This window comes from Ahaetulla prasina, chromosome 6 (genome assembly GCF_028640845.1).
Source record: "Ahaetulla prasina isolate Xishuangbanna chromosome 6, ASM2864084v1, whole genome shotgun sequence".
Classification (NCBI taxonomy): Eukaryota; Metazoa; Chordata; class Lepidosauria; order Squamata; family Colubridae; genus Ahaetulla; species Ahaetulla prasina.
Genome location: NC_080544.1, coordinates 72,542,310 through 73,119,025, shown reverse-complemented (window position 1 = coordinate 73,119,025; position 576,716 = coordinate 72,542,310). Strand labels below are relative to the sequence as shown.

The 576,716-nt window shown below is 37.3% G+C and overlaps 2 protein-coding genes across 2 annotated transcripts; both read right to left on the bottom strand.

Moving 5' to 3' along the window:
- Positions 1–111,150: 111,150 nt before the first annotated feature.
- Positions 111,151–130,406, bottom strand: TRIM42 (tripartite motif containing 42). The gene is made up of 5 exons (XM_058188286.1): positions 130,042–130,406; positions 128,245–128,924; positions 125,524–126,347; positions 117,542–117,772; positions 111,151–111,231 (listed from the first exon to the last, which is right to left on the bottom strand). Exons 1-5 carry the CDS (start codon positions 130,404–130,406, stop codon positions 111,151–111,153), a joined length of 2,181 nt encoding a protein of 726 aa, XP_058044269.1.
- A 75,179-nt stretch (positions 130,407–205,585) lies between these two features.
- On the bottom strand, positions 205,586–527,791 carry CLSTN2 (calsyntenin 2). The gene is made up of 17 exons (XM_058188868.1): positions 527,519–527,791; positions 415,938–416,060; positions 324,969–325,164; positions 323,432–323,640; positions 317,015–317,164; positions 308,895–309,080; positions 307,835–308,083; positions 307,504–307,625; positions 244,299–244,461; positions 233,688–233,854; positions 228,675–228,823; positions 226,866–227,092; positions 219,062–219,232; positions 217,931–218,076; positions 211,880–212,003; positions 207,341–207,525; positions 205,586–206,428 (listed from the first exon to the last, which is right to left on the bottom strand). The coding sequence occupies exons 1-17, from the start codon at positions 527,580–527,582 to the stop codon at positions 206,231–206,233; spliced, it is 2,829 nt and encodes a 942-aa protein (XP_058044851.1). The 5' UTR covers positions 527,583–527,791; the 3' UTR covers positions 205,586–206,230.
- Between the last annotated feature and the right edge of the window lie 48,925 nt (positions 527,792–576,716).

The window sequence follows — 576,716 nt, the reverse complement described above, 5'->3', positions numbered from 1 at the left end:
TGGAGCCTTCTAGTCCAACCCCCTGCCCAGGCAGGAAACCCTACACCATCTCAGACAGATGGTTATCCAACATTTTCTTAAAAAATCCAGTGTTGGAGCATTCACAACTTCTGCAGGCAAGTCGTTCCACTCATTAATTGTTCTAACCGTCAGGAAATTTCTCCTTAATTCTTAGTTGCTTCTTTCCTTGATCAGTTTCCACCCATTGCTTCTTGTTCTATCCTCAGGTGCTTTGGAGAACAGCCCGACTCCCTCTTCTTTGTGGCAACCCCTGAGATATTGGAATACTGCTGTCATGTCTTCCCTAGTCCTTCTTTTCATTAAACTAGACATACCCAATCCTGCAACCGTTCTTCATATGTTTTAGCCTCCAGTCCCCTAATCATTTTTGTTGCTCTTCTCTGCACTCTTTCTAGAGTCTCAGCATCTTTTTTACATCGTGGCGACCAAAACTGAATGCAGTATTCCAAGTGTAGCCTTACCAAGGCATTATAAAGTGGCACTAACACTTCAAGTGATCTTGATATCCCTCTGTTTATGTAGCCCAGAACTGTGTTGGCTTTTTTAGCAGCTGCTGCACACTGCTGGCTCATATCTAAATGGTTATCCACTAGGACTCCAAGATCCCTCTCACAGGTACTACTATTGAGCAAGGTACCTGTGCATTTTGGGGGGTTTTGCCTAAATATAGACCCTTACTGTTTTCACTGTTGAATTTCATTTTGTTAGATAGCCCAATGTTCAAGTCTGTCAAGATCTTTCTGTAACTTGAGCCTATCTTCTGGAGTGTTGGCTATTCCTGCCAGCTTGGTGTCATCTTCAAATTTGATGAGTTCCCCATCTATATCCTTGTCCAAGTCATTGATGAAGATGTTGAAGAATACTGGGCCTAAAACAGAGCCTTGGGGTACTCCACTGAATACTTCCGTCCGTGTGGATGTAGTTCCATTGAGGACTACATGTTGAGTGCGGTTGGTCAGCCAGTTACAAATCCATCTGGTGGTGGTGCTGTGTAACCCACATTTTTCTACTAAACTGAAAATGAAGATAAAGTGAAGAAGATGTAAGATGAAACTGAATTTCAGAACTCTCAGGAATAATGGCAAAACTATACTGTTAACAACCTGAATAATCTTGGGCAAAAATGCTTATTTGTTTTTCTGACTCATTGGTTACAGGGGATTCATACTCATAATTTGCACAAGCAAAAATAAAGTAGATTTCAGAGCATATATTTCTTGGATATAGTGGCTTTAGATTCTACTTCTAATTTTATTTAGACTCTATAATTCAAAATTAGTTCTCTTTAGGTGTTGAAGAAATCAGCAGCTATTTTATCCTGCTTTATTACAGAGCTTTAGATTATTGGTGCTTGTAACCAGTCCCACCTCAACAATCTGTCTATCTTTATTTGTCTGGTTTGCTCTTTACCTTCCTCTGAGCCTTGTCTGAGCAGGGTTTATGGTCATAGCCTCTAGTTACCATGATCCATGAGTCTGGAATCAGTTCCTTCCTTTCATTCATTTCTGAAAAAAATTGATGACCTTTCAGAAAGATTTAAATATCTTTTTATTTGATTAGAGACTTATTTAGGATATGGTTATCTTACCTATAGTCATTAATCCTGGCAGTTCATCTGGCAGAATCTGTTTGTTTTCATTATGATTTCAACTGAATTTCAGTATAATTAAATTAAAATAATATGTCATACATGGTCATATTGCATTGTGTCATAAATATGCATGAATGTTATGTTTGGTTTGTTTTAATTGCTAATGTTTAATAGTTTAGCCATTAAGCTATGAATTCATTTTATTGGATGGATGCTTATAATTGCTGTGTGTTTTTCTGATTTCTATTGCTCATTGAAAAAGCCATGTAATAAATTATATTGATAACATTAAAGAAGCTGTAGAAAAAGGAGAGCAAGTAGAATTATTCCTTTTGCTTATAATAATAAAAAAGTTTATTGATGCTGTATCACATGACATGGGAAGCTACCATTTTATTTTTCTAACATGTCTTGGAGCAATATTATAGAAGGCATTATAGATGAGAGAACTGTTTTCCAACTTGGTATACTGAAGACTGACTAAGAATTAAAAGTTATGCCTCGCTGCAAGCATTTCTTAGCAACCTATTTTGTTCATTCTCAGTCCTGTATATTTCTTTCATATTGGACTCCAGAAGCTGATTTGCTATTCAGAATGAGCTCTATTATCAAAATGCCAAAAAATCTTCCTTTGGTAGTTTTACAGAAACACACTTTAAGCAGAGAAAATGGAAAGTGGAGGAAAATAATAGATGCTATCAACATCATTCACTAACAGAGAAGACCCAATATCAAGCTGAACTGAAATAGAATATGAAATGTACTTTTTGAATAAAAAGAAATATACATATTCACTTGAATTTAGATAATAAGCATCTTAAAACACTGTATATTTTACCATTTATTTAAAGCTGACTCTATATTCATTTTGCAATACAATTTATATGCGGCCTTAAAATCAAATATGACAATAGGATGGATAAAAAAAATAGAATAAGAATTATATAAAGCAGTTTGTGGAATTTCTATGATATTTTAATTAATTCTCTTTCATGTATGACTTTCTTCACAATAAATTTAAATAGTAACCATGTACAATGAAACTACTTCTAAAATGAATTCTACCATCAAACATTAGACAACTTAAAAAAGACCTGTAAAATTTGTCTGCTTTAGGATCCAGCCCTATGCATGCTCACATAAAAGTAAGCACCTCTTAGTTTAATAGGATGAATTCTTCACATTCTTGTATGACACATTAACATTTATTTTCTTCATGCATAGAATTATGAAGTTGATCTTTCCTGAATGAGATTGTTTTCATCAATGGAAAGCTAATAAATTCTAATATACTGCCACTATCAAAACATAAGATGGACAAAGTTAGAATGGGAATATGTTCCAAAGCATCTGAGAGGAGGACAAGATATAATGGATTTCGTTAAGGAGAGATCCAACCCAGAAATGAGGAGAAATTTCCTGAAAGTAAGAACAATCACTAGAATCGCTTATCTCTGGATGTTGTGAGTGTTCCATCACTGGATATTTTCAGGAAGAGACTGGACAGCCACTTGTCTGGAATGGTATAGGGCTTGGCTTTCATTGACTCTGGGAGGCTCATTTATCTTATATTAGCATAATTCATTGTGAAATTAACTTTACATCACTATGGATTTTATATTCTGTTCACTTCTGCCTATAGTCAACCTTAATTTGTAACCCAAACCTCAACCTGGATTTTTATCATCTTATCATCTTTCGCCGATTCTCATTTTTTCTATGCGTTACTCAGCACATGATCTCTTGCGCCTGCGAGGTGCCCCCCGCCTCGCAGGAATGGCCCGCTTCATTATCAAGGGCCGGCCTCAGTGACGGGTCTTGGGACCCACAGAGGTGGCATGCGAAGAAAAAGAGCCTTTGGGGTTTTTTAGATAGGGCGTTTTTAAGGGGTGGGAGGGTTAGGGCGGGTGTTGGGGGTAGCCCGCCGGGTGGGGTGCCAGTCCTTGCGTGTGCTCGTGGCGGTTAAACAGGCTCAAGCTTAATCCCTCCAAGACGGAGTGGCTGTGGATGCCGGCACCCCGATTCAGTCAGCTGCAGCCGCAGCTGGCTGTCGGAGGCGAGTTACTGGCCCCAAAGGATAGGGTGCGCAACTTAGGTGTCCTCCTGGATGATCGGCTGTCGTTTGAAGACCATTTGACGGCCGTCTCCAGGAGGGCCTTCCACCAGGTTCGCCTGGTTCGGCAGTTGCGCCCCTTCCTTGATCGGGATGCCTTATGCACAGTCACTCATGCGCTCGTTACCTCTCGCTTGGATTACTGTAATGCTCTCTACTTGGGGCTCCCCTTGAAGTGCGCTCGGAGGCTTCAGTTAGTCCAGAATGCAGCTGCACGGGTGATAGAGGGAGCTACGCGTAGCTCCCATGTAACACCGCTCCTGCGCAGACTGCACTGGCTGCCTGTGGCCTTCCAAGTGCACTTTAAGGTGTTGGTTATGACCTTTAAAGCGCTCCATGGCTTAGGACCTGGGTACTTACGGGACCGCCTGCTGTTACCACATGCCTCCCACCGATCCATACGCTCCCATAGAGAGGGACTTCTCAGGGTGCCGTCCGCCAAACAATGCCGGCTGGCGGCCCCCAGGGGAAGGTCCTTCTCTGTGGGGGCTCCCACACTCTGGAACGAGCTTCCCCCGGGTTTACGCCAAATACCTGACCTTCGGACATTTCGTCGCGAACTCAAGACACATCTCTTTATCCGCGCGGGGCTGGCTTAAATTGGAATTTTTAATGTTAAATTTATTAATTTTTAAATGGGGTTTTTAGTGTATGGTAAATTTTAATCTCCAGGCTAATTTAAATAAGTTTTTTAAATGGTATTTTAACTTGTATATTGTATTGTTGGTTTTATCTTGCCTGTACACTGCCCTGAGTCCTTCGGGAGAAGGGCGGTATAAAAATCAAAACAAATAAATAAATAAATAAAAATAAAATAATAAAATGGGTTCGGAGGTTATGGGGGGGGATTGCGTTCCTCTCGGTGAGGGTGGTCCTATTTGCACGGTAAGTGGGAGGGGCAGATATGGCGGAAGGGGGGGATCGTATCATCCTGGGGGGGTGCACGTTCAATGTTTGCAGGCGATCGCGCGCCCCGATCCCCCATCCTTTTCCCGTTTCCCAGATGGTCAAGATCCTCAGAGCCTGGGCCTTCGGCTTATGTTGTGCAATGCCCGGTCCGTGGTCAATAAGGCCCCCCTAATACACAATCTTATTCAGGGGGGTGCCGCGGACCTTATAGGCGTCATGGAAACCTGGTTGGGCACTGAAGGGGGTGTGCCCCTTGTGGAAATGTGCCCACCGGGTTTCCAGGCACTTCATCAGCCGAGGGCTCAGGTAGGGTGGGGAGTGGCGGTTGTTATTAGGGAGAGCCTGGAGCCGAGGGAGACCACTGTACCTCAGATTGCCGGTGAATCCTCTTTGTGAGGTGGGGTCATAGGTGTCAGATGGGCTTGTTTGTCGTGTACCTGGCTCCTTGCTACGTGACAGCTGCCCTGCCCGAGCTCCTGGAGGTGTTGGCTGGGGTGGCGGTTGAGACCCCCAGACTTATTGTCATGGGGGATTTCAACTTGCCATCTTCCGGCACATCATCGACAGCAGCTCGGGAGTTCATGGCTTCCATGACGGCCTTGGACCTGACCCAAGTAGTCGATGGCCCTACTCACACTGGGGGTGGCACGCTGGACCTGATTTTTATCTCTGGTAAGTGGCTCATGGCACGACTGAGGAACTAGTCGCGACCTGGGAACGGGCCGCGGCTGGGGCTTTGGACCGTGTCGTGCCTTTGCGGCCTCTGACCTGGCGTAGATCCCAACCGGCTCCTTGGTTCTCCGAGGAGCTGAGGGGGATGAAACGCTGGAGAAGACGCCTAGAGAGTGTGGAGGTCCAGTCGCTTAGAGGCTGATCGGACACAAGTGAGGTCCCACACTAGACCTACTTTGTGGCACTGAGGGATGCGAGACGTTGTTACGCCTCGCCCTCATTGCGTCGGCAGATAACCGCCCGCCAACCTGTTCCGGGTGACCTGCTCCTCCTTCACCAGGGGAGCGAGATGACCCATTGCAGGACGTGCCGAGGAGTTTAACGTTATCTATACGATAAAATCGCTCAGCTTCGACGGTCTGGACCAAAATTGCGGGGATCCGAGTGGGCGCCTGAGGGCGGTCTTGGTGACATTGTCTGGGATAGGCTGGCCAGTATGAGCTTAAAACATATTTATTCATTCAAGCAGGACTGGCATAAATAGTTGTTTTAAATTGGGGTTTTAATAATATTTAAAATTTTAATGTTTTAATGTAATAGTTCTTTTAAATTCTTTTAATTGTATATATTCTGTGTTTTATTTGGCTGTACACCACCCTGAGTCCTTCGGGAGAAGGGCGGTATAAATCAAATAAATAAAATAAAAAATAAATAAAATAAATTAAATAAATAAGAAGCCCTCCCTGGACCCGGCTATTTTAGGTAATTATCGTCCGGTCTCCAACCTTCGCTTGTGGCGAAGGTTGTTGAGAGATGGGGGCGTGTCAGTTTCCCCAGCACCTGGAGGAAACTGTCTATCTAGACCTGCTCCAGTCCGGTTTCCGGCCCGGATACAGCACTGAGACGCGTTGGTGGATGATCTCTGGAGGGCCAGGATAGGGGTGTTCCTCCCCCCTGGTCCTATTAGACCTCTCAGCGGCTTTTGATACCATCGACCATGGTATCCTGCTGCGCCGGTTGGAGGGATTGGGAGTGGGAGGCACCGTTTATCGGTGGTTCTCCTCCTATCTCTCCGACCGGTCGCAGACGGTGTTGACAGGAGGGCAGGGGTCGGCCCCGAGGCGCCTCACTTGTGGGTCCCGCAGGGGTCGATTCTCTCGCCCCTCCTGTTCAACATCTATATGAAGCCGCTGGGTGAGATCATTAGTGGCTTCGGTGTGAGGTACCAGCTTTACGCTGATGATACTCAGCTGTACTTTTCCACACCGGGCCACCCCAATGAAGCCGTCGAAGTGCTGTCCCGTGTCTGGAAGCCGACGGGTCTGGATGGGGAGAAACAGGCTCAAGCTTAATCCCTCCAAGACGGAGTGGCTGTGGATGCCGGCACCCCGATTCAGTTAGCTGCAGCCGCAGCTGGCTGTCGGAGGCGAGTTACTGGCCCCAAAGGATAGGGTGCGCAACTTAGGTGTCCTCCTGGATGATCGGCTGTCGTTTGAAGACCATTTGATGGCCGTCTCCAGGAGGGCCTTCCACCAGGTTCGCCTGGTTCGGCAGTTGCGCCCCTTCCTTGATCGGGATGCCTTATGCACAGTCACTCATGCGCTCGTTACCTCTCGCTTGGATTACTGTAATGCTCTCTACTTGGGGCTCCCCTTGAAGTGCGCTCGGAGGCTTCAGTTAGTCCAGAATGCAGCTGCGCGGGTGATAGAGGGAGCTACGCGTAGCTCCCATGTAACACCGCTCCTGCGCAGACTGCACTGGCTTCCTGTGGCCTTCCGAGTGCACTTTAAGGTGTTGGTTACGATCTTTAAAGTGCTCCATGGCTTAGGACCTGGGTACTTACGGGACCGCCTGCTGTTACCACACGCCTCCCACTGACCTGTACGCTCCCATAGAGAGGGACTTCTCAGGGTGCCGTCCGCCAAACAATGCCGGCTGGCGGCCCCCAGGGGAAGGGCCTTCTCCGTGGGGGCTCCCACACTCTGGAACGAGCTTCCCCCGGGTTTACGCCAAATACCTGACCTTCGGACATTCCATCGTGAACTGAAGACACATCTCTTTATCCGCGCGGGGCTGGCTTAAATTGGAATTTTAATGTTAAATTTATTAATTTTTAAACGGGGTTTTTAGTGTATGGTAAATTTTAATCTCCAGGCTAATTTAAATAAGTTTTTAAAATTGTATTTTAACTTGTATATTGTATTGTTGGTTTTATCTTGCCTGTACACTGCCCTGAGTCCTTCGGGAGAAGGGCGGTATAAAAATCAAATAAATAAATAAATAAAAATAAAATAATAAAATGGGTTCGGAGGTTATGGGGGGGGATTGCGTTCCTCTCGGTGAGGGTGGTCCTATTTGCACGGTAAGTGGGAGGGGCAGATATGGCGGAAGGGGGGGATCGTATCGTCCTGGGGGGGGTGCACGTTCAATGTTTGCAGGCGATCGCGCGCCCCGATCCCCCGTCCTTTTCCCGTTTCCCAGATGGTCAAGATCCTCAGAGCCTAGGCCTTCGGCTTATGTTGTGCAACGCCCGGTCCGTGGTCAATAAGGCCCCCCTAATACACGATCTTATTCAGGGGGGTGCCGCGGACCTTATAGGCGTCATGGAAACCTGGTTGGGCACTGAAGGGGGTGTGCCCCTTGTGGAAATGTGCCCACCGGGTTTCCAGGCACTTCATCAGCCGAGGGCTCAGGGTAGGGGTGGGGGAGTGGCGGTTGTTATTAGGGAGAGCCTGGAGCCGAGGGAGACCACTGTACCTCAGATTGCCGGGTGTGAATCCCTCTTTGTGAGGTGGGGTCATAGGTGTCAGATGGGCTTGTTTGTCGTGTACCTGGCTCCTTGCTACGTGACAGCTGCCCTGCCCGAGCTCCTGGAGGTGTTGGCTGGGGTGGCGGTTGAGACCCCCAGACTTATTGTCATGGGGGATTTCAACTTGCCATCTTCCGGCACATCATCGACAGCAGCTCGGGAGTTCATGGCTTCCATGACGGCCTTGGACCTGACCCAAGTAGTCGATGGCCCTACTCACACTGGGGGTGGCACGCTGGACCTGATTTTTATCTCTGGTAAGTGGCTCATGGCACGACTGAGGAACTAGTCGCGACCTGGGAACGGGCCGCGGCTGGGGCTTTGGACCGTGTCGTGCCTTTGCGGCCTCTGACCCGGCGTAGATCCCAACCGGCTCCTTGGTTCTCCGAGGAGCTGAGGGGGATGAAACGCTGGAGAAGACGCCTAGAGAGTTTGTGGAGGTCCAGTCGTTTAGAGGCTGATCGGACACAAGTGAAGTTCTACACTAGGACCTACCTTGTGGCACTGAGGGATGCAAGACGTTGTTACGTCTTCTCCCTCATTGCGTTGGCAGATAACCGCCCGGCCGCCCTGTTCCGGGTGACTCGTTCCCTCCTTCACCAGGGGGAGCGAGATGACCCATTGCAGGGACGTGCCGAGGAGTTTAACGGTTATCTATACGATAAAATCGTTCAGCTTCGCGACGGTCTGGACCAAAATTGCGGGGATCCGGGTGGGGCGTCTGAGGGCGGTCTTGGTGACATTGTCTGGGATGAGTTTGACCCTGTGGCTCCCGAGGACATGGACAGGTTGCTGGGTAGGTTGAATGCCACCACGTGTTTACTGGATCCGTGCCCCTCCTGGTTGGTACTGGCCACTCAGGAGGTGACACGAGGCTGGCTCCAGGCGATTACGAGCGCTTCTTTGTTGGAGGGAGTCTTTCCGGCCGCCTTGAAAGAGGCAGTAGTAAGACCCCTCCTCAAGCTTAAGCTTCGTCGTGAGCTTAAAACATATTTATTCATTCAAGCAGGACTGGCATAAATAGTTGTTTTTAAATTGGGGTTTTAATAATATTTAAAATTTTTAAATGTTTTAATAATCGGCCGCACAGTAATAGTTCTTTTTAAATTCTTTTAATTGTATATATTCTGTGTTTTATTTTGGCTGTACACCACCCTGAGTCCTTCGGGAGAAGGGCGGTATAGAAATTTAATAAAATAAAAATAAAAAATAAATAAAATAAATAAAATAAATAAGAAGCCCTCCCTGGACCCGGCTATTTTAGGTAATTATCGTCCGGTCTCCAACCTTCGCTTTGTGGCGAAGGTTGTTGAGAGTGTGGTGGCGTGTCAGTTTCCCCAGCACCTGGAGGAAACTGTCTATCTAGACCCGTTCCAGTCCGGTTTCCGGCCCGGATACAGCACTGAGACGGCTTTGGTCGCGACAGGATGATCTCTGAGGCCAGGATAGGGGGTGTTCCTCCGCCCTGGTCCTATTAGACCTCTCAGCGGCTTTTGATACCATCGACCATGGTATCCTGCTGCGCCGGTTGGAGGGATTGGGAGTGGGAGGCACCGTTTATCGGTGGTTCTCCTCCTATCTCTCCGACCGGTCGCAGACGGTGTTGACAGGAGGGCAGAGGTCGGCCCTGAGGCGCCTCACTTGTGGGGTCCCGCAGGGATCGATTCTCTCGCCCCTCCTGTTCAACATCTATATGAAGCCGCTGGGTGAGATCATTAATGGCTTCGGTGTGAGGTACCAGCTTTACGCTGATGATACTCAGCTGTACTTTTCCACACCGGGCCACCCCAATGAAGCCGTTGAAGTGCTGTCCCGGTGTCTGGAAGCCGTACGGGTCTGGATGGGGAGAAACAGGCTCAAGCTCAATCCCTCCAAGACAGAGTGGCTGTGGATGCCGGCATCCCGGTACAGTCAGCTGAGTCCTCGGCTGACTATCGGGGGCGAGTCATTGGCCCCGATGGAGAGGGTGCGCAACTTGGGTGTCCTCCTGGATGAACGGCTGTCTTTGGAAGATCATTTGACGGCCATCTCCAGGAGAGCTTTTTACCAGGTTCGCCTGGTTCGCCAGTTGCGCCCCTTTCTAGACCGGGATGCCCTATGCACGGTCACTCACGCTCTCGTGACGTCTCGTCTGGATTACTGCAATGCTCTCTACATGGGGCTCCCCTTGAAGGGCATCCGGAGGCTGCAGTTAGTTCAGAATGCAGCTGCGCGGGTGATAGAGGGAGCCCCTCGTGGCACCCGCGTGACACCTCTCCTGCGCAGACTGCACTGGCTGCCTGTGGCTTTCCGGGTGCGCTTCAAGGTGCTGGTAACTACCTTTAAAGCGCTCCATGGCATTGGGCCGGGCTATCTACGGGACCACCTGCTGCTACCAAATACCTCTCACCGACCCGTGCGCTCTCACAGAGAGGGACTCCTCAGGGTGCCGTCGGCTAGGCAGTGCCATCTGGCGACACCCAGGGGAAGGGCCTTCTCTGTGGGGGCTCCCACCCTCTGGAACGAACTCCCCCCAGGACTTCGTCAACTTCCGGACCTCCGAACCTTCCGCCGCGAGCTTAAAACACATCTATTCGTCTGCGCAGGGCTGGACTAGGTTTTTTAAATTTAGATTTAAAATGGGTTTTATTATATATATTGTTTTAATTATCGAGCTATATTTAATAAGTTTTTTAACGGACATTTTATCGTGTATTTATATGTATTTTATTTGCCTGTGAACCGCCCTGAGTCCCTAGGGAGATAGGGCGGTATACAAATCTGAATAAACATAAACATAAACATAACCCTTAAAGAAAAAGCAAAACACATACACCCTTTCCCCAATTATCTACTTTCAGCCTCAACTTTCCTTTATGTAGCTGTTTTGAATGCATCTTTCCCTAAGAAACCCATTTTAATGAGAACACCCACACTATAATAAGACATGGAGTAATTCATAATTGCTAATCATTTCTGGAATTCAAAAATAGAAAGAAAATTCTAGAGGAGGAAATTTATGAGACACCTCTAAGGATGCTGGAGTCCCAGTATTTTATTCATTCTAATATCGATGTGTATTTAATGGAGTTTGCATTTTTATTAGAATTTACATATTTTGTGAATCAACATGTAAATAGAGTTTTTTAATATTTGCATCTGTCAGAATTAAGTCCTGCAACTAAAGACTGCATACAAAAATGTTATTAGAGATAACATGTACATAAAATCTATTAAGTGGAATAATGTTTGAAAAATCAGTACTTAAGAGTAAATAATTATGATAAAGAAAACTTGCTATGAAAAATGTCTATATTATGAGATGTGTATTTGAAAATCATTGGATTTTTCATGATGAAGTTGAACAAGTGTAAAAACTTGATATACAAATAAAATAAACTGGAATAATTGAGAAGTTGATAAAGGAGAAATTAAGCAAATCTGCAACTGATAGACTGGTTCCTCTTTAGATAGTAAAACAAATTGAACTTATTAACACCAGATAAAAAGCATGCAGTGTAAAAATTGGACCATGATAATTCATTTATTTTATCTTCCAGTTGTAAGAGAAATTATTGGGTAATATGAGACTGTAGATAAATATGCTTATTAGCACTTTTATTTCAAACGATTAATTACAGATGAATAAAGTAAGATGAATGAAGTTAAATCCAATTCATAACAAATTAAGAACAGAAGGCTTATATTAGGAGATCATGTATTTGTGATCAGATGGACACAAAATAAAATCCTAATTCCCAAACCGATTGTAACTAATCAAACATTCCACTAGTTGTTATTTCAGCTATGCTTTTCTATTTCTTCGTTGCTTAGAAACATAGAATAACACAATGAAAGAAAATATACACCAGTAATATTCCTCTGATGCTATGGTCTAGAGTAATAGTTGCTGAAGTTTTCAGATTTTCCTCAAATAGATAAAATGACTTTTTTGATTAGAGAAAAGACATTATCTCTATTATTGCTAACTGGAAGTGTCTACTTATGATTTACTGTTTGATGATTAGATAGGATAGTTTACAGAAAGAAGAGTAATATGATGTAACTTTAGAGAGTTGAAATATACCTGTAATTATACAGTAACTGCCGTGAAGAATGTTGGAAGCCATTTCTTAATGTTTTTTTTCTTTCTTTTTTATTTTTATGTAACATTTTTTTCTTTTCTTACACTATTTGCTTTCTCCTTTATCTATTTACTTTTTCTTTTTATTTCTCTATATTAATTTGTATTAGTTTTTCTCTTTTTGTTTAAAGGTTTTAATAAAAATATGTACAAAATATGTTTAGACTTCAACTGGCTAAAGAATTCTAGAAATTAAAGTTCATACATCTTAAAGGTGCTGAACTGCTTTAGAGCACCTTAGATCAACCAAACCTTTAATACCGTATGGCTTAATTGTCAACTATGCAGATTTGCACTGGAATGGCATTAATATAATGTCATAATACATTCTTAATGCTAGATAGCATCAGACATGACCTTAACACTGAACTGTACCATAATTATCTATATATAGAGCCCATAACATTATAAAGGGATCTTAATAGTTTCTAGCTATTTCTATTTTTATTGTTAATTATATTCCATTTCTCCTTAGTTTCCTTTCTACTTGAAAGGCATTATACTATTAGTTATATGCCACAGTTAAACAATCCTGTTGCTAATCATCGGATGATGAAAGTTTTTTTAATGGGCAAAGATACAATTCTGTGTTATAGATAAACACAATATAAACACAATACAACAACTGTTCTACTTTAATTGTACTTCACTGAAATTTATGGCTGTGTTTTTGTGCAAAAAAGAAACATGATCTGAAGAAATTTACCTATTTACCTAGCCTATTATTGTGCTACAAACGGAAAAATAAATGATTTAACCAGGAATAGCTTTATTCCTGTTAGAATTGACATTAATACACAAAAATCCCTCTGAAATAACAGCAGACCTACTTGAATTAAGGATTACTTTTTCAATGTCACAGAAATTCATCTAGCTCATACTGTTTATTTTTCTTCCTATACTATTGAATACAAAATGCTATCTTATGTCAGAATGACTTGGGTAGAATTGTCTTAATAGTATCATTTGAAAATAAAATAAATCATCTGATTTTCAGAGGGATCAGTCTAATGACTTTTTTAAAAAGGCATAAATTCATTGCCAGGAATGAAAAATGAAAACAAGCTTCACATTAACATAAGAATAGGTGTATTAGTGAGGCAGATGGAGCTTTTAATGAATTCAGTCTCAGATGGGTCACACAACCAAAAGAAATTACTTTGAATTAATCTTAAGCATGCACCTATACAAGTGCATTATACCTTTTTATACCATGAATTACTCTGTTTAGAAATGTCTCATGCTTATAAAATTTAGGTGCTAAAGATTTTCATATTGTTTTATATCCAAGGATTACCACCAGTTTAAGGTTTAAATTTTCAAATAAGAAATAGGGTAGAAGAAGCAAAGAGGGTGTATTATTCTGTTCTTCCCACACTAAGAATTATGATGTTAGTCCTAGGTAGGATATGGATGGGGCACCAGTGGAAAATCCCAGACTGTAGGGTTAAAAACATCCCCAAAGAAGCCAGTGGCCAACAAATTCTAATCTACAGTATTGCAAGAAATTTGAATATCATTAAATATTTTACCGGTAGTTGAGTTCATTTTGAGGACATCTCACAGAGACTCAAAATACCTCTTTTAAAAAAGATTAAGTTTTAGAAATATTACAGCAATAGAATGTGGTTGTTAAATTAGTGAGCCAGTTTGGTCTAATGGTTAAGATACCAGCCTAGAAACCAGGAAACTGTAAGTTTTAGTCCCACCTTAGGCATGTACAACCAGTTTTGTGATTTTGGGATAGTCCCTTACCATCGGCCCATGATGGAATAAGGCCTGGGCAATAAGTAGATTCTGTACTCACTCTCTAACAAGGAAGAAAAAAAAGTATGGTCATTAACTAGTGTTAATGTAGATGAATTCTGAGTGCAAGCAGAAAAATCTGCAGCAAATTTCACTAATTAATATTTAATTATATAGATATAAATTATATCTATAATTATTTATAAATTATGCTATAAACATATGTTAATAATTTATAAAAAATAAATAAGAACATTCTGAATCTTGAGTTAGAAAGAAGAGCAGAACATTATTTGGAATTCTAATACAGGTTACAAACCAAACTTTACTGAGAAAATATAATGTATCTTTACCAGTACAGTGAACATACTCCATACATTTTTCCTCTGCATGATTGTAGCTTGGATCTTTTTGCATGCTTTGTTTCTTAGTGGGGGTAACATTACTTCAATTGTATCCTTTCTGGTTACTAATCAGCATTAGAACTGAAGTTAGGATATTAGGTTGGAGAAAGTTACTTTATGTAGAGAGTAAGGAACATGACTTTGATAGAGATATGCAAGATTTTAACATATCTCCACAACAGACAGGAAATATTTGGAAAAGGCTTGGACAGATAGCTCCCTAATTAACAGAAGTATAACAAGGGGAATAAGGTAAAGGACAACCAGACTAACAAGATTTGTTATTATAGACGTGCTCAATAAAGTAGTTTTAGCCCTCTGTGGAGTTGATTTTATAGTCCGATCTACACCTTGAAAGACAAATTTTTATTCTGTGTGTGATTCCAGCAGGTGTAGTTTGTCATAAAAGTAAAATCTGATGGCTAAATATGACATAGAGAAAATAAACCTAGCAAATTGCACCTTCTCTGCCCTCTCCCACTTCTCAGTCTTTTGGAACTGAACAGGGTCAAAACCTAGTACATCTCTTTGCATCAGGGTGGGGTTCTAAACTTTTTTACTACTGGTTCTGTGGGCGTGGCTTATTTTGTGGGTGTGGCTTGGTGGTCATGTGACATGGCTTGATGGTCAGGTGACTGGGTAGGCATGGCCAACTCAATGTCACTCACATCAAGGGGTGCCTCACCTGGCCCCTCCCCTCCCAGCCATTCCTTGTCACACCCACCCTCAACATATCTATAGTTCTGTAAAAATGATGTTCACCTTTTTTCAACTTTATTATCTACATACTATAGATGCACTTTCATGGACCACTGAAAGGGGGAAATGGCTCACATGCTTTGCCCAAGAGTGTGATAGGTAACAGGCTTTTAAGGGGGTGCCAGAAAGAAGGGGGGGGCAATGTATTTTCCAAAGCACCAGAAGGCAAAACAAGAAGCAATGGATGGAAACTGAACAAAGAGAGAAGCAACCTAAAACTAAAGAGAAACTTACTGACAGTGTGAACCAATATAGGTGCAGAAATATTTCAGTCATAATTTCATATATAAAATAGTCATTGGTATAATACAACCTGTGTATTGTTCAAAACAGTCATTAATATTATGGCTGATATTTGACAGCAAATATCAAAAGTCAAAGATTACAAGAGTGCTTCTTTCTCTGTATGTATACAAAACATCACATATCAGGAATAGCATATTAAGATAGACTTACGCAGTGGTGGGTTTCAAATTTTTTTACTACTGGTTCTGTGAGTGTGGCGTGGCATGGCGTAGCGGGCATGACAGGGAAAGGATACTGCAAAATCCCCATTCCCTCCCCACTCCAGGGGAAGGTTATTTCAAAATCCCCATTCCCTCCTCACCCCACTAACCTGCTCTGGGAAGGAATCAAACTCCCTCATCTTAATTTCCCCAAATAAAATATTACTCATAAGAAAAGGCTCCCAGAAAAGCAAGGAAAAATCAGGCTGCTAACAAGGAACCTGCCTGTTACTCATTCCACATTCCTGCCAGTTGCATAAAGGAAACTTTGTAAGAAGAAAACAGCTACCGGTGCTTAGAGATAATAGAAAGTGGAAGCCGGAAGTTCGGCTCCATTTTCAAGCAGGCAGAAAACTCATTCAAGACAGGATATTTCACAATGAAAATTGCCCAAACCTTTTTAGAAACACAAAGCCCATGTTGCACAAACCCCAAAACTTCAAAAATATAGAACCATATAAGAATCCCTCCTCTTATCCAGTTTGTTGTTCAGATGACCCAGAAATGAACTGCTGAATGTCATTTCGCTTCTGCAAGTAAAAACCTCCTTCCAGCAGCTGCTTCTTGGCTTCTCAATTTAAAGCGAAGGTGTCTTGTTTTTTTCCTCTTCTTTGTCAAGTGAGCCCTGATTTTTTTCCTTCTAGCTGATCAGAAGGAAGTCGGGAGGCAATGAATAGATTGGAGGCGGGGCCAGGCAGAGGTGATATTTACCGGTTCTCTGAACTACTCAAAATTTCCACTACTGGTTCACAAGAACCGGGGAGAACCGGTAGCAACTCACCACTGCTTTGCATAATACCAGGAGAGCTAAACTGAACCCCCTTATGCCCCGACAATACTCTCTTTCAATGCCATCTAACCAGTGGTAGGATTCAGCCAGTTCGCACCACTTCGGGAGAACTGGTTGTTAACTTTCTGAGCAGTTTGGCAAATTGGTTGTTGGAAGGGCAGAAAACCGGTTGTTAAATTACTTGAATCCCACCGCTGCATCTAATCAAAGAATAGAATAGAAGGCTCCTTACCAGCATACAGCCCTGTTCAAGGGCAGTCCTTAAAAGAAAAATGTAAACTAGAGAACTTACAATTTTCCATCCTCCACCAGTTGATGATCTCAACATTCCTTCTCCTTAAATAATGGATTTCCTCAATTGTGCTGCCTTTTTGAAAGTCATATTTGTCTAACAATAAAATTCACCACAGGTACATTGATAAGAAATTGTCCAGCTTCCCCTAAACTGTCATACAAATCAGATCCCTCAGTTTCTATTAAAAATGTTGCTTTTCCATTATTCAGGGCTCTCTTTCAGGTAAAGCAGGCACCCAACAATTCTTGCCATAAAGATAATTCTTCTCAATAGTGTGCTCCTTACTTCAGCACTTTCCATGACCAAGTATATTCTGAGAGTATATTTCTTTTCACTACTTTGGCAGATATTTTAATTTCACATATTCATATAAAAACTCCAGTAAGAGTTTTTCCAAACCTTTGATAAAAACTAGAAATTTGAGCAAGCTATACTGACTTTCAGTCTTGATTCTATGGCTGATATCTGACTCTGGTACCCATGATTTTATTTAGACTGAAGTCTTTACATTTGAAGCTCAAAAGTGTAAATTCAAGAGGCTGAAAATAACTTATTTAAAATACTATTGGAAAAAAAATGATGGGGTAGTTTATTTATCCAGACTGAATATAAATCTATTTACCTGAGTCTCTTATCTCCTTTCCCTTCCTAGCTGTATGCTTTTAGATAACTATGTGCTTCTTTTATATACACAGATTGTTCCATTAATTTCACCAGATGAGGCAAGTTTGCACAATGCTATAAAAGAAAAAAGAAGAGAGAGAGAGATGTGAACTGAATTCAGAGCAAATATAAGAGCTCTTTGTGAGCACAGGGCTCCCATAGTTAAAATTCTTCATCTGAACGTGGCATAGTGGCATAAGGCCTGTCAGCACAGTATTCAAAATGGTTTGTCTGATAATAAATTTGTTGAGCCCTGGCGTAGCTTTAGTCATCAAAGAGTTTGAAGTTACATTGACATAATCTTTTAAACATAATCATGGGTAACACTGAAGAATAAATGAACACCAACTGGCTAATACAATGCAGCTAAAAATGTAAAAGGAGTTTTCCTGAAAGTTATGATTACTTTATCAGAGTTAAATTTCTAAACTATTTCTTATTGTTGTTCTAATTTGTACAATGAAAGAGCTGAAGAAAGATTTTGGAAACTTGCTGTTTCAAACCCTCCAGCACTTTATAATAGCATACACACTTTTGTGCGTATATATGTATATATGTATACATGTATCTGTACGTATACTGTATGTGTGCATATTTCTATAATCTCTCTTCTGTTATATAAATAAATAAGGGACAACAATGTGAGCATAGTACAGTCTGGTGTGGTCACCATATTACTGGCTTAATCTTGTAGACCTCAGAGACTTGGTTTTTAATTTTTTTAAAAAAAAAATCACAATGCAGTCCCTGGCTAGTATTAGCTACCCTAAGATTCAGGTGTAGGTGTATACTGTATGTATGCATGCACATGTCTGTTTTGCTGCCCCTACATTCTAAATTATTTTTGCAGTATTAATGACTAATTTCCAGAAAACTGAAAACATTGTGCAAAATTACTTGTTTGTTTTTAAGTTTGAAACAAATGATTTGTCTGTTACAAAACATGGGCATGCCTTACATCATTTAATTTAGTGAGCCAATCCTGCCTATATTTAGAATAGAATAGAATAGAATAGAATAGAATAGAATAGAATAGAATAGAATAGAATAGAATAGAATAGAATTTTTTATTGGCCAAGTGTGATTGGACACACAAGGAATTTGTCTTGGTGCATATGCTCTCAGTGTACATAAAAAGACAAGATAACTTCATCAGAAATCATAAGGTACAACATGTAATGATAGTCATAGGGTACAAATAAGCAATCAGGAAACAATATCAATATAAATCATAAGGATACAAGCAACAAAATTACAGTCATACAGTCATAAGTGAAGGAGATGGGTGATGGGAATGATGATTAATAGTAGTGCAGACTTAGTAAATAGTTTGACAGTGCTGAGGAAATTATTTGTTTAGCAGAGTGATGGCATTCAGGAAAAATGTGTTCTGGTGTCTAGATGTTCTGGTGTGCAGCGCTCTATTTTGAGGGCAGGAGTTGAAACAGTTTATGTCCAGGATGTGAAGAGTCTGTAAATATTTTCACAGCCTTTTTTTTTTTTTGACTCGTGCAGTATATAGGTCCTCAATGGAAGGCAGGTTGGTAGCAATTGTTTTTTCTGCAGTTTTCATTATTCTCTGAAGTCTGTGTCTGTCTTGTGGGTTGCAGATCCAAACCAGACAGTTATAGAGGTGCAGATGACAGACTCAATAATTCCTCTGTAGAATTGTATGAGCAGCTCCTTGGACAGTTTGAGCTTTCTGAGATGGTGCAGAAATAACATTCTTTGCTGTGCTTGTTTGATGACGTTTTTGATATTAGCTGTCCATTTTAGATCTTGCAATATGGTAGAACCTAGAAATTTGAAGGTCTCTACTATTGATACTGTGTTGCCTAGTATTGTAAGAAGTGGAAGTATTGAAGAGTTTCTCCTAAAGTCTACCACCATTTCTACGGTTTTGAGTGTGTTCAGTTCCAGATTGTTCCGGCTGCATCATAAGGCTAGTCGTTCAACCTTCCGTCTGTATGCGGATTCATCATTGTCTCGAATGAGACCGATCAATGTTATGTCATCTGCAAACCAGTAGTTTAACAGATGGATCGTTAGAGATGCAGTCATTGGTATACAGAGAGAAGTGGGGAGGGCACACAGCCTTGGGAGGTCCCTGTGTTAATTGTACAGGTATCTGATGTGATTCTGCTTAGCTTCACCTGCTGCTTCCTGTTTGTTAGGAAGCTTGTGATCCACTTACAAGTCTGTTCAGGTACCTATAGCTGGTTTAGCTTAGTTAGAAGAATGTCTGGAATGATGTTATTGAATGCTGAACTAAAGTCTACAAAGAGGACTCTTGTGTTTGGAGATTCAAGATGTTGTAGGATGTAGTGCAGAGCCATATTAACAGCATCATCTGTTGATCTATTTGTTCGGTATGCAAATTGCAAGGGGTCTAACAGCGGATCCGTGATGGTTTTCAAGTGGGACAGCACTAGTCTTTCAAAGGTTTTCATGACTACAGATGTTAGAGCAACTGGTCTGTAGTCATTCAGTTCCTTGATGGTAGGCTTCTTCGGCACTGGGATAATAGTAGAGCGTTTGAAGCAAGAAGGAACATAATACTTTTATTGAAGATTCAGGTTAAGATGGGGGCCAATTGGTCAGCACAAACTTTTAAGCAAGAAGGAGTTATCTTGTCTGGGCCTGAAGCTTTTCCTGGCTTTATACTTTACTCTTTCAGGTGGTACTGTACAAATTTCACCACTGCAGGTTTTTTTGCTTCTTTTTAAATTGTTTTTATACGAAATTACATTGCAGCTTTACACCTAAAATTATGCATCCATTAGATTTTTACCTTATCTTTATTTCAAAAGGATCAAACGGAATGCATAGAGCTGCTTTTTGCAAAGTTTCCACTGTGAAATAGGATGAATTGAGGCAATAATGATTGCTCCAATGAGTTTTGATAGATGAATGAGAAGCAATGTCAAAAAGAAGACTAAATTTCCTTGTTTGATTTCAGCCTTTTTAGTATTGGTTAAATATTATTACAGAGATTTCTACAGAGTGTTTTTTTGGCAGGATTTAATAAAAGATGACAATGAAGTGAATTTCTTAAAGAAATCATTGATCTTGCTCAGGTTTAGACAATGACTAAAGACTCAGGATTTCACCAAACAGATTGTATTGCAAGTGCTCTTCTCTTTTTTAAAATACTTTTTTAATTGAAATTCTTGTTGAAATAGAATACTGAAAAAATTCCCAACATATTTTAAGGCCTCCAGGTATGAATCACTAGCTTAATGGTATCCATGTAAGTTTCTTCTTGCAATTCAGCACTTTCCAATCGTATCAGTTTTTTTTACTTTATCCTCCTAAACTACTTTTAGGTGATTTTATGAAGACTTTCAGCTAGCTCCATATCTAACTGGGACAAGAACATGACTTTGCAAGCAGTAATATTTTATACAGTACACCTCTGTAATCTCTGCAGTGATTGATCATGTGCATATCTATTCAGAAAAAGATCCAATGGTAAATAATATGTATCTATATTTCTAATGGTCCATGATGCCTGTAGATTTCTTCTGTATGCATTTCCGTTGGGAAATCCTGTTATCATTAGAACATTTTGAGGTCACACATGGTTTCCTCTGTGATCAGAATAGGCTACAATGTTACAACTTTAGGGGATGTACTCTAGTGCCGTTCAGATGTTATTATAAATGTTACAAATTAGGAGACGACTTCCGGTGTCCGGTGGCAACGGACGTCTGGAAGGCTTCTCCTGCCTCCAGTGTCCGAATCTGGCCGCCGCCGAGGCCCTTAGGGGCCAGGTGTTCCGAAAAGGACACCTGCCGCACGGACGGCTTGCCAGGGGTCTCCCAGCCGATATACAGGACTGGGGGGACCGATGCTGGCGCGTCCTAGGCTCGGCGGGGTTCGGAGGCTACAGGCCGCGGCCATTACTTTGGTCGTCGCCTGGGCCGCTGTGCCCGGTGACACCGGGGCTTTGGATTTATAATTGCAGCAGCCTGGTGGTGAACAGGGAACGGAGAAGAATTGAGGAATGAAGAAGGGAAGGGAATATCGGCAAACGTGAGTGGAGTATTCCGAGTGCGGGGGTTTTTCTCCCTGCGACTGGAAGGAGTACGAATCACTTTGGAGAGAGGAGAACTTAAAATAACAAGATTACGGTTTTGTGGAGCTCTGGAGAGAAGAGGTGATGGAGAAATTTAGGAGGGAGGGTTTGAGGCCCCCTCCTCTGGGGATCAATGGTGCCGCCCAGCTTCCGCCTTCACTATGAGAATCTTGATGACATCACTTCCCTTCGGCTTCCTGGTTGATTAACTGTACTCTGGACTCGTTGCTCCTGTGAGTGCCCCCTGGTGGATCCGGAGGAAATTATAAGGATACTGTGCTTGCCTGAGGATTTTGAAAATTTTTTTTAAATGGCAAAAGGTCAGAGACCAACTGCTGGAGAAATGGAGAATTCTGGAAAAGTTATCTAATATGGACAAGAAACTGGATGAAATAAGAGCAGAAATTGTGACTATCCAAAAGGATTTAAAGGATACTCAACAAGTCTCAGCAGAAAATAAGCAGAAAGTGGAAGGTCTGGAGGGTGAGATGCGGGCAGTGCAGAAAAGAGGGAGACGACAAGCAATGCTGTGCTTGGACTACAGATGGATAAAATGTCTTATTTCCTTAGGTTTCAAAATTTGGAAGAAGTGGACCAAGAAGACTTGAGAGATGTTGTGACTAAACTGTTGGGAGAATTTCTTGGGAGAGGTGTTGATTTTATGAATTGGGATGTGGATCGAGTTTATAGAGTTAATTCACAATATGCACGCATGCAGTTCCTAGAGAGGTTCATGTCAAATTTGTGAAAAGAGAGACGAGAGATGAAATTCTTAGAAAACATAGGAGTGGGGCACTGACTTATAGGGGCAGGAGATAGCCATTCTGAGGCAGATTCCCAGACAGGTACGTGAAATGAGAAAGAAATATTACTTTTTATCAAGTAAATTGTACCAGAAGGGAGTGGGCTTCAGATGGCTGATGCCAGAGGGATTGATGATTTTCCGGGAGGGCATTACGAAAAAAATTAGTACAATTGCGGAGGCTGCGGCCTACGTGGAGGAACACAAAGCCCTCCTGGATTTAGATGACCCAGGAATTGAAGAAGGGGAGGTTATAGACCATGGGGCGGAGGCGGCTGCCGCTGTTGCGGCCCTGGGATTGGGGCAGGCTGAGCCCAGAGTTCTGAGATCCAAAACTAGGAAGTGACAAAGATATTTGGTATTGTGTTGGTTTTCCTTATTCTCTTTCGTATGATATTCTGATTATTCTTGACCCTTCCTTATTGTGTATGTAAGATTGAAACTTAGCTACTTCGTATCACCTGCTTGCCATATGGCTGTTGTATGTGTTTAAAATTTTGAGCAAAATTCTTATCATGTATAAGAAAAATGAAAATTTACCATACCTGATATGTATTTGCATAAATCTTTTTTGACCAATAAAAACTTTTTATATAAAAAAAAAAAAAAAAAAATGTTACAAATTAGAAACGTCTATTTTGAGAGCTGGACATTCAGCAATATCGGAATGGCATTGGAATGCTGCCAATCAAGTTGAGCTTGCATCAGAACAAATCAGACAAAATCAAAAGTCCTAGAAAGGGCAATTGTCACTCCTGAGTGAACTTTGCAGTGTTATCAATTTGTGTGGCTGACAGTACTAGCAGTGAACAAAGCAGTGAAATTGAAATGTAACCTATCACTCCAATACAAAAGAAACTTATTTAAATGTTTATATTTATTTCAGTCTGATTTCTGTGTCATGTATCTTAATTGCAAATCTTTTATTAACTGAACAAATGATATTCTACCAGGAAAATGGGTAGCTTTGGATTTCTGAAGAAAAAAAAATCCCTTTCTTTGAAAATAGTAAAGGAAATTCATAAATTGAACAGGGATGAAGAACTAGAGCAGGGGTAGTCAACCTTTTTATACCTACCGCCCACTTTTGTATCTCTGTTAGTAGTAAAATTTTCTAACCGCCCACTGGTTCCACAGTAATGCTCCGTGTATCGTCATCTGCGCATGCGTCTCGTGCATCGTGGATTGAGTTTGGGGGGGGCGCTGCTTGTCTGTTACAGCTGGGTGGTGTGGGGAGAGATGCACAAGCTATTCTGGGATGAGGCTCTTTTGTTTGCGGTCACATTATAGCACCATTTAGTTTCACTTACGTAACTTGAACTAAACTTATGCGCGGGCAATACAAATAGTATATTTTCAGAAATTTAAATTCTCACGGGGAACTTTATGAAAACCTAATGAAAATGTTTTTAAACAATGCTATGAAATTTTTTTAAAAAGTCAATTACATTAAAAAAAAGGAAAGTGCTTCAGTATCAAACAAAACCCCTACTGCCCACCATGAAAGCTGGAACGCCCACTAGTGGGAGGTAGGGACCAGGTTGACTACCACTGAACTATAGTTTTGCCAACTTGAACCTTTTTGAACTCACATTAAAAGTAGTCCTCAATTAATGATCACACAGTCAGTAACCATTCAAAATCATGATGTTGCTATATCAGCGATGGTTATGACCAGTTCTTGAGGTCCAGCTGTTCCAGCATAGAAGACATTTTGCTTTTCGTCCAAGAAGCTTTTTCAGTTCTGAAGAAAAAACAAAAGAAGCCCAGTTCCCTCTTGAAAAAGGTAAGTTTTCTAGTGCGCATGGATTATCCTCGCAGCGCCCAGAAAGTGGACTTTCAGACAAGACAATGTCCCTTCTATGCACCTTTGCTTAGGTGAGTCTATAAAAGAAGACGTGGGAGAATCTGGGAAGTGGATTCAAAAGAAAAATCAGCCTAGAGTCATCATAACCACAAACAGACTAAGTTCAACACCTCTTGAATTCCTTTGACCCTTACCTAGTGCCAAAATAATGCGAGGTTGAGTAGAATACTGCACATAGGCATGAGTAGTAATAAAACAGTTTAATAGGAACTTCACATGTGGTCCTGATCTTTTTTGCCTAACAACCTTGGATGTAGCTAGGATCACACCAAATCTTGAACCTATCTGTAAAACTTTTAAATGCAAAGTGCTTCCTGATAATCAAGAAGAAAAGTCAATTGACAAACACCTAAACTGTGCAATAAGATCAATTCTCACCATCAACCAGGCTTGTATTGATTTCAGGTTTTTTTGTAACGCCCAAGATTATAGTTTTTACCCAGCTGGTCTTGTAGAAAATTTTTAAGACCTGGTTGTTTCCTGGGAATGGAGTTGGAAAATTAGCTGAGACCATGAAGTTGTTTGTTAATTCATTGTGATTGGTTTCTTTTCAGTTGCTATTTTATGCTTTTTTTCTATATGCTTTTTTATTGGTGTTATTAGTGCTCAGTGTTTTAACCTATCTTGTTTTACATATCTTGTCAAACTGTAATTTTTTTTTTATTTTGTCACACAGTATATATAAGCATAAGCATGAAATAACTATACAATATATAATTATGAGTATGTAATAACTATATTAATTGAATATAACAAAAGAAAACAATAGGACAGGAACGATAGGCACGCTTGTGCTCTTATGTGTGCCCCTTAAAGACCTCTTAGAAATGGGGTGAGGTCAATAGTAGACAGTTTTTGGTTGAAGTTTTTGGGATTTTGGGAAGAGACCACAGAGTCAGATAGTTTATTCCAGTAACAACTCTGTTACTGAAGTCATATTTTCTGCAATCAAGATTGGAGCGGTTAACATTAAGCTTAAATCTGTTGTGTGCTCGTTTATTGTTGCAATTGAAACTGAAGTAGTCTTCGACAGGAAGGACATTGTAATAGATGATTCTATGAGTTAAACTCAGGTCATGTCGAAGGCGGCATAGTTCTAAATTTTCTAAACCCAGGATTTCAAGTCTGGTGGGATAAGGTATTTTGTTGTATTGAGAGGAGTGGAGAACTCTTGTAAAATATTTCTGGACATGTTCAATTGTATTGATGTCAGAAATGTGGTATGAGTTCCAGACAGTCGAGCTGTATTTGAGAATTGGTCTAGCAAATGTTTTATATGCTCTGATTAGTAGTGTAGTGCTTTTGGAGAAGCTATGCAAGATTAGGTTTACAACTAAGCAGTGGGCTTTGGCACTTAGATCATTTGATATGAAAACTCCAAGGTCTTTAACAGGGTAGGGGTCATCTGTAAGAAAATCTCCATCAAGCTTGTACTTAGTGTTTAGGTTCTTTTTCCCAATATTTAAGACTGAGCATTTGCTGGTTGAGATTTGGAGTTGCCAAGTTTTAGATCACTCAGATACAAAGTCAAGGTCTTTTTGAAGGGTAGTTGTATTGTTGGTGGTGTTAAATAGTTTGACATTATCAGCAAAGAGAACACAATTACTTTGTGATATGGTCACAGAGATCATTAATGTATAGTATGAAGAGTGTTGGTCCAAGAACGCTACCTTGGGGAACACCACTTTTGACAGGAACAGGATTTGATAGAGCATTGCCAATTTTGACCACTTGTTGTCTGTTTGATAGGAAAGCTGTTTTCCAATTGTGGAGGGGTCCTGAAATGCCATAGGATTTTAGTTTTAGGAGAAGTTTATCATGTACTACTGAGTCAAAAGCTTTACAGAAGTCTATGTAGATTGCATCTATTGCTTTGCCCTGATCAAGATTTGTAGTCCATATGTTTTTGCAGTGAAGAAGTTGGAAGTTACATGATAGATTTTTTCTGAAACCAAATTGTTTATTAGAGAGTAGGTTGTTTCTAATCTTTTCCAAATTTGTCCAGTTTAGAAAAATGTATCATTTACCATTTTGTTGAAAGTCTCAATTACTTTCCCTAATATACCATATCAGAATTAGCCTTCTATAAATCTTTTCTCATATTAATTATAGGGTTGTAAAAGTTGGCAGTGCATACATGCCTGCTTTTATTAAGATATATGACAAATTAGTTAAGTGTAATGATAAATGTCAGGACATTGTTCATACAATAATTACTAGGCGCATAAGTGTTGGAAGTTTGAAAACATATAATGAAGTCACAAATCCATAAAACATTACTAATTATACTTTGTATGCTTTATGATTGTTCTAATACCTACATTTATAATGGTGGCTAAATTTTGAATTCTTTCAATATATTTTAATATTTTCAAGTTGTTAATGGATTACTATTATTGTTCTTACAGCATGAATATTTTTTTATTCATGTATGCATTTATCCTCTTATAGAAACAGAAAACAAATTGTCACTATTGTATAATATTTTAAAATACTGTTTTTAAAATGCATTCAAATAAATTATCATATTAAGATAAAATAATATGAATTTATTTAGCAAAGCATTTGTATAATTACAGTCAAGAATATAACAATACAATACCATACCATACCATGTAATACAATACAATATAATCTCTGTCAGTGAGACTGGGGATATCTAAATTTGATAAATAAATAGTACTAAATTAAGAGATTGCTCATCTGCAGTATATGTTTGGATTAGAAATGGAATTGATATGGATAAGTTAGCATGACACAAAATAGATCCTTCAACAGATCAAGGATTGCTTTCACAGAGATACATGTTTCAGGTAGTTTTTCTCTCTACTTTTAATTGTCTCAGACATGATACTTGTATATATTCCCTTGAATGTGCTGCTTAGTGAAGCAGTAACATATTGTGGTATTTTATTGTATTAAAATTACAGGCTAGCCTATCTATATTTTTATAATAATACATGTTTATCTTCTAAATTAGATTAAAATGGACATATTCATTTTACTACTTATTTGGTTTTACTATTAATCTGAAATCAAGAATTTATGAAAAACTAATTCAGAAAAGACATAGAACTTTTATCATCTCTTATGAGAACAATTATTTTGACTAGTTTTATGCTAGGTAATTATTCTGTATTTTCTTTTACCGTTGCCAATTTCATGGCAAAAAAAAAAAAAGTTACAAAATGACTGGTCTAACATGCACAAACAATATGAGTTATAAGGATAGGGACCATGGCTGTAGAGAAATATGCTTACAAAAATTACAAAGACATTGGCTACCTTGTGATGATAAAGTCAGTTTAAAAGACCAGCAAAAGAAATTCTAGACGTAATTCGGAAAGCACAATGTCCTTTTATAAGAGAAATTAAAAAGAGGGAGCAATAAGTTATCTTCTAAACTTAAATTAGTTTATAATCATGTAAAAATGTAAAACAGACAATTTTATTACAATCCAGCATATAATTGCCTCTTTTGAATGAAGTCACTCATTTCAATTTATTTCAGCATATAATTTTCCTGTTCCTTATCTAAATAAAATGTGTGAGTGAACTGAGCCCCTTCTCTGTTTGGAATGGTTCCTGTGTTCTGACCACTGGGTGCCACCATTGCTACAGAGGAACAATGAGAAATGTGCCACACACAGATTAGGGAGATTCTTCAATTAGATTTTAAACCCTGGAATTTTTATATCAATATGCTGTCATTCCAGCCAGTCTCTGATGAGCTATGATCAGTTCATTTTGGATTAATCAATTCTGTCTTTCAGAAAACTTTACTTATTGCTGTTTTTGATCTTATATCATTTTTTAAACTTAGTACCAAAAGCCTCATGTCATGCATATTCCCAACGACCTTGTGAAGTTCACATCCAGTTTTGTCAAATATTCAGAGTGACAACTACAGGGTTACAAAATAGCTTACACTACTTCCACAGTGAATAGCTGTGCAATCTGATGTGTGATAATGTTCTCTGTTTGACGTTTGACGTATGATAATAGAAATAAAGTATTGGCATATGTAACCATATATACATACAGTTCTATGGAGGCAAACATAATAAAACAAAACCAAACAAAACCAGAATCAGCTTTGTGATTTGCCTGATTTCCGTGCACCTGTCTGTACAGGAAAAAAAAGTTTTCCTTTTAATTTTCTGCTAAAATTTTGGCTAGTCAAGTAGGGGGACAATTTCACAAGGATAAAATCATAATGTGGAGTTCTTTGATGTAGCCTAACCATGCTTGTGTGTTAAGGCAATCCCCTTTTAAACAACTCCTAAATAAATCATTTCCTCAATAATTTTTAACTACGCAAGAAATTGGAATCTACATTTATTAAAGAAAAAGGATCTTTTTAAAAAAATCAAGCTATAACTAAAATGTCCCATTTTGAATTACAGAAGTACAGTTTTCTAAGCAACACTATATCAAAATAGTGCAGTGGTGACAACCCTATGGAGAAATGTATATCCCAATATATGCCCCAATACATCTCTGATCGCACACAGGAATGATGGAGAAAGATTGAAGGAGATTTTTTTTAAAAATGGTATCAGCTACTGCCGATTCATCATCGCCAGAAAGTGAGGGGGGTGAGGGGGGGGGAGAAATAGAAAGGAAAAGAAAAGAAATGAAGGGAAGGGAAGGGAAGTTGATCTGCATAAAAATATTTATACAAACTAAAGGTAACCTTATAAGTTTACATCGCCTTAGATGTATGAGCTACCATATCTGGAAGTTTGTTGATGGGTCTAGCCTGCATTTCCCCTGTATTTAGTAAACTCAGGAATATATTTCAGATTAAGCAACAAGATAAATGTTAGAGTGCATTGACATATTTGATATCTGATATATTTGCTATATTATTCACAGAGTTTTAAAGTGGAACTGTATTAATTTAACACCTTTTAGAAGAAAAGAGTGCATTAGTTGGCAAAAATTACATGAAGAATCATCCAAGTCATATCTGAAAGAAGAATCATCCAAGTCATATTACATGAAGAATCATCCAAGTCATATCTGATTTTTAAATGTTATTTCATAAAGAAATGACTGCTTAAAGGCAAGTTTGACCATACTCTTATTCTCTTAGGTTCCATTCTCTGAAAGACACTCAAGAGAAAAAGATAAGAGATAAACAGGGGATGAGCTTCCAAATAATGATGAAATTGGCAGCTTTTGGGCTAAACGATGGTTACAGCCAGTTACTGACATATAATTTCTTAGAGAAATAATACACTGTATGTGATTTCCTTTGTTTTTGGTTAAATGGAAGAAGCTATATCCTTTGGGGTATATCTTATTTAAATGATTTGATGCACGTGGGATTAAGTTGAGAATCAGGCTATTTGGTGATCTGGCACAAAATAAAAAACAGAAACCAAAAAAGACACACTCTTCATATTTGAATAGTAGTAAAAGGAGACAAATATTAAGTAATTGTTTAATTGTCAATTTAACAATTATTTAATAATTTAATAAATAATCAATAATTGTAGGAGGTCAAGTGTACCTTTTTATGAGTGAAAGTATTTCTGAGATCAAGAATATTAAAGTAATCACACAGAGAACATTACAAACTTTAATAGTGTTATGAGCTCTGGTGACTAAAATAAAAATGCAAAGATGTCCATCAAAAAGAAAGAAAGAAAGAATCTCTAAAATCATTAAATGATAGGTAAGGAGATCAACACGCATTTCAGACATGGAGCCAGGAAAGTTTTGGCTTATAGAAAAGTAGGGAGGACCAGAATAGCCCGATTAATCATTCAAGATAAATTAAAACTCAAGAAATTGCCTTTGTGCTAGAGAAAATTACAGACCCAGGGCAGAAGCAAAAGAAGAGAGCATATATGAAGATAAGCCTGGCAGGACCTGACTCCATTATTATGCATTTTATGGACTTAGATCAAGAAAAATAATTAATAATAATTAGAAAACCTTTTCAAGCTTATATGAGAAAAGATTCGATCTCCAAACTATATATTTTCAGAAAATGCTATGCATACTTAGATCACAAAGAACCAGCAACAACCCTAGACTCCTGGCTACATAGCAATAGCACTTAGACTTATATACCACTTCACAGTGCTTTACAGGCCTCTCTAAGCACTTTACAGAGTCAGCATATTGCTTCCAACAATCTGGGTCTTCATTTTACTTCCTCAGAAGGATGAAAGGCTGAGTCAACCTTGAGCCTGGTGAGATTCGATCTGCCAAACTGCTGGCAGCCGGTGATCAGCAGAAGTAGCCTGCAGTACTGCACTCTAATCTCTGTGCCACCGTGGATCTTAAATTGGACTGAAGAAAGAACAAAATGTATCTCTAGAAGTAGAATGCTGTTCCTGTATGAGGATGATATGATTATTTGGACAAATAAAAAGGAGTTAATTGCTGCTCTTCAGCCACTGAAACAGAGTATTTATTTGACACACGTATGCTAAGAAGCAGTGTGGTTATATAAAATTTTAATTGGTTTTGGGATAAGTGAGCCAAACCCAACAGTCGTATTAAAGATAATATGTATTCAGCTCTCCCAAATGGAAAAAACTACATTAAGAAAAAAGCATATAGGCACTTAGTATCATTGTATTCAACATCTAAAGAAGAGGGATTCATTCATTTATTTTAGATGGGTAAAATTAATAATTTTAAAATATGCATTAAATGAAACCACAAATATAAATTGTACAAATTTCAGGTTTTAGGCTGAGAAATCAAGGATTAGCAAAGGTTTGCATAAGAAAAACTGTCTTTGAATAAAATCAAGTGTGGGAGAATCAACCTTTGAGAATTAGAATACTGAGGTGATTGTAAGAGAGTCCTAAAAATGTTGGAATAACTATCTTGAATAACTTTGGTGAGCGTTGTTTCCTAACTCAACTTGGCATTAAAAGAAAGTTTAAAAGAGAATAAGGCAAGCAAAAATGTTCACTTCAAGGGAATTGATGCTATAGTACGGTTAGATTCTAGTTTCAAAGCATAAATCCTTTCTCCAGCTTGAATAGAGGGTTCAAAAATTGTCTTTCCAAAGAATTCTGTTCTACCATTTTAGAGAATATGTAAAAAGTTAAAATATATGTCACAAAATAACAAAAGGCTCAAAATGTAGAAGAGAATATATGTAAATTGAGGATAAATGTAGAGTCCTTCATGCTCTCTGAATTTAGTTGTTTGCTTGCAAACATTTCATTACCTGACTAGATAACATCACCAGTAACACCATCAATGAAACATCTGCAAACAACCAAGCTCAGAAAACATCAAGGACTCCACAGACCCCAATACTGTAATATTCTGTGATTTTTCCTGCTGGCTTTTTTGTCTGGGATCTGTCTGCTATAATTGTCTTTTCTTAAATGGTTGGTAAAGGAGGAAACTGTATCTGTAGCTTCCATGAAAATGGTAATCTGAAGTTCCTCTTGGTTTGCAGCCTTTCTGGAGTTGTCTGGAAAAGGAAATGGGCTATGTGATATTCAGTTCTGCTTGTCTATCAATCTTAAGAGACTGCAATTATAAAACAGACACTTGCAATTCCCCCAGATCTACCTATTAACTAGGATATTAGCTAGATTTGTCCAGATTAGCATTAAACTGAAACAAACAAAAACATCAGCTGTATCGGGATGTTTATTTTGCCTAGGTTTTTAGTTACAGATACAAATATAATTAATGCTCGGGTCCATTTTTCTTTCTCCAGAAATAACAGTAATCTTTCCTCGTAAATAACATTAATAGTGTACAGCTCTAACAGAACATATTTCTTGACTTTTAGGATAGTGTTGTGACCCAGACCTGAGCAGGTAGCAACAAATGCAGTCCTTAGTAAAAATACACTTTATTCAAACAGCTGGGAATTAATTCATTCCCAGTGCCTGGTAACTTGAAACAAAACAAAGGTTTCACCAACAAACAAACATTCTTCAGTTATCACAAACCTGAGTTCAGTTTGGATAACTGCCAAGGTCCTTTCTGATAAATGTCCGGAGCAGAGAACAGAGCAAAGAACGCAGCTGCAACGTTGCTTTCCGGCAAACTGAGACATCAGTGCTGGTCTCCTTTTAAACCTTATGGGAGGGTCAATCATCTCTTGGCCCTACTCCTGAGGTGACCTCTCTGCTTGAGCTGCTCCTGCCTCTGGAAGCTCTTCTCCTGCGGGGATTAGGAACAGGCTCATCGCAGTCCGATTCCGCTGACAGCTCCGTAGGCTGCTGATGAATCACAACAGATAGAGTGGTTTTAAAGTGGTTTTTCATCTTTGGGCTGTTCTATTTCATAGCAGATCAGGGAAAATTCTTAAAAACACAAGTTTTACCTTAAATCCAATGTTGTGAAAGTCAGTTGCCACTATTGGAATTCTGAGAGACATTGCATAGACATTGCATTGCAATTGCATTGCAATTGCATAGACATTTTCAGCAAATGTTCTGCCCTGATAAACAATCACAAAATATATATTTTACCAGGAAATAAGCCAGTGAAGTTGCTTCCCATAATTCCTAGCCTCCCAAAACATTTTAATTACTGGGCTGAAGTATTTTATTTTCTAACAATGCCTCTGGGGACAATGTATATCCTAATTTATAGCTGGAAATACCAATTTTGCTTGGAATTGGTGTTTTGCTTTGTAGTATATTGGCTTTCCTTAAGAAAAGAAAAGAAGAAAAATATTTTTAAAAATCAAGTGTGACAGACCTCAAGGGAAGTGGCATTACATTGGTAGTGGAGAGAGATGTTTCAGGATATTTATCATAGATAACAAGGCTGCTGTTCTGGCCAAACAAGCTTTCTAAGGAGTACTTAATATAAGAGTAACCTATGCTATTTTTCTTTTTTAAGATGTGGTGCAAAGATATTATCCGCCACTATCATACTAAAGTAATGGTTATCCAATGGCCATTGAAATACTATTTAGTCTTTGACAATAATAAATTCTGGTATATTAATGTTGAATTATAGGACATAAATCTGAGAAGGCTCTAAAATGACCCATACAGACAGCCGGCAGTGAAATGTCGTTATGCTAATCATCCATTCAAGATTATTTATTTATTTTATTTTTTATTTTATTTGCATTTATATCCCGCCCTTCTCCGAAGACTCGGGGTGGCTTACACTATGTTAGCAATAGTCTTCATCCTATTTGTATATTTATATACAAAGTCAACTTATTGCCCCCAACAATCTGGGTCCTCATTTTATCTACCTTATAAAGGATGGAAGGCTGAGTCAACCTTGGGCCTGGTGGGACTAGAACCTGCAGTAATTGCAGGCAGCTGTGTTAATAACAGACTGTCTTACCAGTCTGAGCCACAGAGGCCCAGATTATATTGTGCTCACCATTTGAAAGGCAATATTTTCCTTTCGCTTAACTAATCAAAAGCAACAGGATCAGTGAGTGTATTACAATGTCATGAAATTCACTGCCTTAACCACCCTAACATATACCAAATTGACAAGATCATGATTTGATTCATTCAGATAATATAAAGTTTACATTTGGAAAAATTCTGTTTTAAAATAGCACCGATTGCTTAACCAATCATTCTTAGAATGAATGATCAAAATCCCTCTCCACACCCCAAAAAAAGCACCATGGAAAATAAGGAAAAAGACATTGTTGCTGCTTTCCTTTTTGGACAGTAAACAGCAGGTAAAAAGAACAATAGTGAAGTTTCAGAAATGGATGAAACAGCTGCAGAAATAAGCCTTCCACTGCCTAATATGCCTCCAAACTTCAGTAACTCTGGATATAATATAAGCACTCTGCCCTTGGTTGTTCTACCTTAGTAATTTATATCCAGTTTATATCCATTTACTAACTTTTCTTCTTCAGGGCATTTGAAAAGCAAAAATATTAAAATTAGCAGCAGTGTCCCACCTTCTTTTTTTAAATAAACAAGTTATATTCATGTGAAGTGCCCACTGTGAAAATTTAGCCTGAGGAATGTTTTTACAGCCAAATTTTAAACTACTTGAAAATTAAGTTTATAATGAAAACACTGAGTCAGCCTATAGGAATGCTATCAGGGCTGATCTAATTGCTTTCCCTATAGCACAATGAACCATATGGGCTTCATTTCTTAAAGTATTGTTGAGACATCCTTTTCTGCTTAGGAGTTTATTTTTTTAGTTAAAAAATAGTAAGCTAACTTTATACAAGTGATTAAAGTATTAATTAGAAATCCCAAACACCTCCAGTGTTTTGTTATAGTCCTATGAGCAACAGGTTTAATAACTAGTTCCCATATGTCACTCAAGTCTTTCTTTACTAAGCCTTACAGCCTAAGGTTATACCATTAAAAAGAGGTTTGGGATTATGTTTTGGTGGCAGTTAGATGCAAGAAAAAGTTCATATATAACAGGGGTGTCAAACTCAAGGCCCGGGGGCCGGATCCGGCCCACAAGGTGCTTAGATTTGGTCTGAGTAACCTCCCTGGAAACAGCAAAGGACTGGCCTCTGCCAGAGAAAATGGAGCTCAGGAAGCCACATGCAGCTGAAAACGGAGCTCACGAGGGCCGTGCACAGCACTCTCGAGCTCCTTTTTCGCTGGCAGAGGTTGCAGCTCGCCGTTGCAGCCAAAAACAGAGCTCAGGAGCCTGTTTTCACTGGCAGAGCGCACAGGCCACCACAGATTCCCCTGACACGAGTGACATCAAACTGGCCACACACCCTGGCCAAGCCCACCCCACCCCCCAAGGTCAAACGCTACCCTGATTCAGCCCTCAATGAAATTGAATTTGATATCCTGCTATACAGCATCATCATACTAAACTCTCACTGGAGAGGTATTGAACAGAGTAGTTCAAACAGATATATTAGGAGAGGATAAGCTTAGCTGTATTAGAATCAATTTCTTAATGGTAATTCTTAATTTAACAATGGAACCAAAGCAGAACATTCTTTTCACTGATAGCCTTCAGATAGAAATGAGTTATTGTTGATATTCAGCTTTAGTTTTTACCCAGAACAAAAGTTTGGACCTCATAACAGAAGCCTCCTTCAACTTTTAAATCCAATGGACCAAAACATTAATAAATTTCAGCATGGCATTGAATTTTCAGGGAAGTGATTATTCATTCATTTCCAAATTATATTTTTTTAATTGGTATCCATGTGCCAAAAATTGGCTTAGATTTCAAAGATGACTGGTTTTCACTAGAATTCTTGGGATACCATTCTGCAAGAACTGTGAAATATGTGGCAGATTTCAATTTCATTGGGTTTTTCAGTTGGGACAAAATATAGCCTCAACACTTCATCCAATGCCCTAAGTATAGAATGAGTTTATACATTCTTTTACCTTAATGTACATTTTAGAAAAATCATATAATAATAAATCATAACACTTCAAACTTTCATGGTCAACAATTTTTGCCTGAACTTCTGTCTGGTATTTGACTCTGAAGATTCTTCTCTTGCCTTATTAAATATTTGAATACTAGCAGGCAGTGCACATACAAAGGAATTAAAATACAAAGAGAAATTCTGATTAAACTTCTCAAGGATAGCTCATGCCAAGATACAAAAGCAATTTCATTCTTTAAACAAAAAACTATTCAAAATATTAAAATATATGTGGAAGAAATGTACTGGGTGAACTGCTTAGTTAAGAGAGATCTGCAGATATATTGAAGATGTGACTTGCATATAATATCAAAAGAAGGTTGATTTTTCACAAAAATTAATGGCTTTTTTTAAAAAAGAGAACAAAACCAGGATTTGTGATTTAAGTCAAACAAACTTAGCACATTGGTTTCTCTGCAAATTAAGGTAATGTTTTTACTACTTTAGTGAATAAGCAGTGAAACATGTTCTAAGCTTCAGTGATTAAGCCAAGCCTTAGTTTAATGATTTTGGTTGCTAAAAACATAAAGATTTGAAAATATCTATGTACTTATAACATGATCTCTATTCATTTCCACTGTCATTTCATTGTGATGAGGCTTAAGCCTTATAATGTTAGAACTCAAATATAAAGTTTATTTATTGTTAAATTTATTTGCCACCTATCTCACCAGGGGTTACTATAGGAGGCTTAAAACAATAAAAAGGAGGAAATTAAAAGAGTGTAAACAAAACAGAAGTAACAATAGAACAATAAAATAAACAATGAAAAAGAAAGCAATGAATACATCAATATGATAACTGTTCTCATGGGAACATAGGCCAATTGTCTTTTTTGCACTTGCTCTGATATACTATTGCATTTTAAAAGATATATAATAATGGTATTTGCATTTATAAATGCTGTTCAGTAACAATAAGAAACAATAACATATATTTATAAACAATAATTATATAATTTCAAAAAAAAATGATTGAAAAACTGTTTACAAAACTTTTCAGGTTTTTACTGCATATTTTATTTAAAAAATCCAACATTGAATGATTTGTCATCTCAGATGATTTGTCCTATTTTTTTTTGTCCTTTCCTTTTTGTATAGAAATTCCTCATTACTGTATATATCAGACAGCACCTTCTTTTTATCACTCTTCGAATTTAGGAGAAGCACTTAAAACTGTGAAAAAAATGTTTAAAAAATATATTACCTTCACAAAATCAAGATTAGTCAAAAGGAGGAGGAGGGGGAGGAAGAGGAGTAAGAAGACCGCACTTGTCCATTTAACTTTTTTTCATATATGTTAAAAAAAGTCAATTTTAGTTCAGCTAAGCTGCAAGAACCTATTTATAGGAAAATAAAATAGGGAAAATCCTAGTCCCATGTTGCCCTAGGTCAGCTCCAGAATGCATGTGCACTCTGGCCAGCTGATTTTCAGCTTTCAGGCCCACCGGAAGTCAAGAAATGGGCTACTTATGGCCTCCAAGGGTAGTGGTGGTAGTGAAGGCTATTTTCACCCTCCCCAGGCTCCTAGAAAGCCTCTGGAGCCTGGGGGGAGCAAAAAATTGGCCTTCCGATCCTATCGGAAGTCAGGAAATGGGCCATTTCCAGACTCCGGAGGGCATCTGGGGGGATGGGAAAGGCCATTTTCACCCCCCTAGGATCCTAGAAAGCCTCTGGAGCCTGGAGAGGGTGAAAAACAGGCCGACGGGGCCCACCATGCCATCACGTGCCAAAAGTGAGGTGAGCGCAGGGACAGCACCACCACCAGATGGATTCGTAACTGGCTGACCAACCGCACTCAATGTGGAGTCCTCAATGGAACTACATCCACATGGAGGGAAGTATGCAGTGGAGTATCCCAAGGCTCTGTTTTAGGCCCAGTACTCTTGAACATCTTCATCAATGACTTGGACAAGGGGATAGATGGGGAACTCATCAAATTTGCAGATGACACCAAGCTGGCAGGAATAGCCAACACTCCAGAAGATAGACTCAAGATACAGAAGGATCTTGACAGACTTGAACATTGGGTGCTAACTAACAAAATGAAATTCAACAGTGAAAAAAATAAGGTTCTACATTTAGGCAAAAAAACAAAATGCACAGGTACCGTATATGTGGTACCTTGCTCAATAGTGGTAACTGTGAGAGGGATTTTGGTGTCCTAGTGGACAACCATTTAGATATGAGCCAGCAGTGTGCAGCAGCTGCCAAAAAAGCCAACACTGTTCTGGGCTGCATAAACAGAGGGATAGAATCAAGATCACGTGAAGTGTTAATACCACTTTATAATGCCTTGGTAAGACCACACTTGGAATATTGCATTCAGTTTTGGTAGCCATGATGTAAAAAAGATGTTGAGACTCTAGAAAGAGTACAGAGAAGAGCAACAAAGATGATTAGGGGACTGGAGGCTATAATGGTTGCTGGAACTGGATATGACTAGTCTGATGAAAAGAAGGAAAGCAGTGAAAGCAGTGTTCCACTATCACAGAAGCTGAGATATTTGTGTCTGAAAGACAGATATTTCTCTATCTATATTATCTCTGAGCCCGAGCTGTCATTATCAACAATGATGAAGAGAACATTGCTGTTTGAGACAGGAGCACTTGTTTGCAGGGTCAAGCTTTAAGACAATCAAAACATGAGTCAGTTGAACCTGGGAAGAGCTAGGACCTCTTTATGAAGTGGCAGAGATGAACATTTTTGAAAAAGTGTCCTTTCAGATGACCTTTACAGTCCCACTTTGGGTCCTGAGCCTGACTTTATCAGTCTTTAACTGGGCTGTGACTACATCTCCAGGCTGACTTTTCTGTCCTGAATAGTATTCTTTGATTTGGACCCATAGACTGGCTTGAAAACTCTGATTTTAGCATTAGAGTCGGGTTAATGAAAGGACTTCTGATCTCTGTTATCTAACTCTGCTCTCTCTGTATATCTCTGAGGGACAGGATATTATAACTCTGCTTTTGTTTCATTCACAGACAAGAAGATAAATGAATACATGAAAAAAGAACATCAGTTTCTTTTTTCTAGATTTTCATATTCACTCCAATTTTTGTTTGAGTGAATTAATATTTTTATATTTATAGTATCTTTTTGCTTTTGATAACAGCATTTTAAAATACCTATGTGTGTGTATAATACGCACATAATATATTTTTTCAGTTTGTAATTGCATATTGTAATGACAAAGTATGTAAATAACAAGTTTTAAAAATGAAATATGTCATCAATTGTTTTGCATTTTTTTTAGTTCTTCCAGGGTTAAATAATAAATAATACAGTAGTCCTTGAATTGTGTTAGAGTTTTCTGATAACCATTTTATAATGCCATAGCAGAGTGTCCCTGGTGCTTTTTAATTCAATTTATCTTCCACAAATCTGTTTTAAGGTGTTTTGTTCCCTAAAAAATCAATGCAGTTCCCACTCAGGATCAAAGGCTACGGTCCCAATTGATTCTTTAACCCCAATGGCACTTAAATCAAGCCAGGTTCATGGAAGTTCATGGAAGCTGTGCTCTTCCATTTGTTCTGTCAGTTTGTGTTGCACACAGCCTTCCTTGTGAAAGATGGAAACATGGACCAATTCACACAACTATTTGAAGATTAAACTGTGTATATGGGAGGAGGAAGTGGAGTGACTTTTAGAATGACCAGTAATCCAGAATTTTAAAAGTTGCCTTTGTCTATCTCTAGACAAAGGCAACTTTGCTGGGCTCAGTTTTGTTCTTTGAGTGCTTGTTTTGTTTTGGGTTCTATGTTCCCTTCTGAAGTCATGTTCTATGTGGGCTACAAAAAAACCTGGATGATTCTGTGTATAACTTTGTTGACATCTAGTATCTAGATTTTTGCAGCTGAGACCAAGTGGTCCTACATTACTGAGCTGAGAGTTTACAGGGGTAAAAAATTGACTTGGCTAGCCTCCAAGAAGTCTGCATGATGGTAAGGTTGTGCAGGAAAGAAATGGTAAGGCAAATCAAATGAGGCAAGCATCTTAGCCATACTTTTTTTCCCTGTAAAAGCAAATATTTGATATTATTGCACCAAGACAATTCAAATTCAATTCAAATCTTTATTGTCAGTGCACAATATACGTACAATGAGATTGGTTGAGTTCCCTCAGTGAACGCCCCCAACACAATACAACTCACAGTGAAGACAGAAAATCCCTAACCCAATAAATCATTAACAAAACACCCAGTTCTACTGCACAAGTGTGAACATATTACACATTGCGCCGGCCTTGCAGGCCATAATACTACATAGTTATGATGTTATTTCTCATTCAGGAGTCTGACAGGCCATGGATAAAAGCTGTTTTTCAGCTTGTTTGTACGGCTGGCTATACTTCTATATCTCCTTCCTGATGGTAGGAGGGTAAAGAAGTGATGTCCGGGGTGAGAGACCGCTGAAGCTGATAAATGAAGCTTTCTGTGTCAGATAACCAAACATCCAAAGAACCATGCAATAGTGATAATTGGTGGTTTTGACTGCTCTGACACCTGCTAGAAATCTAATTCTGCTATAAGTCAAACAAATTTCTGTATTCTTTTGCTGCAATGTCATGTATCAGACAGTATAAGAAAAAAAATAAGGAAATTGATTGATTGAAGAACTGAGGATGACTGAAACCTTGGAACAAGATGATATCAAGGGGAGAATAGAAAAGAATGAGACTTGTATACTGGATTATAGAAGAGCAGGTTTTTATAAACATAGATGGGAGGTAAGTGGTAGGTATAGGAGTCTGAAATCCTGAAGGAGAAAAGTATATGGGAAGCATGGAAAACCTGAAAATGAGATCAGATCACAACCACAAATAATCCCTATTAGAAAGAAAAATGAAGAGACCAGTATGAAGATACACAGTTTCCAAAAAAGTGAAAAGTAAAAGTGAAATTTAATGGAAGAAGTTCACAACCAAAGAAAAGTGCAAAGCTGTAAGTTTATATCAAAAATGATAAAGTTCAGAATAAACTGAGGTATGTGACAATTGCCTCAATCCCAATAGACAGAAAAGATTTTTTTTGGCTAAGAACAATCCAGAGAGGCTTGAACAATGGCTGAACTAAACATGATACAATCTATTGTGGCCAGAGGTGGTATTCAGCAGGTTCTAACCAGTTCTGGAGAACCGGTAGCGGAAATTTTGAGTAGTTGGGAGAACTGGTAAATACCACCTTTGACTGGTCCCACCCCCATCTATTCTTTGCATCCGGAGTCCCAGCTGATTGGGAGAAAATGGGGATTTTGCAGTAACCTTCCCCTGGAGTGGGGTGGGAATGGAGATTTTACAGTAACCTTCCCCTGCTACACCGACCAAGCCACATCTATCAAGCCATGCCACGCCTACCAAGCCATGCCCATAGAACCGGTAGTAAAAAAAATTGAATCCCACCACCGATTGTGGCCGAAGTAAACATGATACATTTTAATAGGGAGAAATGCAAAGTCTTGAAATACTCAGTGCTACAATTGTGCTTAATGCAAGGCACAAATACATAATGTGGAAGAAGCGCATGGCAGCAGTAGAAGTGAAACAGATCTGAGTGTCCTGAAAGTTTTTATGTGGACCATAAGTCAACAGCTCATAAAAAGGCAGATGCATTTTGGGAATGTATTTACAGGTACATGGAGCCCAGATCATAAAACATATCTGTCCTATTCTATTCTGTTCCGTTCCTGTCCTCACTTCCTGGCACTGCAGTCTATTAAAATAAGCTACATTAGAATAAGTTCAGAAGAAGAATACCCAAGATAGCGAGTGGGCTGGAAAACAAGAATAATTAAAGGAACTAGTATGTCTAGTCTGCAAAACAGAAGAGATGTGGGAAATTAGATAGTGACGTTCAGATATCTAAGTAGTTTTCATACAGAGGAATGAATGGGCTTAGTCTCTGTTTCCCCAGAAAGCAGGAACATACCCAAGGAACTAAATTTGAGGGAAGTAGATTATATATTTAGAGGATTTTTCAGATAAAAAGAAATAACAATATATCGAACATATAGTATGCACTATTCTTGCACTCACTCATAAGACGTGGTCAGAAACTGAAAATCTATCTGCTAGAAATACTTTAGCACTTCTGCACTGAGCAGGAAATTGGGTGGAAGACTTGCTACTTAAAAAAGAGAGAATCAACTGTGTTTCTATATAAGAGTTATGGGGGAAGGAAACAAAGAAAGTTCTGTACATCTGTGAGAAAATATCTATGGGTGTGGGGAAGGTGTCTGTGAGTTAGTGAGTACTCTGCACATATCACATTATTCTTTGTTTTTTTAAAGTTGGAGATAGATTTAGTGGAAAATAACATCACTCTTCACCATTGTCCTCCCTTTTTAGAGTAATTTAATGGCCACTCTAGGCACACACTGTAATTTTACCTCTGTAATCATATCGATTGATCAAACAGTTCCTCTCCCAAGTACAGCAGAATTGATAGACTGGACTCATTTTAAATTATTTAAATTTGTAGATAACAGATCTCTAAGAAGGGATAAAGAATTATTCAGCTCTGCTCTTCTGACGTGAGTTGAAGCGAGCCCAGTTATTTTTAATCTTCTCAGTAAACATCCAATAAATATGTAGCATCTTGTTTTTGGGTTGGCAGGATTCTAGTGTATAGCAGCAGCACAAAAAAGTTAAGGAAAGTAAATTTGATTAGGCAAGTATGGGAGTGCAATGAGAATCTAAACTCTCATATATTTTGATCACATTCAGCAGGAGTACGAATTAAGTGACAAAATAAATAAATTAAATTGAGATACCAGTACTAGAAAACATAAAAATAGATTCATAGAAATTAATCTGAGTAAGAAGTGACTCTTCTTTCTGGCCCAATAAAATAAAGAGAGAACTGTGACACCATTGATATTTTTCAACATTAAGGGTGTCAAATTTAGACATAATTTGATTACATTTCAAAGGCTTGTCTATTCTAAATTTTAGCATAGCTCAAAGGAAGCAGTTTATTCTTTAAGTATTATATCAAATGCTAGAGTCAGCATTTAAGATCCAGCTCACATGCAAACACCAGTTCCTTCTGACACTCTCACACATTTCATACATGCAATAGTTGCTGACATGTGCAGGACCTGAAGCCCAAATGTCGTTTCAGTTGGATCTTGAATCAATGATGACTAATCTAATCAAGATGACTATATGGACAAACTCAATATGAAGTTATCCCGCACAGGCATAAAAGTGTTCATGTGGGGCTACTGTAATATATGAATTAGAATAGGGAATTGCATATTGTCAGGATTGGATTCCTTCTATCTCTCCCCCCACATTGCACACATACACATGCTTATCCCTATCCCCATCCCCATCCCCCATCCCCATCCCCACTGATGATGTTAGGTTACATTAGTGTCAATTTAAGGGAGAGAAGCTTTGCCATTCACCAGAAGTGCTCACCTTAATATCGTCCATTTCTCTGTTCAGAAGGAGATAGGATGTCATCCATTCCAGCTTCACTATGCATGAAGTAGATTGCCTGCTGTACCATTTGCCCAACGGGTAAAGGCATTTTTCAGTGCATAAAGCAAACTGTAGACCAGGTTGTTCATTACTCTGTAAAAGATAGCAAATATAAAGGGAAAAAACGGTTTGTAAATGGGGGAAGGCTAACTCTAAATCCTACAGTCTAGTAGAGGGGTCTCCAACCTTGGTCCCTTTAAGACTTGGGGACTTCAACTCCCAGAGTTCCTCAGCCAGCTTTGCTGGCTAAGGGACTCTGGGTGTTGAAGTCCCCAAGTCTTAAAGGGACCAAGGTTGGAGACCCCTGGTCTAGTAGATTCACTATACCTGCCACAGATTTTTTTTATTGCAATAGGTTGATTTTACTTCTGTCAATAGAATTTTGAGAACTGGCAATAAGCAATATATACACATTAAGTACTGGTTACATATTCTTCCTAAAACTAGCTATCAGTTAATTTATCTACATTATAGACAATTTTCTTCCTCACTTCTGGGTGCTATGAAAAGATAACCCATGACCAAGAATCTACTTTTATTATGAAAACATTTTTCCCTCTGAAGCAAGATAGAGTTGCTTGAGCAACAGCAGCATTTTTTTGCACTTTAAAATGCCCAGTGGGAACAAATGAAACATTTTAAAAGCAAAGATGGCAGGTTTGCTAGTTCTACCAGCTACCTAATGAAATAGGAACTCCTGGATCAGGAAAAAAACTGGAGTAGAATCAGCACTACCATATTGGAATATTTATTTATTTATTTATTTATTAGATTTTTAAACCGCCCTTCTCCCGAAGGACTCAGGGCGGTGTACAGCCAAAAGATAAAAACCCAATGTATATACAATTAAAACAAAAAATTTAAAACAGAGCATATAACAAAATGGCCGACATTTAAAAATTTAAAATTTAAAACCCTAAAATAATAAAACCCCAATTAAAATTTAATAAAACTATTAAGCCAGTTCCGCTTGGAATAAATAAGTGTGTTTTTAGCTCACGGCGAAAGGTCCAAAGATCAGGCACTTGGCATAGGCCAGGGGGAAGTTCGTTCCAGAGCGTAGGAGCTCCAACAGAGAAGGCCCTGCCCCTGGGGGCCGCCAGCCGACATTGTTTGGCGGACGGCACCCTGAGAAGACCCTCTCTGTGTGAGCGTACAGGTTGGTGGGAGGCATAAGGTAACAGCAGGCGGTCCCGTAAGTACCCGGGTCCTAAGCCATGGAGCGCTTTAAAGGTGGTAACCAAAATCTTGAAGTGCACCTGAAAGACTACAAGAAGCCAGTGCAGACTGCGTAACAGTGGTGTTCCGTGGGAGCAGCGAGTGGCTTCCGTTATTACTCGCGCAGCTGCATTCTGGACTAGCTGCAGCCTCCGGGTGCACTTCAAGAGCAGCCCCATGTAGAGACCATTGCAATAATCCAAACGAGATGTGACCAGAGCGTGAGTAACTGTGCATAAGGCATCCCGGTCAAGGAAGGGACGCAACTGGCGAATCGAGTGTACTTGGTAGAAGGCCCTCCTAGAGGCGGCCGCCAGGTGTTCATCAAAAGACAGCCGTCTATCCAGGAGGATACCCAAGTTGTGTACCCCCTCCCTTGGGGCCAATAACTTGCCCCCAACAGCTGCTGACTGTAGCGGGGTGCCGGCATCCACAGCCACTCCATCTTGGAGGGATTGAGCTTGAGTCTGTTTCTCCCCATCCAGACCCGTACGGCTTCCAGGCACCGGGACAGCACTTTGACAGCTTCGTTGGGATGGTCCGGGGTGGAAAAGAACAGCTGAGTATCATCAGCGTACAGATGGTAACTCACCCCGAAACCACTGATGACCTCACCCAGCGGCTTCATATAGATGTTGAACAGCAGAGGCGAGAGAATCGACCCCTGAGGCACCCCACAAGTAAGGCGCCTCGTGGCCGACCTCTGCCCCCCTGTCAACACCATCTGCGACCAGTCAGAGAGATAGGAGGAGAACCACCGATAAACGGTGCCTCCCACTCCTTATCCCTCCAACCGGTGCAGCAGGATACCATGGTCGATGGTATCAAAAGCCGCTGAGAGATCTAATAGGACCAAGGCAGAGGAGCAACCCCTATCCCTGGCACTCCAGAGGTCATCCACCAACGCGACCAAAGCCGTCTCCGTATTATAACCGGGTCGGAAGCCAGACTGGAACGGGTCTAGATAGACAGCTTCATCCAGGTACTGGGGAAGCTGCCATGCAACTACACTCTCTACAACCTTCGCCACAAAGCGAAGGTTGGAGACTGGACGATAATTCCCCAAAATAGCTTGGTCCAGGGAAGGCTTCTTGAGGAGTGGTCTCACCACCGCCTCTTTCAAGGCAGCGGGGAAAACCCCTTCCACCAAAGAAGCATTTATAATCCACCGGAGCCAGCCTCGTGTCACTTCCTGAGTAGCCAGTACTAACCAGGAGGGACATGGATCCAGTAAACATGTAGTTGCATGCAACCTCCCCAGCAACCTGTCCACAGAGAGCCACAGAATCAAACTCATCCCAAATAACCTCAACAAGACACATCTCCATCATCTCGGCTGGATCATCGCAGTTTTGGTCCAAACTATCCCGAAGCTGAACAATTTTATCGAATAGATAACCGTTAAACTCCTCAGCACGTCCCTGTAAAGGGTCATCCCGTCCCTCCTGATGAAGGAGGGAATGGGTCACCCGAAACAAGGCTGCCGGGTGGTTATCTGCCGATGCAATGAGGGTGGAAACGTAGGAACATTTCGCCTCCCTCATTGCCACTAGGTAGGTCTTAGTAAAAGACCTCACTAGTGTCCGATCAGCCTCGGAATGGCTAGACCTCCAAGTGCTCTCTAGGCGTCTTCTCTGGCATTTCATCTCCCTCAGCTCCTCGGAAAACCAGGGAGCCAATTGAGATCTACGCCGGGTCAGAGGCCGCAAAGGCACGACACGGTCCAAAGCCCCACCCGCGGCCCGTTCCCAGGCCGCAACCAGTTCTTCAGTCGTGCCGTGGGTAAGATCCTCAGGAAACGGCCCAAGCTCCATCAGGAACCTCTCCGGGTCCATCAGGCACCTGGGACGAAACCAACACATTGGCTCCATCTCCCTGCGGTGGTGGGCGGCGGTCCGAAAGTCTAGGCGGAGGAGAAAATGATCTGACCATGACACCGGTTCCATCACTAAATCTCCTAATTCCAGATCATTAACCCACTGTCCAGAGATAAAAATCAAGTCTAGTGCACCTCCCCCAATGTGTGTAGGGCCATCAGTTACTTGAATCAGGTCCAAGGCTGTCATGGAGGCCTGGAACTCCTGAACCGCCATTGATGACAAGCCGGCCGATGGCAAGTTGAAATCCCCCAAGACCAAAAGTCTGGGAATCTCAACCGCCACCCCAGCAAGCACCTCTAGTAGCTCAGGTAGGGCTGTAGTCATGCAGCAAGGAGCCAGGTACGTGATCAACAGACCCATCTGATTCCGATAGCCCCACTTCACAAGGAGAGATTCACAACCAGCTATCTGAGGTACAGTGGACTCCCTCGGCTCCAGACTCTTTAATCACAACCGCCACCCCCCCACCCCTACCTTGGGCCCTCGGCTGATGGAATGCGCGGAAACCTGGAGGGCACAGTTCAACCAGGGGTACACCCCCCTCTGTGCCCAACCAGGTCTCCGTAATGCCCATAAAGTCTGCGGACTCCCTCTGAATAAGATCACAAATCAGGGGAGCCTTATTAACCACGGACTGGGCATTGCAAAGCATCAGCTGAAGACCCAAGCTCTGAGGGTCCTGACCATCCGGGGAACGAGTAAGGAATATGTAGATACTGGAACTTGTATTATCCATACTTGATATAGGTACTCCTAGAGTTACAACTATAATGGAGCCTGCCTATTCCACTCATAACCAGAGGATTCGTGGGAGTGAATTTCATACCTTGAATGGGATCATTCCCTCCTTCTGTCTACATTACCAAATGCAGAGTTTGTTAAGTGCACATGAGATATTCCAGGGTGGGGAAGGCCATGGGGGCCAAGTGACAGAACAGGCCACCTGCTTAAGACCACCCAAGACCTCCCTGATCCACTGAAATACCTGATGCTCCCCACAATTGCTTCCCCACACCCACCCAATCTGCTGCTCTGGGTCACTTACCATGTGAAGATCTATCAAGCTGTCTCCTCTCCAGCCTTTCAGCCATGCACGTCCCTCTGAAGCTCCATTTTGGTAGGTGCAGGCCTCACCCAGCACTTTGCCGGCCAAAAGAGAGCTTCAGAGGGTGGGCCTGCCCTTCCAATGCTCTGATTTGTCCTCTGCGGGCCTCGTCCGGCACTTTGGCTGCCAAAATGGAGGTCTGTCTGGCTTGTGCAGGCCTAAACAGAGCTCCATTTTGGCCAACAAAGTGCTGTGCAAGGCCTGCACAGGCTTAAACAGAATGTTGGTGGGGATGGCCCACTCCTCCCCTCCCCTCCAAAGCTCCATTTTGGTGGCAAAGTGCAGGACAATTGTTGAAGAACCTCTGTGGTTGTTCATAGGAGCAAACAACTGCTGTGATGCTGCAAGATTTGTAGTTTCAGGACTTGTTCATAAACACTAGGGACTCTTATTGCTTAACTTTGAACGTTCACTAAGGGAATGCTTGGGCCGGAATAGCTCAGGATGGGCCGGGATAGCTCAGGATGGGCCGGGATAGCTCAGGCAGTAGAGAAGCCTGTTATTAGAACACAGAGCCTGCAATTACTGCAGGTTCGAGCCCGGCCCAAGGTTGACTCAGCCTTCCACCCTTTATAGGGTAGGTAAAATGAGGACCCAGATTGTTGGGGGGGCAATAAGTTGACTTTGTAAAAAAATATACAAATAGAATGAGACTATTGCCTTATACATTGTAAGCCGCCCTGAGTCTTCGGAGAAGGGCGGGGTATAAATGTAAAAAAAAACTAAAAAAAAAACTTGGGGATTACCTGTACTGTGAACACTTCCAGATATGAATGTAGATTGAGTTGCTTACAGCAAAGAAGGCTGAAGAAACATGATAGTTGATTTAAGTATCTGAGGGATGATAATGTAGAAGATAGAACAGAATTGTTCCCAGTCTTCTAAAAGACAACAGAAGAAACAGTGGGTTCAAATTATAAGGAAGGAGATTTCAGCTTTGAGGGATGCTATAATAACTTCCTGAATGCAATAAGGGTTTGAACTAAATTATTTCCAAGATTCTGCTCAATTCTTGCATTCTATTATTCTAAACATATCTATAACATTGTGATGTCTTAAGTATCTTATGCAGCACTTGTGATGTTGGTCAGCCTGATTAATATTTACTGTATTTTAATGATAAAATTAGAAATTTTGGGTGATAAACAGGCTGGTCTATTAGATTGCCGACATCAAGGAATTTTTTGGAAACTTATCTTTTAATTTCTGGAGTTGCTCGCTTATTTTATTGCTGCCCTGAAAATTGATGTGTTTGTAAAAATGTCTGATGCTGTAATTCACACAATAGCAAGAAATAATTTGGAAGTACTAGATCATTTCACCACCAAATCTTTACATGTTAGCTTTTGCAAAAATAAGTGGGAACCTGTATCCGCCATATGTTTCTGAATTGCATTTATCAGCATGCTTCATTTTTCATTCCCATGTTGCTCACCCAACTGGGAGCTAAGGGTGTTGTTAGTTCAGGAAGATCCAGATGGCCAATAGTTCTTCTTCCCTGATTGTGCAGTGTTATACTGGAGGTAATTTTTCCTTCTCTAATGCTTCTCTCACCCATTTCTTAAAAGCCACCCTGAAAGATTGAGGACTATCTTAAATTGTATTCTGTAAAATATGCTGCCAAAAGCTAGAATTAATTAATATCCATGCATAAAAATGTTTTGCACATAAAGTTTATAGTTAATTATGTATCTTTAGGTCCATGATTTTGGAGAATCACATTCACAGGCATAACTTTTGGATTCAGGATAGCTGTATATTTTCCGTACATATTGGAATAAACTGAACAATTAGTAGACTATCATAAATTTCAGATATGTTTTCTAACATATGTCTTCAATGTCATGTTTTCTAACATATGTCTTCAATGTCACAAAATTCAGAGTATTTGCAAAATATTTTTTAAAAAATCTTTCATTAAGTAAAATGTTGGGAAAATGTCTGTGAGAATTTTGTCAAAAGATAGTTGGTCCTCTATCAAAATACATTTCTAATTCAACCCTAGAAGGCAATCTATAAATAAAGTTCCATTAATATGTCATCAATGAAGCTTTTTAACCACAGATAGAGGACAATGTTGTAAAACATATACCTATTACACAGTTTAAATCCTTGTGTTTATGTCTTCCAGATCATGTAACTTATAACTCCTTTTGTCAGGGTTCCAAGTAACACCCCCAGCAAAAGAAGGCTCCAAGGCTAGAAGTTCCTCAAAGTTCCATTTTATTAGATGTGTCATTTGGCACATCTGGAAAAACCTGACTCTGAAAGCTTCCAGGTTTTCCCCACCCAAAAGAAAGTTCAGGTCCCTTCCCCTGCACCCACATGTCCATCACATGGTCCAATCAATGCACCATCCCAACTGGAGATGCCTCCAAGTCACGCCACTCCAGGTGCAGGTCAAAAATCCTTGACTCTCAAAGAAAGGAATGTTATTATGGCTAGATATCTCCACCACTCCATGAAATCCCCCTTCCCAATTTCCCACAGCACTAAATGTGGCAGCCTTGAAGAGCCAAAGAAAAAGATGGCCTTCAGGGCTGACACCTTTCTTTATTCATTACAATTTGGGCTATGTTTTGGTGATAACATTTCAGAGCCTTGGTATCCAGTCAAATTTCATAGGTTACTATGGAGTTTTAGTATACCTGTAAAATATCAGTAAGATTTTTGTTTAGCAGGGCTGCAATTGATTCATATCCATTCTTGTCACTATTGTCATATACAGCTGATATCTATAAATGTCACTATAGCATTTTTTGGAGCTTTTTCAATACTTTTTTGATCAGTGTTTAAACATTTGTTATAAAAACCAACATTCCTTAACTATCATGTATATCTCTCCTTCTCCTGCATTTCTAAAATGCTTTTTTCTTTAAAACCTTCTTTTAAATTTCCCCAGGAGTAAAAAATGACCAATCTGCTTGCCATCTGTTCCAATCAGTTCTGTTGTTCATGGGATGCATCCTCAATTAAGAATTTGTTCTCTCTCCTGCACCAAATCTCCCTCTAAATCCCAGATACTGGCAAGCTTATGATTCGTAGATCATGCAAGACTAGCGCTAAAAGGCTGTACAGCCAAGGAGAACAAATTCTTTTGATTTGAGAGTTACTGTTAGTCTTGTGGGACATGCCAGTAGCGGTACTCAAAAAGTAGATGAGTTGCCAAAAAGGCAACTGAGTAGGACTAAAGCATATCAATAATAATAAAAAAGTAAACACACTGTGCAAAAATAATTAAAATTAGTAATCAATATCAAATCAGTAAATCCTTTTGGCAGAGATTTTATAGTACTATGTAAATACTCCTACCAAGTGCAGAAGAAAGATAGAATAACTTTTGTCATTACTATCTTCAGTACGGTATAGAAAAAAAATGGACAAAATTTTTAAAGCAGCTATATATCTAAGCAAGCAAATAGTTAGCCTTCATGAGGTACATTGGGAAAAAACCAGAAGGATGGAATTTAAAATGTAAATTGACCCCCAGCTATTAATTAAATGCTGTTCTAGATATTTTTGGTTGGTCAATTTCTATGTTCTAGCACTAACCAGTTTAGATTTGTAACCTTTTAATTAGCTTTTTCTAAGCTGGTTGACACCAAATTCAAGAGCAAATAGCATTGGACTGTATTTAGTGACAGATGAAGAAGGATTCCTAGGGATGCACCAAACCTTGGTGGAGAATTCTTATGACCCATGTGTTGCAGATTTCTGACTTCTGTGTTTTAGAAAGGCTTGTGATGGTTGTATTTACTTTACAGATTCTTAAATAAGAATGTAAAGAAAATGCTGCTACATTAAAACCAGTCCCTATCTTGCATCCTAGTTTGGCCTTGGAGTTCATGAATATCATATAAAAATAATAATTGACTCTTACTGTTGCTTTTTGCAATTGGAATTCATTGACCTGGTATCTCCTGAACATGAAACAGGAGACATAGCTAATAACTATTGATGTGCTAGCTGTGGATATGCCTATCCCCATGACACTGTCTAACCTCATTTTAAATCAATCTATAACAATATAATTTATAGTCACTGCACATATTGAAAAGTCTTGTATAGATACAATTGCCTGTACAATGCTGATGAATAAAAGTGACTTTAACTGGCTTTCTGTTACAAGAAACTGGTTAAATTAATATCTGGCCTACAATCAAGCATTAATAAGGACTCTTCAGGAGTTGTAATCCAGAAAATTAGATACAAGTGTGATTTTCATATATGATCTTATTCAGATATAAAAGCTAAATGGGTAAACCAGTGGGATAAACTGTGTATTGATAAATATCCACCAACTGTGCCATAGGTTTGCCTGATTTTAAACTGGACTCAGGACCAACATTTTCAAAAACACATTCATTTGAAAATATTACTCTATTTTAGATAACTATTATTAATATTTTAAAGTAAAAGATAAAAAACCTAACAGAAACTAATAAAGATAATAAAAATAAAGAAGTAAACAAAAAAGAGAGAAGAAAGGCAAAAGTTTAAAAGGAAAAAATATAAAAAAAGACTTCATTTTTTTACAACCACAATTTTAAGTACAAATTTAAATTGAGTTCTTATTTTAAGGTTAAAGCAGGTTTTTTTAAAAAATAATTCTATTATATATGTATATTTTTGTTTTATGCAAAAAGTCCAGAAGGAATTTCCAATCAGCACTGTAATTGATCACAATCTTTTACCTGATCAAAGCCGACAATTTTGCCATGTGAGCAAATTCTATTATCTTTATCATCTACTCTTTCTTGTGGGTATTTACAACTCTGTTCTCTATTGTACATTTAAAAATCACATTGTTATTATCATATATATTGGTCCTCCTGACTCTTTTCTCAGACTTCTTGCCTTGCTTTTGAATTATTTAATTCAACCCATCTGTTCCATTTATCTTTATAGTCATGTTACTCAGGGTTGTTGTTTTTTTCTTTTTGTCCTGTACATAAACTTCTCCTATTGATTTTCAAAGACTTTGAATCATTTACTTCAATGTACCTCTCTCCATGGCTCTTTTGTATAATTTTAGACTTTTAGCAATCTTGTCTTCAATTGTAAATAATTGGATTCTGCCTCTTTTCTGTTGTTGCTCCTCGGGAATCAAAATGTTTTACCTCCTGATGTCCACCTGGCCTCTTCTTTATAGATTAGTAAATGTCTAAAAAGCCAATTTATTCACTTTTTACAAGAGCAATTCTTTGTTATTTGTCTGTTCAGATTTGTACATGGGTACCTTATATTTTAATGGGTTTTAAAATGTTCCTTAAAAATCATACATAAATCAAGCCCTAAGCATAATTATATTACTAACATCTAATCGCTTTCTTTCTCTCTCTCTTTCTTTCTCTCTCTCTTTCTCTCCCTCTCTCTCTTCCCCCTTCTTCCCTTCCCCCTCACATACACACAAATTGTAGAATTAAGAGAGGAAACCTCCTGAGGGGAATTTTCTTTTTTTTCTAGAAAGCTGTAATGTAGAGAAATGATATTAACCATATGACATTGGCTATAGACCAAAATAGCTAAATGTTAAAAATATGAAATTGCAATTATTGATTTCTCTCTTCTAACATAATTTGAATAGAATTCTGTTAATTATGAATTATATAAACCAATTATTAAATGCATAGAATTCCTGATAAGTATGCTTTAAATAATGGTCACAGATGTACATTAACTCATCTGACACACCAATACAAATCCTTTCCCATATATCAGGCAGGCATTTTTCACTTGAATATAGAGGATTTCTGCCATCCCCCCAAAAACTTCAATATTTGCAATTGAGAAAGGAGAAGCTTAATTTTAAATCCTTTCTGATGTATCAATTACCTGAAAAATTTATCATTTTTCAAAAACTAGGATCAGGATATGCCCTTGTTTTTGTTTTTTTGTCTGACTCTTTGCTGACTCTGGCTTCCAAAATATGCAAAAGTAAAACGGATGAATTCCAAACAAAACATGCTGAAACCAAAGGCAAAACACTGAGGAAGTGAAATAATTCAGAACAAATACACAACAGTTTTGGAAGCAGGAAGTTTGCACCAAGTACCTTTTTTCCTACTCTTTGCTGCCATCTTATCTCTCATGGATAATTTCCACTAATAAAAAGAATTAGAAAGAGAATCCACCATCACCTTTGTTCTTTTCCAATTCTTTCCTCCCCATGATTCACCTGAAGAAAGCAATTCAGAGGAGACTCTCTTTTTTTGCTATCGAAATTCAGAGGTTCATTGTGTATCATCAGTGTTCAGCAAACCTTTTCAGAGATTCTAGACTCTACCCAGAAACTGAAGCAGAAAAACTGTGGAAGTCTATAGTTTTGTGAGCTATGTTCCAAGCCCATTTGTCTGTAGATAGTTTTGGAGGAGGAAGGGATTAGGTTGACTCAGCCTTCTAGCCTTCTGAGGTCAGTAAAATGAGGACCCAGATTGCCGGGGGCCATATGCTGACATTGTAAACTGCCTAGAAGTTCTGTAAAGCACTATGGGGCACTATAGCAGTCTAAGTGCTATTCCTACTCTTAGGAATACAGTTATTCTGTAAAAGTTATTATGGACTCTGTGATAAACAAAAGAAGAACTGCAGAACATTTAAAAGATTTATGTAAAAAAACTACCAAAAAAATGGAGATGTCTTTTAATAAACTGCAATGTATGAGATAATATTCTCATTAGAACTTTTTCCTTCTTCCAAATGATTTGGAACAAGTGAACTGAACTAAAAAAGAACATAAATCCCAAGCCAATTCCTCACTGCATGATAGTACATTTGACATTGCCAATTTCTATAGTTTAGCTTTCATAGACAATAGTTATTAGAAGAAAAAAATAGCTTGTGCTAATGTCACTGTAAACAACATATGGTAAATTAATGCGGGGTTAGTAAATTGGCCACAAACATGTTTGATTATATCATGTTTTTCATCACAATTACATTGTTTTGATTCCTACTGAGAAGTAAAATAGAACTGCTGATTTGCCATCCGAAATATCTGCTTTATTTGCTAATAAACAAAAACAATTAGATTGTTTGGTAGAAGAAAAAAAATGACAAATGTTGCCCTTATCTCAACAAGTATTATCTACTAATAATGCCAGGAATTTACAATGCTTGCACAAGAAAAAAATTGTTTGCAAAACAATGCAACCAAAATATTTTATTAAGATAAGTTAACCAGAAAGTGATACAGAGAATATCATCATGTGTTTTTTTGTTGGATTATTCATTTTAATTGAACGTGCTGAGAATCTGATTTTGGCCTCTAGTGAATCCTTATATTACAACTTGTTCATATTTCACTTCTGCAAAATTTATATCAGGAAGCAGAAGTTAGGAATCATTGGTTCTCCCAAATTCCAGCTTTTTGCAACCCCAATGATCATTGTGAGAGATACTAAGAATTTTAGCATGGTGATATCTGGAAGACCTTCATTTCCTTGTCTTGGACATCAGGTGTCACTAGAAGTGCTGCATTATACTGTAAAAAAGGATAATAAAGAACTGCATAACTCACTGTTCAAACCACTGTCTCCTCTCGCTGTTTTCTTCCATTTTTTCAAGAAATTTTATTTCTGTGCTTAAGTTGGTAATAGTAATTTGGAGATATTGACACCATTAATCCTTGCAACCATTAATGCTGCTATGATTTTATTTTTGTTAAATGTTATTTAAAAAAAATAGTTACAGATTTTAAAGAAATCAAATACAAAGAAAATAAGCCTTGTTGAGCAACAGTTGCCGGATGGCTATACAAGACAATATTTCTGAAGTTAAGGAAATGAAAAACATACATTTAAATGGAATCCTTAATAAAAAAACAGAAGTTCATATAATTCTGGAAATGTCACAGATCAAGGGTTCAAACATTGTTAACAGTTACAGAATGAAGTTTTCAGTGGTGATATTTATTGGTGCAATGACTGCCAGGTAACCCCATATAAAATACTCTTGTTAAAATAAAATTTCCATTGATGGTAAAGGTTCAGTTTTTAAAATTAAAGGAAAGGAAAAGTTCACGTCAACTTTAGGAATGTAAATCAGGAATCTTCATCATTTTGAAACTGTCTGGTTCATGATATGTGTTTTTGTGTATACAGGTGTTTAGCTGTGGCTAGATAAAACTGTGATACATTCAACAAGGAGTTCTCCCTCAGCAATATGTTTAATATTCTAGCTCAGGACATCTAAAATAACTTTCGGTAAAGAATTCTCCTCTGGAAACTGCCAACTATCCCCATAATGGAATATTCCAAACAAGTTGGAAGCATAGAGAAAGAGCAGAATATACTGGAGTTCTGTTCCTACACACACACACACACACACACCCCTTTCGAAGGAAGGTCACACTGTTAATTAAATTAATATTTGTGCTGTGATTATATTTATAAAGGTAAAAATAATCACAGCTTTTTCATGGAAACGATACTACAAAAAGTATTTATAAAACATGAGAAGACATATTCAAAAGTCACACATGTAATAGTTTCACTGGGTATACTTGTTCCTATTGTGTGCACATAGACTCATATTGGGAAAACACAGTGGGAAGTGTGCCATAAACAGTCGGCAGCTCTTATCTGGCAAGTACTATTACTTTGTGCATTTTTGCAAAAGGAGAAAAAAGATGATATTATCTCAAAGTGATTTCTGAAGGTACTGCCATATTACAAGAAGTTATTATAAAAGATGAAAAGAAAGCTAAAAGGAATGAAAAACCTCTTATTTTTAAAAGCAAATCATAGATCTGTAAAGCTTGTATATATATAAAAAACCTCCTATGTTCCGTTTTCTTACCTATAAGCTACGGAACAGGATGAAAAAAAATCACCCAGCTGCTGGTGGAATTGTTTGCTTTTCTTTCTCCTTGAGTTTCCTAGCAAAGCCTGCTGTTCCCAAATGTACCGTAAAAAAGCTATAGGAAATTAAGTTTTGGCTGACTTCAAATTGAATTCTGCAAATGTGATGGGTACAAACTGGCTTGTTTTGCTTCTGAAGGCCATCTTTTAGTTCTTCCATCAAAGAAAGTACAGCTTTCATTTCTTCCCACCATTCAAATATAAGTATGGTAGAGATGGTGCTTGATTTCTGTCTGAGAGATTCTTTAAGCATTGTCTAAATATGATTTTTAAAAATATTTCCCTTGAGCTTAGGTTTTATTTGCTGGTGAAGTGATGTGACCAATGTGAGAAAAAAAAAGGCTCACAAATCATTATTGCTACCAATTGCTACCAACCTGCCTTCCATTGAGGACCTGTATACTGCATGAATCAAAAAGAGGGCTGTGAAAATATTTACAGACCCCTTGCATCCTGGACATAAACTGTTTCAACTCCTACCCTCAAAACAACACTATACACCAGAACAACTAGACGCAAGAACAGTTTTTCCCCGAATGCCATCACTCTGCTAAACAAATAATTCCCTCAACACTGTCAAATTATTTACTAAGTCTGCACTACTATTAATCTTCTCATCTTCCCATCACCCATCTCCTTCCACTTATGACTGTAACCTTGTTGCTTGTATCCTTACTATTTAAACTGATATTGATTGTTTCCTAATTGCTTATTTGTAGCCTATGACTATCATTAAGTGTTGTATCATTAAGTGTTAAATTTGTATTCTATGACTATCATTAAGTGTTGTAAGTGTTGTACCTTGATGAAGGTATCTTTTCTTTTATGTACACTGAGAGCATATGCACCAAGACAAATTCCTTGTGTGTCCAATCACACTTGGCCAATAAAAATTCTATTCTATTCTATTCTATTCTATTCTATTCTATTCTATTCTATTCTATTCTATTCTATTCTATTCTCTCGGGTTGGGGTGGGGGAATCTGTTCCCATAGTTAACAAAATTGCATTTCATATGCATGGAATAGAGTAATAGAAGTTGTACTCCAACTGCAAACGCTCCAACTGTGCTTTATCCTTAAGTGAGTCAAGTTGTAGATTAATAGATTCAATTAAAATATAGCAAGCTGGTGAAAGACATTCGCTGTATTTCATAATTAGGTAACTCTATAAAGTGGAGGCATATAATGGATAATTATAGAAATCAAGGTGAGCAGACAAAAAATTTTGTCCGAAAATTTTATTGGCATTAGCTAATAATCTCTTTGGGTAACATTTTCCAAAATCAATACTGGTTTTCAATTATTCAAGTCATCTAAGCACAATTATTTTCAAACTATAGACATCCATAGTAGTTGACCGCAGCCTTCCGCGGCCACCATTAGAGAGCTAGTTGGATCAGGAACTCATACCAATTCATTGAAGCACGCATGTGATAATTCAAACAACAAATAATCACTAGAATTTGGAAACTAAAAACAGTGAATGGTGCTGTTCCACTGTGAGTTTCTGTTTTAAGTACTGAACATAATCATGCTCTTGCATTATCAATAAAAAACAGTAAATATGAAACAAAACAATGAAAATCTAAAAACTGGACTTAATTTGACCTTGAGATGCATTCATCTCAACCTCCTCAGTAGGCATAGATTTCTACTGAGAAACATGATGTAGGTTATACTATAGCATAACTGATAAATTTAAAGCATTAATATATGCATAATTTAAAAAAAAATATTTAAAAGGTTTATAAAAAATAAAGGAGATGTGAAAATTTCATTTCAGCCTTCTCAAGCATCTCAAGGAGTATAAAAATGGGATAATCATAAAGTAAAATAATTTTAGACATGCATGATTTAGAATTGGATGAAATAAGCACATAAATTAGAGATGTATTAACATATATTGTTTTAGCATGGATTATGTTATAAGGAATTTGCTCCACAATATATGAAATAATAATTTAATGGTCTAAAATGAACAGATAAATGAGGTTATATGTTTATAGAGCCATGTTTTTTCCAGAATACAGACTACTAAACAAATTATTTATGAAACCCCAGTGCAAATCTGTTCTAATATTGGTGGTGTTCCCAAAGCAGATTTGGACACAAGCAAAACAGTATTAAGAATCCATTCAGTGTGAAAATGTCACCCATCCAAGAAAGATTTATCTGGAAACTATCTAATACCTGTGTGCATGCATGCAAGGAATAAATGGGTTTTTATTATAAGCATTGTTGTTCCCTTTAACCATCAGATTAGGAGTGGGAACAACTGAGCAACTCTGTTTAGTTTAAAAAATAATGGATCCTGTCTACTTCAGATAATCAATACATCTGTCACTTTGGAAAGAAAAATAATGGCATATGAGCTTTATGAATATGCAGATTGAAGGAAAGAAAAGAAACATGGAAGAGAGCAAGAAAGCATTTGCCACGCTTAAATTACTAAATTACTAATTACTAATCCTTAGTAACAAGTTTCCTGTAACAAGCATTAAAATATAGGATTAAAAAGTTCCCTCTCTGTCCAAAAAATAAACAAATCAGCAAATCTCAGTTTTATTGCATTTATCTGCTTTTACCAACCTGCATCATTTTTCAAAAGCTTAGAGAAGAAAAACCTTGCATAGAAATAAATATGCTTTTTTGCTTACCTTTCTCCTAAACATATGTCTTTTTTATATGTAATTTTCCCACCCTTTCCCCAAAAGACTTTGCAAAATATAGTACTTTTTATTTCTTTCACCTAGACATTTCGTATATAGCTTTCTGTTTTATTTGTAAATTTCAAATTCTGTGCCCAGTGTATATACCTAAGACTTGAGAGCATGATATGACCATTTTGAAAAAATTGTCCACCTTGTTCAGATGTTGGGCTTTCCTTTTTCTGTCACAGACAGTGCAGCCAGTTTCAAAACACCCTTTTTCCAGAAGGCAAATTGAGATGATTTCCTGCCATTCATGCCAAAAATTCTATCGAACACCTGGTTTTCTTTCAGGTGCAATTTAGAAAGCAAAAACAAGAGCATAGGCTACAGCCACCCACTGTTTTATTTTTGAAGGAAACCCACACAATCTATAGAAAGCCCAGACTAATATTTATTTTTATTTATTTTATTTATTTATTTGTCAAGAACATTTAGGTAATATATATAAGTATAAGCATGGATTGGATACATAAAATAGATAACAATAGTGGAAACTTTAGGACAGGGATGATAGGCACACTGGTCCTCTTATGCACGCCCCTTACAGACCTCTTAGGAATGGGGGAAAGTCAACAGTAGACCGTCTTAGGTTAAAATTTTGGGGGTTTTGGGATGAAACCACAGAGTCAGGTAGTGCATTCCAGGCATTGATCACTCTATTGCTGAAGTTGTATTTTCTACAATTGAGTTTGATGCGGTTTACCTTAAGTTTGTATCTATTGTGTGCTCGTGTATTGTTGTGGTTGATGCTGAAATAGTCATTGACAGATAGGACATTGTAGCAAATAATTTTACGAGCTATACTTAGGTCATACCAAAGGCAACATAGTTTTAAGTTTTCTAAACCCAGAATTTCAAGTCTGGTGGCATAAGGTATTTTGTTGTGAGCAGAGGAGTGGAGGACTCTTCTTGTGAAATATTTCTGGACATGTTCATTTGTATTAATGTTTGATATGCAGTGCGGGTTCCAGACAGATGAGCTGTATTCGAGAATTGTCTAGCAAATGTTTTATATGCTCTGGTTAGTAGTGTGATATTACCGGAAAAGAAGCTATGCAAGATTAGGTTTACAACTCATAGGTTATGGCTCCAACACCCCCCAGGCCTGGCCCCCCTGCCAGAGAGTGACTCAGAGAGTGAAGGGGAAGGGCTGTCAGGGCTCCCTTCTGCAGGGCCGGCTTCCCTGGCTCAGCTCCAGGAGCCAGAGGCAGGACAGGTGGAAGAAATAACAAGGCCTCTGTCTCCTGTATCTCCCCCCGCCCAGGCAATGATCCCAGACCCAGCTGAGGACAATCAGTCCTGGTTGGACCCTATGTTTCGTAGACAGGAGAGGCGGGAACAGCAGAAGCAGGGGTGGGGCAGGCCTAGGAAGTGCTGAGTCACGGAGCCACACCCCACAGGGTATAAAAGCAGCAGGGGCTGCTATACTACTCTGTGGTGAACAAATCAACTGCTTATAGAGCACTTGAGCTGAAGTACTGTTTGTTCCTGGTTTCCTGGTTGACTCGCCAGCATCAAGAAAAGATAACAGAGAAACTTGGCAGATGCTCGCTAGTTTGCTGCCAGAGCTGATAGCTGCCGTGGACTGAATTGCCGGCTAATTAAGTCATCGCTCATGCCTCCCGGACTGAGGTGGGGGGGGACAGAACATCTTAATGCCTTTTTGGTGATGTTGTTACAGTGGGCTTTGGCACTTAGATCATTAGATATGAGTACTCCAAGGTTCTTGACAGAGTTAGGGTCATCTATAAGGTCATGTCCACTCAGCTTGTATTTTGTGTTCTGGTTCTTTTTGCCAATGTGTATGTTCTGTCCCCTCCCTTCCTTCCCAAAACAATATGCCAGCTGAGGCTATCTGCCAGCAATTTATTTACACTTGGCTGGGTTTCTTCTGGCAACAAAAGTTCTGGCAATGTTCCTTCATGTGCAGCCAAGTCCTTATCAAGTAGCAGCGTGCCAACAGTCCATTGCCAGGGCAACCAGGAGTCTGCAGGATGATCTAAAGTACTCACAAGTAATCCCAGCCTCAGTCCAAAGCAGTCAAAGAGCCAGTAGTCCGTAACTTTGTCTGACACAAGGGCCTATGAAGCACTCTCCCTGCTTTTATCCCCTGTGGGGTGTGGCTCCATGACTCAGCACTCCCTGGGCCTGCCCCACCTTTTCCTCTGCTGCGCACGCTTATCTCGGTGTTGCTGTTTCGCATCTAGCCAAGATTGATCCTCAGCAGCTGGTTATTGGGGTGTTGCCAGGGAGGAGGAGGGGTCAGGGGAAAGAGGCCTTGTCAGCTCCTCCTCCTCCTCCTGGCCTGCAGCTGGAATCTGGGACGGTGCCAGGGAGGAGGAGGGTCCAGGGGGGGGAAGGATGCCTTGCTAGCTCCTCCTCCTCACTCTCCGAGTCATCTGGCTCCAGGAGGCCAGGCCCGGGGGCCGGAGCCACAACAGAGCATTTGTTGGTTGAGATTTGGAGCTTCCAATTGTTTGACCATTCCAACACAAAGTCAAAGTCTTTTTGAAGGGTAACAGCATTGTCTGTGGTGTTAAATATTTTTACATCATTGGTGAAGAGAGTGCAGTTGCTTATAATATGATTGCAAAGGTCATTTATTTATAGTATGAAGAATGTTGGTCCTAGAATTCTGCCTTGGGGGACACCGCTATTAACAGGTGCAGGATTTGATAGGGCACTCCCTATTTTGACCACTTGTTGTCTGTTTGACAGAGATGCAGCTATCCAATTATGTAGGGGTCCGGAGATGCCATAGGATTTTAGTTTTAGAAGTAGTTTGTACACATCTTATGTAATGATGTAGAGCAGTGGGCAGCGGTCCCCAACTTTTCCACCACTGAGGACCGCTGGCGGTGGCAGAGGGAAATGGTTTCACGTATGTGCCTGCTGCTTGCATAAATGGAGCTTCATGTGCTTGCAAACTCACCTGCTTCTTGCACAACCTGGTTTCCAATGGGCTGCACTGTTTTATTGGAATGCAGACCGGGGATTGGGGATCCCTGATGTAAGGAACTTGAAGCACGCTGTTTTCCAATTTATTCATATATTTAGTATAGTTATTTTTTTAAAAAAAAATCAGATGGATCAGAAGCTTGTCAGATGTCAAGAGATTTTTAGGTATCTAGCGTTAAATTGTCTATTCTGACTAGTAACAGCTCTCATAGTATCATGGATTCTTCCCTGATATCTGCTATTATAACCGAGTTGAAATGGCCAACAGGAAACAAGAACAAATTGTCTTCCTTCTCCATCTCATTGTAGGTCCAGACAGCATGCTTAGTCCTCAATTACAAGACCAAGCAGCTATAGTTCAATAGCAAACTAAACTCAGTTTAAAATTGCATTTCTTTGTGTGGCTATGTATATTTGCAAGCCCCCAAAATAGATTAGTTCAGCATCTTGTGAATCCAGCTCTAAAGTTGTTTTAGCTTCTCTGTATGCAAAGGTAGAATACTTTCAAGATGTCCCACTTGCTTTGCTTTGTCAAAGCCTAGTGACATTAAGAATATCGGTGAGAGCCTGTAAGAGCCCAGCTTGTGATCTATCACCTGTTTCCAGGGGGAGGGGAAGTTGTCTATCAGCACTAGCAGGGACAGTCCCTCTGGAAAGAAATGAATCTTTAGCCAATAGATGATCATCATCTTCCAGGCTCTTACCTGAATCTGGGGCATACCTCTCTCAATTCTTAAATAGGCATTTGGAGTTCCTTTGGGTGCAGCTAAAATGGCTTGCAGGAATTTGGTTTGTATAGTTTGCATACTTTCTAGCAACTTTCTCTTTATAAGGATCCCTGCCTGTGCCCCATAAAGAATCTGTGCCAATGTTTTGGCCTCAAAAAGTTTTAAGGTAGCAGGTATTAATTGACCTCCGCCTGTATAAAAGAAGTGTTTAATAGCATTTGAGGACCTACTGGCTGCTTGCAATGTCTGCTCCAGCTGTGCCTTCCATGTCCCTTGCGAGTGGAAGACCACCCCCAGATATCTAAATGTCCTAACCTGTTCCAATCTGTGTCCTTCAATTTTCCAAGAGTATTGTCTTGGTCTTTTAGCAAAAACTAAAATTTTTGATTTATCAAAATTAAGGACCAACTTATTCTGTCTGCAGAAGCCAAGTGTTACCCTAATTGCTCTCTTCAATCCTATCGGAGTTTGTGATATAATAGCAGCATCGTCGGCATACAGGAGAATCAGGATTTTGTGTTGTGCTATATTAGGATCTGGCAACTTGGAGAACTTGGACTTCAATTTCCATTATTCCCTAGCCAGCTGGTCTAAACTGCTGAGAATTCTAAATGGAAACTTATCTGTTCACTTGTCCCTCATTGGCCTCTATATTGAATCTTGTGTGGTCAGAAACACTGGCAATTAATAAAAAAAAATATTTGTTTCCCCATCACTGGAGGTTTTTAAGATGATATTGAATAACTATTTGTTTGAAATATTATAGGATCTTTTGCTTGAGAAGTATGTTGGACTAGAAGATCGCAAAGGTTACATCCAGCTCCAGAGATTAAACAAGATGCAAACTGGGAGAGAGTCTATTAATTCAATTGAATTTATGGCTTTCTATCTACCAAAATGTTCCCACTTCAGAGTGAGAAATGAGCTAACTAAATTATTTTCTTTTTATTTCTCCTTCTTCCCCTGAGATGGAGATGTATTTTATACAGCAACTTTTTTTTTAAAAAAAACTAACCCTTTGAATTAGAATTTCTATAGAATTTGAAGAAATAACAAGTTAATCTTCTGGAGTCAGAAAAATTCCTTGCTGAGAAGTAGATGAAATGTCCTTTGTAATAGAAACTGCTTGGAGGACAGAAAGCCAGGTTCATGACACCACAACTTCACTCTAGCATTTGCCAACATTTTATTTGTACTGTTTTGACAATTATATATAGTTTCTATTGAATAATTTTCACATATTTTCTATTTGAATCCTGGCTTAATTTTTAACCACTACCTCAAAAAGCATTTGTAATTGTTTGCCATCTAATACTTCTGAGTGAGTCACAGATAAGTACATTATTCATGAGGCAAGGAACAAGGTTTCTTTTTATTGTACCACAGCAGATCAGTGAAGATCTGGACCAGAAATTTAAGATTTCTGTGAACTCAGAAGCTTATATTGCTAGCCCAATTTCTTTCTGGAATGAAATTTATTTTTAGATTTATAAAAATAATATGCATAAATCAACAGCTTTTTATTTTCTGATGTTGGAATCTATAGAGTTGTTTTCATATGGATTTCTGCACATGGTAGAGATTAATATTCTACCATCCCTGCAATGAAATCTTAATAGAAGCTAGCTAGATATTAAAATGCTGTTCCTGTTGAAAGATTTTAAGACCTGAAGGATGAATGGCAAGTTGATTACACTGAGGCTTGTTTGCCATTCTTTCAAGATGCTCTTTTATGTCAGGATAACTAAATCAATCAGCTTGCAGCATTGAGATGCGTAACATAAATCAATGCATCTGGATTTCTGACAGCATTCCTATTAATATGCTATCATGAAAACAAGGAAAAAATTAAAGATGTAACATGAGATCCATAGACACATGGTTTCCCAAGTTCCTCATCCTACATGAGGCATGAAAAAGAGGGGAGATATAGGTTGCCATCTTCTCCAATTGTTTCTTGTGATAGGTTTACCATTAGCAGTGTAAGTGGTACAGTGAATTTTTCCAACAACCCAACAACAGCAGCATTATCTGAGGTTGCCAGGAGGTACTTAATATTATTGACATATCCAAACCTTTAAAAGTATTTTGCTGACACCTGAAATACTAAAACAAAGAGGGAAGAGCTATTCCCTCCATCCAACTAGAAGAACCATCTGAGTATTGTTACTGTGAGTCTTCTACCCATGCAGGGCTTGGAGTAGTAAAAATTGCAATACTACAATTTTTTTTGTTTTGTTTCTCCTTCCTTCATATTTTTCGTCTGTGCTGTGGTCTTTTGTCTGAATGCTTAAAACAAAACCAAATGCTTGAGCTATTGGCACAAGGAAAGAACTGAATGGCTGTCAGACACCAGTCTTTTTATCACATATTATCATAGAAAACATGATAGCAGAACAATTTTGTAGCTAGGGATTTCCTCAACAGTTGCAACAATAGTGCTACTTTGCGGTTCAGAATCTGCAAAGGGAGAAGAGTAATAGTTCACTGGGAGGTGAAGTGAGGTATATTCTTTATATAAGTTGGAAAAATCAGTCAAGCAATTACTGCTTTCCTATGAAATCTCCATAGAGTTTGCAGATGTTTTCCCATAACCGAGAAAAACCAGCCCTTAAACCCTACAGGCTGCATTGATGCACCTTCTGCAATAGAAATTTTGCAAGCAATGGAAGCAAATGTTATTTGACTCAGATGCAGAATATGTTCACAAGATTGAGAGCATCTTGAGTATAACATCAGGCTATTAACAGACTCTCCTGCTTTTATGTATCAGATTAACATAGGAAATAATTGATATTGAGGGGTTATTGCAATTTGTAGCTAGAGCAGGTCTAGACAGGCAATTTTTATCATGTGATTACAAGGAAGTACTTCGAATATGGACTCTTGTACAGCAATGAAGAAAATGATTTATGCCAAACGCTTCAAATACATTTCCTGGTATTTCAATTTTATTGTGTTTTGGTTTTAAGAATCAAATTGAGCAACAATAACTGAGTTACCATAATTGGAATCAGATCTTCTGCCTTTTCTCCTTGTCCCAATACACTGAGTCCAAATCTGAATTAATTTCTCTAGAACAGCAAAAATGTTAAGCCCAGGATAGATTGTTGGAGTAGAAGAAATAAAACAGATAAATAAATCTGGAGTTGGAGTAGAAGAAATAAGTCTGTAGAGATTCTCAGTCATCCGGGTAATGTTTGTCCCAAAGGTGCTTTTTCAGACGGCAACTGGACTGTCTTGTTTTTTCTTTTGAAAGTGTTTTGCTTCTCATCAAAGAAGTTTCTTCAGCTCAGAATAGAAGGATTTATGTTCCTTGCAGACAGCTGGTATTTTGCATCCTTTTAGAGGGTGGTTGAAGCACTTGGAGGTTTATCTGAATCAGGAGCACCATTCAGGTGACCTTGAGGACACAGATAAACCTCCAAGTGCTTCAACGACCCTCTAAAAGGAGGCAAAATACCAGCTGTCTGCAAGGAATAGAAATCCTTCCATCCCCCACTATTCTGTCAGAGCTTAAGAAGCTTCTTGGATGAGAAGTGAAATGTCTTCAAAAGAAAAAAAAACCCAAGAAAGTCCAGTTGCCTCCTGAAAAAGCACCTTTGGGATAGAACAATACAATATAGCAATTGAATATCCATGTAGCCTGCTTCACCTGTGGTCAAAGTTATCTGGAATAAAACAACCTTTTGTAATTGTGCATCTAATTTGGTTATATAAGTAAAAAAGGAAACATGGATTGAAATTTTTCTTCTTTTTTTTTTAGAATAGAATTTTTATTGGCCAAGTGTGATTGGACACACAAGGAATTTGTCTTGATGCATATGCTCTCAGTGTACATAAAAGAAAAGATACATTCATTAAGGTACAACATTTACAACACAATTGATGGTCAATATATCAATATAAATCATAAGGATTGCCAGCAACAAGTTATAGTCATACAGTCATAAGTGGAAAGAGATTGGTGATGGGAACTATGAAACGATTAATAGTAGTGCAGATTCAGTAAATAGTCTGACAGTGTTGAGGGAATTATTTGTTTAGCAGAGTGATGGCCTTCGGGAAAAAACTGTTCTTGTGTCTAGTTGTTCTGGTGTGCAGTGCTCTATAGCGTCGTTTTGAGGGTAGGAGTTGAAACAGTTTATGTCCAGGATGCGAGGGATCTGCAAATATTTTCACGGCCCTCTTCTTGATTCGTGCAGTATACAGGTCCTCAATGAAAGGCAAGTTGGTAGCAATTATTTTTTCTGCAGTTCTAATTATCCTCTGAAGTCTGTGTTTTTCTTGTTGGGTTGCAGAACCGAACCAGACAGTTATAGAGGTGCAAATGACAGACTCAATAATTCCTCTGTAGAATTGGATCAGCAGCTCCTTGGGCAGTTTGAGCTTACTGAGTTGGCGCAGTAACATAGTTACTGTTAACATAGTTTCTGTGTGAGTTGGGCATTGTGACGGAATGTTTGCCTGCAATATATTGGATGATTTAAAGTAATTGTTTATTCCTTAGGTCAGTGAGTATAGAAAAAGCCTGTATATGCTTTTCTATATTAATAAATGGCCCAGTAATGTAACAACACTTTTCTCATAAACGTACCAAGACTCAAGATGGACACACCATCTATGTGCATGCCTGAACCTCTTAGTGCTTACAAATGAAATGTCCTTGCCGAACAAGCACATTTGGTCAATAATCAGTAAAGAATTTAGTGGTTATATTTCCAACACACTCCAAGCAGTTATTGTAGTTACATATTCCATCAGTAATGGAAGGGATGTTTCATGATTAGCAAGTTCATCTTGGTATTTCCTCTAAGCACCTGCTTTGCTGATTTGTTAATGTTTGTTGCCCTTTGCAATTTCATGCTTGAGCTATCACTTACATTTATTATGTTACTGAATACAGCACTCATAAAAATACTCCATTGTAAAAGCGCAATCATTTTACACAGGATCACTTTTTTGCACTTCACTTTCTTGCACTGATCACTAACATTTATGCATCCTTTTCATGTATATAAGCCACACCTATACCAATTAATGATAGATCCATCCATCTATCCATATCTGTCTGTCTGTCTGCCATCTCCATCCTATCATTAATGTAGAGAATCATGACTTTACAAATTGGGCTTTCTATATAATATCTGAAAGAAAATTTAGCTTGTATCTGATCTCATGATGATTATGAAAAATTAATGGAGACAAAATGAAGTTAGATCACATAATGCAATTCAATAAGTGGTGCACCTTTGCAGTATATGGCTCAGCTTCTTCTCCCAAACTCCCACTTTTTGATGTCTTTGATCCAACTACCAGGAAAAGTCCACACTTTTTATTTTGCATGCTCAGTTCTTTAAATCTACTTTCATAGAACTTTAGCCCTATGCTCATTCTTGATAGCTTTTACTGAATCTCTTCCAGTTCAAATCACTTTAAAAGTATGATGACCAAATTCTGACCCCAAAAGATTATGCTATTACTTCCTGTGATTTTCAAACTATATTTTTATTGATACAACCTAAAATTGTATTTACGTCTTTTTTTCAGCAACATTATACTGCTGATACATTTGCAATTCATGATCAAGTATTGTTATAAGATTGCTTTCTTAATCCTGCTAGTGTCCCCTATCCTTCAATATGCATGTGATTTCTCTTCTCTAAATAAAAACTACCTAAGTCTCAGATAAAAGTCGTTCTGTTACTTTTCATCCATTTCTCTAATCTTAAAAGATTGTTCTGTATTTTCTTTCTTTCTCCTGCCCTAGCCCTTTTATTTTTAATCCAAAGATTTAGTTAGCACTCCCTCCACTTTTTTCATCAAATTTATTAAGAAAATAAATTTGAAAATAAAAGAAAATAAATTAGGGCCTCTGGTGGCTTAGCAGACTAAGTCTGTCTGTTATTAACACAGCTGCTTGAAATTACTGCAAGTTCAAGTCCCACCAGGCCCAAGGTTGACTCAGCCTTTCATCCTTTATAAGATAGGTAAAATGAGGACCCAGATTGTTTGGGGCAATAAAAGTTGACTTTGTATATAATATACAAATGGATGAAGACTATTGCTTAACACAGTGTAAGCTGCCCTGAGTCTTCGGAGAAGGGAGGGATATAAATTCAAATTTTAAAAAAAAGATTGAGGAAGAAAGCCAGTACTGAATAATGTGGTACCCTGTTCAGTACTTCTCTCCAGTTTGATGAGCACTGATAAATAGGATTTTAAAGCAGGTAATCAACCTAACTCATCCAAACCACACCACTAATTTGCTAATCAGCATGTCATGAAGTGCATTATCAAATGCTTTATTCAAGTCAAGAGATATAATATGCTATAGAGATAAAATAAACATAACTAGTAAACAAATTCCTGTTAAATAAAAACTAGAGGAGTTCTGTTTGGTGAGATTTTTTGTTGTTGTTGACAAATCCTTGTTGACTTCTGGTAGTTATTGCATTTCTATTTTAAAAATTATTTACTTTTTGATAAGCTGTAGCATTCTCCCATGTATTGGTATCAAGGAAACTGGTCTGCAGTTCCCCAATCTTTCTGAAAATACAAATAACATTTCTTGCTCTCCTGTTATCTGTATTTCTCAGAACTAATATACAATATAAGCTAGTTACTTCAGTATCCTGGATGTAGTCCATTTGACTCAGAGATTTCAACTCATTCCAAGGAAAGAGATACATTATGATCATGATTCAGTCAGTATCAATGTTCAGTCATGCTCATCCATTCTGCTGCTTACAATCACTTTGTGAAGCACAACCTTCTTCTCTCCAACCTTCTAGTTGGAGAAAACAGATCAAAAATAAGGGTTGAGTGCCTCACTTTTCTTTATTACAGTACTTGTTCACATGATCAGTGGGTAAGTGGTATACAAATGTTTTCCTTTTATTTTGAACATACCCGAAGAAATCTTTTTCATTTTTAGACTACTTTGCTAATATTAACACATGCTAAGCTTTGGCTTAGTCTATATCATCCTATTATTCTTTATATAGTGGTATCATAGCCCTCCATCTACCACCCATACAGGGTTTTTTGTTTGTTTCTTTTCTGATTCTCACCCAGCTTTTGAGTAGTCATAATAACATTTCTGCTTCTTTCATTTCTCTCTTCATAGAAATAGTTTGCAATTCTGTTTTTAGTGTCACCTTCTTACTTTGTCTTCCTTTTCCTATCGGCTTATCTTGCAATGAACTCCTATGTATTATTGTACTGAGTTTATTTTTATTGATTTTTAAAAATTAATAACAAAAAATAAAAAAGAACAAAACAGAAAAATAATATTGATATATACATTGTCAAAAAGAGGAAAAAACACATAAGAAGTGCTATAACAAAAAAGTGAAATTCCTGTTCTGTTTTCTTAAGAAATTCTTCCTTACTGGTTAGCATTACACCATGAATAGTTGATCCTTTTGTGGTTTTGCTCACACTCTGAGGTACAAAATTGTCAGTCTTGAAGTAAATCATGATTCCTGGTTTCCAATTATTCCAATCCATGCAGTTTCCCTCACATTTTCAGAAATGGTTTGCCATTGCCTTCTTCCTAAGTTCAAGAGGAAGTGATTGGCATAAAATCATGACAGGTGACATTCTTTCCTTCATCTATCGTATTTATAAAACTTCCCAGTTTTATAGAAAACATTATTCTGTGCTGTATACAATTAAAAAGCTTTTTATTAGGCTTCATAACTCAATGTCTCATTGTTTCTACCCTTGTGCCTTTAACCAAAAACTCGAACTTGCTGTTGCTAGAAGAATTAAAGTGATATATCATTACTACATGCCTCTTTGAAGAAACTGCATTTGTTTTCAGAAAGCATCATCTATATCTTTTTCTAGGCAGGCAGGTAATTATAGAGATGCAAATACTGCTTTTATTTTTTTCCTCCACTTATTCTAATCAATAAGCTCTTCAGCGTTACCAGTTTCATTCACTAGATGTTCCTGCATAGGAGTGGATATGAGCAATACAGGTGTCATTTTTTGAAACATTTTGAAACTTCTTATCATGTATTGTTTACTAATATGGTTTATTTAAGGCAAAACTTTCTGCTATATCAATTCTACATACTGTATATAAATAAAAACTTAGACTCTTAAAAGGTAAGTTAATCATTCATAGTGATGATCCCTGTAATGTCCCAATGTTTTGAACTGTTCTGAATGAATGGGAAGGAGGGAATAGATTGTAGACGACAACTCTAGCTATTTTTTTTCTCTGTGAATGGTTTTCCCAGAAGGGACAAAGAAGTAACATTATGCAGGACTTTCCAGTGTCTGCTTTTTGCCATTTCTTCTTCTCAAGCAAAGCACTATTAAAATGGATTTATTGGACTCCTGAGGGTGTAGCTACATATTCAGATCCTTCTGTCTCTACTAGTGTTTGTTCTGTTATCCATAAGACCACCTCTACATTTGAGATAATGATCCTTCACATCAGATACTGATAGGCAGAGATCAATGATAAGGTAGAAGAATATATTCAGTACAACATCTCATGTCGCCTAGTTTAATATACTATTTTCAGGATGTGTCATATCCCTGGAGGAGAAGCAAAATTTAGTGCCAGCTGAAGTCAGTCATTTTCTCTCTATCACACAGTTTATGTCATCCTTTGCCTCATCTAGTAAAATATCTAAACAAACCTGGTTTTCCACTTCTGCCTTATTGAGCTTTGATAGTTTTAAAATCACATGAAAACCTTCAGATGTTGTATAATTTGAATCATGGAGGCAAAGTTTGGAGACATACTCATGGGGGCTATTAGGCAACAGTATCCAATAGGAGCTACAAGTTAAAGCTCATGAAAATTCTGCACAACAGTGCTTGTCTCCATTTGTTAAATGCAGAAGGTAGGAAGGCCAGATGATGGACAAAATGAACAGCAATGAGAAAGCAAGCACATCACTGTCTTTTCTTATCACATAAGACTGGAATGTCATTTAAATCTTTATGTTGATGCAATACATCAGCAATACATTCATTACTCATATTGTAATGAATATGAATCTTCTGATTAGGCTTCCTTTCCATGTGACTTTGCAGCAGAAAGGATTAATTCCAATATAGATTTCTAACATAATGTTCCAAAATATTTCCCAATTATCCTACCCATAAAGAAAATAACAGGTTTCAGGATATTTCACTACCGCCTAATGAAGCACAATCTGTCTTTTAGAAGCAGGGATACTACCCAATGCATCTTTATCTTTCTTCAGGAGAGTGATCTCTGGAGTCAATATTTCTTTATTGTAGAATAAACCATATTGTCTTTACAAGCCTATAAAAGCTTGAACCATTTCTCTTTCTAACAAGAGCTATGATTTTATGATTGTTTCATTGTACGTGCACTAACATATCATTTTAATTAATCTATGAGAACATGAAATGAACAATTTCATGAAATTTAAATACTTGTTTATTGTAGGTACCTAAGTTGCCTGAGGCTGAAATGGAAGATGGTTCAGAAACTACTGAAACATGGTGATTTTCAAACTGAAATAGTAACAGTTTTAAATGTAAGAGCTGGAGACAAATGTTGCATGAATCAGTTAAAGACGGAACCTGCAGTCTCATCATTTTTCATCTGATGAGCCATTTGTTCCTGTTCATAAGTTCTACATCAGATGTAATTATCACTTAATCAATCTTGAGGTACATAAGCTGTGTAATGAAAAACAGGTTCAATTAGAACATTACATCACTTTATCAATATAGCATTAAATAGATTATTTTTAAAACGATCTGCATTCTTTCATGACTGTAGTTTAAATGAGGAATGCAAAGGTTAGAGCAAGCCTTTATAATTTATAGAAAAACATTTCTGGTTTTGTTTTTATCAAAATATGAAACTTCAGGCCTCGAAAAGGTCATTACTGATAAAACACCATCACAGCAGTAAATATAAAACTGAGGAGGGGATTCCAATTCAGTGTTTATAGATGTTCTGTCCCCGCCACATTAGTCCGGGAGACATGTGAACTGACTCAATTAGCCAGCAATTTAGTCCACGGCAGCTATCAGCTCTGGCAGCAAACCAGCGATTGTCTGCCAAGGTTTTCTTTATCTTCCCTGATGCCGGCGTCACAGAAGCTTGTTACCGGAGCAACCAGGAAGTCAGGAACAAACAGCAATCCAGGCCGAATGCTCAGTCAAATAGTTCAGCTCAAGTTTTCTCCAGTCAGTTTGTTTTGTCCATCATGAAGTAGTAGAGCAGCCCCTCCTGCTTTTATATCCTGTGGGGTGTGGCTCCGTAACTCAGCACTCTCTAGGCCTGCCCCACCCCTTCTTTTGTTGTTCCCGCCTCTCTTGTCTATGAAACCTGGGATCTAACCAGGACTGATTGTCCACGGCTGGGTCTGGAAGCGTTGCCTGGGCGGGGAGAGTTACAGGAGACACAGGCCTCATCACCTCCTCCACCTGGCCTGCCTCTGACTCCTGGAGCTGAGCCAGAAAGGCCAGCCCTGCAGAGGGGAGCCCTGACAGCCCTTCCCCCTCACTCTCTGAGTCACTTTCTGGCAGGGGGCCAGGCCAGGGGGTGGGGGGCTGGAGCCACAACAATATACTGTAAATGCTTTTCTTGCTTATTTTACAGTATAGGAGGTATTAAGCCAGTATCCATGCTAACCTTATTTATCAAGTTCTTTATCCTCTTAATTGGATAAATTTGATATAGCAAAAACTGCCAAGCGGTCCATTTAGAAAAAAGGGTGAATGAATGAAATCTTACCTTTAAACTTCTTAGAAATATTATTTTGGAATTAGGTATGTAAGTTCCAGGTTCAACCAGACAGGTTCAATCAGGGAAGCTAGGTTATAACCAGAATAAACAGGACACACCCAAAGCAAAATATTTTGAACTTCATCCAAGACTAATTGCACTATCCAGTTTGCACAGCTAGACCAGGGGTTTCCAATCCCTGGTATGTGGACCGGCAACAGGCCATGGCTTGTCAGAAACTGCTCCATGCAAACAAGGGACGCCCCATTCACAGGATGAAGGCAGAACGTGAAACTACGTCCTCTCCAGGCTATGGAAAACTCTCTCTACATGGAACTGATTCCTGGTGCCCAAAAACTTGGGGGTCATGCAGCTAGAGCCATTCTATTGTGATAGAACTGGTTTAGCCCATCACTGGAGATTTCTGGCAGTGCGTACCTGGGAAAGCTAGGAGAAAATGACCCTTTGTGAAACATAAACTGACTCTTATTTTTTCTGGAAGTGGATCTTAAGTGCATTTTTGGGATATAATTTTCTTCTCATTTTAGGTTCAAAATCCAGAATTGTGATAACTTATTGTCAGATCATCTTTCATAAATTCTGCAGAACACTATCCAAAATCCTTTTGATGGGAAATACGTTTCCTGATTTCCAGAAACATATACTGTAGAGCTTTGGTTAGCTCTCTCTATTGAAGACATGTGATTCCAGGTCCCGGTTATGGTAAAGATAAGACAGCTGACTGACAGGTTTTCCACTTATAATGGCAATAAATAACTCATGTTCTGCATTGTGAGAAGATAAGAGACAGCTAACAGAGGGAGATGAATGAGATGTGTGTTTAGGAGCGAATATAGGAATATTATAAGAACTGGAAACTTGAATGCATGCATGTGAATGTATTGGCATATTTGAATGGCTCCTAACCCAGCAACTGTGGAAGTACCTGTGGCATAAAAAGAATTGTGAGGTCCTTAGTTGATTGAGCTTGATTGTTTTCTTGCATATCTTTCATTACTAGGTAATATCAGCAGTGCTAGAAGGGAGTTCAGTTTACTCATTGTTTATATATAGGTGGCTTGCTCTTCCAATGTTGGTGAAAGTGTTCTTGGTAGTTTCTTGATTGGGATATTGTTTGTTACATGATTGTTGGTCTGGTATTAATACTGGTGTTAATCTCTGCTTATCTGGATGTTAATTGCTGACCAGGAAGTATTTAGGTCTTTCCCTCCCTTTTTTACTTTTTCAATTGTTTCTTTTGAATAGTATGTAGATGTTGCTTCATAAAAAATGTTTATGTCTATGTGCCCGTTGATAGCTGATTTGTCAGCGTGCCAGTCTTTCAGGAATTCTCTAGTGTTTTTGTTGGTCTAGGATGCTCATAGTTTCCCAGTTGAAACTATGGTTAAGTCTGTCCATGTGTTGTGCAATTAAGGAGTTTTCATCATGTCTTTTGGTGTTTTTGGAACACCTAGTTGGTGTTCATTGATGTGCTCTGCTAGTCTTCTGCATGTCTATCCTACATAGTGGCTGTTATAGTCCTTACACTATATTTTGTAGATGACTCCTGTTTATTCTTCTGTGGCTACTCATCCTTTCGGTTTACTTAAGCTGTTCTGGAGGCCTTTAGTTGGTCTGTGTGATGTGGTGATGCAATATAGTTGTAATAGGTTGTTGGTTGTTACTGACATGTATAGCAGTGTTTTCTTTTTCATAGCTTGCATTGGTTGTGCTGTAGTGGGTTGAGTGGCACTGCAATTGTTGAGACATCATGTGACTGAATCAGACTTATTGCCTCATTTTGAAAATCACATGCATTGTATGACTGTGACTTGTGATTTTAGTGCTGACATTTTTCACTTTCTTTGCTCTGTGCAAGTGGCAATCAAGTAGCAATGCGACAGTGCAACAGTTGTAAGTGTGAAGACTGATTGTAAAGTTACTTTTTCAGTGCTATCATAACTTTGAAGAGTTGCTAAGCAGGGCAGTTATTCAGTGACAACTATCCATATAGAATAGAATAGAATAGAATGGAATAGAATAGAATAGAATAGAATAGAATAGAATAGAATAGAATAGAATAGAATAGAATAGAATAGAATAGAATAGAATTCTTTATTGGTCAAGTGTTATTGGACACACAAGGAATTTGTCTTTGGTGCATATGCTCCCAGTGTATATAAAAAGACAAAATATGTTCGACAAGAATCATAGGTACAACACTTAATGATAGTCATAGGGTAAGCAATCAAATCATACTTGGAAATAATCAATATCAATATAAACCGTAAGGATACAAGCAACGAAGTTACAGTCATGCAGTCATAACTGGGAGGAGATGGGTGATAGGAGCGATGAGAAGACTAATACTAATAGTAATGCAGACTTAATGAATAGTTTGACAGTGTTCAGGGAATTATTTGTTTAGCAGGGTGATAGCATTTGGGAAATAACTGTTCTTGTGTCTAGCTGTTTTGGTGTACAGTCCTCTATAGCGTTGTTTTGAGGGTAGGAGTTGAAACCATTTATGTCCAAGATGCGACGGAGTCTGTAAATATTGTAATGGTTTTGGGATAATTTTTGAAAACTGACCAATTCCAAGCAGTTCAAGAAGTTTAGTATAATTCCTGACCACTAGAAACAGTAGGGGGTTACCAAAACAGAAAACTATTTTCATCAGTCTCCTATTTCTTAAATAATGCTTGCCTGCTATAGTTATCTACCCATTGAGCCTGGATATCTGCAGAATATAAGCAATTGTATGTGTTGACTTCCACACAAGCCAGGTTACTGACGGAGTAGCATGGGATCATAATTCTAGATGTCAAAAAACTGACTCATTTGGAGACCACAAGGATGGGGCTGATTTAAATCATCTGAGTAGTTATGGAACAGCCAAGCTTTGCTGTGGTTGCAGTTGTTTTATACACACACAGAAGTGTGTGTTTGTGTGTGTGAGTGTATATATATATATATATGTTTTCTGAGGTTTTCGCGGGTGTTTGTATGTAGGTCTTTGGTTATTCGGGTTTTCTCCCGCGTAAAATTGGAAGTGTCTTGCCGACGTTTCAACGAAGTCTCATTCGTCATCTTCAGGCTTCAGCTTCGTGCTTCTGGGCGTAATGTGTGATTGCAGCTGTTTCTTCCTTTTTAACTGCTAGTGGGGGTTTGAACTGATTGGGTGGAAGCTTGGCTGTGATCCAATTGGATGGGGGGGGGGTTTGTGCTCTGATTGGCTGGAGGGGTGTCCTGTTTGGGTGGGGGCTTGGTTGTGCTCAGATTAATCCGAGTTGCAGGGGGATTTGAGCTGGTGAGTTGCATTGCTGTTGTTTGGCTTCGTGTTTGTGGTCGTGCTACATCTTCATAGTGGGTGTCTGTCTGCTGTATGTATGGATTGGAGGGGTTTGAAATGGCTAATGTTGCAGCTGTGGTCTGGCTTCTGGTCCTTGGTCGTGCTTCCTGATCAGTGTGGGTTTGGGTCTGCTTTCTAGCTGGATGTGTGGTGGTGACATCCTGTGTGGACTTCGTGAGTGTGGGTCTGGTGTCATTCCTCGTGTTAGGGACTCGTTTGTCAATAAGGGCGGGTTTCCAAATGGCTGGTAGGCGGGAGGTATCATCTCATTTGTTCATGCTGTGTGGGCGTTTTTCTATCTCAATGGCTTCTCTGATTATTCTGTTGTTAAAGTGTTCAGTTTTGGCGATAGTTCTGGTCTTTTTAAAGTCGATATCGTGTCCTGTGGCTTTAATGTGTTGGACCAGGGAAGAAGTTGGTTCCTCTTTTTTGACTGAGTTCTTGTGTTCTTCAATGCGTGCACTTATTCTTCTGTTGGTTTGTCCGATGTATGTGGTGGGGCAGGCGGTGCATGGGATTTCATATACTCCTTGATTTTCTAACTCAATTTTGTCTTTGGGGTTTCTTAGGATGGTGGATATTTTTCAGTTTGTGCAGAATGCTGTCTTGATGTTGTGTTTGTGAAGGATCTTGCTGATTCTGTCTGTGGTGCCTTTTATATATGGGAGGAGGGCTGTGCCGTTTTCTTGTTCTCTGTCTTGGATTTTAGTGGGGGGTTCTTTTTGGATTAGTTTGGTAATCTTTTTTCTCTGGAATCCATTGGATGTTAGTACATTTGTGAGAGTGTGTCCAATCCAATCCAATCCAGTCCAATCCCATTCAATCAGATCACAGCCAAGCTCCCACCCAGAACACAAGAACTCAGTCAAAAAAGAGGAACCAACTTCTTCCCTGGTCCAACACCTTAAAGCCACAGGACACGATATCGACTTTAAAAAGACCAGAACTATCGCCAAAACTGAACACTTTAACAACAGAATAATCAGAGAAGCCATTGAGATAGAAAAACGCCCACACAGCATGAACAAATGAGATGATACCTCCCGCCTACCAGCCATTTGGAAACCCGCCCTTATTGACAAACGAGTCCCTAACACGAGGAATGACACCAGACCCACACTCACAAGGTCCACACAGGATGTCACCACTGCACATCCACCCAGAAAGCAGACCCAAACCCACACTGATCATGAAGCACGACCAAGGACCAGAAGCCAGACCGCAGCTGCAACATTAGCCATTTCAAACCCCTCCAATCCATTCATGCAGCAGACTGACACCCACTATGAAGATGTAGCACGACCACAAAGCCAAACAACAGCTATGCAGCTCACCAGCTCAAATCCCCCTGCAGCACAGACTAGACTGAGCACAACCAACACCCCACCAACACAGGACACACCCCCATCCAATCAGAGCACAGAAAAACCCCCATCCAATCAGAGCACAGCCAAGCTCCCACCCAATCAGTTCAAACCCCCACTAGCAGTTAAAAGGAAGAAACAGCTGCGATCACACATTGCTCCCAGAAGCACGAAGCTGAAGCCTGAAGATGACGAATGAGACTTCGTCGAAACGTCGCCAAGACACTTCCAATTTTACGGAGAAAACCCGAACAACCAAAGACCTATATACAAACACCGTGAAAACCTCAGAAAACAAATATATATATATATATATATATATATATATATATATATATATATATATATATATATATATATATATATATATATATATATATATATATATATATATATATATATTTTCCTGAGATTTTCGGGTGTTTGCATGTTGGTCCTTGGCTGTCGGGTTCTCTCGCATAAAGTGGAAGTGTCTTGGCGACGTTCGATGAAGTCTCATTCGTCATCTTCAGGCTTCAGCTTTGTGCTTCTTCTTCAAGCACGGCTGAAGCCTGAAGATGACGAATGAGACTTCGAAACGCCGCCAAGACACTTCCAATTTTACTCAGGAGAGAACCCGAATAGCCAAGCACCTACATATATATATATATATATATATATATATATATATATATATATATATATATATATATATATATATATATATATATATATATATATATACACATACACATACACATATATGAAGAATTCCCATATGATTCTAAATAGAACACAAGTTCTTTACTTTCATCTTCTATCACATATAGAGATTACTTTTAAATTCTCTTTCCACTTAGCCTTTCTTTTATTTGCAATATGGTATCCACAAGAGAAATCTTCCAGGTGGGGGATGAAGCTACTAACACAAATTTCCTGTTCTTCATTATGATCCACTGCATTTTCAAAGTTACAATAAAAAAAGAGAGCTTTACTTTATTGAGCTTTACAGAACATTCTTTTTCTTTTTGTATTTATTTCGTGATATGACTGGATCATCCTCTATGTTTTTGCACTGAATTATTAATATCTTTTTAAATTTGTTTAAGACAAAGAGGCTTATTGTTTTCTGCCAAGTAATTCTCTATACTTGTGACAGTACACTGCATCTCATACTTACAATGTTATTGTTCCTTTTAAATATATAGCCTCTTCTTTTTTGTTCCAGCTGTCAGCCTAATGAAAAAAACTAGCAGGTTTATGACTGTCTGTTTTCAAATCTTGCAGCAATGAAAAAAATGTTTCACACTTCATCCCTACTTGGAAAAGGAAATCTACAAATTTAATTAATCCAAATAGTGCCATGTGTATAATGTAACATTCTCCTGTGAAGCACTCCTGTGGAATCAACTGGCAAATTAGTAAACGGTTACCCAGAGATTCTGAGTTCCTTCATTTATGAAAACAGATTTGTGAAATGCATCAAAAGTAATTTTGTATGCCAGAGACATCCAGTGACAAAGATAATAATTTCCACTATCATATAATTCGTATAGTTTACTGCAATGTGTTCTACATGAGGCTGCCCTTGAAGACAACCTGGGAACTGGTCTAGAATGCAGGAATACCACAGTAAAGGAAGTCCTTAGGTCTGCCCAAGTAACACCCCTGTTGTACCTCTGCTATGCTTTTATCTAGTTTCTTTCAACGTGCAATTTAAGGTACTTACATCACTTTTAAAGTCATATATGGCACAGGGTCAGATTATCTGCAGGACCACCTGCAGGACCACCTTTCCTTAAGGACATCTATTTATTCTACTAGGTCAGATAGGGTGTGCAAGCTCTTAGTCCTTTCCCTTAAATATTGCTATCTTATGGGAGTTACATTCCTGGTGTTATCATTTGTCTTCTTCCTGTAGCATTGAGATTCCTGGTACATACAGGCAGTAAATGTTCAGAGAGAAAAGATGAACAGTACCCTTCTGGAAAATGTAAGGTTGTAACCTCTGCAAAAGTATAGATGTTTGCACAATATCAGGAACCAAAAAAGGTTCTTTGGAAAAGGATCGTGGTTGATGCGTGTGTGTGTGTGTGTGTGTGTGTGTGTGGTGTGTGTGTGTGTGTGTCTGATTGAGTCAGTCTTCCAGTTTTGTTTTTTTCATATAGAGTTGATAAGTCTGTTCAATGCAAGCCAAATGGATATGGAAGGCAGTGTTCAGCAAAAAGACAAGAGTTGATTTTCCTCTATAAAAATCCAGTATTTTTTAAATTATTGATCCAAGAAATTGATATTCCCACATCAAACAAAAAATGCTTTAGCAGCCATTTATATATTTTTTCATGCACCTAAAGCCAAAACAGATGTAGAAGGCATTGCCTTGAAATCAGACATGAAGGTCAGAGCTAAATCAAATTTAAGCAGCCAAAAGGACCTGACTGACCTCATCAATGCTTACCCTCATTACTGAAACATTGTAGATGTGTTGTATAGCAAGATGTGTGTCACGAGAAGAAAGAAAACATCATGTTAACAGAATCAATTTAAGTTGATTCCAGGTTACTTCCGTAGTATGCTGGAGATGAGACAGAAGTCACATCATCAGAATATGTTCTTTAAAAATGGTTAACAAAGCATCTGTATTCTCCAGTTACAGGGTCACAAGTATTACCTATTTCCTTAGTCCAAGAAAAGAAAGGCTGAGCCAAGCAATATCAATTGCTTGGGCACCAAAGATGGCCCAGTTTTGAATTACAGCAAAGCTAGTTGAAACTCCAAAATGTGTATTTTGAGCTTAGACAACACATAGTGGGAAGACTGTATTCTCTAAGCTCAAATCACACATTTCGGGTAGAATATAATATTTGATTTGAAATAAGTTTTTATTTATAATAATTTATAATTATAAATTAATTACTGTATAATGAGTTCATAATAAATATGCTGAACCAAACTTTTGACAGTTTAGATTTTGGATTGCTGATTAGTCATTTCAGTTTTTAAAATGTATGTCTCATGGAAAAATTACTGTTTGACAGGAATCTGTGGAAGTTTATAATCCTTAAATCTCTTTTGGATAATTTTATTGCTTTATCTGCCAACATTTATTTGTATTTTATATTGCTATCTTAAAGCTTGTAATGCCAAGATCGCTAATTTTAATCTTTTGGCATACATGTGATAAAACACGTAGATCAGGGGTGAAATGCTCCCGGTTCAGACCAGCTCACGCGATCCGGTAGCGATGGCAGCTGCTGGTTTGGAGGACCGGTAGCAAAAATCCCTAGCCCCGCCCCCCTGCCTCTGCTGAGCCGCACCATCAGCAGAAGGTTGGTTTTTTTTTACTTTTAAAAGCCGGTTTTTCTTCAGCCGAAACATGCCTTTAAAAGTAAAAAAAAAAGCCTTTGAGGATCCCGCCCCTCAGCTGAGATCGGCAGAGCCTTTAAACTTAAAAAACAAAGTCTCCTCTAGCAATCTCACCTGAGTTCCTCATCAGCAGAACCTTGCTTGTACTTTTACTTGTAGAAAACATGTTTTCTACAAGTAAGAGTAGAGATTCTAAGGCACTTACCTGATTACTGATGAACACATGGCTTTTTTTCCAGCCTGAAAGCCCCAGTTTTACTTTCAGCCAGACAGAATCAGTTGCTTAGCTAATCTATTTCCTCAGTGATCAACTAATTCTGGCTGGCTTTGCTAGCTGAGGAACTCTGGGAATTGAAGTCCACAATAAAATAAAATAATAAAATAAAATATTTGTGCAGCTTTCTGAGATTTGGTGTGTTTCTGTAGTGTTTCACTCTAACTACACAAACACACAAAATCTCAGAAAGCTGTATGTGGCATTGTGTGTGTGTGTGTGTGTGTGTGTGTGTGTCACTTGTATTGTGTGTGTGTAAAGTGTGAAAGTTGGTTTTTGAGCTTTTTGTGGCTGTGTGAAGTGTGAAGTGCAGGTGTTTTTACATTGTGTGTGAGTCAGTTGTGTTGTGTTGTGTGTGTGTAAAGTGTGAAAGTTGGTTTTTGGTACCTCTTATTGTTTTTTATACTTTGTTTGTTATTTTTATTATTTATTGGTATTGGCCACGTCCACCCAGTCATCTGACCACCAAGCCACACCCACCAATTAAGCCATGCCCACAGAACCGGTAGGGAAAATTTTTAGATTTCACCCCTGATGTAGATTCTTTGATTTAAAATGGACTTTTAGACAAAATTTTTTGTTTGTATGTATCTTTCCTAGTTACCCTGATATCATCAGTCTAGTTTTGGATATCTGAATACCAATTCCCTTGTACTTGTTAAAGATTGCAATAAAGTTATTTCAATTTTGACCTTTATTTAACAAATATCATAGCTAGCATCTGATTTTGTGTTGAATACTGTTTTTGTTGCTGTTGTTCTCTAGCAATAAGAACAGAGAAAAAATATTTTTTGCATTCTAGTTTCTTATGGACTTTCCACTGAAAAGGAAAAACATGAAACTATGATTTATGGATTTGATGATTAGAAAGAGTAGATTATGGAAAGAAGAGAATAATGTAACCTAACCAAGAGAGAAATCAAAATATGAATGTATAAATAACTTCTGTTAAGAAGACCAGAAGTCATTTCTTTTTTCTTTTTTTTCTGTTTCTTTTTATTTCTTTTTCACTTTTTATTACTTTTCTCTATTTTTAACTTAATTTTTTTTTATTCAGATGTGTATATACACATGCACATACTGCACCTTGAGTAAGAACCTTAAAGGATTAAGATGCTTAATGAAAAAAAAATGTAAGTTCATACAGATCTATATAATAAGATTTGGATGGAACGGAAGCTACTATAAATATTTTAGTTCCATTGGTATAACACAGCTAAGAGTGCACATATATTCTTTCTGAGCATCTGTGCAGAATAAAGTAATCCTTTACATAACCTAGTTTTTGAGTGTCTTGTTGCGTATCAGAAGTTGGGATATAGCATTATTTTGTAATATTGATATATTTGTAGTCTTTGAACCATTTTTATCACTAAACACGGCTAACTGATCTCAAGATATGAGGGTATTCTTCTCTGGAAAAAATAATCACATGTAAATTAAGAGCCACATTTAAGTTGATGATGAATTGCTGCATAATATTTTATTTACAAGTTTGGGAACTATGATGAATAAAAGAAATATTTGGTCAACATGTAAATAATAGTCTGGTTGATGAATTTTATGTTGACTGGTCCTTCCAGTCTATTTTTTCTCAGTCCAATATGTCTCAGTCCAGTTTAAAATTTACCCAGATCAATTTAATTTGCCTTGTTTATTTGTGAGAGCTATTGGAAACACCACTAGCACAGTAGTAGATTTCTGCACTGTTAGCAAATCAGCAGCTAATTAGTACTGTAATCCTTTCAATAAGCTTATATTTACAATTGCCATTATTTTTGTCCCATGGAAAAATTCATGGGAAAAATCCCATTTGGATAGAAATCCCCTTTGGCTTATGGTTAGGTTTCTATTGTTTTTTCTGAATTCTATATTAATGGGTCTTCTCCTTTTAATTGTAATCTTTAATTCTTTCTGGTGGTGTCTGATAACCAACCTTCAAGACACTACCATATATTTTTTTGAATATAAAATATATATTGCTGCTTATTTCTAAATAAAACAGACTTTTTTTAAAGTTCTAAACTTATATAAAGCTTCTTTTCACCACGGGTTGAAGGAAGATCATCCACTGTCATGGAACTTGTCCTTCTAAAGTTTCTTAATATATAAAAATATATACTGATACTTGAAGAAAACTGATACTCCTGGCTCCCAGAGTTCTAAAATTTGCTAGAGGCCACTGTTTCACTGTCCCATCTGTAAGGAGTACTCTGGGCAATTCCAAGTCATCTTCTTAATCTGGAGAGGAGTTCAGGGAGCCAATTTATCCACCAGCTCTCCTTTCTGTGATAGTTGTCAGCTCCACTAAAAGTGAAGTTGTTTTTAATCCACCATTGCTTTCATGAAAATCAGGTGAATCTCTATCATTATCTCTGTCTCTATCAACTCTATCTCTATTTTTATCCCTTTCATCGTCTATTTTATTTTATTTATTTATTTATTTTTCAAATTTATATACCGCCCTATCTCCCTAAGGACTCAGCGCGGTTCACAGGCAGTTAAAATACATATAAATACAGATTAAAAAACAATTAAAAAACTTATTCTATTGCCCCAAATTTAAAATAGTATAAATAATAAAAACCCCTTAAAACCCATAACTTTAAAATCTAATCCAGTCCCGCGCAGATAAATAAGTGTGTTTTAAGCTCGCGACGAAAGGTTCGGAGGTCCGGAAGTTGGCGAAGTCCTGGAGGGAGTTCGTTCCAGAGAGTGGGAGCCCCCACAGAGAAGGCCCTTCCCCTGGGTGTCACCAGACGGCACTGCCTAGCTGACGGCACCCTGAGGAGTCCCTCTCTGTGAGAGCGCACGGGTCGGTGAGAGGTATTTGGTAGCAGTAGGCGGTCCCGTAAATAGCCCGGCCCTATGCCATGGAGCGCTTTAAAGATTGTCACCAGCACCTTGAAGCGCACCCAGAAGGCCACAGGTAGCCAGTGCAGTCTGCGCAGGATAGGTGTAACACGGGAGCCACGAGGGGCTCCCTCTATCACCCGCGCAGCTGCATTCTGAACTAACTGGAGCCTCCGGATGCCCCTCAAGGGGAGCCCCATGTAGAGAGCATTGCAATAATCCAGGCGAGACGTCACGAAGACGTGAGTGACCGTGCATAAGGCATCCCGGTCTAGAAAGGGGCGCAACTGGCGCACCAGGCGAACCTGGTGGAAAGCTCTCCTGGAGACGGCCGTCAAATGATCTTCAAAAGACAGCCGTTCATCCAGGAGAACGCCCAGATTGTGCACCCTCTCCATCGGGGCCAGTGACTCACCCCCAACAGTCAGCCGAGGACTCAGCTGACTGTACCGGGATGCCGGCATCCACAGCCACTCTGTCTTGGAGGGATTGAGCTTGAGCCTGTTTCTCCCCATTCAGACCCGTACGGCTTCCAAACACCGGGACAGCACTTCGATAGCTTCATTGGGGTGGCCCGGTGTGGAGAAGTACAGCTGGGTGTCATCAGCGTACAGCTGGTACCTCACACCGAAGCCACTGATGATCTCACCCAGCGGCTTCATATAGATGTTGAACAGGAGGGGCGAGAGAATCGACCCCTGCGGCACCCCACAAGTGAGGCGCCTCGGGGCCGACCTCTGCCCCCCCGTCAACACCGTCTGCGACCGGTCGGAGAGATAGGAGGAGAACCACCGATAAACGGTGCCTCCCACTCCCAATCCCTCCAACCGGCGCAGCAGGATACCATACCTGTCTACATAGTCTATACCTGTCTACATAGAGAGACACACAGAATCACCCTTACAATTCAGTGCAAATTAATTAGAAGCAGTATAGAAATAACACCAAGCTCAAAATGGCCAGGTGGTTGGTTTTTGTTTTTTTTAAGCTCCCAGGCATCAGGTATTTTCTCTCAGTATCACATTTTCAAAGATTGAAAATGTCATAAAATAGGATTTTGAAGCCAATCAGAAACCTAGAGAATAATTATTGCCAAGACAATTATGATAGAGACAGTCAGCTTTCAAGATTAATTACAGGAAATTTGAGTGGATAAGAAAATGTAAAATATTCACAGTCCAATTACATAAAATATTGTAATAGGAGATAATTTTATTTATAAATAGAACAAAAAAATAAAGCTTCTTAATTGAAGATCCTGAAATAATGAAATAGGTATTTGAGTTCAATTAAGATATATAGGAAGAAACTTGTTACATTCAAGCGGAAATTCTTTCATGCATATCTTAGACTAGTTCACATTTTACACTGTAGTAATTTGACAATTATGATTATCGTATTAAAGACAGTAAAGAGAAAGAACAATCTGCGTTCAGTGCTTAAAGAACCTGTTTACAGAAAGTCCCTGATTCAATTCCCAGCATGTTTTTATAGTATTAGGACACAGGACATGTGGGCAAGTGCACAAATTCGGCAAATATAACCATTTCATGCAGGAGTTAGGGAGAAGCTATAGTGAAGTGTTAGGGGAAAAAATTCTGGGTCATGATTCCTTGACAGCAATAGTAATAGCACTTAGACTTATATACCACTTCATAGTGCTTTACAGCCCTCTCTAAGTAGTTTACAGAGTCAGCATATTGCCCCCGACAATTTGGGTCCGCATTTTACTGACTTTGGAAGGATGGAAGACTGAGTCAATCTTGAGCCCCATCAGTATCAGACTCTAGATGTGGGCAGAGTTTGCCTGCAATACTGTATTTTAAATACATTTTAAGCCAATTATAGACCAATAAGTCTGCTAAACATAATCAGAAAACTTTATGCTGAACACCTCCAAGATAAACTAAAGGAGTGGCTGGATTTTGAGAATTTGATCACTGAAGAGCAAGCCGGGTTTAGAGAGGGGAGAGGCACCACCGATCAATGCTTAGTTCTTCATCACCTGATTAAAAAAAATGCATCTCAAATAGACCTGTATCATCATACGCCGGTTTTATAGATCTCAAGGCAGCCTTTTATACAGTTACCAGGACTAAGCTATGCGAGAAGCTGGAAGCTGCCTCAATTGATCACAGGTTTCTTCATCTATTATGTGCCCTACATACTAAAACATCCATCAAGGTTAGGTGTAATATGCAAGGGTCCCTCTCAAAGTCAGTTAAAACTCAAAGGGAGGTTAAACAGGGGTGAATTTTGGCCTCCCTGCTTTTCAACTTTTACATGAACGACATGGTGAAATGGCTAAACAGACCAAACCACCACCACTCAAAAATAGGTGACCGAAGCATTGACCTCCTGCTCTATGCAGATGATGCTGTGATCCTCTCCAGAACACCAGTAGGCCTTAAAAGAGCCTTGTGAGCCCTACTCCAGTACTGTAATTACAATACACTGGACATAAATTATGAGAAAACAAAGATCATGGCCTTTGCAAAAAGGCGAAAACTTTACTCACAGTATCTATATGGCAACAAAATAGAGCAGGTAACCACCTTCAAATACCTGGGGGTGGTCATTCAGGTCAATGGTTCAAGAGAAGCACATGAAGAATATGCAGCTGCCTTGGGCCAAAGGTCAGCGAGCACCATTCTTAATTTTTTCTGCACAAAGGAAGGATACTATGTCCCTGCTGCTATTAAGCCTTTTGTGGTCAAGTCACTAGCACAGTTCCTTTATGGGACCTTGCTTGGACCATCAGCTTCATATTTTACATCATTAGAAATAGTCCAGTCCAAATTCATTAGATCAATTCTCCAGATGCCACGTTGTGTCTCAAATGCACTTCTGAGCCTGAAGACAGGATTGATAGAAGTTAAAGCAAGAATCTGTATAGTGTCCTTAAATCTCTGGGTAAAGCTTAACTTCTTTCCACACGGTCTTGCTCCATTAATCCTCCAAGACAAATTCTCTTCATCATGGATCAAGGCTGTTGACTCCAACCTTGCCAAATTAGACTTCTCCCCAGCTTTAATACTCAAGATGGACTATGATCTAGCAAGACAAACCTTGCGACAAAGGGTGGAGGACATCAAGTGGCAGGTGAACTTAGGGAAAGCTCTGCTATTTCTGGCTCCAGAGGCCATTAGATGTGTTGTTGCTCCTGTCAGCTATCTTAGTCAGTTGGAATCAGCAAACCACCAGAAAGTATTTGCACTTGCACTGTGCCATGCACTTCCATTGGCTGTCCTGTATGGCAAGTATAAAAGGATACCATTCACAGAAAGACTCTGTCCCTGCGAATCAGGAGAGCTGGAGACTGTGGGTCACATGCTCCTTACATGTTTCTGCAGTATTGCATTCTGATCACTACGCCACCACGGCCACCTTAGCTTTTGATTAACTACTGCTTCAGTCAAGGTCTATATCTGGAATGACAAGATGCACGATTTTAACAGTCTTTTCAGCCACTTAAATGTTTTGGACTGACTTGTCTGAGGAAAGGACTGTTGTTACATCCTGGAATATTACAGTCAAGAGTTTATTCACAGATACACTACATAATTTTTTTTAATTTAAACATCCTTTCATTTTCATGAAATACTAAAAGCTGAAGTAATTTATGGTTTGCTAATCCTACTCTTCTTTGGCTTAATCTTCAAAATCCAAGAATAAAGAAAATATGTATTATAAAACTCATCAAGTATCTTGAAGTCGGTGTAAATTAAATAAAAAGCATGGTAGTGTTGAACAAATGTTCAATCTGTTCTACTTTATTAAATGAATGACAGCTGAAGAAAATTAATTCATTACAGTTGTATGTAATCATAAAAGCACTTGAACTGGAAAGACTCCATTCAAATATACAGACCGCAGAAAGCTTCAGGTTCCTTTATCTTCCATCTCACTTTCTCAGACACAGCCGAGAGGAATATATCAAGTTTCTACTTACACTGTGGATGAATTACAATTCCCTATTGCATTAGAATCTTTAACTGTTTAACTATAGTTAGATAAATAAAATAGATTTATAATTCCTAATTAGAAGTTGTTTATTTCCATTTATTAAAGCTTAACTACATTAGAATAGTATGTATGTTAAATTGGAGCTAATGTAAAATAAAAGTAGACACTTCCAAACATTTCTTTGCGAATTAAATTGTGTACTCACAGGTATGACTGACATGGTAGCTTAAGGCTAATTCATTTCTGTTTTCACATATAAAAAACTATAGCATAGTTCAGCTCAGTGATTGCTTTGTCTTGCTCTTCATGATGGATTTGCCAGTAACAAACTGAATAACATATCAGAAACAAACAGAACATGTTCACTGTTCTTTCATATACTCATGCTTTAAACTAAAACAGGAATCCACTTATTATCATCTTCCTTTGCTTGGTGGTTGTCTTTAAAGAGCCCAGCACTCCTGGTGAAAAGTTACTAGTTCAAATTTATTAGCCTTCATTTATCACCAAGGAAATTGTCACCTCTTTTACTTGCAACCCCAGCATTTTCACCTTCTCCAATTACTAGTCTGCAGTATGTACTACTCTTGTATTGGTTTAACAAAAAAAGAGACAGCCTTTAAACTAAGATATACTTGCTGTTTTGTTGAATTGTTCAACTGAGGTATTGTTGAACAAGCATTGGAGTGGATAGCTTCAAATTGATTATATTACAAACAAAAAATGTCTTGGCTTTACAAATGAAAGCAAAAATTTGTGGACCCAAATAGAATAAAAAGCTATTGAAACAAATCCTTTGCATTGAGACAGGACTTTTCATCCATTATACTTAGATGAGTCCAGAAAGAAAGAAAAGTGGTGCAAAAAAAAAAAAAGTTGGTAGAAATCAGTTGCTATCAATTCTTCATTTTTGTCTGTTCTTATGAGGGATGCATTTCATTCAATTTTAACTCATAATTCCCAATTCTTGCTGATAAAAGTAGATTTTTCTATCTAACCCATGTGTTTCAATGTTTATTAATGCCCGCTATACGAGGGTGTCCTTGAAGGCAACTAGGTTCTTCAGCTAATGCTGAGCCGAACTGCCCATCCAAATGGAATAATTTATCTGATTTATCTGACCTTTATCAATATAAATTGGTTCATTCAAAGGATATACAATTAGTATCTTATGTACAACCAGGATAAATAAATAAATAAATAACAACAGAGTTGGAAGGGACCTTGGAGGCCTTCTATTCCAACACCTTGCCCAGGCAGGAAACCCTACACCATCTCAGACAGATGGTTATCCAACATTTTTTAAAAATTTCCAGTGTTGGAGCATTCACAACTTCTGCAGGCAAGTTGTTCTATTTATTAATTGTTCTAACTGTCAGGAAATTTCTCCTTAGTTCTAAGTTGCTTCTTTCCTTGATCAGTTTCCACCCATTGCTTCTTGTTCTACCCTCAGGTGCTTTGGAGAACAGCCCGATTCCCTCTTCTTTGTGGCAACCCCTGAGATATTGGAACACTGCTATCATGTCTCCCCTAGTCCTTCTTTTCATTAAACTAGACATACCCAGTTCCTGCAATCATTCTTCATATGTTTTAGCCTCCAGTCCCCTAATCATCTTTGTTGCTCTTCTCTGCACTCTTTCCAGAGTCTCAGCATCTTTTTTACATCGTGGCGACCAAAACTGAATGCAGTATTCCAAGTGTAGCCTTACCAAGGCATTATAAAGTGGCACTAACACTTCACGTGATCTTGATTCTATCCCTCTGTTTATGGAGCCCAGAACTGTGTTGGCTTTTTTAGCAGCAGCTGCATACTGCTGGCTCATATCTAAATGGTTGTCCACTAGGACTCCAAGATCCCTCTCACAGGTACTACTATTGAGCAAGGTACCACATATATGGTACCTGTGCATTTTGGTTTTTTTGCCTAAATGTAGAACCTTACTTTTTTCGCTGTTGAATTTCATTTTGTTAGATAGTGCCCAATGTTCAAGTTTATCAAGATCTTTCTGTAATTTGAGCCTATCTTCTTGAGTGTTGGCTATTCCTGCCAACTTGGTGTCATCTGCAAATTTGATGAGTTCCCTATCTATCCCTCGTCCAAGTCATTGATGAAGATGTTGAAGAGTACTGGGCCTGTCGTGTCCCACTCCTCCTCTGACGGCCAGGTCAGGGAAGTCTGTATCAAGCGTGGCCACAAAGCCCTGCAGCTTTGCCAAAGTTCTGTCAGAGTTCTCAGGGCAGGCAGGAGTCCAAGATGTGACTTCAGCAATCCAAATTAGACTTTGCCTGACTCAAAGAATGCCAGAAAGCAGATCCTTTATATAGGCCATGGGATGTGGCTCCATGACTCAGCATTTATCCAGGCCTGCCCCTCCCTTCCTTTTGCTGACATCGCCTCTCCATTCTCTGGAAGCGTGGATCCATCCACCCTCCAGCTGCCGGCAATTCCAGCTCGTGACTGGCTTCATGTTCCTCATGTTCACATGCTGTGGGGGAGGGGTTTATTTGCTCAGTTTGTCCGGGCATGGTGCAGGACTGGGGGCTGAAGGTATGCCAGGCCATTCGTCTTGCTCGGTCTGTCCGGGCATGGTGCCAGGACTGGGGGCTGGAGGCATGCCAGGCCGTTCGTCTTCATTATCCATCTCTGGCTGAGATAACAGGAGATGAGAGGGGCCCGGCTGCGGAGAGGGGGACAGCTGAGGCATATCAGGGCCTAAAACAGAGCCTTGGGGTACTCCACTGCATATTTCCCTCCAAGTGGATGTAGTTCCGTTGAGGACTACACGTTGAGTGAGGTTGGTCAGCCAGTTACGAATCCATCTGGTGGTGGTGCGGTCTAACCCACATTTTTCTATTTTATCTAGTAGTAGGTTATGATCTACTTTATCAAATGCTTTACTGAAGTCCAAGTAAATTATATCGACAGTATTCCTCTAGTCTACTAATTTTGTCACTTTGTCAAAGAATGCAATAAAATTAGTCTGGCATGATCTGTTTTTGACAAACCCATGTTGGCTTTTGGTCGTTACTTTGTTTGCTTCTAGGTGTTTGGTGATTCGTTTCTTGATTATCTTTTCCAGAATCTTCCCCGGTATTGAGGTCAGGCTGATAGATCTGTAGTTTCCTGGATCTGTTTTTTTCCCTTTTTTGAAGATGGGAACTACATCAGCTCTTTTCCAGTCCTCTGGCAGCTCCCCTGTCCTCCAGGATTTTTGAAAGATATAGTTCAATGGTTCTGAGATCACGTCTGCCAGTTCCTTCAGAACCTTGGGGTGTAATCCATCCGGTCCTGGTGATTTGAACTTGTCTAGGGTAGACAAGTGTTCACTTACCATTTTCTTCCCTATTTTAACTTGTGTTTCTAATTTGTTTTTTGTGGTGCTGTTTTTGATAGGTTGGATTGTTTTTTCCTTTTGTGTAAAAACAGATGCAAAAAATGAGTTAAGTAGATCTGCTTTCTCCCTGTTGCTTGTCATCTTCTTGCCACTTTCTTCCAGCAATGGGCCAATTGTTTCCTTGACTTTTTTCTTGTTTTTAACATGTTGGAAGAAGCTTTTTTTTTTTTTTTTGGTTATTTTTTACTTTTGTCGCTAGCCTTTGTTCATTGTGAGCCTTAGCTTTCCTCACTTCATCTTTACAGGCTCGGGCTATTTGCTGATATTCTGCCTTAGTTATTTGCCCCTCTTTCCACTTTTTATATTTGTCCTTTTTGTCTTTCAATTTGTCAGATAGTTCTTTATGCATCCATGCTGGTTTCTTTTGAGATCTATTATTTTTCTTCTTCATTGGTATTGTGCTAGACTTCGCTTTTATAATCTCAGGATGGCTGTTTAGGAGTAGCAATTTGATGAAAACTGCTACAGGTTTTCCAGGAGGCGTAGGCATCCATAGAGCAAAAAGAGTTTAAACTAGCAATATGACAGCCTGTGATTTGGAAACTGTGTTTCTGTTGATACACTTTAAAATTCATGTTAGGGTGTTTTTGTAGCCCAGCGACATTATAATTATATCCACAGTGGTGATTTATAGCAACCTAGGATTCAGAGCTAGCTGCAGCAAAGCAGGACAATTTATGGCATCACCTGCCCCACTATGATGTTGGTTATAGAATTTCTCCTTTGCTTACTTGTATTGTGACATCACTTGTGGAGGTGGGGAATATCAATGTACTTACTGTACCTTTCTTTTCAGCAGAGAACTGACCAGTCAGCCCAGCCAGTTTGTTTTCTGCAGATAAATGGCAATTACTAACTAAAAGCAGAGCTGGTGTTGCTGTTCTGCTTTTTGTTGCAATCTAGTTCATTCTAATCTGGGTTTGAAAGAACAAACATCTCTGCTTGAAGCAGAGGAGAAACTTATTTCTGAAGGGACAATACAAACGAAGTAGAAGATCAGCTGTTTGGAGGTGAACACAAATCGATTTTCTCAGGGTACTTTCTTTTACAGTACCTTTTTTTGTTGTTGTTCCTTGAAGGCATGCAAACTGAGCCTACCCACCCTCAGGAATTCTTGGAGGCTAGAGTTTAGTTGATTGACCAAAAGGGAGGACTCTATGTTTAGGTTCCAAGCTTGTGATTTTACCTTTACCACTAGGGTGATAATCTTGGGAGTAAAAGACCTTAAAATCTATTGTGGAAAGGGGAAATTCCTGATGTACTGAAGAGATTTTCTTTATTTGAGGAGGCTGATACCTTTTGCTAATTTCAAACTTGTTTAAACATGTCTTAAACATAGACTTCTGTAAAGCCTTTGATTCAGTGGTACATGACAAACTACTTCTAAAATTAAAATCCTATGGCATCTCTGGACCTCTCCCTAATTGGATAACTGCGTTCCTGTCAAACAGGCAACGAGTGGTCAAAATAGGCAGCATCCTATCAAATTCTGCACCTGTTAATAGCGGTGTCCCCCAAGGCAGCATTCTAGGACCAACACTCTTCATACTATACATAAATGACCTTTGTGATCATATTATAAGTAACTGTATTCTCTTTGCTGATGATGTAAAACTATTTAACACCACCAACAATGCTGCTATCCTTCAAAAAGACATTGACTTTGTGTTGGAATGGTCAAACAATTGGCAACTCCAAATCTTAACCAAAAAATGCTCTGTTTTACACATTGGCAAAAAGAAGCAGAACACAAAATACAAGCTAAGTGGACATGATCTTGTAGATGACCCTCACTCTGTCAAGGACCTTGGAGTACTTATATCAAATGATCTAAGTGCCAAAGCTCACTGTAACAACATCACCAAAAAGGCATTAAGGGTTGTAAACCTAATCTTGCATAGCTTCTTCTCCTGTAATTTTACACTACTAACCAGAGAATATAAAACATTTGCTAGACCAATTCTCAAATACAGCTCATCTGTCTGGAACCTGCACTGCATATCGGACATTAATACAATTAAACGTGTCCAGAAATATTTCACAAGAAGTGTCTTCCACTCCTCTGCTCGCAACAAAATACCTTATGTCACCAGACTTGAAATTTTGGGCTTAGAAAATTTAGAAGTACGCTGCTTTTGGTATGACCTAAGCATAGCTCATAAAATCATCTGCTACAATGTCCTACCTGTTAAAGACTAGTTCAGCTTCAACCACAACAATACACAAGCACACAATAGATACAAACTTAAAGTGAATCGCTCCAAACTCGATTGCAGAAAATATGACTTCAGCAACCAAATGGTCAATGCCTGGAATGCACTACCTGACTCTGTGGTTTCATCCCAAAACCCACAAAATTTTAACCTTAGCCTGGCTACTATTGACCTCACCCCATTCCTAAGAGGTCTGTAAGGGGCATGCATAAGAGCACCAGCATGCCTACCATTCCTGTCCTAATGTTCACATTAATTGTATTCATTTTATGTATTCAATTCATGCTTATACTTATATATATTATCTAATATGCATTCAACTAAATAAATAAATAAAATAAAATAAAATAAAAATGTCTTTCAACCTTGATGTTAAATCTATTTAAATGAAATCTATAATCTTTTGTCTAGAATTCAATTTAAAGGTCAGATGAGGGGTAGGGGAAAGTTTGAATGGTGGAGAGTTTCATTTCCTTTCCACAGTGCTTTTGTTTAATAAAAAAATTACCATCTTCTGCTTATTTGTTTTTTTAATTCTGGGAATGTAGTTATGTCAATTGACTTCTCTGGCTATAATATAAGGTGTATCTATCCAGACAGGTATTTTTTTGAAAAGCCTGTTCTAGTGTTAAGATGGCATGACATAAGTCAAGAGCAGTTTAGAAGGTAGAAATATACTTTGGACTGGAGTCACACAGTCCAATATGAAAGACAGAAAAGCTTGTTAAGCAAAAAACAAAACAGGCAGGATAGGAAAGAAAATCTTTCAGGTCATTCATATAATTATTCAAACCAGGGTCCTTAATCACTTACAAATTCTTGTCCATACCACTTATTTTATGATACATATTCAGTCCGTTCTTTGGGTGATATTTTTTTTAAATATCAGTGTTATTAAACACGCTGTCAAACACAAAGAGAGACAGAGATTTGTGTATTTGGCTTAAAGAACAAAATTCACTTTGAAACGGATTAATATTGACATTTCAAATACTTCTCTCACTCGATTCCTTCTCTTTATCTTTTTTCAGCATTTTCCAATTCATATCTCTCTATTCTACAAAACATATTAAGGGAATAAAATCTCATTATGTAATGTTTTGTTTTTCACTTTGTAACTATAGAATGAAAGCTTTCTTAGAAGTCATAAAGCAGACAATTTTTGCTTCCAAACCAGATTTCTCACAGGCAGCTTTTTCAGTGATATGCAGAATTATCTAAACTATAGACACTCAATGCCTCTGAAGACTTATGCAACAGATAAAGCAGTAGATCTCCTCAGGGGAATTAACAGAAAAATAAGATAACACATATTTGTCATACGCAGATAGGGGAGGGGACAGACACAGAGACAGAATAAAACTGGGCAGAAAGCTCACAAAAGCAATTGGAGAATTGCCAATCTGGTAATATATTATTTACTAACATAAATACTATATATTTATTATGTTTAAAAAAGCATAATCATCAATACTATATTACAGCATCCTGATGAGATTCATGGCTCATTGAGTCAACAGACACAAAATCTAAACAAAAATTAAAGCATTAGGCAATATTTAGTAAATGTAGCAAAAATTTTAAAAATTAGCCTTGTTCCAGTTGAGGGATCAGGGCTCGCTCTCCCAGTTCTCTACAATTTAAGGCAGCTTATTTGAGTTGCCTGTTCCAAGGGAGAAGGATTGCTGGTTTCATCTTTGGGTTTCCACGAGTACTTGGAATCTTAAGTATTTGAACTGCATAAATCCAAGCAACTATTAGAAGGCAACAAAAAGAATTCTCTATACGTATCTCTTTCCTGTCATCTAATACTGTATTTCCTACAAAATAAGACCTAACCTGAAAATAAGACCTAGCATGATTTTTCAGGATGCTCTTAATATAAAGCCTATCCCAAAAATAAGCCCCAGTTAAAATCATTAACCAGACACAGGCATTTAATACCATATTTCCCCCGAAAATAAGACATCACCTGGAGATAAGCCATAATGCATCTTTTGGAGCAAAAATTAATATAAGACCTGGTCTTATTTTTGGGAAAATATAGTAGTAGTTCAACTTTTTGAACCCAGACCTTGTAGCTCTAATTTTTCTAATCTAAGGAATTTAATAATTTCACTCTCAGAATGGGTAGAATTTCTAGTTGCAAGGAAACTAAATGAATATTTTGATGCATGAGAGATGGCAGGTGACCAAGGCAGTCATAGAATGGATCCCACTTGATAGAAAGCATCCACAAAAGAGAACTAAAACAAGATGGATCAACAACATCAGGAAGTATTATAGGCCCAATTGGCAAAAGAAAACTCAGGCCCATATTATTTGGAAACATGCAGAAGAGGCCTTCATCCTGCAGTGGAGAGACAATGGCTAAAAAGATGATGATAATATGTATTATTAGGGATGCAAGATCTGAGCTGAAAACATCTAGATAATCATTGTTTTTTACAATCTGATCGTCAACTCGATTCTTGCAGCTCAGATCTGGTAATTAGATTATTGCTACTATTTTGCTACTATTATCATTTATTTTTATTTGTAAAGAGTTTTTAAAAACTAGATCTTATGAGAAATATATTTTAAAAAGCCATTCAGTTGCCCCCAGTTTGCATGTAAATGAAATTTGATATCAAAAATTAGAACAAATAACTAATGTATGTATTCATTCAAATAAGGGTCTCAAGGTATTTGCTATTTTAAAAGAGGAAAATAATCAATTGAATGGCTGTAGTCTGTTACATTTTCATAGATAAGGAACAATAAAAGGAAAAAATGAAGATGTGAAACAAAGGCAGTGATACCAAGCAACAAAGGACTTCTAAAATGTAATTTCTGAAGAGAAGAATGCAAACAAAGATAAGCATGAAAGCATTTGGAAGTAAAGGACAGAAACTTAAATGAAATGGAAACAATGAAAATATAGCCAGAATGGGCAAAATCTCATTCTCATGCAGAAATAAGATTTCCAATGGTCATTTTTCACCTTCTGGTGATTAGGATAACTAAAAACACTGCACAGGATATACACTGTGTAAAACCAGAGAAATTTCTCTCATCACAATGAGCAAGGGATGGAAATTATGTACAGTCTTGTACATGGGGCCCTGATAGAAGTAAAACATCTGTATCTTTCTCTCCAAGAAGATAGATATACCATTCTGATAGATAAGCAAGTATAAAGAAGTTGTCTTAGTAATCTGAAACCAGAAAGAAGTGAAGCAAATATTAATTTTTAAAGAAATGGAATGGGACTGATGTTTACATCATTAGATATTCAATGTCACTATGATGGGTTTTTGCTTGCAAGAAAAAATGCACTTCTTCACAATACATGGGAATCAGTTATCAGTTCACTGTTGCCTATTGTATTCACAGCTTTAAATATTCCAATGTAAATGTATTAAAAATGGCTAGAAAATGCAGAGAACAACGAATGTTCAAATAATGTATCCAGGGGTACTTCTGATTAAAATGCTTAAGGTCACAGCTCATGCTTAGAGAAATGCATTAAGCTTGTCTTTAATTAAATTGACTACGTACAAGTTGCAGTTATACACATATCTGTTTATTTAGGTACTGACTATCCTAAAAACAATGGACAAAGGAATATTATTTCATACCTGTTCACAATAATGAGATTTTTTTAATGCAGAAAAACTTGAGATGTTCAAAGCAACCATGCTTCCCAAGGCAATTTTCCATGGAGATGTGATTTACCTCACTGAGGCAATTTGTAACACTCCAAGGCTTCTTCCAGCCCACAAATGAGATTTCTATGCATGGTTTGTTTATCTACAGAAACTTCTTCTAGCACTTCTAGCTGACTGGAATATTTAGAAAAGGCTTTTACTGTATATGTGCACAGTATGTATACAAAAGCCTGTTAGAGTAACTGCCAGATGAGATGTCTCATCAGAGATGCCAAACAAAGCAACAACTTTGGATTGGATTCTGAAACACAGAGGGTAGTTTCGTGATGCACCTGAAAAGGTATAGCTTGCGCTAAACTCTCTTTCAAAGTGTTTCACAGGCTCAAAGACATAAAACTGATAAAACTTTTCTTTCAAATCAATGGCCCTCTCTCTATCCAAAATGTGGACTTTGATGATGATTGAAGCCGATATGAAATGAGACCATAGGATAGAGAGGACCGTTGATTTGAAAGAAAGGTAAAAGAATCCATTTATGTTAGAATTGAATACCCCTCCCTCAACAGAGTGGGAGGAATAAGACATTACCTATCTCCAGTCTACAATGCAGCCCTGTCAGCAGTTCCAAGAAAATTCCACAACCAATTGCACCCTGATTTACATGATCCCGAGGGCACAGATAAATACCCATGTGGCTTCAACAATTATTGGAGAGAATGCTAATGATCAGATGACTGTAAAGAAATACAATCCTTTCAAACCGCCCCCTCCCCCAACTATTAGAACCTATTTTTTCCCTCCCTCACCATCAGAACTGATAAAGTTTTTTGGCTGAGAAGCAAAACGTTTTCTTCTTCTTCCTCAAAGAAAAACAGCCCAGTTGCCTTTTGAAAAAGCACCTTTGATACACCTTTTCAAGCTTGTCTAGCAATTGAGAAATCTGAATAATTGTGGAATCAAGTTACAATAAGCTCTTTTAAAAGTTTGCAGAGCAATGGCTTCTCATGAGAAAGAGGGAAAGTGAGAGAGGGAAAAGGATACAAACTGACAATACTTCACATACTGAAGATTTATCATTCTTAGAAATATCTCCCTACATATCAACCATTTAAGTTGGACCCAGAAAGTGACTGCATATTTCTCCATCAATAAGCAATAATCTAACATTTTCAGTAAAAAAAAAAATTATATATTTTTATTTATGTCAGAAGTTACTCAGTTATTCTTAGTTTCTGTTGTAAATGTTTTATTTTGTTTTGCTTTAGTTTTAAGCACTGGATGCTTTGTATCTTAACTGAATTTGTTAGGTTTCAGCCCCCCAAAGTGTCTTTGACTCATGTGGATGTGTGCACATGGGTCTGTCAAAGATTGGATCGTATGACTGATTAGAAGATCTATGTAAAAAGATAATACATTAATAATATATATTCCAGGTAACTAGCAGTGCATTTGCAGGGAAGAAAAAGGAGTTAAGATGATTTTCAGATGCAGCTAAAAAGTTTGTTTTACTGGTATTGCTAACTGGGCATGCTATGACCTAACTCTGCTTTTGGGTTCAACCACCTACACCTCTTTGTGTTCTGGGGTATGCTTAAAAGCAGATCTATAGGAGGACAATTTTTTAGTTAATTGCCCAGAATGTTGCATGAAATAAACTCTTTGCGTGATCCAGTAGATCTCTTTTTCAGAATGAGAAGGCATCTCCTCTCTGAAATATTTGACTAATGGATGCAGTGAGGCCAGTCTTATTACTGTGGATTCTTTTTATTATATTAATCTGAATCCCGATGTTGCATTGTACTATTTTTTATATCAATTTTGTTATTTTAGATCATTTTCAATGCTTTATTTGAATTTGTAGAGGTTTTTCTTCAAAAATAGCACATTTAATAAACAAATCTTTCTGTGAGCTGCTGCAAATACGCTTTTTTGCATGTAAACAAAGTAATTAAACAAATAGTTCAATGAGAAACATTTCAATTAGTACAGCCACTTAGCACACATTTATAGCTCCTTGCCATACTATTAAACAGCAGTAAAAGTTCGATAATTAACAGGGAAAAGTTCCATGCTGTTATTCTGAAAAGATGGCCCCATTTGGGATTTGATACGTTTTCTAAAAAGTGGGGAGAATATGTTAATGATATGTCATGCTTAAGACATTGTCCAGGGGTTTTTATTCTTTCTTTCTTTCTTTCTTTCTTTCTTTCTTTCTTTCTTTCTTTCTTTCTTTCTTTCTTTCTTCCTTCCTTCCTTCCTTCCTTCCTTCCTTCCTTCCTTCCTTCCTTCCTTCCTTTCCTTCCTTCCTTCCTTTCTTCCTTCCTCTCTCATTCTCTCTCTCTCTCTCTCTCTCTCTCTCTTTCTCTCTCTCTCGCCCCCTCATTCATTCATTCATTAATTTTTTTTAAACAAGTTTTTATTGATTTTTAATCCCCCCTATATAGTTTATGAACAGTGTATTGGCCATATCATATCTTATACAGCTTAACATATCCAAATACATTTTACTTAGTTACAATTTCTGCCAGTGTATTCTTTTTCCATATTTTAATCATGTCTTAATATTTCCTTGCTCATTTATATAAATCACATCTTCTTTCGCCCTCGAGTTCTAATTTCTCCATTTTTACTAATATTTATTCTCTTTTATTATTTTTTAGCTATTTCAATGTTTATCCTGATATATTAAAACATGTTCGGGGTTGTCTTTCTTTCATTTCATCGTTTCCATTTTACAGCAATCGTTCTTCTCCTTCTCATTCCTCTCCCTCCCTTCTTTTACATCCTTCTACTTTCTTCTCTCCTCTCCTACTCCTTCTCTACTTCCCCTTCCTTTTCCCCCCTCCTCCAGTCTTCCTCCCTATCTAACCTTTTCTCTACTCTTATCTTCCCTCCCTTTCTCCCTCTCCTCTCCCTTTCTTCTTTCTCTCTCCCTCCTTCTCCCTTTCCATCTCTCTCCTTCTTCTTATCTGTCTCTATTGCTGTTTTCATTTTCATTTCAATATTTTTAACTATGGTGTCAGACAATGCCAATTTTCCCATTTATTGAGTATATTTCTCAGAATTCCCCTCATATATTTTAATTATTAACATTGTCTTCATCTTATTCCATTTTTATCTTGCAACCTTTTAATTAATACAACCTTCCACCTGTTGTTTTCTTTAAATTCTTATTCACGGTTCAATAATTATTTTTCTCTTCCAGTAGGATACATCATTTACTAACATTTCAATTTTATTCCATTTTACATCTCAGTTTCAGTTGTTTTCATTTATAAATCATACTGTTTTTCACATTTCATCTGCTGGATTATTTTTCTTAAACAATATACTTCTTCCTTTTTTACTTCTTTTCAATTTTATATCTTAATTTCAATTAATGTCTTTATTCTTTTTATATTTAAAATATATTTCTTTACCATCCACTATAATTCTCTCTCATTCTATGCATTCTCAGACAGTAAAACATATATCCCATTATAACTTTCACATTTCATCTACTTCTCCATTTTACATTAAACAGCATACTTCTTTTTTGCTTCTTACATTCACTTCATTTCAACCTTTCTTACTTCCCTTTTACAATAATCTATATATTTCTTCTAATTTACATCTTACCTAAAATTTCTACAACTATTTTAATTTCTTTTCTGCTATTTATTTTTCTACTCATTTTAATCATTTTCTTTCAGTCTCTCCAAAATTCCATTTCTTAATATTTTCCTTCCTTTCTCCCATTCTCTTATCTTCTTCTTTTTCTCTTTCTTGTATCTTCCTTTCCACCTCCTTTCTCTAATTTTTACTCTTTTAATTTTCCCCCTCAATTTTTCCCCATTTCCTCCTCTTCTCTTTAGTCTGTCACTGCCAATCCCAGTGTAATCATCTATTTTTTTTTACTCTTTTAATTTTTCCCCTCAATCTTTTCCCATTTTCTTCTTTTCTTTTTTGAAATATCCTTCCCCCTCTCAATTTCTATTCTATCACTATCAATCCCAGCATTGTCATCTATGTTTTTATCTTCAATTATTTCCTTTTCAACACTGTATTCGTGTTCCCCTTGTTTCTCCCTCATAACATCTTCATCCTTTTTTTTTTTTTTTTACTTTTTAGCCACTTCTCTGGTTCTTTATTCTCCTTAAACAATTCTCTCACCATTTGACGCATCTCCCTTAATTCCTCATACTCATCCTCCAACTCTCCATATTCTCAATTTAAGAGGAAAGGATTTTTAAGTTTATTATTTTAACTTATATATAGTTCAAATTCAAGTCCAAATATTGTCTCTTTTTTCTTTTCTATTTCCAAATAATGTCCAGTTCAGATGTTTCTTTAAGCCATTCCAATTTAAATCTTTGATCTTTCCATTCCTTTTTTGAAGTTGTACTGCAGCTGTTTAAACAAACACTCCTCCAGTCTTTCCCATGGTAGCCTAAGCAATGCGATATTATTCTTTCCTCCAGCCGATGTCTCTCTCCAATTCACAAATCCCCAGCAACAAAATGTCACTTGTTAATCCACAAAAATAATTACTTCGTCTTCCTCAATTAAGTCCTTTTGTTAGTAAAAGATGCTTTCCCTCAATTTTCTTCTCCTTTTAGTATTTTTAATTTATTCCAAATTCAGTTTTAAACTCAGATGAAAAGTTATCTCTTTTAGGGCTTTAATTTTAGAATTCCTCTTTGCTTTTTGTTTTCCTTCACTTTAAATTTACACATGCCAATTAGCCACTAATATCAAGTTGGAACTTCTTTTCAGCTTTAAAAAATTTTCTTCTTACCTGTAAGTTGGCCAATTACTCACCCGGTAAAAATACTCCGTTCAATCATCGCTCCTGCTCAATTCTTTTATGTGGCCACCCTGGCTTTTGACAGCGCCTAATGGCTGTTTTTCCTCGCTACTGGGTCAGAGGCTAATGCCGATGCTCCAAGGAATTTGCAACTTCCCTGTTTGCACTGGCCAGTGCCTCCCTTCTTCGCTATCTCTACAGGACAGCTATGTTCCGTTAAGGACCCCCCAAATCAGCTGGAATATTGGCATTCTCCCTGGATCCACACCATCCCGCCACGATGCTGGCCTCTCATTCATTCATTTCATTATTTTTCCAGTCATCCTTCTGCCTCAAGTAACTGGAAAATAATAAAGCTACATTTTTTTAAAAAGGAGAAATATTTTGTACTACTGGAAGACAGCAGAATAAAAGATAAAAGCAACACAGATACAAACATCTGCAAATAAAATGACTGTGGCAAAAGAAGGCAAAGGTAGTAGCAATACGTACCCTGATTAAAATCCCAAAACATCTGCTGCACCACATAGAATAGAATAGAATAGAATAGAATAGAATAGAATAGAATAGAATAGAATAGAATAGAATAGAATAGAATAGAATAGAATAGCAAGTTGGAAGGGACCTTGGAGTCTTCTAGTCCAACCCCCTGCTTAGGCAGGAAACCCTACACCACTTTAGACAAATGGTTGTCCAATCTCTTCTTAAAAACTTCCGGTGTTGCATTCACAACTTCTGGAGGCAAGTTGTTCCACTGATTAGTTGTTGTTCCACTGATTAGTTCTAATTGTCAGGAAATTTCTCCTTAGGTCTAAGTTGCGTCTCTCCTTGATTAGTTTCCATCCTTTGCTTCTTGTCCTACCCTCAGGTGTTTTGGAGAATAGCTTGACTCCCTCTTCTTTGTGGCAGCCCCTGATATATTGGAACACTGCTATCATGTCTCTCCTAGTCCTTTTCATTTAACTAGACATACCCAATTCCTGCAACCGTTCTTCATATGTTTTAGCATCCAGTCCTCTACTTATATTTGTTGCTTTTCTCTGCACTCTTTCTAGAGTCTCAACATCTTTTTTACATCGTGGTGACCAAAACTGAATGCAATATTCCAAGTGTGGCCTTACCAAGGCATTATAAAATGGTATTAACACTTCTTGTTATCTTGATTCTACCTCTGTGTTTATGCAGCCTAGAACTGTTGACTTTTTTGGCAGCTGCTGCACACTGCTGGCTCATATTTAAATGGTTGTCCACTTGAACCCTATAATTTTTGCCAAAATCACAATAAACCAATTGCAAAATGCCCCAATGCTTGGATTAGTATTTATACTACATTGATACAGGAGCTGTCGTGGCACAGTGGTTAGAAGATAACATTGCAGGTAAATTCTGCCCACAGCTAGGTGTTTGACCCTGACTGGCTTAAGTTGACTTAGCCTTCCATCCTTCTGAGGTTGGTAAAATGAAGACCCAGATTATTGGGGGCAATGTGCTGACATTTGCAAATCACTCAGACAGTGCTGTAAAGCACTATGAAGCAGTATATAAGTCTAAGTGCTATTGCTTTACATTATGAGATCCTACATTTTTTGGAAGAACTTGATATATATATATATGAAGGCCAAAACCACGTAAAGAACTGGCAACTGCAAATCACATTTCTGTTTGTATAATAATAAAACATAAGACTTTTCTCTATATTGTAACCAGAAAGTTTCTATTTATAAGGCAAAATGATATAATCGTCGTACTGTTGTAGCACTGCTCATAAGGATAACCTTAGAAGAATAACAAGGAAAATAGCAATAACAAAATAGCAAGGAAAAAATATTTTATAGCTGGTTGTTTTGCCTATATGCATGTGCACTTTGATATTTAAGTTTATATATATAATTTCAATTTAACTTTGTGTGGGTGTATTTGGCTTATCTGTATATATGTTTAGTGAGTCACTCATGGGAGTAAAAGTAGTTGGCAGATGCTTTCTTGGAACTGAAATAGTAACAGGAGAATTTATTTTATTTATTATTTTATTAAGAAATGTCTAGACAGCCCAACTCTACAACAACTTGGAGTGACATAAAATAAAAGCAATAATAAATGTCAGACATACAAGACCACATTAGAAAACTAGCTCCACATGAATTTCACCATTTAGGTTTCTATAGGGTTGAAACCCTATGAAACTATAGGGTTTCCAGCCTGAGCAGGGGGTTGGACTAGAAGACCTCCGAGGTTCCTTCCAGCCTGATGATTCTATGTTCTATGTTCTCTCTATGTTCTAAAAATGCTGTCTAACTTGAATTTCAAAGTCAATTACAATTCACAGAGTTCTTGTTAGATGGGTAACCATATAAATCTATCAGAAAGACAGACAGACAGACAGACAGACAGACAGAATCAGGCCAGATATATGACTTTCTTTTTTCTTTCTTTTTTTGTAAAAAAAAATATTATAATGTAAGTACTTACTTATGCCTATAACATAAGTACTTCCCAAATATAATTTATATATTTCAATTTCTGCCATATTCATTTTTTAAATTTTTCATTTCTAAATATTTAATCTATAATCAATATTACCATCCACCCTAACCTCCAATCTTAATCTTATTTCATTTCATGATCTTATTTCTCCAGTTACCACATATTTCTCAAAATCACCACATTTGTAAATTATCATCAATTTGTTTCCTCTTATTTCCTTTTTTTCTATTGAAACCCTTTAATTTAAACATAGTCATTTCCATCCTTAGTTTCTTTTTTTTACTATTATAGCTTGATATTTCACATTTATCTCTTAATAATTGACATTTACCAATTTACCATTTCTTATTTCCCTATTAATCATTTTACCGAAAACAATATATTTCTTCAGTTACAAACATTATCTTAATCATCTTCTTTTTCTTAATTTCTATTAATATCTATTTCAATTTCACTTGAAGTTCCATATTTTAACCCCTTCTAAATACATAATAAGATCACATTAATCCTTCTACCATTCTTTTTGTATTTCATAATTTATATCATAATTCAATTTTTACAATATTGATATTAATTTAATTCTATAAGTATGTAACATATTTCCTTTCTTCCTTTCCCTTATTTTTCTCCATTCTACCTTTTGTATTACACAATATATTTCATATTACAATCACAATTATTAATAATAATACAGTTCACTTATAACTATAGGTATATATCATATTACCCTTCCTCCTTTCCATTAATTAATTACTCCTTTAACCATTTTCTCTTGGTCCGTCCAGCAATCCACCTGTTAAAATTTTCCTCCCTTTATCCCATTCTCTCATTTTCTTTTTCTTCTTTTTCTTTTTATATTTTTTTTTGTTTTGTTTACATTTATATCCCGCTCTTCTCCGAAGACTCAGGGCGGCTTACAGTGTATTTTTTATATAATTTTTATGACTTTTTCTTCTGTATCCTTCCTTTGTCTTTTAAATCCTTTACTCGTCTAGTTTGCCCTAGGTTCCCATCTGAACTATCCCTCTTTTCACAAGGCTCGTCAGAGCCTGCTGTTTTCCAGCCAGTCTCACCACAATGATTACGATTCCTTCCCAGATATGATTTTCTTAAACAAGCTTAGAGTGAAGCCAGAAAAATCACAGGACAGGAATAGCTTAACAGCTTTTACAGAGTAAATATTCAGATACAACATACTCATATAAAAAAGACACCATGCACCATAAAATCATGATTTTGACGTATTGCTGAGTTTGTAAATGTTTTCAATTTCCTCTACATATTTCTAGATCAGAGGATCAAAAAATCACAAAAACTTTTTTCTCATTTAAAATAAAATGAAAAAAAAATCTTTTGATTTATTTATGTGTTATATAAGCATTTAAATTACCCTTTGTAGAAAAATTGAATAGAATTTGGATCTTTGGTAACTCATCAATCATTTTAATAGAATTCACTGATCCTTACACAATAATAACTAATGATCCATTAAGAAATCTAGGGACTTTCAGTTGTAAATAATAATCAACTCAATGTGTCTAGTTTCTCTTGAACATTAAATTTCAAAGAACCAAAATATTTGTACTCTTTTTGCATATAGGTTTGTGTACTTATAGTTTGACTTTTGATGAAAAATAATATTGAATTCTAGAATGGACTGGAATGCCTAGTATTTGTACACATGAAATGTTTTCAAGAGCTCCACATGTACCATATATACTATTTTTGCAAGAGATACTTTACCTGACACAGATCTGATATTCATATCTTCAGTTTTTCAAAACTAAGTGTGCTTGTTAATATTTTCTATCCCTCTAAGTCATGGTACCTTAAACGTGTCTAGGGAAGAACATTTATGGCCAAAACTGACATTAGCCTAGAGCACATATTGTACATCATAGTCTTTTAAGCAAAGTTTTGTGGAAAGTTCCTCTTTATTCTTTCACAAATGCACTTGCTCCTTTACAATTCTCTTGCAAAAGCACACTTATATTGCTTTCCAAGCATATAACCATGGTGAAATCTGAACTGGTTTACTACTGGTTCGCTGGCTGCGCATGCGTGCTGTGCGCACACATGCACAGTGCCCACCCTGCACCAAATGCAATCTTATATATCTCGTACTAGATCCAGAAATAGACTGAAGTTTGATCTAAGCTTTCAACAGATCGTTTTAGATCTATGATAAAAGTAATCTTGTTCTCCTCTGATAGCCATCTGGATGGGGAAATATACCACAGGGAAAGGAATCTCAGAAAGACAAAGAATGGGAGACAAGAGGAGAGAAAAAAAAGAGGGCAACCCTAGTTGATTTATCTGGCTTTATTAGCATTATTTCTACTTTAAAATATTTCCTACTACTAAGTAGCTATTTTATACTGATCAAAATAAAAGCCAAGCTACAGTGAATTTCAGTCTGCAAGGCCTTTTCAGATGCTACAGTTTCTGTCTGTTAAATCATAGATGGAAGACAAATTTCCTGCTTTCCTTTCCCTGGGTTACAAATTTTGATATAACAGATGATGGTTTAAGAAGCTCAAACACTGAAGGAATGGAGGGAATGTGTTGAAGGAATACAGTTATTTGAATCAACCCAGTGATTTATTTACAATGCAACTGCACAAAGTATGTGTTCCTTAAGCTGAAAAAAACTTATTACCAGCAAATTTTTAATAAAATACACAATAATGTTGCATTTTTTTGTTGCTTATTTTGTTATTTTTTATTAGAGCGAAAATAACTAAAAATAAATACTTTTGTTTCCTATCTTCACATAGGAATTTATGTAGGTGGGAACATTCTCTCTACCAAATGATAAGCATTTATATTCAAAAGCCAGCTCCTAAATCCATTTAATACTTTAACCATAGTTTAATAAGGTGAATTTAAAAGTGATTCAGGAGCAAAAGTAGAATGAAACTGGGACTTTTTGGATTGTCTCTTCATATCTTAAATATAATTTTATCCAAGCTTTAACTGGTGTATTTTTTTTTGAGAAGTCAGTAAAATATTTTTTCTTTTTCTGAATTGAAGCTGAATTCATAATCACAGTGAAATCATAGGAGAGAGAGGAATTCAGTCATGATAAATAATTACAAAGAAAGCTAACTAAATCCTTGAGCCCAGGCTAAAGGAAATTGTTTTACAGAAAGTTCATGCCAGTTATTGTTTCAATGTAAAGAATGTGCTGCAATCATTTCATCCTTGCCTTTTACTCAGGCCAATAATCTATCTTCTTTGGATGATGTCCGACACTATAAACACCTTTGTTGTATGCAAAAGTCCTTAATGATGAGGCTGGCAAGAGAGATTCCAGGGAGAAACATTTTTGAATTACAATAATGTTTCATCTAATATTCAATTACCTATATGTCTTTCATGTGTTCCCTTTGGTATGGCATCTGACTCAAATAGATTGCACATTGTTCCCTAAATAAATTATGTGCAACTCTGTCTGCCCTACAGCTCAGTGCTTACATGAGCTGCGTGTTTATTTAGCAATGCAGCCTGCTTGGAAGATATTTAGTGTCTATGTTTTGGCCTCTTGTCTCACTCATTACCTTGAAAAGTAATTATGCAAATATCTTACCGTGGGTTTTATTTATTTATAAACAGCTAAAATTTCATTTTCAGACATGCATTAAAAAAAGCATATGCACCAGTTATGAAGCTGCACATCCACCTCCACTGAAATGGAGCGGCTGGTAATAGATAAGAAAAATTGTTACATGCTTTGCCTTGACTGTTTATTGAGGAAAGGAGTGCAATAAATTGGGCTGCAGACAACCAATCACCATGGGATTTAGCTGTGCTCGCAGAAGACAGTTGCTGAATGGTGTGCAAGGGATTTAATACTTTTTTTTAAGGAGAAAGGCAAGCTGGAATGGAGATGGGACAGCTGAAGTGAAGGCAGGCTAATATGAAAAGATGTGTTTTCTTCTGAATACCAAATGCCACAAAACCAGAAGGAAGAGGCTGCTTAAATTCCTGAGAGCTCAGTGGATGGATTCATAAACTATGCTAATAGGCAGGGATCCCAATGGGTTGACATGGAATGATGAGAGCTGCCTTTGATCATCCACTCTTAGCACATCAATTAGTGCTTGATTAGGGTTAAGGAAGGACACATCTGCCACTTCCTTTCTCATACCAATTTTTAAAATCCAAAGTTCTTTTCATCCTTTTTAATGAATAAATTTGGAAGTTTTGTATAAAATTAGCATTGACTAAATTTGAAATCTCATTTTTTTTACTATCTGATGTTTGAAAAAATCTATACTGAGATGCATAAAACATGATCAGCTTCTGTACTTTAAAAGCCTTTCCTGATGTATACACTGAATAGACTAAGTTCTCAACAGAAGAAGCCCAGGGGTGTAAGGCTTGTGAGCATAATTCTGCTCTCGTTATTACTTTAATCTACTCATCTTCACTAGCAAAAATTGTATTTTGCAGATTCCCATAGGAATCCATAATCCTTGTGCTAATATTTGTATCAGATTTACATTTGCTTAAATCTACCAGTATAGTTCTTGGGTCAAAAGTTCAAAAAATATTTATTTGTGCTTTTAAGCACTTTAAAAAAAAGAATTCTCAGATTAAATCCAAAAAAAGGACATGAGGGATTCTTGAGTGAATAAATATCAACTGGCATGGAATAGAAGCAGGTTAATTCAACTGTCCCTTATCATATGACAAACTCTTGGAGAATAAAGCAATAGAATTGGTGAATGTGAACTCTCTGATGCTGCTTATGTCTTTCAGCCCCTCCATTCCTACACTCAGGATAGCACAACTCTGTTCAAGCATCTATTATAGCTGGCATTGTTAAAGGTTCCCAAAGCAGACACGGCTACACTCAGTGGGCACCCAAAGAAACCTTTTGCCTTCCTAATGCTTCTAAGTACCAGGTCTCCAAAGGAATGGAGAATATGGCTTTTGACTTTCTCCCTTTATGTTTATTTATAAATATAAATAAATATATTTCCTGGGCTGCTGAGAGAACCTCTTTATTTGCCAAATGTCAACGAAAGGTATGTCTCCCTAATAGCTCAGAGTTTATAAATGGCAACAAAGAGGAATTAATGTGATTAAGTCAATCAAATTTTAAGTTAGCAAGAGAAGAAAAAACAGTGAAATGAATGAGCAAACAGGTGAGAATAAGATAAGGGTTTGACAAGCATCCTTAGGGCCACTGATTTTTTTTTAGAATAGAATAGAATAGAATGATAAAATGAAGATGAAAGTTCCTCCTCCCCACACCCACCGACCTCCACCCTTTGGCCATTTTTGGCCTCCACACGTCGTGTTTTCAGCATCTACATGCTGTTTTAGACCCATTCCAGGCTGCAGGGATTGCCATAGCACATTGCCACCAATCGCCGCCTCTGTGCATCACGTTTTCAGCCTCTGCATATTGTGTTTTCAGCCTCTGCACACTCCATTTTTGACCCATTCAAGGCTGTGGGGATCACCAAAGCATATTGTCGCTGATCATTGCCTCCACACGTTGTATTTTTGGCCTCCTCATGCTCCATTTTTGGCCTCCATGCATCACATTCTCAGCTCATTCCGGGCAGTGGGGATTGGCAGCAGTGGCAGCATCAATCCCTGCCACCTGGATCCGGCTGAAAATGCAACAAGCAGAGGCTAAAAATGGGGCATGTGGAGGCTGAAAACGCAATGCACAGAGGTGCAGATTGGCGGCAATGTGCTGTGGCGATCTTGGCAGTCTGGAACAGGTCTAAAAATGAGTGTGTGAAGGCTAAAAACACAATGCGCAGGGGACAAAAATGTGATCTGCAGAGGCAACGATGGGCTGTGGCAATCCCCTAGCCTGGAACAGCTGATTAGTGGTATTCCAGGTGGCTGATCCAACTGCCAGTCAGCTGTTCATGTTAAATCAGGCTATGATAACATGCTGAAACTGACCAGGCTATTTGTTGTTTGCTGCAAGGGCGCTAGCCAGATGAATACCAATGGATGCTGGTAGGCAGAGGCAGGGTTTTTTTCTTGTTTTCCTCCTCAAAAACTATTGTGCGTCTTATACTCTGAAAAATATGGCAATTTTGTAACCATCTTTAATGAAAAATTGGTAAAAAAATAAAATACAATAGCTGAAATTTTATTTTATGAACTTCTGTATTTTGGAAGGAGTGTTTTTATATCTCAGCTCACAAACTTAATTTAAAAAGAATGAAGAAAAGAAAAAATATAACCGGATTCCATCTGATAGCTTACTTTCAGCTTCCTTCTTAAAATGATTTGTAAATCTGTAGTTCAGGATTATCTGCGGAAAGCAGATTGAACATTTCTCAGCAAACCCCATCTGGCTTTGGCTTTGGCACGCACATCTGGAGTCATCACCTACAATGGAAAGCAGAAATATGATTGTCAATCAGCTATCGAAATACAGGTACATGACAGATGTCTCAAGAGAGTAAGTAGGAATAAATGTATTGGCATGTATAAATAAGATATTTTTTTTAAAAAAACTATTTTAAATAAATCAGTAAAATAAGTTTTTAAATAAATAAATACATTAACATTTTTTAAGAAATATGTCCAAATAAATTATGATATACTTTGCACTGGAGTTATTACTGAAACTAAGGTTTATCAAAAGATGAAAATGAATATCCCTAAACAATGGATCTTCCATTATATTTTCCTCCTGTAATTATTTGGGACAATGGAAATCCTTGTTTCAATGGAAATAATTCCCTCAACACTGTCAAACTATTTACTAAATCTGCACTACCATTAATCTTCTCATTGTTCCCATCACCCATTTCCTTCCACTTATGACTGTAACTTTGTTGCTTGTATCCCTACGATTTATACTGATATTGATTGTTTCCTGATTGCTTATTTGTAGCCTATGATTATCATTAAGTTTTGTATCATTAAGTGTTAAATTTGTACCCTAAGACTATCATTAAGTGTTGTAAGTGTTGTACCTTGATGAAGGTATCTTTTCTTTTATGTACACTGAGAGCATATGCACCAAGACAAATTCCTTGTGTGTCCAATCACATTTGGCCAATAAAAATTCTATTCTATTCTATTCTATTCTATTGAGATGAGACCTTTAATTTCAAGAATAAGTTGAAATACTGGTAGTTCAGTTGCAGGATTTCATTTGTCAACATAATTTTGTTGTAATTTTAACTATCAGCTGCTAACAAGTTTTTTGATATCCTCTGATTTGAAAGAGACTGTTGCACATTTGGTCTTATCAAACAAAGCATTTATTAACCTATATGTCTCTCCAGACATATGTAGTCACACCTTTCCTTTAAAGAAAGATACCTATTTAACTACTTTAAATCCTGGTTCTATAAAGCTGCAATCTCATGAATATGAACAAGAAAGTAAATTTTACAAAAATCTGAGGAATTTCATCATGTAGCAACATATACTACATCATGAAGATTAGGGGTAGAGCATAGAGGTGGTATTCAGCAGTTTCTCACCAGTTCTGGAGAACCGGTAGCAGAAATTTTGAGTAGTTCGGAGAACCGGTAAATACCACCTCTGACAGTCCCAGCTGATCTGGAGGAAATGGGGATTTTGCAATAACCTTCCCCTGGAGTGGGGAGGGAATGGAGATTTTATAGCATCCTTCCCCTGCCACACCCTCCAAACCATACCCACCAAGCCATGCCACGCCCACCAAGCTACGCCCACAGAACCGGTAGTAAAAAAATTTGAATCCCACCACTGGTAGAGCAGGCATATGGTTTAGGCTTGCTTAAAACTGGTGTGAGTTCAGAGGAAAGGGAAAGAAAGAATTTATAGACACATATTTGACATCAAGACTCAAGTCAAGGACAAAGTAATATAAGAACATTTCAAATTCCTTAAGAACTCTGTTATAGGCCTCAAGGTGACCATTTTGGGAAAAATGACTGAGAGATTGCTGAAGTCAAATACACCAAAAACTTTCAGGTAACCTCAAAAGGCTCCAAAACACAACAAGTTTGTAACATATCACAATTGTTAACTGATAAGTTAGATGTATTCTGACTCACATGTAAACTATATCTTTACAACCAATCTGTCTTCCCATTCTGTGATTCTGATGAAGTGAGCCGCAGCTCATGAAAAGTTATGTTTTTTGATTAAATTTGTTTGTTGTACAAACCATTCTTGGTTTTCTTAGAAGCCATCTGGAGTCTAAGTGCAGTTAGCCACTGCTTAAAATTAATAAATTAAATATTTGACTTCCATAAGTTAACAACGTTCTCGTCCAACATATCACCAAGTAAATCTTACTCAATGAGAAGAATCTATGCATCCTTTGGAAATGTGTCACTGTATTCTCTCGCGTCTCCTGTTCAACATCTATATGAAGCCGCTGGGTGAGATTATCTGTGGTTTTGGGGTGGAATACCATCAGTACGCTGATGATACTCAGCTGTACATTTCCACCTCTAACCACCCCAATGAAGTCGTCGAAGTGATGTCCCGGTGTCTGGAGGCCGTACGGGTCTAGATGAGGAAGAACAAGCTTCAGCTCAACCCGTCCAAGACAGAATGGCTATGGATGCCGGCATCCCGGTACAGCCAGCTTACTCCATCACTGACTGTTGGGGGTGAATTATTGGCCCCCAGGGGGAGGGTTCGCAACTTAGGCATTCTCCTGGATGATCGGCTGTCTTTAGACGAACATGACGGCTGTCGCCAGGGAAGCTTTTTATCCCTCCCTTGTCCGGGATTCCCTATGCACGGTCACTCATGCCCTTGTCACTTCCCGCCTGGACTACTGCAATGCTCTGTACATGGGGCTTCCCTTGAAGAGCACCAGGAAGCTCCAACTGGTCCAGAATGCGGCTGCGCAGGTAATAGAAGGGGCACCGCGATGCTCCCATATAACACCTCTCCTGCGCAGCCTGCACTGGTTGCCGGTGGTCTTCCAGGTGCAATTCAAGGTGTTGGTGATCACCTTTAAAGCGCTCCATGGCACAGGACCGGGTTACTTACGGGACCGCCTACTGCCACCTATAGCCTCCCATCGGCCTGTGCGCTCCCATAGAGAGGGTCTCCTCAGGGTGCCATCAGTCAAGCAATGCCGACTGGTGGCCCCCAGGGGGAGGGCCTTCTCTGTGGGGGCTCCTGCCCTTTGGAATGAGCTGCCTCCGGGGTTGCGACAACTCCCCGACCTTCGGTCTTTCAAGCGCGAGCTCAAGACGGCATGCGGGGCTAGCCTGATGAAATTTTTAAGTGGGGTTTTATGTATGATTCTATTTTAGTTTTAATTGTTATTCGGCCATTTTATAATCGGTTTTTTAATGTTTTTTAAATTTTGTCTAATTATATATTGTTTTATATTAGCTGTAAACCGCCCTGAGTCCTTCGGGAGAAGGGCGGTATAAAAATCCAATAAAATAAATAAATAAATAAATAAATAAATAAATAAATAAATAAATATTATAGTTCCTCCATTATTTATTTTTATTTATTTATTATTTAAATTTTTATACCGCCCTTCTCCCGAAGGACTCAGGGCGGTTCACAGCCAGGTAAAAAATACACAATGATACAGTATAAATACAATTAAAATACAATTAAAAAACTTATTAAATTGGCCAAGATTAAAAAATTTAGGATAAAAACCCATTAAAAACCCATAAATTTAAAACTAACCCAGTCCAGCGCAGATGAATAAGTGAGTTTTAAGCTCGCGACGAAAGGTTCGGAGGTCCGGAAGTTGACGGAGTCCTGGGGGGAGTTCGTTCCAGAGGCGGAGCCCCACAGAGAAGGCCCTTCCTGGGCGCCGCCAGACGACACTGTCGCTACCGACGGCACCCTGAGGAGTCCCTCTGTGAGAGCGCACGGGTCGGTGAGAGGTATTCGGTAACAGCAGGCGGTCCGTAAATAGCCCGCCCAATGCCATGGAGCGCTTTGAAGACGTTCACCAACACCTTGAAGCGCACCCGGAAGGCCACAGGTAGCCAGTGCAGCCTGCGCAGGATAGGTGTCACACGGGAGCCACGAGGGGCTCCCTCTATCACCCGCGCAGCTGCATTCTGGACTAACTGTAGCCTCCGGATGCCCCTCAAGGGGAGCCCCATGTAGAGAGCATTGCAGTAAGCCAGACGAGACGTCACAAGGGCGTGAGTGACTGTGCACAAGGCATCCCGGTCTAGAAAGGGGCGCAACTGGCGCACCAGGCGAACCTGGTGGAAAGCTCTCCTGGAGACGGCCGTCAGGTGGTCCTCAAAAGACAGCCGTTCATCCAGGAGAACGCCCAAGTTGCGCACCCTCTCCATCGGGGCCAATGACTCGCTCCCAACAGTCAGCCGTGGACTCAGCTGACTGTACCGGGATGCCGGCATCCACAGCCACTCCGTCTTGGAGGGATTGAGCTTGAGCCTGTTTCTCCCCATCCAGACCCGTACGGCCTCCAAACACTGGGACAGCACTTCGATAGCTTCATTGGGGTGGCCCGGTGTGGAAAAGTACAGCTGGGTGTCATCAGCGTACAGCTGGTACCTCACACCGAAGCCACTGATGATCTCACCCAGCGGCTTCATATAGATGTTGAACAGAAGGGGCGAGAGAATCGACCCCTGCGGCACCCCACAAGTGAGGCGCCGCGGTCGACCTCTGCCCCCGTCAACACCGTCTGCGACCGGTCGGAGAGATAGGAGGAGAACCACCGATAAGCGGTGCCTCCACTCCCAATCCTCCAACCGCGCAGCAGGATACCATGGTCGATGGTATCGAAAGCCGCTGAGAGGTCTAATAGGACCAGGGCAGAGGAACAACCCCTATCCTGGCCCTCCAGAGATCATCCACAAACGCCACCAAGGCCGTCTCAGTGCTGTAACCGGGCCGGAAGCCGGACTGGAACGGGTCTAGATAGACAGTTTCCTCCAGGTGCAGGGGAAACTGATATGCCACCATACTCTCTACAACCATCGCCGCGAAGCGAAGGTTGGAGACCGGACGATAATTACCTAAAACAGCCGGTCAGGAAGGCTTCTTGAGGAGGGCTCACCACCGCCTCTTTCAAGGCGGCCGGAAAGACTCCCTCCAACAAAGAAGCGCTCGTAATCCCCTGGAGCCAGCCTCGTGTCACCTCCTGAGTGGCCAGCACCAGCCAGGAGGGGCACGGGTCCAGTAAACACGTGGTGGCATTCAATCTACCCAGCAACCTGTCCATGTCCTCGGGAGCCACAGGGTCAAACTCATCCCAGACAATATCACCAAGACCGCCCTCAGACGCCCCGTCCGAATCGCCACAATTTTGGTCCAGACCGTCCCGAAGCTGAACGATTTTATCGTATAGATAACCGTTAAACTCCTCAGCACGTCCCTGCAACGGGTCATCCCACTCCCCCTGGTGAAGGAGGGAGCGGGTCACCCGAAACAGGGCAGCTGGGCGGTTATCTGCCGACGCAATGAGGGAGGAGGCATAGCAACGCCTCGCTTCCCTCAGTGCCACTAGGTAGGTCCTAGTATAGGATCTAACTAGTGTCCGATCAGCCTCTGAACGGCTGGACCTCCAAGAACTCTCTTAGAGTGTGTGTATCTCTTCTCCCCTCTTTCCGCAGCCAGATAAATACTTTATTGATTCTTTTTGCTTTCTTATCTAAAGTATTTGGACAAATAAACATTTCTATCCATTATATGTAAGGAAAACTATGAGAATGCAAATAAACTATAAAAGCAACTTGAAAGCAGCCATTAGTTAATGTCTCTTCCTGGCTGCAGATCTCTATCTCTATCCCTCTCTATCCTGCATCTGCTTAGTAGAAGTCTTTCCTCACTCATTACAAATAATTAAACTGCTATCAATTCAATGTAATGCCAGTAAAAGGTAGAGCTGGGATTGTACCACCTTGAAAGGACATATTCAATATTTCATCTTTTTTTTTCTTTTGGCACAGCAACAACAACCAAATAAAATGAAGGATTATTTAATACTGTTGCTGAAGAAATGTTAAAAATCAATACATTTTAAAGATTTTAACTTTTTTAAAGATCAAATAATGTGGTAAATGTTCAAGCAAAACAAGGAGTGGGAATTAAAAATACTAAACAGTCACCTCAGAATGTTTTCAAATTTGAAGGCATGTGAATAAATATTCCAAAACAATATATCTGCTCAAGGTTCATTTTAGAAGAATGTTCTCTGCTGTAAGGATTTAAAAGACAGCTTACTCTATTCATTATGAATTCATGAATTGTTTCTCATAGTCTATGTCTAAAAAAAATCTTTATTAGGACAATTGTATTAAATCTTAATATGTATTCTTTATGGAATTTTAATTTGAATAGTTATAAAGTAAAAAACTGTGTAGGAAAAATGAAATATCAAAACTGTGAGACATATACTGTAAATGTGTCCTACAAAAAACACGTTATGACACATTTTAAATGCTGTCCTTGTTATCTCTTTGATGTATGTAATGGAATATTATAAAAACGTTTATTTAACATTTTGAAACCATGCCAAACCAGGGAATTGTTAACTCTATAGTAAACAAACAAACAAAAACAAATCATAAAGAACAAAATAATCCAAGCAACGTTTGAATTAAATTTCATTAAATTCAATTCATTTGAATACTCTATGAATAAATGTAAGCTACTTATCTAAAATCATGATAATGCATTTGTCTATATAAATTTGATTTACTCAGAAATCAAATACACAAAATTGTACCTTACAGACTTCACTCCATTCTCCTGGGCCATTCTCATTGACAGCTCGAACTTTAAAGAGATACTCTGTATTAGGGGACAGATTATGTATTTCCAGATTCTGTTGTACAATTCCAGTAAGTACTCCTATGAGTTGTGGCTGGATTAAACTTTCAGGTGCCTCTTCATCAACTACTTCATAATAAGCAACTTCAAAGCTATCTACTTCTTCTGTTGGACAGGTCCAATAAAGCTGTGGAGTGCAAAGAAAGAAAATGCACTGAAAATACTTTTATGTTTCTGTAGCAAACTAGTAAGTAAGGCTGCTAGCATTTCATTATTTGAGTTATAAGTATTTGTAGAATAAAAAACCCAGAAACCTGCAACCCACAACCTCAATTTAATTATATATATTTAATGTCCACAGCACAGGCATTTGTAATTTTGAGTAGCATTTTAGTACCAGTCCCATGGATTTTAAACCTAATAATCTTCCACCTTCTAAAAACTATTTGAAGTTCCATACCAGCCAAAATATCATGATAACAGAGAATTAAGTTCAATTCATATGATGGGAATTCATTTGGAAAGGCTAAGCTATATTTTTTACTGTCGTAAATATAGCTGAACATTTCAGGTGGGCTCTAGTTTTATGTCTCACCAGATACAGTGGTTTTAGATCTACTTCTTCCACATGGATCAAATAAAATAAAGGAAAGTATATGGCCTTTAATTTAATTTAATTTAATTACAATAACCAGAACTTTCAGTACATTTGTATTTTTAAAACTCTTCTATTTTGTTATTCAAAAATTCAACTTGGTCTTAAAATATCTTTTAAAATAGCTTCTTTCTTACTGGAAAAATGATGAATAAATACATCACCTGCAATGGGAAGCAAAACTGTCATTGTCAGGCAGCTATAGGAGCACAGCTACATGGCAAATCTGAGTCAGGGATGTCAACTTCGCTGACTATTGCAGAGGGGGTTGGTGAGGAGGACAAAAGCCATCTGTCTTGTTAGGGTTGAGTTGTAGCTGGTTTCTCCCTATCCAGGTTCTTACAGCCTCCAGGCACTGAGCCAACACCTGAAGAGCATTGAGCATTAGCTTGCCCTGCATTATAGAGTTGTATAATTGGGTATTATCAGCATAGTAGTGCTATGCTACCTTGCCACAGAGGTCAGATTGAGTTAAATTAATTTAAAAGAAAAGATTTAAGACTTAGAACATCAGTTAGAAGCTGCTGTTCTCTCACAGGGTATATTTATAAATAACCACATTTGAGATTCTAATCTGTAACACATCCCAGTTCTCAAATTTAGACAGGCTCTAACTTTATCGTAGTTCATGGGTCTCCAATCTTGACAACCTCAAGACTTACAGACTTCAACTCATGCCTGGCTGAAGAATCCTGGAGCTGAAGTCCACAAGTCTTAAAATTTGCAGTTTGGAAGCCCCTGGTTTAGTTCCATGTATAGATTTTTTTATTTATTTTTTATTTATTTTATTTTGTCACAACAATGTATGTAGGTATCATACAAAAAGATTATATAGTAAATAAACACATATATGAGTAAATATAAGGAGGTATAAGCATATATATAGGAAGAAGAAAAGAAAAACAATAGGACAGGAACGGTAGGCACGTTTGTGCGCTTATGCACGCCCCTTTTGGTCCTCTTAGGAATGGGGTGAGGTCAATAGTAGAAAGTTTTTGGATAAAACTTTTAGGATTATGGGAAGAGACCACAGAGTCAGGTAAAGTATTCCAAGCACTGATGCTTCTGTTACAGAAGTCATATTTTCTGCAATCTAGATTAAAGCGGTTGACATTAAGTTTAAATCTATTAGTTGCTCTAGTATTATTGCAATTAAAGCTGAAGTAGTCTTTAACAGGAAGGACATTACAATAGATGATTCTGTGAGTTAAGCTTAGGTCTTGTCGAAGGCGACGGAGTTCCAAGTTTTCTAAGCCTAGGATTTCAAGTCTGGTGGGATAGGGTATTTTATTGTTTTCAGAGGAATGGAGAACTCTTCTTGTAAAATATTTCTGGACACGTTCAATTGTATTGATTGAACAACAAGCTTAAAAACTCTAGATGCATGCCACCACTAAAAGACTCTGATGGCAATGTATACAATGATGAAGTAACTAGAGCAAACCTCTTTAACAAATTCTTTGCATCAGTTTTTGTCAACAGTGATGGCACTCATCCCACATTTCCTAATTGTATAAGCAACGAGCATGACAACTTAACTAATGTTGATTTTACAGAAGAAAATGTTGGTAAAGCTCTAAGTAAATTGAAGCCATCTCTATCCATTGGACCTGATGGACTTTGTGCTTATTTTTTTTAAAAACTCTCTAGTAATCTAGCAGAACCCCTAAGTATAATCTTTAATATAGCTTTTACTACCAGTTCCCTTCCCAGTCTCTGGTCACTAGCCACAGTCATTCCAGTTTTCAAAAAAGGCGACCCCAGCTTAGTTGATAATTACAGACCAATCTCCCTATGTTGCGTCGCCTGCAAGGTTATGGAATCCATCATCAACCAATCCATTACCTTACACTTAGAAATACACAACCTTCTCTCAAATAAACAATTTGGCTTCAGGAAAAAATTATCTTGCAATTTACAGCTTCTCCACTGTAAAAACCTATGGACTACAAATCTTGATCTAGGTAAATCAATAGATGCAATATACATAGACTTCTGTAAAGCTTTTGACTCAGTAGTACATGATAAACTTCTCCTAAAATTAAAATCCTATGGCATTTCAGGACCCTTACACAACTGGATATCTGCTTTTCTGTCAAACAGACAACAAATAGTTAAAATTGGTAATGCTCTATCAAATCCTGTTCCTGTCAAGAGTGGTGTTCCTCAAGGCAGCGTTCTTGGACCTACTCTCTTTATAATATACATAAATGATCTTTGTAATCATATCTCAAGTAACTGTGTTCTCTTTGCTGATGATGTCAAACTTTTCAATACCACTGATAATACATCCACAATTCAAAAGGACCTTGATCATCTAACTGCTTGGTCTAAAATTTGGCAACTACAAATCTCAACCAGTAAATGCTCAGTCTTGCATATTGGAAGAAAGAACCCAATCACAAAGTACATGCTTGATGGACATTGCCTAGCAGATGACCTTCACCCTGTCAAAGACCTTGGAGTTTTTATATCTAACAATTTAAGTTCCAAAGCCCACTGCAACTATATAGAGGCTCTAAGAGTTGTTAACTTAATTTTATGTAGCTTCTTTTCAAAAAACACTACGCTACTGACCAGAGCATATAAAACATTTGTTAGGCCAATTCTCGATTACTGCTCTCCTGTCTGGAACCCATATCATATATCTGACATCAACACAGTTGAGCGTGTCCAAAGGTATTTTACGAGAAGAATTCTCCACTCCTCCGAAACTAATAAAATACCTTATTCCACCAGACTTGATATCTTGGGTCTAGAAAACTTGGAACTTCGTCGCCTTCGACAAGATCTGGGTTTAGCATATAAAATCATCCGTTGTAATGTCCTTCCTGTCAATGACTTTTTTAGTTTCAATAACAATATCACAAGAGCTACCAATAGATTTAAACTCAATGTCAACCGCTCCAGTTTAGATTGCAGAAAACACGATTTCTGTAACAGAATTGTATATACTTGGAATGCATTACCTGACTCTGTAGTTTCTTCTCATAACCCCAAAGGCTTTATTCAAAAACTGTCCATGGTTGATCTCACCACTTTCCTAAGAGGATTCTAAGGGGCGTGCATAAGAGCACATACGTGCTTACCGTTCCTGTCCTACTGTTTCTTCCCCTATGTATATATATGTTTTTAGTACCTCGTTTCTCCTCATATATACGTTCATATATTATATAACCCTTTATGCAACGCTTGTATATATATATATTGTTATATTGTTATGATGAATAAATAAATAAATAAATAAATAAATAAATAAATAAATAAATAAATAAATTGATGTCAGAGATGTGGTGAGGGTTCCAAACTGGCGAGCTGTATTCTAGAATTGGTCTAGCAAATGTTTTATATGCTCTGGTAAGTAGTGTGGTGTTTTTGGAAAAGAAGCTACGCAAAATTAGGTTTACAACTCTTAGAGCTTTTTTTGCTATATAGTTGCAGTGGGCTTTGGCACTTAGATCATTTGACATGAAAACTCCAAGGTCTTTAACGGGATGGGGGTCGTCTGTAAGGTAATGTCCATCTAGTATGTATTTAGTTTTTGGGTTCTTTTTTCCTATATGTAAGACTGAGCATTTGCTGGTTGAAATTTGGAGCTGCCAATTTTTAGACCAAACGGATAGATGATCAAGGTCGTTTTGAATGATAGAAGTATTGTCTGTGGTGTTAAATAGTTTGACATCGTCAGCAAAGAGAACACAATTACTTGAGATGTGGTCACAGAGATCATTAATGTATAGTATAAAGAGTGTTGGTCCAAGGACGCTGCCTTAACAGGAACAGGATTTGATAGAGCATTGCCAATTTTGACCACTTGTTGTCTGTTAGACAGAAAAGCAGATATCCATTTGTAGAGGGGTCCTGAGATGCCATAGGATGTTAGTTTTAGGAGAAGTTTATCGTGTACTACTGAGTCAAAAGCTTTGCAGAAGTCTATGTAGATTGCATCTATTGATTTGCCTTGATCTAGATTTGAAGTCCATATGTTTTTGCAGTGGAGAAGTTGTAAGTTACATGATAATTTTTTCCTGAAACCAAATTGTTTGTTGGAGAGTAGGTTGTTAGTTTCTAAGTGTGAGGTAATGGATTGGTTGATGATAGATTCAATGACTTTGCAGGTGACGCAGCAAAAGGAGATCGGTCTGTAGTTTTCGACTAAGCTGAGGTGTCCTTTTTTGAAGATAGGGATGACTTTGACTAGTGACCAAAGTTTGGGGAGAGAACTGGTAGTGAAAGCTTTATCAAAGATAAACCTTAGGGGTTCTGCTATATTAGTGGAAAGCTTTTTTAAGAAGTATGCATGAGCTTTTTTAAGAAGTATGCACAAGTCCATCGGGTCCAATAGAAAGTGATGGTTTTAAGTTGTGAAGAGCTTTTCCAACGTTGTCTTCTGTGAAATCTATATGAGTTAAATCATCATAGTCATTGCTGGTTCGTTTGTGGAATGTCGGATATGTGTTATCGGAGTTAACAAAAACTGAGCCAAAGAAAATGTTGAAGAGGTTTGCTTTGACTGTTTCGTCATTGCATTCTTTGTTGTTAGAATCTTTTAGTGGTGGGATGGATCTTGAGTCTTTAAGTTTATTGTTGACAAAATTATAAAAGACACGATTGGAATTCGTGCACAGAAGGTTCTCTTCTTGCTTGGTGTGGTAATTTGTGCATTCAGTTTTTATTTGGTTGCATATGTTTCTGTAGCGGTTTTTGAAATTTGTAACATAGCCTTTTTTGTTTCTTTTCCAGAGGGATTTTTTTTTTGATTGAAGCTTTTTTATTGATATGGGTAGTTTGTTTTTCTTGGTCATGGTAGTCATTTGTGGTACATATAGTTTAATGACTCTATTGATTTTAAGTAGGAAGACTCTATAGTGGTCTTCAGCGGTTATGCAGGTTGCAAACAGATTTTGCCAGTCCAGAAATGAAAGATCGTTGTTTATAAGATCGTAATTGGCTTTTTTGAAGTTGTAGTTGGGAGTACTGCTGTTATGACGATTTAAGTATGGACGTATATTGAGACGAAAATCTATCATGCAGTGGTCACTGTTGGAAAAAGGTTCTTTAATTTGTAGTCTGTAAATTGAGTTTGAATTGTTGCAGAAGATGAGGTCAAGGCAGTTGTTGAGTCTTGTATTGTTAGTTACAAGTTGTTCAAGACCTAGGTTTGTAACAGTGTTGTATAGTGTAGTATGGATTGGGTCAGTTGAACATTCATTAGTTGTCCAGTTAATGAGAGGTAGATTTAGGTCACCCAGGAAGATGAGAGGATATGGGCAAGAGGTAGCCCATGTTAGCATTGAGGTTAGCATATTTGCATGGGTAATGTCATAGTCAGGGGCACAACTCTGTCCTTGTAACATGGTAGTCAGATAAACCATAACCCCTGTCTTCCTTTACTACTATCTCTATAGGAATATTCATCTTCTGCTGATTGCCCCTCTTTTATCTAACTTTCCACAGTATCTCAAACTGTTAGGTTTGTAGTCAGGGCTGCCCAACAGAGAACACATATCATGAATTCACCTAAATGCACCTTTCAAATTTAATATAAATTTTATTATGCATCCTTGCATTATATTTTATCTTATACTATTTTATATTACTTTTATTTTTTCTTTATCTTGCTATTTCTACTGCCATAATAGAATTTTTATTCCATTTCACCTCTCTAGTTTGTTTTATCTCATTTCGCTGTATCTTACCTTAATTCATTTTATTGTATTTTACTTTGGCTGATGCTCATGCTCTGATACGATTTGTCAACTGATAAATCAATAAGGTATATTGTATTGTCTTTATAATCACACTCTTACCATTTTAATGGTACTGATGTCACAATTTTATAATTTATACTAGTGATTTAAATTTTTACCATTTCTCATACTATCTAGTTTTGACCACTATCATAGCAGGATAGCTGTAATATTATCCCTGAATGATATATCATTTTGATGAATGACCAAAATAAAGGTACTCAATCTACAAAGGACAAAAGGCTAATAATAATAACAACAGAAAAAAGTAAAATTAGAGTGATATAGAAACAATTAGCATGTAAATTGGGCTCATAAAAATTAAGCTAACAGTCTTTTTTTCAAAAGCTATCAATAACATTTCACTTTATAGGTCAACTTCTAGTATTTTTTGTAGTTGTTGTTGACAAATATGATCACAAGTGGAAAATAAAGAGGAATAAAATCAGAAAAAGCAAGTACTCGGCCAGTGGAACAATGCAACAACTGATTTCAATAAGACAGCCAGTAAAAACAATTGGAAATTTGATGAATTTTATGGATACAAAATTAAAGTAACAAAGATATAATAAAAAAATACATAATTCAAGAGGAAAATTATGTGTAGAAAAAGTCTGGTTGCTAGATCACAAAAGGCTCAGTGAAATATCTGGGATTGTAGCAAATAACAATTTGCAAACAGGTAGCAATAGAGGTATACTTTAAAATAATTATAAAGTATGGAGAGAAGTAAAAAAAAGTTCTAGAAGTGTAAAAAATATATGCTTAGAATCAATTCCAACTATCAAAATAAACATACTACCTAAGGTATGTTTTAAACAAATATTATTTCAAATAGCACCAATTTTAATCTCAGACAAAATCCTGTTAACATAAGCAATGAACAGTCAACAGATTTACATGAAGGGGTGGTGGTGGTGGTAGGGAAACAAAACTAAAATTTCAATTTTACAGCATATTATATCCCTCTGATAATCTGGATGGAAAAACATATAGGCAGATATATCAAATCAACTCTAATTTACCCATGCAGTCTCTTTAATACAAGTCAGATCAGGACTCTTATTAAATTTCTTGGAAAGAAATTTAAAAACAGTATCATCAGATCAAAAGCCAAGGTTTTTGGTAAAGAAAAAGGAGGAAATGTATAGTATGCTAGCCTATGGCCATTTGTGAAAGAAGCTTTTCATTGATATAATAATGTTGGGTCCAAACTCAACGATATGATTTCATTCATATGTTGATCAATGGTGCAAAGCCACAAAGAAGATATTTTAGATTATTCTTCAGTTACATAGGAAATTACATAAAAATCCATACAAAAGAAACTGCAAATTTTCCAGACACCTTTTGAAGAAGTCACTTGGAAATTATTTGGAACAAAAAGTACACAACTACATGCAGAACTGATGAAGATATAATTCCATTAACTACACATTTCTATTATCCAGTATTATTTGCATTTACAGAAAGTGTGAATGCTCATAATGATTGTAAGGTTGGAGAATAAAAACATTTTACAAGAATTCATACCTTAGCAACAGTTGGGTAGACAAGAGTTTGGTAAATAACAACAAGACCAGGAGGTGAAGAATATTCTTCCTGTACCTCTGGATTGTAACTGGGTCCATAGTTTGGATAGCTTCTTGTATCTTTTAAAGTATCTGATGCGGCATTCCAAATAGAATACAATTGATTTCCTTTCAGCTCTGTTGGTGGTGATGATTTTGGTCTAATATGCAGTTCATTGTTCATAAAGGTTTGATCAGCTAGTGAATGAAATGATGATAAGGAGAAGCTTCTGTTCAGTCCTAGTGGATTTGAAATGTGTGCACTTGAAACAGTCCTTGGAATCATGACATCAGAACCGCAAGGATAAGGGCTTTTGTTCACTTGTTCATATCGTAATTTATTGCGGATTGATGGGAAAATGCTTATTAGGTTTTCAGCAAGCTCCTCAAAGTTGAGTTTAAGATGCTTTATTGGATCTTCCTTAAGGTATGGGTTGGGCTGATAAAGACCTGCAATTATATCTTCTACTTCCTTTATTAAGCTCCAGGCAGATTGTAGGAATGCAATAGGGCTTTGTTCTTTTAAAGCTTCCTTAGAATATTGCATGAGGCTGTCCATTTGATCAATTTTCCTTGTTGCATGGCTTGCAAATTCAAAAAGTGCCTTTTGTTTCTGAAATTCAAGGTTTTCTACTGCCTCCATCATTTCTTTTTCACGCTCTTGAATTATCATCCGTAACCTCATAAAACCATTCCTGAGCTCTTTCCTTTTGGCTTCTTTGTAAGATTTAAAATTGGTTTTTAATACAAGGACTTCCATTAGGTCATTATCGATTACATACCGGACTGCAACAGAAGAATCAGGATAATGATCACAATTGATATTACTTTGAAGGATACCATTCTTGTTCACAAGATAGAAAAATGATTAATATTAGATTTAACACAGGCTAACCAATTTTGGAGATGAGTTTCCACTCCAAGTTACATATATTTGAAAGTAAAATGTTATTCAGTTCCAGAAAATTTATGATGTGCTGTACTATATATCTATTTATTCTGTCTTGAGAAAAAAACAAGCTTCAGATTAAGATTTGGATTGATCAATAATTAAGTAAACTGTTGAGAATTTTTTAAGAATACATATTTTTCTGAAAATAAATTTCTTTAACAATTATTTTCCTTATTCTAGAACAAGGTTATTTTGCAGTTTGCTGCTAACCTCCATTTCCTGTGAGATCATTTCTATTTGTTGGAAAAAGCAAGAACCTATGTATCTGTCATTGCTAAGTAGTGAGCCCAATTCCCCAGAAAACGTTGGATATTTTTTCTCTCAGTTTCAAGTAGCTTGGAGAAATTCAACAGGCCATTTTTGTTCCTGAAACCATCATTTGCCAGTAAGTCAAAAAGATCATCTTTGAATCCCACTCCATAGGGATGGGGAAAAAAATAAACAGCATCTTACCTTAAATAATTTTAGTTATTTAATTCTATATAGCAACATTGCATCAATTTGTCATTCACAGCAGTATTTATGCACTTTGAAAAAGTAATAATTAATTATAGCCAGCAATTTGTCAAATTATGTGTGGCTCATAAATGAACACAGAAGCATGTCTACTTGATTTACATTGAATTGTAATTAAATGAAATTTTACACATATCTTTCCATGGCTGTATAATAACTGACTGCCTTCATAGCCGAGCCTAATGCTGTGATCATCAGAACTGCTGAACCTGCCATATGCCTAATAATCTGGAAAGGGCAATAGGGAATGGGCTAGGCTTTGAGACTTTATTCCTTTATGCCAAAAAGTTCAGAAATTAAAACAGACTCAAGAGCTGTACCCTCAGTACAACTGTTCTGCTTCACTAGACGCAATACTTCCCCTTCCCAAAGCATAGATTTGATTGCTTCTTATTGTTCTATAAGGTTTGAGCAATGAAAGATAAGGATCAAAAGAGTTTTGAGTGGATTGTGAAAAGAGAGGAAGAAAGCTAGAAGATTGTGTTGATTTGCACTGTGACAATGCATTTGAACATTTTTGCTTTTATTTCCATAATTATGTTTAGTAATGAATGCCTATATGTGCCTTCCAGCTAATTATGGAAAAACAACTGCTGCCCTAGGACAGCTGGAAAAAAAATTTGCATGATGATATAAGAAATTCAAAAGCAACCATAAAGGGCCTTTCAGAAATCACATTTCTGTGCTTTCAAGGTATATATGTTCATTTGTCAGACATCCTGTATGTTGTGCTAATTATCCAACTCTAAAATAGATTAAGCTGAGAAATAGCAACTTTCCCAAAAGCAGACTATGAGCTTCATGTATTATCTATGCTGCTGAAGCCAGATATTGCAGGGCTACTAGATAGGTGTAAGCTAGATCAGTGGTTCTCAATCTTTTCTTCACCACAGACCCCCTTTAAATACTATTTGTGGCCATGGACCATGGCCACGAACCTCAAAGAGTCAACTCAAGATTTAAATCATAATATTTTTTTTGAGCCTTCACAGATCCCCTGTGACAACATGTGACTCCCCAGGGGTCGGCAGACCACAGGTTGAGAACCACTGAGCTAGACAGTTTATTCTCCATGGATCAAAATCCACTTATTTAGGAACTTAGGAAATTTTTAACCTTAGAGAAATCTTTGATGGGTTTAGCATTTACATTGATTAGATATAATATAGCAACTAAGAAAATATCAAGCAGAAATAAAATAATTTAAATAGGAACCTTTTTTAAACTTTGCAATGGTCGTAAATAACATAGCAGACATTTTCGTGCATGCTACTGATAAAGAAACTTTGTTATGATCATTATGTTGAGCCTCAGCACAATATTCACATAGTAGTTCATGATCTTCAAGGCAGTATTTGGAAAGCGCTGTTTCACCATGGATTAAGCAGTTTTTGTCTTCCCAGATGTCTTCACCAATTTTAGCATAGGCATGATTTAAGGAAGAAATATCTTGGTGATAATTCCTCAGGCAAAAATTACAGTAGTTCAGCTGACATGACAAACATCTCTTGTCCGCCTTGCGCTCATCGCAAATCTGACAATAGATTGGGACATAGCTTTTGTCAAACCTCCATCTTAGAAAACCGTATCGGCGCATATACTTTCTAGCTAATCTTGCCCTTAAATAATTAATCCTCAGATACATTTTCTTAGAAAATGGTAGGCAATGTGCTTTGTTGCAGATTGGACATGTGATGATGTAGAAACTCTCCGTAATTTCAGCATTCAGTCTGCTCTGCATGATACATCTATCACAAATGCAGTGGTTACAAGGCAACATAAATGGGCGGATAAACATTCGTTGGCACAATGGGCATACAAGCTGGTCAATAAAAGCATGTCCAGAAGGTTCTTTATCCAATGTAATGACAGATGTATCACTTGCCCCTCGGGCTCTGAGTCTGAAAATAAAACCAATACAGAAGTTATGTAGAAGTCTGAGTTATGTCGAAGGATGCCACTAATGTTTATAATGATCATACTTAAAATAATAATTCTATAATTATCCCAAAAACAGGGTTAGAAGCTTTGGGAAAAATCAATAGGCTACAAAATTGATGACATGAAATTGAAGTCCTTCCTACCCTGTTAACTCTTTCTGTTGAAATAGATTTAGAATGCAAAAGCAGGGAATATGTAGATCTGTAGATATTTCTGAATTGCAATTCCCAGCATCCCCCACTATTAGCTGTGCTACCTAAGCTATTAGTAATTGAGCAACATCTGAAGCGCCACAAATCTCCCACCTTCGTTTTAATGGTGACAGAAATGGTTACATTTCTGAGAATTCTTAAGCCTTTTTAGATTTTCTTGAGTTTTTCAAATCTGTAACAGTTGCCAAAAATTTGTAGATAATGGTAAATGATCAGAATACCATATCATAAAAATATATGAATTGGAAAGAGATATCCAAACAGAAAACAAACTGCTTCTCATTTCTTCACGTCGTGTTACATGGATGTGAATATCTTTTTAATAGTTAATTATTTTTATTTGCATTCCAAATATAAAATATTGCAATTGCACTTAAAATTTTTGTGAGTTATAGGTTTAGGTTCTATAGTTATTCCTTTTCAGAAGAAGAGAACAATTAGTATTTCCATTCGGTTAGGATTTAACTTTTTGTTTACTCCTTCACCTAGCAGTTCTTTAAAAAATTTGCATTTTACATCTTCCACCTGCAATTTACAGCCTTTTAAGTGGTATGCTTAAGGGTAGCAATTGCGGTACTTTTTAATATTTACAAACCACTTTTAGGATATGTTTGGCTAAAAATTCACAAGGGGATATTCTAAGAGGAATTGCAGAATTCTCATAATCTAATGCTGTAGAATTTGATAAACTATTTTGAAGACCAACTTGCTTTATGGTCTGAACTAGCCTAATAATAATTCCACATTTGATCTTTAACAGCTCCAGTTACACACACATACACACACACACTACTCAGGGTGATGGATCAATGTGGTTTGAGGAAGTTTCCCCAAAGAAGCAACATTTGACTGCTCTTACCTTCTTCGTAATTTAGCTCCACGTCTGTATGGCAAATATGGAAAAGTGCAACACCTACTTTCATAGCACTGACATTCATTATTCTCCTCGGTACAGCACAAGCACTTGCAGTTTCTATTATTAGCACAGGAGCAGCAGCACCAGCGACAATTGGGGCTTTCCGAGAACGCACAGTGACAGCACTGGCAGATGGTGTCATCATCATGTGGGCAATAGCAACAATCACAGTTCCGTTCATCTGTAAACACAAACTTCCAGCACAGGCTGGATTGTCTTGTGCCATATACTTTTAGACATCTCTTGCAGCAATTACACCCCGGGCAGCAAGGACAAGTCATGCAACATGCACAGGGTCTGCTGGTCATAATCTTAAAAAAACATAATATTGTTCTTTCCTCCCCACCCTCTTTTTCCCCCTCCCCTACTGTCTTGCTCTTGTTTCTTGCTTGCTACCTTAGGCCTGGAGTTGTGAAATTTTATTTTTGATCACTTAGGAGGGAACAATGACATCATAATGGGTTTTACCAATGAGGATACTGGGGATATATATATATATATTTTGGTAGATGAAAATAGCATATTTGTTACATCACAAACTATGTCACAATGACCAAACACTTATTTTTGTATTGGTCTGATAATATGGACAAATTGAACAAGAAATGTTTGAGAAAACAAGAAAGGGAACTGGAGGCTAAAACATATAAAAAATGGTTGCTGGAATTGGGCATATCTAGCTTAATGAAAAGAAGGACTGGGGTGACATGATTGTAGTGTTCCAATAACTAAGGGGTTGCCACAAAGAAGAGGGGCCAATCTATTCTCCAAAGCACCTGAAGGCAGAATAAAGAAGCAATGGATGGAAACTAATCAAGGAAAGAAGCAACCTAGAACTGAAGGAGAAATTTCCTGATAGTTAGAACAATTAATCAATCAACAATTAATTGGAACAACTTGCCACCAGAAGTATTGGATGCTCCAAAACTGGAAGTTTTTAAAAAGAGATTGGACAACAATTTGTTTGAAATGGTATAGGTTTCCTGTCTGACCATGGGGTTGGTCTAGAAGACCTCAAAGGTCAATCTACTCAATTTTTCATGTGCTCTTATGATAAATAATTTTGTACAATATCACATATACTATCTTCACAATTCACTCTTGCATTCTTTCCAACGTCCTCCCACGGCAAGTATAGAATAGAATAGAATAGATTTTTTTATTTTTTTATTGGCCAAATGTGATTGGACACACAAGGAATTTGTCTTGATGCATATGCTCTCAGTGTACATAAAAGGTACAACATTTACAACACAAATGATGGTCATAGGGTACAATTTAGCACTTAATGATACAACACCTAATGATAATCATAGGGTACAAATAAGCAGTCAGGAACAATCAATATCAATATAAATTATAAGGATTACCAGCAACAAAGTTACAGTCATACAGTCATAAGAGGAAAGAGATTGGTGATGGAAACAATGAGAAGATTAATAGTAGTGCAGATTCAGTAAATAGTTTGACAGTGTTGAGGGAATTATTTGTTTAGCAGAGAGATGGCCTTCGGGGGAAAAACTGTTCTTGTGTGCTCTATAGCATCGACAGATGAAAAGTCACCTGAATTTCAGCTGCTTAGCATTACTGTTGTTCTTTAATTATTCCTGAAACATTAAATCAAGGGTTGGTATTTACCATCACCATCTGTCAGCAGTTCAAAGTAGGCCAACTCAGAAATGTACTTTATAGCAGGGGTCTCCAACCTTGGCAACTTTAAGATTTGTGGACTTCAACTCCCAGAAGCAAAGCTGGCTGAGGGATTCTGGGAGTTGAAGTCCACAAGTCTTAAAGTTGCCAAGGTTGGAGAGCCCTGCTTTATAGAGCAGGGTTTTTCAACCTTGATGACTTTAAGATATATGGACTTCAGCTCTGATGCTGCCTGGAGAAAACATGACAGAACTTCCACCTGCACAGTCTTACACCAAACAGAATCAAGGCAGACTTATTTCTAAGACTCCACCTAAGACTAAGACTCCAGTTGTGAGTCGTCATTTGACAGCTTTTGCATACACTTGCCATTTTGTATTATTGTTTTGGCAGTTCTTTAATGAGATTTTATGGATTTCATTGTTCTTGACAGAGATTCTCTCAGAAATCAAAACATGCTCTTGTATACTGAGGACTTTTAAAATAAAATATTATGGAGCATTCACACATTGGAGAAGGCAAGTTTCTGCTAAAACATTTTGGGTTACAACCAGTGGTGGGATTCAGGTAATTTAACAACCGGTTCCCTGCCCTAATGATTTCTTCCAACAACCAGTTTGCCAAACTGCTCAGAAAGTTAACAACCGGTTCTCCCGAAGTGATGCGAACTGGCTGTATCCCACCACTGGTTACAACTATAACCAAATGCTTAACTTACATGTATTGCTGTAACACCACAATTCTTCACTATATCAGGGTTCCATTCTGTTGCAACTTATGAAGTACACACAACATTAGGAAATTAGAAACACAAACATAAAATCATTCTAAATAAAGATAATTGCAAACCATATACTTGTAACTAAATAGAGTTGGGTCCTTTTACAAATATAGTACAAAAGAAAAAAGGAGCCTTTTAAAATTTCAGCATTTAATTAGTTCTAAAATTTAACCTGTTTAGTTAATAATTTTAATATCCATCATGTCTCTACCTGTTTAATGCTACAAACTTTTCCCAGAATTTAATTCAATGCAATAAAAATGGTCACAGATAAAGCCAGTAAATATATTGTTGTATATTATATTTTATATATGTTAAATTAGGGGGAAACTATTGATATATTTTATATCAGATTATTGAGAAAAACAATTATTTAGTTTGGAGAATCTCTGAACATTGTATCAATAGGTTTTCCACACTATTAAAGCCTATGGCGGTAACTGCTGGAAAAGTAATATCATACATGCTAGATTTAATTTTGCATTTAGAATACTGCTAGGACTTTGAGCCTCTCCTGAACAGGAAATTTAGCCTATGCTACTCACAGCCTATTCCTTTTGTTGGGGACTGCAACTTTACAGACTGGTATCCCAGTATTTGTATCCTTGAATATATTCCTTGTGATACTTCACGGAACTGAAAGTTGGATTTTACAACAAGTAGTATAGGAAGAATAATAATGCCTTTCAACTTTGGTGTTGGGAAGGACTCCTGAAAATACTATGGACAGTCAAAAAAATAAACCAATGGTCATTAAATAAACCCAGAGTTCTCACATGAGACACAAATGACCAGACTGAAGTTACCTAACTTTGGACACATCATGGAAAGACCCAGCTCTCTGAAAAAAGATCTAATACTGGAAAAGGTGGGAAGAAAGAGAAAATCATTCAATCTTAGTGCAAGGGAATAAGAGGCTTTAAGCTTTTGCATGTCCTTTGCAAGATACATGGAATACAACTCCTTTTGAGCTGAGAAGCTACCAAAAAAAAATAATCAAGGAAGTGCTTTCTACACAACCAAGAAAATAAATAAATAAATAAAAACAAACTAGGGATTTCAAAAGTCAACCTAGATAAAGTCTAGAGTCTAGAGCCGAGGGAGACCACTGTCCCTCAGATTGCCGGGTGTGAATCCCTCTTTGTGAGGTGGGGTCATAGATGTCAGATGGGCTTGCTGGTCGCGTACCTGGCTCCTTGCTGCGTGACAGCTGCCCTGCCCGAGCTCCTGGAGGTGCTTGCCGGGGTGGCAGTGGAGACCCCCAGACTTTTAGTCATGGGGGACTTTAACTTGCCATCTGCCAGCTCGTCATCGACAGTAGCTCGGGAGTTCTTGGCCTCCATGACGGCCTTGGACCTGACTCAAGTAGTGGATGGCCCCACTCACATCGGGGGAGGCACACTGGACCTGATTTTCATCTCTGGTCAGTGGTTGAAGGATCTGGACTTGAGAGATATAGTCACAGAACCTTTGTCATGGTCAGATCACTCTCTCCTTCGCCTGGACTTTCTGACCGCTACCCAACACCGCAGGGAGACGGAACCATTACGTTGGTACCGTCCCAGGCGCCTGATGGACCCAGAGAGGTTTCGGACGGAGCTTGGGCCACTTCCTGAGGGTCTGGCTCACGGCACGGCAGAGGAACTAGCCGCAGCCTGGGAACGGGCTGCGACTGGGGCTTTAGACCGTGTTGTGCCTTTGCGGCCTCTGACCCGGCGCAGATCCCAACCGGCTCCTTGGTTCTCCGAGGAGCTGAGGGGAATGAAACGCCGGAGAAGACGCCTAGAGAGTTCCTGGAGGTCCAGCCGTTCAGAGGCTGATCGGACACTAGTTAGATCCTATACTAGGACCTACCTAGTGGCACTGAGGGAAGCGAGGCGTTGCTACGCCTCCTCCCTCATTGCATCGGCAGATAACCGCCCAGCTGCCCTGTTTCGGGTGACCCGCTCCCTCCTTCACCAGGGGGAGCGGGATGATCTGTTGCAGGGACATGCTGAGGAGTTTAACGGTTATCTATACGATAAAATCGTTCAGCTTAGGGACAGTCTGGACCAAAATTGTGGCGATTCGGACGGGGCATCTGAGGGCGGTCTTGGTGATGTTTTCTGGGATGAGTTTGACCCTGTGACTCCCGAGGACATGGACAGGTTGCTGGGTAGATTGAATGCCACCACGTGTTTACTGGACCCGTGCCCCTCCTGGCTGGTGCTGGCCACTCAGGAGGTGACACGAGGCTGGCTCCAGGGGATTACGAGCGCTTCCTTGTTGGAGGGAGTCTTTCCAGCCGCCTTGAAAGAGGCGGTGGTGAGGCCCCTCCTCAAGAAGCCTTCCCTGGACCCAGCTGTTTTAGGTAATTATCATCCGGTCTCCAACCTTCGCTTCGCGGTGAAGGTTGTAGAGAGTATGGTGGCATATCAGTTTCCCCTGCACCTGGAGGAAACTGTCTATCTGGACCCGTTCCAGTCCGGCTTCCGGCCCGGTTACAGCACTGAGACGGCTTTGGTCGCGTTGGTGGATGATCTCTGGAGGGCCAGGGATAGGGGTTGTTCCTCTGCCCTGGTCCTATTAGACCTCTCAGCGGCTTTTGATACCATCGACCATGGTATCCTGCTGCGCCGGTTGGAGGGATTGGGAGTGGGAGGCACCGTTTATCGGTGGTTCTCCTCCTATCTCTCCGACCGGTCGCAGACGGTGTTGACGGGGGGGCAGAGGGCGCCCCCGGGGCGCCTCACTTGTGGGGTGCCGCAGGGGTCGATTCTCTCGCCCCTTCTGTTCAACATCTATATGAAGCCACTGGGTGAGATCATCAGTGGCTTCGGTGTGAGGTATCAGCTGTACGCTGATGACACCCAGCTGTACTTTTCCACACCGGGCCACCCCAATGAAGCTATCGAAGTGCTGTCCCGGTGTTTGGAAGCCGTACGGGTCTGGATGGGGAGAAACAGGCTCAAGCTCAATCCCTCCAAGACGGAGTGGCTGTGGATGCCGGCATCCCGGTACAGTCAGCTGAGTCCACGGCTGACTGTCGGGAGCGAGTCATTGGCCCCGATGGAGAGGGTGCGCAACTTGGGCATTCTCCTGGATGAACGGCTGTCTTTTGAAGACCACTTGACGGCCGTCTCCAGGAGAGCTTTCCACCAGGTTCGCCTGGTGCGCCAGTTGCGCCCCTTTCTAGACCGGGATGCCTTGTGCACAGTCACTCACGCCCTTGTGATGTCTTGTCTGGACTACTGCAATGCTCTCTACATGGGGCTCCCCTTGAGGGGCATCCGGAGGCTACAGTTAGTCCAGAATGCAGCTGCGCGGGTGATAGAGGGAGCCCCTCGTGGCTCCCGAGTGACACCTATCCTGCGCAGACTGCACTGGCTACCTGTGGCCTTCCAGGTGCGCTTCAAGGTGTTGGTGAACATCTTTAAAGCGCTCCATGGCATAGGGCCGGGTTATTTACGGGACCGCCTGCTGCTACCGAATACCTCTCACCGACCCGTGCGCTCTCACAGAGAGGGACTCCTCAGGGTGCCATCGGCGCGACAGTGTCGTCTGGCGACGCCCAGGGGAAGGGCCTTCTCTGTGGGGGCTCCCGCCCTCTGGAACGAACTCCCCCCAGGACTCCGTCAACTTCCGGACCTCCGAACCTTTCGCCGCGAGCTTAAAACTCACTTATTCATCTGCGCTGGACTGGGTTAGTTTTTTAAGTCTATGGGTTTTTAATGGGTTTTTATTTTTAAATTTTAATTGTGGCCAATTTAATAAGTTTTTTAATTGTATTTTAATCGTATTTATAGTGTATTGTGTATTTTTTACCTGGCTGTGAACCGCCCTGAGTCCTTTGGGAGAAGGGCGGTATACAAATTTAAATAATAAATAAATAAATAAATCAATCAATCAATAGATGCAATTTATATAGACTTCTGTAAAGCCTTTGATTCAGTGGTACACAACAAGCTACTTCTAAAATTAAAATCTTATGGCATTTCTGGATTCCTGCATAAGTGAATAGCTGTGTTCCTATCAAACAGGCAGCAAGTAGTCAAAATAGGGAACGCCTTATCTAACCGTGCACCTATTAACAGCTGTGTCCCATAAGGCAGTGTTTTAGGACCTATACTCTTTATATAAATGACCTTTGCAACCTATGTGCACTGCATATCAGACATTAATACAATCAAATGAGTCCAGAGATATTTCACAACAAAATACCTTATGCCACCAGTCTTGAAATCTTGGGTTTAGACAACTTAGAACTTCACTGTCTTCAGACTGACCTAAGCATAGTACATAAAATCATCTGCTACAATGTTCTACCAGCCAATGAATACTTCAGCTTCAACCAAAACAATACAAGAGCACACAATAGATTCAAACTCATGGTAAACCAATCCAAACTAGACTGCAGAAAATATGACTTCAGTAACAGAGTTGTCAATGCCTGGAATGCACTACCTGACTCTGTGGTTTCTTCCCCAAATCCCCAAAACGTTAACCTTAGACTGTCTACTGTAGACCTCACCCCATTCCTAAGAGGTCTGTAAGGGGCGTGCATAAGCACACCAGCATGCCTACCACCCCTGTCCTAATGTTTTCTTTTATTTCTATCTTTTCCATGTATTTATAATTATGTTTACACCTGTATCAGTCATAAAATACATGCTTGACAAAATAAAAAATAAATAAATTATGGAAGAGGCACCTTTACTGGAAGTCCTCCTTAATGGAGCTGCAGTTTAGTGGCAAGAAAATGAGCGACAGCCTCATGTTACAGTAACTTGAGATGAGTGATCCTATGCACTGGTGTATAGAATGTAAGTTGAATTTTATCTAACAGTATTTACTATCTAGTAAATCAATATAAAATGATTTAGTACACAAAGTCTTACCCTTTATTAACTTCGGTAGGAATATTCAAATAAACAGGAAAATGAATAAAAGTCTCATACTTGTTCTTTGCAGTGTGACTTCTAGTTATTTACAATATATTATTACAATTGGTCACATAATCAACCAGGTGTTTAGACTGGATTTGGCATGTTTATCTACCTGTCCTTCCCAAAGACCTGTTTTTGTTTTATGGTGCTAAAAGTATCATTACAGAATGTAAGCTGTTCCAAGTAAAGCCTTTTATAATTGATAGATGATGATTTTGTCAATACCAATGGTGCTGAACTGTTGGTTTTGGGATTGCACCCAAGACACCTATTACTATTGGTATCATCTTTGCTTTCTTTTGCAACAGTCATTCTATTTCTATTTTCCAGTCTTTATATGTTGTAATCTGTAATTTTCTCCAGTACTTTGCCTAGTATTTGAATTTCTGCTTTAAGATATCCTTAAAAAGATATGTTTTACATTTTATTTTCAGTAATTTACTTTCTTTTCTCCTGTGTCACAATATATGTGCTATCTAATATTTAAAGTTAATAGTATATTTTATGAGTCAAAAAAGTGTCAACTTCGATGTTTTCCAAAGCAGCTTTTGAAACATTTAATTCTGAAAATCTTTTAATAAGGTCTGCTTTCCAAGGGTTTTTGAAGGATTTCTTTATATTGCTATCAGCTCACCTCCTGGCTGGGCAGATGATATTGCCATAGTGCTGACAGAGTTCCAGAAGGCTGTGAGAGGGAGGAACCAACTTTGACTCAACACTAGCAAGATGGAGTACCTTTGGGATGTTGGTTCATCAGGGTCCCCATTCCACCATTAATTCTGGATGAGATGGCATTTCTCGAGGCAGAAATGGTGTGCAATTTGGGAGTCCTCCCACACTCACAACTACTGCTCAATGATTATATGTTGGCTGTGGCTAGGGGCCTTTGCACTGATTCATTTTGTGTACTTTTCATGGACCAGGAAGCCTTGCTCAGTGTTGCTCACTTCCCATTTGGAGTACCATAATCTGCTCTACATGGGGTTGCTCTTGAAGATCACTCAGGCATTACAAGTAGTCAAGAATGCACTAATACATGGCGTGTTGAGTGCTCCTAAGTTTCCTCCTGTTATCAAGCTGCATTGGCTCTCAGTTTCCTTCTAGTTGCAATTTAGGTGCTGGTTATAACCTTTACAGTGAACTTTACATAGGACCATCTCTCTCTGAGAGTAGCTGCCTATCACACTGGAGCAAATAGTGTAGGCATGCTGTAGGTCCCTTCTCTTAAACATTGTCATCTACCCTATAGCATCCCCCTGGGGAAACACCAACCCCCCCTCCACCCTTTTAAAACTGGAGAGGGCTCTCAACCTGACTTTCCCCCAGGCACTGGGATAGAGTGAGTTCAGAGCTGAATGAATACAAGATGGTTGCATCAGGAATGTGTGGCTGTGGCATTAGGTTTTCTGGTTTTGGTCTTATTGCTTTTGGCCTTTGGCTATAGATGTTGCTTTAATGGTTGAATTGTAAACTGTCCAATTTTGCTTTAATTTGGGAAATTATACAAATGATTTAAATTAAATAAATACATGCAAATAAAGATGTATATTTTAATTCAAAAGCAAGAAAAAAGTTGGAAAAGACTTGAAAACTATATATACATATATAGAAACACACACACACACACATAAAATATTCAATTATGCTAGGATGTGCTATCACTTTCTTCTCATATCACTTTTTTTAAAAAAACCACCTTTGCAGTTCTAAATAAGGATACATAACTGAGTGATTTACATTGGGGAAACAACTGCACAATCAGGAAAAGGCTCTTAAAATGTTAAATGAACAGAGCAACATATTATTAAAAGAAAAGGTGAATGAGTGAGATAAGGTATAGCAGAGAGAAACCATGCAGAAGGGACGAAAATTGCAAAATGAAAAGAAAGCTATTTGTTGGCAGTATTCTCAGAATCATTCACAGTCTTAAACTGTAATAAATAATAATAGCAATTGTAAAATTCATAATAAAAGTATAATGTCCCAGAAAGATACTTAAAAAGGATTTTATAGTTTATCTCAATAGTAATAAATTATAATATGGTAATATTTTGCATATCTAGTAAATTTGTATGCTTATGGTTTATTTATTTATTTATTTATTTTGTCACAACATCATACAAAAAGATTATATAGTATATACACATACAAACATATATAGGAAGAAGAAAAGAAAAACAATAGGACAGGAACGGTAGGCACGTTTGTGCGCTTATGCACGCCCCTTATGGTCCTCTTAGGAATGGGGTGAGGTCGATAGTAGAAAGTTTTTGGTTAAAGCTTTTAGGATTATGGGAAGAGACCACAGAGTCAGGTAAAGTATTCCAAGCACTGATGATTCTGTTGCAGAAGTCATATTTTCTGCAATCTAGATTAAAGCGGTTTACATTAAGTTTAAATCTATTGGTTGCCCTTGTATTATTGCAATTAAAGCTGAAGTAGTCTTTGACAGGAAGGACATTACAATAGATGATTCTGTGAGTTAAACTTAGGTCTTGTCGAAGGCGACGGAATTCCAAGTTTTCTAAGCCTAGGATTTCAAGTCTGGTGGGATAAGGTATTTTGTTGTTTTCAGAGGAATGGAGAACTCTTCTTGTAAAATATTTCTGGACACGTTCAATTGTATTGATGTCAGAGATGTGGTGAGGGTTCCAAACAGGTGAGCTGTATTCTAGAATTGGTCTAGCAAATGTTTTATATGCTCTGGTTAGTAGTGTGGTGTTTTTGGAAAAGAAGCTATGCAAAATTAGGTTTACAACTCTTAGAGCTTTTTTTGCTATGTAGTTGCAGTGGGCTTTGGCACTTAGATCATTTGACATGAAAACTCCAAGGTCTTTAACGGGATGGGGGTCGTCTGTAAGGTAATGTCCATCTAGTATGTACTTAGTTTTAGGGTTCTTTTTTCCTATATGTAAGACTGAGCATTTGCTGGTTGAAATTTGAGCTGCCAATTTTTAGACCAAGCGGTTAGATGGTCAAGGTCGTTTTGAATGATAGAAGTGTTGTCTGTGGTGTTAAATAGTTTGACATCGTCAGCAAAGAGAACACAATTACTTGAGATATGGTCACAAAGATCATTAATGTATAGAATAAAGAGTGTTGGTTCAAGGACGCTGCCTTGAGGAACGCCACTCTTGACAGGAATAGGATTTGATAAAGCATTGCCAATTTTGACCACTTGTTGTCTGTTAGACAGAAAAGCAGATATCCATTTGTGGAGGGGTCCTGAGATGCCATAGGATGTTAGTTTAAGGAGAAGTTTATCCTGTACTACTGAGTCAAAAGCTTTGCAGAAGTCTATGTAGATTGCATCTATTGATTTGCCTTGATCGAGATTTGAAGTCCATATGTTTTTGCAGTGGAGAAGTTGTAAGTTACATGATAACTTTTTCCTGAAACCAAATTGTTTGTTGGAGAGTAGGTTGTTAGTTTCTAAGTGTGAGGTAATGGATTGGTTGATCATAGATTCCATGACTTTGCAGGTGATGCAGCAAAGGGAGATTGGTCTGTAGTTTTCGACTAAGCTGGGGTCTCCTTTTTTGAAGATGGGGATGACTGTGGCTAGTGACCAAAGTTTGGGAAGAGAACTGGTAGTGAAAGTTTTATCAAAGATAATACTTAGGGGTTCAGCTATATTAATGGAAAGTTTTTTTAAGAAATATGCACATAGTCCATCTGGTCCAATAGAAAGCGATGGCTTTAAGTTGTGAAGAGCTTTACCAACGTTGTCTTCTGTGAAATCTATATGAGTTAAATCATCATAGTCATTGCTGGTTCATTTGTGGAATGTTGGATATGTGTTATCGGAGTTAACAAAAACTGAGCCAAAGAAAATGTTGAAGAGGTTTGCTTTGACTGTTTCATCATTGCATTCTTTGTTGTTAGAATCTTTTAGTGGTGGGATGGATCTTGAGTCTTTAAGTTTATTGTTGACAAAATTATAAAAGGCACGATTGGAATTTGTGCATAGAAGGTTCTCTTCTTGCTTGGTGTGGTAATTTGTACATTCAGTTTTTATTTGGTTGCATATATTTCTGTAGCGGTTTCTGAAATTTGTAACATAGCCTTTTTTGTACCGGTATCTTTACTTGTTTTTGTAGTTTTTAATTTTATAATAGAAAATTTTTATGTATCTATTTTTCTCTATTGAATTAAATTAAAAATCTTGGATTTGTAAGTCAATTACTTGGTATTGTTCGTTAATCATAATTCAATAAAATGTAGATTATATAAAAAGGGCTTTTGATTATCCAGCTTGTATTCACGTATCTTCTTAAAAAATTGATTTAGCTTAGAGTGAATTTTTTTATTATCTGAACATGAGTGATGGAATATATCACAGACTCAAAAAACAGGAAATGGAACTGTTACAAAATAAATCCCTCAGCCTAGGAAGGGGGAAGCATGAAAGAAAAACCTGACCTTAGTCTAATTAAGCCAGTCAAAACAATTCTCTGAACATCTATATGTAAGTATAGTATTAAGTATAGATGATCTGTGAATTGCTTTGACTGGTTTTCCAGACTATCGTACATTATGCAATTAGTAATAGAAATAATACAAATCATAATAAAAATATTTTCATAAATCCATTTTGACAAAAGCATCAGGAGTTTAGGGATACAAATGACTAAAACACAGAGAAAGAGAATTTATACACTGTGAACTAGTCAGCTAGACAAATATTTTATAAAATGTTTGTGAAAATTGTCTAATGCTATGGTCAGTAACAAAGCCCCTTCTGTTTTTCCTTTCATTCTTTCTCAACACCATTTTGTATGTTACACAACATGGAAAGTTCTAAGCAAACTGTGGAGATTGCGAGATTCTCCCCACGCACCCTGTTTTGGACCTGAAAATCCTCCTGCACCAACCTGGAAGCCAAAATGTGGGCCCGGGGTGCATGTGCGGGGGGGGGGCACATGCACAGGGAATGTGCGTGCATGTGCTGGGGGCACATGCGTGGGGCACTAACATTGCATTTTGGGGATTGTGGCACACATTCATGCGTGTGCGCGTGTGCTTTGGGCACTCGGCACCAAAAAGGTTAACTATTATTGTAATAGGGCATTATTATGACTTTAGCAACTCAGTTTTCCATACTAGTACACAGAGAATCAGCAGCAATTTTGAGCAAATCTTGTCTTGATTTGTAAAATATTGAATAATATATCAATCTATATACTTGTGGCAATTTTTGCAATTTCTTTCCATTGTATTCCTAGAGCAGCATTATCTAGACAAATAACTTCAAAACTTGTCTTAATATCCTATAAATATAGCTTTTTCACTTTTTTCTTAATATTTCTTTTTTTCCACCATACATTAGTGTACTTTATTTTTCCAGTCACCATTAATTATATGCAAGGTTCACATCTTGTAAAATATTTCGTTTTACCTTAAAGGCTTGAACAGCTGTTACTTCATCAGGATAGAGATTTATTTTATTTTCCAGATCACATCTTCATAACTAGCTCTACCCATCCCATGTTTCCAAAATTCTCCTTGATATTCTACTTAGACTGTGGAAGGAAGAACATTATGGCAATACTACAGAGCTACAAAATGTCACTCTGAAAACAAACATAAATATATTTTAGTTCCTGGTAGAAATAAACCTCTTCTATATAATCTAAGTTGATTGCACAGCATGTTTTCACCATATTAACGCTCTTCATTGTATACCTTACCCAATTGTTTAAAATAAAATCTACTTTTAAAAAGGAAGCATATGTAGGATCATGTCAATGCTAATAGCTGCATTAAATTATAATCTTGCTGTAATCTATAATTGTAAAATTAAATGCTGCTTTTTTTAAGTGACCTTAATTATTTATGTTTTGATATTCTTTGAAAAGCTATGATCTTATTTAATTCACTTTTCATGCTGACCTAACAGAATGTTAGAATTGGAAGAGATTTTGGAGGTCTTCTAGTCCAACCCCTGCTCAAGCAGAAACCCTATAATATTTTAGACAAATGGTTGCCCAATATCTTTTTAAAAAACCTCCAGTGCTGAAGCAACCACAACTTCTGGAGACAAGTCATTCCACTGATTAACTGTTCTGTCAGGAAATTTCTCCTTAGTTCTAGGTTGGTTGTCTCTTCACATGCACCAGTCTTCTGGCCTGTCATGACTTGATGCATCTCCACAGAAAAATTGGAAGAATTCAGTAAGGTTACCATGAGGGCTGCCTCTGTTGAACAGGAAAATGATGGCAGACTTCTGTAAACTAAGCACTCACATATACAGTATATAGTATATGCAACAGTCTTTTTCCAACTATATGTTTAGATGCTGTTGTGATTAATAAAGTTCGAAGTCATTTAAAATCATTTGTGATTACTGAATTCATAGTAACTTTCTATCACCCTGTTTCTGCCATCAGACAACTCTCATGTGACGATTGCAAAACCATTCACATTAGAAAGGGATCCTCTCAGATCACTGTCTTAAAATATTATGAAATTGACTAAGACTATATAATGGCATGCAAGAAAGATCTTGGGAGATTAATTATAGATGCTACCTAGAGAAAAGTCAGATAAGAGAATCACAGCCCACAGCTGGATAGTGAATGGGACAAGACGCTTAGAATAGGCTCTCCCTATTTTAGGTTTTTTGGCTACCTAGAAGGAGAGTTGTAGTATCAGACTCGCAAGATTGACGTCACCCTCACATAGTAAGCCAGATAAAGAGCTAATTCTTGCAAGTCTGAAAGTACAATTCTCCCCACACTCCCATATCCTACACAGCTTGAGAAACTAGGGAAGACAGTTCCCAAGGCAGCGTTCTTGGACCAACGCTCTTCATACTATACATAAATGATCTCTGTGACCATATCTCAAGTTATTGTGTTCTCTTTGCTGATGATGTCAAACTATTTAACACCACCAACAATACTTCTACCCTTCAAAAAGACCTTGACTTTGTATCCGATTGGTCTTAAACTTGACAACTCCAAATCTCAACCAGCAAATGCTCAGTCTTACATATTGGAAAAAAGAACCCTAACACTAAGTACAAGCTTGATGGACATTACCTTACAGATGACCCCCACCCTGTTAAATACCTTGGAGTTTTTATATCAAATGACCTAAGTGCCAAAGCCCACTGCAACTACATCGCAAAAAAGGCTCTAAGAGTTGTAAACCTAATTTTACGCAGCTTCTTTTCCAGAAACTCTACACTACTAACCAGAGCATACAAAACATTTGCTAGACCTATTCTTGAATACAGCTCACCTGTCTGGAACCCATACCACATCTCTGACATTAATACAATTGAACGCGTCCAGAAATATTTTACAAGAAGAGTTCTCCGCTCCTCTGAAAACAACAAAATACCTTATACCACCAGACTTGAAATCCTGGGATTAGAAAACTTAGAACTCCACCGACTCCGACAAGACCTGTGTTTAACACACAGAATCATTTATTGCAATGGCCTTCCTGTTAAAGACTACTTCAGCTTCAATCACAATAATACAAGAGCAAACAATAGATTCAAACTTAATGTTAACCACTTCAATCTTGATTGCAGAAAATATGACTTCTGTAACAGAGTTGTTAACGCTTGGAACTCACTACCTGACTCTGTGGTCTCTTCTCAAAATCCCAAAAACTTCAACCAAAAACTGTCTACTATTGACCTCACCCCATTCCTAAGAGGACTATAAGGGGCGTGCATAAGAGCACAAAAGTGCCTACCATTCCTGTCCTATTGTTTCCTTTCATTATATCAAATTAATATAGTTGTTGCATACTTTTGCTTATATATATGTTTATATGATGTGATGTTGTTTTATGTCAATGTTTGCGTATACTGTTGTGACAAAATAAAAAAAAAAGACATTGTATTCCGTAATGTAGTTATCATGATAATATTATAAAAATCAATTTGCAAAGAGGTAGAAGTTACAAGGGAAATAGAGAGAAAGAAAATAATATGTTAGCCTTAACTATCAAAAACATAATGCTAAGAAAATTACATGATTTTCTCTCCCAGTACAGTAAAATAAACAATGTTTCTCCTTATTTGCTTGGCATTCATTAAATTGAATAGAGAAGGGAATTGCTCACACTTATTTAAAAGAATTAAATGTGATTCAGTTTATAATAATAGCAGGATGTTTGACAAATATGAAAAAGTTGCGGATCATGTCAAGTTGAACTGGTTAAATAAGATCATGGATGGATCACAATTTGTGTGATTCCTCAGAGCCTCAGATTCAACTATGTGATTTGATAGCAAAATTCAGCCCCAAAATCTGCATTTTTAAAAGGTTTGGTAAAATACTAATACCTTGAAAGTATTAAAGGTAAAGGTTCCCCTTGCATATATGTGCTAGTTGTTCTTGATTCTAGGGGGCAGTGTTCATCTCCGTTTCAAAGCTGAAGAGCCGGCGCTGTCCAAAGATGTCTCTGTGGTCATGTGGCCAGCATGACTAAATTCCAAAGGTGCACAGAGCTTTGTTACCTTCCCACCAAAGGTGGTCCCTGTAATGTATCTTTAAGAGTTTTGGAGGGAAATTAGAGCAGGAAATAGCACGTTGCTGATTGGCTGAAGCCTCCGACTGAACTGTATATAAAGAGGGGTTTTTCCGTTGTTGGTTGCTGGGTTCACTATAAACTAAAGAGCTGTTGTTACTCATCTGGTCTCCTGCCTCGTTATTGCCCGAATCTAACACTGGCGACGAAGGTGGGATCTCGAGGCAAAAGAGCGCCAGGAAAGAGCTGAGCTAACCAGGAATACGCGAACCCAGCAAAATAAGGGCGGATAGCAGCGATGTCCAGCTACACACCGCCAGCACCATTCGACCCAGCTAAAGAAAAATGGGGGTCATACATGGCTCGTTTCGAGTGCTTCCTCGAAGCGAACGAACTCCAGGGAGTCTCCGACAACAGGAAGAGAGCGTACTTCCTAAGCCACTGCGGTGCGGAAGTTTTCGACACCGCAGAGTCGCTTTCGGAGCCAACGCCGGTACAGTCGGTCCGTGGCAAACCCTGCAGACTGCCCTTCGGGCTCACTACACACCGACGCCCTCAAAATTCGTTCAAAGGTTTGAATTAAGGCAACGGATGCAACGAGAGGGCGAATCGATTCGTGTGTACATGGCAGCGCTGAGAAAAGCCGCTAACCATTGCGAATATCGAGACTTGGAAGACGCATTACTCGACCAACTCATTTGCGGGGTCAGAGACATCCGATTGCGACGGCGGCTGCTGTCCAGAAGCAACCTAACACTGGCAGTCGCCTTGGACGAGGCCAGGGCTCATGAGATGTCCACCCAAGTGGCAGAAACCCTGCAAACGCCGATCGCGCCAGGGACTGGGGTGAAAACAACCCCGGTCCACAATGAGGAAGCCAGGCCGAGGAGGAAGGCGAGGAAGAGGAAGAAGTCTTCCACACCGGGAGGCCAGAGAAAGAAGACCGGGGCGAATGCGCGAGTTGCGGGGGACAACACCAACGACAATACTGCAAGTTTAAGGATGCGACTTGTCGGCGGTGCGAAAGGAAGGGGCACATAGCGCAGGCCTGTCGAGCGCCCCAACCTTCCCGCCAAAAATTCAAACCGACCAATCAGAGTGCGGGAACGGCGAAGCGGCCCGTGATTGGTCGATTCAAAAAAGGCGCGAAGCTTAATCAGACTGCCGTGAGAGTGGGTCAAGCAGCCACGTGCCTTGAAAAAAAGATTTTTACTAAAACACACATTGAAGGGGTGCCGTGCCGAATGGAAGTGGACATCGGTTCATCGATCACGATCATGTCCTGGGACACTCTCGTGAAAGACTTGCCCACCATCGCGAAGCGCAAGCTGCAACCACAGAAACTAAGGGTACAAGATTACCAAGGAAATCGCATCCCCGTCCGAGGGGTAACGTCTGTCCAAGTCAAGTATGGACAGCACAAAAAGACCCTGCCCATCACCGTGGTCGACGGAACCTTGCCGAGCTAACCGCTACACAAATTACTAACAAAGACAGCTGTGTGGTCTTGGGGAAAGGCGGAAGCTAGGGCATTCGAAGCAGTAAAAAACCTTCTGTCTAGCGATAGCCTACTGATTCAATACAATGGCACGCTGCCATTGGTGTTAGTTTGTGATGCATCTCCCTACAGGGTGGGGGCTGTGCTCAGCCACAGGTTACCAAATGGCACAGAAGCCCCTATAGCATTTTACTCCCGAACAATGTCATCGGCTGAAAGAAATTATAGCCAGCTAGATAGAGAAGCCTTGGCCATAGTCTCTGGGGTAAAGAAGTTCCATGAATATGTATTTGGTCGTGACTTCGAAATCGTCACAGACCATAGACCCCTACTAGGTCTGCTGGCAGGCGACCGCCCAACGCCCGTGGCACTTTCGCCTAGACTGACCCGATGGACTATCTTTCTGGCTGCATATTCTTACAAATTACTGCATCGACCAGGAAAGGAGTTAGGGCATGCGGACGCTTTGAGCAGATGCCCATTACCAGAGACTATCGAAGACCCCACTCCAGGCACACCCGTTCTGCTAATTGACTCTTTGGACTCTGGTCCAGTCACTTCCAAGGAGGTGGCTCGGGCTTCTTACAAGGACATTACAATAAGAACTGTAATTGGTTGGGTGCAAAGAGGATGGCCCGCTGCGCCGGGCGAGCGGTTTAAGGAATATGTAAAGAAACGCGGGGAGTTGAAGGCTCAAGGAGGGTGTTTGCTCTGGGGGGATAGAGTGGTGATCCCGGAGAAATTGCGGAAAAAAGTTTTGGAACTCCTGCACGAGGGCCACCCTGGGATCGTGAGAATGAAGGGTTTAGCAAGGAGCTATGTGTGGTGGCCCTTGATGGACACGGAGATTAGTGACAGGGTAGGAAAATGCCAAGCCTGCCAGGAGTCCAGACCACTACCACCAACGGCCCCAACTCGAGAGTGGGAGAAACCCCAGGGCCCATGGTCTAGGATCCACATCGATTTTGCCGGCCCCTTCCATGGGCAAACATTCCTAGTGGTAGTCGATGCCTATTCCAAATGGCTGGAAATCATTCTTATGAGATCCATGACAGCCGAGGCCGTAATCTCAGTCCTTCGGCGCCTATTTGTAACCCACGGGTTACCCGACACCCTAGTTTCCGACAACGGTCCACAATTCACACCGACCCTATTTGAGGGGTACTTGGCGGAAGAGGGCATCCGGCATGTCCTCTCGGCGCCTTTCCACCCTGCGACGAACGGCCTTGCAGAACGTTTCGTTTGGAGTGCAAAGGAAGCATTGTCCAGAATCAGGCCAGGCGATTGGCAATTAAAAATTGACACCTTCCTAGCAGTACAACACAGAACCCCCTGTGTAGCAACTGGCCGCAGCCCAGCAGAGCTACTGATGGGGAGGAATCTTAGGTGCCCGTTAGACCGGTTAAACCCAAACTACACCCCAGATGGATACAAAGGGACAAACGGTAAAACAAGAGAAATGACAGTGGGAAGTCCAGTATGGGCACACAATTACGGAGAAGGCCCAAATTGGGTAAAGGGGACAATCCTTGAAACAACCGGGCCCAAATCATATCGGGTAGAGATAGAGGATGGCCGGGTTTGGAAGCGCCACATAGACCAATTAAGGAAAAGAACAACCAAAAATCCAGAAACAGACGAAACAGGCCCTGACTATCCAATGTTTGAATCCACAGCTAACTCAAACCCGGGGCAAATGCGGGACTTATCTGAGTTCGATGAGGTCCAGCGACACCAACCGGTCCCTCCTGAAGAAAGCAGGGATGATTCTGCAAATAATCCAGGGCCGGATGGCCTAGAGGAGGAGCTGAGAGGAACAAACAGTCCCTCCGGCCAGCTCGACTCACTCCCAGAGAATGAATTGCGCAGGTCCGAAAGAGTTAGGAGACGCCCAGTCTACTTGCGTGACTACGTAGAGAAATAAGATGCTAATTTGATGTAAATAGGGGTAAAATGTTTTCTGGGAGGGAAGGAGTGTAATGTATCTTTAAGAGTTTTGGAGGGAAATTAGAGCGGGAAATAGCACGTTGCTGATTGGCTGAAGCCTCCGACTGAACTGTATATAAAGAGGGGTTTTTCCGTTGTTGGTTGCTGGGTTCACTATAAACTAAAGAGCTGTTGTTACTCATCTGGTCTCCTGCCTCGTTATTGCCCGAATCTAACAGTCCCTATTTTTCTACTTGCATTTTTTACGTGCTTTCGAACTGCTAGGTTGGCAGAAGCTGGGACAAGTAACAGGAGCTCACCCCATTACATGGCATTAGGAATTTGAACCCCTTAACTGCTGACCTTTCGATCGACAAGCTCAGCATTTTAGCCACTGATCTACCATGTCCCTTTTGAAAGTATTAGGTACAGATAAAACTAAAAACTATTTTATTTATCCCCCAATATTTTTTACCCTTTTACTTTTGGCTCCGATGATTTTGTTTGTTTGTTTGTTTATTATTTATTTATTTATTCTCTTAGATATTTCTGCCACAGCTGCCTAATCATTTGGCGGATAATATTAGTTCAGGAAAAAAAAACATTTAGAAGAAATAACAGAAGAAATAAAGAAGACATTTGTTTACTCATTACTTGTCTGCTAGAATATATACAGTAAGTTGTTAAACATTTCTGAAAGGCCAAAATAAGTTCTAAGGAGTGATTGTTCCACAATATTGGGGCTATTATTGAAAAGCAGGACCTCTAGTCTTCTTTTAAAAAAATAGAGAATGACAACCAGCTTGTCTAGCAAATGGTATATCTGCAATTAAGAGATGAGGCTATAGCATTTGGTGGAATTTATTTAAGTATACTGCCCCTTTTCTCAAAAAAAGGATGTGCACAGGAGAAGATAGAACATCTGCTTTGCATTCACAAATGTCCCATTTCATGCTCTCTAGAAACTTAATGTGGTAGGAAATTCTCTTGCCTGAAATTATAGAATCGATCCAGTCAGGAAAGTCAGTCATAAACTAGCAGAGTGGGTAGAATTAGCATTCATGAACTTGTGCATATCCCAGGGCTCTCAAATAGGAGTCTGAATGGGCTTACCTTTAACTACAAAGCAACTGAAAAAGAAAATATCTGGCAAAGATATATCCCACAGCCCTAATTTAAAAATGAATGCTCTGTTTCAAAGAATCCCAGAAAGATGAGCTCCAACAATTATTCAAAATTTCCCACTACATCTCAGGATACCAACTGTATTATTCTGGGATAGTCTAGGAGATGATGGGTGGTTCCCATTCACAGTCCTAGCTGGCTATCATAAAATCCCAAAGACAGAAGTTGGGAATGACAGATGCTAAAAATCTTTCTATAGTAATTAGACAATATAAAGCTTTCCATTTTTAGATGAAAATATTTAAGAAATGGTATCCACCAATATATTTTTATGTGCTTTCGAACTGCTAGGTTGGCAGAAGCTGGGACAAGTAACGGGAGCTCACCCCATTACGTGGCATTAGGGATTCGAACCTCTCTTCCGCTCCTTCTCTCTTCTATCATCTATCTATGTCTATTTATCTCACTCTCTCTATTTTTTCTCTCTCTCTCTCTTTCTCTCTCTCATCATCATTTATGTATTTTATGTCTTCAATTTTTTTTACTACCAGTTCTGTGGGCATGGCTTGGTGGGTGTGGCAGGGGAAGAACGCTGTAAAATCTCCATTCCCACCCCACTCCAGAGGAAGGTTACTACAAAATCCCCATTTCCTCCTGATCAGCTGGGATTCGAGAGGTAGAGAAAAGATGGGGGCGGGGCCATACAGAGGTGGTATTTACCAGTTTTCCGAACTACTCAAAATTTCAGCTACTGGTTCTCCCGATGTGGTCAGAACCTGCTGAATACCACCTCTGCTTTTAGCTTATATAGGTTTTTAAAAATCTTTTATCATTGTAAACTGCGCAGAATTACTCTGAGGTAAGATGGGTGACCAATAAATTTTATAAATAAAAATAAAGTAAAAAATAATTATCTATCTTCTATAGGGGCAAGAGATAATCTGCAGACCTGGCCAGATTTTTTTCTGGACAGGTATTATAGCAATAATTATAAAACCCAGGCTTTCCACTTAATATGATGGTTAAGGAAACCACTGTTTGTTGAATTGGTTATAATTGACTGGGTTTATATAAACAATAATAGATGGGTTCCAAATTCACGCTAAGGGAAAAATCTATGTTATGACTAACACAAAAGGGGTTAACTTGCAGTGCCAGAGTCACGTTTTCCCCTAAGTTCAAGTCTGGCCCTTAACAGTTCTTTGAAAACTGGTGGCAAAATTTTACACTATTTTAAGGCACAAGATACATTAAAATTGTAAGCCCAAACATACAAATAAAAAATAATAAAATTAGCTCCACTTACTATGCATCCTTGCCTTGTCCACTGTGGCTATTGGGTTTTCAAGAATTACGGAGTACGTTTTCTAGCTATTCAAAGGTGGTCTAATCTTGGTTTTCTGTGATGAGTCATTTCCAGCAAAAAAGTAACCAAGTGTCAATTTTCTGCAGGAGTTATTAGACTGTAACTCATATATAGGTGCCTAGTGAGAAAAAATGGATGTCATATGTTATGAGAGCATGTTTTATCTACTGAGTCCTGCTGCCTTCTGTTCCACAAGATATATTTGGAAAGGGATGAGAAAAGTTGGCAGGAAATTCTGAATCAAAATTAGAAAAAGCCTGAGGGCTATATGTGGGGTGTGTATGTGTGTGTTTCTAAGCATTTAGATGAAATACTTTGGTCCATTCAACTCTCTTTTTCTCATCTACCCCTTGAAGCTGAGAAAATCCATTAATTAAACATGGATCTTTTAAAATTGTATTTTCTCATCTCTTTGGCAGAAACCTCTTTGTCCCCTGAAAAATGTATTAATTTTAATGAAAATATTCTGCTTCCCTTAAAGCTGATAGAGATACTTTGCATTATTTTCTAATGACAATTCATTGAATTCCAGAACGTCTTTGAATTTACTGTAGCTATAGATGTGTGAATCTTTATGTGAAAGTTTCAAAGAATATGGCTCTGAGCTACATCCTACAACATCTTGACTCTCCAAAGACCTACGTAAGGGTCCTCTTTGTAGACTTTAGTTCAGCATTCAATACCATCATTCCAGACACTCTTCTAACTAAGCTAAGCCAGCTACAGGTACCTGAACACACTTGTAAGTGGTTCATAAGCTTCCTAACAAACAGGAAACAGCAGGTGAAGCCAAGCAGAATCATATCAGATACCTGTACAATTATCATTACAACCCCCCAAGGCTGTTTGGTCTCCCCACTTCTCTTCTCTCTGTATACCAATGACTGCATCTCTAACAATCCATCTGTTAAATTACTGAAGTTCACAGATGACACAACAGTGATCGGTCTCATTCGAGATAATGATGAATCTGCATACAGATGGGAGGTTGAACAACTAGCCTCGTGGTTCATCCGGAACAAACTGGAACTGAACATACTCAAAACCATAGAAATTGTGGTAGACTTTAGGAGAAACCCTTCCGTACTTCCACCTATTAAAATACTAGACAACACAGTATCAATGGTAGAGACCTTCAAATTTCTAGGTTCTACCTTATCGCAAGATCTCAAATGGACAGCTAACATCAAAAACGTCATCAAAAAAGCACAACAAAGAATGTTCTTTCTGTGCCAACTCAGAAAGCTCAAACTGCCCAAGGAGCAGCTGATCCAGTTCTACAGAAGAATTATTGAGTCTGTCATCTGCACCTCTATAACTGTCTGGTTTGTTTCTGCAACCCAGCAAGACAGAAACAGAGTTCAGAGGATAATGAGAACTGCAGAAAAAACAATTGCTATAACCTGCCTCCCATGGAGGATCTGTATACTGCATGAGTCAAAAAGAGGGCTGTGAAAATATTTACAGACTTCTTACATCCTGGACATAAACCGTTTCAACTCCTACCCTCAAAATGACGCTATAGAGCACTGCACACCAGAACAACTAGACACAAGAACAGTTTTCCCCGAACGCCATCATTCTGCTAAACAAATAATTCCCTCAACACTGTCAAACTATTTACTAAGTCTGCACTACTATTAATCTTCTCATCGTTCCTATCACCCATCTCCTTCCACTAATGACTATATAACTGTAACTTTGTTGCTTGTATCCTTACTGTTTTCTAATATGATCTGATTGCTTATTTGTACCCTATGACTATCATTAGGTGTTGTACCTTATGATTCTTGATGAACGTATCTTTTCTTTTATGTACACTGAGAGCGTATGCAGCAAGACAAATTCTTTGTGTGTCCAATCACACTTCTCCAATAAAATTCTATTCTATTCTATGAATAAATGCTCTCAATATGGGAAAATAAGATATGAGAGTTCTGTGGAAAGAATGATTGATTCCATGGTAAAAAAATATAAAGGCGGAAAATATAAAATTCTGAGCAATTGCAAAATTAAGAGAGAGAGGGGGAGAGGGAGAGAGGGAGAGAACAGATAAACTATAATCAGGCACAACATAATTTAGAACAATACTATCTTAAGAAAAATGCTAAAAATTATTTCCCATACAAACAACTCAAAGGCTTCATTACTCATTGCTGGAATTCACTCATATCCAGCAATAACGGATGGAAAATGTTACTCATTCTAATAGAGGATTAAGAAAAGGTTGCAATATACCAAGAAAACTGAAGCAAATACATGATACTGAACTACTGTTCTGAAGAAAAGCCTAGAGACTCTTCAGTCTTATAGCACAATTTAATTATCAGTGGGATAAAACAGCAACATGTCAAGCTCTGCTATATGGAAGAAAAGATCATGATTCTGAGAAGAATACTCTAACTTTTTAAATTAAACTCTGCAGTCAAAAAACATTTTTCATGCATGTGTGCCTTTTTTCCTCATTAATTTTATTTATAGTCCCTCTAGACAAATAATAGGAAGAGAGAACATGGTGCAATGTTAGATTTATACCTACAATTTGCTTATTGCATGATATGCTGCTATCTTCTTCCTTTGAAACTATTGCAGTGGAAACATAGGAATGGAATATTTATTAGGGGCAATGTAAATTAAAGTGAGGAACAAAGCCTTGCCATTAGCCTAAGGGAAAAAAAGCAAATTGGGTGAGTCGTAATCACTTCAAACCTGTAGACATTTCCTCCTCTTCTTCTTTTCTTTCTCCTATTTATGTTGAGACACCAGAAAGAAACAAGAAGTAATGGTAATATAGGGCTTGGAAGCATTTTTTTCCCCATCAGAGAAAGAATGAGGATGGCTGAGAAGAATAGAGTAGAGTAGAGTAGAGTAGAGTAGAATAGAATAGAATAGAATAGAATAGAATAGAATAGAATAGAATAGAATAGAATAGAATAGAATAGAATAGAATAGAATAGAATAGAATTCTTTATTGGCCAAGTGTGATTGAACACACAAGGAATTTGTCTTTGGTGCATATGTTCTCAGTGTACATAAAAAGACAAGATACATTCGTCAAGAATCCTAAGGTACAACACTTAATGATAGTCATAGGCAGTGGTGAAATCCAATTTTTTTTACTACCAGTTCCTTGGGCATGGCTTGGTGGGTGTGGTGTGGCTTGGTGGACATGGCAGAGGAAGGATACTGCAAAATCTCCATTCCCACCCCATTCCTGGGGGAAGGATATTGCAAAATCTCCATTCCCATGCCACTCTGAGGCCAGCCAGAGTTGATATTTGCCAATTCTCCGAACCTGCTCAAAATTTCCGCTACCACTTCTCCAGAACCTGCTGGATTTCACCCCGATCTTAGGGTACAAGTAGCAATAAAATCATACTAGGAGATAATCAATATAAGTCATAAGATATAAGCAACAATGTTATAGTCATACAGGAGGAGATGGGTGACAGGAACAATGAGAAGATTAATAGTAATGCAGACTTAGTGAATAGTTTGACAGTGTTGATGGAATTATTTGTTTAGCAGGTGATGGTGTTAGAGAAAAAACAACTGTTCTTGTGTCTATTTGTTCCGCTGTGCAGTGTTCTATAGCGTAGTTTTGAGGGCAGGAGTTGAAACAATTTATGTCCAGGATGCGAGGGGGTAAATATTTTTACAGCCCTCTTTTTGACTTGTGCAGTATACAGGTCCTCAATGGAAGGCAGGTTGGTAGTAATTGTTTTTTATGAAGTTCTAATTATCCTCTGAAGTCTGTATCTGTCTTGCTGGGTTGCAGAACCAAACCAGCCAGTTATAGAGGTACAGATGACAGACTCAAGAATTCCTCTGTAGCTGTTGATACAAGTTTCTTTCAAGGCATTTATAAAATGTTGAAATGAGAGAAGTAGCATTTTCTACTGAAAATATAGGTTTGGTATTCCAATTTCAATTTCCAGCAGAAAAAAACAACATAACCTCAGTGTTCTCTGTTTCTGCCTTCTATATTCATTCCAGAAAATCTCAATGCTTAGAAAAAGGAAAAAGAGTATCAAGGAGAGGTGAATACATTTTACCTTCTATAACTTTTGTGAAGGATCAGAGGGAGCTCTTTCAAAAGTGTAATACCTTTTCAGGTAAACAATGGGATGTTTGTGAATCCCTAGATTCCTCTTCCCACATACCTTAGAAGCCATCATAGTTTCTCATCATAATCCAAAAAAGTTTAGCAGAAAAAGTCTTTATTGATTTACAAATGTACACACAAGCCTCATTAAAAGGAAAAATAAAATAAATATTTTATGACTTCTTTTAACCAAAGAAGAACAAGAGATAAAGTAATAGGAAAAATGATTAAAATCAAATCAGATAGAATACAAATAACTAAGTTAATTTACTGTATAACAGTAAGATAATAAACAAATTGTTTTTATTATCATACAAAAAATCTTTATACTCCCTTAAACAACCAGGTATTCCAACAGATTGGATCCAACCAAGGCAACTGCAATAGAGCAAAATTTAGCAAATTTCTTAGAAATTTATGTTATGATCTCTTGGGCCCAAGCCAGCCCATATGCCAAGATGATGGCCTACTAGAACACATCACCAGTCATGATAACATTTATTGTTGCTGCAGTGGCAACTTCCAAGCATATGCATCAGCAATCTAAATAAGGAATGTTATAAAATTATACTTTGACAAGCACTGACAGTTACAATATTCAAACTTGCAAGCATGATTTTTTTCCTAAGTGAAGGGAAAAATATCTTTTAAAATACATTGGGATAGCAAAATGATCAAGGTAAACCTTTCCTAAAACACAGTTTGGGATTTTTGATTTATCACTTTATGAATCAAAATCCATGGTGCTTTGCTTTGACTTGGAAATTTAATGCTTCTATCCCATCACTATTAATGTTTAAGCTAAGAGCTCACCACAAGCAATATTACCTGCTATGTGTTTTTTTTTTCAGGGAGAACTGAATTTGTGTACAAGAAAAACGTCAACTAGATAATGTTTCCATTTCAACCAGTGCTTAGGTTGGCAAATTGAAATGTGAACTATTATAAAAAGGAGATCTTAGCTCAAGTCTCAGTGCACTAGGAATGTATCAAGCAAAAACAATTCTTAAAATAATATTATAAATTTGGTTATGTCAATATTCCTTCCATTATCCAACTTGTTTCATTATTCATGCCTTTGTGGGGTTTTTACTTCTAAGAACATGTTATAACTATTGATCTCCATCCAATAGGGATAGATGGAGTAGGGATAGAATTTATCCAAAACAAAGCCCAACTACCAATAGTGACATATTTACAAATAACAACTGGGGGAAAGAGGCAAAAGCAATAAATCATTTTTAGTTCTCTCAAAAAATATACATTTTTCTTTTTTTAAAAAAAATCACAGTAGAGTAACAGTAAATATATTAGAACTTTGAAACTTTCCTTTTTGGAATGCCTCTGGAATACTATTATGTGATACTGTTGGTTTCATTCTAGAAAGAAATTATTGCTGGACGTATCACCAAAAGTAGCATTTTTAAAAGGTAAAAGAAGCTAAAGGCCTCACTGCCATGATAAAATCTTCTACAGGATTTCTTCTATCCCTTAAATAATTAAGCCATCTAGATTGAGATATATTACACACACACACGATTATCATATAAATGCTTCTTTGGTGGAAGGGGTTTTCCCCGCCGCCTTGAAAGAGGCGGTGGTGAGACCCCTCCTCAAGAAGCCTTCCCTGGATCCAGCTATTTTGGGGAAATACCGTCCAGTCTCCAACCTTCGCTTTGTGGCGAAGGTTGTAGAGAGTGTGGTTGCATGGCAGCTTCCCTAGTACCTGGATGAAGCCGTCTATCTAGACTCATTCCAGTCCGGTTTCCGGCCCGGTCATAGTACAGAGACAGCTTTGGTCACGTTGGTGGATGACCTCTGGAGGGCCAGGGATAGGGGTTGTTCCTCTGCCCTGGTCCTATTAGATCTCTCAGCGGCTTTCAATACCATCGACCATGGTATCTTGCTGCACCGGTTGGAGGGGTTGGGAGTGGGAGGCACCGTTTATCGGTGGTTCTCCTCCTATCTTTCCGACCGGTCACAGACGGTGTTGACAGGGGGGCAGAGATCGACCGCGAGGCGCCTCACTTGTGGGGTGCCGCAGGGGTCGATTCTCTTGCCTCTCCTGTTCAACATCTATATGAAGCCGTTGGGTGAGGTCATCAGTGGTTTCGGGGTGAGTTACCACCTGTACGCTGATGATACGCAGCTGTACTTTTCTACCCCGGACCACCCCAATGAAGCTGTCAAAGTGCTGTCCCGGTGTCTGGAAGCCGTACGGGTCTGGATGGGGAGAAACAGACTCAAGCTCAATCCCTCCAAGACGGAGTGGCTGTGGATGCCGGCACCCCAGTACAGCCAGCTGCAGCTGCAGCTGGCTGTCGGGGGCGAGTTATTGGCCCCAATGGAAAGGGTGCGCAACTTGGGCGTCCTCCTGGATGGGCGGCTGTTGTTTGATGATCATCTGGCGGCCGTCTCCAGGAGGGCTTTTTACCAAGTACGCTTGGTCCGCCAGTTGCGCCCCTTCCTTGACCGGGATGCCTTATGCACAGTCACTCACGCTCTTGTCACTTCCCGTTTGGATTATTGCAATGCTCTATACATGGGGCTGCCCTTGAAGTGCACCCGGAGTCTGCAGCTAGTCCAGAATGCAGCTGCGCGGGTAATAGTGGGAGCAACTCGTTGCTCCCATGTAACACCAATCCTGCGCGGCTTGCACTGGCTTCCTGTGGTCTTTCGGGTGCGCTTTAAGATTTTGATCACCACCTTCAAAGCGCTCCATGGTTTAGGGCCCGGGTACTTACGGGACCGCCTGCTGTTACCTCATGCCTCTCACCAACCCGTACGCTCTCACAGAGAGGGTCTTCTCAGGGTGCCGTCCACCAAACAATGTCGGCTGGCGGCCCCCAGGGGCAGGGCCTTCTCTGTGGGAGCTCCTACGCTCTGGAACGAACTTCCTCCTGGACTACGTCAAGTGCCTGATCTTCGGACCTTTCGCCGTGAGCTGAAAATGCACTTATTTATTCAAGTGGGACTGGCATAATATTTTTAATATTTTTAAATTTTTAACTGGGGTTTTATTATTTTAGGGTTCATAATTTTAAATTTTAAATTTTTAAATGTTGGCCATTTTTTCTAATATGCTCGGTTTTAAATTGTTGTTTTAATTGTATATTTTTGTGTTTTTTATCTTTTGGCTGTACACCGCCCTGAGTCCTTCGGGAGAAGGGCGGTATAAAAATTTAATAAATAAATAAAATAAAAATAATAAATATAATGGGAATCTATTTTCATGTTATTTTCTTAGTAAGAAATTAAGATGTAAACCTGATTACCAGACTCAGATGGCTAACAAGCAGCATTACCATATAACAGTAATTAGAATGGTAATTAGTCCTGGCACATTTTGGCCAATATGCCATGAAGACACCAAATCCTAATGTTATTTCAAAGCATTATCTCACCTACATGTGGAAGTTAATAACTGCTTATAAATCTTTCATAATATTTTAGATTGTTCATCTACCTCCAAACATTTATTATATGAATATAATTTAATAAATACTACTTTAAGTAACAGTATCTATAACATCATCAAACATCCACATCTGCCTATCTCAAGTCCTTGGGAAGAATGCAATATAGGTGGACAAAAATGTCAAATCCATTCTGAACATCTGGCTGTGCAACAGACCATAACAAAGATCTGCAAATACAATTAGAACACTTGTTGCAAAAGACAGCAAATATAGCATCAATAGTAATAGGTGCATTGGGTGTAATTCCCAAATAACTGGAGCACCCCTTTGAGTGTCATAAGCATTGACAAAATCACCATCAGTCAATTACAAAAGGCAGCTTTACTAAAAACAGCTTACATCCTGTGAAAATACATTTAATGCCATCAAATAACAACTTCTGTCTATCCTAGGTCCTTGGGAAGGACGTTATAGATGAATAAAAATGCAAAATCCAGTCTAAACATCTGGCTGACTATGCAACCAAACATAATAAGAAGAACAGTGATGGGTCAATCCATCAACCCTTAGGGGTCAATGTTGAGCAATTTGGAGAACCCTGTTGTAAAGACCCCTTTTGAAGCCACCTTACTGATGTTTTATGTGACTCCACCAATGCAGGCATATATGCAGTTCCAAACACATACTCTAAACAGAATATATGAAGAAGGTTCCAGATGTGGTAAATACAAGGATTGTGCAAGAACTACAAAGGTAGTGTATGGAGAGGTGTAGTGAACAAATTTGTTGTGAAATCGTTTTATCTCTGTTTTCTTTTGCTTATCTCATGCCTTTAATATATCTGGTTTACCATGTCTTACCCCTTTTCTGCACTCTGCATATAGAATATGATTGTGCCATATAGATAAATGATGCAATTTAGTATCTACACAGGAGCCCCATTCCAATATAGTGCTAAATGACTGTGAGCAGAAATTATTCTCAGTGGATTCCAGGGGGAAAAATGATACTCCTTTGCCAGAAGGAATATTTTTTTCTGTATTTAGAATCCCATCATCTGTAGAAATAGCTATTTGTTACTATATTGAACAAGCCTATTTTTTTCATTTGTTCCTTAATTTTTGTTTAAAATACAAAGATTACTGATATCTAATATTCCAAAAATATACTTTACTCAGTGCTATGCTGCTTATTTGCAGAACAAATAGAAAATATTTGCAATAGTAGTATTTGTCATTATATAGCAGAATATTCTTTATTCTTCAATCTTGTATAGGTACCCTAAGTAACAAAATCTAATAAAGCTAATATCTGATTTAAATGAAATAAAAAAGAGAATGCCTGAATTGATGGTTGAAATATATTTTATGACAAATATACTAGTGTTGCCCTAAATAAGTTACTTATTATGCAAAAAAGGAAAATATATGTAGGAAATAAGTCAACTGCAGAAAAATCTATATTTTGTTGCACCAATTCTGTTAGTTCTGTGTTTTTTTAAAAAAAAATAAACAATATTAGTAGATTCTATGAACCTGTTTTCTTAATCTATATCAGATAGGCAAGATGCCCTTTAATTTAACTCAAACTGTAAGATTCCTGTATTGAGGTTGCAGGATTGTAACCTGAGGAGCACCGCTACTAAAGCCACAGTACTAATTAACAATAAGTGTCTGGATTTATGAGGGGTGTGGCCAGCGTTGCGGCAGTATGGCATGGATTCCAGGGCTCTGGGAAAACGCCAATATCCCAGCCGAATAGGGGATCTCCAGTGGATAATAGCTGTCCTGTAGAGACAGTAAAAAAGGGAGGCACAGGCTGGTGTGAACAGGGAAGTTGCAAGTTCCCTGGAGTGCCGGCATTAGCCTCCGAGCCAGCAGCAAGGGAAGACAGCCATTAGGAACTGTCAAAATCCGGGGAGGCCACACAGAAGAATTGAGCAGGAGCGGTGATTGAGCAGAGTATTGTTACTGGGTGAGTGATTGGCCAACTCACAGGTAAGAAGAAACATTTTAAATCTTAGAAGAAGTCCAAACTTGAAATTAGCAGCTAATTGGAATACGGAAATTTAAAGTGAAAGGGAAAAAAACAACAATAAGTGTCTAGACCCCATTCAAAGTCCTGGTGAGTAACTATTTAAAGTAATAATAGCACATAGCATTAGATTTCACCATGCAGTGCTGTTCGAAGATGGAATCTGACAATCCAGTGTATCTAGCACAAGAAATCCTGATAGCATCCTCACTGTCACAGATGAGGGGAAAGTGATCAGATGGCAGTACTTCATTGCCACAGCGCCTATAGTCTAGAACAGGGCTGTCAAACTCCTGGCCCATGGGCTGGATGTGTCACGCACTGGCCATACCCACACCCAGTTTAGTGAAGGAGAAAAAAGTCCCGACTCAGGTCATCACGGTAACATCACGGCCCAATATGTCACGTGACGATGCCGTGATGCTGTGAGTTTGTCACCCCTGGTCTAGAACGTCTTACCATTGGAGGTTCAAGCATCTGTTTCTTTCATGTCATTACCAAAGCTATTAAAGCAACATTATTCCATTGTGTTTTAACTGGATCATTTCTAGTGATCATCCGGAGGAGAATTTGTCTTATATTTATGCCTATAATTTTGTCTTTACTTTGTAGTGGTTTTTTTTCATTGTACATTTTCAGAGACTGCAGATTGGGGCACATTATAAAAACTATGAAATGAATTTCATCATCATAAAGTATGATCTAGTCATTAAAAGCCAATAGTATCTAATCTGACAAATGGAGAATCAAAGCATTTTGGGGTTCTAGACTATTATATTTACTATCTATAACTATGCAGATGGGAGCATAGTTTATAATTTAATAAGGAGTAGTAACATTATAGAACAAACTGCTGCCTTGTGAAAACATAGATTGCAAATTCTGTGATAATGCTACCCAAACTATGCAAAGCATAAAATGTTTTGGAGAACGTGTCAGTGGATATAAACTATCTCTCTTCACATCAATAAAGCAACCATATTTTTTACATACTTCCACAGCTCTTCCTGAAACTGATATTTCCACAAGTTTATACACGCAGAATCATTTTGTTAGGTTTTTTTTTTATTGCAAAGGACCTCTTTCAATACCTGCACAGATCTATTATTTACTCTTTGAAAAATAGAGTAAGATTTTTTCAGTGAATAAAATTTGTAATAGGCTAAACAAAATATGTCTAATATATATTTTTTTTAATGTGAAAATGTAGGTAACATTAAATTTAATGTTAATATTAAAAGATAACATAAAATATCTGAAAGATAAAGGAATAAAGCAAACCATAAAAATAGAGAAATCAAAAGAGACTGAGCAACGATAATTTAAAAAGGCCAACACAAATAATTTTTAATATCAAAACATTTCATTTTCATTTTTTAAAATATACCTACTAAAATCATGCATTGTTAATATTTTCTTGAAATATTGAGGAAAGCAGGTGAAACTGAAGACTATGTCTCTTCCTCCCTGTTTGTGTGTGTCTAAAATACCTTGCCCAAGGAATATCTAATATTTTTACTGTTATACAAAAATATTTTTGCCCATCAAGCAACTGGAAAAGAATTTAAGAGAAGACAGCACAGAAAATCCTTGTGTTAATGTTTATCCATTTATGATGAAATATACCAGTAGATGGTTGAGCCATAAAGTGTATCTGACAACAGTCAATCTCAGAATATTTTTTTTAAAAAAAAGGTAATGTGAGTTCTAACCAATATTTGTAAGATACTATTTTATCCAATGTGGCTGCTTCGCAAAGAAGTACTGTTGTGAAATTTGGTGGCTTACTTATTAGTATATGCTTGTTACCAGGAACATATTATCTTTGTCTTTCAGAACCTGCACTAACTTCTGGAGGGAATTGTTGGTTAATTAGATGACGTTTTATTTTGATTGTGTTAAATGTTCATTTTATTTTATGAATGGTTTAATTATTTATTATGTAGTACTTCTGTGAACATTTTAATATATTCTAATTTGATTTTCCTAATTAATCCTTAATTTGATTACCATGAAATTTGATTATCCTTTATTGTACTCTGTATGTTATAAACCATTGGAAGCCTTTATGAAATATGACAATCTATAAAGTAGACAAATAACCAAACAATCATGGGGATTAAAAAGACACCATGGGCTGCAACAGAGAAGGTGAATAGTCCACTGTTGCTATACCATATCCAAACTTCAGTGTACAATGTTGGTGGAAATGTATAGCAAAATTGAAGTCTTATTATGCAAGGTATTATATAACAGAATAACAGAGTTGGAAGAGACCTTCTAGTTCAAGCCCCTGCTCAAGCAAGAGACCCTATACCATTCCAGACAAACGTCTGTCCAGAATCTTCTTAAACGTCGCCAGCGATGGAGCACCCACAACTTCTGTAGGCAAGCCATTCCATTTGTTAATTTCTCCTTAGTCCTAGGTTACTTTTCTCCTTGATTAGTTTCCATCCATTGTTTCTTGTCCTGCCTTCTGTTTCTTTGGAAAATAGGTTGACCCCCCTATTGGAACACTGCTATCTTATCAGCCCTAGTGACATGATAGCATGCTACTATTTGAATTGCAATTAGTAAGGTAACAAAAGGGAAAACAGAACTGTTGTCTTTATGCTGAATTTTTGTGCCTCTTCTTTGTCTAGTCATCCTTTTTTTCCTATTCTTTGAAAAATACCAATGATTGTTGTTTGGAAACAGGAATAGTTGAATTCAGTAGTGCTGTTTTTATTATTACTTATGTGTAGAAGTGCTTAGAAAACTTCTATACATAAGTAATAATAGGAAGAGAGGGAGGGGGGAACCTTGTTCTGGTTTCAAACCAGCATGGGACTCCAAAGTGACCTTAAACACTCTGACATAATAGGTTTGGTCATGTCCAAAAATGATCCAGAAACAAAGTTCTTGGTAAAAGGACTGCAAATGACAGGTAAAAAAATGGATTTTAAAAAGCATTTTGACAAAGGCTCTTCTGGAAGATTCTTAAACAAATTTAGCAGACATAATAAGAGAACACATCTGGTTAAGGATATGTAATTATTTAAAGAACAGGAAGCGGATTAGAAATACAAATTTGGGCCTTGTAACGAAGGGAAATTAGTAGTGCATTGATAACAGCATTTCTAACAGATTCACAAAGTTAGTTTCCAGCTGCATCAGATCAGAAGAATGCCGCTAATGTAGCAAAAGGAGTTTAATGTAAGCAAACTGTAAGTAAATACCGTACAGATTGGTTCAGTTCCTACCTAATGTCTCAATATTTGCAAATAGAGCTTGATTTAGTGATAGATGTCAAAGTAGCATGATGGGTAGGTCAATAATATAGCAACACTGGGGGGCTGCTGCATTTAGAAAAAGAAAGATCAATTTTAGGAATAAGTGGAAATATAATTAACAAAATAAAACTGCTGGTAGTATAATTATAGAAATCAATAATATCAGAATACTGTGAAAATACTCTTTACCTAAAATAATGTTATAAACCAAGAAAGGACAACAAATGTGATAAGAAGTTCTTGAGGAAAATATATTTTTAGATTTTTTTTGCTATTCCTACACTACTAGATTCAAATGTTAATAATAAACTGAAAGATGATTTGTGACAGCTAATGAAGATCTTTGCATATTTATACAAATAACGTTCACTAACTCTTGAAAATTTTAATGTTTCCTGTTTCTTAATACAATAGTAACAAAACTAAAGGTGCATTCGCTGTCAATGAAGCATTGGCATATGTGTGTGATCCTAAAATTTCCAGGTTTTTGTCTGGAAGATTTATAAGTATTTTAATCATTTATTTCATAATTAGGCAACCCAATAATTCTTTTCCATCCGAAACCAGAATTGAGATGTCATCAGCAGTAGAAGACAATATCACTTTTTAATTTCTGTTTGAACTGCATATGTTAAAATGTAAAATGATTCCATGTCTCATAGTTCCTTTTCTACTTATTTTGGCCTTGAAATAAATCAGGATTATAGGAGAAGAAACCTTTCATTTTTGATTTTTTTTTTAAAAAAATCCTTTCTATATGAAAAAAATGGCAAATATTGATATATTCTTAAAATAATTAAATAGATGAAATCTTCATCAATAAATTTCTTTAGTTCTTCTTAGCATGAAACCAATTGTCTTATCTTCAAATGAACTATAATGAAATCAGAATGATAAAACTTATATTATGACATCACAATGCAAGCATTACTTATTTGTTCTGGTAGTGTGATGTCCCCTCTTTCTCTTTCTCTCTCTCCCCTGCTCCTCTCTTCCTCTATGGATGCCTACACATAAGTGGTTAGGCAGGAAGATCTCGAGCTTCTTCCTCTGAATATTTAGGTGTCAGAAAAAAAGCAGGAACATTTTGTAAAAAGTATGAATGGGTGAGTCCTGACAAGCTAACCATTTGATGCTGACCACAGCTCTTTCTATTATCCTTTTCATCTAGAGAAATATAGTAGCAATCAATTCCTTAAGCATGTGTATGTTTAAAAAAGATAACATATTGAAAAGTGTGGTATACCACCTTAATGCTTCAAAGAGAGGGCTAAGGAGGTTTTTAAATTCATGTTTTTGTAAATTTTTAGCTAATTCGAATAAGGGGTTAGGGGGTGGGGTGGGGGGGCATGCCCACAGGGGATTAGGCTAGTCCCTTCTAAGGTTCACGATCTGGAGGTCTGTAAATTGGAGGTTTTGGAGGAGGTTAAGGCTCGACCATGTATGGGTACTTCCATCTGCACGGTTCAAGGGAGGGGCAGGTATGGCAGAAGCAGGGGCCCGTATCAGGTTCGGGGAGTGCGCCCTCGCTGTTTAAAAGCGATACTGCACTCCGGGCCCCTAGGCTTGACTCAGGTCCCGAGTGGTTATATCCCCCGGAACCTGGACCTTCGGCTGATGCTATGTAATGCTAGGTCCGTCATGAATAAGGCCCCCCTCATATTCGATCTTATTCAAGAGGGGGGAGCGTACCTAATGGGCATTACGGAGACCTGGCTAGGCACGGGGGGGGGGGGTTCCCCTCACTGAAATGTGCCCGCCGGGTTTCTGTGCATTCCATCAGCCGAGGGCCCAGGGTAGGGGTGGGGGAGTAGCGGTTGTTATTAACGAGAGTCTGGCTCCGAGGGAGGTCACTGTCCCGCAGATAAACGGTTGTGAAACCCTCTTCGTGAGGTGGGGCCAGGGGGTGCAGGTGGGCTTGCTGATCACGTACCTGGCTCCTTGCTACGTGATGGCAGCCCTGCCCGAGCTGCTGGAGATGATATCCGGGACGGCGGTTGAGACCCCCAGGCTTATGGTCATGGGGGATTTCAACTTGCCGTCGGCGGGCGATTTGTCGATGGCAGCTCGGGAGTTCATGGCTTCCATGACGGCCTTGGACCTGACCCAGGTAGTTACGGTCCCCACCCACGTCGGGGGTAACACACTGGATCTGATTTTTGTCTCGGGACAGTGGCTAAATGATCTGGAGTTAGGGGGACTAATATCTCAACCCTTGTCATGGTCTGATCATTTGCTCCTTCAGCTAGACTTTCGGACCGCTGCACCTCACCGCAGGGAGACGGAACCAGTTCAATGGTTCTGTCCCAGGTGCCTGATGGACCCTGAGAGGTTTCTGACAGAGCTTGGGCCATTTCCGAGGGAGTTAGCCCACGGCTCGGCTGAGGAGCTGGCGGCCGCCTGGGATGAGGCGGCCTCTGGAGCCTTGGACCGCGTTGTGCCTTTGCGGCTTCTGACCCGGCGACGAACTCGACCAGCTCCCTGGTATAACGAGGAGCTGAGAGAGATGAAGCGCCGGAAAAGAAACCTAGAGAGCGCCTGGAGGTCCAGCCGCTCCGAACCAGACCGAACACTAGTGAGGTCATATATTCAGACCTATCTAGTGGCGATCAGGGTGGCGAAACATAACTATTTCTCCGCACTCATCGCATCGGCAGATAATCGCCCAGCCACCCTGTTTAGGGTGACCCGCTCCCTGCTTAGGCAGGAGGCTCGGGAGGACCCCTTACAGGGACGTGCTGAGGATTTTGTTCAATATCTGTCTGATAAAATCGCTCAGATTCAGGATGGCTTGGACACTGATTGGATAGATTCAGGTGGGATGGCGGAGACGAGTCTTGAGAATGTTATCTGGGCTGAGTTCGATCCTGTGACTCCTGAGGACATGGACAGGTTGTTGGGTAGGCTGAACTCTACCACATGTTTATTGGACCCGTGTCCCTCCTGGATGGTGCTGGCCACCCGGGAGGTTACACGAGGCTGGCTCCAGGAAGTTACCAACGCTTCTTTGTTGGAGGGTGTTTTCCCTGCCGCTTTGAAAGAGGCGGTGGTGAGGCCCCTCCTTAAGAAGCCCTCCTTGGACCCGGCTATTTTAGCGAACTATCCTCCAGTCTCCAACCTTCGCTTTTTAGCGAAGGTTGTTGAGAGTGTGGTGGCATATCAGCTTCCTCGGCACCTGGAGGAATCTGTCTATCTGGACCCGTTCCAGTCCGGTTTCAGGCCTGGTTACAGCACCGAGACGGCTTTGGTCGCGTTGGTGGATGACCTCTGGAGAGCCCGGGACAGGGGATGTTCCTCTGTCCTGGTCCTTTTAGATCTCTCAGTGGCTTTTGATACCATCGACCATGGTATCCTGCTGTGACGGTTGAAGGGATTGGGGGTGGGAGGCACCGTTTATCGGTGGTTCTCCTCCTATCTCTCTGACCGTTCGCAGACGGTGTTGGCAGGGGGGCAGAGATCGGCCCCGAGGTGCCTCACTTGTGGGGTGCCTCAGGGGTCTGTTCTCTCGCCTCTCCTGTTCAACATCTACATGAAGCCGCTGGGTGAGGTTATCCGTGGGTTCGGGGTGGATTATCATCTGTACGCTGATGTTACGCAGCTGTACATTTCCACCCCGAACCACCCCAACGAAGCTGTCGAGGTGATGGGCCGGTGCCTTGAGGCCGTGCGGGTCTGGATGGGGAGGAACAGGCTCCAACTCAACCCTTCCAAGACAGAGTGGCTGTGGGTACCGGCGTCCCGGTACAGTCAGCTTACACCATCGCTGACTGTGGGGGAGGAAGTACTGACCCCCAGGGAGGGAGTGCACAACTTAGGCGTTTTCCTGGACGATCGGCTGTCCTTAGAGAACCATTTGACAGCCGTTGCCAGGGGAGCATTCTATCAGGTCCATCTGATTCGCCAGTTGCGCCCCTTCCTTGACCGTGACGCCTTGCGCACGGTCACTCACGCCCTCGTCACTTCCCGCCTGGACTATTGCAATGCTCTCTACATGGGGCTCCCCTTGAAGAGCACCCGGAGGCTCCAGTTAGTCAGAATGCGGCGCGGGTGATAGAGGGAGCACCGCGTTGCTCTCATATAACACCTATCCTGCGCGGCCTGCACTGGCTACCGGTAGTCTTTCGGGTGCAATTCAAGGTTTTGGTGACCACCTTTAAAGCGCTCCATGGCTTAGGACCGGGATACCTTCGAGACCGCCTTCTGCCGCCGATTGCCTCCCAACGACCTGTGCGCTCCCACAGAGTGGGCCTCCTCAGGGTGCCGTCGACCAAACAATGTAGGTTGGCGGCCCCCAGGGGGAGGGCCTTCTCTGTGGCGGCACCAGCCCTGTGGAACGAGCTCCCTCCAGGATTACGACAACTACCCGACCTCCGGACCTTCAGACGGGAACTGAAGACTTTATTGTTTCAGCGTGCAGGACTAGCCTAAGATAAAAGGTTTTAGCATATTTTAATGGGGTTTTTATGGGTTTTTTTATTTTTTAGTGATCAGGCCATGATATTATCTAGTTTTAATTGGGTTTTAATGTTTATTTATTGTACTGTTTTAATATGCCTGTGAACCGCCCTGAGTCCTACGGGAGATGGTGCGGTATATAAGTTCGATTAATAAATAAATAATAAATAAATAAAAAATCATCAAAGCTGTATGTGACCCCAAATAGTCTTTGGCAGGACCTTCAGGGACCTCTTAAGAGTTGTTACTAAATTTTAAGTTTTAAGATGAGAACAGTGGAAAATAGCAAATACATGATAAAAAATACAACAGTTATAATAATTATATGGAATCTTTATTAAATAGAAATAAAATGGAATAAAAGATATAATTTCATTTTTGAACTAGGTTCCACACTACTTTGGGATTATGACCTTCAGCATACCACTTAAAGCCAAGTGTTGACTTCAGTCCAGAGGTTATGCATTTCATATTAGTAAGTACAAGACTGAAATTCAGTGATAGAATATATAGTTTACCTTTATCTTCCAGAAATTTTGGAAATCTGTGACCAATGGGTAGCAATTGAAATTAGATAGATGAATTTTATATGTTCATAGGTATATTACAGATTTTATAATGAGTATTCAATCATCACAGAAGATTGTACCTGTTTTGAGTCTTTTTCGGTTTGAAAATCAGGGCATTTTAAATTGAAGAAGTTCTTTAATGTAGAGAAAATTATCACTAGTTCTTTACAAATACTTTGTTATGTTTACATAATAGATTATCCATGTTCATTTAAAGTCTTGCTAGAGACTTCAATAATCATGACACTTCAGTTCCTCAGCATATTAACTTGGAAATAATTGATTTCAAGTGAGGTTATTTCTAAAAGCATGTATTAAAGCAAGAACCTTAACTGACTCATATACAGATAGAAGCTCTTAAGTGTTCTGGAATGTACAAGTTGATTAATTATGTTGTCTTTACATTTCTACTCTTTTTGTAGAATATTTGCAAGTACTCAAGCAGGACCAAATAAGCAAGAACCTTACAGATCAAACACTTGTTTTATGTTAATGCATTGCTTCAATAAATTTTATATCAACATTTGTTATGCTCCTCCCTTGAACATTTAGACAAGAGTTTCACTGGTGAGTTATAGCATTCTCTATAGCTACTCAACCATTACTATGTTGATGTAATAATATTGAGGACAGGCTTTCTATGGAATCATTGGTGACTGTGAGGCTAGAAAACACTATAAATCACCAGTGGGATTTTTGCCATAATATTTGGATAAATATTCAATAAGTAGTCCCCCAAAATCTAGTTATTTAAATTTATTAATAAAAGAAAAATAAAGTTGCCTCACTGAACTTACTTATGCATAGAAATCAGTGCCACGAAGAAGATACAGCACAATACAATAGAGTTAGGAGGAAGATAATTTGATTGATGAACAACAATAGTACTCCAAACTACAATTTAAAAAAAGCCAACTATGACCTTATAAACAATGATCTCCCATTTCTTGACTGGCAAAATCTATTCTCAACCTGTATCACTGTAGAAGACTATTATAAAGTATTCCTACTTGAAATCAATAAAATCATCAAACTATACGTACCACAAATCACCACCAAAATCAAAAAGAAAAGCAAATTACCCATATCAACAAAAAAACTGCAATCCAAAAAAAAATCCCTCTGGAAAAAAAACAAAAAGGGTTATGTAGCAAACAAACCGCTACAAGAATATTTGCAACCAAATAAAAACAGAATGTAACACTTACCACACCAAACAAGAAGAAGACCTTCTACGCACTAATTCCAATCGTGCTTTCTATAATTTTGTGAACAATAAACTTAAAGAAACAAGATCCATCCCACCACTAAAAGAACCTAACGGCAAAGAATGTACTGACGAAACAGTTAAAGCAAACGTCTTCAACACATTCTTTGGCTCAGTCTTTGTAAACAGTGATGGCTCATATCCAACATTCCCCAATCTTCCAATAATATTAACAAATAAATGGTATTTTAATCTGTATATTGTATTGTTTTATCTTGCCTGTACACCGCCCTGAGTCCTTCGGGAGAAGGGCGGTATAAAAATCAAATAAATAAATAAAAAATAAATAAATAAATAAACAACGACTTAACTGATATAAACTTCACAGAAGAAAACAGCGACCTAATACATATAGACTTCACTGAAGATAATGTTGAAAAAGCCCTTCGCAACCTGAAACCATCTTTATCTATTGGACCAGATGGACTATGTGCATACTTTTTAAAAAAACTTTCAATTAATATAGCTGAACCCTTAAGCATAATCTTTAATAAAGCCTTCAAAACTAGTTCCCTTCCAAAACTCTGGTCTCTAGCCACAGTCATCCCTATCTTCAAAAAAGGAGATCCAAGCCTAGTTGAAAATTACAGACCTATCTCTCTATGCTGTGTCTCATGCAAAGTAATGGAATCTATCATAAACCAATCCATTACACTCCACCTTGAAACAAACAACCTTCTCTCTAATAAACAATTTGGTTTCAGAAAAAAATTGTCTTGTAACTTACGTCTTCATTGCAAAAACATATGGACTACCCACCTTGATCAAGGTAAAGCAATAGATGCAATCTACATAGACTTCTGCAAAGCTTTTGATTCAGTAGTACATGATAAACTACTCCTCAAACTAAAATCCTACGGCATTTTGGGACCTCTTCACAATTGGATAAATGCCTTCCTGTCAAACAGACAACAAGTGGTCAGAATTGGTAACGCTATATCAAATCCTATTCCTGTCAAAAGTGGCGTTCCCCAAGGTAGTGTTCTTGGTCCAACGCTCTTCATACTATACATAAATGATCTCTGTGACCTCATCTCAAGTTATTGTGTTCTCTTTGCTGACGATGTCAAACTATTTAATACCACTAACAATACTTCTACCCTTCAAGAAGACCTCGACTTAGTTTCCGATTGGTCTTAAACTTGGCAACTCCAAATCTCAACCAGCAAATGCTCAGTCTTACATATTTGGAAAAAGAACCCTAACATCAAGTACAAACTTGATGGACATTACCTTACAGATGACCCCTACCCTGTTAAAGACCTTGGAGTTTTCATATCAAATGACCTAAGTGCCAAAGCCCACTGCAACTACATAGCAAAAAAGGCTCTAAGAGTTGTAAACCTAATTTTACGCAGCTTCTTTTCCAGAAACTCTACACTACTAACCAGAGCATACAAAACATTTGCTAGACCTATTCTTGAATACAGCTCACCTGTCTGGAACCCATACCACATCTCTGACATTAATACAATTGAACGCGTCCAGAAATATTTTACAAGAAGAGTTCTCCGCTCCTCTGAAAACTATAAAATACCTTATACTATCGAACTTGAAATCCTGGGATTAGAAAACTTAGAACTCCACCGACTCCGACAAGACCTGTGTTTAACACACAGAATCATTTATTGCAATGGCCTTCCTGTTAAAGACTACTTCAGCTTCAATCACAATAATACAAGAGCAAACAATAGATTCAAACTTAATGTTAACTACTTCAGTCTTGATTGCAGAAAATATGACTTCTGTAACAGAGTTGTTAACGCTTGGAACTCACTACCTGACTCTGTGGTCTCTTCTCAAAATCCCAAAAACTTCAACCAAAAACTGTCTACTATTGACCTCACCCCATTCCTAAGAGGACTATAAGGGGCGTGCATAAGAGCACAAATGTGCCTACTGTTCCTGTCCTATTGTTTTTTTTATATATATATACATATATGCTTATACTTCCTTATATTTCCTCATATATATGTTTATATACTATATAATCATTTTGTGTGATGCTTGCATATATTTTTGTGACAAATAAAAATAAATAAAATAAAAAATAAAAGTATTATACATAGCAATTCTTCTTAATTTTAGTTATTTCATATATATCTTTTTACCATTCGTAGACCCTCCAGAGTTGTCTTTTTGGTGAAATGGGCAATATATAAATGTAATAAATAAAGAAATAAATAAACAAAGAAATAAATAAACAAAGAAATAAAAATATATCTTTCCTCCTTTTTTGTATCTATTACAGGATACACACAGGTTCCAGGATTTGACTGAGACAATTAAGGGGATCACACAGGTTTCAATGTTTTCTTTTATTTTCCCTTTATTCCATTTTATGAAGACAGAAAGAAATAATTTGGATATCAGCCAGGGCTTATCAGAGCAATCAAACCCTTTCATCTTCCCATCTCCAGTACTGCTAATGAATTTGCATTCTTTTGTGTGGGTGGTTTCCCTTTCTTCTCTAACCAAGCATTTACCATCATAATATAAGCCTATTATATGTGGTTCATATCACTAATTACTAGGAATGCTTTTATTAACTCATCCAGGTTTGAGGAAAGTTGTTATAAAACAAATTAACAATTTACCATCCCTCAGAGAGCTGGTAGATTTTGCTCTCCTGTTCTTTGTTCTTTTGATCCATGGCCTATTAGAATAGTGTTCTGTGGTGCTTGTTTTCTCTTCAGCAAAGCTTTCCTCATAGCTTTCTTTAAATCTTTTGGTGATTCTTCTTTCAGTCTCATTCAGTATTTATTAATCATTACCAGCATAAAATGCTCAAATCAGTTCACCAGATCACTCAAAATCACTCTACATACGAGCCAACACTCCATCTTCTATAGCCACTGGAGCTGTCAAATCTATATTAACCATTAAAACATACTTTTTTTCATTACTAAGTTTCCTTTTCCCCAAAATCTTCTCTAATATTCTGGGTGATTTATGACTTCCTCCCTTTTTGCCAACTTTATATCTTCCCTTCTATTGAGCCCTATATCTTATGAAAATCTATTCTAAACTATCCTTGCTTCTCAGCTAACCATCAGCAAAATGTAGCACAAAGTATAAGTAGGTAGAATACTTGCATAAAATCCCTATCATACATCCAATAGAATAATAATCATACTATTATTCTGTATAAACATATTGTTTTACTTATCTTCATTAATGGTGCTTTGCATTGGAAGAAAAAGCAAATTCTGTATGCGTGGAGTGTGGACAATTTGCTTCAGAAAAGATCAGCTTTTGGAACTGTTTTTAAAACAGATTTATTTTATTATGGCAGCTGACAATCGACAGTCTTTTAAACAATGTAGCTCATAAAGTGCAGCACCAGGTTATTTTTTGCAAATGGCTTGCAAAAACAAACAGGTCTGCAGTAGAATTGTTAGCTTCTCAAATTGATCTGTTTGCTATTCAAAGTCAATTAGATGCCATTTGCTTGAAAAGATGGCAAATGACAAGCAGAGTCATAAGAGGCTAATTCAAAAGAAGCTGGCTTTCATAATGAAATCATAATTAGGATTGTAGTAGAGGCGCTTTCATTATTTGTCCATATTTATAGTGCTCATTTCCTTTTTTTTTTTTGCTCAGAAATGTAAAAAAAACAACATTCAGGCAAATGTATATTTTCAGTTCAATCCAATAAAAGTCTGTTTTGAGGTCTATAGAGAATTGCTGCTTAACAGCTTGATATTGCTCATAGTCATTCACAAATGGATTTCAAAGTGGTTGATGAGCTTGTCAATTATCCATGTTGGCATTTTAGCACCTAATTTTTTTTACATTATTCTGCTACATCAAAAGCATCCCTATTGTATTATAACTGTAGTCTTTGATACAGAGATTTTACTGTTAATTTGGAAATTGGCCTGGAACATTGGCTGTCACACACTTTCAAATGGATTGTCAATAAGCTGGCCAAGAGTCATTTAAAATATTCATCTTTCTTGTTTTATATGTAATATAGATCTCTTGGAGTCCAGAGTTCAGTCAGCCTTAAATGTTGCTTTTGTAACTTTAATTAGAAAATCTTTATTTTGTTGAAAGTTATATTCCTTTGGAAGTAATCTATTAAGAACTGTGACGCATCTTATAGGTGGATAAAACTAGAGCAAGCAGTGGGCGAGACTGACTCATAAGATAAGATCTAGGCTTCCTTCATTTTGTGACTTTCTTTTCTCTTCCTTCCTCACACAATGGGCTATCACAAAAGAGACAAACAGAATTCTTAAGCAGAAAGAAATGCAAAGATTAAGGAAAGAAAGAAAAAAGTTTAAAAAGTACAAGCAAATGGAACAAAAAAGAATTGCAAGAGAATAATAGAAAAAGGATAAAAAGAGACAATACTAATGAAGTGGCTTCCAACTACACTAATATAATATTAGTGTTAAGCTAATATAATAACTCTTTTTAAAATATAATGTTATTAAATTTCAAAAGCATGACTAAAAATGAATCAAACAACAAGAAAGTGAGTTGAAAAGAATGAAAAATCAAACAGAAAGCAAGATACAGATGCAATAAGGAAAAGTAAAGAAAAAAGAAAAAGAATGGCTATCATTATTATTATCCACATCATTAACCCAACTCTTCTTTTTCAAGTCAATGCAGAATCAGAGGGATTGCTAGAAAAATAGTAATGTTGTAAGCAGTGGGGAACAAAGGCATTGGAAACTACTTCAGAATGTATATTGAATTGTGTAACAGTGACAAAATAGGCACTAAAAGTCCTTCAGACTCAGGCATCTGATAAGCCAGGGAACTATTCTGTAACTATTCTAACATGATTATTCTATCAACAATTTCTGGTAAGATTTAAGGGAAACTTTAATTGAAAATTCCTTACTAGAAAAAATGAGTTTGAACATATAACTATAGTGGGAAAAACATTTATATTTAAAGAGAAAAATAATACAAATTCTACAAATATAGAAGTGTTTTTTTCTGTCTCTTGATCTGATTTCAGAAATATTTTTCTAATCACAGCTAATAAGTGTAGGAGAAAATGTGTTTGCTTCTTTCATGATGTAACATTTAATTTCTAGGAACATTAATATGCATCTGAAAAACTAACATTTTCCTGACAATCCTGTGAAGAATATATGTATGTATGTATGTATGTATGTATGTATGTATGTATGTATGTATGTATGTATGTATGTATATTACAGGTGGCTCAGGGGGTAGGACATTGAGCTTGTTGATCGAAAGGTCATCAGCTCAGCGGTTCAAATCCCTAATGCTGCCAACAGGGTGAGCTCCTGTTACTTGTCCCAGCTTCTGCCAACCTAGCCAACCTAGCAGTTTCGAAAGCATGTAAAAATGAAGTAGAAAATATAGGGACCACCTCTGGTGGGAAGGTAACAGCGTTCCATGCGCCTTTGGCGTTGAGTCATGCTGGCCACATGACCATGGAGACGTCTTCGGATAGTGCTGGCTCTTCGGCTTTGAAACGGAGATGAGCACTGCCCCCTAGAGTCAGCAACGACTAGCACATATGTGCGAGGGAAACTTTACCTTTTTTTATGTATATATATTCCAATATAAACTACTAACAAGCAACCTAGAAACAAAGTGTTGGCACATATCTGCTAACTGCATATTTTCCCCATCTACTTCTTTCTGTATAGTGCCAGTACCATTTAAAAATGATTTGACATCCCAAAAATATATTAACTTTCCATAGTGGTGAATATCTGTAGCTCAGGTGAAGAAGGTTCGTTCTGTGATCTTGTGGGTTGGTTTCCAAACATTTCATTATCAGGCTAGGTAACATCTTATATTAATTTTGCAACAGAAGCAAATGTTGGAAAAGCAGTTTATACCCATTAAATTTTGAATTAATCCTCTAAAAGGGTGTTTCAAATAGCTTCAGGAATACTCCATCAAGGAATTTATAGACTATAAAGTCCTAAATGTCTCAAGCAAATAAGACATCCCAGAATTTGGCAGGGTGAGGTATATTTGATAATTCAAGTGCAATGATAAATAAGAACGTTTTTCTTAGAAAAATACAGAAACATATTATTTAAATATAGAGCTACAATCTCAGTAGTGTGATTTAGCTGCTTATTTGAGGTGTTCAGGGATTCCTGCCCTTATTTGCTTTTAAATATGTCATATGATTAAAACATTCCCTAAAGGCAATCTTGTTTTAAAAAACATTTCTCTGAAAGCTGAGCAATTTGAGCTAGCCAATTACGTGATGGCATTCCGATATACATGTCAATTTTGAATTCCCCTACTATTGGATTATTGTCTTGTCTGTCAATCAAATTGTGAAAAGGCCTTGAAAGAAAAGCTGAAATATACTTATGTTCTGTAGAAATAGATTCAAAGTTGAACTCTGGCATGACAGAAGATGGAGCGTCTGAATTGCTCCCCAAATACTACTTAAATCGTTTGTATGTTAATGGAAACTTGCCTGGAAAGCAGGAGTAACTAGAGAATGGAACAGAAAATATTAACTGAACTGTAGATGAGCCATAGAAATGACTTATCTTTTATGCTTCGGTAAATTGATGAAATAGGATTATGAACAGGAGTATTCCATTCCTTTGATAGCTGATGGTGCAACAAATTTAATCAAATAAATAGGTAAATAATAATAAACAAAATTGTGTACGTTTAATGAAGCTTTGTGAATTCAGGCAAAAACAGTTAAGAGGCTCATAAATTTCTCCAATCGGGCTTATTTAACAGGCTAGATTGATTGATGTTAAATTTGATTTATATTATGTCTACTTCCATTCCAGCAGTTTTATGACTGGAATTTTAATTTAAAAATCCAGGTTAAAATTTCCATCATTTTTTTAATGAACAGGATGGACAGATGTCCCATTTTCATAGTGATATGGTTGTTCTATGTACAATAAAAATAACTTATTGTGGAGAGCCTCATACAATATTGACCTTGGAAGATTGTGGTAACATGGCTTGTTTTGTGGTCATCAGAAGTTTTTGTTTTCTGCAGATGCTTTGGACATAACATACCTACAGCTCATTCTCTCAAGCATTCCTAATTACTCTTACATTCAAATAAATAGGATTCAGACAGTGGTGGGTTGCTACCAGTTCACACCGGATCGGGCAAACCAGTAGCAGTGGCAGCAGGAGGCTCCACCCACCTGCCCGGACGCTTGTGCGCATGTGCAAGCGCTGTGTGTGTACGCGCAAGCACTTTTGAAAATGAGGAAAATCTGAGCAAAAGAAAGATGCACTAACTGTTTTTTTGTTGTTGTTTCTTTTTACATTTATATCCCGCCCTTCTCCGAAGACTCAGGGCGGCTTACATTGTGTAAGGCAATAGTCTCATTCTATTTCTATATTTATATACAAAGTCAACTTATTGCCCCCCCAACAATCTGGGTCCTCATTTTACCTACCTTATAAAGGATGGAAGGCTGAGTCAACCTTGGGCCTGGTGGGACTAGAACCTGCAGTAATTGCAGGCAGCTGTATTTAATAACAGGCTTCTTACAGCCTGAGCCTTTTATTACAGCCGCGGCCCTTTTATTTAAAATTTAACTTTTTCTTGGCATCTGCAACAGATATTAAAACAAAAACAAAAAACAACAAGCACCTGCAAAAAGTGTACAGGTAGTCCTCAACTTAGGACCACAATTGAGCTCAAAATTTCTGTTGGTAAGTGAAACATTGAGTTTTGCCCCATTTTATGATTTTTCTTTTCACAGATGTTAAGTGAATCACTGCAATTGATAAATTAGTAAACCGATTGTTAAAAGAACCTGGCTTCCCCAGTGACTTTACTTGTGAGAAGGTCGCAAAAGGCCCAAAGTCAATGACCTTGGGAAACTGCATCCATCATAAATACAATCCAGTTGCCAAGTATGCAAATGTTGATCACATGATCATGGAGATGCTACAAAGGTCGTATCTATGAAAAACTGCCATAGGTCAAGGTTTTCAGTGCCTTTGTAACTTTGAATGGTCACTAAACTGTTGTAAATTGAGGTCTACCTGTCTACCTGTATATGAAATTACTTTTTCCACTATTAGAATGGTTTTTTTAATCACAATATTTTTCCAACAGAGCTTAAATTGTAAGAACATATACTAGCAATAGCATAAATTGATAACAGCTTTCAAATTTTATCATAGGGATATATGATGAGTTATATCAGTGGTAGTCAACCTGGTCCCCACCGCCCACTAGTGGGCATTCCAGCTTTCATGGTGGGCAGTAGGGGTTTTGTCCGATACCGAAGCACTTTCCTTTTTTTTAATTGACTTTTTAAAAAAATTTCATAGGGTTTTCATAAAATTCGCCGTGACAATTTAAATTTCTGAAAATACACTATTTGTATCACCCATGCATAAGTTTAGTTCACGTTACGTAAGTGAAACTAAATGACGCTATAGTGCGACTGCAAACAAAAGAGCCTCATCCCAGAATAGTTCGTGCATCTCCCCCCAACACCACCCAGCTGTAACAGACAAGCAGAGCTGGTAGCCGGTCCCCACCCCCAAACCTACTTTATAAATTACCATTACTATGGAACCAGTGGGCAGTTAGAAAATTTTTACTACTATCAGAGATACAAAAGTGGGCGGTAGGGATAAAAAGGTTAACTACCCCTGAGTGATATAATCTACTTACAACAGTGATCCTGGATTTGAAAGGGCTGGATTGAAGCTGATTGCTGAAATCACGAAATAAATTTTAAAACTGTAAATTAGGCTCTTGAATTGTCAGTGGATGAACGAAAGAAGGAAGCAGACAATTTATGAAGGTCAAAATACACGAAAGTTTGAATCCTTGCTATGGTGAAAAGAATCCCTCTGCTTCTTTTAAAGACTCAAAAAGCTGGACAAACCAAGATATGAGGACAAAAAAGAAAACCATTTATTTATATTTATTTTATTTATTTATTGGGGCACAGTGGTGCAATGGTTTAATGATGCTGGAATTGCTGGCCAGAAATAGTCTGCATATTCAGCAGTTTGAGCTTGGCTCTGCAAGATGGAGTGAGCTCCCACTACCTGCTACCAGTGCCTGCCCACCCAGCAGTTCGAAAGCATGCAATATTGCAAGTAGATAAATGGGTACCAAATCAGTGGGAAAAATCTAGCTGTGTTCATGTGTGTAGAGAGCAGAAGTTGGTGCTGCACCTGGCTGTACACACGGCAACAAAACACAAGGCAACGCAAGGCCAGCTGAGAAACCCAGAATAGCCAGAAGTCCAGGCACCACTTGTCAGTGAGTAAAAGCTAGTTCGCCCCCTGCAGTACACCACAGATAGGCACATAAGTGCTAAACAGAATGAACTAGCAATTTTAACTGTCAGGACTGCATTGTGTCTAGCATTTACAAATTTTTATTTATTTATTTATTTATTTATTTATTTATTTATTTATTTATTTTGTCGAGTACATATTAAATAATATATATAAGTATAAGCATGAATTGAATACATAAAATGAATACAATTAAAGGAAACATTAGGACAGGGACGGTAGACACGCTGGTGCTCTTATGCACGCCCCTTGGGGTGAGGAGTGAGGTCAACAGTAGACAGTCTTATGTTCTATCATCCACCTATCTATCTATCTATCTATCTATCTATCTATCTATCTATCTATCTATCTATCTATCTATCTATCTATCATCTATCCAAATGACTCTTTTCCTTCCTTCCTTCCTTCCTTCCTTCCTTCCTTCCTTCCTTCCTTCCTTCTTTCTTTCTTTCTTTCTTTCTTTCTTTCTTTCCTTTTTTCTTTCCTTATATGCTGCCTATCTCGCCAAATGACATTATCTTGAGTAAGGGGCAGTTAGTGCAGGGGAAGTGGAAGGGAAGTAGCAAATAAGTGCTGTCACATTCCTCCCTGTTTAAATGAACTCAGATGGTTTTAGCCTGTTATGCAGTTAAGAGAAGGTAATGAGTAATGTGCTGAAAGTGCAGGGAGGAGTGAAGTTTAAGACTGAGTATCAGCATTCTGTCATAAGTGCACACTTATGCTGTTTATTATGGGAAAAGGTTGAGGTAATTTCTCTGAGTTTGTAGTTATTTTATTTGTTTAACAATTATTAAATAAATGTAATAATTTATTTTATTATATATAACCTGCTCACATCTCAGAGGGCTCTGGCTGGTGTGCTGCAATACATTCAGAGAAAAGTAGAAAGGAAATCCATATAACAATAAAACATTAAAAAGTAGAACTACTGGTGATTGACTGACATCCACAACCAATTACCAGTTTGGTGTATTTGAATAAAGCATCAGGAAACTGGGGGCCATCTGAGCTTTTGGGAAAGGCATGCTTAGATTGGGCTACTGTCTTAGTCAAACCCCATATATATTATGAAAAAGGGGAGCCTAGGTGATTGAGCGGTTAAGCAGATCTGGGTTTAACAAGACATTGCCTAATCCATAGACATAATGTTTGGGTTTTGTTTCATTTTTGTCTCTGAGTGGAGTGATTTTAGAGTTGCACACTCTTTATATTGTCAATATTTTATTATTTTATTCTTGCTTAACACATTGCTTGATATCTGGAGTCACTATTATGGGAGGAGGGTATACAAATCATTTAAATAAATAAGTGAAGCAGTAAACAAATATTGCTTATTCTAGTTAACAGCTGTTACAGACATATCTGGGTGGTTGTTGTTATTTTTGAGGGAGGGGCAGATGATAAAAGGCTTTTTCCTGCATAGTTTCCATGCAATGGTACACATTCTATTAAATTTGCATTTGGTCTCTGTCTCTCAGCATTTAAAACATTTGTAAAAATCCTGCATCTCCTTTACCACCTTTCATAATCTGCTTTTTAAACATTTTATGTTTTGTTTTTGCTTTGAAATTAATGCTTACTTTAGCAGAAAGACAGGGTATAAATCAAGTAAATAAATAGATAGGTTAGAAAATTTCATTTGCTACCAACATTTATATAAATGTCATGAGGATTTACTATTTTCCCATGGATGTTATAATATTAAATATATTATATTCAATCTTATTCCTTTGTCTTCCAACCCATCCCCACCCCCCAAAAAAAAGAAGAAGAAGAAGAAAAGAAAAAAGAAAAGTGGGATTTCAGGATGTATTCCACCACCTTGTCTGGAGAGCTCCTTCTTTGGGTCCTTTTATTTTTAATCATTTGGTCTCCTGGTAGCCTTTTCATCCGTATGCAGCTGAGGTAAACATTAAACAATTGAATGTAATATGCTATTGTGTTTAAGAGATTAGAGTCATATTGGGGACACTCAGGTTTCCGTCCACATTCAGCTTTTAGGTAATTTTTATTTAGTCATAACTTATTTCATAAAGGTGCTGCTGTGAAGGAATAAAAGAAAGTGAAGTCTTTTTTGTGCTATGTTCAAAAGCAGACCAGAAGTGTTATAATAAATATATAAAATTAGATTCCAGAATTGCCTTCATTTCAGCAATTCTTCATAAGAAAAAAAATGCATCACTTAAAAGAATTATGTCTGAGTGCTTTAGCCAATTTGCCCCCTGCTCAAAAAGCTGCTGAGAACGCTGGCAACTAAATACATATTTCATCAGAATCACCTAATTTTGCCCTTATACGTCAAAATTTGCACTATTTTGCAAGGCAGTTTTCCAGTTTAAATATGTGAAAAGATCATTATTTTTAGGGAAAAGGAAGACACAATTGCATATATTAATTTGCATAACTTAAAAACAGGCAGATATTTTGATGCATTAGAGGAAATCTGTACAAAACTGTATATGAATTCAGATTGCATACTGAAAGTAATGAAAACAAACCCATATTTACAGATTTGTTCATTTTTTAGGCATTCAGCTGAATAAGTAGAGGTTTCAAACTGAATAGAGAATGACTTGCACATACTTTATGGGAGATCTGAAGGCAAATAAACCTTTTTTTTTACTCCAAGGGTAAAGTCTGAGTTTAAAAAGAAGTAATTATTATATAAGAATTTTATTTAACTTGGTTTAGAGATGAAGAACTATAGATAAACCTGGGAAGAAAGAAAATTTAAGAAGAAATAGCAAAGCTTCAGTGTTGACATGCAAACTACATGGATTCCTTCAGAGGATCCTCAGCAGCATGATCCAAAGAAGACTTTGAAATAATGTGAGCACAGTACTCCTTCAGAATTCAGGATGAATGTGTGATAGTTATGAACAGAGGTAAGTTTCAGCAGGTTCTGACCAGTTCTGGAGAACCGGTAGTGGAAATTTTGAGGAGTTCAGAGAACCGGTAGTAAAAATTCTGACTGGCCCTTCTCCCATCTATTCTCTGCCTCCCAAGTCTCAGCTGATCAGGAGGAAATAGAGATTTTGCAGTAACCTTCCCTTGGATTGGGGAGGGAATGGAGTGGGGTGGGAATGGAGATTTTACACTATCCTTCCCCTGACATACCCAACAAGCCACACCCAACAGAACCAGTAGTAACAAAATTTTGAAACCCACCATTGGTTGTGAAGGTAGGGAGCTGGGCTGTCTGAAAGGTCTATTGTCTAATTCCAAGTCCATGTTACAGTATATTCAGCTAATACATGAAAATTATTTTCTTTTTTTCTTTCTTAGAATTAAAGTTCCAAAGAAATCATTTAGGGAAACAAAGAGGCTTAGTGGCTCAGTGGCTTAGTGATACTGGAAATGGTCTCTGCTCCAGCAGTTCAAGTCCTAGCACTGTGTGGTGGGGTGAGCTCCTGTCACTCGCCTCAGCTTCTTCAACTTAACAGTTCGAAAGCATGTTCTATGCAAGTAGATAAATAGCTACCACTTCGGGATGTGGGGGGGACATGAGTTGGTGCTTCATGCAGTCAGTCAGATTCCTGCCAGTTCTGAATCTTCCCGGTTGCAGTTCCTGTTTATAAGACGGCTCTAGGGAAGGGAGGGGTCTAAGAGGCTGCTGCAGGAAGAGCCATTCAACCCTCTTTCTGGTACAAAGCCAGTTTGCCCTCTTGTTGCACACCTTGGGAACTGTGCGAGTATGTCCTACAACAAAGCTGATAAATAGACAGCCAAACTGCTACTTTGCAATAACATTATGGTCTCCTCGCTAATGTAACAATGCCATACGATGATGATGATGATGATGACTATACAATGTTTGGTTTACTGTTATTGTTTAATTCAACAAGTTATTAATTGCTACCATTTTTAAGTTTATTTGTTCACTATTTTCCACTATTTTGATTTATATTTATTTTTTTGCTTTTGGCTACTTTATTACCTTGTTCAATATCTGGTTGCAATATTATATGTGGTGTTTGTGTGGTTTTCCTTCTGGTCCTTCCTAATATGATATTTCTTTAAATTAAGATGCTGTTTTATGGAATCTTACTATTCCTCACTTTATATTAACAACCCAAATACCCAGAGAACTCAAAGTATGTGAACATGAGATATTCATGTCATAAAATCTTGAAATTGTAAGCTTCAAATACATACCACTTTATTTCTGGGATTGGGTATGTTTCTAACCTAACATCATTTTTATAATGTCTGCGGCTTCTATAAATATTAAACTAAAGACAGGATTAATTCTGTAAAAATGAAAAACAGTTTGTTTTATATCTACAGTATATCTATGAAATTTCAATGTTTGGCACCTGTTTCTTGGAAAGTTGGCAATCTTTATGAGGAGTTTTTGTATCTACACATTTTACCCCATTTCATTAGAAAGTGGTTTGTTTTTTTAATTGGAGATACGATTCTATTTAGGTTTCAGATCCTAAGTTAAATACTGTAGCTTTTGATCAAGACAAAAATCAAATTGGCCATTTTTAGAACTGCTTTCCAAACCAAGTTTGATTTTATCTTGGATATTTTCTTTTTTTCTCTTCTCTTCTTCTCTCTCTGAAAAAACTTTACTTTAACCCCAGCACAGATATTTTTGTCCTAATGCCAAGTACACAATGCCAAGTACACACTATCACACTATCTTGCAATATGGGCAACAGAAATTAAGAATGGTCTATGTTAGAAGTAACACGAGAATGAAAAAACAAAACAAAACCCAGAGACAATTTGTTAAAGCATAGCTCACTGAATTGTGGCTGTAGGGAACAAAGGACATTGCAGAGCCCACAAGATGTTTGGAAAACTATCTCAGGATCCTTCCAATCTTTCCCAAAATTTCAAAAGCCTTCTTAAAAATCTTATCTGCCGAGTGAATACAGGTTCCTTTATAAAATGTGTTTCGGGGGGTATTTCAAAGTTTTTCAAGATTAAAAAAGGATAATTATTTTTCTTTTCTTACAACATAACATGCAGTTTACAACATTTCTGTTCTGTTTCTGATTAAAGTAAAATTAATACTCATGAAGCAGAAGACTCTAATTTAAGTAGTAAATGAATCAAAACTATGATAGATAGAATAGGAAATCTTGCAGTTTTGCAGCAGTAGAGAAATAATACATTTATATAATATTATGGATAAGTGGGATTGAAAGAACAAGCATTATTATGAAAAATATGACACTGAATTTGTCTGAAGAACAAGAATTTATTGTGCAAGAATAACAGCAGCCTTCAGTCTTAAGCTCCAGGAAATGAGAAACAGCCTTTAATGAATGGTATCAAAGGTATTAATGCAATGAGATGGAAAACTATGGCATCTCAAGTAATATACATGGTGTTTTACTGTAGCCATTAAGGATCAACAGTTTTTTAAACAGGAACTATAAAATATGAATAATCTGTGCTGAGGTTTACATTAAAACAGATCATAAGTCTGTAATGCATGACATATTGAATATGGATAAAAAAGTCACATATTCCCCATATAAGCAGGTGTTGCTATAGTATAATATACAGTTAGAATGAAAATAGTAGAATATCAAAGCGAAAAAAAGAAGATGCAGTTTTTAAAATTTATTAAAACTCGTTTTAAATTTTTTAAAAAAAATAATATAAACTTTTCATATTTTTCAAATTATTGTGGCCTACTACACCTTTTCCAGGTTAATGAAAGAAAATTGAACTGGGAAACTTCCATTAAAAAAAGGGATATAAATAATGAAAATAAATACATTTAATATATGCAGTGTAATGATAATGTGTGTGTGGGGGGGGTGTTAGATTTTTAATTCATATGTTCAGATTGTCATTAAACGTATTTGCTATTTTGCTTGTGTTAAGTGTTTTTTCTTATTTTCCTAAAATTGCAAAGCAGGTTTTTAATTGATTGATTACCTTAACTGGAATGAAATCTATGGAGTAAGAGAATAGATGGAAATATATAAGTTGATTTCCAAAGTAAATTCAGAGAAGCATATTCGTGTCAAGCATTGTGTATATACTAAATGAATGCATTGGGAGTGATGTCCAAAGTATTACTGTTGAGGTGATTAATCAAAGTATATTTATTTCAAATTAATCTGAGGCATAATGTCTTCACATTTAACCAAATATGCCTTCCACAAAGCCTGTTCATTTCAGGGTACATTGCTTATACAACACTATGAGCCCCCAAAGCAATTTACCACATTGATATATGGGCTATTTCCTGACACAATTGATTAACATGCCTCTGACAAGTATACCATTTGGGCTTAAGGTAAAGTGTTTCATTTTACCATCCTGTTTTTATTTGATTTCAGAATTTGTCTGCTCTAATCTAATCCTCAAGATTTGTTTTTAAAAACCACAATAAATCATTCTGCTTCCAATCCATCAATGCAATGAATGTGAACAGAGTTATTCTCTAATCCTTTTTAAACCCAGAAGGTTTCAGATAAATCTTTTAGGAAGTTTGTTTTATAGATTGGCTTTAATGCAAGAAAATGTAAATAGGAAAACTCAGCTAGTAGATTTTATTTAAATACTCTAAAAATAAGTCCTTATCAAATGATCTCATGGTAATATTTGAAATATATGGATAGTAGGCTGAATACATTTCAGTCCTTCTACTGAAAAACTACACAAATGCTGTTACAAATTCAGATGTGATATTTTGATTAATCAAAATTTAGAAGCAAGTCAAGTTTTAATAGTTCAGTTTAAAGGATCAGATATTAGAACTTAGTTTAATAGATCAAGTTAGTCATATTTTAATTCTTACTATTTAAAATAAAAAGATTTATCTATGCATATCTGGATCATCCCAATGTAATCTCTTCCTGCTAATAGGTGTGGTACATAGTAGCTATTGATTTTATTCTTTCTTCATCAAGCAAGGTGATATTAATATAAAATCAGAGTTATCCTCTATTTTAATAGCAAGTGAAAGGCTGAATTATCAAAGTGATATAACCAAAATGGGAGACATATGTTTGGAAAGGGACATCAAAAGTTTTAACAAAAATAAAAAATCTTAAGGGTCAAAATACAAACTTCGAAATAAGACAGTGGGCGCGGGGGTCTCCAACCTTAGCAACTTTAAGACTTGTGGACTTCAACTCCCAGAATTCCTCAGCCAGTTTTGCTGAGTTCTTAAAGTTCTTAAAGTTCTTAAAGTTGCGAAGGTTGGAGACCTCAGCTAGGGTAATAAGGTGGAAAGCTCTGGGGGAGAAGGAATGCAATGGTGCAATTTGAAAAAAAGGCATGATGACTGCAATGCTGAATACAAGTCATCCTCAGTTATCGACTCCTTTTTCAGAAACTCTCCAAAGGTGCAATGGTGGTAAATGAGTAGTAGTTATGACTAGTCCTTGAATTTTACTTGTAAAAAAATTAAAAGTGTTTCTTGTTGAACCTGATTCCTGGTGATTTCATAGACATATCCAATAGGCTTCTAATTTTTAGAAAATGGTTTTTATTTTTTCCTCATGTTTTTTCAGTTTTTAAGTTTAATCCACAGTCCTCATATTCACTCCATACCATTTGTCTGGTCCCTTAATTCACTTATAACTTTCTTAAATCATGCTTTTATTTTCCTTTTTGTTCACGTGGATAGATCTCCCATCATCTCTTTAGCTGGAGATGTTCTGTGGGACTGGTCTACTTGCTGTTCTTTCAGTCTTACCTGTGGTTGCTGTTTCTGTTCATTTGAAGGTGTTGAAGCTTGCCATTCATCCAGAGGTTCCACAGCCTCCATACTTTGTAGCAGTCCCCCATTCCAATATTAACCATGGATGATCCTGCTTCACTTCCAGACAAGGCCAGCTATATGCTGCCTAAGCTACTTTATATCACTGGACAAAAAAGATTTTGCTTCCTGAATACTTTGGGTATATCTTATATATTTTTGGGTGCTAATGAGAAAGATAACTTGTTATTTAAACTATTATGTATTGCCTAAAGAAAATCTTCTGTTTTACACACGCACACGCACACGCACACACACACACACACACACACACACACACACACACACAGTAATATTATAATTAGTAAACTAAATGTGTGTATATAAAATCTAATTTTACTAATTTAAATTACTAAATTAAATTCATGATTGACATAAAAAGTTAATTTCATATTTCTCAAGATTTCTGCATTATTTAGTAATTCTGAAACTATATTTGTGTTTAGTTTGGGGTCTATCATAATAACCAAAAGTTTTTTTCAGGAAACAAAACTATGTAGTTAATTTAAATTGAGATTCAGTATAAGTGAAAGAGACCCTATGGTTTCATTTTATTTCTCTATTACTATACACTTCGGCATGCTTCCATAAAATCCTATTTAGAATTGTGTGGTCAAGAAAGCTTGTTGAAATAAATATGACTTTAAATATATTTGGTTATTTGGTTATTTTAGTGAACATTAGGTTCCCTTCAGATTGCCTTTCTTTATGTCCCACTTTTGTTATAACAATATTATCCATTCAATTAAGATAAGCAAGTTTGCTTTGGGGATGTGAAAAACAAAGCATTAACAAGAGAAAGATTAAATTTTGTCCTCCATCTTATATTGTGTATTTTCATGTTACTTTCTCATGTTATCTCATTCCCACCGTCATGTATTTATTCTCTATCTCATCCTGCCTCCCATACCAATTCAGATTTTCACGTCCAGCCACACTGACAGAATATATTTATACTCACAAGATTACTATGAGGCCATTATTTTTGTTTGAAATGAAAATATTAATGAAAAAAAACTTACTTTTCTTCACAGTGCAAGACTCACACACATTTGAAAAAATAAAGATCATTGAACATAATTTTTATGTGAAATTCTAAAACCATATTTATTGGCCAATTCACAGAAAGTGCCAGAGTGATCACAAAAAAGGGAATATTTTTAGTACATGTGCAGGCCAAGGATTTAAAAAATAAATTTTGCAAATAACGGTGTAAAACTTAGAACCTTTTACAATCTGAAATTCAGAGGTTATCATTCAAAGTGACAAGGTTTACATCACATAGTTGAGGATATGAAGAAGAAAAGGAGAAGAAAATAAACCAACTTTTTCTCTCTATATAACAATTTAGTTATTTATGTGATTATTTTAACCATGTTTTCTTAAAGTTCTTCTTAAAAAATAACAATAAGCAGATCTGTAATACAGTCATATTGTAAAAAGAATTCATATTCCTTCTGAATTGCATATACTCATTGAATTCCTTATCCTGCATATATTATCCACTCTTACATAATTTAACTTAGCAACAAGGTGTTTCCAAATATTGTTTGATTATCTCTCACATACAATAATGTATTAAAATATAATGGTCAACTATAGAAGCAAATGATAAGATATCTTGGTATCCCGTTTTTATTTTATTTGCTCTCTAACAGTGATCAGATTATTCAGTGATAAAAATGCCAGTGACATTGCAACTTTTGGATTAAAAAAAATTGCCAAGGGTAGAATTATTGCTAAGCAGAATAAAGTAATAAGTCTCTGAGGAAGCAAATCTATCAAATATTGAAAGGGAAAAATAACTACATGCATTTTCCAGGGTAGGAAAATAGCATTTTAACTGTCTGGTTAATATAAAATACAGTGAAGAATAACTGTTCCAAAAAGTCACTGCCTAAGAAAATGATCTTTTTAAAAGCACAGGGTCATGATAACTTTTCATTGCTGAATTCAGAATTCTCTTCTGAAAGTAGGAAAAGACTTTCATACAAAGAGAGACTATCTTTGAATGGTTCAGTAATGCAGATATGCCTACATGACTGAAGTGTGGCACAGTAACTTCTGATGGCTCTTATAAAACAGTTCACTAGCCAGCATGTCTGCAGTATTTCAATATTTTACTATTAGGAATATGATGTTTATTTTGCTTAATATTTAATCTCCCATGAAGGTTAAAAAACATCCATGTATGTGTGTCTGCAGAGGAGATCTGGTTTTTAGGCAATTTTCCATCCATACCTTGACTAAATCTATCTCCTTAACTTTACTTGCATTCAAAGCCTTCCAGATTGAGCTCTAAAATCATTTCCTCTTACTTGACCAGAAACTCTTATTATTTTTTAGAGCATTCACATAAATGGTGGTATTTTTCATTTCTGTCTCCTGCTGCCCGTTCTAGCCCAAATCATATTACTCATAACCCTCCATCTTTTCTATGGAAACAAAACTGTTGAGATAATACCGCTTTAAAACCAAGTGTTCCCATTATCCAGATCATACATTCTACTATCTGACTAAAACAGTGAGTCATAAACTTTTGGATGAAGCTCATGAGTTGCAAATACAGGATTTGTGCACTATTAACTCAATGTATTTGCCTTTCTCTCTCTCTTTTCCCCTCACCATTTCTCATTTCCCTTTTTATTTTCCAGCAATCTTGTCTTTTTTTTTTAACAATACAACAAACAACAACAACATGGCAGTGGTGATGATGATGATGATGATGATGATGATGATGATGATAAAAAAGGAAGATGTCAGTAAAATTTATCTGTAAGTGCTTTTTAGACAATTTATTACATGACTACTAACCAACAGCACTGATCACATGCATAAGAGATAGACTGCAAAACCATGCTTGGAGAAAATAGATTTCAATAATCTATTGTGTAGATTTCAGTAATCTACTGTGGCAGTAGAAATTTCATCTACTTAGTAAGATCTTTTCTTTTGTAGATTCTAAGATATTTCTTTTGAAAGAGGGCACAGTGTGAAAGTTAGTTTTGAAAAGAAAAGAAGCAAGCAGACCCAAACCAATCTAGTCCATTACTATAACAAAACATAAAGGGTGAAAAGATACAAAGGTGTAGCAAGTGGAATTTTATCTCTGGGACTTGCATTGATATATCACAGTTGCAGGAATTCTTATAACAGCTTGTTTGCTTGTTTGCCTCCCTGAATGCTGCTTTCATTACTTTCATTTCTGATCTTTCTCAAAACAAGCCTCACAAAGATAATTAAAAATGACTAGGACAACTGTAAATCCCAGAAATGTGCCCACATATGAAACCAAATGATTATACCGAAGACATAAATCCATAATACTTTGATAAATTAATTAGGATACTATGTTGTTAAGAACATACAATGCTGAATTTGGAGTAATAACTCTATCTTTTAAGTCTAGAAGATGTAATAAGTATATATGGAATGATCAAGATAAGAAAAAGCTTGAATTAGGAATATTTAAAATAGAATAATAAATTATTTCTATTTAACATACCACATACCATGTCTGCATTAGTGAGAGATTCCTTAATCTGAGAAAGACAGAAATATGTCCTACAATTATATTCCTATTTTCAATGCTGAAATATTGATAATTTTGGCAGTATTGTATAGGATATTTATCATTATTTGTGGGATAAATCTAAATTTTACTACTCATTAAACAATTATTTTTCAACAGAAATGGGGTAGAAAGTGTATTAACTGCTGAAAGCCACTGGGAGCTAGGGCATATAAATTTGATATATTATTCTATGACAGCAATCTACAATTAAATACCTATTAAAACTGGTAAAAACTTAATAATTAATTATTCAAGTCCTAGTCAAGGACCTGACACCAGATATCCAGATACTATACATCCAGATACTAAAGCATTTGAAATGCTCTATACAGCTATCATGCTGCCTTATAAAATGTAGGACAAGCTTGACAGTATTATATCTTTCCTTTTACTTCCGTAATAAAACATTCAATAATTATTTATTAATATTTATTAAACATTAGTCCACTTTAGATCTATAACATCTTTAACTGGGATATGCATCAACAAAAATATATTTTCTGATTATTATCAGAATATTCACTGCCGGTGGCAAATCCAAATTTCAATTTAGTATTGAAATTAACTGTAAAACAGAAATTATAGGGCCTTTACATTTCAGAATAGTTGTGATATATACTTTTACCAATGTAAAATGGCATGTGGTTTAATACCAGGAAGAAATGCACATCTGTATCTATCCATAGAGGAAAAAGATTAGTTTCTCAGAACCCACACTGGGTCATAATCTAGATATAAGTTAGGACATTATGCAATTTATATAACATTTTTCACTTACAAGTATAAGTACCGATACATAAAAACAATATTCATTCATTGAAACAAGAATATTAAGAACTAATGTGATTTACAAATATAACATTTCTTTTCCAGTAATCTTACAATTTACTTCTTTTGAACTATTCCTTAATTTTGATGCTATGGGTCATCCTTAATTCACACCAATTTTTATAGCTGTGTTCAGTTCATCCCATCAATAGATGAAACTTAAGTAAATATTCAAAAGTACTTGTACATGTCATGGAAATCATTTTGATCTCCAAAAGGTGCTTTGGAGCACACAGGAATTTAAGTATCTGTAATATTTATAGTTGCTATACTCTGGCTAATCTTCATGATAGGAAAACATGCATCTTTAAGGCATTACAAAGAGGTCTTAAATTCATGCGCTCTGATGCACCTTTTGGAAATTAAAGTGACAGTGCAATAGTACAATGACCATTTTTCCATGAAACATTCATATGCTGGGAAATATGCACTGTTTATACAGTGTAAAAAAGCTTAATATTATTTATTTATTTATTTATTTATTTATTGTTTATATTTATATACCGCCCTATCTCCCAAAGGACTCAGGGCGGTTTACAGGCATTTAAAAGCAAGAAATACAATAAATACAATTCTAAAAACAATTAAAAAACTTATTCAAAAGCCTTAATTAAAAATATAAAAATTAAAACCCAAGATAAAACCCATAAACTAAAATCTAACTCAGTCCTGCGCAATTAAATAGATATGTTTTAAGCTCGCGGCGGAAGGTCCGAAGGTCCGGAAGCTGACGAAGTCCTGGGGCAGTTCATTCCAGAGGGTGGGAGCCCCACAGAGAAGGCCCTTCCTGGGCGCCGCCAGACGCCATTGCCTCGCTGACGGCACCCTGAGGAGTCCCTCTCTGTGAGAGCGCACGGGTCGGTGAGAGGTATTCGGTAGCAGCAGGCGGTCCCGTAGATAACCCGGCCCTATGCCATGGGCGCTTTAAAGGTGGTCACCAAAACCTTGAAGCGCACCGGAAGGCCACAGGCAGCCAGTGCAGTCTGCGCAGGATAGGTGTTATACGGAGCCACGAGGGCTCCTCTATCACCAGCGCAGCCGCATTCTGGACTAACTGCAGCCTCCGGATGCCCTTCAAGGGAGCCCCATGTAGAGAGCATTGCAGTAATCCAGGCGAGGCGTCACGAGTGCGTGGGTGACTGTGCACAGGGCATCCCGGTCCAGAAAGGCGCAACTGGCGCACCAGGCGAACCTGGTAAAACGCTCTCCTGGAGCGGCCGTCAAATGATCTTCCAAAGACAGCCGTTCATCCAGGAGGACGCTAAGTTGCGCACCCTCCATCGGGGCCAATGACTCGCCACCGATGGTCAGCATGGATTTAGCTGACTGTACCGGGATGCCGCATCCACAGCCACTCTGTCTTGGAGGATTGAGCTTGAGCCTGTTTCTCCCCATCCAGACCCGTACAGCCTCCAGACACCGGGACAGCACTTGATAGCTTCGTTGGGGTGGTCCGGTGGAAAGGTACAGCTGGGTGTCATCCGCATACAGCTGATACCTCACGCCGAAACCACTGATGATCTCACCCAGCGGCTTCATGTAGATGTTAAACAGAAGGGGCGAGAGGATCGACCCCCGCGGCACCCCCCAAGGGAGGCGCCCCGGGGGCCGCCTCCGCCCCCCTGCCAACACCGACTGCGACCGGTCGGAGAGATAGGAGGAGAACCACCGATAAACGGTGCCTCCCACTCCCAATCCCTCCAGCCGGCGCAGCAGGATACCATGGTCGATGGTATCGAAAGCCGCTGAGAGGTCTAATAGGACCAGGGCAGAGGAACAACCCCTATCCCTGGCCCTCCAGAGATCATCCACCAACGCGACCAAAGCCGTCTCTGTGCTGTAACCGGGCCGGAAACCGGACTGGAACGGGTCTAGATAGACGGTTTCATCCAGGTGCAGGGGAAACTGATATGCCACCATACTCTCTACAACCTTCACTGCGAAGCGAAGGTTGGAGACCGGACGATAATTACCTAAAACAGCGGGTCAGGAAGGCTTCTTAAGGAGGGGTCTCACCACCGCCTCTTTCAAGGCGGCCGGAAAGACACCCTCCACCAAAGAAGCGATCGTAATCGCCTGGAGCCAGCCTCGTGTCACCTCCTGAGTGGCCAGCACCAGCCAGGAGGGGCACGGGTCCAGTAAACACGTGGTGGCATTCAGTCTACTCAACAACCTGTCCATGTCCTCGGGAGCCACAGGGTCAAACTCATCCCAGACAATGTCACCAAGACCACCCTCGGACGCCTCACCTGAGTCACTGCAATCTTGGTCCAACCCGTCCCGGAGCTGAACGATTTTATCGTATAGATAAAAATATTAGAAATTCAGTACAATGATATGTATGATTTGTGTACCATGTATTTCATCAAATTAACCTGTTATTTCTGATTAGATTTAGTCTTTCTAATTTTCTACTTCCTATCTCACACACTAAATTTTCAACACACACATTTTATCTTTTCAGTACTAATTAATTCTCAGACTTATTTCATTCTACAAAACATATCAAATTTTCTGCCAAATTACCAATGTTTCTTATAGATGAGTGTAATGCATTATATACAGAATTGCCTCTGAACATTTACAGAAATTAGGAATATGACAGGAAAATAAATTTTGGTTTGTTGCTTTCTGTTTTTCCAATAAGGTCTAATTATTAGTCTGTTTCTGGGAACAATCCAAAATACTACTATGCTATTATAAAGATATAATTTCTTTCTTGTATGCCTTCATGATTTATAGGCTCTTGATTATAAAGCATGTATCATTAGTGCCAGTCTATTTTTGGAACATATATTTATAAGTTACCATCATTGGTGTCTATTAAATGATGTTAGAACTCCAATTTGCATTTAATATTTGAGGTAGCAGAGTGTTGCTGTTTTAGCTTATGTTTACATTGCTATAATGGTTGTATATAACATTACAATTTAAATTCATGTTGGTGTTTTCCATTTGATTATTACAAGCCACCATGTATACTACACCAGGGGTCTCCAACCTTGGCAACTTAAAGACTTGTGGACTTCAAAGCTGGCTGAGGAATTCTGGGAGCGGAAGTCCACAATTTATTTATTTTATTTTTATTTTATTTACATTTATATCCCGCCCTTCTCCGAAGACTCAGGGCGGCTTACAGTGTATAAGGCAATAGTCTCATTCTATTTGTATATTTACAAAGTCAATTTATTGCCCCCCCAACAATCTGGCTCCTCATTTTACCTACCTTATAAAGGATGGAAGGCTGAGTCAACCTTGGGCCGGGCTTGAACCTGCAGTAATTGCAGGCTGCTGTGTTCTAATAACAGGCTTCTTACCAGCCTGAGCTATCACGGCCCATGATAGCCAACTTAAAGTTGCCAAGGTTGGAGACCCCTGTACTCTCACAATGGGAAATGAATGTAGTATACTACTAAAGAAAATACTATGAAAAGCATATTAAAAGCATATACCATATTTTTTGCTCCATAAGATGCACCTAGGTTTCGAAGAGGACAAGAAAAAATATATGAATCTGGAGCACCATCTCACTGTGTATATGGAGTGCCAAATATGGAGCAGAAGTATAATGAGGGCAGGAGGCAGAGCCTGAAAGGACCACAGATAGGTGTCCTCTCATGTGTCAGCTCTGCCTATTGACTCCTGCACTCCGGCGGGGTTCAGCACTGTAAAAGGACCCCAGTGCTGCGGCCTGGCTGCGATATTCGTTCCATAAGGCACACAGACATTTCCACCCATTTTTTGGGGGAGGGGAGGGGGAAAAGTATCTTAAAAAGCTTAAAAATACAGTAAATAGCATATGAAGTGACTTGTGAAAAATTACCCAATAATCACATGTTATTACTCTATAACAGTCTTATTACTTATTACTTTTGTACATTCTTTATGTGTATAAATAATATATATTGGTACTTACCTGTACAGATTCAAGCTTTGTTTCTCATCAATGTGAGCACTGGTTTTATCTGCAAAATGCATTTAATTCAGCACAGGAATTTCCCTGATGTCCCTCCCAAAAATTCTTAGGGACATTGTGGAATGTGTCACTTGTGATTGTGAACGTAGGAACGACTGGGAGGAAATTGTCTACTTAGGTTGCCTTCACTAGTAGCTACAAAATCTGCCTGTAACAGAGTGTGACTGGTTTTGTAACTTTTACATTTTGAATATGTTTTTTTAAAGAAAAATCATTTGAAAGAGAAGTATCTTAACTGTTCATAGCAGGGTGCTACCACACTATTTTAACTCATCTGTACATATATATCAAGTTGTGCATCTAAAATCAGTAGATGTAAGCTTATCTCATCCAATTCTGTATGAAGCTAAAAAAAGATGACTTCTATATTCTGTCTTTAATACTTCCATTGTAAGCTTAGACACAAACATACAATAGAAATTAATAGCCATTTAACTAAACAGGACTGACTTGCAAGTGCATGCATAGGATTATGCTACTATATCAATTATTTTCCATTCATAAAAATATCCTAAACAAATTTGCAATAGGCAAAGCAAGCACAATGTAATGAAAGACTATTGAGTTAAGAAACATAATTGTTGTATCATGTACTTGCAGAGAGGGATGGTCTAATTTTGGGATCATGTATTTCTTTATAAAGTTTAAAGTATTACCAATCATTCAATTCTACCATATTGCAAAATCTTGACTGAAATTCACAAAACATTCAGGCTGTTTTTTATCAAGTTATTGAGAGAGGAAAAAAATCTAATTACATTTCATATGATATTTTTCAAATGGCTGTGACACCTTTATTCCTGTCCGCAACATCTGTTGTGTATAAGAAGAATTTGAGCAAGGAATCAGAAAAAATATTACATATAATACTAGAAGGAAGAAAAAACAAGACACAAGACACAAAGGCAAAGAAAACATTAATCACAAAAGTTGGGATATTAATCATGTGCCAAACTTAAAGATTTACTGCACTTGGTTCCTTTGTCTCAGGCGAAGTATTAAAAACTGGCTATATAAAAAAAGAATTATCCCATGAACATTATATGGTAATTTTTAATGGAGAAACAAGTGTCTTTTATGTGTGTGTATATGTATCACATATGCTAATATTTGCAGCTGCATTGCTTTTCTGAAATGATAAAACCAAAATGCCTCAATTTAAGCAGTTTACCTAAATCAGAAAACAAGCTTAGGGGTGGGGGGAAGCCACCTTGGATGTCAAATAATTTTTTAACCTGGTTTATTTGAAGGCTACCAGTTTTACCACTTTGTGATTTCTATAGAATGTGAACATATGGATAAGTAGTAAGTTCTTGATGTGGTTGCTTGCAGTGAAAAAAAAAGGATTGAAAAATGATAACTTGTTTACAACTCAGCATATAAATCAAATATATGATAATGTAATTATGGTCATATTCTAGTTGATTGTTGATTTCCAAAGCTTTATTTTTTTGTTGGATAAAAAAGTAAACATTATAGTTTTCAAAAAGATCTCATTGTTCTCACAAACTGTAATCAAATGAAATAAAAGCGTATCATTGCAGTGAATGATAATAATTTTTTGTGTATCTATCAGAGTAATTCTTGTAATCACTTAATACTTTCCTTCCTGAGGGTAAAAATATAGGCTTAATTGTTACAATCACTTATCGCATTTCACATTAATTTGGTATTTAATTACTTATGAACTGAAATAAATGATACCTGTTTGTGAAACAATTGATTCATATATCTGGATCTGATAAATAATAATAGGACTTTTGTAATTTTGACTTCCATTGTCGGTATTACTCTCCAGGAATTTAACAAATAAACATCTTATGATATAGGACCTGGGTACAGCACGGAGACGGCTTTGGTCGCGTTGGTTGATGATCTCTGGAGGGCACGGGACAGAGGTTGTTCCTCTGTTCTTGTCCTGTTGGATCTGTCAGCGGCATTTGATACCATTGGCCATGGTATCTTGCTGCAACGGTTGGGGGGTTTGGGAGTGGGAGGCACTGTTTTACGGTGGTTCTCCTCCTACCTCTCCGACCGTTTGCAGACGGTGTTGACAGGGGGCAGAGATCGACTGCTAGGCAACTCACTTGTGGGGTGCTGCAGGGGTCGATTCTCTCGCCTCTCCTGTTCAACATCTATATTAAGCTGTTGGGGGAGATCATACGTGGTTTCGGGGTGAGTTGTCAGCTGTACGCTGACGATACTTAGCTGTACATTTCCACCCTGAACCACCCCAACGAAGCCGTCAATGTGATGACTCAGTGTCTTGAGGCCGTTCGGGTCTGGATGGGGACGAACAGACTCCGACTCAACCCATCCAAGACGGAGTGGCTGTGGATACCAGTGTCCCGGCACAGTCAACTAACCCCATTGTTAACTGTGGGGGGCGAATCGTTAGCCCCCAGGGAATCGGTGCGCAATTTAGGCATTCTCCTGGATGCACGGCTGTCTTTAGAAGACCATCTGATGGCTGTCGCCAGGGGAGCTTTTCATCAGGTTCGCCTGATTCGCCAATTGCGCCCTTTCCTGGATTGGGACTCGCTATGCACAGTCACTCACACCCTTGTTACTTCCCGTCTGGATTACTGCAATGCTCTCTACATGGGGCTCCCCTTGAAGAGCACCCGGAAGCTCCAACTGGTACAGAATGTGGCCGCACGGGGGATTGAGGGAGCACCTCGTAGCGCCCATGTAACACCTCTCCTGTGTAGGCTGCACTGATTGCCAGTGGTCTTCCAGGTGCGCTTCAAGGTGCTGGTTATCACCTTTAAAGCGCTCCATGGCATGGGACCGGGATACTTACGGGACCGCCTGCTGCTGCCAGTTACCTCCCATCGTCCGGTGCGTCCAGTCCGCTCTCACAGAGGGCCTCCTTAGAGTACCGTCGGCCAACCAATGTCAGCTGGCGGCCCCCAGGGGAAGAGCGTTCTCTGTGGGGGCTCTGGCCTTGTGGAACGATTTGCCGGTGGGACTCCGTCTTCTCCCTGATCTTCGGACCTTTAAGCGCGAGCTCAAGACCTTCTTTTTTCACCAAGCGGGGCTGGCCTGATTGATTTTAATATTGTGGGTTTTTAGTGGGCTTTTAAATAGGGGTTTTATTCTATTTTTGTAATTTTCTTAATTAATATTTTTAACCTACAGCGATCGAATTAGATTTTTAAACTTGATATTGTATTTTAAATTTTTGGTAGTATTGGTGTTTTATCTGCTTATCTTTGGAGAAGGGCGGTATAAAAATTTGAAAAATAAATAAAATAAATAAATAAATAATCCATGCAGAGAAGAATGATAGTTATGTTTAATTACACTACTAATCACAAATTCAAACCTAAATATATCACAAAATTCCAATTCTCTTTAGAATGAGTTAATGTATATTAAGACCTTGAACCCTAGTCTCTTCACACTTAGCTAAAATTAACAGGATGACACTATCAGCTTCATTAATTAATGTAGTGGCAGACCGTATTTATGAATACCATAAATTCTGGACTTAAAGCAGCCTGTAGGCTTTGTGGAGTAAACCAGATAGGAATATTAGCTAATTCTACTTAAATGTAAATTAAATACATTGATGGAATCTTCAAATTCAAAAGAATTCTTCCCTCCCTAGCCATCTCTTATACAGTCCAAGTAACTAGGGAGGGTTACTCCCTAGTTACTTGGACTCAGATTCCCTTCTGAGCCTATTGCCCTGCCTACTTTCTAGCTATGAGCTAAGGCTAAGCTGTCTCATATCAAACTTTCCCTTGGCAGCATCTTTTTGCCCAGTCTCTCACTTTCCCATGTACCATTACATACACAACCTTTTTTAATATTTCTGCTGTCATAAATATCCTTCTGAAATCTGACTCCCTTCGTAATCCCATACCAGCCCAATATTCTGAGAGTTGCAGTCCTAACACAGTTGGAATATCCAGAGTTGGAAAAGAATGATCTATACAGGTTTCTAGATTTCTATCCAATAATAAATGTGCTGCAGTTGCTAAGATTTCTTCATAATTACAAACCTTGTTTCTTCTATTTGTAAAGTCTTTGTTTTTGTTTTTGTTTTTTGCTCGTGGTGTTGTTATTCCTAGTTGTTCCAGTATTTGTACCTGATCTGGCAAACTCTGGATTGTTTTCCTGTCTCGTCTTGATGACTTAATGACTTAATTGCTTGTATTTGTCAGCCAAATACTAACAATCTTAGAAATGTAGCCATAAATATGCTGTTATACTAATTGAGATATGTCTTCATTGGCATGCCTTCTGGTTTTATTGCTAAATAAGTAAAGAACTCAAATCAACATTAAATTGTTAGCTGGTAGGATAGCACAACTGCATCTGGCTATTGGCCTAGTACAACAAGTTAGAAGCTCCAGAAAACAGCATTTTAGGTGCAGGAAACATTATCACTTTAGTATTTGTACAGATTTAAGATATTGGACAAAGATGAGTGAACTAGGTCCACATCTACGCTTAGCGAAAGAATTTCAATGGAAAGACTTGGTAAAGAAACAACACATCATACAAGATTATTATAGGAAGAAACTGTAGGAAAGAGTGTCATATATGTCCTGGAAAATTGAGCTGAATATAAATATAAATACATTTAAAAGATTATCTATATAGCTGCCTGTGATTGATTGATTACATGTCATCAAATCATTTAGTCTCTTAGGCCCATAGACAGATTTTCCTCCATTATAATTTACTTCCAACCTTCTCTTTCAGATCTTCCAACAGTGACAGTTGTAATAATAGTTGACATATTATGGTCATTTGTTCAGTCATCCTGATGTTTAGACTGAATCTGGCATTTTTGTCAACCTATAGAGTCATTATTCTCATTATCTGTTTACAACAGTATGAAGTCACAGCTGCAAATTCTTTAGCTGGTATTAGTTTTCATATGCATCAAGTTCTTCACAAGAGCCTAGGATGTTGTAATGCATTGGCATAATATATGTGTAGCCAGATAGTGTGGCCTTTTGCAATTGATAGATGGAACTTTTGTCTAACATTTCTGCTGACCAATAGCATCTAGTGTGCTGATAACCAATGGTATCACCATGGTTACTTCATGCCATAATCTTTAAATTTCAATTTTTTATTATGATGATGGTTGGTGACACAATCAGTCAGATATTAGATTGGATTTCATGTTTTTACCAACCTGTTGCATTCTTCCTAAGGACCTAAGATAGCAGATGTTGATGTTTCAGGCTGTTAACATATTATCCTAGTATATAAGCTGTTCCAAGTAAAACTGTCTTTGCAATTGAAGATGGTTATTTTGGCAGTGCTGATAGTGTTCCATGGTGCTGCAGTTGTTTTGGAATTGCACACAATGTGCCTATTACTATTGGTACTACTTTTCCTTTTGCCACATTCTATTTCTATTTGAAGATCTTTGTATTTTGTTATCTCCTCCAGCTGTTTCTCTTCTATTCTGCTATCTCCAAGTATTGTCAGATCCACTAAGCAGACTTTTTTTTATTTTCTATAGACAATTGTTATGTCTGGGGTCTTATGTGGCAGATGCCTATCTATTTATACCCTAAAGTCCAAGAGCACTTTAGCTTCTTCATTTTCTATAACTTTTCCTATTTTATGATCCCACCAGTTCTTGATTGCAGGCAATTGGTATTTCTTGAAGAACTTCCAGTGCTTTAGATTGTCATGCTTGTTTGTAGTTAGTCTGTTCAATCTTCTTACAGCAGGTAGCCAAGTAATCTACTGTTTCTTTAATTTTTGGCAAAAGCAGCACTTGCTGTCTGTTGCCATCTTCTTTATTCTGACTTTATATGCATTTATTCTTAAGGCTTGGTCTTATGCAGCCAAAATTAACCCCTCTGTCTGTTTCTTCAACTCTTAGCCACTGCCAGGTCTTGGTAATATATGCTTTGCCTGCTATTTTTAATGTATTGATCATGTAATGCTTTGTCTTTCCATGTCTCTTTTTCGTGTTTCATTTAGTCTCTCTTGTAGGCCAATTTCCTGGTATAGAAGCTTCAGTGCAACTTCTTCACTGTCCTTCAGATATTCTTCCAATGCCTGTTTTTCTTCTTCAACCACTTGATATGCTTGAAACATTCCATGCAATTCCCAACTCTTCTTGATGTCTGTCAACATTGCTGCAAGGATGAAGGGCATGATTCATCGTCATTATTTTTCTGGTCTTCATATCCATGGCTTTTAATTCTGATTGAGTCTAGTCCACTATTTCAGCTGTACATCTAATGACTGGAATTGCCCAGGTATTAATTGCCTTGATGGTATTTCCTCCACTGAATTTGGACTTTAAGATCTTCTTCACTCTCTTGATATATTTGATTCTAACTTATTTTTGACTTCATTGGCCTTGATGTTGTCAACCTGAAGGATGTCCAGGTATTTGTAGTAATTGTTTCGCCGCGAGCTGAAGACATATCTATTCTTCCGCGCAGGACTGGCATAGAATTTTTTAGAATTTTATTATTGATTTTTTAAATTTTAATGGGGTTTTATGGTTTTATGTATTTTTAACTGGGGCCAAATTGAATAAGTCTTTTAATTATTGGTTTTATCTGTATCGTATTTATTGATTGTTGGCTTTTACTTGGCTGTGAACCGCCCTGAGTCCTTCGGGTGGTATAAAAATTAAATAATAATAATAATAATAATAATAATAATAATAATAATAATAATAATAATAATAATAATAATAATAATAATAATAATAATAATACAGACTTTTGATATTTCCACTGGGCACCTTGATTCCTTCAGTTTTCACTATTTCTCCCTATTTGATGGTGAGGGTGGAACATTTGTCTTACATTTTTTCACTCAAGCATGTTTTCTGGCCGTACAACACAGTAAAAAATGTTGGCAGTTTTTAAGAAATTTAAAATTGACAGTTCAGTACTACATCTACTAAAATTAAAAGAAACACTTTAGCTCACACAACTAAACAGACTGAGATAGAATACCACTTGTGTTTTCCTAAATCATACAAAATAAATAAAAATGTAGAAATAATTATTTGTATGTTAGGAATATGGCCATGAAAGGTAAGGAAAATTCATTTACCTAAGGTGATAGCACCCATACCTTGTGAGGTGGACTGAGCTGAGAGAGTATGACTGGCCTAAAATTACCCAGTCAGTTTTCATATCTAAAGTGAGACACAATCTTAGATTACTTTAGGCCTAAACCCCTAATATACCTTGATGAACGTATCTTTTCTTTTATGTACACTGAGAGCATATGCACCAAGACAAATTCCTTGTGTGTCCAATCACACTTGGCCAATAAAAATTCTATTCTATTCTATTCTATTCTATAATATTTGGGTTTTGATTCACTTGTTATATTATTTTGCAGAGTAAAACTGCACTCAGATACACTACCACATAGTTTAAAAGACCAGTGTGAACATATACAATTAAGAGTCAGTTTGAACTCAGAAGTCAAACAGATGAAAGCTAATTTGGAAGTTGTAGAACAGCTGTATTTTTCAAGTAAAACAAAACCATTGTAGAAAAATTTAATCCAGTTAAAATCAGGTAATATCATCTGGTTCGCTAGGTTGTTAAAATAAATAAGCAAAAATACAGCTTTATCATGTATTTTACTTTGAAGAGGAAATAATCCTGCATCCTAAAATTTGAATTATTTAATTTTTAATTTAGGATATGCTCATGAGCTATTAGGATTCAGTAGGATATATATATATCAGCATCGTCGTCATCGTCATCATCATCATCTGTCTGCTTTAATGTATTTCTGATATAATGCACAGTTATGAAAAATCCATATGCATTCAGAGAAAAATATAATTTCATCATATTCATTAGATATAGACAATTGTTCAAAGAGATTTACTTTAGTCCTTCAAGATTCAAAATGATGTAAAACTTTGCAAATAGCAGGGCATGTAATGGTCTAGTAGTAACGCAGCTCTCTTGAACACAGAGTCTCTGTCATTTCTAATTAAAAGATCCAATAGGAGAACGTAGGCAGTTGCTGTTAGTTAGTAGGCTATAACAATAGTCTGAACTTGTACAGACAATTTCTTATACAACCTTTACTAAAATTATTCCTAGAAAAATAATAATATTTGAAGCTCTTTCAAAGCCACAGACAGCACTAGTCTTTGTTTTGGAAGTTGTCATACATAGAGGCATTCTTGACATGAAAGGATGAAATGACACACATTCAAAGCAATGATAAAAATAAAAAGCAAACATAAAAATAAGCTCTTGTTACCTTTTTGCCTGGGAATGAGTTATGTAATCACAAGAGGGACATCTTCACATGTATTCTAAATGCAAATGTATTTGCTGTTGAGCTAAAACCATTGGACAGGAGATTTTATCAACAATGGGTGGGCTAAAAAGGAACAAGAGCCCACAAATCTTTAAGAAAATATGAATACAAAACATTTTGCTTCTTCATCAAATGCCTATGTTTGAATATATTTAAAACATGCACAGCATCAAATACTGCACTATTTGGCATTCAAATGTAGAGCCACAAATATTGAGAAAAATATATAAGAAAGCACACAAACTTATAAACCTTCAAAATATAGCGGTTAGCTGGAAAAATGCAAACTACCCAATATTATTCTTTACCAAATGTTTTCAAATGCTACCAGGTTTGTTTGTTTTTTTACTTTTAAGTTCTGTCTTTAGTTCTGTGTTTAATTCTTTGTAATTTTGCAAACAAAGCATCTTTGGTGAAGAGAAGGATCTACGACAAGGGTAGGGGGAGGAATTTAAAATTTAGATGATTTTTTTATTATTATGACATTACTTGTTTGACTGCTAGAATTTATTTTAATGATCAACAGACTATATCAAACACCTATTCCATCTGTAACAATGCATTCAGAGTTTTGAGTGTTTTAACATGCAAAAGAGTGGTGTTTTTTTCCTGAGATTATAAATATTATTTAAATTCCAACATATACAGTAGCACATGTCTGAATTCTAAGCAAACTCTGTGATGGTACAGAGCTGCCATAAAATTCTGCAACTGGATGATTATTTATAATTACATTTTCTCAGAAGATACTTCCTTTAAAGATCAAAAGTTTAGTATTAGCTACAGTAACACTCTAGTTTTATCTTTCATACAAGGGAAAACATTTTTTAATCTGTATGGCACTGAAAAACCATCACAGACAAAGGTTTTCATTTATAGGATTTACATGCCTTTTAACTAAGTTTCAATTGAGGGACTAGACAAGAATTCTTTTTAGCAAACTTTGGACATTAGCAGTGCATTCTTATACATGCACAGACACATACAGTTTAGTGTGTTTTGAAACTCTCTGCAAAGGTCAAATAGCCACAAGAAAAATGTGAAAATGAAGATATGTGCAAATGAATTTTGCCCTATGCATTGAGTAGCATGTACATGTTCTATCTTTGACAGTAGGATCTTTAACAAGGCAGAGTTAAAAGGAATCCCAAAAAGAGTTTATGCATATGTGTGAACTCTGGAAAATTTTAAAAGCAACCTGGACTATCTTCTTTATAGTCTGATGAATTGGGTTTGCTTATACACATTTAAAAGGAACAGGGTTTTTCATGAAACTAGCGAAGCACTAACAAACGTATGATGTCAGGTTGGTGTCCTTTTTACAAGTGACTCTTTAATAGTTGTATGTGTGCTTTACCAGGTGCTATTACTCACATATTAGGAAAGGAACAACTATTGGGAGTAGTTGTGATACAACTATATCAGATTCAGACAATGCAGTTTTATCATCTGTAGTCAATAGGAAGTTAAACTGTCAATTAATTCATAGATCCAAGATATGGTTGAATCAGTAGGATTGACTCAAAATACACAGTATTGGTTTATACAAAAAGAGAAAGAAAACTAAAGACTCTAGTAGGGTAATGTTGAATCATCCCATTCCAACTGATCTTGCCTGGTTGTATTTTGTTTGTCTCCTTTATTCCCCATAGCTTCTTCCTCTTCTTCTTCTTCCTCATCAGTTTCATCTGACTCTGAACTGGTTGTATCATCTTCATCTTCAATTTCTTCCTCATCACTTTCTTCTTCTCCACAAGGTTGTTCATATTTCTATGTATTATAAAGAAACATAAAGTGGAGCTGCTGATAAGAAGAAAAGAACCTTCTAAAGTTTATTTGTAAATCTCTAAATGAGAATGTGTGGTTGGTACATGTTTATATGTACCTAAAAGAAAAGAAAATCACCCTTCAAATGTATAATCATATTTGATAGAGCTAACGATCAGCTGAGAAAATTATAGACTAACAGATTTACCAAGAGATAAATGAAAGTGACCTCCCTTACTAAAATTCACAAAAGCTAAAGGATGAAACTAAGTAACAAAAGCAGTTATATCATTCAATTATATATGACCTGAAATCTTGTCTATAAGATCTCATTAAATAATTAATCAGATAAAACAATCCGCCTTGAATGTCATCCATCTGTTCTTGATTAAGCAAGCACTTCTTCTCATTTTTTTCATTGTAGCTTTGATACAGACATATTCATCAATAATATATTATTAGCTTGAGCATGTGAAAAAAGGCCAAGCTACAAGTACAAAAAAGTAATATGGCCTTCCTGAATGACTGAACAAGGTTACTATCATTAAAATGTATTCAAATTAATTTTCATAACTCCAATATATTATTGATACGAATAGTATTTACATCTTTCTAGGTTAAGATTAAACCAAATATACTCCAATGAGATCTGATATAGGAATTCCATGAAATATAGAACCCTGAACATCCTATCTATGTGTATCTGTATATCTTTAGATATACTAATAGAGACCATTTTCAGACTCATGCCAACATCAGAAATAAGGCCAATCAAAAAGTAGGAAGGATGTTTTCCTTTTCACCCACTACTTTTAGTAAATATCGGGGGAGTGGCTGAAGATGATTTTTGAAAAAGATTCTTGCGCATAAATGAAAAATAGGACTCATAACAAGAATAAAGGCTTTTCTACTTACTTCCATGGGATTGATTGTGATAGTCAGAGCTGAGTCATCCCAGTCCATTTCATTTTCTTTATTAGTTTCATGTTCCTTTGAAGTATAGTGGCAAGCTGAATGAATTCTGTATACCCCCATAGCTATGATGAAGACTAAGACACTGACACAGATTATGATGATGACAGCAGCCATACTTGGAAGTACTGAAATGAAATAAAATGGAGCAATTTAACATATACTTCCAGTGCCATTTAGGTATATTTAGAGTTTTTAGCGTTTTCTTAATTAATAAAGCTGTTACGTTATAATTATAGCAATTTTCAGCATTCATAATGATACCTAAATGTAAATGCAGTTACATTTGTTTTGTTGTTGAACTTAAAAGAAACCATTACAAAAAGGATAACAATACAATTCTCCAATACAGAGTTCAAAAAAATAAAACAATAGCAATTTTATCTGTAGGTGATTATCACATTTAAACTGTCTTTTGTGTATAGAATCCCTTATAGAATAGAATAGAATAGAATTTTTATTGGCCAAGTGTGATTCGACACACAAGGAATTTGTTTTGGTGCATATGCTCTCAGTGTACATAAAAGAAAAGATACATTCATCAAGGTACAACATTTACAACACAATTGATGGTCAATATATCAATATAAATCATTATTATTGTTATATAATTCCAGCTCCTCAGTTCCAGAAACTACTTACACAGTCAGTGGATATGTAAATGGAGAATATATTTTCCAATAGAATCATGTACACAATATCATCATCAGTATGGAGGGGGCCTTAATACATAAAACTATTTATACAAAAGTATCCTCCCCGCACACTCATTTTGTATCCATGGATACTAGGAGGTGCAACACATGTAAAATCCAGGGAAGAGGTTATCTGGTGCCACCATGCTCTTTGTTCAGGTAAAGCTCACTGAGCAAACCAAAAGGAAGAGGTAAGAAGAAGCTGGCAGGGGAGTTTAATACATCCACAATACATCTTCATAAGTCATGTGTTTGTACTTGGTTAACCCAAATGTTTGAGAAGGGACAAAGAATGAATAATAACTCTCTAATGATGTTTTAATAAGTAAAAGCAACAATGAAAGGGCATGAGTTTATGATGAGCACCTGCAATGCCAATGGCAAGTTTTTTTTCCTGCCAGAAAACAACCTGGCATATATTTACCACCAATGCAAGGACATTACAACATTGAAGAAAAGGTCTAGGGACAGAAGCAGCAAACAGAAACATTTAAGCTGATAAGAAAATACAATGTTTTATCAGTAGAAAGAAAGCAGATGTCACAACAGAAATTAATACTGGAAGCAACTCTGTATATGGACAGAAAAAGAGAGGAGCAAGCTCACTGAATAGAAGGATGCCAAAGGTATTCTGTATCACTGGAACAATAAAACTTAGGGAAGGAAAAAGAAAATGATACTTCAGAATTAGAGACTAGGATGTTAGGTTCCTAAGTGGCAGAGAGAATGCAGCTATTAAGACAAAGAAAAAGAGTTGGGGAATTGGTTGTTCATTAATATGAAGAACTGCAACAAGTGTATGCTGATCAGACTCAATGGCTTGTAAAGTCTGCTTGTGCCACTAGCATAGATCAGGGACATAACAGAACTTTCAACTCTAATTAAGTCCAGCAAAAAATTAATCCTTCCTGCTAGGGCACTTGTTGACATATAATACTTCAAGAAGCAGCTATAAGCACATTGCCACAGATTTTGAAAACCTTGGAAGAAAGCTTAAGGCCCAGAGGGTGTAATCATTATTCTCATGGAATAGGACAGGAAAAGGAAAGAAAAATACTGCAATTACTAACTATGCAAATGGTGTTGATGGGAAAAATATTGTTCCTTGGATCATGGTTTAAGTTGCGTTGATGATGAACTATTTATAGCAGAAGGGTTCTCCATCACAAGATGTGTTTAGAGAAAGAATGGTGTGTTTGATTGGGAATGAATTCCCTAGCAATGAAGGGATGGCAGTTTGGTTGGGCATCTGGAATATGAACGACATGAAGGTTTTAGACAGGATTACTCCATATGGCCTCTTCCTCTCTCTGTCAAGTGATGATTCATTATGATACTAGTGAAACTGAAACATTGAATGTGACCAGATGCATATGCAAGCTCAAATATGAGCTTACATCATGGCCATATTGATGGTGAAATGTCAGTACTTTTCCACACTTACAGCTTTCATGGAATGTAGCACTTTTTAGAGTGATTTGGACCTTGGTAGTGAAGGATGGGCCAAAAGAATCATTAATTGGTTGCTGTGTACATAAAATAATGCATGTTTGCTTTGAGTTGGAAGTTGGATGCATAGAATCTGATCAGCTGATAGAGGTGATATCTGGAAATATTATCTGACAGGTTTATGAGCCTCTAGATCTCGATGGAGGAACAGAATTCTTGGGCTTGATCCCTATCCCAGCTGCCTGCCAGGGTGCTATTCCTCAGTTTTTAAAATATTTTTACTAATGATTTAAGTGAGGAGGTGAAAGAAGTGCATATTATATTTACCGGTGAAACATGTTTGGATGTTTGACTTAACTTCAAAATTACCTTTCCAGGAGAAAGAAGATAGGCTGAAAGTAACAACATCAAATTTAACCAGAGTTAATAGGTGAAGTGGTGAAGGCCATGGGCATAGTGTGTGTGTTTACCTTGATCTTAGCCAAGCATTCAACAAATTTCTAATATCTTTATCAATAAAATGGTAAAACAAGAGTTATGTTATATATTGATTCACAATCAGCTGAATGCTAGCAAATAGAAGGAACTTATAAATGGTTTTACACCATCTTGGAGAAAAGTATTGAGTGGAATACTACCTTTGTGCTATTCAAAATGTTATTAATAACACGGATGAAAGATTTGAAGGGACAATTATCAAATTTACAGATCACTCAAAACTAAAGCAAACAATCAGAAAGAGATGATTTAAAATATTTTAGACAGGCACAGGATTTTAGACACAGGACCAAAATGAATTATACAAAGTTTAATATGGCGAAATAAAAACTCCTGCATCTGAAAAGAAAAAATGAAAGGCACAAGAATAGGTGCAAGAAAGAGATCTGGCTTGGTAGTAATACATATGAAAAGTATCTGGGTGTTCTAGTGGATCAGAGGCTGCACATAAGCGAACAATGTGATGCAACTGACAAAAATCAAATGCTATTTTGGGATGTATTAAAACTAGCCGTGAGTCCAAGGGAGGGGAAATTGGCCAACTATTCTACTATATTCTCCCTTCTTAAGGCTCATGGGAAAATATGTCTGGTTCTGGGTATTGCAGTCTAAAAAAGATTTTAAAAGGGTATTTAGTTTAGTCTGGGCTGTCTGATTTTAGGTTTTCAGTTGTTTTCATGTTTCTTCTAATTTCATTGGGCAGTCAATAAGTTGTAAGAAGAAAAGAATACCACCACCACCACTAAGGAAATATGCACCATTGTGTCATGGGGGTGGGGGTGGGGATATTGGAAACTTTAATCTTATAAGAAATTGTTAAGGAAAGAGGTGCAGCATGCTTAGCTTTAATAGCCTTAAAGGGTGATATGATATCAATCTTCATTTAAAGCAGTAAGAAGGAGGAAAAAGACTTGTTTCCTTTCACTGGAGATATTCAAATTGTAATGCTACTGTATATGGGAAAGACCTTAAGAATGGGCAAATGGCTTAGGACCCGGGTACTTACGAGACCGCCTGCTGCTACCTTATGCCTCCCACCGACCCGTACGCTCTCACAGAGAGGGCCTTCTCAGGGTGCCGTCCGCCAAACAATGTCGGCTGGCGGCCCCCAGGAGTAGGGCCTTCTCTGTGGGAGCACCAACACTCTGGAACGAACTCCCCCCTGGCTTACGTCAAGTGCCTGATCTTGGGACCTTTCGTCGTGAGCTTAAAACATATTTATTCATTCAAGCAGGACTGGCATAAATAGTTGTTTTTAAATTGGGGTTTTAATAATATTTAAAATTTTTAAATGTTTTAATAATCGGCCGCACAGTAATAGTTCTTTTTAAATTCTTTTAATTGTATATATTCTGTGTTTTATTTTGGCTGTACACCGCCCTGAGTCCTTCGGGAGAAGGGCGGTATAGAAATTTAATAAAATAAATAAAATAAAATAAATAAATGCTGCCTAGGCAATGATCAGAAAGGAGGCAGTACAGCCTGCAACTAGATAATGGACAGGGCAAGACGTTCAGAAGAGGCCCTCAGTTTCTCAGGCTGTAAAGCAGAGGACAGGAGAATTGTACTTTCAGATTAGTATGACTGCTGTCAGTTTTACCATGTAGAAACACAGAAAACACAACCAGATTAGCTAAATCTACTTTATTGTACATAAACAGAGTCTTGCAAGTACAATTATCCTGCCATATTAAGTTACAGGAATTCAGATTCCAATTGAACAGAACTTTTCTAACAATAAGAAATGGTGGGCTCCCCTTCATTAGATGTACTTCTACATAAACAGAATGTAGGTCAATTTTTGTTAAATCCATTCTTATCTACTTAATTCATGTAATACCTGAGCTTTGAATATTGTTTGTGCTTTCCTCTGGGTGATGGATAGATTGGAAAAATTGTGGCTCTTTTATCATAAGATTTGCATATTCCTTGGAATTAGAGTTGGAATTATGTAGAATATTAACCTAGAAGAAAACAGAAACTAATATTACAAATATGAAGCATTCACAATAATGCTAATAAGATTTTGCATAATAGTCAAGCCAAGAAGTTATATTCAGGCAGAAGTATTATCAGGTCACAATTTGCATTTCCTCTATATGAGAGCACTTAATCCATAGGGTGATGATTTCAGATTTACCAACTAAATCAGAGGAAGCAATTATGAAAAAAAGAGACTCTCATACAGTTTCAGGGGTGAAAAAGACTATGAGATTAGTTGAACTGGACTTAATCAATTGCATCACAAATACAGCATGTCAGTCAACTAATGCTGGAAAGTGTCAACTCCGGCATGCCAGCTGGTCCAGAGCTGCCATTCAGGAGTGGGGGGATGCGACATATGGGACAGCCAGCCAGTGCTAGCCCAGTTGCCAAAGATGCTGCAGGAGCTGCCCGCCATGGTGCTGCAAAGTTTCCAAGCTGGTTCGGTGACAGCACTGCTCCAAACGGCCGGGGACCCCTGCCATATTTTGGAGAAGCCGTGTGGCCACTGAACAGCTGAGAGGCAGTCACACGGTGATGACGCCATCCAGGAAGAAGACGAAGCATGGAAAGGCCACCGATCTCTTTGGCTCTCTCTCTGACTCTCCTGGCAGAGATCAGAAGGAATGGGTTTCCATCTCAGAGGACACTGCCAGGCGGACTGGGGATAATGAACAAGAACTAAGGGACTGATGGATGCTGACTACTGAGTATTCCCCTACTTCCGGAACACGTGGGAGGGAGCTGCGCATGTGATTGGGTGGGCGGTGATTATAGTATAAAAGGTGGTGGGGAGCAAGGGCAGCTAGCCCTAACTATGAGTTCTTTATTGATTGTCAGTATGTGCCAGAAAGAAATAAAGAAGGCAGCAACAGACCAGGTTTGTCCTTTCTTCTTCTTTAGTCTGGAACCTGACAGAGTTGTTAGGGCTCCCAAGCAACCATGGCTAAAGGCACGGTGCCAGAGTTGGAGGCAGCTGACCTTGAGAAATCAGTAGCTCCCACTGAAGCTACTGTGCTAGAGGCTTTTCTTCAAGCTGAAGAAACCCATGCAAATGTCAGGCCAAAGGAATGGCCAGGATGGCAGAAACCTTTGGAAGCCCAACTGTAACCAGCGGAGACTGAGCCAGGTGACACTAGGGACTGGTGGCTTGGCAATACTAGGATTGCGGACTTTAGAGCCCGTCCAACCCCAGAACCCTTGCTCACTCCTTCAAGAGAGCTTTTCTCCCAATGGTGAGAGCGTCGGATTTCTGAGGATGACAATTGGAATTATTCTATTGCTGTTAGAAACCAAACCATTGAGGTGCTACAGGAAATGTATGGAGAGGCCGGATTCAGGGAGCAGGGCTGTAGCAGTGTCTGGCAGAGACCTGAGGTGGGATGACCCCCCTCCCCGGGGCCCCAGGGACTGGATGAGCCGCCTTGCTGTTCCCGGCTGCCAGGCATAGGGAGGCATTATGACAACCAGGGAAGCCTGAGAGGGGTGACCCAGAAGATTACCCCAGATGAAACAAGAGCAGCCAGGCTCTCCTATTAACAATGGGGGGTGGGGGGTGGGAGAGGCAACAAGCATTCAAAGAACAGATGCAGACTTTCCCAGTTCGACGCCAGCAAGCCAAGGGCCTGTCTACATGGGCCGGTGGGACCTACCAGCATTTTACAGCAACCCCGAGAAAGTGGTCCTGTTCCTTGGGCAGGTGCTTAACCATTTTGACTGTTATGGTAGACTATATACGTCCCAATGGGACATGGTCATAGTGGTGATGGCAGTCATGGAGGGAGAGGCCACTGAGTGGATGGCTGATTTCTACAGTGACCTTGCCACCGAATTAGGGGATGTGGGCCTTTTTCTGTCCACAAGAAAGATTTGAGGACCATACCAGGGCAGAGCAAGCTGAGGGAGACTTAATGAAGGTGAAGCAGAGAGGGAGGCCCATAATGGACAATATCAGGGAGTTTAGGAGGCTGGTAGGAAAGGTCCAACGGTGGCCTGAGCGGCTGATGGTACACCAGTTTTGGGCCGGGCTTGATAAAACACTGCAGCAGGCCTGTATATGTTAGGGCCTGGCCCCAAGGCTGGTAGCCTGGTTCCAGGCAGCAACAGAACTAGACATTGAGTTCAGAGAAGATTGGCAGAAGAGGGAGTGGAGTCCTAGAGGCCAATGCCCACCACCCTGTCCAGCCAGCCATGTCCCAGTAGTACAGCCTCCCCCAGTATCAGTACCTCCTATGGCAGTAGTCCTACCCGCCAGACCAGTGATGATGTGCTTTCGGTGTGGTTGACTGGACCACCAAACCGCCGAATGCACAGATGATGGTACCAAGCACCACCAGGTCCTAGCAGCACTAAACAAGGGTCTGCCAGGAAAACCATCCAGTTGACACCAGAAAGGTCCTGTGGGACACATCAGAGGGTCCAAGCCTAGTCAACCCCAGTGGAGGAGGTCTCCAGTCCCATCAACAAGACTGACACCAGTGAGAGCAAGCGGGAGGCTGACCCAATGGTCCATATACCCATAAAACCTTTCATCATGCCAGTGGTATTGGAGGCTAGCCAGCATTAGAAATGTGCTGCCCTCATAGATTCAGGATGCACCCAGTACCTCAAGAGTATGGGGTTGGCATCTGACCCGGGGGTGCGCCTGCACAGGTTAGCTCAACCGATTCGGTTTGAGCAGATGGACGGGTCTTTACTGGGGGGCCAACCAGCAATGCATGTCACCAGCAAAGTAATTTTGGAACTAGTATATTTCACTATTTTGTTGCAGCAATATTCCCTAAAAAAACCCAAGTTACAAAACCCCAGAGTTCATTGAATAGAATAGAATAGAATAGAATTTTATTGGCCAAGTGTGATTGGACACACAAGGAATTTGTCTTGGTGCATATGCTCTCAGTGTACATAAAAGAAAAGATACGTTCATCTAGGTACAACATTTACAACACAATTGATGATCAATATATCAATATAAATCATAAGGATTGCCAGCAACAAGTTATAGTCATACAGTCATAAGTGGAAAGAGATTGGTGATGGGAACTATGAAACGATTAATAGTAGTGCAGATTCAGTAAATAGTCTGACAGTGTTGAGGGAATTATTTGTTTAGCAGAGTGATGGCCTTCGGGAAAAAACTGTTCTTGTGTCTAGTTGTTCTGGTGTGCAGTGCTCTATAGCGTCGTTTTGAGGGTAGGAGTTGAAACAGTTTATGTCCAGGATGCGAGGGATCTGCAAATATTTTCATGGCCCTCTTCTTGATTCGCAGTATACAGGTCCTCAATGGAAGGCAAGTTGGTAGCAATTATTTTTTCTGCAGTTCTAATTATCCTCTGAAGTCTGTGTTTTTCTTGTTGGGTTGCAGAACCGAACCAGACAGTTATAGAGGTGCAAATGACAGACTCAATAATTCCTCTGTAGAATTGGATCAGCAGCTCCTTGGGCAGTTTGAGCTTACTGAGTTGGCGCAGAAAGAACATTCTTTGTTGTCCTTTTAATGATGTTTTTGATGTTAGCTGTCCATTTGAGATCTTGCGATATGATAGAACCCAGAAATTTGAAGGTTTCTACTGTTGATACTGTGTTGTCAAGTATTGTGAGAGGTGGAAGTATGGAAGGGTTTTTCCTAAAGTCTACCACCATTTCTACGGTTTTGAGTGTGTTCAGTTCCAGATTGTTTTGGTTGCACCACAAGGCTAGTCGTTCGACCTCTCGTCTATATGCGGATTCATCATTGTCTCGAATGAGACCAATCACTGTTGTGTCATCTGCGAACTTCAGTAGCTTAACAAATGGATCATTGGAGATGCAGTCATTGGTATACAGAGAGAAGAGAAGTGGGGAGAGCACACAGCCTTGGGGGGGCCCTGTGCTAATTGTACAGGTATTTGATGTGATCTTGCTTAGCTTCACCTGCTGCTTCCTGTTTGTTAGGAAGCTTGTGATCCACTTACAAGTCTGTTCCGGTACCTGTAGCTGGTTTAGCTTAGTTAGAAGAATGTCTGGAATGATGGTATTGAATGCTGAACTAAAGTCTACAAAAAGGACCCTTGCATAGGTCTTTGGAGACTCAAGATGTTGTAGGATGTAGTGCAGAGCCATATTAACAGCATCATCTGTTGATCTATTTGCTTGGTATGCAAATTGCAAGGGTCTAGGCGGATCCGTGATGGTTTTCAGGTAGGAAAGCACTAGCCTTTCAAAGGTTTTCATGACTACAGATGTTAAAGCAACTGGTCTGTAGTCATTCAGTTCCTTGATGGTGGGCTTCTTCGGCACTGGGATGATGGTAGATCGTTTGAAGCAAGAAGGAACATAACACATCTCTAGTGATTTATTGAAAATATGGGTGAAGATGGGGGCCAATTGGTCCACACAGACTTTTAAGCAAGAAGGAGTTATCTTGTCTGGGCCTGGAGCTTTTCCTGGCTTTTGTCTGTGAAATAGGTCCTGCACTTCCTTTTCTGTGATCACTAGGGGTTGTGAACCCAATGAAATGGGGTCAGTTGTAGGAGGCTTGGCTGTTGTTGGTGTGTCTGAGATGGGGTTATGGAGATAGGTGGCTGTAGTTTCATTTCAATATCTGGTTTAAAAATGTACTAGTGAAAAATTATTAATCAAATTAATTAAATGACGAGAAAGTATCTGTCAGCTTTCCTAGGTAAACCAGATAGGAAACATGAGTAGATGAGTTATATCTACTTTATTGTAACACTACATTAATAGAATCTTGCAAATCTGAAAAAACAAAACTTCCAGCCACCACTTCATTAAGGCAGCGCTTTCTAAGTTTCTTTCTTTATGTGATGGCTGCTATGTGAGGCTTCCCTGGACAAGTCCCCAGACGCCTCTCCAGATGCCAGTTCAGATGAGGAACAGTTAATTCCAGGACCATCGAAGGGGGATATGGAGGAACCTCCAGAGGTTCCCAGATGCTCTGAGTCAGAAGTGATGAGGCCAAGCACCACAGAGCCATCTCAAGAGGAGTGGCTGGATGAGTGGCTGCCTAAGTTAGGGGCGGGACAGGCACAACTGCAGTTTAGAAGCCCAGAGGTTTCAGAAGCAGAAGGCATGCAACTACAGCTGGTCAGAAGAGATGTGGAAGAATTGCCTCTTCTTCCTGATCCAAGAGTGCATAGGGTTGAGAAAAAGCAGGCACAACAAAGGTCAGCCAGGCTACCTGTGAGGCAGGAGCTTTGTTCCTGTTGATGGATATACCGAGAAGTGGCTATTTAGCTCAGCAAGTAGAATGAAACAATGCTGAGAATGTGTCTGTTTCCTTGCCTTGCATTCATCAGCTTCCATACCTCTTGCCTTGAATCTTGTTTCCTGACTCGGACTGTGTACCTTGGACCCTGACTCATGCCTTGACCTCTGGACTTGCTTCCCAGATTTTGCCTGTGCCTCATATACTTGTTTTTGCCTCAAGGACTTGCCTTTGCCTTGTGGACTTGTCCTGCCTTGCAAATTCAGCTGCGGTTTGTTCCTGGACTGAACTGTGAACTCTTGAGGAGTCGCATGGTTGTTAATCTGGGAAGTTCTGGAGAAAATTATTTGGTGTGGAAAGCCTCAATTAAAATTTTTACCTCACCTGTGATATGTGCGTGTGTGAGCAGGATCAGGACACCCTGACTGTTAAGTTACTGAGGGTTCAGCCTCATTTACCTGATTGTTTCTTAGCTTCTCTTCCACCCTTTCTCTGAAATCATTCCCACACTCTATTATAGTTTCTTAATTTATTCCCTGGGTTTATGACTGCACTGGTACCTAATAACATATTGAGAAATAACCACATGTTCACTAAATTATCTGAAAATTGTGTTATATTAATAGATACCAAACACTGCCTGTGCCTTTTAGTTTCTAATATAGAAATAATTGTTAATTGGTTTTTTAAAATGCTACTTACTTCTAAATTGAATTCATTGCTGGTATAGCGCCCATTCAGTTCTGAGCATTTGATTCTAAACTTTCTATCAGAAAAGGAAGATGTATGCCAATTACGATAGCGAATTTGTCGTAAAACTTTTTCATAGTTTTTCATAGTGTCCACACCTGAACCAGTAAAAACAATATAGAACATATTAAATGTCAAGAAAAGGAAAAACACAACTGAAAACTGTACCAGAAGTAAATGCATATTATCATTTCCTTTAATCCAGTGCTAATGTTTCTACAGGCAGTTTCACAATCATTCGCAAATAATATGAAGACTACAAATTTCATCTATCTCAATAATCTAGGGCCGTGGTGGCTCAGGCTGTAAGATAGCCTGTTATTAAAACACAGCAGCCTGCAATTACTGCAGGCTCGAATCCCACCAGGCCCAAGGTTGACTCAGCCTTCCATCCTTTATAAGGTAGGTAAAATGAGTACCCAGATTGTTGCGGGGGGCAATAAGTTGACTTTGTAAATATACAAATAGAATGAGACTATTGCCTTACACACTGTAAGCTGCCCTGAGTCTTTGGAGAAGGGCGGGATATAAATGTAAATAAAAAAAAAAAAATCTAGAGCAGGGGTGTTAAACTGGCAGCCAGAGGCTGGATGCGTTCCGCCCACCCCGGTCCGGAATGGGAAAAACATCGCGAAACATCATGTGACAACAATGTGATGCTGTGAGTTTGACAGCTGTGATCAAGAGATTTTCTGCTTTACTATAGCAAAAAGATGGAAACATGGTTCCTGAGATAGTGTTGAACTGCATTTTTTAGAGGTTCCACCAGCACATGGTCAATGGTAATGGATGCTAGGAAATGTAGTTCAATGTAGTACATGTTCTTTGATCTACTTTCTGTAGTCAGTAATATCCACTTCATTTTCACTCAGATAAAGATTAGGATGAATCATCTTGATAGGGTAAACAGTCAATGGATTTGGAACTGCTCATACTGAACGGCTTTCTAAATTCTGCCATGCTGATGTATTTTATTCTTCTTTTTAAAAAAAAGACAGGTACAACATAGCCCTATTCATTTAAGATAAACATATTAAGTATTAGGTTAGGATATGATACAGAAATGGAAAAAAATATTCAAACCATATATTGAATATCCAGCTGTAGAGTTAGTGGCTTCTATATGTTTCCCTTGAAGGTCTTTCTTGTCCAATTCCAAACACTCTCGCTTGGGATCGAATTCTGATCCAATTACCAAAATATCACAAAAATCCAGATTGTGATCCATTTTTTCTAACAGAACTGGTTTGTGATCTGTGAATAATAATAAAAAAATGACAAATAACATATTAAAAAAATAAAATGTTGCTTTTCAAAATTTAATTTATTTACAGGGCACTATACTCAGTTGACCTTAAGTACTGTACAAGTTTCACTCCATGACTGAAAAGAACAAAAAACAAAAAATTATGCAAACTGCCTTTGAAAAGTACAGAATTGAATTGTTAATTTGGAAAGACACTTAATTCTTGGTGACAGCATCCAGGTGATTTTCTTGGCAATATTACAGAAGTCTTGTAGCATTGCCTTTTTCAAAGTATTCTGTTTGTCTTCCTATACTTGCCAATTCCCTGGAAATCTATGGTAATCCATCCAAGTACTAACTGGAGCTTACCCTGCCTGCTTAATTTTGCAAATGAACCAAGATTGACAAGTACTGTCACTTTCTGAAAGGTGAATTACATAATGATAATTATGCTGATTTTTAGTGAATGTGTATTAATATTAGCTCAATAGTCATAAAACTTTCTGAGAGGTGTATTTAGATAGATAAACAGAGATACACATCCATATCCCATTCCATATGGAAATAATTACAACATCAGTCACTATTACTAACAAAAGATACGGTAGTTATACAATAATTTAAAAAAAAAATCCTACATACCTTATAACAATTAAAATGGGCTAAATATCGAAATGAACTAAATATCTAAACTAACTAAATTAAAAGCTAGGGAGTTCCAGAAAAACATTTACTTCTGCTTCATTGACTATGCTAAAGCCTTTGGTTGTGTGGATCACAACAAATTGTGGCAAGTTTTTAATGAGATGGGTGTATCAGACCATCTTATTTATCTCTTGAGAAACCTGTATGCGGGTCAAGAAGTAACAGTGAGAACTGGACATGGAACCACTGATTGGTTCAAAATTGGGAAAGGAGTCCGGTAAGGCTGTATAATATTGCCCTGCCTATTTAACTTATATGCAGAGCACTTCATGAGAAAGGCGGGGCTGGATGAATCAAAAGTTGGAATCAAGATTGCCAGGAGAAATATCAACAACCTCAGTTATGAAGATGATACCACTCTAATGGCAGAAAGCGAAGAGGAACTAAAAAGCCTCTTGATGTGGGTGAAGGAGGAGAGTGCAAAAGTTGTCTTGAAACTCAACATTAAGAAAACTAAGATCATGGCATCCAGCCCTCTCAATTCCTGGCAGATAGATGGGGAAGAAATGGAGGTAGTGACAGATTTTGTTTTTCTGGGCTCCAAGATCACTGCAGATGGGGACTGCAACCAAAAAATTAAAAGATGCTTGATCCTGGGGAAGAAAGCTATGGCAAATCTAGACAGCATACTAAAAAGCAGAGATATCACCTGCCAACAAAAGGGCATATAGTCAAGGCTATGCTTTCCCAGTTGCAATGTATGGCTGTGAAAGTTGGACCATAAGAAAGGCTGAGCACCAAAAAACTGAAGCCTTTGAACTCTGGTGCTGGAGAAGACTCCTGCGAGTCCCTTGGACTGCAAAACGAACAAACAAGTCAGTCCTAGAGGAGATCAACCCTGACTGCTCTTTAGAAAGTCAGATCCTGAAGATGAAACTCAAATACTTTGGCCACCTAATGAGAAGGAAGGACTCACTGGAGAAGAGTCTAATGCTGGGAAAGATTGAGGGCAAAAAAAGAACGGGATGAGAGAGAATGAGATCGCTGGATGGAGTCACTGAAGCAGTAGGCGTGAGCTTAAATGGACTCCAGAGAATGGTAGAGGATAGGAAGGCCTGGAGGAACGTTGTCCATGGGGTCGCGATGGGTCGGACATGACTTCGCAATTAACAACAAAAAACTAAATTAAATAAATAAATGGAGAAAAAGAACTATCCACAAAATATTCATTTAGTACTATTTCCATCCTTTAGCTTGTCATTAAATATAGATAATGAATAAGCATATTGGTTGATCTTGTCATTTTTAGAGAATGAAGACTTTTCAAAAATGGATGACTCATATCTTTAATCCATTCCTTAATATCCAGAGGATATATTTCTGTTCATGTACGGTATATCAATTTATCCTCTTTGCCAAACTCCAGTTAGTAACAAAAATCTTCATAAATTAATATAATTTAGGAATGTAATTTGGTACCATATTTATCTTTCTCACTATTACTATTTTAGGACTTTAAAAAACACTAAGATCTGGTATCACTTTTCACTTGTGTGAATACAATTGAATCACTAAGAATGGTTTATATTTTCTGAACAACTTTGCGTCTAATAAAAAAACCCTTTAATTTTATCTCTAATGGAAGAAGAAGGAAAGAAGGAAGGAGGATATGAGGAAGATGAAGATGGAGGCGGAGTTGCTGCGGCAACATGTGTAATACTAGAATTATTAAATTCACAGTTTTATTCACAGATTATCTAAAAGCTTTTTCTGCAATAGTTTGTATACTCTGGGCCTATTTAATACTTTACAATGAACTGAATGCTGTTCCTGCGTACCCACTGTAAATATGATCTGGCAGCATTTCTGCTAATCTACATATAAAATATGAGTTTTAGATTCTGAAGAATATTATCACTAAAAATGATTAAACTATACAGAAGAGCTTCTCACTACCTCTATTTGGTATTAAAAATGTTTACCAAATATGCAGAGGATCTAATATAAACAAAGGAGAAAAGTACTGTAAATCAACCATCACTGTATTTTAGCTGTAATTGTTTTCATATTCCCTAAGAAATAATCCCTGATCAGCTTGGTATTGATCCCTACAACAGGGATCAATTTATATAAAAATTTATTTATATATTTGCAGGTGTTAGAAAGTAAAGCTTAAACACGGGTTTCCATATTAATAAAAATTGATCATGTTGAAAACTCATTTTCAGGGAAAGTACTATATTGATAAAAAATACCATCATTTAGTGATGACTGTTATGAAAGAAATGTGTGTGTATGTGTATGCAAAATGTTTTAAAATTTCTTATTATAGTTAATAACATAACATAGAGAATCTCAGCACCATTATCAAATGATGTGTTTATTTGTAATACAGAGCAGAAGGCTGTGGACAAGTGGGTATAAGTATTTGTATCATGAATTATTCCTGAGCACTACAAAGAACACTGTTTAGGCAATTAAGAATAAAAAGTTTAGAAAAACAAAACTGTGTGTCATTAAAGATTTCAGTTTCCTTGAGGTTTTAAAATAAGAATGCTGGAAATAATCCAATAATCCCAAAGGTTTTCCATCACTAATTCACCAACTGGTCATAAAATGTATTCATGCAAAAATGACTTTCTGTACATCATTCTAAATCAAAATGCAATTTTGTTGAGCATGGCTGAGGTGTGTGAATCCAACTAAAATGTCTGTTGCATGTCATCAATTAAATGAATTATCTTTTATGATGAAGGCCAAGAATATTCATTTCTGTCACTTCAGACAGATGACCTCTCCCTCTCTTGCTCTGTTAACTATAGATCAAGGTTAAATTTTGCACTATATTTATGTGCCCATCTTCTTGTTGCATACAAAGAAAATCTTTAGGGTTTATCACTTCTCCACCAATAATAATTAGGCCTTAATGTTTACAATAAATGAAATTATTGGGGGTGCAGGTTTGGCAACAACGATTGCTTCTAGACCTAATACACTCTGAGAAATTAGTTCACACAAACCTTCTTTCACTAGTGCGATGTACCAAAGAGCTTACTGACATTCTTTGGCTTCCTTTTCTGTTTAAATAGTCCTAAACCACCTATTTAATTAAAACAAATTGACACAACTGGAAGAAATCCAGCTGTTCAGTAGACATAACTAGGCAATAACTAGAGTTACCTAGTTAACTCTAAAATCTCTATTTGGTGCTTAACAGATAACTGGGGAGAAACAGGCTCAAGCTTAATCCCTCCAAGACGGAGTGGCTGTGGATGCCGGCATCCCGATTCAGTCAGCTGCAGCCGCAGCTGACTGTTGGAGGCGAGTTACTGGCCCCAAAGGATAGGGTGCGCAACTTAGGTGTCCTCCTGGATGAACGGCTGTCGTTTGAAGATCATTTGACGGCCGTCTCCAGGAGGGCCTTCCACCAGGTTCGCCTGGTTCGGCAGTTGCGCCCCTTCCTTGATCGGGATGCCTTGTGCACAGTCACTCACGCGCTCGTTACCTCTCGCTTGGATTATTGTAATGCTCTCTACATGGGGCTCCCCTTGAGGTGCACTCGGAGGCTTCAGTTAGTCCAGAATGCAGCTGCGCGGGTGATAGAGGGAGCTACTCGTAGCTCCCACGAACACCGCCTCCTGCGCAGACTGCACTGGCTACCTGTGGCCGTTCGAGTGCATTTTAAGGTTTTGGTTACGACCTTTAAAGCGCTCCATGGCTTAGGGCCTGGGTACTTACGGGACCGCCTGCTGTTACCTCATGCCTCCCACCGACCCGTACGCTCTCACAGAGAGGGACTTCTCAGGGTGCCGTCCGCCAAGCAATGCTGGCTGGCGGCCCCCAGGGGAAGGTCCTTCTCTGTGGGGGCTCCCACACTCTGGAACGAGCTTCCCCCGGGTTTACGCCAAATACCTGACCTTCGGACCTTCCGCCGCGAACTGAAGACACATCTTTTCATTCGCGCGGGGCTGGCTTAAATTTTATCGGTCTTTTAAATTTCTTAAATTTTTAATATCAATTTTAAATGGGATTTTAGTTTTTTATATATTTTAAAGTTTCGGGCTAATTATAATTAAGTTTTTTAATTTACATTTTAAATTGTACATTGTATTGTCTTTTTTACTTCTGCCTGTACACCGCCCTGAGTCCTTCGGGAGAAGGGCGGTATAAAAATCAAATAAAATAAATAAATAAATAAATAAATAAACTACTTAATTTTACCTTGCTCTACCACATGCTATATGAAGAGCTCCTCTTGAAAATGTTCCTTACGGTGCCTATACAACTTTTCAAGGCACTGGTGATAATACACACTGCAGGATAACGTCATTTAAGAAACTGCTATCTTCCTTACAGACTTTTCCTATTTTTATAGCGTGATGTGGATATTAGCTTTTAATTAGTTGTGGGTTCAATATTTACTATTTTTTACTACTACTATTTTACTGCCCATTTTTGGTATTTATTATAATCAATCACTATTTTTAAAATGAAAATCAATAAATATTATAAATAAATATAAATATTATAAATTATAATTATAAATTATAAATAAATTACACAACCAAGGTTGGTCTGCTCAGGTTGTTATGACCCAAGGGATGAAGGTACACGTCCGCATGCCCACTTCTTTTCCTGGTCGATGCTGCAGCTTGTAAGAATAAGCGGCTAAGAAAATAGTCCATCGAGTCAATCGTGGCGAAAGTGCCACAGGCGTTGGGATCGCCAGCCAGTATTCCTAACAGCGGTCTGTGGTCAGTCACAATTTCAAAGTCTCGCCCAAAAACATATTCGTGAAATTTTTTACCCTGACACAATTGCTAGCGCTTCCTTATCTAACTGGCTATAGTTCCTCTCTGGGAGGACATCGTTCTGGAGTAGAAGGCTATAGGGGCTTCTGTGCCGTTTGGCAGTCTGTGGCTGAGCACAGCCCCACCCCGTAAGGGAGGCATCGCAAACCAGCACTAATGGCAATGAGCTATGATACTGGATGAGCAGGCTGTCGCTCGAGCAGGTTTTTACTGCTTGAAAGCCCTACTTTCCGACTTTCCCCAAGACCAAACAGTATTTTTCCTAGAAGCTTATGCAGCGGTTCAGCAACGGTCGCTTTGTTTTTTAAAAAGACCGCGTAAAAATTCACTAGCCCTAGGAATGCCTGTAGCTCTGTTTTGTTTTTGGGCGCTGGAGCCTTTCTGATTGCCTTGACCTTGCTCTCAGTGGGGTGAAATCCTTTCTTGTCTATTCGGTAGCCCAAGAATTCGGATTCTACCCCTATCTGGCATTTGTTCACTTTAACCTTTAGTCCGGCTGACGGAAAATGCCCAGAACCTTTCTCAAACGCTCCCCAATTCCTCTCGTTTCTGATATCAATACATCATCAGTAAGGAACTACCCCTGGGAGCCCTTGCAGAAGTCGTTCCATCAAATTTTGGAACAGCCCCGGTGCCACACTCACCCCAAATTGTAATCGGGTACACTTGAAGGCCCCCCTGTGAGTTACAATCGTTTGGGCTTCGGCTGTGTTGGCGTCTACGGGCAGTTGTTGGTAGGCTTGAGCCAAGTCTAACTTTGCAAAGACTTGCCCTTGCCCCAAAGAGTGCAGCAAGTGTTGCACCACGGGAACTGGGTAAGCGCTTTTCTGTAAGGCTTTGTTTAGCGTCGCCTTGTAGTCAGCGCAGATTCTAATTGACCCATCTGGTTTTACTGGGGTGACGATTGGCGTCTCCCACTTTGCGTGATCGACTGGCACCAAAATCCCCTGATTTATGAGCTTATCTAGCTCCTTGTCAATTTTAGGTTTAAGGGCAAAGGACTCTCCTTGCCATTAACCTAATGGGAGCTACCTGGGGGTCTAAGTTGAAGGAAATAGGGGTCCCCTTGTACTTGCCCAGGCAGTCCTTGAAGACATCTTTGAACTCGTTCATGAGTATGTCTTTCAGGTTACAGTCACTTCTGTAGATGCCAGTCACTCCCATGCCCAAGGCACGAAACCAGTCTAGTCCCAACAAACTAGGCAGGGTCCCTTCGACGATCGTGATGGGCAGGGTCTTCTTGTGTGGTCCGTACTCGACTCGGACGGAGGTGGTCCTCGAACAGGGATGCGATTCCCTTGGTAGTCGTGGACTCGTAGCCGTTGTGTTTGCAGGTGGCGCCGCGACTGACGGCAGTGACTTCGCCAAAGTGTCCCAGGACATGATGGTGATCGCTGACCCGGTGTCCACTTCAGTCGGCACCGTACTCCTTCTATTTTGGGTTTGGTGAAGATCTTCTTCTCCACCGGGTTGAGGCGGCCTATGACCACAGTCGTTTGGTTTGAATCCGCGCCTTTTTGTTTGAGCCAATCGCGGGTCGCCTTTATCCAGAGATATTGGGATCTTTGCATACTTAGTTTTAATGCCTACTCACTGACCAGCTTCAGAATTACTCAGTCCCATATGAGCATTAAAATACAGTTTCAAATTATTTATGAACAGCACAGCATGCCATTGACAGGTATGATCTTTACAAAGGTCACTGCACCCATACAATTTAAACTCATAAATAACATAACAAACAGGCAATGGTTAAATCTGATTAAATGGCTTATGTATTTTTAATTATGGTAGTTATAAATATTGCACAAGACAGCATTGTCAATGCTAACTCTCCAGAGCTCACAAAGGACAGAGCAAAAAGGATTAGCTCTTCTTTTTTTTTTAAAAGTTGCTCCCCCCCCCCCCATCAGTGCTTATCTGATGTACACTTTGTTGGCTGGAGTATACTAAGCAGGGGAAGGCTGAAATAAAATAAGCTCCTGCTTCTCCAATGTATTATGCACTTTACTGAAGGACAATAATATTTAAGAGGCATAGAACATATTACCTTGCCTTAAACAATCTTCTTCCAAGGTTACAACCATCTTAGCAGAGCCTGTTTCTATACATTTTTCATTTATATTTGGTATTAAGTTCTACTTAAGACATAAAAATCATAAACCTAAAAAAAAAATCCACAAACCTCTAGTCACAGTTTCCTTCAGGTCAGAGGGATGTTCCATTTTAGAAACTGTGCTGACAATTCTGACATCTGGTAAAAGAATCACTCCTCTTTCATGTTCAAATTGTGTGGCAGGTCTTGCAAAGTGATCCATTCCAGTTATTGTAATCTTGGGCTCCTTGGCTTGTAACACCATTACATAGGCATCTATATCTGGAATACTAATGCAGGTATCTTCACCAAAACATCTGAAAAATATACCATTTAACTTCATGGAAGATTAAGCATTCATTCTTTTTTCTTAAGAAACACACAGTTGAAAGAGAATATTTATCCAGAGATATTGGGATCTTTGCATACTTAGTTTTTAATGCCTACTCACTGACCAGCTTCAGAATTACTCAGTCCCATATGAGCATTAAAATACAGTTTCCTAAATTATTTATGAACAGCACAGCATGCCATTGACAGGTATGATCTTTACAAAGGTCACTGCACCCATACAATTTAAACTCATAAATAACATAACAAACAGGCAATGGTTAAATCTGATTAAATGGCTTATGTATTTTTAATTATGGTAGTTATAAATATTGCACAAGACAGCATTGTCAATGCTAACTCTCCAGAGCTCACAAAGGACAGAGCAAAAAGGATTAGCTCTTCTTTTTTTTTTAAAAGTTGCTCCCCCCCCCCCCATCAGTGCTTATCTGATGTACACTTTGTTGGCTGGAGTATACTAAGCAGGGGAAGGCTGAAATAAAATAAGCTCCTGCTTCTCCAATGTATTATGCACTTTACTGAAGGACAATAATATTTAAGAGGCATAGAACATATTACCTTGCCTTAAACAATCTTCTTCCAAGGTTACAACCATCTTAGCAGAGCCTGTTTCTATACATTTTTCATTTATATTTGGTATTAAGGTCTACTTAAGACATAAAAATCATAAACCTAAAAAAAAAATCCACAAACCTCTAGTCACAGTTTCCTTCAGGTCAGAGGGATGTTCCATTTTAGAAACTGTGCTGTGAATTCTTACAACTGGTAAAAGAATCACCTCTTTCATCTTCACATTCTGTGGCAGGTCTTGCAAAGTCCTCCATTCCAGTTATCGTAACCTTGCGCTCCTTCGCTTGTAACACCATTACATAGGCATCTATATCTGGAATACTAATGCAGGTATCTTCACCAAAACATCTGAAAAATATACCATTTAACTTCATGGAAGATTAAGCATTCATTCTTTTTTCTTAAGAAACACACAGTTGAAAGAGAATATTTATCCAGAGATATTGGGATCTTTGCATACTTAGTTTTTAATGCCTACTCACTGACCAGCTTCAGAATTACTCAGTCCCATATGAGCATTAAAATACAGTTTCCCAAATTATTTATGAACAGCACAGCATGCCATTGACAGGTATGATCTTTACAAAGGTCACTGCACCCATACAATTTAAACTCATAAATAACATAACAAACAGGCAATGGTTAAATCTGATTAAATGGCTTATGTATTTTTAATTATATATTCAAACTGATACTTAACAAGCTTGATAAAGCTATCTTGTTAAATGTGCATTGGGAACCTAATTGTCCATTTTATACTGAATGCATCAGGAGACCATTTTCTCCACATCCCAGAACTCCATGGGCATGCAGGAACAGTAGAAATCATAGTCACTGTAACAATTAAGCTGCTGGCCAATTTATTAAAAGATGAGTGTTGCTGATAAAAGTCTTTCACTTATCCCAAAACTTAAAAGTCCTCAACATGAGTTTACTGATGCATTGCTTCTATTATCAAGCTTAGTGAATTTAACTTACTGGACTTTGGATGACACTTTAAGGCGGCGAATACCTGAAGTTGGAAACTGTCTTGAGTTGATATAGGAGACTTTTTGGAGAGCTTGATTTATATTCTCAATGTCATCTCCTTCTATAACAAGGATTGACTGGGAAGGATTGAAGTGATACTGCAGAGGTAGTGAAAGGATATAATTAGTTTTTTTTTTAGGAAAAATGATATAGAGTTAACTCATTGTAACACCTAAAATAAGAAGATTCTGAAGCCTGTTTCTTAGATAAGGTCATACCTTTAACAAAATAAAGAAAATCTATCATTTTATTAGCTAACACTTATTTCATTTCAGTTAATTTGAATTAAAAGCCAAAACAAATACTTTAAATCAAAATAAGTTTCTCTACAATCCAGATTAAACCAGGGCAATTTACCATTTTTATACATTTGTGTACACTTAGAAACAATTGTTACATAAATGTTCTTGAAAGTTATATATAATCTTTTCTTTTTATTGCTCTTTTTAAGTCTCAACCCAATTGTAATTTCATCAAGGCATGTCACTGTCAGGCCAACTCAAAAACACTGCATGAGACTTGCCCCTGACAGCTTGTTTTGTTTTTGCCACCTGCCGTCTAACTGGCTCGGAAAATGGCTGAAAAGGTGAAAATGAATGAAGAAACTTGCACCATGCCAGCTTTTAGATCAGAGACTAAAAATGTTTTGAAGCTGAAACATTAAACTTTTGGATTTTTTTTCTCACTACACAATTCGATCACAGAAACAACTGCTTGTCAATACCAAATAGCTGCTGGAAGCAAAATGGAAAACAAGCAATTTTGGTTCTCTCTAGTAGACTTCAAATAAACATCAGCCTCAAATAGGACAAACTAAGGCATTCTTTGGGGCAAGTGGTGAACTTGCATTAGATGTTGGGATGCAAGCAATAAGGGTGGATATTGAAGTGCAACATCCCCAAGCATGATTATTTCTTTTAAACACCTGTTCAGATTGTTTACAAAACTCTCTCCAGCAGGTTCATTGAAGAATGCATGAGCTTCAGGATGCCAAAAGTATTACTAATACATAACAAACACAACATCTTCACTCTTTAATTACAGTAAGATAATTTCATCAAGCAAGAAGAATCTTTCTGAAGAATGATTTCTGGGTTCAACTGGTAAGCTATATAAGATTCAAGAAAATTGCCTTCAGCAACTCCTAAAGGCAAAACCAATGTTTGGTGTAATCTTCAACTAAGCCTGGTACAGGGTCATCTGTTCCGAACAGTTTTGAAAATGATGCTTGTGGTTGCCAACTCACTCTGAGAATAATATAATCTCAATTGATAAATATTACATTGCCATACTAGACTATCTGAACATTAACCTTATATGCCACTAGTTCTTTGATCTCAGTGACAGTTGAGGAAACCTCTTCATTTAACAAAAATGAATACAGAATAGGAATAAAGAATTTTTCCAGTTCTTGCTTACTTTGTAAATATTACAAAGAATAAAAAGTCAAGGCTATTTTATATTCATTGCCCCATATGTAATTCACCAGAACTGACTCATGTTTTGAGCAAGGAGTAGTATGTTGAGTAGTAGAAGTACCGCCCTGAGTCCTTCGGGAGATAGGGCGGTATATAAATATGATTAATAAATAAATAAATAAATAAAATGTTTATACAAGAAGGAAGCTGACCCAGTATCTTCCAACAATTTGCTTCTTTTAATCCAAGATTATCTGCATCATTTCCTCAGCCTAGTTATTTGGTTAAAGATTATTTGGGTGGGTTAAAGGGACTGTAAAAGCTTGGAAAAGCATATTTTTCATAAAATGCTTAAACCTCTTTGATAAACACACATATATTATTTAAGATGATGATATCGGGCAATCTATGATTTCCAAATAAGTGGTGCAATGCTATTATTGTTGCAGACAGTTTTGAAAATAATCTCACAAAATCAATAGGGAGTCATCACGAGGTGTTTTGATTACTTCCAAGGGGAATACCATTTTTTTCCACTACCCAGATCAGTCCCTAGCCAATAAACATACTTCTTGCCAAAACATTCATAATGTTTCAGGAAGTATGACAATTTGATGGCTTCTTACACTGACACAATTTCCCTGCTAGGAAAAAAAAAACCCTTTATGGTGAGTTGTCTCAAGTTGATGGTTTTGAATGGTTTAAATTCCAGTAGCCTGTGAACTGACCAACCCTTATACAGCCAATTTAACACATGAGTTACTTTGGGGTCTCAAGCAGGCAATTTTGCAATTTGATTAGCCTGAAATGGTTGGTGTGGGAGGGCCATCAGCATTAAGACTTCTAGCAGTGATGGCAATTTAAAATCTGGCATTTTATGTGGCAGGTGAGTCAGACTATGACCTCTGGCTATTGTTATTCCTGGCACTAGAAGAATGAGTAATCATTAGCATTAACCAGGAGACTGTAATGATGCATACAAATATTAAGGGTATAGGCTTTGTATTAGAGAAGATCCCCCAAAGAGATTTGAAGTCGGTATAAATTTCAAAAGTATGGTCACAGAGAGAACTGTGGACCTTTTGACTCCTGGAATAAAGCTGGTGCCTCTTTTTCAATTCAAACATAGTTTCTTTTAGAAGAAGATAAAGTCTTAGAATAATAATGAACTGGCACCTCTGTGTTGCTTGGCATTTGTGACGAAACAGTTCCAATACTGAAAAGAGAAGCATAAGTAAGCAGCAGCTTCTTTTTTTTTCATAATGAAGCAACGAAGTATTTTTTTTTAATTTCTAGAAAGCACACATGCCGTTAAGTATACTGCCACTGAACCCCTTTTGCTGTAAACAAAGAAACACTGCAGCCAAAGTTTCCTCTTGTAGAAGGAACATATGATAAAAATTGAGGAACAGTAATAAAGCTTGAGTTCCTGTTTTCGTTTTCTAATGGTACATGATGGATTAGCAACCTAGAACTAAAGACAAATTTTCTGACAGTTAGAATAATTAATCAGTGCAATGATTTGCCTCCAGAAGTTATGGGTGCTCCAGTACTGAAGTTTTTAAGAAGAGATTGGACAACCATTTTTCTGAAATAGTATAGGGTTTCCTTCCAAGTAAGGAATTGGACTAGAAGAGCTGCAATGTTTTTCCAATTCTATTATTCTGTTATTAACCAGACATCTTTGACTGAAATCAAATTCCTGAAATCTAATAGCAAATTATTTCACTTTTTATCTCATAATTAGGATTTAATTAAAGCACAGCATCACACCCAAGATTCCAAAAAGCAGAATCTTTGAAGTGATGGAATATTCCAGACAGTACATAAATTCTGGAACAGGGCAGAGATTCCAAACTGGAATTTTAGAGTAGATAATTTCCCATGTTGGCTAATGGTAGTTGGACATCTGGATATAGTATCAGCAAAAACTATACTATTTTTAGTCTCTGTTTAAATGATTCCTCCCTACCCCCACTCCAAGAACAGCAAGCAGTACAATGCAAGCAATATTAATGGATGTTATACAAATGCCATATTTACAGTGTATTCATAATCTGTATAAAGTCTAATTTTTATATTAGATTTCATACTGGCCTGGAGCCTCTATGGGTATGACAGTGAAATCAAAGACCTCCCCCTTTTATGCATATGTTAATTTGAGGCTTTTGATCAGGCATCTGATGAATTGTTCTTAGAATAAAAAATAAAAAATAATAATTTGTGTCTGTTTAGTACTGCCCAAAAGCAGAAATTGACTTGATGCAAAGATCCAAGTAACACCTCTAACTTGCAATCTGTGCTAGAACCCTTTTTGATCATGCTGACAAATTACAGCCTCCATAAACAATAACAAAAAGGGATCTATATTCTGCAGACAGTTCTAGATATAAAATTTTAGTGTCATACTTCCACAACTCGCAGAGAGGTTGTGTGTGTGTGTGTGTGTGTGTGTGTGTGTGTGTGTGTGTGTGTGTAAAGCAGGGGTGAAATTCAGCAGGTTCCAACAGGTTCTGGAGAACCGGTAGTGGAAATTTTGAGCAGTTTGGAAAACTAGCAAATACCACCTTTGGCTGGCCCCAGAATGGGGTGGAAATGGAGATTTTGCAATATCCTTTCCCCCAGGGGTGGAGAGGGAATGGGGATTTTGCAGTATCCTTCCCCTGCCACGCCCACCAAGCCATGCCTACAGAACTGGTAGTAAAAAATGTTGGATTTCACCACTGTTGTGAAGTCTTTATAAATGTTCTTTGATTTTTACATACCTATTAATATGTTTTATGTGTTGCATGACATGTGTTGCACATCATGGGAAACTCACTTATTATTTATTTATTTATTTATTTTAATTTATATACCGCCCTTCTCCCAAAGGACTCAGGGCGGTTTACAGCCAGATAAAACTACAAACACAAAAATTAAAAACATTTTTAAAAAACTCATTCAATTTGGCTAAGAAGAATTAAAACTTTAATAAAACCCCCATTAAAACTATTAGGCCAGCCCTGCACGATGAAACAAAAATGTCTTCAGCTCGCGTCGGAAGGTCCGGAGGTCAGGGAGTTGACGTATCCCTGGAGGCAGCTCGTTCCAGAGGGCAGGGGCCCCCACGGAAAAGGCCCTCCCCCTGGGGATTGCCAGTTGACATTGTCTGACTGATGGCACCCTGAGGAGACCCTCCCTATGGGAGCGCACTGGTCGATGGGAGGCAACTGGTAGCAGCAGGCGGTCCCATAAATAACCCGGTCCTATGCCATGGAGCGCTTTAAAGGTGGTAACCACTTGCTTCTATGCAGAATCATTTCACTGACAGAATGAAATGGAAATCCTGAATGGCTGTGAAATACTTCCACCATTTGATTTCTATAGGTTTACACTAGAAGAACCACAGTTGGTGTCCCTATATTCCACTTTTACTGTGTCTTTGTGTGACTTTATGACAAATTAGATTGCTTCTTGGCGTGCTTTTGTATTCTATCCTGTGCTCTACACTTCATAAATCAGTTTTAGATATTAGTAGAGATTGTACCAGCTCATTTCTTACCTTTATTCCTTGGCCAAGACTCTCCAAGGATTTAATATCCAGACCTTCCTTGCAAGCCTGCAAGCAGGAAATCACTTTTTGACTCTTAATTTTGCCTGGTCGTATGGTAAGACTGGCAAGACTGCCATGGAAATACTGAGTAAATCTGGGCTTTGTGACTTCTCCTCCTATTGAAAAGGAACCACAAATTGTCATGAGTAATCATTCATACATGCATATATTTTTTTAGGAATATCAATATTTTCAGCACTGTCATATATGTTTGAAACAATTGATATAATTGGGCTGCTTTTCTTATAAACAAAGCTGTAAAAAATACACTATTATTTTGGAGTTAAATAATTCTACTTATAGTTCTATCATCATTTATTGCACATATTTCAGGTGTGAAAATATATCCTAGCCTGAAACATAGCATTAAAAAAAATCATTTCTGTAATATATGATGGAAAAACTGTTCAGTTTAGAAACAGGATAAATTCAACATCTCATTATGTTAAATATATAAAGAGATTTGTGTTCAATATAGTAAAACAAAAAACTGAAAATAGCATGCCAGATTTAAAAATAACGTATCAGCCAAATTAAATCTAAACCAGGAATAGTAATATCTCTGAAAGCAGAAATAGATATGCTAAATTAATAAAATGTCCAATTTGCTTAGCTACAACACAAATTTGCATAATACATCTATGCTTCTCTGTAATGGTTTCTTGAAATATAGATAAGGAATAAAATAAATAAATAAATGGTTTCAGTAATATTGGTGTGAAAAAATTATACATTTACAGTCCAATAGGAACAGATTGGCAAGGTTTCTATGAATGCACGTGACTTTCATTCTCTTTTAACCTTCTGGGCAAGTGAATTCTTACAGAGATTTTCAGAGGATCAAGACAATGACCAAAGAACAATAAGTGGAGCCGTGGTGGCGCAGTGGTTAGAATGCAGTATTGCAGGCTGACTTTGCTTACAGCCAGGGGTTCAATCCTGACCTGTTCAAGGTTGACCAGCCTTCCATCCTTCTAAGGTCAATAAAATGAAAAGCTAGATTATTGGGAGCAATATGCTAACTCTGTAAACCACATACAGAGTGCTGTAAAGTATTATGAAGCGATAAAGAAGTCTAAATACTAAGTGCTATTGCTAGGTTTGTGCAGGAAGAAAAACATACAGGATATTTTTGAAAGATAATAGTGGCAAAAAGTATTGATCTAAAATATGTTAAAATCAGTCACATAGTACTAATTCCATGACCTACAATTAAATCTGTGATACAGTTCTGCTTCATACTGAAATATTACAGCAAAATAAATTGTTCAGAAGTTTCCATAGTTAATGTATTGGATTTTGTGGCGTTTTAAATATTAAAATACTGTCACACATATTAGGTATATGCAAATATTAACAGTGAAATAGTTTTGCTTTGGAGAAAGAGGTCAAGTTCCAAAGAAATAGGATTCAGAATATCATGGCATCAGTTATTATAAATGACAACATTTGCTTAAGATGATGTTGGTTTAATACAGTAAGAAAAATGAATGACGAACAGACACTTTTCTGGATGTGTGTTTTACAAATTGATGTAAATATGAGTATTTTTATATATTTTTTAAAAAAATCACTTTTATAAATAACTGTTAGGAATAAACAGGCATCATTTGTATGAAAGCGTTCCAGGTCTTCCCTGGGAAAGAAAGCAAAGAAAGTCTATAGCACTGATAAATGAATGAGATTCCTTATAGTTCAAAATATTATTTAGCTGAACAATCAGTCTTTTCAAGGGACTACGAACACTGGTCTTATCTTTCAGTGCCAAACATCAGCCAGACAACAAAATTAAATAAAGGAGACAGTTCAAATTAAATGCATTGATAAATCCAGAAAAAACAAAACAAAACCACCTGCATCATAAAATTAATGACAAACCTTATTGCCACTGTACCACCTGAGCCCAGCCAAAAGCAGCCAAACTTCACAAGCATTTAGTTACTTGCAACAATCAATAATGCAACTGATTTGTTTTTACAAACTTGAAATGGCAAACACATGGCCTTTTCTCTGTATCTGAGCATGCCGTTATAATATTAACCATTTAAGTAGTTCCGACAAAAAGTTACTCTTGTTGGTGTAGTGTCAAAACACTCTTACTTTTGTAAAATCAAAAATCTTAAGGGGATTATTTTGACTTCCAATATCAGTCCATTGCTCAGAGCATGGAATTTCATTTAAAGTATTCCTAATAGCTATTGGTCTAACCACTTGTTTAAACACATCCGGTAAAAGGAAGCTCAGTATTCCCCTCAATGATTAATTCAGCTATTGTGAAGCTGTTCTTACTATCATTGTTAAAATTCATCCGATTAACTGAAACTTAATACCACGGTCTTTTGTTATACACGAGGCCAGTGTGTGTTCTCAAAAATTATCTATTATTTATAATTTGGAAAAACTGTTGTTTAGCTTCCAGGTATGAATTGATTTCATTTTTTTAAAAAAGAGGAAAATGTAAAGAAAATAAGGAGAATGATATCTTGGGAGTAGATACCAAGAAAGATAGACATAGAGAATTTAGATACTCCATGAATACATTGTAACCCTAAGGAAATAAATTTTGCTTCTATGTTTTAATTAAATAATTAGTGCTACTACATGCAGTTCTTTGGATGGAAATTGAAATTCTTATGATTTCTACCTTGATCTCATGTGAATTATAGCTAATTTTTTGCTAGACCTTGAAACAGAAAGATTACTTATAACTTAAAAAAAAAAGGGATCAGTTATAATTTGGCTTTATGGAAGATGTTTTCTATTTAAGAGGAAGATTTGTTTGCCACAGGTATAGATAAATATTAGTGCAATGTAATCAGGGGTAAAATGCTCCTGGTTTGGACCAGCTCGCGCCATCCGTTAGCGATGGCGGCTGCTGGTTCGGAGGACCGGTAGCAAAAATCCCTGGACCCACCCACCCTGCCTCTGCTGAGCCGCACCATCAGCAGATGGTTTTTTTTTTACTTTTAAAAGAAGGTTTTGCTTCAACTGAAACATGCTTTTAAAAGTAAAAAAAAGCCTTTAAGGATCCCCCCTCAGCTGAGATCGGCAGAGCCTTTAAACTTAAAAAAATTTTTTTTTAAAGGCTACTCTGGGGATCTCACCTGAGTTCCTCATCAGCAGAACCTTAAAAAACATGTTTTCTGTAGAAAACGTAGAAAACCTCCTTTTAAGAGATTCTAAGGCACTTGCCTGGTTACTGATCAAACGCATGGCTTTTTTCCCAGCCTGAAAGCCCCAGTTTCACTTTCAGCCAGACAGAATCAATTGCTTAGCTAATCTATTTCCTCAGTGAGCAACTAATGCTGGCTGGCTTTGCTGGCTGAGGAACTCTGGGAATTGAAGTCCACAAACCTTAGTTACTAAGGTTGGAGACCTCTGATTTAAAAATATAAATAAAATAAAATATTTGTGCAGCTTTCTGAGATTTGGTGTGTTTCCGTAGTGTTTCACTCTAACTACACAAACACACAAAATCTCACAAAGCTGTATGTGACATTTTGTGTGTGTGTGTGTGTCAATTGTGTTGTGTTGTATGTGTGTAAAGTGTGAACATTGGTTTTTGAGCTTTTTGTGGTTGTGTGAAGTGTGAAGGGCAGCTGCTTTTACATTGTGTGTGAGTCAGTTGTGTTGTGTTTTGTTGTATGTGTGTAAAGTGTGAAAGTTGGTTTTTGGTACCTCTTATTGTTTTTTATACTTTGTTTATTATTTTTATTATTTATTGTTATTGGCCATGCCCACCCAGCCATCTGACCAACAAGCCACGCCTACCAATTAAGCCACCCCCACAGAACCAGTAGGGAAAATATTTAGATTTCACCCCTGAATGTAATGATATAGGTCTGCAGAGATTCTCAGTTATCCAGGTCATGGTTGTCCCATGGCTGTCCCATGACCTGAATGACTGAGAATCTCTACAGACTTTTAGCTATACAATTTGGGATGAACACCCTTTGAATGATGTGGGAGTAGGCATGGATTTCCAGAGAAAAAACTGCACAATACAGGAACCAGGAGCACTCAGGTAACCTGGAGGATATAGATAAACCTCCAAGTGCTTCAACGACCCTCTAAAAGGATGAAAATGACCAGCTGTCTGCAAGGACTATAAATCCTTCCATTCCCCACTATCCTGTCAGAGCTAAAGAAGTTTCTTGGATCAGAAGCAAAACGTCTTCAAAGAAAAAAACAAGAAAGTCCAGTTGCCTAGCAGGGACAATGTAATCTGTTTTAAAAGAAAAAAAAATGTTACTAAAGTATGATAAATATTTTTTAAATTAATATAACTGTTTAGAAACAGTTGCAAACAGTAAAAATAGGACAATTTATTATTTTTTATTGACCAGCACTACTTTTATTTATCACTCTGAAACTTTTATATCAATACCATATTTGAGAGAATTTTCTTTAAAAATGCAAGTTAAATTGCATGCTAATAAACTGAATAATAGGTAAAATTGTTCATCAGAAATGATATACTAGAATAATTACATAAGGGAAAAGGCTGCATAGAAAAATCCATGTACTTCTGGAAAAATTAATAATCTGTATAAAATACACAAAGTACCAAGTATTTTTTTCCTGGCACTATTTTTTAAAATCATTCTGTTTGACATTTAATAAAATGAAATAATCCACAAGTAGCTGAAATATGCATATGAGTCAAATTTGGACTGATTAGTACATCCATACTAATGGGACTGTGATCTATAATCTAACATGGTTATATTTTTATGGTTTGCCTTCCATTAATTAAAAATAAATAGTAATATATTCTGGAAACCAAAAGATAGAGCCTCAGAATGCTACAGAGAAATACTTTGCATAATGAACTACTCCCTATGTTTACGATCATTTCAATTAGCATATCTGATTAACTGACCTCTTATTCATGCATTAGCCAATAATAACCATGGGACAATTGAAAATGCTCATGCCATCTCTGTCTTTCCTATGCAAGTGGCTAAAATGACTGCTGAGGTTTTCTTTGAATAAAGTCACAATCACTTATAAATGATTTAACTTCACTAACTATAGCCAACTACAATTAAATATATTTATATCAATATATCAATTATATATCAACAAGGGGAATTTGGAGAGAAAGAGGGCATAGAAAGATTTTTCTTCTATTTTATACTAGCAGTAAGGATTGCTTGTAAATTATGTGTTAAAAAAAATCATTACAAATTATTTTTATTATCATAGCATTTTCAAATATAATAGGAAAAAGCCTGTAAATTAAAAGGTAATAGACTTGTATTGATCAACAGCAGTTTCTTTCTAAGTTCTGCTCCTTTATAGCTAAAGGATGGGGAACTCATCAAATTTGCAGATGACACCAAGCTGGCAGGAATAGCCAACACTCCAGAAGATAGGCTCAAATTACAGAAGGATCTTGACAGACTTGAACCTTGGGCGCTATCTAACAAAATAAAATTCAACCGTGAAAAAAGTAAGGTTCTACATTTAGGAAAAAAAACACCAAAATGCACAGGTACCGTATATGTGGTACCTTGCTCAATAGTAGTACCTGTGAGAGGGATCTTGGAGTCCTAGTGGACAACCATTTATATATGAGCCAGCAGTGTGCAGCAGCTGCTAAAAAAGCCAACACAGTTCTGGGCTGCATAAACAGAGGGATAGAATCAAGATCACGTGAAGTGTTAGTGCCACTTTATAATGCCTTGGTAAGGCCACACTTGGAATACTGCATTCAGTTTTGGTCGCAGATGCTGAGACTCTAGAGTGCAGAGAAGAGCAACAAAGATGATTAGGGGACTGGAGGCTAGAACATAGGAAGAACGGTTGCAGGAACTGGGTATGACTAGTTTAATAAAAAGGACTAGGGAGACATGATAGCAGTGTTCCAATATCTCAGGGGTTGCCACAAAGAAGAGGGAGTCGGGCTCTTCTCCAAAGCACCTGAGGGTAGAACAAGAAGAAATGGGTGGAAACTGATCAAGGAAAGAAGCAACTTAGAACTAAGGAGAAATTTCCTGACAGTTAGAACAATTAACAAGTGGAACTACTTGCCTGCAGAAGTTGTGAATGCTCCAACACTGGAAATTTTTAAGAAAATGTTGGATAACCATCTGTCTGAGATGGTGTAGGGTTTCCTGCCTGGGCAGTGGGTTGGACTAGAAAGCCTCCAAGGTCCCTTCCAACTCTGTTGTTGTTGTTGTTGTTGTGATGATGATGATGATGATGATGATGATGCAATATAGTGGATGTGGGTTGGCTGGAATTCAGATGTCTAACTCTGACTGCCTTGTCCAACTCTTTATTTTTTAGGTCACATACTTAATTATGGTATGCTAGATTTAGCTTTTTCCTATGTTTACAATAGATTTACTTTTTATTATCTAAATAAATTAATGTACTAAATGAGTAGCTGATAAAATTGTTGCTTGAGCAGGAGAACTTTGGAGAAGAATATTATGAAATTTGACATCTTCCTAGAAAGCTCTTGTATGATGTATGATAACTCTTTAGTTTGTGGTACATTTTTTAGTGCAGTTGAAAACAAGTACAACTTTTAGAGATCTTTAATCAATGTGTCTGTTTCATACAAAATATAATTTGGGCACCACTTGTATTTCATCTGCATAGCAAAAGAAACGGCTATGTTCAGATGCAAAAAATAATTGGTATGGGATAACTGTCTTCCATTCTCCATTCAGTCTTATTCAGAGAAAGAGAAAAGGATAGGCAGGTGGGCAGACAGCCAGATATGTGAATGACAGAATAGCAGGTGGCAGTAATAATGTCTTCTCTTATAATATGGAACACATTCAAAAATTAGCTGAAATTGTATGAAACTTATGTTTAAACAGAAAATTTTCTAGCCAATAGATGAAATGTCTGAAAATATGTAATTGTATGCCTAAAATTGATTTTCACACATGCATAGTAATCCATAGCACCTAAACTTGCTTAATTATGGTATGCTAGATTTAGCTTTTTCCTATGTTTATTTTATTTATTTATTTTATTTTATTTTATTTTATTTTATTTTATTTTATTTTATTTTATTTTATTTTATTTTATCTCCCTAAGGACTCAGGGCGGTTCACAGGCAGTTAAAATACATATAAATACAGATTAAAAAACAACAATTAAAAAACTTATTCTATTGCCCAAATTTACAATAGATTTACTTTTTATTATCTAAATACAAAACCAGTTTGGTCTGGTAGTTAAGGAACCAGGCTAGAAACAGGGACACTGTGAGTTCTATTCCCACCTTAGACATGAGTGCCAGCTGGATGATTTTGGGCAAATCACCCTCACTTCACTTGTTCTGGTGAAAATAGGAGGAAGAATGAGCATTAGGAAGAAAGAAGGAGAAGAAGAAGGACGAAGCATTTTGAAGGAAGAAGAAGAAGAAGCATTAGGAGGAAGAAGAAACATTGCTGCCTTGAGTTATTTATAAAAATAATAAAGGCAGAATGAATGAATAAATAAATGGAATGGAATGGAATGTATGAATGAATGAGTGTCAGTTTGTGGTTTATTTTATTTGTTTGTTTGTCAAACATGTACAGATAACAAGTATAGGTATGAACATAAACATAAACAAAGGAAGTAAATACAAATAAATGGGGACAGTAAGACAGGGATGGTAGCTGGTGTGCTTATGCATGCCCCCTTTATGGATCTCTTAAGAAGGGAGTGAGGTCCATGGTAACAGTTTGAAGTTGAAACTGTGAAGATTTGAGGCTGTAACAATGGACTTGGGTAGAACATTCCAGACATTGACCACTCTGTTGCTGAAATCATATTTCCTGCAATGAGTTTGGAGCGGTTTACCTTGAGTTTGTATCAATTGTTTGCCCATGTACTATTGTGGTTAAAATTGAAGAAGAAGTGTTGTGGGTAAAAAGCAAACTAGAAATCAGGAGACCATGAATTTTGTCTTGCTTTAGGCATATACCCAGCTAGGTCACTTTAGGTAAGGCATAGGAACAAGGCAATGGTAAAAGATTTCCAAGCTTTTCCAAGACTTATTCTGGCAGTTACAGGAGTCAACAAGGATTCAAAGGCAAAACAAAAGCAAAGCCACTCATATTTCAAATGAGGCTTTTTATCTTCAAAATTCCTTTTAGTTAAACTTTCTGTTTTGTACTTACCTCTGGGCAATTATTTTAATCCTTTTATACTAATCTTTAGACCTATAGTTACATTTGCATTGTGTTGATTAATGGCGACTATAAAGATTCATCTGATTTGAGTTTGGAAGGCAGTTATATTTAATACAATAAAATGTTTTGTTTTATTTTTACGGTACTATTGATTATCTTTTTGTTCTGAAACATATATCTCAGAGAAAAAAAATGTACATTTCAGAGAGAAAAAAAATTCTCTAACTAAATTTTTGTTCCAGAAATAGCAAACCACAAAACAGTTTTCTCCATTTTATTTATCTTGCTCCTGTTGTATTATTTTTGATGTTCTAAAAAGTGGCAATCAATGGACACAGAAATATATCTCAGGAAGCAACCAACCAAGAGGAAAAGAATGAAGACAGGATTTCAAGTTAGGAGATAAATTATTACAGGATTATTACATATCTGGAGAAGGCTACAATAAAATTTCTGCTGCACTAAAGGTTCCTAAGAGCACCGTGGCCTCCATAATTCTCAAATGGAAGAAATTTGGCACAACCAGGACTCTTTCAAGAGCTGGTCGCCTGGTCAAACTAAACAATCAGGGGAGAAGGGCCTTAGTAAGAGAAGTAACCAAGGACCCAATGGTCACTCTGACTGAGCTCCAGAGATCCTGTGTGGAGATGGGACAGAGTTTCAGAAGGACAACCATTACAGCTCTCCACCAATCTGGGCTTTATGGGAGAGTGACTAGATGGAAGCCTCTCCTCAGTGCAAAACTCATGAAAGCTCGCTTAGAGTTTGTTCCTCACAGTCTGAGAGTTCTTCAGATGCTTTTTTGCAAACTCCAAGTTTCTTGAAGATTGGAATCACATCAGCTCTTTTCCAGTTTTAGATAAGTCTTAGGGCTAGAGGTAGGAATTCCAATTGTCAATCAAGTTTGAGAGATCAACTCTCTCAATTCCCGTTTGTTTTTTTTTCAGTGGGTCAAGAGAGTTTTTCAAGGATCTTTCAAAGCTCAGTCAAGAGAACACTTTCCTATGGAGAAGCATAGATTGAGTCACAACATTTCCTCTTGTCCTTAGCATCCTGAAGATGGCAGAAGTGAGAACAATTAAATGAAAATTCAAAATACTTTCTGTCTATCCAGATACATTCTTCTTTGCAAATTCTTGACCAGAAGCGTAAAGCAGGAGGTGGTATCACTTCAAAATAAATAACAGCTATGAGACCTAGCTAAGACTTTACAACTTATTAACTAAGATGCATATTGTCAAGCACTTAATTTCTAATTAGCTGACTTTTTGTAGCGTGAGAGGAAAATTGAATGAATATAATACTATAGTCATAAACCAAACTATAGTCATCAACATCAACACCATCATCATATAATGGAATAGGAATTAATAATGTTTTGATAGCTTTTTGTAATATAATATTCTTCATGTGATTTAGGATTGCCAGAGTTCATTAAATCCCCCTCCCAAAGAAAATGGTTGAAAATTAAACTGGATAGAAATTCCAGATGTTGCAATCCTAACAGTTATACAGGGTATGCTTGTGGAAGGTGCACATAAGGGTAGACCTTATTACATTAAGAACAATTATCCTTACTTTCTTAATGAAATGTTATATGTATATAAATAAAATTTAACATAAAACAAGCTATATTAGAACCCCACACTTTAAGAAGTACAATACATGATTTCACAATTCATATATATATATTCTTTCATTACAAACTATTAAGTCACACTAAGCTAACACCAAAGAAATCACAGTACATGAACTAAGTGAAAGAAATCAATGAGAGAGGATCATCAAGCTATTTAATTAATGATGCAATACCAGTAGTAGTAAAAGAAAAGTATGGAAAATGAATCAAAATAAAACATAATTCGTATATTGGTTATTTGGAGTGGAACAGGGCAACACTTTTTAGTCAAGTAATTTTTAATAATTTGCAAGACAGCACAGTGTATAATAAATGAAATATAATTTCTAAATCCAGGTACGAATGAATGGACTAAGACAGAAAAGGTCTGGGAATTCCAATAGATTATTGGAAGAATTGATCTGAAGGAGTAGACACACACGCTCTCTCTCTCTGTGTGTGTGTGTGTGTGTGTGTGTGTGTGTGTGTGAGAGAGAGAGAGAGAGAGAGAGAGAGAGAAATGAATGGCTATGTAGATTTGAATAATGAAGTACTATTTTTTTGCTGCATTGAGAATATCTAAATTGTTCTATAAATGCTTGTTTTCTAAAAATTAAATTGAATTACTTTTTTTGCATCTGTTTTTACATCAAACTTTAGGAAGGTCTAAACGCTTCTCAGAGAACATTCCTCGGGTGGCATTGTTTAAACTATGATTTCATTAAATATACTCCTCTATTTAATAGAAATATCAATACAGTGAAATTTCAATTTACTTATTCAAATTAATATAATTACCTTGCCAACAAGCACCAACAGTGAGTTGCATTGCTATATGTGATGGATGAATAGGCCAGTCATTAGTTACAAGGTAAGGTTCATATGTTGTACCATCCATATACAAGGTAGCTACTGGGAACTCAACGTTGACAACATAGTAGTGCCATTCTTTATCACAAATCTAAAGAACAAAAGAAAAGGAAAGAAAATATTACCTAGCTTTATGAACAAAGTTTGGGAGATGATAAAGCAAAACAAATGAATATTGCTATACTTCAAACTGGAGAGGACTTTCAAGATCCTGTTACACTTTTATGGATATAGCATACAATGTTTATTTCAGAATTCCCTTTTGCATAAAAAGTGTAAAAATAATATATACAAAATTTGATCAAGTGCTGTGTGATTTAGCCACATATGCATGTTTAATTTTTTTCAAGTATATGCTGTTATAAAATACAATGCAGCAACTGGAAGAAATAACTAGGTAGATTTGTTCCTAGGGATTTTATTAGGATTCACTTCCTATACAGAATGAACACCCATAGGAAAGAAGAAAGGCTCCATCTCTTCCTCCCCTTCTCAAATATTCATCCATAAATATTAGAACAGTTTTCTCAAGGGTAATAATATCTATATTAAAAGGAAGGTATAATTTCAATCTACAAGCTAGGGAATAAATAACAGTACAATCACCATTTCTCTAATACAGCATGAAGGCTCACTATAATTTTCTTCACAATTTGGCAACAGCTGGTTACCTAAAGAATCTATTCAGATGGATTTGTTTAGTTATAATTCATGATATATATTTGTTTAAAATGCTATAAAATTGCAAGCAGAAGCATAATTAAAAACATAGCTGTCTTATCTGTAAGCTAATAGTTATAACCTATTAATTATTACTGTAGCTACTGACTCTACTCCATCAATTACAAGTTGCATTTAGAATACTGAGTCCCGTTCGGAGCACTGCATTTTAGGAAGGATGTTATCACACTTGAAAATATCAAGAGGAAAGCAACTAATAAATAACTAACTAATATATAAGGGCCTGGAAGGCACAAATTACAAGGAACTGGGCATGTATAACATAACATAATAACAGAGTTGGAAGGGAACCTTGGAGGTCTTCTAGTCCAACCCACCGCCCAGGCAGGAAACCCTACACCATTTCAGACAAATGGCTATCCAACATTTTCTTTAAAATTTCCAGTGTTGGAGCATTCACAATTTCTGCAGGCAAGTAGTTCCATTTGTTAATTGTTCTAACTGTCAGGAAATTTCTCCTTAGTTCTAAGTTGCTTCTTTCCTTGATCAGTTTCCACCCATTTCTTCTTGTTCTACCCTCAGGTGCTTTGGAGAACAGCCCGACTCCCTCTTCTTTGTGGCAACCCCTGAGATATTGGAACACTGCTATCATGTCTCCCCTAGTCCTTCTTTTCATTAAACTAGACTTACCCAGTTCCTGCAATCGTTCTTCATATATTTTAGCCTCCAGTCCCCTAATCATCTTTGTTGCTCTTCTCTGCACTCTTTCTAGAGTCTCTACATCTTTTTTACATCGTGGCGACCAAAACTGAATGCAATATTCCAAGTGTGGCCTTACCAAGGCATTATAAAGTGGTATTAACACTTCACGTGATCTTGATTCTATCCCTCTGTTTATGCAGCCCAGAACTGTGTTGGCTTTTTTGGCAGCTGCTGCACACTGCTGGCTCATATCTAAATGGTTGTCCACTAGGACTCCAAGATCCCTCTCACAGTTACTACTATTGAGCAAGGTACCACATATATGGTACCTGTGCATTTTGTTTTTTTTGCTTAAATGTAGAACCTTACTTTTTTCATGTTGAATTTCATTTTGTTAGTTAGCGCCCAATGTTCAAGTCTGTCAAGATCCTTCTACATCTTGAGCCTATCTTCTGGAGTGTTGGCTATTCCTGCCAGCTTGGTGTCATCTGCAAATTTGATGAGTTTCCCATCTATCCCCTTGTCCAAGTCATTGATGAAGATGTTGACATAACTATCTTCAAACTGCCATATAGAATGTGGAGTAGAATAACTTAGAGTTGTTTCAGGTGACAAGGCATGATAGAAAGGTTTCAAAATGACTAACATGAAGATTTCAGCTGGACATCAGGAAAATTTCTTATCAGCAAGATCTGCTAGTGGTAGATTCTTCTTTACTAAACTATTTAAACAGGTGCCAGATTTGTCAGGGATAATATAGTTGTCGAGTCCTAGACCAGGTAAGGAGTTGGTCCCTTTCAAACTATATATTCCAGGATTCTTTTAAATAGCAGCTCATTTCACAAGATAATACAGTTTTCATCTAAGATCAGTCACCTGAGATAAAACAACTTTATGCAACATCTAGCCCAGGAGTTCGTTTTTGTTTTACTTATATTGGTACAGATCCAGTGGCGAAATCTAAATTTCCTTCCTACTGGTTCTTTCGGCATGGCTTGGAGTGTGTGGCTTGGGGGGTCATGTGACTGGGAGGGCGTGGCTATGTGACTGAGGGATCAAAAGACAGAAACTCACTAACAATGTCCTGCTGGAGCAGGGTTGGACTAGATGACCTCCAGGTCCCTTCCACCCCGGATTATCCTCTGAAGCTGCGTCTAGTGCCAGGTTTGTAGTCCTTCCTTCCTCTCCTTTTTCCTCCCTCCCTCCCTCCCTCCCTCTCCCTCTTTCTCTCTGCCTCTCTCTCTAGCAACGGAACCCCACCCATTTTTTGCCTGCACCCCCCATTTTTTCTCTAGCAGCTTTAGCTTTTTTACCTTTTAAAAAATAGTTTTAAAAGTAAAAAAAAACAAAACACCTCTGACGATCAGGCACCTCAGCTGGGATTGTCAGAGTCTTGTTTTAACCCTTTAAAGCATTTTTTAACAACATCTTCGGCGGAAGATGTTGTTAAAAATGCTTTTAAAAGTTAAAAAAAAGGCTCTGATGATCATGTGGCTCAGCTGGACATGGTGGGGGGAGGGATTTTTGCTACTGGTACTCCAAACCACCCACCCCCATTGCTACTGGACTGGCCAGTCCGGTCTGAACCGGGAGCATTTCACCCCTGTACAGATCCCTGTGCTGTACACACATTGCTAGAGTTGTGTGTAGTTGGTTCTCTCCACTGAAATGGTTATCACAGAAATATTTAAATCTATGACCATGTTATAGTATGGCATTTCAACTCCAGAAACTTGATTCAAACACTCTTTTGAAATAAATCATTACAGATAGTCCTGAGGTTAGGACAGCAATTAGGACTAGAATTTCTGTCATTAAGTGATGCAGTTGTATAGAATGATATTATGTGAACACTTGGCAGTCCTGACTGCTATCTTAACCTGAGGCATGGGTCATTGACCAAATATTTCATTTGACAATGACATGAGAAGAAGTGAGAGTTTCAGGCCAGCAAATGAGAGCTGTTAGTGAGAACTATGGGCAGGTGAGTGCCATATGCACATGTTATTGAGCACAGGCAGGTCTGTGAGCAGTGGTGGGATTGAAATAATTTAACAACCGGTTCTCTGCCGTAATGATTTCTTCCAACAACCAGTTCATCAAACTGTTCAGAAAGTTAACAACCGGTTCTACCGATGTGGTATGAACTGACTGAATCCCACCACTGTCTGTGAGTCCTTGCAGTATGTGCTATGGAGTTTGGGCAGGTGTGCAATTGCCAATGGCAAACACAATGGTGCATGGGTGGTGGATGGTTAAAAAAGTTGTGAGCAACTTGCAATTCCTCCTAGTTTCCCCACTGAATTTTCTTGTGCATAATTGTGATCCAGCTGCCAAGTGAGTGGATTGTGATCATGTGATCACAGAAACATGGACAGGTCATAAGTCCCTTTCCTTCAGTGCCACTGCAGTTTGGAATGATTGCTGAATGAGTATTCATAACCCAAGGACTATTTGTAAACTGAACAAGTGTTTCCTGCTGAAATATCAAGTTAGAACAGCAATTTGGATCTCTTTGATCCAAATATTGAAAGGAAACTCTGAATTAAAGAGCATTATAATTCAAGACTGCATCAGCATTATAATTCAAGGCATGGGGAAGAAGAAGTAAATATTCTGAAAAGCACTAGAATAATTTATGTTGAGATGATGCCAGTGCCAATGTCAAATCACTTATAAAATGGAATATTTGTAAGATGTCTCACATGTTGCAGAAGTTGGGCAATCATGGTTTTAGGAAGTCTGTGTTGACACTAAAGTATTGATGCCAACATGTGAAGTATAGCAAATATAAATCACCCTTTTTTCTACAATACCTATGTCTATACATGTGATGGCGAACCTATGGCAAGTGTGCCACAGGTGGCACACGGAGCCATATCAGTGGGCATGCAAGTGTTGCCCTAGCTCAGCTCCACCATGCATGCATGTGCCAGCCAGCTGATTGTCGGGCCTTCCGGCACCACAGGAAGTTGGGAAACAGACTGTTTCTGGCCTATAGAGGGCCTGGGGGGGTGGGAAGGCCCATTTTTTGCTCTCCCCAGGCTCCAAAGGCATTCTAGGAGCCTGGGGAGGGCAAAAATGGCCTTCCCCACCCCGCCAGAGGCCCTCCGGAGGCCAGAAATGGCCTGTTTCCCCCCGCTTTTGGCACCCTGTGGCAAAAAGGTTAGCCATCACTGGTCTATACCCTCTACATGCTACACTTCAATTTCCAAACTTACACCATTAGTTTTAGACATCTGAATGTCATAAGGAAACTGCCTTGTGTATTTGCTATCTCAGAGACTTTTCATGAAGAATCCCAGACAGGTTGATAGTTTTACCCTACCTGTAAACAATTACTGATTGGCTGTGGCAAATTAAGAAAGCTTTGAATAATCACAATGATGATGTTACATCTGCAAGTAAATGACAAAGCTCAAAAAGCACTAAATAATACAGTTCAACCTTTCATTAATAAATTTTTTATTGATTTCCCCCCACACACACACATACACCCACATATTTTGTGAACAGTGTATTGGCCATATCATATCTTATACAACTTAACATATCCAAATACATTTTACTTAATTACAATTTCTGCTAAAATATTCTTTTTCCATATTTTAATTATGCCTATAATATTTCTATGCTCATTTATACAAACCACATCTTCTTTCGCCCTCAAGTTCTAATTTCTCCATTTTTACTAATTTATATTCTCTTTTATTGCTTTTTAACTAATTCAATTTTTATCATGATATATTCAAACATGTTTGGGATTGTCTTTCTTCCATTTCATCTTTTTGCAATAGAATAAGTTTTTAATTGTTGTTTTTTAATTTGTATTTATATGTATTTTAACTGCCTGTGAACCGCCCTGAGTCCTTAGGGAGATAGGGCGGTATATAAATTTGAAAAATAAATAAATAAATAAAATAAATAAAACAGCCATTAGGACCTGTCAAAAGCGGCCACACAAAAGACTTGAGCAGGAGCAGTGGTTGAACAGAGTATTGTTACCAAGTGAGTGATTGGCCAACTCACAGGTAAGAAGGAAATATTTTAAAGCTTAAAAGAAGTTCCAACTTGAAATTAGCGGCTAATTGGCACGTGGAAATTTAAAGTGAAGGAAAACAAAAAGCAAAGAGGAATTTTAAGATCACAGCCCTAAAAGGAAAACTTTCCATCTGGACTTAAAATTGGACCTGGAAGAAATTAAAAATAATAAAAGAAAAAGAAACTTGAGGTAAAGCGTCTTTTACTTACAAAAGGATTTAATTGAGGAAGAGCAAGTAATTATCTTTGTGGATTAACAAGTAACATTTTAATTGGGGTTGTCTGGACACCATAGTGAAAAATATTGAAATGAAAATGAATACAGCAATAGAGAGCAATAAGAAGGAGGAGAGAGATGAAAGAAAGGGAGAAGGAGAGAGAGGAAAAGAAGAAAGGGAAGATGAGAGGAAGAAAGGGAGGGGAAATAAGAACAGTTCAATCTTGAAGTACATCTATTTTCTTCTATTAAAACTCTGAATAGTTGAAAGGACTAATACTGGAACGCAGAAACAATTCTTATTCATGATAAATAGACACAGAAACATTTTCTCTTGCTCTGTCACTCATACATCACTGCACATACAGAAAGAGAATCAAGTGTAATGGTTGACATGTTGGGCTAGAAACTGAGAAAGTGTGGGTTTCAGTTTTCTCTAAGACATGGGTGTCAAACTCGCGATGTCACATTGCCGTCATGTGATGTTTTGTGACATTTTCCCCATTCCCTGAGCTGGGTGGGCGTGGCCTGCACATGATGCATCTGGCCTGTGGGCCGCCAGTTTGACACCCCTGCTCTAAGGCATGGAAGCTAGCTGGGTGACTTTAAGGCAGTTACTCTTTTTCAGCCCAACTAAATTAACAGGTGATTTCTCTGGAAAAATAAGAGAAAGGATCATTATGAACATTGCTACTAGTTGTACAAAATATATTAACCATACATACACATATATACATACTCAGATACACAGACATGCACATATGTGTGTGCGCGCACACAAATATCCCCCCCCAACTGGCAGGTCCATTTTAGAGCTCACAAAGAGTTTAATGCTGATATGGAAAGGACTGTCAGTGGGTGAGGTTAGCTGGATTTGCCATCTGTTCTTGTTTATTCTTTTATAATGATTGTTTATCCTATTTTTATTTTACTGGTGGTATTGTACATTGTCCAGAGTCAGTTGGCATCTGAGCAGTAAACAATAGAGTAAACTGTATAACATTAAATTAAATTGCTTCATTGGAACAGGGTTTTGAAAGGATGCAGTTAGCCTCCTGGATTATTGAAGATTATATTGGAGAAGATGAATGAAGTTTCACTAATGTGATGAGGATGTGTGGGGGATAGTATACATAGAGCTAAAAGATGAGAGCAGGATTGAAGAAGCATTGAGAATAGAAGAAAGGAACTCCTGATAGGAATCAAAGATTTGAGATGAGATTGGCAGTGAATGTGATTGTCAGTGAAGGAGTAATAGCTACCATTTGGCAGGCCAATGGTACTAGTAGTGAAAGCAGTGAGGTGGGAAAGGTGACTCTGTCACCTTCATTATTGCAGCTAATGCCACTTTTGTTGCTGCGACTGTGACTGGACTGTGGAAGGCTAGAACAAGTAAAAGTAGCACTGGTTATTGTCTATTTATTCAGGGCTAGCAGAGAGTGGTGCATACTAATGCTAAATTGTCATTGCTGGAGTGCTGCTGATGTTATGGAAACTGGAGACAAGCAACTGGAGACAAGCTATTCATCTCTAGCAAAACTGACATACATTATCATAAGTTGGACCTGTGTTTTATCTTGGAGCAATGGTGATGAAATATATTGTCATCTACCCTTTGCCATGTTAGCTTACTTCCTAGATTACATTTGCTTTGTCAATATCCTAGACCTCTGCAAAGGTGACAGTGTGATTAAAATAGTTTGCTCCAGTCACCTAATGGATCTTGTTGGTTTTCAGCGAGTACTTGAGATTTATTTCAGTGATCTGGCAGGCAATTTCTTCCTGTGCTTTGTGGAATATGGAGATTGAATGGCCTTGTTTTCTGTGTTTATTTCTGATAACACTAATCAATACAGGAAAGGACACTTTTCATTCATTATTCTTCCTTTTCCAAATTTATGCAGTTAATTTCTTAGCTCAAAAAATACATCAAAAGTGAGTACATGTGAACACTGTCAAAATGTGAAGTAGGTAATGTCTAGGCTATATAAATGCTCATGCAGTGGTTTTTTTAAAAAGAAAAGTCACAAATTGATACAGAAATTGATAAAAACTGACAGATTAATTTCTCCATTGAAACAAGTATGCTGATCCTTGATTCCCTTCTTTGTATGTTTCCTATAAGCTTAATAAGAATGCACCAAGATGCTCTTATTTTTCACATATTTCCTTTCTTTCTTTACTGAAAAATTTGCTAGGCATGTGTCCTGAAAAACTCCTATAATGCTGGTGTAACCTTGCAAAGTTTAAACCTTTGGCAGGCAAGTTCAACATCAAGGGCTTAAATAATTACAGGTTACATGGGGGAAAAGGTATAGATGCAGAAAATACCATATATTCTGGTATTTGGGAAAGGCAATGACTTGCTTTCTTGGCAGAACAACTTGATAGGGTGCTGAAAAGAATCCTTAATCTGGAGAAGTAAAAGTGCGAAGAAAGGAATGTCAAAAGCAAACAACTGATTTAGTGAGAGTATGAATAACAAAAGCATTTGCTAAAAGTAAACATTTGGATGTAGCTATATAGTTCTATTGCTTGTCAAGCATCTAAATGCAATACTCTCCACTGGAAGTGAAAGACAAAAGCCAGGAAAAGCTCCAGGCCCAAACAAGATAACGCCTTCTTGCTTAAAAGTCTGGCTGACCAATTGGCCCCCATCTTCACTCATATCTTCAATAAATCACTAGAGATGTGCTATGTTTCTTCTTGCTTCAAACGCTCTACTATCATCCCAGTGTCAAAGAAGCCCACCATCAAGGAACTGAATGACTACAGATCAGTTGCTCTAACATCTGTAGTCATGAAAACCTTTGAAAGGATAGTGCTATCCCACTTGAAAACAATCATGGATCCGCTGTTAGACCCTTGCAATTTGCATACCGAGCAAATAGATCAACAAATGATACTGTTAATATGGCTCTGCACCACATCCTACAACATCTCAAATCTCCAAAGACCTATGCAAGGGTCCTCTTTGTAAACTTTAGTTCAGCATTCAATACCATCATTCCAGACACTCTTCTAACTAAGCTAAACCAGCCACAGGTACCTGAACAGACTTGCAAGTGGATCACAAGCTTCATAACAAAGAGGAAGCAGCAGGTGAAACTAAGCAGAATCACATCTGTACAATTAGCACAGGGTCCCCCCAAGGCTGTGTGCTCTCCCCACTTCTCTTCTCTCTGTATACCAATGACTGCATCTCCAATGATCCATCTGTCACACTACTGAAGTTTGCAGATGACACAACAGTGATCGGTCTCATTTGAGACAACGATGAATCCGCATACAGATGGGAGGTTGAACGACTAGCCTCGTGGTGCAACCAGAACAATCTGGAACTGAATACACTCAAAACCATAGAAATGGTGGTAGACTTTAGGAGAAACCCTTCCATACTTCCATCTCTCACAATACTAGACAATACAGTATCAACAGTAGAAACCTTCAAATTTCTAGGTTCTACCATATCACAAGATCTAAAATGGACAGCTAACATCAAAAACGTCATCAAAAAAGGACAGCAAAGAATGTTCTTTCTGCGCCAACTCAGAAAGCTCATACTGCCTCAGGAGCTGCTGATCCAGTTCTACAGAGAAATGACTGAGTCTGTCATCTGCACCTCTATAACTGTCTGGTTTGGTTCTGCAACCCAACAAGACAGATACCGACTTCAGAGGATAATTAGAACTGCAAAAAAACCAAACAAAAAACCCAATTGCTACCAACCTATCTTCCATTGAGGACCTGTATACTGCACGAATCAAAAAGAGGGCTATGAAAATATTTACAGACCCCTCACATCCTGGACATAAACTGTTTCAACTCCTACCCTCAAAACGACACTATAGAGCACTGCACACCAGAACAACTAGACACAAGAACAGTTTTTCCCCGAACGCCATCACTCTGCTAAACAAATAATTTCCTCAACACTGTCAAACTATTTACTAAATCTGCACTACTATTAATTTTCTCATCGTTCCCATCACCCATCTCCTTCCACTTATGACTGTAACTTTGTTGCTTGTATCCTTACAATTTATACTGATATTGTTTTCTGATTGCTTATTTTTAGCCTATGACTATCATTAAGTGTTGTATCATTAAGTGTTAAATTTGTACCCTATGACTATCATTGCTATAAGTGTTGTATCTTGATGAACGTATCTTTTCTTTTATGTACACTGAGAGCATATGCACCAAGACAAATTCCTTGTGTGTCCAATCACACTTGGCCAATAAAAATTCTCTTCTCTTCTCTTCTCTTCTCTTCTCTTCTCTTCTCTTCTCTTCTCTTCTCTTCTCTTCTATTCTGGATATTTTAAAAATATAAATTCTCAGGCATGGGATAAATTCTTCCAAAATGCACAGGAAAAACATTTTTGGAAGGGAATAAATAGATTGAGCAATCCTAAACGCAATAGAATCATTTCAAGAAACCAAATACTGAAAATGTGGTTGCTGAGGCTGGCAGAGAGTGGAAGAAAACATCTGATGACAGACTTCATCCTCCCAAGTTCAAAGCCATGTGCTTCAGTGGGTGTACTAGTTTTATAGTCTCAGATAATGGAGGTCATGTGGAAGATGCATACATCAAATTGAATTTTTGAAATATTTGGCCAATAAAACATGAGGTGAGAATTGAATTCCAGTTCTGTTCTCATTTGTAGTAATTTTTCTTCAATAATTTTGTTAATAGCCTTTGTAAAATCCAGATGTTTTCAAAGGTGAATTATTTTTCACCAAGGTAATTTACTTGATAAACAACTGAATATGTCTCATCTGCAAAATGACTGTGCAATTATACTAGATTCATTTTTCCCCCATGTCAGAAGCATAGAAAAACATCAAAGTGCTTCCATGGCCAAAAGGTTTGAAGGTGACTTCAACATTGCCAGGGGGATGCCCAGAGTTGGGAGCTTCTTTCATGTCCCCATGAAGTTGCCCACTGGAATGGTATCCATTTTTTTTATTAATCCATTTTTTATTAATTTTTTATTCCCCCCCACTACACACACACACAGTTTATGAACAGAGTATTGGCCATATCATATCTTATACAATTTAACATATCCAAATACATTTTACTTAGTTACAATTTTTGCCAAAATATTCTTTTTCCATATTTTATTTATGTCTTAATATTTCCATGCTCATTTATATAAATCACATCTTCTTTCGCCCTGAATAGAATAGAATAGAATAGAATAGAATAGAATAGAATAGAATAGAATAGAATAGAATAGAATAGAATAGAATTTTTTTTATTGGCCAAGTGTGATTGGACACACAAGGAATTTGTCTTGGTGCATATGCTCTAATTTCTCCATTTTTACTAATATATATTCTCTTCTATTATTTTTTAGCTAATTCAACGTTTATTCTGATATATTCAAATATGTTCAGGGTTCTCTTTCTTCCATTTCATCTTTTCTGTTTTACAGCAATCTTTCTTCTCTTTCTCATTCCACTCCCGCCCTTCTTTTATCCTTCCTACTTTCTTCTCTTGGAGTGGTATCATTAATCTATTCCCGATTGCCTGCTTTCAAATTGCTGGGTTAGCAGGAGCTACAGCATGTGACAGCAGCTTACCCCACCCCACGTCATCAATGGGTCTCAAACAGAAGCCTGCTGATTGTCAGCCCAACATTCTAATATTGTGAGCCGCCACACTACTTATTAGCTTAACTGTATTTATTAAATTCTGCATAGTTATACATAAAAAACCTTTTATTGGGTAACATACAATATCATAAAGTGAACTTCTGTTCTGGAAATTGGTCCTTCCGTCCTTTCCAATCAGGCAATTTGCACCAGTACAAACTAGAAAATTTGCTTTAGAGATGTACCTAATTCTCCATAGAAGATATGATAACAGAACTAGGGGGCCAGTAAGATATGTAACAGTGTCTATTCTACAGAGACATAGGCAGTACTGCCTGATCTTCCTATAAAATAATCTCTAAAATTATCTCGGACAGGAAAAAAAGAGACAGTAATTCTGCTTATGCAACTTACTTCCTCTCCTACCTTTTCTTCCTTTCTGAAATATATGACATTAGTGGCAAGACGAAATGGATGAAATAATTACGTTTCCCCTTTGGCCTATCTATAGATTCGCATATCAGCAAAACTCTGATTTTTTTTCATTTAGTAACCTTCTTGCTGACTTTTTCACTTATTTCTTTTCAAAAGTTCAGCAACATTGCAACCTATAATACATATTTTGCACTTTAAGTCACTATTTATGATCAAGATGATAATGAAAGAGACTAGAACAGTCCATTTACAACAAAGTGAAATCAAAAGCAAGCACAGACCTTTGACTTTCCTGAATATTAATAGCTGCTTTAAAGGCTCATACCTCTTGATATTACCCTTGAGGCCATGAACATGAATGAGACTATTTCAGAAAGTAGCAGCTCCTTGTGACATTGGAGGGGAAAAAGCAATGATATCTTATTTCATCTGTTTCTTTTAATATATCTGGAACACGTCTGTATAGTCAGATGAGAAGCATGGAAATGATGGAATACTAAAAGTTTCTTTCTTCTTTATGAGAAGTTAGGTCTGAGATTTGCCCTCTTTCTAGAATAAATATTACATCTAATGATATAAGCTCATTGCCTTAACACAGTACATTTACAGAATTTATCAGGCAATGTCCTATACCCTCAACACCCATTTACCCTCATTTTCTTGTATAATCTGTAATACAACACAAGTCACAAGGATCATGCATAAATGTTCACCATGGTGGAGATTTCAAATCAATGAGTTGAATTTCAATTTCAATTCTCTGTTGAATTTCAAGATATCACCATTGTGAAAAGTTAGTTAACTCAGGCACCACATTTTTATTTAACTGCAAGGAATGGAACAACACCATAAGTTAAGACAATTTTCCTTTGATCCTTTGCTGGAGGGCTTTAGGATTATCCTCTCAGCCACAACAGGGAGATCAAACATTTTGCTCAGCTACTCAAGAAGACTCAGGCTCTCTAAATCTGTCTCTGAGTCTGTCACATCTTTGCAGAGAATATTTTATTTTGTATTTTGTGATGCATTTGAAGCTGTGAAGCTGCTTAACTAACAGGATATGTGCTAGAGAAAGAAACAGGTGGCTGAAAAGAGCAAGACTGTGGGTATTTGAGAACCTGAAAAGTGCTCTTTTACAAATGAAAAGGAGGCTCTTTCTGGTCAACTTAAGCACTGAAAAACAATACCCGCTTGAGTCTCCCGATGATAAGTACTTGCATGGGGACAGAAAACAAAGAATTTGCCTTTAGAAGCAGAACGATTGAAAAGATTCTGTAATAAACTATAAAAATGGAACTGACTTGATTTTTAAAAATATTTTGGGAAAAGGATTGGAATCTTCATGTATTGTATTGTTAAAAGGAAGTATAATAACATAAAAAAATGTGTCCAAGACAATGGATCAATGTGACAACAGTATCAATATACTGTTTAAAATCTGCAATGTTAATGTAAGTTAGTGTGATGGGGAATAAATTGGTGAATAATGTATCTTATTAGACAAGGATTCTACTCCCTAATTGCTGAAGGCCACATCCTCGGTCTATGCATGATGAACACTGCAAATTGGCACTAGTGTGTCATAATCTGCAAAAAAAATAGTCCCTCTGAGAGAAACAACTTTGCTTTTTTTAATGGCATAAGTATTTTATTGAGAGACTATATCTCTGCATCTTTTTCCCATTAGAATGGCATGGAATGGCATGGAATAGAATAGAATAGAATAGAATAGAATAGAATAGAATAGAATAGAATAGAATAGAATAGAATAGAATAGAATTTTTTATTGGCCAAGTGTGATTGAACACACAAGAAATTTGTGTTGGTGCATATGCTCTCAGTGTACATAAAAGAAAAGGTGCAGATCATCAAGGTACAAAACTTACAACACTTAATGATAGTCATAGGCTACAAATAAGCAATCAGGAAACAATCAATATCAAGCCAAGGAGGAAGTTCTGAAAACACTGCCATATGCAATGCAAACAAGAAAGCACCAAGAGATATTGAGATGAATTAGGGATGATTTGAAAATCAAATGGATGGTGATATGACAACTTGATGATACATTTTGTCACATGAAAAACAGTGAGGTTAAAAAAAAAGTAAATAAGAGAATAAGGCATTCATCAGAATTATCACTAATGGATAGAAAAATAGGCAGGAATTTTGTTTAGTGAAAACAAGGAGAAGGTCAGAAGAGGCAAGAAATGTATGCACTAAATGTAGTATATAAATATAAATGTAGTTGAAAATTACAGACCAATCTCTCTGTGCTGCGTTACCTGCAAAGTTATGGAATCAATCATCAACCAATCCATTACCTTACACTTAGAAACAAACAACCTACTCTCTAATAAACAATTTGGTTTCAGAAAAAAATTATCATGTAACTTACAACTTCTCCACTGTAAAAACATATGGACTACAAATCTTGATCCAGGCAAAACAATAGATGCAATCTACATAGACTTCTGCAAAGCTTTTGTCTCAGTAGTACATGATAAACTTCTCCTAAAACTAAAATCCTATGGCATTTCTGGACCCCTTCACAAATGCTTTTCTGTCTAAAAGACAACAAGTGGTCAAAATTGGCAATGCTTTATCAAACCCTGTTCCTGTCAAGAGTGGTGTTCCTCAAGGCAGCATTCTTGGACCAACACTCTTCATACTATACATTAATGATCTTTGTGACCATATCTCAACTCATGTGTTCTCTTTGCTGATGATGTCAAACTATTTAACACCACAGACAATACATCTTCCATTCAAAAAGACCTTGATCATCTAACCGCTTGGTCTAAAACTTGGCAACTCCAAATCTCAACCAGCAAATGCTCAGTCTTACATATTGGAAAAAAGAACCAAACACTAAGTACATACTTGATGGACAGTACCTTACAGATGACCCCCACCCTGTTAAAGACCTTGGAGTTTTCATATCAAATGATCTAAGTGCCAAAGCCCACTGTAACTACATAGCAAAAAAAGGCTCTAAGAGTTGTAAACATAATCTTGCATAGCTTCTTTTCCAAAAACACTACACTTCTAACCAGAGCATATAAAACATTCGCTAGACCAATTCTAGAATACATCTTGCCTGTCTGGAACCCTCACCACATTACTGACATCAATACAATTGAACGTGTCCAGAAGTATTTTACAAGAGTTCTTCACTCCTCTGAAAACAGCAAAATATCTTATCCCACCAGACTTGAAATCCTAGGCTTAGAAAACTTAGAACTCTATCGCCTTCAACAAGACCTAAGTTTAACTCATAGAATCATCTATTGTAATGTCCTTCCTGTTAAAGTCTACTTCAGCTTTAATTGCAATAATACAAGAGCAACCAATAGATTTAAACTTAATGTTAACCGCTTTAATTTAGATTGCAGAAAATATGACTTCTGTAACAGAATCATCAGTGCTTGGAACACTTTACTGACTGTGGTCTCTTCCCATAATCCCAAAAGCTTTAACCAAAAACTTTCTACTATTGACCTCACCCCATTCCTAAGAGGACCATAAGAGGCGTGCATAAAAGCAAAAACGTGCCTACCGTTCCTGTCCTATTGTTTTTCTTTTTTATCTTCTTATATATGTATATGCTTATACCTCCTAATATTCCCTCATATATATGTTTATATACTATATAATCTTTTTGTGTGATGCTTATATATATTGTTGTGACAAAATAAATAAATAAATAAAATAAAATAAAATAAAAGCTTTTTTAGTAGAAAGTCAGTAGATATAAGCTTTACAACCCAGTGAGAGAAAATGATATTAAGGCAGTTTATAAAGCTACAAAATATATCTGTGCAAAACAGCTTTTTGAATAAGATTTGGCAGCATCCCCTATTATGTAGATGAAAAGCAGCTAAAATACTTCAAGGAGCAAGACTTTTACTATTAGAACTTTCTGAAGCAGCAGCATCCAATGTTCCTCCAAAGATAACTGAGGCTCCAATTTCTAAAAGCCACTTAATTGGTATCCTCTTCTTGGAGCTGTTTGTACTCAGATAATAGAAATGGCCTTTGAAAAAATAAGTCTGACAGAAATAGTATGTACTTATCGCTTGGAAATTCCTTAGGCTGCAGAATTTAGATTGAAGCTTTGTTCACTTGCTCCCAAATTGTACGATAACTGTACCTATTCTGTTTGTGAAATGAGTCATTGTGTGGGAGATGGATGAGTTTTGCATGGAGGTGAACAGAAGGTGAGAAGGCAAAGATACTCTGTCACGCTGGTGGTGGATTAAATGTATCATTCTTTATGAATGTATGAATATTTTATGGAAAACTACTTTTAGATTTCATTTCAAAAACTTTTTTATGACACTTTTGCTTTGGTGCATGGCTACTATTACCTACTAGAAAACAGTTAATAACAACTATTTACAGTAAAAATAGCTAATAAACAATTGACATCTCTCAACGATTAGCATTAAGGAATATTTTTCGTAGTGCTTTCAGTTCAAATGCTTATTCTTTCTGTTATGGATTTACTTTGAATCTCCTTTTAAAAAAATGCCTATTTAAAAATCATCCTATGGGATTTAGCGTAAAATACTCAATTAATTATTCCACAAATTAATTATTTATTATTTCTCCATACATATTTATAAGTTAAATAAATAGAGAGATTTTGTAAAAATAATATGCTATGGTAAATTTCTCATAAACAGAATCTTTAAGATCAGATGTGCTATGCACTTTTTCTATAGTTTTGAATATAAGAATTACTCTTGCTTTAAATAGCAAAAAAATACTCAACATTACTAATATTTATAGTAATTAATAAAGTTAGATGTTGAATCAGTTGAACAAAACAAAATTTTTATTCAAATTGTGATAGTATTTTTTTGGTTTGAGGTAATTTGTGAAAGCCAATTTATTGAGCACAGGTTTAGGTTCAAGCTATATTAAACAAGTTACTAGCAGAGTTCTTATATTTATAGCATCTGGAGTTAGTTATAATTCATTCTTCAGACATTAACCTTGTCTCACTTCTTTACTGACCTGGAATCAGTCTATTTCACCATGGTTTATCCAGAGTGCAACCTCCTGTCCTATACATAATGAGATGTTCTGGATTTTTCATTTTCTTATGGACGTGCCATTACTTGTCATGGTCTGCACAATCAAAGGTCTTTCTATAATCAGTGAAGCACTTATTGACTTTTTAAAAAAAATACTTTTTGACTCCATTATCTCTTGTTCCTTTCCCCCCCTAAAATCCCTTGAACATCTTTTCATATAGGGCTGTAATTTGCATTGAACCATTCTAAGTATACTTTTTAGCACGTGAAATTAAGGATATTGTGAAATAATTTCCCCTCCATGTTAAATTTTGTTGATTTTCTCCTATTACACCCAGTTGACCACTTTGTCAATTTCCAGATTTGTTGGTATGGTTTAATTAGACTCTTTACTGCTTCTTCTTCTGTCAGTGGCCATAGTTATGTAGATTTTCCATCAATTCCTGTCACCATCCAACTCGATAATGACCAGGATGGTGGTCTAACATTATATTTTAGTACTAGAAATTCTTGTAAATAAGGAATATCTATGGTATCTTGGATGTTGAGTACACTTTTTCCATCTTGTTTGACCTACTTTGAACTATTTACTATTTGATCATTTGTGATGTTTATATAGATAATTTAGGAATGAACCTCCTTCTGGGTTCAGAAAACTTTGAGGAAATTGTCCATGTTTTTCCTGCCTTCTTATTTCTTTTACTAGCTTTTTGCAGTTCAGTTTAAGCTTCTTCCTGGATTTTTATCTTTGACTTTTGTTTTTCTTCTCTTCTTGGTAACATCCAGCTTGGTTTCTTGATCTTTAGCAGTTTCTGCACAATTAGCCTTAAAAACCTACTTCATTTGATCGTTCCTCTACTTTCCTATCAAGCAGGTTCAGAAATCCAGATGCTTTTTGAAAATATATGTTCAACATCATCTTATAGAAACTGTTGGGCTTTGTTCTGCTTTAGCTTGATTTGGAATTTGAACATGAACAGTTTGTGATCTGTTTCACAGTAAATCCCTGATGACATTTTTGTTGTTATGTCTTCCAATTACTTGTATTAATAATTGACAATCTTATTGCTGGATGTACCATCTGATGGTATTCAGATATATAAACCCCATTTAGGTTGTTTGAAAAATCTGCTACCAATAAAAAAAAATCACTGGATTGCCAAAGATTAATAATTGTTTTCTTACTTCATTTCTCTTTCTTAAGCCATATAATCAAACTATATTTTCTTCTTTACTATTTCCAACTTTGACTTTCCAGTCTCCAACCAAAGACAGCATGTCTGCTTTCCATGTTCTGTTAATTTTAGACTGAACTTGACATGAAGCCTATCGACCTCCTTTTCTGTGCTAGTTGTTGGAACATAAACTTCAATGGCTTTGTATTAAATAGTTGTTCATAAACTCTCATTTATATCAGTGACTGACTGCATGTTATCTAAGTAGTTTCTTTGCCATTGTCAGTCCTTTGGGATATGCCAGGTAAGGAACAGATTCCATAATATTTACTGGTAGTCTATTTTATTGATATAGGATAAAATAATGGAATCTTGAAAGTCCCCCAGTTTTTTCCTTCCCTCCCTCTTATATCAAAGAAAGTTAAATGGACACAATTGATATTTGTTTTTGATATTTGTCTTCCTGTCCTCTCTCTCTCTCTATCTGTATGTATGTATGTATGTATGTAGGAATAAATAAATAAATAAATAAATAAATAAATAAAACCTCCACATACCTTCTCCAAACTCATTTCTATGATTCTTTAAACCAATATCCTTCTTGACTGTAAAAGCAATACTGTTCCTTCTTTATTTTTCATGTCCTAAACAATATATCCTTTCATGTCCTAATAAACAATTTGATTTCCTAACTGTAAATGTCCAGTTCCAATCCATGTCAACTCATTGATGTCTAAGTTACCAAATGGTAGTTGTTTCATTTCATTTTTCACTGTGCTGAGCTTTTTGATATTTACACTTATTTCTATGTCCCCAGTATTCTGTCTTTGTAGCTTCACATTTTCTTTTCCTGCAGTTACCAGTTGCTTAGAAGGCTTTAAATTAAGTAAACAATTTCATCTTGTCTTTTTGTGTGGCTTTTTTTTTTTTTTGTAAACCAGGAGTTTACAACAGGAGTTTACCATTGCCTTCTCTCATAAAGCATGAAACTATTTCTTTCCCACTATCACTAAAGTTAACATCTGCTGACAGCATCATATTATACTACTGCTGCTTAATGTAAGTGTCTGTTTATTTTAGCTGGGCAGATGTGATACTCTTTAAGCCTTGGAAAATAAACTTTTTTGTATCTTCTTTTGTCCATCCATCACAGGTACCTTATCATCACCAAAATATGGCAGCATAGGAGATTTCTGGATTGTAATATAATAATAAATAATAATAACCTTTTGGATATCTTCCTGGTTGTAGTCTAAACAAAAATTATTTCTGGGAGCAAAATTATTTTCTGGAGGAAAAATCCCTTAATGGTTATGACATTACTGATGCTAAGGAAACTAAATGTGTAAATACTAATTATTTATATCTAAATCTGCATTATTTTTAAATGTTTTTTTTTGTGCAGGCTAGATCTTACTAGGGAATTATAGCTTTGATTTATTGATTGTGCTTTGAGACTAGCTGCCTTGATCAATGTAAAGGGCCTGTCACTCTGCTTTTGTCTAGTAAACTTCTTTGGCAATGAAGAATATAGCAAAATGAACTTGATGGTTCTTATTCATTGACATCTACTTTCCTCACCTTTGATTAGGTGACAATGTGTAGAGAAAAATGGTAATAACTTTGAAGAAGATATGCAGGACAGTCAATGCAAAGTAAAAGATAAGTCACTTGTCAGAAAAGAGAAGTAAGAAATCAATTCAAAGTAACACAGCATGAGTTTATTTTAAATAGAAACAGGCAAAGGGAAATTTTGCTAGTATATGGACAAGGACTATCTTGAAGGGTTAACAAAATATAAGGGAGGGACAGAAAACTAAATTCTATTTTTGTGTGCTGATCCTTGAATTGGTTATGTACTAATGTTTCCCTGTGATATGCAAAGCAATAGGACTGTGTAAAACTTCATTTGGAAGATGAAAGGTGATTCAGCTCAATCATCTTTTCAAATTTAAATATTAATTGAACTGCTGGATTGATTTTGTGCAGTGAATCAAATCAAGTGCCTTCAATTAGATTCAGAAATTTGATGAAGTTTTTCACAATTGCACATGCACTTTTATAAATTCAATTACTGAATCACAAGGTTGAAGTGGTTTTCGCCCAATTCATAAATACAAAACAGCTCTCATTATTAATGGAATCAGATTATATACATAGAGACTAACACTTTTTGATAAAATACTGCACTCATCAAGACAACAACCAATAAGCTAAACCAGATAATCTAAAAAGGTATTAGAAAAGGTATATTTCAAATATTCCAGATGTTTCATCACATGGATTTCCTAACCACAGCATGAAGTGAATAGTCATCAGCAAATAAAAAGAGTCCCAACTGTTAACTTCTGCCATGCTAAGTGCCATAAATATTAAATGTCAGAGGCCAGACAGCCATCTGCCAGCTATGCCATAGCTGTGTCTTGAATGAATATTCTGTGCTGAAACACACTCTGTCCCTTATACAATCACTCGTTTTCTAGGTGAAGAGGTACTTTAAGACCAGAACTCTCACTTGGAGGACAAGTTAAAGTTTGGACTAGATTCACTAGCTTATAGACTTAGGCTATCCTTGTTTTGTCCCCTAAAAATATAGTTCAAGGGCATTAACTTCAGATTGAGTTCGGTTTTTTTCTTTTTGAATATAATAAAAATGATTTTAAAAATCTTAGCTAGGGATGACATGAACTCCAAACTTTCTTTCAAAACTATATTATACAAATGTCTGCCATGAATAGGTGCACAAGCAGAATACAGGTAGTCACAGGATCAAAATTTGGATGCTTGGTATGTATTTACAATAATTCCAGATCCTGGGGTCACATGGTCACCATTTTCAATTGTCATATACAGTTTCCAACAAGCAAAGTCAATTAGTGAAGCCTGATTTGCTTAGGAACTGCATAATTAAGCTGCACTTAACAACTGCAATGATTTGTTTAATGACCATGGCAAATGGTCATCGGATGTGACTCATTCGACAACTGCTCGCTAGTAATGGAAATTCTGGTCCCAATTGGGGTCGTAAGTTGAAGGCTACCTGCATGATAACTGGGAATGCAGAATGAGTACGGTTTTATGGTTTGCCATAGAAACAGAATAGAATAGAATAGAATAGAATAGAATAGAATAGAATAGAATAGAATAGAATAGAATAGAATAGAATAGAATAGAATAGAATAGAATTTTTATTGGCCAAGTGTGATTGGACACACTCTCAGTGTACATAAAAGAAAAGATATGTTCATCAAGGTACAACATTTACAACACAATTGATGGTCAATATATCAATATAAATCATAAGGATTGCCAGCAACAAGTTATAGTCATACAGTCATAAGTGGAAAGAGATTGGTGATGGGAACTATGAGACGATTAATAGTAGTGCAGATTCAGTAAATAGTTTGACAGTGTTGATGGAATTATTTGTTTAGCAGAGTGATGGCCTTCGGGAAAAAACTGTTCTTGTGTCTAGTTGTTCTTATTATTATGCTTTGACTTCATTGTGGAAATTTAAAAATAACTGCACACTGTAATACCCATAAGTATTCTTATCTGAACAAAACTGAATCCTGTGCTTCACATAACTGGAAGAGTAAGAATGTGCTGAAATGTCTACAAAGCTGGTAAGTCTGTCTTTACACTTTAAAATTCAGACATTGTCATAACTTTTATTACATGCTTTATTTATACATACTACTGTAAAATACACGTAATTTTATAATTGGAATTTTAGAAATTATTAGTTGAATTAAAGAAGACATAATCCATATATTTAAAAATATCCTAACAATAATTCCCCTTTAGCAATTATTCAACTATTCCTTTTCAATCAAAGGATTTATTTTTACAGTAAGTACTAATTCTTGTATTTCTTCCACAGCAATAAAGTACTAATCCGTTTACTTCTTCCATCACAAAACAATTATTTAAATGTTAACTGTGTTATAAGGATTTTCATTTGATCAGAGTCTCTTTCAGCATGTTTGTCTGTAGTGTTGGCAGGCAATAAAAGAAATAATAGCTAGTTTTCCACTTCAAAAAGTAATTCCTACATATGTAATAAATTTGTAACAGATATTTTATTTAGAAGTACAGAAACACATTAATTCTTTCTTATTCCACATATTTAATCTGAATTCCTAGCATAATAGTCATTGTTTACCAAAACATTACAGTATTTCACTTAGTGTCATGTATATGGCATACCCAGAAATGCCACAGGTAGGAATGAACACCTCACTGCACTTTGGAGGTCTCTGAATTTAAAGGATTAGTCAGCTATTCCAATTTTCCTCTTTCAGTTATTTTTCTTCCCCCACTGAATATGAATTTTCAAAATCATCAATCAAAATTTCATAATTCTGAAAATTATGTAAATGTGCAATATACATTATGTACATATGGGCTATGAGTTTCTAGCATTTAAATTAGTAAAGATGCTGCTGAGCTAAGTGAATGACTATTCTAATTTGTACAGCTAGTTCTTTGGCTAGCTGTAGATTCCTTGGCTTCAATAATTACTTAGGAAAGACTTTATATTCGTATTTTGCTTTTTTCATATCAGTAAAAATGAGCAGAGAGAGATGTTGCAGAATAACAGAAAAATGAGTATTAGAAGAGAAAGACCACATCAGCATCTGACACCTCCTCAGTACAATAAAGAAAGTGAGAAATTCTAAAGTGCTTGGGAGTAATATAGAAGCCTAATTCAGATAGTAATAAGTTTTTCAGAAAATTTGCAGTGTTAATATGAGTCAGCAAGAAAGAAAACTTGAGATATATAAATTTAAAATAACTGCACACTGTAATACCCATAAGTATTCTTATCTGAACAAAACTGAATCCTGTGCTTCACATAACTGGAAGAGTAAGAATGTGCTGAAATGTCTACAAAGCTGGTAAATCTGTCTTTACACTTTAAAATTCAGACATTGTCGTAACTTTTATTACATGCTTTATTTATACATACTACTGTAAAATACACGTAATTTTATAATTGGAATTTTAGAAATTATTAGTTGAATTAAAGAAGACATAATCCATATATTTAAAAATATCCTAACAATAATTCCCCTTTAGCAATTATTCAACTATTCCTTTTCAATCAGAGGATTTATTTTTACAGTAAGTACTAATTCTTGTATTTCTTCCACAGCAATAAAGTACTAATCCGTTTACTTCTTCCATCACAAAACAATTATTTAAATGTTAACTGTGTTATAAGGATTTTCATTTGATCAGAGTCTCTTTCAGCATGTTTGTCTGTAGTGTTGGCAGGCAATAAAAGAAATAATAGCTAGTTTTCCACTTCAAAAAGTAATTCCTACATATGTAATAAATTTGTAACAGATATTTTATTTATTATTATTATTATTATTTATTATTTCTCCATACATATTTATAAGTGCGCTTCAAGGTTTTGGTGACTATCTTCAAAGCGCCCATGGCATAGGGCCGGGATACTTATGGGACCACCTGCTGCTACCAGATACCTCTCACCGACCGTGCGCTCTCACAGAGAGGGACTCCTCAGGGTGCCGTCGGCCAAACAGTGCCGGCTGGCGACACCCAGGGAAGGGCCTTCTCTGTGGGGCTCCCACCCTCTGGAACGAGCTTCCCCAGGACTTCGCCAACTTCCTGACCTCCAACCTTCGCCATGAGCTTAAGACACATCTATTTATTTGCGCAGGACTGGACTAGATTTTAAATTGAATTGGTTTTAATGGGATTTTATTATTTTATTATTTTATTATTTTATTATTTTATTTTATTTTATTTTATTTTATTTAGAAGTACAGAAACACATTAATTCTTTCTTATTCCACATATTTAATCTGAATTCCTAGCATAATAGTCATTGTTTACCAAAACATTGCAGTATTTCACTTAGTGTCATGTATATGGCATACCCAGAAATGCCACAGGTAGGAATGAACACCTCACTGCACTTTGGAGGTCTCTGAATTTAAAGGATTAGTCAGTTATTCCAATTTTCCTCTTTCAGTTATTTTTCTTGATTCTTGGTTAAGTATAAAATCTTTGTGTTAATCTCTGCTAATATGGGTATTGATTGCTGATGAAGAGGTGCTTTGTTTTCTTTATGCTTTTTGATTGACTCTCTTGAGAGGTGTGTAGATGTTATTTATCTCTATGTGCCTATGCGCGGGTGATAGAGGGAGCCCCTCGTGGCTCCCATGTGACACCTCTCCTGCGCAGACTGCACTGGCTACCTGTGGTCTTCCAGGTGTGCTTCAAGGTTTTGGTGACTATCTTCAAAGCGCTTCATGGCATAGGGCCGGGATACTTATGGGACCGCCTGCTGCTACCGGATACCTCTCACCGACCCGTGCGCTCTCACAGAGAGGGACTCCTCAGGGTGCCGTCGGCCAAACAGTGCCGGCTGGCGACACCCAGGGGAAGGGCCTTCTCTGTGGGGGCTCCCACCCTCTGGAACGAGCTTCCCCCAGGACTTCGCCAACTTCCTGACCTCCAACCTTTATGAGCTTAAGACACATCTATTTATTTGCGCAGGACTGGACTAGATTTTAAATTGAATTGGTTTTAATGGGATTTTATTATTTTATTTTATTTAGAAGTACAGAAACACATTAATTCTTTCTTATTCCACATATTTAATCTGAATTCCTAGCATAATAGTCATTGTTTACCAAAACATTGCAGTATTTCACTTAGTGTCATGTATATGGCATACCCAGAAATGCCACAGGTAGGAATGAACACCTCACTGCACTTTGGAGGTCTCTGAATTTAAAGGATTAGTCAGTTATTCCAATTTTCCTCTTTCAGTTATTTTTCTTGATTCTTGGTTAAGTATAAAATCTTTGTGTTAATCTCTGCTAATATGGGTATTGATTGCTGATGAAGAGGTGCTTTGTTTTCTTTATGCTTTTTGATTGACTCTCTTGAGAGGTGTGTAGATGTTATTTATCTCTATGTGCCTATGCGCGGGTGATAGAGGGAGCCCCTCGTGGCTCCCATGTGACACCTCTCCGCAGACTGCACTGGCTACCTGTGGTCTTCCAGGTGTGCTTCAAGGTTTTGGTGACTATCTTCAAAGCGCTTCATGGCATAGGGCCGGGATACTTATGGGACCGCCTGCTGCTACCGGATACCTCTCACCGACCCGTGCGCTCTCACAGGGAGGGACTCCTCAGGGTGCCGTCGGCCAAACAGTGCCGGCTGGGGACACCCACGGGAAGGGGCTTCTCTGTGGGGCTCCCACCCTCTGGAACGAGCTTCCCCAGGACTTCGCCAACTTCCTGACCTCCAACCTTTATGAGCTTAAGACACATCTATTTATTTGCGCAGGACTGGACTAGATTTTAAATTGAATTGGTTTTAATGGGATTTTATTATTTTATTATTTTATTATTTTATTATCATCATTTTAATTATTCGCCAATTATAATAAGTTTTTCAGAAAATTTGCAGTGTTAATATGAGTCAGCAAGAAAGAAAACTTGAGATATATAAATTTAAAACAGGAACAGAAAGATAGAGGATGTGCTCCAACTCTACTACTCTGAGAAACACACAAATCTGTCACAAGATAGATCACGTATGACAGCAAAATGCTTTACAATTCCTGAATATTTTGTCATGTCTTTCATTCCTGTCTCACATTAATTCTACATGAAATTCACGTTCTGAGCTAGGAAAAGGAAAACTGCTTTATCCAGTTCAGTTGCAATGATCTAACATTCATGTTAAATTTTGTTGATTTTCTCCTATTACACCCAGTTGACCACTTCGTCAATTTCCAGATTTGTTGGTATGGTTTAATTAGACTCTTTACTGCTTCTTCTTCTGTCGGTGGCCATAGTTATGTAGATTTTCCATCAATTCCTGTCACCATCCAACTCGATAATGACCAGGATGGTGGTCTAACATTATATTCTAGTACTAGAAATTCTTGTAAATAAGGAATATCTATGGTATCTTGGATGTTGAGTACACTTTTTCCATCTTGTTTGACCTACTTTGAACTATTTACTATTTGATCATTTGTGATGTTTATATAGATAATTTAGGAATGAACCTCCTTCTGGGTTCAGAAAACTTTGAGGAAATTGTCCATGTTTTTCCTGCCTTCTTATTTCTTTTACTAGCTTTTTGCAGTTCAGTTTAAGCTTCTTCCTGGATTTTTATCTTTGACTTTTGTTTTTCTTCTCTTCTTGGTAACATCCAGCTTGGTTTCTTGATCTTTAGCAGTTTCTGCACAATTAGCCTTAAAAACCTACTTCATTTCATCGTTCCTCTACTTTCCTATCAAGCAGGTTCAGAAATCCAGATGCTTTTTGAAAATATATGTTCAACATCATCTTATAGAAACTGTTGGGCTTTGTTCTGCTTTAGCTTGATTTGGAATTTGAACATGAACAGTTTGTGATCTGTTTCACAGTAAATCCCTGATGACATTTTTGTTGTTATGTCTTCCAATTACTTGTATTAATAATTGACAATCTTATTGCTGGATGTACCATCTGATGGTATTCAGATATATAAACCCCATTTAGGTTGTTTGAAAAATCTGCTACCAATAAAAAAAAATCACTGGATTGCCAAAGATTAATAATTGTTTTCTTACTTCATTTCTCTTTCTTAAGCCATATAATCAAACTATATTTTCTTCTTTACTATTTCCAACTTTGACTTTCCAGTCTCCAACCAAAGACAGCATGTCTGCTTTCCATGTTCTGTTAATTTTAGACTGAACTTGACATGAAGCCTATCGACCTCCTTTTCTGTGCTAGTTGTTGGAACATAAACTTCAATGGCTTTGTATTAAATAGTTGTTCATAAACTCTCATTTATATCAGTGACTGACTGCATGTTATCTAAGTAGTTTCTTTGCCATTGTCAGTCCTTTGGGATATGCCAGGTAAGGAACAGATTCCATAATATTTACTGGTAGTCAATTGTATTGATGTCAGAGATGTGGTGAGGGTTCCAAACAGGTGAGCTGTATTCTAGAATTGGTCTAGCAAATGTTTTATATGCTCTGGTTAGTAGTGTGGTGTTTTGGAAAAGAAGCTACAAAATTAGGTTTACAACTCTTAGAGCTTTTTTTGCTATGTAGTTGCAGTGGGCTTTGGCACTTAGATCATTTGACATGAAAACTCCAAGGTCTTTAACGGGATGGGGGTCGGCTGTAAGGTAATGTCCATCTAGTATGTACTTAGTTTTAGAGTTCTTTTTCCTATATGTAAGACTGAGCATTTGCTGGTTGAAATTTGAGCTGCCAATTTTAGACCAAGCGGTTAGATGGTCAAGGTCGTTTTGAATGATAGAAGTGTTGTCTGTGGTGTTAAATAGTTTGACAGTGTTGATGGAATTATTTGTTTAGCAGAGTGATGGCCTTCGGGAAAAAACTGTTCTTGTGTCTAGTTGTTCTTATTATTATGCTTTGACTTCATTGTGGAAATTTAAAATAACTGCACACTGTAATACCCATAAGTATTCTTATCTGAACAAAACTGAGCCAAAGAAAATGTTGAAGAGGTTTGCTTTGACTGTTTCGTCATTGCATTCTTTGTTGTTAGAATCTTTTAGTGGTGGGATGGATCTTGAATCTTTAAGTTTACTGTTGACAAAATTATAAAAGGCACGATTGGAATTTGTGCGTAGAAGGTTTTCTTGCACACATTTCATTACCAAAGTAGGTAACATCATCACTGCTAGAAAAGCATGGGGTTTGCTCTTATTTCGCACTTGGTACCCAAAAGGTTCACCAACACTGGAATATCCCATGATATATTCTAATGTTAACCCTAAACTATAGATGGGGCAAAGTTTATATTATCATATACAGTTTCCAACAAGCAAAGTCAATTAGTGAAGCCTGATTTGCTTAGGAACTGCATAATTAAGCTGCACTTAACAACTGCAATGATTTGTTTAATGACCATGGCAAATGGTCATCGGATGTGACTCATTCGACAACTGCCTCGCTAGTAATGGAAATTCTGGTCCCAATTGGGGTCGTAAGTTGAAGGCTACCTGCATGATAACTGGGAATGCAGAATGAGTACGGTTTTATGGTTTGCCATAGAAACAGAATAGAATAGAATAGAATAGAATAGAATTTTTATTGGCCAAGTGTGATTGGACACACTCTCAGTGTACATAAAAGAAAAGATATGTTCATCAAGGTACAACATTTACAACACAATTGATGGTCAATATATCAATATAAATCATAAGGATTGCCAGCAACAAGTTATAGTCATACAGTCATAAGTGGAAAGAGATTGGTGATGGGAACTATGAGACGATTAATAGTAGTGCAGATTCAGTAAATAGTTTGACATCGTCAGCAAAGAGAACACAATTACTTGAGATATGGTCACAAAGATCATTAATGTATAGAATAAAGAGTGTTGGTCCAAGGACGCTGCCTTGAGGAACGCCACTCTTGACAGGAACAGGATTTGATAAAGCATTGCCAATTTTGACCACTTCTTGTCTGTTAGACAGAAAAGCAGATATCCATTTGTGGAGGGGTCCTGAGATGCCATAGGATGTTAGTTTAAGGAGAAGTTTATCGTGTACTACTGAGTCAAAAGCTTTGCAGAAGTCATTTTCTGCAATCTAGATTAAAGCGGTTTACATTAAGTTTAAATCTATTGGTTGCCCTTGTATTATTGCAATTAAAGCTGAAGTAGTCTTTGACAGGAAGGACATTACAATAGATGATTCTGTTGCAGAAGATGAGGTCAAGGCAGTTGTTGAGTCTTGTATTATTGCAATTAAAGCTGAAGTAGTCTTTGACAGGAAGGACATTACAATAGATGATTCTGTTGCAGAAGATGAGGTCAAGGCAGTTGTTGAGTCTTGTATTATTGCAATTAAAGCTGAAGTAGTCTTTGACAGGAAGGACATTACAATAGATGATTCTGTGAGTTAAACTTAGGTCTTGTCAAGGCGACGGAGTTCCAAGTTTTCTAAGCCTAGGATTTCAAGTCTGGTGGGATAAGGTATTTTGTTGTTTTCAGAGGAATGGAGAACTCTTCTTGTAAAATATTTCTGGACACGTTCAATTGTATTGATGTCAGAGATGTGGTGAGGGTTCCAAACAGGTGAGCTGTATTCTAGAATTGGTCTAGCAAATGTTTTATATGCTCTGGTTAGTAGTGTGGTGTTTTGGAAAAGAAGCTACAAAATTAGGTTTACAACTCTTAGAGCTTTTTTTGCTATGTAGTTGCAGTGGGCTTTGGCACTTAGATCATTTGACATGAAAACTCCAAGGTCTTTAACGGGATGGGGGTCGTCTGTAAGGTAATGTCCATCTAGTATGTACTTAGTTTTAGAGTTCTTTTTCCTATATGTAAGACTGAGCATTTGCTGGTTGAAATTTGAGCTGCCAATTTTAGACCAAGCGGTTAGATGGTCAAGGTCGTTTTGAATGATAGAAGTGTTGTCTGTGGTGTTAAATAGTTTGACAGTGTTGATGGAATTATTTGTTTAGCAGAGTGATGGCCTTCGGGAAAAAACTGTTCTTGTGTCTAGTTGTTCTTATTATTATGCTTTGACTTCATTGTGGAAATTTAAAAATAACTGCACACTGTAATACCCATAAGTATTCTTATCTGAACAAAACTGAATCCTGTGCTTCACATAACTGGAAGAGTAAGAATGTGCTGAAATGTCTACAAAGCTGGTAAATCTGTCTTTACACTTTAAAATTCAGACATTGTCGTAACTTTTATTACATGCTTTATTTATACATACTACTGTAAAATACACGTAATTTTATAATTGGAATTTTAGAAATTATTAGTTGAATTAAAGAAGACATAATCCATATATTTAAAAATATCCTAACAATAATTCCCCTTTAGCAATTATTCAACTATTCCTTTTCAATCAGAGGATTTATTTTTACAGTAAGTACTAATTCTTGTATTTCTTCCACAGCAATAAAGTACTAATCCGTTTACTTCTTCCATCACAAAACAATTATTTAAATGTTAACTGTGTTATAAGGATTTTCATTTGATCAGAGTCTCTTTCAGCATGTTTGTCTGTAGTGTTGGCAGGCAATAAAAGAAATAATAGCTAGTTTTCCACTTCAAAAAGTAATTCCTACATATGTAATAAATTTGTAACAGATATTTTATTTAGAAGTACAGAAACACATTAATTCTACATGAAATTCCCGTTCTGAGCTAGGAAAAGGAAAACTGCTTTATCCAGTTCAGTTGCAATGATCTAACATTCATGTTAAAAATTTGTACTTCAATTTGGTTTTACAAGATAAATCTTCTTCAGAATATTTTTACTTATTCTAACCTGGCTAACCTGGTTTCACTGAGTTATGAAATCTGAATTTGAGGAATTAAGCTGTGTCATCTTCCTTGCACCGGGGCTGTTACACCTCTTTCACCATTATCTTACTGCTGACATTACTTGTATATATTGCTCTTCTTTCCAAAATAGTTCAGAGAGATTTATAGGTGAAAGTAAAAATACAAACAATATATGAAATTTATAGAAAACAGGAAAAAATCCAATAGAAGTAACAGTTTTTGTGAGAACCTCGGTGCTGAGTTTGGTGGTTTTCTTGCACACATTTCATTACCAAAGTAGGTAACATCATCACTGCTAGAAAAGCATGGGGTTTGCTCTTATTTTTATATACTGGTACTAGTGGCTTGCCCTGTCATGTTGGTGGGTGTGTCCTGGTGATTCATAGATTAGGCTGTTGTTTACTGTTAGCTTGTTTGTCTGTAATTCCTTGATTGGGGTATTTTTTCTTGATTCTTGGTTAAGTATAAAATCTTTGTGTTAATCTCTGCTAATATGGGTATTGATTGCTGATGAAGAGGTGCTTTGTTTTCTTTATGCTTTTTGATTGACTCTCTTGAGAGGTGTGTAGATGTTATTTATCTCTATGTGCCTATGCGCGGGTGATAGAGGGAGCCCCTTCGTGGCTCCCATGTGACACCTCTCCTCCGCAGACTGCACTGGCTACCTGTGGTCTTCTGGGTGCGCTTCAAGGTTTTGGTGACTATCTTCAAAGCGCTCCATGGCATAGGGCCGGGATACTTACGGGACCACCTGCTGCTACCAGATACCTCTCACCGACCCGTGCGCTCTCACAGAGAGGGACTCCTCAGGGTGCCGTCGGCCAAACAGTGCCGGCTGGCGACACCCAGGGGAAGGGCCTTCTCTGTGGGGGCTCCCACCCTCTGGAACGAGCTTCCCTCAGGACTTCGCCAACTTCCTGACCTCCGAACCTTTCGCCGCGAGCTTAAGACACATCTATTTATTTGCGCAGGACTGGACTAGATTTTAAATTCGAATTGGTTTTAATGGGGATTTTATTATTTTTATTATCATCATTTTAATTATTCGGCCAATTATAATAAGTTTTTTAAATGGATGTTTTTATTTGTATTTATATGTATATTTTTATCTGGTTGTTAACTGCCCTGAGTCCCTAGGGAGATAGGGCAGTATAAAAATACGAAAAATAAAATAAATAAATAAATAAATAAATAAAATAAATATTGATGGCCAATTTGTCTGAATTCCAAGGCTCCAGGAATTATCTGGTGTTTTTGTATTTGACTTCCTTTAGGATGCTCAGAGTTTCCCACTTGAAATTATGATTGAATCTGTTCACATGTTGTGAAATCAAGGAATTTTCATCATGTCTTCTGACTGTTGGTTGGTGTTCATGGATATACTTTACTAGTTTTTTGCCAGTTTGTCCTACATGCTGGGAATTACAATCATTACAAAGTGTGTTTTAGATGACTCCTGTTTTTTCTTCTGGGGTTTCTGGAGCATTTGATTTTCTTAGGATCTTTTGTTTTGGAGGACTTTAGTTGGCTTGTGTGCTATAGTCATGAAAACCTTTGAAAGGCTAGTGCTTTCCTACCTGAAAACCATCACGGATCCACTGTTAGACCCCTTGCAATTTGCATACCGAGCAAATAGATCAACAGATGATGCTGTTAATATGGCTCTGCACTACATCCTACAACATCTTGAGTCTCCAAAGACCTATGCAAGGGTCCTCTTTATAGACTTTAGTTCAGCATTCAATACCATCATTCCAGACACTCTTCTAATTAAGCTAAACCAGCTACGGGTACCGGAACAGACTTGTAAGTGGATCACAAGCTTCCTAACAAACAGGAAGCAGCAGGTGAAGCTAAGCAAGATCACATCAAATACCTGTACAATTAGCACAGGGCCCCCCCAAGGCTGTGTGCTCTCCCCACTTCTCTTCTCTCTGTATACCAATGACTGCATCTCCAATGATCCATCTGTTAAGCTACTGAAGTTCGCAGATGACACAACAGTGATTGGTCTCATTCGAGACAATGACGAATCCGCATATAGACGAGAGGTCAAACGACTAGCCTTGTGGTGCAACCAAAACAATCTGGAACTGAACACACTCAAAACCGTAGAAATGGTGGTAGACTTTACGGAAACTCCTTCCATACTTCCACCTCTCACAATACTTGACAACACAGTATCAACAGTAGAAACCTTCAAATTTCTGGGTTCTATCATATCGCAAGATCTCAAATGGACAGCTAACATCAAAAACATCATTAAAAAAGGACAACAAAGAATGTTCTTTCTGCGCCAACTCAGTAAGCTCAAACTGCCCAAGGAGCTGCTGATCCAATTCTACAGAGGAATTATTGAGTCTGTCATTTGCACCTCTATAACTGTCTGGTTTGGTTCTGCAACCCAACAAGAAAAACACAGACTTCAGAGGATAATTAGAACTGCAGAAAAAATAATTGCTACCAACCTGCCTTCCATTGAGGACCTGTATACTGCACGAATCAAGAAGAGGGCCGTGAAAATATTTGCAGATCCCTCGCATCCTGGACATAAACTGTTTCAACTCCTACCCTCAAAACGACGCTATAGAGCACTGCACACCAGAACAACTAGACACAAGAACAGTTTTTTCCTGAAGGCCATCACTCTGCTAAACAAATAATTCCCTCAACACTGTCAGACTATTTACTGAATCTGCACTACTATTAATCGTTTCATAGTTCCCATCACCAATCTCTTTCCACTTATGACTGTATGACTATAACTTGTTGCTGGCAATCCTTATGATTTATATTGATATATTGATCATCAATTGTGTTGTAAATGTTGTACCTTGATGAACGTATCTTTTCTTTTATGTACACTGAGACCATATGCACCAAGACAAATTCCTTGTGTGTCCAATCACACTTGGCCAATAAAAATTCTATTCTATAGTGATGCCATGTGGTTGTAATAATCTGTGGGTGGTTTCTGAGATCTTTTTGATACACGGCAGTGTTTTTAACTGTACCGTTATAAACATAACTTGTTTCACATATTTCAAGTATAGTTTGCATTCTCTAGGTCATTTTTTTTCTTTTTTAAGGACAGCCAATATACATGTGATTGCTGTTTCCTACATTTTTAATGTTTAGTTTTGCATGGCTATTCTTGACAATTCTCTGGGAAAAAGAATGATTTAGCAAGTAAAGATACCTACTTTACCCTGATGCTAAACTTGAAGCAAGGTTCATGAATTCCATTGATTTGAATTTAAAAACACACACACAAAAGTTATTTGTTTTTTATTGGAATTGGATAATATTTTCAAGAACAATATGAAGATTGCCTACTTTCAGATCAATACATGGAGGGATATTGTGGCTAATTTAAATTCTGGCTTTTAAAACATTAAAGACTCTGTATTTTTTACTTTTGTGCTTTGCAATGGATATTCATTGCCCTTATCTTTCTAAGTCTGATGAAAAAATGCTTCTTCCAATATACTATACTTCTGTTATTGGAAAACTAACCTATCCTTTGTCTCCCTCCCTCCACCATCTAATCTTTATCCCTCTTCTATACAGAAGTATGAAACAATGCCTAACAGAAGAACAATGCAGAACATTAGGTAATCTTTGTTGCTGTCTGAAGTATAGGTTTGGCTTATTGCTTTAGGAAGATCCTACTTTGTCTCATGAAATCATAGAATTGATCTGATACATATGTCAATTAACTGCTCATGACATTTGAATTATGGAGGTAAATCTTAATGTGCAGAAACTGTTCAAGAAAATTCCATATCCTGTGAGTCATGAAAATTTATTTTTGGCTAAATCAACTTTCCCTCCAAATAAACTAACCTTATCCCAATAAATAAACTATGAGACTCTGATGCAAATCAGAGACAGGAAAAAAAGTAGATGGATTATTTTTTGAAGTGATATCACATTTTTTCCCTATGTTCACATTAATTTTTTCAAATACAATATGTTGCAGGGTTGTGGTTTTGTCATCTTTCTCAAAAAAATGGGAATAGTAGTTTTCAAGCAATATGATTTAATATACATTTGGAAGTTCATACATTATTTTAATTATAATTAGTCAAATAAAAGTTATTCACATTTTTTAAAATTTAGCTAAAAGCATAGCATTGTCTACATTTCCTGTTTTCTATTATGTCAAGCAGCGGGTTTACTTTTGTTAAAATACCTGATATAAAGCTAAAATTGTCAAAAGATATAAAAGATCCAAGCAAGTTACAAGCTGCAAGAACTGTATACTAGGGAATAAAATCAATAACTTTCCAATGGGTGAAAATATATATATATGGCTTTAGCATTTAAGGTCTGAAACAATGAGATTAATTCCAGATGATTCTGACATGCACTGGCTTTATTTTTCAAAATGTATCTAAAGAGATGAACTATAAAGCAAGTAATGTATAAATAAATCACCCAAGAGGTGGTATAATCTGTTGTGGGGAACGTCAGCAAAAGACAAAATGTTGTTAGTGAAGTAATTTCATAACTTCACTAACAATATGAACAATATTTATTTATTATTTATTTATTAATCGTATTTGTATACCGCCCTATCTCCCGAAGGACTCATACTGAACTTTAGGAAAGAATGTAGGAAAAACTAAATCACAAAGGGCACCATGTGTGAAATACACGTATTCTTGAAAGTGGCGAAATCTGGGAGCTGAAATCCACACATCTTAAGGTTGCCAAGTTTGAAAAACACTGCTCTAGAATGTGTAAGTATAGAGAGGGGTGTAAAATGTCAGATTTGTAAAAAGCAAATCACAAAAATTGTTTTCCTAAAGTTTATGTCTAATGGAATCTATTTTAAAAAGTCTTCATTTGGCTGTTAAAATTTCTACATCTCAGAAATATTGTTTTGGTAAAATTTTCGTAGTATTAAGATGTCAGACTACAGTAGAAAGACCTATATTCAATTAACTCAACTGTATAGAGTATTGGGTGGTGTGGTGCAATCACTGATCTTCACTCCAGCCTTATAATAAGTTGCTGCTGAAAGAATAAAAGGAGGGCAAACACTGTTTGTGTATGTTAGGACACTGTATGGACACTGTATGTTGTCCTAACCCTAACCCTACAGGAAAGCTATATGTGTAGTAATAAAAACAAATAAAAAGTATTAAATTGAGGACTAAACTCTGGATGGTACCATATACGTACTATCCCATTGTTCCAATATAAATTCTATTGTTTTTTGTCATAAAGGTGTAATACTTTTAAAGCACACTCTTATACGCATTCAGAGAAAATTCACATGCAACATATTTATAATGCTGGTGAACACAGAAGCCACATCAACAAGCAATTACTGTGGATAGGGCAGCAGCAACCACAGGAGCTCATCCCTCACTTCTTTTTCTGAATTACCAAAGCAGTATGTCACATCATTGCAAATTCTGAGTGTTTGGGCCTGTACTGTATAAACAAAGGACAGATCACAATGTTACTGATACTCTTTTCCTCTTCTTCAAACACACACTTTGATAGTTCTAATTATACTAAGATATATTTGTTAAATAAAATATAATACTTTACTAAACTTTCAGTTCTTTGGGACTTTGATTAAAAGTAAACACAGATCAGAAATGTGCGAACCTAGGAATGACACATATGAAAGAGAATACTTTGAGAGAATTACGGGGTAAGAGGTGAAATAAATTACGCCTTGATATAGAAATATTAGAACGAGAAATATTTGAACATTTTTTTAAAAGTATGGATTATAATACAGAAAAGAAAGACAGCTAAAATGGAAAACTGAAGAGAGATCAAATCCTATAACAACTGAGTGAAAGATCAAGATTGTCCGAAGTAAAAAAAAAAAGGAATATAAAGTTAGTTTGTTTGATCAAGGTTAAAATAAGACAAGTTTCTATAAATGTATGTTAATCCTTTATGAACTTTTTGCTGACAGAATTTATGATTTATGGATATAAATATGGATAAGGGATAGGTTAAGGGAATATATATATATTTGTTTATAACCTTATGGGGTAATTAAATTTGATACTTGTTGGACATAACTTCTTTAGCTGTTTCTTCTTGTTGTTGTTTTTCTTTTTATTTCCCCTGCCCATTTTATTCTTTTTTTTCTATCTCTCTTTTTCTTTTCTGAGGAACTTGATGGTTGCTTTTCCTGTGGTATTTAAAATGTTCAATAAAAATTATTTAAAAAAGAAAAAAATTGTGTGAATCTAACACATTTTAATTCCCTTTTTTTAGTAAATATTTTATATGCATCAAAGGAGTATGTATCTGTTATATTCACTCCTCTACACTATACTACAGACAATGAAAGAGCTTTTGTTGTTGTTGAAATATGCCCCTCTTCCTGTAGGGTAGATCAAATGTGTATTTGACTATTTTGCCGAAACCGGATACATGAGGAAATATTTTTCCACAGTGCATGAACATCTCCTATAGATGCTAAACTGTTTAGAAACCATACTCTCCAGAAAGAGAAAAAAGAGGAGGAATTCCAGCAAGGTTTTCTGAAAACATCGGGTAAAGTTCCCCCTGGAACTAGTGGATTTTAGTGGATACTTCTTTGGATTTCTGTAGATCTTTAATAAGGTAATTAGAAGTAATACTGATTCTGATTTAGGCAGATAACTCCATTTTTGGAACTAGGGAAAAACCGGAAATAATTAAAAATTTAGCCAAATGGGAAACAAGCTTATATAAATTTCAAATTTCACATTTATTTATTTATTTATTTATTTATTATTTATTTATTTAATCGCATTTTTATACCGCCCTATCTCCCAAGGGACTCAGGGCGGTTTACAGCCTAATAAAAATACATATAAATACAAAATAAAACACCAATTTAAAAAACTTATTAAATAAGGCCGAATATTAAAACTACAATAAGATAAAACCCCGTTAAAACCAAATTTAAAATTTGAAATTCTAGTCCAGTCCTGCGCAGATAAATAGATGTGTCTTAAGCTCGCGGCGAAAGGTTCGAAGGTCAGGAAGTTGGCGAAGTCCTGGGGGAAGTTCGTTCCAGAGGGTGGGAGCCCCCACAGAAAAGGCCCTTCCCCTGGGCGTCACCAGCCAGCACTGCCTGGCTGATGGCACCCTGAGGAGTCCCTCCCTGTGAGAGCGCACGGGTCGGTGGGAGGCAATCGGTGGCAGCAGACGGTCCCGTAAGTAACCCGGCCCTATGCCATGGAGCTCTTTGAAGATAGTTACCAAAACCACATCAAAATTTTCATACAGATTAGTTATTTAGCAGCAATCAAAATTGGAAAATCAGGAAAAAAAGTTTTTCTAAACTCTTAATAATAAAATTTATTAGAAAAATGGTGACATGAACATTCAGATTAGTACATTCCTTCTAAACTCTTCCTCTCCTTCATGAGGTTGTGGGGAAAATAGAAGTGCATAATATGTTTGTTGCCTTGAATTCCTGAATTAACTGTGAGATATAAATCAAATAAACAAACAAACAAACACATACATACATACATACATACATACATACATACATACATTTCAAACTAGATAGCATGCAGAATATTGCTCTTCTAAGCAAGTGGATTAGCCTTCTTCTGGATACTTTTCACACAGTGGCTACTATCTTCTTTATTAATATAAGAGTCCACTCTCACAGTTTTATTGGTTATTATCCAAGAACGTAGACATAACTAATCAGAACTTGCTGTTCTAGATCTTTAAAAAACAGAAATATATTGCTATTGAGCTTATTTGACTTTCTTTCTAAAGAACATGTCAAAATCCATGTCAATTCAATATAGAAATATTAATTGTGGGAAATACATTTAAAATTTTTATAGTTTCAAAGACCTCCTGAGTTCTGTTGGCTCATTCCAGTTCTGGATAGAACCTTTGTACATTTTCTTCTTTTGTTTCTTAAGTTACTTATAAATTACCCATCATCCAATAATGCTGAAAAAAAGTTAATAAAAATAATACTAAAATCAAGCATGACCTCAATATATCTACAAAACAACAGGTTTCAATGTAACATTTTTTTAAAAAAAAGAATTGTCTCTAATAAGGTCAAAAACTGTAATATATAGTAATTCCACCCACACCTCTTTGTGGGAAGCATTCTGCACCTGAATGCCACTGAAGAAAGTCTCCTCTTCTTTTTCAAGGACTCGCATTTAATGGGCTCACTACCTTTGATATAAAAGCACCTGGACATGCATTTCATCTGACAATCTGAAAGCCTGATCAAACGAATATGGGAATTACTGAAAAGTGATGAACTGTATATTTTTGAATCACAGAACACTGGAAAAGAAAATGAAACAGGACAACTATTTCAGTTCAGCCCTTGGATTCATGGCATATTTATAAAATGTTAAAGTTTACCTTGAAAGCTAAATTCTACATTTAAAGTAAGGAGAATAATAGGCTTTTCTACATTCAGGTTTATGTAAGGTGTAATTTTGCTTCATTTCATACCAAGTCTTTGAAATGACCTGCCAATTTAAAAACTGTTTAAGACACCTTAAGCTGAGCTATCTTAAATCAGTGAACATCCCTAGGGATTCCCTCCCCACCCCCAGCTATCATCGTTGTTAGATTTATATTTTTTAAAGACAAATTTCACTCCTTTAGTAACATACAGTAGTTTATCTGCAAGGGTATTGTTATTATTGCTAAGCTATAAAAGCTGTTTGAGGCATTTATTATTCAGCCAAGAAATTGCACAAGGTACTGGAATAATCTCTGCACTTTAAATATGTACACATATACACATACCCCCCACATACCATAGTAAAAATATAATAGTTATATATAAAATAGGAGTTTTCTAAATAATAGCCTAATATTCCTTTTGAATTTTTTTAATAGTGGATTTATGCAATTAAATTCAAATTCAATTCAAATTCAAATTTTGAAATTGTGATATTTCACAAGAAGAGTCCTCCACTTCTCTGCTTACAATAAAATACCATATGCCACCAGATTCCAAATTTTGGGCTTAGACAACTTAGAACTATGCAGACTTCAGTCTGACCTAAGCATAGTACATAAAATTATCTACCACAATGTCCTTCCAACCTGTCAATGACTACTTCAGCTTCAACCACAACAATACACGAGCAAATAATAGATACAAACTCAAGGTAAACCGCTCCAAACTTGATTGCAGAAAATATGACTTCAGTAACAGAGTGGTCAATGCCTGGAATGCACTACCTGACTGTAGTTTCTTTCCCAAACCCCCAAAACTTTAAGCTTAAACTGTCTACTGTTGACCTCACCCCATTCCTAAGAGGTCTGTAAGGGGCGTGCATAAGTGCACCTGCGTGCCTACTGTCCCTGTCCTAATATTCCTTTTTACTTACTCTTTTCATGTATCCAAATTATGTTTATACTTTTACCTGTTATCTTACATACAGTTGACAAATAAATAAATAAAATAAAAAAATAAAATCATAATTCTTCTTATTTTTCTTCTTTTTTTTTGAGGGGAGCAGGGTGTAAAAAGTGTTTCCACATTGAGAGGAAACAGTAAGAACATTCAAGCACTTTAATATGCAGCATTCATATTCAGGGCAGCTAATTTCAGTTCTCAAGACAAAATAAAACAGAATGTAGAACATACATAGCAAATGAACCTTTATGAGCATGTTGAATTTCTCTGGAGAATTGGCTGTTCTTGTCTAGGCAAATGCAGTGATCCCTGGCAAATATGTGTCATGGATGCTTAAGGAATAGATTTTAAAGCTGTAACCACTTAATGTCTATTTAATGTAAAAATATTCTTCCAAATTATATCCACGTAAGTTTGAATATGCTGCCATTGTCTTCAGTCTTGCAAAATCATGTACTGTGTGCTAATATGTGTGGGAATTGCCTCAACAATATCTGGGGGTACTTTCAACCTTCAAGAAATCAGGAGAAATTTAAAATCCACTATTGCTCTTAAAAATGGCAATTCCAACTTTTTGTGAACATACCAGGATACTGGTATGTATCCAACAGACAGTCTGGTAATGGGAAACATTGCTCCTACAATTTTTACTCTTCTCCAATGACAGGACCTAGAGGCTTTCTACATAAATTCATATTAAAAAGGTAGCATTTTCTTTATTTAGTGCTTTTTTGGTGCTACCTCTTGTTGTAGAAGAACAATCTAGTGCACATGGAAAAACACAAAGTTAAGTTGGCATTCTGCTTAGATCTAACTAGCTCAGTAGGTACCTGGGGCACAGCTATCTCCTGCCTGTTCCTCCATTTTGGTCATGACTGCAAGAGACTGGATAAGTTTACTGGGTCCCAAAAGCAGGGGTAAAATCTAAAAATTTTCCCTACCGGTTCTGTGGGCGTGGCTTAATTGGTGGGCATGGCTTGGTGGTCAGATGACTGGGTGGACGTGGCCAATAACAATAAATAATAAAAATAATAAAGTATAAAAAACAATAAGAGGTACCAAAAACCAACTTTCATACTTTACACACAAACACACACACAACACAACACAACACAACACAACTGACTCACACACAATGTAAAAGCAGCTGCACTTCACACTTCACACAGCCACAAAATGCTCAAAAACCAACTTTCACACTTTACACACAAACAACACAACTGACACACACACACACACACACACACACACATACACACACACACACACACAAAATGCCACATACAACTTTCTGAGATTTTGTGTGTTTGTGTAGTTAGAGTGAAACACTACAGAAACACACCAAATCTCAGAAAGCTGCACAAATATTTTATTTTATTTTATTTTATTTTATTTTATTTTATTTTATTTTATTTTATTTTATTTTATTTTACTTTACGTTACTTTATTTTATTTATTATTTTATTTTATTTTATTATTTTATTTTATTATTTTATTTTATTTCATTTTATTATTTTATTTTATATTTTATTATTTTATTTTATTTTATTTTATTTTACTTTACGTTACTTTACTTTATTTATTACTTTATTTTATTTTATTTTATTTTATTTTTTTATTTTTTTATTTTTTTATTTTATTTTATTTTATTTTATTTTATTATTTTAATTTTATTTTAATTTTATTTATTTTTTTTATTTTATTTTATTTTATTTTATTTTATTTTATTTATTTTATTGTGGATTTCAATTCCCAGAGTTCCTCAGCCAGCAAAGCCAGCCAGCATTAGTTGATCACTGAGGAAATAGATTAGCTAAGCAATTGATTCTGTATGGGCAGTGAAAGCAGTGAAACTGCTTTCGGGCTGGGGAAAAAAGCCATGCGTTCATCAATGTTTTCTACAAGTAAGAGTACAAGTAAGGTTCTGCTGATGAGGAACTCAGGTGAGATCGCCAGAGGAGACTTTAAAAAAAAAATTTTTTAGGTTAAAGGCTCTGCCGATCTCAGCTGAGGGGCGGGATTCTCAAAGGCTTTTTTTTACTTTTAAAGGCATGTTTCGGCTGAAGAAAAACTGGCTTTTAAAAGTAAAAAAAAACAAAAAACCTCTGCTGATGGTGCGGCGCAGCAGAGGCGGAGGGGCGGGGCCAGGGATTTTTGCTACCGGTCCTCTAAATCAGCTGCCGCGATTGCTACTGGATCGTGCAAGCCGGTCCGAACTGGGAGCATTTCAGCCCTGCCCAAAAGGTCTACTGTGACTCTGTAGAATGAAGTTTCCATAATTTTAAAATTAACTCATTTTTTCAGCTGGTACAGAAAGAAAGACTTATAGTTCTTCTTGTACCCCTAGGAATTGTTTCATTATACCAAATAAAGTGTTAATTATGCTATGCCTTAATGCTAATATTATGCATACATCTACTTCCTAGTACTGTCTAATCTATTGGTTTCCTATTGCTATATGTTTTGTAAAACCATACCATTAAATCTATAAATTCTTATTTTGTTATTCAATTTCTACATATTCCCATTTCTGTAATTTTTATATCAATATTTTCTTGTCTTGATTATTTTCTTTGTCTTGTTTTTCTATTTCTTCAGTTTTTATAGGCAAACACAGTCTCGTTACATCTGAAAACACTATTCTTTCTCTAAGGGCTTGTAGCATTGAACATGCTCCATCTCAACATTCCTTTATTCCTAGAACAAGTTTAAACAACATTTTTTAATGTAGTATGCAGTAGACTTGTTCTGGGTGCTTCTTTGCAGAAACTGGTCTGGCTTTTTCTTCTACCTTTTAGCTTTCATCAGCAAGTCTTGCCTATAGGGAATAAGCCCAAAGTTTGGTCCTGGGACTGCCATTGAATCTGCTTAGATTGGAAACTTTTTCAGGTTTCCCTCCAGTTTTCCTGAATAAACTCATTGGGCATCATACTCATCACATGCATACCATGTTTGTTGAGTTTCTTCTATGTTTTATGGGACATAATTAAGGGAAAAAGTTTTAAACCATGCCTTAAACCAGGGGTCTCCAACCTTGGTCCCTTTAAGATTTGTGGACTTCAACTCGCAGAGTCCCTCAGCCAGCAAAGCAAAGCAAAGCTGGCTGAGGAACTCTGGAGTTGGAGTCCACAAGTCTTAAAGGGACCAAGGTTGGAGACCCCTGTCTTAAACCATTTCCCATATTTATCTGATCATTGATTGAAATAAATATTCTCTCTATCACCAAGGATATCAGGAGTGAAAGGAAAACATTCATTCATTCACGAACAGTGGTTCACTCTTCTGCAACATCTCTACTTTCTCTTTGCTGTTTCCCAACCTATAGCACTCGCCTTCCCCACCCCTAGCTTTTTCCCACAAGTGCAGAATCCACTTTTTTCAGATCTACCAAATGCTTATCAATTTGGCTCCAAAGGGAATTGACTGATTTATTTACTACCTGAGCCTGATGCTCTTAGTTGAGAGTAAGTGACTGGCCCAGGGTCACCCAGCCAGCTTTCATGCCAAAAGTTGAACTCACAGTCTCCTGGTTTCTAACCAAATTAGAATAAGCAAATAAGCAAAAAATGTCATTATTTTTATCAGAATTGTTGGAAAGATAGCAGATTCTATTTGTTTTCCAGTTCAGGTACAGCACCTTCTTCTGCTTTTTGGAATTCTATCATTTTCATTAAAGGGTTTAAATTTAAATCTTATGGAAGAAAGGGTGGGGGAAATCTGCCTCATTTTTGTATCACTATTTTGTGATCACTATTATGTTAAATTCAAATGATTTTAGACTGGAAGAGAAAGACTAGTTTGTGTCTAGGGTGTGAATGCATGCTAACTATTCACCACTGTGAGTTTGAACACAGGAACATCAAAAATATGGAAAACTTAATGCAGAACTTCCATAAAATCAACATCCCCATTAATAGGCAAAAATAAATCTAAAAAATATTTGTTCTTTATGTCTGAATTAAGAAGAGAGAGAACCCTGGAGGTAAAATTTGGAGAAACTTTTGAAAAGCCATTGAGAAAGGCAGGAGGAGAGAAGCAACAAAACAAAACATGGGTGGGTGGGAAAATCAATGATTTTGGAGGAGCAGACAGGAGGTGAGATTGTGGAGTACCCCAAAATCTACTGGAAGTTTGCATGGGGCACAGAAGCCAAAATTTTGATCTTCTGTATAATTTCACTAACAAGAAAGGGCAATGGAAGTTATTTCTTTTAATGCAAAAGGGTAATATGTAACACCTATAAACATATAAATATGTGTCCAAATTAAAAAGGAAAGAAAAAATATTCACCTGTTTAATATTAGGCATCTGTTTTAAGTCTGAAGTCAAGAAATAAAATTAACTCATTTTTTCAGCTGGTACAGAAAGAAAGACTTATAGTTCTTCTTGTACCCCTAGGAATTGTTTCATTATACCAAATAAAGTGTTAATTATGCTATGCCTTAATGCTAATATTATGCATACATCTACTTCCTAGTACTGTCTAATCTATTGGTTTCCTATTGCTATATGTTTTGTAAAACCATACCATTAAATCTATAAATTCTTATTTTGTTATTCAATTTCTACATATTCCCATTTCTGTAATTTTTATATCAATATTTTCTTGTCTTGATTATTTTCTTTGTCTTGTTTTTCTATTTCTTCAGTTTTTATAGGCAAACACAGTCTCGTTACATCTGAAAACACTATTCTTTCTCTAAGGGCTTGTAGCATTGAACATGCTCCATCTCAACATTCCTTTATTCCTAGAACAAGTTTAAACAACATTTTTTAATGTAGTATGCAGTAGACTTGTTCTGGGTGCTTCTTTGCAGAAACTGGTCTGGCTTTTTCTTCTACCTTTTAGCTTTCATCAGCAAGTCTTGCCTATAGGGAATAAGCCCAAAGTTTGGTCCTGGGACTGCCATTGAATCTGCTTAGATTGGAAACTTTTTCAGGTTTCCCTCCAGTTTTCCTGAATAAACTCATTGGGCATCATACTCATCACATGCATACCATGTTTGTTGAGTTTCTTCTATGTTTTATGGGACATAATTAAGGGAAAAAGTTTTAAACCATGCCTTAAACCAGGGGTCTCCAACCTTGGTCCCTTTAAGATTTGTGGACTTCAATCAGAGTCCTCAGCCAGCAAAGCAAAGCAAAGCAAAGCAAAGCAAAGCTGGCTGAGGAACTCTGGAGTTGAAGTCCACAAGTCTTAAAGGGACCAAGGTTGGAGACCCCTGTCTTAAACCATTTCCCATATTTATCTGATCATTGATTGAAATAAATATTCTCTCTATCACCAAGGATATCAGGAGTGAAAGGAAAACATTCATTCATTCACGAACAGTGGTTCACTCTTCTGCAACATCTCTACTTTCTCTTTGCTGTTTCCCAACCTATAGCACTCGCCTTCCCCACCCCTAGCTTTTTCCCACAAGTGCAGAATCCACTTTTTTCAGATCTACCAAATGCTTATCAATTTGGCTCCAAAGGGAATTGACTGATTTATTTACTACCTGAGCCTGATGCTCTTAGTTGAGAGTAAGTGACTGGCCCAGGGTCACCCAGCCAGCTTTCATGCCAAAAGTTGAACTCACAGTCTCCTGGTTTCTAACCAAATTAGAATAAGCAAATAAGCAAAAAATGTCATTATTTTTATCAGAATTGTTGGAAAGATAGCAGATTCTATTTGTTTTCCAGTTCAGGTACAGCACCTTCTTCTGCTTTTTGGAATTCTATCATTTTCATTAAAGGGTTTAAATTTAAATCTTATGGAAGAAAGGGTGGGGGAAATCTGCCTCATTTTTGTATCACTATTTTGTGATCACTATTATGTTAAATTCAAATGATTTTAGACTGGAAGAGAAAGACTAGTTTGTGTCTAGGGTGTGAATGCATGCTAACTATTCACCACTGTGAGTTTGAACACAGGAACATCAAAAATATGGAAAACTTAATGCAGAACTTCCATAAAATCAACATCCCCATTAATAGGCAAAAATAAATCTAAAAAATATTTGTTCTTTATGTCTGAATTAAGAAGAGAGAGAACCCTGGAGGTAAAATTTGGAGAAACTTTTGAAAAGCCATTGAGAAAGGCAGGAGGAGAGAAGCAACAAAACAAAACAAAACAAAACAAAACAAAACAAAACAAAACAAAACAAAACAAAACATGGGTGGGTGGGTGGGTGGGTGGGAAAATCAATGATTTTGGAGGAGCAGACAGGAGGTGAGATTGTGGAGTACCCCAAAATCTACTGGAAGTTTGCATGGGGCTCAGAAGCCAAAATTTTGATCTTCTGTATAATTTCACTAACAAGAAAGGGCAATGGAAGTTATTTCTTTTAATGCAAAAGGGTAATATGTAACACCTATAAACATATAAATATGTGTCCAAATTAAAAAAGGAAAGAAAAAAAATATTCACCTGTTTAATATTAGGCATCTGTTTTAAGTCTGAAGTCAAGAAATAAAAATTAACTTTTATTTATATACTACATGGTTTATTTTCATGCAATTCTCTAATCTTATGTCTGTCTAGGCATCATTTCTGTAGGAGAGATTAATACTACGACTGGAATTCACTGTTTTAACTACAGACCATTATTTGATTTTAGTTACATGATACATGTTAAATATTCAGTAGATGTGATCCAAGAAAATTAATTTTCTCTTTAAACTCCCACATTATGAACTCTGGTAATATAATAAATATATTTTTAGCAACCATAATATGTGAATTGCTTTACCCTGATTGAAGAAAACAAAGTGCTCCCAGTGGAGAGCTTCTGGCTAACATAATTAGAAATTAGTTGGCATATCACATATCTTTGTGACTATATATAAACCTCCCCTGAATAATTTAAATAATACATTCTACCCCAGTGGAAAAAGAGCTCATATCTCTGAATTTGTTAAATGTTTTCATTTCCAGAGACATGTGCTTAGGGATATTACTAATAAATTTTAAACCTTGCTATAATCTCTACAGGTATTATTTATGTAAATCCTTATTCTACAGCATGCATTTATATTTCAGCTGCTACTCAGCTGCTATTCACATTTACCTTCCTGGTTGGAAGTGTAATCCATTTCCTTCCCCCTGCTATTTTTTTAAAAAAAGCTTTGAAAATGAAATCTACAAATCTGTATGCAGGATTATAAAGGCTTTGGTTATACTATACTAATATAAGTCAGTGAAGCAAGAAGACAACTATTGGCCAAAAGCTTGGGATAAAAATACTAGCTGGATATGAGTGAGGTACTTTCTTTAATCCTAATTAGAACCTCCTCACTTATACACCTGTTTCAAAACATCAAAGCACATTTAGTTTTTATTCAGAAATGTGCGCATTCTGGTCTCATTAGTATATCATGCTAGAGCCCTGGCGTAGTGTTGCAAAAAACAAAACAAACAAACAAACAAAAAACCCTACACAGTCAGAGTGTATTAAATTTTCTTTTCCTTTCCTTCTATGAAAAACTTTTGTTGTTTTCATGTTTACATCTGAACTAAGGGTTCATTACAGTTACAGCTTACTTTTAAAAAAGATATACCTTCCAGGTTTTTGACACTGTTTTGTTTAAACAAAACCAGAATTAGAATTAACTGCAATTAATGGTTCTCACATAGCACTGAAATTAATTAAAATGTAAAACAGGATCTTTATTTCTTGTTTCAGACAAAATAGAATATCCTCGTGATGGCGAACCCTATGGCACATGTTGCTCTCTCGGGTTCCGGGACCAGCCAGTTGGTGTTTGTGTGCACGGAAGCACTGGAAACTGGAAGAGCAGCTCCCTGGCGTGCATGCCAGCTGGTGTTCGGACACACATGCACACCAGAAGCTGGAAGACCAAGTGACCAGCGCACATGTACACGCTGAAAACCAGAAACTCAGTTTCCCGGCACATGCATACACACCAGGTGCCCCCCCCATGCGTGCTCTTATTTCGGCACTTGGTACCCAAAAGGTTCACCAACACTGGAATATCCCATGATATATTCTAATGTTAACCCTAAACTATAGATGGGGCAAAGTTTATATTATCATATACAGTAGTCTATATCTTTTAAAATTTTATCACAATAAATGGGCAGATGCACTCTTACTTAAGTACACCACAGAAAAGAACTGCTGCATTAGTTAAGATCAAGCTCCACATTGTTCTGCATTATTTGCAACAGACTTCATAAATGATTATTTGAAAATTGGCTAGTAATTCAATAGGAGATCATTGGGAGACTTTTTTCTATTTTTGTGAACAAGAAATTAAAGGATGTTTGAGTCAGCTGTCTTTCTACAGCTCACTTTCAAACTGTTCACTCTTTAGTACGGTGCTGGAGAAGGTATAGGGCAGTGATGGCTAAACGCATGCCAGGAGGAGGGGGGGTCATGTGTGTGCATGCCCACACCCATAATTCTATGTGCCCTGCCCCTGTGCATGAGCCCCTGCCCCACTACTGGCACATGATGGCCTGGTAGGCCCATTGTTCTCTCTCATCTGGCTCCAGAGCCTTTCTAGGAGTTCCAGTCTGGTGGGGCCGGAAGTTGGCAAACAGTCTGTTTTTGGTCTCCAGAGGACCTCTGGGGGGATGGGGAAGGCAGTTTTCATCCTCCCCAGAGTCCTAGAGAGGCCCAGGGGACTGGGAACAGCAAAAAACGGGCCTTCTTTTCCCACCAGAAGTTGGCAAATAGGCCGTTTTGGTTTTTTTAAAATTTATTTTTGTCACAACATTATATACAAGCACATATAATGAAAGAAAAACAATAGGACAGGAATGGTAGGCACTTTTGTGCACTTATGGACGCCCCTTATAGTCCTCTTAGGAATGGGGTGAGATCAATGGTAGACAGTTTTTGGTTAAAGTTTTTTGGGAGTTTGAGAAGAGACCACAGAGTCAGGTAGTGTGTTCCAAGCGTTAACAACTGTTACAAAAGTCATATTTTCTGCAATCAAGATTGAAGCGGTTAACATTAAGTTTGAATCTATTGTTTGCTCTTGTATTATTACGATTGACGCTGAAGTAGTCTTTAACAGGAGGGACATTGCAATAGATGATTCTGTGTGTTAAACACAGGTCATGTCAGAGTCGGCAGAGTTCTAAGTTTTCTAATCCCAGGATTCCAAGTCTGGAGGTATAAGGTATTTTGTTGTTTACAGAGGAGCGGAGAACTCTTCTTGTAAAATATTTCTGGACTTGTTCAATTATATTAATGTCAGAGATGTGGTATGGGTTCCAGAGCTGTATTCAAGAATGGGTCTTGCAAATGTTTTTGGTCTCCGGAGGATCTCTGGGGGTGGGTGGGTAAGGCCGTTTTCACCCTCCCCGGACTCCTAAAGAGGCTCTGGAGCCAGATGAGAAAGAAAAATGGGCCTCCCCTCCGAAGCCCTCCAAAGGCAGGAAACAGCCTGCTTCCCTACTTCTAGTGGGCTCAGAAGGCCTGAAAATCGGCTGAGCTCACATGCCCACTGATATGGTTACATGTGCCACCTGTGGCACGTGTGACATAAATTCACCATTATGGGCATAGGGTATAAAATCCAAGAAGTTTTGAAGGACATATTTAAGCTACTTCAACCTAACGTCAGGTTTGATTTTGGTTAGAAAAAAATAATGGTTAGCCTTACACCAAACATCTTATCAAAAGAATGTGCAACTAGTGTTAATTCAATAGAATACTCTAGTGTATTCTTAAAATTCTCATAGTATGAAGTACTATGCCAGGAGATAGGAATAGTTTCAACAGCATCAGTACAGGTCTTCTACAATTCTTGGCTAAAATTTGTCTCTGCATCATGAGGCTTGTTTCCTTGAAATACAGAATATTTAATTTAATTCTACTTGGAAAAGTATCTACAATTAACAGCTTCAGGTCTTTGATTTCTTCTTTCTAGAATTTGCTATAGTATTAAGTTCTAAAAATGGCAAAAGAACAACCAGACAATATATTTGGGATCCAGCTTTTGCATGGTACATCACATTTCTGAAACTCTTTTCAATTATACAGTATGAGGAGTCTTTGTAATTTTAGTAGTAGATGAGACTGAATAAACAGAATCTTACTGCAAATAAGATGATCTAGGTTGGAAACCTGAATGACTCCATGACAAATGATTCTTTAGTTTGCTTTATTGCAAACTTAGATTTCCTGGAGGCTAGAAGTGATCTTTATCACTTCAGATTGGTATGTCATCTACAGATCCAGCAAGAGTTGCATAAGTTGACATATACAGTCATGTGCTAGACAAAAATACATTTCATAACATAAAAGAAGTCTAGGATATATTTCCAGCTTTGAAAAGTTTTTTCTGATACAGAATATAGCTAAGGAGCCTGCCTATGTCAATGTAATATGCTATCACTAGCAATGGGTTATAGTAATACATCTGGGACCACTGCTATTTTAACCTTTAAAGCATTGAACATTTAGGCTAGTTTATTTGAAGGACTGATTACATATGTATGATGCTGCCGATACAGTATATACTGCACAAAGCATCTTACAAGGTTGTGTTGGAGATATTAGGTATGTAGCCCATCTTGAGTAGTTCAAATAACAGTGAGATAAAAATTAAATAAATAATGTACTATTATACAATTCACACCTTTTCTTTTTGTTAGAGAACATCTGATTTCTAGTGGTTCATGTGCTGCTAAGATGGAATATTTCTAAACATATTGAATATTACTTTCCAGCCAAATAATTACATTAAAAATAGAGGACCAAGTTTTGAATGAAGGGTCTGTTTCCTCATTTATACAGTAAATTATATGCCAAAGTTAGTTGATGCCTATGTTTTTCACAGTACATGTTTGAGTGCAAAGGCATTAAATTTCACTGTCTTGAACTTTTAAGACTAGCAATGCTTCAGTTCTTGTTTGCACATCTGTCTAAGACAGAAGGAATCTTGTAAAAGGGAACATGACCCCTGGAATATGAACCAAATACACTGCTGAAATTCAATAGCAAAGGCAAAAACAAAACGACAACAATAAACCCAGGTTGGAGCATGAAATAAAATCCCATCCTGTTCCTTTTGGGACATAATTATATATCACAACTGAATCCATCATGACCCTTAGAAACAAAGATTCCTGAAATATTTTATTTCTGTTCTAAAATCACATTTAGCATGCCATGTAAAAAACACCATGTTCTTGAGAAAGAGAGAGAGTGTAATCATGCAGCTCAGAATATGTATGAGCTAGTTTTTAATGGTGGCTCCAATGTGACTGTCATGTGATGTGTGGCCTCCAAGTGACAGTTTTAAGACTTGTTGTTTTTCATTGTTTCTTATGTGAATGAAATGCTTTATTTTCAAAAGACTAACCACATCAGGTACCACAGTATCCTAGATTTAAAATGAGGCCATTTGGGCCATCAACTCCAAGCCTAGTTCAGTGTAGGAATCTAAACTGAAGTATCCTCAAAAGGCAAGTTTTTTTCAATTTCTGCTCGAACATATCTCCCCCACTTCAGAATAATTCTCCCCCAAAAAACTGAATAGCCCCCTTCTTTTCACTTTAATATGAAGACCTGGCTATCATATTAAGTCCTGAGGTATGTTCTATCCAGGAACTAAATGTGTTTTAATTATGCAATTGGATGATTGTGCATTCCCAGTCTTAGATATATGATTTTATCAATTTATCTAGATTATGTACTTTGTTATTATTTTCATACGAGTTTATGAAGATGGAATTATATACCTCTGACTGGAGTAGATTACAAATTCTACAAATACATTAAAAAGGCATACACCCAAATATATTGAATGTCAGCCCTGGAGCCATCTTTACTTGGAGTTTCAGGGCTGCCACAGCAGTGGATGGGCAAGCTGTGGGAAAGGGAAGGGTGGTGGTGGAGACAGTATGGGGTGTAGAGCCATAACAATATATTTTCCCATGGCAGTCAAGGACGTTCAGCCTGCACTTTGAGAGGTGTGATTGGGAGTCAACTACAGTTTGGACAGCAACCAGATTGGACCATGTGGATGCAGGGGATGGAACTTTGACTTTACTTTGGGTGGGAAAAACCTGGGGGCTTCAGATTTGGGTTTTCCCAGATGTGTCAAAATGACATCTCTAATAAATTCAAGCTTTGAGGAAAATGCCAGCCTTGGAGTTTTGATTTCATTGGGGGTATTACGTGGAACCCTGAGACTGTATATGCAAATAAATAAATAGTATATAAATAAAAAACATTTTCGTTTAGTGGTTAAGACACCAGGCTAGAAAGCTGGAAATGGTGAGTTTAAATCCTGCCTTAGCCATGAAAGCAATTTGGGTGATCTTGGGTCAGTCACTCTCTTTCAGCCCAACCCACCTCACATGGTTGTTATCATCGGAAGGATAGGAGAAAGAGGTGTTGGATATGTTTGCCACTTTGAGTTATTTGTAAAAATAATAAAGATGAGATACAAATAAATTAAACTAAATAAATCTCTTTTGATAATTTCCATTAATAAATTGTTTTGTCATTAGTAAATACATGAATAAATGCTACATTGAATTTACTGCCTGCAATATTGTATCATTCAATACTCTTGATTTTATAAGTCCTGTTTTTCTTTAAATCTTTTTCAGAATTAAAATACATATAAATATGACTCTTTCCCTCCTTCCACCAACCCGTCCCATCCACAACAAATGAGTTATTATTGCAGTAAAGATTAATGTCAAATATCTTCAAGTCACTTCTATCACTGATAACTTCCTAAATACTGTCATGTAGTTTTCTTGGCTATGTATACTGTAGATGATACTTGCTATTGCCTTGTGTATTTTTTTCACTTTCCAGTCTAATTTCCAGCCCAAGAATTTCCTGGTGGCCTGCAATTCAAGTACTAATCAGATCTGATCTTACTTAACTTTATGACAGCTGCCAAGTTTGTCTTGTGTGCTAAATAAAGCCAGCCAAGGAAGGGAAATAAAGGCAGAGAAATAAAAAGATGAGATCTAGATGAACATTTTTGTTTTCTACCAAGAATGTATCATTATTAACTATGGACTTTCAAGACAAGGTTATTTTTATATATAAAAGTAAGTGCTAATTACATAAGAGTAACATACGCAGGTTTATTGAAATATTTCCCATTTTATACCCAGAATATATAATGAATACATTTAGAAATGTGGTTCTTTATTTTAATTGTTTAAAATAAGAGATCAATGTATAAGTTACATTCCCACAACTCTAGGAAAAATTACTTTATTTAAATATTATCTTCTGGCTATTTAATTATATAGTAAAACATTTAACAGTGACGAGTTGATTATATACCATACCTCACAAACAGAATAATTAGGTATCTGTTAAACCTATGTGATAATTATTTTGTCAAAATAAACCATTTTATAATGATACTAGCTCTCAGGAAAGACTGCTGATATTACTGGAGTCCAATATCTCTGAACACATTTTCTGAAGGTTAGCTGAAAAAGTCAAATGTTGTCAAATGTAAGCTTTTAAAGAAAAAGAATCAGATTACTGCCAGTCTGTTTATTCTATTAAAATATGGGTATTTTTAAGTAGCCAGAAATTTTTAAAGTCATTTCTTGGATATAATAACTACATATATTAAGAGCCAGAACTTTTGTCAGAAGGAATATAAATATGATATTGGACATAATTATAATATTTAATGGGCTAGACATTTGTATTTAGAAGATACTAATGAATGACACAGATTTATTGATAATTTAGTCAGTTGTATGAATAATATGCAGTTTCTAGCTGATAAAATCTATATTACTATGCTATTAAAATTGAAATAGTCTTGCTTAAAATACTGGAGTTGTACATAATTCAGTAATTTATATTAAATCCAAGTTAACTAAAATAATCTGAAATTTAAAAAAGTATACAGGTCAATTAAATTTACTGTTCTTCCTAGTAAGTAGTAGAACCTTTAAAAGTGGTATGAAATACTTTTCTTCAAATCGTTAAACCAGCTGTCTTTTTTCCTGCTCATGCAACTACTGTGTAGACTGCTCATATCCTTAAATGCAAGCCTGGGAATGTGTGCTTTGAAAACTGAAAGACAAATTGTACAAGCTTCCATGCATGAAGAAGTATGTCTTTTAAGGATTTATACAGTCTTGCATTTTGGTTGAACAGGATTTTGAGATACATATTTAAAGCTTTGCTCAACAGAATTTCAAAAGAAATTGGTACTGCACATTATCACTTCATCTTGGTTACAAATTTCATAAGTTCATAAGCAGGACAAGAAGCAGTGGGTGGAAACTAATCAAGGAGAGAAGCAACCTAGAACTAAGATAAATTTCCTGACAGTTAGAACAATTAATCAATGGAACAACTTGACTCCTGAAGTGAATGCTCCAACACTGGAAGTTTTTAAGAACAGATTGGACAACCATTTGTCTGAAGTGGTGTAGGGTTTCTTGCCTAGGCAGAGGGTTGGACTAGAAGACCTCCACGGTACTTTCTAACTCTGTTATTCTGTTCTGTTAGCTCTGGAAGCAGCAAACCTTGTTTTAAGGTAAAGGTAAAGGTTCCCCTCGCACATACGTGCTAGTCGTTGCCGACTCTAGGGGGCAGTGCTCATCTCCGTTTCAAAGCCGAAGAGCCAGTGCTGTCCGAAGACGTCTCCGTGGTCATGTGGCCGGCATGACTCAACGCCAAAGGCGCACGGAACGCTGTTACCTTCCCACCAAGGTGGTCCCTATTTTTTCGACTTGCATTTTTACGTGCTTTTGAAACTGCTAGGTTAGCAGAAGCTGGGACAAGTAACGGAAGCTCACCCCGTTACATGGCAGCACTAGGGATTCGAACCGCTGAGCTGCCGACCCTTTGATCGACAAGCTCAACGTCCTAGCCTCTGAGCCACCGTGTTCCCTAACCTTGTTTTAGGTTTCCACAAAAAAAAAAATCAACTCTGTCCTTTAAACATAGATTAGAATCAATGCTGATGTCCAGCTCCATTTCAGATATACCGTATATACTCGAGTATAAGCCGATCCGAATATAAGCCGAGGCACCTAATTTTACCACAAAAAACTGGGAAAAACCATTGACTCGAGTATAAGCCGAGGGTGGGAAATGAGGCAGCTACTGGTCAATGTAAAAAATAAAGATAGAGCCAAGTAAAATAACATGAATATTTATTTGAACGAAAAACAATAAAAGTGCAAAAGGGAGAAGGAGGATTCCCAGCTTTAGAAAATTTAGAACTACGCCGCCTTTGGTATGACCTGAGCATAGCTCATAAAATTATCTGCTACAATGTACTTCCTATCAATGACTACTTCAGCTTCAACCACAACAATACACGAGAACACAATAGATTCAAACTTAAAAGTGAACCTCTCCAATCTAGATTGCAGAAAATGTGACTTCAGTAACAGAGTTGTTAATGCCTGGAATGTGCTACCTGACTCTGGTCTCTTCCCAAAATCCCCAAAGCCTTAACCAAAGACTATCTAGTATTGACCTCACCCCATTCCTAAGAGGTCTGTAAGGCGTGCATAAGAGCACCAGCGTGCCTACCGTCCCTGTCCTAATGTTCCCTTTAGTTGTATTCCTTTTATGTATTCAATTCATGCTTATATTTATATAATTATTTAATATGTATTTGACAAAATAAAATGAATGAATGAATGAATAGAATAGAATAGAATAGAATTTTTATTGGCTAAGTGTGATTGGACACACAAGGAATGAATGAATGAATGAATGAGTGAGTGAGTTACTTCAACAACATTGTCTCACAGAAATTGACAATACAACTGCAAGCATGAAAATGAGTCCTCCTTTAGCTTCCAAGGGACCAGGGTGCCTCTGAAGGTCAGTGCTCTAAGCACTAAGAACCCAGCACAAATCTAAGCCTGTATGCACACCAATAGTGAAAATACCCTGCACAGTGTCTCTTGGCAGAAGGTTAATTTTCATAGACGTTGGGGTGGCTCTTTTTTTTTTTTTGGCAGGGCAATAAGATCTCTAAATATCATTAAACCCAAGTGTGAGGAAAAGACAGCAGCTAAAATGTTAAGGCCAGTTGTGTGACCTTCTCCAATACAGTTGGCCTGGCTGTTTGCCAAAACTTAAAACACCCTCCCATCCCCCTCCTGCTAAAGCTTCTTTCTTAAAACAATTGTGGTCTTTGCCTTTCATGTCGCTCAACCTTTCACCTGCCAGGTTCCTAGCCCTTCACCCTTGACCCACTGCTGTGTTTGCTTAGCATTGTGCCAATCGACTTTAGAAGTCTGTGTGTGTGTGTGTGTGTGTGTGTGTGAGAGAGAGAGAGAGAGAGAGAGGGAGGGAGGGAGGGAGTGCAAAAGGGGGAAGGAGGATTCCCAGCTCTAAACAAAGGGAAATCCCGGAATGCCAGCCGAAGGCGGTGCTCGCGTTCCTCCTCCCTTGCTCAAAAGCCCCAATAACCTTCACCAGCAAGGCAGACCCCCACGGGAAGGAAGGGGACGGGCTGACTCACCGAGCATCTGGCTGAAGAGCAGCTGCTCCAGGTCGCCCAGCACGGTGAAGCACGGGGGGAGAAGAAAGAATGAAAGAAGGGGAGGAACGGCCCCTCCTTTCTCTCTCTCTCTCTCTTCCAGCGCCGCGGAAGAGAAGGGGACTAGGGCACACAGGCGCGCACACACACACCCAGCTTCTGAAGCACGGAGGGAGAAGAAAGAATGAAAGAAGGGGAGGAACGGCCCCTCCTTTCTCTCTCTCTCTCTTCCAGCGCCGCGGAAGAGAAGGGGACTGGGCACACAGGCGCGCACACACACACCCAGCTTCTGAAGCACGGAGGGAGAAGAAAGAATGAAAGAAGGGGAGGAACGGCCCCTCCTTTCTCTCTCTCTCTCTCTTCCAGCGCCGCGGAAGAGAAGGGGACTAGGGCACACAGGCGCGCACACACACACCCAGCTTCTGAAGCACGGAGGGAGAAGAAAGAATGAAAGAAGGGGAGGAACGGCCCCTCCTTTCTCTCTCTCTCTCTCTTCCAGCGCCGCGGAAGAGAAGGGGACTGGGCACACAGGCGCGCACACACACACCCAGCTTCTGAAGCACGGAGGGAGAAGAAAGAATGAAAGAAGGGGAGGAACGGCCCCTCCTTTCTCTCTCTCTCTTCCAGCGCCGCGGAAGAGAAGGGGACTGGGCACACAGGCGCGCACACACACGCCCAGCTTCTGAAGCACGGAGGGAGAAGAAAGAATGAAAGAAGGGGAGGAACGGCCCCTCCTTTCTCTCTCTCTCTCTCTTCCAACGGGAAAACGCTCTTTCGCTTGCGGGGGAGAGGAGGGAGGGAGGGAGGGAGGTTGGCTTATTCAACCCTTCCCGGCTAGCCATCCAGCCCTTCCCAGGAGAAGGCGAGGAGTTTTGGGCGAGCGACCTTTTTGCTAGAAAGCGGCAGCGGCTGCCCCGACACCACCAGTTGGGGCGGGAGCCGGGTGAGCCGCAGTAACTCCCGCCAGGCTATGCATTGGCGCGGGGAAGCCCTGGCGGTGCAGTCCTTCTCGGCTGAGGGAGGCAGGGTTTCCCCGACCGCGCGACCTCGCCGCCGCGCGAGCCACCCCAAAGGCCAGAAGAAAAGGTCATTCCATCGAGTAATGGAGCGACGGCTCCTTCCTCCCCCGCCTAACCCATGCTGTGCGAGCCCGGCTGGGCTGCACCCCCGCCGCCGCCGCTCCTTCCTCAGCCTCCCGGGGCCCGCGCTCTAGCAGCCGCCAAGCTCAGGCCGGACTCGGCAGCTCCCCATCAGCACTCGCACGGCGCGATTCGGGCAGGAGGAGTCGGGCTCGCTCCATGGCGGTGGCGCCCGCCGCCGCCACCGCCGCCGCCGCCGCCACCGCCACCGCCGCCGCCACCGCCACCGCCACGGAGCGAGCCCGACTCCTCCTGCCCGAATCGCGCCGTGCGAGTGCTGATGGGGAGCTGCCGAGTCCCGCCTGAGCTTGGCGGCTGCTAGAGCACGAGGCCCGGGAGGCTGAGGAAGGGGCGGCGGCGGGGTTGCAGCCCAGCCGGCTCGCACAGCATGGGTAAGGCGGAGAGGAAGGAGCCGCCCATTACTCGATGGAATGACCTTTCTTCTGGCCTTTGGGTGGCTCGCGGCGAAGCTCGCGCGGTCGGGAAACCTCCTCCTCAGCCGAGAAGGCTGGCGGCTCCCCTGCCCAGCCCTCTCACTGCACCACCAGGGCTTCCCCGCGCCAATGCACAGCCCGCCAAGTTTGCGCCGTCCGCCCACCAGACACGGGAATGGGGGCCGGCCTGGGGGCGACAAATCCCGCGAGACCTCGGCGGGCCCGCTCCCCCTCCCTCCCATGGGGGTCCGGTCGGTACCCCCTCCTGTGCGGGGTTCCCGAAGACGTAGACTCGAGTATAAGCCGAGGGGGCGCTTTTCAGCACAAAAAACGTGCTGAAAAACTCGGCTTATACTCGAGTATATACGGTAGTTTGGAAGTTAGAGAGAAGGGAGCAAAGAAGTGGGGGGGGGAGAAAAGGCACTCACACATCTACAGGCTGTTATGCATATTTCCATTTCTTTTTAAAACTGGGAACTTTAATTCAGTTAAAAATATAAATTTAACTGAATTCAATTAAAATATAAAGTTAGAACTTTCTTCACAATAGAATGTTAGGACAGATGTATGATTTTTCCTATACCTTTATATATTCAAATAGTTATGGGGAAATGTGTGTAAACACACACACACACACACACACACACACACACGGCTCCATGTCCCTTTTAAATGGCAATCCATCCATCTGTCCATCCCTCATTTTGATCATTGAACCAAGATTTATAATCAATACTAATATTAAAACCATTCTATTAAATAACCTATATTCTATAACTAGAATTTAAGTTCCTAGCATAAATATAGGACCAAATACTATATGCATATGTGTTTCTTTGTGTGATTGTGTATGTGTAGGATTTCAAAATCAGCTATGAATACAACTATAAACATTTATGTAAGAGGTTATAATTATATCATGCTAACCAACAGCACACAAATGGCTAAAACAGTACATAGAATCACTAAAATGTAAAAATCTACTAGTATTTCAAATTGATTATTAATAGTATGGATACCATACTATGAGGCAGAAATTTAAATAGGACCTACAGATAACAAAGTGTTTAAAGACTTAGGCATTGTCCTAATCATCTTGAGGACTCCAATGCCTAAGAGCAAAGAATTGGGGCAAATAGCCATAACATTTTGTATAAAATACCCCCAAAATAAAATTAGCAACTATAGTAGCTATGTCAATGATATATATAATCAAATGGAAAATCATAATATACCTTTTCTGGCTTGCTTTACTCCACATTGCAGGGACTGCATTTTTTGGCCATGTCAAACTATTAGGAGATATGAAAGAGGATTCCTACTGCAGGGACAACATTTTTTAGTGGTTTTTTTTTTTTTTGCAACCATGCTACATTTTAAATTTCAATTTGTTTCTGAAAGAGTAAACATGGTATTGTAAAGGTAGGACTAAAAGTTTTTTTCTTTTTCTTTCGATTTGGGGATACATTATTTGAAGAACAAAATGGGGAAATCATGCCAGAAAATCAATGATTTTGTTTCTGAACTTTGGCACTGTGATCTTTAGTTTCACTGTGGGTCAATAAAAAGGGTTGTCAATATTTTGTGTAGTCTTATGTGCCCCTGAAACTTTGTTTCAGATCTCAGTTGATGTCTGGAGAATTATGAAAAACTTAGTAGATTCTTCTGAATGTAAGAGCAGAAATGCAGAGAATGCAAGCAGCATCTTCCATAAACAGTTATTATGCAGGTTAAGGATAAGAGAACAGAGTTGTCCTGCAGAAGATGAAATGGTTAACATGAATGGAAAAATATTTTGAACTGGGATTTCTGGTCTCTTAGAAACAGCAAATATTATATATGGTTAAATGTATGCTTTATAGTCATGTTTCTCCATCTATAGGAATGGATATAAGAAACTTCATCTCAAAAACTTCACCTCAATGGGTAGAAACTAATTAAGGAGAGAAGCAACTTAGAACTAAGGAGAAATTTCCTTACAGTTAGAACAATCAATAAATGGAACAACTTGCCTGCAAAAGTTGTGAATGCTCCAACACTGGAAATTTTTAAGAAAATGTTGGATAGCCATTTGTCTGAAATGATGTAGAGTTTCCTGCCTGGGCAGGGGGTTGGACTAGAAGACCTCCAAGATCCCTTCCAACTCTGTTATTATGTTATGTTATGTTAAAATATGAATGGTTTAGCAAGGATCTCAACTGAGAAAGAAAACAATGAATTTATTAAAATAAATCTCTACTATTTTATCAGATGTCACATGTAAAGTAAAGTAGACATTCACGTGATTCTATGCCAGAATTGGCCATTTCATATATTGTTTTTTGCCATCTTTTAAATTAAAATAAATTAAAGGAATTCATAAAATGTTATTTCATTGTAATACACATATTCGTGTCATCTAACCCTAACCCTAACCCTAACCAGATATATACAATTTGTTAAATATATAAAACCATTAAGTAAATGTTTGTATTAGATTTTTTAAATATCCCAATGAATATACAGATCAGGGTTCTTTAATAATCAGTATAATGGCACTTAATCATTGTTTTCATTTTTTAAATAAACTGTTGGGCCTAGTAAAACAGCAAAAGAAATAAATGCAGAAGAAAAATATATTTTCGTTAAAAGTGGATCCTTCTAAATCTAGCCAACAACAAGCAGAAAGACTAACAGGGTAAAGCAGTTCTTGTTCTTCTTCACGTCATTTCATACATTCATAACAAGAATTTTGGAGTCAATTTATCAGTTGCTGTTATAAGGAAGCTACACAGTATGGAATTACTACATTATCTACTACGCATTCATCTTCAAATATAGATTGTAAATAATATCTTGTACGTGTTATTTAGTGGACACATATAAAATCACCTCATGCTGTGCAATATAGTTTTCTTAATTAAATAGGTTTTATTTCTAGGAGGGTATAGAATTGCAGGCACAATCACTAATTAATCTGTAATGACTCTCAAATAAGCATTACAGTAATGTATGAAAATTAAAATAAAGAAGAATTGATTCAATACAAAAGAGGCTTCTGCTAATTATCTTGCAACTTCAATTAACCAAACTGAATGAATGATACAGGCAGTTGTTGCTTTTACAATAGTTCGAAGTTAGGATGACCATGTTAAGAAGACTTTGTATCTTGTATCACTCTGCTAAACAAATAATTCCCTCAACACTGTCACACTATTTATTAAATCTGTAGTAGTATTAATCTTCTCATCATTCTCATTACCCATCTCCTTCCACTTATGACTGTAACTTTGTTGCTTGTATCCTTATTTATTTATTTATTAGATTTCTAGACCGCCCTTCTCCTGAAGGACTTATGATTTATACTGATATTGATTGTTTCCTGATTGCTTATTTGTAGCCTATGACTACCGTAAGTGTTGTATCATTGTGTTAAATTTGTATCCTATGACTACCATTAAGTGTTTTAAGTGTTGTACCTTGATGAAGGTATCTTTTTTTTATGTACATTGAGAGCATATGCACCAAGACAAATTCCTTGTGTGTCCAATCACACTTGGCCAATAAAATTCTATTCTATTGTAAAATACCCCCAGCCATCATAAATTATCATGGTCATATGACCACATGTTGGGAGAGTCAGGTTTACAGCTACTTATAGCATTCTGCACTCATCTGATATTCTTGATGTTTTTTGTTGGTTTTGAAAAATTAGGCTATCTGCAATCCACTATAAGAAATATGTGTATAATAAGTAAACAAATTGTGTTTTTTAAATAAATAATTGTGAAACGTCATAAGTATAGAATGGAAAGGTGACATGTAGCAGTCACAAGAAAAAATATCACTAAAAAGGCACATATTTAAAGACACCATACAGTTAAAATAGCTATTGGTTTAAAATAAAAATTAAATTTTGAAATGAAAGCTTTTTTGTTATATAATCACTCGCATCATTTTTGTTAAAATTCTAAGCATCTATATAAATTTTAGTGAACTGGTAAATAAATATATACAGAAAGATTTCCAAAATTAATGAGAAATTAGATATATTTTGTAATTTATACAAAAAGATTTCCAAAACTAATTATAAATGTAGAAAATTATGTGGGAATCACATTCTAGTTTAGGAACATTGTCATAGCAAAACTTTATACTTTCCAGTTTATTTTTATGTATTGTTGGAATAAGTTGCCTTGTCAATTGATAAAAAAATTCTAAACTGATTTGGAGTGTTTTGGACCTCATGAAAACACAAGAGTTCTCAGCAATTCATTAAGGCAGCTGACTGGCATTACTTTTTTAAAAAAAACTTATTATTTTTTTTAAAAAACTATTTATTAAAGTCATAAGGTGATTCTTAAAACAATAACATCTTTTCTTATACCTTGCACAGATGTCTGACAGCACTGGGCTCCTTAATGAATAGCAAATTCATTGTGAGATTTTATGCTTTCGTTCATGCAAGCTATGAGCATTTCTTTCAATTCAATTGCAAAGTGTTCAAACTTCTAATATGTATCCATTTGAGGAGATTTATTACATTGCACTGTGTTAACCTTCTTCAATACTAACTCTCCACATTCCTGAGGTCCCATGGCTATCATAAGTAATCAGTTGAAAAAAAATATTTTCTGCACCTCACAGGTGTCTGAATAGACTGAAAATATTTATTATAAATTTTCACTAGAGTTGCCACAATCTTGTACATTTTGTTCAGTAGCATCTCTATGGGACAAATGTATTGAAGGAGCTGAAAGATTCAGAAAAATAAAGTCTCTGAAAATATCCATTGTAATCTCAGCTCACTTCCATATGCATGGGCTGGGCCATTCCAGGATCAGTTTTGCAGTCTAGAAGTTACATTGCTTTTGATGTTTCTGGAGACTGTTCTGACATTGAACAGCTGAGCTTCCAATTCAGCTGCTGCTTCAAATTTAAAATTCTGTAAACTTTCTGATCGAGAAGTTGAAGTACTCTTCAGAACTGTTTTTCTAAATTGCCTTGGATGGGGTGAATACCTTTTTAACTCCCCAAACAATTATTATTTCTCTTAAAGATAGCTATTGAGATAGCTATTCTGAAAAACTTGAAGGAAAGAAAAAAAATGGTGGAAGACTACAGTTTGGTACAAGCAGGAATAATTTAATCTTTAGCCATAGCCCCTGATTTACTGGTAGGGTTTTATTTTCTCTAGTTATAGTTGGACTCTTAACATTCATTAATTGAAATTATCCTGGTTAATGTACTTTGACAACATCTAGTAGAGTAGTAACTCGGTCATAATTCATGGTTTACTTAAGATTAGATACTGTTATCTGCAGTAGAAAACTGTTCAGTCTGGCCTTCCCAAACCTGTGGCTCTCAAGAATTCTGAACTTTAAGACCTAGAAATTTCAGGTTGGTAAATGCAGGTTTAGACTCTGCTGTATTGATACATTCTTCATGTAACACTATGGAAGAAATTTATAATTATAATAAAAGCTAATTTATGTACCTGGTCAAGCTTCCAGTGAAATTCTGCAGGACGGAAGGTATCAGCTTGGTCAAAATCTTTCCGTAACAAAAACACTAGTCGACAATTATGCACATAAAGTGCATAATGATGTCGATTCATTTCTAAAAAAAAATAGACCAAGATAAGAAATTAAAATCAGATTATACAATTAATTTATTTGAGCCTAAATTATTACAAATCAATTCCTGATTCACTGCAAAAAAAAGATCTTGAGGCTAATTCTTGTAAGAGTTTGTTATTTTTCAATATCTGCTTTTATTGAACATTTAAATTTGAAAGAAGAATGAAGGAAGTACAGATTTTGAGTTACCTGTCTTATCAGAATTACACAAAATAGTTTCTTTCTCTGCTCTTAATCCTGGACTTGGACCATGTTTCATCCACATGGTGATGGTAAAGTGATCAGTTAGATTCTTTGGTACTATTCCATCAGGAATTTTGGCACCTTGCTTTCCATCAAATTTAAAAACCATATCATTGCTGTCCATCAAAAGACCAGCTGTCCAGTTATTTGCAGCACTGTGTGTTGGTAATAGGTCAATGGCACCTGAAGATGCTCCTGAGGATGACATACAATGAAGAGATTGATGAGACACTAATGAGAAAGCTGTTATCTAAATTCAGTGTATAAAGCCCTTCATTGTCTCATTTTAATGATAACATACATTTTTTTGCATTTAATCTTCCCAGGTTTAATTTTTGTCCATTCAAAGAGTATTAGTGGCAGCAGCAGGACTAATTAAGTTTGTAGTTAGCCACTGCTTGGTCAGAATGCAAGAGGCTATGCTAGATAGACCAGTAGACCTGTTTTTTGTTATATTTTAATTTATAAAATGAACTTTGATTTATATAATCATTGTATTCATATTGTTAACATGTGGATTATGGCTATTTATCAACCTAGTAATCAATAATTTTCTTCTTCAAACTTTTTAAATTACTTTAAAAAGTCTAAAGAGTCTTCCCATCATCCTTGCAGAGCCCCAGTAAAAGAATTTTATTAATCAGTTAACAAGCTGGATATATTATGTCATCTGCATCCTTCTATATAACTAAATGACCTATTTTCCCTGATATACGATGTTGAAAAGGAGCAATTTCTAATCATAAAAATGCAGCAAATATTTCAAAATAAGTTTTTTTGCTGACTTGGTACCAGCAAATTCATTTTTTTCAGAATATTATTTATTTGAATTATATATATGTACTTATTACTGACTTCAGGCCTGCTAATTGCAGGCATGTGATCCTTGTCCCCGTATAATCAAATATTAACAGAAAAGAAATGTGCCTTTTAATTTTTACATAAATACCAGCACTCTCACTACCAGCTCATAAAAACCCAGAATTATATCTAAATTAGTATGTACCACATAATTTCTGCAGAGATTTCTCTGAATATGTCTCACGATCACAGCCTTTTCCAATATAGTTGGTCTGAAGCTCAACAGTGGCATGGATAGAAGAAACAGGTCCATCACAGGTCTCCAGGTGAATAATGGGAAACAAAGGTATACTTCCAGAACCAGGCTTGTACTCAATATGCCTTTTCCAGTCTAAAAATAGAAATATTATTACACACTACAACTTGACCAATAATATAACATGTTTATATTTCTCCACAGACTTTTTTTTTATTTTGTGCATTTTTAGAAACAGAAGTGTGAACAGAAGCAAGTTTTTTTTAAAAAAACAACCAAATACCTAGTCAGAAGTGGAATTTAAAAACATGTCATTAAAAAAATGCAATGCAATTGCAGAGTACTTTGTTCTCAGCTGTGTATACAATTAATGTAAAAGTCAACCAAAAATCAACAAAATTGTTGGGAAGCTGTTCAAAGGCTACAAAGATAAGGTTTTATAATAAAGAAATTTGTTTTAGTTCCATTCTTCTCTAAGGGAGTACACACTGTAATCATACATACTGTACATTTTCAATTTGTTCAGGTGTTTGGAATTACCATATTTCTATAATAACTTTCATTTTCCAAGCAGAGATTCATCTGAATGCATGCAGGAGATAAGCTGGGCAGCTTTTCTCTTGCAGACATTTGTATTGAATGCTGAAATATTACAGAAAAACCTTCAATCATCTGGATGATATCCGCAGGGAATTAAAGTTGTTTAGATGATGCTTGAATGTGGCTTTACATTGCTTTCCTGTTCTTTAGATTCTAGCTCAGATCTTATTTTTCCCCATCAGGCATCTGACTTATCCTGTGAGTCTACATACCTTGTTGCAAACTAGCTGCATAGATAGGTTTTAATAAACTTCCTTGTGCATTGAAGGTATATATAAGAATAGTTCATGCTTGTTGATTAAATTTTCCTTGGCCAGGAACCCTTAGTATATTCCAGGAAAGAAAATCCTGATTCCTCTAAGATTATATCTACATGTGGAATGCTCTACAAATACAGGAGCAGCACTGCTTCACGTCCTTACTTACGAAATGGCAAAGACATACATATGCTAAAGAACCTCATAAATGCATTTATATTTCAGTGAACTTCAAGTGAACTTTACTTATGTATAACTATGCATATTCATGTATTACTAATTCAGTCTTGCCTCTATTCTTTTGACCAAGACCTGTTATCTTCCTCATTGCAAAAATTTAAGCCACACTGTTCTTATTAAAGTATGCAAATATACTAGCAATAAAGTTACCAAAGTCATTTTATATTAATAACTCTTTTGGTTCTATAATATTCTTAGGGATAAATTTTTTTTAACAGTTTGATGATTCTGATTGTCCTCCCCTACCCACAAAAATTCTAATACAGACATGGATGAAGTAGATTCAGAAACACTTGTCAAATCAGTCGTGGGTTGCTCCCAGTTTGGTCCGGTTCTTGCAAACTGGTAGTAAAAGCGGAGGGAGGCTCTGCCCACCCACCCGGACATCATCATGGAGAATCTGCACATGCACATAAGCGCATGTGAGCGAGCAAAACAAACTTCCCATTGCAAACTGGTAGTAAAGGTAAGTAGAATCCATCCCTGGGTCAAATATAGTGATTTGCAATAAAAGTCACTGCTATAAAATGAATGATACCACTCAATGCATTTGATCTAAAGATATGTTTAGTTAGATTTTTCCAGTGCTATGGATTTGTTCACATATTTATGTAAAATGGAAAGATACAAGGATAAAAAATCATCCATTTCTATATTTTTTAAAACTCCTACAGAGTTTTTAAATTTATGTCATAATACATTGCCAAACACATGAATGTAATACACATTACTGTTTATTAATATTTTCTTCCCTTCTTTCCTCTAAGAAAAAATTATACATTCCTACATTAATATAGGTTAATATGGTTCAGTGTGCCATATGAAGTGATGTGACAGAATTTCCCAGCACAAAATAGATCCTATGATTCGTCATAAATTTCAACATGTTACAGTTTTATTTGCAACCTGAAAACCTAACTCTGTTTAAGCTCCGTGAAGTGTGAACAGAAGCAAGTTTTTTAAAAAACAACCAAATACCTAGTCAGAAGTGGAATTTAAAAACATGTCATTAAAAATGCAATGCAATTGCAGAGTACTTTGTTCTCAGCTGTGTATACAATTAATGTAAAAGTCAACCAAAAATCAACAAAATTGTTGGGAAGCTGTTCAAAGGCTACAAAGATAAGGTTTTATAATAAAGAAATTTGTTTTAGTTCCATTCTTCTCTAAGGGAGTACACACTGTAATCATACATACTGTACATTTTCAATTTGTTCAGGTGTTTGGAATTACCATATTTCTATAATAACTTTCATTTTCCAAGCAGAGATTCATCTGAATGCATGCAGGAGATAAGCTGGGCAGCTTTTCTCTTGCAGACATTTGTATTGAATGCTGAAATATTACAGAAAAACCTTCAATCATCTGGATGATATCCGCAGGGAATTAAAGTTGTTTAGATGATGCTTGAATGTGGCTTTACATTGCTTTCCTGTTCTTTAGATTCTAGCTCAGATCTTATTTTTCCCCATCAGGCATCTGACTTATCCTGTGAGTCTACATACCTTGTTGCAAACTAGCTGCATAGATAGGTTTTAATAAACTTCCTTGTGCATTGAAGGTATATATAAGAATAGTTCATGCTTGTTGATTAAATTTTCCTTGGCCAGGAACCCTTAGTATATTCCAGGAAAGAAAATCCTGATTCCTCTAAGATTATATCTACATGTGGAATGCTCTACAAATACAGGAGCAGCACTGCTTCACGTCCTTACTTATGAAATGGCAAAGACATACATATGCTAAAGAACCTCATAAATGCATTTATATTTCAGTGAACTTCAAGTGAACTTTACTTATGTATAACTATGCATATTCATGTATTACTAATTCAGTCTTGCCTCTATTCTTTTGACCAAGACCTGTTATCTTCCTCATTGCAAAAATTTAAGCCACACTGTTCTTATTAAAGTATGCAAATATACTAGCAATAAAGTTACCAAAGTCATTTTATATTAATAACTCTTTTGGTTCTGTAATATTCTTAGGGATAAATTTTTTTTAACAGTTTGATGATTCTGATTGTTCTCCCCTACCCACAAAAATTCTAATACAGACATGGATGAAGTAGATTCAGAAACACTTGTCAAATCAGTCGTGGGTTGCTCCCAGTTTGGTCCGGTTCTTGCAAACTGGTAGTAAAAGCGGAGGGAGGCTCTGCCCACCCACCCGGACATCATCATGGAGAATCTGCACATGCACATAAGCGCATGCGAGCAAAACAAACTTCCCATTGCAAACTGGTAGTAAAGGTAAGTAGAATCCATCCCTGGGTCAAATATAGTGATTTGCAATAAAAGTCACTGCTATAAAATGAATGATACCACTCAATGCATTTGATCTAAAGATATGTTTAGTTAGATTTTTCCAGTGCTATGGATTTGTTCACATATTTATGTAAAATGGAAAGATACAAGGATAAAAAATCATCCATTTCTATATTTTTTAAAACTCCTACAGAGTTTTTAAATTTATGTCATAATACATTGCCAAACACATGAATGTAATACACATTACTGTTTATTAATATTTTCTTCCCTTCTTTCCTCTAAGAAAAAAATTATACATTCCTACATTAATATAGGTTAATATGGTTCAGTGTGCCATATGAAGTGATGTGACAGAATTTCCCAGCACAAAATAGATCCTATGATTCGTCATAAATTTCAACATGTTACAGTTTTATTTGCAACCTGAAAACCTAACTCTGTTTAAGCTCCGTGAAGTGTGGAACTTTAATACCTTTACAGACTTTGGACAAAAGCAATCAGGCCATATTGTTTCAAAGAAAGTCCTGTAAGGTAGGGGTCTCCAACCTTGGTCCCTTTAAGACTTGTGGACTTCAACTCCCAGAGTTCCTCAGCCAACTTTGCTGGCTGAGGGACTCTGGGAGTTGAAGTCCACAAGTCTTAAAGGGACCAAGGTTGGAGACCCCTGCTCTAAGGAATATTCTACTTTAATCAGGATGACTGAATTACAATTACATGATTTCAAATTGAGACTCAGTCATAAAGGGCTCCTACTTTTAACAATACTGCCAGCCTTTACCGAAATATACGTTTGCAAATACGTAATAGAGACCTTTCATATTGAATTGTAGTAATCACTAAAATTAATGATTCAAAACAACAATCACTATTAAAGATTCCTATTTTTCCAGTGAATTTTTAAAAATATATTGCTTAATTGTCAGAGACACTTAGGTGTTGTACTCATTCTTTAAAGTAATAGTCCAATTTAAATTATAATTAGTATGCTCAGTCTTATTAAAATTGAACATAAACAGACCAATAACAATAATACTAAAAGTCAATAATAATGACAATAAAAATTCAAAGAAAATGTCCTGAAGCCACTGAATGACATAACAAGTGCTACTATGACACCCATTTCACCACCTCTCTAGTTCTCACTATACCTTAACTAGGCAGGAAGAACATGGATCTGATTCACAGGTAAATGAGCTTAATAGTTCAAGAGCCCCTGACTATATTTCTTCAAGTGCAAGAGGTTCAAATTTCATGTGGAATTTGTGGGGAAGGTTTTTTTGATTTTTAAAATCTTGTTAAGATTTCTTCCAGCATTTATACTACAAGATTTCCCACCTCAACATGATAGGAAAACCTGCTCATATTTCTGGCACTTGTGGTTACAAGAATTGACAAAGGTGGGGCTATAACACTGGTCCTGGATAAGAAAGGGTTGAAACTGTCAAAGAACATTCCAGAAAACAGCACTGTTTCTGAGAATAAAGGGGAAAAAATGTGAATCCCTGCAGATACTCCAACCAATCTAATGACAATTCTCTGTCCTAAGGGTAGCAACATTTAGAAAATCAGAGTATTTCTCTATATTTTTTGCAAAGCTATTTCATAGTTTATGTGACTATATAGATATTATTATCTGCTCCATATATATTCATGTAGGCTGGTAGAAGCAAAGGTTTATTATAAAAAAAGCTGCCTAAGCTTGATCTGAGTCAGATCAGACATCTTTCCAAGATTGATCAGACAACAACAGACACTGCACAGTTCAATGGCGAAATCCACAAACCTCGTCGCCAGTGTTAAGTTCAATAAACACGGAGGCGCGTTGAATCAACAACTATTCTTTAATGTTAGCAAACTCTTCAACAGGCATGAACCGTGCTCCAACACAACGAGCAGAACTAACTCTGACAGGAACGAACGTGTTTTTCCTCAGCAACTGCGAACTGTCAGATGGGGAGCCAATCACAACGCTCCCGGCTTCCCGCTTCTTCTGTTGCTTGCGTCTCAGCCAATCAGACTGAGCGGTGCTCGGATTGGCTGATACGCAGGACACAACATTTGTCTATATTTTTTGCAAAGCTATTTCATAGTTTATGTGACTATATAGATATTATTATCTGCTCCATATATATTCATGTAGGCTGGTAGAAGCAAAGGTTTATTTTAAAAAAAGCTGCCTAAGCTTGATCTGAGTCAGATCAGACATCTTTCCAAGATTGATCAGACAACAACAGACACTGCACAGTTCAATGGCTATGAAGGCTTTCAGATGTGCTTTCTGTCATGATTCACAGATTATATTATCCTCTGTGATTTGGGACAATATGCAAAGAAGCAAGATTTATTATGACAGTCCTAAATCAACACAGCTATTTTGATATGACAAAATTTATGAAAATGTTTCTTCCAGAAACTTCCTTTTAATATATTTGCCTTTATTTACTTATTAAAAAATTAAAAAATAAAGTCAGATTTTTAATTGAAATTGTGTAATTTTTATATACAACTTTTTATATAAACCTGTTTAAAATTTTGTACTCAATGAGAAGATTGAATTAAACATTATCAATCTGCATACCTGAGTCAAGAAAGTTGTAACAGCTGAGATTAGGAAGGACAAATTACTAAAAACCAGCCCCAAACTGTATTAACTCTGCAAACATTTACAATAAAAGTTAAAAGTTCACTTTGGAAAAAAAATGATCTCATTATCAAGGACAAGCACTTTTGACTTCTGTAGCCTTAAGACATACATATAATATAAGTATATGTATTCTTACATTGTATATCATCAACAAATGCTAACCAGAAAAATCTTACACATTAATTCACAAATGGAAATATGGAAAAGAAATATGCCATATTTATATTTCTGTTCAAAATGTTACACTTCTTGCTTCCTATAAAAAATCTTTTTAATCACCTGGGAACATTGGAAAGGAATGTGACCTAGATATGTTACCTGAGATACTTTTGTATTACCATTGCATTGATCTCAATGGATCATTAAATAGGTCAAGCTTGATACTTAATCAGTCACAAAGACAAAGGCTAAAAATAAACCCTTGGCTGTTATTACATGCTATATACAAAACATAAAACATGCCTAATTATTCTTTCTTTTGAAAAGGATAAATTTACATGATAAAACAATTTATTACCTGTATTTTGAACCTAAATATAAATCTGATCCCATGGGCTGAATTAAAACATCATAAGGCTCTGTTGCAACCTACCAACTCATAACTTTCAGGTTTCGGCCCAAATTCTAGATACTAATGGGATTACTCTTTGGATATATTTTCACATTACTAAAGTTTGGCATGGATTCCAGTGCTAGTACAATGGAAAAGTTAGAATTTTAAGTGACTCTTTTGCTGAGCAGGACACAGATTTTTGTTCCAAATATCTGGTGAGAACACATCTTTATTATTATTATTATAATTATTTGGGCTAGTGTCATCCCATTGTATTGGCCTTATTACTACTCTGAACCTACCAATTGCTCACTTATGAAAATCAGACACAACTGAAAAATAGTCACCAAGCTTCTGTATACATTGCTTTAGTCATGACACTAGTGATGAGGCTAAAACCACAGTAGTGACAATCTTAAGCAGCGTGATTGCTGGTTTTATTGATTTTATTAACACCATTGGTGATCACTTTCATTGCTGATAGCAGGTGTTTGATTATACTGCAGCTGATCAGTTAATTATGATTATGTATTTAGAGAAAACAGCAATCTTAACAGACTTAACTAAAGCCTCAAAGAGGGTTGGGAAGAATTATAAGGAAATTCTGTGACTATAGGCTAGATCAGAAGTGTCAAACTGGCAGCCCATGAGCCAGATGCATCACACGCAGGCCATGCCCACCCTAGCTCCACAAAGGGGGAAAACGTCACAAAATGTCACATGAGGCAACATGATGCAGCGAGTTTGACACTTGAGAGATAGATAGGCATTTTTAAAGAATCAGAAAAAAAGTGGCAAACCTAATCATATTCTTGAGAGGGTTACATGAATATGTCCAGAAATAATCAGAAAGCTTTAACTGACAGGAAGCTTTTACTTTAGCTAAACTTTTAATGACAGTTCCTACTGTTATTTACTATCCTTAAAATTGTATAGACTTTGTATATTTAGAATAGTAGTGGTAATAGATCCAGGTATTTGAGGTATACTTTTTTGCTGAATTGCATTGAATTGTTGCTTCAACAATTGAATTCCAATTGTGCCCCAACTTTCCTGCAGCAACAACAGGCTAATTGTGTCAGAATGATAATTGATACACTGAGACTACAAGGACCAAGAACTACAGTATTGTCAATACAGTGTTGTCTGACTTATTTCCCACTTTCAGCATACACGTTTTGAATAGGACTGAGACATGAAGAAAACCAACTAATAATGTAAATTACTGTAGATGTTGAATGAAAACTAGTAATGAAGCCATATACAAGCACCCAAGCATTTCTTACTAATGGCTTAATGTAGGCAACTTCATAATTTTTAAAGAATATTAAATTATAACCAGCATTGAGCAAATAAATTGTATACTCTATTTTTTAAATGTTAAAACTAAATTATAATTAAGCTTTTGTTATTTTAATTTCTTTATTCTTTAATTCTTCTTTATTTCCAGTACAAAATGTATAATTAAACTGACATTTACATTAATAATGATACACAATTATTACCTTGCCATCCAGGTTTACACACAGGCTTAACTTCAACACGTACCAGGACATCTTCAGTTGCACGTTTCTGCCCACAGTCAAAAGCTGTTACCATTATTTCATACTGATGCTCTTTGTCATAACTGAGCTTTTCAGTATTTCTGATATTCCCTGCAGGTATAACACAAAACAATAAAAAGCTATTATTTCATTGCCAACTTACTGGACTGGTGCAATTTACTATAATGAAACCTACAATAATTGCTAGTAGTATATAAAAGAACTTCTATATATAAGGAAATAGAGACAAAAAGCTAGAAGAAAGATTGAACTTCATGGGACCTTTTCTTAAATTGTACTTTTTATTTTCTTTTTTTCAAAGTTCTTCAGAACGTTACAATCAAACTACCATTTTATACACAGTGGGACCTGACTCTTCACATTAGGTTCATCAGACACAGAGAAAATAACAAAGTATTACAAGTATAGTTTGAAATACAAAGCATACTGACTACAGCACTTGTGATGAAAATATGTACCCTCTCCATTAAGGTCACATTTTAGACCAATGCAACATAAAAGAATATGTACATATACTATCTTTCTTTGCTGAATCAACAAGCCACATAGAACATTCAGCAAATTTAAATTAATCATAATATCAATAATTCTCTTCTTCCATAATTGCCTGGTGTCCAGGAGAATTTATCACATTAAAATTTTCTCTTACAATAGAAATAGTAATAGCATTTAGGCTTATGTTCTGCCCCACAGCACTTTACAGCACTCTCTGAGTGCTTTACAGCATCAGCACATTGCTCCCAACAATCTGGGTCTTCATTTTACCAATCTCAAAAGGATGGAAGGTTGAATCAATCTCAAGCCCAGTCAGGATCTAACTCCAGAGTTTGCTTTCAGTAGTGCATGCTAACCACTGCCCCACTAGTGCTCTTGTATTGAATGTATTGGAAATTGCAAAGATTGGACTAATTATTAACAACAATGGCAATCTGGAGGTTTAGCTTTTCCTTGTTGCCTCTCCAGTTTCCTTACTTCTACATCATTGCAAGATTTATTTTGGTTGCTAAAGGCTTTTGTCAATATTTATGGTAAATTTGACCAATACTTCACTTAGTTTACTCAATATTGCAAAGAATTTTTTCATATCCATCTTCAGAAAACTGGATTTCTATTGTCTATCTCTCACTGTTTCTCATTGTTCTGTTTTCACAGCCATTCATTTTGAAAGACCATTCCTTTAATATTCTGTCTTCACTGTCATGAACTTGCCCAAAGTAATTATTTCCTTCCTTCCTATAATTAATCTTTGTTTTCTTTACTACTCTACTATATTCTCCATTTTCACCTGTTCCAGATTCCATAAAAACAATTTGCTTTCCATACTCCTTCACCATCAACTGTGAATAGTTCACTAAGCATGCTGATTGACATTACTTTTTTTTTTTTTTAAATCTCTTTACATATTTACCTTCTAATTTTGTTTTCTTAATTAAGCTCTCTAAAACTTCCCTACTTTGGCTAAAAAAGTCCCATATGCATATATCTGATCCTTAATGTATCAATCTCTTATTTTGATTCCAGATATCCTTCCTTTCCTTTTTTCTATATTGGTTATTTTTGTTTCCTTTCCATTATTAAACTTCCCATTTGATTAACTGAATTTCTTCTTAATCATCCTCTTTTTCTCATTTTTCTTATATATAACTCTGCTTTTCTTTTAAGATAGCAACCATTTAACTAATTACTTGCAATCTATCATTTCATCTGCCTTCAGGTCAATTTTGACTGCCAGAGACTGGTTGAATAAGTACATGGGGGGAAAAATTAAACTTTTTAGGCAATTTTAATATTTCAATACCAACAGTCTAATATATAGAAATTAGAATGCCATTATCTCTCTTAGCCTTTCATAAGGCTTCAACCAGGTCTCAACCTTTCATAAAGCCTCAACCAGGCTATGTTCCTATGCTTGGGGTGCTAAGTGTGCTAAGGATCTCATTTCCTGGTTGTATTGCTAGCTGGCCAAGTATCTTGCTCCTATGTATATTTAAACTGAATGTTTTTGTGGTTTTACCACTTTAAAATATTTTAGCATTTTTAATTTTAATATTTCTTTTAAATTGTAGGTCACCCAGAAACATTGACTGAGAAAGCTATAGAAATTGAATGAATGAATGAATGAATAAATAAATAAATAAATAAATAAATAAATAAATAAATAAATAAATAAATAAATAACACATATAATCTGTTTACATAAATACACAATATTTTTACACACTTTTAAGTTCACCTTTTTAATATTTTTCTGTTTTGGAACTACATCAATTGATGGAGAATTGTTTTTTTCCTAATTGAAGAAAAAAAAAGATCCAGACTTGTTTATATTTGAAATCCCAGTTCTCTGATTTCAGAACTAGTTTGTTTAATTGAAGAATTAAGTTTTAACAAGAAAGGTATTGTCCTATGTTCATATATAAATAATGGTCACATAATGGTCACATGCACCCTCGGTAAGCAGTCCCTAGCTATGTATTTCATTTCAAACTTAGTCTATAAGGTTTCATTCCAAACCTCATTCCATCAACTTTGCACTGACTCCAGCCAGCTTGGAAACAGCCTCCAAGAGAACAATATAGGAAACTAGCTCATTCTAGTGACAGCTAAATAGCTAACAACTTACTTTACCCTCCAAGGTCTGGCAGTCATTCTAATCATTAAAAGAAATCTCTGTACAGTTGGCCTACATTATAACCACACTCCCAAGTAACACACTGCTTTTAATGAATAAACTCCTGATGATAACATAAATCTTAATATCCCCTAAAGCTAAATAAAAAGTTGCAACTGTTAACATACATGCTATAGAAGATTGGTTTCTAAACAGCCTTTTAATCATTCATGAAAGATCACCAGAGCCACAAAATATCTACAAAGAAAAGAAATATTTCCAAGGAGATCTCTAGCTTCATGGAGTTCAAATATAAGTGTGGGAACTGCAAAATATAAAGGACTATTCTTTTCTTTTAAATGTTAGGCAATGTTCTGTATTCATTATCTTATTGCTCACAAATAAGATTACAGTAAGCTAAGAAATTGCAGCAAAAGACTATTAGAAATATTGGTCTATAGAGTTACATTATGATATGATATATGATATGATATGATATGATATGTTATGATATATGGTATGGTATGGTATTAAACTAATATTTTATATCCTGCTATAACATCTTGGGAACACTCAAGCAAAAAAAAAGAATAAACAATTAAAATATAATGAAACAAAATTGCACTATGTCCATTGGTTACTGGCTAGCAGCTTAGTTGACATATTTTGCTCCACATGAAGTCTCTAGGCACTTGTCAAGAGTAAACACATTGTATTAGTAAGTTGGAATGTAACCAAAGCGTGGGTACTAATGTTAAGTTTGACTGGCTCAAGAATGGATACTGCTTGCAAAAGAGGTCTTATTATACAACCATTATAAACCAGAAATCAAGATATATGTGGAATCAAGGAGCATGCCCAGGTTACAGTTGTTCGGTAAAGTAGTAGTGCAGCTTCAATTGCTTAGGGCCAATCCTAGACCTAACTACAGTATAAATGTGAACTACGACTCAGAGGACGTTGAAATAATATATTGTTCTTCATCTCCTGTATAGCAAAATTGGACAGTGTTTGTGTGGAAGATCCAACAGGTTCCTAACAAACCTAGCAGACAACTTGTTTCCCAAAAAGTAGAGAAGGGAACAAGGGGATCAGCCATGTTGGACTTAATTCTCCCTAACAGAGATAAAATTATAGAAGGTGTTGAAGCTACAGGAACCTTGGGGCAAGTGATCATGCAATGCTGGAATTCAACATTATGCAAGCACAAGTAGTAGAACAAAGACAAACTAGAGTCTTGGACTTTAAGAAAGCTCATTTCAACAAACTTAGAGAGAGCTTGGGAAGGATTCCATGGATGAGAATCTTCAAGGGGAAAACAACTTAAGAAGCTTGGGAAATTTTGAAAAATGTGATTATAAAAGCCCAGTCTAGCACAATACCTGTTCATAATCTGAGCATTTATATTCCAGAAAATGGAAAAATATATAAATATTGTCCAAAATTAATTCTGAGCAAGCATGATAACAAGGATAAAATATTTGCATTCCTCAAAAAAACAAGCTTGAAAATTAAAAACTACAGCTCCTTAAATGATCTGGAAGTTACTGTATGCTGTATGAGCCTTTGTTTTAGAACACTTTCAACAAAGAACTAGGCTAATAGTTCTTTATTACATGATAAAATTAAGAACTAGCTAGAAGGGATTACACTCCAAAGGACTGATTTTAAACCAGAGTTGTTTTTTCTTAGGAATAATAGATACAAAAATGGAGAGAAGTTTGCATTACATAATATTGCACATACTAACAGTGGTCAGGATCACCCTAGCACAACAGTAGGAATAGATTAATACACCACCTGAAGAAATAGTAATTAAAAAGATCCTCGAATGTGCAGGAATTGATAACATGACAATGGAAATTAAAGAAAGAGATGATTCAGAGTATTATGAAGTGTGGAATAGATTCTATATGTGGCTAGAAAATAGAAATCAAAATAAGAAATAAGTTTGTGAATTGAATTTCAACTAACTGAAAACCAAAAGTATTGAATATTATCAAGGGTAAAACACCGACTATGTAAATAAATAGGATGCAAATATATATAACAATTTTGGTTACAAGAGTTGTTGAGTTGTTGAGATGGCTATATAAGACTAAAGGATTAAATAGAAGAATTGAATATAAAGGCAAAGACAACTGTTGATGCAGAAAGTTGTAAAAATATTATATAATATTGTTACTTATGTTTTGTATTTTATCGTTTGGTGTATGTGTATGTTTTTTTTCTTTCTTTCCCCCCCCTTTTTTTGTCTTTGTCTTTTTCTGTTACGTCTTTGGTTTAAAAGTGTAAAATATTCTATAAAAATATTTTTTTAAAAAAATAGTTCTTTGTTACATTATTTAAATTATATTGACTATCTCCTTTCATAGAAATATACAAAGTATCAGTCTTTCAATTAAGCTATTGAAATGTGAACAGGGCAAATATGAGTAACTGTAGAGCACCTAGTGTAGCAAATGATAGTACCTACATTATACATCACATATAAAGGGCAAGTTACCCACCTGTGTATGGCATCAAGATGTTTTTACATAACTGTATTATTACTGTGACATTATTTTAATGTCATTGAATACATATTCTCTAACTGCCATATGAATTTCACCAGTCCTAACTTTTTCCCATTATCCTCCGGCTCTTAGTTATGCTCTTTGAAAAAGCAGTTCAGATAGAGGTAGAGGTCAGTGTCCAATGGGGAATTGCTTCCACTAAAGCATACAACATAAAATGACTTCTAAGAGGAGAAAAAAGGCTCTGCACTCATTTTCAATTTATAATTTTGGTAACCCACTGATGGAATTTCAAAAATAAAAATCCTCACTATTTCCAGCACCCTGTAAATAATTTTATATGAATGTATGTTATAGAAAAACTAATAAATTTATCTACTCAAGGTATAATAATTTAAACATAGAATATATCCAATCATATATTACTGAAAAAAAAATAAGGTTGACATACAACCTCGGGAAAAGACATGTGGATTTCTTTAAAAAAAACAGTTATTGTATATTTGCCTCCCCAAACTTTAACTCACTGAAAAAAACAAAAACAAATTAATTCAGTTACTGTAACTAAAATCAGGAACATTAGGAATGAAGTACCTATAAACTAGAACTCTCAGAGCTGAGGTTCTACTTTAAAGTTTTAAAATAAAAACATCTAAAATGATTGAAATCCTATAACAAGTTGGCATTATTAATTAGTTATTAATAACATGAAACATCAGAATACTTAAATATTTTCGATAAATATACTGAGACTCTATGAAAATCTTGTAAGATGTTAATTATTTTAATACTATTATTATTTTGCAAAAAATATTTTTTTCACTATTTCATTAAATTGAGTCTGGTGCCTGAAAACAGTGGTTCCTCCTTGATTTTTAATTTAAAATTTTAAGTTAATTTTCTCTAAGAAGGTATTCTTATTGAATCCTCTAGGTTGTTTTAAAAAAAGAAGATAGTTCTTAATACTAAACAAACATCCAGTAGATATTCAGAATGAATAGTAGAATATGAAGAATGTTGCATTGATTCTAAGCAGATTGTCTTAATTGAAGTGCAATTGGTTGACAAATATGGTTAATCAACTGAAGCCACTTCTTTTTTCAAGATAAAATTGGAAAATTAGAAGCTACCATAATGCCAACTTTGACAGAAAAATAAATGCTTTCTAGAAAGATATCTCTTAGGATATAGTCGAAAAAATGCATTATGTGTCAAATGTCAAGCACTTACCATTCCTGTCAATGGCAAATGGAACATCAGTTGTGACAATTTCATAATTGCATATCTGGCTGTATTGAGGAGAACAATCTTCATCCATGGCTTCTACCTGTAATACACTGTCGTAGATCTTTCCTTCTGTCACTGTAGCTTTATAAGATGCTTCTTTAAAAGCAGGTGCAAATTCATTAGCATCTTTTACTTGGATATGGACCACGGCTCTAAAAAGAAAGACTATTATTCACAATTTCTACTTATTTTCTAAATCTGCTGTAGCATGGATTGTTGCATTTTTATTTATTGTTTAAATTTTATAAACAATTGTTAAAAATAATACAATCTCTATATGAAAAAGGGGTAGAAAATATCTAAGTTTGAAGACCTGCCAATAGTTAATAGAATTAAAATATGTATTTTAATGAACTACTTATTTAAACTAATTTTTGGATTAACTTCACTTTTTATTGCATTTCTCTATTATTTTATTTGCTTTTATGTGGATGTTAAATATTGCAATTCTTACAATATTATTCTGAGATTGCCATGTATATGCTTATGCTTACATATACTGTGTGACAAAATAAATAAATAAATAAATAAAATAAAATAAATATTGAATATAACCAACACTTTAAATGTTCACATTGTTAAATCAACAACAAATGATGATTTGAAATGACTAAGAATCAAGTATCAAGAATAGAAAATCCGTTTACATTATGATCTATATCACAAATTACACACAAAAAATGAAAAGAAATCAAAATAATCTGGGACATGTAAACAAAGTAATAACTTTTTTAAATTTCAAAAATCAACTGATCATTTACTAATAGGTAAAAGAGAGTATATAGCCATGATGGCGAACCTATGGCACGAGTGCCAGAGGTGGCATGCAGAGCTCTCTCTGTGGGCATGCGCACCATCGCCAGGTGCTCTTCTGGTTTCCGGCCCACACATGCACACCAGTCAGCTGGTCTTCATGGGCTTTGGTGCGTTGGAAAATGGCCTGAAGATGACCAAAAAACAGCCTGAAAATGGCCCGGAAACGGTCCGGAAAACGCCCCCCAAAACAGCTTGAAAACACCCCCCAAAATGGCCCAAAACACCCAAAAAACAGGCATGTGTGCACTGGCCAGCTGGTTTTCGGGTTTAAAGCAAACGCAAACACCAGCTGGCCAGTGCGCATGCATGTGCTGGTGCACCAGCTAGCTGGTCTTTATGTTTCCGGTGCTCCGGCATGCACACATGCACACGCATGCGGTCTGATTTGGGCACTCAGTGCTGAAAAAGTTCACCATCACTGGTATATAGCTATTACAACTGCAGATATTAGTCTGTTTAAAATAATTGCTATTCTAGCTAAATGTACTATTAAAGAAGCCAGTTTTATTTGGTCAGAGAGCAAGAAAAAAATTAACGTACAGTCCTATGAAAAAGAATTTTGTTTTAATTTCTTCTTTAACAACAGTGGCAAACATTAGAAGGAGCTATTCAGCCTGAATTGTAAGTGCACATCCCAAAGCCCATACTCCTGGTTGTCACTCACTTGTGAGATTTTTTCCAGTTTGTTCCACTAGGTTCTGTGCCACAGTCATATGCCTGAATGATAAATGTGTACTCCTTTTGCAATTCACAGTCAATTGGACTTCTTGCTCGAAGCTGACCTTCTCCAGATGTCTTGTTTAGGACTACAGCTTCAAAGGGCATTTCTTGTCCATGGATTTTAAAAGCACAGATTTCACCTATAAGAAATAATAAAAAAAAAAGAAATCCAGAAAAATTATATGGACATTGTGCAAACAGTTTATAAGCCCATTGTTTGAAACATTTTGGTATTTATAACTTTCTTATATTTAAAAAACAATACTAGCAGTTTTCTGAATACAATTATTAAGAAATGTTATCAACTGATTCATCATGATTAATATACAAAATAAAGTTGTAGTTTGAAAATAATTTTAATGTTCTTTATACTTGCTAAAAAAAGCAGAATCCTATACTATAGATAACATTGGGGACACAGTGTGCACATGTGTGTATGTATACTCACTGTGCATACATATTCAGAGCACTGTCCTTCCATACTTCCATAATTAACATTTTCTGAAAAGAACTATTCACAGGTTATTCATATATTTTTCTACTTATACAGTTATTTGAATTACTCTTATCTTTTCTATGCCAAGAGTCTCCACTGCAGCTAAGAATGAAGAATTTAGCCACCTGATCACTCATTTGCAATTTATTGTCCATGCTTCAAGAAATTTTCCCAGTTTATATATGGAAATTTTGTTAACTTATTGATCCAAGGTAATACGCAGGCTAAAGTAAGCTAGCTTTAAATCTGGGCTGACAATATTTGATCAATACATAGTCTTGTATTGATCTGAAGAAAAAGGCTATAGGCAAAACAATACCATCTAATACAGATTACCAATTAGTGTAATTAAATATTATGTTATATAGGGTGGGACCTGACATCAAAGGAAGTACTATAACCACTATTCTATGCAGCTCTAGAGAAAAAAGCTCTATGTGTGTGAGTGTGTGTCTGTGTGTTGCTCTTTTTTTCTTTGTTTTTTTTTTATTAAAGGCAAAAAAGTAAGATATTGCTGTTCTAAAGATTACAATGCTATATTACTATCAGCAAGGTAATGTTTCAGCCACTGTAAAACTAAGGTGATGAGACTTTTGCTCAAGGATATGAAGCTCTCTGTGTATAAGACTGTAAGAGCTCAATTTATAAGGGCAGTGCTCCATGGTCTAAAGGTTTGTCAAGTGTTCTCTTGTGCTTAAAATCTGGTCTTCTATCTATAAAGTTCTCAGGAGAAACAGCTAGCTAAAATGCTGATTAAAGTTAACTAGCACTGAGGGATCTAAGGCTTCCCTAATTCTTGCTCCAACCAGGGTATGATAAAGCAATTTCAGAAATAAAGCATCATATTCTTAATTCCAATTTACAGAAAGACTGAGTTTCTTCCTGTAAGAGTGGTCTCTGCAGAAATCCTTTTAGCCAAACCAATTATTTTCTCAATATTTTGCTCCCCTTAGAACATTTCCAATGGTTAAATTTATTATTTTGCCATTTATATAGTTCAATACAAAAGAATATTCATATGCCTTTACAAGGCCACTTCTGCCCCTGCTCAAGTTTAAATTAATCAATTTTTCATGTTTTGTTGTGTTTTCCCATGTTTAATCTAACCTCTATTTAACAATACTCTTGTTAATCATCTGGATCAAACAGATGAGGAAAATCTGCTTTTTTCTGCCAGGAAATCTGCCTACAGGAATAAGCAGGAATGTTAGCAGATTTTGTTTAACAGCAATTACTGTGAGAATATAGGTTTAATTTTGGAGTGGTCAACCAGTAAGTTACATTTCAGATCTGATTTAGCTACTGCTACGGTATTTGTTTTACCAATTATTTTATATTTTGTTTTCTTGCTTTCTTTTATTCAAAGTTTAATTATGAATGAATGATTATGATTATGTCAAATATTGAGGTTGGAGAACTGCTTTTTTCAGGAGTTGAGTGGCTCATACGGGTGAAAGAATGAATGAACACATATATAAATATATTGATAGTATGTCAATTCTTAAGGAGAACAGGATTGGTGACAGTAATAAATACACGAGAATAAGTCAGTCACCCAAACAGTAGATAGGCAACAGGAGAGTTTTAAGAATGGCAGATCATTACATGAGATTTCCTCAAGCATGTCTAGCTATCACAGAAATTTTGGAACATGAGGGCAACTTTAAACATACAGAAAAAGTATTATTTTATCTTTTTTTTTTAGCAACATCTTCATTTTAATACTTCTGACTTCCTATATTTCTCTGTGATGCTTCTAGGAAAGTAACAATGGCATAATGGACTGAATTTGTGAAAATAAGTCTCAGTGTGCTTTGCAATAATGAAGTTACTCTGTAGATGTACAATACATCAATAAAAATCATGGGTTTTGAGCTTTGTTTTTATTACTATATCGACCACACAGCCCAGTTTCTAGCAATACAACATTCTCAGAAATTAAAACTTGGCAGTTTCTAAAATAAAAAGAGTTTTATGGAAGTAAAACAAGGGAATTTGTTTACTTTAGAAATATTTCCAGCATTTGTCTCATTTAATTGAAAACCACATTATCACTGTCCAGTATAATGAGTGCAACAACTCATTAATTACAGAACAGATTAATAATTGCATTAAATTGAGGAAGAACCACAATATCCTAAATATTGCACCTTTAATGGCAAAGAATTTCAATTAAATTGTCTTCAGCAATATGCTTCAAATATATTTTGAAAAAAAAATTAGAACCCTTCTCCTAATTAGTATTTTAGATACTATATTACACTTAATTTCTCATTTGTATACAGACAGATACACAAACACTTATAGACATACGGTATGCATATATGCAGTAGAGTCATCCATTCATTCATGAATTAATGATAATGAAGTCAAGAAATCTGGCAAATACCTGAAGTGAATTAAATCCTAGGATTTCTTTATAACACTAAATAATAGCAGACATGTACAGGTCAATGTTAATGTTAGGCAAGATTCTTAAATACAGTAAAATTTTATTATATAGATATAAGACTAAATGTTTTTAACTGTCTCAAAAGAACATTATTTTTTCCCTTTTCTTAGTTCATAGTTTTTTCCAGGCTTTTCATGCTTGTAATACTGAAATTGAATCATCATTATATTTTAATATTAAATTTGAAATTAATGGAATGGAGAACATAAAAATTAAAACTCTATGCGCAGCACAAACCAATAAAATGTAATGGTGTAAAAAACTCTAAAATAATAAATAGTTCCAATAATTTAGAAAAGGCAATAAAATAAGTACGTTTTTAATTAAGCCAACCTCAATAATGAAAATCATGAAATTAATTTCTGATTTCAGAAATAAATAAATCTATAATATGTTCATTCAAAGTAGTAAAAATGAAAACATTTCATCTTCATCAACTGTTCAAACTAATATGTATGTAACCTAGGAAGCTATATTAAGGCTGCATTGCAAAACATGTTTTTTTAGAGTTTTTTTTTTAAATGAATTTAGCAGATTATACTTTTAACTAGATTCTAATGTGAGTGCTACTGAATGATCATAAAAATATAAATACTATTAGAATTGTTCATCAAAACTGTGTAAGAAAATTAAAGGGAAAGAACAGCATAAAGCTGAGGTTAGGTTTAACCTGTACAACTGATATAAAGGACTTAGAGGGAAAAAAGTGCAAGCTTTGGTGAAAATGTTAACATTAGTGTTGGATTATAATAAAATTCTTTATGGTGCAGACATTATAAACAGCCCAAAAATTGCAGGTAACCCAGAATGTGAGATGTGAGTGACATTTCTTGAAGTTCCCAAACAGGACTTGGGTTGAAATGGCTTCACTGCCAATTGTCTTCAAGCTCAGTTAAAGTGTTAGGAAAGGATTTATATACTCTAGAAACATAGTTTGAAACAGTGTTTGCAAGATTGCCTATTTCTATACAATCTATCCCAAACTGCTGGATCAACATATTTTTGATTATAGTGCTAAGTGACTTCTTAATAATTGGTTTCAGAATTTGTCTAGATCAAATCAATCCTTGTTGATAAGAACAATTATTCGACAATTGCCCTTCTCCAGTTCTCTGGCACTATGTATATTTTGCATGAAAGAGGCTCCTTGATGACATCTACAAGTTCCTTCAAGGTTGGTCCTGGAGACTTAAAGACTTCATGGTACCCAAGTGTTCCCTAATCATCTCTTTTCTTACCCTGGTAGCCCCTCCTTCCATTTATTCATTGTGCTGCTAGAACAATGTGCTGCTCAAAAAAGGAGATCCCAGCCTAGTTGAAAATTATAGACCAATCTCTCTATGCTGCGTCACCTGCAAAGTAATGGAATCTATCATCAACCAATCCATTACCTTCCATCTAGAAACAAACAACCTACTCTCTAATAAACAATTTGGTTTCAGAAAAAAATTATCATGTAACATAACTTCTCCATTGCAAAAACATATGGACTACTAATCTTGATCAAGGCAAAGCAATAGATGCAATCTACAGAGACTTCTGCAAAGCTTTTGATTCAGTAGTACATGATAAACTTCTCCTAAAACTAAAATCCTACAGCATTTCAGGATCTCTTCACAATTGGATAACTCCTTTCCTGTCAAACCGACAACAAGTGGTCAAAATTGGCAATGCTCTATCAAATCCTATTCCTGTCAAAAGTGGCGTTCCTCAAGGCAGCGTTCTTGGACCAACGCTCTTCATACTATACATAAATGATCTCTGTGTCTTTATCTCAAGTTATTGTGTTCTCTTTGCTGACGATGTCAATTTATTTAACACCATCAACAATACTACCACCCTTCAAAAAGACCTTGACTTTGTATCCGATTGGTCTAAAACTTGGCAACTCCAAATCTCAACCAGCAAATCTCAATCAGTTCAGTCTTACATATTGGAAAAAATAACCCAAACACTAAGTACAAGCTTGATGGACATTACCTTACAGATGACCCCCACCCTGTTAAAGACCTTGGAGTTTTCATATCAAATGATCTAAGTGCCAAAGCCCACTGCAACTACATAGCAAAAAAGGCTCTAAGAGTTGTAAACCTAATTTTGCGTAGCTTCTTTTCCAAAAACTCTACACTACTAACCAGAGCATACAAAACATTTGCTAGACCTATTCTTGAATACAGCTCATCTGTCTGGAACCCATACCATATCTCTGACATTAATACAATTGAACACGTCCAGAAATATTTTACAAGAAGAGTTCTCCGCTCCTCTGAAAACAACAAAATACCTTTCAATTTCTATAAATTTAATAAATTCAGTAAATTCAATAAAATTCAATAAATTTCAAAGACTTGAAATCCTGGGATTAGAAAACTTAGAACTCTGCCGACTCCGACAAGACCTGTGTTTAACACACAGAATCATCTATTGCAATGTCCTTCCTGTTAAAGACTACTTCAGCTTCAATCTCAATAATACAAGAGCAAACAATAGATTTAAACTTAATGTTAACCGCTTCAATCTTGATTGCAGAAAATACGACTTTTGTAACAGAGTTGTTAACGCTTGGAACACACTTTACCTGACTCTGTGGTCTCTTCTCGAAATCCCAAAAACTTCAACCAAAAACTGTCTACTATTGACCTCACCCCATTCCTAAGAGGACTATAAGGGGCGTGCATAAGAGCACAAAAGTGCCTACCATTCCTGTCCTATTGTTTCCTTTCATTATATCAAATTAATATAGTTATTGCATACTTTTGCTTATATATATATATGCTTATATGATGTGTTGTTTTATGTTGATGCTTGTGTATACTGTTGTGACAAAACAACAACAACAACAACAATGGTCCAGTCTGTGGCTGTTCCTTTGTGATATGCCATAGGGGTGGGTGCTCCTTTTTAATATCTACATTAAGCTGCTGGGTGAGGATATACAACATTACGGGATGAAGACTCATCAATACGCTGATGATACCCAACTTTACAACTGTAACCATGGTGATCCAAGTTTTGCTATACTTACCCTCTAATAGTGCATGGAGGGATTTGGATGGGGGACAGCAGGCTTCAACTGAATCCAGATAAGAATGTGGCTATGCATTCAAGAGGCCTCAGTGCTCCCGGGGTGGTGGTGGTTCTATCACTCTGAGTTATGAATGAAGTTACACTACCTAGACAGACCCAGTGCACAATATGGGGGTTTTCCTAGACTCACAACTCCTGCACAAAGAGCAGGTGACAGTTGTGGCTAGGAGAGCCTTTGCGTATCTTGAGTGCCAGTTGTGCCTTTTCCTGGATCATGAGGACCTGCACATAGTCATTCATGCTCCCAGTTGAATTACTGCAATATATGGGGCTACCCATGAAGAAAGAAAGGAGTCCCTGTGGGTTTTATTCTGCCAGTCTTAACCGTCTATAGGAGGTGGTGCTCATCTCTGTTTCAAGAGCCACTGAAGTACCTTTGAAGAGTATTTGGTACTATATTCACTATACAAAAGAGTATTTTTATTGTTATTTTTTCTTCTAAAAGATTTCAGTTTTCTCTTTCAATTGAATTGTAGAGTTACAGTATATGCTACATTAAATGTGGAAAAAATTATGAAGTGGTTTATCTTGTTCTGATTTTTTTTTTCATCTCAAAAACCTGGCATTTTAACAGGGATGTGCAGACTTCCTATATCTATACATTCTTCCAAGTAAAGCTGTCTTATGGTAATTTTGTCAGTGCTGATGGTGTTCAAGCGGCGGACCAGATGTTTTGAGATTTCACCAAAAGCACCTGTAACTATTATTTTTTTTTATTTCTTTTTGTCACAACAGTATGCACAATTGTCATAGGTAGAACAACATATTTTGAAGAAAATATATACATATATGTAAAAAATATGCATCAACTATATTTATTTATTTATTTATTTATTTTGATTTTTATACCGCCCTTCTCCCGAAGGACTCAGGGCGGTGTACAGCCAAGTAAAATTCAATATATAAACATTAAGAGAAATTAAAAAGCATATTATAATGTGGCCGAAATTTTAAAACAATTTAAAATCTTAAAATATAAATAACCCCAATAAAATTTCAGTCCAGTCCCGCTTGAATAAATAGGTGCGTTTTCAGCTCACGGCGAAAGGTCCGAAGATCAGGCACTTGACGTAAGCCAGGGGGAAGTTCATTCCAAAGCATAGGAGCTCCAACAGAGAAGGCCCTTCCCCTGGGGGCCGCCAACCGACATTGCTTGGCGGACGGCACCCTGAGAAGGCCCTCTCTGTGTGAGCGTACGGGTCGGTGGGAGGCATAAGGTAACAGCAGGCGGTCCCGTAAGTACCCGGGTCCTAAGCCATGGAGCGCTTTAAAGGTGGTAACCAGAATCTTGAAGCGCACCCGAAAGACCACAGGAAGCCAGTGCAAACTGCGCAGGATTGGTGTTACACTATTACCCGCGCAGCTGCAAATTGATATGATAAAGGGAACAATAGAACAGGAACGGTAGGCACTTTTGTGCTCTTATTCACGCCCCTTATAGTCCTCTTAGGAATGGGGTGAGGTCAATAGTAGACAGTTTTTGGCGGAAGATTTTGGGATTTTGAGTAGAGACTATGGAGTTAGGTAATGAGTTCCAGGCATTAACAACTCTGTTACAGAAGTCATATTTTCTGCAATCAAGTTTGAAGTGGTTGACATTTAGCTTGAATCTATTTTTTGCTCTTGTAATATTGTGATTGAAGCTGAAGTAGTCTTTTATAGGAAGGATATTGCAATAAATTATTTTGTGTGTTAAACACAGGTCATGTTGAAGTCAACGGAGTTGTAAATTTTCTAATCCCAGGATTTCAAGTCTGTTGGTATAAGGTATTTTGTTGTTTTCAGAGGAGTGAAGAACTCTTCTAATAAAATATTTTTGGACTCTTTCTATTGTATTTATGTCAGAGATGTGGTATGGGTTCCAGACGGATGAGCTGTATTCAAGAATAGGTCTGGCAAATGTTTTGTATGCTCTAGTTAGTAGTGTAGAGTTTTTAGAAAAGAAGCTGCGTAAAATTAGGTTTACAACGCTTAGGGCCTTTTTCGCTATGTAGTTGCAGTGGGCTTTGGCATTAAGGTCATTTGATATGAGAACACCAAGATCTTTGACAGGGTGGGGGTCATCAGTTAGGTAATGTCCATCAAGTTTGTACTTGATGTTAGGGTTCTTTTTTCCAATATGTAAGACTGAGCATTTGCTGGTTGATATTTGGAGTTGCCAAGTTTTAGACCAATCAGAAATTTAGTCGAGGTCTTCTTGAAGGGTAGAAGTATTATTAGTGGTGTTAAATAGATTGACATCGTCAGCAAAGAGAACACAATAACTTGAGATAAGGTCGCAGAGATCATTTATGTATAGTATGAAGAGTGTTGGTCCAAGAACACTATCTTGGGGAACGCCACTTTTGACAGGAACAGGATTAGATATAGCGTTGTCAATTTTGACCACTTGTTGTCTGTTTGACAGGAAGGCATTTATCCAATTGTGAAGAGGTCCCAAAATGCCGTAGGATTTTAGTTTGAGGAGTAGTTTGTCATGTACTACTGAATCAAAAGCTTTGCAGAAGTCTATGTAGATTGCATCTATTATTTTTCCTTGATCAAGGTTGGTAGTCCATATGTTGTTGCAGTGGAGAAGTTGTAGGTTACAAGACATTTTTTTTCTGAAACCAAATTGTTTATTAGAGAGAAGGTTGTGTGTTTCGAAATGGAGTATAATGGATTGGTTTATGATGGATTCCATTAGTTTGCATGAGACACAACATAGAGAGATAGGTCTGTAATTTTCAACAAGGCTTGGATCTCCTTTTTTGAAGATAGGGATGACTGTGGCTAGAGACCAGAGTTTTGGAAGGGAACTAGTTTTGAAGGCTTTATTAAAGATAATGCTTAGGGGTTCAGCTATATTAATTGAAAGTTTTTTTAAAAAGTATGCACATAGTCCATCTGGTCCAATAGATAATGAAGGTTTCAGGTTGTGAAGGGCAATTTGTGGTTTGTATTTGTATATTTGTAATACCTTTGTATTTGTAGTACATTATTTTTTATATTTTATACTTTATATTTGTAGTACCTTTGCTTTCTTTTACCCCACAATCATTCTATTTGCAGGTCTTTGTATTTTGTTATCTTCTCCAGTTCTTTCTCTTCCATTGTGTCTTGGTATTGCTATGTCTACTATCCAGATTTTTTTTCTTTATTAGTGACAATTCTTAAGTATGTGACAGGTGCTTGTCTCTTGTATTTTAAATAATACTATTATTTACTAAAGTTATTATCTGTTCAGAACAATGTGAAGTCACATCTGCCAAATATGGAACAATGGATGGAAAAGTATAATCTGCAAGCAAGTAGTTTCTCAGTAATGTTTTACATTATTCTTTTTATTTATTCATTTACAAGGTTTCTTTTTAATTTCTTTTTCAAAGAATGTATCACAATTCTATTTCAGCATAGCTGATCACAGCACAGTTTCTACTTGATATTTGAATTTTGCAGTCTATTTTGTTTCTTAAATGAATGATAGTATACATCATTTTTATATATATGTTAATTGCAATTCTTCATTGAACAGTTATATTATCATATTTATAAGCCCTTCTTTATATACCTGATAGTTTTATCTTTCTTTTTTATTTATTTCTGTTTCTATATATTTTTTAAAAAATAAAGGATGATTTAAAAAAAAAATCAGGCAAAAATGTCATTCGTGAACAGTTCTAGTCCAGCTGAACTTCCTTTTAGAAATGGTCATATCACGTTTTTTCTCTATTTTTCTCTGATATGCACACATACATTTTTTAAAACAACATGTATCCATGAATATCAAAAACGAGCATTGTCAAGATTTCAGTATCCTGGAGATCATTTTGCTTTACAATCTTCCCTTCTTAACAAGAAACACTGAAGGCAAGGGCAAATTAATTCTAATTGAGTAGGTCTGTTTCCAAATAAATCTTTTACTCTTAAGGTTAATTTGTCTGGTTCAGCTGGCACAGTTTTCTTATTCACATCACCTGCTATTCTTTCCTACCCAGTAAATGTGACACACAAACAGACAATTTGTTTCTGCCTTCAGTTGAATCCATGAATAACTTGAATTCCATTGATTGCAATGGATTTTCTCTTAATATATATAATTCTAAATCAATCAGTTTCTGTCTTCACAATACAGTTATGGGTGGCAGTGGTTAATAATAGTATATACATTTGGGTAAAGAAAGTTGGTCACAAATAGAGGACAGAAAAGTAGGAAAAATATGTATTCAACCTACAATTTGGCTTTTATTTGTTATTTAGAGACTGGGATTCATGTACTACATGAATGCATATATCACCCATGCTCACTTTAAGCAATAAAAAGGAGAGGAGACAGACAGAGAGCGAGAGAGAAGTGAAAATATGGAAAACTTTATTTTAAAATAAGCTCATATGTTCTGATAAAGAAATACAAAAAGAATTCAATATAACCAAATTTGTATAGTGGCAAATCAATTTCATTAGATCAGGCAAGCTGAATTCCCCAAATTCAAATGCTTTGTTGTGTATCTAAATTGTTTGTTATATTCATAATCTCTAAATAGACAAGAATATTGGTCTCCAAAGATCGCTATGTGATTAGTCTGAACTAGTGTACATAATTTGAAAAAAATCTAAATACTTTCTGTTCCCAAAGTTGAGTAGTTTATTTTCATTTTCTTTACAAGGTTTATAGGCTACTCTTATTCACAAGTCTGAGCAGCATAGTACTCCATAATATGTAAATGGGATTAAAATCATATACCGTATATACTCGAGTATAAGCCGACCCGAATATAAGCCGAGGTACCTAATTTTACCACAAAAAACTGGGAAAAACTATTGACTCGAGTATAAGCCTAGGGTGGGAAATGAGGCAGCTACTGGTCAATGTAAAAAATAAAGATAGAGCCAAGTAAAATAACATGAATATTTATTTGAACGAAAAACAATAAAAGTGCAAAAGGGGGTCCCCAAAAAGAATATGGTATCAAAAATACAGTATCTTTAAAAGTAACAGCAACCAAGCTAACGAGAGCTAAAATCCCTCAAAACTGGAGTTCTCCTCCTCATCATCTGTTTGTCCAAACAGAGCTTCAGCTACTTCAGCTTCTGTGATGTTATCCGCATATACGTTGTCGTCATCACTGAGTTCACAGTCATCATCATCACTGCTGTCACTCTCATACAATGCGCTGTCTTCACTGCCATCCATAGCATTACTAATGCCACATTTCTTGAAGGCACGTTGCACCATGTCCTCTGGAATATCTTCCCATGCATCACGAACCCACTGTGCTATTAGTTCTATGTCTGGCTTTCTCAGATTTCCAACTTTTGTCAGACGAGCTTGACCAGATGTCATCCATTCATGCCACATCCTTCGCACGGTCCTTGAAAGGTTTATTTAAACTGACATCTAGGGGCTGCAATACAGATGTAAGCCCACCTGGAATAACGGCCAAAGTGACTTGAGATGACTTTGCCAATTTTTTTATGTCATCAGATGTGTGGGCTCTGAACATATCCCAAACTAACAGTGATCTTCTAGTCCAGTCCCCACTCCTCAAGCAAGAGATCCTATACTGTTTCAGACAAAGGATTGTCCAGTCTGTTCTTTAAAAACCCTCCAGGAATGAAGTGTCCAATAAGGTTCAAATTGCAAGTAGTCCTCAATTTAAGACTGCAATTGAGCCCAAAACGTTGTTTTGTTATTTTTCCCTAACCGTGTATGTATCCCCCTGCCCCCCATTTTACGTCAGGCTGCCATCAAAGCGAAGCACGGCTGAATATTATTATTATTATTATTATTATTATTATTATTATCATTATCATCATTATCATCATCATCATCATCATCATCATCATCATTATTATTATTATTATCATTATCATTATTATCATTATCATCATCATCATCATCATCATTATCATTATTATTATTATTATTATTATTATTATTATCATTATCATTATTATCATTATCATTATCATCATCATCATATTATTATTATTATTATTATTATTATTATTATTATTATCATTATCATTATTATCATTATCATCATCATCATCTATTATTATTATTATTATCATTATTATTTATTATTATTATTATTATACGCCTTCTCCCGAAGGACTCAGTGCGGTGAAGTAAGATTCAACAGCGGCAGGAGGAGCTGGCTCTGTGTTTGTGTGTGTGTAGTATGCGCGTTGGCGCTCTGTTTCCTGGTGCTCTGCTCCTGACCCCAGTGGTAGTCCTTACTCTCTCTCTCCCTCTTTCTTTCCTTCTCGTTCCCCAGTTCAGAGCTCTGACTGCTCTTATTTTCACTCCCCCTTTTCTTTTCTTTTCCTTCCTTACACCAGCCGCCCACCTATGCCAAGGTCTCCCTGGCTCTTTCGCTCTCTGTAAGCAGCGGCTTCTCGGCAGCGTCGCCCCCCTCCCCTCCATGGATCGGCTCCTTCCCCAGCACTGAAGGCATCCTTAGGAATACACCTCCACCTCCAGGAAAATAAAAGAGGCAGAGAAGGTAAATCGCCCGCCTGCTCGGAAAGGAAGGAGAGGACTCCAATGGAAGAAGGAGAGGAGAATTACCAATAACAAACACAAAGCGCTGGGTTAGAGGTGCCTTGTCATGTACAAGGAGATCAGAGAGGGCAACCACCATGAAACAATAATCAGACTCAAAGCAGGCTGCTTATTTGCCATTTGCTCTGGGTAGAACGGGTTTTTAAAAAAATTGGTTTGGAGAAGGAAAGCTAATTTGCTGATCTGCGCGAGGGTCGGTTTCTTTGCCTCCTTCTTCTTCCTCCTCCTTCTTCCCACCCTAGCTTGCAATGCCCCATCTCTCCTCCTCCTCCTCCTGCCCCCTCTCGGATTCGGCGTTCATTTCTTGCCTTTGCGGAGCGGAGGTGTTGGGGGAGGTTTGGGAATAGATTTGGCAGAGGAGATTACCGTAATTTTGCTCGCTGTTTACGAGCAAGTCTCGGGTGATCTGGGTTACAATGTTCACTGGGAGTGAAACGCAGTATAGTTAGCCTGAAAAAACTGAACCGTGTGACTGGCGGGAGAGAAGGACGGCGCGGGAGGGGCGGGGAGAAATCGTTTGTTCTTGCCGTATTTCTCCGCTTTCCAAGAGGCTTTTCTTTTCACCTCTTTCTCCCCACCTCCCCAATTTCCATAGGGGAAAAACCTGGGAAAACTTGGCAAAAATAAAATAAAATAAAAAGTACTGAGTGCAAATGTTTTTTTATACTGTAGTTGGAGTTTTCCACGTTTCTTTCACATTCAAGGCAGCATTCTCCCCATCCTCGCTGCTTTTCCAAAACATGCTTTGAAACCTTTGCATTTTATTGGGATGTATTCGTGACAACGCCCCTCCGCCCCTCCGAGGCGAGAGGAGGGCAGTGAGAGGAGGCGGGGTGACAACGCCCCTCCGCCCCTCCGCCCCTCCGAGGCGAGAGGAGGGCAGTGAGAGGAGGCGGGGTGACAACGCCCCTCCGCCCCTCCGCCCCTCCGCCCCTCCGCCGACCACCGCCGCCGCCATCAAAAGCGGCGGAAGAAAACGCCGGAGGCCAGCCACCGCCCAAAGCAGGCGGCCGAGCTGGCAAAGCATGCCGGCAGCATTTGGGCTCGTCCTGCCGGCACTTCACGGCGGCCTCCCCACCCACCCACCCACCCCACTGCCGCCGCACTCAATTTCGGCTTTCGGAGAGGAGGCGGGGTGACAAACGCCCCCTCCGCCCCCTCCGAGGGCGAGAGGAGGACGAGTGAGAGGGGGGCAAAAATGTCGAACGCCCCCTCCGCCCCCCCCCCCCCCCCCCCACCCCCCCCCCCGCCCTCAAAAAGCGGCGGAAGAAAACGCCGGAGGCCAGCCACCGCCCCAAAACGAGCCGGCCGAGCTGGCAAAGCATGCCGGCAGCATTTGGGCTCGTCCTGCCGGCCCAGCTGCAAGGGTAGACTCGAGTATAAGCCGAGGGGGCGCTTTTCAGCACAAAAAACGTGCTGAAAAACTCGGCTTATACTCGAGTATATACGGTAGTCAGTATAAGACAGTGTTATACAATGTCCTATGGAATTGGGAATCACAGATGAAAACCATTATTAATAATGAAATACCCCAAAGGAATTACAAATATCCAACCTTCCTCATTTCATAACTTGATCAAATAACCAGGCTTTCACCTATTCTAGAATGGGTGGGTAAATCAAATTACATTTTTTTGTCAAATACTTTACAAAGGGAAAGATGCTGGTGAATGAGAAGGCTGACTTACATGGCCTATGTAAGGAAAGAATTCTAATTTAGGAAATGTGTAATGAGCCCATTGTATTGGATGATATTGGGTAAGTAGATGTTACTGGGAGAAAGTGGTACTATAGATACATAGATTACAAATGATTAAGGGTTTTAAAGAAGCCAAATGGCAATTAATACATCTCTTAGGGCAGGGTTGTCAAACTCAAGGCCCGGGGGCTGGATCTGGCCCACAGGGTGCTAGATCTGGTCCATGGGGCCACCCTGGAAACAGCGAAGTACCAATCCACAGTGTCTCCACCAGCAAAAATGGAGCTCTGTTTTCACTGGCAGAGGGTTGCAGGAAACCATCACAGCCAAAAACAGAACTAAGGAGCACATTTTCTCTGGCAGAGCACTTGGGTCACCACAGGCACCCCTGACATGAGTGACATTGAACTGGCCACACATACCCTGGCCATGCCAAACTCAGGCTCCTCAAAGTCAACTAATTGTGTAGGAGAGTGCAGCTATGTTCAGAGTTAACAATGCACTATCATTAGAATAATTAGGACTTTGAATTTAAAGCCACTATTCCTGCTGGGATTCAGTCTCAAATTGTTCTATTTTATTTTATTTTATTTTTATTGATTAGATTTCATATGGATCAGTGGTAGTCAACCTGGTCCCTACCGCCCACTAGTGGGCGTTCCAGCTTTTATGGTGGGCAGTAGGGGTTTTGTCCAATACTGAAGCACTTTCCTTTTTTTTAATTTGATTGACTTTTTAAAAAAAATTCATAGCATTATTTAAAAACATTTTCATTAGGTTTTCATAAAATTCCCTGTGACAATTTAAATTTCTGAAAATACACTATTTGTATCACCCACACATAAGTTTAGTTCACGTTACGTAAGTGAAACTAAATGGCGTTCTAGTGCGACCGCAAACAAAAAAAGCCTCGTCCCAGAATAGCTCGCACATCTGCCCCCACACCACCCAGCTTTAACAGACAAGCAGAGCTGGTAGCCGGTGCCCCTCCCACCAAACCCAATCCACGATGCACGAGAGGCATGCGCAGACAATGATAGATGGCGCATTACTGGTGGGCGGTTAGAAAATTTTACTGCTGACAGAGATACAAAAGTGGGCGGTAGGTATAAAAAGGTTGACTAGCCCTGATATAGATTCTTCATCATCCAGACCTGGATAGTTTCTAACATTTGTACTAATATCTTTGATAGTACAGACCTGTACAGACCTTTGATAGTATTTAACCAGGGTTTAGATGTGTAGTTGGTATCATCAGCTAACTGATATTGATCCAATGCCAATGGATGATCTTACCCAGGAATGGGATGAGAGAGTGTTCTGTGGCATTTTCCACTTAAGAGGCCTAGTGCATGATCTATCTTCTTTCCCAACTGGAGTTTCAACTGGAACTTGACCTTCAGGAAGGATAACCACAATAATAGTGATTTCCATTCCTAACCCATGAAGACAACTAAAAAAAGTACCCCGATACTGAAAGCCTCTGAGTAATCAAACGGGAATGTAAGGGTGATATTATTCTGGTCTATCACAGATAATTAGAAAGAGTTATTAATTCTATTTTCATAAATAATCTGTTTTCTCCAGGAATCTCTGTAGCATTTAATAATGCAATATTTTATATATTTATATTTATTTATTTATTTTTATTGATATGGCTGCCTATCTCAAAAAACATTACAACTGTCAGTGGAACATTCAAGCTACAGTGTTAGTGTAATTGTTCATTTGAAGCCTATTCACTGTATTTGAAACTATTTATGATTGTGTATATTAACTTACAGTCTTTTTGTTTTATAACAATGCCATTCTAGTTAGAGGATTAATCCTTGCTTTTTCAAGACAATCACAATATCTTCTGCTATCATTAAACTAACATCATAGATCATTTCATAAAAAAAAAACAAAGCCTAAACCAGGGGTCTCCAACCTCGGCAATTTTAAGCCTGGAAGACTTCAACTCCCAGAATTCCCCAGTCAGCAAAGCTGGCTGGGGAATTCTAGGAGTTAAAGTCCACCATGCTTAAAGTTGCCAAGGTTGGAGACCCCTGGCCTAAACCTATTAATGATTATTTAGATTAAGGTAAAATAACATGTAATATGACAAGACTTTATGGCCAATTCTACTTAGCTTTGGCCAATACTGATATGATTTTAATTAAAATTTAGACATCTTGACATCCCTCTTACTGTTTTTAAGGATGGTATATGCTCAACCAGCCAATATATGTACATTCAGTACAAAATTCAATACTTAGGTATATCTTGGCAAAAAATAGTTTACATTTTATTTTTTTATTAGATTTTTTTAAAGAGACTGTAATGTATCATGAATCTCACAGTTTACTGGCATCATTAACTTAATTAAATGTTGACACAATTTTAATGTAATAAATTTAGAGTTGTCAATGAGAGGTTTTGAAAGGACAAGTCCAACAAAAGCACAAAATTACTGTAAAGACTAAAAGTAATGGAGATCACATATGCTAGCTTCTTACTAATTAGCAAATGAACAATATTTGGCAGAACTTGATTGAAGCAGGCAGAAATGTGAGCAATCTCCAAAACTTGAAACATGCTACAAAAGTTACTAATCCAAAGAAGGAAAATCACTATATAAAGAAAGTTATCTAAAAGCAATAGCAAAGGTATGAACATGATATTCTGTAATAAAAATGTTGAAAGGCAAATTCTTTTCAAACTATATTACCAAGATACTAGCCAAAATTCAATTCTACAGAGGAATTATTGAGTCTGTCATTTGCACTTCTATAACTGTCTGGTTCGGTTCTCAACCCAACAAGAAAAACACAGACTTCAGAGGATAATTAGAACTGCAGAAAAAATAATTGCTATCAACCTGCCTTCCATTCAGGACCTGTATACTGCACGAATCAAGAAGAGAGCTGTGAAAATATTTACAGACCCCTCACATCCTGGATATAAACTGTTTCAACTCCTACCCTCAAAACGATGCTATAGAGCACTGCACACCAGAACAACTAGACACAAGAACAGTTTTTTCCCAAAGGCCATCACTCTGCTAAACAAATAATTCCCTCAACACTGTCAAACTATTTACTAAATCTGCACTACTATTAATCTTCTCATAGTTCCCATAACCAATCTCTTTCCACTTATGACTGCATGACTGTAACTTGTTGCTGGCAATCCTTATGATTTATATTGATATACTGACCATCAATTGTGTTGTAAATGTTGTACCTTGATGAACGTATCTTTTCTTTTATGTACACTGAGAGCATATGCACCAAGACAAATTCCTTGTGTGTCCAATCACACTTGGCCAATAAAATTCTATTCTATTCTATTCTATTCTATTCTATTCTATTCTATTCTATTCTATTCTCATTCTATTCTATTCAAAATCACATCAACACAGAACAATCATCAAAGGGTGCAACAGTTTATACAAAATAGGTTCTATGAACTCTTTCAAGTTAATATCAAAAGAAACAAGGAAATACAATTTGGATGCCCATGTGGCAATAGAGAAAAATAAGAGAATGATTAAAAGGTCATATTTCCAATCATCAATGAAGCATATCAGGTGAATTTGTACCAATTATCTCACTGCACAAGATTTGACAGACGGTTGTTGCTGTAACGATAAATGCAAATAATTTCTTGTGAGAATTTCTTTGACATGCCAGTGGAAATGGATGTACGTTTAAAAATAAATGAATGCTTGTCACTTTTGAAGATTCTGAAATATAATTAGGACACACGATTCTCTTTCATTTCCAAATACAATTTTATTAAGAATTTTAATTACAACAGTAAAAACTAATACAAACTAAACTTAAGGATAAGATAAAGAACAAAATATACAAAAAGAAAAAGAAAGAATAAAAAGAAAAGATAGAAAGTATATAATAAAAAACATGTAATTTTTTCCACATATATTGAGTACCTCTCAAGGACTGATTGTTGTTTGATGATCTTAAAGGTATCATCTTAGGCATTATTATGGCTGGTCGCAGTGTCAGCCAGATGTTCAGGTTGCATTAGGCATTTTTATTATTTTTTGTTCAGAACAATGTGAATCCAGAGATGCAAGTTCTTTAGTTGTTGCTAGCATTCATAACTACTGAGTTCTTCCCATTACATATTTGAATAGTATATTCCAATAGCATATATGTGGATCCAAGAAGTGTGGTCTTTTGCAAATGAAGAAGGAAATGTTGTTAATGTACTGGCTTTTATAAGTGCCATCATTTTTTTTCAGTATGGCACCCAATTTTCATCATTGGACCAAGACTGGTTTATGCCATAATCTTTCAATTTTGATTTTCAGATTTTGATATTATGTGATCTTCTCCAGTTATTTCAGCTGTTATAAGCCAATACTTTTATCAGTGTGTATTCAGAAATGCCATCCGTTGTGGGTGTCAGGAGGTCAGCAGCCTTTCCTGATTTCAAAGCCTTCCTAATTATTACATCAACTCATCTTCTTTGGGAGGTGAAAGACCACACCTACTGCTATTTTTTTTCTAGCCCTTTAGTTTTTATTATATTGTAAGCTGCCCAGAGTTGTTGTATCAGTGAGATGGATAGCATAGAAATTTAAGGAAGGAAGGAAGGAAGGAAGGAAGGAAGGAAGGAAGGAAGGAAGGAAGGAAGGAAGGAAGGAAGGAAGGAAGAAAACATAAATAATATTTCTCCTATTTTTCACACATGAAAAACCTGTGAGATAGGTTGGACTGAGAATGACTGTCCCAAGATTTCATGCCTAATGTGTGACTAGTAGTTACAGTCTCTATTATTTCATGACTCAGATTCTAGAAAGAGTGCAGAGAAGAGCAACATAGATGATTAGGGGGTTATAGGCAAAAACATATTAAGAACGGTAACAGGAATTGGATATGTCTACTTTAGTGAAAAGAAGGAACTGGGGTGACAAGATAGCAGTGTTTCAATATTTGAGGGGCTGCCACAAAGAAGAGGAAGTCAAGCTATTTTCCAGAGCGCCTGAGGACAGGGCATGAAGCAATGGATGGAAACTAATAGAATAGAATAGAATAGAATTTTTTATTGGCCAAGTGTGATTGGACACACAAGGAATTTGTCTTGGTGCATATGCTCTCAGTGTACATAAAAGAAAAGATACGTTCATCAAGGTACAACATTTACAACACAAATGATGGTCAATATATCAATATAAATCATAAGGATTGCCAGCAACAAAGTTATACTCATACAGTCATAAGTGGAAAGAGATTGGTGATGGGAATGATGAGAAGATTAATAGTAGTGCAGATTTAGTAAATAGTTTGACAGTGTTGAGGGAATTATTTGTTTAGCAGAGTGATGGCCTTCGGGAAAAAACTGTTCTTGTGTCTAGTTGTTCTGGTGTGCAGTGCTTTATTATTATTATTATTATTATTATTATTATTATTATTATTATTATTATTATTATTATTATTATTATTATTTATTGGATTTATAAACCGCCCTTCTCCCGAAGGACTCAGGGCGGTGTACAGCCAGGATAAAAAAGAACAATATACAGTTAAAATATAATTTAAAAACTTATTATACAGTATGGCCGAAATAATTAAGAATTAAGAATCTAAAAACCCCAATTAAAACCAGAAAAAAATTAAAATTTAAAATTAAACAATTTAAGAAAGCCCCGCACGAACAAACAAATATGTTTTCAGTTCGCGGCGAAAAGTCTGAAGGTCAGGAATTTGACGTAAACCAGGGGGGAGTTCGTTCCAAAGAGTGGGGGCCCCCACAGAGAAGGATCTTCCTCTGGGGGCCGCCAGCCGACATTGTCTGGCGGACGGCACCCTGAGAAGGCCCTCTCTGTGCGAGCGTACGGGTCGGTGGGAGGCATGAGGTAACAGAAGGCGGTCCCGTAAGTACCCAGGTCCCAAGCCATGGAGTGCTTTAAAGGTGGTTACCAAGACCTTGAAATGCACCCAAAAGGCAACAGGAAGCCAGTGCAGTCTGCGCAGGAGAGGTGTCACATGTGAGCTACGCATGACTCCCTCTATCACCCGCGCAGCTGCATTCTGGACCAACTGAAGCCTCCGAGTGCATCTCAAGGGGAGCCCCATGTAGAGAGCATTGCAATAATCCAATAATCCAGGCGGGAGGTAACCAGAGCGTGAGTGACTGTGCATAGGGCATCCCGATCAAGGAAGGGGCGCAACTGGCGCACCAGGCGAACCTGGTGAAAGGCTCTCCTGGAGACGGCCGCCAAATGATCTTCAAACGACAGCCGTGCATCCAGGAGAACGCCCAAGCTGCGCACTCCCTCCCTATAGCGTCGTTTTGATGGTAGGAGTTGAAACAGTTTATGTTCTGAATGTGAGGGATCTGTAAATATTTTCAAAGCCCTCTTCTTGATTCGTGCAGTATATAGGTCCTCAATGGAAGGCAGGTTGGTAGCAATTATTTTTTCTGCAGTTCTAATTATCCTCTGAAGTCTGTGTCTTTCTTGTTGGGTTGCAGAACCGAACCAGACAGTTATAGAAGTGCAAATGACAGACTCAATAATTCCTCTGTAGAACTGAATCAGCAGCTCCTTGGGCAGTTTGAGCTTACTGAGTTGGCGCAGAAAGAACATTCTTTGTTGTCCTTTTTTGATGATGTTTTTGATGTTTTTTTTTTTGTTTGTTTACATTTATACCCCGCCCTTCTCCGAAGACTCAGGGCGGCTTACAGTGTATAAGGCAATAGTCTTATTCTATTTGTATATTTTTACAAAGTCAACTTATTGCCCCCCCAACAATCTGGGTCCTCATTTTACCTACCTTATAAAGGATGGAAGGCTGAGTCAACCTTGGGCCGGGCTCGAACCTGCAGTAATTGCAGGCTACTGTGTTCTTAATAACAGGCTTTACCAGCGTGAGCTAAACCGGCCCTGTTAGCTGTCCATTTGAGATCTTGCGATATGATAGAACCTAGAAATTTAAAGGTTTCTACTGTTGATACTGTGTTGTCTAGTATTGTGAGAGGTGGAAGTATGGAAGGGTTTCTCCTAAAGTCTACCACCATTTCTACGGTTTTAAGCGTGTTCAGTTCCAGATTGTTTTGGTTGCACCACAAGGCTAGTCATTCGACCTCTCGTCTATATGCGGATTCATCAATGTCTCGAATGAGACCAATCACTGTTGTGTCATCTGCAAACTTCAGTAGCTTGACAGATGGATCGTTGGAGATGCAGTCATTGATATACAGAGAGAAGAGAAGTGGGGAGAGCACACAGCCCTGGGGGCCCCCTGTGCTAATTGTACAGGTATTTGATGTGATCTTGCTTAGCTTCACCTGCTGCTTCCTGTTTGTTAGGAAGCTTGTGATCCACTTACAAGTCTGTTCCGGTACCTGTAGCTGGTTTAGCTTAATTAGAAAAGTGTCTGGAATGATGGTATTGAATGCTGAACTAAAGTCTATAAAGAGGACCCTTGCATAGGTCTTTGGAGACTCAAGATGTTGTAGGATGTAGTGCAGAGCCATATTAACAGCATCTTCTGTTGATCTATTTGCTTGGTATGCAAATTGCAAGGGGTCTAACAGCGGATCCGTGATGGTTTTCAAGTAGGAAAGCACTAGCCTTTCAAAGGTTTTCATGAGTATAGATGTTAAAGCAACTGGTCTGTAGTCATTCAGTTCCTTGATGGTGGGCTTCTTTGGCACTGGGATGATGGTAGAGCGTTTGAAGCAAGAAGGAACATAGCACATCTCTAGTGATTTATTGAAAATAGGGTGAAGATGGGGGCCAATTGGTCAGCACAGACTTTTAAGCAAGAAGGAGTTATCTTGTCTGGGCCTGGAGCTTTTCCTGGCTTTTGTCTGTGAAATAGGTCCTGCGCTTCCTTTTCTGAGATCGATTGTGAACCGAATGAAATGGGGTCAGTTGTAGAAGGTTTGGCTGTTGTTGGTGTGTCTGAGATGCGGGTTGTGGAGATAGGTGGCTGTAGTTTCCTTTCAAACCTGCAGTAAAACTCATTCAGGTCATCTGCCAGTTGTTGATTACCTTCAGCCTGGGAAGGAAGTTTGCCATAGCCGGTGATATTTTTAAGAGTTTTCCACATGTTCACTGGTTCATTAAGGAGAGAAGCAATCTAGAATTAAGGAGAAATTTCCTGACAGTGAGAATAATTAACTAGTGGAACAGCTTGCTTTTAGAAGTTGTGGGTGCCATCACCTGAGGTTTTCAAGAAGATATTGGATAGCCACTTATCTGAAATGGTATAGGATGTCCTGCTTGAACAAGGGGTTGGATTAGGAGTCCTCCAAGATCCCTTCCAACTCTATTATTCTGTTCTGTTGTTCATTCTCCTGCTTTCTTGGTCAGGACTTTCACCACCTCACCAAATTGGCTTTACTTAAACATTACTTCAAGTGAACTGTGATTTATTTAAGGTAAATATTTCCTTTTACCACTTCTTAGTGGATATTGCCAAAATTATACATGTGAATGAAACTTTGAATCAGAGCCTTGAGTATTAAGGAAAAAGGTTTTTGCTTTTTGTGTTCTTTTAGTCACTTGACAAAACAAAGAGGTATATATATTTCTTAGAAGCTGTTCATATTAGCATCATTATTCTGGGGAGTAACTATGATAATGACCAACAAGATTGAGAGATCACAAAATATAATGAAATCTTTATTAGACAAATATTGACTAACAACTGCACATATAATTTAGTCTGAAATAACCTTACAGATCACTAATGTTCACTTTATTCAGTTTATGGATAAATGGAAATTATTTTCCATTCAATAGAGCAGTATCTTACTAAAACAAATAAATGAATTGCAGCTCAAATAGCATCAATCAATTTCTCAGAAAATTAATTATTCCATTAATAACTATATTGATTAATTCTTACTTTAAAAGCATGTCAGACAATGTGATTCATTAATTTCACTTGAGACCCCAGTCATGTATATCAATTGATTTTTCCCAGATGGCAATGTTTTCTTGCAGTTCTCAGTTCATTCTCTGTTTCAACTGTAGTAAAGCTTTTTGAAATTAAATATTTCTCTAAAGAATAAAAGCCACACAAACTATCAATTACTGTATGGTCTGGACCATACAGAATAATTCATTATCATATGTCTTATTGTATATACTAATAAAATGATTGTAATTAAAATAATTCCCTATTATTAATAAACCCCACATTAAAAAGCATACTTTTGTATAATTTTATCATGTTTAGATATAATAGAAAACTATATCATGATTCCCTCTAAATTAAGGAAAGTCAAGAATTGTCCTGTCAAGAAAGATTCTGAAAGACCAGTTTGATAAAAATAAATGTTCTTTTTTTTTTTTAGAAGCTGAATTTACAAATATCTAGAAAAGGAGAAGAATGTGCTTTAGCATTAGAATTTGTAACTAGCCATTTCATACAACTTCTGGTTGTACAACCAACACATGAATTAGCTGAGTAAAATAATGATGTGAAGAATGCAAGAAATTACTTTCCACATTAAAGCTTGTTTCCAGTTATCTGATCAAAGCTGAAAGCTTGAAGAATGCTGAGTTGATGTATTGACAACACATGAGGTTTTCAGATAGGAGACCTTCCAAGTCATACTTAAAAAGATTAAGAATTGAAAGGAACTTTATGTATTCTTAAGGCTAGTTTCTACTGTTCTAGTCCTTAAATCTTGAGGAACGATGCCTACTAGCCTTCTCATAGTGCATTCTGGGAAACTTGACTTGTCACAGCTAAATAATCTACACATTCTGGCTGCTGGATCTCACAAGGATCTCCCAACAAGAAGCAGCAGCATGATACCAAAAATAAAAACAATGATTAATGTTGCATTTTGTTATGCCATACAAACGAAACAAATAACTTAAATCTTAAGCAAGATAAATTGTAAAAAGCCCTATTTTTTAACTTCAGGATATCAGAATACCTATGAGTGTTTATGATGTATGTAGTACAGTTTCACAGGCTTATATTTATGCATCGTATCTTTATCATTTTACTATTTTAATGAAAGATAGAAGTAATGAATAGATTAGAAGGTAATTTATTTTTTATATATAATTTCTGTTTTATGATATTCTTACTTTCTTCTTAATTTTTTGATTATTTTCTCTATGCATTTTTCTTAATGAATCTGTGTCAGAATATTAATGACTGGGAAGACATGGTAACAAGGTCAGTCAATGAATAGGCATAGCAACTAGGTCAGCCAATGAGGTCTGCTCTGCTGAATTGAAACTGAAACTGGAAAGAGACTGGGCATGGCTCTGTATTAAGCTCTAAAGCTACAAACTTGTCTGTCTGCTGTACTCTGCTTGTATTTTGCTTGTAACTGCTACGTGGGAAGAATCTGCTATTGGTATTGTAAATTTACTTCAGGTATTATTGTGTATATTAAGAAGTTAATGAATCCTGCTGAATCAGTTATCTGTATGTGCTTTCTGGATTTGATTTTACAACACATTCAGACAATCTGCATTATATATTTTTTCCTCTTTCTCTCTTATGTATACTCCTGGCATTTAACCATCTGCTTTTATCTTTAACCAGATAAATGCTTTTGTTTTGCTCAACTATGCTATATCTATTCAAGAATGGTAGCAAATTCAGGAAGTAGCAAAGACTATGGGAAGAACTGCTCTGGCTCTTGTAACCTCATTGTTCCTAAGGCAGCTGAGAAAAACCAGTATTGGCCAAGGTAACTGAAGTTATCTGGAGGTGGTTGCTGGACTGATGGCAAACTCCATCCTTCCCTTCTTGTCATCTGCTCTCTACCCATCCATTTTCCTTTTTTGGTGATCATACAGTTTTGGCTATCGCTGTGTTCTTTTTCATTGCCTATTTTATTGTTCTATTACAGTGATAGCGAACCTTTTCCAGACCGAGTGCCCAAAGCATCTGCCTGAATCCACAAAATGCAATGTGTGCACAGCCCCCATGCATGTGCCCTGCCCCCACACATGTTCATGTGTTCTCCCACACATGCCCCGCTTCCCCACACATGTGTGGCAGAGACCCAAAGACCAGCTGGCCAGAGGGAGGTACGCATGCATGCATGGCAGAGCTGAACTAGGACGACGGCTCGCGTGCCTACAGAGAGGGTGCTGCGTGCTACCTCTGGCACACATGCTATAGGTTCGCCATCACAGTTCTATTACCTTACTTCTGTTCTGTTCACACTCACACTGAGAATAGCTCCATGGCAAGACAGGTGGAAAATAAATTTAACAAATAAAATAAATAAACAATATAAAATTACAACAGCAATCATTGCATGCTGCATGGGATGCCAACATCGACAGATCACTCTCTCTTGGAGCCATGACTATTGTGCTCTGTTAACTAACAAACACAGGAAAATATGGAATCCTTCTAGTAGTCTTCAGGTGTGTAAACTTCAGAACATGAAAAATGACATATTCAAATCCAATAAAAAGAGAATTCAAAGAGATCCTCAGTAAAAGGAGCTATGGTTCCCAGTATTTAAATTTCCCTTTTTAGTTATACAAATTTACCCCACACTCTTAATGGAAATCAATTATTTTACTGATTTATTTTTAACCATTCTTCCTTTTAAAAGCAGCAAGATATATTGTATCTGTCCCCAAACTCCAAAGAGCTTTAGCATGCTGCAATGCACTTCCCATATCAGTTTTTGGAGGACTGATATAAGAAAAACTCATATGAGCTGAGATTGTGTTCCTGTAGACAAGGGGATATCAGAACTACAGCTCATTTCTTACTCTATCGTAGCTTCTATAAGAATTCAAAGAACCACTTTATAACATCTCAATTGTACAATTGCTGATATCAGATCAATACAATGTAGTTTCTCTGAGTCTTCTAAATTTTTTATACTGATTGCAAAATTAGGCAGACACTGACTCGGCAATGATAATCCACCACTGATCATAATATATTATCTTGTCTTTTTTTTCTATTATTATTTTTAATGTTTTTATTTGTAATGCTGGTCTGTGACTACTAAAAAAATTCTATTTTATTTTTTAACCTATAACTTGCATATAGAAAATTGCACAACATATAACACTAGAGGAATACAGTCTTCTTCCCTTGTAATGTTTAATAAGAAATAGTTTTGCATTTTGATTTCAATCATAGAAGAGATTTCAGATGATTTCAGATGTTTTATTGCATCTTTCCAATTTGAATCCCTTTTCCAAACTTAGTGAAGAAAAGGGCACAACTCTAATTAAAGCTATAGCAGCTTAAATGGGAAATAGTATATAAATGAAATTTGAAATTTTCAGTCATAGACCATTGCTAAATTTAGGATGAGATGGAACAAAGTTATTTCAAACTTTGGGCCAAATAAAGTAATTGAACAAGATTCAATTTGTGTATGTGTGTGTATGAAATAATTTGAAAAATGTGTCTGAGATAAAACAAATTAATTTCATCCAGCCAAACTTTTGATCCTCTAGATGAAGAATAATCCTTGTAAGAAATGGCAAAAATGATAATATAAATAAGATCAAGATGCAACAAAGAAGCATGTGCATCTTACTCTGACATATATTTTTGCTAGGAGATTGTAAAAAGGTAAAGGTTCCCCTCGCACATACGTGCTGGTCATTGCCTACTCTAGGGGGCGGTGCTCATCTCCGTTTCAAAGCAGAAGAGCCAGCGCTATCCGAAGATGTCTACGTGGTCATGTGGCTGGCATGATTCAACGCCAAAGGCACATGGAATTATGTCTAAATAAATGTATTTTCTATTGGATGGCACTTGCCTGATACTTCTTTTTTACAAAATCTTTATTCTAATCCCTGGCTTGGCATTCCCTTGAGAAGAAAAATGCTTGGTAAGCAAACTGAAAGTAATTTTTAAACATTATTTCAAATATTGATGTTTAAGTAAAAACAATGGGTGAAAGGAATAACTCAGTATGTTTGCAGGAAACAGTTCTAAGTTGCTAACCTGGAACAAATATCCGAAAATGCCTCCCCCCTGCCACGGTGCAGGAAGCCGAATTGGCCATGCCCCAATGGCCACGCCTACCCAGCAACCAGACAGAGAACCGGTTGCTAAAAAAATTTCAATCCCACCCCTGGAAATAAATATTTCATTTAAATATTCATTGTTCCCAGTACATTCATTTCTGGTAGAGGATTAGCTTGATTGATTGTAGCACTTTGGAGGTATATGTATTATTTTGTAGGAGCATAATTCAGAGACTGACAATAGCAAGGATCCAAGAGAAGAGCCTGTAGCAATAGCAATAGCACTTAGACCGATATACCACTTCACAGTGCTTTACAGCCCTCTCTATACAGTTTACTGAGGCAGCATATTGCCTCCAACAATCTAGGTCCTCATTTTACCAACCTCAGAAAGTTTGACTCAACCTTGAGTCGGCGAGACTCCACCTGCTAAACTGCAGGTAGTGAAGACATATTAAATTCTGTGGGATATAAATATTGGAATAGCATGGTACATTGAGAGAGGAGCGGGGAGGTGAGGATAAGAGAGGGAGGGGGAGCGGAGAGGGAGGAAAACCTATCAGATGCTGTTTATACAGTGCATGGTGCTATTCTATTTAATTATATAATCAAAGTCCATTTCTGATAGGCTTTTGAATAAAATAGAATGCTGCCATTACATCCTGTAGATGTTCTCAAACACATTTAAGAATGTAAAATAGCATTGAAGGAAATTTTGTTATGGAGGGAGGTATTTTGCTTTTTTGAAAATGATGATTGATGTGTTTGCTCATTAACTTATCAACTACCAGCTGGGAAGCAAAAAGTTAGAATTTGTGTCTCTCTTGGCTACCATCTACTGCAGTGGTAGTCAATCTGGTCCCTACCGCCCACTAGTGGACATTCCAGCTTTCATGGTGGGTGGTAGGGGTTTGTCCGATACTGAAGCACTTTCCTTTTTTTAAATTTAATTGACTTTTTAAAAAAATTTCATAGCATTATTTAAAAACATTTTCATTAGGTTTTCATAAAATTCCCTGTGACAATTTAAATTTCTGAAAATATACTATTTGTATCACCAGTGCACAAGTTTAGTTCACGTTACGTAAGTGAAACTAAATGGCGCTCTAGTGCGACCGCAAACAAAAGAGCCTCGACCCAGAATAGCTCGTGCATCTCCCCCCACACCACCCAGCTTTAACAGACAAGCAGAGCTGGTAGCCGCCCCGCCCCCAAACCCAATCCATGATGCACAACAGGCATGTGCAGACGACGATACATGGCACATTACTGTGGAACCGGTGGGCGTTTAGAAAATTTTACTACTAGCAGAGATACAAAAGTGGGCGGTAGGTAAAAAAGGTTGACTACTCCTGATCTACTGGTTGGATAGATTTGTGCAATCAAGATGCAGCCACTTGATACATTGATGGAGAGCTGAAGTTTGAAAAATTATTTTACTGATTATTATGTCACATCACAGCATACTCACAATTTCGTCATCCAAAAGTATAGGAGAAAAAAAAAGTATTCTGAAGCCATATTTGTATCAGATTACATTCTCTCTCAAATATTCAGTTTTCTCAAACATGCTGTACATATATTTTTGAAACATACTTAAACGTATTGCAAAAATGTATACTGTTTTAATCTAACAAAACGTACATATATTCTTTTGTCTAAATGAATTAGTCATTTTTGTTTTCTGAACATTTAATTAAAAAGAAATTAATCTCAAATTCTTTTTCTCTCATTTAATACCTATAAATTTTGATACATTTATATATTACAAATTTGACTGGATTTCTGTGGGTTAGCTAACATACAGATCTGTATTGCAGCTTTCTAGGATCAAAATCAAAGCTTGAACAAATCTGGAAAGAGGAATTGTTTTTAATTATATTAATTTTATCCTGTAATTTTTGACCACACTAAGCATTCCTATTTACACATATATTCAACAGTAAATTTCACTGTGGGCATGTAAATTTACTCAATAAACATCAACCAGTAATTAATGAAAATTCTGCTGTTAATGTTATTGTATATAGTGTATAGTTGTCAGTTGAATTTAGAAATCTGTTAGATTTCTAATCTAATAGATTAGATTAATAAAAAAAAATAGAAAACTGTTAGAAATCATTCCAGCCTCGCCTCCATTCTTCGTCCAGAACTTAACAGTTACTATCTTCAATAATTATCAAATAACTTCTGGGAATACTTTTTTAAATACATATTGTTTGCAAAACTTTCTTCAGGTAAACATCACACTGTAAATTAAAACTTTTCCCAGGGATAAGATAGAAGAGCCAATTAAGAACCAATTAAGGCTAAACCTAGATCAATGTTTCTCGATCTTCACTGCTTGAAGAAGTGTGTACTTCAATATGTACATATAGACTTGGAAGAAGTCTTCCATTCCTATATAGTTTTGCATAAGACATTCTTTATGAAATTTGCATGTACTTCAGTGACAACAGATGGGAAATTCATTTTTTATATTCTATTTAGAAGTAAAGGACCACAAGGAGTATGTCACTGCTTGTAAGCTATTAGTCTTATGAGGTAGACCAGACAGGAAACACAACCAGATCAAACACCACAAAAGAAGCCATGGTTGTACAGTGGTTAGAATGCAGTATTGTAGGCTAATTCTGCCAACTGCCAGCAGTTTAATTATCACCGGCTCAAGATTGACTCAGTCTTCCATTCTTCCAAGGTTCATAAAATGAGGACCTGGATTGTTGGGGGCAAAATGCTGACTCTGTAAACCTCTTAGGGAGGGCTGTAAAGCACCGTGAAGCAGTGTATAAGTCTTATTGCTATTGCTATCAGTTAATTCAATTTTATTGTAAAGCTATTGTACATTAACATCATCTTGCAAGTCTGAAAGTAAAGGAGTTTCCCCTTAGACTCCTTTACAGGCAAAGACTGCAATGACTTGTGCAGGCAGTTTTCAAGAATCAGGCATGATTGAATGGAAAATAAAAATAATGTATAAATTGTAGGAGGAATGCTATGTTAGTCTATGGTAGCCCAAAGTCAGAAAGAATCAGTTGAAAGACCTGTATCAACTTTGAGGTCATATTGTAAACATTTGCTTCCTTTGAAATACTAAATATGCTGAGTAAACATAAACAAGCAAATTTTTGGTGACTTCAGGATAGGTTTTATGTTAGTTAGATTAATTGATTTCATCCCCAAGACCTGCTTGCACAAGTCCCAGAAGTTCTTTTGCCAAGATTTTTCAGAAGTGGTTTGCTATTGCCTCCTTTTAACGACTGAGAGACAGTGGCTGACCCAAAGGCACTTAGTAGCTTTCTGCCCAAGGAGGTACTCAAGCTCTTCTGGTTTGTAGCCTAAAGCCTTATCCACTTCACTAAACCAGCTGTCTTTTAAAAATAAATTAGTCATCTCAAAAATAGCTTTTTCAAGCAAATTAAATCCTGGCCTTCTTAGAAATAAGCTTACTTATACAAATTATAGTCTTATAATTTAGACTATAAACGAATTATAGAACAAATTATAGTCTTAAAACATATCCCAAAGCCTAATTAGAAATCAGCCTTTTTGAAATTTTTTTCCAAGTTGTATATGAACTTGTGGCTCCAATGTAACATTTTAACTGATATTTTTGTGCTGCAATTCTTACAACATAAGTGTTGTTTTTTGGATTTGTACCCCACTTCTTTGTCAATGATAGTTGTTCAAATTAATTAGCAGAATACAAAAAAATTCAATAAAGATGTAATGAAAACATAACAAAGCATCATTGAAAACTCTGCAATGAAAGCAAACAAAGCTCCATCTCAACTGAGTAGCTAAAATACAATTAGCCAATAGTTTTTATCTGTTAATGAAGAATGCCACAGTGGAAGCTGGCATGACTACCTTGGCAGGCAGTTCTGAAATCTGGGAACACATCCTGAAAAAGCCTTCTCATATCCTCAAGTCTATTTTAGATGTGTGTCATATGCTCAGATCTGATTATGTCTTAGATTAGAAATGGTTAGGCAGGAATCAAAACCTACATCTTCTGGGCAAGTATAATCTACTCTGACTTTCAATGACTAGAAATATGTCTCCTGCTTTGATTAAGCTTCAATTTATTTTCCCTCAATCCTGCAAACATTAGATAAGAATTCACAAGTTAAAACAGGTTGCTTTGGGTTTGATGAAAAAGAAAGAGAGATATACTGACTTTGTAATATGTTTTTTTAATTGTATTATCTTGAAGCTCACCATGCATACAATGCTGAAGAATAGTAACAATAGATTTATATATTAATACTAGTTAATATGCTTGAGTATTCTAATCAATCTTATGTTTTATTATTACCATATTATATAAATGTTTGATTTATTAAATAATTGAGAATTACAAATGGTCATATTATCAAATTATGATTTAATTGAATTTGACAGTTATAACTTAACTATTTGCAGGGGTACAGAAACTTTGGTTCTCAAGATCAACTTGTTGGACTTCTGGTAATATGGTCTTATAATTTAAAAAATGCAGAAAAATATTTGACAACATCTAACAGATTGCAGATCTCTTTCCTTTACCACAGCACCAGCACTTAAAGGAGGTTCTCTTCTAATATGCACTTGCACATACTCACAAACTTGTACTTCATGTGAATATGAATGAAAATTTGTGGTGAGGTAATTTTAAAGGATCATCTACGAGAAAGAAAGTAATAATATTTTCTCATCATCTTATTTGATTCACAAGTGTATATGGCATAAAAATAAAAATGAAAGTCAGCTACAGATGAAGGCACATCAAACACCATACATTGTAATGATCATTTTCATTCTATTACTGTCACAAATAATTGACATCAATATTGTAACTGCAGAATCACTATAAAATTAATATACCAGTGAAAATATCAGATAACTGTTGAATTAATCATTCAAGAAATATTCAAAGACCATACGTTCAGCATCTGCAGCAATCATTGTTCTGCCATTAGTGAGATATTGTTCAACAATAAAAGAGCAGCTTCAAGCTTTTAATTCATTGTCCACAGACTAATGTACAATAATAAATGCTGTAATATAATAAATGGAATTGGAAGCACTACAAATATATTACAATGCATTTCTCCTATTTGTTCCTGTATCTATAATCAAGGAGTTTCTGTAAAATAGGAACCATGTTAGTAGGAGATTGACCGTGCAATATTGGAATTCTATTGCAAGCACAAGCAATAGAACAAAGTCAAACTAAAGTCTGAAACTGATTTCATGAATGAGAATCCTCAAGGGAAAACAACCCAAGAAGTCTGGGAAACTTTGAAAAGTGAGATTAAAGAAGCCCAGTTTAGGACAACACTAATGAAGACGAAACAAAAGAGATCTCAAAAGAAACCACCATGGCTTCTAAAAGAACTCTCTGATAAACTGAAAGACAAAAACACTGCAAGTATAAAATGTGAAAAGAGAGGCACATAACTAAGGCAGAATATCAGCAAATAGCCCAAACCTGCAAAAAATGAAGTTAGGAAATCTCAGGCTCAAAATGAACAAAGGCTTGTGACAAATGTTAAAAATAAGAAAAAAAGTTTCTTTCAACATGAACAAAACAAAAAAAAAAGTCAAGGAAACAATTGGTCCATTAATGGAAGAAAATGTCAAGAAAGTGATGAGCAGCTGGGAGAAAGCAGAACTGCTTAACTCATTTTTTGTGTCTACAGGTACATTTACACAAAAGGAAAGAAGAGTTCAAAAAAATACTGTAAAATGCAGTTAGAAATTCAAATCCAAATAAGACAAGGGTAAGAAAACACCTATCCATGCTAGACGAGTTCAGATTACCAGGACTAGATGGATTATACCCAAGGATACTATACCCTAAAGGATTATACCCTAAAGGAACTGGCAAACATGATTTCAGAACCACTAAACCATATATTTCAAAATTCCTGGAACACTGGAAAACTACCAGATGACTGGATAAGGGCTGATATGGTTCCCATTTTTAAAAAAGAGGGGAGAAAAGAATGGATTCAGGAGACTACAGACCTATCAGCTTGATATCAATACCTGGGTAGATTCTGGAAAAGATAATCAAAAACAAATCTGCAAACATCAACAAGCAAGCAAAGTCATATCAAGAAGCCAACATGGGTTTGCCAAAAACATATCATGCCAGACAAATCTTATTGCATTCTTTGCATGCTGTGGATATAATTTACTTGGACTTCAGTAAGACATTTGACAAAGTAGACCATAATCTTCCTGATAAGATAGAAAAAATGTGAGTTAAAGCAGCAGCCCACAACCTCTTGGACCAGTTCTGGGGACAAAAGTTTTTCTGCAGACTGAAGGGAATGTGATTTTGTGTGCTGCATCCCACAGATGAGACTTTATTTATTTGCATGGCCCAGTTTCTGGGTTAAAGTGTATTACCATTTTATTTGTAACTGGCTGATGAACTGCACTCAATGTGTAATTCTAAATAGAATTGCATCTACATGGATGGAAGTATACATTGAAATACTTCAAGGCTCTGTCTTAGGTCCAGTACTCTTCAATGTCTTCATTAAAAAAGAGGATAGAAGAGGAGCGCAACAAATTTGCAGAAAACACTTATTCCTAAACCTGTAGGAATAGCCAACACTCTCGAAGATTCAATGGTAACAAAGGAAAGTTCTACATTTAGACAAGAAAAAACAAATGCACAGGTATAGAATAGGTGGTAACTGGCTCAATAGTAATAACTGTGAGAAGCATCTTGGAGTCCTAGTGGACAATCACTTAAATATGAGACTGCAGTGTGCTGCAGCTACCAAAAAAGCCAATGTGATCCCAGGATCCATTAACAGAGAGGGATAGAATCAAGATCACCTGAAATATTAATATCATTTTTATAATGTGCTTGGAATATTGCATTCAGTTTTGATCACCACAATATAAAAAAGATATGAGACTCAAGAAAAAGTGCAGGAAAAAGTAATAAAGATGACTAGAGGCTAAAACATGAAGAATGGTTAGATCTAGCACTAAAGAGAAATTTTATGACAATTAATCAGTGGCATGGCTTGCCTCTAGAAATTGTAGGTGCTCAAACACTGGAGTTTTTAAAGCTTGGACAACTATTTGTCTAAAATGGAATAGGGTATCCTATCTGAGCAGTGAGTTGGACTAGAAGACCTCCAAAGTCCCTTCCAACCCTGTTCTTCTATTCTGTTCTGTTATTAGTTCTACTTTCTCTTCTCAGCCTTTGAACATCTGACATTACCCTTTTTTGGTAGAACATAGGAAAAATGAATCCACCCTTTAACAGAAATTATTTTAATATTATATCTTCCACATTGAGAAACCATGAGTTCTTTATAAACATTTATTATGATAAATGTTAGATTAGATAATCTAATCTAATATGAATGTCCTTTTCTGGTGTTTATTTGTTTGTTTTGGCTGTTAAAGAGATTCAAATTCAGGTGTCATATGTCTAGCAACTTCTGTTGTCTTTTTATTTGTTGAGAGGTAATGCTCCCTGAAGAGAGGGACATGCCAAATATAGTATATATTTAAAAATAACACAAATATATAACACAAATAGATTTCACAGAAGATAATGTTGAAAAGGCCCTTCGCAAACTGAAACCATCCTATCCATTGGACCTGATGGACTATGTGCATACTTCTTAAAAAACCTTTCCACTAATATAGCAGAATCCCTAAGCATAACCTTTGAAAAAGCTTTCACGACCAGCTTCCTTCCCAAACTTTGGTCACTAGCCATGGTCATTCCAGTCTTCGAAAAAAGGAGACCCCAGCCTAGTTGAAAATTACAGACCAATCTCTTTATGCTGCGTAACCTGCAAAATAATGGAATCAATCATCAACAAATCCATTACCCTCCACCTAGAAACAAACAGCCTACTCTCTAATAAACAATTTGGTTTCAGAAAAAATTTATCCTGTAATTTACAACTTCTTCACTGCAAAAACAAATGGACCACAAATCTTGATCAAGGCAAAGCAACAGATGCAATTTACATAGACTTCTGTAAAGCTTTTGACTCTGTGGTACATGACAAACTTCTCCTAAAACTAAAATCCTACAGCATCTCTGGATCCCTTCACAGCTGGATACAGCGTTCCTGTCAAACAGACAACAAATGGTCAAAATAGGCAATGCCCTATCAAATCCTGTTCCTGTCAATAGCGGCATTCCCCAAGGCAGTGTTCTTGGCCTTCTGGTGGTATTTGATACCATTAAACAATATTGTCAGTTACATGTGTTTCTGCACCAGCATGTTACATCCCTGCTCTGCAACCTGCATCCGTTGCCAGTTTGCTTCTGGGTCTAATTCAAGGTGCTTGTTTTGACCTTCAAAGCCTATCTGTTAAGAATAGATGAGGGCAATTATGCAAAACAAGTCAATTCTAGACCAGATGAGACCAATTCTTGAATACAGCTCGACTGTCTGGAACCCATACCACATTTCAGACATCAATAGAATTGAACGTGTCCAGAAATATTTTACAAGAAGAGTTCTCCACTCCTCTGAATACAACAAAATACCTACCAGACTTGAAATCTTGGGTTTAGAAAATTTAGAACTATGCCGTCTTTGGCATGACTTGAGTTTAACTCATAGAATCATCTATTACAATGTCTTTCCTGTCGAAGACTACTTCAGCTTCAATTGCAACAATACACAAGCACACAATAGATTTAAGCTTAATGTTAACCGCTCCAATCTTGATTGCAGAAAATATGACTTCAGTAAGAGTTGTTAATGCCTGGAATGCACTACCAGACTCTGCGGTCTCTTCCCAAAATCCCCAAAGCTTTAACCAAAAATTATCTACTATTGACCTCACACCATTCCTAAGAGGTCTGTAAGGGGCTTGCATAAGAGCATCAACGTCCCTACTGTTCCTGTCCTAATGTTCCCTTTGATTGTATCCAATTTCATATAGTTATTACATACTTATGGTTATATATATATGCTTATCTATCATATAGTTATTTCATGCTTATGCTTATTTATTTATTTATTTATTTATTTATTTATTATTTAAATTTTTATACCGCCCTTCTCCCGAAGGACTCAGGGCGGTTTACAGCCAGATAAAAACAGTACTATTACAAAATAAATACTATTAAAATACCACTAAAAAACTTATTCAATTTGGCCGCAATTAAAATTTAGCAAATAATAAAACCCATTAAAAACCCATTAAAAACCCATTTAAAACCCCTTAAAAACCCACGAATTTAAAAACTAATCCAGTCCTGCGCAGATGAATAAATGTGTTTTAAGCTCGCGACGGAAGGTTCGGAGGTCCGGAAGTTGACGAAGTCCTGGGGGGAGTTCGTTCCAGAGGGTGGGAGCCCCCACAGAGAAGGCCCTTCCCCTGGGTGTTGCCAGACGACACTGTCTCGCTGACGGCACCCTGAGGAGTCCCTCCCTGTGAGAGCGCACGGGTCGGTGAGAGGTATCCGGTAGCAGTAGGCGGTCCCGTAAGTAACCCGGCCCTATGCCATGGAGCGCTTTGAAGATGTTCACCAAAACCTTGAAGCGCACCCGGAAGGCCACAGGCAGCCAGTGCAGTCTGCGCAGGATAGGTGTCACATGGGAGCCACGAGGGGCTCCCTCTATCACCCGCGCAGCTGCATTCTGGACTAACTGAAGCCTCCGGATGCCCTTCAAGGGGAGCCCCATGTAGAGAGCATTGCAGTAATCCAGGCGAGACGTCACGAGGGCGTGAGTGACCGTGCACAGGGCATCCCGGTCTAGAAAGGGGCGCAACTGGCGCACCAGGCGAACCTGGTAAAAAGCTCTCCTGGAGACGGCCGTCAAGTGATCTTCAAAAGACAGCCGTTCATCCAGGAGGACGCCCAAGTTGCGCACCCGTTCCATCGGGGCCAATGACTCGTCCCCGACAGTCAGCCGAAGACTCAGCTGACTGTACCGAGATGCTGGCATCCACAGCCACTCTGTCTTGGAGGGATTGAGCCTGAGCCTGTTTCTCCCCATCCAGACCCGTACGGCTTCCAAGCACCGGGACAACACTTCGATAGCTTATATATACTGTTGTGACAAATAAAATAAATAAAAAAATAAAAATAAAAAAATACTGGAAATTTAACTCACAGAGATCCACGGAATACAAACTGTAAAAATACACAATTTAGCCAATCCATAAAGCAGGAAAATGAATGAAGATCGTATTAAACTTTTCTTTCAATTAAAAGAGAAATAAAGATGTCCATGAAATAAAGCTCAAGTTGCTAAAGGGATGAAATTAATAAAAATGACACATTCAAAATCTGCAATGATTCTAAATGATCGTTTTTCTTCCTCTGTGTGTTTATAACAAACACATTTATGTATATAACAATAAGTCCAGGCATAATAACCAATGCCATAAGTCATGTATAAAGCATCATTATTTTTATTTACTTAGTCAAAATATTTATATACCTGCCTATCTTATGTAGCATAATACTGAGCATGTGAGCACCTCACAAGCAAAAAGAATAAGAAAAAAGCCATTAAGCAAATAATCATTAACCACAGTTCAGAAATCAACTATTGCATATTGATTCAAATACTGATTCAATATTATAATTTGAGTACTATTTCATTGAGGAGATGATTTCAACATTTTAAATCTTACTGCAATTAATCATACTTTGGCATGGTTTGCTCTGTTCATATTTTCAAATGCTTTAATTTTGAAAAATCAAAACTATTTCATCCGTCTCCTATTTTTGATCCTATCTAATAAAAATGCTTCTCTGCGTGATTATAAAACTGTATAATGTCCTAATCCCAAGAATACTACCACCATTATATTCTTAATGGAATTCTTCCTAGGTAGTCTTCCCTCTCTTTTATAAACTCAAGGATGTTTCAGTCATTCACATAATTTGCAAAGTCTCAATTTGATATGGGAAACATTTTATATTGCAACTGGTCATGAAAAGAATGTCAGCCTTTGTACAGTGATGTGCAGAGTTAAACTTTATGTTTGCAAGTCATAACTCTGTATTGTGAAAACCCAGGCCAAAAGGGCTATATAAATTATATATTATATGTGATCTGGAACTTTTAGCTATACTATCCCCAAAGCTCTTGCCTTCTCCCAGCCATTCTACAAGGAGTAAGATTTACTTGCTGTGAAAGGATGTAGACTGAAGAGGAAATGGGTACCCCACACAATCCTAGTGTTTTTTGCTTAAGCATACGATTGTCTTTTTATGCAGGTCTCCATGCATTTCAAAGCTGAACAGAGAAAAATTAATGCTCATTTTCTCATGAGATATATTGAAATCAGAATTATTACTATGTACCAGTAACCAGAGTCTCCCCTACTTAAGCACACCACCACAATTGTTACAGAAATATTTGGGTAAATATATCAAAATCTTAAATGAGTCTGAAGTTACAGAGACAACAAATCTGTCATTGATTTAAATCTTGCCGGAAATTCCAAGGACAAAATATTTGGTCTTACAAGATGATAAGCTGAATGAATTGTACAGTACAATATTTATCACAGCATGTTTCCGAATGTTACCTGATTGCCAAGTAGAAATTGCTGTACTTTGCCTTCAAGAGAAAATAAGGCAACTGTATGTCAAGGGATTAGAATGGACAACTTTAACAGCAGATGCTTATTTAAAGATAAAACAGTAGTAAGTATATTATTTCCTATGATAGTGTTTAAACAGAAATTCACATGTTTCCACATTCATTGAGGAATCATCTCAAACTAGTCAGGCTAAAAAGAAGCTACAACCTTGATTTGATTTCCTGTTCCTATAGGAAGAGAAATGGCAACACTATTGGTAGAGAAACAATATTATGCTCTAAGAAAAATTAGCTATCTGATTGTAATGACTAGGCAGGCTAGCCCCACTTCCATTCACTGACAGTCAGCCATATCTCAGTTTCAATCCATTTTTCACTGCCTGAGGCATAGTGTCAGGGTTCCAAGTAACACTCCAAAGAAATCAAACTCCGAGGCTTGAAGTTCCTCAAAGCTAACTTTTATTAGAGATGTCATATTGGTACATCTGGGAAACCCGAATCTGAGAGCTTCCGGGTTTTCCACACCCAAAATAAAGTTCAAGACCTTGCCCCTCACCCACATGTCCTCCACACATCCAGTAGGTACTGTCCAGAACAGAAGGTGCCTTCCCATTCTTCTCAACAAAACTGCAGGGCACAATGGTTTTGACTTTCTATAAAGAATTTTATTTTGACTACATATCTTCTATACAATCCCCCCTCCCAATTTCCCATAGTAGAATTTGTGGCAGGCCTGAAGCCTGAAGGCACAAACGTAGAAAGAGCTATAGGTCTGACACATAGCTTCTGATTATATATGTAAGAAAATTACCTTATCTCTCTCTTTCTACTAGTTTTGTACTTTATAAAAGTGCATAAGATGGTTATTTTGACTGGAAAAGAAGTTGCAATATCTTTCTGAGTCCTTGATTAAAGACTGGAGTCTGCAAGAAACTGGGCAAAAATCCTTAGAAGCAAGCAGTGGTTTTTGATGTAAGAATCCCTTTATATTTAACAGGTGTGTAAATAAGTCAATTATGTTAGAATTTGAATTTTTATCTTTCTCTGCATTTCTGTTTAACCTTCAATCTCCTTGATATTTATTCATCTGTGCAAGCCCAGTAACTGTATACTTTTTGCAACCTGGAATATCTTTACAGTAAATTATCTCTATGTTAGCAGCAGCATCTTTTGGTTTATCCGAAGTCATATATTTTATTTATATTTTGCTATAGGAGAGGTTTCAGAAGAGGCTTTGATTTGAAAAGCATTATAATTATACAATAAATGTCTTTTGTATGGCTATTTAAAACAAAAATAAAATTTAAAAAACTCATTTCTTTTTTAAAAATAAAGTTTGATCTTATTTATCTCTTGTGAGATTGGCCTATCACCAAACAAAATAGTGGGGAAAAGACTGATTTCTTTAACTACATGACCTAATCCACAAAGCATTTTCATATTTAATGGATTTTTCCCCTTCTAAACTAATGAGAAAAATAAGACAGGTTGCATGAACTTTATCTTTCCCACAAATACAAGTTACAGGAAGAAGTAAAGTGAGTATGTCCCTATAGATAAGTGGTGATAGCATAAATTATCAACCAACATACCAAATCATCAGGTGGAACAATAATACATAAATCTCCTCTTCTTTGAAGCAGCCCTTTAGATATTGGAACACTGCTATCATGTCATCTCTAGTCCTTCTTTTCATTAAATTAGATATATTCAGCCAATACTCATGTTCTGATGCTCACCCATAAGGCATAAGATAAAAGATATTTTGATGGAACACTTAACTTAGTGGAATCTGAAACTTCACTTAGTGACGATGCACAGCAGCAGATAGTTCTGATTGAGTTCTACCATTATTTCATGTACATGACTTTCACTAAGTAAAATACCAGAAGATCAAATAACCTGCAAGTTAATTTCACTTTAATAGCTAAGTAAAAGCACAATTGCCCTCATTAGATAAGGACAATTATTTATTTCTTCAAAAACATATCAAGTAACATAATTTTAGATGCAATCCAGTGGTGCACCTCAATCATAGAGGAAATTACCCTGGCTGTTCTTTGGAAGAACAGATACTGAAGCTGAAGTTCAATACTTTGGTTATCAAATGAGAAGAGAGGACTCATTGGAAAAGACCCTGATGTTGTGAAAGATTGAAGGCAAAAGGAGAAGGGGACGGAAGAGGATGAAATGGTTAGATAGTGTCATTGATGCAGTGTTCATGAGTTTGGACAGACTCAGGAAGACAGTGGAGAATGAGAACCTGATATACTGTGGTCCATGGAGTCGCAGAGAATTGGACATGACTTAGTGATTGAAGAACAGCAATGGCATACCACTATGGATGGAAAAAAATTGTCTTCCACTTGAATAGCTTAGAATAACTAGATCGGGGTGTCAAACTGGCAGCCTGCGGGCTGGATGCATCATGCGCAGGCCATGCCCACCCCAGATCCATGATATGTCACATGGTGGCAACATGACACCACGGGTTTGACACCCATGGACTAGATGCTCAAAGAACTGCTGCTTGCCTTTACAAAAGCACTTGAACATTTCAAAGAACAAATATCTATTTTTTTAATCAATTCCATTCTTGAGTCTTTGGATATAATAAAGAAGACATTGACACAAGAACAAAATAGTAATTATTATCATGATCATGACCATCATCAACCTTACCACCACCATCAACAACCCCCTCAACCACTACTTATGACAAAAGTCCAAAGATTTTGCTGTTTTGATTCCCACAAAAAAGCATATTGTTATATAAATGTTTTGTTTTTTTCACACCCATATTTACTAGTTAAAATCAATTGTAAATGATTTCAATGTAATGTTATATATTCTTAGGAAAGATAATGGGGAATTTATCTGCATTAAGATATTCCAGATATAGAAATGAAATCCACTCAAAATTTCATGCCTTAGCATGAAAACTGGCTGGGTGTCTTTGGGCCAGTTCCTCTCAGTCCAACTCATCTCACAAGGTTGTTGTTATCAGGGAAAATAGGAAGAAGTATTATTTATGAGCGCCACTTGAATTATTTATAAAAATAATAAAGGCAGAATTTAAATATATATATTGAAAGCTGGAAAGCCTTAAAAGTCTTGCAACTGTTTCCCACTGGCCTATAAAAAGAAGTCAGAATACAAAATAATATAATGTATCAACCAAGAAATTAAATTAGGATATTCCTGTTAGGAACAGTAGCTGAAAGTTGTGGGAACTTCTTTCACAACATGTGCTGTTTACTGTGGAATTCACCTCCTTTTGTGCCTTGGACCACCCTGGGGAATCTGCCTGTCAGGTAGAAAAATGTTGCTGAGAATATATTACTTTCACTCCATGGTGCCCAAGAGCAAAAGCAGCATGGGAGAAAGTAAAATAAGAACAACTCTACACAGTTCAGTTGCATGAAACAACTTACAAATATCATTTTATCGCATTCTGCAGTCTGCATTCATTGTGATAGTCAAACCTTAAGGGAACCCTTGGAACTACAGTATAGTGGAACTACAAATTACTGGCTAGGCTTACTGTGTGCAAGAACAGAAAAGAATAGCTTTTAGCTCTAAGAACAATATGGAAGATATAGCACACAGAAAAGTAATGAGGATTCACCATCTAAAAAAGTTGCAAAAGGAATTTGTTGTAAGCAGATATCCAGCAAATAAGATAAAAATATTGCATAGGCTGCCTGCAAAATGCAAAACAATGCAAAACATTGAATAGCCTATGCTGAAATTTTCATATGCCTGAGAAGTTCTAGAATAATCTATAACATATTCATTTGTTTTGTTTTACACAGAGAAGTTCAAACACTCACAGTTAAACACTAGTCTTGTTGCAGCTCCAGAGGAGGTCCTTGGTTATCTGGAAATGAATTGAATTTCTTTGACTCAAGGAACTGAACACCTCTTTAGAACTATGAGTTTGGCCATCTGCTCTGTAGATATATACCCTCCTGGCTTGTTAAAGCGGCCTTTGGAAGAGGGTCACCTGAATGGGTACCAGTGGTGGTTAATTGTGTGTGTGAAGAGGTGTTTTTTAAAAATCTATTAAAGACTTTGGTTCAACTGTTCTCAACAATTCATTGCTGGACCCCACCATACCAGAAAATTTCTATCCAGTATCTAACCTCCTCTTTCTGAGAGAGATGGTTGAGTAAGTGGTTAGGTAGCAGCTTCCAAGGACCTTGAAAGAAACAGACTATCTGGATCCTGCTCAGTTGGGATTCAAGTCTGGGTAGGGGATACAAATGGCATTAATCGTGCTTTTGATGACCTTGTGTGAGGATAGGATGGGGGTTGTGCATCCATCTTTGCCCTACTTGGCCTCCTGGTGGTATTTTTTTAATATTTTTAATTATTAGGCTTTTGAATAAGTTTTTTAATTGTTTTTAGATTGTATTTATCTGCTTTTAAATGCCTGTAAACCGCCCTGAGTCCTTTGGGAGATAGGGCGGTATATAAATATAAACAATAAATAAATAAATAAATATTTGATATCATTAAACAATATTGTCAGTTACATGTGTTTCTGCACCAGCATGTTACATCCCTGCTCTGCAAATTGCATCGGTTGCCAGTTTGCATCTGGATCCAATTCAAGGTGCTTGTTTTGACCTTCAAAGCCTATCTGTTAAGAATAGATGAGGGCAATTATGCAAAACCAGTCAATTCTAGACCAGAAGAGTCAGTTTTAACACAAGAAATATAAAATAAATTGAATTCCAGTGTTATAAAGCTGGAACCCTCAGCTTTAAGATGAGTTATTGTGGTATTGTTAAAGTTATTGTGAATTGAAGGTTTTTATCTTGAAAAAGTATGGGTTATTTTATTATTTCTAAGCTGTGGGTGGATAGAGGTACGACTAACATTAAGATAAATTTGCAACCTATTTTCTTTATAAAGTCTAAGACTGAAGAGATACAATACATTTCCTAGATATATAAAGCAGCAAACTGACAGTTGTATAGTTACAGACCACAGACTGGGAGAAACAATTGAAATGTATCATGCTGCTAAACCATGCATATTTCAGACAAAAAGAGTGACCTACTGGAAGTTATGAACTAAACTGTGATACTTGGCAGTAACATTAGTGTGCAAAAATCACTAACGTAAAGGCTGCAGGAGTCAATATGAAAGTACATCACACATCCAGAAAAAAAAACTATGTTGTATAATTTTACAACAAAGAGAGTGGGAGAAGCAGTATTTGTATCAGGCAGAATATGAATGATCAGAAACACAATGTTCAGCAATGTACAGACAATCCAATGTCTTTGGATAAAGTTTATTCTTATTTAAGAGTAACAAACTTTATGGAAAGAAATCTGCATGAGATATTTTATTATGAAGCACAGAACAATTTCATTACAGAATATAAAATTAATATATCATCAGAAATTAACTTTCTGTTAAACAGATATTATTGCCCATTATTTTTAAAAGAAGAGCCAAATTATCAGAAAGAGCAAGATTCAAAATATTCTGAATGTTAAATTTAGTGTGATTTCATTTAACAAACTTACCAGTTATGTTGATTTTACTATTCTATGACTGAAAACAGAACAAAACACCACACTTCTTTAGAGTGGCATGTTGACTCAGCGGTTAAGATTTATTTATTTTATTTATTTATTTATTTATTTTGTCACAACAGTATATATAAGCATAAGCATGAATTAACTATATAATATGCAAGCATATATATGAGTATAACTATGAAATAACTATATAAATTGGATATAATGAAAGGAAACAGTAGGACAGGAATGGTAGGCACGTTTGTGCTCTTATGCACGCCCCTTACAGACCTCTTAGGAATGGGGTGAGGTCAACAGTAGACAGTTTTTGGTTAAAGTTTTGGGGATTTTGAGTAAATACCACAGAGTCTGATAGTGTATTCCAAGCATTAATAACTCTGTTACTGAAGTCATATTTTCTGCAATCAAGATTGAAGCAGTTAACATTAAGTTTAAATCTATTTTTTGCTCTTGTATTGTTGTGATTGAAGCTGAAGTAGTCCTCAAAAGGAAGGACATTGCAATAGATAAACATAGATCCTGTCGAAGGCGGCGGAGTTCTAAGTTTTCTAAACCCAAGATTTCAAGTCTGGTGGTATAAGGTATTTTGTTATATTCAGAGGAGTGGAGAACTCTTCTTGTAAAATATTTCTGAACACATTCAATTGTATTGATGTCTGAAGTGTGGTATGAGTTCCAGACAGGCAGCTGTATTCAAGTATTGGTCTAGCAAATGTTTTATAAGCTCTGGTTAGTAGTGTAGTATTTCTGGAGAAGAAGCTATGTAAGATTAGATTAACAATTCTTAATGCCTTTTTTGCGGGGTAATTGCAGTGGGCTTTGGCAATTAGGTCATTGGATATGAAGACTCCAAGGTCTTTGACTGGGTGGGGGCATCTGTAAGGTAATGTCTGTCTAGGCTTCTTGGCTGGAAAGCCAGCAGCCCAGGTTCAGTCCACCTTCATATCTTTGTTTTAAACAAACATCAAATGTACTTTTTTTAAAGAAAAGTATGTATATAATATATACAGTTTATATAAAAAGGCGGCTCCTGTATCTTCTATAGTCAAGTTGAAACTTGAGTATTCTGCCTTTGACAGTATTTAAATACAACCTTCAGCCCCTCTGCTTACTCAATTCCCCATGCAAAATGAAATCAATTCAGCTTAAATGCATAGTTAATGTCTATGTCTCATTGATTTCAATAAAAATTAAATATGTGTAGTTTTCCCATACATTCCTAATCTTCTCTCATTTATTTTGCAATACCTCTCTAAGGTACACCATTAATCATCTTCTTTTACAGAAGTGATCTAAGAATAAAAGAATAAGTCACTAAGTGAATTCATGGTTGAGTACAGATTTTGTTTCCAGATAGGCAGGGTAAATTTCACATTTGTCTTATGAACTAAGAGTAGACATATTTGGATTTCCTGCTTTCTAGCAATTTTAAATCATGCAGCACCAGCTAATCATCAGAAATACCGGTTCAGACCAACCAATAGCTTTTATCATTACCGGTTCACCCGAACCGGTGTGCACTGCACACACACACACTGCTATAGGCAAAATTGCAAAAGTGGTTTCCCATTCTTTCTTATCTGAATTTTTTCCATACTCCTAGCTTAGCCTAAAGCTATAGATTTTTTAGTGATCTTTCATCTAACTACTAATCGTGTCTTGAATATGTCATCAAAAGAGATGATAAATGCTCAACCTACTTCTACCATTTTTAGATGTGTGTCTGTTTTTACTACAGCCAAAAATAGCTGCTACTAAATTTTTTTCCAACCATCTTCTCTGAAATGAACATATGCTGAATGTCAGCAGCTTATTCAAAAAGATAAGTAATTATTTTATCGTGATTCGCTGCAATAATTTTATTTAAACTTTGTGTGTTTACTTTTCTTCTTTCCAATATATACATTTTTATATCTAGAGATTTGTCTTTATTTATTTCATAAGGAATTATTTTCAGTAAAACTTCTATAGGTTGAAGCAAAATCCCAAATTCTCATTCCATAGAAGTCAGTCTAGAAACAAGAGAAATATTGCAAAGAACTTCAAGGTCACACACACACACAAAAGAAATAAAAAAGCCATTAATCCAAAATGCAGAAGGAAAAGAATTTGAAGGTGATGTTCACTGCTTCCTCATTTAGTGGCCACAATCCAATCCTTAGATCAGAAGGAAAATGGTCATTAAATTAACACAAGTAAGAGAGTGACTGTGCACTGTTCTTCTCTAAATGAGATTAATCAGTTATATTTATGACAAAGATCAAAGGATTCCCAATATTTCCTAGCATCACTTCAGGAATATAGGCATGAACCTCTTATCATTATCACTAACAGTCCAGAAGAATAGCATTGCTAGGTCTAGAACATAATGATAAATCATTTCAAGTGGATATAAAAACTTGATTTCCAGCTGGAAGCTGTATTAAAGAGGGAGAAAGGCTGTAACCCAGGGTATCAAGCTTCCAAGTAATGTCCCAAAAATAACTTCTAAGGCATCCATTTTTCATTTGAGTCTTTTTATTAGGAATGTATGAAATTGGCAAGGACTTGGTGTAATTCCAACTCTGACCCAAATCCGGAATTACATGCAATAAAAAGCAAAAGATTGAAACATCCCCCCTGAGTCACAATCTCCAATCAATTCTCAGGCCATCAGTCCGGTGACTCCAAACTCTACCTTCCTTCAGTTGCAGGCATCTTCTTTGTTCCCACAGGAAGGAATGCCACCTAGACATAACATTCCCCCTTTATCTCTTTACCCCCCCCCCTTCAACAGCTAGAGAGTGGCAAGCCTGAAGTAATACTAAATTCCTTTACTAGCAAACCTAAAAGCTAAGAAAAGAATAGACAAAGGCTAGGAAAAAAATTACACATAAGTCATCATCAGGGTTGAGACAAACTGGCAGCCCATGGGCCAGATGCATCACATGCAGGCCACACCCACCCCAGCTCCACGAAGGGAGAAAACGTCATGATACATCATGTGATCACAATGTGACAGTGTGAATTTGATACCTGTTCTGTAACCAAAGTTTTGTTCAAATCAGAGCATAGCTACCTTTTCAACATTTGAAATATTTTAACTGAAATTTACCACAGCTGCCATTTTAGTGCTAACACTTTTAGATTGTTAAAATAAATAAGCTACAGCAGTCAACATGTTGTATTATATTATATCCAAAATTCCATGCCCACTGAATCATGCAATGTTTTACATATTCATTTTTCAAATCCAAATTCAATAACAATTTATAGATCTTAGCAATAATATGTTCATCATTACCACGTAGTAGGATTTCCAATTCATTTTTCACAAAGTCAGACCCATAACTCTTTTTGTCTTATTTAAATCTTTCTTTCAATTGTAAATATGTAAACCAGTAGCAGACACATGCTTCTAATTCTAACTCCTCCTTAGACTTGAAGATAGGATCACCAAAATTAAAATATATTATTTAACTATAAGCCTACCGGTCTGGTTTTGTCACCATTTCTTTTCTTAAAAAAAGCTTTCTGGGGCAACACCCAAAGTCCAATTGCTTTTTGAAAAAGGACCTTTGAGACAACCATGACCTGAATGACTTAGAATCTCCAATTATTTCTTTCTCTTCTATTAAAGTGACTAAAAATATAAAAATGCAATAATGTTGTGCACAATGACAAAGTGATTATTTATGTAGCTTAACAAGCATTAGAGAAATAATTCTTATCAAAATGAACTCCTATTAACTATAAAGTTAACATCTTGAAAATGTACTGAAAAGATAAATATGTGCATAACTACACACACTTTCAGTTAGTATCTCACTTAAAATTGATGAGAAAAGAATCCCTCAAGACAAGTCTGATTCGTATTAACTACACAGAAATAGACATGTGGGGGTTTTCACATGAGAAGAAATTGAATCAATTGAAAAGTTAAATTAATTCCTTCAGTATGCTCCTGACAACTCTCTGGAGAAGATTCTAAAGCTGGGAAAGGTAGAAGGAAAAGAGGAAAAGGATTACCACAAACAAGGTGGATAGAATAAGTTACAGTGGTAATTGATGCACAGTTGGAAGATCTGAAAGAGCAGGGTAGGAACAGATTGTCGTGGACAAAACCTTATATCTGTAGTCACTAAGAGTCAACAGCTTGATAGCACATAATCAAAATTTCAAAGAATAAGCAGAGACACAAATGTGAATTATTGGAGGACTACTCATAGCTGACTCATCTATTGTTTTATTCAGTTAATTCACCTCTATATAACGTTCATATTATTTTACACATATTATTATAAAATAAACAGCTTAAGCTAAGGTATTGTCAGCATCTTTACACCACACTGAGCATTTTTCTATTCTCTTAATGCACTTCATTCTATTATTTGAATTTTTACTTCTCTTCATTTGTGTCACTTATTTTTGCTTTCCTTGCACTGTTGATTTTTCCAATACCTGTCAGCTTTTCTTCTGTGATATTTACCTCTAATGTTTAGGAGAAATAAATTTACTCTTGATTATTATTAACAATATGTACATTTGAATGATTTCTTAAAAGAAAGACTATTTATGTTCAAATGTGTATATTAATAAGAGTAAAGTTATAAATCTCTTTAAATAGATTTAATTACCAACTCTGTATTAAAATGATAAAATAAGAAAAAGTTAGCAAATAGGAGAAAAATATATATCTTATTTTATGCAGCATTCTCAGTGCTCTTAAAGTCGATCTTGAAGACCTGGAAGACATTTCCTTAGATCGCCACCAAACTCCTTGTTGGGAGCGTCAGGCTAGCCCCTGAATGTATGAGAAGTCTTGGGCAAAGTTCTTCCAAAGTTCGGCCAAGTCTTCTCCTCTTTCTCAGCCTCATATCATAGAGCAAACATGCACATTCTTTAGAAGAACTTTGCCCAAGACTTCTCGTATATTCAGGGGCTAGTCTGACGTTCCCAACAATGTGTTTGGCGGTCATCTAAGGAAACATTTTCCAGCTCTTCAAGATCGACTTTAAGAGTGCCAAGACACCAAGAGCAAAAGCAGTGGTGGCAAGGTGATGGATGTGTGGCGTGTCCCACTGCGTCCTCTCCCAGGTGACAGGGCTTCACTGCTGCCTCTTTTCCTCAGAGGCACAGTGTCTGCCTCCAAGTCTTTGCAGAGGGACACACATACACACACACAAACACACACCCCTGTTGCCCCCATTTTCCAGTCCGGGCTGCTTGGCAGGCAGGCTTTTATTTTGTCAGCCCAAAGTGGGGGAAGGCATATAGGAAATTGCCCTGTCTCTGCAGCATCAGTCATGTGACTGAGTGGGTGTGGCCCACCTTGCCGAGTGACTTTAAGTTGGCCACGCCCACTCAGTCACATGACCACAAAATCACTCCCACTCAGTCATATGACCACCAATTCATGCCCACCAAACAAGCCACGCCCACAGAACTGGTAGTAAAAAAAATTGGAACCCACTCCTGGTATGTGGGTGTGGATAGCCAGATATATAAAAATGAAGCATGGTTGAAACTAAGGGATCCGTGCTTCTCTATGAACTTGCTTTCTCTTTTTGCAAAGAAAGAGTTTTTGTCTTTCTTGAGGCGTAGGAGTGCTAGCACTGATAATATTACCTAGCATGGGTAATGAAATGTCTGCAAGAAAACAAGCAAGCTCAGAGAGTACCAAGACTTAGACACAAAATAGCTTTATTGTCACTTTGAATGTACTCTAATCGGCATACATTAAAATAAAATTTCATTGCATACAGCTCTCAAAGGGTCTCCACCTCCAATATATACTAAACATGACAAAATAAATAAATACAAAATTATGCATAACCTAGGGGTGGGCTTCAAAAATTTTAGCAAGGGGTTCTCTGCCCGGTTGCTAGGTGGGCGTGGCCATGGTGGGCGTGGCCTAATCAGCATTCTGCCCCACCGTGGAGGGGCGTTTTTACCCTCCCTGGGCTCTGGAGGCTTTCCTCAAGCCTCTGGGAGGGTGAAAATGGCCTCCCCAGGCTCCAGAGGTCCTCTGGAGGTCAGAAATGGGCCCATTTCCAACCTTCCTGAACTTCTGGTAGGCTAGTTTTTCGCCCTCCCCAAGCCTTCACACATGCCCTGCACTTACCTGTATCCAAAATGGGCTGCCTGGGGACTCCTGGGAGGGGAGGGGTGGGGAGGGGCTAGCCAGGAGTAGATTTGGGGGTTCTCTGAACTGCACAGGATCTTAGCTAGAGGTTCTTGTGAACCCCTGTGAACCCCCAGCAGCCCACTCCTGCATATACCCACATATATGACACAGAGAAACAACAGTCTAGTTCAGATGAATACATGTGTATGGCGAGAAAAATGAATCTTGCAGGTTTACCGGACAGATGGCCTAGGGATCAAAGCTGTTACAGAATCTGATAGTCCTGCTAGAACAAAAACCCCTCCAAGAGGGGAGCACCAGAAACAGACCATGAAGTGAGTGTGTGGGGTATCTAACAATGCTTTGAGCTCTAAGCGTATAGCACTTATAAGCAGTATCCTGAATGACAGGAAGTGAGCTTTCTATAATCTTCTTGGCTGTCCTTACCACTCTCTGAATGGACTTCCTTTCCGAGGCACTGCAGACACCAAACCAAACAGTGATGCACTTTGTTAAAATGCTCTCAATTGTGCCTCTGTAAAAAGTTGCCAGAACAGAAAGAAAAAGAAGTGCTCTCCTCATCCAATGCAGGAAATGCAGATACTGGTTTGCACTGGTGGACCCCTGATTTCAACCCTGAGCTACAAATATTCTCCTTTATGGTTGAAACTACTTCATTCATTTGGAAAAGGCAACCCTGAAACAATTTGATTAGTATTGCTGCTGCCAGACAGAAACCGGCTTCTTTTCCAAAACCAATTTCAACTTAATTACCCTCCTCATGAAAGGAACATAGGAGTTATTACTTATCCTGGTTCTGCCAAGAAACCAAGTGAAGGAGTGTTCAATCCTTCCAACTGGTAAGGAGGGCAGACTTGCTGGCACAGACTCACCTCACATTCACATTGCAATGGCCATGTCCAGATCTGGGACTAACCTAATAGCATTCATGCCTGGTTTAGCCATATCCTGGCCCACATCCAGACACAGTGAGAGTAGCCCATACCTCAGCATAAAAAATTGAAAATTAACCCATAAAGTGTGTGGGAGAGCAGGAGACAAAGGAAAAACTGCAATCAGATGAAGAAATAGAATGTATTATCTGGACAAATTAGTTAAACAAGCAATAAACAGCTAACATCCAACTGCCTGGACCAAAAGCTACCATAAGCAGCCGCAACCCTGCCTAACTCCTGGAGCTTTGCTTAGTGCTCAGCAATAATCCTGCTTAACTTGGAGTTTGGTCTGGAACTTGAAAGCAGTTCTTCTTTGCAGCTTGATATTATATAAGAAATAATCAAGCTAAAGCAACTCAACATTCTTAACATAGGCAAGAAAGTCTTAAATACAGTAACACTGTAAGAATATAAAGAGATGGGGGAAAACTATGTTAGTGACATAGCCATGCCAGTACAGTAAAACCAGCAGGGTGAATATAATGGCAAAGAATTAGATATAATTACGTTTTGTACAAAGATTTCATCCAAACTTGTGAAGTGTTTGTGGAGTGAATCAAATCAGATCCAAAAACTACTTCCTCCAAATCATTCTCATAATTTATATTAAAAAAAAATCAATGAAGAAGAAAGAAAAAAAGAATATCAAGGTGAGTCATCTTATTTAATGAACTTATTTAATGAATACCATAAATTATTTAATCAATATGAGGAATTATTTTACTGAGTATATCTAGTCTAATGACACAAAGGAATAGGAGTGATATGATAATCTTCCAATATTTAGGGGCCATCACAAAGAACAGTAGGCAGGGGTAACCTTAATTCTCCAAAGCACCTGAAGACAAGACAAGAAGTAGAATGGAAACTTATCAAAAACACATCCAGCTTAAAACCAAGCTGACAGTTAGAACAATTAATCAGTTAAGCAGCTTGTCTCCAGACATTTTGGGCTCTCCATCACTAAAGGACTTCCAAGGTCCCTTCCAATTCTGTTATTCTGTTACTTATTGGAGACTGGCAACTTACTGATGAAATCAGCAATATGCATTTTTTAAAAAATTGCATTTAAAATTGTAAAAATTCTATTGTTTAAAAAATGTCACCATTTCAGTTAAAACTTAAAAAACTTAATACTTTGCTCGAAGTAATCACTGTACTTGCTAAGGCAGAAAAGTGTGCAAATTTCAACAAATCTAATAAAAATGACTAGAGGTTAAAACTAGATACATTTATCCTTTACATATTTCTTTATTCCATTTTCCTTCCTGTCTTTATACAGTTAATTCATATCTTTCTGTTAGATTTGTTCTCATGGGAAGTTCTGAGGAGTGTTTTAAAATTTATTAATATCTTCCTATCCCACTGAAACTTTTAACAGAAACGGGTTGCATTGTATAGAATGAAACAATCTACTTGCCAGTAGACTGTTTCTTCAAACCTCTTTTAAATATTAAGTAGGAAAAAAATACCCAAGAGAAACCTACAGTCAACTTTTCTCACATTACTTTCATCAAATATTTATGTTATTTTATTGATTTATATAGCTGCCCATCTTGCAATCACCACTCTGGCTCAGGAATGAGTGGCGATCATAGGAATATAAAACAAGAAAACAAAAATAATGAATTACCAACTAAACAATGAAACAATAAAAATAGAATGATATCTATATATCTACATCTATGAGGATAGGCAACTCAATCACATAATCATAGTAAAGTAGCAACTCTGAATCCACTGTATTATGGAATCGGGCAGAACAGGTTCTCTAACTGGACCTACCCTCATATCTGAGTGTATCTTTAAACTTCTGAATACTTACTGATAAATACCTAAGGGTGTGGGGGAAGGGGAGAATGCAGGAATGCTTCCCTTCATGTACCTGTAGTTCATTGAGGACTACCCGTTGAATGTGGTTAGTCAGCCATTTACAATTACCAAATTCATCTGGTGGTGATACAGTCTGTCCCATAGTGTTCTATCTTACCAAGAATAAGTTGTGTTCTACTTTGTCAAATACCTTGCTGAAGTCTAAGTAAACTATGTCCACAGCATTTCATTAAATTTGATCCACAAATTTAGTTACTTTATCAAAAAAGGCAATATGTTTTGTCTGACATGAACTGTTCTTAACAAACCCATAATAGCTTTTTTTTTCTGATTATCTTTTCCAGGATTTCCCAAGTATTGATGTCAAGCTAATCGGCCTCTAATTTCCTGGATCCATTTTTATTCCTTTTTGTAAACTGGAAGCACATCAGCTCTTTTTATGTTTTCTGGTATTTTCTTTGTGTTACCTGAGGGTTTTTTTAATTACATTCAGTGGTTCTGAAATTACACCTGCCAGTTCTTTCAAAATCCTGGGATAGAAACCATCTAGCCAGGGGTGAAATCTAAAAATGTTCTCTACTGGTTCTGGCGTGGTTTAATTGGTGGGGATGGCTTGGTGGTCAGGTGACTGGGTGGGCATGGCCAATAACAATAAATAATAAAAATAATAAAGTACACAAAACAATAAGAGGTACCAAAACCCAACTTTCACACTTTACACACACACAACACAACACAACACAAGTGACTCATACACAATGTAAAAGTAGCTGCACTTCACCCAAAATGGCCCCTGCAACAAGCAGGAACCTCACACAGCCACAAAAAGCCCCAAAACCAACTTTATACACACACAATACAACTGACTCACACACACACACAAAATGTCACATACGGCTTTGTGAGATTTTGTGTGTTTGTGTAGTTAAAGTGAAACACTACAGAAACACACCAAATCTCAGAAAGCTGCACAAATTTTATTTTATTATTTTATTTATATATTTTATTTTATTATTTTATTTTATTTATATTTTTAGATAAAAGCAGCTAAATTTAAAACTTTCTTAACTTTAAATTGCTATGTCTGAAAAAAAATAAAACTCCTAAAAAAAAACCAATTAACTATTGTTTTTTAAAGCTCCTCCCCACCTTACTTACCTAATTCAAGGGAAAAGGCAGGCCGATTGAGTTGCTCACTGATGAGATGGATTGCAGGCAGATTCAGTTGCCAGCTGATGCAATTGATTGCAGCAGCCGAAGCAAGGCTGGAATAGCGAGCAAGACCGAAAGAAGCAGGAAGCTGCCAAGTAGGCAAGTGGGGATTGGGCGATTGGGTGGGCATGGGCAGGGAGGGGGGCAGGGATTTTTGCTATTGGTTCTCCGAACTACCCACTCTCATCACTACCGGATTGCACGATCCGATCCAAACTAGGAGCATTTCACCCCTGCATCTAGCCCAGGTGATTTGTAGTCATATAAGAATATGTCATCCAAAATTCTGCCAAACCTTGCCAGTGGGTTGTGATTCAATACATTTTAATTTAAATAAACATTGGCAAATAAACTCTTTACCAAATGAAAAAGTAAAGTTGGGTAACTTCCCTCTCTTCCTCTACATGGTCGAAGTGCTAGCTAGCCCACCTAAAGCACCATTCTTCTCCTAACTCCTTTAGCCAATGCCTTCCATATGGTATGGCTGTTTCTTCCACTGAGTATCAGATTTAGCAAAGATGCATAGGAAGGAAGTAGAAAGCTACCTAACTAGCAACATCACTAAATCAACCCTGACAGCACTGGTGATTGGATTGTCAGAAACTGACAAGTCATTCCCCTGCTTCATTTTGGTTTCCTTGACCATACGGTTCAACTACATTTTGCTTGTTAATGATTTTAGCTTGAACATTTTGCTTGCATGTTGTAATGATTTTAAATTGAACTTGGTCATAAAACTTACAATCTTCCCCTTCTATATGAGTGATTGGTGCTTAACTCAGATAATTGTATTAATGGTTGTCCATTAAGTCTAACTCATATTATTTAGTCACTGATTGCATTGTTGCCAAGTGCTGTCCTTGCTATATGCTTCTATCTATGAATGTAATACTGTCCTTTGTTTTTCATGTTTGTCATTCAATTCCAGTCCATCTCAATTGACTGTTGTCTAAAATGCCAACATAGACTTGATTAATTTCATTTTTCACTGTGTTAGTTTTCTGATGTTAATGCTGAGTCATAGACAATAAAACAGCAGATAACATAGACAACACTAAATATTGTTAATATCATTTTGATATATATAAGGGGAAAAGGCATATTTCTAATTAATATGCAGATTTTGAAAATCCAAGCAATTGAGGAAAGATCAGAGCAGACATAGAAGCTAAATGTAGCTCTCCACTGCATTAGGAAGAAATTCTCCATTTATTTCAGCTGTTGTGATTGTATCTTACAAAAAGCAGCATACACTAAGTACAAGTATACACTTAAGAGCCCATATATTTTAGCATTAAATAACAATTCTTCAATTATAGAAGCTCATCAGAATAGCTAATTCTATCATTATTTTTCTTCTATCAGGTTCTTAGCTTCATTTTCACATTATACGTTCTGTGCAAACAAGTCTTCATGAATATTAACATGCATTTGTATGCATTTCTAATTTGTGTGTTTTAATGTTTCTCAATTTTTAAGCAATGTTTCTCAAAGAAAAACATGTTTATTTCTTTTTAAGATATATTTTAAAATATATTTATATAAAAATTCTGATGTAAGTATAATTCATTCGTATCTCATACAATACAGAGCCAAGTGTACCACTGCATTCCTCCTGCAAAAACTAGAGTGTTGAAGCAGTTTTTAAAGAGAACATAAAATATTATAGTTCTATAGCTTCATATCAACCTCAATATATCAAGATTTTCTGCCAATACATATTTACTGGAATTGTTTATTGAAGACCTTTATTTTATATCTCCTAAGATAACTAACTCAGCAAAACATGCCCAGTTTTATAGCCTCTGAGGCTGTCATGTGTAATGACAGGAATAGTAACTTTTCTGACATGTCCTATGATAGCTTATGCTCACACAGCACAATTTAAAAGTAAAGAGAACATTTGGATTTTTTCACCAATGACACTTAAAGTTAAATTTTCTGATAAAGAAGATGTTTAATTTTCTACATTTTTCAAGTGTATTGAAAGTTTGGTTAGCAGCAAAATCTGGCAGCAGAAAATACCATTTACTAATTATTCTATTCTGAAAATGGGTAAATATTAATGGTCTTCTACTAATGGTTGAAAAAAATTTACTTTCCCAATGGACTTTGAAATTGTATAACTGACTTTATCACATTGCACTAATATAATAAAAATGAATTAATCTTCTAAGAAATGAAACATATGAACTATGATAAACATACTTAAAACTGCAGATCTATGGTTTCACAGGCCAAACAGAATTCACACAAACTTGGGAACTCACATAGATAAATGCCTGCCTACTGTCTGCATGGCAATAACATTTAAAGAAAAATGAGAAAGGGGAGGAAGAAATATAAGTAATTCTTATTCCTCATGTTTGCAATATCAGATCAGATTGCCATTGCTCAAAAGAAAATGCAAAAAATCCCCAACAAAATTTAAATCAATTTTAGTGTTAATATTTATTGTTTTAGCATTTTAATATTTTAAATATTTTATATTGTTGTTTTTATGACTGTAAGCTGTCTTGTGTCATATCTAGGAGATGATCGGCATATAGGTTTAATAAATGAGGAGAAAGAGGAAGAGGAGCAGGAGGAGAAGAAGGAGAAGGAGAAGGAGAAGGAGAAGGAGAAGGAGAAGGAGAAGAATGAAAAGGAAAAGGAAAAGGAAAAGGAAAAGGAAAAGGAGAAGGAGAAGGAGAAGGAGAAGGAGAAAGAGAAGAAGAAGAACAACCACCACCACCACCACCACCATCTTAAAGTGCTCTGGGACTTTAGAATTTAAACTGACAGGCACTTGCCACATGACACATCAGACTTAAGAACTGTAAATAAGAAAAAACACAAAGTCTGGATAGTGGCTTGACCATATCTGGAGACATAAGAATAGAAGAGAAAGAATTGGGGAAGATAGCAAAATATAAAGACCTTCAAATAGAAGTAGAAAGAAACAGTGGCAAAAGAAAGCGAAGGTCATATCAATAATAATAGGTGCCTTGGGTGAAAACAACTGGAAAATCACTTGAGCACCATTGATATTTACAAATTCACCCTCAGTCAATTGCAAACAGCAGCTTTACTTTATGATGATACCAGAGGTGGCTTCTACTTACCTTTACTACCGGTTCACATTGTGCCCATGAGTTTCTGCGCATACGCAGTTCACTTTTGATAACGTTCTAGTCAGTGAGCGGAGTCTCCTGCTGGTTTTAGTACCAGTTCTATAGAATCCGTCTGAATCCGGGGGGGGGGGCAACCCACCACTGGATGATACCTTTAACACCTTCAAATATCAACATTCCTTCCAATGAAAAGGACTCAATAGGTTTTCTGACCTAGGCTTCCTTACAACAGGGATCTCCAATCTTTTGGACCTCAAGGACCACTAAATTCATAATTTTAAATCCCAAGGACCACTAATGTGATCTGCCTAATGACCAGCTGGGTGGGCGTGGCTAGGTGGTCATGTGATTGGGTGAGCATGGCCAATTCAATGTCAATCGCATCAAGGACACTTCTCCAGCCCCTACTTGCCCCTCCCCTCCCAGCCACTCCTTGCCTGCCCACCCGGGCTCCTTAGGGTTTCAACAGGAAGCAGTTGTTGGAGCTAAGCAGCCACCATGAGAAAGAGTTGACAAAACAACTAGCTCAGTTCAAATCTGATCTGACCAAGAACGAGACTCAGTGGAAGCACCTCACTGAGGACTAGGAGCCTAGGCTTTCCAAGCAGAAGGAAGATCTGCAGGAGTGCAAGGCCAGGAGGCTCAGTGGGCTGAGATGGTCAGTCAGTTCCAGGCCATGATGCAGTCCCACTGGAATGAAGCCCTCCGGCTCTTTGCCACCAGCAGTGCTTTCCTCCAGCCTTTGCCCAAAGCCCCACACCAGGAGGCTGAAGCAGACCCCAAGTTGGAATTTCTGTCCCCTCTGACCCACACAAAAAGACCCCGAAGGGGGAGACTCTCTGCAGCAACACAAACGTTCATGTATCCGGCCCAGGCTGTAGTTTGAGGACTTTTGATTTAATAAAATATAAAAAATGCAAATAATTTTTCTGCAGACCACCAAAATTTTCCCACGGACGACCTGTGGTCCACGGACCACCAGTTGGTAACCACTGCCTTAGAAATTAAACAGCACAAATTTAGTCCTGGCAAACCTCTTTAATTCATATGGCTGTAAATTACTTTCATTTACAGTCCACAAGTCTTGATAAACAGTCTTTCAGAGGAAGGTTATCAACACCCACCTATCTCATGTGGAATGCTGCCAAAGAGCTAACTTCCAGACGCAGGGCAAGGCCAAACCTGGCACAGAGTCACAAACAGAATTTTCAAATCTTGAATCTGCCAGATGAACTAATTGCTTCCTGCAAATGCTCACGTCCTGTTCACTTCTCTTTTATGTCTTATGGGAGGGGCCAATCATCTCCAAGCCTTACTCCCAAGTCGACCCTGTTTTTTGTAATTGTTCCTGTCTCTTGGCAGCTCTGTGCATGAGCACACTGGGAGCAAGCTCATGCTGTTCTTTTTCCTCGCTGATGTTAGACTCCGGAGACTCCGGAGGCAGCAAAAAACTACCAGATGGTCTTGGCCCCCTCTCGGCCTCCGACTCAGAGCCATTGTCTGAGCCTTCTCCAGACTCAAGGACTGGCCCACATTCCTCCCCAACCTCCTCACTGTCTGAATCTGCTCCCAGCTCTGCTGTCCGCTGGCGGGCCACAACAATAAGTGAGTAAAATGCCAAATCCAGTCATCCAACTGGCTGACTGTGTGATGAACCAAAACAAAAAAGAAAAGAAAAGAAAAAAAACATCTTTCAGCTGGAGAAATATGTAGTAACTAAAATCTTATGTTGATTTACAAACAACAATATTTCTCCATTTATTTAGTGAAGCCAAAATGAGACATAATAAAAATGTAGAAATTCCACCATATGTAAACAGTCCCTCTGAATCTATATCTGCCGAGTTGACTTTCTTAAATTTATTTTTGTTGTAACCTAACCTTAATCCTAGGCCAGTTTTCAACTCAGTAAGATTTCCCTCTTCATTTTGCCAATCGCTAAAGGCAGAATGAAACGATTTAGTTGCCCTTTCTAAATAAGGAAAACTACAAAAAAAAATAGCGCTGTAACCATGCCCTGCCACTTTATCATCAAATCACTGTAGAATTTCTACATTGATTAGTTGCATTTAGCTGGAATGGTGCTGTCCTTTTTTCCAGAAAGAGGTAAAATGTATTAGAAAGGGGCATGACGATGTGGGATATACTGAGTATTAGGACTTCATGATGCAGCATTTTATCTTGTTTGGATTCAGATGTTATGCATAGTTTAGCCAAGCTGATACTTAGATGGAAGACTGCCAAATTGTAAACTAGATTGTTTACAACCATACACTATTTATTTATTTATTTATTTACTTATTTATTTCGATTTTTATACCGCCCTTCTCCCGAAGGACTCAGGGCGGTGTACAGCCAAGTAAAAATACTATATAAACATTAAAAGAAATTAAAAAACATATTATAATGTGCCTGAAATATTAAAACAATTTAAAATCTTAAAATATAACTAAACCCAATAAAATTTCAATCCAGTCCCGCTTGAATAAATAGGTGCGTTTTCAGCTCACGGCGAAAAGTCCGAAGATCAGGCACTTGACGTAAACCAGGGGGAAGTTCATTCCAAAGCGTAGGAGCTCCAACAGAGAAAGCCCTTCCCCTGGGGGCCGCCAGCCGACATTGCTTGGCGGACGGCACCCTGAGAAGGCCCTCTCTGTGTGAGTGTACGGGTCGGTGGGAGGCAAAAGGTAACAGCAGGCGGTCCCGTAAGTACCCAGGTCCTAAGCCATGGAGCGCTTTAAAGGTGGTAACCAGAATCTTGAAGCGCACCCGAAAGACCACAGGAAGCCAGTGCAAACTGCGCAGGATTGGTGTTACATGGGAGCAATGAGTTGCTCCCACTATTACCTGCGCAGTTACATTCTGGACTAACTGCAGCCTCCGGGTGCACCTCAAGGGCAGCCCCATGTAGAGAGCATTGCAATAGTCCAAGCGGGGAGTGACAAGGGCATGAGTGACCGTGCATAAGGCATCCCGGTCAAGAAAGGGGCGCAACTGGCGCACCAAGCATACTTGGTGGAAGGCCCTCTTGGAGACGGCCACCAAATGATCGTCAAACGACAGTCGCCCATCCAAGGGGACACCCAAGTTGCGCACCCTCTCTGTTGGGGCCAATAACTCGCCCCCCAAAGCCAGCTGCAGCTGCAGCTGACTGTACCGGGGTGCCAGCATCCACAGCCACTCCATCTTGGAGGGATTGAGCTTGAGTCTGTTTTTCCCCATCCAGACCCATACGGCTTCCAGACACCAGGACAGCACTTCGACAGCTTCGTTGGGGTGGTCCGGGGTGGAAAAGTACAGCTGAGTATCATCAGCGTACAGATGATAACTCACCCCGAAACCACTGATGACCTCACCCAGCGGCTTCATGTAGATGTTGAACAGGAGGGGCGAGAGAATCGACCCCTGAGGTACCCCACAAGTAAGGTGTCTCGCGATCGACCTCTGCCCCCCTGTCAACACCGTCTGCGACCGGTCGGAGAGATAGGAGGAGAACCACCGATAAACGGTGCCTCCCACTCCCAACCCCTCCAACCGGTGCAGCAAGATACCATGGTCGATGGTATCAAACGCCGCTGAGAGATCTAATAGGACCAGGGCAGAGGAACAACCCCTATCCCTGGCCCTCCAGAGGTCATCCACCAACGCGACCAAAGCTGTCTCTGTACTGTGACCGGACCGGAAGCCGGACTGGAATGGGTCTAGATAGACGGCTTCATCCAGGTACCGGGGAAGCTGCCATGCAACCACACTCTCTACAACCTTCGCCACAAAGCGAAGGTTGGAGACTGGACGGTAATTTCCCAAAATAGCTGGGTCCAGGGAAGGCTTCTTGAGGAGGGGTCTCACCACCGCCTCTTTCAAAGCAGCGGGGAAAACCCCTTCCACTAGAAGAAACAATGACAAACCATTTCCATATTGCTGCCAAATCATACAGACATATCCATGACATTACCAAGAATCAAACTTGCCTTGAAGAAGATTTTACTTCTATACCGTGTTTCTCCAAAAAAGAAGGCCAGGTCTTATTTTCTTTTGATACCCTCCCCCCCAATGGCTAGGGCTTCTTTTTGAAGGGTTCAAATTATTGACTCACCTCGCAGCGGTGGCACCGATAGCCCCACCCATTAGGAGCCAGCTGCTGGCCCATTTTTTCTGTGGCTGTTTGCCACCACTCTCACGCATTGTCCTGGCCTCTGCTTTGTCTTCAGATGCCAGGCATCTGAACACAAACAGAGGCCGGGGTGATGCGTGCGAGTGGCAGCAAGCGGCTGCAGAAGAAGGCGAGGCAGGTATCGGGGTGTGCAAGGCCTGGTAAGTAGTGCTACATACCCCATTCCCACCCTAGCTTATTTGTGTTCCTTACCCCACTCCCTGTACCCTGGAGTGGGCAGGGTCTTAATTAGGACTAATTTTGTGGGTGTGGCTTAATTTGATTGTATGCACTTAAAAACATAATAGGGCTTCTTTTCAAGGTGGTTCATCTTTTTGGAGAAACACGGTATCTGTTTTAGTTCTAGGTTTCATACAGTGTTGGCTAAATAGCTTTGAAACGGGGATGAGCACCACTTTCTATAGTCTACAACAATTACTGGTAGCAGAGTAAAATCCACAGAGACACCTTTATCTTTTGAGTTCTATTCACTTATCCGCTCTCAAAACTGTGAAACAAGCTTACAAGAAGGAGAGTCAAAAGTGAATCACTTAGCTCCTATTTTCAGGTAAGTCCATCTGATTATATCATACTGGCCCTCTAGATCTCAAACTTAGAAATATTGTACAATTTCAATTTTCTTGTATGCACCATTTAGTGCACCATTTGTACTGGCTTATAATTAATGTAATTTTAAAATGTATATCAAAAACCAATATGAACTGTTTCACAAAACTGATTCTTTCTGGCGAACAAAGTCTGTGTGCCATAATACTTAATAACAGTCCCTGTAGAAAAATAAAATAAAGCTTTAGCAAAGACTGTAGTTTATGGTCAATTTAATTAACATAAATGTTCTACTTGGATCATTTGGCACAGTAATGCTTTGTAATAAAGCTGCCACTGACAAATACTTCTTTATTGTTTACTTTACAGCTTTATACTCCACCCCCACAACCAGGAAAGCAATCTTCTCTAGAGTTAAGCACTTCCTGAAAAGAATGAACTTCAATGCAATGCAATTGGCTTAGTTTTAATTTTATAGTTTCACTACTCTTCTTATTCTCCAGTGCCAGCATCTTATTTCCAACATGCAATCAAAAAGCTAGAACAAACAGTAACAAACCATTGTAACTGACATTCAGGGAACCCTATTAATCTTGAGATGAAAAAGGAAGTATAAGGATGGAATATGAGAAAAGGTGCAGAATCCTGATGAATTTTGATGAATTCCACTCTTAGTATTATAAGATTCATATTATACAGACAAGTCATGAAATGTTAAAGTCACTTAACCACAAGCATAGCTACAGGAAGTTCATAGCCTAAACCGCAGACTACTTGACAGGAAACTTAACTTAGATCACTTTGCCAGATACCTGTGACCTATTTAGCAATAGGACGCATGAAATAAGCTGTTGTGTCTGCGCCCCCCGAGCTGGGGCCCCTGCCAGAAAGTGACTCGGAAAGTGAGGGGGAAGGGTCATCAGGACTTACCTCTGGAGCACCGGCTTCTCTGGCTCAGCCCCAGGAGCCAGAGGCAGGCCAGGCGGAGGAGATAACGAGACCTCCGTCCCCTGATTCTTTCCCCCCAGGCCACGCCTCCAGACCCGGCTGATGGTAATCAGGCTTGGCTGGACCCTAGGTTTCGTAGGCAGGAGAGGCGGGAACAACAGAAGCAGGGGTGGAGCAGGCCTAGGAAGTGCTGAGTCATGGAACCCCACAGGATATAAAAGCAGCAAGGGCTGCTATACCACTTCGTGGCGAGCAAATCAACTGCTTAGAGGGAAAGAATTAGAGCTGAAGTCCTGTTTGTTCCTGGTTTCTTGGTTGACTCATCGGCATCAAGAGAGACACTTGGCAGACGCTCGCTAGTTTGCTGCCAGAGCTGATAGTTGCCGGCTAATTAAGTCATCGCTCGTGTCTCCCGGATTGAGGAGGGGGACAGAACATAAGCTTATAGCAACATTTGGGGGGCCAATTGAGATAGAGGGGTGTAAATATTATAAGCCAATCATGCCTGTATGACCATATAGAGAAAGATGTCTTTTTCTTTTCCTGTTTCCTGTATTGTCTTAAGTATAAAGATAAGTACGTCAGAACACCTCGGTGTTCAGTGTGTCATATTCTCATATTGCCACTGATCCTGCGCATAAAATAATCCTGTTCTGTTCATCTAGGAATTCTCTATGAGTCCTTTAATTCTATAAAAATCTAATTCAGCAACCATATTCCTGAAAAACTATAGTCATCATATTTTCATGATGTAGATATAGGGAGGTGGCTTTTTAAACTTTCAAAAACACTACTACAGATAATCCTTGGCTAACTACCACTCATTTACAACTGTTCAAAATTGTGATGGCATTAAATGAGTGGTATTTATGACAAGTCCTCAAGGGGCCAGTCTACCCCCACCCCCACAGTAAAGTGATCATCATCCCCAGGCTTATAGCAACTAGTTCACACAAAAGTGGCAGCAACTGTCAGTGGGGAAGCCTACAAGAAGGCTACACAGACACAGGCACACACACATTCACACATACCATTAAGTAATGGAAATATTAATATTAAGTAATTAGTTCAACAGAAACTTTTATATAATATAATATTATATTATATAACTATATTTTGATGTGGATCACAGTGGTTCTTTTTTTAATCATTTAATCTTACATTCAACCAGACAAAATGTTAAATAATTTTATGCTTTTATCACTCATATATTGGCAAATAATATGGTGAAATTTTTATTTTTCTCTTTTTAATTTCAATATTTTAATATTGAAAATAATATCTTTAAATAATTCTAATTATATTATTATATAAACATTACTGCATTGAAATATGCATTGAAATAATTTAATTCATAATAATTTACAACTTTATAATAAAAACAGCTTTGTACATATATTACACCCTTTTATACATGTGATATTACACACATATTCCAAAGCGGTGGAGTTTACCATAGAACATTGCATTTGTCACTTTGCTAAAAGCAACAGAAGCTTGCAAAAACTCATATTTTTTATGGCAATTTCAGTAAAACTTTTCACTTTCTTTGTGACTGTATTTATTATTTAGGCACAACTGCAATCTCTATTCTGTTTATTTAAGATGTGGTACAGGTAACATAATAGCTGATGCACTTATGATTAGGCATTTGAATTCCCCCCCCTACATTTAGTTTTTTCAATTAAAATTAATTTTAAAACCTCTCTCTCTCTCTCTCTCCATACATACATACATACATACATACATACATACATACATACATACATACATATGGAATAAACATTTAATAAATAAAAATAAAGTAAGAATATGCTGCTGATCTGGTCAACCTGATATAATATGTTTGAGAAAATGTGAAGAACTGTACAGGTGTCAGAAATAAATACCTTGAAATAATGCAGTTATTTTAAGTAAGCATTTATCTGCAAGAACAATTCTTGTCAATGCTCAAAATATTTCATTTTCAGCCTCAAAAACATCCAGTCTACTACACGTTATTATTAAAACATATAAAACAAACAAACAAAAATCCTACAATTACTGTAAAATTCTATTGATGCTTATTCAATTTGAAATGCAAACTTCAGGGGCTGAATGGAATAAAATATTAGAGATTCCTGCTTTGCCCAGACAATGAGAAAAAATGCTAACATCAATACAAAAACTTTAGCAAAATTTAGATTACTTTATTCAACATTATGTAGTATTTTGGACTTAGTGGACCCCCATCATACTTATATTAGGAGTCTTGGTGGCACAATAGTTAGAATGCAGTATTTCAAGATACTCCTACAATCTGGAGTTCAAGCTTGACTCAGCCTTCCAGGCTTCTGAGGTTGATAAAATGATGACCCAGATTGTTGGGGGCAATATGCTGACACTGTAAACTGGTTATAGAGTGCTGAAAAGCACTTTGGAGTGGTATATAAGTCTAAGTGCTATTGCTAACTGCTATTGAAAAGGCTTGCATAAATTATCATGTCTTTAGAGATGTAATGAGATTGAGTCACTTAAACATATGTCTGTATTGGGTTCTCTATGGAGGCATTTTTATACATATTTATATAATTTTGTGGTATAATTAAATATGTTCTGGTGTATTCCTTTCACATGGAGTTTGACATCTAGACAAATTAAGTAGACTCTATCTGCTACACTTAAAGCTAAAAGACTTGGCCCAATTATTCAAATGTCTGCTGAACTAATGTTATTAACATTTAAGAATAAATTACTTATCAGCATGAATTAGTTATGGATGAAGCAACATGAACATAGCTATGGTTCATATATGATAATTATAATTCTTAATATATAATTTATACAGTATTATAAAATTATGGAAATAATAGTTTTCCTGTTTTCTATATGAACCAGTAATCACTTTGAGTGTTGTGTCTAGGATTCAGTTAAATGTTGAAACTTTTTGAATATCTTTTAAATTATCCCTATCCTAGTTTAAATATTCCTGATACAAGGATTCTAAACAGTATAAAGGTCACATTGAAATTATCTGATTTTTATTGTTGCGGTTCTGTCAAAGGAATCAAAGATTCAGAAGAAATTACAACTACTTCTCACACTCTGATAATAATGTCTTCTTAGTATAATCAGGGAAGACATTGGTTTCCTGACTCACTTTTTATATTTTCCCTTCATTCTTAGTATGGCTTTCTTTGAGCTCTGATAAATTCTACAGCAGCCACCATCACACATCTTTTAGACCCTATATACCTGTGGCTCTTACAGTAAATATAGTAGCATAAGTCTATCCATATCCATCAGCTCTTTTCTTCTCCTGCAGGGACAGCTGTCCCCGATTGGATACTGTGCTTATATACGTACTTTAATCACTAGATGGCACTGAGCTTAACTGCATTACAATCATATTTTTCCTTTTCCTCTCTTGTACTTGTTTAGCTTCCTGACTGAAAAGTGTTTTTTAAGTTTCCTATTATGAGCAAACTTCTGATTCATCTTCCTTGATCATTTCTATAATTTTCACTATCTCAGAGAGCTTCACTTTTAAAAAAAGGATCTAAACAAGACTGGGGGGGAAAAGCATCTCAACTCTGCTGCGGGAAAGGGCCTCAACTTTTATTTGTAATTATGCCAAACATCATTATGTTTGTTATGTGTATGTTATGCCTTAAAAAAACCTCAAAAAACTCCAATGTACATATTTTCGTATGTTTAAAAGTATGTTGAAAGGTATCATTAAGAATAAACGTCTCTTATAATATTTATTGAACAAAACGTCTATAGAGGTAAAAATGTTAGTAAATATTGTGTTCTGATTTACTTAAGAAAATTATACACAAGATGGTAGCATTTCCTATTCACACTTTTGATTGATGATTCTCTAAACAATATACACATGAAATAGAAGTAAGAATAATTTCTAGCTATTGTATGGACAATGATGGTAGTACCCATTTGCTAATATGGATCTGCTCATTAGTAAGCATAAAATTACAGAGAGAATAGAATCCGCTTATGTTTTAAATTTAACTACTTTCTGAAGTAATTCAGAAATTATACAGCTCTAATGTAATATAATGTAGTAAATATCTGTGAAATGACCTCAGGGCTATATTTTCTTCTGCATATATTTTCCTCTACCTGTGCTTAGAAAATTATTTCATGTCCCATTTTGTACAATGTTCATAGAATGCTACTATGTTCAAAGCTATATTGTACTTAACTGAGGGAAAATTAATAATAATTAATTTGCCTTTAATTACTATTAGAGTCACTCATTCACATTATAGTGATAAGCCAAAAGGATTACTTAGGCTGCTGAATTAAACAGGGAAAACACTGAATATTTATAGTATTCCCATAGATCATATGGATGATTCAGAAAATTTATTTTTCAACATGAAAAAGGGAATAGCATCAGCAAAATGTTAGAAAGCTAGACATTTATGACATGAACTTGTTAAAGCTTTTCAATAAAGTTAAACAAAGCTTCAATGAAAGGTGTGTAGATATGCTGATGCAACTCTTCTCATTCTCAATAACTCTGTCAGATGCACTCTGTGGACCAGATTAGAAAAATCAATGCCACAGAAGATTAGAACTACCTATATTGAAATTGGCTACAGATAACAAAATCTTGCAAATTTGATTGTGCTAAAACCTGCCTCCACCTTTTGTTTCTTATGCTTCAGTGAAACATGAAGGAACATACTTCATCTGCTTCTTAATTTTATCTTGTTTCCCAGGACATAAAAAAAGTTTCAGTCCCCTTTGTCTAAGTACAGATCTTGCATATTTCTATCAAAGTCATCTCTTTTAATCTCAAAAAAACTCTTGCATTCAGAGTGATAAGTACCCATAAAGTCAGTGTCAACACTTGATTGCACAGACCTTGTGCAAGATAATTTGCCCCATTATAATCCTATAAGAGTTCCAAAGCTGCATCTATCATCACTACTGTAATTGAGTCTTTACTGCTTTACTGCTTTACTGCTTTACTGCTTTACTTTACTGCTATGCTTTTCTCTTCTATTCATCATCTCTCCCAGCATTATGACCTCCTTAGAAAAACTGAGTCTTGACATACTATACCTATATTTGCTCATCTGTGCCTTGAGTGAGAACTCTGGAGTGAATATTTTTTTATGATTCATAGGTTTGTTCCTTGACTAGCCATAGTATTCTCAATAGATGTTTCCAATACTAATATACAAAAGTGCTAATACTATTTCTAGCCTACTTCTTCAAAAGTAAACTTTCATTTCCATAGAAAGTCACATGTATAATCATTGCCTGAACAATTCTGATCTCTTATTTCCATCTTCAGTGTCTTTCCAGATGTTATGTAATACTATTCTTTGCCTTTTTAACAATTGTCTTCAATTAAGTTCCTAAGAGTTCAATGCCTGATGCGGTTAAGAGGCGGGTTGGAGGTTAGCAAGCCTGCATTCAAGACTTGAGTGCTACTGCAGCAGGGTGATCTCCTGTCATATACTTCAGCTACTTGACGGGGACATGAAAGGAGCCCTCATGGGTATCCCCCAGCAATAGTGATGTCACCAGCTAATCCTTTCACCCCAAAGTACCTTAAATGGTACGTCCAACATGAAAGGGACTGGGAGATTAAGTTCCTTTCTTATATCTTTCTTTTTCTTTGCTTTGACTTCAGTTTTAACAATTTGTACTGCTATAATGTTAAAATGTTTCCACCATTTGTACTGACATCCATTTTGGTTTATTTGATTTCTTGGTCTTTGCCAATCTCTTTTCACATACATTCTTAACAACTTTCTAATATAATTCCACAGTTCCTCTGGTTCCCAGTCAATATGTTTTAGAGGTTCCTGATGGTTTGTCTTGAAAGTAATGGGTATGTGCTTAAGGTCATATTGTGGAAACTATTTGGCTTTATTCTTAAGCATCAGCTTGTCTTGAAACTTGAACATGAACAGTTCCTAATGTGTTTCCCAGTCAGGTTACAGCTTTCCTTTTAATTGAGCTCTTTGATTTCTTTGTACATTGCTATGATCAATTTAATTTCTCTGAAAGTCATCTGTCTATGTATATTGTGTCATTTTGTTATTTGAAAACTGTAAATAAAAAATACAATAAGGAAATGATTTAATTTGCGAAAACTGATAATCGCTCTCCTACTTCTATTCAGTTGCCCAATCCATAAATAAACTATGGTAACTCATAATTATTTCTAATGTAGGCTTTCTAATCTTCAGCTACAACTTTCCATCAATTACACATTGAATGTGACTGTAAAAACTGTCAATTTTTTCATCTTCTATATCTGCACGTAGACCATAATTATCTAATTCAAGGTTATGAAGTCTAGTAGTACCCATTCCTGACTACGAAAGTAATACAATACGTGTTTTATTTTTCACATTCTAAGTAGTTAATGTGAAAAAAATTCAGTATTTTCTGGAACTGTCCTATTCTACTCCATTTCAATTCCCTGATCCCTAAGAGGTAGCTTATTCAATTTATCTTTCATTGCACTGAGCTTTCCCATATTTATTCTTATTACATTCCATGTTCCCATTGAAATTCTATCTTTGCTGTTTCAGAATTTCTAATAATGCATGACCAATATCAGATAGTAAATATTCTTAAAGCTTAAATCTAGCTGCATCATAAATACCATTAATTCTGAAAGGTCAACAATTCTTCTCCAGCAGCATACTAAGTGTCATCAAACCTGAGGGGGCCCATCGTGCATACTATATCCTCAATAATTTTATCTTGTCTATTCCTGTGTTTTTTCCTGTTAGATGATGAACTCCTGACCTTTTATATCATGGTCATGGTGCCACTAATGTGAAATAGAAAACAAGTTATATCTTAAATATATAAAGGTTTCTGTCTCTGATTCTAGGGCATGGTGGTTATCTCTGTTTCTTGGCCAAGTGCCAGCATTGTCCAAAGATATTTTATATGGTCATGTGGTTAGCATGGCTCTATGCCAAAGGTACGTGGAATGCTGTTAACTCCACACTGAAGTAGTACCTACCTATTAATCTATCTGCATTTGCATGCTTCTGAATTGCTAGATGGGCAGAAAGTTGGGTCAAGTAATGGGAGCTCACCCCATTGCATGGAACTTGGTCTTGAACCCAGTCTGTCAGCTGTCCAATTGACAAACTCAGTATCTTTAACCCATGAGCCTTCATGCCCCACTTAATCATATAGCAAAAGAAAATATGAAGCAATAGGAAATGTTCATAACAATTCATTGATAGGGCTGGTAAAAAATATTCACTAGCACACATATGTAATTTTATGGTGTTAAAAACTCACAACTGTCATATTTCCAATAAAGCGATAACTAGTTTATAGAAATAGAGCCTAATGTTGATGGTCTGACAAGGTCTGATTAATTCTGCAATTACATTAATAAAGGCCATCGTTTATTTCCTGTCAGCTGCTACAACCAAAAAGGTCACATTTTCAGAAATTAAATTTAAAAATACACATAACTGAATTCTAAAATATTTCATGTATTGTAGAAAGAATATGCTATATCAACAATGTGTCTTCAGAACATATATTGTCCTTGAAATGTTGGTTCCTATTTTAAATGTGAAGGCATACAGTAAAGCAGCAGTCCCTAACCTTTCGGCTTCGCAGACTGGAAATGGTGCCTGTGGGGAGATGGTATCTTATAATAATAATAATAACAGAGTTGGAAGGGATCTTGGAGGCCTTCTAGTCTAACCCCCTGCCCAGGCAGGAAACCCTACACCATTTCAGACAAATGGTTATCCAACATTTTCTTAAATTTTTCTAGTGTTGGAGCATTCACAACTTCTGCAGGCAAGTTATTCCACTTATTAATTGTTCTAACTGTCAGGAAATTTCTCCTTAGTTCTAAGTTGCTTCTCTCCTTGATTAGTTTTCACCCATTGCTTCTTGTTCTACCCTCAGGTGCTTTGGAGAATAGTTTGACTCCCTCTTCTTTGTGGCAACCCCTGAGATATTGGAACACTGCTATCATGTCTCCCTAATCCTTCTTTTCATTAAACTAGACATACCGAACTCCTGCAACTGTATTTCATGTGTTTGTGCCTGCCACTTGCACAAATGGAGCTTTGTACGCTTATACCCTAACTAACTAGAAATTTATAATATTTGTAATATATAGATATATAAATACTTTAGTATATGAAGTATGTGAAGCACTAGTTTAGGCTATGATTGTTCAATTTTACTATATTAACTTAATATCCATGACACTAGAGATTTTTGACACTAGAGATTTTTCAAGTTAGAGACTTGAAAAGGAATAAATGGATGATACAGCTAACCCGTCCCAGTGATTATCTTTTTGCCAGGCATTTTCTCATGGACCACCAGTGCTTCATTGACCACCAGTTGGTGACCATTGCATTATTCAATACAAAATGTCAACACAAACTTTAAATGTTTATCAGAATATTTAAAGCTATTTAACAACTCCTATAATACTTTGAACATTTTACATTGATTAAGTCAATATGTTCCAACAGTACTAAAGTCTGTTCATGAAATGCATTGAATATATCAGTTGCGGGGCACCCACAAGTTCTGGAAGAACTACTTGCGTGCCCCAACACTGGAGGTTTTTAAGAAGAGATTGGACAACCTTTTATCTGAAATGTTATAGGGTTTTCTGCCTGAGCAGGGGGTTGAACTAGAAGACCTCCAAATTCTCTCTTCTGTTATTCTGTTATCTCAGTTAAGAAATAAATCAATGGAAAGGAAGGAGTAGTCAGTGTTCTTCAAAGAATCTTATTTCACCATATGTAGTTTTGGATTATTTTCTTCAGTAAATAAATGAACAGTATAATGTTTGTGATTCATTTGTCAACTGAATCTTTTTATACAGTTTTTAAGATTTTGTATGGGAAAAGACATTGCATTTTGGTCATATTTAGACCAAAATATGACCATTTTGGTCATATTTAGACAGATTATTTTAAGATAAGATAAGTTTAAATGTTTAACAAACTTTAAGCACTACTGCACATATTATAGTAGGAGACATACTGTGAATATTATCTACATGATTACTTTAATATTCCATGGCCAGAAGGTAGCTTTCATTAACTTCATTGTGGCCTATAGAAATGCTGCATTTTAAATGGTGCGTCTTAAAACTGTTTCTCCTCCTCTTAAGTACAAATAGTCCTTGCCTTATAACCATTTGTTTAGTGACCATTCAAAGTTACAGCGGCACTGAAAAAGTAACTTATGACCATTTTCACACTTATGAAATTCACTCACATGATCAAAATTCACTCTTGCCAATTGGTTCATATTTATATAGTTGGGGTATCTTGGGGTTATGTGATCCCCTTTTGTGACCTTCTTACAAGCAAACTCAACAGGAAAGCCATATTCACTTAACAACTGTGCTACTAACAACTGTGGTGATTCATTTAACAACTTTAGCAAGAAAAGTCATAGCATGGGGCAAAACTCAGTTAACAACTGTATTGCTTAACAACAGAAATTTTGTGCTCAATTGTGGTCATAAGTCAAGGACTACCCGGTACATTCCATACAAATTTCATAAAGCTCAGTGGTTTTGTGAATAATAGCATAATATATTCTGCCCATCCTAAATATATAAGAATTGTTATAAAACATTTGAACTTCATATAATCAAGTATATTGTGATGAACTAAATGTGAAAAATATTATAAAAGCCTTGAAATTTCCCAAAATCTCTGTTAATACGAAACAAATATACATCAAAAATCCTTCTGAGATTAGAGCAATAAAATCTACTCTTTAAAAACTAACAAATCTTTTGTCTAAAGTCCCATATTCACTGGGGATAGTTAATTATTATCAACTAGATGTGGACTTTAATGAAGAAAACAATAAACTTAAAGTAATAAGAGCACTGATGTTGTTTTTATGTCTTCAAAAGAAGATAGGGTTACTCTGATTACATGTCTCAAAACTACTACATGGCATGCCCAAGTTAGTTTTCCCTTTTCATCATGTAATGGCTTGGGCTGTGAAAGCCCTATCTATTTATTTTATTTATTTATTTTGTCACAACATCATACAAAAAGATTATATAGTATATAAACATATATATGAGTAAATGTTAGGAGGTATAAGCATATATATATATAGGAAGAAGAAAAGAAAAACAATAGGACAGGAACGGTAGGCACATTGTGCGCTTATGCACGCCCCTTATGGTCCGCTTAGGAATGGGGTGAGGTCCATAGTTGAAAGTTTTTGTTAAAGCTTTTAGGATTATGGGAAGAGACCACAGAGTCAGGTAAAGTATTCCAGCCACTGATGATTCTGTTACAGAAGTCATATTTTCTGCAATCTAGATTAAAGTGGTTAACATTAAGTTTAAATCTATTGGTTGCCCTTGTATTATTGCAATTAAAGCTGAAATAGTCTTTGACAGGAAGGACATTACAATAGATGATTCTGTGAGTTAAACTTAGGTCTTGTCGAAGGCGACGGAGTTCCAAGTTTTCTAAGCCTAGGATTTCAAGTCTGGTGGGATAAGGTATTTTGTTGTTTTCAGAGGAATGGAGAACTCTTCTTGTAAAATATTTCTGGACACGTTCAATTGTATTGATGTCAGAGATGTGGTGAGAGTTCCAAACAGGCGAGCTGTATTCTAGAATTGGTCTAGCAAATGTTTTATATGCTCTGGTTAGTAGTGTGGTGTTTTTGGAAAAGAAGCTACGCAAAATTAGGTTTACAACTCTTAGAGCTTTTTTTGCTATGTAGTTGCAGTGGTACTTAGATCATTTGACATGAAAACTCCAAGGTCTTTAACGGGATGGGGGTCGTCTGTAAGGTAATGTCCATCTAGTATGTACTTAGTTTTTGGGTTCTTTTTTCCTCTATGTAAGACTGAGCATTTGCTGGTTGAAATTTGGAGCTGCCAATTTTTAGACCAAGCGGTTAAATGATCAAGGTCGTTTTGAATGATAGAAGTATTGTCTGTGGTGTTAAATAGTTTGACATCATCAGCAAAGAGAACACAATTACTTGAGATGTGGTCACAAAGATCATTAATGTATAGTATAAAGAGTGTTGGTCCAAGGACGCTGCCTTGAGGAACGCCACTCTTGACAGGAACAGGATTTGATAAAGCATTGCCAATTTTGACCACTTGTTGTCTGTTAGACAGAAAAGCAGATATCCATTTGTGGAGGGGTCCTGAGATGCCATAGGATGTTAGTTTTAGGAGAAGTTTATCGTGTACTACTGAGTCAAAAGCTTTGCAGAAGTCTATGTAGATTGCATCTATTGATTTGCCTTGATCGAGATTTGAAGTCCATATGTTTTTGCAGTGGAGAAGTTGTAAGTTACATGATAATTTTTTCCTGAAACCAAATTGTTTGTTTGGAGAGTAGGTTGTTAGTTTCTAAGTGTGAGGTAATGGATTGGTTGATGATAGATTCCATGACTTTGCAGGTGACGCAGCAAAGGGAGATCGATCTGTAGTTTTCGACTAAGCTGGGGTCTCCTTTTTTGAAGATAGGGATGACTGTGGCTAGTGACCAAAGTTTGGTCCCTTACAAGGTAGCGTGAAGGAAAAGGAAACTGATCAAGGCATTTTATTTTTTCCCAAAAGATTAGTAGTAGCAGTGGGAAATTACTGCATAACCCATAAAAAGAATCCCTGCCATCTACTTAGGCAAGGGAGAGAACTGGACCTCTCCCTCCATATACTCTTTACTAGCCATGCTGTACAATTGTAAATTGCTGAGAACCCATGTGGAATCAATGAAAGATACTGCATAAATAAATAACCTTCCATTTCTCTTGAGAATACTGATCTCACAGAGAAATTGTATCAGTTACCAACTTAATTCTTAAGGGGGGAAAAGTCTGTTTGCAAATAAATCTATATTTCTTTTTTAAAAAATTCTGTTCTCTTTCAGTAATTGTTTTCTTAATCTTCTACAGCTCCTTTGTGATAGATGTTTTATTATTGGTTTCAACATTAATCAAATGTATTCTTTATTTTCTCTTTTGCCTTATTATTGCTTTTCAATTTATTTGAATTTGTACTGTTTCATATATTGCTCATTTAAGAAAGGCTTCTGCTTAAAACTTTTCTGCTCTGTACACTTCCTATATCTTAATCATGCTGGAAACTTGCATTCTCTAAATTAAATCATCACTTTCCATTTGAGCTTTTTTTATTGTGATTTGAAATTCCCACATTGCTAACTAATGTTATTTCCTTATTGTCAACTTTTCTATCCCATTTTGTAAATTGCAACAATATCTTTATTTTATTTCACTAAACATTACATTAAATGTTCATTTTAGCTATGTTGGCTTATAATGTGTCTATGTTAAAATTCTTGGACTGCTTCCAAGTCTATACTTTCATACAGCTGAAATCTTCTAATCTTCTTAGAAAAGTACACTATATTTGTTGAAACGGTTAGAAACCAATAATTTAACTTCTGCTACATTTTAGCAGAAGCCCATGTTTCAGACTAATGAGTATATAAAATGTTAATTTGTCAGTTAATTAAAGCATAGCATGATTTAAACAAATATTTTATTAAATACTCAGTGTTTTTAACTTATTATTTTGCTATATTTATGTTTCATATATTCTAAAGGGAAAAGGGTCATAACTGAGGCTTAATTATGACATCAAGTTAGTGTCATCTCTTGCCATATGCTAGATAAATAAATAAATAAATAAATAAATAGTGTCAGCTCTTACAACCACAGACACAGATTTTCCAGGACGATATTCAGATCTTTCAACAGTATACCCATGACCACCATAATTGAGTCCTTCTATATTACTGCTGCTCATTATCTTTTCTTCTTATTGTTTCCAATTTTCTACATTTCTCAAGAGAGCTAGTCCCTTTGTATAATGTGTGCAAGATAATTTGAGCCTGGTCATTTGTCCCTGAAACAGAACTCTGGATTTTTGTGATCAACTTAATTCAATTTATTAGATCTAGGCATTATCACAACTTAAAACAACTCTGGGTGGCTCACAATATAACAATAAATAAATAAATAATATACAGTTCAATTAAAAAATATAGCCAGAAAAATCAAAGAAGCAAAACCAGATAAAAATAACCAGGCCCTATGCCAGTTTACATTCCAATTCCAAAGAAAGGCAATGCCAAAGAATGTTCAAACTATCGCACCATTGCACTCATTTCACATGCTAGTAAGGTTATGCTTAAAATCCTACAAGCTAGGCTCCAGCAATATGTGGATCGAGAACTACCAGAAGTAGAGGCAGGATTTCGTAGAGGCAGAGGAACTAGAGATCAAATTGCCAACATACGCTGGATCATGGAGAAAGCTAGGGAGTTCCAGAAAAACATCTACTTCTGCTTCATTGACTATGCTAAAGCCTTTGATTGTGTGGATCACAACAAATTGTGGCAAGTTCTTAAAGAGATGGGAGTACCAGACCATCTTATTTGTCTCTTGAGAAACCTGTATGCGGGTCAAGAAGCCACAGTGAGAACTGGACACGGAACCACTGATTGGTTCAAAATTGGGAAAGGAGTCCGGCAAGGCTGTATACTATCACCCTGCCTATTTAACTTATATGCAGAACACATCATGAGAAAGGCGGGGCTAGATGAATCAAAAATTGGAATTAAGATTGCCGGAAGAAATATCAACAACCTCAGATATGCAGATGATACCACTTTAATGGCAGAAAGCGAAGAGGAACTAAAGAGTCTCTTCATGCGGGTGAAAGAGGAGAGTGCAAAAGTTGGCTTGAAACTCAACATTAAGAAAACTAAAATCATGGCATCCGTCCCTTTCAATTCCTGGCAGATAGATGGTGAAGAAATGGAGGTAGTGACAGATTTTATTTTCCTGGGCTCCAAGATCACCGCAGATGGGGACTGCAGCCAAGAAATTAAAAGACGCTTGCTCCTGGGGAGGAAAGCTATGGCAAATCTAGACAGCATACTAAAAAGTAGAGACATCACCTTGCCAACAAAAGTGCATATAGTCAAAGCTATGGTTTTCCCAGTTGCAATGTATGGTTGAACCATAAGAAAGGCTGAGCGCCAAAGAATTGACGCATTTGAACTCTGGTGCTGGAGAAGACTCCTGCGAGTCCCTTGGACTGCAAGGCGAACAAACAAGTCAGTTCTAGAGGAGATCAGCCCTGACTGCTCTTTAGAAGGCCAGATCCTGAAGATGAAACTGAAATACTTTGGCCATCTAATGAGAAAGAAGGACTCACTGGAGAAGAGCCTAATGCTGGGAAAGATTGAGGGCAAACAAAGAAGGGGACGACAGAGAACAAGGTGGCTGGATGGAGTCACTGAAGCAGTAGGCATGAGTTTAAATGGACTCCAGAGGATGGTAGAGGACAGGAAGGCCTGGAGGAATGTTGTCCATGAGGTTGCGATGGGTCGGCCATGATTTCGCAACTAACAACAATGGCATATAGAGCTTTATGGGTTATAAACAACACTCTGAATTGCACCAGAAAGCAGATGAGAAAGCTGAGACTCAAAGAGTAGCGGTATCATTGTCATGCCACTGCATTCCCTTTGAAGCTTTTGAATTGTCTTCAAAGGCAGCCCCAAGTAGAATTATTTGCAATAGTCAAGCCATGAGGTGATTAGGACCTGAGTGACTATCTGAAGTACCACTTGTTTAGCAACAGTCATAACTTTAACAGCTGCTGAACTAATTGTTATAACATAAAGACTACCTATGTTTCTATTTTAATGTACAGCTTATTTTCCTAATTGGAGAAAAAATTAACACTCATAAGGAAAAAGAGCTATGCTGAAATGCATCTGTGAAGATGAGAGGCTCCAAAACAGCATAGTTAAGGGTCCCTAGAAAAGTTAAAAGTACATAACTTTGTGTCAGAGTATGAATATTCACAAACTAGAATAGATCAGCCAATGAATAGGTATAGCAACTAAGTTAGCCAATGAGGGCATTTGGGCGCTGAGACAGACTGGAGCTAGGGCGTGCCTTAGTCTGCAGCTTCTGAGTCTATGCAGAGAAACTGTAATTAGTCTTCTCTGCTGAAATGAAACTAACTGTTCTCTCCTGCCTTGTGTTTTGCTTGTAACTGAGACTATGTTGAAGAATCTATATTTGTATTGTACATTTATCTTCATGTATTATATGCATATAAAGAAGTTAATGAATCCTGCTGAATCAATTTACCTGTGTGTGCTTTTTGGATTTAATTTCTGCAACAAACTCTGACACTTTGCACATTAACCAACTTTGTATAATATTAAACATGGAAATTTAAAAAAAAGAATCAGGCCAAATTTGAGTTGTGTAGAATTTTCCAAATTTTTAACTTGGATTAGAAAAACTAACAAGAAAAATACTTCATCATCAACAACAGAACAAAAACAACAAACTTATTTAAAATATTTTTTTAAATATTCTTTATCTCATTAGCTAGCTAGCTAGCTAGCTAGCTAGTTATTTTCAATTTCCTAGCACAAATTCATGGGCACTGGCTATGACTTCACAGGTTTCAACTCTTAGGTAGTCTGAAGATAGAACATTTGGCAAAAATTAGTGCATCTTGAGATGGGGTTGGTGTGCTGCTGTGAGAGTAATAAAGGAGAATATTTGTAACTCAGAGTTGAAATGATAGCACCAGAGTTGGTGCTTTCCGAGCTTGCTTGTTTCTTGCAGACGTTTCATTACCCAAATTAGGTAACATCATCAGTGCATGCTATGAGAATGCAAGGTTTGTGTGGTGTACCTAATTGTGGTTTTCGGTGGATGATTAGCTTGGTGTGATTTATGAGTAGCTGAGACAAACAGATTCATTGGCTTGGGAAAAGAGAAAAGGAGGAACCTTGGGAATGTAGAAGAAAAGGTTGGAATATGAAAAGTATGAAGATTCAGAGAGCCTCAGAGAGTCATAGATGAAACAGCTTATCTAGATCCTTTCTGAAATTCTATATGTATCATCAACCTCACCTTGTGTCTAAAAATATATCCTAATTTCTTTCCTCCCCCTTTTTTAAACTTGCATATTTTCATTTTTATTTCTTTTACTTGTACCCGATTACTGGCCTTTTGACTATATTTAGAGTTTAATTTGGTAATAGTTTATATATGCCCTCAAGATTCACTAGAGCCAGTTGGCCTTTGATTACTATTTGTTTACAATAGAAGATAATAGCTAAGCAATAATACCAAAGTGTTCATTCAAATTTATGCAAGTCATTTTATTAAGAAAAATTAACTAAAACAATTTATTTGCTGTATTCCAGTTATACTTCACACAGAATTTCTTAAAAAACAAACCTTCCTTCCAATTTTTGATGCTAGATTAAAAAAACCCCAAATCTTAGAAATTATATTTAAATCATGTTTATTTATGATAAACCTTTTAATACATATTGCTTTGTAATCAATGCATTAATATTATGAACATACCAGAAGAACTCAGAAACAGTCCAAATTGGAATCAAAGACTTATATAATTACCTTCTCCACCTGTTTGTTTTTAGAAATCATGATTATACCTGAATACATATTAAATTCAAAAATTAATCTGAGGCTTACATTTGATAATTCAAAGACAAAAACTTATTTACTCATAGTACTACATCTGCTAGCAACTCAAAATTGTTAGGTTAATTATCACCTCTCCATTTATGTTAAAATGGTATACAAGCCAAATTAATTTCAAAAATAGGACCAATGAATTTAAGATCTAAATGAGAACAGAGAAATATTAATTGAAACATCTATTTGATAGAAATAAATGTTCTTATTATAATTTTATTTTGTTGAATGGATCAAAAAACTTAAATTTCATTATCTCACATATTTTGTTGCTAAATTGCTAAACTAGCTAGGCAGTAGAAATTAGTCAGTTCGTTTAAACAAATTGAATACCAGAACAAATTTATACCATTAAACATTACAGAAATGTTACATAAAACATTACAGAAATGTTACAATACCATAAAATTTACATTTTATGGTATTAAAAGTCATACTTAGCAGTAATGATTTCCCCCCAAAAAATATAAAGGCAAAATTATTTTTTTAAAAGATTTTTCTTCCCCATGCAATCCACCTCAGGTTCCTTATAATTTAGGCTGCTAAAAATCATGTACACTATTTTAATCTATTAAATAACTAAATATTTTCTAGTTAATAACTAACATACCTTTCAGTAAAAACATCCATAAAGGCTTCAGCACTAAAGTTACTTATTGAAGAATCCGTTCTTTGAATTCAATACAGCTTATACAATGTAAGTTGGCATGAAATTACATACTTAATATATCGAAACTTCTTTACACAGATCACTGAAGATTTTTTTAATAGGAATTGGCAGGTAAACCTTCTTACCTCTGCTTGCTATAAGAGGTCTCTTGATGTAGTTAATATGAAATACTGTCAACTCATTTGTACAGCTACATTAATTCCTACTCTTTGGGGAACCTGAAGATGATGCAATGATAGACAATGTGATAAAACAGCAAATTGTGAAAGACAGGTAGTGATGTCAATTGTATTTCATTAAAAAGCCATCCTATGTCTTAGACAGTAAGCAATAAGCAGTGAAGAGATCACACTTTTCAGTCATCATTAGTTATTTTCACTGTAACTGAGTAGAGTATTTTCTGAGTATTAAAGCTTTCTTAGAATAGAACTTGGGAAGCAGCAAACTAAGTCATTGAAATTCTATGATGACCAATTTACAGTAAACATTGCAAGAAAAGTCAATTTTTAGCATTAATATTAGATCCTTCCATACTATGTAGCATATTGGGCAGCAAGGGATCTACAGCATTTTCAGTCTTGGGTAAGTACTTCAGCATCTTCCCATATGATGTTTACAATCTTTAAGTTTTTAACATTCTTCGCCATGTATTTCGAGGGCTTCCTCTTGGTCATTTGGCATCGGGAAGGTCCACCTGATTGCTGTCTTGGGTTTAATTGTTCTCCATATGGAGAATGTGACTACAAGTTGGGGTCTTCTGCATGTGACAATGTTATGCAGTTTGCTGGAGAAATTCTTTTGAAGCACTTCTTTATTAGTAATATGGTCAAAATAGTGAATCTTTAGGATTCAGCGAAGAAATCTTTGTTGGAAGATGTCAAGCCTCTTGTTAATACTTGCTGATACCTTCCAAGTCTTGGGATAAATGGCTGTAAGATCACTATAGAAACAAGCAAATGGAATTTCAATTTCAATGATACAGACAATGAGAACCAGATTTTATTCATCCTCTGAAAAACAGCTGTTGCTTTTCATTGAAGCACTTGACATCCATTTCTGCATCTCCATTTTGGGCTATTACACACTCAAATATGTAAATAGGTGATTTCCCCTTATCTGTGCAGTGGAGCTGCATATACTGTACATAATTTTTGATTTCTTGGCACTTATCTGAGGCCAATTTTGCTTGCTTCTTCAACTAAGGCAGTCGTCACTTCTTGTAGTTTCATTTTATCTTCCTCAAATACGGCAATATCATCTGCAAAATCCAGGTCACCAAGACAGTGTTGGTCAAAATAATGAATGACTTTCCTGATATGTGATGTTCATTGCATAACATAGTTTAGACTGAAATGGATCCCAGCAGTCAGCAATCTCTATTCAAGGTATCATTTTAGGAAGGAAAATGTTATCATATAACTTCCAATGAAAAAATGAAGGGCAAGTACACAATCTCACTAATTATCACAAGCTTCTCAAGAATTTCCTAATCCAGCCATACCCTGAAGCACATGGAGTTTATTAACTGGAGTATGGACTATGGTTTAATTGAACTCATTTTAGCAGCAGCATCACCACCAACTTCATAAATTTTATCCTCAAGGAAGCCATTTAATGCATAATGCAATAGCACCTAAACTTATATACTGCTTCACATTGCTTTTATAGCCCTTTATAAGAAGTTTACAGAATCAGCATATTGTCCTCAACAATCTGGGTCCTCATTTTACCCATCTCAGAAGGATGGAAGGCTGAGTCAGCCTTGAGCCTGGTGAGATTCAATCTGCCAAATTGCAGATAGCTGGCAGTCAGCAAAACAGCCTGCACTCTAACCAATGCGCCACCGTGGCTCTTATACTTGGCACTTATCTGAGGCCAATTTTGCTTGCTTCTTCAACTAAGGCAGTCGTCACTTCTTGTAGTTTCATTTTATCTTCCTCAAATACGGCAATATCATCTGCAAAATCCAGGTCACCAAGACAGTGTTGGTCAAAATAATGAATGACTTTCCTGATATGTGATGTTCATTGCATAACATAGTTTAGACTGAAATGGATCCCAGCAGTCAGCAAAACAGCCTGCACTCTAACCAATGCGCCACCGTGGCTCTTATACTTGGCACTTAGCAATAGCAATAGCAATAGCACCTAAACTTATATACTGCTTCACATTGCTTTTATAGCCCTTTATAAGAAGTTTACAGAATCAGCATATTGTCCTCAACAATCTGGGTCCTCATTTTACCCATCTCAGAAGGATGGAAGGCTGAGTCAGCCTTGAGCCTGGTGAGATTCAATCTGCCAAATTGCAGATAGCTGGCAGTCAGCAAAAACAGCCTGCACTCTAACCAATGCGCCACCGTGGCTCTTATACTTGGCACTTAGCAATAGCAATAGCAATAGCACCTAAACTTATATACTGCTTCACATTGCTTTTATAGCCCTTTATAAGAAGTTTACAGAATCAGCATATTGTCCTCAACAATCTGGATTTTACTGACCTTGGAAGGATAAGAATAAATCAACCTTGAGCCATTCAGAATTGAACTCCTAGAGTGACCAGTGAGTTAGCCTGTAATACTGCATTCTAACCACTGCACCACCATGGCTCTTTATCTGATATAATCAAAATAAACGGTCTCTGATTACAAGTTGAAGGGGATTGTGGGAGCAACTGAGGCCAGGAAGTATTTTAGGTAGTTATGTATTGTCAGCCTTCCAAACAACAAACAAGTCAGTTCTAGAGGAGATCAGCCCTGACTGCTCTTTAGAAGGCCAGATCCTGAAGATGAAACTGAAATACTTTGGCCATCTAATGAGAAAGAAGGACTCACTGGAGAAGAGCCTAATGCTGGGAAAGATTGAGGGCAAACAAAGAAGGGGACGACAGAGAACAAGGTGGCTGGATGGAGTCACTGAAGCAGTAGGCATGAGTTTAAATGGACTCCAGAGGATGGTAGAGGACAGGAAGGCCTGGAGGAATGTTGTCCATGAGGTTGCGATGGGTCGGACATGATTTCGCAACTAACAACAATGCCATATAGAGCTTTATGGGTTATAAACAACACTCTGAATTGCACCAGAAAGCAGATGAGAAAGCTGAGACTCAAAGAGTAGCGGTATCATTGTCATGCCACTGCATTCCCTTTGAAGCTTTTGAATTGTCTTCAAAGGCAGCCCCAAATAGAATTATTTGCAATAGTCAAGCCATGAGGTGATTAGGACCTGAGTGACTATCTGAAGTACCACTTGTTTAGCAACAGTCATAACTTTAACAGCTGCTGAACTAATTGTTATAACATAAAGACTACCTATGTTTCTATTTTAATGTACAGCTTATTTTCCTAATTGGAGAAAAAATTAACACTCATAAGGAAAAAGAGCTATGCTGAAATGCATCTGTGAAGATGAGAGGCTCCAAAACAGCATAGTTAAGGGTCCCTAGAAAAGTTAAAAGTACATAACTTTGTGTCAGAGTATGAATATTCACAAACTAGAATAGATCAGCCAATGAATAGGTATAGCAACTAAGTTAGCCAATGAGGGCATTTGGGCGCTGAGACAGACTGGAGCTAGGGCGTGCCTTAGTCTGCAGCTTCTGAGTCTATGCAGAGAAACTGAAACTAGTCTTCTCTGCTGAAATGAAACTAACTGTTCTCTCCTGCCTTGTGTTTTGCTTGTAACTGAGACTATGTTGAAGAATCTATATTTGTATTGTACATTTATCTTCATGTATTATATGCATATAAAGAAGTTAATGAATCCTGCTGAATCAATTTACCTGTGTGTGCTTTTTGGATTTAATTTTTGCAACAAACTCTGACACTTTGCACATTAACCAACTTTGTATAATATTAAACATGGAAATTTAAAAAAAAGAATCAGGCCAAATTTGAGTCGTGTAGAATTTTCCAAATTTTTAACTTGGATTAGAAAAACTAACAAGAAAAATACTTCATCATCAACAACAGAACAAAAACAACAAACTTATTTAAAATATTTTTTAAAATATTCTTTATCTCATTAGCTAGCTAGCTAGTTATTTTCAATTTCCTAGCACAAATTCATGGGCACTGGCTCTGACTTCACAGGTTTCAACTCTTAGGTAGTCTGAAGATAGAACATTTGGCAAAAATTAGTGCATCTTGAGATGGGGTTGGTGTGCTGCTGTGAGAGTAATAAAGGAGAATATTTGTAACTCAGAGTTGAAATGATAGCACCAGAGTTGGTGCTTTCCGAGCTTGCTTGTTCCTTGCAGACGTTTCATTACCCAAATTAGGTAACATCATCAGTGCATGCTATGAGAATGCAAGGTTTGTGTGGTGTACCTAATTGTGGTTTTCGGTGGATGATTAGCTTGGTGTGATTTATGAGTAGCTGAGACAAACAGATTCATTGGCTTGGGAAAAGAGAAAAGGAGGAACCTTGGGAATGTAGAAGAAAAGGTTGGAATATGAAAAGTATGAAGACTCAGAGAGCCTCAGAGAGTCATAGATGAAACAGCTTATCTAGATCCTTTCTGAAATTCTATATGTATCATCAACCTCACCTTGTGTCTAAAAATATATCCTAATTTCTTTCCTCCCCCTTTTTTAAACTTGCATATTTTCATTTTTATTTCTTTTACTTGTACCCGATTACTGGCCTTTTGACTATATTTAGAGTTTAATTTGGTAATAGTTTATATATGCCCTCAAGATTCACTAGAGCCAGTTGGCCTTTGATTACTATTTGTTTACAATAGAAGATAATAGCTAAGCAATAATACCAAAGTGTTCATTCAAATTTATGCAAGTCATTTTATTAAGAAAAATTAACTAAAACAATTTATTTGCTGTATTCCAGTTATACTTCACACAGAATTTCTTAAAAAACAAACCTTCCTTCCAATGTTTGATGCTAGATTAAAAAAACCCTAAATCTTAGAAATTATATTTAAATCATGTTTATTTATGATAAACCTTTTAATACATATTGCTTTGTAATCAATGCATTAATATTATGAACATACCAGAAGAACTCAGAAACAGTCCAAATTGGAATCAAAGACTTATATAATTACCTTCTCTACCTGTTTGTTTTTAGAAATCATGATTATACCTGAATACATATTAAATTCAAAAATTAATCTGAGGTTTACATTTGATAACTGAAAGACAAAAACTTATTTACTCATAGTACTACATCTGCTAGCAACTCAAAATTGTTAGGTTAATTGTCACCTCTCCATTTATGTTAAAATGGTATACAAGCCAAATTAATTTCAAAAATAGGACCAATGAATTTAAGATCTAAATGAGAACAGAGAAATATTAATTGAAACATCTATTTGATAGAAATAAATGTTCTTATTATAATTTTATTTTGTTGAATGGATCAAAAAACTTAAATTTCATTATCTCACATATTTTGTTGCTAAATTGCTAAACTAGCTAGGCAGTAGAAATTAGTCAGTTCGTTTAAACAAATTGAATACCAGAACAAATTTATACCATTAAACACTACAGAAATGTTACATAAAACATTACAGAAATGTTACAATACCATAAAATTTACATTTTATGGTATTAAAAGTCATACTTAGCAGTAATGATTTCCCCCCAAAAAATATAAAGGCAAAATTATTTTTTAAAAAGATTTTTCTTCCCCATGCAATCCACCTCAGGTTCCTTATAATTTAGGCTGCTAAAAATCATGTACACTATTTTAATCTATTAAATAACTAAATATTTTCTAGTTAATAACTAACATACCTTTCAGTAAAAACATCCATAAAGGCTTCAGCACTAAAGTTACTTATTGAAGAATCCGTTCTTTGAATTCAATACAGCTTATACAATGTAAGTTGGCATGAAATTACATACTTAATATATCGAAACTTCTTTACACAGATCACTGAAGATTTTTTTAATAGGAATTGGCAGGTAAACCTTCTTACCTCTGCTTGCTATAAGAGGTCTCTTGATGTAGTTAATATGAAATACTGTCAACTCATTTGTACAGCTACATTAATTCCTACTCTCTGGGGAACCTGAAGACGATGCAATGATAGACAATGTGATAAAACAGCAAATTGTGAAAGACAGGTAGTGATGTCAATTGTATTTCATTAAAAAGCCATCCTATGTCTTAGACAGTAAGAGCAGCAGTGAAGAGATCACACTTTTCAGTCATCATTAGTTATTTTCACTGTAACTGAGTAGAGTATTTTCAGAGTATTTTCTGAGTATTAAAGCTTTCTTAGAATAGAACTTGGGAAGCAGCAAACTAAGTCATTGAAATTCTATGATGACCAATTTACAGTAAACATTGCAAGAAAAGTCAATTTTTAACATTAATATTAGATCCTTCCATACTATGTAGCATATTGGGCAGCAAGGGATCTACAGCATTTTCAGTCTTGGGTAAGTACTTCAGCATCTTCCTATATGATGTTTACAATCTTTAAGTTTTTAACATTCTTCGCCATGTATTTAGAGGGCTTCCTCTTGGTCATTTGGCATCGGGAAGGTCCACCTGATTGCTGTCTTGGGTTTAATTGTTCTCCATATGGAGAATGTGACTACAAGTTGGGGTCTTCTGCATGTGACAATGTTATGCAGTTTGCTGGAGAAATTCTTTTGAAGCACTTCTTTATTAGTAATATGGTCAAAATAGTGAATCTTTAGGATTCAGCGAAGAAATCTTTGTTGGAAGATGTCAAGCCTCTTGTTAATACTTGCTGATACCTTCCAAGTCTTGGGATAAATGGCTGTAAGATCACTATAGAAACAAGCAAATGGAATTTAAATTTCAATGATACAGACAATGAGAACCAGATTTTATTCATCCTCTGAAAAACAGCTGTTGCTTTTCATTGAAGCACTTGACATCCATTTCTGCATCTCCATTTTGGGCTATTACACACTCAAATATGTAAATAGGTGGTTTCCCCTTATCTGTGCAGTGGAGCTGCATATACTGTACATAATTTTTGATTTCTTGGCACTTATCTGAGGCCAATTTTGCTTGCTTCTTCAACTAAGGCAGTCGTCACTTCTTGTAGTTTCATTTTATCTTCCTCAAATACGGCAATATCATCTGCAAAATCCAGGTCACCAAGACGGTCTTGGTCAAAATAATGAATGACTTTCCTGATATGTGATGTTCATTGCATAACATAGTTTAGACTGAAATGGATCCCAGCAGTCAGCAATCTCTATTCAAGGTATCATTTTAGGAAGGAAAATGTTATCATATAACTTCCAATGAAAAAATGAAGGGCAAGTACACAATTTAACTAATTATCACAAGCTTCTCAAGAATTTCCTAATCCAGCCATACCCTGAAGCACATGGAGTTTATTAACTGGAGTATGGACTATGGTTTAATTGAACTCATTTTAGCAGCAGCATCACCACCAACTTCATAAATTTTATCCTCAAGGAAGCCATTTAATGCATAATGCAATAATATCATTTTAAGTATATTGGCTGCAACTGACTGACAGCTACTTTTGAATTCATGAAAATACTTTTAAGTTTTTAGGTATGTGTGTAGAACTCATCCAAATATAGATATGTATTAGACATCTTTAAAAATGTATTAGGCTTTCTAAAGTGAAGCAAAGCAAAAGTCTCTTCAAAGTGACTAGAACTTAATTTGAATTCTAAAATTTATTGGTGATCTGCAGTTTAGGACTTCCAGAAGCCAAATATTATCTGAAAAAAGTTATTATGTCTTCAGTTTTCGATGGCACAATGGATAGAGGGGAATAGATAGATTTAACATCTTATTATCTGGAGAAATGGTTCAGGAAGGTTCTCTGATTGGGAGAAAGATAAAGAGATTGACAAATATCTGTTTCTGCCCAGTGAAGCATAATTAACCTCATGTGGTATCAGTATCTGTCTGGAGATAGGAAGACTTGGGAGATACTGCTCAGGAGTTTATAACCAATGACTAGAGGGAGAGGATATATTTTCAAAATAAAAATACTGGGATGAATAAGGAATCTAGCCACTCCCACTTTAAAGGAAAAGACATGTTGTCAGAATAGAAGCAAAGTAAATAGCTGTGACACAAAACAACCTGATCATCTTGAACTTATAACTGCTTTTTCAGTCTCTGTATTCCATTTAGCTTCTTGCTTAACTGTTCTCCTTATCAGCTGCCAGGAGCAAAGGTATGGAAATTTTTTACAAGCCAAGGATTCTTTATAAAGAAATGATTTAATTAGACACCAAGAAAATAACATTTTTCTTTTTATGTTTCAATGAACTTGTTTATTTTAATAACTCTGTTTATTTGATGACTTGCTTCCTGGTTATATGGCAGCCAAAAGTCTTCAGGTGCTAGGTCCCAATCTTGGCTCGGATAAAGTTTCCCTTTTCATTTATTTATTATTTAGAGTATAGCAATAGCAATAGCACCTAGACTTATATACCATTTCACAGTGCTTTTACAGCCCTTTCTAAGTGGTTTACAGAGCTGGCATATTGCCCCCAACAATCTGGGTCCTCATTTTACCCATCTCAGAAGGATGGAAGGCTGAGTCAGCCTTGAGCCTGGTGAGATTCAATCTGCCAAATTGCAGATAGCTGGCAGTCAGCAAAAACAGCCTGCACTCTAACCAATGCGCCACCGTGGCTCTTATACTTGGCACTTAGCAATAGCACCTAAACTTATATACTGCTTCACATTGCTTTTATAGCCCTTTATAAGAAGTTTACAGAATCAGCATATTGTCCTCAACAATCTGGATTTTACTGACCTTGGAAGGATAAGAATAAATCAACCTTGAGCCATTCAGAATTGAACTCCTAGAGTGACCAGTGAGTTAGCCTGTAATACTGCATTCTAACCACTGCACCACCATGGCTCTTTATCTGATATAATCAAAGTAAACGGTCTCTGATTACAAGTTGAAGGGGATTGTGGGAGCAACTGAGGCCAGGAAGTATTTTAGGTAGTTATGTATTGTCAGCCTTCCAAACAACAAACAAGTAATAAACAGAAGGAGCTGGGAATTTGCAGCTTTAATTTCTTTAATGGTCTCCCTTTGACTCTTAATTCTATAGAGTACAGTATTTAAAATTGTAAAATTGTAAGGCTCGCATATTCTTATTCATCCAGGCTTTTAAAATCATTACAATGATTCTGACATATTTTGATCAATATGATAAGTTACTATTTTGTGTAATCACTACACATTTTCCAAAAATATATTTTAAATAAAGTTCAGTAAGGGCTAATAGACAAATTCATGGGAGAAAATGAAAAATATTTATTCTCAAATAGATTATATTTATTGGAATAGAAAATTTTGTGTTGACATGTAAGAAGTGGTTGTAATGAATACCTCCTAAAATGAAATATTTTTCACCCATTTATATAAATATTTAACGTATTTTCTTTAATATTGTGATACGAAGAGAGCTATGAATCAAGAAGATGAAGGCATTTCAGAATGGATTTGAAGAACAGAACTTAAGTTGTATCCTCATTAATTCATTAGAACAAAAACATTGAATCTGAGTGAGAAAGAAAATACGATAAACACTAGAAAAAAACAATGTTGTAAACAGTGCTATTAAAAATCATCCAGTAATGATAGTTAGGAAGACAAATATCATCAAATTGTCCTTTCCCTAAAATCTTGATAAGCCAAATTAATAAATAATATGAAAAAGGCAGAATATCTCATATTCAATAGGTAGAAAGCCAAGACAGCAATGTAAAATACTTTTACAAGGAGTTCCTCTGAGCTTTGATTTACATTTATTATAATTTTATTTTTATTATAGTCAATACTTAAATTTTAAATATATTCAATATATCCTACATTAGTCATATCAACTAACATATCTCTTTAAAGAAAGATAATTTGTTTCATGAATGATCACAATGCAAGTGACTTACTACATGGAAAAATTGGTTAAAATTATTTGGTTGAAAGACATCCTAAATAATCTTTCTAAGAATCCACCAATGATTTATTTGTTATGCTAAATAAAAATAATCTTAAACATTATTGATATCTCCTTGGTCAACTATTACCTAAAAGGAATTTAATTAGACAATCCTGATGGACAGTTTTATATAAAGAGAGTTCTCAAAAATGTATTTGTTACTAACAAACAGTTCATAATTGTTGAATCATCCTATTTATAGCAAATCCCAAAGGTGCTTTTTCTAGAGGCAACTGAACTTTCCTGTTTTTCTTTGAAGACATTTTGGTTGTCATCCAAAAAGCTTCCTCAGCTCTGACTAAACGGTGGAGAATAGAAGGATTTATACAACTATGACCTCGATGACTGAAAATCTCCATAGATATTTATAGCAAATATAAAACTACTGCATTCCAAGCCAAATGGTTCTAAAATGAAATACCAATCAATCACATATTGATGATACACTATCAAAAGAATGCATTGCAACTATAAACAATTCATAAAGTTCCAAACATTCAGCAAATGCATTGTTATTCATTGTATGTGTTTTTTACCTGCATATGGAATAGGAGCATCTTTATCCAAAGCAACTAATGGAGGATCCAGTATGACTGTATCATTGTTTTCAGTAATAACTCCATGATACGATGTTTCAATCCATGGTTTGTGCTTGTTTACTAAAAAAAAAAAACATATTTCATTAGTATAAAACAAAAGTAATTTCATTTTTTAGTTTTTATGTTTGCTTCTGAAATGAGAATTGATTACATATAAAATAATTTTCACTGGATAATTTGAGAACATCCAAAGTTTAGCTACATGAATAATTGAAATTAAACTTGAAATATATCATTATTATTGTATCAGTTTCTCAAGTTCTCCCAAAGCCAAGGTAGGGAGAAAAATCTTCAGAATCAAGTGTGACATTTTTTCTAGGTATTATAATAACTAAATAATATTTACTAAAATAATAACCATCACCTCTACTATCATCCAGTACAAAGTACATACTCAAATTAAACCTCCCACTATTCCCTTCAGTTAATTATTTTATGCAATACAGAGAGAAATAATAAACAAAAGAAATTAACTAAAACAATTTATTTGTTATGCTAAATAAAATAATCTTAAACATTATTGATATCTCCTTGGTCAACTATTACCTAAAAGGAATTTAATTAGACAATCCTGATGGACAGTTTTATATAAAGAGTTCTCAAAATGTATTTGTTACTAACAAACAGTTCAAAATTGTTGAATCATCCTATTTATAGCAAATATAAAACTACTGCATTCCAAGCCAAATGGTTCTAAAATGAAATATTTTTCACCCATTTATATAAATATTTAACGATTTTCTTTAATATTGTGATACGAAGAGAGCTATGAATCAAGAAGATGAAGGCATTTCAGAATGGATTTGAAGAACAGAACTTAAGTTGTATCCTCATTAATTCATTAGAACAAAACATTGAATCTGAGTGAGAAAGAAAATACGATAAACACTAGAAAAAACAATGTTGTAAACAGTGCTATTAAAAATCATCCAGTACAAAGTACATACTCAAATTAAACCTCCCACTATTCCTTCAGTTAATTATTTTATGCAATACAGAGAAATATTAATTGAAACATCTATTTGATAGAAATAAATGTTCTTATTATAATTTTATTTTGTTGAATGGATCAAAAAACTTAAATTTCATTATCTCACATATTTTGTTGCTAAATTGCTAAACTAGCTAGGCAGTAGAAATTAGTCAGTTCGTTTAAAACAAATTGAATACCAGAACAAATTTATACCATTAAACATTACAGAAATGTTACAATACCATAAAATTTACATTTTATGGTATTAAAAGTCATACTTAGCAGTAATGATTTAAAAGAATATATGGCCACAATTTATTCTCCACACTCTTTCTACAAGACAAACCATTATCTGTCAAAATTAATGCAGGCATCATGTTGTAGTTATAACCAATTATTAAAGACTGTGATCATATCCTTGTCTTGACTTTGGTTAATCCTGCTTCGCCGAACATTGTCAATCCTAGCAAAGTCAGTTTAATCTCCTTACAGAAAATACAGCAAAGTCTTGACCTTAAATATTGTAATCAGAGGAGCAATGTATTTAACTTTCTAACTTGCAAGAAAGACTATAATAAACAAAAGAAATTAAAGCCAGGAGACAAAATGAAATCTAAATCTAAAAGCACATGCTATAGTTCTTGGAACACTTGCAAATAATCTTTATTTTCACATATGTGTAACTAATTCATACATCTTTTTGTTCTTGTTCCTTCCTCTTTTGGAGGATTTCATAACTCTGTCCAACTGCAATATTCTGTGTCTTCCCTTCCTTTCAAATCTTTCATTCTTCCTCAACTATTTGCATAAAATGTTCTGTGCAAGCGAAAGTATCTTTGCTTTATCATATGCTTTCGCTAACTTCACTAAAAACATATATTAAATTTTCTTTCTTACATTCTTCTAATGACCTGCTGATCTACGCATCTTTTGCCTGGTATATAGGTGCAGTGAATTTTGCTCATTGTCACATCTTGTATCATTTCAGTCGGAAACCAGATAAACATATTTCCAGAAACACTGAAGAAACTATAGTAATATCCTTGTAATATTTTATTCAGGCTTATTACGTTTTTCTTTGTATAAGCAATAACAATATGTTTTCAAAATAGCTATTGAAGGTACCTAGCTACTTTAAGATCATTGAACTGTTTTACTCTCGATTTACGTGGAAATTCCATTCTATTCCTTTTGATCTTAAAATGGAGTCTTTGATTTAGCTTTGCCTGTTCACATCCAAAACCAGTAATGATTTAAAAGAATATATGGCCATAATTTATTCTCCACACTCTTTCTACAAGACAAACCATTATCTGTCAAAATTAATGCAGGCATCATGTTGTAGTTATAACCAATTATTAAAGACTGTGATCATATCCTTGTCTTGACTTTGGTTAATCCTGCTTCGCCGAACATTGTCAATCCTAGCAAAGTCAGTTTAATCTCCTTACAGAAAATACAGCAAAGTCTTGACCTTAAATATTGTAATCAGAGGAGCAATGTATTTAACTTTCTAACTTGCAAGAAAGACTATAATAAACAATGTGCTCATTTGAGAATATATAGAAGAAATATGAACACTACACTTCTTCATGGGTTGGAAACCCTTTAGATATTTAAAGATGCACATATATTTAATACTGTGCTTGTGTTTGTATATTCTAAAATTTTGATATTTTAAAACAAAATATAAAAATTAAATGCTATTATATTGGATATTATTTATTCAATGTGGGCTTTATTAGATCTCTTGTAGGAGCACAAGGACTCATAACTGATGACACGTTTCACCTCTCCCTTGGGCTCAGCCTGGTCATCTCCTACATCAAGTAATATAAAATATCTCATTTCAAATTATCTGCTTTTTATCTTAGAACTTCAGGAGAAATTGATGAGTCATTTATTATAATAATAAAAGTTATAGACTAAATAGAAAAAATACAACTTTTATTGTAGATAGATCAGAAAGTTAATACACAAAGTTCCAAAAATGGAGAGTTAAAAAAACAAAAAAGACAAATGATGAGGAAATTTGGACTGGCTGCAGAGGAAAAGGGACAAGATTCTACTTACTACAAGTAGTCCTTGACTTATCACCATATATTTAACGATCATTCAAAGTTGGGACAGTGTTGAAAAAACTGACTTGTGACTAGTCCTCACACATATAATTATTGCAGCATCCTCATGGTAATGTGATCATGATTCAGGCACTTTGCAACTGAGATATATTAACAACAATTGCCACATCCCAGAATCACATAAGCACCATTTGCAACCTTCCTGGCCAAATTCTGACAAGCAAAATCAATATGGGAAGCTGAATTCACTTTAACAACCATGTGATTTGCTTAACAACCACAACAAAGAAAGGTTGTAAAATTGGACACTTGTGATGATTCCCTTAATGACTACATCATTTTGAAGTAGAAATTCTGGTTCCCAATTGTGGTTGTTAAGTCAAGAACTATACTCCTATTTCCTACATTAAGTCCATAATGATTGATGGTACCATATGAGAAAAAAAGTCAGAACAATTACATCTTCAGACAAAAGGAAATGATATTACATATAATAGTGAAATAAAGCCATAACTCTATCTTAAAATAAATCCCATTCTTATTAAACTATTATTAAACTAAATCTCAAATAAAATTAATCTTCAGCTTTAAGTCAATTAATAATGTCTGAGTAAGCCTAATTAAACAAATTAAACCAATTATTATGTTCTTAACATAGTACAGTAAGTAACAGTGAACTTAAATCAGTAAGGGATGGTATAAAATAGAACATTCTGTATATTTAAATTTTCCAAACTTTATGGTTTTTATTTAGTAAAAATGAAACATGAACAAGAAATAAGTGCTTTAGGGTTTTTTTCAAAATGTCATTATTTTACTTCTATTTCTTCTTTTCTGTTTTGTGCATGTGAATAAAGTAAAAACAGAATTGCACAAGGCTGCAAATTTTACTTATCTGACCTGATATCTCTTTAACCACTAATTGAGTTTTCCTATTCTTAGAGAAAAAAAAAATCTTTCCCATCTGCTTGCTCACTGTTATGTATTCATGTTTGTACCTTTAAATATTTGAGCGGGAAATCAGCACGTTGCTGATTGGACGAAGCCTCCAGCAGAACTGTATAAAAGGAGAGGTTTTTCCCCCAGCCTGTTGCTGGGTTCACCCTATATTAAAGAGCTGTTGTCACTACCCTGGTCTCCAGCCTCGTTACTTCCAGAACATAACATTGGCGACGAAGGTGGGATCTCGGGGCTGAGGAGAACCAGAACCGAGCTGAAGCACGATAGACCCGAACCCAGCAAATCCAGGGCAGAGAAGACGAGATGGCCAGTTACACTCCGCCCGCACCGTTCGACCCGGCTAAGGAGAAATGGGGAACGTATATGACCCGTTTCGAAAGTTTCCTAGAAGCCAACGAACTGCACGGAGTTCCAGACAACCGGAAAAGGGCTTATTTCTTAAGCCACTGCGGTCCGGAGGTCATCGACATCGCGGAAGCCCTGGCCGAGCCAACGCCGTTGCAGTCGGTGTCGTGGCCAACTTTACAGACTTTACTGAGAAACCACTTCGCACCAACGCCGTCCAAATACGTGCGGCGGTTTGAATTCGGAGAGCGAAGGCAGATGGAGGGCGAGTCTATCGGTGACTACATGGCCGCCCTAAGAAGAGCGTCCAAGGACTGCGGATACCGTGACCTAGACGAGGTGCTCCTCGAGCAACTCATCCGAGGGGTCAAAGACATCCGTTTACGGCGACGGCTGCTAGCAAAGAGCAACCTAACGCTGGCCAACGCTCTGGACGAAGCCAGAGCACATGAAATGTCCTCCCAAGCGGCAGAGACGCTACAGAAGCCGGTTCCACAAAAGGCGAGCGCGAAGGCAACTCCGGTGCACCAGGAGGAGGTTCAGACCGAATCCGACGGTGAAGACGAGGAAGGGGTCTGCCGCACCGAAAAACGCGACAAAGGGGACCGAGACGAATGCGGAAGCTGCGGGGGTCAACACCAGCGCCAACGCTGCAAATTTAAAGACGCGACATGTCGGCGGTGTGGGAAGAAAGGGCACCTAGCTCAAGTTTGTCGAGCGGCCCAACCTTCCCGCCGAAAATTCAAATCGGCCAATCAGAGCGCGGAATCGGCAAGGCGACCCGCGATTGGCTCAAACAAAAAAGGCGCGGATTCCAACCAAACAACTGTGGTCATAGGCCGCGCCTCGACCAAAGTGGAGAAGAAGATCTTCACCAGGCCAAAAATAGAGGGAGTGCGGTGCCGGCTTGAAGTAGACACGGGATCAGCGATCACCATCATGTCCTGGGACACTTTGGCGAAGTCGCTGCCGTCCGTCGCGAAGCGCCACCTGCAAGCTCAACGACTACGAGTCCACGACTACCAGGGGAATCGCATCCCTGTTCGAGGGACCACCTCCGTCCGAGTCGAGTACGGCCCTCACAAGAAGACCCTGCCCATCACGATCGTCGAAGGAACTCTGCCCAGCCTGTTGGGGCTAGACTGGTTTCGTGCCCTGGGCATGGGAGTGACTGGCATCTACAGAAGTGACTGCAATTTGAAAGACATTCTCTTTAACGAGTTCGAAGATGTCTTCAAGGACTGCCTGGGCAAGTACAAGGGGACCCCTATTTCCTTCAACTTAGACCCCCAGGTAGCCCCCATTAGGCTTAAGGCGAGGAGAGTCCCTTTTGCCCTAAAACCAAAAATCGATAAGGAGCTGGACAAGCTCATAAATCAGGGGATTTTGGTGCCAGTCGATCACGCAAAGTGGGAGACGCCAATCGTCACCCCCATAAAACCGGACGGGTCAATTAGAATTTGCGCTGACTACAAGGCGACGCTTAACAAAGCCTTACAGAAAAGCGCTTACCCGGTTCCCGTGGTGCAACACTTACTGCACTCTTTGGGGCAAGGGCAAGTCTTTGCGAAATTAGACTTGGCCCAAGCCTACCAGCAACTGCCCGTAGACGCCCGCACAGCCGAAGCCCAAACGATTGTAACGCACAGGGGGGCATTCAAGTGCACCCGATTGCAATTTGGGGTCAGTGTGGCACCAGGGTTGTTCCAAAACCTAATGGAACGACTACTGCAGGGGCTCCCAGGGGTAGTTCCCTATTTTGATGACGTCCTCATTTCAGGGGAGAACATGGAGGAATTGGGGGAACGGTTAAGAAAGGTTTTGGGGATTTTCCGGACAGCCGGATTAAAAGTCAAGGCAAACAAATGCCAGATTGGGGTAGAATCCGTCGATTTCTTGGGCTACCGGATAGACCAGAAAGGAATTCACCCTACTGAGAGCAAGGTTAAGGCAATAAGGAAGGCTCCAGCGCCCAAAAACAAAGCAGAGCTGCAGGCATTCCTGGGATTGGTTAATTTTTACGCGGTCTTTTTAAAGAACAAAGCAACCGTTGCGGAACCGCTGCATAGGCTCTTAGGGAAAAATACTGTTTGGTCTTGGGGAAAGTCAGAAAATAGGGCTTTTGAAGCAGTAAAGAACCTGCTCTCAAGTGATAGCCTGCTCATTCAATATCACGACTCATTACCCCTAGTGCTGGTTTGCGATGCCTCCCCTTATGGGGTGGGGGCTGTACTCAGCCATAGACTTCCAAACGGCACAGAAGCCCCTATAGCGTTCTACTCTAGAACGATGTCCTCCCCAGAGAGGAACTACAGCCAATTAGACAAAGAAGCACTAGCCATTGTGTCAGGGGTCAAAAAATTCCACGAGTATGTTTTTGGGCGGAATTTTGAAATCGTGACTGACCACAGACCACTACTAGGATACTGGCTGGCGATCACCAACGCCTGTGGCACTTTCGCCACGCTTGACCCGATGGACTATATTCTTAGCCGCTTATTCATACAAGCTGCAGCATCGACCAGGAAAAGAAGTGGGCATGCAGACGCGTTAAGCCGATGCCCACTACCAGGGGCGATCAAGACCCCACCCGGGACGCCCATCCTACTTATTGACTCTTGACTCTGGCCCAGTCACATCTAAGGAAGTGGCTCGGGCATCATACCGGGACATTGTGTTAAGGACTGTACTCGGTTGGGTACAGAGAGGGTGGCCCGCTGCGCCGGGCGAACGGTTCAAAGAATTTGTTAAAAAACGAGATGAGCTCTCGGCTCAAGGGGGGTGCCTATTATGGGGTGATCGTGTAATAATTCCTGATAAATTAAGGGGAAAGGTATTGGACCTCCTCCACGAGGGTCACCCAGGGATCGTAAGGATGAAGGGGTTAGCTAGAAGCTATGTATGGTGGCCACTCATGGACGCAGAGATTGCTGAGAGGGTAGGGAAATGCCAAGCTTGCCAAGAGTCCAGACCTCTACCCCCAACGGCCCCAGTCAGAGAATGGGAAAAGCCCCAGGGTCCCTGGTCAAGAATCCATATTGATTTTGCTGGCCCTTTCCACGGCCAAACGTTCCTAGTGGTTGTTGATGCATTTTCCAAATGGTTGGAGATCATACTCATGAAGTCCACTACGGCCGAAGCAGTAATCGCAACCCTGCGCCACCTATTCGCAACTCACGGGTTGCCGGACACTCTGGTGTCCGACAATGGGCCTCAATTCACGGCAGCCCAGTTTGAAGAATACCTGGCAGAGGAGGGCATCCGACATGCCCTCTCTGCGCCTTTCCACCCTGCGTCGAATGGCCTTGCAGAGCGTTCCGTCCGGAGCGCTAAGGAGGCATTGTCCAGGCTCAAGCCAGGTGACTGGCAAACAAAAATAGACTTTTTCCTAGCCGTCCAGCACAGAACCCCAAGCACGGCCACCGGGAAAAGCCCAGCCGAATTGCTAATGGGACGGAAACTCCGGTGCCCACTTGACCGCTTGAACCCCCATTACACACCCGAGGGTTACAAGGGGGAACTAGAAAAGACAAGGGAAATGAGCATAGGCGACCGGGTGTGGGCCCGAAACTATGGGGACGGCCCTAGTTGGTTCGCAGGACAAATAATAAAGATAACCGGCCCAAAATCGTACGTGGTAGAGCTACCAGACAACCGAGTGTGGCGGCGCCACATAGATCAGTTAAGGAAACGAATAACTGACCAAACCGAACCAAAAGAAACAGATCATGACCAATACCACTTTGAATCCACAGCTGACAATGACCCGGGGGAGGCGCAAGACTTAGCTGAGGTCCCAGAGTTCCAGCGACGCCATCAGGTCCCCGAGGGAAGCAGCAGGGAAAATTCCAAAATTAATCCAAGGCCGGATGGCCAAGAAAAAGAGTCGGCCAATAATCCGGAGCCCGTTGGCCCAGAGAAAGAGCTGGGAGGAGAAAACAGCCCCTCCGACCAGCTCAAAACACCACCCAGAACTGAACCGCGCAGGTCAGAAAGAACTAGGAGACGCCCAGGTTATTTGCGTGACTACGTCGAAAAATAACATGTGAATAAATATGTAAATAGAGGCAAAGTGTTTTCTGGGAGGGGAGGAGTGTTATGTATTCATGTTTGTACCTTTAAATATTTGAGCGGGAAATCAGCACGTTGCTGATTGGACGAAGCCTCCAGCAGAACTGTATAAAAGGAGAGGTTTTTCCCCCAGCCTGTTGCTGGGTTCACCCTATATTAAAGAGCTGTTGTCACTACCCTGGTCTCCAGCCTCGTTACTTCCAGAACTTAACACTCACCTTCTCTTGTCCCACTGCTATCATGTAACTGTCTGCTAGTATCTGAAACATAATTCATCAGGTGGTAAGATCTTTAATTTTAGTAGGATTTAATCCAGAAAACATAGATGGGTTTGTACCATTAATAATAAAAAGCTGCTATGTATTTGGTATATTCTACTGATTTCTGATTCATAGCTTTTTTGTTTTGACATTCATCTTAACAAAAATTTTATTCCATGAATGTTACTGAAAAGATCATGCTGCTCTTTAAGTCACACCTATTTTAATATTTAAACATTAGAGTGTAATTTAACCTTCTTAGAAAATATATCTAACCACACAGAAACATAAAAATAGAAACTCACGCAAAATAGAATTTTATTATGAAGTAATGCAAAGCATAAGAACATAAAGCATATCCCTGCTAAATCAGGTCAAAAGCCTACCTAGTTAAACATAATTTTTACATAAGTGAAGCTAACATTTTTATTCAGGTTGGAGAATAAATTCTAACCTTGAAGGCTAAGTAACAAACAAAACAAGTTTTAACTTAATAGTAAGTATTTTCAGGAGTTTTAAATCATAAAATCACATACTTTCCATGGTTTTCCAAAGTCATTAGGACAGAACTCACCATCTCACCAATAATTATTGTCAAGGTAGCACATTTTCTACCAACTATTCATTACACCTGAGATTTTAAATATTTCAAAAGCATTTTAGTTTCAAAATGTTGTAAAAGAATGATCATCTTCAGAGCTTTCAGAGGCACAAATTGCCAGATGCAAAACCCTATTCGTTAAGTTGGGCTTCAGAGCAGTAGTGGATTTCAATTTCGGCCGCTACCAGTTTGCTCATGGGCACGTATGTGCTTGCGCATGCAGGCAACACCCCTGTGCATCAGCAGAACCTTCTGTGCATGCGCAGAGACGTCCGAGTGAGCAGAGCCACCACCACTACTGGTTCACCCAATTCGGGGTGAACCGATAGCAACCCACCACTGCTCCAGAGTTCAGTTGGAATCATTTCAAAAGCTTGGGGTCCTGATGGTAAGAAGAAGTCCATTTCCTGGTTGTATTGATTGTAGGATATTGTGAATGTTCTCGGCTGCTAGTTTATACTAGTTTATATGAGTCTTCGGAGAAGGGCGGTATAAAAATACGAATAAATAAAATAAATACTATTTATGTTATGATTTTCTTACTGATTTCATTCTGTTTTTGTTAATTGCTCAGTCATGTATGTAAGATGGACGTTTGCATTTATTAAATAAATAACTAAATAATGGAGTAGAATTATGGGACTCTACTGGCTACTAGTAGCAAGACTGGACAATTCTTCCAATTAAAAGGTAACCAGTCACCCATGTTAGTGTAGAACTTGATAAGTGGAGGAATAATAAAGTTCTATCTGTCTAAATAACATCAGTAATAAAACAATTAAGGGATTAAACATTATTTTTGCATGTATTCCCAATGGCAGCTGCTCTGCCTGTATTACACATATGTGTAATCTATTGTGAAACAATTTTGAAGTTATCACATCTGTCAATTTTCTGTTATTAGAACACTTCCTTTAAAATCAGTGATGAAAGACATGCTGACAGGAGGAAAATGAAAAAAAAATATTCAAAGAAGTAGGCAACTAATTACAAATGCCAGTACAATTTCTAGTCCTACAATTTTAGAAATCCTTCCACTGGTATGTTTCAAAATTAAATAGCAAATGCTGTTTCTAATCTAGCTAAACCGCCTTTGTTACATTTTTATTTTAAGCAAGTTGCTTGGTTCCTTTTCTTCTTGTTCCTCTTCTTCTTCTCTCCAGACAGTTTTAGATGTATTTATTTATTTGTCTGTGTTCCCTGGAGCTACTAAAGTTTTTGTAGCTTTTTTAATATATTGTTCCAAATTCAAATGGCTGAATTAAAAACAGGAATCTTGCCCACATATTACTAGGCATTTCCCTGACAGTTGGATGAAAACTGTTCACTTTTATTACCACTTGGGCAATAAAATGCACAAGTAAATGTTCTAGCTTAACAATTCTCTTAGAAGTTCACACTAAATATATTACATTAATTTGTTTAGTCCTTGGACAAGAAATCATTAGATATGGACTATTACTTGCATTATCATTACATTACAGGATCATTATGAAAAATAACAGTTCTAATCAATAAGGACATATATAAAAGTGCACTGGACTGAAACTTAAAATACTTAATGCAAGTTGAATGAATAATAGTTTTAAGAAGATTATTTAAGAAAGGTTAAAATAATAATTCATTACAACAATGGGAACGATCACTGATAGCCCATAAACAATATAATGAAATTAAATGGACCTCAAAAATGCAGGCTACAATGTCACTTGGTGAAAAATACGTATTTTTTGCAAGAGATGTACATATAGAATAATGCCTAGCTTAATGGTATCATGTACCAGAATTCTGGGAGATGATACCAAAGAATAATTAACTCAACATTCTGATGTACTATAAATCTGTATCTAAGGAATAGCTTATCAAAACAATATTCATTACAAATTTACAAAAAGCAATCTATTAGAAGAAGAATTCATACATTGCTGATTGGTTTGTGTAGACAACCATTACTCCCTTTTTGCAATCCTGTAATCCCTTAATTTGAATGACTGAATGGATCTCAGCGTTTACTGGATGAATGCTCTTCCTGACACCACATAGTAGTTCACAGCAGTTCTGTGTGTGTGTGTGTGTGTGTGTGTGTGTGTGTCTTAGGAGGGAAAGATCTGCTACTACCTAAGGACTTCCTTGGGGGAGGTGAGTATCTTCACCACTAGGCTACCATGTCACTCATTTGTATAGACAACCATTAAGGTCAGTATATCTGTAATATTTGTATAAATATAACTTAAGTTTTTGAATTACTGTTGTTTGTATTGTAACTCTTATATTAACTTCGTATTAGAAATTAAAAGAGAAAAATGATAAAAGAAGAAAAACTGTATAAGGAAATCAAAGTGTAATATAGAATGTGTAAGCCAAATACAAATATCTAATATTCAGATATCGATTCTGCATTTTCATAATTAAAAGTAATCCCAATGTCTATATGCTATAGTGACCAGACGTCCTGCTTTTGGTGGGACAGTCCCGCTTTTTAAAAATTTGTCCCGCGTCCCGCGGTGTTCTAAAAAAGCCCCGATTTTCGGCGGGATTGCAAATGACGCATCCCAAACAAGGGATTAACAAGGTAGGGAAAGTCGAGGGGCGCCTTTTGGCTCCTCGATTTGGGGACGAACGAAGGCAAAGTCTTGTGGGGGCGCTTGCAGTCAAAAGCTTTTTTCATTGAGACAAAAGCCTGTTTTTTGAATTCCCCACGCAATTTACTTCCGAGTAGGGTTTGGCTCGGGTGGGTTTGTTTATTTCCTGCTGTTCGGCCCACCTCCACCCAGATGGAGGGAAGTGGGGGAAGGGGGAGAGGAGGGTGCCGCTTTCCTACGCTTTCCCACCCCTTGGTTTCACTCGTCCCCTGTTCCTAGCAACTCATCTACTAAACTTCACAGCCTGGAAGGGAACTTCGAAGCTGTTTTCTGCACACAGAATATCCTGCCTGGCTCCTTTGTCCACCCCCCCACTCTCCTTCCCCCCTTGCCGGTTTCTTAACACCCCCCTTCCCCTATGGGGGAGTGGGGGGTGGGTGGGAGAGCAAAAACGCAAGAGGCATTCTCTTCCCCACTGTAAGGTTCCTGCCTCGCTTGGGGGGAGATGTTTAAAAATAAAGCCAAACAGGGTCTCTGGAGGAGGAGGAGTGGGGGGGCTCTGTGATGCAAATCAAAGCTCGGAGAGGAGAGAAGCACTCAGCGGGGAGAGGCTTGAAAAGGGAAGTGGATGGATCGTACGGGAAGGAGAGGGGGGAAGACTTGGGAAGCTGGCAGGGGACAACTTCGCACTTCCAGCGGGGGAAGGAAAGGCGGGAGATCCAGGCTCGGCGCTGCATGAGCCTGCAGAGAAGCGCTTACGAGTGCCACAACTTTCCTTTCCTTTCCTTTTTCTTTCCTTCCCTTCCCTTCCCTTTCTCCTTTCTTTCCTTTCCCCTTCCCTTTCCTTTCTCTTTTTTCCTTTCTTTTCTCTTGCCTTTCCTTTCTCCTTCCTTTCCTTTCCTTTCTTTTCCTTTCTCCTTTCTGTCCTTCCCTTCCCTTCTTCATCCATTTATTTCCTTTCCCCTATCCTTGGGGAAAAGGATTTTCCTCTGATTCAAAAAGGCCACATTGATAGAATAACCCAACCTGGGGAGGGTGGATTGGGGAAAGGCGAATAAGATATTCGTGGGGGGGGCGGTGCATTTATTCATTCCACACGCTCTCAAGCGTCAAGCAAACATTCCACAGATAAATAAATCCCTATGGAGATTCTCAGTCATTCAGGTCATAGATGTCCCAAAGGTGTTCCCCCTCCCACGCCCAAAAAAGGCAACTGGACTTAAGAAGAAAAACTGTATAAGGAAATCAAAGTGTAATATAGAATGTGTAAGCCAAATACAAATATCTAATATTCAGATATCGATTCTGCATTTTCATAATTAAAAGTAATCCCAATGTCTATATGCTATAGTGACCAGATGTCCTGCTTTTGGTGGGACAGTCCCGCTTTTTAAAAATTTGTCCCGCGTCCCGCAGCGTTCTAAAAAAGCCCCGATTTTCGGCAGGATTGCAAATGACGCGTCCCAAACAAGGGATTAACAAGGTAGGGAAAGTCGAGGGGCGCCTTTTGGCTCCTCGATTTGGGGAGGAACGAAGGCAAAGTCTTGTGGGGGCGCTTGCAGTCAAAAGCTTTTTTCATTGAGACAAAAGCCTGTTTTTTGAATTCCCCACGCAATTTACTTCCGAGTAGGGTTTGGCTCGGGTGGGTTTGTTTATTTCCTGCTGTTCGGCCCACCTCCACCCAGATGGAGGGAAGTGGGGGGAGGGGGAGAGGAGGGTGCCGCTTTCCTACGCTTTCCCACCCCTTGGTTTCACTCGTCCCCTGTTCCTAGCAACTCATCTACTAAACGTCACAGCCTGGAAGGGAACTTCGAAGCTGTTTTCTGCGCACAGAATATCCTGCCTGGCTCTGTTGTCCACCCCTCCACTCTCCTTCCCCCCTTGCCGGTTTCTTAACACCCCCCTTCCCCTATGGGGGAGTGGGGGGTGGGTGGGAGAGCAAAAACGCAAGAGGCATTCTCTTCCCCACTGTAAGGTTCCTGCCTCGCTTGGGGGGAGATGTTTAAAAATAAAGCCAAACAGGGTCTCTGGAGGAGGAGGAGTGGGGAGGCTCTGTGATGCAAATCAAAGCTTGGAGAGGAGAGAAGCACTCAGCGGGGAGAGGCTTGAAAAGGGGAGTGGATGGATCGTACGGGAAGGAGAGGGGGGAAGACTTGGGAAGCTGGCAGGGGGCAACTTCGCACTTCCAGCGGGGGAAGGAAAGGCGGGAGATGCAGGCTCGGTGCTGCATGAGCCTGCAGAGATGCGCTTACGAGCGCCACAACTTTCCTTTCCTTTCCTTTTTCTTTTCTTTTCTTTCCTTCCCTTCCCTTCTTTTCCCCTTCCCTTTCCTTTCTCTTTTTTCCTTTCTTTTCTCTCGCCTTTCCCTCTCCTTCCTTTCCTTTCTTTCCCTTTCTCCTTTCTGACCTTCCCTTCCCTTCTTCATCCATTTATTTCTTTTCCCCTATCCTTGGGGGAAAGGATTTTCCTCTGATCAAAACAGGCCACATTGATAGAATAACCCAACCTGGGGAGGGTGGATTGGGGAAAGGCGAATAAGATATTCGTGGGGGGTGTGTGTGCATTTATTCATTCCACGCGCTCTCAAGTGTCAAGCAAACATTCCACAGATAAATAAATCCCTATGGAGATTTATTCAGGTCATAGATGTCCCAAAGGTGTTCCCCCTCCTGCGCCCAAAAAAGGCAACTGGACTTAAGAAGAAAATCAATTTGTCCTTTAGCGGGGTGGGAGAAAAACTCTGCAATCCCACAGTTAATGTTTTCTGATTTCTCTAGATTTTGACAGGTGGGGTGGAGGAAGGGTAGCTTCACATCTGGTGCACCAAACCCGCACACCTTTCCATAAACACTCATGGTGTATATCTCTACATACATTTTCTGCCTGGAGGGGTTGGCTGAACTTTCCCACGCTTGCACTCACGTACATAAACATACACACACACACACACACACACACACACACACATTTGTATGCTTCCCCTCACGCAGCAGCCAATTGGCAGCCAACCCTTTGAAACCGTCCTCGTGAAGCAATCGATAGTCTGTTCGGCTGGCCGTCGCAGCACAGAAAGAGAAATTATTAAAAATCGAACACCCAAACTCCTCTTCCCCGCTCTTCCAAAATTCTAAAGTATTTCGTAAAGGCGAGATTTTGGGACAAAAGGTCAGAAAGCTGTCTCTCTTGGAGCCTTTTTTAAATAGGAGAGGCCAGACACCCTAACCTTTGACGTGAGTGACATCAAGTTGGCCATACCCACCCAGTCACATGACCACCAAGCCACACCCACCAAACAAGCCACACCCACCAAACAAGCCATACCCACCAAACAAGGCTGCAAATTAAGCTCTGGCAAGTGATCTTTATGGCACAAAACACAATGAACAAAATCTTTAGAAATACAAATTGTTGTCTCCTACTACAACCATTCCCCTTTCCTTCTATTTATACCCCAGCCAGGAAGGGGCCATTCAGCGTCCATGTGTGCTTTGCTTCCTGAGTCGACTCCTTTTCCTCCATTGCTCATCTCCTCTAACTGCTCTGCACATACGTGCATCTAGAACCTGCTGTTCTTCCCCCTGACTCAAATCAGCCTCCAAAGGCAGCTGCCTCTCCAGTGGCTGGGAAATGTCAGACGGCCCTGACTCTATCTCTGCATCTGATGAAGAGCATCCATCAGAGCCTTCCCCAAACTCCAGAACTGGCCCATGTTACTCCCCAACCTCATCGTCCGAGTCTGCCACCGGCTCCGCTGGCGGCTGGCGGGCCACAATACACTGTGACACATAATGTCTCCTTACACAGTTGAATTATTAGGTGAAAATATTATTCTGTCAAATGTAAAAAGTCTGCCAGACAAAGTACATGGTACTGGCTAATGAAATTATAATAATTCTGGGAAATAGAAGGGAATGGATATGAGAGAAAGCAAACTACATTTTTTATCTTTGCTCCTGGTATCTATCGATACCATATTAACAGATGTCAGAGCCAACAATGGTCACAAAAAGAAGCCTATTAAATCAAAACTTCCTTGTTTGAAACTTAGATAAGATCTACAAAAAGTGACTTGAAAAGTTAGAAAAGTTGTTAAGGAAGACATTGTTCAGATAGTTCAGACAATGTATTTGCCTTTGCAAAAAAAAAATCCTGCATACTAATAGGCACATTTGATAAAGAACGAGATGGGAACCATGTAAAACAATCAATCAATCAATCAATCATGTTTAGGAATGAACAATAATATGAATACTGCTATTCCAGATATCTGCATAAATATTTGTTAAATATTTATTTTTCAATTGAAAGTCAAGGACAATTAAGTGTTAGATTAAGAACAATATTAAAGAGGAATTCAGACTTAAAATACAAACAAAATAGATGTCAGATATTTCTTATTTGTATGTGAGTCAAGTAGTTATACTAAGCAAATACTTCAGAAGACTTGATATAGAAATGTGTTAACTGATGGTATGAACGTTGTCCTATGTTAAACATTGTGATATTTTGATATATTTGTTTTAATATGTAACAGACACCACTTTGGTAAAATGAAAAACATTTTTGTCTCAGATGGTGATATAAAAATAAATAACATACATAACAGAGAGCCTTCAGTCCTCAAGAAAGTTTGACAAGGTAATGCTTTCAAAGATGTATAATGGGCTTCTTTGAATGCTGAACAATCACTCACGTTGCCATGCACTGATAAAGAGAAGTAGGATGATACTTGACTCTGAAGAAATTTTTTGATCAAAGCCTTAGTGAAGCAAATCGTCCCTTGGGAAATCTTCAGTGTCTGGATACTTTATGTATTGGGATATATCAACATTCAATGAACTGTTCGGAAGTAATCAACTATAAGTTAAATCGTGGTAACAAAATAATATTAAATTAATCCATATTACATTTACAAGAGTCTGTTAAAATATGGGTCTCTTTGATTGCACATCCTGCAGGTTTTGGTGACTACTCTAATGACAAGAAGGGGAAACTAACCTGACAAACATAAGGAGGTGTACAAATGTTAATGCTATTTTGTGTGACCTGAATTTCTATAAACTCTACTACTCTACCATTCTTCACTGGTGAATATTCCTGATAATAACTTCATATATACAAATAACTTCACATTTATAAATGAATAGCTGAATATAGTATAACTGTGTTAAATTGTACACAATGGATAACCAACTGTTGTCTCATTGCTAAATTACAACTTCTAGCATTCCTAGGAAGCATTGCAAAGGTAAGAGATTCTAGTTGTAGTTTTGCAAAATCCAAAATGCCAACATTTCCCTGCATATTGTCTAAATAATTGAATCCAAATGGTTGCATTAGCTTCGTGAGGGGATTAGCCATTGAACTCTAATATGATCTACCTAATAACCGGCTAGATGGGCATGGCTAGGTAGTCTGGGTGGGCATGGCCAATTCAATGTCACTCACATCGAGGGGTACCTCGACAGCTTCTACTCATCCCTCCCCTTCCAGCCACTCCTCCCCTGCCCGCCTGAGTTCCTTAGGGCTGCAACAGGAAGCAGTTGTTGGAGCTAAGCAGCCACCACAAGAAAGAGTTGGCAAAACAGCTGGCTCAGTTCAAATTGGATCTGGCCAAGAAGGAGGCTCAGCAGAAACACCTCACTGAGGACTAGGAGCATAGGCTTTTCAAGCAGAGGGAAGACCTGCAGGAGTTCAAGGCCAGGTGCTGGTGCCTGAGAGTTCAGCAGGCTGAGATGGTCAGCCAGTTCCAGGCCATGATGCAGTCCCACTGGAACAAGGCCCTCCGGGTCTCCGCCACCAGCAGCGCTTCACTCCAGCCTTCACCCAAAGCCCCACACCAGGAAGACACACCAGGAAGTCAGAATTTCTGTCACCTTCTGGCCCACACAAAAAGACCCCAAAGGGGGAGACTCTTTGCAGCAACATAAATGTTCATTGCACATATCTGGCCCAGGGATCATAGTTTGAAGACTCCTGATTTATTGCAATATAAAAAATGCAAATAATTTTTCTATGGACCACCAATTTTTTTAGCAGACCACCAGTGGTCCACGGACCACCAGTTGGTGACCACTGCTATAAACCACAGCTAAATTGCATGGTATTTCCTCTTTCCAGGTCTTTAGATTTCTAAAACAGAATACATCTCTTCAAGGGCTTATAATATTTTTACCTGCCAAATTAACAATTGTTTGTTTTTTACCATGTATTAGGCAAGAACTGTAGCCAGCCACAGAATTTATACATTTTAGGGTTCCCTTTCTCACATGTTTTCTTTCAATTATTTTGGATATTCATAATTATGGCATTTATAACAATATGAAAAAGTATGCTATTCATTAAATTTAGAATTTGATTTTGCCATCCTTGTTGAAATTGAGGCTTTATATTTATAATATTCTACTGCAGAATATTAATATCCATAATGCGGGAGATTAAATGTCAAATGAATCATCTTCATTACTCAAGATAAACTTATAGGACCTGGAGAAAAGCTATGGAAAAAGCAAATATTGCCTTTGATGTTCCCCTGCCACACCCAAAAACCTATTGTTAATCATGCTATAAATTGCCATAATAGGTTACATTTTGTTGAGTGCTCCAAACATGCAAGGCCCTTTGGGAATGGGAACAATAAGAATGGAATTTCATTGATGTTACAAGGAAAGTTGATAGCATTATTGTTAGGCAAAATGAGGCAGTAGAACAAAAAGAGAAACAATTCTCTCTACATGTTATTTATTTAGTAAACACTGTCCCTTTTGGCTTTTCCCCAAAGGACTTTTCTTCTGTCATTATAATAGGCTTGTAATGGCTTTTCCATTACAAGTATTAACTTTCAGTAGTTTTTGCAAATTGGCCTTGGCATAAATAAGAATTGCACTATTTTTTATATTTTAAGCATAAAGGGGATTGTTTTAGTGGTTCCTGGCACTGTCCATTTGGGGTATACTTCCCTCACTCCTTTTGAAAACCTCTACTAATGGCAAGCTATTCCAGGTTGATTGATCTCACCCTTAGGAAATTTCTCCTTAGTCCTAGGTTGCTTCTCTCTTTGGTTAGTTTCCATACTTTGTTTCTTGTGCCTTTTGGTGCTTTGGAAAATAGATTGACTCCCTCATTTTTGGAGCCCCCCCCCCAATTTCCTGACAGAACAATTAATCAGTGGACCAACTTCTTCCAGAAGTTGTAAATGTTCTAACAGTGGAAGTTTTTAAGATGAAATTGGACAATCATTTGTCTGAAGTGGTGTTATAGGGTTTCCTGCCTAAGCAGGGGGTTGGACTAGAAGATCTCCAAGGTCCTTTCCAACTCTGTTATTCTACTCTATTATAAATATTGGAACAGTGCTATTTTATTGTGAGTTGGACCAAGGAGAAATTTCTTAAGGGTGAGACCAATCAAGTTGGCCATGCCCACCCACTCACATGACCCATTTCCCACAGAAAACACCGAGAGCCATAAAACGTGGGCAGGTGTGGCTGGGGGAAGGTCATGTGACTGGGTGAGAGTGACATTGAGTTGGCCATGCCCACCCACCCAGTCACATGACCACCAAGCCATGCCCACCAAGCCACGCCTACAGAACCGGTAAGGAAAAATTTTGGATTTCGCCACTGACCTGTAATATGTAAATATATCCCAATGAAAACACCATTAGCACAAATTAAAATCTTATCATCTTATTGCATTGGTAAACAAAGCAGGAAAATTTGGTATTTCATGGATTGTATTAGCCATAGGCAAGGAACATAAAAGAAAGCATGGCTATTTAGATAAGGTACAAGAATTAGAATAACAAATGATAAATGCACATCCCAATAATATCAGTAATATATTATTTATTTATTTATTTATTTGATTTCTATACCGCCCTTCTCCCGAAGGACTCAGGGCGGTGTACAGGCAAAATAAAACAGACAGTACAATATATAATTTAAAATGCAATTAAAAAACTTATTTTAAAATTGGCCTGAAAATTAAAATATACAGTGAGCTAAAACCCCATTTAAAATTAGTTAATAAAGTGAGGTCCCTCGCGGTCGACCTCTGCCCCCCTGTCAACACCGTCTGCGACCGGTCAGAGAGATAGGAGGAGAACCACCGATATACGGTGCCTCCCACTCCCAATCCCCCCAACCGGCGCAGCAGGATACCATGGTCGATGGTATCAAAAGCCGCTGAGAGGTCTAATAGGACCAGGGCAGAGGAATAACCCCTGTCCCTGGCCCTCCAGAGATCATCCACCAATGCGACCAAAGCTGTCTCCGTGCTGTACCCGGGTCGGAAGCCGGACTGGAACGGGTCTAGATAGACGGCTTCATCCAGGTATTGGGGTAGCTGTCACCACATGACCCATTTCCCACAGAAAACACCGAGAGCCATAAAACGTGGGCAGGTGTGGCTGGGGAAGGTCATGTGACTGGGTGAGAGTGACATTGAGTTGGCCATGCCCACCCACTCACATGACCCATTTCCCACAGAAAACACCGAGAGCCATAAAACGTGGGCAGGTGTGGCTGGGGAAGGTCATGTGACTGGGTGAGAGTGACATTGAGTTGGCCATGCCCACCAAGCCATGCCCACCCACCCAGTCACATGACCACCAAGCCATGCCCACCAAGCCATGCCCACCAAGCCATGCCCACCCACTCACATGACCCATTTCCCACAGAAAACACCGAGAGCCATAAAACGTGGGCAGGTGTGGCTGGGGAAGGTCATGTGACTGGGTGAGAGTGACATTGAGTTGGCCATGCCCACCAAGCCATGCCCACCAAGCCATGCCCACCAAGCCATGCCCACCAAGCCACGCCTACAGAACCGGTAAGGAAAAATTTTGGATTTCGCCACTGACCTGTAATATGTAAATATATCCCAATGAAAACACCGTTAGCACAAATTAAAATCTTATCATCTTATTGCATTGGTAAACAAAGCAGGAAAATTTGGTATTTCATGGATTGTATTAGCCATAGGCAAGGAACATAAAAGAAAGCATGGCTATTTAGATAAGGTACAAGAATTAGAATAACAAATGATAAATGCACATCCCAATAATATCAGTAATATATTAGAACATGGCCAACTGATTACACCTTTCTAGAAACACATGGACTATCTTTGTCCAGAGAAAGGAATGCCTGAATATCAGCCCTATAACTTGCGAAGGGACTTGTATCAGTATATACCACTATGAATACCCTTCTCAGTTTGACTTGAGTAAGTCCAGAGAGGTAGTTGGGCAATTTATAGGGACCCTCTAAATTGCCAGCAATTAAGTTAAATGTCCTTTATCAGTCCTTTAAATCAGGGGTCTCCAACCTTGGAACTCTGGGAGTTGAAGTCCACAAGTCTTAAAGTTGCCAAGGTTGAAGACCCCTGCTTTAAACAGTAATGTCTCATAGACACAGTTTAAACATTTTCTTGTCTTCATTTGATGGATTTACAAATCATTTTCTGGTTCACTTCATATATCCTGATTCATCATGGATCACATTATTTAATGATATGAACACTTTTTAGAATCAGCAACTGCTCAGTTGTGCCAACATATTGGTCCATTTTCCTAAAAGATTCAATAAAAACGAAGCAGGAAAGAAAATTTGAACATATCCATCCTGGCCTTATCCATATTGCAAAACCTATGACAGGAAAAAAAATACCCAAATCCTGCTCCTTAGAAACTATGTTCAAAAGTATATTTTCTACAGATTAACTCTAAATCAGAAAGTAATTTCAAATCTAGATTTTACAACATTTATTTATCTTTGGATGACCAGACTTTCCAATCATTACATTTCCAATATAAAATTCACCTGAATTTGACCAAGGCTATTTTGGCTATTTGCAACTCTATTCCCTATTTCTTCCCTTAAAGTTCTTCCAGTGCTAAAACAAGTCAAATAAGCCTCTATGATGCTTGCTTGCACACCTGACACAATGTTGAAGCTGAAATGTTTACATGAGAACTAGACCACCTATTAACAAATTACTAGCTGCTTATCTTCTATGGTCATGTTGGCGAACCTATGGCACATATGCTGGAAGTGGCACCCAGAGCCATCTCTCCGGGCACGTGAGCCATTGCCTGTTGCTCTATCAGGTTCCAGCACGCTGGCCAGCTGGTCTTTACACGTATGCGTGCAGGAAACTGGAAGATTATCTTCCCTGCACGGGCATACGCGCCAGGTGGCTGCTCTTCTGGTATCCGGTGCTTCCGTGCATATGAAGACCAGCTGGCCGGCATGCCAGAACCCAGAAGAGCAATGGGCGATGGTTCACATGCAGACAGATGCAGAGAGGGGATCTCAGTGGTTGCTGCCTAGGGGAGCAGAGTTATTGGCCAGGATGGATGAACCAGGGCTTCCATCCCTCCCCACCTAAGCAGGCTAATTGCATGGCCCAGCCCCCCAGCCTATGGCACCGCGCATATCCACAGTCCAGAGCACCTGTCCAGGTCAGGCACACAGGGCAGTGGGGCATCATTTGCTGGTTGGGTGGCTAGCTGCCCCACCCATTGCTCCTGCCACCACCAGGGGCAAGTGCCGAGGGGGTAGGAGCTGTTCTCATGCTGCCATTTCTGGCTGGGATGCTGGAGCATCCAGGAGGAGGAGCCACCATCAGGGAGAAGAGTGCAGGTCCTCACGCATGGAGATGCCGCTTAGAGCCTGGCTCGCTGGTGGTGGAGAGGCTGTAGGGGCTGGCCGGTCACTCCTGCCCCTCACCCTGCAACTGTTGTTACTGCTACTGCTGCTCTTCTAAGTGGTGGGGCTGAGTCCGTGCAGGAGGAATGTCTGTCCGGCGCCGGGGTAAGGGGCACGCCAGCCAGGAAGCAGTCATGCTCCCTTGGCAGAAGTGGCTGGAGGGGAGATTGCGCTGGCTTGTTCTCGGTGGTGCACCAGGCAGCTGCTCTTTTGGTTTCTGGCATGCGGGCACGCGCATGTGCTCCTGTTTTAGCACTTGGTACCAAAAAGTTTCACCAAAACTGTTCTATGGCTTGTCAGTTTTGGAGAAAACAACTGCCTGAAGACCAAAATTTTCTGCACGTATGGATCTAAATTTTTGTACCATTTGATCTCCTTTAGCACACTACAGTATTATTTGATCTGCATCATCGAATCAAAACTGGCACTGTACCTTTGTCTTACAAAACCCTATGTCAGGGTTTAACAATGAATTAAATGAATTATCAATTTTACCAATCAACATAGTTAGGGTAGAGTTTGAATAAATCGGATCTATTTGAAACCATACTACATCTTGCCCAAGAATATGCAGCACTCCAGAGGATGATAAATGCCATAATGTTGCTGTTCTTAATTATGTCTTAATGGAGATTATTTTAAATTGATTTTTATATGAGCCTCTCAGAATCCATGAAATCAGATGGGACATAAATTGTGTAAATACTATAAATTATGTAATAAGTATCCATGAATATTTTTGGCAGGTCACAGACCAACCAAACATATTGAAGTAGGAATAATTTGATCTGGAAAAATGAATATGAGGTCTAATATGTCTATGTAAATAAAAAATTACTTCCCATTTTAAGAAAGTATATTAAATTATACTGTTGTATTTCATCTAAATTATTTAAACTTGATTTTTGGGAGCTTTGCGTAGCAGATTTTCCTTTTTTATAGCAACGGCCTTTTAAAAAAAACAGTAGTTAAGGAGTTCAGACAAATTGTTGTTTATTCTCTTGGTAAGCCCATTCCCTGGAACTGGACTTTTTTATATTCCTCTTCAGTCTCCAAGTATTCAGCAGGTAGCAATCCTTCCATCCGTCAAGCACCTTCACTCAGCAATCAACAGCTCTCACAAAACACTGCTTGCAATGAACAGCTATTCAGAAAAGGATCCTTTGAGTTCCCACAGGTCAGCAGGCAACTCTTCACAATACACAGTTTCTCGGGACTTTTTCATCTCTTCTTAATTAATTTCTTTATTTTCTTTATTTATTTTATTTATTTTATTTGTCACAACAGTATATATAAGCATAAGCATGAAATAACTATATGAAATTGGATACAATCAAAGGGAACATTAGGACAGGAACGGTAGGCATCTTGGTGCTCTTATGCACTCCCCTTACAGACCTCTTAGGAATGGGTGAGGTCAATAGTAGATAGTTTTTGGTTAAAGCTTTGGGGATTTTGGGAAGAGACTACAGAGTCTGGTAGTGCATTCCAGGCATTAACAACTCTGTTACTGAAGTCATATTTTCTGCAATCAAGATTGGAGCGGTTCACATTAAGCTTAAATCTATTGTGTGCTCATGTATTGTTGTGATTGAAGCTGAAGTAGTCTTCAACAGGAAGGACATTGTAATAGATGATTCTATGAGTTAAACTCAGGTCATGTTGAAGGCAGCGGAATTCTAAATATTCTAAACCCAGGATTTCAAGTCTGGTGGTATAAGGTATTTTATCATAATCAGAGGAGTGGAGAATTCTTCTTGTAAAATAGTTCTGGATACGCTCAATTGTATTAATGTCCGAAATAAAGTATGGGTTCCAGACAGGCAAGCTGTATTCAAGAATTGGTCTAGCTAATGTTTTATATGCTCTGGTTAGTAGTGTAGTGTTTCTGGGGAAGAAGCTACGCAAGATTAAGTTTACAATTCTTGAAGCCTTTTTTGTGATGTAGTTGCAGTGGGCTTTGGCACTTAGATCATTTGATATGAAAACTCCAAGATCTTTAGCAGGGTGGGGGTCATCTGTAAGGTAATGTCCATCAAGCTTGTACTTAGTGTTGGGGTTCTTTTTTCCAATATGTAAGACAGAGCATGTGCTGATTGAGATTTGGAGTTGCCAAGTTTTTGACCATCCCGACACAAAGTCAAGGTCTTTTTGAAGGGTAGCTGTATTGTTGGTAGTATTAAATAGTTTAACATCGTCAGCGAAGAGAACACAATTACTTATGTCATGGTCACAGAGATCATTAATGTATAATATGAAGGGTGTTGGTCCAAGAACACTGCCTTGGAGAATGCCACTATTGACAGGAACAGGATTTGATAGGGCACTGCCTATTTTGACCACTTGTTGTCTGTTTGACAGAAACACTATTATCCAATTTATTTATTTATTATTATATATAGATATATATATATATAGATATATATATAGATATATAGATATAGATATAGATATAGATATATAGATATATATATATATATATATATACACACACACACACACACACACACACACACACACAGGGTAAAACATTAATTTAAAAAACTTATTACATAGGCCGAATATTTAAAATAGAGATATAAATAATAAAACCCATTTAAAACCAGATTTAAAATTTAAACATTTAAAAATTTAAAATTCTAGTCCAGTCCTGCGCAGATAAATAGATGTGTCTTAAGCTTGCGGCAGAAGGTTCGAAGGTCAGGAAGTTGGCGAAGTCCTGGGGGAAGCTCGTTCCAGAGGGTGGGGGCCCCCACAGAAAAGGCCCTTCCCCTGGGTGTCGCCAGTCGGCACTGCCTGGCCGACGGCACCCTGAGGAGTCCCTCTCTGTGAGAGCGCACGGGTCGGTGAGAGGCATTCGGTGGCAGCAGACGGTCCCGTAAGTAGCCCGGCCCTATGCCATGGAGCGCTTTGAAGATCATTACCAAAACCTTGAAGCGCACCCGGAACGCCACAGGCAGCCAGTGCAGTCTGCACAGGAGAGGTGTTACGTGGGAGCCACGAGGGGCTCCCTCTATCACCCGCGCAGCTGCATTCTGAACTACCTGGAGTCTCCGGGTGCTCCTCAAGGGGAGCCCCATGTAGAGAGCATTGCAGTAATCCAGACGAGATGTCACGAGAGCATGAGTGACCGTGCATAGGGCATCCCGGTCTAGAAAGGGGCGCAACTGGCGAACCAGGCGAACCTGGTAAAAAGCTCTCCTGGAGACGGCCGTCAAATGGTCTTCGAAAGACAGCCGTCCATCCAGGAGGACGCCCAAGTTGCGCACCCTCTCCATTGGGGCCAATGACTCGCCCCCAACAGTCAGCCGCGGCTGCAGCTGACTGTACCGGGATGCCGGCATCCACAGCCACTCCGTCTTGGAGGGATTGAGCTTGAGCCTGTTTCTCCCCATCCAGACCCGTACGGCTTCCAGACACCGGGACAACACCTCGATAGCTTCGTTGGGGTGGTCCGGTGTGGAAAAGTACAGCTGAGTGTCATCAGCGTACAGCTGGTACCTCACACCGAAACCACTGATGATCTCACCCAGCGGCTTCATATAGATGTTGAACAAGAGGGGCGAGAGAATCGACCCCTGAGGCACCCCACAAGTAAGGCGTCTTGGGGCCGACCTCTGCCCCCCCCCGTCAACACCGTCTGTGACCGATCGGAGAGATAAGAGGAGAACCACCGATGAACAGTGCCTCCCACTCCCAATCCCTCCAACCGGTGCAGCAGGATACCATGGTCGATGGTATCAAAAGCCGCTGAGAGGTCTAATAGGACCAAGGCAGAGGAATAACCCCTATCCCTGGCCCTCCAGAGATCATCCACCAACGCGACCAAAGCTGTCTCAGTGCTGTAACCGGGCCGAAAACCAGACTGGAACGGGTCTAGATATACGGTTTCCTCCAGGTACTGGGGTAGCTGACATGCCACCACACTCTCTCCAACAATTGTGGAGGGGTCCAGAGATGCCGTAGGATTTTAGTTTTAGGAGAAGTTTGTTATGTACCACAGAGTCAAAAGCTTTACAGAAGTCTATGTAAATTGCATCTATTGCTTTGCCCTGATCAAGATTTGTAGTCCATATGTTTTTGCATTGAAGAAGTTGTAAATTACATGAAAAAAATTTTCTGAAACCAAATTGTTTATTAGAGAGTAGGTTGTTTGTTTCTAGGTGCAGGGTAATGGATTGGTTGATGATAGATTCCATTCCTTTGCAGGTGACGCAGCATAAAGAGATTGGTCTGTAATTTTTAACTAGGCTGGGGTCTCCTTTTTTTGAAGACAGGGATGACCGAGGATAGTGACCAAAGTTTGGAAAGAGAGCTGGTCTATTTCTATTAGTTCTCATGTTTCCTCCCACAAATGAGATAAAAAAACACTTTTCAGAGTACTGCATAGTTTTTTTTTTCTTAATTTGAAAGACTTTCATATCCATATAGTTTACCTGTTAATTAGAAGAGTGGGTTTTGTATTTGCTGCAAAAACTAGAAGAGACCTAGGATGACAATATTTTAAGGAAGGGACCTGAAACATATTTATTTGGTTGGAGCATATACAATGGCATCACAGTGTGACTGGTGGCTCACCTATGGCTAGGTGTTAATAATAATAATAAGTTTATTGTCATTGTACGTGTATACACAGTATACCCATACAACAAAATTCACTTAACACCCAAAGACCAGGTCCAACACACATAACAATCACCAAACACATCCTCACCTACCACAAGAACAACAGTTTAAGAACAACAATTGCTTCACAGAAACAGAGATTGTATCTTTTTTTTCTTCCTTTCACTATTTACAAGTATATTAGGGAAAAACTGAACTATTTATAGCAGATTGTTCAAACTCCCCACTCATGGATTTTTTCTATCTCTCTCCCGGAGCTATTTGCTAACAACAATCCACTCTGTTTTTTAGCTGCCAATAACTATCCTATCCTGGGCATTTATGTGCAACACTACTAGTTTCATCAATGTGAAATGTAAAACAAAATACAGCCTTAAAGTTCTATTGGCAGAGTTGTGTTGCAGTCCTGTCTAAAATCATGGACACATCTTTATAACAATAAAGTTGTGTAATCTGTGGTATCAATATTGCAAGTCCAACAAAGCTCTGGAATATATTCCACAGATTAATTCCAAAGTTGTAACTGAAATGTAATTTTAATGGGATAAAAAGATTATTTCTGAACCACATTCTTGATAATTCAGAATTCATCCACTAATATACACATTGCACTTACCTCAGATGTGCAAGAAATATTTTGGTCTATGCTGAAGGACTTTTTAACATATACTTTTCATATTCCCACATATTACACAAAGAAAATATTAGCTAATTGCTTGTTCTTTCAGTAGTTCAAAAACTATCCACATGGTGCATAAAAAACAACCTGCACCTGAATATCAGCAAGACCAAGGAGATGGTGTTGGACTTCTGGAGGAAGAATGGAACCTGCCCCACTTTACATCGAGGGGGGCTTTGTAGCTAGAGTTTCCTCCTTTAAATTCCTGGGAGTCCATCTCAGCAAAGACCTCACCTAGAAAAACAACATGATATAGTTGTCCAGGAAGGCCCAACAGAGACTCCATTTTCTTAAGGTCTTGAGTAAAAACAGGGTAGAACAACAACTGATGAATGACCTCCTTTTACCGGTCCACAATAGAAAGCATCCTCATTTATTGCATCATGGTATGGCATGCCTGTTTGACAGCCGCAGATAGAAAAACATTACAGAGGGTGGTGGGCACAGCACAAAACATTGTGGGCTGTCCTGATACCACTAGATGAGATTGCTAGGGCTTGCTGCCTTAGAAGAGTGAAGAAAATCCTCAGGGATGACTCACACCCTGGTCACCACTTCTTTATTCTCCAACCATTGGAAAGGAGATATAGAAGCATAGCCAGCCACACAACAGGCTGAAGAACAGTTTTTATCCATGGGCTGTCAGACTCCTGAATGCAAAATATATTTTTTTTAATTTGAATTTATATCCCGCCCTTCTCCGAAGACTCAGGGTGGCTTACAATGTGTTAAGCAATAGTCTTCATCCATTTGTATATTATATACAAAGTCAACTTAATTGCCCCCAACAATCTGGGTCCTCATTTTACCTACCTTATAAAGGATGGAAAGCTGAGTCAACCTTGGGCCTGGTGGGACTTGAACTTACAGTAATTGCAAGCAGCTGTGTTAATAATAGACAGACTTAGTCTGTTGAACCACCAGAGGCCCATCATAACTACGTAGTACGATGGATTTGCAGGGCCGGCGCAACGTGTAATATGTTCACACTGGGGCAACAGGACTGGGTGGTTGTTAATATGATTTATTGGGTTAGGGATTTTCAGTCTTCACTGTGAGTTGTATTGTATTGGGGACGTGCACTGAGGGAGCTCAACCAATCAATCTCATTGTACATATGTTGTGCACTGACAATAAAGATTTGAACTGAATTAAATTGAATAGTTGCTATTGAATTTAAAAAGTCACAGGAGTAAAATTAGAGCTACCAATGATATATATTTATTAGTCATTTAGATTTGGTTCATATGCTGCCTCTAAGATACCATCCTCATTTTTCATAAGACAACAGAAAAATGTCATCAGGATATTGTCCTGCATAAAATATTTCACTAACACTACTAAAAATTCTTATCTTCTCATGCTTTTAGCTGTCAAATAAATCAATTTGGGCTGTGCTACAACATATGGTAAATGATACTAAGTGATTTAGATTCTATAAACAAGATATAATAATTGCATAGAATCATTCACTACTCCCAAGTAACATAACTGTGATGACATATTGTCTGAAAGTTATGAAGGAGTGGATGTAAAAGCTTAGAGAGAATTCAGAAACACTCTAATTCGCTCAGTGTACCTTCTAATATGTTTTGCATGATGACTGCAGCAGAGACCAAATACGTGATAGATAGAGCCATTCTTTGGAACTTCTCTGGATAAAGAGAGACCAGGACCAACTGCTCCGGACAGTTGCTTCTTGGAAAGAGATTGCAGGACAGCAGGTTTCCATGGAACCCAGTGCTGGCATCAACCATCATGCTAACAACAAGAGCAGAGCCTTTTAAAAGACACTGGGTTCATTAACCTGACTTTCTAATCATTTTCAGAAATTGCCTACAGAACTAATTAAGCCTAGTAGAGATCTTTGGAAACGACAAGTTTGAAACAAATTGGTGAGTTTACCTTCTTTATTGAACAAAAGAAAAATTAACCATAAGCTATGACAATATCTGAATGAATCAAATATCAAGATACTGGTAGTAAAAACAAAAATACAAAGTTCTTTTTTTGAACAAAAATAAGACACATTTCTATAAAGTTTAAGTAACCTTTTACATACTTGTCCCTGAAAAGTTGATGATATATGGATCTGCATATAGGTAAGTGATGAGTTATGGGAAACAGAGATACTTCTACAAGAATGAAGGGAAAAGAAATAGAGTACAGATCTTGCGCCTGCGAGGTGCCCCCGCCTCGTGGGAACGGCCTGTTACCTTACCGAAGGCCGGCCTCAATGACGGGTCTTGGGACCCACAGAGGTGGCATGCGAAGAAGAAGAGCCTTTGGGTTTTTTTAGATAGGGCATTTTTAAGGGGTGGGAGGGTAAGGGCAGGCATTGGGGGAAACCCGTCGGGATGGGGTCCAGTTCCTGCGTGTGCTTGCGGCGGTAAGTTAATAGGTTCGAAGGTCACGGGGGGGGTTGTATTCCGCCTGTTGAGGGTGGTTTTATTTGTACGGTAAGTGGGAGGGGCAGATATGGCGGAAGTGGGGGCTCATATCGTTCTATGGGGGCGCGCACTCAATGTTTGCAGGCGGTCGCGCGCCCCGAGCCCTCAGACTTCCCCTCAAGACCCTCAGGGCCCGGGCCTTTGGCTGATGTTATGCAACGCACGGTCCGTGGCCAATAAGGCCCCCCTAATTTATGATCTTATCCAGGGGGGTGCCGCGGACCTTATGGGCGTTACAGAAACCTGGTTGGGCGCAGAAGGGAGCGTGCCCCTTGTCCAAATGTGCCCGCCGGGTTTCCGAGCATTCCATCAGCCGAGGGCCCAGGGTAGGGGTGGAGGGGTGGCGGTTGTGATTAGAGAGAGTCTGGAGCCGAGGGAGACCACTGTACCTCAGATTGCCGGGTGTGAATCCCTCTTTGTGAGGTGGGGTCATAGATGTCAGATGGGCTTGTTTGTCACATACCTGGCTCCTTGCGGCGTGGCAGCAGCCCTGCCCGAGCTCCTGGAGGTGCTTGCTGGAGTGGCGGTGGAGACCCCCAGACTTATTGTCATGGGGGACTTTAACTTGCCATCGACCGGCTTGTCATCTTCAGCTGCTCGGGAGTTCACGGCTTCCATGACGGCCTTGGACCTGACTCAAGTAGTTGATGGCCCTACCCACAGTGGGGGTGGCACCCTGGATTTGATTTTCATCTCTGGTCAGTGGTTGAAGGATCTGGACTTGAGGGATTTAGTCATTGAGCCTTTGTCATGGTCAGATCACTTCCTCCTTCGCCTAGACTTTCTGACCGCCACTCAACACCGCAGGGAGACGGAACCAATACGTTGGTTCCGTCCCAGGCGCCTGATGGACCCGGAGAGGTTCCAGACGGAGCTTGGGCCGTTTCCTGAGGGTCTGGCCCACGGCTCGGCCGAGGAACTTGTCGCGGCTTGGGAACGAGCCGCGGCGGGGGCCTTGGATCGTGTCGTGCCTTTGCGGCCTCTGACCCGGCGTAGGTCTCAACCAGCTCCCTGGTATTCAGAGGAGCTGAGGGAGATGAAACGCCGGAGAAGACGCCTAGAGAGTTCCTGGAGGTCCAGTCGTTCGGAGGCTGATCGGACACTAGTTAGGTCCTATACTAGGACCTACCTAGTGGCAATGAGGGAAGCGAGATGTTGCTACGTCTCCTCCCTCATTGCATCAGCAGATAACCGCCCGGCCGCCCTGTTTCGGGTAACTCGCTCTCTCCTTCAACAGGGAGAGCGGGATGACCCGTTGCAGGGACGTGCTGAGGAGTTTAGTGGTTATCTATACGACAAAATCGTTCAGCTTCGGGACGGTCTGGACCAAAATTGGGTAGATCCGGGTGGGATGTCTGAGAGCCGTCTTGTTGAGGTTGTTTGGGATGAGTTTGACCCTGTGGCTCCCGAGGACATGGACAGGTTGCTGGGTAGGCTGAATGCCACCACATGTTTACTGGACCCGTGTCCCTCCTGGTTGGTGCTGGCCGCACAGGATGTGACACGAGGCTGGCTCCAGGGGCTTACAAATGCTTCTTTGTTGGAGGGGGTCTTTCCGGCCGCCTTGAAAGAGGCGGTGGTGAGGCCTCTCCTCAAGAAGCCTTCCCTGGACCCAGTTGTGTTAGGTAATTATCGTCCGGTCTCCAACCTTCGCTTTGCGGCAAAGGTTGTAGAGAGTGTGGTGGCATGTCAGCTCCCCAGGTACCTGGAGGAAACCGTCTATCTGGACCCGTTCCAGTCCGGTTTCCGGCCTGGTTACAGCACCGAGACGGCTTTAGTCGCGTTGGTGGATGATCTCTGGAGGGCCAGGGATAGGGGTTATTCCTCTTCCTTGGTCCTATTAGACCTCTCAGCGGCTTTTGATACCATCGACCATGGTATCCTGCTGCACCGGTTGGAGGGATTGGGAGTGGGAGGCACCGTTTATCGGTGGTTCTCCTCCTATCTCTCCGATCGGTCACAGACGGTGTTGATGGGGGGGCAGAGGTCGGCCCCGAGATGCCTCACTTGTGGGGTGCCTCAGGGGTCGATTCTCTTGCCCCTCTTGTTCAACATCTATATGAAGCCGCTGGGTGAGATCATCAGTGATTTCGGTGTGAGGTACCAGCTGTATGCTGACGACACTCAGCTGTACTTTTCCACACCGGACCACCCCAATGAAGCTATGAGGTGTTGTCCCGGTGTCTGGAAGCCGTACGGGTCTGGATGGGGAGAAACAGGCTCAAGCTCAATCCCTCCAAGACGGAGTGGCTGTGGATGCCGGCATCCCGGTACAGTCAGCTGCAGCCTCGGCTGACTGTTGGGGGCGAGTCATTGGCCCCAATGGAGAGGGTACGCAACTTGGGCGTTCTCCTGGATGGATGGCTGTCTTTTGAAGATCACTTGACGGCCGTCTCTAGGAGAGCCTTTCACCAGGTCCGCCTGGTCCGCCAGTTGCGTCCCTTTCTGGACCGGGATGCCTTATGCACGGTCACTCATGCTCTCGTGACATCTCGCCTGGACTACTGCAATGCTCTCTACATGGGGCTCCCCTTGAGGAGCACCCGGAGACTCCAGGTAGTTCAGAATGCGGCTGCGCGGGTGATAGAGGGAGCCCTCGTGGCTCCCATGTAACACCCTCCCGCGCAGACTGCACTGGCTACCTGTGGTTTTCCGGTGCGCTTCAAGGTTTTGGTAATGATCTTCAAAGCGCCCATGGCATAGGTCCGGGTTACTTACGGGACCGCCTACTGCCACCGAATGCCTCCCACCGCCCGTGCGCCTCACAGGAGGGACTCCTCAGGGTGCCATCGGCCAGGCAGTGCCGACTGGCGACGCCCAGGAAGGGCCTTTTCTGTGGGGCTCCCACCCTCTGGAACGAGCTTCCCCCAGGACTTTGTCAACTTCCTGACCTTCGGACCTTCCGCCGCGAGCTCAAGACACATCTATTTATTTGCGCAGGACTGGACTAGATTTTTTTAAAAATTTTAAAATTTTAAATGTCTAAATTTTAGATTTGGTTTTAAATTGGGTTTTATTGTTTATATGTCTATTTTAAATTTTGGCCTATATAATAAGTTTTTAGATGAATGTTTTACTTTGTATATTTATGTGTTTTTATATGGCTGTCCACCGCCCTGAGTCCCTAGGGAGATAGGGCGGTATAAAAGTACGAATAAATAAATAAATAAATAATAAATAAATAAAGTCATAACATTTTAAAAAATTTCAATTTATAGTATATGGCTCCCTATCTAAATATTGTGATTCTGGGCAGCCAACAACACTTAAATGTACAATATTACAATACTACCATACATATCAGCACCCGAGATTAAAAAAAAAACCTGCCTCAACTATCAGGACAACCATGCTAGTTCTGCCATATTTCCCAACTTTCATGTCCAGAAAATAATCAAGTCTTCAAGGCCTTTCAAAGGTTTGGGGATAATCTGATATGATATTCTAAGAAGCAGACATCATGACAGAATGTCTTCCTTGGTCCTACTACATGACAGTCTTTACTTTACTCATAGCATGACTCTCCTACCAGATCTCATGGGAAGAGTAGACACAACTGGGGAGAGGCAATCCTTCATATAATGCAGCCCTGTGGAATTAAAAAAAAAACACTATGTGGAAGCCCTGCAGACCATCTTCCCAAAAATCTGTTTGCGATAATATGTTCCCAAAAAATATGTATCAGACTTCTAATTCAACTACAGTTTCAACTAAGCATCTTAGATCAAGCCAAATCTAAAAATGCTATGGAATTCCTGAAAGTTTAGCATTCAGACAAATAAGCTATCAACAGTCACCTTGAGATAAACCTCTACCAACTTTTATATATATAAAAAAACACTGAGTTTGTGTATGTGTTTGTGTGTGTGTGTGTGTGTACAATAAGTTTTGTTAATTTTATTTCCAATTGTATATATTAGCCCAGACAATTGTACATGATTAGTATAAATATCTTAGAGTGCAGAATAAATTCCGTCATTCCTTTAACTATGCTGTATCCTTAATAAGGGTGTGTGCATGTTTATTTATTTATTTTATTTATTTATTTATTTTGTCACAACATCATACAAAAAGATTATATAGTATATACACATATAAACATATATAGGAAGAAGAAAAGAAAAACAATAGGATAGGAACGGTAGGCACGTTTGTGCGCTTATGCACGCCCCTTATGGTCCTCTTAGGAATGGGGTGAGGTCAATAGTAGAAAGTTTTTGGTTAAAGCTTTTAGGATTATGGGAAGAGACCACAGAGTCAGGTAAAGTATTCCAAGCACTGATGATTCTGTTGCAGAAGTCATATTTTCTGCAATCTAGATTAAAGCGGTTTACATTAAGTTTAAATCTATTGGTTGCCCTTGTATTATTGCAATTAAAGCTGAAGTAGTCTTTGACAGGAAGGACATTACAATAGATGATTCTGTGAGTTAAACTTAGGTCTTGTCGAAGGCGACGGAGTTCCAAGTTTTCTAAGCCTAGGATTTCAAGTCTGGTGGGATAAGGTATTTTGTTGTTTTCAGAGGAATTTATTTATTTTTATTTATTTATTTATTTGATTTTTATACCGCCCTTCTCCCGAAGGACTCAGGGCGGTGTACAGGCAACAATAAAATACAGAACACCACAATATACCATTTAAAATACGAATTAAAAAACTTATTATAATTAGCCTAAAACCTTAAAATTTATAAAACCAAACCCCATTTAAAATTAATAGAGAATTTAAAATCGATAAAATTTATATAATTTAAAATTTAAAATTTAAAATATAAAATTTAAAATTTAGGCCAGCCCCGCGCGGATGAAAAGATATGTCTTCAGTTCGCGGCGGAAAGTCCGAAGGTCAGGTATTTGACGTAAGCTTGGAATGGAGAACTCTTCTTGTAAAATATTTCTGGACACGTTCAATTGTATTGATGTCAGAGATGTGGTGAGGGTTCCAAACAGGTGAGCTGTATTCTAGAATTGGTCTAGCAAATGTTTTATATGCTCTGGTTAGTAGTGTGGTGTTTTTGGAAAAGAAGCTACGCAAAATTAGGTTTACAACTCTTAGAGCTTTTTTTGCTATGTAGTTGCAGTGGGCTTTGGCACTTAGATCATTTGACATGAAAACTCCAAGGTCTTTAACGGGATGGGGGTCGTCTGTAAGGTAATGTCCATCTAGTATGTACTTAGTTTTAGAGTTCTTTTTTCCTATATGTAAGACTGAGCATTTGCTGGTTGAAATTTGAGCTGCCAATTTTAGACCAAGCGGTTAGATGGTCAAGGTCGTTTTGAATGATAGAAGTGTTGTCTGTGGTGTTAAATAGTTTGACATCGTCAGCAAAGAGAACACAATTACTTGAGATATGGTCACAAAGATCATTAATGTATAGAATAAAGAGTGTTGGTCCAAGGACGCTGCCTTGAGGAACGCCACTCTTGACAGGAACAGGATTTGATAAAGCATTGCCAATTTTGACCACTTGTTGTCTGTTAGACAGAAAAGCAGATATCCATTTGTGGAGGGGTCCTGAGATGCCATAGGATGTTAGTTTAAGGAGAAGTTTATCGTGTACTACTGAGTCAAAAGCTTTACATGTGTGTGTGTGTGTGTGTGTGTGTGTGTGTGTGTGTGTGTGTGTGTGAGAGAGAGAGAGAGAGAGAGAGAGAGAGAGAGAGAGAGAGAGGAGGAAGAGGGAGAGAGAGAGAGAGAAAGAAAGAGAGACAGAGCTCCTATCATGACTCACCCGCTGACAGATAGATTTCAAAAATTTATATTATCCTAAAGAATACCCAGACCCTGAACTTTTAAAATGTTGATCCCTTCCACTTTTTACAAAAATCGCTAAAAACTGTATTCTTTTATTATATCTCAGATTACTTCTGAAGGATGTATGCACTATTCTGAACTGGCTGACTCACTTCAAATAATGTTTTGTAATGATTGAATAGCATTTTTTAAAAAGGTACCTTGCCTGAAGGGGCCTACTGGGTAGAAAAACAATTTCGAAGTACTTTAACATGAGAGCTTTTAAAAAGTCAACAAATATTATACATAATATTCTATGAGTCATGATATCATATGCCATTACTAATTAGTTATTTAATCACTTCTGAAACTTTGTGATACAAAGGACATCATTTACTAAGATTGTTCGACAATAGCTGCTTCTATGAAACATTTTGTATGTTCAAACTTATGTATCAGTGATAAAATCTATTTTTAATTTTGCTGATTTCTTCTTCAACTATCTTTAATTTTCCAGCCACTATAATCATTTCCAATAACTCTTGACCTCACATTATTTATCGTAATGTATAAGCTTTAGTTTCATTAGTGCTTTCATAAACTACTGAATTGTTTATTCTTTTCTTATATTCTTAACCATCTTCTCCAGCATCATAATTCAAAAGCATCAATGTTGTTTTTACTTTAGCCTCTTATAGTCCAGCTTTCAGAATTGTATCTTGCAAGAAAAAAAAATAGTCTTAACCAGGCTTGAACAACATACTGTCTGCAGGTCATATGAGACCACCAACATTAAAAAGTCAATAAATTCACCACTGCCCCGAGAGATGCCCAGACCAAACATCTCCAGACCTCATTGCCACTATCACTTCCAGCACTGTCACTATTCTGCTAGCTGCAGAATAGCTGATTAGCACATTAGGAATATCACATTCCCCTGTATAAATTGAGAAGTCTGGTCTTTATAATAGATATTTTTAACTGTAAATATGATGTCTTTCAATTTAATATTTGGATAAGATGTCTCAGAGTTTTTTTAACAAACAGAAAATACACCACTGTCTATTTTTGTGATAAGACAGATAAAAATAGACAAAAATAAAAAATACTTGTTCTTTAACTTTTTGTTTATTTGCACTGGGTAGTCTTTGTTTCTCAACATAATCTTAGTACTCGTTTTAAGTGGCAGATATCTTTTATATATTTTTTTACCCTTCAAGCAATTTGATTTCAGATGGCTCTGCTTCTTCTGAATTCACATTTTGCTGAACTCTTGAATTGCAGAAACCTGGCCATTATCTTACTAGCATTTGCAAATGTGCATTCGTTACTGTTCCTTTAGCACCTGGTTTAAGTTAAAGTTAAAAGTTAAATTAAAATGAAATTTTTGTTTAGCATTATCATTTGAACTCTGTAAAATTCAGTAAAATACTTTAGAAAAAGCATAAAATTACAATCAGAACATGGACTGTGAAGATATTGAAACAAGGAATATCTAAAGTGGTCAAAAAAGTGAAGAAGTCCACTAAATTGGATTTTCAAATACTAGGTCATCATTGGCGAACCTTCCACATTCTCGCATGCTACCTGCGTGCCAAAAGTGGCATGCAAAACCGTCCTAAGACAAATGTGCGCCCTCGCCAGCTCTGATCGGTTCCTGTGGTCAAACGCGCGCCGGTCAGCTGGCCGTCGCGCATGTGGTGCTGGCGACCCCGGAAATATGACGGTCCATCGCGCATGCAGGATGGCGAACCTCTGGCACACGTGCCACCTCACGCATGCGTTATGGCGAACCTCTAGCACACGTGTCACCTCGCGCATGCTTGATGGTGAACCTCTGGCACACATGCCGCCTCACGCATGTGTGATGGTGAACCTCCAGCATGCGTGCCACCTTACGTATGCATGGTCCACCGGCACCACGCGCGCACAACGGCTAGCTGACCAGCGCGCATTTGACCACAGGAATGCGACGAGGAGCCGGCAAGGGTGCACATTTGTCTCGGGATGGTTTCGCGTGCCGCTTCCAGCATGCGTGCCAAAGGTTCACCAACACTGTACTAGGTGAATAGTTGGGCCAGAATAACCACTTCAAATAAGATAAATCAAAACTTTGAAGGGATGTTGTGCTTAAAGGTTCAAACAAAGCACTCCTTCAATACTGCTTTGTGAAGCAACAAGGTCCCCTCACTTCTAAGAGCTTCTTGTTCACAACCACTGCAGCCTTCAAAATAGTGGATAGAAATTTTTTTTTTTTTTTTTTTTTTACATTTATACCCCCGCCCTTCTCCGAAGACTCAGGGCGGCTTACAATGTATAGGGCAATTCACTACAGAGGCAATGAAGGAAGATATTGTGAAAATCAGTTATCACACTAAACAATTGCCACCAAAAGCGAATTGCTTCTAGATTTGAAGCCCTGATATGCTTTGCTCAGTATTGGAGGAAAAAGCTGAATACAGACTTTTTCACAGCCAATATTCAAAGTGTGGATTGTAAGAAAGAGGCAAAAGGCATTTGACATCAATTTTAATATAATTCACAGCAGTTGCTAACATTCAAATACACATTTGATACACAGCAGTTTTGTAATTGTTTCATATTTTTGCAGCAATAGATCTGCTTATCTGTGTCTTCATGTCTTAGAAATATATTTTTGCAGTATTTTGTCTTGTCAGCTAAGATAGACCTCCCAGACATTAAGAAATTCTAGAGCAAACTGTAAGGAAAGCTTAGAACTAATATTGCAGAATATACTATATAGTATTATTAAGAGGCAACTAGAATGTAAAAGCTAGGAAAATGAAAACCTGAAATCACTTAAAGATCCAAGATAAATAAATGCAGAAATATCAGATATAAGCTAATAGAATTTTGCCAACAGTATTTTTTTGTAAATTGACCATGCCTGTCCAAAGTACACAGACCCAGATTCTGGGCACCAACAGATAAGTAACATAAAAATCAAATGGACTACTTCATAGGAAATGGAAGATGCAAAAATATCTGCATCTAGTCAGTAAGGACAGACACTTTCAGGAGCAGTGTCAGTGAAAGAGAATATGAAAACTGTCCTGATGTTAATAATATTTTAATTATCATATATAAGTAGCATTAGCTTTATTTTTAGTTCTAATTTTGTTATACACACCGAGACACACACACACACACACACACACACACACACACACACACACACAGACAGACACACACACACGTGTATAATCTAAATTTGTTACATTGTTTCCCACAATGATGGGAAAATACAGTTATTTTAGCATAAATTCAACCTTTGGTTTGCTGCAAGGGAAAGAAGAAAGAAAGATTAATTATGAAGCATTTTTTCTATTCAAATATTCAGATTAAAATACAACATATTATGTGTTTATTTGCTGTTAAAGGATTAAAGATTCCAACAGATTACATGACACTTGCTGAGTTATTTCGTTATGGATTTTCCTAGACTAGGCACAGGAAGACTGGGTAATCAATTTCACTGTTTATCCTACTGTTCACAGGTAGGGGTAAAGCAGCAAAATTTACACAGCATTCATGATGCATGAGCTGTTTTTCTAATCAAGATGGGAACCATCACATAGCAGATTGATACTGAGGTCTATCTCCACTTAGCATCTCATAGATGTCATCAAGAATGCTTCAAGACTAGATTAAGCATTGTTTATAGAAATTTTTAAAAACTGCAAAATACAATATTGATAAAGAAGCTCAACTCCACTTTTTTTTCTATTGTGGATCTTTGTGTCTAAAATGTAGTTAAAAAGTTATTAACACTACCCAAGCACAGAATCCAACTAGATTATGATTATATACTCTACATACTTCAATCCATCAGGATTGAGACAAGCTAGAATGGAATCAGGCTAATGACAATACAAAATGGCTTAGAAAATATTCTACTAGGTTTATCACTTTCCTGCAGATTAGGAAAAAAAGTAACACTTAAGATATCAGGAAAAAAGTTAAAGCAGAAACCAAAGGAAATTTGTGGAAATCTTCTTTTGATGCTGGTGCAAAAAGCTATGTTTATTAAACACAGTCCTCCAAGCTCCTGAAATCAAAATTTACATTCTCAGTATTTTGGGGGGTATGTTTTTCTTAATACTCTTTCACCATAAACCCCAGCGTCTGCTTTCAAACACAAAAATCCCACCCCCATATTGTTGATGTATACTTGCATGAAACCATTTGAAATCTTCTGGAGCTCACATAGTTGTTTTCTTTTGTTTTCCTCGAGCCTACCAAATATTTTTATTAATTTATTTATTTTTGTCATACAGTATATATAAGCATAGCATGAAATAACTAATATATAAGCATATATATAAGCATAAGTATGTAATAACTATATTAATTGGATATAATGAAAGGAAACAATAGGAAGGAACGGTAGGCACACTTGTGCTCTCAGGCACACCCCTTACAGACCTCTTAGGAATGGGGTGAGGTCAATAGTAGACAGTTTTTGATCGAAGCTTTGGGGATTTGGGGAAGAGACCACAGAGTCAGGTAGTGTATTCCAAGTATTAACAACTCTGTTACTGAAGTCATATTTTCTGCAATCAAGATTGGAGAGGTTCACATTAAGCTTAAATCTGTTGTTTGCTCGTGTATTGTTACAATTGAAGCTGAAGTAGTCTTTGACAGGAAGGACATTGTAATAGATGATTCTATGAGTTAAATTCAGGTCATGTCGAAGGCGGCGTAATTCTAAATTTTCTAAACCCAGAATTTCAAACTGGTGGCATAAGGTATTTTGTTGTATTCAGAGGAATGCAGAACTCTTCTTGTAAAATATTTCTGGACATGTTCAATTGTAATGATGTCAGAGTATCCGATGGCGCCGACGAAGGCTGCCTCGGTGAAATGCTCTCTCTAATTGTATAGCTTCAGGTGAATTCTATCAGTTCCCTGGTCCTGAGTGGAATATATGGGTGGGTTACATGAATGTAATGGTATGTAGGAATGGTCTTAAGGAATGAGGAGAACAGATGATGCATAGAAACAATCAAACAGGGGGGAGCTGCAACTGAATAACGGGCAAAGAAAGAAATTTAAAAAAGAACTGTCCCTAACATATCAAACCGTCAAAAGTGAGAGTTTTCTATTTTCAGGCTTGCAAGATGTTGTAGCCTGACAATAAAGTAAATTTAGCTCATCTGCTCATGTTTCATATCTGATTTACCCAAGAGGGCTGACACATATAAACTTCATTTAACAAATAAATAATCAGTATTTCTTTTATTCCCATGCATGGTTCAGTAGCTAGTAATCACTAAATAAAGTGGTTGAAGAAAGTAGTATTTTCCAAAGGGTGCAATCCTCTGAGAAAGATAATAATACTTGATAAAGTACTGTCCTTAATTTTGATAAGAGAGATCCCAAGGTGTTCCAGGGACAGCACAGTTGCTTATTGGGTTTGTAGCAAAGCTTGAGGCTGCAAATATCGACTCAGAAATCGCTGGATGGTTACTGAAAACCAAAAATAGATACAGAATTATCTGAAATCATAAAATCTAATATAAATAGAAAGCAAAAGTTCTTTGAATACTGAGAGAACAGAATGATCTCTCAACTAGTGTTAAAGGGTTTAATAAAAAGATAAGAAATAAGGTGTCTTATGCTAAATGAACACTTTGGAAGAAAGGAGCTATCTGAGAGAAATACTACATTGTCTCATTGAAAAAGAGAGAAAAAGAAAATTCAGTTTAAGGCACATAAAGTCTCTTATGCAGTGACCTGAAATGACTGGTACTTGAATGCTGTTTTCAGAGAAAGATGAACAGGAGTGGTAACAGTTCAAGATGGTGAGATATGGTGAAAAACATTATAAAATCTTTCATAAGAGGATCAAAAAGAAATAATAGATCATTAACTGTAGAACATAAGAAAAAAAGTTACAAGGTGTATTTTCATGGAAAAGAAAAAAAATTCAAAGCTACATTGCTTCAATGCCAAAATGGAATGAATATGAAACTGAATGGGGTTAGAATTTTCCCTTTTGTATAGCCTGCAAAATATACCGTAACGTGTAGTTAATTTTTGAGGCTACACAAAAGGATAAATTTCAAGCCTCCTCGGTTTCATATTCATTGCATTTTGTCATTGAAGCAACGTAGTCTTGATATTTCTCTAATTTTCTTTAATTTTACCTTTTGTATAGTCTGCAAATATTTAGATACACATTACAGGCACTGACTGAATCTGTATGTGGAATGCTTGCTGACGAACGCCATCTGGTGTCCTGAAGGGATGTGACCCTGCTCATGGGTTTGTCACCTCAGCCGCTGTTCTAAGCGGAACTAGAACTACAGGTTCCTGGATTCTAGCCTGGTGTCTTAAGAACGGAGCCAACTGGCTCTCTTTTGAGAAGAGCTTTAGGAGGAGCGGACCAGAGAGGGCTGGCAGCTACAACACCTAATACTAGGCAAACTTGCTACTTTCACTCCTATCTTGTCTCCCCAGTGCCGTCAGCGTGGTAAACTCCTGTTGTCAGCAGTTGCAAGGCAGGCTGGCTCGTAAAGAGCAGCTGCCGCTAGCTTTCAATGGTGTCAAGACTGCTCATCATGTTATCACTGGACAGATTAGCAAACAAGGTGCAGCTGCCAGAGCGGCTAAAAGGGTGCCAAACTACCGCCATTTATATTTAAAGTCAGGTGGGCTGGCTAGATAGCTCTAAGCCATCACGCTGCAGCTCTAATGATGCAAATCACCTCCACCGTGCTACTGCTGCGGAAACTGGCAACCTGGCTCAAAGGGAGCTCTCTGCCACTGATATGCTCGTGCTGGGCACGCTAGCAGTTTACTGCATGTACCAAGGCAGACTGGCTCGAAAGGAGCTCTCCCGCCACAGCTGTAATTGCTCAGAGTGCTTCCGGCGTGTTGCGCTACAGTAGAAGGCAATCTGGCTGGAAGTGTGCTCTCCTGCCACCGAAGTTGCAGCATGTCAGCCACTCACCTCCTGTTAAAAGGCAGACTGAATGGAGGGAACTTTCCACCGGGCTGTTGTGATGCAGTAGAATGCAGCCTAGCCAGATAAGACACTCCTGCCGCCAGCCCGATGTTGCTAAGCGCAACCAGCACATTACCTTATTGGATGGGCAGACTGGCTCCTCAGAGCTCTCCTGCCTCGGCCGCTATGGCACGGAGCGCTGTCATCGCTGTATCTTTGGCGGGAAAGGCAGTCTGGCTCAAAGAGCACTCCTGTCATGGCTATGACTGCGCTGACTCTCCCATACTCGATGAGCTGTAATGGAGGCTTTCTTCCATGGCTGTTAAGTAGCCCAGTGCTGTGCCATCCTTCTTCTTCGGAATTAGGCAGCCTGGTGTTGTGGTCCGTCACAGCCTACGGAGTTGGCAATGGAGTCGGACAGCGATGAGGTTGAAGTGAGGCCAGGGCCATCAGGAAGTGAGGTGCAGACTCCATAGCCTCCAGAGACTGATAGTAGTGAAGCAGAGGAACAGGAGGAGTCTGTTCTTCATGCACGCATGAGAAGAGCTGCCAAAAGGCAAGAGCAGCTCAAGCAGAGAGGACAACTCGGGAGTAGGGCCAAGAGATGATTGGCCCCTCCCACAAGACCAGCACTGGTATTTCAGCTTGCTGGAAAACAACGTTGTAGCTGTGTCCTCTGCTTCGTGATTATCTTCGTTTTTGTGGCTTCTAGACATTTATCAGGAAGGGCCTTTGGCAGTTTACCTAATTGGACTAAGGTTTGTGATAATGGAAGAATTTGTGTTTGGGAGGCATTTGTTTGAGTTGAACGACACTGGGAATGAAGTAATTCCCAGCTGTTCGAATAAAGTTTATTTTATCATGGACTGAGTTTGTTGCTACCTACTTGGATCTGGTCACAACACCCAGCTTCCCAAGAGCTCTCCTGCCACGGCTAAGATGACGCCAAACTCAGCAATCGCTTTCCACATGTAAATAAAGGCAGACAGGTTCATTATGAGCACTCCTGCTGTGGCTCTTCTGGAGCAATAAGCGCTTGCCGCCATCAGTATGCCTGGGCTAACCAGACAGGGACTGAGCCCCTCTCTGCCTTTTCAGATGATTACCAGGGGCTGCCCAGTGACAGGCAAAAACCTCTCTGTGAAGCGCGGGACCGGCGGGGCCTTGGCTGATCATGAAGCCAGCAGGGAAGATTACCAGCGAAATGGTAAGCTCCCAGATCACTCCCCAGTGATCCCTGAACCATGCTCGGCAAGGAATTAAGGACTTTCCATCTATCGGTGTGAAGATATTACAGGAATGGGTGAGCCTCTTTTTCTCAGTCTCAACTTGCTGGAAGACCAGGGAGCACCCAGGCAAAGGAGGTGTGGCCAAGGAAAAATTTAACTCGGTCTCCAAGCAGAGAAGCAGAGTATTACCCATTCCTGGATGATCTTCCCCACCACAATGGAGAACAGCTCATCAACGGTAGGCCAAAGGGAGTCTCATATCAAATATCCACATACTGAGAAGAAGGAAGGAGAGGTCTGAGATACCTGTCTTTGATAGACAGATAACAAATATCACAGGACCTGTGATATTTATTTATTAATAAATTTGATAATCAAACTGCAACATGAAAAAAAAATCCATGGCTACTAAGAGCACCACAAAATAATAATGGTGCAGTTAGATATAACTCTGTAGATCTTCTTGCGAATTCTATTTATCAAGGGGTTTGGTAGAAAGAAATACAGGAGAGGTCCATTAGAATAAACATTACCCAGAGATTTCAAGAGTGAAAGCATTATCAATTGTCCTAGGAGGTAGACATATCATGAATACTATCAGAATATGAAAATAAGTATCATATAAATAATTTGAAAACGAAATCATACTCCATGCTGTAAAAGTATAAGAATTGTATTTAAAATATTTCTGAACTGAGAGAATATAAGCAATAATTAAGGTAATGAAGTTCCACTATAAACATTACTTTTGAATAATAAATATTTATTTTATAGTATTTACAATATTTAGCCCACACATCATCTTAAATCTGACAATGTTCCCTCGTTGCTTGGAGTGAGTAATCATGGGAAGGATGAACAAATAATACTGGAGTGCCCATCAAAGAAATATTCCAATGAGCTCACCCAAACTGTGAAAGCCATCCCAATAAAATAGGAAAATTCTTGAGGATGATTATCACTATAGTGGCAATGACTCTGGTATAATTTCATAATGCACAAAAAGACAATGGTATACCACTTTTACGTTTTAAAAAAAAACAAACCCTTCCATATGGACAAAATATAAAATGATTGATAATAGAATAGAATAGAATTCTTTATTGGCCAAGTGTGATTGGAAACACAAGGAATTTGTCTTTGGTGTCTATGCTCTCAGTGTACATAAAAAGACAAGACACATTCGTCAAGAATCATAAAGTACAACACTTAATGATAGTCATAGGGTACAAATAAGCAATCAAATCATACTAGCAAAAAATCAATACAAATATAAATCATACAGATACAAGCAACAAAGTTACAGTCATACAGTCATAAGTGGGAGGAGATGGATGATAGGAATGATGAAAAGGCTAATAGTAATAGTAATGCAGCCTTAGTGAATAGTTTGGCAGTGTTGACGGATAACAGATAGATTGTCTCTCAGGTGAGATGGTAAATAGCTACCAAGAAAGAGCTAAGGATGGTTTGGAGTACTAATGGAATGGAATGGAATGGAATGGAATGGAATGGAATGGAATGGAATGGAATGGAATGGAATGGAATGGAATAGAATAGAATAGAATAGAATAGAATAGAATAGAATAGAATAGAATAGAATTTTTTATTGGCCAAGTGTGATTGGACACACAAGGAATTTGTCTTGGTGCATATGCTCTCAGTGTACATAAAAGAAAAGATACCTTTGTGTTGTTATGTATTATTATATATTGTTTATATATATAAAATCAACCAAAAAAACCCAATCCATTTCAACCTTCTGAAAAATGAAGCACACATCAAAACAGTGAGAAAAAAAACTGGGACTTTGCAGCTTGACTGTGTTTTGGGGTTTCTGTATGCTAATGAACTATTCAGTCAGTAATTTTATTACTTTATTAATATATTAGAACAGCTTTTCCTTCTGTGTTTTAAAAAGAAATTTGGATAAATTAAATAAAAATAAATAAAAATGCTATTAATTAGAAAAAATATTTGGGTACCTGCAGTCTGAATAAAACTAATGTTTCTTTTAGGATTTTAAGTTCAGTTTGACACAAGTTGATAACCTTAAGCAATATCATGCACATCACCCTGCCAACAAAAGTGTGTATAGTGAAGGCTATGGTTTTCCCAGTTGCAATGTATGGCTGTGAAAGTTGGACAATAAGGAAGACTGAGTGCCAAAGAATTGAGGCCTTTGAACTATGGTGCTGGAGAAGACTCCTGAGAGTCCCTTGGACTGCCAGGCAATCAAACCGGTCAGTCCTAGAGGAGATCAACCCTGACTGCTCTTTAGACGGCCAGATTCGGAAGATGAAATTCAAATATTTTGGCCACCTAATGAGAAGGAAGGACTCACTGGAGAAGAGCCTAATGCTGGGAAAGATTGAGGGCAAAAGAAGACGGGGACGTCAGAGAATGAGGTCGCTGGATGGAGTCACTGAAGCAGTAGGTGTAAGATTAAATGGACTCCAGAGGATGGTAGAGGACAGGAAAGTCGGAGGAACGCTGTCCATGGAGTCGTGATGAGTCGGACATAACTTCATGACTAACAACAAAAACAACAATCATGCACAATTCTTGGGAAAAAAATTTTTTTTAAAAAAATCAGAAACTAGCTAAAAATTATTAGGGATGACTATTTCTTGTAACTGTACAAATATCAATATGTCCATCTTTAAGTGCGACTTATAGATAAACTTGTTACTTAATTATATTTTTGTCATTAAGTTTATATGTGGCATAATTATAAGAATAATTAATCACTAATAATTATCCCTCAATAATAGAGAAAGCTTTAACTTCTCTACCATCAATTGAAGTCCCAAGTATGTCAAAACTGACAATTGACATAAAAATATTTTATCAATCACACTTCTTTTGTTCAAATTATCAGTGCATGCTTCTCTGTGTTCAAGTTATAATAATCCAGAAATGATTATAGATATAGATACTAGCCTCAAACTTTAGCTACATCTAGTCATAACTTCGATGTCTAGCAATAGTAATGAATCCAAGACTACTACCAGATTGTAATATTTGCTTCTTGAACTGAGCACAACCTCATATAGTGTAGGTTCCTTCACTCAAACTCAAGAACCATTCATTTCAGACACCTTTCTGTTAAGATTTAATTTACTTTGATGCCCTTCCTCCAATACATTTCAATTTAGGACATACACAAACTCTCTTAATAGCAATGCAATTAGACTTATATACCGCTTCACAATGCTTTACAGCCCTCTCTAAGCAGTTTATAGATTTATTTATTTATTTATTTATTTATTTATTAATCAAATTTTTATACCGCCCTTCTCCCGAAGGACTCAGGGTGGTTTACAGCCAGCTAAAACACCAAACAAAATAAATACAGAATAAAATACAATTTAAAAAACTAATTCAATTTGGCCCATATTAAAAATTAAGAAGGCATATTGCCCCCAACAATCTGGGTCCTTATTTTACTGACATCAGAAGGTGGAAGGCTGAGTAAACTCTGAGGCGGTCAGGATTGAACTGCTGGTAGTCGGAAGAATGAATCTGCAATACTGCATTCTAACCATTGTACCACAGAGCTCATCCTGATGTCAGAGGAGAAATAGTGGAAAAAACACCAGGAACAGATGCATGTTGCAACAGAAGCCATTTGATTTATGTTGGTAAATACTGGAGATAAGAAACTATCTCATATTCAAACATTATATTATGTAGTAAAGGTAAACTAAAGAATCTACAATTGTTTTTGTTTTACTTGTAAAAATCAAAAATAGCACCAAAATAGTTGCAGTATATCAGTATTCTTCTTTATAATGTGTCCTATAGGTATAACCAAATTTTTTCACAAAATCACTTAAAGAATTACATTTATGTATTTTTAGGAAAATTTCAGTAGATGTCTTGATTTGTAAATAAGATAAAGAATTTGGAAAGATAAACTGAAAGGTATTAATATGTATATAATGAAAGAGACAAATTATTTTTATTAACTTGTCATATTCTACAGTATTGCTGAGTTGCTTACTATAATATCTTGTAAGGTAGTGCTGTAAATTGTGATGGCAGATTTTGTTAAAATAAGAATCTAAACCCTGTTATTTTATCAATTATGTATTGTTAAAAAATTGCACCCTTGATAACACTATATTAACAAGAGTGTCAAACCCTCACCTTTGGAAATTCACATCCACAGATTATTCCTAATATTGATTTTGGTAGTAAACAGTATTTGCTAATCTTCAGTGTGTTTATCAATGCAAGAACTATTCTGTAATGCAATAAAAATAGACCTAAACTAATTTTTTCAGGATTTTACTTTTCAATTTTAATTCAATTTTACTTTTTGAAAAATATTGTTTTGGATGTGGAGTGTCTAGTTTATTCATAAAATTTCCACTTGGAACTATCTCAGTGAGCCTTAGAAAGTTTGAATTCAGGCTTCCTCAGAATCATGGACTATTTTTCTTAACATTCTTCTAATTCAGGGCTGTCAAGCTGGCAGGCTGGATACATCACGCACAGGCCATGCCCACCCCAGCTCCGTGAATGGGAAAAATGTCACAAAATATAATATGATGGCAACATAACACAGCAACTTTGACACTCGTGTTCTAACTGACAAAAAATAATGTAAACATTCTTCTCCCCAATCTCAATTTCTAATTTTAATTTCTGGTTAAATAAACCAAAAAGTAAATTTGAAGCAGGCACATATAAATGGATAAAATATCTTTATCACTATTTTTCATAGATAGATGTAAAAATAACAAACAAAAAGTAGAAGAGGAGATACAAGTAGTCCTCCCTTAGCAACAATTGGGACCTGTAACTGTCACTAAGTAAAACATCATGTGACCATGATGGGCTTGCTATCTCATTTCTGCTGCAGTGGTTAAGCAAATCACTTCTGGTCATATAAAAAAAATATATAAAGTATGTATATTAAAACTGTATATTCAGAGAAACAAAAAATGTTAATGATGGAACATGGAAAGGGTAGTGAAGGTTGAAAGGCAGAGGTGGGTTTCAGCAGGTTCTGATCAGTTCTGGAGAATCAGTAGTGGAAATTTTGAGTAGTTTGGAGAACTGGTAGTAAAAATTCTGACTGGCCCTGCCCCCATCTATTCTCTGCCTCCCAATTCCCAGCTGATCAGGAGGTAATGGGGATTTTTGCAGTAACTTTTCCCTGGAGTGGGTGGGAATGGAGATGTTATAGTTTCCTTCCCCTGCCACGCCCACCAAGCCATGCCACACCTACCAAACCACACCCACAGAACCACTAGTGAAAAATGTTTTTTTTTTTGGAAAAAGTTTTTTATTTATTTTAACAGAAAAAAAAACAATATCAAATCAATCAAAACAATTTACAACGTGCTGCATGGGTGTTAACATATCTTCTTTGTGCATTCATATAATAAACATCTTTTTCATATATATATCTTATATTATCTTTTCTAACAACCACTAGTAAAAAATGTTGAAACCCACCACTGGTGAAAGGTAATTACCAGCAGGCAGCCAAATGTTATTAGAAATTAAAAACAGTCTTGTTATTGGTTCAAAAAATCTATATGGCAATTTTACAATATCAAGCTATAAAGTTAGAAATATTTATATAGCTTTAGATACATTCTGGCAAGATTCTAAATATGTCAACATTTACTTTTGAAATTGCCAGTTTTTTCTTTACTCAAGAAAAATAGTGAGGACAGAATTTAGAGTAGGTTGTGAATCCTATCTAATAGGGTTATGTCCATATTTTTTACATAAAAGAAAGTATATGCAATACCATATCCATCCATTTTATTATGTTTAAATACATTTCACACTGTCTCATTATACTGCTCAAAGGAATGTATCTAGAAAGTGTCTTCTTAACAATTCATATGATTTGAAATCAAAAGATCCAAAGTTATTCAACTTTATTAAATACCCATGTTTGCCATAAGTAATGTAAAATTAATCCTCATTCACAGAGAGCAACAAAAATTGGTGAAAATTAATTATGAATCATTGTAGGAGACAGACTAGGGAAAAGAGACAAGTGGAGTATCAATTCAAGTTAATTGCTGCAAACCTATATTGGAACAAGGCAGCCCTAATTGCTCAGTTTAGATAAGGTCTGAATGCTCAAATTGGGGCTGAACCTATAAGGCAATGAGTTTCACAGACTCTGGACCAAATCTACCAACTTTGTGTCACACATGGAAGGAATTCCATGTGTGACACAATATTTTACAAGAAGAGTTCTCCACTCCTCTGAATACAACAAAATACCTTATGCCATCAGACTTGAAATCTTGGGTTTAGAAAACTTAGGACTCCGCCACCTTCGACAGGACCTGTGTTTAACTCATAGAATCATCTATTGCAATGTCCTTCCTGTTGAAGACTACTTCAGCTCCAATCACAACAATACAAGAGCAAACAATAGATTTAAACTTAATGTTAACCGCTTCAATCTTAATTGCAGAAAATATGACTTCTGTAACAGAGTTGTTAATGCTTGGAACACACTACCTGACTCTGTGGTCTCTTCTCAAAATCCCCAAAGCTTTAACCAAAAACTGTCTACTATTGACCTCACCCCATTCCTAAGAGGTCTGTAAGGGGTGTGCATAAGAGCACAAACATGCCTACCATTCCTGACCTATTGTTTCCTTTCATTATATCAAATTAATATAGTTATTGCATACTTATATAAGAACTATAAATTTTCCTTTTAAACGGGTCCTAAAAATTGTAGTAACTGTCTTTACTTTGGCTGTAAACCGCCCTGAGTCCTTTGGGAGAAGGGCGGTATAGAAATTGAAACAATAAATAAATAAAATAAATAAATATATATGCTTATATATTACATAGTTACTTTCATGCTTATGCTTATATATACTGTTGTGACAAAATAAATAAATAAATAAATTCGAAGCCAATTCAGAGAGCTGACATCACAATCTCACTATTAAATCATATCCCATACTATTGGTATCCCATACTAATACTATTGATATTGATATTGATATTGATATTGATATTACCACCTGAACTATTCGCTATTAAATCAGCTTTTGATCAATGGAAACATTTTTTGGAAGGCACATGTTGGCTCAGTCAAAATGGACCATAAGATTCTGGAAATGCTTCAACAGAACAAATGGCTTTTTTATTATTATTATTTTATTTCTTTTTGTCACAACAGTATACACAAACAATTGTCATAGATAAAACAACATATTTTGAAGAAAATATACATATATGTATAAAAATATGCATCAACTATATCAATTTGATATGATGAAGGGAACAATAGGACAGGAACAGTAGGCATTTTTGTGCACTTATGCATGCCCCTTATAGCCCTCTTAGGAATGGGGTGAGGTCAATAGTAGATAGTTTTTGGTTGAAGATTTTGGGATTTTGCTTTCTTCCAGGCAAGTGAGATGGAGTCAGTTTTTTTCTCGATTTCACACAAACACACACACACACACACACACACACACAATGATTTAAAAAAATTATGTTTGATACACTATCATGTAAACTTGAATATTCACATGCCCCTTGCCCTGATTGCTGCAACCATTTTACAACCTTCCAAGTGTTTAGAACAACACAAATATCCCAGGACTTTATTACCCAGGAGCAGGATTTGCAAATTGAATATGGGTTGCTTGGAGTAAACTGGAAGTGGCCACATTTGCTGTATTTATTCAAATATATTTGTAGAGGAAATGAGAAGGGGGGGAAGAGAATCCATAAAATTAAATTGTATAAAGCTTCATCTTTAATATTACAGTGAAAGCTGAACATTTGAAACATGCCCAGTTTTATAGGTTTTGAAGAAATAATGTGATCCCTGACATTCATCTCCCCTTGAGCTATCTGTTGCATTCAGTCCATCAAAAAGATTCCAACTCTTTTATGGAATTTTCTATTATTGTTGCATTATTTCTAAGGATTTCCCAAAGAATCATAGTTGCTTGGGTTACCTAACCTTATCTTCACTACAATGATCAATGGGAAACGTAATTATAAAAGAAACCAAAGAACTACTGTTGTTTGTTAGTGAAGAATCACATACCAACATCAAATATATTCTGAGTTTTGTATTGTATGTTTTTCAGATTCAGGCAATTATCTGAATAGTATATTCCATATGGAATTTGTAATTCCTTTTAAACTCTGCTTGAGATATTGAAACCAACAAGGTGACTCTGACCGTTCCAAGAAGATAATCTCAAACTATTTCATTTTTATCTTGTTAAAAATTAAGTATTGCCATCTCCATGAATAGTTATCACTCCACCGAGTTTCTTGTATATTCACCTTCATGAAAATAAACATCTAATGTTGTGGCAAAAAAAGAAAAGAAGATTCTCTAGGCAAAACTCTATTTTGAAAGATGCACCTGTCTTCAAAATCCTGTTTTCACTGTTCATTGCTAAAAACTCCAAACACGTCATAATTAATCTGAAATATTTGCATCAGTTCAATAAAATAATGGCTACAAATAAAATGTAAAAATTGTTAAATTTAATTCCTGCATCTATGCAGTTTACATGATAACATTACACAAAGGGTTTGTCATTGTTGTTCATTTCAAAATGATTTGAGAGAATGGAGTGGAGGTGGAGGTGGGAGGTGGAGGTGGAATGGAATGGAATATAATGGAATGGAATAGAGAGTAGAAGTAGAAGTAGAAGTAGAAGTAGAAGTGGAATAGAATAGAATAGAATAGAATAGAATAGAATAGAATAGAATAGAATAGAATAGGAATAGAATAGGAATAGGAATAGGAATAGGAATAGGAATAGGAATAGGAATAGGAATAGAATAGAATAGAATAGTTCTTTAATGGCCAAGTGTGATTGGACACAAAAGGAATTTGTCTCTGATTCATAACAAATGTTCAGTCCTGCACATGGCAATAGAAATAAGATCATCAAATACTTGCTGGCTGGAAACGATCTAAAAGTTGACCCACACTCTGTCAACTAGGAGTACTCATTTCAAAAGATCTAAGTCCCAGAGCTCACTGTAAAATCATTGCAAAAAAGGCATTAAGAGTTGTCAATTTTATTTTGCGAAGTTTTCTCTCTGGTAACACTATACTTCAAACTAGGGCATATAAAATCTTTGCCAGACCTATACTTGAATACTGCTCACCTGCCTGGAACCCTCACTGTATTTCAGACATCAATACATTAGAAAGGGTCCAGAGATATTTTACTAGAAGAGTACTCAAATCTTCTGCTTGAAATAAAATTCCCTATCCCACCAGGCTTGAAATTATAGGTCTGGATAGCCTCAAACTACGCCGTCTATGTTCTGACATATGCTTAGTTCATAAGATTATTTACCAAAACATTCTACCTGTAAATGAGTACTTTAATTTCAACTATAATAATACAAGGGCTATCGATAAATTCAAACCCAATGTAAATTGCTCTAATCTTGATTGTAGGAAATATGACTTCTGCAATAGAGTAGTAAATGCCGGGAACACTCTATCTGATCCTGTTGTTAGTCTCTCTAATCCCCATACTTTTTACCTTAAACTGTCTGCCGTGGATCTTTCATTTTCTTAAGAGGTCCCTAAAGGGGCATGCATAAGCGCATCAGCGTGCATATCATCCCTGTACTACTGTCCCCATTTATATTAATCATTCTATGTGTTTATGGCTGTTTTGCCTATTTATATCCTTTTTTCTTGTGCCAATTTTTTTCATTTGTCCATGTCCATGTCTATACTGTTACTTGTTTCCTTATACTTGTTGACAGACAAATAAATAAATAAATAAATAAATAAATAAATAAATAAATAAATAAATAAATAAATAAATAAATAAATAATAAGCTTTCGGTGTACATAGAAACAAAAAAGTAATATAATCATAAGATACTAATAAAATAGTAGAAAAGATCAGAATGATAATAATAATATGGCCATACTACATGGGTAAATAACTTTAGCAATAAGACAGTACTGTTTTTATTTATTCTGAATCTATCAAACCTACTGTTTGACACCTAGTGATTTAATGAACATCTTTGACCAGAAGGGTTTGTCTATGATGAAGAACAGTCATTAATATTTTCCCATTTACAGATCATGTTTACACTCCATGAAGTAGTGACCAAATCAAGTTATGAGTCTATGACAATAGCACTGATATTACTATAAACACAGTGACTTTTTTCAAAATTTCTCCTAGACCATGAAGATCACTCAAGACAGTAATGAATGTGTGGATGATCATGGCAAAAAAGGGGAAGAAATGCTGCCCAAGAAACAATCAGAGAAGAGAGGTAGGAGCCACCAGTGGCTTATTGGTTGCAGAAAGAAACTTAGGAAGAATCTAATCTAATGGATCATTAAAAATAATGGCAGGAAGTTTGTATTTTCAGACTTGCAAGATTCTGTTAATGAAGGCTTACAATAAAGTACAGTTAGTTCAACTAGTTGTGTTTCCTGTCTAGTTTATTTGGGAAGGCCAAGAAATCAACACCAAGAGCTCATGAAAAGTCTTTTCTTGGCACAGTAGCCCTAGGTTGTTTCTGCAGGTTACTTAGAATGCAGAAACTTGCATCCATTCACTTCTAGAACAGAGCTACTGGTCAGTTTTTTAAAATGAGCATAAACTATTATGTTAAAAAATCTAATCTTTTTAAAAATTATACATTTAATGATGCACATTCATAAGGTTATTTTTATAAAAATGAACACAGATTTTCTGTAAAATTTATTATTCCAGTTTCATGGAAATAATGTTTAGCTATATTAATAAGTCTTTATAGGACAGAATATAAACAAAGTATTTTCTTCTTAAAACTTACATCATAATGTACTATAGCTTTAGATAAAATAGAAGTGATACAAGAAGACCTTCAAGATGTTCTTTAAATGCAAACTGACTTCATTTCTTTTGAAAAAAAAGTATAAATTATTCTGCCTCATGCTACCAAATTTGTGAACTTGTAATATATTGCATATAGTCATTTTTATTTGTTTGTATCCCATCTTTATTATTTTTACCAACAACTCAAAGTGGTGAAAATATCCAGCACATCTTTCTATTCCTAATTTTCCCCACAACAACAACAACTCTTTTTATCATAATTCTGAATAAAGGAATTGATAGAAAATATCAGAGAATTAACTACAACTTTTCCTAATCTATATTATTGCTATCAAACTCAAAAAAAAGAGTTTTCTCCTTTTTTGTTGCTTATTCTATATATTCAATGAAATGTTTGGGAAGATTAAAAAAAAGTTGATTTTTAGAAACTGGATATTGAGTAATAGAATGGAAATGGCTTGTAATCAAAAGTGTGCAAAACCATCTTGTACACTTTTTTCCTTTTACTTTGATCCTCTAAGGAAGACATATCAATTGGGATAAAAGTTATTTCAGAACAAATAAACTACTTTAGAAATAGACTATGCTATTAAAGATTCTCTAAGGAATTCAAGGTAATTATTCCTGAATATTTGCAAATAATTCATGAATAAAGACATGCTTTATGCACACACAAATATGATGTAAATTGTTTTTGCTTAAATTAAGTGGAATTTTGTAGCACTTTTAAACAACTAACGAATTGTTAAAAGGTATAAGCTTTTTGAGCTGTAGCTGACTTCGCCAGATGGATATTGTGTACTTACACTATTATCAAGTGATTATGCGTCATCAAATCATTGTTGACTGTTAGGAGTCACATAGTTAAATTTTCTACATGATGATTTGTCCCTAGCCTTCAGGTCTCCCAATAGGACATTGATTGCCACTGTAATTCAGGTAATCTAGGTAATCACCTAGCTGCCATCTGTCATCTTTGCTTTCTTTTTACCTTTGCCAGCATTAGAGTCTTCTGCAGAAAGTCATATGTCATAATGTGTTCAAAGTAGGGCCATTTCAGTCTGGCCATTTGTACCTGAAATGAGAACTCTAGGTTGATTGGTTTGATGATCAATTTGTTTTCTTAGTTTTTCTTAGTATTGTCAGGAGTCTTCTTGAACATCAAGAAGATGTCAATCAATAATCAATTTTTCCTACCTCGCTTCTTTAAAGTCCAACTTTTGCTTGCATAGGCTGTCATATTGAATACTATACTTTGCATAATTCTGATTTTTGTAGGTACAGGCCTATCACAGTATTTGAATAGCCACACTAAATTACGCATTTATATATTTTTCCTTAACTCACTCTACGTTGGGAAATGCCTGATACATTATAAGGAAAATAACAAGAGAAAAACCAGTGAATATAACTTTGTGACTAGTACAAAATGAAACATATGTTTTGCTTTATACACAAAATAAACACAGTGAGATTTGGAAGTTTGGCTAAATTGACCTGAGCAGATCATAGTTCAGTTGAACCAGAACATCTTGCTTTGGGCTGAAACAAATTTATAGGCTGAAATAAATTATTGTCAACAAGGCAATCCTACTATATTTTGATCAGCTTTCCTTCACTATGTGCATTAGCCCACGTAGTTATTCTTTCTCTTTCTTATCTCAGTTAACTCTGCAGCTTAATACATATCCACTGACCCTACCCACCCTCTCCAATCTCATAAACTGTACCAATCTATTCTTTACAAAATTCTACGCACTTATGAGCTTCCCAACCCTGGAGTATCACTGTTTAGAACATATATGTTCCAGGTACATGCCAATCTCGAGTCTATCCAAAATTGGTTGGTTCATGGACAAAACATTTTATATAACCATAATGACTAAACTGCCTATCAACTTTTTTCAGATTTCTTTTTTTATTAATACTCTCAATGTTCTGAATTGTTTCAGACATTTTCTGTGCTCCAAGGTAACCTCAATTATGTATAAACCTTTTATACTAATTGCCCCCAATTTCATGGAAGAGTAGGTGAATTGTCTTTTTAAAAAGTTTATATCTTAAAGACTAGTTTCATAATTCACTGCTGCTGCTGAAATTTGGCTGGCTTCAGTCAAGCAAATGGGGTATTTATGAATTTTTCATTCCAACCTGCCAAAATCAAAGCACAAGAGGGTGGTTGTGTTTATTCCTTTTCCTAAAAGTTAATACACTTCATGAAATTAAAAGGAGCTACTACACCATCTTCAAGTTATGTGAAAAGCAAACAAAAACCTTAGCTGCAAACAGTCATAGAGACATAATTTTTTAAGAGGAAAGTTCTATTATTTTTTGTGTTTTCAAAGTTCCTGACTATAACCTGTTTCAAAATTCCTGTCTTTAAACTATTTTATTAAAACATAATAAACTGTTTCAACTATTTTAACTGTTTTAGTAGAACATAAACCTTGAGGGAGTGCAGGATGGATAAATAAATAAATCCATACACAGATAAAAATAAATAAATCACTTAGATCTACAAATAAATCATGTTTAATTCAGGTGATAGAGATAAAGGTGGTAAAAAGCAGTGATGGATGATGATAAAGTAAAAAAGAGGAATATATTTTGAAATTTATCCTACAAATCAAACTATAAAAATAAACACATACTTGTAGTTCAATAGAATTTTTTCAATAAGATTTGTAAGCAAGAATTACAATTATTTTCAGGTCATATTGACCTCACCCCATTCCTAAGAGGACCATAAGGGGCGTGCATAAGCGCACAAACGTGCCTACCGTTCCTGTCCTATTGTTTTTTTTTCTTTCTTTTTTTTCTTCTTCCTATATATATATTGGTGCTTATACCTCCTAATATTTACTCATATATATGTTTATATACTATATAATCCTTTTTATATGATATTGTGACAAAAATAAATAAATAAAATAAAAATAAAAATATACAGTATATATTAATGAACAATCTCCTAGTGATCTTTGGTTTACATTTTGCTATATCTTTGATGAAATGCCCATAGCCAAATAAACATATGTTTTAAAAACATAAATGTACTGAAAGCTTTTATGGTTTCATTTTGCTTCTTTGTTCTTATTAAATGCAATCTCTCCATTACTGTCTATTAATTTCTTATATTATCTTTCCAAACAACAGAAATTTTATCTAAAGCATATACTGATATTCAGATTTTAATTAGAGTAATTAAATGTCTTAATTATATCAATTTTTTGAGAATAAAGTGTAAACATATTTACAAGGCACATGTGACCTACTAAATCCAAGATTTTGATAAAGATCAAAAATAAATTGTTTATTTTGATTAATAATCATTTGTGTCTGTTTTATTAAAATGGATTGCTAAGGCAGAACATTTTAAAAGTTAGCTGTTAATATCCCTGGGTAAACTTCAGCTTTCTACACTATTAATTCATTTATCAGGTTATGTCAATAGTCTTCCTTTTTTTAATTATACAAGATCATTTCTAAGCCAAGACAACTCAGTTTATTGCCTCCTTTGAGTGATAAGCCATAGATGATTGAGCCTTAACAGTTACATACAACAGTAATAAATTTTCAATGAATATGTTTAATCAGCAACACCTTTAATTAGTTAATCCTTCAATTAATTAACTCCTTATGTAAATGAATCACCTCCTAATTTTAAAATGACTTAACAATGGCAATAACAAAAAGATTTAATAAATGAGATTAAGGCTTCTTCTTAGTCACTATTAGCTCCTTGTTGTATTAGCTAAAAAGATAGTAATGGTTTGCGAATAGGAAATATTTTTAACATGAAAATTACTGTTTAAATTTGGTATTAGGGAATACAATATGGGTCACATATTCAGATGGATAGTATTAATCTGTAAGCATACCAAAGTACAGTAGCCATAGTGGCTAACAACTAAGCAATCATAAGTGGACTAAACTATTTTCATTACTTGGTAATTAAGGGCAATTCATTATTATATCTACCAGGCAGATACAGCCGAGAAATATTTCTATACGGCAGGGATAAACACCAGACTTTGGCAATGACAGACACTTCATACCACTGCTACATAATTCTTTTAGCAGCTGGGATAAAGATGATCTTAAAAAGAAAAAGAAATTTAGATTTTTCTGATGGAAAACATTTTATACCCAATCTGTGGGCGTATCACCTATCGATAGAGAACTTCAGGAGAAAGATAAGAGTAAATTTCATTGGTGAGATAGATTTAGGATTTGCTAAATACTTGGAACAGTTTTCTTCAGTTTGCAAAAATATTTTGAAACTAGCCTGAATCAAATAATCCTGTGAAATCCAATGAAAGGTGACATGAATTGAATACACATTGACACCTTAGGCATCAACAAACTGAAGCGAAATGGAATTAAATGCTTTCAGACAGAAGTTCATACTGCTTACAATCTGGACATGAGAAATAGTGAATGAGATATGCTGCTTATGGTTGAAGTCTGTATATTAAAATAGAAAATATTAAAGAGGAAAGCCCAAGGTGCTTTTTCAAGAGGCAACTGGACTTTCTGATTTTTCTTTGAAGATGTTTCACTTTAAAGTGAAATGTCTTCAAGAAAAACAAAAATCCAGTTGCCTCTTGAAAAGCACCTTGAGACAACCATGACCTGGATTTTTATTTATTTATTAATCAAATTTTTATACCGCCCTTCTCCCGAAGGACTCAGGGCGGTTTACAGCCAAGTAAAAATAGCAAACAGAATAAATACAGAATAAAATACGACTTAAAAAACTGATTCAATTTGGCCCAAGTTAAAATATCACTAAAAGAATAAAACCCACTATAATTAAAACCAAACGATATCTAAAACCCTATGCCAGACCTGCGCGGATAAACAAATATGTCTTCAGCTTGCGGCAGAAGGTTCGAAGGTCCGGAAGTTGACGAAGTCCTGGGAGAAGCTCGTTCCAAAGGGTGGGAGCCCCCACAGAGAAAGCCCTACTTCTGGGGGCCGCAGCCGACATTGTTTGGCGGACGGCACCCTGAGGAGTCCCTCTCTGTGAGAGCGCATGGGTCGGTGAGAGGCAGTCGGTGGCAGTAGGCAGTCCCGTAAGTAACCCGGCCCTAAGCCATGGAGCACTTTAAAGGTAGTAATCAACACCTTGAAGTGCACCCCAAAGACCACAGGTAGCCAGTGCAGCCTGCGCAGCAGTGGTGTCACATGGGAGCCACGAGAGGCTCCCTCTATCACCCGCGCAGCTGCATTCTGAACCAACTGGAGCCTCCGGGTGCTCTTCAAGGGAAGCCCCATGTAGAGAGTAACAAGAGCATGAGTGACTGTGCATAAGACATCCCGGTCAAGGAAGGGGCGCAACTGGTGAATCAGGCAGACCTGATAAAAAGCTCTCCTGGAGACGGTCGTCAAGTGATCTTCAAAAGACAACCGCCCATCCAGGAGAACGCCCAAGTTGCGTACCCTTTCCATCGGGGCCAATGACTCGCCCCCAACAGTCAGCCGCAATTGCAGCTGACTGTACCGGGGTGCCGGCATCCACAGCCACTCTGTCTTGGAGGGATTGAGCTTGAGCCTGTTTCTCCCCATCTAGACCTGTACGGCTTCCAGACACCGGGACAGTACATCGATAGCTTCGTTGGGGTGGCCTGGGGTGGAAAAGTACAGCTGCATATCGTCAGCGTACAGTTGGTACCTCACCCCACAACCACTGATGGCTCACCCAATGGCTTCATATAGATCAGGGGTGGGCAATTAATTTTTATCAGGGGCCGCATGAGAAGCCTGAATTGTGTCAGAGGGCCACCAACTTTCTTTCATTGTAAAATACTTAAATTAAATATTTTGAATAGCTGGTACTGATAATCAGAAGAATAAAGCACTCTGTAAATATGTATATTAGGTTATGTGAAACTGTGGTCTATTGGTTAAATAAGAAAAACAAAAATCCAGTTGCCTCTTGAAAAAGCACCTTTGAGACAACCATGACCTGGATTTTTATTTATTTATTAATCAAATTTTTATACCGCCCTTCTCCCGAAGGACTCAGGGCGGTTTACAGCCAAGTAAAAATAGCAAACAGAATAAATACAGAATAAAATACAACTTAAAAAACTGATTCAATTTGGCCCAAGTTAAAATATCACTAAAAGAATAAAACCCACTATAATTAAAACCAAACGATATCTAAAACCCTATGCCAGACCTGCGCGGATAAACAAATATGTCTTCAGCTTGCGGCAGAAGGTTCGAAGGTCCGGAAGTTGACGAAGTCCTGGGGGAAGCTCGTTCCAAAGGGTGGGAGCCCCCACAGAGAAAGCCCTACTTCTGGGGGCCGCAGCCGACATTGTTTGGCGGACGGCACCCTGAGGAGTCCCTCTCTGTGAGAGCGCATGGGTCGGTGAGAGGCAGTCGGTGGCAGTAGGCAGTCCCGTAAGTAACCCGGCCCTAAGCCATGGAGCACTTTAAAGGTAGTAATCAACACCTTGAAGTGCACCCCAAAGACCACAGGTAGCCAGTGCAGCCTGCGCAGCAGTGGTGTCACATGGGAGCCACGAGAGGCTCCCTCTATCACCCGCGCAGCTGCATTCTGAACCAACTGGAGCCTCCGGGTGCTCTTCAAGGGAAGCCCCATGTAGAGAGTAACAAGAGCATGAGTGACCGTGCATAAGGCATCCCGGTCAAGGAAGGGGCGCAACTGGTGAATCAGGGAAACCTGATAAAAAGCTCTCCTGGATACGGTTATCAGATGGTCTTCGAAAGACAACCGTCCATCCAGGAGAACGCCCAAGTTGCGCACTCTTTCCATCGGGGCCAGTGACTCGCCCCCAACAGTCAGCCACAATTGCAGCTGACTGTACCGGGGTGCCGGCATCCACAGCCACTCTGTCTTGGAGGGATTGAGCTTGAGCCTGTTTCTCCCCATCTAGACCTGTACGGCTTCCAGACACCGGGACAGTACATCGATAGCTTCGTTGGGGTGGCCTGGGGTGGAAAAGTACAGCTGCGTATCGTCAGCGTACAGTTGGTACCTCACCCCACAACCACTGATGGCTCACCCAATGGCTTCATATAGATGTTGAACAGGACGGGCGAGAGAATCAACCCCTGCAGCACTCCACAAGTGAGGCGCCTCGGGGTCGATCTCTGCCCCCCTGTCAACACCGTCTGCGACCGGTCAGAGAGATAGGAGGAGAACCACTGATAAACGGTGCCTCCCACTTTCAAACGCTCCAACCGGTGCAGCAGGATACCATGGTCGATGGTATTAAAAGCCGCTGAGAGGTCTAATAGGACCAGGGCAGAGGAATAACCCCTATCCCTGGCCCTCCAGAGATCATCCACCAACGCAACCAAAGCCATCTCCGTACTGTATCCGGGCCAAAAGCTGGACTGGAACGGGTCTAGATAGACAGTTTCATCCAGGTATTGGGGTAATTGACGTGCCACCACACTCTCTATAACTTTCGCCACAAAGCGAAGGTTGGAAACCGGACGATAATTACCTAAAACAGCTGGGTCCAGGGAAGGCTTCTTGAGGAGGGGTCTCACCACCGCCGCTTTCAAGGCGGCCGGAAAGACCCCCTCCGACAACGAAGCGTTAGTAATCCCCCAGAGCCAGCCTCGTGTCACCTCCTGCGTGGCCAGTACCAGCCAGGAGGGGCACGGGTCCAGTAAACATGTGGTGGCATTCAATCTCCCCAATAACCTGTCCATGTCCTCGGGAGCCACAGGGTCAAATTCATCCCAAATAGTCCCAACAAGACGGCTCTCCAACCTCTCACCTGGATCCACCCAATTTTGATCCAAGCCATCCCGAAGCTGAACGATTTTATCGTATAGATAACCACTAAACTCCTTGGCACGTCCCTGTAATGGGTCATCCCACTCTCCCTGTTGAAGAAGAGAGTGGATCACCCAAAACAGGGCGGCCGGGTGGTTATCTGTGTCAAGGTTCCAGAAATACCTCTTCTGCGTAAAAAAAGACTCGGAGGCATCCGTTCCTTTTCTCAAAGTCCTTTACTAGCATGAGGAGACTGGCACACGATGAGTGCAATTCCCAAAACTGAAGTTCCGGATTCGTTTCCCCAGTTATACAAACCCCAGTAGTCCCACCCCCCTGACCCCTCTGATGATCACACGGTCCCACGTCCTTCCAGTTCATTCGAGTAACTTCTTGCCACTCCTCGTGCAGACGTGAACGCTATCCGACCTTGACCACCGGAAGAATGTTACCCTGCCCCTCAACCCCCCCCTTCTCCCCTTAAGATAAAAATGTGGCAGCGGCTGGGAACCGAAAGGTCAATATGGTTTCCAGGGCTGACAGGCGTCCCCCCTTGGAAAAGAAGCTATATCCTAGGAAAGAAAACAAAAGTCGATAAAGAAGAGTGTCAGTGGTCCACACTTCCTTCTACCCCCTCCCCTCCAAGAGGTTTCTAGGTTTGTCAGGAAAGTGTCGTGAAAATGTTTAATCAAAGTGTCCGCATGTACTTTCCAACTTTTGACCCAAGTAGATTCAGATAATGGATATCCTTCCAGTGGACTAAATATTGTAATTGACCTCTATATAGTCTAGAGTCAAGGATTTTCTTGATTTCATAGTGGGTTTCACCTTGGATTATCAAGGGTGGTGGGGAGCAGCAGGTTGAGGTCTCAGACCAGACTGTCTAGCAGGTTTTAATAAGCTGGTATGGAATACCGGTGTATTTTCCCAATATTCGAGGGAGCTTGAGTTGACGGTAACGGATTAATAATTTTACAATGGGGAAAGGACCCAAAATTTTGGACCGAATTTCCTGCTGGGTATTCTTAATCTTAGATATTTAGTAGACAAAAGACTTTATCTCCAATGCGAAAAGGGGTTGAAGGAACGGTGTTTGTCAGCTTGGGCTTTGTAATTCGAGCTGTGACAGCTAAGGCCTTTTTGTGTTTTCCCAACCTTTCTTCAATGAATTCATCCAGTCCGTTAGGGAAACCGAAGTGGGGGTTGCAGGGAGTTCAGGCATTGGAACGAAGTCCATGCCGCTGGTTATTGAAAAGGGTTAATCCCGTGCTGCTGTGTACGGCATTATTATATCTACCAGGCAGATACAGCCGAGAAATATTTCTATACGGCAGGGATAAACACCAGACTTTGGCAATGACAGACACTTCATACCACTGCTACATAATTCTTTTAGCAGCTGGGATAAAGATGATCTTAAAAAGAAAAAGAAATTTAGATTTTTCTGATGGAAAACATTTTATACCCAATCTGTGGGCGTATCACCTATCGATAGAGAACTTCAGGAGAAAGATAAGAGTAAATTTCATTGGTGAGATAGATTTAGGATTTGCTAAATACTTGGAACAGTTTTCTTCAGTTTGCAAAAATATTTTGAAACTAGCCTGAATCAAATAATCCTGTGAAATCCAATGAAAGGTGACATGAATTGAATACACATTGACACCTTAGGCATCAACAAACTGAAGCGAAATGGAATTAAATGCTTTCAGACAGAAGTTCATACTGCTTACAATCTGGACATGAGAAATAGTGAATGAGATATGCTGCTTATGGTTGAAGTCTGTATATTAAAATAGAAAATATTAAAGAGGAAAGCCCAAGGTGCTTTTTCAAGAGGCAACTGGACTTTCTGGATTTTTTTCTTTGAAGATGTTTCACTTTAAAGTGAAATGTCTTCAAAGAAAAACCAAAAAAATCCAGTTGCCTCTTGAAAAAGCACCTTTGAGACAACCATGACCTGGATTTTTATTTATTTATTAATCAAATTTTTATACCGCCCTTCTCCCGAAGGACTCAGGGCGGTTTACAGCCAAGTAAAAATAGCAAACAGAATAAATACAGAATAAAATACGACTTAAAAAACTGATTCAATTTGGCCCAAGTTAAAATATCACTAAAAGAATAAAACCCACTATAATTAAAACCAAACGATATCTAAAACCCTATGCCAGACCTGCGCGGATAAACAAATATGTCTTCAGCTTGCGGCAGAAGGTTCGAAGGTCCGGAAGTTGACGAAGTCCTGGGAGAAGCTCGTTCCAAAGGGTGGGAGCCCCACAGAAAGCCCTACTTCTGGGGCCGCAGCCGACATTGTTTGGCGGACGGCACCCTGAGGAGTCCTCTCTGTGAGAGCGCATGGGTCGGTGAGAGGCAGTCGGTGGCAGTAGGCAGTCCCGTAAGTAACCCGGCCCTAAGCCATGGAGCACTTTAAAGGTAGTAATCAACACCTTGAAGTGCACCCCAAAGACAACTCAGTTTATTGCCTCCTTTGAGTGATAAGCCATAGATGATTGAGCCTTAACAGTTACATACAACAGTAATAAATTTTCAATGAATATGTTTAATCAAAGTGTCCGCATGTACTTTCCAACTTTTGACCCAAGTAGATTCAGATAATGGATATCCCTTCCAGTGGACTAAACTATTTTCATTACTTGGTAATTAAGGGCAATTCATTATTATATCTACCAGGCAGATACAGCCGAGAAATATTTCTATACGGCAGGGATAAACACCAGACTTTGGCAATGACAGACACTTCATACCACTGCTACATAATTCTTTTAGCAGCTGGGATAAAGATGATCTTAAAAGAAAAGAAATTTAGATTTTCTGATGGAAAACATTTTATACCCAATCTGTGGGCGTATCACCTATCGATAGAGAACTTCAGGAGAAAGATAAGAGTAAATTTCATTGGTGAGATAGATTTAGGATTTGCTAAATACTTGGAACAGTTTTCTTCAGTTTGCAAAAATATTTTGAAATTTATCCTACAAATCAAACTATAAAATAAATAAATAAATAAATAAATAAATAAATAAATAAATAAAATAAATAAAATAAAAATAAAAATATACAGTATATATTAATGAACAATCTCCTAGTGATCTTTGGTTTACATTTTGCTATATCTTTGATGAAATGCCCATAGCCAAATAAACATATGTTTTAAAAACATAAATGTACTGAAAGCTTTTATGGTTTCATTTTGCTTCTTTGTTCTTATTAAATGCAATCTCCATTACTGTCTATTAATTTCTTATATTATCTTTCCAAACAACAGAAATTTTATCTAAAGCATATACTGATATTCAGATTTTAATTAGAGTAATTAAATGTCTTAATTATATCAATTTTTTGAGAATAAAGTGTAAACATATTTACAAGGCACATGTGACCTACTAAATCCAAGATTTTGATAAAGATCAAAAATAAATTGTTTATTTTGATTAATAATCATTTGTGTCTGTTTTATTAAAATGGATTGCTAAGGCAGAACATTTTAAAAGTTAGCTGTTAATATCCCTGGGTAAACTTCAGCTTTCTACACTATTAATTCATTTATCAGGTTATGTCAATAGTCTTCCTTTTTTTAATTATACAAGATCATTTCTAAGCCAAGACAACTCAGTTTATTGCCTCCTTTGAGTGATAAGCCATAGATGATTGAGCCTTAACAGTTACATACAACAGTAATAAATTTTCAATGTATATGTTTAATCAAAGTGTCCGCATGTACTTTCCAACTTTTGACCCAAGTAGATTCAGATAATGGATATCCCTTCCAGTGGACTAAACTATTTTCATTACTTGGTAATTAAGGGCAATTCATTATTATATCTACCAGGCAGATACAGCCGAGAAATATTTCTATACGGCAGGGATAAACACCAGACTTTGGCAATGACAGACACTTCATACCACTGCTACATAATTCTTTTAGCAGCTGGGATAAAGATGATCTTAAAAGAAAAGAAATTTAGATTTTCTGATGGAAAACATTTTATACCCAATCTGTGGGCGTATCACCTATCGATAGAGAACTTCAGGAGAAAGATAAGAGTAAATTTCATTGGTGAGATAGATTTAGGATTTGCTAAATACTTGGAACAGTTTTCTTCAGTTTGCAAAAATATTTTGAAATTTATCCTACAAATCAAACTATAAAATAAACACATACTTGTAGTTCAATAGAATTTTTCAATAAGATTTGTAAGCAAGAATTACAATTATTTTCAGGTCATATTGACCTCACCCCACAGCGACGGGTACATAAATTTTGGTCCCTTCCAGGGTATCCCATCCCTTAAGGTGAGGTCTTGCAGTTTTCTTTAAACCAAGCATCATTAGTGAGTGCTGATTTTAAGTCCGCTAGTAGTTTATTTGGTGGGATGTTGGTACTGCGGTGTGATCGCGGTCGAGTAAGTGCTTGGTTGACCGGTTCGCTATCGGGATCATTGCATGTATCACCTCTTCGCTTGCTGTCAAATTGTGGTTTCCTAGATAGGCGTCAGCCAGCAGGTTTTGGTCGCCTGGGATGTATTTGAGGGTGAAATGGAAGCGCTTGAAAAACTGAGCCCATCGAACTTGTTTGGGAGAAAGCTTTCGGGGGTTTTTCAAGTATTCGAGGTTTTTGTGGTCCGTCCATACCTCGAAAGGTTCTTTTGCCCCTTCAAGGAAGTGTCTCCAGGAGAGGAGTGCCCAACGTACTGCAAACGCTTTTTCCCAAACTGCCCATCTGCGTTCAGCGTCGGTCAGTTTTTTAGATATGTATGCGCAGGGCATAAGGTTGTTTTCGGTATTCCGTTGTAATAAGACAGCGGCTATTGCTACATCACTTGCATCAGCTTGGACCACAAAAGGTTTATTTGGATCCGGGTGTTGAAGAATCGGTTCCATTGAGAAGAGGCGTTTCAGGTGTTCAAAGGAACGTTGGCAGTCCATTGTCCAAGGTAGGGGTTGGTTAGGTTTGGGTTTGGTGGGTGATGGGCCAGTTTTTAGTAAGTCCGTTAATGGTAGAGCTACTTCTGCGAAAGAAGGAATGAATTTGCGGTAAAATTTGCGAATCCCAAGAAACTTTGAAGTTGCTTACGTGTGCGTGGCGGTTGCCAATCCAATACTGCTTTCACTTTACCTGGGTCCATTTCGATACCTTTGTTTGATATCCGTAACCTAGGTAGAGGGATTCCTTATGGAATTCGTGATTTGGAAAGTTTGACATATAGCTTGGCGGCTAGGAGTTTTTAAGAACTTGTCTGACCAATTTGATGTGTTGTTGCATATTGTCTGAGTAGATAAGAATATCATCTAAGTAGACAAGAACCCCATTGTAGAGATGGGGTGCAGGGTTTCATTAATCAGTTGCATAAGACAGCTGGGGCCCTTGGAGACCAAAGGGCATGACACGGTATTGGAAACTACCCAAGGGCAATTGAAAGCTGTCTTCCATTCATCACCCTCCTTGATACGGACACGGTAATAGGCTTCCCTTAAATCCAATCTGGTGAAAATTTTTCCTTTTGATAGGTGGTTCAACAGGTCGTGCATAAGTGGTAACGGGTAAGTGTTTTGTATGCAAATCGCATTGATATTTTTGAAGTCAATACATAATCTGAGTGAACCATCTTTTTTTTGTTTAAATAGCACAGGCGCAGCTACAGGTGATTTTGCTGGTTCAATGAACCCTCTGGCTAGGTTAGTGTCAATGTATTTCCTTAGTTCAGACATTTCTGCTGGAGTCATTGAGTACATTTTGGGTTTTGGTAATTTTGCCCCTGGGTGCAATTCAATTGCGCAATCAGTTGGGCGGTGGGGTGGTAAGAGGTTACATTCATCTTCGCTAAAAACATCTGATAAATCTATGTATGCTCTAGGGATGTTGGGTTCTTTAGGAGATGGCTTGGATATGGTGGTTGAAGGTTCCATCTGGTGGTCATTTTGGGTAAGGTTTTCTTTTGCTGTTTTGGGGGGGGAGGGGATTTGGTCTAAGGGTCCGAAGGTCCATATAATTTTTCTGAATCCATCCTCCCATTTAATTGTGGGTTCCCATTTGTCCAACCAAGCTAAACCTAGGATGATGGATTCTGACATTTTAGGAATTACTATGAATCTTATAAGTTCATGATGGGCTCCAATTTCTAAGCGAAGTAGTTGCGTGACTCGGGTTGCTGGAACACCACCAATTAAGGTTCCATCTACTTGGTGGAATTTAATTGGGTGTTTTAAGGGAAAAGTTTTTATATGGAGTTGGGCGATTGTGGAGGTTGAAATTAGGCATCTGGTGCATCCTGTGTCCACAATAGCGTCTAAAAGTTTTTTGGCTCCTCCTCCTGGAATTATTAAGTTCACTTTAATGGCAAAAGGAGGAATAGGTGCACTTACCATTGGGTCGTTTTCTGCTTGGGTTGAGTCGTTGGGAGGCGAGTCAGGTGATGGAAGGTCAGTAGCGAGGTCTATGGCTTGCCTTGCAAAGCGAGTGGTATTAGGATGTTTTCGAGGGGGGTTGCGTGGTCGAGTAGCCATTGGTGGTCGATATTGTTGGAGGGGGTTGAATTCTCTGTCCAGAGCAATGGACACGTTGTACCAGGTATTCAGTTGTTCTGGGATTCCTCTGGTGGAGCAGGCTTTTCTGATGTTTTGATCAATCGCTTCTTTAAAGTAATGAAGAAGAATTGCTTCTGGCCAATGTCTAAGGTTGCCGGCCACTCTTCTGAAATCCCATACAAATTGTTTGAGTGGCTTGTTGCCTTGTTTCATTGTTTTTAAGGTGGTCTCACATTCTGCAATTAGGTCATCATCTTGAAACCGGTTGCGAAGCAGTGTTATAAATTCGTGAATATTATTCAGTTCTGGTGCTTGTGCATTGTATAGCTGTGCTATCCACTCTGAAGCTAGCCCCACATTCATTCCATCTGAGATGGTGTTGATTAGGCTTCTTTCTGATGGGTAGAGATGTCTATATTGTTCAGCGTAAGCCTCAATTCTGCTGAGAAAGTAAGCCAGGTGTTGTGGATTCCCATCAAAGGTTGGTTTGAAAGGAGGCGGTGGGGGGGGGGTGTGGTTGGCCTGCTTGTGGCTGCAGAGGGATTTGGGGGGGTGGGGCTGCTGCTGTTGCCGCTGGTTGTTGGGCTGCAAAGGGGGGTGGAATTCTTCTTTGTTGTTGAGAAGAAAGTCCTTGAATCGCTGCAGCAGATGAATCAACCATTGGTGTGAGGCCCACTGGAAAAGGAGGGGCTGAACTAGCTGGTTGCCATTGATACTGAATCCACCCTTGTCCCGGATAGAACGCCCATCCAGGCGGGATAGACGCTGCTGGAGGCAGCGTAAGCCTCTGCTGGCGGGAAAGGTCATTTTGGGTGGGGAGTTGCGATCCCCCACGCTCTGGTGTTATTTGAGGTCCTTGCCATTTGAAAGAGGAGGGGCTTCTGCTCTTCAGAACGGTTTCGAGTTTCAGTAGTCTCTCTCTCTGGTGAGAGGAAAGTGAATCTAGGCTGAGCTAAAGGTTCTCGAGGTCTCACCTCCAGCCGCTCAAAAGTTTCAGGGAGGTCTAATAGAGACTGGGATTTCAGGGGTCTCTCCGGTCCCAATCCAGGGACTCTCCTGATTCTCCAGGTTTTATTGTCTCCAATGAGGTTGAGAAGAGGAGGGGCTCTCCATTCCCCGGGAAAAGTTTCCTCGGACTGGCAGCTTACCCATGAATCAGAGTCCCTGGGCGTGCTCCAAGCGGACAAGCAAGCTCTTCCTTTCTGGCGATTTTGTGAGAAATGACATAACTTGTCCTGACGGCTGCATCTCTGGGAGTGTGAAGTTTAGTGAAAAATCCTTGTTGGGTTTGTAGTTTTGCAAGCAATGCATCAGACTCCCTTGCACGCTCTTCACCAGACAGATTTCTGTATTTATCTTCATGCTTGGTGGTGTAGTGGCGATTCAAATTATATTCTTTAAACACAGCAACCTGTGTACCACAGACTAAGCACACTGCTTTGCCTTTAATTTCTGTAAAGAAATATTTGGAAGTCCATGTTTTGTTGAAAATACGGCATTCGTTATCAACTTTTCTTTTCTTGGGGTGTGCCGACATCTTGGGGATAACCTGGCGAACAGCATCACCTTCACTCACACACGTGTATACGCGAGTGAAGGTGCTACGCTCTGACGTGCATACGTAGCGACGTAACGCTTTTCAAAATAAAATTTCAAAATAAAAGTTAAAAAAAAAGTTTAATTTATGGTGTTTATGATTGGCCTCACGCGGGCCGGACAGGGACGTACAAAGGGCCGGATGTGGCCCGCGGGCCTTAATTTGCCCAGGTCTGATATAGATGTTGAACAGGAGGGGCGAGAGAATCAACCCCTGCAGCACCCCACAAGTGAGGCGCCTCGGGGTCGATCTCTGCCCCCCTGTCAACACCGTCTGCGACCGGTCAGAGAGATAGGAGGAGAACCACTGATAAACGGTGCCTCCCACTCTCAAACGCTCCAACCGGTGCAGCAGGATACCATGGTCGATGGTATTAAAAGCCGCTGAGAGGTCTAATAGGACCAGGGCAGAGGAATAACCCCTATCCCTGGCCCTCCAGAGATCATCCACCAACGCGACCAAAGCCGTCTCCATACTGTATCCGGGCCGAAAGCCGGACTGGAACGGGTCTAGATAGACAGTTTCATCCAGGTATCGGGGTAATTGACGTGCCACCACACTCTCTACAACCTTCGCCACAAAGCGAAGGTTGGAGACCGGACAATAATTACCTAAAACAGCTGGGTCCAGGGAAGGCTTCTTGAGGAGGGGTCTCACCACCGCCTCTTTCAAGGCGCCCGGAAAGACCCCCTCTGACAACGAAGCATTAGTAATCCCCCGGAGCCAGCCTCGTACCAGCCAGGAGGGGTACGGGTCCAGTAAACATGTGGTGGCATTCAACCTCCCCAATAACCTGTCCATGTCCTCGGGAGCCACAGGGTCAAATTCATCCCAAACAGTTTCAACAAGACGGCTCTCCGACCTCTCACCTGGATCCACCCAATTTTGATCCAAGCCATCCCGAAGCTGAACGATTTTATCGTATAGATAACCACTAAAATCCTTGGCACGTCCCTGTAATGGGTCATCCCACTCTCCCTGTTGAAGAAGAGAGCGGATCACCCAAAACAGGGCGGCCGGGTGGTTATCTGCCAATTCAATGAGGGAGGAGACGTAACAACGTTTCGCTTTCCTCAATGCCACTAGGTAGGTCCTACTATATGACCTAACTAGTGTCCGATCAGCCTCTGAATGGCTGGACCTCCAGGAACTCTCTAGGCATCTCCAGCATCTTTCATCTCCCTCAGCTCCTTGGAGAACCAAGGAGCTGGTTGAGACCTACGCCGGGTCAGAGGCCGCAAAGGCACAACATGGTCTAGAGCCCCAGCCGCGGCCAGTTCCCAGGCCGCGACTAGTTCTTCAGCCGTGTCGTGAACCAGACCCACAGGAAACAGCCCAAGCTCTGTCCAGAACCTCTCTGGGTCCATCAGGTGCCTGGGACGGAACCAACGTATTGGTCCCATCTCCCTGCGGTGTTGAGTGGTGGTCCGAAAGTCCAGACGAAGGAGAGAGTGATCTGACCATGACAAAGGTTCAATGACTAGATCTCTCAAGTCCAGATCCTTCAACCACTGTCCAGAGACAAAAATCAAATCCAGTGTGCTTCCCCCAATGCGAGTAGGGCCATCAACTACTTGTGTCAGGTCCAAGGCCATCATGGAGGCCATGAACTCCCGAGCTGCTGTCGATGACATGCCGGTCGATGGCAAGTTAAAGTCCCCCATAACTATAAGTCTGGGGGTCTCAACTGCCACCCCAGCAAGCACCTCCAGCAGTTCGGGCAGGGCTGTTGTCACGCAGCAAGGAGCCAGGTACGTGACCAACAAGCCCATCTGACCCCTATGACCCCACCCCACAAAGAGGGATTCACAACCGGCAATCTGAGGTACAGTGGTCTCCCTCGGCTCTAGACTTTCCTTAATAACAACCGCCACCCACCCATCCCTACCTTGGGCCCTCGGTTGATGGAATGCTCGGAAACCTGGTGGCACATTTCAACAAGGGGCACCCCCCATCCGTGCCCAACCAGGTTTCTGTAACGCCCATAAGGTCCGCGGATCCCCCCTGTATAAGATCACAAATTAGGGGGGCCTTGTTAACCATGGAGCGTGAGTTGCACAACATCAACTGGAGGCCCAAGCTCTGAGGGACTTGGCCACCCAGGGAATGGGAGAAGTCTAAGGGGTCGGGCGCGTGATCGCCTTCAGACATCGAGCACGCCAAAGATCGATATGACCCCTCGCTTCCGCCATATCTGCCCCTCCCACTTACCGTGCAGATGGAACCACCATCACAAGTAAGAACGCACTCCTCCCCCATAAACTTTGAACCTATTAGATGAACGCCGCGAGCACACGCAGGAACTGCCCCCCCGACGTGTTACCCCCAACACCCGCCCTTACCCTCCCTCCCCTTAAAAATTCCCTATCTAAAAATTCCCAGAGGCTCTTTCTCAACGCATGCCACCTCTGTGGGTCCCAAGACCCGTCATTGAGGCCGGCCCTTGGTAATGAGGCAGGCCACTCCTGTGAAGCGGGGGCACCTTGCAGGCACAAGAGTTCATGTACACAGTATTGCATAGCAAAATAGGAATCGGCGAGAGGTGGTACTGTCCCAGTTGGCAGAGTATTATTTATTTTTATTATTATTTATTATTTTGATTTTTATACCGCCCTTCTCCCGAAGGACTCAGGGCGGTGTACAGGCAAAAATAAAACAGGCAATACAATGTACAATTTAAAATGCAAATTAAAAAACTTATTTTATAATTAGCCTAAAAAATTTAAAATATATAATAAACTAAAACCCCATTTAAAATTATTAATAAAAAATTTAAAATCGATAAAATTTAAGCCAGCCCCGCGCGAATGAAAAGATGTGTCTTCAGTTCGCGACAGAAGGTCCAAAGGTCAGGTATTTGGCGTAAACCCGGGGGAAGCTCATTCCAGAGTGTGGGAGCCCCCACAGAGAAGGACCTTCCCCTGGGGGCCGCCAGCCGACATTGCTTGGCGGACGGCACCCTGAGAAGTCCCTCTCTGTGAGAGCGTACGGCTCGGTGGGAGGCATGCGGTAACAGCAGGCGGTCCCGTAAGTACCCAGGCCCTAAGCCATGGAGCGCTTTAAAGGTCGTAACCAAAACCTTAAAGTGCACTCGAAAGGCCACAGGTAGCCAGTGCAGTGCAGTCTGCGCAGGAGCGGTGTTACGTGCGCAGCTGCATTCTGGACTAACTGAAGCCTCCAAGTGCACCTCAAGGGGAGCCCCATGTAGAGAGCATTACAATAATCCAAGCGAGAGGTAATGAGCGCATGAGTGACTGTGCACAAGGCATCCCGATCAAGGAAGGGGCGCAACTGCCGAACCAGGCGAACCTGGTGGAAGGCCCTCCTGGAGACGGCCGTCAAATGATCCTCAAACGACAGCCGTTCATCCAGGAGGACACCTAAGTTGCGCACCCTATCTTTTGGGGCCAATAACTCGCCTCCAACATTATATTATATTATATTATATTATATTATATTATATTATATTATATTATATTATATTATATTATATTATATTATATTATATTATATTATATTATATTATATTATATTATATTATATTATATTATATTATATTATATTATATTATATTATATCATATCATATCATATCATATCATATCATATCATATCATATCATATACATTATATGATGGTTCCTCCAATGGATACCCATTATCTGATGACGATTCAAATGGGGGCTGGCATATGATGACAAAGATGGTATAGAGATGGAAAGAATAGACAGATAGCATCTATGGCATCTAGTCCATGATAAAATCCTGATAAAAAGATCTCTATAAGTCAAGGATATACTGCTAATCCGTCCATAACCCAGTCCTAAAATCCTTGGATATAAGGTGAGCAGCGCTTCTATCATGGATGGAAGTGCCGCTTAATGGATGATTGAGAATCTCCATTAAGGAGGAAAATAGCTGGGCAGTATGCCCTAGGAAACTGAAATGAAGCATGGAATCAACATATCAGTTTTTGCCAATCCGGTGACTGCTTCATTGCTAACAATTTTTAAATAACCAAAATGATGCCTATATACATGGACATCACTAGATGGAGCATGAAGAAATTAAACTGATTACATCACGCATAAGAAAGAACAACATTCTAGTTGACAGATTGGAAAAGTTCAGTTTACATACCAATACAACAGAAAGGAAACTTAACACCATAGAAGCAATACACAATATATTTAATTTCACTTCTTAACAAAATAATACTTAGGATCATTCCTCACAGATTAAAGCCCTACATGGAAAGGGAGATGACAAGTTCTATAAAAAGGTCAGGAACAAGAGATATTATTGCTGATGCACAAATATTTTTAATTATAGATTAATTATCAGTTAAGGAAAAGGCCAATTGTGCTAATTGTCTCAAACTGGAGAATGTGCTTAGAAAAATTGGAATTCTAGGACATCTCATTTATTCAACCTATATGCTGAATATGTAATGAAAGAAACTGAAAAAAGTTAGGGTTGTTTTCATTAATGTGCATTACACTGATTAATAGCTAAAATTGCAAATGATTGAAAATCAAGGAGTAAAACAAAGAAAATGAGGCTATGATTAAATATGAAGACAAAACTAATGACCACTGATGCAGCAACTAGCTTTGGAATTGTCAATGAAGTTATTCAAGTGGTGGCTTCTCTTTTTTAGAATTGAGTATCAACAGTAGAAGAACAAACAGTCAAGATATATGATGCAGATTAGCACTTCTGGTAGAATAGCTATTAAAGCCTATTCAGATGCTGTGGTATGTCTACAACACAAAATTAAATGGTATGTCTATACCACAAAATTAGAATCATGCATTTAATAGCTTTCCTTATGATATCCTATGGAAACAAAGTTAGAGTCTAAAGAAGCAAATTCAAAGAGAATTAATTTTTTTTTCAAATTTTGGTGTTACAGAGGAAAATATCCTTCATAGCCATGAAAACAAATAAATTGTTTGTTTAAAATTGGTCATTTTAATTATTTATTTCCTAAATTTGTTTGCCACTCATTTCACCACAAGAGACTCTGGAAGGCTTACAACATTAAAATCATCAAACAAATGAAAATCATCAAAATCTTGTTATTCAGGGAACAAATGACCTGGTTCAAATGAAACTTTGGGAACCATTCTGTGTGCTAGCTTTCTTGAGAAGTCTGTAAAGCTGGAAAAGGTGAAGGAATCCAAATCAATATGTAGTTTAAAAAACTAGATTCTCTTGCGGTTGACTAGCCTTCTGTTCTCACATGCAACTTTATGTTAAAAGACTTTCCATCTGTTTTCTATTATTAAAATAAAATAAATAAATAAGAAAGAAAAAAGAGGATGGTCAGCAACATAGGAATGGATTCAGTTCCAGTGGCAATCTGTGCACTGTCAAAAAATTGAATGTTCGGGTGGTGACAGATCATCCTGGAGAAAATCTAACTATATGGTCACTAAGAATCAATACAGACTTCATAGCACATAATCATTTAATATTACACCATACAGACTTAAGAAATAGTATCAAAAGTCAGTGTTACTGTGTCTTTTGAATGCTGAGATATATTTTTTGAGTAAAATACCAGGTGCACTTAGTATGTTAAACATGAGAGCGCAACTATCGATCTTTGAGGTTCCATTAAATCAATATAATTTGCCCAAATTGAAAAGTATTTAAAATGAGGTAATATATTTCAAGAAGTATTCCTTAGAAAACATAAATTAAACAATGACTTTTATTTTTTTAGATCTCAAAAAGAATTTGTTGAAAATTTGTTGAGAACTGCAATATAAACTAAATTGCATCTCCACAATTAAAGTGTAAATCTGAATGAAATTAGCAAATGATCTTACTTGCAGATGGAATTGTTCTTTGTACATTGAAGCTCTTAGGTAGCCTTAATGTTTTCTCTTGATAGTAGGACAAGATCCCTATGGAATCAAGTCTACAATTTAGAGGTCCTCCTGGATTGTTGACTAATCCTGGCCTATATAGAATAAGTGGACTCACAATGGTAATTTGTATCTCATAACAACTTCCTCCCAAAAAAATCAGCTACAATATGCCCAAGTAAGAGTAATAATTCTTATTTTCCAAAAATAGGTATATTTTTATTTGAAGTGTGGTAATGTATTTTAATACCAAATTCCAAAATAAAACTACATTGGTTCCAAATCAATATGTAGTTTAAAAAACTAGATTCTCTTGCGGTTGACTAGCCTTCTGTTCTCACATGCAACTTTATGTTAAAAGACTTTCCATCTGTTTTCTATTATTAAATGGTACCTCACTGAATAATCTTTTTCCATTAAAAAATCAGTAATATCAGCTCTTCTATAATCCAACTATTTGGGTGATTCTAATATTTTTTCCTTTTTTTATATGCTGCCACTCAAAGACTTATATTAATTCTGAGATAACATAGAGTTTGGCCAGTATCTAATATTTAAAAAGTATAATTCCTCATTCATTTTCTTTACCCTTTTATGTGTTTTCTCTGGAAATTATGCAACGAACAGAGGATTAAATATAATCACCTTTCAAGAAAAAAGTAACCTCTATATCTAATTCAAGTGCTTGTTTGTTTCTATCTGTACTATAATTTATTAGACATTATTAAAAGGATTTGCTCTCACTTAGATCTTTTTAAAGCCTTTATTATTTTTATATTTTATTATTCTTAGTTCTTTGCATCGTGTTGCAAGAATTACTCTTTCAATTATAGAATTTCTGACATATTTGTTATTTTGAAAGAATCTTTATAATCATTATCATTACTTGAAGTACTAAGAATAGTTTATCAGCCTAGGAACGTTAGCATTCAAAACAATTAACTTTTCTACACCGATGAACTCTAATTTCATGCTTCCCTCTCATAACCACCTATTTTTATTCACAGCAATAAGTCTCAACATTCTACATATCCAGTCACGTTTTTCAGGAACTAACTTACAGCAAATTTTCACAGATGCATCATAGACAAAAAATAATAATAATCTGTGAGAAGAAGATATGCCACAATAGAACAGAGAAATCTAATCATGGATAAGTGAATGGATAAATGCCTGCTCTGGTATATGTATACACAGAAATATGTACTCATATACACAAAATTATTTATGGCATTTAGAGATAATATACCATGAATATAATAATATGTTTTTGCAGAATTGTAACCAAAAGAATACAAGGAGAAAAAGTATGTTTCTGCGCACTTTGTTAATGGAATTGGGATTTGGAGAAAAAATAAAAATTGAATGCTATGGTATTGGAAAAACAAGAAAAAACATGAATAGTTGATGGACAGATCTGTACTTAATACAAAGTGATCAGTAAACCTTTTCCATAAAGGACCAGATCCTGCCCCTTTTCAGCCTTTTCAGGGTTAGGTGTAGCAGGGTGCTTAGTCAGCCAAGGACAACGGCAGACATTGGCAAAACTTATAAGCTGCTTCTCAATATGTTTTGTCCCTCAGCTCCTGGAGATCCGCTGACTCTCAGGCCTGTTGATCTGCTGCTCACATTTTCTGTGCACTTTTAGTTTGTGGGATATATAAAACCAGGAAGTGGGCAGATTTGGCCTTGGTTCATCGTTTGCCAGACCATTACCTGATATACATAATGAATGAAAATTACATGGCAAAAGGAAGAATTGATAAAAGAGTGAATATATTGAGACAGGCAAAAGTTATAACTGAAGTTAATGAAATCCTGAAAGAAAGAACTTTTAAAAAAATAGTTTAAAGGAAAAAAAATAGAATATGAAGTGTTACATTGACAGGATGAAAGCAAGATTTGGAAAGTTATAAAGGTATACTCAATGATTTGAGTATAAACTAGAATATTTCTTTTTCTTTGTTTTATCTAATCCTTCACCTTCTGTACTTACTATTTCTTATATTTTCTCTGCATTCTTCATAATACTACTTACCCAAAAACAAATGATATGATGAGCACATATCAGAGAAACACTAGGGTCTCATATTTCACAAATATGGACAAACTGCTTCAGATGCATCTGAAAAGTAATAATTAATTACAAGAATTCTTCAAGAACTCAGAATAAAAACATCAAAATGGTTTTAGGAAATGGTTGTAGGAAATGTCTGGATTCACTAAATTACTTGGCATTTCATTCTGAACATTTGATCTGTTAAAATATCTCAAAATGAATAAGGGTTTCAAAAATTAAGCTTACTGTAGAATTGAAAAGGCTACCATTAAAATCTAAAAGGATCCAATTCAATTCTTAGTTTCTTACTAGAATTTAAATATCTAAGAAGTAGACAGAAATTTTAATATCTGTTACTGAACCAGAGGTGAGTTTCAGGAGGTTCTGACCAGTTCAAGAGAACTGGTAGCAGAAATTTAATAGTTCAGAGAACTGGTAGTAAAAATTCTGACTAGCCCCACCCCCATCTATTCTCTGCCTCCTGATTCCCAGTTGATCAGGAGAAAATGGGGATTTTGCAGTATTCTTCCCCTGGAACGGGGAGGGAATGGAGATTTTACAGTATCCTTCCCGTGCCATGACCACCAAGTCACGTCCACCAGGCCAAGCCACGCCCACCAAGCCACGCCCACAGAACCGGTAGTAAAAACATATATCCCTGTCCTGAACATATATCCCAAAACATCCAGTTTAGGCACTGAATACTTAGGGATTCAATAAGATTGAAGAGCTACTCTATCTACAATTTAAGCAGTAGCCAAATGTGTATAAGGTTTAAGGACTATATTGCTATATCATAGTCTATAAAACCTTATGTTTACAACTTCTCAGTTTCCCTGTCTGAGCAGAATAATCAGGAAGGATAACATATCTTAAAGCAGAAATTATTCTAGTAGTTCTAATCTGACCCAAGAGAATAGACCAAGAGATCTTGCATGGAAAGTTGAAAAGTTAAATCTCCAAGGACATCTGTTTGTTGTACCCTTGGAGACCAAGCATCAGCATCTGTGACAGCAGGAACAGGATTTCTTTTTCAATACTAATTAGAATTCATGCAGAATATTATAAAGTATATGAAGCTGCATGGAAGTAGACATCACTAGATAATTCAAATCAAAAAACCTTCATGGATAATGTTTTTCTAGATATATTAGTCATTCAAACAGGAGAAAATAAGTAAGATGCTTTTCTTGAATTACTACAGTAAAAACATTTCCTAAAGAAATCTGGGGTCTCATTCTTACATAAAAACTAAAGTACAATCAGACATAAAGCACAGCTTTTCATTCTTAAATCTATTTACTGGAATTTTGTCTAATGACTTTCTGAAAGAAAATGTCTTTTAATAACAGTCACTTTCAGCTCAACAAGTATTCTTTGCCATGAACTGAGGAAAAGCTGTCAAGCATAACCTGGCTGCAATTTACTAGAGCTAATAACTCTCACAATGCCCTGAAAGTGTTCTGCAAATTCTCAGTTGATTTAATAACTGTTGACATTCCTTGAAAAGAGTTTGTTAGTGACCAGAACAAAGCTCTAGCTGAAGACTATTTCCATCAACATCAGCAATCTCTATTAGTCTCTATATCTGAAGAATAGCTATTTCCTCCCCTTCTCCCTTGTACCACTGAAATAAAAACATTATAACTGCTAAGGACAATTGGCCACAATCAAAGAAAAGATTTTTTCACATTGATCTATAGCCAATTTGTAGTGCATTCAAAACATGATTCACTAAGTTTAACTTAATGTATTAGAAAGACAATACCATAAAATATTTCACAGTCTTCTAAATACATTGTTAGGTAAAGGTAAAGGTTCCCCTCGCACATATGTGCTAGACGTTTCCGACTCTAGGGGCCGGTGCTCATCTCCGTTTCAAAGCCCAAGAGCCAGCGCTGTCCAAAGACATCTCCGTGATCATGTGGCCAGCATGACTTAATGCCAACGGCACATGGAACGCTATTTCCTTCCCACCAAAGGTGGTCCCTATTTTTCTACTTGCTTTTTTTACTTGCTTTCGAACTGTTACGTTGGCAGAAGCTGGGACAAGTCACGGGAGCTCACCCCATTACACGGCACTCAGGATTCGAACTGCTGAATTGCTGACCTTTCGACCGACAAGCTCAGCATCTTAGCCACTGAGCCACCATGTCCCTTTTAAATACATTGTTATTATAGATCAACTAATTTTAGAAATTATAATAATATTATAAAACCATTAGGAATAAAGAACTAAAACAAACTGCTGGATTTATTCATTGTTAATATTGCTTTAATCAATTTTCCAAACAAAACAAATGATGAATTTCTTAGATTTTTTTTTCACCATAGCCATGATAAGAACAGGAAATTTATTCAAGTAAAACAAATATTTTTTTAATGTGGAATCAACACTTGACAATATCTATGATATTTTATGACAGAAATCCTCTGGCCCTGTATACTTTGCTAATAGTTAATATATAGTTAATATATATTAACTATAAACTGAGGAAAGAAGAAAAGGGGGGGGAGATCAGTCTCCCAGCCCACAAATGGCCTAGATCAGGGGTAGTCAACCTTTATATACCTACGACCCACTTTTGTATCTCTGTAAGTAGTAAAATTTTCTAACTGCCCACCGGTTCTGCAGTAATGCGCCCTTATTACTCTCACCTTAATAGATATACCTTAGGAAATTCTAGGGAGTGGCTATCCTAACACTTTAGTCTCTGATCCACCTCCAGGCTATGTTGCCTCTTGCCTCTTATTACCCATCCTGAAAAGTGCTCCGTCCTTTGTGGGAAACTACTGTTTCATTGCAGTTCATCACACCACCTGCCCCTCCATAAGCACCATCTCTCACAGTTCCTATCTTTAGAAATGTATATGCATACATATTGAAGGGTTTTTCTTTGAGGTGGGAGAGATTACAATTAACAATTATATAAAAGTTGGACCTTTTTGCTTTTTTCAGGATACAGGTCTGTGGTAAAGTATTTTATTCATTTATTTTATCCTATTACATAAAATATTGCATTTAATTATATTTTATTTTGAATAATGTCTGGGAATCTTTGCATCAGAGGTGAATTTTAAAAAATAAATTATGTAAAGACAAACAAAAAAATAGACAGATGGAACACATTAACCTAGAAAACAGGTTAATAGGTTGGAAAAATAATTTGTATATAATATTCCATCAGGGAAGCATACATTTTACATTTTGGTGCAGCTATATCCAAATTTAGACATGTAGAGATAGGTAATATTATTGATTAAAAAGCCTCACCATTGCCATATTATACTAGTTTACAGTTACATTTGCAATATACAATATATTGCTATAATATCTGAAGCACTGTTTATATTTTCTAATAGTTTGAATTTTCCATCCTGCCTTTTTCCAAGATTCTTTTTGGATTTCCAAGTCTTTCTCCCAACCCTATGACTTCCTTGTTGTCTCTCATAATTCAGTATAAATTGCTTAGAGTTTTTTTTAAATTAGATTTGGTTAAGTGAAGCTAGCTAGTATTGTGATAATTAAAAGGTAAACACTTGCGTGCTAGTTATTTCTGGCTCTAGGGGCTGCGCTCATCTCCGTTGCTAAGTCAAAGAGCCAGCGCTGTCCGAAGATGTCCCCATGGTCATGTGGTCAGTATGACTCAAAACCGAAGGCGCACAGACAGCCTACTTGCATTTTTTATGTGCTTTTGAACTGCTAGGTTGGCAGAAGCTGGGACAAGTAATGGGAGCTCACCCCGTTACGCAGTGCTAGGAATTTGAATTACTGAACTGCTGACCTTCTATCAATAAGCTCAGTGTCTTAGCCACTGAGCCACTGTGTCCCCTATCATGATAATTATAATGGTTTTAATATACAATGTCATAGATAAAACCTTTATCTTACAAGTTTATCTTTGCACTTAAATTTTCATGCACTGCTCTCTTTTCTTTTCTTCTACTGCAAAAGAACTGTAAAAGATTCAATTTGCCTCAAGGCTAAATATCTTGAGCAATAAAGCTTTTAAGCAGGAAAACAATGTTTAAAACACACTGCTGCTTCCTAAAGCTTAAAATTAATACATTCAAGCACAATGTAAATTATTTAGGAGTCAAACAAAAAATAGTTATTTTTTATTTAGATAAATCATATACACATAAATGTAATTTATGTTCTCAGCTGAGCAGTTTCACATAATCTAAAATTGGATATAAATAATACATGGTTATTGATCAATAATATGTTTTCTGGTTCACAGAAAGAGAGAAAGCAAGTTTTTGCCCTCGGACCTAAATCTAAAATGGGCAAGACAATATGATGGACAATAATGCTTGTAGCCCAGCGTAGCTTTCTTTTGTTTAAATTATTTTTTAAAAAAATGAAAGCTATGGTCCTACAAAACAAAGAACTAACTTTTTGAAGGATGACATTCAGTGAATACTGAGAGCTAGGATGCCAACTAAAGTGTATTTTATTACAGGTAGTCCTCACTTAGTGACCAACGTTGAGCAACCATTTGAACATATTTATGGCTGGTCCTGAAAGTTTTAGCCATTGCAGTATCCCTCAGTCATGTTGGATTGTGATTGCCAATTTGCCAACTGACAAGCAATTATGAGGGTCATAAGATCCCACAGAAAGTGGGCAGGAAATGGCAAGTTGTGATTGCATGATGTCATACTTAATGATCACATGCAATTCACTTACTGCCTTCATTCAGCACTTCTGCCATCCTAAATTGGCAGTCACTTTACAGCCACATTGTTTAGTGACAGAATTCCTGGCCCCAATTATAGGCTGTTAACTGAGAACTGTCTATATTATACAAATATTAATATAGTGACTAGTGTATGATACTGTTGTTCATTTGCAATGTCCTTATTTAGTCTACATGAATTCACACTTACAATTGCACAAACTTACACTTATCTAACATAGGTTTATCCTCAAGGCATCCTTGAAATGTTTTAATTGATTTCATTCCTTTCCTCTGTCATCCTTACTCACACTAAATAAAATCACTGCAGTTCACTATATTAATTCTTTTTCTAGGCAGTTTACTTTTACAAATGAAAGAAAATATATTTGTCCCAGGATAATGTTGCAGGAGCCAATCTGGGTCAGTCACCAGGACCAGAGGTTTTGTCTTCCAAGTGTTCAAACTCATGCTGGAGCTCATCTTTAGGGAACTTGTCTCTAGCAGAATGTATGCTGTTCTATGTGTGGTATTTACTTTTACTTCTGCTTCTAATATTATCCAAGCCTTTTTTAAGATAAAGAGAAAGAGTAGGAAATAATTCTTTGTCAGTACTTGGATGATGCTTTTGAACTTTGTTAAGATGCCCAAGTCATTCTTCCATTATAGTTTGTTTTGTCAGTGCCCTGTTCCTTCGCCAATTAGTTTGCTCACAGATCCTGGCTTCCACACTAACTGCTATTGCTGGGGAGTGACTGCATATCATTTATTCTCTTCACTGATCCACTTTCACTTCACAAACTTTCCCAATCAGCATATTAGGTTGATTTGCTCCCTTTATTATATGAGTAGAATCCCCTATAATCCACACAGAAACATAAAGCAAAAAAAATTTTTTTCCCCCAAATGTGTCTCTTATAGATCTTAACCACAAGGAAAACATATTCATGGCAGCCTATTCTTTTCTAGATGGCTATGTGATTCTACACAGATCTCTAAAAACAAAAACAAACAAATCTCAAACCCTTAGCCTTGACATTTTTAAGACACAGAAAAAAAAATCATTTATGTCATGGCAGCTCATCTTGCCACACATCCTCACATCTCTATTATTTTTTTAAAAAAATCTAAGCTCAATATTTGCCTTCTTAAAATGATTGTTCTTATTAAGTCTAAAGGAGGGGAAAAGAAATGTAAACCAGAATTTAGGGAGCATGAGGATGGTATAGTCAGAAACAATTTCATTAATTTTCTTTTTGGTTTAGAAAGATAAAATTCTTCTGACCCAATTATCTAGAAATATTGCCTATCTTGTTCTAAACATATAACAGAAGCAAAGAGGTAAGGCTTGAAAAAGAAAACGGAATTAATTTTAAAAAAGTCATTTGTTAAAGAATTGGACTGCTAGAATTAGGGTGAAAGTGCCCTAGCAAACACCAGATGAATCTTTCTGCTCTTCTCACAGGACTGTTGAAACTATTTGAGGTTTCTATGGTGGTAGAGGTAGCTTTAAATAGCAACCACAAAGGAAGGTTTTAATTTCTAACCAATTATTTTGTTTCTCAATTTAAATCTACAAAAAATACTGGTTGATTCTATACTGGCTATTTAAAATCATTTAAAGAATAGGTTAGTAATAAAGTATAAAAATAAAACCATTTTGTTTCTGCCTTGTTTAAACCAAACATCCATACAAAGTGACTGAAGAGCTAAAGCTCAGAAGGGCTATATTTTGATACCCAAGCCATACAGCCATACATTTGGGGGAAAAAATGGCACAGCTATCTCTGACTCTTAAGGCAGAGAAAAATTATGGTCCAAAGTTCATTGATGCAAAAGGGCAGGAGGAAAATGTATAGGATTTAAACTTTGGGAGTGACATATTTAAATACCTGTATATTACTTTATTCATGTGTTCTGCAATAGTGGATCTTGTGAATTTACATGTGTGTTGGAATGTGTGTGTATATTTTTGTATGTTTTCAACAAAGCATTTTATCTAGTCATATCAAATCTATGAAGCTTCTATTATTGAATATAAAGTTTAGCTGAACATTCTTTACTTACTCCAATCCTTGATTAAGTCTGATAATTAAGCAGCTATGCTATTCACAATAAATATCTGATCTGGTATTTACTAGGAACAAATGTCTCTAGAGGAAAAACAGACAAGAGATCATCAAAGTGTAAAACTTATTACTGTTAATGCATGTAAAATATGATTACATTTCTTACATTGTAAATTGTTGACTGCTAAAGAAAATTAAAAAGCTTAGAATGATGCAGTCTGCTTATTACAGAATCAAAAATGAGCATAAAATATTGCTTTTTATTGTCTCCCTCATCTAAAATGATTTCGGGGGAAAATACGGTAGCTAATAAATATCTTGCCAGAAGAAATCTATTTTCCTGTGGAAATAAATTCCAAAAGAGTCAATATAAAATATTAGTATTGTTTACTTTAAATAATGAATTACAAATTTTATTATCTTCAACTATACCACTTGCCCAGTTTCTTCCTCCAGAAGTCCTGATAGTGAAGAATGCTCATGCAAACATTCCCAAAATGCAAGACAACTTGCTCCTTATGGAATTATTAACTTTTCATTGATTAGAGAATATTTTATACTAGTGGGCCTTATAATTACTATGCTACAGTTGCATATAACTGCTATAAATGTACAGTAAATGAAATGCATATTCTTGTTACATGTTTCTATATTATCTTTTGCTTTTGTTAGCAAACTGAACTAGATCCAGTCATTTTTCCATAAAGAAATACAATGTGTGAAATTTAATAATTGTGTACTCAAACCAATATTGAGTCAAAATTATTTTAGATAATCTACATGATTAAACATTCAAATAACCACATTTGCTAAAAGTTTCAAAAAAAAAATTAAATTCCCGTTTGCAATATCCATCTGTTTAAAAATAGTGCATTAATTCATTAGTTACATTCTTCCAAAGAAGCAATCAGCTTCTTGAGATGTAAATTTGTTTACCATAAATAAAGAATGTGATAATCATCAGAAGGATTTGTCATTTCTAGCTTGATAGTGCTACATACAAATTATAAAATAATTGGATGCTCATGGTCCAAAAATGTAAAAAAAAAAAAGACATTGAGATGCCTATTGTATAAAATTGTGAACGTACTATGTATAAAAACCTATTAGACTTTTATTAGCATGCAGTATTAAGAAAGCTGTCAGTTTGAACTTAAAATTGTTTAGCAGCATTCTTGGATTATTACATATGCCACAAATTATATACATTAGAAAAGGTGAAAATTTTAACACCCAAAATACTGAATATGCTATTTTAACATACTTGTTTTGTGATTCAAACAAGTACCACTATCTTCCCAACAGTAATTCATGACCATCATTAAGTGTTGTAAGTGTTGCTAATGCAACCCCTGCTCAAGCAGAAAAAACCATACTATTTCAGACAAATTGCTGTCCAATCTCTTCTTAAAAACCTCCAGTGAAGGAGCATCCACAACTTCTGAAGACAAGCTGTTCCACTGATTGTTCTCAATGTCAGGAAATTTCTCCTTATTTCCAGATTGATTCTCTCCTTGATTAGTTTCCATCCATAGCAATCCATTTATGGGGGGATTGTGACTTTTAACTGAGAAAATATATACCGGTGTAATTGCATCAAACTGCTAATCATCGCTCCAAGTACAGTAGATAAAAGATAGCATTGATACTATGAAATAGTGTCATAATTATTGCAAGAAGATTTAAAAATTTAAGATTTATTTCTGGAAGAAAATAAGAATCCTGACGCAAATGTCCCTATTTATTTTCTTCAGATTTCCCTGAACTTCTTGGACAAATTATATTTATCTGGTTGCTAGAGAAGTGGTACACTTAATCCTTTCCCCATCTGCTTGTTCCATTTCCCCACCATTATGCTTGTATTTAAAAGTTTTTGTCAGTGAGTTGTTTGGTGATTTTGTGAATATACATGCTAAAGCCAATGCCTGAGAAATTGTATGCATTCAAATGCAGATGCTCACTGGTATTTAGACTAGCAGAAAGTCTGCAATGTTGTGATAGCTGGCTATTTGCAATATTGACTATATAGTACTAAAAAATAAGAGATCAGCATTACTTTTTAATATTCAAAGAAATAATAGGTGGGAAAGATCATCTTCCCCATGCACACATATAAACAACAACTTGGTAATGTTCCTACATTAAAGAATATAAACACATACAGACAGAAGCACTATTTCAAATAGGTAAGACAAAAATATTTTATATTCAAATAATAAATTTATAAATACATCATAACTTATGAAATCTATATGGAATCAGACTACCATCAGTTGAAATAACTGGTTCCTTCATGACAAATAAGGATATTCATAAAAAATATGTAATAAATGTCAAATTAAGAATACTAGACTGTTCACAGACTAGTATATTATAGCTATGTTATACCTATTGTTGGATGAAAGCAGGGCATTGCAAACCATTTAATTAGGTCATAAATGAAGAATCCTTCTGGATCCTGATACCGCTTCTATTGGTATAACTATTCAGGACAGATAGGTGCACTAAATGCTAACTAGCAAAAACCAACATTCTGTATTTAACTAAGGGTGTGGATAAAATAGTATTCCATAAAGAAAGGTTTAAGTAGTTAAAACCTATAAATGGTAGGTAGGAAAAATGTGAATGTTTAAAAATTTGAATTTACTAAGAATGCATATACATATATATATTGGCTATACAAACAATATAGAATAGAATAGAATAGAATAGAATAGAATAGAATAGAATAGAATAGAATAGAATAGAATAGAATAGAATGTTATTGGCCAAGTGTGCTTGGACATACAAGGAATTTGTCTTGATGCATATGCTCTCAGTGTATATAAAAGATACATTCATCAAGAATCATAAGGTACAACACTTAATGATAGTCATAGGGTACAAATGAGCAATCAAATCATATTAGGAAACAGTCAATATAAATTGTAAGGATAGAAATAACAAAGTTACAGTCATACAGTCATCAGTGGAAGGAGATGGGTGACAGGAATGATGAGAAGATGATGAGAATGATGATGAGACTCTAGAAAGAGTGCAGAGAAGAGCAATGAAGATGATTAGGGGACTGGAGGCTAAAACATATGAAGAACGGTTGCAGGAACTCGATATGCCTAGTTTAATGAAAAGAAGGACTAGGGGAGACATGATAGCAGTGTTCCAATATCTCAGGGGTTGCCACAAAGAAGAGGGAGTCAAACTATTCTCCAAAGCACCTGAGAGAAGAACAAGAAGCAATGGGTGGAAACTAATCAAGGAGAGAAGCAACCTAGAACTAAGGAGAAATTTCCTGACAGTTAGAACAATTAATCAGTGGAACAACTTGCCTGCAGAAGTTGTAAATGCTCCAACACTGGAAATTTTTAAGAAAATGTTGGATAGCCATTTGTCTGAAATGGTGTAGGGTTTCCTGACTGGGCAGGGGTTTGGACTAGAAGACCTCCAAGGTCCCTTCCAACTCTGATATTATTATTATTATTATTATTATTATAAGATTAATAGTAGTGCAGATTTAGCAAATAGTTTGACAGTGTTGAGGGAATTATTTGTTTAGCAGAGTAATGGCTTTCGGGAAGAAACTGTTCTTGTGTCTAGTTGTTCTGGTGTGCAGTACTCTATAGTGTCATTTAAAGGGTAGGAGTTGAAACCATTTATGTCCAGGATGTGAGGGGTCTGAAAATATTTTCACAGCCCTCTTTTTGACTCATGCAGTGTACAGATCCTTCATGGGAGGCAGGTTGGTAGTAATTGTTTTTTCTTCAGTTCTAATTATCCTCTGAAGTCTGTGTTTGTCTTGTTGGGTTGCAGAACCAAACCAGACAGTTATAGAGGTACAGATGACAGACTCAATAATTCCTCTGTAGAACTATATCAGCAGCTCCTTGGGCAGTTTGAGCGTTCTGAGTTGGTGCAGAAAGAACATTCTTTGTTGTGCTTTTTTGATGGCATTTTTAATGTTAGCTGTCCATTTTATATCTTACGATATGGTAGAACCTAGAAATTTGAAGGTCTCTACTGTTGATACTGTGTTGTCTAGTACTGTAAGAGGTGGAAGTATGGAAGGGTTTCTCATAAAGTCTACCACCATTTCTACGGTTTTGAATAGAATAGAATAGAATAGAATAGAATTTTATTGGCCAAGTGTGATTGGACACACAAGGAATTTGTCTTGGTGCATATGCTCTCAGTGTACATAAAAGAAAAGATACGTTCATCAAGGTACAACATTTACAACACAATTGATGATCAATATAAATCATAAGGATTGCCAGCAACAAGTTATAGTCATACAGTCATAAGTGGAAAGAGATTGGTGATGGGAACTATGAAACGATTAATAGTAGTGCAGATTCAGTAAATAGTCTGACAGTGTTGAGGGAATTATTTGTTTAGCAGAGTGATGGCCTTGGGAAAAACTGTTCTTGTGTCTAGTTGTTCTGGTGTGCAGTGCTCTATAGCGTCGTTTGAGGGTAGGAGTTGAAACAGTTTATGTCCAGGATGCGAGGGATCTGCAAATATTTTCACGGCCCTCTTCTTGATTCGTGCAGTATACAGGTCCTCAATGGTAGGCAGGTTGGTTACAATTATTTTTCTGCAGTTCTAATTATCCTCTGAAGTCTGTGTTTTTCTTGTTGGGTTGCAGAACCGAACCAGACAGTTATAGAGGTGCAAATGACAGACTCAATAATTCCTCTGTAGAATTGGATCAGCAGCTCCTTGGGCAGTTTGAGCTTACTGAGTTGGCGCAGAAAGAACATTCTTTGTTGTCCTTTTTTAATGATGTTTTTGATGTTAGCTGTCCATTTGAGATCTTGCGATATGATAGAACCCAGAAATTTGAAGGTTTCTACTGTTGATACTGTGTTGTCAAGTATTGTGAGAGGTGGAAGTATGGAAGGGTTTTTCCTAAAGTCTACCACCATTTCTACGGTTTTGAGTGTGTTCAGTTCCAGATTGTTTTGGTTGCACCACAAGGCTAGTCGTTCGACCTTTCATCTATATGCGGATTCATCATTTTTTCGAATGAGACCGATCACTGTTGTGTCATCTGTGAACTTCAGTAGTTTAATACATGGATTGTTAGAGATGCAGTCATTGGTATAGAGAGAAAAGAGAAATGGGGAGAGCAACAGCCTTGGGGTGGGGAGCTGTGCTAATTGTGAAGGGATCTGGTGTCATTCTGTTTAGCTTCACCTGCTGCTTCCTGTTTGTTAGAAAGCTTTTGATCCACTTACAAGTGTGTTCAGGTACCTGTAGCTGGTTTAGCTTAGTTAGAAGAGTTTCTGGAATGATGGTATTGAATGCTGAACTAAAGTCTACAAAAAGGAAAGATGGGGGGGGGTTAGATCACAGAAAGCTGCTCCTTAAAGAAACGTTGCTTAATACTTAGCAGATGGTCTTGTGAGTATGAAATCCGTAGTGAGTCACAGAGAATAAAAAAAAATAAAGAAACCATTAGAGAGCATTTCACCGAGGAAGCAATAATGCAATAATGCAGTAACACATTAATGCAATAGATAATTAAGGTTTAAAAGTCAGTATCACATTGTACATTTCTTGTTGAATTGGTAGCAAACCAAAGGTTCTTTTATGATCTTATCTTTTATTATGTCATTATAAATCTTTGAATCAACCAAAATCCAATTATCTACACAAATTATATCTAGGACAGCAGCAATAGATTTCTATATATTTTGCTTTTGGTCATCAGGTGTTTTTTGAAACCACTCAACCAAGAGCTGGCTCATTATAAAGCAAAGTGCAGCATAACATCTTATTCCCTTGAGGAAAAACTAATCAAAACCATACTTTAAAAAACCAGGAGATCTCTATGATGCTAATTAAAACTGATTTGCCGAATTCAGGAACATAGTTTGGGAGAATGAACTCCTTTTATTTAGTCTGTCTTCCATCTGAAAGTATTTAATTCTAGTTATATAAAACCACAGAACTGAACTGCCAGAATAAGTCATTGACATTTGATTAATGTCTACTGTTCTATTACATTGTTGAAATGTTAGCATTTAGGCCATCTTTTCCTTTATAATTTAAATGAACTATTAAATGATGTTAATCTATTTTTTTAAAACATTAGAGCATTTGAATCTATTAACGATTAATATAAAATACATCACTTTCAATACATTATTCATCTTTTAATGAACAAAAGTGAATCTTTGGATATCACTTGGTTGACATTTTACTTCAGCTTCTTTGCAAACAAGGTGCTTATCACCAGAATAAACTAAACTAAACCCTTAAAACCCCTTAAAATTATTCTCGTAGCCTCTAAAAATCAGTTCTGACTACAGATATTGCTGATACATCTATAACTTAGTGAAAAGAATTCCAAAACAGAATGGCAAAAAATTATTATTAAAAATTATTATTAATTTTGCTTAATTGTGGCTTGTTTTAATGTTTGAATAGTTCAGAAAAGACCATTCAAGTCATAAATTCTACTTTGTTTTAATCATGTCTTTTTATATATAAATTGCTTTATAAATTGCTATAAAGCTTGTTTATTTTTTGGTTTATTCTGAAATGTGAATGCAGCATTTTTCATTGATGCCACACCCTAACCCTAACCCTAACTCTAAACAGGAAAGAAAACAAATATCTGAAAGAACGATATGAAATCAATGAAGGCTGATTGTTCAATGTGATGCCATGTAGATATATGGCAGGGAACTAGAAATTTTATATGATTCAGTCTTGGAGATCTTGAGAACCACCTAGGTAGAAGGCTAGACTAAATTACTATCTGTAAAAGGATTACAAAACCAATATTCAGGTAATAATGAGTGAACCATTAACAGGGAACTTGCAGAAGAAATTATACAGTGCTGAACAAAGTGAGAGAAACTCAAAATAAGCCTAACTTGATTTTCTTTGGTATTAGATGGAACAGAGCCAACTCTTACAGTTTTTAACAGGTTTTCTTCAACTGTTACCCTATAAGAATAAACAACATTTCTGGAACCCTGCCATAAATTTTCCTCCCTTAAAGTCCTCCCTATTTTCTCATAAGAAATCATTGGACCTTGATTGCTATACTTTGAATATGGTGACAGACATTCAAGGTAATCTTTTTTTTTTTCTATAGAGCAAGTTCTATGCATGATGACAGCACCAACAGCAGATGGATACAAGGTAACCTACAGTATGCTATGATGCAGCTAACCTAAGAATAAGATTATTGCAGCTATGAGCATCTGCACAAATTGCTGTATTGTCCTTTCTCCTCAAAGTCTCTCAGAGAAGTTGCGGGGTAGGATGAAAGGCTGACAGCAGAAATTACCCAGACACCAAACCAACTTTGTGCTTAATCTGCTGAAAGGAAAAGCAGCCAGATGGCTATGCACTTATTGAGGACAATGATATATTACCAGATAATTATCTGAACTTCATGCAAAGATTTAGAACTTATTTTGATGATTCAGCCAAAAAGGAAACAGTGAGATTCACAAGTTACAGTAAGGAAATTACTAAATTCATGAGTACATATTTGAATTCCATTGGGATGGTCTTGCCCTGACCAATCAGTTTGGAGAAAGACTTTCTAATAAACTGAATGATGAACTAGTAAGACAAAGCACACAATATAATTTGGAATAAGTGTATTAGCACTGCATGTTAATTGATGGGTGATAATCTATTAATATTACTAATAAATCCAAATATCAAAAATTCATTTTTTTGTGGGCTTTGTGCCAAAATTTCAGTAGAGGCTTCCAATTAGCATTAGTTAGTCAATGACTTTTCTCTAATCAGAGCTGTCAGTTTCATAATTTCATCCAATTCAATCAATTTTGGTAATTAGTTTTCCATTGTAGATATTAATGGATCTGTCCACCATTGAACATATAAGAATCTCACTTCTGTTAGCATACCTAAAAACACAATAACATGCTAATTGTCAGCCCTAGAGGCCATCTTTTTCTCTGGATCTTTAGCGCTGCCACACTTAGTGCTGTGGGAAACTGGGAGGGGGGATTGCATGGAGCTGTTGAGATATCTAGTCATAACAACGTTCTTTTCTCAGGGAGTCAAGGATGTTCAGCCTGCACCTGGAGAGGCGTGACTGGGAGGCATCTCCAGTTGGGATGGTGGAGTGATTGGACCATGTGATGGACATGTGGGTACAGGGGAAGGGACTTTGACTTTCTTTTGGGTGGGGAAAACCCAGAAGCTTTTCGATTCGGGTTTTCCCAACTGTGCCAATATGACATCTTTAATAAAGTGGAACTTTGAGGAACTTCTTTTGAGTCTTCTTTCATTGGGGGGTGTTACTTGGAATCCTGACACTAATTTTCCAAATTTTTATCCATCAACCCATTTTCAATGCATTATCAACCCTGAAGTTGGCTGAACTGAGGCCATTTTTATTTTTCTACTTCAGTGCTGACATATACTGGAGCTCAGGGATAGGGAGGGGGCAATAGAGATAGCTGGGGTGCTGTAGCCAAAACGAAATACTTTTCCAAGGACATTCCCTTTTCACAAGGAGGAGACTGAGGTCACCTAGCAACTGGACTGTATGCTGATTGAACCATGTGACTCAATGTTTAGGGGAAGTGACAAAACTTTCACTTTTAATTAGGAGAAAACCATGGGAACTTTTAGAGTCGGTTTTCACTAGATCTGTGCCAATATGATATTTCCAATAAAGCTATTCCTTGAAGACTTCACCTGCCTCAAAGTTTTGCTTGATATGGGATTATTACTTGGAACCCTGACACACATATTTGAAGTCCATTTAAATATTTATTATTATTATTATTATTATTATTATTATTATTATTATTATTATTATTATTATTATTATTATTATTATTATTATTATTATTAATATTATTATTTAATTTTTATGGTCTTTTGTATCTTCTGTACATCGTATTATAAAACTTCTCTTTAAGATTGTAACATATGAATGTTAACACCTTTGATCAGATGTTTTCCCATTGCTCCATTTGCATATTATATCCCCAAGTTTTATCTTATCATACAATCTTCAAATTGTTTATCTTCTGTTTTGAATCTCAGAATTTAATACATTTTAGTAATAAGATATTCAACATCAGTACAGAACTCAATTTCAAATGCAGTTTTATCATGTTGAAAACTATAAATTTACTTCAATAAATCTCAAATTAGATTCAAGCACTGAATCCAAATCTGTCTATACTGATTTGGCTATACTACATAAAAAGGATGTTAATGGGAGATGCACACACATTAATGATTCGTTGGGTATATCACCTCAGGGCTGCAAAAATCCAGGAAACCACTAGATAGCAATTGAAGATTACAAGTTATTGATATTTCATTGCTCCTATTTGGTAGACTTTTGGATTTTTACAGCCCAGATTTACAGATTTAGTCTTTTCTGAAGGAATAGCTTGCAGTGGAACTATCTTTTAGAAGGTAACCAATGGAACAAATCAACAGTGACTCAATAGTTATTTAGCATAAAAAACAATCTTACAAAGCAAGATATTAATGATTTTATAACTTAAAAATGTGTGGTGATTTTCAATACTAACACTTAACATAAGCAATCTCACTACAATTAACATGAACGCTCATCTTCTTTAAAAATTATTCATAAGTAAAGCATTTTTATGCAGAGGTAAGATATTGAACATCACTAAACTCTCATTATGCCACTGAATTGTCAAGGCAAGATCAATTGTCTTCCATCAATCTGAAAAATTGCGTTGAAGTCCATATAAGGGTACTATACAAATGATACTGTAATTAAAGCATTGTAACGATCCAGGCAGCAAAGTCAATGCCTTAAAAGTGTATCTACCTCTTGAAATAGGTGTCAAGTTTTAGTAGCAGCAGAAAATAAATATGTGGCATCATTTATAAAGCACTGATTGATATTCTTATCCCCATTATTTTTTTGGAATGTGGCCCCCAATATATTATTTAAAGGATATTTGTGACTTTTAGTGCAAAAATATTGTAACTTATGCATACATTAAACTAACACCTCTCCGTACAAAGGTTAAGCTGAAATTGTCATTCAAAATTCATTTTATTAGATCAGGCCTGCAAGTTACTGTTGTTTCTTTCCTGGATTAATTACTATATTTTTCAGAGTATAAGACACACTCACCACCACCACCACCCAAAAGAGGCTGCGTCTTATACTCTGAATGTAGCTTTTTTGAAGCGTTTTTTTCAGCCCTAATGAGGCACTAGTGAGTGAAGCGATCACGGAACTGAAGCGATCTTCATGCATTTTGCCTGCTCCCTCTGACTTTCTCAGCTATGTTTTAGAACCTTTTTTCAGCCCTAATGAGGTGCTAGCGAGTGAAGGGACCTCCATGCTTTGCCTGCTTTTCTCATTGCTGCTCCCTCTGATCTGTGCTTTAGTTTTTTTATCCCCAAGCAGGGGATAAAACCAGCAAACTAATGTGCTGAAGCTAACCAGGCTAAGGACACTAGCCAGATGAATACCTGGCAGGCAGATTTTTTTTTCCTATTTACCTCCCAAAAAACTAAGCTGTGTCTTATACTCCAGTGTGTCTTATACTCTGAAAAATACGGTACATGAAAAATCCCAAATAAGCAAGGAACATGTAAAGAATAAGAAAACCTGTAACTGGAAAGAATCCAAAGGACAGACTAGATAGACTAAAGCACATGCGCAGTTTTAAGCAATTGTTAAGTCCATTACAAATTTATAACCTTTGTCAGGCATTACTAAACAATGAGTAACACTTCATGAATTTAAAAATTATCTTTTTTGTTCATCATATATGTATGGTATTTGGCAAACTTCAGTAAAAAATGTTTTACTAGAATTTATAATGATATAATGGAAGACTTGTTTCCTAGTAATATTATTCTTTTTTTCAACTTAAGAATAGTTAACATTTATAATGGCACAATTTCTCTATATCCTTTGAAAAGTTCAAGAAGTTTAGCCCTACACAAGTCCTTTTAGGAAAACAAAATATTGGAAGTACATTGAACATGCATTGATTCTTTAGGAAACAAAAGAATATGATTTTTTCAAAGAAGCTTCAAATGATAAGAATAATAGTAACATCCAAAATTACATCCAAAATTTCCTATAAAAGTGAATGTGATAATAGTGCTCTAAAACACAAAAAATATAAACAGCACTAGAAACTACTTTTTTTAATATATGTGCCCTGCATACAAACCAAAATCTTTCCTATCTTTTTTTATTGAAATTCATAAAATCTGCATATTCACACTATGAATCTATTCATGCATCCCTGTGTTTATTGTAATAGATTAGCTATCTAGCATTAAACCATTGTCATAGCAGGTGGCAGAACCTAATCAACCTGATCTCAAAAAGATAAAGTATGTACTTAGTGCTTGGATAGAAAACTAAGATCCAGGGCTGTAGACTAAACTAGAAAGTAAAAAGAAATAAAACAAAAATACTAAAGAAGGAAATTACAAAACCATTTCATATTATTGCTAAGAAAAAACATGGATATGTTCATGCAGCCATAAGGAGTCAAACTTGATTCAGTGGAAGCTCATACAGCATCAATAAATCAACAGAAATTGTACAATAAACTACTAGTGTGTACTACTATTGCTTTTATTCATTTGATTGATTTCTTATAGTCAGGCACTTGAGGTAGTATACAGTACTTCCTCTTCCTACCTATGAGGTAGGTTGGACTGAGAAACAATGACTGGCTAAAGTCAGTCAGTGATCTACCATAGTGAAGGGTAAACTAAACCTGGATCTTTCCACTTCTAAATCCAAAAGCTTAACTGCTACATCACACTATCTCCCTTCTGATCTTTTAACAGAAAGGTAAGCAATGTAGTATCATCCCAAATAAATTTAATCAAGTAAACTTTTATACATTCAGTGGTCAGTTGGGAGATAAGAGGTGGTATTATGTTTTCCTCCATAATGATAGTCCTGGGGAAAAAGTGTAATTGTGGAGTCTAGTAGAGAGAAGGAAGACCAATTTGTGGGCATGTGAATAGTGACTGCATAATAACCTTGTCAAAGCAACCATGAGTGATCAACCACACTGATCACACCTTGCTGATCACCACAGATAGAACAAAGATGGCAGAAAGTTTTGTTTGTCCAGTTTCAGGAGTGAATATAAACACCAAAGCACTTGGGAGCAGGATGACAGACAATGCATGCAATACATTCTAATGTGGCATTAAACACATGCTGGGAATGTGCTTAAATTTAAGACTGACAGCAAGATGAAAATCAGGATTAATTTAGGATTCATGTACAAGCATAGTGAAGAGCAGGAAGCCAGAAAATATGGAGTTGCTAAGGAGGATATATGGATGAGCATTAGCACACTTATCTTGCTAAGAACCAAGGAACAGACATAAAGCGGAGAAAAGGAATGCTGCGGAATGCTGCTCTTTCCTAAGGAGGTACAACTAGTTGGACCAAGAAGAAGGACCTCTGTAGTGGTCTGTCCCTGTGGAGCATCATGCCTGCAGAAATAAGGTTGGCACCTGCTATGACGCTCTTTCACAAGACCATGATTTTACCTGGTATTATATTCTTGCAAGTGTTTTCATTTTACAATTCAGTCGATTCTGGAACTTTTTATAGTTTATATTTAATGGAAAGTCACCTAGAGGATATAGAAGTCTCACTTTCTTCTTTGGGGCTTTGTACTGTGGTTTGATTTGTGCACAATGATAACCTACAGAAAGATTAAAACACTATTCTAAGCCAAATACAAGCATTTAATACAATAGTTTAATTATTACATGTAAACCAAGCCATTTCATTAGTTTTAAAAAAAGAAGTGAAAGCAACTCAAAAAGCACTCAAGACAAAGAATAATAGGCATAAAATCTGTGAAAGCACAGCAGTAGTTTCTTTACTTTATGATCTATTGTATTCTCCAGACATTCTTTGATGATGTCTTGAATCCAGCAAGCAATGGGATCAATGAAATGTAGTAAAATGAGATTAATCAGACATCTACTTCAGGAATAGCACCAGAACAATGCTAGTGTAAGAAAAATAGCAAAACTGAATTTCCTGCACAGTTTCAGAACCTGGTTATTTGAACTACAAGTCACGTGATTACATTAATTAAGCTAAACATATAAACATATAAACTAATTAAATTAAATGTAACTTATCATACTGTTTTGATAAATTTTAAAAATTCATTCAGTACCTTTAGTACTTGGAAACAATATCCTGCAAGTGTGAAACATCTTTTATTTAGTTTTAAAAAGCATTGATTTTTCAAAGTTATGAAACTAAAAGAGTAAATTGACCAAAAAGGGTAAAATAGAATAATATATGGATTTCAATGCAAACTTTTAAAAAAGAAGACAAGGTTGAGAGAAAATCTCTTTTGATAAATCAAAGTTTTAAATCTGAATATGAATCACACACATTGTTTGTTCCTTGAAAACAAGTCATGCTAAAAACTACCTTTTCCAATATGATTTCTGTAAGCATGCAACCTAACTTTAACGTTATATAGAATATCTAAATACATTAGATTACAAACAAGTTCTCTGTAAACCTGATCTGCTGTGTCTGCTTTTACTTTGCAGCAGGAAACACAATGTCCATCTCAGCAGAAATAATTTGCTGGTCCTAAATGACTGCTCGAAAAAAACCACATAGTTTTAATGAAGTAAAAGAATTGACAGGCATAAGTTTGAAAAGAGAATGAGAAACGAAATCTTTGCTGGGGAAGTCAACAGTGATTATATAAAAGGAAACTGTCACTAAATAATTAAAGTTCTTTTGAGCATATCACCAATGTGTAGACCAAAAAAAAGCAAGCTATAGCACATTTTCCTTGTAAAAAAGCCTGAGGAGTTTCCTGAAAAAGCTCATTGCCTATATACAAATAAAAATAGATGATTTCATTATACAAAATAATTTCATCAGTTTTCAGCACCAAACTTAGCAGAAAACAGCCACTGTGTTTATGCCAGGTTTCGTAGAACTGTGTTTATGCCAGGTTTTGTAGATTTCATACAAAGCTTATTGAGAAAAGTTGCATACAAAACATGTCATTTGAGAAACTAATATACCAATCATATTCTATTATGCAAGGTACTAAACAAAGAGATTACTAGTAATAATCTGTCTGAAGTTTATACTGTATATGAAGACTTTACCAAAATTCCATGATATGAAGAGGAGAAAGGAAATAAATTGAGAAGCTACACAGGCAATCCCCAAGGCAGAGGATATGCATAACTGACAAGTCTGAATGCTATCCCTTTTCTTTATGAATTTGCAGACCTGTTATTGCTACAGGAGCATCAATCATCACTGCTAAAAATGGACCTTTTTAGATTTTCCTATGGCAGCAGCAACCTGGAAAAAATATAATTAATAAGTATGTAACATCCTCTAGAACACATAAATAGAAAGAGATAAGGCCAAAAATAATAGCTGCAGAATCAAAATAAAATTAAGGTGACCTATAATTGGTACAGCAAATAAAAATTAGTTACCATAGTTTCAATAACGAATGTGTTTTAAAAATCACTGTTTCAATAACAGAGTGTTATAGCACATTGATCTTTTGGATTATCTAGAAGCATAAAGGCCCTTAATCATTCCTTGACTTCTTAAAACAGCCACATCTTTTCTTGGGATTTTATAGCAGAGCTTTGAAATAATGTTGGACGAGAAGAAGTAATGAGTTGGCTAACCTAGGGATGCCTCCTACAAATACCAAGTCAACAGCCCAAATACTCATTGTGAATTGAGCCATATGAATATCTATGGCTGATGAATAGAATATATTCTATATAAAATTTATACAATTGCTTCATGCTATTCTAATAGGTGTTTGCAACATTCAATCTGCAAACCTTATTTGCAGGAGTCCAAAGAAGAAAACAATAGCCATATATCCCACAAATATATTAGCTTTCATTCACTACCTTTTAGCAATTAAAGTTACTATGGCTCCAGTTATAGCTTATCCAGACTATTTAGTATATCAGGCTGAACAAATCAAACTTATTCAAGATTAAAGTCATGATATAATATCGAACAAAATATTATTTGCAATTAACTGGAAAGTCATTGGATTAAATATGCTTGCTTGCTTTCCATGCATTACTAATTTTTCTCCCCAAGAAATCGTTCATTCTGATGCTACATGATATCTGCTGTAGCAGGCTTCTTACATATTCCATTTTCATTTACTATGGCACTATTATTCCAAATACAGGCATCATATTTTCTCTACCACACATAATGCATTAATTCTTTCACTTCAGAATTCTGCGTCTTGTTTCATTTATTTCATCCACAACATAGAACAGTTGTAGGATTGCTTATGATACTGTACTTTAATTAGAAATATAAAAATATTTCTGTTAAATGTCAAATGCTAAAATTGCTTCCTTGTATCATTAGACAGCAGGGTATAACTGTTATTTACTGTTGACTCTTTTAATCATTCTTCTTCCAGACTCAGAAATTCAAGTGCTGAATCATTCTCTTACTAGTATATATCATTTCTTCATGGCTCCAGTCAAGGTTTTCCCATCCTTTTTTTAAAGATTGAAAAGAATCTTTTGAATGAATGAAAATGCTTGCATCCAAGCAGCTTGAAAGGAAGCCTCTCTCATCTATTTTTGGAGATCATGATTATGTCTGGCTTCAACTGCTATCTAAATCAGTAACATACTTTAGCCCATAATCTAAATCAGAATCTTTCTAAAAAAACAAGATGATGTTGCTTAATTTAAGAGAATAATTATATGAAATATCAGTATTAATACAATTCTGGCTGTGCATTAATTTTTTATCGGTTAAATAATTATGGCTCACTTTTCCCTACTGCATACATTGTAGTTTATTATTTATAAACTGTCAATGTGTCCATACATGCTGATAGCTAAGTTTTTCTACATCAGTTTTAAAAGTATCTTGGATGTTACTTTTATAATTCAAGAGCCAGCACAGCATTGTTCTCTCTATCCAACTAAGATTTCATCAGTTTTCTATGAATTCTAGATAGATTACCTAATTGACATGAAACGTAACTTCCTGCAGAGAATTTCATCAAATACTGATTTGTATTCAGTCAAAAAATTACTGTTTTCTTGTCTATAAGAGAGGACAAATTAATGATACATATCCAAATATCCAATTTTTAGTAGATGGATGATGCTACTAAATGTTATAGTTTATTGATATCAATCAAGATGATCATAAATAAATAACAAGTGGATTTCAGTGCTGCATTCATTAACTATGTTCTATTTTTATTTGCCTTAATGTATATCATCAATGTAACAATAATAATGCATCATCTATACCAAATCATTATGCTAATTTAAAATTTTACAGCTCTCAGTAGTGTTTAAATACAATAAAGTTATTTATAAATTATCCATATGATATGATAATTGTTTATGTTTACGTACTCAACAGTACGTATGCCCTATCCTGCCTGTCAGGCAGCTACAGGTAGTCCTCGACTTACAATGTATCATTTACTGAAGTTCAAAGTTACAACAGAACTAAAAAATTTACTCATGATCATTTTTCACTCCTATAACCATTGCAGCATCTCAGTGGTCATGTGATCAAAATTGAATGGCAACTTGTATATTTTTATGGCAGTTCCAATGTTCTGGAGTCATGTGACCACCTTTTGCAACCTTCTGACAAGCAAAGTCAATGGGAAAGGCAGATCCACTTAAGAACCGTGTTACCAACTTAACAATTGCAATGGTTCACTTAACAACTGTGGCAAGAAAAGTCATGAAATGGGGCAAAAATCACATAACTGTCTTGATTACCAAGGGAAATTTTGGCTCAATGGTGGTTGTAGGATGAGGACTGTGCTAATTTAAAATACTAGGTGTTCTTTTCATGTGTACCAATTTGTTCTTAAGACACCTAATTTATTATGCTGTATTAGTAATAGCACAAATACAGGGATTCTTGGTTTGATATGTTATAAACATAGCTCCTCTATTAGCAAGAGGGCTGATAATAACATTCCCTTCATTAATTATAACTACCATGCAATCTTGGGTGGATTGCGCTATAAAGCATTGAATAAAACAAAATAAAAGACTCTTCAAAGCCTTCTATAAACAAAGAAAAGTGAACAAAATGGACTAATATTAGGATTATTTCATATAATAGACTGCTAATTATAATCTAGCTGGCTATTTCAGTTTCATATATCAAGTATTGTATAACAATGTGTTTTTGTTTTTTTAAAAAAGGGTATTGAGCATAGCAATTATTCATTAGGAGAAAAGTATTATTTAAAAGATCCTATCACTACACTTTTCATATGAATAACAAACATATAAATTATTAAATATTTTTAAATGATAACTGTTATTATTTATTTCCTAATACTTACATGCTGGTCTACTTCAACAGGATACACTTAAAAATAAAAACCTGAACTATGCTTAAACTCCAAATGTGCAAATACAATAGAAATGCAGACATTCTAAATTCCTTGAAAAGACTGTATATATAAAATGTCTGCTGTATAGGACCCAAGTTATATTTGTTAACAGATAATTTCCAGTCACAAATCAGAAGTATTTATAAATTTGATCCAGGGATGGATTTAGACTACCATGTCCAACAGAAGCCCATGATTGTCATTCTGTCAGCCCAACCCATTCGCAAAGTCTGTAAATAGTTTCCCAGGCAAAGGTCATTTTTCTAAAAGCAGTAGAGCTAAGAACATCTGCTCTCTAATGAGGTTTCTAAAAATTTAGATATATGTATGTATAAACAGCCAGACACCTGTTGAGTTTAAACTGAGAAAACAATCCTAATTCAAATAAAGTATAAAAAGATGGGTAAGATAGATACAACACATACACGCACACACATAGACACACACACAACGACAATAGTAGGAAAAGACTGGCATTATTCAAACATATTTGTACCAGATTAAAGCTGTAAATTAAGCACAAGTTTTAAACCTATCTTTAATGTGGAATTAATTCACAAGTTTTCTGATGTTGACTATATTAGATGCCTAGAAGAAAGAAAAACAAGATCTACATAGTTATTCCTGTACTAAAGTATTGTTCTTATCTTCACTAGTTTTATGGACCGTTTAAATAATACAGATTTAAATGGTGCATCATGTGTCATACTGCAGAATTTTTACATTTTGATTCACAATAATGGATTAGATGATATTAACACATTCATTAAATTCTACTTCCTTTTTGGAAGAAAGAGAATGGTATGTTACCATTCAAATTCAATTGCTACAGATACCTTGACTCTGTTTTCTTTAAAACTCATCTCTAAATAAGATGCTATTCAGCTGTCCCATAAATAGCACTGGCTTCAATCCTATATTTAACTCCAGCAATATTTCTGAAAAGGACAATAAATCAACCTTTTCTGCAAGCTATCTTAACTTAGTCTACCTATCTATCTCTTGAAGCCATGAATGTTCTTTATACAATTCTGCTGACACAAACTTTGCTCCTATATTTTCTAAGTTTCAGAAAGTTTGCTTACAATGTAGTTTATGATTAAGTAGAGAAATAATTGGGGTATTTGCCAATGGTCATTCCATATAGTACCTTTTGAAAACATAAAATTATCCAATGTAAAAGGTCTGTTTATATTTTATACCTGCTGACATACTGTTGCAAACTGTAACACCATTTGTATTTCTCAAAAGAGCTTATTTCAATCACTATACAGCATGCAAATACAGAGACTGAAATAACAATTTTGTGTACTGTCTATGCTGAAAATAATTTTACGTTTTCAGAAGCCCAGGACAAATTAGGGCATATCTTTTTGTTTTCTGTCTGTGGTGTTTGTGTGTTTTGAACCCAGGCTATTGAAATTTGAAACATACATTAACCCATAAAATTGCAGACATAAATTTTATTCTTATTGCCATTGGCTGAATTTAGCTGAGAACAGAGGATAATGTGTTTAAGCATATAGTAAGAGACTGAGAGAACAATTATGGACATAATAAAAACACTGGCACAGTCTAATCCCTAAGATTTTAATAAAAAAGGATTTGAAAATATTGATAAAATTAAAATCAAATGGTTTTAATATAAAGGTTTTCCTGTGTATTTTGTGTTTTATTACAAATAAGTTGAAATTTCTGAATATGAGAATTTTTAGGACAGTGCAAAAATATGAAATATTAAGAATTAATAAATGAAAGTATGACGCCTTAAGGAGCCTTCAGTCAATTAGAAATATGCATTTTTCCTACTATTATGTTGTTTGTTTCGTTTTGAAAATAATTCCCTGGCACACTTTTCTGAAGGCTGGATGTTAATGAGCAGTCAGTATGGACTATCATCCCACTTTATTTTTGCATCCATATAATAATAAAATTAAGGGACTAAGAGGCTTTTTCAAATTCCCATTGTGTTCTATGTTGGAAAACCTGAAGCATTTTAAATGTTGCCTCCCAGATTACACTTGAACGTCCCAACACAAAGTTCCAAGTACAAATAAAACCTTTTTTCCCAATTTTTCATCTCCCTAAATTAAAAGGTATTTTTGTTCTTTGACCTTAGAGAGAACTGCATTATAGTGATGAGAAAGCCAAAGTGATATTGAGGCGAAAAACTTCCCTTAGAAAAGGGGTCTTTTCACAAGTAGCCCTCACTTTTCAGAAGCATTGCAGAATCCAGACTTGATCCTTCCCTTTTCAGCAACCAAAATAAAAAAAGACAAGAGATAAGCATGATTACACTTGACTCGCAAGGCAGAAATTAACATAAGTAGGAGAAAAAGCTAAACTAGAGCATATTAAAATATGCATTATATACTTAAAAGCAATTTTGACACAGTTTATACACTGTTAAAATCACTATTGTAGGATGTTTTTGATTATGTCATATCTGCTTAAATATAAATATAAAGCAGCTCTGGTTGTCCTTAGTGGTCTTTCATCCAAATGATTCTGCTCAGCATTCTTGAACAGACAAAATTTATGAGATGCTAATACCCAGCTGGGCAGCACTTTTAACGTATTTTATAAATGAAATTGAGTTCAGGTAAGCGTTAAAGTGGATTTGTTTGCTGGTAACTATCTGATCCATTTCAAGGGTCTTTTTAGATGGATCCAGGCTGAATTGCTACAGAAATCTACCAAACCAATGTGATGCAAAAAATAAAGCTCTGCTAAAAGTCTGTGGAAAGAGGATAAATAGTTGCAGAGTCTATGGGAGGAGGGGGCTCAACTGGAACATCCCTCTTCACAAAATTACACAATTCTCCTCCTATGTCTATTCTCTACTAGTTTGTTAGTGTTCTTACAATGTTACACTGGGCAACTGCTAAAATAACATTTGAATGCTTTTAGTTCTCTATTTAATATTGTTTTCATTATGAACCAACAATTAATTTAAAAAATCCATAGAGATTGATCTCTAATCTAATCTATAACAACACATTCTCAAGTCAATATTTTGCTAAGGGGAAAATATATAAATATACCTAGATTAAATGGCATTTATTTCAATACTAAAGTTACTGTTTTAAAAAATGCATAATCTTAAATTGCACCGTTTTACAATTTTCCCAGAAAAAAAAATCAATCAAGTTTGTTACTAAAGCTTATTTTACTACGTATTTTATGAGGATAGCACTATCTATGACTACCCTAAGTAAACCCACACATACAACACAAACATGACTAACTGCTGTAGTGATTAAGAATCTGGATTAGGAGTTATAGATCTTCCTTGGACACAGAAGCTGGCTGATTGTTGGCAAACCAGCAATTTTTTCTCAGCACTAGACCGAGTAGTTGAAAAACACCTGCCTACTAACCTCCTCTAGATCAGCATGATAGATCGCAGAAATATAACCTTTAGTGAAAAGACTTTCATCCTGAAATGGCCTGATTAATGTTGAAGTGTGGATGTGTGTTGTATGCATAAATAGCAAAGGCAGACACAAGTTAAAATAATAAACAATAATTATGGAACCCCAAATATTTAAGCCACCTTGGAGGCTGTATTGTATCGATACAATACAAAGAATCAAGACAATAATCATATAGGATGTATCTGATGTCCTCCATTGTTCAGTGACTTCTAGAAGCTTTCTTGCAGAATAATTCAAAACAGAGAAAAAGGATTCATATCACAAGGTCGCACATCTCTGGCATAAAAATATTTATTGTACATAAAAAGTATGTGCAGGAAATTTTTTTTTTTAATTTGCATTTATATCCCGTCCTTCTCCGAAGACTCAGGGCGGCTTACACTATGTTAAGCAATAGTCTTCATCCATTTGTATATTATATACAAAGTCAACTTATTGCCCCCAACAATCTGGGTCCTCATTTTACCTACCTTATAAAGGATGGAAGGCTGAGTCAACCTTGGGCCTGGTGGGACTTGAACCTGCAGTAATTGCAAGCAGCTGTTAATAACAGACTACCTTAGCAGTCTGAGCCACCAGAGGCCCTTATTGCACATATGCAATTGCCCAGTTGCATATGTGCAAGAACATAAGAGTCAGGAACATATTTTTTCTGGATTTTTTTAAATATATAGTTCTCAACATTTTTAGCTTCTATGATAGAAGACACAGGATAGTCCCTGACTTACAAGCATTGATTTAGTGACCATTTCAAAGTTACAACAGCACTGAAAAAAGTGACTTACAACCGCTCCTCATAGCATCTCCACAATCACGTGACTTAAATTTTGACACTTTACAACCAGTATGTGTTTATGACAGTTGCAATATTGTCCCCGGGTCATGTGATCAACATTTGTGAGCCTCCACCTCCCACCCACCTCAGTCAGCTTCCGGAAAGAAAAGTCAATGGGTAAAACTGTTCATGTCATTCACTTAACAACTGCAGTGATTCACTTAACTGTGACTAAAAAGGTTGTAAAAATAGGCATGATCATTTAACAAACATCTTGCTTAGCAACAGAAATTCTGGCCCCAATTGTGGTTGTACATCAAGGATTATCCATACTGCCATAAGATAATATATTGTTTGATTACAATGCAGCACCAAGTAACGAAAAATAGAAAAGAAGCCATATAAAGAGCTATAACTGCTCCCTATATGTTTTATTAGCAAGATTATTTGTGTTCAGTGCTGATATTCAATGGATTTACAAGTCATGTTAGAAATCCTCTCATAAACCAGCCAAACTCATAAAACATTGCTTTTCTTAAGATTTTTTTTAAAATGAACACTGTATAAAACTGTTTGCAAACTTTATTCATTGATGGTAACAATTACATATATTAACCTAATGAAATTATTTGAAATATTCCAGGACTAGATACTTCTGAATAACCAATATTGTTGTAAATATATTATTGGTTACATTACCAAGATCTGTTATCATTTTAATACTCTATTTCTCAGTATCATCAAATGTAACAAATAGCAACATCAATCATAATTTTAGAGAACTTCAACTGCACATTTCACAGTCATTCTAATGTCAATAATGTTTTGCATATAAATTACAATATGGAACATGAGAAAATAGAGGAGCAGAACACAGATATGTTCTAGCTAATTGTATTAAATTGATTGGAATATTTATCATATTACTCAAGATCTTAAATTTATAAGTTTACAATAAGATGTATTAGAACTTATGAACAATCTTTTAAAATAAAAAAGTAAGATTATAGTAGATGTTTTGCAGGATTGACACTATAACTCTAATAGATTTTCTCAAAACAAAATGCGGCATTTCCTATATTTCTAACCCTACAGGAAAAGATTAGATTCAAAAGATAAAATGAGGCATGTACAGGCATGTGCATGACATATGATGTTAGCAAATTAAACCAATTGCATCTCTTTTCAGGATTGAACATCAGCTGTGCAGTGTAGCATATAAACCCAGGAAAAGATGTGACCACTAATTTCTTTAAGACATTCCCAACAATAGGTATATGCATGTCCCAAATCATATTTAAGCTCTCAAATCCAATGTCCTACTACAGAACACCAAACGTATTTAACCTGAAGGACATATTAAAATAAAAGGCAAAAAGATTAATGATATCTAAAGAAAAACCAGATGCCTGAAGTAGATATATTACAATAATTTAATTTTCTCAACATTTGCTACCTCGATTATAAATCTTTGCATATAATAGCATTATTTTATCCATGTATAGAGTTTGATTTTTAAAAAATAGGAAGCATCAGATTTGGGATATCATATGTACTTATCATGGTATTTTATCTTGGTGCAACAATATCTGAAATTCACTGTCAAAATGTTGAAGACATTCTTTCATTTTTATTTCTTCTCTAAATAATTTGAAACATTAACCATGGAGCTTGGCACTCACAGGTATCATTTCAAAGGAATTACTAAGAAGCTGAAGTATAATGCCTATTTATAAGCATGTTGCATGATGCATGATGTCTTTTATTACATTCAGCCATTCCCTTGTGAAATAATGCATCCCAATACAAAATTACTCACTTTTCAACTATATACAAATACAACAAAAGCAATAGGAGATAGAGTTGATGCTATTTGCAGAACCTCATATTAATATATCCAATATAAAAAAGATTTTAAAACGTAATTGAATTTCCTATATTTTTATAAAGTTTTCTCTAAAAAAACCTTTTTATATCAAATATTGAACATGTAAAATTGTTGAAGTCAAAAGATGCACTCTGCAGCCCCCCTGTGGTAAAGCAGAATTTGGAACTCTTGATACAATTCAGATGTACCAGGGGTTAAATTGTTGTTACACTTTTCAAATGCCTATAAACTAAAATAAAGAATTTGCCACAGAAACTCAATTGAATGGGATTTAATGAACAGCATCCCCACCTCTACTGTTGCTTATGCTCAGCTCAAACTTCATGCAAATTACATAAAGTTTGACTAATAGTAAATCAAACTGACCTTTTAATATCAAATATTTTGGTTTTTAAGTCTGCAAAAAAAAATTTGTTTTGTTTTTTTGAAAATGTTATCTCTGGATGTCAGTGATGAATATAAACTTTATTTTTCAAAACCCAACAATTTATTTCACACAAAAAATATCTTCAAATCAACTGCTTTTTCTATTTTTGCTTATCTCAGAACAGAACTCTGAGATAACTGATGTAACTCAGCAGTCACAAGGAGTCCTCGACGTGCAGCAGTTCATTTAGTGACCGTTCAAAGTTACAATGGCATTGAAAACAGTGACTTATGCGTGTTTTTCACACTTACAACCATTGCAGTGTCCCTGTGGTCACGTGATCAAAATTCAAATGCTTGTCAACTGACTCATATTTATGACGGTTGTAGTAGCCCAGGTTCATGTGATCACGTTTTGCAACCTTCTGACAAGCAGAGTCAAAGAGGAAGTCAGATTCACTTAAAAATCATATTATTAACTTACGGTAACTGCAGTGATTCACTTAAAACTTTGGCAAGAAAGGTTGTAAAATTCATTTAACAACTATCTCATTTAGCAACAGAAATTTTAGGCTCAATTGTGGTTGAAGTCGAGGACCACCTGTACTTAATAGCCTAAAACTAGAGAAAAGGATGTCAAATAACAGGTATATATATCAAAGCAATTCACAAACATCAAGATGATTTGTAGTTCTCCAAAGCAAATTTGGTAGTATTAAAAGCAGAAAACATTAATGCATAACATCCAAATAAATCTATGAATAGTGTCATCATCATCACATAGGGAATACATATTTCATCATATAGGGAACACAGGAGGTCTCTAGGGATTGTTCAAAGAGCTTTATGCCACAGAAACTATGACTCTTTTCTCAACCCAATATATTGGAAAATATATTGGAATATATATTGGAAAATAGCTTTATTTTAAGGGAACAGGTATCAAAACTTCCACAAAATGTTTCAAGGGGCTTTACCCTGAATTAGAAACAATGAAGTAGCAAAGTGTTCTGCAACTGAACACTGAACAATCCCTGCAAATAAATAAATGCATTTATTTGCTAGAAAATTTAAACAGAAACCCAGAAATATTTTAAACTTCACCTATGCAACAAGTTATATATTTAAACATCAATCTTCAGTTGTTCCTTTCGGGAAAACGCCACAGGTCTTGTAATATTATCCAGCCAATACGGTCTTCGAGATAAATTAACCTCTACAAGGCAAATAACCATTTTACTCTTAGTTTAATTGTTGTCTTCAATCTTCTCACGGCGTAAATTTACAGCCACCGGCAGCCAAGTCATCGGTTGAAAGGACAAGAAGCGAGCATCCCTCGGTGCATCGGGCTCTAAGGTGAATCGCCTTCCAGATGCTTAACCTTCCCAGGCGCTAAACAGCAACCCAAGCGCGGCGGTGCAGCACGCATACTTAATTCATCCCTAAAACTCCACTCGCTTCCCTCACGGCACCTCAAACTTTCCGGTGACTCTTAAATCTCCAGGACTGAGGCAGGTCGAGGAAGTCCCTTTTCCCCTTTCTCTCCCCGACCTGAACAGGTCCTCCATCTCCCACAGCAGAAGCGAATAGCCAGGAACCTCTTTCCGCCAGTTTTAAGGAGCGCGCAGAAGACTCCCTCAAAACAATTTGGGGGGGGGGACACACCAAAAACTAGCCCGCCTCGTTAAAAACCCCGCGACCGTGCGACGTTATACCGCACCGAGAACCCCCAACGCCCAAGCCAGGCAGACACAACAACTCGGCCCCCCGCCCCCGCCACCACCACCCCCGGCAGCGCCGCCGCCTTTAGTGACTGGAAGAGTTGTCCCCGCGGCTCTCGCGCAAATGCAAACGAGGCGGCGCCCCTTCCACCTGCGTAGCTTCCCCTGCTTTTCCCCTTTAAAAAAAACAAAAAAACTTCACCTACCTTTGGTGGCGAGGAGGCTGCCGACCCCCAAAAAGAGCAGCGCCCACTCTCGGCATTGCTTCATCCTCTCCGCGCGCCCCGCGAGCAACAAGAACGTGCCTTATTTTCGGGGGACTATTTTTGCAGCAGCAGCAGCCGTCCTTTAGAAGCGGCTCGGAGATGCGCTCCCTCAACCCGTTCGAGGCTTGGCGACAGCGGAAAGAGCCACGAGCCAGAAAAGCAGCTCGAACAGCTGTGGCGGCGTCTGCAATTATTACGATTACTGCTACTACTGCGGCTGCCGCTGCTGCTCAGTCATTCGCAGGCTGTACTGCCAGGACCCGAGCAGCTCTCCAGCTTTCACCGCGGGACTGCTGCAACGTCACTGGGAGGAGAGGCGTGAATATTCATGAGGAAGGGGAGGCGGGAGGGGAAATAGACGCTCCGTTGGAAGGAAGCTCAGCCGGTCTGTTTCCTTTAGAAGCGCGCGGGAATTGTGCGGTCCGCTTTAGGCACGCGTCCTTGTCAGAAGACCCCCGCTTTCTGAAGCTTGTCTCCTGAACGCTGCGAAGGAAAAGCAGTGTCAACATTGCTGGTTTTACTCGTCACTTGGGCATCTTCGCTGCGTACTGCAGCAACCCAAAGATTTGGGCTTCGGTACTTTTAGAAAGCTCCGACATTTGCCAAGCCTAAATAAGGACCACGGAAAGCTCTTCTTCCGAAGTTACGTCTCTGGGGAGCGCAGCGTTCAATCTAGACTCTAGAGAGCCAGATTCTCCTAGGCCAGTCAGAGAAAATGGTGTGGGGTATCAAGTAAGCAGAACCAGTGACCCAGTACTTCCTCATCAGAAATTGGTAAAACCATTGGTCAACCCTAATCTAGCTTCAAGCATCTATATAATTTTGAGTTTAGCCTCAAGGAAATCTCTGTTCTTGATGTGAAGAATATATTTTCTCATTATTGGCTGTCTTTAAAGCGTTATCACACTTTAAAGATTATGAATTTTCTTACTGGAAAATTCTTCCTGGGTGTGCAAGCTGATCAACATTTCAGTGAGGAATTACAGAATATGATCATCAAATTGCATATGATACAAAGACAATCAAGATTCAGGGTAATTTTGACAAGCTGGGACATTGGGAAAAAGATTTCAACATGGACAAAAGTCCTTATTCTTTATTAGGAAAAATCTGAGGCAAGGGTACAGGAAATTGAAAAGTGGAGTGATGAGAAAAGTCATGATAAGGGACCCGATGAGAAAAAATCTGTGAGGAATTGTTAAGGCATTGAGTATGCTTGACCTCAAGAAGAGAAGATGGATGAAGACATGACACCTTTCTCAGGTGTGTGAAGAAGGAGCAGTGATATATATGGAAATTTTCTTCTTTGGCCAGGTGGTTGAACTAGATGAACTTCAAAGTTCTTTCCATTGATTTAGTCTAAAATATAGACTAATGAAAACAAACACAGTAGCACATCTTTATAATTTACCTTTTTTTTTTTTAATTTGCATTTATATCCCGGCCTTCTCCGAAGACTCAGGGCGGCTTACACTGTGTTAAGCAATAGTCTTCATCCATTTGTATATTATATACAAAGTCACCTTTTATTGCCCCCAACAATCTGGGTCCTCATTTTACCTACCTTATAAAGGATGGAAGGCTGAGTCAACCTTGGGACTGGTGGGACTTGAACCTGCAGTAATTGCAAGCAGCTGTGTTAATAACAGACTGTCTTAGCAGTCTGAGCCACCAGAGGCCCCCCTTTCAGCCCTTTCCAGTAACAACATGTCTTTCGTAGGAGTTCTGCAGCATAGAAACATCTTTCTTTCTTCATGTCCTCAAAAGCTGCAACTCCGTAGTCTGCAGCACATCTTTCAGAGCTTGCTCAACTAGTCACCATCTTTCCTGTACAAATGAGCTGTATATTCTGTATGTTTATGATAAATTACTTCTTACTCTTGCTGACTGAACAAAAAGCTCTCGATGTAGTTCATTTTTACTGTATGGCTTCTATTCCCAGCTGTGCCCATTGGCCTTTTGTCATGCGTATCATTCAGCATCATCTTGTACTGAGAAATATCTGATGGATGACCGCTATGAACTCTTTGTTAACTCATTCATCTTCAGATTGCTGAACAATCATTGGCGTCTAACTCATTGGACTAAACAGTAGTGCTTATTTTCCAGAATAGCTTGTTGACAGCTGTTTCCACAACAACTCCACTCACATCTGGCTAAAACTCAATCTGAAGCCAAACAATTCAACTGTAGCAAGTGTGCTTTTATCCAAAGCCAGAAATACAACAGCAGGTCTTTTCTGCATATCCAAATTTCCACAGACACCAATTGATTTGTTTCAGAATGTCCTGTTTGCACAATATGCTATCAACATGATAATGGAGAGTCAGATAAGCATGTCACTCACATTCTAAAATATGTTCATGGACTCCCCTAATTAATCCAGATGGATCTCATTTAATTCTCAGTAGACATGGTGATTTTTGCAACTAAACCAAGTCCCCCATTCAGTTAAATCCACCTCCCCCATGTTGTGCAAAGTACTTAATAGGATTTTCTGTTATCAACATCCATGATCAAAACAGGATCCTAAACTGAGAAATAGGCAGATACAAAAAGCCTTTTTGTTTTCACTTAGTCCAGTGGCACATACAGTGCAAAGGGAGTGAGGGATACAACTCATACTGATCACACCACCGTGATTTTTAAAAAAATGTATTTTCAGGTATAAGGACGGGACAGCATCAGAACTTAATAAACAATTTAGTTTCAGAAAAAATCTGAAAAAATTCAAACAATTTGGTTTCAGAAAAAATCTATCATGTAATTTACAACTTCTTCACTGCAAAAACATATGGACTACAAATCTTGATCAGGGCAAAGCAATAGATGCAATCTACATAGACTTCTGTAAAGCTTTTGACTCAGTAGTACATGATAAACTTCTCCTAAAACTAAAATCCTATGGCATTTCAGGACCCCTCCACAATTGGATAACAGTTTTTCTATCAAACAGACAACAAGTGGTCAAATATGGCAATGCTCTATCAAATCCTGTTCCTGTCAAAAGTGGCGTTCCCCAAAGCAGTGTTCTTGGACCAACACTCTTCATATTATACATTAATGATCTCTGTGACCATATCACAAGTAATTGTGTTCTCTTTGCTGATGATGTCAAACTATTTAACACCACCAACAATACAACTATCCTTCAAAAAGACCTTGACTTTCTATCTGAATGATCTAAAACTTGGCAACTCCAAATCTCAACCAGCAAATACTCAGTCTTACATATTGGAAAAAAGAACCTAAATACTAAGTACAAGCTTGATGGAAATTACCTTACAGATGACCCCCACCTTGTTAAAGACCTTGGAGTTTTCATATCAAATGACCTAAGTGCCAAAGCCCACTAAGTGCCAAAAGATTTAAGAGTTGTAAACCTAATCTTGCGTAGCTTGTTCTCCAAAAACACTACACTACTAACCAGAGCATATAAAACATTTGTTAGACCAATTCTTGACTACAGTTCGACTGTCTGGAACTCATACCACATTTCAGACATCAATACAATCGAACGTGTCCAGAAATATTTTACAAGAAGAGTTCTCCACTTCTCTGAATACAACAATATACCGTATGCCACCAGACTTGAAATCCTGGGTTTAGAAAATTTAGAACTACGCCGCCTTCGACATGACCTGAGTTTAACTCATAGAATTATCTATTACAATGTCCTTCCTGTCAAAGACTACTTCAGCTTCAATTGCAACAATACACGAGCACACAACAGATAATGTTAACCATTAATGTTAACTATTGATTGCAGAAAATATGACTTCAGTAACAGAGTTGTTAATGCCTGGAATAAACTACCTGACTCTGTGGTGTCTTCCCAAAATCCCAAAAGCTTTAACCACAAACTGTCTACTATTGACCTCGCCCCATTTCTAAGAGGTCTGTAAGAGGTGTGCATAAGAGCACAAGCGTGCATACCGTTCCTGTCCTATTGTTTCCTTTTGTTATATCCAATTAATACTCATACTTATATATATATATGCTTATATACTGTATAATTATTTCATGCTTATGCTTATATATAGTGTGTGACAAAATAAATAAATAAATAAATAAATAAATAAATAAATAAATAAATAAATAAATAACTTCTTTGCAGTAGCATTTGCAGAAATCCAGGAATTTTCATTCTATTTGAATACAGTCCACTCTTCCAGCTGTGTATCTATTGACTTGCCAGTTATTCCAGTTGACAGTCATCCATAATAATGTGACAGTGCTAATGCACAAAGGTGTGTGGATTGACTGTGGAGGGTCTCACTAGGTGTGCCATGACAGGTGAATAAGCACCTATTGCTTGACATAAATTATCCCTGAATACACTGAAGTTAAAATGTAACTATGTTAGTCACAACCTAGTATTTTGTTTCATAAAAAGAAATGAATTGTATAGAAAAAAGTTCCTATTTCTTGACGAAAAAGTGAGAATATTATCATTGTTATTCTTGAAGAATCCAAAATGGAAAATACATCTTGTTTTTCAGAGAATCCTATTTTTATTATGGTTGGTCACACACTGGATTTGCCAATTTTTTTTCTACCCGTCAAGACCTGAGATAGACAGCTGTTGTTTAGAGTGTTGATGATATCATCACAGGATATAAGCTGTTCCAAGTAAAGCTTTTGCAATTGACTGATGGTAATTTTGTCAATGCTGATATTTAAGTGGTACTCCAGATGTTTTAGAATTGAACCTAAGTGCCCATTACTATTGCTTCTATCTTTGCTTTTTTTCCCCCACTGTCATTCAATTTCTATTTGCAGGTCTTTATATTTGTATTTGTATTTTGTCCAGTTCTTTCTCCTACTGTGTCTAGGTACTACAATGCCCCCTATCCAGGTGGTCCACTGTTCCTTCAGCTTCTTTGCAGAAGTGGCATTTGTTGTCTGCTGCTGTTCTCTCAATTCTGGCTTTGTATGCATTTGTTCTTAAGGCTTGGTCTTGTGCATTACCACCCCTTTCAATTTTCCTCTTCTTAATCATTGCCAGATTTTGCTCTCTGCTTTCCCTGATACTTTTTATGTACTAGCCATTTAATAATTTGCCTTTTCTACTCTTCATGTGATTTTTCTTATAGGCCAGTTTGGTCTCTCCAGTACTCAGTAAGCTTTCCTAGTATACTAGCTTCAGTGCATCTTCCTCACTCTACTTCAGATATTCTTCCAATGTCCTTTTTTCAACCATCTGATATACTTACAATATTCCACGCCCACCTATTTTGCTTAGTAAGAAGTGTCTGTCAACATTGCTGTGAGGATAAACAGTGTGATTCATTGTCATTATTGTTCTGGTCTTTCTATTCATGGTTTTTAGTTCTGCTTGAGTCCAGTACACTATTCCAGATGTGTATCTAATGACTGAAATTGTCCAGGTGTTAATTGCCTTGATGGTATGTCCTCCACTCAGTTTGTACTTAGATCTAAAATACTCTCTTGAAGTATTTACTTCTAATCTTTTTTCTTCATTGGATGTTATCAGCTTAAAGGATGCCCATATATTTGTAATAATTGTTTTCATCCAAACTCTTGATGTTATTTCCATTGGGCATCTTTATTCCTTCAGATTTCACTATTCACCCCATTGATGGTAACTATCCAGTTTAAACTGCACATCTATCCAATTTAAACTGCATAGCAATATCTTAGTTCTATATATGTACAGCTTAGTATCTGCTAAGCCAAAATGGTTTATGTGAGGTCCAGAAAAAGTTGTGGCTTCTTGAAGAATAACTAAATAAATTTCAGATATGAATGAAAAATGTGAAGAAACACAAATTGCACATAATTGTTGCCATAACCATAGGACAGTATTAGAATGAAGAAAGGATTACAGAAAATGTGCTGATTCTAAGAGGCAAAGTAGCATAAAATACTATTATAGTATCCCCTTTTGAATTTGCCCACATACGGAAGAATAGCTGTTTCATCCATTAATACAAATAATATATTCAGTGATAATTAGGGAATTTTCTCCTCCTTATATAGAGTTCTTATCAAAGTGCAGTCCCTTTTTTTCTTGTTCCCACTTCTTTTTCCAAATAAGGCAGATTGGTTGAGATTCTGTTTTGTAGTATAATCTCTTCATTAGCTATTCCAGCTTTAAAAGAGAAGAAAATATACATTTACCATTCAGTATTGTTGCTCATGTAACATATACCAAATATGATGAGAAGCTGTGCTATTCCACACCTGTTCTGCACTAACCATGCCATTCTATTATCTAAAGAAGTTATTGCACCTGTTGCCGATTTTAAAATTAGTAGCAGAAAATTTAGTAAATTGCTAAAATTTGCTATGGGTATACATACATACATACATACATACATACATACATACATACATACATACACACACACACACCCATATCAAGGAAGAGAGACAAATACATTTTTCACAAAACTGACAGTCTCTCAGAAGACAGCATTTTGTAATGCATTCAAAAACCTACAATATAGTTTTTCTTTTATTGACAGGCCAATGCTAAATGTAGCAAAAGAATAATCCTTCCTATCATTGTAGAACAGAAAAAAGAAGTATGTCTTAGTTTAGGATGCAATTCTATGCTCAATTACCTTGAAATGTATCCCACTGAATTGTCAGACTCCAAAAACGAAGAAAGTAGTGATTTTTTTCCAAGCAGGTTTCTTTATTATTCCACACCTGTAGAAAGAATCCTGCCAAACTAAAGCAGAGTACTACATATGTACGAGAAGTATATATACTGATAATTACTAAGGAGGGACTGTTCTTACCTTGTTTCTCTCACACAAACCATCCGAACTGAATTATCTCTTACTCTTCTGGAATACACTCACTTCCTTCTGGGAATCTGGCCTACTACATTCCATCACAAAATTGAATGAATTGCTTGGCATAAGTGGACAAAAATAGAATATTAAGCAAGAGCAACATTTGAACATGATTTAATCTCAGCCAATCAAATGGACTCTTTAGAGCAGGGGTGTCAAACTCACGGCATTATGTTGTTGTCATGTGATGTATTGTGACTTTTTCCCCTTCGCTAAACCAGGGTGGGCATGGCGAACGCATGACGCATTCAGCCCATGGACTGTGAGTTTGACACCCCTCCTTTAGAGAATCGGAGTTTGGTTTTAAAAATCAGCCGTAAAAGAAACACTAATTAAATTTCCACCCATAGAACAAAGATTATAAAACCCTAAGAAACATATTCTCAGTTCTAGTCTTCAGAATAACTTGATGCTATAATTTTATTTATTGTATGTGGCTACATGATTGCATGTAAACTTGCCAACATTTCCATGTTTTCCAACACTATTCCCTAAGAATACTTCTGTTTAAGTTATCTTCTGCAATTCAAAGATACCTATGTAGTATAATATTGTGTTAGATTCAGTTCTCAATATTACATTCAGTTAAGTATATTAATATGTAATGTAATTAAGTAATGAATATGATATTTAGTTTAAGGTTAGCTTTGATAAATTAGGAGATATAAATTGAAATTTCTGTCAGACGTGAAGTCTTATTGTGCAATCATACTACAGCCATTATCTCTTAGCTAGGTGTTCTTGTTTTTAAAGATCATATATATCCAGGAATAAATGTATGGCTTCTTCAAGTCCCAAATGGAATAATGAAATTTTTAAAAAGTATGATTAATAAATATATCCACATGATTAAAAATAGATTACTGAAAAACATGAAAATAAGACTTGCTTCAATCAGTATGGATCAAAGAAAATATCAAATCCTGGAAAATTATATGCCCGGTAAATTATATTCCTAGTAAAAAAGCAGTAGACTACATGACTTCAGCCACTAAACAAAGTAAGGAAGCATGCAATTTAACTTTGATTTGCAATGACTCATTGCTTTTTTGAAATATAAATTATAAAACAAGAGGGGAAAGGTCATACTGTTGCCTTTACTTGGAGTTATTGATATAAGCCTGACATTAGTGACAGCTCCATTTTTCCTACAGCTTCTTTTATCATAAATTCTGTAGTTATATATTCAAGATGTCAGCTACAGTACAAAAAATATCCTCAGATATCAACAATTTGTTCAACATAAATAGTTGTATTTTAGGTTTTGCCAAACTCAAGGTAAAATGTATGTTATATCAGTCAGTTATGAATTACTTGGCAAGAGCTGTTGAGATTAGTTTTGGCGATATAGTTTTGTGGTATTGTTGTTGGGATTTAAAAAGTGCCAGGACAATGAGTCTTTCTCAAAGTTTTTTAAACTTGTTTATTTTCTTAGCTTTTTGTTTTTAATCATTTAGGGATTCTGAAGCAATCCATTTACCTGTGGATATTTTAATTTTCAGATGCTGCTATGTTTTTTAGACTGATAATCAGCTTGATAAACTGATGTACTTTACTAGGCCATACCAAATGCTAAGCCCATGAACTAAAAATCACAGTTGATTACAGCCAGGTGACAAACATAAACAGATTCAAATACTTAGGAATCATCATTTTGACCAATGGATCTTTGGACAAGAAAATGGCTGCAGGATCAGCAAGGCCAACCAGCAGAAAGCGATTTATTTATTTTATCTAGTACATATTAAATAATATATATAAGTATAAGTATGAATTGAATACATAAAATGAATACAATTAAAGGGAACATTAGGACAGGGACGGTAGGCACACTGGTGCTCTTATGCATGCCCCTTACAGACCTCTTAGGAATAGGGTGAGGTTAACAGTAGACAGTCTTAGGTTAAAGTTTTGGGGATTTTGGGATGAGACCACAGAGTCTGGTAATGAATTCCAGGCATTAACAACTCTGTTACTGAAGTCATATTTTCTGCAATCCAGACTGGAGCGGTTCACATTAAGCTTAAATCTATTTTTTGCTCGTGTATTGTTGTAGTTAAAGTTGAAGTAATCATTGACAGGAAGGACATTGTAGCAGATGATTTTATGAGCTATGCTCAGGTCATACTGAAGGCAGCGTAGTTCTAAATTTTCTAAACCCAGGATTTCAAATCTGGTGGCATAAGGTATTTTGTTGCGAGCAGAGGAGTGGAGAACTCTTCTTGTGAAATATTTCTGGACACGCTCAATTGTATTAATGTCTGATATGCAGTGTGGGTTCCAGACAGATGAGCTGTATTCAAGAATTGGTCTAGCAAATGTTTTGTATGCTCTGGTTAGTAGTGTAATCTTACTGGAGAAGAAGCTACGCAAGATTAGCTTTACAACTGTTAATGCCTTTTTGCCGATGTTGTTACAGTGGGCTTTGGCACTTAGATCATTAGATATGAGTACTCCAAGGTCCTTGACAGAGTGAGGGTCATCTACAAGGTCATGTCCCTTTAGCTTGTATTTTGTGTTCTGATTCTTTTTGCCAATGTGTAAGACAGAGCATTTGTTGGTTGAGATTTGGAGTTGCCAATTTTTGACCATTCTGACACAAAGTCAAGGTCTTTTTGAAGAGTAACAACATTGTTGGTAGTGTTAAATAGTTTAACATCATTGACAAAGAGAACGCAGTTACTTATAATATGATCACAAAGGTCATTTATATATAATATGAAGAGTGTTGGTTCTAGAACACTGCATTGGGAGACACCACTTTTAACAGGTGGAAGATTTGATAGGGCACTGCCTATTTTGACCACTTGTTGCCTGTTTGACAGGAATGCAGTTATCCAATTATGGAAGGGTCTGGAGATTCCGTAGGATTTTAGTTTTAGAAGTAGTTTGTCATGTACTACTGAATCAAGGGCTTTACATAAGTCTATGTGAATTGCATCTATTGCTTTGCCCTGATCAAGATTTGTAGTCCATATGTTTTTGCAGTGTAGAAGTTGTAGATTACAGAATAATTTTTTTCTGAAAATTATACAGCACATAATATAAAATATAGGACTTCCTTTTTTCCCCAGACAAAACTTTTTAGGTGGGGTTGGGCTAAAAGAAAATGACTGGTCAAAGACACTTCTGGAATGATTGAAAATGGACTAGACTCTGGGTCTACCTTTTCCTAATCTCAGTGACTGGCCGAGGAATTCTAAGAGCTGAAGTTCACAAATCTTAAAGTTGCAAATTTTGAGAAACACTGTCCAGTACCTTAACCTCTCCATCCTGTACACTCTCAGCTAATAATCATTAATAACTACCAAATGATCAATGGTGTGATTCAGCTCCATAACATGAACATATTCTATGATTTTATCATCCCTGCTTCTAAAAATGGATTGGGTAGAACCTGTGCTAGGGCTAATTTATTTCCAGCCTAATAATCTAAATAGTTTCACAACTGAATAACATAACCTTTATAAGCTTAACTGCAAGTCTACATGCATATACAATATATGTTATATAATATATGTTATTATTTTTTAAAATAAAATTGTGACCATATATTATAAACATGATTTTTTATAAGCATAAACTAATTCTTCTAGTTGTTCATATTGAATTTCTGTTTTACAGTAGATATTATCCTTGAAACATAATCCTTTTATCTTCAACAAAGCTCTCTATATTTTTGTAGCATTGCTGCTTCTAATGCATGTAGAGATGCATCCAAAATTATTTTAATAGACTCTCCACCAGCACCAACTCAATATATCAATACACCTGTGGTTTAAATCAATTTTTGAGATTACAAAATAGCTTGCAGTGTTGGAAATCCCAATTCCACAAACTCTTTCCTTTGAATGATTATTTTTTGTTATGTTTTGCAAACTGAAAATGTATCTCTCCACCAAGTTTATGGTGCCCTCAAATTACTGCAATTCTTTGATAGTATATCACTAAATGATTGTACTCATAGTGAAGTAGTTGCAAAATTCTTTCACCCAAATATTTATGTATTTATTGAAAATGTTTTATGGCAAAATAATTTTTACTATAGGCAACTCATAAGCAGCAACAGTGTGTTTGTTTGTTTGTTTGTTTGTTTGTTCACATTATATAATCACCAATCTCACAAAAACATAATTCCGGACAGATTACAAATAAAAAATCCAGATCATAAAAACAAATCACAAAAAGAACACAAACCTTTTTTTAAAAGATCCGTAGTAAAACATTAATGTTGTTAAAGAAGACTAGGAGAGAGGACCTTGATGTTATGTGCAATGGAGCCATCTGTCCGGGTCTCTATTCCTCTTATAATGATGACAGAAAAAAATTAACCATATCAAACCATAAAAATACAATCCTTATAATATTGCAATTATAAAATTATAGCACGTCACATCAGCCAACCAGAAGATCCACCCCACACCAGATTCCTGGCCTATTTCTGCCTTAGTTTCCACATGCACATAGGAACACTATAGTTTTAAAAGTTAATATCAAAAGCAAAATATGGATGTTATATATGTTTTTTTTTATTTTGTACAAAATTTATAAGATTGGCCAACAGTGGTCTCTGGACATACATACAGTATCACAACAAAATACCTTATGCCACCAGACTTGAAATCCTGGGTTTAGAAAATTTAGAACTACGCCGCCTTTGGCATGACCTGAGTATAACTCATAAAATCATCTGCTACAATGTCCTTTCTGTTGAAGACTACTTCAACTTCAACCACAACAATACATGAGCACAAAATAGATTTAAACTTAAAGTGAACCGCTCCAATCTTGATTGTAGAAAATATGACTTCAGTAACAGAGTTATTAATGCCTGGAATGCACTATCTGACTCTGTGGTCTCATCCCCAAATCCCCAAAGCTTTAACCAAAGACTATCTACTGTTGACCTCACCCCATTCCTAAGAGGTCTGTAAGTGCCGTGCATAAGAGCACCAGTGTGCCTGCCGTTCCTGTCCTAATGTTCCCTTTGGTTATATTTAATTTGTATGGTTATTTCATGCTTATACTTATATATATTGTTGTGTTTGACAAAAATAAAAATAAATAAACAATAATATAAGTACTCTAACATCAATAAAGTCAACCAATATATAAATACAAAAGCTAGAAACTGAAGTGTAAATGGCAACAAAGTTCAGAAATTAAATAAACCTCAACCTTGATGTTATGTATGCTGAGCATCAAGAATATTCTATGGACAAAAATGAAAGGATACTTTGATTCCCATAATGGACAAATGGCTGAAAAAGTTGATGGAGCTAGCTAAATTGATTAAATTAACGCTTGTGTTTAAAGAAAAGAATACAATTAACTTTGTTTCTACTTGGAAACCACTTCTGAACTTCCTGCTTTACGTAGAAAATACAGTAATAAAACTGGGTTTTGTTGATTAGATACATCTATTGTTATACATAATATATTTACATAATAATATATATTATTATAATGTATAGTATATATTATTGTATAAAATTAAAAAGTTGAGGTTATTACCTTTTTCTATTGCAGCAAAAAGAGTACTTTTTCTTTTCTTTGTCCTTTACCGTACACTTTTTCCTCTCTCCATTCCCTTCCCCATTTCCCTATTATTTTATTTTTGTCTTTGTCTTTGTATTTATGTATTTTACATTTTAATAAATTAATAAAAATGGAAAATAAAAAAGTAAAAAAATAAACTTCAGAGAAGGAAGATTTCCACTCCAGGTTTTGGGGCTTTCCTAACAGTAATGAGAGTTGGAACCTTTATATATGTCACAGAAGAGCATTCAGTCAGCAATTTCAGACCCATGTCTCAAACCACATAGGACATTAACATTGATCAAAACTTGATTTGCCCCAGAAAACAAGGTATTAGGGGATCTCATGTTTACAGGATAAATTACAAGATTCATCATAAGATTGTAATATTAGGTTACCCTGATAATCATCTCAATGGATTTTATACTAGTTGCATTTGGCGGTAATTTTCAGGGGACAGCCACATGGTCAGTACATTGCAATAATAGGAGACAAAGTATGATTAGGGTTAGTATGCACCAGGAAATGTGCTAATTATTTTATTCTGAAGTTACATTTGTTCTTAATTTCAAGCCAGAATCTTGATATTTTATTAATACCATATGTAATCATATATTTCATTCCTATAAAGCAGAATCCCCAAATTTTGACATCAGTATATGCTCAAGTATTTTCTGTCCTCTGAAATATCACGTGTATTTACTGATTAATGACTTCAGAAGAGTAAAACAATCCAAAATTGTTTTTACAAAAATATACCTCAAAAGGAGTGTTAAAATTTTGCAATAATTTACTACCATCGTCTAATGGAATTGGCCAACATCCATTAGAGGCATCTAAACATGAAGAAAATTTACTTTCTGACATTTGAACAAAAATACCTTCTGATGGAATTTTAAAACCCTAACTAAAAATTGGCCAATTAATCATATATATTAATATACTGTACATATCTCTATCTATCTCCATCTCTATATCTATTTATCTATCTATCTTTCTATCTATCTAGGGAGGGAGGGAGGGAGAGAGGGAGGGAGGAAGAGAGAGAGAGAGAGAGAGAGAGAGAGAGAGAGAGAGAGAGAGAGAGATGAAACTACATTTTGAAACTATTTGACAAAACCCACACATTTTATTTCCTACTCAAATCTATAATTTTCAATATCTAATAACATTAATATAGGGTCATAAGATTGCAGAGGAAGCATACAGTGAATCTCTAAATCAGATTTGATTATTATCTTTGCCTGAGCTCCAGGGGCAACTAAACATGTTACTACAGTTCACTTTTCTTTGACGTATGGTCAAATTAATACAGATTTTCATTTTTCTGTGAGTCCCCAAGAAGACACTGTCAACTTCCAAATCCTAATGAAGCTGAATTTCAGTGTTTTAGATTCAAGTTGCTAAATAAACAAAAACTTTACAGCTTCTTTTACAATAGTGCTAGGCAAGTTCATACCTTAATCAATTATCTTAATTTGTTTTATTCTACAGGACTTTACCAGAGTAATCTAGTAACTGAAATTTTCATAGAATCGTAAAAGGTAAAGTTGGAAATCATCCATGTAGGAATTCACTGCTAAGATTCTCAAAGACTGCTATCCATCTTAACTATTTCCACCGCCTTTTGAGTTCATCCTGGACCCCTTCCAAGACAGCCTGTTCATTGCTGAACAACTCTTCCTGGGAGAAAATGTTTCCTGATGTTAAACTGATGTCAAACATATTTCTTCATGTCTTCTGGAACAAGTCTGAACAAACTTGTCCTAGTTAGTTTATTACTTATTTATTTATTTATTAAATTTTATTTAGCTGCTCATTTAGAATACACTATAATAATAGATCTGGCTGAATGTGTGGCCACTGTCAACTATTACTATAATAATAGATCTGGCTGAATGTGTGGCCAAAGATAATAATAAAAAAATATGTAAAAATTATCATGTACCAGAAACAAAAAAAAATTATGACAACATAGAGTTGAAAAAATAGTCAAAAATGAGCAGCTTAAAATATTGTAGGATTTCTAATACAAACTGATATAGATTTGGGTCATAATACATCAGATATAACTGTGGTTGAAAAGAAGAAAGTGTGGATAATTTATGTGGCAATACTAGGGTAAAACAGAAGACAAAGAATTTGAGAAGATAACAAAGTATCAAAATCTCAAATCAAAATTGAAATTTATGGCATAAACAAGTGATTATCAGTATGCTGGGTGACATATCAAAAAATCTTGGATGACACTGAGAAAATCTGTGACAAAATTTCAATCTGTCAATTACAAAAAGACATCCTGCTTGGATCTGCATATATGCTATACTGATACATTACAACTTATTTATTTATTTATTTATTTATTTATTTATTTATTTATTTATTTATTTATTTATTTATTTGTCATAACAATATATACAAGCGTTACATAAAAGGTTATAAATATATGAACGTATATATGAGGAGAAATGAGGTACTAAAAACGTGTATATACATAGGGAAAGAAACAGTAGGACAGGAACGGTAGGCACGTTTGTGCTCTTATGCACGCCCCTTTAGAGTCCTCTTAGGAAAGTGGTGAGGTCAACCGTGGACAGTTTTTGAGTGAAACCTTTGGGGTTATGAGAAGAAACCACAGAGTCAGGTAATGCATTCCAAGTATATACAATTCTGTTACAGAAATCGTGTTTTCTGCAATCTAAACTGGAACGGTTGACATTGAGTTTGAATCTGTTTGTAGCTCTTGTGATATTGTTATTGAAACTAAAAAAGTCATTGACAGGAAGGACATTACAACGGATGATTTTATATGCTAAACCCAGATCCAGTCGAAGGCGGCGAAGTTCCAAGTTTTCTAGACCCAAGATATCAAGTCTGGTGGAATAAGGTATTTTATTAGTTTCAGAGGAATGGAGAATTCTTCTCGTAAAATACCTTTGGACACGCTCAACTGTGTTGATGTCAGATATATGGTAAGGGTTCCAGACAGGAGAGCAGTAATCAAGAATTGGCCTAACAAATGTTTTATATGCTCTGGTCAGTAGCGTGGTGTTTTTTGAAAAGAAGCTACGTAAAATTAAGTTGACAACTCTTAGAGCCTTCTTAGCTATGTAGTTGCAGTGGGCTTTGGAACTTAAATCGTTAGATGTAAAAACTCCAAGGTCTTTGACAGGGTGGGGTCATCTGCGAGGCAATGTCCATCAAGCATGTACTTTGTGATTGGGTTCTTTCTTCCAATGTGCAAGACTGAGCATTTACTGGTTGAAATTTGTAGTTGCCAAATTTTAGACCAGGCAGATAGATGATCAAGGTCCTTTTGAATTGTGGATGCATTGTCAGTGGTGTTGAAAAGTTTGACATCATCAGCAAAGAGAACACAGTTACTTGAGATATCAATACAAAGATCATTTATGTATATTATAAAGAGAGTAGGTCCAAGAACGCTGCCTTGAGGAACACCACTCTTGACAGGAACAGGATTTGAAAGAGCATTACCAATTTTAACTATTTGTTGTCTGTTTGACAAAAAAGCAGATATCCAGTGGTGTAAGGGTCCTGAAATGCCATAGGATTTTAATTTTAGGAGAAGTTTATCATGTACTACTGAGTCAAAAGCTTTGCAGAAGTCTATGTATATTGCATCTATTGATTTACCTAGATCAAGATTAGTAGTCCATAGTGTTTTACAGTAGAGAAGTTGTAGATTGCATGATAATTTTTCCTGAAGCCAAATTGTTTATTTGAGAGAAGGTTGTGCATTTCTAAGTGTAAGGTAATGGATTGGTTGATGATGGATTCCATAACCTTGCAGGCGACGCAACATAGGGAGATAGGTCTATAATTATCAACTAAGCTGGGGTCGCCTTTTTTGAAAACTGGAATGACTGTGGCTAGCGACCAGAGACTGGGAAGGGAACTGGTTCTAAAGGCTATATTAAAGATTATACTTAGGGGTTCTGCTAGATTACTAGAGAGTTTTTTAAAAAAGTAAGCACAAAGACCATCAGGTCCAATGGATAGAGATGGCTTCAATTTACTTAGAGCTTTACCAACATTTTCTTCTGTAAAATCAACAATTGTTAAGTTGTCATGCTCATTGATTGTACAAATTTGGAATGTTGGATGAGTGCCATCACTGTTGACAAAAACTGATGCAAAGAATTTATTAAAGAGGTTTGCTCTAGATTCTTCATCATTGTATTCATTGCCATCAGGATCTTTTAGAGGTGGCATGCGTCTAGAGTTTTTAAGCTTGTTGTTGACAAAATTATAGAAGGCACGACTGGAATTTGTGCGCAGAAGATCCTCTTCTTGTTTGGTGTGGTAATTTGTGCATTCAGTTTTTATTTGGTTGCATATAGTTCTGTAGCGTTTTTTAAAATTAGCTACATAGCCCTTTTTGTTTCTTTTCCAGAGGGATCTTTTTTTAGATTGAAGCTTTTTTATTGATATGGGTAGTTTGCTTTTCCTAATCTTGATGGTAGTTAGTGGTACATATAGTTCGATGACTCTGTTGATTTCGAGTAGAAAAACTCTATAGTGGTCTTCAGCAGTTATACAGGTTGAGAACAGATTCTTAGGAAGAATTTGATACATTTGAAGGTCATACCAGATGATGAAATGGCAGCTGGAATTTCACATTTTTGTATATATAATAATAAAAGAGATTCTCCACTGTGGCATTACCTTGTTGTGGTTACGGGCATATTCCGAAGAGGTTGAGAATTATGCCAGAAGTTCGACCATACTAGACATGTCTCATCAAAGGAGCCAGATGAGTGCCTTTTCCATAAATAATTATAGTGAGATGAAATTTATCAAAACTCATAACAACAACTCATAACAACAACAACAACTCATAACAACAACAACAACAACAACTCATAACAAACCCTCGCATCCTGGACATAAACTGTTTCAACTCCTACCCTCAAAACGACGCTATAGAGCACTGCACACCAGAACAACTAGACACAAGAACAGTTTTTTCCCGAAGGCCATCACTCTGCTAAACAAATAATTCCCTCAACACTGTCAGACTATTTACTGAATCTGCAGTAATTAATTTAATTTAATTAATTTAATTAATCGTTTCATAGTTCCCATCACCAATCTCTTTCCACTTATGACTGTATGACTATAACTTGTTGCTGGCAATCCTTATGATTTATATTGATATATTATCATCAATTGTGTTGTAAATGTTGTACCTTGATGAACGTATCTTTTCTTTTATGTACACTGAGAGCATATGCACCAAGACAAATTCCTTGTGTGTCCAATCACACTTGGCCAATAAAATTCTATTCTATTCAATTGTTGCTTGGGTCAGCTGAGTGTTAGAGTTTCAGGACATCCAGTGGCCAATGTGCTACAGGACTAGGGAATGTTGGCTGAGCAATGAAATACAACAAAAAGAGGATGCATTTTGCACCCAGTACTGAAAAGAACAATATCCAGAATCAGAAATAGGTCAATGTTAGTTTATAATACAAAATAAAATATCCACAGAAGTAGAATTGGAAGAATTTCTAAGGACTACCCACAGCAAAAATAAAAATAAAAATAGAAACCTTGACAGAAACAGCTCAGACTGTAGAGGCAAATCGGGGGTAATTAGCAGTGGAGGAATCCATCATAGCTGTTCAATCATTTTCATTTCCAAACCAGACTTCTTCTTCTCTGCCTTCTTCTCAAAAAGAACATAGTGTTCTCATGAAAAAAACAAGAACTGAAACAAATAATTAGTGAGCATCCAGAAGAGTACAAAAACAACAGAAAATTTGATAATCATATCTTATAATTTTTGAATCTGGACCTCCTATATCTTTAGACATTCTTTTTCAACAATTTCTTTTTGCTTACTTGTTACTTTGTCTTCCAGTTTATTTCAACGTATTTACATATTCACCTAGCTGCATCTAAGTTAGCCTTTTCTGTTAACTCCACATATAAAATATGAAAATAAATGTTTCTACAATCAATAAATGCTTCAAACTATCAAAGTTACAAGTTGAATATTTAGCTGTTAAAGTTGTGCAAAACATTTCAATGTCTTTGAAAGTTGACAGAATCTAAATTTGTAACTTTCAAATTTCTCATTACTTTTAAAAATATATTACTTCCCAGACTTTGAAGCTAATACCTCATAATTAAGTTTCCTTGATAAACAGCTCAGAAGAATTAATTAGGTTCAGAATACCAAACCTGGCCACGTTAAGAAAAGCTGCTGTTTTTTGAATATTTGACTTCATAGCCAGACAAGCTTTCGGAAATAACTGCAAAAATAACTGCAAAAATTCTTTAAATGTTTATTAGTCCTCAACAATATTATGTGACCAAGACGAGCCTTTAATTATTCTATTTTATAAAATTACAAACTCCCATTGTGGCAAATTTCATTCCTAGTAGCATGTAAACATATAATCCATTCCTGAAGATCAACAATTTAAATATTTTAATTAATTTAATACAATTAATTAGAGGTTTAAAGATTAATAGAAATATTAATATCTGAGCATGTTACTTTTTACAGCATTACATTTAAGAAGAAGCAAGAAGGATAGCAATAGCAATAATACTTAGACTTGTATATTGCTCCATTTGTAGCATTCTCTGGACAGTTTACAAATGTCTACATATTGCACCCAAGGGTCTTTACCAACCTCGGAAGGATGGAAGGCTGAGTCAACTTTGACTCCAGACTGTGGGCAGAGTTAACCTGCAGTATTGCATTATAACCAGTGGTGGGATTCAGCCAGTTCGCATCACTTCGGGAGAACCGGTTGTTAACTTTCTGAGCAGTTTGGCAAACTGGTTGTTGGAAGAAATCATTAGGGCAGAGAACCGGTTGTGAAATTACTTGAATCCCACCACTGATTATAACCATTGTGCCACCAAGGCTCCTTGGATAAAATATTGAAAACATTTTAAAAATAGAAACAATAACCTGATTTTTAACACTCAGCATTAAACACTAAATATCATGAAAAACTTTGACTTAACTTTTGCAGTTGTTTATGTTTTGTCCTATATATTCATACTTATAACTATTGCTCCAACTATTTTGCATGGTTTTTTTCCTCTAATTTTGATGCTGATTCAAGAATATGTCACTTTCCCCTCCCCCCAATTTTGCAAAGGAACAACTGTTGGATATTTTTCTATTATACTACTTGGTGTTTTATTTATTTAGTGTATGGCAACTCCTTGGTGTAATGGCTGGCTATTCTTCTCTTTAACCTGCCAACTTTCCTTTCCACTTTGTTCTTTGGGGACCACAATCAGAATTTTTTTTTAGAAAAACATAAATGCTTCAAGGGATCATTTTATTTTCACTTCTAGTTTTCTTGACAGTTTTTTTCTTATGGCAGGTATTAGTCTGTGGCAGGTTTCTTCATTTTATTTTAGCCATGAGCAGCTAATTTATTGTGCTTGATCAATTTCCAAAATCTGAGCACCACACAAGTTATGCCAACAGGTTTAACAACAATGTAGATAATGAACATCATCTAATAGCATATGGATTCAAGACACAAATTGAATAGATGACACTAAATTGCTGGAGACTTAGCTACTTATAGTTAGAATGACAGAATGGATCCGAATTATATTATTTAAAATGTTCTAATTCTAAGAAGGGATGAGAGATATGTTCCATCCAAATTTGCTAAAAGTGTATAGTACACATCTCACTAAATTTGTACTTTCCCAAAATTTGTGATGCAATTACAAAAGAGCGAAATTAATTAAAAAACCTAAATTTTAGATAAAATACAAACAAAAGCTATGCATTCAGAAAAACTATATAAAATCACAATATATTAAAGAAAATTAGTTTGTAAATGTGTTCAAATGAGTATGTCCATGTGTAATACATGTACATTTGGATTTTTTTTTTAATTTAAAAACATACCAAATTGAGCAAAGTTATATTTGAGAAATATAACTGTCCTATAAAACTGAATTAAGCCCTCTACTTGAGTCATTACATTTCGTTAACAAAATAAATAGCTCTGACCTTATAGTCAAGAAGATGCAGTCAGAATGTTGATGAATAGTCACATTAAGAAAGATATTTGTTATAGTGAGTATCCATGCAAACTATTTTCCAGCTTATTTTATTTATATAAAGGGTGGGAAGTTTTGCTGTAGAAGTTAACTGTTAGTAACCACAGTGACAAAATGCAATCTTCTAAACACTGATAATACTAAATGCTTAGTATGGAAATAGCTCATTATATGCAAAACAGTTTTTTTTTCATGAACTCCATCTTGCCTTTGAGTGAAAAGGAAAGCACTCTTCGTATGTATCTGGAGTATTTTAACTTCTTAATTCCTGATTATGTGATACCATTTTTTTGTCCTCCATTATTTTAGGGGCTATTCTTGTCTTCAACTTGCAATCATTCATTTAATGACTGTTCAAAGTTACAACAGCCCTGAAAAAAGTGACCTATGACCAGTCCCCACACTAATGATCATTTTAGCATCCATATGGTCACATTATCAAAATTCAGTCATGTATTTACAATGGTTGCAGTATCCCAGAGCCACATAATTGCCATTTACAAACTTCTTAGTGACTTCTAACATGCAAAATCAATGGGATGGCTGAATTTTCTTAACAACTGTTGCAAAAAAAGGTCATAAAATTGGGCCAAACTCACATTGGGGCCATGTGTTTAGGGATGAGGTTCCAAGACCCAATTGTGGTTGTAAGTCAAGGAGTACTTATACAAACAAACATATTGCACCTATAAGAAAATCCAAATATTGCTCTCTCTTTTTTAACCCCAGTGATTGGGCTCTAACCCCAAAACCAACCACTGGGCTTACTCAGAGCAAATGCTGTAGTGTCTAACATTAATTGCACTTATCACAGTGGTGGGATTCAGCCAGTTCGCACCACTTTGGGAGAACCGGTTGTTAACTTTCTGAACAGTGTGGCAAACTGGTTGTTGGAAGAAATCATTAGGGCAAAGAACCAGTTGTTAAATTACTTGAATCCCACCACTGACTTACCAGTATCCTTTTTCTAGTGCTACCACCCAGCAAGATTATTAATTGGGACTGACTGCTGAGAAGACCATATAATTGTTTCTAATAAGCTCTGCCTCAGAAATTGACTTTCCTGTGTTGTAAGGAGGATCATTCCACTCTCCCATCTGAGGTCACAGCTTTTTCTAAGTTTGCAGTTAATTTCTTGTGATCATGATTCTTGGTCAATTAATGCAGATTTGAAGAGAAAGAGGTAGAAAAGCAGGGTGTCTAACAAGGAATGCAGAACAATTATACAGAATGTAAAAAAGTAGTTTTCAGGAAAGACATAAAGATTATTGTGGAATAAGTAGCTAATTTCATTTTATTGTGACTTTTGAATCAAATTTGTACTACTTGAAACAATGTTTCTTGTAGCCTTTTGGTTGAGCAAACTATTCAGTTGCTGTCCTGTATCCTATCTTAGACTTTCCATTAGACAGTGTTTAAATGCTGATATTATTTCTACATCAAACTTTAATAATATAATGGGGAAACATGTTACTGTGTTGTGGAAACATAAAACAGGAAACTTTTCTCAACCGATTAGTTCCAGGATAGTTTGACTGAGCTTCATACTGACATTTGCATAGAATTAAACTCACTCTATCCAATTGGCCAAATCATGGGAATAAGACAATTCTGTCCATTGCTTTGTTTTGCATACCCAATCTTACAAGAGAAAAAAACTTGGAGACAAAGAACAAACAAACCTGTCCACATGGAGCTTGCTGCCTAACCTAGCTTAATACGGCTCCTGCAGAATTATAGTTGCTTTTGCCTGTCTGACCCATAGGAAGGCACTACTAATAAACAAGAGTTCATGGAATAGTGAATGCTCCTGGAAGAAAACAGTTGGAATGCTGATTTTCCTAAATAAATTGCTTTTGGTCACAATTAGAATGTACCGTTTGTCTATAAACTGAACTACAGTTCTACCAGGATAGACAACCTATGGAGCTGAGGCCATTTTTCCCTCCAGCCACTAGAGCTTCTCTATGTTCAAAACTAAGGGATACAATTTCCCTCCATTTTAAGATAGGAAATTGGTAAAGCAAAAACAGACCTCCAAATTCCTTCCACATTCCTGAGAACCCCATTTATTTTTCAGCCTTGAGCCCTCCAAAAATGTTAAATGCTGCTTTTAACCACCAAAGAATTGTTCACTGTCTGGTAAACTAAAAAGACAGTGGTTTTCAGACTATTTAGAATTGTGATTTCTATTTAACTGAACAGACAGCACATATGGATTAGGCACAATATCAAACAAAGGATTACAGCACACCTTGAATTGTACGAATCTATGACCTACATACATACCTTTTTTGCAGCAACTTTACAAGCGATTATATCAAACAAGAACAGTGCACAAAGTTAATACAGAAATGGATTAAAAATAAACATCTAAAAATGTTCAGGTAAAAAAACAAATACAAACACACACACACAAGGAAACAATTAGAAAAAATTATTCCTTCATTCCTGGCAAGTATAATGAAGATTAACATCTTATCATGTATTTTCAAAGTACAACTAAATACTTCATTCCAAATCTCACCATCTTTTCTATAAACCCATATCTAAATCTTCAGTTCTTCTTATTAATCATCAGAAGTCCAATAAAGATTAACAGAAGTAACAACTTAAATAATTATGTCTGTATTTCCATTTAAACAAATTCTTTTTAGCCCCTCTCTTTAAAGAATCAAAATTAAACCCTAATTAATAATTAAACATTATTGAAAATAATCGCAAATGTGTGTATTACAAATTACCATCTAATCTCTGTTGGAAAGAAAACCTAGGTTTTACTTAGTCCTTTCCATTTTTAATGTTATATAAGGACAATGAATGAAGTCAGTGTGTTATGAGTTTGTAGGTATCCAGTGCCTACAAACCCATACCCTATCCTAGATACATGGTTTATTTGGGTTTACCCAAATTCAAAACCCATACCCTATCCTAGATACATGGTTTATTTGCAAAGGAGATAAGGACAATGAATGAAGTCAGTGTGTTATGAGTTTGTAGGTATCCAGTGCTTCAAAACCCATACCCTATCCTAGATACATGGTTTATTTGCAAAGGAGATGGCCATATTGATTTTGTCACTCACCTGAAACAGTAGGAAAAGCCACTACCTTGCTGCTGAAGAATTGCTTACTAAAATTTGACTTTCTCTCTCTCCAGCTTCAGACTTACTGTTTTGCAATACAAGCTGAAGTCTGAACCTAAAACATTTATTTTGCCTGAAGAGCATAAGCAGTAAGAATGCTTTGGTCTGGAAAATTGTGTTTTGTTATACTTTAGGGAGCACTGATGGGTTCTGTAGTGTGCTGAACGTTTCCTCTTATAAGGAATTTAAACTTTTTCTGAACTCCTGGCGTGCACCAATTGCACACTAAGTACATTAGTCTGTTGGTTACTAAAGCAGAGAAGAAATGTAACAGCAAAGTAAAATATCAAAGGTACATGAACATTCATTTAATAAAGTCAATTTTATCCACAGCCAGAATTCCTTTTTATTTCAGTTCTGCTTTTTCCATTCATACATTATCTCTGGTGAGAAATAAGAATATCCAATTTGTGACTGATTATTTTTCTTCATCTATCTGCAAATTGATTATTTGTTTTGGTTTTATAAATCTCTGACAATATAGGTCTTAATCTAAGGTCTTGCTAGGTAAATCAATAAAAAAATGGACTGCCCCAAGCAGCTTTGCAAAATATACTATATATTTTGAATTCATAACATATATAGATGCCTCCTATTAAAAGTCACAAGAGCAATATCTGCACATCTAAATGTGGATGAATTTCCTTTTTGTATACATTCTATGCCCAGACTTGAGCTATTGAAATGTCACACAAAGTGAGGTGAATATAGTCCCAACCTCCATTATCAATGTAGATTTGTACCCTTTAGCTGATGTTTTAAGAAGTACCACCATGTCATGAAATGGCTTATTCTTCTTTAGAACTGACATAGTTTAATTTGATTTTGTTAATAGAATAGAATAGAATTTTTTATTGGCCAAGTGTGATTGGACACACAAGGAATTTGTCTTGGTGCATATGCTCTCAGTGTACATAAAACAAAAGACACGTTCATCAAGGTACGTTCATCAAGAAATACATAAGAAATACAGCTTCCTGTCTGTCTGAATGTGTTATGGTACCAAAATGTATGAAATATAATGCAGGAGAAGCAAATCACATTCCTTACATATGCAGCCTGTATTGTAATATAACAGTTCAGGAATTTGCAATGACTCCATCCCATTGTAATCACTGTGTACTTTCTATATACTAAGAAGAGCATTAAAAAATGGTTTGTTTGTTTATCCTCTCCTGAAAACAGAATACTAGAAAACAACAGGGTTGGAAGGTGGGTCACCTTTTTATCCACATTTATTTTTCTAAAAACCGAACTGATTACTTTGATAAACACATGACTGTCATCCTTGAATTAAACACATGGGGAAAAAATGAAATAGAACTGTTGCAAGAGAGAAGATTATAAATTATGAAAAATTAAGGATCTGCATGCTGCTTCCTTCCCTTCTTCATGTTTTTTTTTCTCTCTCTAGAAGCCAAAGTCAAGATTTTGTCCCTTTCATTTGAATACTTGCATTCAAGTGAACATTTAGAATATTTATTCTGACCCTTTAAAAAATACAAGCCAACACCATATAGACAAGTAGAATCTTTGATAGAATGCAATATTTTTACACCTTAAAGGATCTAATTTTCAAAGCTGCAGATTTGCCCAACTTTCCATTTAAGACTGTACCTTTTTAATTGATGCAGAAATGTAATAACATATCAGTAACTCTACAAAGGCATTACCAATTGTACAGTTAGTGTTCAGTATATTGTTAATAAGAAATTAACCACAAAAACATATCATAATGAATTCTTTTAACAATATAAGATAGGATGTGATTATCTGAGGCAAGTGCAAAATTTTCATATTTTTGAAAGAAAGAAAAGAAAGAATATTATAAATAGATATTAAGTTTCTGACTTCCCTTTTGTTGTATCCTAATTCAGAACATTCATTAACATTTAAATTTTTCATGTATTTCTGATTTTAGTTCTTTAATCAATTTCCCCCTTTTAAAAAAAGACACATTTTAATCTAGTGGTTAAGGCACCAGGCTAGAAAGTGAAAGAATTTGAGTTCTAATTCTGCTTTAGCCATGAAAGGCACCTGGGTGACTCTCTTTCAGCCCAACTCACCTTGCAGGATTGTTGTTGTGGAGAAAATAGGAGGAGGAAGGTGTGTTGGATATATTTGCCACCTTGAAATTATTTATAAAAATGATAAAGACAGGATACACATAAATGAATATATAAATCATTATATTTGCCTTCCTGCATGATGTATAGTATATATGAAAGACATTCTTTCTTAAATTACCTTATTTTTTGGACTATAAGACATTCCAGACTATAAGACACACCTAGCTTTTGGAGAGGAAAACAACAAAATAAATCTGCCTCTGCCTCCCAGCATTTATCCGGTATTCATCTGGCCCATTTGCCGCAGTCCATTTGCTGTGGATCATTCACCATGGTCTGTTCACTGCTGCTGCTGCCCGTTCGCCGTGGCCTGTTCACCGCCACCATGGCCCATTTGCCACAGCCTATTTGCCACAGCCTGTTTGCCACCATGACCTGTTTGCCACCTCCGCCATGGCCCGGCTGCTGCCACCCATTCTAGAACAGCTGAAACCCCCCCCCTTCTACCTTCCAGCAATATTCGCTATATAAGACACACAGACTTTTCCACCCACTTTTTTGGGGGGAGGGGAGTGTGTTTTATACTCTGAAAAATACAGTAGGTTTTATTTCTGTTGTAAATATGCTGTTAATTTTGCCATTACTGCATATTCTCCAAGTTTAGTTCTCAGTCAGGTAATTGGCTATATAAATTTTATAAATAACATAAAAATAAATAAAAGTAAAGTAAATAAAATGTCAGTAATATAGCTAAGGCAGAAGTGACAAACTCGCATCATCACATGATGTATTACAACTTTTCCCCCCTTCGCTAAATTGGGTGTGGGCGTGGCCAGTGCATGATGCATGCGGCCTGCAGGCCATGAGTTTGACAGCCCTGATCTAAGGGGTTCTTGGTGTTATCTAAGTTCAGTTATTTTCTTGCAATTGTTTCATCACCTAAACTAGATAGCATCATCAATGCTAGTAAAGAGTAGGTTTTGCTCTCAGTTTACTCTAGTGGCTTTTCCTGTTAGTGTTGGTGGGACTCATCTTAGATGTTCTTTGGTTGGGCTGTTTACCGTTGAGTTTACCTTGATTTGATATATTGTTTATTTGATTGTTCTAAATCTTGGAGTTAATCTATGCTCATCTGAGTGCTGATTGTTGTAGAGAGGTGCTTAGGTCTTTTTGTTCCTCTTTGGTTTGTTGATTGTCTTTTTTGCATAGTCTATAGATATTATTTATGTCTATGTGCCTGTTTGTCAGAATGCCAAGCTTCTAGAAACTCCCTAGCATTTTTGGACTTGTAATGTATCTCTTTTCCAATGTTATAATAAGGTCATCCTAGTGGCCATGAACATGTACCTAAAAGACTATAACTATATGCAGATGTAGTTTAAATACAACTTTAATGTTTTTCTCCTTGGGAAAATAGGTTTAATATTAGCATGGAATTGCATATTCAGTAAAATTCTAATGCAATTAAGTTAACACTTTGTCATACACACATTTGTTCAATTTTATTCAACCTGGATATATTCTTTAAAATGAAATGTTGACCATTTTTCATTCCCATTTAAAAAATTGCTTATTATCATGTTAGGAACATTCCATAATGTGGCAAATATGAAATTGAAAAGACAAATGTTTGGAATTGCCAATAGGTATTAGATGGCCAGTTCTGTGGTGCAGAACTGTGGTGCATTTTATAACTTTAGTTGAAATAATACTACATTCAAGTGAACTAAATATAAATATTGAATGCATCTCTTTAATGCAGAGTTTACTTCCAGGCTGGATCTCTGATATGTATTCTGAAAAGGCCTGTGCATTACAATCTATTTAATTCCATTCTTGAAAGTGATTACTTTAATATATCTTTTAGTGTCACACTGAATGTTCAGGCAGCATTAACTCAGTAAGTGTAAATAATTTCTTGAATTTGAAATTGTGTTTTTTAAGACTTTTTCTTTTATCATAAGAGGAAAAATGTCAAACATGTACATAATTTGAGTAGTAAGCCTATTGTGGGGACTTTTTTTTCTCATCATACCATCTCTCCCATAGCATTAGCCTTAGAAAACTGGTTCGCTATAGCTGTAATAGAACCCAGCAGCTTACAGCCCTGATTTGTAAGACTCTCTTTTTTCAGAATAAAGGTGAAAACATATATTTTATTTGAATCAATATATACGCCATGCTTTTAAAATTAACAAAGAATGCTGAAGCATCAGTGACTTCTCCAATAAAGCCAAAAAATCCCAAAACCCATGTTTTTGGTCAGATCAGTTTTAAGGAATGTTGGTCTGTGTCTTTAATTAAATAATTGCTGAGATATACTTAGAGCAGGCATGTACAACTAGCAGCTGTATGAAACTTGCTGATATTTATAAAAGGATCATTATATACCCAACTGCTAAACATTGCTTCAAAAAGGATCTTCTGTCACCATCTGAAATTCACGTTGCTGAGCACCTCCAACACCTCCACCAAAATTACCAGCATTGCCATCACACTGCAAGCTGCCAAGCTGATTGGCATGATAGCCATGATTATTTTTAATTTATCAATGTAGCTTTTTCCCTGTAGATGATGTGTAGTCAACTTAGAGGAAAGTACAGTTATAGTATATTACTTTTATAATTTAAGTTTGCAAACCAGTTTAGACTTTGAAGCTCTGTTGCCAGGAAAATGACATACTTGGGCTCATGTAATAAAGCCATGTTTGAGAGCCTGTTTATATTTTATAGAACAGGATTCAATTATTTAATTTTACTGGTCTATTATTTTGCAAGTGGTAGGTAAAATAAATATAAAGCATTGGTTTCAGGGGTGAAATGCTCCCAGATCGGACCGGCTCGCATGATCCGGTAGCGATGGCGGCTGCTGGTTCAGAGGACCGGTAGCAAAAATTCCTGGCCCCACCCCCTGCCTCTGCTGAGCCGCACCATCTGCAGAGGGTTTTTTTTTTTTTACTTATAAAAGCCGGTTTTGCTTCAGCTGAAACATGCCTTTAAAAGTAAAAAAAAGCCTTTGAGGATCCCGCCCCTCAGCTGAGATCGGCAGAGACTTTAAACTTTAAAAAAAAAATTAAAGTCTCCTCTGGCGATTTCACCTGAGTTCCTCATCAGCAGAACCTTTCTTGTACCCTTACTTGTAGAAAACATGTTTTCTAAAAGTAAAAGTAGAGATTCTAAGGCACTTACCTGATTACTGATGAACGCATGGCTCTTTTTCCAGCCCGAAAGCAGTTTCACTTTCAGCCAGACAGAATCAATTGCTTAGCTAATCTATTTCCTCGGTGATCAACTGGCTGGATTTGCTGGCTGAGGAACTCTGGGATTTGAAGTCCACAATAAAATAAAATAAAATAAAATAACATAACATAAAATAACATATTTGTGCAGCTTTCTGAGATTTGGTGTGTTTCTGTAGTGTTTCACTCTAACTACACAAACACACAAAATCTCAGAAAGCTGTATGTGGCATTTTGTGTGTGTGTGTGTGTGTGTTAGTTGTGTGTGTGTAAAGTGTGAAAATTGGTTTTTGAGCTTTTTGTGGCTGTGTGAAGTGTGAAGTGCTGCTGCTTTTATATTGTGTGTGAGTCAGTTGTGTTGTGTTGTGTGTGTGTAAAGTGTGAAAGTTGGTTTTTGGTACCTCTTATTGCTTTTTATACTTTGTTAATTATTTTTATTATTTATTATTGGCCACGCCCACCCAGTCATCTGACCACCAAGCCACACCCACCAATTAAGCCACGCCCACAGAACCGGTAGAGAAAATTTTTAGATTTCACACCTGATTGGTTTCAATTTCTATTAAATGTATGCCAGTTTTCTTCCTCAAAAATTTAAATGTTCAATATTTACACACTATAACTTGTATAACAAAATCTGTTCTTGTTACATATGCACTCATTTCTACTCCTATAGTAGCATTTTCTGGTTCTCCAGTTCATTCCATTCAGATTTCTTTTTTGATTTTATTATTGCATGTGATGTATTGCTTTCAAAACCTAAATTTTTAATCACTATGTTGCAGGCATTTCATAAAATTTGGAGTTTTCTGGTTCTCTTCATGATGCCATGTTATATTATTCTTGTGTTTCTTTGTGAAAATATAGAACATTATTCCAAGCAAAATGACATACCTTTTTTAAGGCTATAGTTTTTGTTTTTCACTACAAGCTAATGTGTAGTTCTTATAAATATACTTTAAATTATGTGACAGTTCTTAGCTATGGATCCTCATGATACATAACTATCTCATGATGTTATTTGATTATGCTTTTGTATATACAGTGGTGTCCTGGAAATGATGATAATTGGGGAAGCCACAATGGACATTACTCTTGCTGTACAAAGAGAATTTCTCTGTAGAATTTGGAGCTAGAAAATTGTCCATATTTTTTTGCATGAATATGTTTGTCAGTCATAAACATATGGAATTGTTTATGGCATTCGAAATATTTGGAATTGCTTGAGCTTGCCTTAAAGTATCTAGGGAGGAAGAGGAGGAAGAGGAGAAGGAGGGTTAAAAGCCAATCCAATGTTAGTGCATAATAGATAAACAGAATGAAGGTAAAGGATCTGTTCTCTGGATGATTGTAGAAATATCTACTGCTAGTTCTAATCTTCTTGTACTGTTTATTCTTGGATTCCAGATATCTTTTGTTGTGCCCAATAGGTATTACCCTTCTTCTATTGGCTGCTGCATAACAAAGGATTGTGGAAAATGACAAACTTCCAATCCGCTCTATCAGACCAACTTTGTCTGAAATTTCTGAGGTGCTTGGTCTACTGGATTGCTCATTACAGCTTTTATACACCTGTGTCACCTAGGCATATTCATATATCCAACAGTAGTCTCCCCTAGTTGACAATTTTGTCTTCTTCCTTCTGGACGCAACTCCAGAACCTGATACTTTTACTTTTTTATGAGATTGGCAACATTTGATCTTCATCTCTCTTACTTTTCTTTCGCCTCTTTAAACATCCTTAAATCATCATTTGGATACTTTTGTATCCATCAATCACTTCTGTTCCTGCTAGTTCTTACATGCCCTAAATTAATATTTTCAGTTCTTCCTCCTTGTTCTATAAAGAAAAGCCACAAGATGCGCAGGAGAGAGATGGCTAAGTTTTTGGTGAGATGCAGGAAAAGCCACCTTCTCATATTTATTTATTATTTATTTTATTTTATTTATTTTTTGTCAAGTATGTATTAGATAATATAAGTATAAATATGACTTGAATACATAAAATGAATACAAATAAAGGGAACATTAGACAGGGAAGGTAGGCATGCTGGTGCTCTTATGCATGCCCCTTACAGACCTCTTACGATTGGGTGAGATCAACAGTAAACAGTCTTCAGTTAAAATTTGGGGGTTTGGGGATGAAACCGCAGGTAGTGAATTTCAGGCATTGACCACTCTATTGCTGAAGTCATATTTTCTGCAATTGAGTTTGGAGCAGTTCACTTCAAATTTACATCTATTATGTGCTTGTGTGCAGAAAGGAAGTACAGACAGCTGAACAAGGAAGCGCTGGCCGCTGTAGCGGGGGTCAAGCATTTCCACGAATCCTATATGGAAGGGACTTTGAACTTAAACAGATCATAAACTGCTACTGGGCATCATAGCAGGGGACTGCCCTACCCCAAACACTTGATCACCCAGAATGACTAGATGGACAATTTTCATAGGAGCAAAGAATTATAGACTAAGACACCAGGCAAACACATTGGTCATGCAGATGCCCTCAGCCAGTGCCCCGTCCCAGAGCTCATAGAAAACCCCGCACCCATCGCACCCTACTAATTGAAGACCTTGCAGCCAGCCCGGTCACAGTGGCTGAGATAGTGGGACAATCAGTGGGACAAGCGAAGGACAAAATTGTGTCAAAAGTTCCGAACTGGGTGTGGAAGGGCTGGCCTGAAGGGAAAATGGGGAGGAATTCAAGCCATTCCTAACCAAACAATATGAATTGTCAGCCCAAAAGGGATGTCTGCTGTGGGGGGAATAGAATGATTGTACTACACAGCTTAAGGAAACAGGTACTAGAGGCATTAAATGTGGGTTACCCTGGTTCTTCAATTATGGGAAATTGGAGTAAGGTGTGCTGTCCTTGAGCCCTTAAAACAAAGGCAGAACATAAATTGACAAATTAAACAAACAGTAATGTCTGTTCTCTGATTCTATTACTATTTAGGATGTTTGCCACTCCAAAACCTTTTTTCTTTGTTCTTCCTTCAAAATTCAAAACTTTTAAGATTATGTCTAATCTTGTTCAGAAACTACTCTCTTTCGGGTTTCTTTTTCTTATAATTATTTTAATATCTCCAAATCCAATTTCCAATCCAAATATCAAGCTCCATTCTGGGCTTTAGTGCTTTAAGTTCCGTTTTGTTCTTCATTAACATTCCCCAACGCCAATTAGCTGCTATTTCCTCACCAGGACTTCTTTTAATTTTTTAAAAAAATACTTCTTTTTTACCTGTGAGTTGGCCAATCACTCATCTGGTACCAATACTTCATCCAAAACACTGCACCTGCACAAATCTAATTCCGGTTGCCCAGCTTGACGATCATAATGGCCGCTGCCCCCGCCACCAGATTGAAGAGTTTCCTCTGAACTCCGAGGAACTTGCCTTTTCCTCTTGGATGTCTGAGATGCCTCTCCTTCACCATCCCTACAAGATGGATCTGATCTGAAGACCACATGACAGCAGTTTGTCTGGCTGGATTTTCGCAAGGCTTGTCAGAGCCTGCTATTTTCCAGCCAGTCTCCCTGCAATGCTTCTGGTTCCTCAAGAATGTGTTTCTAATGTATTGATTCACATACTACTATGCATTCATTAACTTAATAGAATGAAGTCATTGGATAAAAAAAAGAGAAAAGAAAAGGGGAAAAGATTAGGCACAAAAATGTTTAATAATTACACTGAGATCAACAGTGGGGAAATAAGAAAAGTGAGAGGAGAAAAGGGGAATAGATCAGATGAGAATTTAGGACAAACTAGATGAGTAAAGGATTTAAAACTCAAAGAAAGGATAGGGAAGAAAAGACATAATAATTATAAAAATAAAAAAATTAAAAAAGGAAAATGAGAGAATAGGACAAAGGGAGAAAAATTTTAACAGGTGGATTGCTGGATGGACCAAGATAAAATGGTTAAAGGAGAAATTAATGGAAAGGAGGAAGGGTAATATATATACCTATAGTTATAAGTGAACTGTATTATTATTATTATTATTTGTGAGTATAATATGAAATATACTGTGTAATACAAATGCTAGAATGGAGAAAAACAAGGGAAAGGGGGAAAGAAAATACATATGTTATATACAGTATTTGAAAAAGGTGAAAAACAAAACAGTTTTGTTTTGTGAAAAACAAAACTGAAGAAATATATTGGTTTTGGTAATACGGTAAAATGATTAATAGGGAAATAAGAAATGATAAATTGGTCCATCATAGAAAATAATTGACATTAAGAGATAAATGTGAAATATCAAGCTATAATAAAAAATAGGATGGAAATGACTGTTTAAATTAAAGGGTTTCAATTAAAAAAGGAAATAAGAGGAAACAATGATGATAATTTACAAATGTGGTGATTTTGAGAAATATATGTGATAAATAGAGAAATAAGATAATGAAATAAAATAAGATTAAAATTAGAGGCTAGGGCAGATGGTAATATTGATTATAAATCAAATATTAAGTAGAAATGAAAAATAAAAAAGTGAATAATATGGCAGAAATTGAAATATATAAATTATATTTGAGTATAAGACATAAATTTTGACTCGGTCAATACTCTATTCAGAAAAAATGTACTGTTTTTGTTTTAAAAAATAAAATTTTACAAAAAAAGAAACACAAAAGAAAGATATGATAAATATATATAGATGATGTATGCACATGTAAATATATTTCACATAAATTGAGTATTAATTCAATTTGTCTGGTTTATCACAAAAATACTATTTACACTTCTGAAATTTGGCATTATAAATTCACCATATGTACTCTATAACAAAGATTAAAATTTCCAAGGGAACCTGCAAAGTGCTCTGGCATAATTACGTCTTTTTCCTATCACTGCATTTCTTGGTTGGATGCTTTTATATCACAAAGCTTTTTATATTACACACTCTTCTTTACTGTGGTTCCATATATCAAGCTGAGTCGATGATATACAGTCCCTATATGAGTTTGCCTGAGATTTCCAGAAATTTTACTATTATATCAATGTTACATGAATAACACTTTTTAAAATTCATTTAAACAATTGTTTGGTACATGATTGCAATAATGGCAGAACTGGAATCAGGAGGAAAGGAATATTTTTGTTCACCTGTGCTACTTAATGTCATAAATCAGTTAGTTGAATTTCTGACCTTGCATTAATCTAATGAAACAATATAGGAATTCATTCTTCCACCTAAACTCCTATCACTATAGTTTAGAGAGTAATCATTGTGCTAGTGTCAGCATTAAGAAACAGGAAATATGAAGCAGTGACTTTCTTTGGCTATAAAGTATGCATATTACTGAATTCTGTGAAAATTTTGCAGAATAGTACAGATAAAGAACAAACTATAAAATAAGTGGTGAAAAAAACTAGTTAGAAGTCATAATCATTGGCAAAACCACAGTCTATGACCCATAATTTATTGATCAATTTTAAAGTAGTTTACTGAACAGGGAGTGCTAAGTCTCAGTGAAATTAAATGTTAATGATTGGTTCAATTTAAAGACCCAAAGTGAAATCAGATTTATAAGAGAATGGATGTGCATGGTTGTTCCATGCCTGGATAGAAATTACTGTCTGCCCTTACAACAGAAGTGGACATATGTTTCTCTGCCTTTCCTAACAAGCAATTCAGAGCTCTGGAAAGAGTAATTGGTCACAGTCTATTATAGGCAGAGGGAAGGAAACAGAAGAAAGAAAAGTGTTTGAAAAACAGAATGTGTGTGAGAGAGAGACAATGGGAGAATTGTAGGTCCATCTACTTGCACTCCTGGTTCTTCTAAACTTTTACTTACATGTAGCAAATTACAAATTACTTCCAAGGAAATGTGGCTTTGCACAAAAATAGCTCTCCAGCCTATTTTATGACCAGTTGATTTTTATGAATTTGAATGACAGCAACATATATATAGGTTAAGTAGGTACAGTCAGGGACTTTTAGACCTGATTCCTGATATTAAGCACATTAATTTCGGTACTAAGAATAAAGATAAATATATTACCCAACAGTCTTCCTAACAGATCGAGCACTATCTATACTAATAGCTGTATTCTTCCAGTTGCTGCAAGTGAGGGAACAAAAAAGAGTTTTGGAGATTTCCTTTTCTCTGCCGACCTGTTATCAAAATCTGCTGTGAGCATTAGGGACAGAAGAAAATATGGTATAGCAGAAATTATATGAAGAAAGAGAATATTGTTTAGATTGTTTCAGTCTAAAAATTTCATTGGGTATTGACCGAGTTATATTTCTCTCTTGAGCACTTCCAAACCAATTGTTATTTCTAAATACACACATAAATTTTTACTCAGTTAGCTGGATTGGAACAAACAGGCATTTAGTGATGTAGGATTTATTGTAGAAAAATATTCAAATGAAAATTCTCTTAACACTGCAATTAGGACTCAAATTCTTGTATCTGTTTCTCCTACTCATAGTATGTGAAAAGATAGAATTGGCTCCTCTTAGGAGAGGAATTGTTTCCATCTTTTCTTTGTTTTAATAATAGTCAGATATTATTAGCTACTCACTTTGACCTTACCAGAATATTTCCAATAAAATTGCCACATCTTGTATCACTGGTATCAGTCCTCTGCATTACTTCTCCATCTTCTATCTTCAACAAGTCACAGAAGTGAATTGAAAGAACTAGTCTTATTCCACTTAATGGAACTGAACCTACTGGACTTTGTTATTAACACAACTGCTTCCCACCTCATTGATTGATTCCAAGACAAAGAATCACAAGCATACCCACACACTCTTTTCAACCTATGTGGCACCTCTTGTGCACATGCCATTCCTGGCCCACACCCCTATGCAACATCTTGCTCACTCTTATCCAGCAGCAGCAGTCACTTATCTGCCTACTGGCCTTGGCTTGCAAATTCCTGCTGGATTCTCCACTGATTTTCTCCTGGGAAGCTTCCCATAAAGGAAGGAAGGAAGGAAGGAAGGAAGGAAGGAAGGAAGGAAGGAAGGAAGGAAGGAAGGAAGGAAGGAAGGAAGGAAGGAAGAGACACAAGGGGGAAGGGAAAGGAAAGAAGATTTCTAATGCTCCTACCAGCTTCCCACAAGGAAAAACTCACTGGGGAAGGCAGCAGAAAGTTGGAAGTCATTCCTATTCTCTCTGCTTTTTTGCCACATCTCTGAAATGATGACTCAGTAGTGCATCTAATATTTAAATAAATGCCTAAACAAAATATTAATTTGTAGCAGAATAATTTCCACAAAAGATTATGTCTCTTCATGTTACAGGATTTCCTTCAGAGGCATTTATAGAAATTCATAGAAATGAAGTCTCTAACTTCATGATTTTAGTCTTTGAGGAAATTGTCTGACTGTGATTTCCTTTCCAGGACTTGTATAAGCCATCATCAAGTCTATATTCTAAGCAGCTGGTTTTGTTATCTCTGTATTACATTTTATCATTTATAAATCAGTGGTAGACTTTAAAGATGCAGTTTAGAAACAGCATTGATACTTTTGAACTTTGATATTCCAACAGGTTCCTGAGACTACATAGGAAAAAAAAGCTAATGACTATCAAACAAATCTACCCAAAGTTCTTGAACAAGTTCAAATTATGATACCTTAGACACTACATGCAAAGGTCTTGGTCTCTGAAAAAGTGTACAGTTTTTGAAAAGTGGGAATGAAAGGAAAAAGGGTAACTAGCAGCAAGATGATGGGCTTAGTTATTGTGGCAATTGGTGTATCTTTACAAGACCTAAAGGACCAAGGTGGGCAGGTCCTCCTGGAGAATATCTTATGTGCTGAATAAAAAGTATGTACTGACTTGATTGCACACTACAATTCAATCAAAAGCCAGAGCATTTCTGAAAATTATTAAATGCATTTTCAGTATTGTATTTAGCACTATATGAGTTTTTATTCAGTTTGGACTAATTTCCCTTGTCCAGATCCAGATTGGGATCATAAAGCATCAGTTCCCTCAAAATCATTAAATGATTTTATTCATGCCTGGAAATCTAAAAACTGTCATATTCGGTTAGTCCATTGGTCCATCTTTATTTATTACCTATGTGAATAATTTATATCCTGTTGTTCCACTTATTAGAGCAGCTGAAAGTAGATAGCAACAGCAATACAAGAAGAGCAATAAAGCTGTCATTAATAATTAAGCAATTAAAGTTACACTGTCTCATGCACACACATAAAACAATAGATTGTTTAAACAGTTTAAAACACTAAAATTGTTTTTTTAATTGGGAACAATGTTTTCCCCAAACTACAATATAGTAAGTTACTTTGATATGTTCAATTTTACTCAGTTTTTCAATTATGTGTATAGATTAATAATGGCAATTGGAGTCAAATTTCCATCACCAAGCAAAATGGTCATAAAGTGATGTCATATGGCTACATCACTTAGCAACAGCAATTCCTGCACTCCCCAGTTGCTGTTTTTAAGAGAATCCTGTAGTTTTGTTAAGCACAGAAATCATATGGTCACCATTTGCAGTCATCTACTGGCTTCTCCATCAACTTTACCTGTAGGAAGCTGGCAAAGAGGGTAATTGTGACCATGTGACTATGATATCATAATTGTGAGCTGGGCACCAAGCATCAACATCAAGATCATGTGATTTCATGGATGCTGAGACACTTGAAACTTAAAGGGCTGAACATAAGCAAGTTATGTCCATCTCTTTTTTTGCTACAGTTTATTTTCTTGTTTTAAACACCAGTTTTCCCTATTATGTACAATTTACAAATTGTACCATAGAATTAAAGAAACTAAGATTATCCATGTATAATTGCATGGCAGTTCAAAAAATATAGATCATGTAAATTAACATTGAAAGTTATCTAAATTAATCTTTCTCTTGTTTACACTTAATATCAGAAATAAAAATATAAATGACTTTCCAGCAGGACAGAATTTCCCATTTTGCTGCACTTACATGATTAATCTTATATTAATAAATACCAATACTAATTGCAGATGATTATTGCAATCAAAATGGCATGTGGCATAACATCACACTTAAGGCCTTATTACGCAAATGACAAGGATGCTTTAAATATTACATCAAAAAGCAAAATTATAACCTAGTACAATCTAGTAGAAAAATTTCACGGCTACACCCATGACAATTTGCAGCCTCATGTGAAATTAACTAAATGCATTTTTCAAGGAAAATCTTGTAATGTGCACTCTTGTGATAACTTTATCCAATGAAAATATTAAATTTATTACAATAAAACAGCACTTTATTATGTCCAGGTAAAAGATTTACTTTTTCAGTTTTTATCCGGCTTATTGATGTCTCCACAGGCTAGTTCATATGGACACTTTTCAAAAATATGAGAAATATTGAGTAGAATCAAAATGAAATTATGGACAAAGCATAATTACCTAGTATGTATTCTACATTATGTTGACAAAGCACATGAAGTCATAAAAATTATATTTTTCTGGAAATTCATATAAAGACTTAATAATAATAAAGCCTAATATTGCTTTGACTAATTGCAAGGAATCTCCAAAATCTTTATAAAACAAGAATACAAGAATAATATCAAGAATAGCCTAACAAAGAGATCAACTAATTTTAAATAAAAATACAGTTCAGTTAATAAAAGCTTCTGGGTGGCGCCACCCTTCTCGTTGGGTGCTAATTTATGGCACTCCGCATTGAATATGGTAAAAGCCGGATTTAACAACTGATCCCGGCTTCATTTCTCTCTCTGGTTGAAAGAGAGAGACAGAGCAAGGAGGAGGATTTGGGTAGATTCTCCTAGGGGCTTTGTTTTTGTAATACAAAGCCCTGAACGGTCGAATCCCCTTATTTACCCCTCCCCCATCTCCAGTATTCTCTGCGCTCCTGAAAAAGCAGGAAAAGAGGAAGGTGTCCACTTCTGCTAACAATTGATTTCTTTTTGTGGATACGAAAAGCAGGCGGAACGAGTGTGAGGAACAATTATTGGTTTGCAAGTATTTTTGATTTTCTGACTTCCGCCCCTTCAGTTTCGTTTTAGAGAAACTGAAAGCAGAGCGATACATCAAAGGGAGCTTTGCTGTTGAATCGAAACTGAATGGAGATTTTATCTTATTGTGTTTGACTGTGGACTGTTGGATTGTGGACTGTTGGCTGTTTAAGTACTTTACAAGGGGATTCTCAGCAGGAATTTTGTTATGGAGGTTCTTTCAGAAGAATGGATTCGTGACTTTATACAGGACTACACAGAAAGTATGTATTTAATTATTCAAAAATACGAATTGATAAAAAATGGGGACATTTTGGATGAGAGTTTGGAGCAAATTAACCAGTGCAATTATTCGGAAAATGGAATGGAGGACATACAAATAAAAGTGGATAAATATGAAGATTTGATCGTGAAGAAACAAGGTGATCTAAAGAAGTTTTCTTTAAATAGTTTGGATGAGCTGCCTGAATTTGTGCTACAGGAGATTGTTCTTCAAATGGAAAAGACTCACAAGCTTAATGTTTCCCAAGAGTTCTCTTTTGGACTGATGGAATATCTGACAGTAATTTTTGGATTTCTGGACATAAGGAATTACTAGGAAATATTGTGATTGACTTTTAAAAGGAGCAACGAAGGAAAGACAGAGATTAATGCACCAAAAAATGGCAAGAGACAAAAGTATTATTTTTGAAACAAGGTTTTTAAAATATTAATAGACAAAATATTAGTGTCCCGAAAGGCAATTTGTGATTATAAGAGACTAGATATTTGGATATACTGGATTTTGATGAGGAAGGACTAAAGTTGAATAGATATTGTAATTAATTAAATAATATTGTAATTTTCTCTATTGAATTTTATAAATTTTATAATCTGTTGTATTGAATTTTAAATAGAATATTCTTGAAAGATCTTATGTAAGAAGGACTTGGGGAAATTATATGGTTATATGGTTATAGAAGCTATAAGGAGATATTCTCTGGACTGGATTGGATTTTTATGCTTTAGCTGGTTTTAAATATTTTAGGATTAATTTGTTCTACTGATTTATATATTTTATTACTGTTTATTGTTAATTTTTTGAAGGATTTGGTTATGTAAGGAGGAAGTCAGAGTTAGAGAGGGAGAATTGGTATAATAGTTTTGGGAAAAAAATTTTTTTAGCATATGTTTGTTTTATTTTTAACTATACCTTGTGTTTGTTCCGGGAAGCCAGGGGAGGGAGGGGTTTGTGAAGGAGAGGGTTGGGGAAAGGGGAAAAAATTTTTTGTAAAACTTTTTGAATAAAAAAATAAAAAAAATAAAAATAAAAGATCAAATTCATATTTATGTATTTATGTAAGAATAGAACTGTGATTATTTAATATATACTAATGTTATATATATATATATATATATATATATATATATATATATATATATATATATATATATATATATATATATATATATATATATATATATATATATATATATATATATATATAGGTCTTTGGTTATTCGGGTTTTCTCCGCGTAAAATTGGAAGTGTCTTGGCGGCGTTTGAAGTCTCATTCATCATCTTCAGGCTTCAGTTGCCGCCTGAGATGGCGAATGAACTTTAGCACATCAGCTCACTCGTGAGAAAACCAGAATAACAAAGATCTAACACGAAAACCTCAGAAAACAAATATATATATATATATATATATATATATATATATATATATATATATATATATATATATATATATATATATATATATATATATATATATATATATATATATATTTGTTTTCTGAGGTTTTCACGGGTGTTTGTATATAGGTCTTTGGTTGTTCGGGTTTTCTCCCGTGTAAAATTAGAAGTGTCTTGGCGACGTTTCGACGAAGTCTCATTCGTCATATTCAGGCTTCAGCTTTGTGCTTCTGGGAGCAATGTGTGATCGCAGCTGTTTCTTCCTTTTAACTACTAGTGGGGGTTTGAACTGATTGGGTGGGAGCTTGGCTGTGCTCTGATTGGATGGGGGTTTTTCTGTGCTCTGATTGGCTGGGGGTGTGTCCTGTGTTGGTGGGGGCTTGGTTGTGCTCAGTCTAGTCTGTGCTACAGGGGGATTTGAGCTGGTGAGCTGCATTGCTGTTGTTTGGCTTTTTGGTCGTGCTACATCTTCATAGTGGGTGTCAGTCTGCTGCATGAATGGATTGGAGGGGTTTGAAATGGCTAATGTTGCAGCTGCGGTCTGGCTTCTGGTCCTTGGTCGTGCTTTATGATCAGTGTGGGTTTGGGTCTGCTTTCTGGGTGGATGTGCGGTGGTGACATCCTGTGTGGACCTTGTGAGTGTGGGTCTGGTGTCATTCCTCGTGTTAGGGACTCGTTTGTCAATAAGGCGGGTTTCAAATGGCTGGTAGGCGGAGGTGTCATCTCGTTTGTTCATGCTGTGTGGGCGTTTTCTATCTCAATGGCTTCTCTGATTATTCTGTTGTTAAAGTGTTCAGTTTTGGCGATAGTTCTGGTCTTTTAAAGTCAATATCATGTCCTGTGACTTTAAAGTGTTGGACCAGGGAAGAAGTTAGTTCCTCTTTTTGAATGAGTTCTTGTGTTCTTCAATCGTGCACTTATTCTTCTGTTGGTTTGTCCAATGTATGTGGTGGGGCAGGCGGTGCATGGGATTTCATATACTCCTTGATTTTCTAACTCAATTTTGTCTTTGGGGTTTCTTAGGATGGTGGATATTTTTCTGTTTGTGCAGAATGCTGTCTTGATGTTGTGTTTGTGGAGGTTCTTGCTGATTCTGTCTGTGGTGCCTTTTATATATGGGAGGAGGGCTGTGCCGTTTCTTGTTCTCTGTCTTGGATTTTAGTGGGGGTTCTTTTGGATTAGTTTGGTAATCTTATTTCTTTGGAATCCATTGGATGTTAGTACGTTAGTGAGAGTGTCTAGTTCGGTTTTAGGTGTTGTTCATCAGCTAAGCATTTTGTTCTGGAGATTAGTGTCTTGGCTACGGAGTTGATCTGTGCTGGGTGGTGGTGTGAGAGTGCGTGCAGATAGCGGTTTGTGTGTGTTTTCTTCTGGAAGATGGTGTGTCCTAGGGAGCCATTGGGTTTCTGTAGACTAAGACATCCAGGAAGGAAGTTGGTTATTAACTTCTGTTTCCATGGTGAACTGTATTTTGGGGTGTAGGCTATTGAGGTGTGTGAGGAAGTTGTCAAGTTTTCTTTCCCGTGTGGCCAGATTATGAAGGTATCGTCTACATATCTGAGCCAGAGTTTGGGTTTGTGATCAGATTTTCTAGAGCTTGGGTTTCAAAGTGTTCCATGTAGAGATTGGCAATGACAGGTGAGAGGGTGATCCCATGGGTGCTCCTTCTACTTGTTTGTATTTTGTCCATTATAGATGAAGTATGTGTTGGATAGGCAGTGGTTGGTCAGATCTAGGATGTGCTTGGGGGTTATATTTGTTTTGGATAGCTGTCAAGGCTTCTTTGATTGGCACTTGGGTGAAGAGGATATGACATCAAAGCTCACGAGTAGGTCGCTGGGCTGTAAGTTTTGTTTCTTTATGATCTCTATGAACTGGAATGAGTTTTTTACGTGTGAGGTGATGGATTCTGCATAGGGCTGTAGTTGTTTGGCGAGAAATTTGGCTAGGTTTTGTAGAGGTGAGCCTATGGAGCTGACTATGGGTCTGAGTGGGGTTCCTTCTTTGTGTATCTTGGGGAGGCCATAGAGCTTAGGGCATCTGGATGATTTCTCTCTGGGAATGATTCTTTGTTGGATTTCTTCGCTGATGGGGAGGCTTTTATTTTGGATCTAGTGGTTTTTCTAGGTAGGTGGTGGGGTCTGTGTTTAGGGGCTTGTATGCAGGGTCTTGGAGTAGGTTGGTTAATTTGGTTTGGTAGTCAGATGTGTTCATAACCACCGTGGCGTTGCCCTTGTCTGCTGGTAGGATTATTATGCTGGTATCTTTTTTCAGGTTAAGTAGTGCTGTCTGTTCCTCTTTGGGTAAGTTGCTTTTGGGTGGCTTGCTGGTGCAGAGGATGTTGGAGATCTCGAGTCTGATTTTGTTAGCGTCATCGGGGTTGATTTTGGTCAGGCTGGTTTCAACTCCGCATATAATGTTTTCGGTGGGGATGTATTTGGGAGTGACTGCAAAGTTGAATCCTTTGGAAAGGACATCGGTTTCAGCTTTGGTGAGGATCCTATCTGAGATGTTGTGCACTGTTTGTTTCATGTGTTGCTGTGAGGGTGGAGGGGTTTGTTTCTGGCGTTCTTGTAGTCTTGAGTTTGTTGGTGTGCGTGTCTGTCTTGAGGGTGGTCTGTGTTTGGCTCTCAGGCGGCAAGTTGTTTGGATTTGTCCCAAAGTGCAGGGTGCATCTTGTTGCTGAGTTTGAGGTGAAGTGTGAGGAGATCTTTGTTGATTTGATCTAGGAGGAATCTTTTTGTGTGAAGTTCATTTCTGATTAAGGCCAATTCTGTTCTTTTTAGGATGCGTTTGGTGGCTGCAGAGTTGGAGTGGAATTTCAATTGGAAGCATTTGGGGATTAAATTTTGATCGCGGCAGTTTCGTAGGAATGCGAGGTCACATAAAATGGAAGCTCTTTGGACTTCTAGTTTTTCATAGGTCCTTCGTCGAAACGTCGCCAAGACACTTCTAATTTTACACGGGAGAAAACCCGAACAACCAAAGACATATATATATATATATATATATATATATATATATATATATATATATATATATATATATATATATATATATATATATATATATAAATATGCATGCTCTTTCTGGTTCTTTGACTCTTGTGTTGTGACAATCTTTGACAGATTATGTTGTGATCATAATAAAGAATTGTTCTCTGCAAGCTATAAGAAAATATTGTAGTCAAAGTACAATTTTATATTATCTCATACATATGGTATTATCATGCAATCATATTTCAAGATCTCAAGAATATGCTTTAGGCTGATAACTGGTATATATATATTTTTTACTTTCTGCTCTTTTATTTAACTTTACAATCCACAAATCTTTTTTTCTATGTGTATTATTATAGATGGATAATATATGAATTCAACAAAGATTATTTATTTAAATAATGTAATCATAGTTTGCTTCTGTATCAAGAACTGAAATATCTTATCCTTGGAAGTTACTATTTTTAGAATATTGTGATATGATATTGTCATAGCTGTTATTTCTTTAGGGATCTAAACTCATAATGAAGAAAGAAGGATGATATGAAATGTACAATCCTCTTTTATTCCCTGGTAATTTAAATAGCAAGAGTTCCCTTTTTGCAACCATACCTCTCTTTTGTGTAATATTAATATATATACCTCCTCTAAAAATTCAAACAATAAAATGAACACAAATGAATAATGAAAACTATATAATGAAACTTTGTGAAAGATGGATTTATTGTAACAATGTGACTAAAAGTTCTTGACTCCAGCTCCCCTGGACTTGCTCTGCACCTCCACAAGATGTTTGGGAAACCCTGATTTGTAATAAGAAGAAATCCCACAACATATAAAATTCTTGATTTTCATCTGCAAAGATGAAACCTAAACAATAATGAATCTGAGAATGAGTTTATTGGATTTGCCAATCCAGTAATACAGCCTCCTGAAAGAGATCTGAATTCCCACAGAGTATTTGATTTTAAAGGTCTAAATTTTCGATTAATAGGACTTATCTATTAAACTTTGTGACAGCTATATATACATTGCAAAAAGAGCTTCAAACTGCCGAGGGCTGTTTTAAATGTACCAGGGTTTTAAAAGGAAAGGTTTTTTTCCTGTATATTTTTAAATAAAGAACTTGGAATGAAAATATACAGATTGGAAATTTATTCCCAGAAGAGGACTGCTAAATGGAATGCACTTTGTTTGGGCTGGGTTGGGCTTCCTATCAAAGGGGAAAAAATGTTTCAGAATAGGCAAAAGCATGCCTTGGGCACCTGTTGGCAAGTACTTAAACCAAATGGATCTTTTCTCAGAGTCACACTGCAGGAAAAAATCACAGCTGCTTTAAGGAGTATTCCCATGAGCTCTGAATCACCTTTTCCCTTCAAATTCTAAGTGCTGAATTTGGTTCACAAATCCCTTGTCAGGCTGAAAGACTAAAACTCCTGATATAGTGGGATATATATTTAATATGGAAGTTAACACGTGCTGAAATGTTGTAAGGTTACTGGAAAAATGCTCCAGAAAGGATAAATCTTTTGCTTAAGAATCTGTTCTCAATGAGACTTAATGGGGGTCTGAGGAGTCAATGTGAAGGCTTTTAAAAAGCCCCTGTAAAATTAAGGGAGCAGCTGTTCATCTTTGTTCTAAACATTTAAAAATAACAGGCAGCCTTTTTTGTCCCAGTATATACGTAGCATGAGGCATAGGGTAAGGAAAAAGCATACATACTCCATTTCAACATTTTGAAAGGAAAAATATATCCCAGATTAGATCACAGCTAGAGTGATTTTTAAAAGGCATCCTTCCTGGGTCAGTAAGTTGCATTTTGAAAATCATATCCCAGAATATCATAGTTCAGAAGAGGAGAGATAAAAAGTAGCAGAGTCGTGTGGAAGCAAATACAAAGTATGACTGAGGTTCAATATCAAAGACTATTACTTAATTCTGACACAAGAAAATAGCCTTCGGTCCACTTCATTTAGCCAACATCTGATTGATGGTAGGATTCCAGATTCTCACAAAATTTTCTTTCATATTATCTGCTAGCTGAGCACTTCAAAACAACAACTTAAAAAGCTACAGATGGAGTCTGGAATCTTATCTATGTCAAGCATGTGGTCAGCTACTGAGTGATAACATATTTTTATTTCCCTGAAGTCCTACTCAACACTTCTCCCATTTTCAGTTATTGCTAAAATTTCCAAGTGATTCTTTCCTATTTCATATTTTTCTTCCATCCATGATGTTACATGTACACTGCTATGAACCTGCCTTTGTTTTATAATACCTATATCTCTCCTTGCTTCCAGTTCTAAATGTCTTGCTATATTTGTGATCACTCCCAATAACAATATGGAGAACCAGGGGAGGGATGGAGAAGAGGAGTTAAGCTGATCTAAACAACCCAGGTAGAAAGTGGTATCTTCAGTGTTCAATTTAATTTTTCTTTTGCAGATTAATAATATCCTCCTCCCTAGAAACAAATGAATCAGATCTGTCTATCTAACAATGTCAGAGAAAGCAAATTAATACATTATATTTTTTTGGGTTTTTTTTGTTTACATTTATACCCCGCCCTTCTCCGAAGACTCAGGGCGGCTTACAGTGTATAAGGCAATAGTCTCATTCTATTTGTATATTTTTACAAACTCAACTTATTGCCCCCCCAACAATCTGGGTCCTCATTTTACCTACCTTATAAAGGATGGAAGGCTGAGTCAACCTTGGGCCGGGCTTGAACCTGCAGTAATTGCAGGCTTTGTGTTCTTAATAACAGGCCTTACCAGCCTGAGCTAAACCGGCCCATTATTGTCCTGTTGTATTGTTGTACTACAATTTTTTTTAGCTTTAAGTTTGACGGTAGTGATACCAGAATTGCAAAGGCTGAGATAGATATCCTTTGAGGGTCCTATATGCAATTCTAATAATTTATCCCCATTTTCCCACTTTCCTCCTATTGGCACTCTTTCTTTTCTATCACCCTTCCTCTTTTTGTCACACTGCAATACCTGCACTTTTCTGTTTAAGGCTTGTGAACTTTTTAAGCTTCTATGAGCACAATCCTACAGCTATTCCTGCGATCTTTATTTATTCAGCAAGCCCTAAAGGAGGCACAGATGAAAAAGATGAAATAAGGGAATAGAAAGGAATCTCAGATATTTTTACAATATCAAATTTATCCAATGCAGTAACTGGGTTCATATATGTATGCATAAATCTATATCTGCCACAAAAAAACTTGAAAAAAAGTTGATTCCCCACTCCACTGAATAAGCATATCTATGTATGTGCATATATTATATACCTGCCATAAACCACATTTCAAAAAAGAGCAAAGACAGGCAAAATAAAACAATTGAATTAAAAACTATTGATTAAAATTAATCATCTGTACAATAAACTGTCTAGATTGTAACATTAACCTCACATCCTAATATTGACCATTCTTTCAAATAGCCTGTATGTACAATCCCTCTTTCCTTCCTCAGAAATGGAAGTGGGGGGAACAATCAGGATAGTAATGAATGGAAAGCTGCATTAAGAAAAGAAAGAAACAGAAAAAAAAATCATTTGTGATTGATAAGAGATAAGAGAAGAAACAAAAAGGCAAAAATCTGCTTTAGGTACCACATAAAGGTTAAAATTTTAACCAAATGCAAATAGCAGAAATGGCTCCCCCCCCCCTCTTGTCTGGCCATTGTAATTTATAGATATCGATGTCTATAAATTCACAGAGATGTCCATGTGAAAATGAGAAGACATTCATAAGAAGTTTCTGTTTGCTTATTTATCACAGCCTATTGTTTTCTCACAATATAAGATGTTCTTTTCTCCCCCCCACACACAATTCACAAACACTATTTGAAGGAGACTCATATTCATGTTGAACTACAATGAATTTGTGCATTCATAGCAATGAGTAGAATTATGTAATTCAGCTGGGTCATACTTCGTAACCTCAATGATATATACACACCAGGGGTGAAATGTTCCGGATCTGACCAGATCGGCCAATCTGGTAGTGATGGCGGTGGGCGGCTCGGAGAACTGGTAGCAAAAATCCCTGTCCCCTCCCCCCCCCCGCCCATGCCCAATCGCCCAATCGCCAGGTCGCCCGCTTGCCACTTTTTTCTGGCTCACTCACTTTTCCCGCCCGAATGGTAGGAATAGGTTGTAAAAAATGCTTTAAAAAGGTTTAAAAAAGGCTCCAACAATCACAGCTGAGCCATGCAATTGTCAGAGCCTTTTTTTACTTTTAAAAGCATTTTTTATTTTATTTATTTATTTATTTATTTATTTATTAATCCAATTTCTATACCACCCTTCTCCCGAAGGACTCAGGGCGGTGTACAGCCATATTAAAAATACAAAAATACAAATAATATAATTTAAAATTTAAAAAAACATTTAAAACAAATATATTAATTGGCCAGATTGCTAAAACGGTCAAAGCCAACATAAAACCCTTTAAAATTTAAAAGCTATAATTAAAATACATTTAAAATACATTTAGGCTAGTCCCGCACGATTAAATAATAAAGTTTTTAATTCCCGCTTGAAGGTTCGGAGGTCGGGGAGTTGGTGTAACCCCGAAGGTAACTCGTTCCAAAGAGCCGGTGCTGCCACAGAGAAGGCTGTCCCTCTGGGGGCCGCCAACCGACATTATTTGGTCGACGGCACCCTGAGCACGCCCACTCTGTGGGAGCGCACAGGTCATAATGTCGGTTGGCGGCTATCGGTGGCAGAAGGCGGTCTCGTAGGTACCCTGGTCCTAAGCCATGGAGCGCTTTGAAGGTGGTCACTAACACCTTGAATTGCACCCGGAAGGCTACCAGCAGCCAGTGCAGGTGTTGTGTCTTGTCCGCTCTCACTGCAGCAGGAGTCTGCTTATCTGCTCCCGAACACGGAGGAATGTATGCCTCCCGGCCCCAGTTCTGGCTCCATGCCCAGACAAGCTGCAGAAGAGGGGGCACCTCCCGGCCCCAGCCCTGGCTCCATGCCCAGGCAAACGGAGCAGCTAGACCCCTCCCCCTCCTCCACAGCATGTGAGCCTGAGGAAAGTTTACTTCCAACAACAGCTGATTGGACTGACCCTCGCATCAGAAGATTGGATAGGCGGAGGCAACAGAAGGAAGGGAGGGGCAGGCCTTAATGAGTGCTGAGTCATGGAGCCACACCCCATGGCCTATATAAAGGATCTGCTTTCTGGCAGTCTCTGAGTCAGGCAAAGTCGAACTTATCTTGCTGAAGTCACTTACTGGTCTCCTGCCTGCTCTGAGGACTTTGCTAGGACTTTGGGCAGAGCTGCAGAGGCAAGCCTGATTCGGATTTCCCTGACCCGGCCGTCAGCGGAGGAGTGGGACATGACAGCAGGCCACGCAGGATAGGTGTTATATGGGAGCAACGTGGTGCTCCCTCTATTACCCGTGCAGCCGCATCTGGACTAACTGGAGCCTCCTGGTGCTCTTCAAGGGGAGCCCCATGTAGAAAGCATTGCAATAGTCCAGGCAAGAGATAACGAGGGCGTGAGTGACCGTGCGTAAGGAGTCCCGGTTAAGGAAGGGGCGCAACTGGCGAATCAGGCGAACCTGATAAAATGCTCCCCTGGCGACGGCTGTCAAAT

Coding starts and splice junctions, on each gene's coding strand:
- TRIM42 (XM_058188286.1), bottom strand. CDS start 130,406: ATGACCAGCAGACCCTGTGCATGTTGCATGACTTGTCCTTGCTGCCCG. Junction 128,925..130,041: donor GGAGCTAAATTACGAAGAAG/GTAAGAGCAGTC, acceptor TTTCAGACTCAG/AGCCCGAGGGGCAAGTGATA. Junction 126,348..128,244: donor CATTGCAAAGTTTAAAAAAG/GTTCCTATTTAA, acceptor CTTCTGTTGCAG/TCCGGTATGTAATCGATAAT.
- CLSTN2 (XM_058188868.1), bottom strand. CDS start 527,582: ATGAAGCAATGCCGAGAGTGGGCGCTGCTCTTTTTGGGGGTCGGCAGC. Junction 317,165..323,431: donor ATTTGCCATTGACAGGAATG/GTAAGTGCTTGA, acceptor TTATACCTGCAG/GGAATATCAGAAATACTGAA. Junction 218,077..219,061: donor AGCTGGATATTCAATATATG/GTTTGAATATTT, acceptor TTACTGGTTCAG/GTGTGGACACTATGAAAAAC.